At 39.6% G+C, this 569,894-nt stretch overlaps 8 protein-coding genes and 1 long non-coding RNA gene across 12 annotated transcripts; 4 read left to right on the top strand and 5 right to left on the bottom strand.

Moving 5' to 3' along the window:
- Positions 1-21,994: 21,994 nt before the first annotated feature.
- Positions 21,995-359,790, bottom strand: ctnna2 (catenin (cadherin-associated protein), alpha 2). Its single transcript, XM_065958018.1, has 18 exons — positions 359,356-359,790; positions 334,081-334,187; positions 303,862-304,057; positions 299,836-300,002; positions 298,697-298,816; positions 297,162-297,428; positions 261,725-261,928; positions 111,051-111,131; positions 95,211-95,363; positions 57,916-58,008; positions 56,572-56,728; positions 55,547-55,747; positions 45,089-45,240; positions 41,171-41,284; positions 34,572-34,753; positions 33,139-33,244; positions 24,592-24,726; positions 21,995-23,116 (listed from the first exon to the last, which is right to left on the bottom strand). The coding sequence occupies exons 2-18, from the start codon at positions 334,180-334,182 to the stop codon at positions 22,829-22,831; spliced, it is 2,718 nt and encodes a 905-aa protein (XP_065814090.1). The 5' UTR covers positions 334,183-334,187; positions 359,356-359,790; the 3' UTR covers positions 21,995-22,828.
- On the top strand, positions 138,548-142,362 carry lrrtm1 (leucine rich repeat transmembrane neuronal 1). Its single transcript, XM_020643834.2, has one exon. It carries the CDS (start codon positions 139,770-139,772, stop codon positions 141,345-141,347), a length of 1,578 nt encoding a protein of 525 aa, XP_020499490.1. The 5' UTR covers positions 138,548-139,769; the 3' UTR covers positions 141,348-142,362.
- Positions 359,791-423,399: 63,609 nt separating the features above from the next.
- On the bottom strand, positions 423,400-453,486 carry LOC114921316 (uncharacterized). 2 transcript variants are annotated; one of them, XR_003809619.2, is made up of 3 exons: positions 453,119-453,486; positions 450,626-450,852; positions 423,400-424,353 (listed from the first exon to the last, which is right to left on the bottom strand). It is a non-coding gene; the product is annotated as an uncharacterized lncRNA (long non-coding RNA). The 2 variants fall into 2 exon arrangements; XR_010666773.1 differs by lacking the exon at positions 423,400-424,353 and adding an exon at positions 446,746-448,941.
- On the top strand, positions 444,210-452,101 carry adra1d (adrenoceptor alpha 1D). The gene is made up of 2 exons (XM_020654068.3): positions 444,210-445,453; positions 450,649-452,101. Exons 1-2 carry the CDS (start codon positions 444,496-444,498, stop codon positions 451,197-451,199), a joined length of 1,509 nt encoding a protein of 502 aa, XP_020509724.1. The 5' UTR covers positions 444,210-444,495; the 3' UTR covers positions 451,200-452,101.
- Positions 453,487-456,014: 2,528 nt separating the features above from the next.
- On the bottom strand, positions 456,015-459,128 carry tmem134 (transmembrane protein 134). Of its 2 annotated transcripts, none has more exons than XM_020654069.3 (8): positions 458,823-459,128; positions 458,138-458,388; positions 457,982-458,049; positions 457,801-457,887; positions 457,612-457,688; positions 457,173-457,217; positions 456,460-456,513; positions 456,015-456,363 (listed from the first exon to the last, which is right to left on the bottom strand). In XM_020654069.3, the coding sequence occupies exons 2-8, from the start codon at positions 458,342-458,344 to the stop codon at positions 456,281-456,283; spliced, it is 621 nt and encodes a 206-aa protein (XP_020509725.2). In that variant the 5' UTR covers positions 458,345-458,388; positions 458,823-459,128; the 3' UTR covers positions 456,015-456,280. The 2 variants fall into 2 exon arrangements, with proteins under 2 accessions (XP_020509725.2, XP_065814101.1); XM_065958029.1 differs by having other exon boundaries at positions 458,908-459,127.
- Positions 459,129-460,087: 959 nt separating this feature from the next.
- Positions 460,088-465,555, top strand: serping1 (serpin peptidase inhibitor, clade G (C1 inhibitor), member 1). The gene is made up of 11 exons (XM_020654067.3): positions 460,088-460,248; positions 460,585-460,632; positions 460,806-460,914; positions 461,004-461,174; positions 461,337-461,639; positions 461,832-462,047; positions 462,986-463,129; positions 463,256-463,459; positions 463,565-463,704; positions 464,694-464,916; positions 465,145-465,555. Exons 2-11 carry the CDS (start codon positions 460,585-460,587, stop codon positions 465,390-465,392), a joined length of 1,806 nt encoding a protein of 601 aa, XP_020509723.2. The 5' UTR covers positions 460,088-460,248; the 3' UTR covers positions 465,393-465,555.
- Positions 465,556-465,632: 77 nt separating this feature from the next.
- doc2g (double C2-like domains, gamma) lies at positions 465,633-546,104 on the bottom strand. Of its 2 annotated transcripts, none has more exons than XM_065958052.1 (11): positions 545,869-546,104; positions 504,561-504,966; positions 503,956-504,035; positions 503,261-503,335; positions 497,325-497,434; positions 485,511-485,637; positions 485,165-485,221; positions 484,274-484,398; positions 473,660-473,741; positions 473,348-473,444; positions 465,633-469,704 (listed from the first exon to the last, which is right to left on the bottom strand). In XM_065958052.1, the coding sequence occupies exons 2-11, from the start codon at positions 504,946-504,948 to the stop codon at positions 469,565-469,567; spliced, it is 1,281 nt and encodes a 426-aa protein (XP_065814124.1). In that variant the 5' UTR covers positions 504,949-504,966; positions 545,869-546,104; the 3' UTR covers positions 465,633-469,564. The 2 variants fall into 2 exon arrangements, with proteins under 2 accessions (XP_065814124.1, XP_065814121.1); XM_065958049.1 differs by lacking the exon at positions 545,869-546,104 and adding an exon at positions 508,859-509,111.
- cabp4 (calcium binding protein 4) lies at positions 525,021-553,635 on the top strand. The gene is made up of 9 exons (XM_065958057.1): positions 525,021-525,125; positions 530,759-530,819; positions 532,013-532,114; positions 532,496-532,631; positions 542,956-542,986; positions 543,380-543,523; positions 549,373-549,482; positions 551,107-551,254; positions 552,919-553,635. Exons 2-9 carry the CDS (start codon positions 530,764-530,766, stop codon positions 552,945-552,947), a joined length of 756 nt encoding a protein of 251 aa, XP_065814129.1. The 5' UTR covers positions 525,021-525,125; positions 530,759-530,763; the 3' UTR covers positions 552,948-553,635.
- Positions 553,636-553,642: 7 nt separating this feature from the next.
- Positions 553,643-565,401, bottom strand: lonrf1 (LON peptidase N-terminal domain and ring finger 1). Its single transcript, XM_020625932.3, has 12 exons — positions 564,648-565,401; positions 562,164-562,282; positions 561,183-561,305; positions 558,823-559,020; positions 558,497-558,710; positions 558,105-558,210; positions 557,882-557,996; positions 557,664-557,785; positions 557,399-557,557; positions 557,050-557,212; positions 556,686-556,838; positions 553,643-555,270 (listed from the first exon to the last, which is right to left on the bottom strand). Exons 1-12 carry the CDS (start codon positions 565,249-565,251, stop codon positions 555,112-555,114), a joined length of 2,235 nt encoding a protein of 744 aa, XP_020481588.2. The 5' UTR covers positions 565,252-565,401; the 3' UTR covers positions 553,643-555,111.
- Positions 565,402-569,894: the final 4,493 nt, after the last annotated feature.

Below are 569,894 nucleotides of genomic sequence, written 5' to 3' on the forward strand. Positions count from 1 at the left end.
CCAAGGACACATCGGACATGGTATCAGCTGGGGAGCGAACCGTAAACCTTCCGGTTGAGAGGCAACAACTCTACCAACTGAGCTACAGCCGCACATTAATGAGCTGGTAACTACCAAGCAGCACATAATAAACACAGCTCATAGACAGCTCAATCACACAGCTCAGTAATCATTCATCAGAAAGACAAGGGGAGCACTTCTCCGTTTGTACACATCTTTCATGATGACCCAGGTACTCCAGGTACCTGGAGAGGTGTGACTGACCTGGATTACACTCAGAGAGATTATCCTCATGCAGTTTAGTTTGTTAAAATGTGGAATTAAATTACTGAGTTTTGTTTTGTATTGGAGAGAAAAACAAGAAAAAAAAAAACCTGGAGATGTGTGACTGACCTGGAATACACTCAGAGAGATTATCCTCATGCAGTTTAGTTTGTTAAAATGTGGAATTAAATTACTGAGTTTTGTTTTGTATTGGAGAGAAAAACAAGAAAAAAAAAAACCTGGAGATGTGTGACTGACCTGGAATACACTCATAGAGTGAGAGAGTAAGAGAAAGCGAGTCAGCCAGTCTAACATGTGTAATGATGTATTACTGACTCTCTTTTACATCTGAGCGACAACGACACTTATGCTGCCTTGTTTTCAGCACTTCTGTAATGTGGGAGATAGTGCTGTAGTCAAAACCACACAAACCGAGACCAAGGCATAACCGAGGACAGAGTGCTCCGACACCGAGACAAGACCAAGACATTAAGGGATCCAGACCAAGACAGGACCAAGACATACCCAAGAACAGAGTGCTCTGAGACAAGGCCAAGACCATAAATGGGCGAGACCAAGACGAGACCAAGACCATAAATATCAATGAAAACTCATCATATTGTGTGCAGCAGACATGTCAGTCACTTAGACCGTAACACAGGGAAGGTTGTGGCCGTAACCGGGGGGATGAAAATCTAATTATGAATGGATAGAAGTTGTTCGTTCTTTTAGAAAGGAGAATATTTCTTCTCACAGTAATGACGTGGAAAAATAGCCTCTCAGTGGTTGTCTTGATTTAAAATGTGGAGTCCATCTAGTCTCAAAATGAGACAAGACCAATGCTTTTGAATATGAGCCGGGACCGAGACCTTCAAAAAGTGGTCTCAAGGCCGGTCCTGAAGGAGAGGTCGATTTCAAGTACTTCAACACACGTTGGAGATGTATTGCATTTTAAATCGGGTTGAGGAACCGTCATAAATTCAGACCGATTCATATTCAGTGGACACATCTGCAGTGACAATTTTAGTCAAGAGATAATACAATTTAAGTAATATGTCATGTCAGTTGTTATTTGTTCCCCTTTTTTTCAACGTACATGTTTTACTACAGAGGCACAAGAGTGTATCAGTTTCAACATGCCTGTTCAAACCCCCCCCTCATCCCCCCATCTCCATCCTCACTAAAGACAACTTTCCATCTTCCATGGTCTAATTCCAACTCCATTATTACATCCTGTATTAGGATTTACAGCTCTCCCCCATGCATGGATTGACTGGATCAGTTGTGAAAGTTAAGAGTGTTCATTTCACCAGATTCACCTGCTAATTTCATTCATGAAAGGGAGGAGACAGGACTTAGATGGATTTTTATGCTTTGAGCCGGTGAGACCTGTGTAATGCAGAATCATTTCAGAATAAAATTAGGAAGGTGGTGCACTGCTGGAATGGATTTTTAATGATTACGGGTTAATGACTTGTGTGCAGAGCTTGCTTTGTTAGCAACTCCAATGTTCAAAATGAAGCGCCCACCTTTCACTGTTTCCCTCTTCACAGACAGACAATGTCAGGCCCTTTTTAAAAGAGAGATCCGGAAATTAAATGAATGAGACAACTGTGTGCTGTCTACCCTCTTCCCATCCCTGAAGACTCTTTCACTTCAATCATACAGGGTAGATGTAGTGCACTGCTTTAAACGATCAAACCTGCTCCTGAGCCCGGGTTGCTGCTGTACTTGCAGACCTCTTATATTCTCCTTCAACACTTTCACAGCTCAGCATGAATCCACTCTGCTAAAAGGCTTATAATAAACTTCCAACACTTTCAAAGGTGCACCTCAAAGGCTTTCTTCAAGTTGGGTGATAGGAATAGCCACATACTAAAATATTGGCCATGTGTGCAAAACCAGAAAAGTATATTGTAGGCCTATTCACTGCAGGCAGTAGTCTTTAAGGCAGTATAATAGGATTTAAGAGTTAGATACATAGAGGAGTGCAGCAAGGACCCCGAAACCCATGACTGCAGCTTTGACAAGGTGAGGAATCCTTTCTCTCTCTTCTAAGCTGTATGTAGTTACTCTATTGTCAGGAGGATTTAGCTTTCTGTGGGTTTATAAATTGATTTATACATCTCTTCAAAAAAAATATCCTCATGCAGTTTAAGTTTGTTAAGATGTGAAATTAAATCACTGAGTTTTGTTACGTATTGAATAAGAAAAAACAATAATCAGACTACATTCAGTTACTGAAGTCCTTGAAAAGCTTCATAAATGCATTTAACAAATCCAAAAATCACTCACTGGTGAAGTGAAATCCTTAAATTTCCCTGAAACTTTCCAAAAAAATAATATTTTTATTAAAATGAAACCAAAATGTACCTGTACCAAAAATGAAATGTCCTGACAAAATTTTACAATTAATCTCAGTCAAATCAGTCAAATTACCTGTAACTTCCCAAAATTCCCTAAAAAGGACATCAAATGAAAAAATGTGAAAGCTTTTCCCCAAGTTTCCAAAAATGAAGGTCTGCAACTTTTCATCCCGATAGGCAACATGACACCAACTGGTGTAGTGATTGCAACAACCTCAACTCTAGGACACAGCAGGACAAAAGCCGGTGTCCATGGAGAATCTTTAGAAAAGGACACAAAGGAGGAAGGCCAACTGGGGTCATTAGAGAAACTAATCACCCAAGTCACAAAGTTGTGAGCCTGCTGCTGTCAGATGCTCTTGCTGCAGCCCTGCAGCATGAGGAAAGAATCCAGCTCAACATAAGACTGGTGTTGAGCTCTTGTGGTCATTACTGTGTCACTTAACTAGATACATGGATATCACTTTACACTTTGCTACTTGCTACTATAATCTCTGACTATACTAAGTAATCAAGTGCACTGACTCCATCTCCATATTATCCCATGTATGCTTTAAACGTTCTATTAATAAGCTTCTTATCTGCAACAGTATAAATGTATCTGTTGATATTAGAGTTTACACATTTTCTGCTACTCAACATCTACCGAACTCATCGTCTGTCAATCGCAGTATTACATTTGTTCACCTTATAAATTTAATACCATTATAGGCGTTTTAAGGATAATAATTTTGATTTTATTTTTTATGGAATCTCTATATTTTGATGTGGTCTTTTACGTTCAATCATGAATAAACTTTTTTTTTTATCTTAAGGGCATTTTTTTTTTAAATAGTTTCTTTTAAGTTCTCTGCTGATTGCCTAACCATTGAATGAAATAACTATTGCCGCCCTAATTGGTAGAGGGCTGTGGGTTGTGTGTATGAAGTTGTGCACAGAAGTGATTTAGGACTCCTTTTGAACATCTCAGCGTAATGCACTACCACACAGAATGTTGCATGTAAGCATTGTGTTTGCATCCCTTTCGTGCTGTCATTCCAGCTTATGCACCTATCTGTCAACATTCACATCAAAGCAACTCTGATGGGCTTCACTGCCGATCCTCATAACAACAGGAGATGTTGGCTTATTAAAAAATAATATAACCTCTTTTATGAGGCAGAAAATGTCTGGAGAAACATCTGTGAAACAAGTTGTGTATTAAATATGTACGAGCTACATCCAAAATTCCTTTTTGCATGGGATGGCAGAGCTATAAAGAGAATCCAGAGTGCGGGCCCCCAAGCTCATTCAAGTCCCGCCATTCTCCCTCTCTGACAGTCAAAGCAGAGTGATCTCGCTCGCTCTTCCTCCCTCTTGCTATTTCCTCAACTCTGTGGGGATGTAAGCAGTCAAAATGTTCCTATCACTGCAAGAAATTAGTGACTCAGGACTGTCTCTGATCGTTTTAGAAAATCAAGAGAAAAAACAAAGCATTAAGAGGTATTTCTGTTCTCTGCTTTTCCTGAAAGCATTTGCGCAGGCTAAAGAGTTCATTAATGCCGCTTTTTGTTCTCAAGTGGAGGCCTCAAGAGACGTTCAGTGAAATGAAGGAAGGATGGGGGTGTGCTGCGGTACAGCAGGAAACGAGCACAATACCAGCACATAGAGAAAAGAGGCTGCATTTCAAAGGCTTCTTTATAACCTTTTAATGTAAGGTTACTTTATCCTTGAGAATTACATTGGGCTGATGTTTTATATTTATCTTCAAGCTAATGATTTTCCAACCAATGGGGAATTTGGACTCTGTTCTGTGCTTTAATCGTTTCTATTATTTGCACGATAGATCTGTAGAGGATTTTTGTTTTGGTGCGCGTTGCAATTGTACAAGATCTAATATCCTTCAGGAAACCGTTCTCGTCTTTTGCTTTAATCTCAGCTACATTGCACTGCTGCACTCTACACAAACATACATTTTGCAACCAGAAAAAGTGTCTGAAGTGTTTGATACATTAGATAGGTATCATGGTGCTATTGAACCTACTTTGCATTTCTGTTGACATCAGTGGCCTCTCCAGGGGAAAGAATTGTCTCTATTTTACACAGAAACCATCCGAAACGAGATCCATACAAATAAGGCCGACGCCTGCAGCCGCAGAACATTCCACAGAAAGTGCACCAGGCAAAATAAGACATCAAGTATTGTTCCCTGTAGAGAACAAACAATCACTCTCAAATGAAAAATGTAACCAAGCATGTTTTGCGACATTCGCAATTTCTCTGTTTTCCAATTTGACTCCTAATTGGAAATCAAAGGAGCCCCCAAGCCAACATTTAGATTTCTGCTCTCAGAGGCAGAACCCCAACGCAGAACAGCAGAGGGGACACTAGGGTTTACTTTCCTAGAATAGGGAGAACATGTGTGTGCATGTGATATCAATTATTCAACCGCGCATATAGAAATCCTGAGCTGGAAGGACTTTATTGGCTATTTTCCCCTATGCAAAATAAATAAATAAATAAAAGCAATGAGCAATATAGAGGTAGAGACACAAGAAGCACTTTAAGCACTACTTGATATACTGATGCTTGCATGTCATCTCATTTCATACCAGAAATGAGCTCCAATGTAGGTCAAAACTTGCTTGTGCAAATTCACCCTTTTCTGTAGGTTTTTTATTTCCAATCTTGGAGGCACGTAAATGGATCAAACTGAGATCGCATGCATGTATTTACACACAGACATGCAAATAACACTATGTATATTCATTAAGGGCTTAAGGCTTTTAAACAGGGATTAACCAGAATGTATGGGCCTGTGGATTTGAAGCACAGTCATCTCTGGCCTTTAGTCTGCTGCTGCGGAATGTCTACAGCCTTTAAGCCTTGAATGATATGTTTCAGTGACTGCTGGCGAGATGAAAGGCTTCATTTTGAAGTGGTTAGTGCTGGTGTGCTTGGCCGGCTGGCTGCCTTAGATTCCTCCTCCTGTCAGAAACACTTGGCCAGACACGTGTGAAAACCCCAACTGCCACCTGGAGCCTGTTATCACATAAAAAAGCTGCTCGCAGGGCTATAGGACACTGCCGAGCACATGATCGTGCATCGCATTGTGCACTATTTAGTTTGAGGCTCAGGGGGACTCAAAGTAAACGGGGGCAGAATGCATTGATGGTGCTTTGAATAGTGATGAAATCGTGTTTCAAAGAGATACCGGTTGTTTCCTTACAGACACCTCTCTGCAGCTGTGGGGTTAATGTAGATGGTAGAAATCTACATTTAAATGCATGGCCATGGGAGGGACACACCTGGGGTGGACTTGATGAAGAAGATTAGATGCCATGATTTTAATTGGAGTCTTCCTTTAGTTTTCCATTAAGACATTTTCAAACTTAAAAGCCTCATTCCCACCAAGTGGCTGCCGCTGAGATGAAGAGCTATTACCTTCACATCTGGGGACGAGGAACAATGACATCAAAATAAGATGGTGGTGGTGTGTGTGTGTGTGTGGGGGGGTGCTCTTTCTCTCTCTCTCTGCATAACAGATTTTACTTAGCTGCCTGCAGCAGGTGGTTATAACCAAATGTGAAGACATCAAATGGAAGATGCAGTGTAAACAAATCAAGCGTAACCAGTTTGGACAAAAAAAGCCATGATGACAAAAATTACCAAATGAGTTTAGACAAAAGATTGGTGTTACGTCCTGTTTTGTTTTGCTCTCCCTCATGTCTCAGGTCTGCCACACCTCTGAGAGCTCTCCCGTAACCACCTGAAGCTGATCTGCTAATCAGAAGAGCTGGAGATGAACAACTCCAAGACGGTGCGTCTGACTTCAAGTTGTATGGTGGTGCATGTATGTCTTCTGTGTGATACGTTGTGCTTGTGACAAACCTGAGCTTTAGCCAGCAGTGTCAGTGAAGGAAAGCGTAATGGTTCTCTGCCTTTTCTGTTTAAAATTCCCATTTCCTCCTGTTTTGTCGAGGTCCGTATTGTCCTTTGTTTTTTACATCACGTAACAGTACTTTGTATTTCTAGTTACAGTGGGGGTTTTGTTTATTAATTTAACCCTGTGAGAACCCTGAAGTCGTTTGCTTCCAGTTTGGCAATTTTATTTCTTGCTTCACTTCAATCAGGAGAGATTTAATTGAGAATGAACAATTATTTATTTAACAATACATTTGCAAGATTTTAGATTTGAATGTGCAAAGTCTTTGGGGAATTATATTCCATCGTGACGACTTCATGTACTCGGAAGGGTAATGAGGCTGACAGCAGGATAGGATACCCCCCTATGGAGTCTAGACACTGGTGGTGGTGAAGAGGAATGGAGGCCATGATGATCCTGAATCTGGACTCTGCTGAGCTGGAATGGAGGTGACTGGGACGGTGGTGGGTTGCAGCGGTTGCCCTGAAATGACAGAATGACTGTGGAAGAGAGAGAACTGTTTTAGCATTTTGCCGCAGCAGGATGATTGGTTGAGACAGGTTGTGCCCGAATCTGGTTGGTTAATTACTTAAAGAATAAACGCCCATTATGAGCTGATCACCACAGCAGGTAGACAGAGGAAGTAGTTTAGGTTGAAGTGAAAGGATGAATGAATTTGTGAAAGAAAATAACCAGTCTTCCTGTCTGAACTTACGCTAAGCTCCATTTTTGTTAGTTCATCTTTTCTTGTTTTTTTTAGTGACCTATTTCATCTAATTACCAATGTCTGTGTGGAGTTGTTTTGTTAGTAGATTATCATTATTAGATATAAACATTTGTAAATCTTCTTAAAAAGCTGAAGCAGTAATTTTCCCTCAGTTATTTTATTTCACAATTGTTATGATGTTACTCCTTAACTTCCCTACCTTAAGTTAGCTATTAGCATTTACTGTGAGAGATTGTGTGAGTTTATGTCAGGTGTGATGAACAACTCGTCACATCTACAATTGAATCTGCATGGAAGTCCAAAATTAACCAAAACAGATATAGTTTATAGCAGAGTTCTCCACAAGCATGTCCTAAGTGACAAACACGCCTCAGAGGAATTCCCAGAGAAGAAGAAAAAGCCTAACCATGTCTGCCTAATCAATAATCAATCACAGGAGAAAATGAAGTTATGCATTATGCAACAAATTAAGAGAGGGACTGCAAGGAATCACAGGACAGAAAAAATCTACTCAATCTACCTGTCAGGGCTTACAGCACAGATAAATGTAGTGTGAGAAAGGTTAAAAAAAAGTCTTCTTTCATGGAGGACATTTGGACATGTCATGTAAGGAAAAGGAAATATTTAATCACGTACATCTATCAGAGAAAATGAAGTGGACATGAAGGTTTCAGTGAGTTGTCACATCCTTTTCATCGTGATTTGAAAAGTGTGTATTTTATTTGAGCATTCTTTACACAAAGAGATGATGAAAGCTTTAGGTGTATATTCTGATGTGTGTGAAGCAAATGCATCATGTCCTGTTTCATGTGGATGAATACAAAAACCCTATGCCCAATTTAAAAATTCACATCACACTTACTTTGCAGATGCATCCTCTCTGTGTTTGATCCGTGCCAATATCAATTCAAACCCTGGTGTCCATTTGAATTTAGTTAATTATAGCTGTATGGTGTGCAAACCTTGCTCCAGCAGCACTTGAGGGTGTATGTCAAACAGCTGCATCATTATTTTAAAAATGTTTCCAATGTTCCTCTGAACTGACAAACTACGACTTCTCATTTCTTTCATTGTTCCTTTTCATTTCTCAACCATGGCATTAAGTGGACCATATTTCTGTGTTCAGCCCTAAATTGAGCATCAACAGTGTGCCAGCGACCATGTACTGAGAATATATCAGTCATAATAGTGATGGATCGAGCTACTTACACAAAGGTACAGATGCATTTGATAGGCAGTTGAACATTTTAATGGTTATAGGATCACCTTGGCGCCCTTCTCTAATGCCTCACAACACCACGCTGTGCTGTTAAGTGCAACTGAAATAGAATTATAAAGGCAAGAACAAAGCACTCTATATCCTCCCCACAGAGAGCATCAATGGACACAGTGATATTATTGGCCTACTCATTTCCCTCTGTGTTTAGTCTTTAACTAAAGCAAATATCCAGTCATGACAATATATGTGTAAGTATTCCTGAACACACCAGGGCCAGAGATGACATATGGAGGGTTCGGCCTTCAGACGAGTTGATTGGTATCTCTTCATGCTTAGTTGCTACAGGAGTTGCAGATAGTCTTGTGTTTGTACAGAGGTGAAGGAGCAGTATGGCAAGGCTGGGTTTTTTTATTTTCCAAGACGTCTATTAAGACATGATGCATATGTTTGTGTAGCTCGCCATCAACCGCCATGTATCAGATTCTAAGGAGCCGTAAAATATATTTCAGACTTTGATTTCTTCTTCTCTTTTTTTTGTCTTTTAGATTTTTCTTCATATGCCCTTGGAGTGTTACTGGAGGTTGATTCCAGGAGACACTTTCCACTATCAGAAAAACACACTACAAAAGCCTTCAGAAATTCTGCAAGTATAAAAGACACACTGCAAACACACTCAAACTATACAACACATATAAAACAACCTAAACCTTTTAAAGGAACATAAGAAGTTGCATAGTGGTGATATGATTCATATTCCAGCCAGTGGTTTCACACCATGGACTGTCCTCAAGTGAGGCCTGACTGTCAGTAATATATCGTGTTTACAAATGTGTTATGGTTCAAGTCATCCTTTTTTCTGGGAAGTTTCTTGTTAAACAGTTTGACACCATAACAAAGTTTAAAATGACATGAAAAAAAATGTCTTTCCTATTTTAGCAGTAAGTTAAATGTGTGTTTATGTTTTCTGAAGCAGTGTGACATCAATACTGTGGCACTCTCCTACCAAAATGTACTGTGCAGACTCTGGTGCCAAATTCACAATATGTCTTTTGGCTTCATCGCAACCCAATATGAGGAGGGCTGAGACAAGCTGTCATGTTTTATCTTTTTTTACTTTGCAAATCTTATTTGATATGAACAACACAAAGTTCTTTATCTGTTAATAAAAATCAATAATAATAATAGATTTCAACACTGGTCTTAGTTCTGTCACAGAGTGCTGATCAGGAGGGAAATAAACAGGTAAGGCAGAGCAATGAGAATAAGACTTAATCAATAAGCACAGAGAAAGGCAAGGACAGTAAAGACTCACATAAGAAGTAACACAGCATTCATGAAAATATGTCAAACAGTTCAGAAAGCTTACAAGGAGACAAGTTTTTTAAGAAGAGATTTGAAAGAAACTGTTGAGTGTGAGTTCAGTGAGCACAGAGATTCCACAGTATGTGTTGTCTAATAGCAGAAGTGGGATCATCTTTTGTGTTCAGGGTTAACTGAGGTATCAGAGATCTGAGCCGGTTTCATCACAGACACTGCTGAATCTGATGAAAAAGAATATATATTCACATATGCGTCTTTGTACTTTTAGTCATGCAACTACAAAGATTTAAATTCATCCCTATACCCCCATCATTTGATCCATACAAAGACTTTAATACACAGAAAGGCTTAGCAATGCTACGCTGTATATTTTATTCCACTTACCTTTAAGCCTTTCCTTAAAATATATATTGTTTTTTTTATTTACCGTAAAAACAGACTACAGAAGGAAACAGAAAAAGACAGGTGCACACACCACACAACAAAAGCCATGAATCAATTTTGATGCTCCTTGCTGGGTTGATACAATGCCAACCATGGAGTGACTACATCCCCCTTGTAGAACCTGGCTTGTGCCAACGCCACAGTCCCTGCACATGTGTGTGTGTGTGTGTGTGTGTGTTGGATGGGTTCCTGCAGTTAGATTTATTGGATTCGGGGATCTCTCCTGCTGTGTGCTCTGTGGTACGAGTGGGTTTGACTCAGTCTCTCTGTGTGAAGCTGGCAGTGCTTTGGACTGACCTTGCAGTGGAGGTGTCACTATGCAGAGTTGTTGTCATTACTCAATTAGACAGAATTAGGCACTGGCTAACGTGACAGTAGCATGCTGCGAAAACGAACTCAGAATTAGATTCTAGGCTTGGCAAGGTTCGTTATAATAGAGCAGCAATGAAATCAGTCACAACAGGTCTGTTTTTATATGATGATATATAGAGCCTGAGGATATTACTACCTCAGCGGGAGAGGGGAAAAAAAGACTAAAAAAGCATGCATGCTACTCATATAAGCACGTAAGGTTAATGGAGAGTCAGGTCAGGACACATCCTGTTGTTCCTCTTTCAGAGAATCAAAGTGTAAATTAGCGTTGGCAGTCGATATCAATGGGTCAGCGTGCATCATCCAACCTCAGTTCAAAGTGGGTCACTCGTTGCTTGGCCTTTGCAAACAGGCATTCCTATAGGGATTGCTTTCTAATTGAATGTTATTGACATTTAAAGGCCTTTAATTCAGGCACTCAGCATTTCTGTAAATAAGGGGTGATATCGGGAGAGAGACTGAGGGCACCAAAGCTGACATGCAAGACAAAAAGCATAAAGAGAGAACTGAGAGTGAGTGAATATGACAACTTAACTGAAATGTCGTATGAATGGTTATACAAATGGACTGAATGTGCATTCAAGACAGCAGATTGTATCTTACATCCTTTTCCTATATCTAAATAGTAACGTCTGGTTTTCATGAGAGACTAAGCAGTGAAGTAAGGGTGCGCTCACAAAAAGTTGGTTGTATATCCAAGAAACCAATCTGAAAGGAAATACTGGAGTGCATTTTTGCGCTGATTGGTAACAAGATGTGACACTAAGTACAAAAGGAAATATGATTTATTACGCAAGACTGCCATTAAGCAGCAGATTTCATTAACAAAATGAAATCTTCTTACTGTAATCGGTGCTCCGCCTTTTCTCGCAAATCTTTCAAAAGCTTTTCATGCTCTTCATCAAGGCAATATCTTTATATGGACCTATTCAACAGTTATTTGTCTCCATAAAATACAGTTGTGTGTTCATTCTGGGTTTGAGTCTGGAATACAGTTTCAGACGGGCTCGAGACACTTGTGAAGCGGTGTTAGGGCTGAATGGTTAACTGCTGATACATCAGTGCTGGGAAGGTTTAGTTGGCTAGGAAACAAACTCTATTTGAAAGTATTCTTTTGAATTATTGTCATGACAGTTCATTTTCAATAAGAACGTGGAAGATAATTGAGACTCACATCGATATCATCCGTCAAATTCCAAGCAGCTTTTTGTCCCAACAATATTTGAGCCAATGCTCTTCTACCATAAAGCCCTGAACCCTGTGAGCAACTTTACCTTGTTAAGACAGTTTAAAAATGTGACTTTCAAGGCCTATTGCCTGTGTTAGACGCTCAGATGGCCTAGTTAGCCTAGACTGACATCTGTTTCTTTATCTGGGGGCTTTTCATGGTTTATTAAGAGAACAGGACAGTGGATAGAGTCTGGAGAAGAGATTAAAGGTTAACACAGTCAATTATCGAGCATGGTAGTCCAACCCAGAGCTGCCATTACAAGGAAGTCACAAGACGTAGGATTTAACCAATAAGCTAAACCGGTTGCCCAGACATCCGTTTCTAAACCCTGTTTTTTTTCTTGTCTCTTCTTGTACTGTTTGGCACTTGTTCGCTTTGTGTTTTTTTTTTTTTTTCAGGTAGGGTAGCATGTGCTCTTTTCATCAACTTTGGATGGAGATCTTTCAATGTTGAAATGTTTATCTTGGGTAGCCACACTGAAGCAATTGGTGTGACTATATTATATAACCTAACTTCCTTTCATTTCTATTACTATCTATTATATCTAGTCACAGAGTTATTGTATCACTGTCATTCAGTGTCCTGCCTTCATCAAATAGTTATTTTCCTTAACTCAGTGGTTCCTTAACTTTTTCTGCCGGGCCCCCCTTTGGCAGATGAAGAGTTTTCAAGCCCCACTCCCCTTCTCCAAACACATGAAGACATAAACTTATACCAATATACACTGATCGCTTTTTGCTTACAAATTCTTTCTCCAACATTATCTGTATAAAGACACCAAACAGAAAAAAACCCAGCAAAAAGTAACATCCTGCTTTTACAGAGGAACACATTAAAAGTTATACTGCAACATGAAACTTCCACATTTTGTAAGTTGTAACAACAGTCACAGATTTGTTTTAAAACCTGACTCTCTAAAGATGAACATCTCCCTAAAAATAAAAATGATGAAAATAGTCTTTTCAGATTCATACTATCAGTCTTGCAATAACTTCAATGACTAGTGTGAGCTTGTTTTGTGCAGCAGATCGTTTCAAGTCTTGGGTGCAGCTACAAGACTGCCACTCTTACTTCATTTTCTATTTCCAGCTTTGATCTGTATTTTACGTTGATTGAGACAACTGCAGAAAAAAAACATCTCACAAAGGTAAGATGTGGCAAAAGGAAGAAGTGTGTCTCTATCTTCCTTACCGTTGTACAGGTGAAGCTTAGGGCAAGATGTGACTCGTCCTATTTTCTTTTTTCCTTTTTTCTTTTTTGTAGTTGTGATGTCAGGAATGGATACATTGTCAGCCTTACTTCACCTGCAAGTACTTCCACAAAGTTTGCCATGCTATGCTGGCAGTGCACAACAGTGAGAATGATTTTAATTTAGCCTTGCAGTGCATTAACCTCGGAATCACTTCCTTATCTAGACAGACAAAAAATGAATACACTGTGGTCATTAAATGAAGTGTTTTGAGTCTATACACTCTAAAGCTGAAAAGAAACAAAAAAAGCGAAATGATAAGTGATATTTGACAAACTATTACAGTATTAACAGAGGTCACACAGTGGGCAAAGCATTCTGTAAAACACAAAAAATGTACTCATATACAATACACCAATGGGTACAAGGGCATTTTATATACACTGTACAGACTACGCTCCAGCAAGTGATTTGTGCTGGAGGATGGATGTACCTCCTGCGCGGACAGTTCAACAATACCACTCATATCAATAATGCTACACACTGTGTGTTTTTAATAATGAGTCTTTCCACAAGTGGAAGTGCACATACCTGGTATTATTCTATTATTGTATTTGTTCTGCCTTTATTTAACTGATGTACATATGTTTGATTTTTATTTTTAATAATTTTATTCCTTTTTCCTGTTTTCTTGAGCTGCTGTAATGCCAAAATTTACCCCATGGAGGATCAATAAAGTTTATCTTTATCTTTATCTTTTAACAAGGTAGTGAAAGGGATACAAAATTACGTCCTTAAGACCTCAAATAACCTGAACAAGTAAATGACAAAACACCATAGAGTGGAGTGGAGTAGACTGAAATTAACAAATTACATCTAAAGAGGGATTCAAATAATTTTTAAATGACATTCAGGTTCCCAGAACTTTAAGACTTTGGCTTCCCTCGACTATCTGTACATTAGCCTCTGGCAGGTCGAGGTTGCATTTGTTAAAATATTTTTATTTTGTTTTGCCTTTATTTGATAAGACAGTGGATAGAGTAGGAACATTGGGAGAGAGAGTGGGGAATGACATGCAGGAAGGCCGCAGGTCGGACTTTAACCTGGGCTTTAACTGCTTGGAGAACAAAGTCTGTGTACATGGGATGCAACCTAACCGCTAGGTCATATGCGCCCCAGAGGTTTCATTCTTCTTCCTCCATTGATTTGTGTTCACTGCTATGAGGAAAATGTAAGAGTGCAAAAAAAATGATTTAGCTTCATCGACATGTTGATATTGTCACGGTGTGCATGTTAGCCGGTAGTAAGCTCAAAACACTAATAGCCCTTATTACTTTCTAAGCTTTCCACTGTACGCTTTCTGCCCTTCATCCTGTAACTTCATGTTTATGAACCATGTCCCAAAGTCAATTCTCTCAGCCTCTACATAGCACTAACTCTATGCAGAATGGCTTTTAGTATCCGAGTCCTTGCCTAAGCAGAAAAAGTATCTTTATTTGAAACATTAAAACAAGTGGGTTTTATATTACAGTTTGATTTATATCAGTAGTTTTCTCACTTTCAGTGTTAAAGCTGAATTACCAATAAAAAGCTGCTGACCCTGCAGCGAAATGTTAAAAATTTCATCAGTTAAACACATCGTATCCACTCTCTAACCTCTGTGAAACAGCACATTCCCCCCTGATAGGTAAATATGAACTGAAGCAGCTCATCACATGCCCACTCCCTGTAAAAGCTATATTACTTAATAGTTGGAGGTACGATAATAGTTGGTGATAGAAGGAAATAAGTCTTCCACATCTCTGGCGTCTGAGAGAATTGTCTTTCTGATTGGCCGAGCCTCAGGCTTAGAGGTCACTCTCTTGTTCCTCATTCAATTACTGACAGACATAAATCAAACTATTTCTGCGTCCGTTTTGGGCTGCTGCTGACCGCTTTATTATGACCTTGCTTGAAATTAGTAAAGGGTATTTTACTCTGTGCCTGTCTCTCCATTGCTCTGTCTAATTTAAACAGTGACAGCTTCGGCTCATTAAGGTGCCATCTGGTGAAATGCCGAATGAAAGGAAGAAAGCGTCAATAAAGAGAAGACCTCCTACTGGGCCTAATAATCGTCTTTGTAAGCGGTTTCTTTTACACCCAACAGATTCAGTGCTATAGAAGAGGAGGGAAACAAAATGGTCCTGATGGGTTGTGAGCAGCTCATCAAAATCTACACATTTTTGTCTTGGCTTCTTGATCGTGACTCAGCACTTTTTTAAAACTACAATTTCAGATTTCCCTGCCATAAAATATTTCTGCAGCATTCAATTATGTTAGTTCAAATCTTATGAATAGTTGTGTCAACCAATCTCTTTTGTACAGTCTTAAGATATGGTGTTTATTTCCTGTTCGGAAAAAAACCCTGCTTTTATTTTGAAAGGAAATAAGAAACTTCTGGTAGCTTGAAGGTTACAACATTAGCTAAACCAAGGAAAAAGAAACTCGCTACAAATCCAAAACTAAATGAAAAGAGCTTAAGGGAGTGGTTAAAAAAAAGTGAAACGTCTTAGGTGGATAATACTTTGAATTGTCAACTGAGCCGTGGGGGAGTTGAGACATTCAAAGATGCAGCAATGTCGCTAATTTCAGGCACTGTGGGAGCAGGAAGACAAAGCAGCCTAGCTACAGTAAATGGAAATGGAAAAAACACACGATTAATGCTTTAAAAAAAATGTATGCGTTAATTTTGGACCTTCATCGCGATAAACCCGCTAATGCTGACAGCTGTAGTAATTAATAAGTTATTCAAACATTTCCTGGACTGACAAAATAAGAAAAATTAAGCCACATTTGTAAGGAAGGCAACAGGTAAACTTAAAACAGAAGTTGGTTGCTGTTGATTTAACAGTAGTAGTTTGAAGTTGACTCTACAGCAGTTGAGTTTGTAAAGCTGGGTCTTAAAGACTGACGATATGCTGATACAGAATGAGCTGCTTTAGTCGTCTGAATAGCACTGATTTACTGCACTGTTATCACCAACTTTTATCACAGCTTTACACAGTGCCATTGCAGCCCAGTAATGCTTTTTCTCCATAACCTTGTTGACATCGAGAACCACCATCTACAATTATATAAAAAAAAGCACTTATACCACCCATTAAGCGCTTCTTATAAAGCCTAATGTTGAGGTCATGCATTTGAAACAAGCAGAAAATCTAATTCTACTCACATAACCTGTAGACCTCATGACCTTCCCTCGGTAGTCTGCTGTTATTTGCATTGTACTGTGATCTATTGATGTGAAAATATAAGTAATTATCTTCAAAGACATCTCTTATTTGTTCATGTTTTAATGAGCATTATGCAACACACAGCTGACATACACAAATAACCTCTATGGAGCTTTAACTAGCAGCTGATTACTTTAGCATGAAATGGCCATGTACATGCACGATCTTACCTTTTGATCTCAGCTTGCTGCAGATTTTCCTTTAGACTTTGATGTGAACAACTGTGGCTGATCAGGAGGGAACAATGAGAGACAATAAGGAGTTAAATGTGTTTATTGCTGAGGGTTTTATTGCCAGGTCTCCATTCACATGTAATTCAAACTTTGACCAACATTACAAAAAAGTAATCTGTGATTCCATTTACTACTACTACTACTACTACTACTACTACTACTACTACTAGATAAAAGGGTAAACACTATTCACTGGTAGTCTAACAAGAAGACCTGAGAAGGGGTCAATCCTTTGCCGTTTGAAAATGGGATATCAAAAATATAAATGAACGACTTGAGGATTGTTAGTTATTCCGTCTCGCAGCATAGATCTTGGGTTTCTGTTTGGCATTGAGTATAGAAAGGCAGCCAAGCATGGGTGTTTAAAGCCCCTTCTCTGTGTTCCATCATGAGTTATTCACTGAGTCATCTTCTATGCATGCCACTGCTGCAGCGCTGTCAATTCTCTTTTAACCTGATTTTAGAAAGGTGTTATAGGAAGACCCAAAGCCAGGTTTTGCTCCTAACTGGACACTCAGCTCTAATGGGAAGCCACTTACAGTGACCTCCCCTTCGCTCTCTAACCCTCCTTTACTGACAAGAATGAAACTGACAAATAAAAGCCCTCCTCTATCCCCCAACTGTCCATCACTCTAAAGGTCAACACAACACCATGGCCCTGGTCCCCTTTCCAAACTGTTCACCCAGCAGTACACTGTTCATTACATCTGAAGACAGCACTGTGTAACCCCCCCATCCCGCCCCCGCAGCCTCAGACTGTCCATCACTGCCATCCAGGTGAGAAGGTAATTGGGGAAGTTCTGATGGAGCAAGGCGGTCAGCACTGACAGCATCCAAACTGCACAGGACATGTACCAGGGAGTTAACGGTGGATTTCCCAATACCCATTCTATACACTTCATCATATCTGGAGACTGGTGCTGCCTCAGAACTGCTGGGACGGACTCCATGGATTAGACTTAGTTTGCATACCAGACTCTAGTCCCCTCACCGCAAGTGACATGAAAGACTGTGTGATGTATTTCTAAAAGAAAAAGAACCAGCCAAAGAGATGTGTAGCACTCTGATGCTATCCTTCAAGTATCCAGGAGTGTACCTGTTCTTCCAGTCCTGTATCCCTGGGTACTTTATTCATACTGGGTTATTTAAGTCCAGAGCCAATGCAGGAAGAAGTGTGCCCTTTTTAACTAGCGGAGTCAGGATGTGGAGGTTGTTGGAGTAGTGGATGGTGTGTGTATAGTGGTATAATCTGACTTTCATGCAGCTTGTATTCTCTCCCCAAAGTTCACTTTAAAAAGTTATGAATTTCCCTTAATTTATTCATCTGAATGAATTACATCCCTTACTCTACCAACGTTTACAGGCTATAACCTTACTTATTTAACCAAACTCTGCTTGCCATAGATATTGAGGAAAATATAATTTTTTTTAGGTGTTTTTGTTTTCTGTTTTTTTTTTCCATACATGGTGCACGCATTAACCACTGCACCACCAGCACCCCTGTTTTCTGCTTTGATGTATTCTGCAGAGCAGTATAATACCAATGATCTATCTGGTGGTACATGGTGAATATCAACATTAAACTTGAACCCACTCATCACAAAAGAACAAACGCGAACCCTGTTTTAGTTGAACTCTTATTTACAATACAGCCGAATAATAATATTCATAAAGAAAGAAACATTTAAATATCGATGGATGGATGGATAGATAGATAGTTTGTTTTAATTTACCGGTTTAATTTATTTTAAGAATGCTTTTTTAGCTCTGATAGCTTCCTTTCTGTTTTAAATATCTCTTTGTTATTGATGTAATGCACAATCCAGAGAACACATTTCAAAGGGGCCAATGGTACAGAACAGATAAAAAGACTCCTTCTGTATGAATAAGCTTTTGGCTGGGAGGCTAGAGCAACCACCCTAGGAGTTACCATGTCAACCAGGCTTAGTTAGTGCATTTTTATGTGAAGATGAATTTTGCTGTGCCACTGAGACCAGACCCAAAGATTTTTCTCTGCCTTGTGTCCGAATCTGTCCTAGTTAAACCTTTTGATAAGATTGAGACATTGTGCCGGAGGAGTGGCTGGATTATCAAGCGTACAGCAGGATCACATTTTTTGCTTTAATCATTGGCTTTAGAGCTGAAAACCATTTACATCCTCCTGTCTGGACTTTTAGATTGGAAATGTAGAATGACTCAGGCACATGAGTCCGAGTCTGGGTAGCCACATTGTAATGCCATGCCCACTTGACCTCCTCAGACCCATTCAAGGGCTTTGAGCTGAGGGAGGCATGTAAAAAGACTTACTGACACAAGGCCCTTTGCATGAGTCTGTGTGTGTGTGTTTGGCTTCCACAGAGCTGGACAATCAGAAAAGGTGGGGATATAGGGAGGGGTCCTTCAAGAAACAGCGGCTATAACTAGTTGTTTCAGGCCGAAATGAGGGTTTTTAACTGATGCCAGTATAAGATGAATAAGGATTTGTTTCAGCTGCAAATCATGCAAATCTACTTTATAGGTTTCAAAGACTGACAACATGAAAGATGAAAATTAGTATAATTTGTAAAACCTGGATAAATGGGCATTAGGTCACAGTTGATTGGAATAAACTTTCTCTGATTTAATTTTTGTTTCATGTTATGAAACAACTGCAGTAATAAAGGCATCCCTTTACAGTGCTGATGTCCATCTGTGCAGATGGCAGAGTCTCCCGTGTGTTCAGTGTCAGAAGGCTTCTGACACTTGAGACTGAAAGCCAAAAACCATATTGCAGCAGCTGGTTGTGCGCTGTTCATCACCATTCTGCCTCGGGGACATCCAAGTCGTTTTCCTCTCTGTCTATTTTTATAGTTGGTCCGAGGGAGGTTTGTTTAACTCGATTAGAACTCTGTTTTAATCCTTTTAATGCAGCACATCCCATGAAGACATCTCCCAAATCAAAGTGCTAATCCTCCACTGCAGTGGCATTTCTGCTACTATCATTATTTCTTTTTAATTATTTCCTCTTAATTTCCAAAGAGAGCAGGCTTTCAGCCATCGTGCCAAGTTTTATTTGGATGGTAGAAATGGATACGCACAGGGATTATTCTCGTTAGACAGTGGCACAGCCAGGAATTAATCCCTCCATTAACTGGACCTTGTTACAACTCCTCTCCAGTGGCTATTCTTCCTAAACACTGGGTACTTTGGTGATGCACGGACGCCTTATACATGTTGTGTTTAATGGCCATTAGCAGGACAATGTAAGATACATAAAAAGTCGTTTTCATTATCAGTGACTAAACCATTGAATTATTTAAACTAGTGTCCCCTGAGCTGTTATTGGAACAATTATGCTTGTCGATGCTTTTGATTTGATTCATGAAAGATCAAGGTCGAGTTAAGCAATCAATTGATTTGCTCTCTCTGGTTTAATGGCGGGGTGTGCCGGGGGGTGTCTGTTGGGGCTTGATAGAGCCGCTTTGTAAATGGAATACATTGTGCTGTCTCTTGAAATAAACGAATTCACTCGAATCACACGCCATGAAGGGGGGTTTCAGCCATGTCTCCAGGGCTTTACCAAAGACCAGAGAAGATATAAGAACTTAAAGTTTGTAGGATCCTCAATGTTTTCTCTTAACCTTTAGAGACTCCAAACTTCTAAATTCAAACCACAGACCAATGTGGGGATTCTGGCCTTGCTGACTTGCAATGTTTGGGGCCTCTGTTGAGACCCACGTTTCTACCGGCCGTTCCCTTTTCCTCATTGCTCCTTTCTTACCCTCTACAGCTCAGCAGGCTTAGGCAAGATTGACAAGGACTCCAGTGGTCAATACTGGCTTATATACCTTATATACCTTGCGATGGAGTCAGCAGACAACTTTGACGCTATAAGAAAAAAGTTACAGTTCCAACTGTTCACTAGATTGATGGAAAGTTAAGAGACAAACGAGTGTGCGTGGAATTACATGCTAATGTCATCATGAAAGGTCACATATTTTACTCCTTTTCAACCAGTTTAAATAACTCTCAGAGCTCATGTCAGTGAAGTTTCATGCAAAAAATCCACTCTGATCCTGTATTTCAGCCTGCCTTTAAACCCCTCTACTTCAGCCCTGGTCAGAACAGACTGTTTCGCTTTAAATGCAAGTGAGCTGTGTCTGAAGGACTTAGGTTGGCTTGGGCTTTCTTGTACCATGCTCTATTGTTTACTGTGGAAAGGTGGACTTGTTATGTCCTCAGAGGACCTTTGTGATGTCATGAAGGGAACATCTCCAAATGGCCTGTTTGACCACACATTTTCTAAAAAGTGGACGAGTAAAAGATGGAGAGGGTGGACTTTTCTCATAATTGGAAGGTTTGTAGACAGGTTAGGGACACGTATTAGTGTTAGAACACCATGGTAAAGTGGATGTTGCATAATATGTGACCTTGAAAACATGCTCACAATCAAAGTGCTAACATGTAATTTAAGGTTTACCACATTAATGAATTAAGCTTAGCATATACTACGCTTGTAAAACACAGTGCATAACTAAGGCTGATGGGAAAGTCATTCTTCTTGCACTTTTGTAGTTTACTCTAAGGTGGATTGTCCATACAAGTTTTATATAGCAAGCCATCCAATAGTTGTTTAAACATTTTCTCCAAGGACTAAAACAGTCAAAACGTCTGATGAAAAGTCAAGTTATCACCAAACATTCAAGTGTACAGTATATCATCTTGGAACCAAGATTGTTTAAAGAAGTTTTGCGTAGCAGGAAGATGCTAAGATATTTTACTGAATAAGTGCAAACTTTAAACCTTTGTGCGTAAGACCTGATTCACGTGATCACCGAGGTAAGCAGTATCAGACCGCTGAGCACAGACTCACTATCATTATCATACCATTTCCATATTCTTTGTGTAATGAAGGTTTAGCACGTGCGGTTGACTGTTTGTGTCAATGACCTGGTGATACATCACACAGATAGCAGTAGCAGTGCTGACCTAAGAGCAATTATCTCAAGTCAAAATGAAGTAATGGGACTTGACCTGTGACCCTGAATCAATGTGACTATTCTTGTAAGCTTTTAGTACTAATAGATTTTTTTTCTCCTCTGGAATCCTTTCATCAGCGGGTCTTGCATGGCCATCCTTAATGATTGTGGCAAAAGCTTTAGATTTATAACAGGCATGAAGGCTGCGAAATGTAACAAGAGAGACTAACACAAAAGCCACTGTAGAGACGTTTCTCACAGGATGTGGACCATGTGTATTGAACACCCGCTTCAGATATTCTCACATCGCTGCAAAAAATCTGGAGTGGCTTTTTTTCCCCCGTTAGTGTGGAATAATTGTGGGTTCAGCCAAATCTTTGCTGGCATAGCGCCGTCATAGAAACACTCATAGAGTAGAGACAGGTCTGACTATGGGAGAGAAAGTGCAGAGTGATGCATAAGTGACAGCAAGAAGGACAAGTGAAACTTTGAACATCAAGTTGAGGGATTTATTAGAGAAGGGTGAATATAAAGGTACTGTATGCAGGGATTTCTATTCTCTGAGCAAACCACAACTAGTCAAACCTCTCCGTCTATATTTATACGCTACACAACTTCCAATCAAGGTCATCATAGTTAGTGATGTAATCATTAAATAAACAGAATTTAAAAAGGCAATATGATAGACCATAAGAGTGCTTTGGAGAGAAAACACCTTATGCATCATAATTATAATCATCAGGAACAAGGAAACTACTTGGATGCCGACATTTCCAGGTATCTTTAACATAAGTTATTCCTAATACTACAGGTTACATTCAAATTGAAAAAAATATCAAGAGGGAGCATACCGACAAGGATATATACCCTTTAGAATAACTCCTCTAATGGACCATTCATGATTTCCATTCAGACAGTTTAAATGTGTATACAAGCAGGATATCAACCGCCACAGTTGTTTAAAATGCCCCTCTTCCTCTTCAGATATGCTTCATTTTTTTTTTTTTTTTACTCCCATGTTTTCAAACGTACTGGTGTTTGTGTCACATTTTGGCTTTCACATGTTAAGCTACAATAAGATTGATAAATAGTGTTGGGTGTGTGTGCGCCGGCTGTCTGTGAACCACGAGGCCCACAGTGTTCAAAGGAGCCTCAGTGTGGCAGTTGAATATGTACTGTAGTCCTCCTGAGCTGTCACCAAGCACACACAGGGCAAACAGAGGTGGGTTAACACAATGTAAAACAGGACTTTTTTCTTCAACTTGTCAGCGTCATGTTTTGGTGTTTACTTGTGTAAGCATGACTTCTTTTTTTTTTGCTCTCCCTCTCTTAGAAGGAGTCCATGGCCTTGAATTCGCTGAGGGCCTGGACAGGGGAGATGTGTTTTTTCTGGGAGCCTCGTCGCACGCGTGTCTGGCACTCCTCGGGTTTCTCCCTTTTTACCAGCGGCTTCTTCTCGGGGGCCTTCATGCGCCAAGACACCACAGGTGAGTTGACAGCCGCTGTTCCATACACCTTCTGGTACTTGGTGGAGGCTACGTAAGATGCCTTTACAGTCAGCACCACTGCGTTCATTAGGTTCTTGGCTGCTTGGATCAGGGAGGTGGCACTATCCAGCTAGAAGAGGGCAAGGGCAGTTGAAGGGGGTGGAGAGAAGATAAACACTGATGGTCAACTCATGAAAGTCAAGAAAAGTTCGATGAGAACAATAGGACATCGTTTGCATACAGTACATAGGAGGTCTGTAGTGCAACTGGCAATTAAGCAGAATGAAAACACCGCCCTCCCAATATGACATCTTATTTGAGCAGTTCCTAATTAGCAGAGGCGGAGGTCAGGTGTACCTCTGTCTCCGTCTGTTTTGTTTGGCTGACATTTAAGGGTCGGCGGCCAGTGGGCCTCCTCCTCGCTCACACTGAGAAGAGTCAACTGCTTGGATTTAATGAGTGTGGACTCCAGCTGGCCACCATGAAAAGGTTAAAATCTCAGCAGGGCTTGCATATCACATGTGAGACAAACTGTAATAGAGTCCTGAGAAGTCTCACAAAGAACTCCATCAACACGAGATCCAAGAAAATGCCATGCACAAACTAAAGTCAAGTTTGATTCCAATGAGAGGAACAAATCATAAACGACTCTTTTAGAAGGCTCTGTTTCTGTTGCTCTTACTTAGAAAACCATTTTTTTCATCTATTTCTTCCGGCAAAGAGTTTGTTCAGTTGAGTGACTCCTTATCTTAATTAAGGGTCAACGGTTAGAGGGTGGTGAACACTCTTAAGATTGTAAAAACCCTCTGAGGCACACATATGGTTTTGCTCTGTATAGATTGATTAAACATTTACTTCAGAACAGGCAGTTTGATAATGCCTGTATCTGTGCAGACACCAAAAACATGTTAAATGTATATTACAAAACATTTTACTTTGAGGCCTTCGGAAAAACCTTTAAGAAAGCGACCTACATCAGCTGACTGCAGCTGGATCTCATGTATTAAAATACTTTTCCTTGGTGGCTTTGAAGATAGAAGCGTTATGAAGACATTATGTCCTGTAGAGCTAAAGCGTTTGCAGGTGGATTTGTTATATTTCTGAAAAAGTACAAATCGTTCATATGTGGGTGAGTTGATAGGCACATTACATTATTGTAAGGATAACCGTGTTCAAACGAATCAATATTTTTCATTAAAGCTAAAACCTTTGAAATGGGGGAAATGCCATGAATGTATTAGACAGGTTAAAAGTTAATTGTCAGAAGCAAGCAATATGGGATAATTGACTGTTTTTTTCTTTGAGAAGTAATGATAGGGTTAATGAGGCATGAAAAATACAAATGGAAAAGAGTCTGCGCTGCATCTTTCTGGTGATATTAGATGGTAATCGGCCTGTAATAATTGCATCAGCCTTAATCTGCATGACCCTTCATTTGGTCTTCCAAGCTTCGCTGTGACCTTGAACTAAAAGGTTTGCCACCCACAGCGCTGAGCATAAAATCAGTCTTAAAATGACCAAACTGGTGATTCAGGCCCGGAAGCCTATCTGTAGCATCAGTGATACTGGAGCCGGCTGTGTGCTGTTCTGTATGGATAGACTTACCCCAGACACGATGAGCTCTCCGCCCAGATTCTGAACCTCAGCTTTCACCTTGCTGCAGATGTTCAGCTGATGACAGTACAGGGCAATTCTCTGCAGGTAGGCCAGCAGGTCCTGCTTACAGGCTGAATCAGGGCACTGAAGGGAGAGAGACACAAAGAAACACGCTGTCAACACAAACACACAAAATAAAAGCCAAAGTAGGCTTTGACAGAGCAGCTGAACATGGAAAGAAACTATTTACAAGCAGATTTTAAGAGTCACCCTCTATCAGGGTTCAAGCTAGCTTGCATTGGCTGCTTTGTGATGATTGGCCTTATGGTGGCAGGATGGAGCAATTCATAATGTCCTTTTACACCATGTCATTTGTGAAACAATAAGGATTTATGAGACTCTTCCCATTTGCATGCATCACTGTCAAATGTGTGTTATACGTACAGACAAGGTCTGTGTTGGTAATCACTTCCTTGTTTACTCTTCCACAGCTTCCAGTGGATCGACAAGTAATCATTTACTAGACAGTGAGCAGTAAATTGAGATTCGGGACACGTATCATCATTCTGCATTATCAGTGACATGCCCGATGATGTATGAATACATTCTGTGCACTCAAAGACACTCAAATAACATGACAGGGGTTAAGTATAGAGCACCAGTCGAGTAATAAGGGTGGGATTTAGATGCACTGAAATGGAGTGTATTGGTGGTGTATAGATCATCATTAGGTCAAATATATGACAGGAATGAATTCAAAATGTGACTCAAATGTTTCCTATCATGGCTGAGATAAAAACAAACATTTGGAGTCAAACCTTTGGCTTTGGAGTTAATGGATCAACATGTAGACTACTATAGTAATAATATCTTCTTTCATGTTCGTACATATTTGTTGACATGTTTTCTTGATTTTAATACCCGATGTGATAAGCAGAAACAAGATGATCTATGATAATCAAAGAACCAGCATTTTCAGTGATACAAGTTGTATATGATAATGTCATGGTTAAAATCTAAGAAACCAAAGCATGAGATTTCTTACAGTCACTGTTTTGGTGAAAAGAAAATTGTGCCTCTATTTTGCTAAAATCTAAAGCCAGCAATTTGTGTTGTTTTGTCTCGTTTTAAGTTTGTATGTTTAAAAAGAAAAAGGTTTGAGATGTGAATCATCTACCAAATTGGACAATTTTAGGAACCATGGTGTTTGATGTAGAAGCTGTAGAAAATCCAGGAACAACCATCCCACCAAAAACAGTTGGGTTCCAGCATTTTGGAGTACTAATTACTTTACTCTGAGCCTGGGAGATGTTCCTCAATGTTTTTTGTTTTTTTGTTATCCTCACTGGTGGTTTGTTGAAGTTTGAGTTTCAAAGGCAAGTTAAGATCCACTGCAGGGTGTCACACTGATTCATTTCACATAAAACAAGTTTGTCACAGCTTGTTGCTCGAGAAGAAAACAGATCAATCAACAGTGAATGAAACTTAAGACTTGTAGACACATCAAGACTTGCTTACACAGTATCCCTCTTCTTCTTTTCTCTTTTGCTTTTATTTTATTTTTTTAAATCAAAAGTTTTGAACTGGTCATGCTGGCCTGTGTGCTACTTCAACAGCGAGGAAACCAATCATACAGCACGGCAAATGGACGAGAAGGGAATACAACGACAGCCTCCCGAGGTCTCCTACCACCACACAATTCCCCTCCTTATTCCATCTGGAAGCCTTCCAGGTGTCAGCCATGGCCCACTAAGCTCCCAGTGGGTTAAGAACACTGCATCAGCTGCTTAAACACTGTGAGCATCAGTTTGTAGCAACACCTTTCCTCTCGCCATAAATATTAAACGCTCCTAACTAGGACATTCAGCAGCACTGTGTGGGGACATGCAAAGCTCATTTCCTTGTCTTGTGGGCTAGCGGTTGAGTGGGGAAGATGGCAAGTAAAACATAGAGCTGTGATATGAATATACCCCCCTCTAGGATTTGCAGTTTTCCTTCAGGCTGCTCTCCTTGTCTTTGAGAAGGCAAACAGTATTGATTGGACTCGAGTGCCCTTCAGTTAAAAAAAAAAAAAAAAAGCCAGTAAAAAAAAAACGTTTTTCCAAAATTATATGTTCCTCCACCCTTCAAGTTTAAAGGCAGAGGGCAGTACGAAGATTTCCATTTATAGTTACTGCCACTTTTATAACAGGACTTTTAAGAACAGCAAATACGAGCGGCTCTACCACCGGGATCAGTAAGTGTCCCTGAATGCAGACTGAGGTGGATCTGCTAGCTCATAGAGCAGCCAGTGAGGCAGAGGGAAGCTTCTCCTTGGGCATTATCACTGCACCGCCAGTCTGGGCTAGCATCACTGCTAACTGCACATCAAACTGCCTGCACACGCACACGCACGCACACACACACACACACACACACACACACATATACACATACACATAAACACACGCACTCTCTGCTGCCTCAGGCAAGTTTGATGCAGACGTGACACAATTGCTCCCTATTGTGCCGTTGACTAATAGTCCATTTCTTCCGCAGATTCCCTGTTGATGTAAATAAACGGTATGGCCCATTGACGCTCTCTCTCTCTCTCCCCCTCTCTCTCTGTCTGTCCATCATGGTGAATAACACAGTTCATCACAGATGAGGGGAGGAAACTGTGAGGTTAACAGCTTGATGTAGGCTCAAACTTTTGTCAAGCGTCTGCTGACCTCACTTCTCTGCTTCTCTCAGCAGACAAACAGGTGAGAAATCTTTTTTTGGGATGTTCCCCCCCCCCCCCCCCCCCCCCCCCCCCCCCTCCTTTGCTTAATTGGACCCAGAATGAGTGGAACGTGCTCCCGGCGGATAATTCAGCGAGATGATGTGAACTCTGGTGCTGAAATGAGGCCATCACACTATCAGAGTGTGGCAGTCTGTCAAAACACAAGTCACACCTCTCACTGATGCTGCATTCATAAGCAGGCTGGGGCCGACCTTTTCCTCAATAATTCACGGTGTAAAGAGAAGTCATTTTTAGCCTGTTTTCTTTTTCTTTTCTTTTTTTTTTTAAACTTTGAAGCTTGTGTAGCTTGTCCTTAATTACTATTTTAATGGCATTTCTGCGTCATTACATATCCGATGGTATAGCAGACATGTTTGAGAGTGTGAGGGATGACAAGAAGACGATACAATGACAGATTCAAATGGAGCATGTTACACATGGTTACACAATATTCCCTCCAGCTGAGTGGAAACTACAGTCCTGGTGATGGAAAGCTGTCACCTGTCAGTTTCTTTGAGAAAGCTGGTAATCTTTCTATTTGTTCATCCAGTCTCAAAGAATAAGTGCTTCTGGGTTCTAGCAACCAGCAAACTCATCTTCCTATTTACACTTTTCCTTTAAAAAAAAAAAATCATACCATCTGGTGTTTCGAATATGGAATTTGGATGAAAAAAAAAGCAACATCAATGATGAAGACATCCACTCAGGTGACCTGTTGTTCCCAGTCATGTCAACCGTTCTTCTGAAGATATATTCATCTCTAATCTGCCGTGTTAGCATTTCATTGAAAGTGAATCTATCGTGTGGGGTGCGAGCATCATGAAGAGAGTATTTCTAAGGCATTCGTACAAACAGTAAAAGTTTGATGTTCTGGTGGAGTCAGAGGTTTTGGTTTTGTTGTGTGAACATGTTTACAGGGATTTAATCGGAGGATTCACTTGTCAAATTGATTCATTCAGAGGCTTTGTAGGGGCCTAAAGAGGTGAAGGTTTCCGATATTTCACAAAGATAACCAGAAAAATAGAGAACATTCTGAAAGTAGACATAAGTTATGTTATAAGGAGGGAAAATCAGGTTCAGATTTTTCTCATGAGTCCATGTGGTTTTCAGATCTCTGGGTTAAAAGAAATAACACAGTCTACTACCCAACACATATGTACAATCATTAAAAACAGATTTAGGACAGAAGGTAAGCTAGAGACATATCTTCTGTGAGTTGAATCCAAATGTTGAATGTGACGCGTTAATTAAGGGTTTGTCAAACTGTGAGGTGCACAGGCTCAGTGGGATGAAGGCTGCTGCTGAGAGCATACACAGGTAGAGATTGATGCAAAGATAACTGTATGAGGGGAAAGAGGTAGACGCATGCTGGTGCTCTGAAACTACATGAAGTTTGTTATGTGTGGGTTTGTCCTGCTGATTTGGCTGCTTAGCCGTTGGAGCTGCAACAGACGCTGTGATGTACAGATCGAGAAGGCAATTAAGACTGTTTTAAAGCTTAATGGCTCCAATTTATGTCAAAACCTGAACTCCTTCTCAGAGTCATTAGTCAATCAATTTAAATCACACTCTCTGAGAATATTATTATTAACAATGCCATATAAAACTTTAAAGATTTAACTAGGGCGTCTTTTATGTGAATCCATAGGTTAATTAAGAACTGTTAATACAAACTGTAAACACATCCAATTTGCCAAAATGGGAACAAGTTTTCTGCAGGCTGGCAGAGTACTAGAGTGATACTAAAGGGGTTCTTACACTTTTCAACTTGGGTCCTCCAAAATAAGGGCGCCAGAGACGGGGACCCCCACTGGAGGAGGTTGTGCCCCTTCCTCTCGGCCTAGAACATCCACATCTATCAGAAACCGCCATTTTTGCTTTGGAGACGGCATGCTCCATAACACTATCCAAACAGTAATAACAAAAGAAAAACACAACAGCCTAAAAAACATACAACAAGTGTATTTAGTAAGTTATTGTAAGAAAGGCTAGAAGCAGAATACGTCATTTCCTGACTTTAGCACTGAGTGAGTATTCAAATTCCCCTATTGGTGGATCACAACCCACCTTGGGGTCCTGATCCCCACATTGGGAAGCATAGAGTATAGTGTTATACAAGTAAGCGTGGCTGAAAATAAATCCCGTGATAGTACCTTTTTACAAGTTGCACAGAGGAAATGTGTTTTCTTACTTCCTGGAAAGCTGACCATTCTCAGACTTTCACTTGGTGATAGCATTTTTTTATTTGAAGACTCTATGTATTGACTCCTCTGGACAGCTATGGTCTCAGGTCTCAATGTTTTTCTCTTTCTGAGAAGCCTTTTAATTACACATCAGTCACACTCGGTTTCTCTCCTGTCAGTAGAAGATGTTGCGAGAGATCCTTCGGCAGCAACAGCTAAAGGGAAACCTCAGAGTCTGAATACTTAACTTCAGCCTGGCATGTGTTTCGCAGCATTCGTTAACAAAAACATGACACTGTTAATCATGTTCTTTCACACTAACTAATGCTCAAAGTAAAAGTGATTTGATATGCGTTGCAAAAGAAAAGCACAGTTGAAGATTTAGGCATATAAGGCTGTAACTTAGTCAACTGTACACTTCTATTCTTGTCAGAGAACTAGACAAAGGTGCACCTCTATAGTTTACGTCGATTTGGTATCACTTTCCAAATGCTGCATCCACTCAGACTAGCACAGTAGAAATCTGTGTCTAAAAATAGCCCTCCCAGAATTGCAGCATTTAGCCCCCCTCTTGATCCAGGAACTTTACATAACAACATTCACCTTTAAATAACCACACAAACTTACTGACATCAACGTCCGCCAACACAGGTAACGTTAAGGCCAGATGGTGCTGCAGAGTTACTCAGCAATCAAACGCTGATACATGCAGTTAAAAAAGCCAATGTGTGCCTCAGAATAGGTGCACCTGATGTTGTACAGCTGCCATCCACTCTTTAAGTTGTGTCTGTAGGAGGCACACTTATAGAATTAAACATAGTAAGGGAAAATAGAGCGAGAGAAATAGAGTCGAAAAAAAGGCAGTGCTTTAGTGAAATGGGGTGAGCTGCCTCCAGGGTTTTTTGTTTTTTTCTATGTCGAGGGTTGTGCTGAAACGACAGCGAAAGCGCTCGCCGTTCCGCCAGCCTTTCCACGCAGAATTGACTTCTGCTTCACACATGTTCATCAATAGGCTGATGTGCAGTCATGGCGACAAGGTTTTCTACTTAAGGGACCTGTCTGAAAGCGGCGCAGCACCCCTCATGCTTACTGTCAAACCGCAGAGCTCTCCACAAGCACAGGTTAGCTACTATAATGTGTGAATGCAAAATACTTGTCCAGCATAAAAGACGGATAAGCAAGGCTATGTTATTTGTTGTGTAATCCCATCAAGATGCCTAATAAAAAGGAAACTTTTGCAGTTTGAGGATTTAATAATGCACCATACATATGCCTTAAGTGCCTCACATGAAAAACACTTTTATAACAAATGCATGTTGGAAATAAAAAGGTCCTTAAGCCCCTCTTTATTTTCTGACACGGCTCTGATGTCTGTGGAAGTGCAACAGAAGGCTTTGAATATTCAGTAAACACTGGTCTAGGAACCATTTAAGTGAGAATTAAAAATGGCAAGCCACCTGCTCTTTTCATTACAGCAACTGTTGATTCAGACTCCGGCTCTTGCCAGTGATTTGCCATGTGACGGATCCACTCCCACCTAAAACCTTGTTAAACACTGATGATCACTTCGGCAGCCTCCAGCCTAAGTAATGACTTCATAAGAACACAAGTCATGCCTACTTTGTCCTTTGTGTCCCAGATTTCGCTCAGAAACAATAAGCTGCATCGCAGACTGAGAGCATCTTCCAGAGAGAAATGTCCTCATGCAAACGTGTTTCCAAACAGGGCTCGTACACATTGAAATTGTCTCCTCATCCCTCAGTGTGCGTTGTTGTTTTCTTTGGACATGGCTGCGTTAACAGGTGATCATCGCCATGAGGACACATGAGGAGAACGATGCCAGCGTTGACTTAAGATGCCTTCTGGTAAGCTAAGAGCTTAGCTAACTTTGCAGCCACTCAGACTGACAGGCTTTCTGTTCTGAGAAGTCAGACTGTCACATGAAGACACGGGGTAGAGGGTTACGCTGCAGGTGGAAAGAAATCGCCTCGTACTGATATAAGAAAAACCTTTGTTGTCAGGTGTCATGGGATCAAATCTCGTTGTGTCATATTTAAAATATTGTCAATAGAAATAGTGATTGGTAAATGGACTTGAGCTTGTATAGTTCTTTTCCAGTCTTCTGACTACTCAAAGTGCTTTTACAACGCAAACACACCTACCCATTCACACACTGATGGCAGAGGTTGCTGTGTAGTGAGACCCTCAGAAGTAACTAATCCCATTTAAACACATTCATACTCCGCCACCGAAGCAGCGGGAGCAATTTTCTTGGTTAAGTGTCTTGCCCAAAGGACACATTAGACATTTTGCTGCAGGAGCTGGGGATCAAACCCTCAACCTCTCTCAACCAGAGAGACAATGACTCTACCAACTGAGCCACTGCCGCCCCTAGAAATTGTATTTCAAAGTGAAAAGCAAGTCGTTTTAGTATCTTCTTTGTATTGGTTTCCAGTTGGCTGGATATTATAGAAGCTTGTTAGCATGATTGAAATACAACCTTTTGGTTAAAGTTGGAGAGAACATTTTGTAAAAGAGAATCTTCGAGTAGAACTTGCTCTTAGATATCACAGATTTTCCAACATTTCTAACATGACATTTAAAATGTATTCAGTTATTTGTGAAACTTGTTGAAATGTCCCCCACTGTTCAATGAATGCAGATTTAAAATAAGAGTATTTTGAGGACTGTGAGGCCTCCTTTGTAGTTATTGATGTAGCATGTTCATCCAAACTTATTTACAGAAAGGAAAATGAAAATGCTGCCAAAGAGCCTGAGGTAGAGTGACTCAAGTTTGGTGTATGATTCTAACGGTAAAGCGGCTTTATTTCGCGCGTCATGTCCAGGCTTTAAGCCAGTTGCAGGACTTAAGGACAAAAGATTTGTTTACCGTGATTCTAAATTTTAATGTGGTCTCCAAAATTTCTCCTGCTAAGCAGCACTGGAAAAAAGCCCAGCGTGTGATACTGAAAGCAGCTTTAATTATTCCAAGGGTTTGCTTGCTAACAGCAGTTGCAATTACAATGACGACAGGCTGCCTTAATAAATCAGCCAGTCTTGTGCCTTGGTTTATTCTCAGTGCTTATTAAAGACAGATGAAATGAAGAAGGAGAACATTATGCATTACCTGGTGTGCTGCATTCTGAAATACCTCCCACATCATTTGCAACACACACACACACACAGGCACACACACACTTACACAGCACAGTGTACACACCTATTTCTTCTCCCTCCTGTCTTCCCTCAGCACGGCACCGATTGATTAGATATTGAAAATGGTCTGTCAGCGTGTTTTAGAGAGGTACTCATCTGATAATGAATGCAACACCTCGGTTGGAAGCTAATTATATTAGAGACACAACTTGGTTCTGCTGTCTTGCTCTCTCAGTGTTGGCCCCACTGAGAGATGAAGTCATGTGGCACCGAAGCCCACTCTAGCTGGGCCCGTCAATGCCCACATTAAAGATTTCCAATGGCCATGCCCACTTACTCTAACTCCAAATTTGCTCTACGACGGGCTGCAGTGACACATCTGAGACAGTTTTCAGACTGATAAAAAAGTGTAATGATTTAAAACGACAGTGACGGACACAGCTTCAAAGGTACCTGATCTGCGACAGCACGGGCCAATTTGTCCATCCTCGAGCCAGCCTCGGCAATCTTCTTAGCCGCGTTGATCACATCTGAGGAGTTCTTCAAGGGGCCTTTGCCTCTGGGAAAATCCAAGGAGTGAGACAGAGAGAAAAAAAAAGGGGGAATATGGGTGGAGTTGCAAAGACAGAGGATGTGCAGAGCTTTTCCTTAAAAGACCGAGCTTACCCCTGTGTCAAACAAGCTCGTACAGACGCTAATTTGCTTTGGCTGGCAGCAGGGATATTACATATAACAACAAATACGTTAAACCTTTCTCTCTAATGATGTATCTTAGAGACAGATGGGATTCGAAGCCCAAAGAAAACATTTTTTTTTTTTCCGAAAGCAAAAGAGGAGAATTTTCTGAGCAGTTACAGAAGGCAACAAAACAGGAGGGGAAAATAATGACCAACTACTGAGTCTCTGATCAGTGATGTATCTCTCCCAGCTCAGGGAATGTTAATGTGGCCAATATGATTTTTTTTTTTTTTTGTGTGCCTGTGTGATGCCTAATTTTTAGTCATTGCTTAGCTGAAGTTTGCACTCAGTTTGTTCATTGTAATCTGACTAACTGGGATCGTTGCCAAGTAATAATGGTGAAGTGACAGCACCACAGCCCTAATCACTCATGACTAATCACTAATGGCTCTGTTTTTTTATTTCATTTTTTGGTTGTCATATAATTGCAGACTTGATACACAACCCCATGCACGAGGCATTTTTCGGAATATCCCAGATACAGTATGTGGAGCCCAGATGGGGGATATTGAGAGCAAAGCTGCTGCCTTTTAGTAAACAGAAGCTACAAGACTTTTAATGCGAGCAGATTATCTTCGACGGAATATCTTTGAATCAGAGCTTTGCAACATAGTCTGATCAAAACAAAGGTTGGCGGAGTCAATTTGCCTGGAACAAAACAGTTTGCAGCTCTGGGGCATTGCAAACGCGAGCATGTTTCTCTGCAGTCCCACTTGTCACTTTATTTACTTACTGCTGCATAAACAGAGGATGAAAACACTACCTGTATGGGAAAAGGGGCTTTCTAAAAGTGAATCCACAGGGAACGATCACCTGACACTCAAACATAGCTGTACTAACCTTTCATTGTTCAAGAAATCTCTGATACCTACCGTACACTAAATACGCAGTCCTTAATAGCTGCAAGACAAAGTTAGCAATTAACTGGTGAGCAAAGCAGAGCATTTAGCAGCTAAGGAGCTCATTATTTCCCTTTAGAGTTGTGTGTATCTGCAAGATGTGTAAACATGCAACTGTTTGCCGACAAATAAACCTTATGAAGATAGAATGAGATTATCCATCATTGCTGTATTTTCGACTCATTTTTACAGCCTTTATAACCTTTAATTGTTGGTCTCAAGTGCTTTGTATTTGGTGACATATTTTACCTGGTGAAGTCCGTCATCTCCATCATGATCATGCACATCTGCTTGGCGAGCACGATGATGTCATTGCCATTGTCATCCCACTTTGCCACTTCTGCATCCAACTTGCACTTCTCCTGTCTGAAGCTCTCCACCTGCTCAGCAATCTTGGCCTTTTCCTCCTGGGGGAGCTGTGCCATGATGGCCTGCAGGCGAGAGGGAGAGAATACAAGAAACAATAACATTAGAGGAGGGGACATGAGGGTGTTAGGGAGTGAATTGAAGCAGAATAAATGGGGAAGATGGCTCAGAATGAGGGCAATGCCAGAGGAGAGGAATTAAGGTAAAGGGAGGAGATAAGGTTGGGGAGAAGAGAACGATAGGGAAATGAGGAAAGGGGCTAATAAGAAGAGGGATTAGTTGAGGAGAAAGGGAATAAAATAAGGAATATAAAGAGAAGAGCTGTAGCACCATTTGTTCTTTTTTTTTTTCACCCCATCTACTTTTTAATCCCCCCTACAAAAACCTGACCATTAAGTTTGGAGCCTGCCTACCCCTGCCCTTCTGAAATGCTTCAAAATAAAGTTCTAAACTTTACATTTAATGACTGGACCTTTTCAAACCCCCTGACATCTTATATCCATAAAGAGCAAATCCATTTTTTGCCTTCATTTTTTTTTTCTCCCTTGGCAGCTTTTGGGGGGCAGGTCCAAAATGGCATAAATCTTGTGGCAAGGTCACAGGCGCAGTAAGTACTCGGTATTATTTGGGAGATAAATGTATAATTACCTCGCTTCTTAGAGCAGGGGAATGAATAATGCATTTGTTCAACATTATGTCAGGGAGGTGAGATGGAAGGAAGAGTAACCTGGTTTCCATTAGGTCGATTCTATTGACTTGAGAGGCAGAGTGTGAAAACGAGTACAGTATAAAAGAAAAGTCACCATTGTTTTTTTTTAACCTCATCTATTATTGACCGTCCTCCAAGAATTGTGATTCTCTAAATGAAATAATCGCCCTCCATTTTCCCTCTTGCTTATTTGCTCTGTCACAGCAAAGCTGTTATGCAGGGGTGCGGGGTGAGCTCACTGTGAAACTGCGTCACTTTGCTCATGTGCCCTCGTAGAAGTGTTGGGAGGCAAATGAAAACAAAAAAAAAATGAGTTGAGTTGTGCGCCAAAAAATTCTTCGAAAGAGAATGAGCAGAAACATGAGGGGGCCGCGGCGAAAAGAGAGAAAATTGAAATTAAAGATGGAAACAGAGAAGCAGAGAGGCTCAACTCTCCTCATCACAGGCCAACAGATGTGTCCATGAGCTCTGGCCTTCTGATCACTGTACGCACCGAGTGGTGCAAAGCTTTGATGGCGGTTAGCTTTCGAAACGGCATAAACAAACGAGCAAAAAAACACAGCCCCCTCAAGCCCAGTGTAGATTTCCTCTGCTGTTGGTGCCAAGACACACAAACAACAGAGCGGCTGCAAATCCCATTAAACAGCGTGTGGGGTGAGAACACTGCTCACATTCAAAACAAATACCAAGTTAATATGTATTTAGACTGAGGAATAAATAATTCAAAACAGAGCAACTGATTCCAGTAGGGAAAACTTGTATTTAATTTGCAGGTATGCTCGCACGTGTCGCTATGAATAATGGGTCGCACACAGCAGGCGGGGGGCTCTGGGGCCCCTGCAGAACCATTTCTTTATTTTATGACAAACATCCCCTGAATACCAATCAGATATACTTCCTAAGTTTATTTCTTAGTTGTATTTATTAACTAGAAAGATTCCCTTAATAACCAAATGTGAACCAAATGTCCCATACTTCAAATTTAACAAATAGCATAGGTAGTTGGATAGTTAGCGCTGGCTGTCTAAGTCTGCTCACATTGCACCCTCTGTACTGACTCATGCCTCCTTTTGATTATGGCCTCAGCACCAAGCAGTAGTTGCTTGGTGCTGAGTAGAGTCGGAGTCCCTGCTGTGCTGAGCTGTGTGTTTCTTTGTGGGCAGTGACAGAGTCAGAGCCTACATGCTAAAGTGTTAACACCATACATATAATTCTACATTCATATCATTATCCCTTCAACATGGCTGGCTGACTAAACTCTTATTTCTGCTTTTTGGATTCAACATTTGATGTGTGTTATTTTTCTGATTTGTTTTTATTTTTTCTTCATGTGGATTTCAACAATAACATGTTTTAAAATTCAAATTGGTTGGAATAAAACAACAAACTTTTATAAATGTTAACCTCAAGACTTCAGCATTTCAGTCGGGTACTTCTTGTGAGCTCTCTCTCAGCTTGTGGTCCTGTGTAGTCAGTCCCTGCCTTGTTGTTGATTTGTGATTTACATGTTCAGGTTTATTGTAGCCAACACAGAATACTGCAAGTGAAGCTGCGCTGTAACTACTGCACTAACTCTAACTCTAACTACTGCTGTAATAGTTTCCCAATCAATAATAACACAGGTGAGTGCACTGTGCCACTAGAACTTTCTGACCTCAGGACATAAGGACAGTCATTAGCATATCTTTGCTGCTCATATTATTCCTGAACCCAATTGTTAAGGCATCAATTATTTACTTACTCATATAATTAATTGAGTAGTATGCCGCTGGTGCAAATGGAATGTCCATCATTAAGAGGGACCATGCAGTTTGGATTCTTCAGCTAATGCCCATGTAAGGAGTTCGATGGTCTCTGTCAAGTGTTCACCAATAAATCATGATCATCAGAGGTTAGGGTATTGCTGTAAATGCAATCACAATGCGTTACCATGTTCTTCTGCACATAAGAGCTGCAATAAACCAACACGTCTCCTAAACTCAACAATTTGGATTTTGAGATTCCTTTGCTAAAATTAGGGATCAAGGGCGGTTGGGGAGAGACAGTGAGGGATTTGGTCTGTATTCAAATTCACTCTGAAAAATGGCGTGACAAAAGAAGCGAACGAGTCGAAGAAGAAGAAAGAGGGAAGAGAGAGACAGGGGGCTTCTGAACACAAAGGAGAGCTGCAGCACCGGGGTAAACACATGAGCCAATTGGGACGTCAGGGGAGCAGGAAGGCACTTGGTGGAGCCCCCTCCTACCCCCTCCTCCCCTTGCTCTCTAGAATTCACTTATCCCCAAATCCCTTCCCCTACTTTACTGATAACAACAAGGAGCGGGCCTTGGGAGCTTAACATAGTGGCAAATCCGGCCGAGGGAGTGCTGTGCCAATACACTCTGCGACTCGGCTACGTCTGCAGGGATTAGAGCGCTTTCCGGGTTTCTTCACTGAGCGCGGCGTCTTGAAATGACTTTAATTTGTTTCATTTGAAATAAACTGCCCAGACACTCAGAGTTCAATTTTATGGATGACCTATCAACGGTGTTATCCAATCACTGTGTTAAGAGATGTTGTGTGTGCGTGTGTGTGTGTGTGTGTGTGTGTGTGTGTGCGTGTTGAACGGGCGTTATGTGTTTGGCTTGCTGAGCATTAACGGCCGTGTTTTAAAGACTGAGAGTTTCTGTCGTCATGTTCTAATAGAAAGAGACACTATGTCCAGGTCTACTTCCCCAGTGTGTGTTTTTTTTTCCTCTGCTTCCTCATTATGCATGTTTGCTCTAATAACTTAGCTTTATGCGTACGCAGAACAGAAGAGACAAGTGGAGCACCAGACAAGGCAAAGGCGAGGGAACAAAGGCCTCTGGGACAGCCCCAGACTTGATTTGATGTATTTTTTTCTACACAGAGCAAAAGAGAGAAATCCCGAAAGTGAGAGGGAGATAAAACGCCGGTGTCATGTGTGTGATACGCCAACAGGCTCGGAAGGATCACGGCTGTAAACCTCAATGTGCTCATGTCAGCTCCTATATGGAGAAAATGGATTACACTTTTTCTTGCCGGTTTGAATGGAAACACAAGTGTGCACTTGGCATGACGGGCGAAGCTTCATCCTGACACGCCAGGCTGAGGCTGACCGGGCAGATCACCAGGGGTTCACAGCAAACACATCTTTTATGGATGTGCCAGTCTTCTGCGTGTGCAAATGTTTAGCCTCTCAGGGCATAACAGTGTCTATGAGTGGAAAAACAGGCGATATCAATTAACTGTGTGAGAGGCTTTGTCGGAAAGCCAGATATATTATGTGATGTGAGAGACAACGCACACTTAATACACCAATTGGAGTAATACCATTATTTGACACTGCGATACATCACAGTGCATTTAGAGGATGTGAGCATGAGTGCATATCTTGCTAATTGAGGGTGCCTGAGTAAACATTACACACACCACCGTCACCCTATAATCCAATATATATCCGTAGAGCAACACGATATGACCAAGGGACACGCTGCTTATTTCAAACTGTTCCCAAGTAGAGCTGCCCACTCAAAGCACGGTTAAGTGCCAGGAAAAACTAGTGAACAGTTTGGTGCTGTGAGGCTCCTTTGTGTAGCGGCGCTGGTGCTAGCGGCTAAGCTCAGATGGCCCTGCAATGTACCGCTGCGGGAGCCTAAGTGGGCGTATACATAGAACAAACTCGAAGCACTTCAACACCCAGGACCCCCGCAGTCACTTTTGGAGGAGCTATTGTACACCCAACACTTGGGTCTCTTCTTTCTGTCACGCTTTGGAGTTGAAGTGGGTAAGATTTAAAAGTCTCTTCATCAATCAGGAGTTTTTTGAGTTAAGACGGATGTAAACTGTATTTTCTTTTATTATAAAGGGTTTGAAATACACAGGAACACAACTGTGATTTTCTTACTTTTTTATCTTAATGTATGTTGTGTTGCTGATCTGTTTCAGGTCAATACAATCTAAGATTGGGTGTGCCTGAACTAGTGTTCATCTTCAATAGTAAATGGACTTAAGCTTGTATAGTGCTTTTCTTCTGACTAATGCATTAACTTATCTAGCTTTATATTGACAAACCAGATATTAATATGAACTGTCATGGTGAGTCACTTCATTGTGCATTTCCTGTTTTTCTTTTTTTTTCTTTTTTTTAAATTAAATTTTACTTTTGTTTTACCAGGAAGTCCCTTTGAGTTGATCAATTATCAATGTTATGCTATGAGTAGCCATTCATTTTTCATCTGATGCTGTTTATAACAGTTACATAGTTTCACTTCAGTGTCAGTAATGTTCATCATGTTCTAACGTTGTTTTTCTGATAAATATCCAATAAAATCACAACCATTCCTATACAAAGCTATACTAAGCTGTACAAACAAGCTGAATAGCACGATACAATAACAATAATAAGCTGCTGTTTTAGTTGTATTTTGCTCTCCACTCTTTGTGCATCACCCCGCTGTGTGTATTGACTATGTAGAGACTCAGGCAGTATTATGCAGGCCTGTGCCACAGGGAGAGGCATTGGGCCAAGTCTTACTCCTGCCATCCACAATCCATTTAACACGCAACACACCGCTAGAGCTACTGTTCTGCTGGAGGGGAGCTATCGCTGATACCCTCTTAATGTACTTTAAGCTGGGCCCAAGTGAAAAATAGCTAATGTGCAACAAAGCTCCGACTCTGGTGATCACAACTGAAGCTTTGGCACAGCAATAAACTGTATTCTGTTATTGTTTGGCATCTTAAGGGACTTTGGTAATTATTCCTTTGTTTGCGATTGCAATTTTACACCTGCCATCCCTAAACAGTGTTTATTCAAATAATCCTGTTGTTACGATCATTATAATGGACTTTCATACTATTTAAGTGGAACTATTTGGACAATTTGAATTACTGGTATCAGGAAGAAGGGGCGAGCTCAAGCTTAATTGCACCTCAGCCTAATACTGAAACAATAACACAGCACTCTATTGGATGATGAATTTGGGATTTGACACAAGCAAAACAGATCTTTCATTTTTCTGTACTTTTTCTGTGAAGCACATTAGGGGTGCAGAAATGCAAAATCTTCTCTAATCGACTACTCTTCCCATTGTTAAAGCGAGTACTCGAGTAATCGTTTTGTAGTTCTTTTTTTTTTTTTTCTGTGATTCTTTTCCCCCACGGGAGGCCCCGCCCCCAACTATGACGCAATGCCAACTGTATCTATTGATTAATTTGAATCTTCGGGATTTGATTAATTGTTAGTAAGAGGCCTTTGTATTAACATTCAAAATACGACATGTCTTACTTCAACAGACAGCACACCTCAAATAAAAATTGGTTGTAAAGCGGTAATCGCAAAGTGAAAGTCTTTCTTTTTCTGTGGACTAAAAAGACAATTTGAACTGAACTTTCGTAGATCATATTGCATATTTCGTTTGTTTGGGACTTTTTGTTCATTGTGAATTCATAGGGGGGTTAATTAAAGGGATATTTTTGTTAGGGTAGCAGCGTACGGATCAACAACGGACGCGTTTCAGCACAGAGCCTTTATCAGCGCTTTGTTTGTCATCTATTTTCTCTTTTTCTTTTTGCGCCCGTGCTCCTTTTTTTCTGTTTTGAATTAGGCCTATCCTAGAACCCACAATGCAACAAGAAACATTTACAAAAATGTGTACTACAAAACGATTATTGATTAAAAAAAATTGTAACCGATTATTATTTAATGAACGAGTACTCCTAAAGCACATTCAATGTACTTTTTGTTCAGGGAGGAACCGAACATGAACTCACCCGAGCACTCTGTCCGGCAATAAGCTGATCATCTTCAGTCTGGACACTAGTCCTGCTGCGAGTGTCATAGTCCTCCTGCTCAAAGTCAGAGTCGTCCTCCAGCTCCTCTGGTGTCTGTGAGAAAACACAAAGTTGTAAAACAGTCAGAGAGGGATGGAGAATGAAAAAAATACATGACTCGTAAATTGACAGCTCAAAAGGACAATTTTCTTTGCCTTCATGCCTCATTGTGCAGGAATCCAGAGTAAGAGAAAGCATAGCCCTGTCTTGTCGTTTTCACTGTACAGAGCCTCATGGGGAGTTTTAGCTACAACCAAGCTTATTATATGACAGACAGCGAACTCAACACAATTACAATATTCAAATTTCAGACTGAGTTGCTCGCAACAAGTTTGACATTTTCCCAAAACACACTCGAATGAGGCAAAAAGAGCCCAAAACATAAAGGCTGAATTGACATTTTTGGCCACACCTCCTTACACAAACAAAGAGTTCTGTCAGAATAACAGTAAAGAGGTGACCGTCTTTAGAAATGCAGGAAAAGGCCTTGTTTTTCCATATTTAATTGTTAATACTTTTGCTTCAGTGAAAAGGCAAAAAGACACACGTTCCAAACATTTCAAGAATCTTTCTGGCATGGACAGAACAAGGGGAGGGTTATTTACATTTGGACAACTTGCATGTTTTCATTTTAAACAAAATCTTTTAACCCATTTGCAAAAAAAACCTGGTTAAACAAAGAAATACAAACATATGAAAAGGTTTTATGTTAAAGGCTCACACTGTAAGTTTGACACAAGAGAGGAGCAGTGTCAACAGAATGGTTTTAACTTCAGGCATAGTTCTGTTTCTTTGTTCATGTCATGAAAAGGGGGAAATACACAAAGAAAAGTGTGTGACTGTAATCAAAGAGTTATTTCTGCAAACACAAAGTGTACTTTGTAACAAAATGTTTGACTTTTGACAGTGTACACATCTCTGCCCGGAAGATCTGTGCACTGTCATCATATTCTAAGATATGTCATGTTTAATCATTGCTATGTGTTATCTGTTATTCCAAAAATCACATTAAAACAAGCAATGACAGCCCTTTGATCTGTTTCTTTTTTTACAAAGTTAAAATGGCATGCAGCATTATTCCACTGTGCTTGATATCTGCACAAGCATTCCCAGCACAAACAATTTCTGGTCTCTCATCAAATAAAATAAATTGGAATATAAATGAGTAATTTCTCTTGCATCTGCTCAATGTGAGAGACTAAGTGATTAATGGCTGAAGGGCTAATTAACATGAGTGTGGGATGCCAGCTAACTTACTAACACACACATGTTGATCACATGTTGCTGGCTCACCTCTGACTGGGCTACATCACCATGGTAACATATGCTGAATGGATTGTGCAGAAGACAGCACAAGATCAAAACATGCATGAAGAGTCAACACTCCTACATGATGCTGACATTTAAGAAAACCACCTGCATTCACAGCACGGTCACAGGTTTGACATGCAAAGAGCACAGCTACTCGACCTGCTGGAGTGTTGTTAGCTATAATAGGAAGATAAATAACAGCCTTCTAATCAGTTTTATTTATCCTTAGCAGGGAAAACAGAACCACTTTAAGTGTTTTGACCGAATTTGTCTATAAAAGTCGACAATCTAACAATCTATTCTACTGAAATGATCACAATTTCTTTTGGAATACACCTTGATTTATTTTGATTACATGAGTTACTCTTTATGTTATCTGCTATGTTTAAGTGCCAATATTTGTATTTCCTGTTTTTGTCTGAATGCATTCAGAGCAGGATTCCAAAGGGAATGATTCATTGTGAATATTATTTTCACGAGTACTCTGTCTTATTACTTTGACTGCTAACATACTACACAGACTGTTCGGTTTGCAGGGTGTGTCCTAACTACAGCTACATTGATATGAGAACTATTAGCAGCCTTCTGGAAAAAATACTTTTTTAGTTGGTTTTTAGTTTCGATAGTTGGTTTTAACATAAGTCCCGCCTCTGACAGGGCAAATAGCCAATCACAGTTCAGGATTTTTGGTGATTTTTGGCATGCCACCTCTTGCCACCCCTCTGTTGGTTGGCACGTGGCAGCTGCAGGCAAAGAGGTTTCTGGCAAAACCTCCGCCGCCAAGGAACACAGTAACACGGAATATTGTTCTGTTATCTAAAGGTTATTCGTCCGTTCACCTTGTTGTAATTTCAAAATATGATCACTTATTGCCTTGACACCCCTGGCAACCCCTCTGGACACGCCCCGCAGGCAGAGAGGTTTCTGGTGAATAAAAACCCACAGTAATGAGGTAGATTGTTTTGTTAATTAAGGGTTATTCTTCTGTTTACCTTGTTATAATTTCAAAATATGATTCAATTATTGTTATTGTAATAACATTTTCACGATAGTTAAGTCTCTCTCTTGGTAAACTAAACCCCTGTGCAGTGCTGTGGCTTCTGATAAGCCTTTATATTTAGGAATCTCATATTAAATAAAGATGATTTATGAGTTTCATCATCTCGGTGGGATCTTATTCACAGCAACCTCAATTCTGTTCTGCTTGAGCTCTAAACTGCCAGTTGAACTTATTCATTTGTTGAGAAAAAGAAGGGAGTGTAAATACTGGATATATTAAAGTTGCTGGTCTCCAACCACTCTTCAATTTCATCCAAGGTCCATTCTATTGGTACTTCTATCTTCATAGCACTCCTCTGCTCTGTGCGTTTGTGACTGTGTGTATGTGGGTACATAAAGGCCAGGACAGAAGTGTTTTTGATAACTTTCATTAGAACTTCCCTCTCCTCTCCAGACCTGCCTCCATTTTTAAACACTGTGGAGAATTGGTTTCTTAATCCACCGACTGCTCATAAGATCTGTGCTGTAAAAATTCTAAAGGGGATATTACGCAGCTTAAGTAGGAGAAGAATAACACGGGCACAAAAAAATTGGGTACACAAAAAAAAACTATTAAGCATGGCCCCAACATTTGCTATCTATATGATAGAGTTAGACAGCAATGAAGGCAAGGATCTTCCAAGTAGTTTCCTCAGAAAGTAATTGAACTTGGATGGGATTATGAAGCCAGCTGGTCCCGGGCAGTTCAAAGCTGCCTGTTTTACATTATTTACCAACATCAAATTATTTTCCATAATTAGATTTTTTCCAGAGCTGCACTGGGAAACCTTCCAGCTTGCATAAAGTTGAATAAATGAATTACATGGTGAAGAGAGAAGGGCCAGTTGGGGTGAAAAATGCAGATACTGTATCATCAGAGTGGGTGTGTGACGCACAAGAGCTGCTGGTGTTTGCAGCTTTTTTTTTTTTGCTTCATGACGTGCTGTAAAATGTTGATGTGACGGGTGCAACTGCTCAAATGGGAATGCTTTTGAATTTAATTTCACTATCATGATTGTCTCTTCCTTTAAACTCATCGGCGACATTTTAGTCTGGAACACACTTTGCAAAACAAAAATGCCCCACAGGTGATTCTCTTAAATAAAAATGTTAATGCACAAACCTGACACACGCCTTTAAGTGTGACAAATTCTTCTTCACAAGAGTGAAGAGCAGAGGATTTAATGACCATACCACATTAAAGGGTCTGATTTTTATCTTTGTAAGAGGGGTATTTTCAAATAAGTAGGAGGCAAAAAACAGAATTGATGGACTAGCAATAAAGGGGATTATCAGTATGCATTCAATATTCTTTAAAACGTCTCAATGGCTGACCATACAAACACTTAGATATAAATACATCACATGTCTGCATTGACAAACAGCCAATCACATTTCTCATATATTGGAGACACCAACAATAATATAATTTACTGCCCTCCCTTGTGGTCAGCATTTTAAACACTCAAAAAAAGAGAGACTTTTTTAAATTTGGAGTGCTGGACCTACCCTGATCATGAGGACGGCTTTCCGGATGTCACGGACGCCATCATAGACCAAACGGGAGGCATCGATGAACTCGTTCTCCTCAAAGGCCTGCGGGGGGTTTGTACTCAGTGCCTCGATAGCAACCTCCACTTGTTCAGCAAAACGGGGCATGACTGCAGGGAGACATGAGAGAGGGAGGGAGGTTAAGAACAAAATAAAAACAAAAATGAGTCAGGTGTAATACTTTTATTGGTAATCTGTAAGAATAGCTGTTAGTTTATTGATTAGAAAAAGAAAAATGGCAACGTGGAAGCAGAATTATTCATTTTGAGTTTCTACTTGAGGACTTGATAACAACCTCTTCAGCTGGAGTTTAACAAGCACAGGTTCTCTGCCTGCGTAGCCTCTGCTCACTTGTGCATTTCAGGTGAAGACAAGACGTCACCCTAAGTCTCTCTGTAAGCGACAATATGCCGTTCACACATTGCACGCCAATTAGCTATTTCACCTTGGCTTACCCAACAGGAAGATTGGCCTGTCTGTCACAAGATGTGTTTGTGCACACTAGCGTTTGACATGCAGTGTGTGTCATCTGTGTGTGCATGTGTGTAACCTGCAGAAAAGATTGCTGTGTGTGCTTTAGTGTAACAGTACGAGGACGGTAACTTGCAAGCTCAGCCTGTCAAATCACAATGCCCATGAAGGGAAACAAATTCATCAAAGTCTTTTGAGCCGCACAAAAGCCATGCGACAAAGGGAAGTCCCTATTGACCATAAAAATGGTTGGTTTTGTTGTCAGTATCAATCAGCCAGGCTCGATGGAAGCGCTTTATGCTCTTTGTGTGTTCAAATGAATTGTGCTGAATGTGAATAGACATTCAATGGTCAAGAATAAAAATGAATGTGTGAATATTAAACTGGCTCCATAATGTCAAGTTGAGTAAAATAATTGAAAGTGGGGTTGAATAATGTGTGGGGCTTATTTTTTTTAGATGGACTCCGTGCTGAGGCAAATTATCATTAGAAAGGCTGTGGCCAACCAGGCTGTCATCATCCGCAATAGGTTAGTCCATATGTATACTGCATGATCTATATGCAGGGGCTTTTTAAACAGCAGCAATTATACTGTTATTTGCTGTGAATTGTCATTAAGTTATATATCTAGGAATGATTTTAGACAAAGAAAGTGAATCTTTTGCTTTTTGAACTTACTGTATGTGGCTGCTTTGGCACACAGAAAAAATAAGTATGCATTAAGATGATATTAGAAGAGTAGATTTTTATGGAAGATAAAAAAAAAAAATGTAAGAGGATTAAAAAGAAGCAATGAGAAGAAAAATCTAATACAAGGGGAAAGACAAATAAAGCATGGGAGTTGGCTGGTGAGCCTCCACGTCAAAGCCTACTTTGCGATTGTATTATTCTTCCCCACACTTCCTGCCTCTTGTTCATGCAGAGTAAACTAAATCAATTAGGCAGCTTGCATTAAAGGTGTATCTGCAGTATACTTATTTGTGTGATATAAAACACAGGCTATATTTCACCAAACATAAAAGGCACTACAAAAAGTCTCTCCCTTTTTTCTTTTAATTTTTAATTCAGTTTAATCCACTTACTGGAGAAGCGTAAAATAGGCTTTTGGGAATTGCTGGGAAGGCGTTTTAAATAGAAATATTTAAATGTTCTCCAAGCTCTTAATGAGCAAAGTTGCTGATGGTAAGGAGCAATTTCACTCATTCCAGTTGAAAAATGATGAAGGGAATTAAATGTGACCATGTAGGAATGGATTTTTTTTCACCCCTTAGGCTTAAGCATAGTTAAAGCGAGAAGTTATGGAAGTACAATGCATGCTCAAAATCCTCACAGCAGAGATGGCGTGGCCCCTATGAGGTGTTTAACCAGCTCCAAACAGAACAAGATACACAGATTTTACGGCTAAAACTTAATTAGGACCGTTTAATTAACATAACACATTCAACGCAGTAAAATCAAGAGCACTTACACACAAAAGATGATATTAGCCTTTGAATTAAACCCTAAAATATCAAATATCACTTTTGTCTTTTTAACAATCTCGTGCTTCACCTCCTCACCACATTTTGTGGCCAAAAATTTTTCAGACTTTTAACATCCTGTTGCTAAACTCTAATACAAGATGCTGAAGACTTAATATTGAATTGCAGCTTCCATAGCAAAGCAGATCTGTGCTGTTAATGGTCCATACAAACCCCATTTACACTCTGCCCAAATACAGCAATGAACTACAGACAAGTTGTACCAATCTGGTTAGCTAGAGCACAAGCCACATAGCTGGCCCTGTTCTGGCTATTGGGTTAAAAAAATAAATAAATCTTCTTAAATGGAACCCAGGCCCCCATTTACAGACATTATGGTTTGAAATTGACAAAAAATCCTCACTTTGGCAGATTTGTATTAATTAAGAGTCCAGCTTAGAGTCAGAATGGGACTAGTCTGGTCCAACAGTTGGCTGAGTTATTACTATGTCATGGGCTGTGTGTGATCAGTGTTCTGGCTTCTAGATCTGAAACCATTTGGACTGTAATGTACTGCAGTATTTGGGACAACTATAAGTGGGCTGTTAGACATGTTTTTATGCCAGACCCATATGAGCATGGATTCCATGAAGATGACAAAGCATCAATAAGATCATTTAGTATGTGAGGCTGTTCAGTATTGTACTGCGATGTATGGATGACAAATGCTGTATATACTGACCTTTTTAAATACCATTTCACTTTGAATCATTGATCCATTTTAAATAGATGATGGATTAAATTAGCACTTGTTTTAGAAAGTGGTCACTACTTATGAACCCACAGAGAATGATCATGTCCTTACAGTTCCCCTCATGTCTACAGGGCTTCAGCGTGACTTACAGCCGCATGTTGTTGAATCCAACTCTTGCGCAGCAACATTACTGTTTTTCAGCAAAAATTTAAAAAAAAAGGCCTGATGTGTCATGCCTCCTCAGCACTATCCGGAACAGATAAAGCCTGCAGCTAACTGGTAACATATTGGAACATCCAGCAGCTAAAAAGCTTCAACATTTACTGGTTGCACTTCATAATTAATGTAACACAGAACAAAACTGTGATATCAGCCTTTACTTGTATATAAATCTGAGAGAAAATTAAATGTGATGAGATCAGGACTTTGGTGCTTCTGCTTTCAGTCTGTTTACTGCTGTGCTCTCCTCACTCTCACCTTGGTTAAAATGTTGCTCCGACCTCCTCACACTGCACTGCTACTCTCAAAGCAATTTCCTCATCAGCACTCTCTCCTACTGTAACTCCCACCTCTATTTGCGCACTGATTAAGAGACCTCACCTCCCATCCTTGCAGGTTATGAGTTTGCCATCTGTTTGCCATTCTGGCTCAAACCCGTCTCCCCCCCCCCCACATCATCATAACAATAGACACAAATATAAAGAGTGACTCATCCAGTTCAACAACTGTGCTCTGTACCATATAAAGTAATAAAGGTGCACTAATTCAGTATCTCCTGAATTAAAAATTGCTTCCTTTTTTTTATCCCCAGACACTGATGTTTCTTGTGTTGTTGCACTTGGCTCAATATTTATAGTAGGTTGCTTAATATTGGGCCAGCCAAAAAGTTTGCTCCTCAGAACTATTATTCCAAAAGTTGGCCGTGTAAAGTGTCCTTACTTATCCCTCAGTCCCTATTGAACTTCTTTAAGTGCACTTGATCCAATGATTTACAGGCATGACATGTGGGTGGCAGTGTGAGCATGTGTGTTATTACTCACTGCAAAACCCTGGCTAAATCCCATTTACTGTGCCCCGATGTAATAACAAGGAGCAACGCCAGCGTGCCTTTCTAAATGGCACACTGACTTAGGCCATATATCAGTTTTTTAATCTACCCTCTCCGGGCACCACATTAATGATCGACTTTAAAATTTGTCCCGTTTTTGAGGAGCAGATTAGTTTAAACACAGGGAGTTAGTGGGCAGAAAAAGTGTCTCGGGGAAGAAGAAGAAGGGAGAGGTGGGGGAAAAAGAGAGAGAAGCCATAACCACTTTCCCATTAGGCTATTGATTTTTCTCCCTCTCAAGGACACGCTTCATTCCTGGGCCTATGTGTGGACTGTCTGTCAGGAATCTATGGCTCAGCTTTACACTCAAGAGTTGTGTACCTTGGCTGCCTGTATAAGGCCCGGCCATATATCTGACCACACCTAGTATGAACAAGAAGGATGGGGCAAATTGAGACGAGGTCAAAGTGCAGGTAATTCTGATCTGAGCGTCTCTTGTTGGTGCGGCAGCTGTCAGAAATACAGGCAAGTGGGCACGGCTGGCATGAAATGCTGCGGGTATACAAACACACACAAAGGCCCAAGATAACTGTTTAAAACATGCACAACACAGAGAAAAAGGACAAAAAGGGGGACCACATCAATGAATTCCACTAAAATCCCCGCTCAAATCGCTTAGTGAAATCCTAGGTGACAGCTATTGATTTTTTGGTAGAGTCTAGTTAATTGGGCTCGGTACCCTCGGAAAAGTGTGTGGTCCTATATCCCTTTTCCTTTGTTCAGTTACACTTAATCATCTTTCCCCCCAGCTATAGATTTCTTCCTGACTGTGTGTTGGAATCCATAGACGTCAGGCCTGTGCGGACTGAGGGGAGAGGGAGGCAAAAGTTCACAAGGATCAATAAGTGCTTTATGGCCCAGATCAGATGTGCATGGTAGTCCCTAAAAACCCCCGACCGCCACCGCAAAGACGGAAATAGGAAGACGAAAAACAACAGCTCTTCATCAAAGAGAAATACAGGGCCAATGAAATGGTGGTGTAACAAAACAGCAGGTTCCCAACCTTAACGTCTCAATTAGCGCACACAATCAAAAGGAAACAAGGGCTCGTTAAAGAGTAAAACAGGAGTTCTCCTCAAGGCCGTGCAGCCAGTGTGACTTGCCTATTTGCTGCATACAGGATGTATATACACCATCTTAGTTCTTTTCTTTGAAAAATCAGGTGCTCTTTACTAGTGTATCCATTGTCAGGTCATCTGCTTTTGGTTTTTCAAGCATTAAGATGTTTATTGTCCTACCACAGCTGGGATTGGATAGAGCGGCTGCATCTGATTTTTATTTGAGTTAACAATAAAGCTTAAACGCTCAATTTTGATTGGTTAATTAGGTCATACAGGCCATATTAAGAAAAAGAAGAAGATGTATATATAGTCCACATTTCATACATAAAGCATAAGTCATACATAAATATGAGTCTTAAAACAAACACAAACAGGCAGATATGCACAAGCCATTTAAAGTGCACAGGGGCTCAGTTAAAAGCACAGTAGCTCAACCTACTTAAACATGTATGATTATTTAAACACAGATTGATCATTCTAATAAAAGACAGCAGTAAGGAGAAGGGTTTTAAGTCTCTTTTCTAAAGAGTTAAATGTTGGGGCATCTCTGTTTGGTGGAGCATTACGCCTTTTTGGAGCGTAGAAGATAAAAGCTGCTGCGCCTGCCTTCAATCTTATTCACGGGCCAACAAGGAGACCACTGATTGAAGATCTAAGGCTTCTTGTGTGCTTGTATGGTATGAGCCATTCTTTTAAGTAATTTGGGGCAGGGCCATGCAGTGCTTTATAAACAGTTAAAGGGATTTTAAAATCAATTCTGGTGTGCACTGGAAGCCAGTGCAGGGATTTACGAAAAGGTGTGATGTGTAGGGTTTTCTTGGTCCTGGTTAAAAAAAAGTGCAGCGGCATTCTGCAAATTCTGCAAATTCTGCAGTCATCTAATGGACCTTTTGGGGGAGTCCAGAAAAGAGAGTACTGCAATAGTCTAATGTGCTTGTAATGAATGCATGAAGTAGTTTTTCAGCGTCCGAGTGTGACAGGACGGCCCTCATTTTTGAGACGTTTTTGAGGTGAAGGACAGATGGTCTGCTTACATTAATGACATGGTTGTTGTGATACTTAAGGTCAGCTTCTATGATGACGCCAAGGTTTCTGGCAATGAACCAAGGTGGGCTGTGATTTTTTTGTTTGTGCTTTTGACCCTACAATGATACAGTCTGTTTATGAAGAACACACCTTTGCTACCAACTCAATTCTCATCACCGTCTTAAATGGACTACATCAGTCAGCATAATGTTGCAAAAAAGAGAAGCAATTAAAAGGGCAGGAAAAAAAAAACACAACCAAGCCAAGAGGGGTAAATGTCACAAATTACTAGTTAAATGTGACAATGTGGTAACTCTATGTTTAATGCCTGGTAAGGTTTACACGCCTGACTTTGTCCAAAGGATGGTATTGTTAGGAAGATCTTAATGACTGGCTCTGGTTTTCTTTTTGGGAGGAGGAGGAGGAGCAGATAAATGAATCACTTAACTAACTCTCGAGTTTGGGGCTCCAATATTCTGCACTAACGACAGAAGTCAACTCACATTGGATACTTTCTTGTGCTTTTGTGCCACCAATGTTCTTTTTCTTTGGACCTGCAAAATCTGGCATTGACAGTCAGTGAAATAAGTGAACTTCTGCCCAGTATTCAGTGGAAAGCTGTTCCAATTGAAATGGGTTTTCACAATTGGCATGATTTTTCTTTTTTTTAAATATAAAACATCAAATACAAACAAAAAAAAATCACTCATACAAATAATCAGTCTTAATTCAAAGAAAAGCCTGAAGCTGTAGAAGTGATTTCATGAAGGTGGCACCGGGGTTAAATTTGGTTCAGCTAATACATTTGTAAGAATTTTGAAAATCACTTCCTGGTTTTGCCTGTAGAGACAGCATATTCCTTTTAGTATAACTTTTATGAAAAGGAAGTCAAGATTGGACACAGGCAGCATGTTCGTGGCTTCTGGATTTGCTGCACTTGTGGCACCGCGTGGCACATCTGTTTTCATTTTGTTCATTCTGTTTAAACTGTAACAATCTTGCAAGTGAAATTCTATATTAAAGATGAGGGCAAGGAGGTGCATTTTCCTTGTTAATGTAGCCAATGGTGTAGTTTTAAAAGGTTCCAAGGTTAGCTGTAAAAGCACTGTAGGGTACCTTAATGTGTGGGTGGTTGAAAAAATCCATGAGGACTGCTGTTGGCAATGTTTCACTTTTGCCATTCATTTATGTACTGTAGAATGAGTTTCTCATTTAAAACCTTACTGTGTAAAGAAAATCACATGTAGGAATATGTATGGAGTTTGAAAGGGAATGGAGTTATTTAACAGAGTCTCATAGAAAAAGAAAGTCCTCTGTACACTGATCTCATCTTGTCAGGTGAATGTTGCTTTCAGCTGCTGCACATGTAAATATGTAAAACTGTGTTATGAAAGAAAGGTAAACTGTGCATCCAAGGCAGTTTTTCTTACGTTATTACTGTTTCCTATAAAGAATCTGTCTGGGCGTCTTTCAATTATACGCAGTTGGAGCTTGATATTATGATGTGAATTCTTAAAAAAACAAAACAGAAAAAAAAACATTGGAAAGAAAATTCAGTGGGCGATCAACATGAAGCAGCAACATCGACAGATTCAGATTTGTTGCTCACAGTAGGGCTGACATGATGCTTCTTGCTGACTCTTATAACAAGCTCCAAACGCCATGGAGGATTAATAAAACTGCAGCACTATTATAAAGTCTTCATTTGTGACAAGATTATGGTCATATAAAACTGACCCTAAGTGTCCACGAGATACTGCTGCTGTACCTCATCAATTAATTACACCAATTAGGCATGTTGAATTATGCAGTGAGGATAAGAATGTGCTTATGATACCATATAAGTAGGACTGTGTGTCGTCCATTATGTTGGAGGGAAGCATCAGAACAGACAGATGGCTGTGTAAACATGTGTCTCACCTAATGCTGTTTTTGACTTAGCAGCTAGCAGTGAGGGGAGCTGATTGTGTCTCCCAATTATCCTCGCAGATGAAAGTAACAAGCGAAACAATAGATATAGTGCCTCGCTAAATGGCCTCTAATGGAAGAGAAAGAAACCTGGGGAGGGATGGACAGAATAAATGACCTCTTTGCTTTTATCCTGATGTTTCTGCTTGTGCTCTTTTCATAATGGTGCACTTTTTTAAAGGCGTTACTGTCTACCTCTAATTGATTCAAGGAGCTATTTCATACAGCAAACAAATGTTTCTCAGGAAAATTGAGACACCATCAGACTGTTTGTTCTCTCTTGTCTTTAGACTTTCTGAACACAATGGACAGTAACATGTAACCTGGAACAAGCCTGCATTAATACAAAAAAGTGCACAGACCGCTCAATCTTTGCACCACCAGTGTTTTACAAGGTTGTACACAGTTGTAACTCAACCAGTGCAAAACCAGACTAGGAAATCAAGGAAGAAATATTTTGTGCAGACATTTTTTCAAGGTTTTGTTTTGCACTGGGTCTGCACTGGTTCTTTCGAACTCCAGGAAATATCCACAGCCTTGCTCTCTGATTTTGTACTCTGACAGAAGCCCCCACCTTCTCTCTCCTGCTCAGCTTTTAAAAATGACTCTACTAAAAGCCACCAATCTAGGTAGAAGCTTCACAACCTTAAACTGTATCAAAGGCTCACTGTGAAGTTTGGCTTCAAGTGGTGCAGTTGCTGACTGATTTACACAAGTCGTCTCCCTCGAGGATTACAGCAGCTGTATGTTCTGGCTACTGAAAAAAAAAAAAAATTCTACATACTTGACTCAACTTAACTTCAATGGGCTGTGAATGTTCCCGCACACTTCCTTTACCTAAAGAACTGATACCTGTGTGCTGGAAAACCCCAGAGAGACAGCTTAGGGACTCCTGGCTCTCCAGATTTGTTCAAGTACCAAGACCAACTCAGGGATTGGTGTTATCAGTGTGAAGTCTCGGCTTCCAGTCAGGTGTAGCATGACTCTATTTTGGTTTGGTCATCTGACTGCTTGTAGTGTTAATAAACAGCTGTTATTGTTGTAAGCGTGACATTTCTGTCCCTGTTACTTTTATTTTATAACAGCAAAAAAATGATAGGCTGTAGATTTACAGTAGAAATAATTCAATGTTACAAAGTATTACCAATGAAATCAATACTGAAAGTGATTTGATTTGATGATCTCCTAAGTAAAGAGTTTAGAGTTACCCTCTGGAGTTTTCTTGTAAACCAACAAAAGGCAATATTTTGTTGAACACTTATTCAGTAAAATGCACTGACTGCATACTTTAGCTTAAACAAATAAGTTTAGTGAAAATACTTCATCATGAAACCATTACTTAACTGATTTATGTTTTATATTAAACAATCATAAATCAAACTTTTTTCATGAATATCTATGTTTACTTGTCTTCTTAAATGCATTTATACTAATGTTGGCACGTTACTGCTGCCATTAATGGCTGAGATTTGTATTAAAGTATGACATTATTTGGTAAATAGTAACTGGACTTGAGCTAGTACAGCCCTTTTCTTGTGACTACTCAAAGCGTCTTTACGTCTAAAGGACACATCGGACATGTTGCTGCACGAGCTGGGGATTGAACCCCTGACCTTCCAGTTGAGAGACGACTGACTCTACCAACTGAGCCACAGCCGCCCTATTTGTAGGTTTTTCCATCGCATGATTTGCGAATGTTTTTGCATGTGCATGCTTTTTTTTTTATGTGTTGGGGTAAAACTAAATCAGAAATGGCCTTTTAGTGCTACTAGGGGTAAAGGACTTCACAGGAAACCTAAATGTTGCATACAAAGAATGCAATATGAAAGGAAAATTAAGCAGGAATGGGCTTAACTCACTCAGTGTCACATGCTGTTAGATAACATGTTGTTCCTGAGGCCTAAAAGGCTTGAAAACCAAGAAAACCTCAATGTTCAGAAGAGTACGTTTTGTGTAAACTAAGCAAATAAAACAGTCCACACTAAGCACCACTTTAAGTTTAGAGTGTTGGAGAGCTCTCACTTCTCCTGCTTACACCTTATATACTGTGAGAAGTATATAGTTTGTACTAAACATGTGTTGGCCCTGAGTTTGGTCTGCCACAAGGATAAACTCCGTTCTCCTGGAATGTGCTGTGACACACTGTGACCGAGAAAAAAATACCAGATGAGATATGGATCAGAGGCAAGAGTGGCAGAGGAGTGAACAGGTGGCGTCCAGGGTTTGTGTTAGAGCCAAAACACTGATCCACACTGTGGGACGCTGGGCAGCCAGGCAATTAAGGTGTGTCTGTAGGTCACTGACCAGACTGGAAAGCTAATGGAAGCGCTTGTGTGTGTGTGTGTGTGTGTGTGTGTGTGTGTGTGTGTGTGTGTGTGTGTGTGTGTGTGTGTGTGTGTGTGTGTGTGTGTGTGTTGTAATACTCCTAAAGAAAGTAGCTTAAGGCTTACTGCAACATGTTTGATGCAAGCGCAGTACAATGCTGAAGGATACTTTCTTAATAATACAAATAAACTGCGATACATTTGTTTTTGTTTTCCACACCAGCTCTGTGTACACTTCACTTACCAGTCTCGGACAGCAGTTTGATGGACTCCAGCACACGCTCAGTGTAGACCCCAGGTTCGTAGTTTTCCATCTCGGCATTAATGATGTGGACCACACGGGCGGCTCGGCCACGGATGGCTCCAGCGGTTCGGTCAAGAGTGTCCACATCTCCCTCTTGCAGAGCAATTACGCATTTGTTGACATCCTCAAGGATGTGGTTCTCTTGGGAAAGGCAAAAAAATAAATAAAGTTACAGCTGTAAATGGAACCGGCAAGACTAAAGGCTGTCTCTTCATCTTTGAAAGGTTGGAGGACGATTGAGTGTCCCTCAACGTGGAATAGTCATATTTTCAGTATTAGTACTATATTTATTCAAATTCATGAATTGTTATGATTCATGTTTGTCCCTGTATTTGAAAGAGATGTTCTAAGTGAAAATATATTAAGTTGAGAACAAATACAATTTTAATTGTATAACCATTTAATCATCAACAAATCAAGATGAATTTGGGATTTCCCAATCAAGATGAATGAACTAAATTAATGTAATGTTGGTAGTGGACAGACTTTATGGATAAGCTTGAATATTTAAATCAAAATGCAAACATACAGAATGAAGAACCTCCCCCCCCCCAGTAGCCACAGATTGGACTTTAACCCGGGCCGTCCACTTGGAGGACTATAGACTCTGTACATTGGACACAACCTAACCTAGCAACCAACCAGGCCCAGAAAACCCCATGTCAACTTAAAGGAATTACCATTTGTGATTCTTTTGTCTTGCTCCCTGACTTTGTGTTTTCTCTGATTTACTCTTTTGTTGTTGTTGTTGTTGTTTTTCTAAATTAATGTCATGGTTTCTTATTCGTCATAAAAGTTGTGATTCTATTCTCACATGGATTGACCACAAAAAAAATATTTTGCAAGTCAATGGTGGACCCACAAGTCACTGAACGAAACCTTGTGGATGAGTGAGTAGAAATAAGGAACCTCTTGTGATTGTCCTCTATAAGCCATTCAGTGAAGCTTGCTGTACGGTCTCATACCTGACACAGAAAGGAAGTCATCCACAGAAGTGATGTCATCCACAGCCTCGGTGAGGATGCGCACCTGCTTCTCCCACTGATCCTTGAAAACGTCCATGTTGTCCTGGGCTACTTTGCTTTGGGGGCGGGCAGCCAGTGTGAGAGCGGCGTTGATCACCTGGCACAGGAAATGGCCAACATTATTAAACAAGATCGGGTAATCACAAAACAAAGTATGTCATGCTAAAAGACAAAGCTGGACTTTCTTCTCGCTGTGAAATTCCCCCCCCCCCCCCCCCCCCCCTAAAAAGCTTAGGATGTATAAGACACACAATGTAATGCAGTGTTTAACCAATATAAATAGCAACACAACAAAATAAAAAATACCGTTCATAAATGTGTGTTGTCCAAAAGGGGTCCATGGATGTATTACATTCTTTTCATTTCCACAGATTAAAGGGAGCAAGGTTATCTTTTCCAAAATAAGAATCTTAACTTCAAGAGTATGCTCCATGTAAGATAGAACATTCGGCTCTGTGCCAAAGGCGATCAACACTTCAGAGGATTTTATGATTTAATGATGAAAAAAAAAGAGAGGCAAATTACGTCCCTATTCCTTTTATTTTTAGATTAGCCCACTGAGACTCCACACATCAATAGTATTAAGCACATTACTAGGTCAGCTTTAGCCAGAAATAGCACTTAGTTTTTTTTTTTTTTGTCCCTGTTGTTTTAGATATAGTTTCAAAAAGAGAAACTCTGATCTGGACGTGGCATTTACTGAGGTTGTATTTAAGGGGAGTGTTTGCCTGTGTGAAGATAAGGGACTCTACCCTGAACAGATGGAAATATTTCTCTTTGTTCCACCCCGTCTTTGTTCTTTTTTCCCCAGTCACAAAGTCTGTCTCTATTAAGATTTTTTTTTTTTATCTTTGTATGTCGAGCATGCCTAAAGTTATCAAGTTTTGCGTGTAAGTGGGTCTCAGCAGGTGTGCATGGTGGGGCCTGCACATTTGATCCAGAGTCTTACACTCAGCTGCCCTGCTCCATGTCTCTTGTTGGGTCCCTTGTGAATGAGGCCTACAGTTAACCTTGGCGACAACAGATCGATTTCAACCTCCTCCTTTGCTCGCATCCTGAGAAACACCACTTCAAGGTCCACCTACACATCATCATTCAACGCTCCGCCTCTCTCTCTGCCAATGGGGATTCTCTCTCTTTTGTTCCTAGCTGTTTCAGTTGTCATGACTCTCTAAAGATACAGATTTGAAGCACATCTATGAGAGTTTATAATTACCAAACGTCTGTAGTGCTTATGTAGAGAGCTTTCTATTATGGGATGAAAGTGTTGTTTGACATTCTTACCTGTGGACATAAGCTGTCGATTTGGGTCGCTGCCATTCGAACCAACTTCACACCCTCTTCATTGTTGGAGATGGAGCAAGCCAGGTTAGCGACCTTGATGAAACAAGAAAAAAATAACATAATTATTGGAAAATAAAGCATAATGCTTGTTACCTGAAGGTCCTGGGCAGAAAAAAATGTCCATGTCCAACATCAAACAGAAAAGTTACAGAGGGTCAGCACTGAAATCTAAAGAAACCCTTAGATTGAGTTTCATAAATAAAAATCTTGAGCTTCAGTTGAAAATTGATTGTTCTACCCTAAATAATCAATGACTCATATAATCTATATATTTGTATTAATATGCAATTTATTCACGAGGGATGAGGGTTTTCCCAATATTTCATATGGACATGTGAATGTTCTTTAAAGACCTGCATTGATACAAACACGGCACATTATATTAGTTTCATATTGTGATTTTTGTAGGGGAAAAATCATTTTAACAATTTTCTATGAAATAAGCGAAAAGGAAAAATGGACCAAAGATCAGATTCTGCTCAACTAGTCCCTTTTCATTTTCAAACACATAATTAGAGTACAAAGATTGTGCCAATACTGATGACACAGCTGCCAGTTTCCTTTTTGTGATTGGCAGTAGGCAGAAAAATAAATATGCAGATGAGCCATAGATGATCCAGATGTTGCATCAGTCCAACAGATACTTTCCTGCAGATCCCTGATGGTACATATCTCTTAATGATTGCATTGGAATTACTACAGACGAAGCACATGAACAAAGCACAGGTTGGAAAACAGCGCTCGATTGGTGCGAGGCAATTGGATCCATTCTGATCAAAAATGGCCAGGTTCACACAATATGTATGCCTTCAGCCTGACTCATTAGGTTGACATTTCCAGCATGCCTGTGATGCATGACTAGCATGCCTCAAACATCAGAGGTGTCGGTGGTGGAAAGAGCTGCTTTATTGTAAAATTAAGCTGCCACATGGTATTTATGTGTGAAACAACCCTTACTGAGATTTATGGATGCCTTTCCAGCATTGTACTGTGTCGTGATACAAATGTTTTCGTTCTGACTTCTTTATTTAAGAGTATATAAGAGTTTAGGTATATCCTGTCATTTTTTTAAATTCTAATTTAGACTTAATTTGGCACAGACATACATTCATTTCCTCAAGATGTATTAATTAAAAGCTATTTTTTTTAATCCATCAAATTTGATTGTTTCATTCAGGTGAACTTTGAAATAAAATGTGACAGGCGAAGAACAATAAAGCCGTACAAAAATAAGTCACAATTCCTCTCTGACAGAAACACATGGAGTCTGCTGTATTCCCACATGAAGTCGTCATATTCCTCCACAGTATCACTGCACTTCACAGCTAATTTTCATAACTTCAGACCCTGTATAATCCGATACCATCCTTAAGTAAATCAGTTTTCAGCATGAGCACCGGCTTTGAAACTGAGCTAAACAGACACATGCCTGTTGGCAGCAAAAGGTGCCAGCCTGCATTAGCACTTCTAGTGCTCACATGTCACTGTTTGAGTTAAATTGAGGTAAATCAAATTTGTGTTTGAGGACTCTTGCTTAGAGCTCTGTCTCTTTACTCATGACAGCAATGAGCACGTTGATGGATTGCAGTCCTTTATGTGAAGCACTGTGTGTGTGTGTGTGAGTGTGTGTGTGTGTGTGTGTGTGTGTGTGTGTGTGTGTGTGTGTGTGTGTGTGTGTGTGTGTCTGTTAGAGAGAGAGAATAACAGAGTGTGATTGAGACTTCGTGTTTCACATAAACATAAGTGGCTGCTGGTAGAGGGTTTAAGAAAAAAACATATGCAGCTCAATTTAAGGGACAACTCCAGCATAATTTCAGCTCCACGCACTCACTTACTGTCTTATATAACAATAAAGCATGCAGAGAATTCTGCAGAACCTATATTAAGAGGTGGCATGTTTGCAATCTCCTACTTGTGCTTGCAAAGTGAATTTGAAGTTAAATCTGCCAAGCGTCTGCAAAACACTCGTAGTAAAGAAAATGGCTCCAATTTAAGCCATTATAGCGTTTCAATTTGATTCTCCTTTTTCTCTAGCGGGTTAAAGCTGGAGGAAGCATTGCTTTGGTTTTTCTGATCATTGTACAATAAAGCAGCACTTTCCATTACATTGGCTTCTAAAACTCTTGATTTTACCCATTAATCCTGAATGAACACATCAACATTACACAGATAAAGGACCTGTTTTTGAGAAAGTTTGTGGCATGGTGTTTCTGTTCTTGGTTTGTGGGCACTTTTACCGCTGAAACTTTCCACAAATAACAAAGCTTTGATGTGTTATTTCCTGTGTCTCCTTGAGATACAAGGCTCTCAAGGAATAGGACAAAGGTGCGGCACTTTTTGTTATTTTATCTCTTTCTCCAATTACTGTACAATTGCACTACGTGACCGTAAGAAAGAATCTCCTGTCTCTGTCTGTATTCCTGTACAAAGTTTCTTTCCTCTAGTTCTGCTCAGGCCCAGCGGCTTTCTGACTGCTTCAGTGGGCCCATGTGAGGCAAAGGGGCAGAGGGCGTTCTGGAGGTTGGAAACATGCCCAGCAAGCCCACTCCATCCTATCCAAACACACAGAGCTGGGCTAGGGCCAATGCTGCAACACTCCAGCCAAAACTACTAATTGCAATTATCTAAGGAAGTGCCTCTCCTTTGAGCTTTGATTTTTTTTTTTTTTTTTTTCCAAAGAGAAGAGGGAAAAACTAAGACAGAAGGTTTGAGACTACAACACGCAAACCTAATGCTGATATGGTCAAGGATGTTGGAACCGAATATGCGATTTACAGACGTGTGTGTTTTTGTGTTTGTGCTCCTCTGTGTGGGAGAGAGAGAGAGAGAGAGAGAGAGAGAGCAAGAGCAAAGGAGCAAGAGAGAGAGAGAGCGATCCCTGCTGAATGCCCATTCTTCATTTTAGCCCCGAACAAAGAACTATCGATTTTGTTCTTTTGCTCTGCCCGGGATAATCACTTCAATTCTAATTTGATGAAGGTTTCCACTGCAGCCGGGAAGATGGGCATTCTCATGTATGCAATCTAAATCACCTAAATGGAGCTGAGTAACTGAAAATAGATCTGATGGTGTCATTTTTCCCTGTTATTTTTTTTTTTTTTAAGGCAGAGGGCTGTTACTGAGGACCTCAAATCATCCATAAAAGCGCAGAGGATGGTAATACATAAAATAAGATCATTTTAGTCGCCATTAATCAATGTCTTTGTACAATTAAATGGGATCAGTTTGTCTCCATGTCATCTCATAATTCTTCTTTTTGGTGTTCAGCTGCCATAGTTCTTATTTCAGGCCTTGAACTTTCTGCTTTTTAGGAGTTGTTGATCATTTTGGCTTGAGTGAACACATGACTGACTATGCCAAAGAACAGAAAATATGTGCTAGAAGAAGACTCCCTCTCAGAAAATCCCACCAATTTCGACAGCCATATCAAGCAGCTATGCACTAAACAAATCTCCCGTCTAGTTTGTAACTCAGTGAAACGAGTTACAGAGACAGTGCCAGCCAACATGCTGGATTTAAACGCCAAGTCCATTGAAGGAACAGGTGTAGAAGAATGGCTGTCAGAGAGGCAATCAGTGGGGCTGACATTTCATGTTATGCGATGTAAGATGGGAGCACTTTGTTCTATTAAAAGTCTGTCATCTGGATGTTTACCCGTGCAGGGATGGTGTTGTCGGGGGCCACAGGGTCGTGTTTTATCTCGTTCTAATGCACCAAAAACAACCAGAATCTCTCACTGCTCTTATTCAGCGCCTCTCTTTGGCTTCGGCATGCACTCGCACCCACACACACACACACACACACACACACACACACACACACACACACACACACACACACACACACACACAATGCGAGGTAAATAAAGATGTCTGTCAACATAGATGTAGCAGAACATGAAACAAGGGAATACAGTATGCAGACTGTGAAACAATTACAGGCCTGCCCCCCTCTAGAGTACTTCTATTTGTTTAAGTCATGAGCTGTCAGCTCCCAGTTGCAACGCCTGTACATACATCGTATGGAGCAGAGGGTGACAGAAACAGGTTAAAGTGCATGACATCAGGGTAACACAAGATGTCAAGGTTGTGTGACGCTCGAGTCTATAGGGAGTATTAAGCAGCAGGAGTTGACGACCTCCAGTGAGTGACTATAAAACACGCCTTTGAAAATCAATCCCTATTAAGGAAGTGAAGTGCGCATTGCCTGCAGGAAGGATGCCCACCGGGCTTGCAGCGACATCAAAAGGCAAGTCAGACCTTGCAGTGTGTTAAAAAAGAAAAATGTGGAAAACAAAGGCGATAGTTTTGTGAGCATGTTCAGCATGATAATGGCTCTAATGTCTATGCACCACTTGGATCTTTTTCAGATGAAGGCAGTTCTTTAATGATGGAATAAACATGTTCAGAACAATAAATCTGACATCATCATAAATTGTGTAAGATGATTTCCCTTCAGAGGGGAAATATTGCGTTCTTTCTCACAGTAAGTGACAAAGAAGCAGTGGATGTGGTTGAATTAAACTGTAATTTGTACATTATCCCGAACTTCATTTTGAAAATTAATAAAGTCTAGCAGACAAGCTAAAACGACTTTCTTTCGCTCGCTGTTGCTACGACAAAATCTGAAAGTAGGCGACGGGTTTGTGAGTCATTTTGATTACAGATTACAGCTTAATTGCTCCCTCTGCTACCTTTTTTTTTTTTCCTCCACCCTAACACACCCACCCTCGCCTGAGAGACAAAGTGGACCCAAATTGTGAGTGACTCTAATGCACTCAGTAGTTCTCTCTACACTCTACACTAACTCAGAATGGAAATGAGTTTAAGTCACTGTTTACTAAGTGACAGGTCCACTAATATGTTGCTGACTGGGATACAGTCCTCGACTCCTCCACACACTGTCTCCCCCGCACCCCTGCAGACTCCTGCTTCATCAGCTATGTGCATACAGATGTAGCTTCTACCACACAGGCTAGAACAACAGCTCTCATTATTTACACTGCCCGAAATATTGAGAAAAGAAATCTTTATAATAGACTCCAGTACATGGTCCAACAGCTCAGCCATATTTACCTTTAATAATAATAGTAATAATAAGTGGCAGTAATAAGCTTCTGTGTTATTAAATGTTTTATTTTAAACAATGGAGGTTAAATCAAATATAAGAGAAGACAATAGGAAGAGTCTCTTCATGAATCAAGTTTTCGTTTGGTCCTAAATCCGCTCCCCTCCCAATTGGCACCTGAGTGATTAATTCATAATATTAATGTCAACATTTAAATGTAAAGTCAATTTAAAGATAACAAAGAGGCAGCAAAAAGAAAACGAAGAACAGATATATAACAAATGAACCAAGCAACGCCTACAAATGTTTACCGTAAAACTTCTAATAAAAAGCCCCACCCCCCCACTTTAAGGCCCAGTCTTTTTTACTAGCCTGGTGTAGCTGCACATTTTGACATATAAAGGCAGGTCTCAATCAGAGGCCCCCAGGAATATAGTGTTGAAATAGTTTGTGGATCACAAACAAGGATAAAAAGCAGAACGACTCAAAAATGAAACGAAGATTCACTAAAACATCTGTCAAAAAAACAAAATAATGCTCGTATGTGTACATGAAGCAGGTTTACATGCTGCGTTCAAATACAAATCAAATAAGGGATTTATTTAGTTTGTTTATTGATGTGCTAATTTTGAACACCGTTACATTCGTTCTGGTGTAAAATTACAATTTTATAGTCTTTCCCATCTTTGCTGTGCACGAGTTTGTTTAAAAATAATAAAAAGCCCGTCTCAAATTGACGCCTGTCCCAAATATAGGAAGGGTCATTTCATAGACTGAAGTAAATAAAAGACCCGGCTATTAATCGAAGTTTAAGGGTGTGCCAATGACACAGATCATGTCTCAGGTCTAGCAGAGTATGTTCACCTGAACATTGTAAAAGAAGATGTTACATAACTGCACAGTTTGAGTTATATAACTAAATTCTACTTTCTCCAGAGCCTCGGACAAATGATCTACTGAACTATATCGTGTCTTCGTAATAGCTATAGAGAGTTCCAGAGAGAAGATATATAATAGTGTAGGAAAGAATCCATCACAATCTCATGTGAAGGCTTCTGCATTAATGCTCACCATTTTTAGCAGCTGTCAGACCTTAAAGTACATGATTATTAGCATGGAGTCATAAGCCGTATAGAAGAGGAAAATGTTGAAGAGTTCTTGTAGTAGAGACTGAATAAGACTGTCAAGGTGTCCATCATGAGTTTGTCGGGGAGTGTGGGATGTGCCAAACATGGCAGCCAGCGGATTTAGTGTTGAGTAAGATTCGCATGAATGCTTCAAGGGCTGCACGGTGATTCAGTGGTTAGCGCTGTTGCGTCACAGCGAGAAGGTTCCTGGTTTGAATCCCACTCTGTGTGGAGTTTGCATGTTCTCCCTGTACATGTGTGGGTTCTTTCCAGGTACTCCAGTTTCCTCCCGCAATCCAAAGACATGCTGGTTAGGTTAATTGGTGACTCTAAAATTGCCTGTAGGTTTGAATGTGAGTGTGGCTGCTTGTATGTCTCCATATGCTAGCCCTGTGATTGACTGGTGAAAAAGTCCAGGATGTACCCCGCCTCTCGCCCAATGAGAAGCTGGGATTGGCTCCAGCCTCCATTCGACCCCGAATGGGAAAAGTGTTTTAGTTAATGGATGGATGGGATGGATGCTTGAACAGAATTGCCTATTGGAATACAGAATCTACAAATAAAATAAATGTATACCAATGTGACGATAATAATATCAGTAAGTACTGTATGTTGGTAAAACCAAACAGAAAAAAGAGTTTTCACTTGTGTATGTTAATGGTTGTATAACCAGGGTGCTCATTCTGTAACGCTTAACAGTAAGTGGCAAAGGTGTGTGAAGAAATCAGGTTAAGACATTCACAAAGGTCCCTTGATAGCAACATGAAAGTTCACTGACCTGATTCCATACGGTCAATGAACTTTGAAGTTAGCGGCTTCCACATTAGTAAACATCCAGTTATGCAAAATGTTAACATTAAAACCACTTCGAGGTGTGTGCGTGGCTAATATGCTGATGTTAAGACAGTGCAGAGGAAGTCAGGAGGGGAAAAAACGGACAGTACACTCGACTACATCAATTATAGTTATATATGCCATGAGTTTCTTTCACTGCAAAAGAACTTTTGCAGGAATAATCCAGCGTTGTGTTTAACACAGCTCCTCAGCGGGTTACGTTCAGCTTCCGCTCTCTTCTCCAGGCTTATACGCTGCATTTGTATTTTGGTCCTATCATATGAGCATCAATACTGTACTCTACAGCCTCCGAACACATGGATCAAGCAGTTTAAAGATCTTTTAAGAAGAAAAACAAACATTAAGAGATTCTCGGAAAATTCTATTTTAGGGGCTATTTTGGCAAAGCTTATGAAACTGTAACTTCCACTTTATGTTGCCTGGAAACACCAGAATTAAGACAGATTTAAAAAAAAAAAAAAAACACTTCACTGAGACCTTGAATGCTCTTAAAGTAAGAACCTTGTGGTTTTTTTTTTACATAGAATGTAAAGATGCCACACTTACAAGCTACAATAAGATTGATATGTTGATTAAGCACATGTTAGGAACCCTCTTGGATGCCTTGATACTCACATTTGTGCCCCTTAAAAACATACTCTTTATGTTAGCGTATTTATGTTTTTTTTAAGAGGCCTAAAATTCCTGAATGACCTATTAGAAGTTTTAATAAAATTATATTTATGTGTGTCTGGTTTGCTTCCATTTGCATGCAAGGACTATGATCTGTTTGCTTTTTTTCCATTCATTCAAATCATATGATATACATATTATTTTTGGTGCAATTTCCACCAATACTATAGTGATCTCTTTCTGGTTGCATGAAAAAGATCATGGGGTTTTGACATTTTTTTTTACTTCTACTGAGAAAAACAAACTGCTGCTTTCTTTCCTTTCTCTTTCTGGGTCTATATGATTTTGAATCAGAGCAGTGATTGAACCCTCCAGAAAACAAGACAGCCTCCACAATCACATCATGGTCTCCTTGACAACCATGACTGAGCTTGCATGAAAGGCTGACAGAGTGTGATTTACAATGGTCGTTTCTCTGGAGCCGCAGCTGAGGAGTGGGTATTCCTGCTAATATCATGGCTGGCTTTCTCGATAAATATGATAATTTGCTGTGAGCTGCCGGGGAGGTGAAGCAGCGCTGCTAGCAGGAAGAGGGTTAGAGCTTTACATGAGACAACAGTGCCGGGTGGATGACTACACACAGTTCAAGACAAGAACAGACACATTCAAATGCCCTCACATGTGCAACACATACCGTAGCAGCGGAAATGAGAGTATAGAGGCACCTGACGTAATAGAAACGGTGAAACTAGCAATCTGTACTTCGCTTGTCCACCCTTTTCAAAGCAGGAATGCCAAGAACCAGTGGCTTTTTCAACCACTACCACTTACACAGAGGCTTCAATATGTGATTTATTTACATAGATATTTATAAATGGAAAGGCCATAGGAGGAGAGGATGCACCCCTGGAGAATAATATCCACAATATAAAATTTTATTGAGCTCAACAAGGGACACAGAGAGGTAATTGAAAGCAATATAAACAAATCATAAAGTTAGCTGACTTGGGACAACAATATAAATGCGCGTCTGTATGTTCGCACCTTTTCTACGAGCGTCTTAAAAGCGTCAATTTAGAGGCCAGGTTATTGGTTTATCTTGTTCACTATGCAGAGAATGATATGATGTACAGAAAAGGAGGGGAACACACCGCTGACTCACTTTTTCCTCTCGGGCGGAGGGCAACTCTTCACACTTTCTGTTGGCTTTCAGTGTCTCGCTGCTCTGCTGTGCTCCAGTCTTAAGGAGCAAAATCCTGGCTAGACTGATTTCTCTTTACTTTGCTCCAAGCACTCAATCGCACAGGGGGTGTCAGCACCGCCTATGCAGGCAGAAAGCGGTGTCACCCAGGTAGGTAGTACAGTGGTATGTTCATCTGAAAACATCTTTTGCTTTTTGTTCCTGCTGGTACTGTACTGCCACGGGGGCCAGACTGTCTCACTTGCTGTTCCTTTCTCCCTGGAAAACAACAAAACCAAAAAAGCAGCAAAGACTGTTTCAACTGATGTATTGATTTCTCTTTGCTCTCTCTCTCTCTCTCTCTCCTTCCCTCCCTCCTTCCTTTCCTTTCCAAGAGTGCTAGCCAAGCAGTCGGCTTGGCACCAAAACATAATTATGAAAATGGACCTCTGGGTTGTTTCTTTTAATCTATCCGTTCATTCTCAAGTCCCTCTGCAACAGAAGCTATTCAAAAACTGTTTCAGGGGCATTGAAATGTTTAACCCACTGTACTGTAAAGAATGCTATACTTATTGGTTGCTGTCCTAATCAGGTGTGAAACAGATGCATCACTACTTTCTGCCAAAATTATCAGGAAATGCCAATACAATCTGGGCTCACGTTGTTTATTATAAGCAGACCTGCAGGCGTCTAACGACCGAGGCAGAGCGCGATTTGAGTGCTCGATACTTTCTGTCAAACGTTGGCATCACTTTACACCGTGTGGCAGCCGTGACAAAGTGCCCGGACTCGGACAGCAATTGCTGCTCCCTCTTTTTCTCTCTCTCTCTCTCTTTCCTTCTCTCCCTCTCTCTCTCTCTCTCTCTCCCAGCTTACAGTTCAATGGCCAGTGAAACCAAAATGACACAGTCAAAATCCGGCCCATTTTCAAGACATTAAACTCTGCAGCATGACGACAGATGCCGTACCTGCAGTAACAAAATGCTGCTCTACTCAAGGTGACAGTGTAAGGTTTTACTAGGAATGCAGTAGAGAAAAAGCATACATTTAGATATATCTCTACTGCCATTTGTTTGGTGTCACAGCAGAAGAATTTGAAAGTACTGCAAACAACAAGTTTCAAAGCATCACATGCAAGAAACGGTGCCTCGGAGCACCTCTTTTAAAGTGATCATGTTTGTGATAAAAGATTGTTTATCCTAGATCCCTTTGACCTTTTACAGATTAAGAGTATTAGCTCCCTATTTAATACAAGACTACATCCTCAGTTGATCCAAAAGGTTCTATAACACTGTAGTCCAATCTCAAACAAAATGTGGACACAGCAAGACCTTGACATTTCTCCACATCACATCCCTCTGCCTCCTTATATCTGTCTAAGGCACAAGGGAGGCATGATTAGTCCTGTTGGATAATAGATGCACGCGGTGGGAAAGGTCAGCAGTTGTCGGGCCTTAATGCCTCAACCTTTAAATTGGGGGATGGGCACAGGGAGATGAAATGAAAATAAAAAAGAGAGCGGCGAGGATAGGAGTTGGTGACACTGATGATTTATAACAATCAATAAAATCTGCTCATTTCACGTCATACCCATGTGAGGCACGGTGGAGATTTGAAAACATCACAGCTCAGAGACCAGAAAAAGCACATCCTCTGTGAACGCTGAACTCCTTCATTAAAGAATAAAAGCGCTGATGTGATTAATTTTATAACCATCACATAATCGTCTCCTCCTTTTCTAGTCCTACAAAAGGCTAGTTTCCTGCACTGAGTCTTCTGAAAAACAACGTAAAAGTCCTTTAGAGAGCCCTCATGCATCAGATGGACTATTTGATCTGCTTTATCTGCTGTATTTGTATCTTAGGAAGCCTTCGTGTGCCCATGGAAATGTCACATTGATTCCTGTGCTTTTATATTAATGCTTGTGCGATTTTCTCTCAGGTGAGAAAAGGGAAGTGTGAAGACGTGAAAGGCCATGATGACACTGGCTGTGAGCAGAATTAACAATGCAATTAAAGCAGTCTCTATCTCGCCGCCCATTAGTCCTGCTATTTCTTAGAATATTATTCCTAGTAGGCTGTTAATAAATAACACCTTATGTATAATGCAGTGTGCAGCCAAGCTCTTGGTGGAATTTCAGCCTCTTTATACGTATTATATGTCTGTAGTGATATACAGTACACTGTATAGTTAGTATGGATACTTTCTGCACAGTGGTAAAGATGTCAGGCAGTAAAGAAGTGAACAAAATGAAACAAAGAGCAGATAAGAAAAGTGATAAAAGAAGACATCTAGGAACTTTTTCTGCTTTTCCATAATTTTCTCTCCTGTCACATCATACAGTGTAATTCCGGTCACATTAGGATGACGAAAAAAAAAAAAAAATCCCTGTAAACATTTCATTTTCCACTTTACTGCCTTTATGAAGACAAACGTTTGGAAATGAGAGTGTAAGTGGCATCGCACATCCATCTTTGGTTGATGTCAGTTTCACAAAAGGCCAATAAAACGTGTTTGAAATCGTAATAGCAGTGTCTTGGCACACTTTTTGGCAGAGGACATTCAACAAAAATAAAAAATGAATCGCTGCGAGTTGAAGGACCCAGTGACCAGACAAAATCAGATCTGCAATCTGCACAGGCTTTTGATGCAATGACTTTAGCTAATTACTTCATTAAGGAGCAGACATAACTTTTGCCCTAGGTTGCCAATTAAAGTGAACCCTGGAATCAAATGTGTAATAGGTGCTTTTCTTACGTAGCCATGATAAACTATAAATTGTGAGTCCAATTAATTTAGGATTGGTGTAATTAAGCTTTTAGAAGTGAAGAGTGCTGCACCTATTGCTCCTTTGGGAGAAGTGTATGGACATCTCCACAATAAATAATGCTCACACTCCTCCACCTTGAGGATGCTCTTGCACATAAAGAACTCATTAAAACGTGTTGCCTTCATCAACCACTTTTAGGAAGAGCTTGCCTCATGACCAGCTGGGGTTCAGCCTGTAGCATTTAAGGTTATTTTCTCAGTATAACAGACGGCAGGTTTGTGGGAGTCACCATCAGGGCATATGGCACAGCTGCCGTCCCAGGGGTGTTGTTGCTGCACTGTGTAATTGGATATTTGTCTTAAAATGAGGCTGTCTGTTTTGGCCTCTCAGATGAAACTAGACTGACAACAAGTTATGTTTTTATGAACAGACCCTGATTTAATTTGCAGCCTCAAAGGGCTTTACAATGGGCTTTTATCAACCAATAAAACCTCTTCATGTAAGGTGACAATAATAGCATTTGCAGATGAATGTTATGAACAGTTGTTCCAGTAATGGATGAGCTGACTTCTCATCTCTGGCATTAAGTGTTTAACTAGAGCAGGAAGGTCAATATACTTACACCCTGTAAAGAGGTGAAAAAATATAGAGTATGTTATATGAGTGTGAAATACAAGCTTTATCTATAGCATGCATTTAAATGGAAGGATGGATGGATGGATGGATAGATAGATAGATAGATAGATAGACTTTGAACCTTATCCTGAGGTAAACGTTGAAGGAAGTGAAAGTGGTTACTCTAGACACAATGAATAATTAATTGCCATCAATTTTTGGAGCCTGCTTATTTCTTTTGTTGCCACTCAAGAACACACAAAAGGCATTACTGTTGAATGAGCCTTAATTGCGGTTGGTCTCAGTGGGACAGCTGACTTGTTTCAATTTCAACACTGTGGTTCACTGTCCACAAATCACCATACACTAGTCTGTTTTCTGTTTCCCTCCTACTCGTATTATGTTGTCTTAAGGGGGAAACTAAAGCAGTCTGACAAACAACATTCCATGAAAATGTAGTGAAATTGTTCTATTGTTATTGGTTTGGCATTGTTCAGTGTTTATTTGAGTCCTTTTCTTTACCTTAAAGCAGAAAAAGAGATACTGTTCAGCCACACATACACAACTGGATGCTGCAGACCTTGAATTGTAGTGAGTTTCCTCTGTCTGTTTATGAAATGTTTCAGCATTGGAATGAAAAAGGTATTTTCATGGCTTGTATGCAACTTGCTGCTTACAATCCTACAGTGCATTGTTTTGTACTTTTTAGATGAAAAAACATCCATTACAGGACTCTGACGCTGTCGTTTCTAACACATAAGGGTTATGAGTACTGGTTGTGTTGCACTGAACATGATTTTAGTTGTTTAAGAGAAAAAGTCTAACTGTAAGTCACACTGGACAGACAGATCTGCAAATTGTATGTAACGAGTCTAAAATCTCTACTACTCCCTTTGGTAGTGTATATTGTTGAGGTAGTAAACATGAGTGAATGAGGTAATCATTATGGACCTAGAAGCGCGTGTGATGTCACTCCAGTCAAGCTTGAGCCAATACTCCCGAACAATGCTTGACCCCCTCTTCCCCTTCACACATTACTGCTGCATTGTTAACCACATTTTAAATGCAGCCCATTAAAATATTATAAGCAGTACAGTAACCTGGCATTGTATCACTTGGTGTGATACGAGTGCCAACCAACCAGGCAGATAATCATATCATTTCACTGGTTCAGTGAGTGGATTGGGAAAACATATGACTTAGTTTGCCAAGATGAGGGTGAGTAGTTGAGGATGATTTAAATGTGTTGTTGGAGAAATAATTTGGACCTAAGTGCAACATGAGAAAAACTAAGTAGCAACTGAAATTTCTAAACTTAGATGTGTTACTTGAGCTAAATTGCTCATCAGAGAGGGGAGTAAATCTTCTGAAGACCTTTGTCACCCACATGAAACAAGAGGTTTTGGGTAATTGGCTGGAAATAGTAAAGCAAAGAATTTCAGGATTATTCGCCATGGTAACAGTTGTCTCTCCTCTTCAGCTAACACTGTTGTGAAACTTTAGTCTCCTCATGTTTTTCTCTTTATTGCTGCCCCTCTTGCCGGAATTAATTCACTGGAGCAAGAACTGAATTGTAAACTGAATGAAGTGTGTTGATATGAATTCATATGCTGCGGGCAAAGCTCTGAAGTTCGGCTTTAAGAGCAGTAGGGTAGCACTTTATTTGACAGCACAGTAATTACAGAGAACTTTCTCCTCAAAGAACCGTTAATGGCCACACAAAAACTACATGTTGGATACAACAACTGATGTCGTCATTTGAAAGTTAATAACCTTTTTAACCTTACAGGTATAAATAGAGCATTGACATATAGTTACAAGGTACCACATGTAATAAGGACATGTAATTAAATCTATAAACTCATTCAACTGGGAAATATCTAAGTTCAAATAAGTTGAAAGTAAGGCAATAACTTATAACCCATTGGCTCAGTAACATTTTGTATATAAAGCTGGACTCAGAAATGATGTCATTGCAAAATCAAATACACAGCATCGGTTAAGGTAACTGTGTTAATGGCTAAATTAACTTCTAGAACAAATATCCTTATAAATTGAAGTTTTTGGGCTCACAGTGACAATGTCAGATACCTGAGGGTGTCAAGAGTTCCTGAAGAGAAGATCTCTGTAGTTATACTAGATCAGCAGGACTCTGGGGTGGGGGGTGGGTTGCAAGGTGCCAAATCATCCTCCATTTGAGTCCGAGCCACATCCTCCCCATCATTTTTTTCCTCACCCCACCCCACCAAAAAGTAAAGCTCCTCTCTGGAGAGAGAACGGATGGCTCCTTCTGCTCCATTAATCTAATGACAATGCCCCGTGACTAAGACCAGCTTAGCAGGCATTGCTCATCCCCATTGGCTCCCCTTTCACTTAGCATGCCATCTATGCATGAATGCAACAGGGGCAATGACAGCAAAGGAGGAGGGGAAAGAAAATAAAGAGAGACCTGAGTGGCTACAAACAATGGACAGATTATAGTGCACTGGTGTCCATGGTTACTGAAGGATGTTGTATACAAGCATTGATAAAGGGTTTGATTAAGTGCATTTAGCAAACTGTCAAAACAGTGCTTGGTAATACGTCCAAGGACTCAAATGCCAGTCAGAGTCCGGGAGGCTGACACCCTCAGGACTTCTTAAGAGTAAACTTAAAACTTTCATTTTTCATTAACTTATGGTTAGGGCGGGCTCAGGTCGGACCAGCACCTAGTTAAGCTGCTATATGCTTAGAGTGCCGGGGGATCTGGCACATTGAGCCCCTGTCTCTCCCTCTCTCTCTCTCTCTCTCTCTCTGCATTCACATCATATTACTGCATGTCACTTTCTGTAAATCTTCACGTAAGTTACTAACCATATATCGTCCTGGGAACTCCTGAGCAATCTTGGATCGTAATTTTCCTCTGGATCATTAGTGTTGACCAACCGACTCCAACTGCTAGAAAAAATAGCTCTTCATCATCTTCTGTACCAATTAAAAGAATACCAGCTCAAACCCTAACTTTACTGCGACTTTAAGCACTCTGAATCTCAAAGGGAAGGAGAGAGAATGCACCTATGTAAGTGTATTACTACTTTTCTGACGGAGTCAATGAACAAAACAGTGAGAAAGTTGTTATTAAATGCCATAGGAGAACCATCTGCTTTAGAAAAGTCCTGCTCACCTTGTAGAGGTTCCATTGCGTGATATCTTTGCCAAAGGAATAGTCTACACAAAATACATATCACAAGCAATGAAGACCCACTGGCAGCACAAGCTAAAGTAAGGATTAAGATGGCGATGATGTGCTTTTGTGTGAGCCCTGTGGAGTAGGTTGAGGAAACAAGTCCCTCCATCTGACGCCTATGGGAATGTCACTGCTCGGTGGTGTTTGTGTAGTTTGCTGATGTCCCCAGGAGCACAGACTCAATGTATGTTAGCCCAGCGTCTCATTTGAGAGATGTCTGCTCCAACCTAACCTCTGGGGAAATTGTGACCAGAAGTTGGCTGTCAAATAGCAGAGCTGTTGGCTCAGAATAGCATGGGGTCACGGTGGAAAAATAGGCCTCCCACACAACAAGAGCAGACAGGGCTTCTTAACTAAATGTGTGGCACGCACAGTCAAGCTAATTGCCAAATATTCTTACTCACATTAAGAGTTGATGAAACATATCTCCTTAGGTGCTGCATTGCCAAATTCGCCCAAGCAATCTCCCGGCATGACTCGAGTTATCAATGACATAAAATGGTTCCCTCACCCTGGATGTCAGAGATAATTAACTTTGTTTGTATTGGCCTGATTTAGCTTTACAGGGCCACCATTATGAAACACCATGTGACCTTCTGTAAGAACTACAGAAAAAGTGATGAGTATGAATTAAACAAGGTTTCAAGAGGGGGTTACCTACCTGTATTTGCCACCATTTAAAAAAAAAGAGTTGTTTATGTATCCTAAGAGTTAACTGCAATGCCAGGATGTACAAATAGACTAAATACCAGATAATACGAAGAATACAAGTATGCTATTCCCCCCCCCCCCCCCCCCATCCTTACCAAACCCCAAACTGATCTTTTATTTAGCAGTGAATTAAAAAAATGTCAACGAATCTTCCTCTTCAGTCATAAAAGCATCACTTTCTTAAACTAACTCTGTAACAAATAATCCCTGGATCTCAAGCACATGCATAAAATGCCCCCTAAAAGTCTGATTATATTCCAACTACAAAGACTCAGTCCTGTTTGAGTGCTCTTTTTCTTTATTACCTAGTGAGGATGTTTGTTGCCATGGTGACAGAGAAAGAAGAGGCCGATACAGTAATTTCATTATTGACGGAACAAAGTGCAAAATGAAAAACGATTTGACATTCTGTAAGTCAAACAGGAGGGGATTAAAGGTTTTTACCCTGATATACAGTATCTTGAACATCGTAGTGCAGGTATGCTCAGTTTGAACAGGCCAAAAAGTAAGTCTGCATAGTTAATGTTAAGAAGAACTGGTACCACTGTAAGAACTTACCAATGTAAGAAATGTAAATAGTATCCCATACCTCACTTCCTCATCATGTATATTCTATGTCTGTCCATGAGGGTGCATCTGTGACTTCTATGTGCATCTCTTCTGTTTGGTTTAAAGCTTTATATTTATGTTTCCCTGATACCTGTTTTTTTTTAAAGCAAAGGACAAGAGCAGGACTTACATGATAAAAATGTTTGTCTGAAAAGCAGGAAGAGACTGTAGTATTTAGAGCTGTGCATCTTCACTGGTCTTCGATTCCGATTATCCAGTCAACAATTTGATTCGATTCGATATCACTATACATCACGATGCATCACGATTCATCCTCAGTTTTCTATTTAACTGCACATGGCTACATTTTCAAGCCAAACAGTCTTATAAATATGAACTCCTTTTGTATAATTTAAAAAGTGATTTAGACAACAATGTCATTATCAATATCTTTACATTGTAAGTTAAAATTAATACATTATATAGGTAGCCTACAGTATAGGTAAAAAGTAGGCTATAAGTGTTTGTGTGTTTAGTTTATTATACGAGAGAAAGATGTTTTTAAGTCACTGTGTGTTCTCTTCTCAGGACGTTGTAGCCTTTACCGGTGAGCTTTGTTCAGGGTTAGTTTTGTTTCTTTCCTTTTTATTTCAGACGAGTTGTGTGAAGTTGCTACTGCTGTAAACACCCCATTTTTTGATATGGATGTTTCATATTAAAAGCACTTCAACTTCAGATAGGCCGGGGACTTTTATTTTGAAGAACTTGTTGGAAATAGAAAGTGTTTATCGTCAAATGAACGCAGCTTTAGCGGAGGTGCACTTAGCGGTGATACTGTCGGGAGTCAACTGTGTTTACAGCCACTCACTTTATCACGAGTCACCGCCACAGCCCCCTTCTTTGAGTTATCCTGGACTTAAGACAGTGAGGCTTCAGTTTAAACACACCTTTAGCTGGAATAAAGATGCTTATCCATGCTGCGGTCGGCTAAAGAGACACCGAGTCAAGCCGTTTCAGCCTGCAGCGGAGCACTGTGGTCTGAGCGTGCAGGTTCAAGTGACTCTGCTCATAAAGTCAGCAAGCACAGGAGCGGGACTCAATTTACGTTGTTTTCTGTCACAACCCCCTCTGTTAGCCTACGTTACTTTCATTACACATCACCGTGTGTGTTTAGGTAAAACAAACTCACTCAACTCAACGCTGTGCAAAACAACCGCATGTAACGGTTAGCAGATGCTTTTATCTAAACCTCGTCAGCATCGATTACGTCTTGTCCCTGCATCGATGATCGTCTCGATTAATCGTCTAGTCTGCGTCGCGATGCAGTAGTAGTATTCCTAGTAGCCCTAGTAGTATTCCTCCATTACCAAGTGTATACTGAACAGCTCCAACAGCAGCAGGCAGGGTTTTGAAAAATATTATTTTTGACCAATTTTCTTAAAGAAATAAGAGAGCCTTGATCTGAAAATACAGCTTCCTGCCCTGATGTGGGGGAGGTGACTGTCGTCAGCCGCCTACCCTTAATGTCATAAAGTGTTTTTTTGTACAGCAAAATGGAAAGTGACAACTTTCTGTTAAACAAGGGACATTTCACCTTGACTTTTATAATGATGAAGATTTTATGTTTCTGCTCGTCTGCTTTCCAGCGCACTGCCAGATGCTATATGCAAACAATACTTTGTATTCCTTGAAACACCCATTTAATTTAGCACATGTTACTTTTTCACATTATGTACCAAAATATGAAGCTTTACCTGAATGAAAATAGCCATACTTACTATATACATTACTGATACATGTATTTATACACATATAGGTAAAAAAAACAGGCTTACACAATAGTAAACCATGTGCATCCAAGTGAAGCCAAGTATTGCTGCATGATTTCCCAAGTGTGCATACAATCAGTTATTGAGTTATGTGTGTGTGTGTGTGTTTGTGTATGAGATTCTTTCCCTTGTATGCATGTGTGTGAGTGATGGACTTTTCTCTAATGTTCTTAAGGCAAAGCAGATCGCACATCAGCCCACAGCCATCATCCCATCTGTGTCAAACAGCTGTATGACACCCAGCTGCATTCACTCACACACACATGTCCTATTGCTTTCCAAGTTTCTGGTAATTTTCAAGTCGAATAGCGATTTCATTCTGTGTAACATGTGACATGATCCCCCTGTGGCTGCATATAATGCAATAAGATCAGACCAATGAATGCATATGGCTCAAATGAACCCAAAATAACATGCATTAGACTCCCAGCCCACAATGCATTGCGTGCTATTCTCTCATCAATGCCTATAAAGAGCACATGTGCACAATAAAAGAACAGCAGCATTAGCTAGTCCAGTAAACTCTGTTTACTACATGCATGGTAGGGGAGAGCCAACTAGTGTGGCTAACTCTGTGTGGTGTGGTCTGATGATCTGAGCAGCTAGCAGGAGGGCGAGAAATGCCTTGTGCGCACACAGCATTTGCATACTCTATGAATCGGATCAAAGATAGTGTGATGAGCTGTGCCGGCCTTCATGAATATGCATGGCGCAATGTTCTGCCTGCATTATTAGAGTCCGTTTTCGGCATGAGCTGCATGGCTGTGTTTTCATTCTTAGTTTCACCTTATCCCCGGATATTCTCCTCACCTGCGACCTCGGCTAAACAAACCACAACTTATCTGCCTTAAAGTCTTGAAAGAAGCTGGGGAAGGGAGAGGAGAAAATAAATAGACAAAGCAGAAAAACTGCTGAGGAGAGAGATAAGACTACATTGGGTCAGAGAAGAAAGGAAATGAAATTAGGTATATGTCCTGTTTGTGCTCGGCTGGATTTATGTTGCTGCTTTATTTATTTCATTTGAGGGACAAAAACAGAGGCAGAAGCAGACGTGTGGATAAGTAAAAAGCTGTGGTCATGAATTTAACAGGCAAAAACAAAAAGATGTGACTGGACAGGGCTAACAAACAAGTGGGTTTATGATGGTCAACTAGAAACAACAGAAGTCATATTGCCTCTGGACTGACCCTAAGAGTAATGTCATTAGCAAAACCAACACAGAGAATAAAGACCAGGACATATCTCCCTCTAGATTATATTAGCTCTATAGAGTAGTTACATTCAGCCTTTCTCTGATATCTTCTTGCGTATATATGTGACACAGGTTTCTTTGCAGCTGAAAAGCCGTTAGAAGTGTAGCTCTTAAAAGAACCTCTTGTACTTTGAATATTTTATCATAAGGGAGGTGGATAACTTTTTTTTTTTTACCTTAATGATCCCCCCCTCCCTCCCTGATTCTTCTTTTCCGAATTTGCAACACTGTCTTAATCATCTAAAAAGGAGGATCCCAATTATTTATAGTGCTCCCATTGGTGCCAAATTCTCTTCATCTCCAAACCCGTCACTCCACAATTGACAGGGAACAAATCCCTCTCTACCCATCTACTCTATTGTCTTACAGCTTTTGAAAAAATGCCAATTTTCTTTTCGTACTTGTCTTTAAACGGCCACAACGATAGGGCAAGATTAGGAATTTGGTTTTTCCAACCATTACTCCAACTCTGGGGCACAATGTGAGATCACTTCACATGCAGACCAGCAGAGATTCTCAAGACTCGTAAACCTTTGATACATTTTAAATACAATTCTCAGTGCTTTCTTTTACCTCCTTTCTCTCTCTTTCTGTATTTAATGAAGCCAGGGACAAGTTAGAGTTGTTGCTATTTCCATTAATATAACGGACACACTGCAAGACCAAATTAGTTAGCAGAAGGGCGGTCATCATTTATACTAAGCACATAATAAAGACTGAGGAAATTGATATATTTCCACTAATATTTTCCCAGAGGACCTGACCTGCAATATATTTCTCTTTACCTTTAATAAGCTATCTGGGGCAAAATCACAGGGGTGTAATGTAATGTAATGTAGATTTGTATTCACCTACCTCATTAATCAGTGGTGTGTGGCACTTGCTATCACTAGCCTGTGTTTGTCGGTATTTGTACTGTGGTGAAAAAAGTCGTGCCTCTAATTAGGAGAGATGATCTATTTCCCATAATGAGAATTGATGGCTTTTCTTCTGCACCACCAAACATTTTCTCCCTCTTTCCGACTGAGGCACCCATTCTCTCCAAACTCCCCTGCAAAAACCCACTTCAGAGCTGTATGTAGAAAAGGACTAAATGAAGCACTATGTGATTAATGGACTTCATTTCCAGCAGATTTCACTTCATGGTGACAGCCCACTTCACCCTGAAATCTTTCTTATTATTAGATTTAAGCCTGTGGCAAAGAGACACACAGCTCACAGATGAGGGTCCCCACGTGTCCTCTCATGGTCACCCACGCTTATTTCACCTGTCTAGGTAAAAAAGCTTGAACCTTTTTCCTGTCAACGAGTCATCCAAAGACAGCGTCAAACACAAAATGTAGCCAAGAACGAACGAATTAGTACAAGCATTAGAGAGAGACTGCTTTAAGATCAGTTATTATTGTCGGATTTATCTTAAAAGCCACTCTAAGAGGCTCCTGCAGAGGACGGATGCAGCTCTCCTAAATCAGTCATCTTGTAACACAGTGAGCCCAACGTCTGTATTCTATAATCTTGTTGCCTCCCATGGGTGTCAGAGGCTCCTAATTTGTGAACACAAAGACAGCCTCTCTATGTGGCTTCGCAAGCCTGTGCTAATGCTGTGTAAACATTGCTGCTGCTGTTTGCCACTGATTTAGCACATGTTAATATTACATGAGACAGAGGGGCCCTTTGATGATGTAAGTGAACACTCAAACTAGGGCTCTCCACCTCGGGGAAGGGGAGATGGGGCTGTGGAGCAGCTCCTTTGAGATTTGGTTCACTTCCGCATATGCAATCCTGCTTGGTAGGAGTGCAGCGGTTCTTGTTTTTGTTTTTTTTTTGCATTTGCATTTGCATCACAGAGGATTGTTCTAGATTCAAATACTAGAGCTGAGGCAAAAGGTAATGATTAAGCGTATCAATGAAACAGAGAAGAGCTGGCAAAAAACAGCTGAAGAGATTGTTTTAAATAATGCACAGTGACCATGGTAATGTGTATTTGCTTCTTTACAGGCATAATTAATGAGACAAAATATTAGTTACAGTCAACTATACTTAGACATCAAAAATATTACTAGAGGGACTTGAAATAACTGTACCCAGGCCCTTAAAGTTATTGCTAACCAGGGATTGACAACTTTGCTCACTCTGATAGTCTTGAACGTCTTTAAATCAATGCCTTCCCACACCAAGTCTGTTCCTTTGACTGAAAAACCACTCCTAGCTGACAAGAGTCTGATGAAAACAATGGCTTTTTCAGGAAAAGGAAGATGACAAACAATAACAGCCGCCACAGTGATTTGACAAAGCCAGTCAAACATGTGTTCTATTTTTGGAACATTGAGATTTATGTATATCGATTTTCTTTTGTAAAAACAACCCGTCACCCCCAAAGCGACTTGATGCCCCTCAAAAAGGAAAGGCACAAAATACTTTCACTGTCCCGAGAAATTTCTCTGCTCTGCTCGCTTGTTCCTACCAAGGGCGAGTTTTCTGTCTTTGACACAATCACCCTGACTGACAGAAATATCCTTTATGTTTTGTCTCAGACGCAGCGCCAGGGTATTCATTTTGGCAGGGCCTCTTATCTGAAGGAGTTACAACCATTTCCTTTTCTTATACCACATGTTGTATGTGTCTTTACATGGATTTTCAATGAAATTAAACATTTTCAAGAGTGAGACAACTTTGAGCTTGTTTACACATAAATAGTCTGTTCAGACAATGTAGAGAAGATCAGACCAGTCAGGAACTCTCAGTATTATCTTCTGCTTCTTTAGGATAGACTTTCACAGCTATGAAATCAGACGAAATCTTTCAGCTGAAGCAGTGTCAGTCACTGTGGATGAGATCGATGGAGGAAACATTATACTCCTTAAGAAGGTGTCTGACTTTTACCTGGGTAAAAGTTGAGTCCCTATCCTCCAGTCTTTGCCTTCTGCTGCTGGCCGGAGTAACATGACTTGCTTACAGGAGCCTTAGTTTTACTAACAATGAAAACTGTCTTTTTCTTACTTGGGCTTCCCATTGGGGACCCCTTAATGCAGAAAGGGGTGGCAGGAAGTTTATGTGCATACACACAAAGCATCATCACCTATTTAGCCTCACTGACCCCACAAACTATATACTTTTCTAACATTAAAGTATCTTAAATATGTTAAGGTATAATTGTTACTTTTTAAAGTTAACCTACAGGTAAAAACAAACGGTAAAAAACTGTATTTGTTTTGTAAAATGTGTCCCCTGCTCGTGGGGAGTGAAATTGGAGTTATAACTACATTTACAAAGTAACTCCATACAAATATAGCATGACAAATCACATGTTACATTGTTAAAATGGTTCTCCTCTGTATGTTATATTATATCATAAAACAACCTCTGCTAACTTACTAAATACTAAAAACCAAAAAAAATTTAAGAAAGATCCAAGCCTGGAAATGTCAAGAGTGCACATATCAAAAAGAAAATGATAAAAAAGAACAATTTTGGCATGTAAGAAGATAGGATGAAAGTGTTTATTTATTCATAAATAATATGAGTCATTGAGAATCATTTGTCCTAAATTTGTACTCCTCTTCTCCATCCCGAGCCCTGTGCAGTAATGTAACACAGTTCTGGTCAGAGGGATGAAGCAATCTCTATTTCTTTTCTGTTCCACCTGTGTGCCTGGACAAATTCCTCTGCTCTATCAGGAGCCCATGGCCAGTTTGTGTCTTCTGGGAGACATCCTTCATTACTGCTGCACCAACCTTTGATAATCCCATACCTCCCACAGCCACCACTGGACAGTACTGTGATGATGGAGCCAGAAAACTGACCTCCTTTGTTTGTTGCTCTTAACTCGCTGAGGTCTGTCTTTTCTTTTCATCTTTCTCTGACTTCCACACCAAAACCACACATGTCAGATTGCCTCCTGCACTCTTGCTTCTCTCATTTTAAAAAAACTGAAATTTGTAAGTAAGTTCACAGAAAATGTGTTTTCATGCACACAAGCCATTGATGTTGCACAATGTCATCAATAGAGCTGTGTAAGGACGAGCAGGCACAGAATGAGAAGATCCTTTTCAGGAGAGAGAACAGACTCTTGATGAGCCATTAACCTGCTGTCGGTGAGGTAAAATGGCTGTGGGACGTGGTTTAATTTACCCTTTTATCAAGAGGTCGTTGAATTGATGAGCCACAGGAAAAAGAGTTACAGCCTTGGTTTGGTGTATTAGCAATGCTGACAGTGAACAGGTTGAAGGAGGAATTGGAAGAGAAGTCAATATCCCCAATCAATCTAAGCTTTCAGAGAACCACTGCTACACTCGTGGTCAAATCAATAAAACTAATAATATGGATTTGGGCAGACCACTTGAGAAGGAGTGCTACAATATGAAAAAGGAAATCATTGGAAATCTCTTCTGAAGCACTCTTATTTGTTTCTTTGGCAAAAGTTGTTGAAAACTGAGATGTATTTGGCACAGCAGGCTAAATGATTTCCATTTTTCTAAAATGTAATTTTTTTGCCAGCCACTTCTATATTTATCTTTCTTTGGGCTGGGGCTTCTCTGCATTGCATTGGACAAGTCTCTTTAAAAATATCCATCAGCAACACAAAGATTCAATTTTCACTTTGAAATAAGCTGCCAGAGAGTTCTATGTGCTCCCCTTACCATCAATTACTTGCTCTATGGATGATGGATTTTATTAGACAAAAGATTGCTGGTGAAGGTCTTTCCATCAACGAATAAGAGATGGGGGGTAATGGAAATAATAGCCCATTCTTTTGGTACATTGGAGTATATGTTGTCTGCTCATCCATTTCACATGAACAGACCTACGTCCTTGCTCTCTCTTGCTCATAAAATTTGATTAGAAAATGGATGTTTTAATTGTTGTCATAACAACAATATTTGTAAAACCTAGTAATACCCTGCATTTACTAGGCCTAATCCTTCAATCAAAAATCCTGATTTGAATTGATGGTCTCCAGTTTGCTATATACTCTCCCTTTGCTATCTTTGAATGTGTGTTAACTATGTATTTATGTGCAATTCTTTGTGACAATCCAATGACAGTTGATAGTTAAACATATAATGGTAAACAGTTTAACACACTAATATTATATCCTCATCTTTAAAAAGGCCAAGCATCTTTAAACCACTGATAACTTGGTGTAACATTTCCTGGTGCCAAAGGTGCAGATACGTATTGGTTCCAAATTGATCCCAAATTTATTCACTGACCTCCACGACTGGAGTGAAAATGTCTTTGAGAAACTAAATGTAATTGTAAACATTGTGCACATATATTGGATATTACCGTGCTCTAATGTCTTCTTTATCCTTCACTGTGAATAAAAAGACACAGACATTAATTGAATATTCATAGCATGCAGAAGGCAAGGCTTTGGCTTGGTGGGTAATAACTACAGTGGCATTACTTTGACTCCCTTTTGGGAGCTTGCATTTCCTTCCACCACTTTATTTAGTAGGAGCAGAAAATGGGAAGTGAGGTGTATGAGAAAAGGCACAACCCCTGGCTTGTCATCATTATAAACGTAAAAAAAAAAAAAAAAAAAAAAAATATATATATATATATATATATATATATATATATATATATATAAAAATAGCATGAGATACATTTTGAAGGGAACTGTAAATAGTTAAACTGCTCACACAAATATACCGTTGAGAGAATCAATGATGTACTAAGGTTTGTAGTCAATGGAGTACAAACAAGAAAGCAAATCGTAAATACATATTTATCTTTGTATTGTGCTTGACAACTAAACATGCACACAGACTCCATGCTTTTCCAATGATTTATACGGCCTTAGTATGACTACATGGTGAATGCGTTGCTAAGTGAAGGTTATCGCCTGCTGTGCTTTAGTCATTCATTAATCAACAATACAGGTCTAAATCAATGGTGCTAATTCAATACAATGTTGTGAATTGTTCTGGAAGATTATACTGAGTTCAAGGTCATCATGTAATCCTTTACCCTCTAGATTTTCATAACTTACTTTGTCTCCAGCATGAATACAGAACATAAATCATCTCATGACTAATGAGATGAAATCTATTTTACGTATTGTCTCCACATTAGAGACAAAAGGGGACATGTCTGGACATGCTGCACATCTGAACACTGTATTGTTCACATCCTGTAAAAAATGAAGATGATACATGAATCGGAGGCATAAACGCATTATGGGACATCTAAAGCGATATGACTAAGCCCCCATGGGCACATGACATAATTAAGGATTTATGCTGGGCTATATATCATATTACCATTGGATGTCTACTTGTTTAAAGCACGGAAGCAGGCTGCTATGTCAAGTCTTATTCCTCTTTTGCTTCCTCTTTTGTCGTACTTAATCTGGTGTAATCCACTTAGCGTCAGATATGAACAACATGACAGGAATTCCTCTGCTCCTTGTCATGTAGCACCTTTAAGAAGCCATCCCACTTCCTAGCGGAAATGGTGATGCTGTTTTTGTCACCGAGCTGAGCCTATCCCCAGGGCAATATGTTGGGCAAGGTTAGGAAAATGAGTCACACAATCATTGTCACCATTTTATGCATTCTGTAAGAGATAATCGACCCCTGAGTTGACTCCCTTAAGCCTGCAGGGGAGGGTTGAGGGCAGTACTTGTGAATACATGCTTGATGCTGGTATAATTTCCATTTGTTTATATCTATTTTCCCCTTTTAGAGACTGTGGAGATGTAACACTAAGAATATAAATGCCAGTTTGATGTTAGGATTGGTTGATTGCATCCTAGGACATAGCTGTAATTTTCAGGCAAAGGGCAGATGACAAATTTTCCTCCAAGTCAATTGGACTGAGTCAGAGAGAAATTAAAAAAAGAAGCCAAAAAGAGCCAAAGAAAAGGAAACATTGATATATGCCATTGTGTAATATAAGACTAAGTTTCAGTTATTCTTATATGCCTAATAGTTATTTTGTTTTTGCTACAGTTCCATTTAGTTTTTATATTGTGTACCATTTTACAGGTGAAAAAAAACTGTAATTGGAACGTCCTTTGGGAATTGTATCCAATAAAACGACAATTAAAGTGTCATTGAGGCACGGGTAGCCTAGTGCTTATGTCTAGTGCCCCATGTAAAGAGGCTATAGTACTCATCACAGTGACCGTGGGTTCGAATCCAACCTCGGCCCTTTGCTGCACATCCCCCACTCTCCCTTCCCAACACTTTCTGTATCTCTACAGCTGTCCCATCCAATGAAGGCAAAATTGGCCCAAAGGTATCTTTAAAAAAAAAAAAGGGTCATGTGACAAACCTCTGTAGTACTGATGTAGAAAAAAATAAAGTTCAGCCTAAAAATGTTTCATCAATAGTAGAAAATGTCTCTTCTCTTTGCTGGTTTTGCCCAATATTAAGTAGTTATACTTCCATGAGTCTTATAGGCCAAATCTCTGCCCGATATGTGTAGGCTACATTTCTACTGCTACCCACTCATTGAGGTCTAAGACATGACAAGCCCAAACTAATTGTAGATGGTTTAGAACTGTCTGTCTCCCCAAACAATACCTTGAATTCTTTAATTTCAGTTTATCATTTGTTTGTTTGAATAGAAAATTACAATAAGAAAAGTAACCATAAATGGTTCTCTGAGAAATATGAAGTGAAAACCCCAGCCTCAAGTGAAGTCAAAGACGTTCCTGTATAAATTATCATAAAACAGATTTCCTCAAAAGAAAAAATGCCTTTAAACCTGAACATCAATTGAGTAATTGTGTTCACCTTCAAAGCAGGTCTCAATAATTATATATACCAAAATATCAAAATGGTGGAAAATAATTGATTATCCCATAAGGAGGTGCTACTTACAGTGAGGATCCTGTATTGACTGGGACTTACTTGGTTATAGCCTGTAGCAGTATTGATCACCGTACATCAAAGTTAAGTCTCGTTAAGACCACCGTTAATACACTGCTGTCAGTAATGACTGCTGAGAGGGGAAAAATTCAGACATTAGGGGGCAGATGGAAGTCTTCACAGTTTCTCAGATGAATCATTAACATCCACAGCACAATATTTTTGGCTTGGTTTATTTTCTTGCACCTTCTTACACAATTTAAGTAAATCTTAACAAGCAATTGATCAAGACAAAGCAGCCTACAGGCATGTGTTTGGCTGAAAAATACCATCTTGCCTTCGGCAGTCAAGTTAAGATGAATTATAGCCTTTTTGTGCTCCCTGATTAAGATGTAAAATTTGAAATATGTGATTGGAAACATGTTTTCCATCCCTCAAGGTAAATTATTTTAAATAGGTTTGCTGTTTTAATTTAATTGGATAATGCAAATATTCTATGTTCATGACTCATGGCATGGGTATACTGTTCAAAAACCTGTTCATGATGGTTTCTCTGAGCTATACTACTTCAAACTTTCTGGAAATTAAAACGGACTGAACGCATGTTTTCTTTCTCAGTATGCCCTGCAATGAATTACAAACCAACTAAACATCTTTGGTTGGAAGGAAAGTACTCAGAGGAAGAAGTAACAAGTACAAGAAAAAAAAAACCTTTATAGACCCTTACAAGTACTGGGTAAAGCTTTTAGAATACAAGCTAGCTTGTTGAATCACACCTGCTCTTACAGTTGGGTTATAGAGTTACAAAAACTTCTCTCATTACAAAAGCCCCTGAGGTAGTAGGCAGATTCATTGTTCATCAAAACGTCTTTCTCTCTTTGTTGTGGAAATGTGAATTTTACCTCGCATTTCTTTCATAATAAAGAATTCCATTAACCCGCATCTCCTGTAAAGTGACAGGACATGAAAAATAACACTGATGAGTAGGACCTCTCTCTCTCAAACACTAAGCTGATTTCAACTTTTAACACTCAGAGGTGTCCACAAAAAGGAAAGAGCCTTTAGGGGGAACAAATCCACAGGCAATCAGATGAACCAGCAAGTGCATTACCATTACAAACTTCCCTTTAGATAAAATAAAAGCCCAGAAGAAGCCTGGTGGTCATGTTCTCTTTGATATATAACAATGGTTCATTGTAAGGCTGGGTTATTTTGTGTCCCTTTGACTGGTAATGCAATATTCACATTCTACTTGTTTTGTTGTATTCAACATCTTTCTTCAACATATATGCAACTCCTTAAAACCTAAAAATGATGTTTTAAACATGTAAGCATGATCTTTATACTTTATAGGATATCTAATGTAGAGTCGTGTGAGACTTAATCCAAGACTAAAACCATTTTAAAGCAGTTTTAGAGGGTGAAGTACTTGGAATGGTTCCATTGCTTTTTAGTGTTATGTTCAATGTTTGTGCTCAATACATTTCATATGGATGAAAGCTTAAAAAATAAACCAAAGTGCAATAAAAGTGAATGATCTATAAGTCAATGGGCACAGATTTGTACTCATTCTCAGGCTAGGTTGAAATAATTCTGACTTTTTTTTGTCTTTAAAGTGAAAAGAAACAACTGAACGTGGACTGGCATCTTCCTTTGCACTTCAGTGGCTACACCTGCAAAAGACACATTTCCAATAAGATTCATAACTGTCCACAAAAAGAGAGGATTAATGTTGGCATAAAGGTTGGGGTCATCACAAATAGACCTGTTCATGCAGGGATCCATCCACTTCCCGGTTAACCGTCCTGTAAAGCAGTAAAGTGCTTAATGCGGTGGCCCCCAGAATAATATTTACGGCTGCAGTCTGTCTCACGTCGCTGAGCCCCGAAGGCCAACTCAGTATCGGTTACATTCAACTTCATATTGATTATGCATAATCACTGGAGGTATGTCTTTCCCCTTGACTCTGCTCATGTCTAAATTAAGGTCACAACTGTAAATCCAAATAAGGAAAAGCTAATGAAGGCAAAATTAACAACCCAGCGTAATGTAAATATGTATGCAGTGAGCGCTACAGCCATACATTATATACTGTATGCCTGAAACATTAAATACTAGAGATGTCAAAATAAGGCTTTAATTTTTATTAATTATTACGGAAAAAAGGCGTCAAATACTTTGACGCTAATTAATTCAACACTGGCTTTAAATGTCACTGTTCATACAACCGTCCAGAGCAGCAATGTAAACTTGATGAAACACATGCCAAGATGTTCAGCGGCTTATGATTGTTATTATGTCATCCATCCAAGGGATCAACTCCATCCGGGATCGATTAATAAGTCTGCCCCTTGATCTCTCCTCAGTAAGCTATCTGCCTTTACGAAGAGAACACAAGCATGCATGCGTGTGCAGTCGTTCCTGTTTAATGTGAATCTACTCCTGTCTCTTTTTCAAAGGCTTGTAAGAGTTCAAAAGCCATTCAGAAGCATGACCTCTTTGATTGTTTTGTTACATCATTCATTGACAAGAAGCTACCGCCACATGTGGCTCACATGCTGTGAAAATTGATTGACGTTGAAAAAAGATAAAGATATAACACTACAGGTACATTTTTTTAAATCAATTGACAGCTCTAGTAAATATGTTTTCTTGCACTTTAGTGGTGTAATAATAACTCTGTGATGAAGCAGTTGTTGCAGTATTTGTGACAAAACTAAATATGAATCGTATTTGTTAGAGTTCAGGTATCAAAAAAGCAAGTCAAAAACATAAGTGTAGAACCACTTGAAAGTAGTGTAGTGAGATATTCACAAAAGAGATTTAAAAAATGCACACAGAAACACTACAAGGACGGTTAATGATAATCAAAAGAGCAAACCACACTTTAAAAAGAGGTAATAAGAGCCAAGCAGCCCAATAAAGCAAAGTACATTGCACCCATTTCTAAATCTTGTTTTTCTATTAAGCTTTTCTGTTCTTGATTGTTAGAGAGCATAGAAGATGTACGGCCCTGCTGGAGAGCCGAAAAGGAAAAGAGGTGTTTCTCATAACATCCCAGCTCTTCACCAGAAAGCCTTTTAGATGGAGTCAAGGTCAGAGACGAACCTCATTCTGACATTCGAATAGTGATGGAGCGTAACACCTTTTAGATGTCCAAGAATTGCTGGCACGAATACATTTGTCACTGCAGCAGCACTAAAAAGGGAACCATGGTAACTTTCAAAGATTGGATATTAATCTTCACTCTGAATTAGTAAGAGCACATTGGTGTGGGCAGCACTAATTCAATGGAGCGCTCAGACCTGCAGCATCAATGTAAGGATCTGGATAGGGAGATTGGCTCTCATGCCTCTACATTGCATAATGTTAAACAGGGTAAGAAACAGAACCAATATATTCAAAGATACAGAATGGATAGAAGAGTCAAGACTTGCAAGGTTCTATTTAGATTATTTCCATGTTAACATCATATCCATGGAAAAAAACACATCATGACAAAAATGACAAGTAGTATCAAACTATAAACCATCTAAACGAATAGTACTTCCAAATTAACCACTTCTCAATGCATTAAGCTAAGCTGTTCCTTGGATGATAGATCTAACGTATCAATTCCACAGTATTGATGAGAGCAACACATCTGGAAACTTTGCCCAAACGATGCCACCCTTTCTGGGTAAAAACATTCCATCTAAAACGAATGGCAGTAAATATCTGCTATTTGTAGCTCCGTTAAAGCTTAAATGGTTAAAACATTTCAAGCTGTTGAGACTCTATTATTGAGTCATATCAGGAATGGGGTGTTTTTTATTTAACACTGGTATTGAATCTGCACTCTGTATCGTCAGATCCCCAAAGCCCAGGCATCACAACCTAAAAAGTAGTATTGGTCCATCCCTAACTGGCCCTTATCTGTGTTCATGTACTTGTGTAGAGGTCAAGAGTTTTTGTACTATAGTTTCTTGGCAAGGTGAATGTAGTGAGAGTTAAATGGAGTGTGGTCAACATACACCGTGTTGGACAAGAAGCTTGCTTTGAAATTCCGGATTTTGTACACATTATTTATTAATGGAAACCAGTGGGGATGTGGGAAAACATTAGATGAGAGGGCATAGATTATACAATTTTGGAGGAAATGTTAAAAATGTCTTGCCATTTTTTGGAGTTGTAGATACATTTAATACTCGTAGATGTGGTAAAATGAATATGGTTTTGAACAAGATGTTTGGGAATATGAGAAAAAGACAAAATTTTCTTTTGAATCCTTCAGAACGGTTGATTTCATAGTTCAGGTCATTCAAGGCTTCATCAAGAGTCTAATTTTCAAACTGTAAAATGCTGTGGCAAGTGATTGGGCTATAAATTTGGTAGTTTCTTTTTTGTCTTTGGAAATACGAATACTATCTTCATCCACTGCAGTCAAATTGACCAACTGACTGGAAATGTGGGTAAATGCTGTATACTTATGACTAAATGGACGAAGGATATTTAGGATGGTTACTTAATATTTGAGCCTAACAAGGGTATGTGTAGGTTAGTTTTCAATTATAAAATAGGGGTTTTAGATAGGCTGAACGTTTAAAGATAGAGTGGTTATTTTGCTGTTGTATCAGGGAAAAAAATTACCTGGACAGTAATGGGTTAGGTTTGTGTAATTCTTCTGGCAGTTAGTATTGGAAATTAATTTGGAACTCCTGTGTCATTAGACCAATGAAACAAGGATGCATTTTTTTTTTTAGTTGCATTTACCACACATCCCCCACGTTATACAAATTGTCCTTTTACCAACATAGATAGCTGAAATAATCAAACTTTTAGTCAAATTTGAGGAATGAAAGTATATGACTGGATATGTGAACAGCTGGTACTTGAATGGTACATTATAAATGTTTAAATATAAGACAAACCAAGAAGATAAATGAAATTGCAGGTTCATTGCAATACATTTCACAGATCCCTTACATGTCTTTAAGCCAAGCATAATAATTAGCTCTTCCCTGTCTCTGGTCAAGATGGCATAATCAAGAAGATGTGATTAGGATACCCCTTGGGTGAGCTTGGCTCGACAATGAGGTGAGAAGAGAACAATGATGGAAGACAGAGAGATAATGTATACTCTGGAGCTAAACTGAGCTGAATCAAATGAAAACAAAGTCGACATAAAGAGGGGCATTCTTTGCTTTGTTACTATTCATGTCCAAACTCTTGGCTAATGGCATAAGACAACACCACCTTGACATTAGGAAGATGACAGCATTGACATTGATCAGGATGTTATTATGTCTTATTGTGACGGGAGAGGTTATGATTACGACATCTTTGCAGGCCAGATAAATGATGATAACACCAATGACAATGATATTGCCAAGTATGTAGAGTAGCCTTGATAGTGTTAGCTATATAGCAAGCATAGACCTGCAATGTAGTCCTGCAACCTTACCAACACATTGAATTCTACAATTCAATTCATAGCTTATGCTCTATATGCTGTATTAACCAATATGTAGTATAATATACCTATTCTTTGTACCATACTTTTGCAAAGACAAGGAGAAAACATAGTTTAGAGATCAAGAGGCATGCTGATTATATTGGTATCTGATATAATTGTATCACTATAGAGGAACTATAATTTATAAGCACATCACTTCTAAAAGTGTTGCACATAAGGCCTTGAGTGTTGCACATAAGGCCTTGTGAATTTCCCATCTGTAGTGAATACTTCATTCTTAAACTTCTCTTCACAATATTTGCATGAAACAAAAAACACATTTTAAGTGTGAAAATGACAAAGTAATGCACTTTGGTTCTACGGTATTAAAGTATAGAACAATCTGATGAGGTGTCCTATTAGAGATTCCAGTTGCACTTTTGATTTGTTTCTTTCAAATAATTTAATTCTTAAAAGTGTGATTGCCTTGTTCATGCCCAACCAAACTAATTACTCATTTCCATCAACTGGCCAAAAAGGCATCATAACTGTAGCTCTACGATCACAGCTGGAGATCTCTATTAGGACTTAATTGACAAAGCACCTCATCACATCATGAAACCAAAATTTGTATGCGTGTGCTTCTCTACCATTGACAGTATAATGAACCTATTTAACCCTGCAGATCTTTTCCCGACTGAAGGGCAGGGGCAGCAGACTGACTTTTTTTTTAAATGTCCTCATTGACTCATGGAGCAATGCATATCGTGATCATTTCAGGGTCAGCTTCTGACTATACAGCTTGTTGTATTTGAAACATGACTCACCATAAGAGACCAGTTGTTGACAGGCAAACCAACAGGGACATACCAGTGACCAGGGGAATGTTAAAACTTGATTACATGAGTCATCTAGTCCTGATTGAGCATATCCAAGGTTCCCAATACCTTCAAACCCATTCTCAGGTTTGGTGTGAAACCAGACAAACTATTTCATGACCGGCATTGTATATGTAGGTACCAATTTATTCTCATTTCACTACACAATTATCTAAATCTCACATTTAAGTATTGATAACATTTTTGTTTTGCAAAAAACTGTCAGCACCCTTATACACTTCAAATATATTTCAATATGCTACCAAACAGAAGGCTTTTGATAAGCCATTGGACAACCAATGATTTACTCATAAACTCTATCTTCTGAGAAAACCAAAAACTGCCTCAATATCGCCATATGGTTTGTAAAATGAACCACAAATTGTGCAGAGCAAAGGCAATGTTACCTCCCCCTGCTTGTTGTTAATAATGACAATAGCAGACTGAAATGCCCTTGGGCTAAACAAAGTTTTAACATCATTGTATGCAAAGGACAGAATTTGAGAGTAGTATCACTCAGATCCTTCCTCATCAGCAAACAGCTGGGGCGAACCAAAAGGGCACACAAATCACTCACTCTTTGGGCTGACGTCAAAGGAGGCAGCAACACTGTTTTAAGTGCTGGTATGTAAAGAGAGGCACACAATATGAGTTCTAAAGACTCCTTCGAAAGGGACCATGGGAACAAAAGACAACGCCCACTGAAGGACACAGGAATCTATCACAGGACATTTTTCTCCTGCTGCACTTAGGCATGGGAAAGAAGCAAATAGCAAAATCTATCTGAATCTTAAATGTATGAACCTTGAAAGAATGTGCCAAACCCCTTAGAGTATAAACTGAAGTGAGAAAAAAACACAACCTAAGAAACTTAGTCCTCCTTATCACATCTTTGCAGTTTGTGAAGATAGACTGTTCCAATGAATCATGGATAGGCACGTATAGATTGTTCCTAGTTATAAATATGTAACTATATTACACAATGTTAATACTACCAATATGTCCACCTGCCCATTATATTATTTCTGACAAAATTTAGCCTCAGTTCTACAAGGGTATCATAAATGTCTCTTTCAGTATCAAAGACAAAAAAAGTCCTAGTCATGTGATGCCAATCTTAGACAATGTTGCTTCCAACAACAGCTGAGCAGAGTGATAGCGCAAGAACTTAAGAACAACCCCAAGTACTTTTTTTTATATTGGGTGCCTCCAACAAGAGTTAATCAAATGGTTCCTTTTACTCCTTGACAGCATCTTCATTTGGGATAATCAATTATTGTACCTTCCCTAGAACAGCCTGGCAAGGCCTTGACTTTCCTGTCTGTCTAATCTAATGATTTGCCAGATCTTCTTTCGAGCTTGATCAAAAGTCCTTCACAGCTGTCTTCCTTAAGTACGTCCACAGTGACCATAGTGGCCGCAGTCCATCTGGACTTATTCAGCAGATTTAGGAGTCACCGGAGTCAACCAAGACCAACAGTTTTTCTAGGATTCATGTATTCCTTACCATTGATGCACTTTTATTTGGGGGGGTGTGGGGGTAGTTGCAAACATGATTGGCACCAGTCATCTTCTGACCACAATTCTTAACCATAACTGAAAGGCTGCCTCAGACTGCAGGTCCCCAACCTCCAACAGGGTGTAGCAAATGATGATGCATCGAACCCATGGCCTATGACAGAAAACTACCCTAATTCCTCTCAGGAATTCTGTGACATTGTAAAGAAATGTAACAGCATAGGACCACATGGGGAAAGCCTGTACAGGACATCACACAAAGACTCCAAGAAGCCTTTGTACCCTGTGCTAAACTGAACCAAACACTTTGGTGAAGTCATCCACCAGTTTCTGGTACATTATTAAAGAGTTTTATGAAAGAAAGTTTTCAGGTTGATTGTCAGGAAGTTGACTTAAAAAAATCTGAAACAAAATAAGGGGTTTTATAACATTCCAAACAAGATAAAGGAGCACACATCAAAAAATAACGAGGGCAGATGTTGAATCCTATGAACAATGATGATACTTCATCATTGACTTCAGTAAAAAAACAAATACACTAATTGGGACCTATTTTTTTTGAAGATTGTGTTTTCAGGCTTTCTTTTAGAGCAAAGTTAGTAAAAGTCACACAAACAAACAAAGTGTTTCAACAAAGTAATACAGGAACTCTAAGAGTATGCTTACAGGGGGCAATGTGCTGACAGCAGTTGTCATTTATGTGATTAAAAGAAACAAATTTGGATCCAGGCATCTTCTTAGGAGTTCCTTAGTATGACCAATTGCTTTAAACCAAGACAAAGAACACAGAAGATAGAGACCTCTGTGGGAACAGCTAAATAGCTTTCCAAATGTTAACAATAACTTTCAATCAGTATGTGTTCATAGTATAAAGAAGATAATCAACCAACCAACTGAAAGCTTTATATATAATTGATTAGATTATAAGTTGTTCACCATTAACCACAGGTATAGAAAGTGAACATTTGTAAATATTTTAGCCTTTGATGAAGCACTTAGTGTGGGGCAGTATGAAGCCTGAATTGTGGTCAGCAATTTGCATCAGCATGATGAAAAATAGAAGGAAAAAAAAAAAAATTAAGCTGTAAGCAGCAACAGTAGTCGAAGCGAGCTGAGATTTGCAAACAGATCTGAATGCCAAGCATGTCATTTCTGAAATTAAAATAGCAATCAACAATGGTTTAAAGTTTGATGTTGTGGCTGCGGTGTCATTTCTGCCACAAATGTCTGAACAAACAGTTCAGAAGAAGGATATGTTGAGAATTGTGCTGTGCTTTGATTTTGCCTGATTATACTGTCTAGAAGAAAAGCTGATTTTCAACTAGTGAAAACAAAATGCTGTTTGTACGTGTGTCTGAAAGCATGTATAAATGTTGATACTGTAAACATGCACTTTTTTCGGGGGCTCAATTTTCAGTTTCTATTAAACATCTGCTAAGCAGTGTTTCATACATGCAGTGTGCCCTGAATTGTTGCATTTTACATCAAAATTGTATACTACTCATGCAACGAGCCCTTCAGAAGATGGAATATGTATATTAAGGCTTTAGATATGTAACACATACTGGATTTTCTCTCTTCCTTTTTAATGAGGAAGGTCTGTATCCCTCTGCAGCAGAAATACCTTTGTCTGTTGAAATCTCCTCCTAGGCACCGTTATGGTGACTTGACCTGCATTGCTCATATATTTGCACATAACTTGAATAAACCCTCTAGTTTCTGAACTGGAGAATAAGAATAGACAGATGTGGGTATATGTGTGTGCCCCCATGTATAATTCATGACTGACCTCCACCAGCTTGTTAGCATGTTCGCGGAACACCTGGGCATACTCCTTCACTTCCTTCTCGTTTCCACTCTTAGCCGCTTCGATGAGCACCAGCAGAGGGACGTTGGTCTCCAGGAAAGAGTCGGAGATGTGGTCCATCACTGCCTTTCTCAACTGGAATATAGATGGCAAGAAATATGGACGGAAGAAGAGGTCATATTGTTAATAATACTGCAGATGACTTCACTGTATTACATTTGGCAATGATTACATATCACTTAGAATTGTAATGAATCTGGTTTTGCAACATAATGGGGTTGGAGGGACGGAGAGAGGGGAAAAGAAAGAGGGAGATTGAAAAAGGGGAGGAGAACTCTCAACGGGCAGGAGTGTAAATTGCTTGTAAGGTGTCATTTTTTCCCATAAGGCTTTTTACTAGGGCAGACTTTGTGACTTATGTCTTTGTTTATGGAATCGTTTTGTACCAAACTGGCAGGGGACCGGTTGTTTTATAAGACAGTAAATGGACCCTGATGCTACTCACTGAGATATCTGATGAGATGCCAGAGGGAACGGTATAGAAAGCACAACATTTAAGTCCTTTATCTTACACAAACAGGGAGTTAGCCACATGAGACCAGTGCTAAGCCAGACAGGGATACACTTTAGGGAAAACGGCTCCATTAATGTGGCATCAACATTTATTTAAGCAATTTTTTTTGTTTTGAAAGCACCCCCCAAAATGAAACACTTTGATCTTTTTCACAGTTTTGTAATGATTACCATTAAATGTAAAGATGACATTGTAAACATACATATTAATATAAATCAAGATTGATGTGCCTTTTAATACATTATTGTTGTTATTGTATGGTTTTGCAATTGTAATGGTTACAAAACAATTCCAGCAGGAAAAAAAATAGCAGTGTTATCAGTGAATGTATTCTATTAAATCCCCTTTAGTAGAAAGTCTTTAACACACCAACATCATTAGCAATTTAAACACATTATCAGATCAATTAGCGTGAATGTAAACTAAAAGAAATCTTCATCACTAAACTATTAATAACAGCAAACAAATGATGACATTAAGTCTTTAATCAACAACACGGACAACAGAGATTTGTTTGACTTCTCAGGCCACCTCCCATAATTAAAGGTAAGGCAAACACTGTGACCATACTCCTGAATTAGAAATGTTGAACAAGAGGGCAGAGAAGACTAATAGCTGTGACTGACAAGGGAAATTTCATTGAACCAACAAAAAAAGCATATGTTAGTCTGTCAGTGGCACTTAAATAACCTGCAGCAATTACAAACTTAATTGCCAGCCGACAGAGTGGAGGAGAACAATGGTGAATTATGCCCTCCTCAGGGCAGATAATCCATCACTTACGCTGCTGGAAAGAGACTAGATTTGGACAGTCTAGTGGCCATGACGGGTCTGCAAATGCTGTAAACAACCCCAAGCCCACACTCTCTTTAAGCACTCCTCTATCCAGGACTCTATAAGCCTTGATCATTGATATGAAGAGATGTGTACTGATACGCATTGCAACACCAATAATGTTGGGCTATTTCTGAATAGCTGATAAACCTCAGCATTTTTAAAGTGTGAGAAATGTATCCCCCCCCCCCCCCAACCACCAACACCACCCCATACGCATCAGGGAACAGTGTTGAATCGGTGCAGTTGTGTAACCTTGCCATCCTGTTGCCTGGTGGTAAGGGTGAGGAATCAGAAAAGATAAAAATCTTGCATTGCCAGAACTATCTTCACACTATATTAGTGCTGCTGCAGCGCTGGGGGGAGCTGTGGCAGAACATACTGTCATTTTCCGGAGGCGTAAAAAGATTGGGGTTGTTTGCAGGCCATAACTGGTACTACAAGATGTTCTCATGACAACAAATAAAGAAATATAGTGATATGAGGAGATGATAGTAGGTTGCATTTTACATGTGAATTACTTGTCTATTCCACAATCAACATCAGTGTCATAAATGATTATATACTTATTTTTATTGTTTCCATTGATTCTAATCAAGTTTGGATTGAAGTGTGTTCATTCGGGACAGTGACAAAGTTTAGCACACTCAAAGATGCAAATGTGCTACTGAAGTACAAAAACAAAAAGTGGAAGAGCTGTGAGGAATTGTCATAACAATAAAATATTCATGTCAGATTTTAGATTAGCAACTCTGCTCTATTGATGTCTGTCACATTGAGATACATTTTTCCAGCGAAAGAGAAATGCAGAGTGCATTTGAATTTGTAACATAACCGCACTATATGAACTACAGTTGATATCCATCAAAAGATGGAATTGGGCACAGCATATGTTATTTAATCAAGTTTTTTTCAACCACTGAAATCCGTTAAATAGTCCGAATAGTTTTCAAAAGGCAAAAGCCTAATTAGCAGAATATGTACATACCAGAGCCAGAACGTGTCTCTTCAATGTATCCTGATTTTGTTAGAATGAATTCTTGTTTTGACTTCACGACTGAAGCACAGATTTGGTTTGAAACTTTTTACAAAATGCCTTTTCAACAATACTTTTTTGTAGTTCTCAGCATAAAACCAATTGATTTAATGGGACAAATCTAAGCCTGGAAACTATTTTTAAGCAGCTTTTTGGTAGAAAGTTTCTTTCAAGTTACGAGTTGTTGTTGTTGTTGCTTCTGAACTCAGCTGTTAATGGCAGGTATAGGCCACATATATATATATATATATATATATATGCTTAAGAAGCATGTCGAGGATTGCTAGGACCCACGATACTTGTGGATGCCCAGCAGTGAAAACTGATTCTGACGGTGGGTTTGAGTGAAGAAATGATACAGACGAGTGATTTCCCAAGTCACAGTCTCTCCTGCACCATCAGCATTCTAATGCCCACACACCACTCCCACAGAAATCCATCTTCAATCTTTCACATCTCCCCTCCCTCCATGCCCCACCCCCTCCATCTCCCCTCCAACACTCCCTTTGTATTTCACTAACACTTAAAGGAGATAGACCTGGAATTCCAATAGATAGCAAAGGCTCTACTCATTACAAGTAAGGGGGGGTGCAGCTGTCACAAGGGTTGAAGCTGTGAATGCTACAGGTTTTTGTTTTACATATTGATATTTTGAGATTATGTTAGGAATGCTATGGCTGCTGCAGTTGTGTCCTGAGTCTAATCTGTGAGATCAATTTGGCATGCGAACATTTTATTTTTCCAGAGTGCTATTAGCATGCTGGCTGGCAGCACGTGGGTTGAGGAGATAAGGTGTGAAAAACAGCAGAGAGCCAAAGCTTCTGTGATGATAGATGACAAGACAGGCAGGCAGGTAGATGGAGAGATATAAAGAAATTATTTAGAAGAAAATGAATTAATCTATATGGCCAAAGTATGTGGACGTATTTAGCCTCTTTTCATTGTTTTGGCTTGTGTACTCAATTTAATATAAAGCAATACTTGAGACAATATAAGGCTTCCATTCTGGGAATTTATACTCTGGTTTAAACGTGCCAAAATTCACAAGATATTCATTTTGCCAGTGAGAAACTGGGGGATTTCTTCTTTTTTTTTCTCAAGGGCAAAACTGAACTTTCATACACAGGTTCCATGAATAAATGATTTTCCACAGTTTGGACGTTTTGCCTTGGCATAACCCTGACTTAAATCGCATCCAACACCTAGGATAAATTGGAAGGTCAACCAAGAGCCAGGCCATATTTTTTAACATGAGTGCTCAACCGCACTCATGCCCCTGTATCTGAATGGGAGAAATCCCTGCAGTCAGGTTTTAAAATCTTGTGGAAAGCTTCCACAGAAGATTGGAGGCAGAATAGTGATCATTTTGGATCGGAAATGAAATATTTCAATGAGTAACGTTTAAATGTCGCCAAACATTGATTGAGCATATGCACACTGTTGGTAGTCTTCCTGTATTTGATGAATAAACCAATAAAATACAGATTAGACTTCTGGCTTCCTTTACAATCATTTGAAAAATGAAATTAGTACAGAAATTTGGGGAGGATTTGGCAACATTGGTGCATTAAATGGTTTTGCTATTCCCAAATTGTAATTTCTTGGCAGTAGGTTAACATGCACAGTTAAGTCCAGCTAAAGTTAATGCTCAATTAAGCCATTAAATTGGCCTACTGTCCTTGTCTTAGTATAAAACGCACCTAGGTGAGAAAGGATATATTGATGGAAGTACACTGCTACTGCAGGTTTTGATCTGCTCAGCTCCTTTTAGACCTTTTACGTCAGATACCAAACAATCGACAAACAATTTAGCAAGTGGCAAACTGGTGGTATGTTGAATGGAAAAAACATGAACAACTTAAAAGCTACATGTTCTAGCTGAAGCATTTCGCCCTGTTGATACCTTTGTCTTGTTTTTTTCACAGCTATCTTCAAAGAATTTATGCTGCTCGACTTCTGGGTCAAAGCTGTGGAGGTTGCACAGAATGACTATGCCAAGTAGGGGCTTATTGAGGTGTTTACATGCAGAGTAATTTGACCCCAAATGTATTATCTAGGTGTGTCTATTCCTAATTTAATTTGCTTTAGAACGATATCAGTTGGACTAACATGTTTATATGTATCTAAAGTCCAGTTTTAGTTGGACTTACATAAAAAAACCTACTTTTTTTTTTAAACATCATGTAGATGTACTGAGTGTTACTACACCTCCTCCTCCCATCCCCCCATCTTGCATATTGTATTATGTGCATCTATTTACTCTTGAAATCAAAAGAGGAGGAGCTGCAAAAATTAACAACACTGAATCCCTCCTGATACTAACTGCACAAAGCGATGTGAAATAACAAAAATGATGCATGTGCTTAACAGAACTTGACAGACAAATAAATGTGTTGTTCACTGAATGGTGGGAGGGCTGTGTGATCTTCAAAGATAAGATTAGCATTGATTTACATCATTTGCTTTTTTTAAATGGGAAAACTGTTGGCATTTTGCAGGATTAGACACCTGCTTTATCCTCAAAAACAGATGCATGAGATTAACCGTCTCAAACATCTGCGGTATTGAGTGTATGACTCAAAAAAAAGGAATACATTCAAAGGATTGGAAAATAAAGAGTGAATGTTTAGACATACCTAATCAGAGGAAAAGATTCCATCAGCTTACTTGACTTTTTTGCTGTTCAAAATAGTCCTAAGGCATGCAAAGACTAAACCATGAATCTTAATTTGAAAGGGAACACTGAGCTGGATTTCTGGATGTTTACAGTTGCATTTCAGTTTTTGTTATGTTTCACTTGTGATTCAGAACACATAGCAGAAGGTGCCTTGGGGTCAGCACAGAAAAGTTTCTTATTAAAATGTCAAGAGCAATCACACCATAAATGGCTAGAGCCACGGCTGAGGGGAAACAGCCTGAGCAAATCAAAAATTAAGTAATAGCTCTCGTATATGATTTCTATCAGGGAGCATGGGAAGATGATTAGTGAGAGGAGAGAAATGAAAGGGGTTGGGGTGGGTGGGGGGGGAGGGGGGGACTGACTGATCGTCGACAATCTGAGGACAAATACATTTGACATCTTGTCTCAAAGCTTTCATTAAACGTTTCCTGCACAACAAAACACTGGTCAGGGAAATGGAGTTTTAGAAGTAAGGAAAGAGCGCATAAATGAGGCTTTTCTCATCAGGTGGTTGAATTCCTGAAGGACAACTAGTATTGGCAGATATTGATAATAACTCATTGACTATTGATCACCTATAACTAACAGTTTTCTCCAATAATGAAGGGAATCGGATCACCCGATTGAAAGAAAATGTGTTTACCACTTCAAAAATAATGGAATTGGAAATAACCAATCCTATAATCAGTCCTTTTGACCAAAACCCCAAAAAATGATGACACGTATTGTTTATTATTAAAGGAAATCCCCTTGTCTTCAGAGAAGTGTCTGTTGTCCCGTGTGGTGACATGTTACAAAATATACAAACTGAATCAGTATGTGTGGGGTTGCAGACAGAGGCATGGCAGCCAAGCTTATGTCAGGACAAAAGCCAGGGATTATCTGACTGTTTAACACCAAGAGAAGTAGCCGAGCGCTCACTGGATAGTGATATATCAGCAAGACACTTCTAAACCTTCAGGGCTGCTACAGTCTTACTGCTTGGCCAAGCCTTTGAGAAAGTGTTTCCCCGCCTTTTTTGACACAGTACACATCCAAAGTTGAAGAAAACAAAGGAAGCCCACATGACCATTTACTACTAAATTACTAATTAACACAACACTTTTTTTCCCCAGAGAGTTTAATGTCTGTCTAAGTATTGTGTGAAACTGTAGTAATCTGCTAATTGGCTAATACTTTGTCATGAATGTCATTTGGGGCGTTTCTGAAGCTCCCTTATCAACATTTTCAAATCACTAAAACAAACAAACAATCACAGAGAAGATGGAATATGAAAATATTAAAATTGAAAAAAACAAAAGAAATACAAAAATATGGTGGGCTCATCTGAGTCCTCTGAAGGAGTATTAATGCCACAGGGGATTTTGTTTTTTAGATTTTGTGATTAAAGTAATAAATCTATGGGAATAAACATCTGAATTTACAAGATTAAGTCATACATTTACAGAATTAAAATAATACATTTACAGGATTAAAGCCATACATTTATTAGAATAAATGTGTTATTTTAAATAAATAATAAAGAAATGGAACTACATCCGCATCACATTGTCATAAGTACCAGGACCCTGAAAAACATACTGCTAGAAACCGGGGCTTTTCCACAGAAAGAACCATGCTGACTAGGAAGAAATTGTCTCTTTTGTGACAGAGGAAATGTCTTTGAGGGTTCGGCTTTCATCATGTTCGTGCAGGCGGATGGCTGTTCTTCTTATGAAACACTTCAGAGTAATAATTTTAAACATGGCCTCATTTCAATCAATTTACAAATTTAATAACGTAAATTAACAACTTTAATCTTGTAATAATAGTAGTAGTATAATCTAGGACAGTGGTGTCCAAAACTTTTTTTCTTGCGGGCCAAAATTGTTGTGTTAGAATCGCTCACGGGCCACAGGTTTTGTTTTTTCAGAATATAGTTGAAAAAATAGTCAGGATTTGTAGATCAGAATCAAAAGGCTCGCTAAATAAACCCTTTAATAAAAGGAAATCAAATATTTTGGTTTCTCCATTCTTCTTTATTTGTTTTTTTCTCAGAATCAATCCTGTAACGTGGTTCATTTTTTTGGAAAAGCTTTCTGCATTTAGCTCAGGTCATTAAATCGTTAAACAACAGTCCGCTTGTTTGCAAAAACTTGTGCATAAGTTTTGTTTCATCGTTTACAAAAAAATGTGGAAAATAGTAAAAGCTGCAGATTTTAAAAAAAACAACAACATGTTACTGAACATTTTCTATTTTAGGAATATTGTTCAGCCCTTGTTAACATGAAAAAGAAAAACAAGATAATGTGCCAATCTTAATCGAGGCCTCGGGCCAAAATCTTCTGATTCTTCATTTGAAGTCACGGGCCGCAAATGGCCCCTCGGGCCACACTTAAAACACCCCTGATCTAGGATATGTATAATGAAAATATTCACATATATTCTGGAGAACTTTAGCGGGCCAAATTCCTCCATAATGTTGCTTTAACTGATTGTTGACCTTTGGCTAGGTTGTTATCCAAAATATGATCAATAATTATATACATCTATGTATTTTTGGTCCAGCTTTAAGTGATGTCTCTTTACAATGGCTGTGTGTCCTCCAGTGCCTGAGAGAGCAGTAAACTGTCAACAACAAAGGTAATGAAAATTGAATGCATCGCCTGCAGACATTTAGCAGGAAAGCAGCGAGTGGATTCACAGATAATCTTGAACTGTTAGTCTAAACAAAGACTTACAGCTGACGAGATCTCAGGCAGATGTTCCTTCTTAACATGATAACCCTCAACAATTAAAAACAGCTGTACTCATCAACAAAGTAATGGCAGCAATGGAAATGATTTCAACATCCCAAAGCTGAAAGCGAGGGAGGGAAGAGAAAGAGTGAAGAAGAAAAAAAAGTAGCAGTTGTGCTATAGGGAAATGGTGGAATCAGCCATCAGTCAAAATAGGGCCCAGAGAGATGAGCTGACAGATGCATTCATTATAGACAGGATGACAGGGGGGGAGAACACATGGCTCATTTCCAACTACTTTGTCGGCTAGTTTGCCCTGTGAATGCTAATTAAAGTGGGGGAAGAAACTAAAATCCTGAAATCATGCTTTGCTAAAAATACATTTTTTAATTCGTTTCTTAAAGATAAGGCTTTTCTCTGTTGCTCCTGCACTGTCACTGTCAGTCCTGATTTTAAAAGCAAAAAAAAAAAAAATAATGTCCACTTGCACATAGGTAATGATAATTCAAAAGATATAAGGAAACAATAAGCTGTAAAGTGAATGCAGTGTGCGTTCCTCATCAGCTCTCCCTCAGCATAAAACTCACAAAGAGGGCCAGGGGCTTAAAGCAAGCTCATTTCTATGGCAACTGTGAATGTTCGGAGACTTACATACAGTGGGTACGGAAAGTATTCAGACCCCTTTACATTTTTCACTCTTTGTTTCATTGCAGCCATTTGCTAAAATCAAAAAAGTTCATTTGGACCTGGATTTGAGGATCCTCTGCCATTCTTCCTTGCAGATCCTCTTCAGTTCTGTCAGGTTGGATGATGAATGTTGGTGGACAGCCATTTTCAGGTCTCTCCAGAGATGCTCAATTGGGTTTAGGTCAGAGCTCTGGCTGGGCCAGTCAAGAATGGTCACAGAGTTGTTCCGAAGCCACTCCTTTGTTATTTTAGCTGTGTGCTTAGGGTCATTGTCTTGTTGGAAGGTGAACCTTCGGCCCAGTCTGAGGTCCTGAGAACTCTGGAAGAGGTTTTCTTCCAGGATATCTCTGTACTTGGCCGCATTCATCTTTCCTTCAATTGCAACCAGTCGTCCTGTCCCTGCAGCTGAAAAACACCCCCATAGCATGATGCTGCCACCCCCATGTTTCACTGTTGGGATTGTATTGGGCAGGTGATGAGCAGTGCCTGGTTTTCTCCACACATACCGCTTAGAATTAAAGCCAAAAAGTTCAATCTTGGTCTCATCAGACCAGAGAATCTTCTTTCTCATAGTCTGGGAGTCCTTCATGTGTTTTTTGGCAAACTCTATGCAGGCTTTCATATGTCTTGCACTGAGGAGAGGCTTCTGTCGGGCCACTCTGCCATAAAGCCCCGACTGGTGGAGGGCTGCAGTGATAGTTGACTTTGTGGAACTTTCTCCCATCTCCCTACTGCATCTCTGGAGCTCAGCCACAGTGATCTTTGGGTTCTTCTTTACCTCTCTCACCAAGGCTCTTCTCCCACGATTGCTCAGTTTGGCTGGACGGCCAGGTCTAGGAAGAGTTCTGGTCGTCCCAAACTTCTTCCATTTAAGGATTATGGAGGCCACTGTGCTCTTAGGAACCTTGAGTGCTGCAGAAATTCTTTTGTAACCTTGGTCAGATCTGTGCCTTGCCACATTTCTGTCTCTGAGCTCCTTGGGCAGTTCCTTCGACCTCATGATTCTCATTTGCTCTGACATACATTGTGAGCTGTAAGGTCTTATATAGACAGGTGTGTGCCTTTCCTAATCAAGTCCAATCAGTTTAATTAAACACAGCTGGACTCCCATGAAGGAGCAGAACCATCTCAAGGAGGATCAGAAGAAATGGACAGCATGTGAGTTAAATATGAGTGTCACAGCAAAGGGTCTGAATACTTATGACCATGTGATATTTCAGTTTTTCTTTTTTAATAAATTTGCCAAAATTTCTACATTTCTGTTTTTTTTCTGTCAAGATGGGGTGCTGAGTGTACATTAATGAGAAATAAAATGAACTTTTTTGATTTTAGCAAATGGCTGCAATGAAACAAAGAATGAAAAATGTAAAGGGCTCTGAATACTTTCCGTACCCACTGTACATGCATTTTATCTGGTAGGGGAGTGCAGCATTCCTGCCTATTTTGCTCTTCTGAAATTGAGCGAAACTACTCCATATTATTTGCTAGAGAGGCTCTCGACTTGAACAACCACCAATACTTTTCAAGTCTGAGAACTCAAACGTCGAACATGCATTTAGCAAGCACAAGAAGGTTAATAATATTATAGTAATAGTGTTATTTGAAATGGAACTATTATTGGTATTGGTGAGAGTTGGTCTGCAACTGTCCTGGGTTCAGAATTATAGTTAACCACATAATCACATGGGAACAAGCCAAACAAGGCTTTCACCACTCATGTACAAGCAAGCAGGGCCTGATTTCAAGTGCCTTATGTAGGCCTCAAGACCAGTGTGAGAAAGCATAGAGGGGTGTTGAATCTGTGGGTGATTCTTTGATACAGATGAATTTCAGGGACAAGGTCTAATCTGATTGGATCTCAGCAGTTGTGAGAGGAGTTGTGAGACAAAAGGAATATTGTCAGAGTAAGTGAAAACGCTTGAAACCTAATTTTAAAAACATACTGGAGCTTATCTCAGACTCCACTCTATTGCATCAGTAGACGAAGAGACAAAACAAAGCTCCTGTATCTGAGATGAAAAGAGTCAAGTAAATGCATTACATGCACATTTATTACAATAAAGTCTTTTAGAGTAACCTTCCTGATTTCTCATGTCGTAAAAAAATGACCCCTGATCTTAACAGATTCAGTTTATATGGCACATTTTAAAGTTTGAGACGGTCGGCTTATTACTGAGCTACAGCATAGCATAGCATGACCGATTAGCTCATCTTGACATTTCACTCCTGTCATGTGTTAAGGTTCATCTGCTGGCACATCAAGTTTCTTATCAGAAAATGAGATTAAGGCTCAGATGATATCGTGTTTAATTAGAATGATATCTGTGTTTGCGGATGCATTTTCATCCATGTAAACCAGGTGGACTATGGAAACATCATAAACTTGGCTTTCTTTTGAAGACAAATTAACATCGAACATAAGACTGACAGTTTTTACACTAAAAATAAAGAAATGAATGTCTCAATACAGCAAACTTCTAAATGATCAATTATTTAGTTTGGGTCAATGACAGTAAAACTTGCTTATGTTAGGCCAACAGCATTTGAATAACAATTAGAATTAACTTTCTTTTCATCAGTCGTCTTTAAAACAATTTTGATGTGCAGTGCAATTTGAGAACTACAAAAGCATCAAAAAAAAGATGATTTCAAAGCGTAATCCAAGCGAGAAATTTAAGCCTCTGTGAATCATAAGCGTGTTAACAGAGGCATACATTTCTAGCTCTGTCCACCAGAAAGTTTAGAATCCTTTCTGAGGAGAGGTGAAACGTCTTCAAGATCTTCTACCAATACAGTTGCCTTTGGATCAAGCTTTGAGTTTACCATGACCTGGATGACAACAGAGAAGATGGTGGCTTCTGGAATGTGAAAGATTTTATGCATATATTATTTCTCTTCTTCTAATCATAAAAAGAAAAGTTTGCACTGCTCAGTGGAGAATCGTACTATAACAGAGCTGAGAGAGCTTAGGTCACACTTCACTGCCTATCAATGTTGTCTATGATAATCAATAATTTAGAAAAATGTGGTTTTGGTTTCTGACGTGGATCCACAATGACTGACATTCTGACATTCCCAACATGTAAAGCATTTTACTAGACATCAAATGTGTTTATCACTTGAGTGAAAATCATCCTGTGAGTCTGAGGAGTAAAGTAGGCAAACACAAAAAGATATCCAAGGCCCTCAGTTTTTGTTACAAAAGTTAAAAAGCCTTTATTAATTCATATTAATTCAAAGTTAAAAACGAGTGGCAGACTGAAGTGTTTCAGCTCATCAGAGCCTTCATGAAGTGACAAACACATCAAGCCTGTTTTTTCCTCTCCTGATTTAACTGATGCTTTTACACAAGGTCATGTTTCTGGTTCTTATTTAGCAACAAATCTATTCAGTAAGTCAATACGATGAACTTTCTTTGACCCGGAGATTAAAACATCCAGCTGTTTGTACCCAGTGCACTTTGTGATTCTGCCCATAAAACTAATGCTGTACCTACTTTGTCTATTTATTTGGGTCTGAGGCCTGTAGAGTGGTAATACCCTCTATACCAAACTTTAAACAGGGCTTTGACCTGTTCCAGAATAGTACTTTTTAAAGCCACTCTGCCGGAGGTACACACTGTTAACTGAGCTCTAATTCATCCTGTTCGTCTAGCTTTAATTATGTTTATTCATCCCTGGGCCAGACATCCTGCAGTTTGTGCAAATTAGAGTTCGACTTTAAACCAAACCCTTCACCTGCATGCCGGTTTATTTTAGAACTTAATTATTATACTTTGGTGATTTTGTTTTCCTTGAACTGGTTCTACTTCAAGTCATGAGTGCAGTGGTAAAATACCTTCAGTTTTCAAAACAAATATTAACATTATTTTAGAACTTTATCTTGCGTTTGACCTATCTTTATACATCGTTCAACGTTTTTCTTTAAATTGTTGACTGTGTTTGGTTCTGAAAACACAATTTATATTACAGCAACCTTTTTTTTTTTTTCATTGTTAGAATTACAATTCATAGCAGGAAAATGATCCACCATCATGACTTCCTGCGTCCGGGACCAGAGGGTCAGCATGAAAGGAGCCCCGCTCCTGCCAGCAGCAGACATACAGCAGGGAAGCAGAGAGTCACCAGCTGTTAGAAGGCTGGTAGGGCATAAGGGGCTCTGACTTATGGAGATGAAGTTTTCTGCAAAGACAAACTAAGCTGCAGCTTGCTGTCTCCATGTAATGTGTCATCTCATAAAAAGTGCAAACGGAGTTGTTTGTTATCTTTTTTTTCTGGCTCGTCAGAACATATGTTAATTCCAGTTTGCCTCCCCGCTGAGGGGCATGGTCAAGCCGTCAAAGAGCCTTGGGTGTAGTCTGTTAACATGAGTTATATTTTATGCATTTTCCTTTTGAATTTTTAACAGTCTGTGAGTCTCTGCGCACATGCGAGTTAGACAGCAGAAAACAGAGGCAGTCAAATATGAGGGCCAAGGCTTTTCATTTACACTTTTACCTTTGATTGAAGGTCTCTCTGAAGGGATACGTGATTAAAATCTTTTGATTAATTTGTTGTTAACCTTGTTTTGACTCCCTGAAGGAGGTTGGATGTCAAACCATGCAGGAGTTTGATTTACGGTCCAAATGATCATATTATTGTTTAAATGGAGAGTGCCTTGGAGTTTTTCTTTTGTTTTATGATTTCATGTGTCCAAATAAAAACACCTCAAACTGACACTTTTTGGGATCTAGGAAGAGCTCTGTTGCTGTTTTTTAATTTATTTCTTATGAACAACCTTTTCTTAATAATTAGCACGCCTATATTCATTGCAGATGACAGCAGGAACAAAAACAGCTTGCTAAGCTGTATTTTTTGAGTCATGAAGGTTGGTTCTGCATTTTATTTCACATTTTAAGAGTTTACCTTGTGTGGGTTAAACATATTTTATCTTAGGTTGGTAATTAAACATTTTTACCAACATTTAAATGATGCAAACTGTGCATGGTGAAAGTGCTCTGCAGTATCTCCATCAGATTTGGCAGAGTTGTGAAAATTTGCGTTTATTAAAGAGAGAGAAAGACAGAAAAGAAAAATGGAGGGTGGGAATGATATGCTTGACATCTCCTTAATTTTCCCGGGATGACAGACACCTTAGCATTGTCTTGCATGTACACACAGCAGCAGGGTATGAAAAAAACAAAAGCACATGTCTCTGGTGGTGTTGTCGCAAGGCTTGTTCAATCTTACTTGGTCCCATTTCACAAACACTGCCTGTCATTTGTGCTTGTCTGCTCTTATATTTGATCCCTCCTTCACACAATGGAGACTGAAATGCTCAGACGCACAATTGTGTTCCTCCCCTCAGGAAGGCCTTGTGTCTCAACACGGCACCACTGACTTGCTAAATGCTTTGACATAATTATAGTATCACGGCTCTGTGTAATGTCTTCATGTGTGTTGCGAGTTTTGCCCTCCCATCTAAACTCCGCGCTCAAACAGACCGCCCATTCTGTCATGTCAAGCCCTGAGTCAATAGAGCATCCTGTCAGGGTGAGTACCGCCTGCCAGCCTGTCAGACAGACCCACAAAATGCCCAACGGGAGGCAGAGTTATAGCCTCCCGTCTGGAATGATCCCCTGGTCTTAAGAGGTCAGAGAGGACACAACCGCAGCAACTCTGTGCAGGTAGTTTCAATTGTCAGTCGTGCCGCTCGCGCAAAACAAACACCAAGCACTGCATGACAGGAAAGGGTTTTGAAGAAGTGCATTCAGGGATCACAACACACTGAAGTCATCATGGTTTATGAATGGGGTTGCTTTTATTCTGGGGAAAGATGCCTGCTGAAATACTCAGTAATCTATGGGGTGTTAAAAAGACTTGGAGATGTAACTTTTTAAACTGAAGAAGTTTAAAAGACACTTAAATTACTGTATTCTATCAGAATAGACAAATGTGTTTTAGTAAGGGCTGTATTTATTTTTAGTATGGTGTCAATGTTTTATCATTCTTGTCAAGATCAAAAAAATCTAAGAGCTAGACTTTTGAAATTGTGTATCGGAGCAGGAATGGTTTTCTATTTTACCACAGTTGGAGAGAGTATCTTCTGTAATTTCGAAGGTCGTTTTACTGCGGCTTCCTGATGTGACTCTTCAGATTTTAAGAATGACTTTTAGAGCATATCACTGAATGTTAGGAATGCATTTTATTGTTCACTAAAAAAAAATTTAAATGCAGAATTTAGATCACAAGGCCAAGATAAGAAAATGGAATTTTCAGCTCAAGCAGCAGTGAAACTTGATCCATTGATGTCTGTTTGGTAATGCTTTCTGTCTGAATTTAGATTGTACTGGATGTTGTTTTGATTAATGTCTGAATGGAGCAGGTATTGACTCTACAGTCCAAACCTGTTATTCTGAGGCTCATTTAAGTGTTTTAGAGACATTTTTTGTCTTGCAACAAAACAATGAATGAGCTGCAATTATATATGAGACATAATTCCATGCTTTAGATCAGATCATTCCCAAAACAAAAAAAAAGAAAAGAAAAGAAAGGTGCTTTGCCTCTGTGCACAGTCTGTCAGCACCTGTGTGTCTGATCGGACTTAAAGCTGTTTATTTGCACTTACTGACGTTGTTTCCTCCTCTCTACTGCTTATGTTTTAATTACTCTGATGTATGTCTCTTTGGATAAAACAGCTGCTAAATGAATTGTTGAAAAGTAGAATTTTATGCCGGGCCCCCTAATGGCAGATGAAAATATTTTCAACCCCCCCCCCCCCCCCCCCCCCCAGCCCCTGACCATACTCAAAACATATATTGACATACATTAAACACACTGACAGTCTCGCTCTTTGATAACACATTTCTATATTTTCAGGATTGATCTCAAACATTTGTTAGTTCAGAAAAACAACTTCAGTGTGAGACGGCAAACTGAAAAAGCTAACGAGCCAATTTAAAAGACAAAGCAATTAAAAGTGATACTGTGACATGAAACATCAACATCTTTGACGTCTGGTGTAGATTCATTTTCAGTCCTCTCACAAACCTTGCCATGTGTTTCCAGCAGTGAAAAGTGCTGTGCAATGTTTTTTTTTGTTAAGCCATGCCAGGTCCCCATGATATATCTTGCCCCCCCCCAAGGGGTCTCGCTCCCCACAGAGTTGGTTTAGCTAATTCCAAAAAAATTGTGATGCACATATTTGAAATAAAGTAATTGTATGCACTAAAAGTTTAAAATGGGTGAAACATTTCATTTGAGGGAAGACAAATAGAGTGTAGAAAACAGTGAGAGTTGGACGTTTAAGTACTGACCTGTCTGCGCAGGTCCCTGGTCTTTTTGGTCATCTTATCGATGGCTGAGTTTAGTGGGTCACCTTTCTCTTTCCTGCCAGTCTGTGAAAGGAAGCAAAACAACACAAAACAGGTTACATCAGTTGCCCTACATGCCAATAAAATGCACCAAAGAAAAGAAACACATAAGAGCAGTTATGGCACATACACAAACAATTCCATTTGTAAACATGACACCATATACGCCAAACTGTACATGTTCTAGTGGGAATCACTTAAATGTGGTGTACTAAGTGTAGAATGGCAAATATTGCACAAACACGTCTTCATGTAACATGTGTTTACATTGCAAGTGTTCCACGATTAGACAGGTGTCAGTGAAAACATGACAAACAGTTTATGTTATTTTAGCTACTAGCCGATCTGGCAAGCATTAAATTAGTTGTCGCCAATTCCCCTGTGTGACGCGCTCTCAGTCACTGCCAACTCCTACTAGTGGCTTTAGGAGAGTGTTGAATACCATGTGCTTCACCTGATACACGCAGAGTCACCGGCTGCTTCTTTACACCTGACAGCAGGGAGTTCCACTGGGAGAGCAACACAGACTCCAGATTCCCACTTCTCTCCAGTTAACACACATCCTGACCAACCAGTAGGGGTCGCTAAGGCAGATAGTAGAAGAGGAACTCTTGCTGTTTCTAATACAGAAAAGTTGCCAATTGTGTTCATTGAAATGCCAAGGAGGATGTTCCACTGTCTGCTCTACCACCCAGGCGCCACATTTACCACTTAAAAGCTCTATGTTTTTTTTTTTTTGCTCAGAAGCCATGGAGAAGAGTGGGGTGATTTATACTGCTCCAGTTAGAAAATTTCAACCTTTACTATGCAACTTGGGAAAGAAGCTTCGCCTGAAGGTAAGAACATGGCTGTCAGTGTCTTTGGAGTGAACCATTTCTGCTCCAGGACGCAAATAAAAAATCCTGAACTATGAACACTCCTAACAAATAAATAGATGCACTCCTACAAAACTGTGAAGATGTAAAACACTGAATGGGGATGGTCTGATTGTTGACGATTAATTTTCACTCTTTTATCATCATAAACATCTTTTTTTATTGCAAGAATAATACAGGATTTGAAGGCTGGTTGTTAAAATTATTTAATTATTTTTAATTATTTTTTTGGGAGGGGGGTTCAGTGTTTAAGCATTCAAATGTTAAGAATTTGCATTTTCTTTGGATGCAAATTCCTTTAAAAGTTAGTCGAAGTAAGAAAAATTAGCTAAAATAAGTGAACATCAAACAGGAAGAAGTCACAACTAGAGTTTGTGTACTTCAGATGAGCAATGTGCTACATTTACTGCAACAATCGAGAACACACGCACATCCAAACCAAAGAGTTTCTGTGACTTCTGTGAGTGATCATGTGATTGATCATGTGACTGTGTTCGGGTGTATTTAAGATGGCACTGTACACTGTCATCTCAGTCTGATGAAGAGCAGGTGTGCTCGAAACATCTCCCTGGTGAACTACATTTCTGGAATATTGGAGTCCATGTTGTGTGAGAGCCGTCTCTCTTCAACTAAATTTACTGCAAAACAGCTGACCCTCCCTCAGGTCCTGTCAATCAGCTGCTGCCTGAAGTCAAATGCCTCAACACTTCAATTAAAGGTCTAAAAATAACAATTCACTGAAGAAAGTCTGGTAACACCATCTTTTGAAACCTCAGCCATTTCTAATATACTGCTGACCCGTTTGTGTGTTCTTCTGAAGAATGTAACAAGTCAGCACAAATGGTCAATTAAAACAATGTGCTTTTTAATGTATTTAGTTTGTTGTCGCTTCTTTTATCGAAACATTTTGACATTCAGAGCAAAAACTTGTTATAAGGACAATCTGATTGTAACACAGATTGATATTTTGTCAGTGTAATAAAATTAGATGGCAGTTGCCAGATCAGCATGAAGGCCAACAAAAATGAAAAAAAAGTGCTCATCAGCCTTCACAGGAAAAACAGTCACCTGGTGATGTGGATTCCTTCTCATCCCTGCCTGTCCCAAATGAGACACACTGACCACCACTGCACAACAGCAGGGCTTTAAGTAAATGGGCTATTAAGTTGTTGTCCTGTTTAATGACACACAAAATGTGGTTGCTTATCTCTGTGTTGCTGCGCTATTGCCGTGCCCTCCCCACCCATCCCCCCCTCCTTTTTTTAATAATTGAGTAGAACAGAACGTCTCACTGTGAACCACTAAAACGTCCACTTATAGTAAACTCGCTCAAAGGTTAACAGTGAATGTCATTTCAATGACGGACGCCATCATTATCAGGATCAACCTTAGTTCTGAAGCAGATATGTCGAGCTGCTATTGTAAACCTAATCCAACGACATTTTGACATTGACTATGAGAGATTTTCTTTTTGTGATATTGGCTCCAGTGACATGTGAGCTGTAAAAAAAAAAAAAAGAACTTTAGCATTGACCCCTTTTTGGAAGTTAAAAACAAACTAAGCCAGCTGGTTTTTTCTTTTTTTCGCCTCTCTTACAAAAGCTGTGGTGTTCAAAGAGATGCCAACTTGAGGACAAACAGCCACAATCTTCCAGCTATTTCTTCTGTTTGGATTACTCACACTCCAAGCTGGATGTGTTGTTTCAAAGCAGAGAAAAAGCTGTAGGGAATAGACATGTGTGCAAGGTCACAGATGTACAAGTGTTGCTCAATGCAAAGAGCCTGTAGCCATAAAAGCAGATCTGATTTACTTTTTTTTTTGTCTAATGTATTGCTGGCTTACCCTTGGCCAAGGCTCATATAGTACAGGCTTCTTTCATAAGGATGTTAACCAGCAGAAATGAGCCATTTGTCTCCTCGCTCATACTGGAGTTAGTCACACCCTCTTCTCACAGCAATCACACAATGCAGGCTTTTTTTTTTTTACTGAGCAATGCAGCAAACACGTAGGGAGAACGTGAGCTATATGTTTGAGGTTAAGATCCCATAAAGCAAAGGCAAACCCACCTGAGCCTAACTCATCTACAGTGCTCTGTGTGTCTCAACATAGTCTTCAGAAAATGTCTTTAGCCCATTCATGTTTGAAGTTAGGGGAGGAGCGGGGAAATGAAGAAAGCATTCAGTACCCTTCCATTATGCGATATGCACTAACACTTGCACTCACGCTTTGATGTGCATGCTCAGACGAGCTGTATGCCAAAGCAGTGGACATGACGACATTAGTCATTGTGCTGCCTAAAGAGCCTAATGTGTCATTAAGGCACCAGAGGGATGCACAGGATTAAAGATGCACACTGCCAAAAATAAAAAGGGGGCTTAACTGGAACCTTTCTGAGGACACCTCAAACATATCCACATGGTTTTTATGTATGACAGGCAACCTTAATTGAACTCAGAGAAAGATAGAGAGAGAGAGAAAATCAGGCTCTCCCTGACGCAAACAACTCATTTTTATTATTAATATAATGAATAAGCACACTGGAAAACAAAACTAGTGTATGCTTTTTTTTTTTTTTTTTTTTTCTTTCCATTTTCTGGAATCGGAAACCCCAGCTGTTTCATTTCTCAAAACTCTGAACTCTTTAATCTGAGTTAAGGAGATTAAAACGGCACAGTGATGTCAGTCTACAGGGATAAAGCCCAGCACCTGTTATTCTAAACCTCTTTTGACAACTGAGCAGTACTTATGGTGGAGAACATTTCCTTTTTATTGCACTACCGCATCTCTTTGTGTACGTTTGTATCGATAAGATCAGCAACCTTTTTAAAAGTTACAGTATGTCAAGAAGGCTGAAAAAAAAGAATATGCTTGCATTCCACTGTAATTATTCTTCTGCTTGGTATGATATGTCAAACTCCTCCGACATGCAATGAGAAATACATTGCTCATCTTGAGTTTCCTGCAAAACATAAAAACTCCTAATTAAAAACGCTATGCATGAATCCCCCATCATCACAAACTTCATATACAAGGCAGGCTATGATGGTGAGTCATAGGTTAGTCAATGCATGGGGCTCATATTTAGCCCTGGTCGGTCTAAACTGCAGACTTTGATATGTGAGTGTATGTGCGTCGAAAAAGGGGGTGAGAGTGGGAGAAAAGAAGTGAGAGTGCCAAAGTGACTCCCATTACTGTGTTTTTGTTTCCGCTTTGTTTATCCGAGAAACTATTTGACTTCCCTCTATTCCCATCCAGGTGCCCCCGGTATGCGAGCGCAATTGTGCTCCAATTCACCGCCATTAAAAGCTTGACAACACACTTGTCTGTTGATTCGATTGTCTCCCATATAGTCATATTGATTGCTTAGTTTTTGACTGCCACATAATGGAATGTGCATGTTCGCCTTCTCTAGTAAACACAAGTCCCCATGGTGTTTGGCAGACAATGTTCCCAACTGTCCCCATCTATTATTTCCTCCCCCCCCCCCCCTGCTGTGCACTCATTCATTCTCAGTTGGGGAGAGAAAGATGGAGGAGGTTGCCTGAAAAGAAGCATCCCATGTGTGTGTTGGGTAAGCAGCAGCAGCAGTGCTGGAGTTATTCTAGCCCACTCAGGAGACGGCTGGTGGATGGTGCATGCTGGTGGAACGGCTGAGGGGCCCTGTTCGTGTTCACTCTCTCAGGCCCTCCCGAAGTAAGCGATGTAATTCAGTGGCGCACTGCAGCGCAGACTGCTTCACTGCATTTCTGACCTTAAACCCTGTGAGAGTGGGATAAGAGGTACAGTGGTCTCCGTCCAAGATGTGAAATGTGCAAAGGGAATGTGGCACTGGTTTCAGGTAAGCTGATTTAACATCTTTTAAAAAAATGAAAAACCACTTCAATGACATCAGCAACATTGATGTTTCTCATTCATTACAGCAAAAAGTTTCTTCAGTGGAGCTGACAGTTCATTTCCCCGAGGTGTTCTTTGGTTTCTTGATCCAGACTGTCGCATACGTTTATCTTTTCTTGAGAATTTGGCGAATAAATTAATTAATTTCCTTCAACAAAGGAAAGAACAGACTTAAGAAAAAAATGCAGACAATCAATATACTTCTGAGGCATTCAAAAGAAAAAGGTGGCAGCATTCACTCATTATTTGAACTGAATTTCTATTTTTTTTTTTATCACTGTGCAGGCCCTCAGAACTAATGCAATAAAAAATGACAGAGCAAGAAAAAGGCTGCATACAGGGGCTGGCAAAGAGAAGTGAGGAATGAATCTGGTAATTCATAGGCAATAACATGGCAAATCAAAGGAATGGGGAGATGAATCAGAGAGAAGAAAAATAGAAGCTGGTTGGGGTGGGGGGGGGGGTTGGGGTGTACCAAGGGGGGGGTATGATGCTTTCAGTCTCATTGTCTCCCAGGATCAATGTGTTAAATGACATCAATTCCGGCTCCTTGTCAATTCAATTAGGCAAGAGCGAGAGGTACAATTACTGTCCGATGTGGTTACACTGTCTGCAGCTGGCTTAAAAAGGGAGGGCGAGCCGATAACGAGAGGTTGAGAAACTGTTTGTGTATGTGTGCAGGCCAGGGGTTGGGGGGGGGGGGGGGTGATAATAGTGGTAACATGTTGGTCGGGTTACCAGCAAATAATGGGTAGCTAGATCCTCATTAAGATAAGTTGTGCTCCCTCAGCCGTGGTGCCAAAGATGGGCCAATTTAACTTGTTCTCATTAAGTGGAACTTAAAGAGGTGCAGCGGTGGCTATCAGCTAGTTTGATTACAGGATACTGAAAAAGGGAAACGCGCTATACAACGCCCGCGGCTGGGGGGGGGGGGAATTCTTCCAAATGAGTGACTCAGATTAGAATGTTTTTTTTCTTTCACTGTCTTTAAATGACGTGACAGAGCAACATAGTACAGAAATAGATGCCATATCATAATCTCATTATAGGCATTATAAACCCCCCGGGAAACTAATAGCTATACAGTTCAGGCACAAGGCATTGCTGAATAAATAAGGACTGATATATAAGTATGTGTGGGTTTGTGTTTCTTAGAGTACACTCACACATTCAAACAGGATAGTTTGCTAAACATTTTCTGAGGCAATAAAAGGTTTAAAATGTGATCAAATTGTTGGAGGGATTATGTTTTTTTTTTTTTTCATCCATCCATTGTCTATACCTGCTTATCCTACACAAGACAGTGGAGGTTCATACATGGGCATACAGCCAGACTGGCAAGTGGAACACAAGGCTAACACATGCATTGTCCTTGTCACACTGGTCGCGGGTTCAACTCCCGGTCCTGACGTTATTTGGTGCATGTCATCTCCCACTCTCTCTCTCTCCACATTTTCTGTCTATGTTCAGCTGTACTATCAAATAAAAGGCCAAAAGCTCCTCAAATAAATCGTCAAGAAAATAGACTCAGAGACACATCAACACAGATGCGAGGACAACTTCTAACTAACTTTTTTTTTTCTTTTTTTTTTTAAACAAATTTTGCTGATTATGCTTTTTTTTTCCTCAAACATTGCTTGAAAGATTGAATTTAAGTGTAACAATAGCTTAATTAAGAATAAGCAAGGATGTCACAGTGTTAAGTCAACCAAGAAATGAATGAACTGATGGGTCAAAATGTGAAGATTTAGTTAACATTTTAGTGGCATTGACTATGTTTGTGGGACCGTCTTCTTTTTCCTTGCTCCTGTTTTTGACTTGCCCTTCACCTATGTGATGTGTGTATTACTACCCTTCTTCTACAATGGTTAAATGACACACTGAATAAAAATGTGCATCCATTGTAGTTTGGGTTCCAACATATGAAAGCCATAGTATGAATAAGAAATAATCTCCCAAGCTTGATGACCACATTAATGATGGTATCGGTCAGTGTTGGACTAACAGTTACTTCATCACTGCTACAAAGGTGTATAACCTTCATCTTCCATGACTCATTCTTGAAGCAGGGTGATGCAGACATAGCCTGACATCTATTTACATTAAGCTGAAGACTGGCACTGCAGATGTCTGAGCAGAATGTCGCACACAACATTTGACCAAATACATTATGTTGAGGATCCACTTGCTTTTGTCTATTTTTGTAACCACCTCATGTGACTATTTTTTTTTCTTCTCTTCAAAGTGAATAAAACTAAAATGACTGGAATAAAAAAGTTAGTCTTCTCCAACATTTAAAAAAAAGAAGAAGCTTGTAGGCACTGATAAATTTCACACAGTTCATCTCATGTCTTCAAAGACATGATAAAAGTCAGGACACTAGTCTTTCTTTGTTGTTAATGGGGCTTAATGAGGGTGATAATGACCTAAGGCGGGGGCTCTCAGTCCTTGTCCTTGGGACTCCTTGTGCACCACATGTAACACATTAGCCTTCATGTTTCACAAATTGTACACATCCGTTACCATTTTGGAGAATGCTTATCCAGCCTGTTTTATTACTGACAAATTGGACTACCAAAAAAAAAAAACATGCTTTGTGTTCCTTACCACTGCAACAATATGATAAAATGGAGGCTAAACTATTGACAGATGATTGAACAAAGTACATTTATCATGCTATCAGTATACTCTAAGGTCAAACAAATGAAAGGAGCAGACACACCCGCACTAACATAAACATGTCTTAGACCTTCAGATATTCTGTTGCTGGGAAGTGAGTATCCGAGGTTCTCTCTACAGAAGCCTAAATGCCCCTTTCCCTCTCACATGGTATCAATAGCGGTGCTGTTTGAGGCTGGCAGTCTCCTGTAAGTTAGAGTTAATACCGCTGACAATGACACAGCCTGAGGAGGAGCCAGAGTGCCTTCTGGCACAAGCTCTCTCATGTTTAATGGCTGATGCCGTTTGCTTACTCCTCTCATTACACTGGCTCATGTTTAGACTGTGGGCCTGTCACTGGCTATTAGCATCTGTGGTCAAGCAGGCTGTGGATGAGAGGAAGCATCTGGCTTATCATCAAGCACATCGTAAGTACGAAATGAGCAGTTTGTTTAGTCTGGGGGTAAACACTGAATGAAGGATTAACATCCTCGCTGGTTGGAAACATGGTTTATTTAAAGACAAATGTGACACCAAACAAACTCCAGCGTCTTACACATCAGAACTGATATGAAGACACTGAATCGTTTTTTTTTTTTTTTTTTCAGTTGAAGCTCTGACATCTGATAAGAATGTTTCCAATACATGCAAATCCTCGCATTCCTGGATTTATTTGAGATGACAGAAGTGACTGACATGAAACATGGAGAGAGAGCAATGAAGATGGCATGTGACAAAGGTCCTAAGGCCAAATCAAACCACTAACACTGCAATGATACGCATATCAAGACCCTCAAGGACATATGGGATGCCCCTCTATCCTACAGTACTTATGCAAACATATGACTTAGGCTTAGGGGTTGTGGCAAATCTAAATGACCCAAAATACATTTGTTTTAATACTTACTGATTGCTGGACAACATAACACTTTATGTAACAGTGTCAACTTGAGTAAGAGCACAAATACAAAAATGTAACTAGACATAAATGAGGGGAAACAGTGGAGGCAGAGAGGGGAAGCACGAAACAGAAACTGCAGCAGAGTCAGAGGCCATGGCATGATGTAAAATAGAAGAACAACCGAGACAGACGCAGATTTTTATGTCTTCCTGCTAACTCTTTCATTAAAGAGCAGACTCACAGAATACTTAAGATCTTTTTCATTTCATTGGTGTACATGGATCATTAAAAAAGAGACAATTTAGGGACCCCATATTAAGAATTATCACAAATGATGCTGCTGATGGGAAGATTGTGATGGCTCAGAAAGAAGCTGCTTCTAGAAAACTCAGACCTTCAGCAGTCCTTTCACATAGAGGGAGGTTACAGACATCATAAAGACTTTATTATCCATTTCTGCGAGTCACAGACTGTCCAATGGCATTTGAAGGCTGTCATCATACATGTAATTAGTTTTTTTTTTCAAGTATGAGTAAGCTATCCAGTCGAAAAACAGACACTGACTGGACTAAAACAAAAAAACATGCAGAGGCAGAACTGGAAAACACGAGGATGTTAGAGGGTTTGAAGATCATAACACACACAAGGCATCGTTGGAAGATGTAACCAACAGCGTGAAGATACCGAACTCGCATATGGTATTTAAAAACCCCAGTCAGACACTCTCCTGATACACATTTAACACTGAGATCCAAGTCTCCCCATGATTTAAAACGCTTTGAAAAAATAAATAAAGAAATAAAAACATGCAGAACATTTGCCTTGGTAATTCTGGTCTGCTTGATTTACTGATCCTCGCGTTCTTAATATATTCTCTCCCCCCCAAAAAAACCCACCAGTAAATGAAGTTACATGCAATGCAACGTCACGCAGCGATGCAGAGGTTTAAGAATAGAAGCATGAAGAGAAGGAGGAGGGTTAAACATTAAGTGTGTCGGGCGCTAAGCCAAGGTTTTAGGTGCATAGTTTCAGGAGAATAAGAAAAGAAGCGAGGGGAAATGTCTGGTTATCAGACTGAAAGAGAGAGAGCAGGCAGGGGATAAAAAAAAAAAAGTCTAGTCCTGCCGCAGCAGTATGGGGAGCTAGAGCAATGCTGCCTGAAGCCTCCCTGAACTGAATAGCAAGTAGTTTTTGCGAGGGTAGGGACTGAAGGAAGGGCAGCAGGAGAGGAGAAGAGCGAAGGAGGAGGAGGAGGCTGAGAATAGGTTAGAGAGGGTGAGAAAATAAGAGAGTGGTGTGATATCTGTGAGAGCAGAACTGTGGTAAAGAGAGAGGGAAAAAAAAGCGAGTCAATGGGGTGAGAAGAAGGTTTGAGTATCATTGATGTACTTTTGTTTCACCGCAGAGCGGAAAAAAAAGTCAATTCATCACACAGACGCACACACACACACACACACACACATCCTAGCCTACACATGCATGCACAAGCATGACGTGGCTGTCTGTGGATGCTCGATGTTGTGTTTGAAAAGTGTGAAGCGTCAATACGAGTCCAATGCTGCAGATCGGCTACAGCACCTGCAACAGGGACTGCAGGTCAATCCAATTCAAGGACCTGTTCTTAATACCAGGAGGGATAATCCCATTTCATCATCATTTGCTCTTCCCTGCATTGCATCATCCTCCCCCCTCTCTCTGTGCTGGATCACACCGAATAATGACATGTTATGAATGATGGGATCTCCGCGCTGCACACAATGGACACATAATAGACATTAGTGTGCGCTGTGAGGGTCAACATATCAAGCACTTATCGTTTCAATTGATGTCCACGCCAGACCCTTCTTCTGCATATCCTACATGTCACTAATGGTGCCGTTAACACTGATTACTGGCAGTGGCTGTCACGTCAATAAAAAAGTATGTCTGATTTTATGCTTCGTTACTTACTGAAGGATAACAGCATTCCAGTTTATGAAAAGTCTGTATCACACAGAGCCACTTAAAATGTATTCATGCAGCGCAGAGGAAGCAGGAAAGGGTCCATTTCCAGCTATTCCATGATCAGGAGTATTTTTCAGATGGTGTTTTTACAGTCTATACTTTGGTGTTCAATCTGAACATGTCCAATTAGAATGTGTATGCAATATCATTTTGAGGAAATATCAAACAGACCAATCACTAACGTAGAGCTTCCTCAAATAACGTACATGTTCTGTGTTGATCCTGGCAACCCCTGTGGACAAAATGATAGGTATTATCTTTTTATCTTTTTGGAAATATTCTCTGACAAAAAAAACATTGGAAACAAATACCGCTTTCTTCAAAAGTCAAATATGTCAATTTGAGGATATAAATAAAGGCTTTTGGGCAGTGTGCTCCTTATTGCCTTTGAAGATCATTATGAAGAAATAGTCATTCTTCTAGCCTTGCTGTTGTTGGTCATATGAAGGCATTAGAACAGTCTGTGACATAATAAGAAATAGAGATGAAAAAAAAAAAAAAAGCCATCGGGAACAGATGTAATGATTGTGTCCAGACGTGATTTCGAGGGCTCATCAAATCTCACCTGGTGGTTTATTTCTCATTCTTATCATTGTTTGCAAAAGTCAGCCTATTTAGGCAACTGTGTGGAGCATCAGGATAAAAATGCTGCAAGGTATCTCCAGAAGTTTTTATTCAATCTGTTCAAATTTTTGGAACCACTCTCTCTTACGCCAAGCTTCTCAAAAAGTCAATGAAATGTGACGGAGTGGACTAATACTGACACACACACACACACACACACACACACAGTATTTTTCAAATTCTCCAGCCCACCTGCTATATAAAGATATGTATAACAATTTATCCCAGAGAAATGGTGACTGGAACACAGATTGTAGAGAACTAGCAGTCCTTTGCTGTGAATTTGGTGGTTTTCATGGGTAGCAGTCTCTACAAAGAACATTATGCTTGATTTTTTATTTTTTTTTGTAAACCAGGATAATGATGACTCAAGCTGCTCGTCTGGGTGGGTTGCTGTGTGAAGGTAGCTCTAATCAGGGATTAGGGTGGTCTAGGAACATGGGGGGAAAAAAATAGCCTTAAATCTGACAACAAAATGTAGCCAGCATGTGGATCAAATAGACAACATGCTAATGATGGCATGATAAAACTACCCTACCTGCTGCCTATTGTGTCTAAGCCCACCGTGGAGCCAAACAGTGTGCACAAACATCACAGATACCGTGTACCCTGCGTGACAAAAGCTCGCACGCTGTAATGATCCAGGGTGCAACAGCTTCAAAGACTGCTGGTGCCGGCTGAACTGCTGAAATGATTATGTCTCCCACTTTCCCTTTCATGTGGGCTTTGTCAGTCCAACCACACAGAAAGCACAAGCCGCTAACAGAGTTGTTGTTGCTATTAGTAGTGAGGAATAAGGAACAGTAAAGCCCCAGAATATGTGGACATGATGTAAGTGCACTGCGTGAAGACGGATCAGCAGATAGGACTTACTGTCGTGGTGGGTGTTTTGGGGATGGATGTCTTTTCAAAAAGGGACAGTTATTCTCTTCCTTAAGCTGACTTATAAAATGTGTCACTACAATGGGCGCAGCTGCTTGAGTCCAGCAGTATATTCAGGAAATGACATGTGGACGTCACCCTTGAAAATATTGTCCGTCATTTATCAATCCGTCTTGGAAACAGCGCAAGATTCAAGCACCAGCAGAGACATAGAACCTCTCTACATCTGATTTATTAAAGTGCCGTGCAGCATCTAAATGAGCACTGATTTGATCACTGACAGATAATTTGATTCAGCTCTGGAAACAAGGCCATGCTGCACCAATCCTTGATTTACATACAACACAGCCTAATTCGTGTGTGTATGGAAACACAGCCTATGAAAAAAAAAAAAGGATGACTGCTGCAGGAAAATGACTATACTCTATACATAAAGAAGAGGAAATAGTGGTTACAGATTTATCATAATTTCTCCTCCACAAAGACCTTTCCATACAGACTGCGTTCATCTACATAATGCTGGATAATGTGCTCTAAGACCTATGTGACGTAACCCCCCCCATGTCCGACACATTTACAATGGCTGAATAGAATTAGATCAGAAAACATCAGCGATCACAAAAAAAGAAATATTATCTTTGAAAAGCTTGAAATGCTTTGTATTACGTTTTAATACTGTGAATGTGTTTAATTGGCATTTTAATGGGTTGGAAGGTTTAATTAGGATTCTGTTGTCTTGTTAAGTTTTTCAAATGGATGTTTACATCACCTCATTGAAATGATGCCTTTTCAAAGCAAACATGACATGAGTGAGTTCAGTGTCAATGATCCATCTAACATCTACATGTATGAGGTATCTAAAGGAAGGTATAGACACAAAATAAACTCAGGCTGGCAATGCTCGTGCTGCTAACGTTAGCCACACAGGGCAAACCAATCACTGACACGCTGACAATCTCAAATACATTAGTGCTCAGTTTTTTTTCCCCCTGTAGTTTATTTCTGGGCTTTTCATGACCATATTTCAGCGATAGGACAGTAAACAGAGTTAGAAATCAGAGAGAGAGAGAGAGAGTGGAGAATGGCATGTGGGAAAAGGAGCCACAGGCCGGATTTGAACCCGGGGCCACTCGCTCCACATATGGGGCGCGCAAACTAACCTCTAGGTCACTGGCGCCAAATAATTTTTTGCTCAGTTTGTTTTCTCGCCTCAAGAGTAGTCGGTTAGAATACATTTCCGTTTAGTCGGCTATTAATAACTCTAACTCCAAATACAGAGAAGAAACTTTATATGGAAATGCTCTGCCATGTTGAAAACCTTGGGCATTTAAAGAGCACATTGTTCTCAGTATTCAAATAACAAGAGTGTTCTGGGAGCATGCGTGGCAGGAACTTTTGGGCATCGCAACCAGGGTGAAGTATGCCCCTGGGCTGGCCAGCCTTATTTCCAACGCTGTGACAGGGTCAGGTCTCTGCTGAGGGTTATCGTCTTAATTATGCATGGCCCATCTGGTAGACAAGGCTGTGGTGCAGGTGGGCAGCTGCACTAGACAGCAGCTGATAGAAGAATGACGTGATGAGTAATGTCCATTCCCAGGGCTTAACAACTCGACAGAGAGCTGCCAATAGTTAATGTAGCAAGTGCTTTTTCAGTCAGGTTAAAGAGACACTAAGTTAAATGTTGTCATTGGTGTTCCAAAATACAGACAGAGCAAAGAAATAAAGCTCTTAGATCGCTTGCATGAATATGAAATAATCGGTCACTTTTCTTAGGATACCATTGATTTTGGGCAATTTTGGTGAAATGAAAAGAAAACAACAAAAATAAAAAGTACAGGTTACTGTTCAAGGTCAGCATGGCAGCCTGCAATAGCTACAAGTAAAATGGTCATTGAAGGCTCATAATTTGACAAAAGAACAACCCACAGTGCAGAAGTTTTAGGAATTGGTGAAGAAAAAGTGATTTTGATTGCACTCTAGATTTCTAGGTTTGAAATTGCTGGGTCGCAGGAGGAGTAAATCACGCACAAACATTTGCAAGCAGTCTGACACTGTGCGAAAATCACACATACACAAACAAGCACAAGGACAGCAGAGAGAGGAAGTGAGGCTGAGAGTTTTTCTCTTGTCAGAGGATTTAGCTGCCATTGTACTCCCAGAGACACTTCCCTGCATTTTAATCAGGGGTGCAGTTTTGTCGCCAGTGGCCTTATGATGTGACAATTGGATTTTTTTTCCTTCTTCTATTCTACGACGCAAGTCTCGGGGATGCGTCATTATGTGACGTTGTATTGCATAGATCTGAAGGACTGATTTTCTCTACATTCTGCTTGTGGTCAATGTAAAGCGTGCCATGTAGGAGGGACTATAAAGCTGGTTAAGATTAGTTAAACACATTCTGTGTGATGTGATGGTTTCATTAAACTTCTAACAAAAGGGGATATCAACAGCTGACATTCTTCTTTCACAGCCCCAGATGCTGAACATTGAATGAAACCTGTGGATGGTATTTTTTTTTTTAACCTAGTTAATATTCATTGTATAAAATTACTGTTTTATAAATGAGTTCCTCATCCACTGCAAAGTAGATAGGGAGATAGGTGCTTTTTTTTTAACATTTGTTTAGGTGTTCAAAAGGACACTGACCCTATTTAGTTTGATCAGCTGTACTGCAACATCAAACAAGAAACAACATCCAATTATGTATTTTACCTGCATAGTTAAAGCAGATTAAATCGTGAAGCTTTTTCCAGAATACTAAGCTGAGAAAACAAATCAGACGTCCTATTTATTAAGCAGGTTAAGCAGACATTCCCAAATCTAGCGAGAGGATTACATTTTACAATTAAATCTTACCTTGCTAAGCACAATTTACACAAATGTTTCACACACATGATCTTAAGTTTTTACCTTCTGAAACACCCTTCCTCAAACTCCGGCAGATTAACTTCATTTTTTCACATCATGTTTGGTGCCACCACACCAACTGTCTTTCTATTCTCCGTCAGTTTTTCCTGGATTGTACATTTGTATGTTATTCTTCAAATATTTAGACCCTAAAAACAGCACTGGGTGTCACTTTTTTCCATATGCAAACAAACACCAGCTGCCAACAACAATAACACACAAGCCCTGAAAACACCCCGAGGACAGTGCAGTGTGATGTAACTTCTAAAACACAATTCCAGCTTGCCAGTGAAACAATCTGCATGATATATGTGCACCAACTGTTGCTGTATGACCTTTAATCCAGGACATTTTTTTTCCTATGTTTTGTTTTAATATTACGCACAGGAAAAGACAGAGCATCTTCCTTAACTTCTTTTTCAAAGTGACTCAAGTGATGATTCATTCTCCTTGTAGAAGTCTAACTCGTAGGCTTGTTCCATCACACACAAAAACACATGACGGTTAAGTAATAGATACGCTTCCTTTCATTGAACTTGACAGAGGCAGCCGCCTTAAAAAAAAATGGAGCTTAAGACCACATGGGGATTAATAAAATACAACTTTTACAACCCTCTACTGTCATTGTACAAAGGTGTTTAGGGGATTCCCTCTGTGAACACAGAGGACACCCCTCCATTGTTCTGTGTGTGAAAGATGTGTGCCCTTCCAACAAACAGTTCTTCTACATCTGTTATAGACTTACAATAACTCTAATAATGAATCATTCACAAGCGCTAAAAGCCTGATATCTATGTCACCACACAGTTTGAGTTCTGTGCTGTTCCTGTACTAAGTTAAATTTAGCAACATTATTGCAAAAAGCTATTCTTAGCTCTTGTGGCGTATCAGTGTAGCACATTTCCTTTTGTTTGCACTTCACAACGACTTTTTGGCCAATACCAATTAAAAATCAGGAAGTAACAACAGTGTAATACCTCTATTTTATAAATTAAAGAAGATATAAAAAGTGGAGACAGAACACAATTCCCGCCCTGCTTGCTTAGGCATTATTTTACCTTTTTAATAATGACTGATGGATTTTAACTTTTGACAAGGTTTTAATATTTGATTGATAAAGGAACAAATGTGGTCTGCAATTGTTGTGTTAATTAAACCGAAGCAACTGGTGAGCATATGCACACAAACACACACGTGTGCTTCAAGCCACATAAGCACACTCATAAACTTAAGTGGCAGATTACAGTGTTTAACCACTCAGGCGATGTCAGGGTAATTCTATCAAGTGCTATACAAGTTAACCCAACAACCCAATTCCACTCAGACTCTTCTGCACTGGCTGCTGGTGCGTTATTTTTCATGGGAGGGGTGACAAATTTCTTACAGATGGATGGGCATGTTCATCTTAGTTTGTTAGCTTGATGCTAACACTTAATGGAAATTGCCATTAAAGGGCTACAGAGTGGCCTATTTATAACTTCCAATACAACCCTGGTTGCTTCCTGAGCTGCTCAATCTTCTATTTGTTTTATTTGTTATCTTCGTGTGATGAAAAGCAGCAGCTCATTTGTCCTACAATATATTGTCTGTGCTGTCAGTGTAAGATACAGCATATGCCTCTGTGTAACCAAGCTCCAGTGTCATCCTAAACCTATTAAAAAAAAACACATGAAAGAGCCATACTTTTACTCCAGGTAACATATTCTTACTCTAAGATCAACACCACCATTGTAGTTTATTCCAAAAACAACTCTGACTGCATTTTCAATCTCCTAGAGTAGCTCCTGCTGCTCAGACAGGTTTCTGTGTTTACACAGCTTTGCTAGTTTGACGAGCTGGGAGGAATAACACCTCACTGACACAAAAACCCTGCACCTCAGGCTTTGGGGGGGAAAAAAAAAGTCTGAGGATGTTTAATAAATGTGTTGTGCGTATGAAAAGACGAGGAGGAATTCAGTAGTTCCTCATACAAATTGTAGTAAACTAATGTATAAACATTATTCAAAACTTGCACGCATTGAAACAAGTCAAGGTGACGGGATATTTGTTGTTGACCCTCACAAATATACTTTTTAACATGATGAGACTCCAACAGGGGAACAGGGAGGTCAAATGAAATGTGATGTACATCTGTTTGGACTTTTATCTAAAGCTTTACACTAAAGAAGAGTTTTCATAAATTGAAGCTAAAAATCAAAGGCATTTCTAGGAAACCATCTATTCATTCATGGTTCGTTTGATAGGGACAGATACAATATAGACACACTTCAAACAGCCATCTAATGCAAGTACCATAGTGTTTATAGTGAATGCTAATTTGCAACACCGGTCCCTAGAAATGTTTTTGTGTAAATAAAAGATTAAAAGAGTTTAGTTAAAAAAGGAAAGAGAGAGAGTAAACCAGGTGCAGAAATATACAATAAGACACACATTTAACTGTGACACAGCTACAGAAAATTAAACATGAATACTTGGGTTTCTGAACTGGCCATGATTTGGTTGCTCTCTAAAAAGTGATGAAGTTTTGGGGCACCAGTAGCCTATAGGGTAATGCGTGCCATATGTACAGAGGCTGAAGTCCCCTAAGTGGGCGGCCTAGGTTTGAATCCCATCTGTGGCTCCTTTCCCGTATTTCATTCCCCTTTGTCTCTCCTCAATTTCAGACTCTATCTACTATCCTGTCTCTACATAAATACAAAAAGCCACAAAACAAACCTTAAAAAAAAAGTGGTGAAGTTTGCAGTAATTTCTTAGTGATCAGGAAATGAGTTCCAGGATGTTGCTCCTTTCACAGAAACAAAAAGCTGTTTGAGCAAAATGTGTTTTGCAAAATGAAGCTTTACAGTTGGCATTTGAAGCTGCTACTGTATGCTGCAGCCCTGTAGTCTGTGTTTGTATATGCAGAAAGGCTAAAGAGCAAGTCTTTACCGTAATAAACCACCTGATGAAAACCGGTTTTATGGCACATTTGAATTTGTCATCACAGTTGCAACTAATAACGTTAAAAATGCCTCTGGTCTCCATTCAGGTCTCCAATGAATCAATGACTGTGTGACTGTGAGAAGCATGTCAAACATCAGGAACATGAGATTGAACACACTAAAGTGAAATGCCCTATAACTATTGATAACATTAAAGTTTGACTGATATTTGTCTCTTTCTCCCCAAAACTAAATCATGATTCATGCTCTATCTTGGTATAAATATCAACTCATAATACAATTCTAAAAATATCTCTATCTCCTTAGTGTGTGCATGGATAAATCCCCCCCCCCCCCCCCCGAGCAGCATATCCACTCGTTAGGAATTTAATTGGCAACAAGAACCGTCAGTCATCAGCACAGTTGTGTGCAATTGGCCTGAACAGAACAGGGGAAGGCACCTCCTTTCAACTCAGGCTCTTACTGGCTGCTATAGGCTGGGAACAGTGAATGGAACGTCGTAATTGGCCAAATGAGGTGTCCTTCAAAAGGTCAGAGTGAGACTGGCATTTTGTTCTAAGTAAGTAAAAAAAAAATATATATAAAACAATACAGTCTTTGCGTTGAGGTATCTGAGGTATTCAATCTTTGAAAGGTTTTGGAGTGTTGGGACTATTGTTGATGCAGCAGGACGGTTTTCTTTGGAATATTATGATGCGGAGAGTACAGCAAATCTTCAAATAGTAAGTCAAGTAAGTCACCCCTACTGCCAGTTTTAGATGTACGGCCTTGTACATTGGAAACACAAGGACCTTTCTTATTACAAGGGACATCCGTTTGTTTTACTACTTCTCTCTATGTTTTATTCAGAAAATTAGCTCATGTCCTACTCTACCTTTCACCAGGGACACGTGAATAAAGGCACAAGTACTTTTCCATCTGAATTTACAAGTGTTTCAGCCCTTTGCATCAGAGAACCCTGTGCTCACTGGATTCTTATGCTTCACCCCAACATGAGAGAGGCCAGTGGACACATGAAGGACGCAGAAGCTTGTTTGGCTCTGAATGAGGCAATAGGCCAGAGTAGTCGGGAGCTATCAAACGGGGAGGGCATGCCGCTCCAGAGAGCCGGGTTTTGAAAATAGGCTTGGTGGCTCTCAGTGGGATCTCTGCGTCATCTGACAGCAGAACAAAGTTCCTCTGGCAGACGGAGCCCTGTCATAGGCGCTGTTAGATGTAGTCTCTGAAGCCCAAAACACAAGAGCCAGAAAGCACATACTCAAAAAAAACAGACAGCAAAAAAATACATTTAAAACATGTTATCAAATAAAATAATAACATGGAAAACACACGTACAATAAACAACAAAATCAGGGAGAAAAACTGGCTGTGGCAGATGGCCGTACAACTCCACCAGCAGTGGTGGCGTGAAGAATTCTGATCTTGTTTCTGTATAAAAGCATGTCCAACGCTCAGAGTCTCACTGCTCTGTGTTGTGACTGCCTGTCCTATGCCCAACAGGGAACACCATGCATTGGACATAGCTCGAGGCATTTTGGAGCCATATTAATTCTTTTTCACACACACACACACACACACACACACACACACACACACACACACACACACACACACACACACACACACACACACACACACAACTGAAATGTGCAACCACTGTTGAGTCTTTTCTATTAAACAATCCAAACCAAAAAGCCTCACAAACACAACATATCTTTCTGTCCGTAATAGTTACAATAGTTACACTTATTTTGTGTAACAAGTGTGATAAACTATAAATGTTTGGCATAAAAAATACTATATACAAACATTTTTGTACAGAGATTCCCAAAAGACATCATAAAAAAAGGGTGTCCTTTCTTTCAATTGTAATTTTTTTAGACTGACCAAAATATCACACACATACTACCGGTACTTCCCCAGTATGTGATCTAGGATTGAATGGCCACCTTCTAGAAAAACACATGATTCACACAAGTATTGGACGTTAAATTGACTCCTAAATATTGAAAGGTATTCAAATGGTCCTCTACAGTCCCTGTTATATGCGGCATACCTCCGCTTGGCGGTATGAAATTTGGGGATGGTCTCAACAATTTTGGGACACTTTTGGTTGGTTTCAAATGACAACAAATCCTGTAAAATCCAGTGTAGAAGATGCACTTCAACCGTTTTTCTTTTCATCTAAAAAGGGGGCTGTGTCCTATGTGTGCAACCAATATACCAGTATAAAATACTGGCATGCACAGAAACTGCATGTTGTGGACTTTGGTGAACACAATGGAAATTGTTAGCAGAAAGACTGTTTCAACCTTTTTGCACCTTTAATACAGAAGATAGAGGCAGAATAAAGGTGCAACTTTTATGCACGGCTGAACACCACAAAATCCAAAGATAGGTGTTGTATCGTCACATACTGTATGAAGTGGAGGTGTATGGTTCTGTAACCTCAGGCTCATCTGGCCTTTGTGTCGCTGATATGGAATTGCAAGTGATTGTGCAGCAATTCCAATGAGCTTTAGGTCCGCCAAGTCTTTGGGTTTCGTTTAAATTAATAAAACACTGGGTGGCTGTTCATAACAGATGATATGATCTTATCTTAAATTATTAGATCGATTAACCTTGGCTACCCATTCTCCTATATTCCTACTCATCTACCAATCTATATATTATGATATGCCAAAATATTTTAGGAAAGGAATTTGATTTGCCCCACTTAGTTGTCTGAATTCATATTTACTGATTCTGTAAATCCTGTTATTATTATTTTTTTGCAGTGATTTTTCGTTCACAAATGCAAATAAATACTCTGCGGACATCGTTATAAACATGCTAGCTCGAAAAGGAAATAATGTTTCTTCGACTCGGCAGACACAGGGTCAAGTAGCATTGTCACTCTTGAATCTAACATTTTAAAGGGACGGGTTTGTCAGACGTAGAGGTTTATGCTCTTCAGATGCAGCCACCCACATACAGTAGAAGGTTTGGATACTTTGGATAACAGTGAGGCCACTGCTACACTATGCATCTCAGTACAACTGCTGTTTTTCTTCTAACTTCACATCATACATGTGATGACATTTTCCAGTTATAAAACTACACTAATAATAATTTACAATGGACTGCTCAACTGCTGAAGTTAGATTTGTTAAGGTTGATTATGTTGTCTGTATCGATTGCCTATTAAATCCTGTCTTGAATTAAACACATACAAACTTTCAACATGTTACTTTGTACACATGTAATACAAATATTTAAATGTATCCATTTGTTTGATTGTTGTTTTTTTTCTAAATAGTATACAGTGGAGTTTAAAGTTAATGACCACCCCCCCCAAAAAAAAAAACAACTAGAAAAAAAAAAACAACCATACACATTTGTAATGCAGAAGATGCAAGTCTGAGATCGAGCTCTTGCCTTTACATGTATTTTATCCAACCAACACTTAAAGCGATACTGCTGTGATAGCAACAACAATCAGCTATCTGAGATATAAAGCTTGGCATACATGGAAATGGAACATTTACACTTACTCAGAATCAGGATTAGAAATACTTAATTAATCTCAGGGGATATGTGGTCATTATAGTTGCCCTTAAACAGAATATAGCAGTAGGAAATTTAGAAATATAGATTATTAAATATAAATAATAGAATAAGCAATAAGTACCAAGTGAGCATATCTGAAGAATAATAAGAAATGTACAATCACAGGGAATTGAACAGGAACAAATGTAAATGTACAAAATGTGCTGTGTTAAACAGTGTAGATATTGCACGGTGAATGTATAAATGTTATCCAGATTTGTATCCGTACTGCACACATGTCTGACCTAACACAAATGTTGACCTTTGGTTGAAATGTTGTGGTAGAGGCTAGCATTCGTCAAATTTTGGAGCATGGCTTCCAAATTACTCTGTGCAGACCATTACAATAGCAACTTAAAACTAGAGGAAATTCAAGATCATGCTGCTTGCAAAATCCCCCCTAGATTCATTTCTGCATTGGGTTTTTTCCCTGCAAACGCTTATTATACTGTAATCATATTGCTTTCTTCAAACACAAGCTTTATGCAGAACCCTAATGTCCTTATGTTCATCCATGTGGACAAACTATCAGATCATCTAACTCTACCAGTCCTCCAACTCAAAATTGGCCCACCACTGTAGCCTCAAAAAAAGTGCAAATCAAGTGGACGACAATGCATTGATTTTTTTGTTGTTGAAGCAGTTGTCGGTGCTTCGTGAAGCGAACCTTAAAATCCTCTAAAACATGCTTCAATAAGTTGTAACCCATAGTGACAACCATGTTCCCCCTGTCACATGCTCCAATGATAATTATGACGGTATGTTCTTTCCTGGTCTGTTTCCCCCAGTTGCTAAAAGTATAAACTCCTTTTATATCACAGGAAACCAAGGATGTATTTAACACAGACCTTCCCTTGGCGACTGTCTTCAAAGTTTAGATAACTAGATGCATATATCTGAGATAAGATTGTGCTGGTAATAATAGGAAATGCCCACGGCTGTCTTGATTTTTCTTTGATTACATATGTTCTGTTCCGTAGTTCATCCCCAGTTGCTGATTATATAATGGGATAATGTCATTTGAAGTGCTGAGGAAGATAAAAAAAGAAACAAGCACAAAACTAAAACGAATAAGCTCGATGTTAACTCTCCGTCCACTCGCGACCCTTTCAAACTGAGAGAAATCTCTATCGGCTGGAGGTCGCACTCAATAGCAGATGCAGAATCATCTCTTGCTGTTTCCTCAGCACACCACTAACACGCACTCTCGGGAGTAAGTGTCGGCACAGACCCCTCGCCACAATCCTTTCCCTGCTGTCCATCAACATTATCTCTGCAGCAGACCAATTAGTCATCATCTGCCTTGTTTTGTTGGGCTCCCACTGTTGGAAGTCCTCCGATTCAATAAATTATTTAAATAATGAGCCTGTAATCATTGATGCTGATAATTTGGAGCCATTTTTAATACCTCAAATCAATTTAGTCTGCTGCCAATTTCACCACAACCCTCCAACCATTTTGTCATAAGAAAACTAGCCAAGACTATCGAATAAAACCACCATGAGCATCAGAATCAAATCATTCTTTAGAGTCTGGAAAATCCATTTAAATCTTGCATTTTTTGGAGTCTCATTGCAACAAACTATTTAGCAGAGCTATAGCAGAGCAACGTTGCCACAATCTGAATCTTTTGGCTCTCAGCTACTTGATTTTGGTGGTTGGAGTTTTCTTTCCTCATATAGCTAAAGCAGGCATATAGGAAGCCAGTGAGGGATCATGGTCATTGCAATTCTGGCAGGAAATGCACTTATTTTCAGATTTCATCTCCACAAAAGGAGAAATAGTCAGAAATGCAAGTTTTAAAAAATTCCTACATGATAACTCACATCAACACCTCAGCTTTCAGATTTCCTTGTTGCAAATTGATACATTCAACCAGAATGTGAGATGTGACATATTCTTGAATAAAAGAAAATTCACTTATTAGTCAGAAAAACCTTCAACTCTCACATGCATCAAACATGTCCGACTTTTTTTTCCCATTCAACAGATAAAAGGAAAGTTACCTAATGAAGTTGACAAAGGTGCTGAATCCATTTCTAGTCATCTTGTTATGTTGTTTGATATTAAAAAGAAACCCTAAACTGGAGACGTATATAATGCTATGAGAACAAAATGAAGGATATCTCAAGGTTAGTCATAAAAAAATAATCTACATCCATATCCTTATCAACCATCAATCTGTTATATGGCTGCATCTGAATGTCCGGTTGTGCTCACGTGAGTGTGTTGAGTAGGCATGTGTGTTTCGCCCACATACACACAGACACTCACACTTGTGCTGACCTTAACTCCAAAGCAGAGAGCCAAAGCTCTTAAAGTCTTAAAACTGATGGTGTGGATACTCCCATCTCCTGTTCGCTGTGTCAAGTCATTATAGTGCACCAAGTCATTAGCTGATGGTGTAGTCATCCATTACAGTTAAGAGGGAATATAGCAAAGGCGAAAGCAGAGATGATTCCAACTTCAAGATGTCCCGATCATATGAAGGGCGATTTTTCTTTCTTTTTCTTTGGTGCTCAATGTATCTCTATCACTGTCAAAACTTCTCAGAGTACCTGTTTTATGAGCTTTTTTTTGCCTTTAGAGACAGGACAATAGAGTCAGAAATTGGGGAGAGAGCGTGGGGAGTGACATTCAGGAAAAGGAGTGACAGGTTGGATTTGAACCCAGGCTGCCCGCTTAGAGGAATATAGCTGCCATTCATGTGGCACGTGCACTAACCAATAGGCTACTGGCGCCCAGAGTACCTTTTAAGAGAGAATACATTATTAAAAGAAAAATCCGATCTGAGAGGTGTCATGTAAGATCTGCAAACTGAGTTGAAATAAACAGAGCATGATTCAATTTTTAAAGTTCTGGGAATGAAAGACTGACTTTGTTGTCCAAACTGCAAATGACTTCTCTTGATAAAAAAAAAATGAAGGTCACAGAACAGTGGAAGGGAAACTGTGACTGAAGATCCAAGAAAATATCCATCTCAATCAAAACAAATGATATTAAACAGAAAAAAACGGAACAGCTAAATCTTTTTTTTTTCTTTCATTGTCACATAAATGTTAAAAAACAGCCTGTCACGGTTCTGAAGCTCCTGGTGGCAGATTGATTGTTTAAAGCTCGAGTAGTCAAATGCCACACTGGCTCAATGGAAGTACAGCACTGTAATTGTGGTTCCTTGGTATAATTATTGTTATCAAATCGGCCGGCATATGTTCCACTAGATGCAGCCAGATTATCTATTTTTTTTGTCTCTGAAGTCTACAATTGTCTTTAAATGTGTAACCAGTGTCAGATCAGCCTCATGCTGAGCATAAGGACATCATTTCTCTATTATTTACAAGAATGCCAGGCAATGAGCTCAATTAAAGACTCCACTAATGGAGCCATATGAGATTTGATGCAAAAAAAAATAAAGATCAAAAATAAAGCTAAATACCAGCATTACCAGTCAAAGGGTTCAGCCTGTTAAAAGGAAGTCTGCCCTTGCCACTGTTACTATCTACATGTTGGCAAGTACAAGAACTTGATCTTCATTTGGACAATCAGCTTTCTGCATCAAAGAACTAATAACAAATTACTGCCTGGAATAAAATAAGTCTCAGATTGAAAATCTTTTGCAAAAAAAGTGAAATGTTGGCTGAAACAAACCAGAGCTGTATCCACTTTTAAATATTAAATACGTTATTTAAATTGGTTTACAGAATTTTGTACTGTCATATATGTATTTTAATGGAATGTAATGTAATGTTATGCGGTTTTATGTGATCCATGTTGTACATTTAAACTCTACTCTGTTTGTTTAACCAAAGGTCTAACTAGGGACAAGAGTTGGAAATTAGAAATAGCTCCAAACTCTCCATGCAGCACATCAGTTTCATGTTATGTTAATTTGCATTGTGCCTATTAAATAAATTAAATTCAAGTCAATTCAAGTGCTTTTTTTCATGGTTGATTAATGTCGGATTTCTGGAACTAACATTAAGATTGGTTTAGACCATATCTTTTTATGAAGTCTTGAGGAAACATTTGTCATGAATGGGTGCTAAACAAATAAGAAGTGTTGGATTCATTGAGCAACCTTGTCACAGGTCAACCTGCTCGGCATTATTTGCAAATGATATCCAAACGGATAACTCTTCATATAGTCAGTGATGAGAATACATTCAACAACACAAACACACCAAGCTAAAGCTTTCAGTGAGTAAGTAAGCTGGATGGATAGAATCATGATTATCATAACAGAAAACAGCTTAATCTGTTGGTGGTTCTACAATCGGAAAAGTTATTGTGCAGTGTTGTTGCAGTTATTGGTTGAGCCACTCGGTGGGGGGAAGGGGTTTTTGAGTGATGAGATGATCATCTAATCTACCACCGTGTCCTACACTCTAAAGCTTACTCTCATTATTAAGTGCTTGTTTTGTTTTGCCCTCGCATTCATTCATGGAGACTACAAGACATATGGGTAATATGTTTATTAAAAATGTAGAACTCTTGGAAAGCCATTTCTCAAAACACAGGCTATTCTTAAGCTAATGCTCACGCCACAGTGCAAGTGCCAACAACAACAATAACAACATTACAGTGATTGATATTCTCATCAGAACACATGCAGTGACAAAGTGATACGGTTAACATGACTGCAGCATAACTGAAGCTATGTGTTTGTATTTAGTCAATTTGGCCCTATAGAGTTTTCATAACACTCATAACACATAACACGCAGAAGTTTAAAAACAATAGGAATAATCTTCAAATGTGCCAAGCTTTGAGTTGTGGTCGCACTGACGCTTTTACATGAATCAAGTTCCCAACAGATTGAAGTGAATAAAAAAAATGCAGCATCAGTTTTGTAAGATCTAGTTACAGTAATAGAAGTAGATGAGCTTCCTGGTAGCAGTAACCAAGATTAACGGTGCCAGAATATGTTAACGTTTGCCTCTAAAGTAGAAAAACAACCAGCTGCAAGTCCACTGCAAAAGAAGAGGCACTGGAATAAATGTTTGCATTGACGACGTGCTATAAATATTATTATGGAATTAGTCGTTTTGCTTCAAAACATATTTCCTGGATCAATATATAGATCATAATACTTGTTCACATTACAAACACATTAATGGAACTTTATTGTGAAAGGCGTATATTCAGTTTTTATTAATTTTGTTCAAAATATGTTTTGATCATTCTATAAAACTTAAAAAACACTGATTAAGATGTCAAGTTGTGTCATCTATCAGTAAGTATGCAAAGAACTCGGTGAGGGAAAAAGGTCAGATGATTGGAAACTTGGCTGATATAGAATGTAAGGCACTGTCACAGTTCATTGTGTTCGAAAATTAATGGGTGAACGATGACAAGGCTAGGAGTGATTCCAGAGAAGTGCAAGACAAGGCGAGAGGGGACCTTCAGAGAGGAATATTTATGTTACAGCTTTATGCTAATATTATGTGGCAAGCAATTACATCTGTATTCAGGCAGCAGAGCCTAACCATAATTGACAATGACATAGAAGGTCTGGTTACAGGACAGTTTGATCAGATGGAAAATGTCATACTCCAGTCTTGACTCGATATAATGCAGCTTTTTTTTTCGTTGGCAAGGCTAAAGAGTGATTATCAGTACAGAGATGAATTCATTATACACCGCAATGTTTGAATTCATTAGACAAAAATGAATATATTTAAATTCTAACATCATTATTTGCATTATTCATTATTGTGTTTATTTAATTGTGATGTCAAGAGAGAATATGGTAAATTATTTTTAAATTAAATGAACTTATTTTGTCCCTCAAATCGACTCTATGGTTGAACGACACTGAGTCTCTGCTGGGGCTCCTTTTTGGATGGTGTCCCTTTGAATATATGTGATTTTGCAACTCTGAAGTGATAAAACTGCTTTCTCATAGCAACGTCAAAGGAGGCAGACATTATATAGCCCAATTCATTACAGTCATTGAAGGGAAGGAGAGGAGGGAGAGAGAGAGAGAGAGAGAGAGAGAGAGAGAGAGAGAGAGAGAGAGAGAGAGAGAGGGAGAGAGAGAGAGAGAGATAGCGGGGGAGGGATGGGGGGGGGGGCTTCATTAAAGCTCCTGGTCTAAGCCCAGCCCATTCTGAATATGTAAATGTCTCAGGCAGAGAGAAAAACACAGCAAGAGAAAAGCGAGGAAGGAAGAGAGAGGAGAGAGAGGGAGAGGAAGAGGAGGGGAGCATGAAAAAGTGAGTGAGCGATCAAGGAAAAGAGAGCAAGGGAGCGAGGGAGAGAGAGAGAGAGCGAGCACTCTGAATTGTGAGTGGCTTACGACACTCAGTGAACAGAAGGTGCTTCTGCATGCGCTGTCAGTGTACAGCTCTGCTGCAAGGGATTGCGCGCTCCTTTGCTTCCCACATTTACCGCCCCTGCCTGCCTGCCTACCAGTACCAGCCTTCAGCAGCCTCTTCCAGCTGGCGGAGAAAAACACCCGGAGAGCACGGGAGTGAACGAAACTGCAAGCCACAGGGGATGCAAGCGGCTTCTTATCCGAGATGAGCCACTCTGATGACAAGGAATACTGATACCAGTGAAGACGGTTCACCTTTTTACATCCTTTTTCTCGGCGCCTCCGTCACTGAAATTATAATTACTCGCTTGAATGGATTTAAACCCTACAAGTCAGTTATTGCCTCAAAAGATGGACGATAATATGTGTTGACAGATCTGCTGAAACTTAAGAAGAAAGGGGAGGAGAAAAGAGCAAGCCAGATATTTAAAAGATTTTGCCTTGGTCTTTTTTTTTCTTTCTCTGGTTGTCTCCTCTCCCCTCTGATCATTGCAGCAGAGGACTGCGGAGGAGCAAAAGAGACAGAGCTCATGCATGCAGACAGGGGAACTTGCACTTCCTACCATCTCGCTGAAAGCTACTTGGATTCCTTCTCTTTCTGGCTCTTTCACTTGAGGAGAACTAAGACATTGTAAGCCTGCCAAGGATCTGGTGTCCACTGAAAAGGGAGAAGGGAGGGGGGGAGAATTTGTACCACAGTGGGGTCTTTTTTAGATTCGCACATAATTAGTGTTGGGGCACAAAGCGAGACGCTGAATGGAGATTGTCAGCTTTTGGATAGGGGTGAGTAGGAACCTTTTCAAATAGGATCGATCAATGAGGACAAATTTTTCTGCCTCTCTGCTCTCCACCCAGTGCTTCATATCTAACGTAGGCAGAGAGGTTTGCTCTTTTTCCCTTTCATTTTCAACAAGGGGTTACTAAATAACAGAAAAGCAGCTAAATTCCAAAAACGACACATATTAATACATTATAGAAATATGATGCAATAAATATGGTGTGATAAGTAAAAGAAAACAATATCCAGAGTGGTTCAATGGACATTTTCTCAGTGGCATCCCTGGATATTTATGCTAATGGATTTCCTTTTAATTGGACTGTACTTAAAGTGGCCACTGAAGAAGCCCCCTGGGTTGATACTGTGTGTATTGGGCATTTTTTTGAGAACGGTTCCCTTGGTGGAGGGGGTTTGTCCAAGGCTGTGCCGCTGCGACAGCAAGCTGCTGTACTGCGAGGGGCTCAACCTCACAGACATTCCCCACAATCTGAGCAGCGCCATGGGCCTGTCCATGAGAGAGAACAACTTGACCGAGCTGCGTGAAGGCCAACTGGCTGGTCTGTCACAGCTCACCTGGCTCTACCTAGATCACAACAACATTGACATTGTAGAGGAGGGTGCATTTGACAGGCTAAGACGGGTCAAGGAGTTAGACCTCAGCAGCAACAGGATTGAGAATCTGCCAAATGGTACCTTTAGGCCCCTCCCAAACCTGCGTATCCTGGACCTCTCATACAACAGGCTGCAGGCACTCGAGCCTGACTTGTTTCACGGCCTTAGGAAGCTGACCAATTTACATTTGCGCTACAATGCTCTAAAATTTGTGCCAGTGCGGATTTTTCAAGACTGCCGGAGCATGCAGTTCCTGGACTTGGGATACAACCAACTGCAGAGTTTGGCAAGAAACTCCTTTGCTGGCCTCTTCAAGTTGACTGAGTTGCATCTTGAGCACAATGAGCTAGTGAAAGTCAACCTAGCCCACTTCCCTCGCCTCATCTCTTTACGTACTCTGTACATGCACAACAATCGAGCCACTATTGTTGTCAATACCCTGGAATGGACATGGCATTTTTTAGAGAAGATTGACTTGTCAGCCAATGAAATCGAGTACATCGAGCCACATGTTTTTGAGAGTTCACCCAACCTGAAGGTTCTGATGCTGGACTCCAATCGCTTGACCTCTGTGGACCAGCGCATCCTGGATTCCTGGTCATCTCTGGACAGTATTACCCTGGCAGGGAACGACTGGGAGTGTAGTCGCAACGTGTGTGCCTTGGCCTCTTGGCTGAGTGCCTTCCGAGGCCAGCGTGACAATTCCCTGCTGTGTTCAAGCCCCGACACCGCACAGGGTGAGGATGTGTTGGATGCTGTCTATGCTTTTCAGCTATGTGAAGATCCCCCAATGGAGGTAACTACAGCAGGCCTGTATGCCTCAACAAGGGATCTGGCCCAGGGTGGATCTGTTTTCCTGGGCCCATTTACTCCCAACCCTTACGAGGGTGATGGTAGTGAGGTGGTCACCAGTTCATTCACTGTCACGGTGGGCCACGATGACCTGGAGAGCACCATGCAGATCCACAAGGTGGTGACTGGCACCATGGCACTCATCTTTTCCTTTCTCATCATAGTGCTCATGTTGTATGTGGCATGGAAGTGCTTTCCAGCTGGAATAAGGCAGCTGAGGCAGTGCTTCAGCAGTCAGCGCCGCAAGCAGAAGCAAAAGCAAAGCATGCAGCAGATGGCTACAATTTCTACGCCGGAGTACTATGTTGACTATAAGCCGAACCACATTGAGGGAGCACTGGTAATCATCAATGAATATGGCTCTTGCACTTGCCAACAACAACCTTCTCGGGAATGTGAGGTGTGACCCTGCTGTGTGAGTGCGTCTTTACCTGTGATTATCTGGATATACAGTAAATCCCTTTTTTTTGGATACTCTGGGGATTGGACAGATGGATAAAGGGATCTTTTGGACTCTTTTTTTACACAGCATCTCACTGTGATGTGGAAGGAGTGTGCTTTATGCAGCAGACTATTTTGCGGTGGATTTACTGCTATTCCTATCTACTGCTGATCTGACGCCACGGGGCATAAAGGGCACCTGACTTTTGGACCTGATGATGTTCTACAAAAACACAGAGAGGAATACATTGTGGGCACGGAGGCTTTTCTCTCAAGGGTGGATATTTGAGCTTTAATGTGTCTTTCTACTTCAGGACATTTAATTATTGTTTGAAATGAACTGGGGACACACAAAAGAAGAAAAAAAAGAGAGAAAAAAAACAAACCATTTGTATTATGGTTCACACAATATTTGACAAGCATTTAAAATATAAAAAAAAACTGTTTAAGTTGGATTCAAATGTAAAAATAAAGTCTGTGTAAAATATGTTCAAAGAAGAAGCGCAAGCGTGGAGAAAAAATGATACAAGATAATCTATTTCTTTTGTAAACTACAAAAAATGTTTAAATAAATGAATTGCTATCCACAGTAAACTCATTTGTACGTGAGAAGCTGTCAGAAAGGGTGAATGACAATAGATTCAGTCTATCCGTGGCCATATCTCTGCAGTGTAACGAACCAAAAAAAAAAAGATATACAAAAAAAATGAAGGGGCAGAGGGATATCTGCATCTCATCTTTAGTGTAAAACTCATAGTCTGAATTTTAGATCTGTTCTCTGTTTTAACTTTCATATTTGTTGTTTTATCATTCGCTGTGTGGGCTATTATCAGTGTAGTTTCTTTACCCCTTTCCATTGCTTATGGGAGAATAGATTTAAATGATCTATTAATTTTTCCGTTGGTTAGCATATTTTCATACTATTATATCCGTATTTGTGTACCATCCAAGTAAAGAAAGCAGAGTGTCTAAGATCTAAAGCTATGCCTCTCATTGCCTCTCAATCTTTGGCTTTCACAGGGGGGGGGGGGGGGGGGGGGGGGGGGTAAGCCTCCTTTCACTGAACCAAGCACACTAAAGACAAACATTGAAATAATGCATACTTCAATAAAAATACAATTTCAGATTGTATGCGAATCGTTGAAGAAATTATCCAGCAGCTTAAAGGAAAATTTGCACATACAATATCCTTCACTGTGTTTTTATGTGATGTAATATGTTTGTTGAATACAAGGCCATTCTGAGGTGTATATATATCCTTCTTCCTCTGGTGTTTATTGTGTAATTAGTGCACTGACAGATGTTGTGTTTCATGGGTCTTCTGACATGACTAGTATGTTGTGTGTGTGTGAACGGAGGGGGTGGACAGTAAGAGTGAGATGGAGCATCAAGACGACTGCAGAAAGAGGGAACAGACTGCTCTCTAGTGTGCATATTCTCATACTGTGGCTGCGTTTTACCTATTGTGCACCATTATCTGCAGACTTTCACAGCAGGAGAATCATAAATATTCTGAAATTGCAGCAGCTTTTCTGAAAAGAATGCATCAATTTGCAACCATTTCTTTTGTGTTATTCTGAGTTAAATTAAGATAATGTTTACAACTTGTAAGTCAGCAGGAATAAAAACATGTTTTAAAGACTCATTGACAATCATTACATAACAGTAAAAAAAAAAGAGAGAGAGTTAAATGTTAACTTCAGATAAATCTACATTGTAATTGCACTGTTTTTGGGAACAATCTGCAACAAAAGGGTCAGAGAACAAAAAAAGGTAAAAAATTGGTTCCTATTGGGGCCAATAAATCTTTTGGGGTGTTTTACATTAATGATGCTCTTATAATCTGAGAGAGGCACACAAGTCCCTAAATTACAAGGTTAGACTTTGTGTTTAATAACACTGTTTTGGGGGTTGAAGATCATGATCAATATTTTAATGAATCTGACGGATATTTCACAAAAATAGTAAATCTACTGAAGCTAAAATGGTAGCTATTTGTTATTATGAAACATGTTTACAATATTTTGTGTGGATATTGCAAGGATTGGACCCTTTATTCTTTTAAACAAAAGATTACTTAACTCAGAAGGGACAAACAAAGTGAGTCAAGGGATATAAGTATCCAATTATCTTCTTTCCCTGACATAGCTTTTAGGATTTCCCTCAGGTATATCCCATCACCTATAATCAGCATGATTAATGTGAATGGTATGATGGGTATTTAGTGGTCTACAACTTGGTACTCTAACTTAAACCTACATTTTATTTATAACATAAATACATGATTGCGATATATAATTCAAAATTACTTACAGGTTCCTTTCAAATTCCAACAAACAATTTCAACTCAAAATGTATCTCAGGTTGTTTTTTTAAACACTCACATGTGTCTGTGTTTAAGCTTCTTTGTCTTCACACATATCCATGCCAAATAACACTTACTGATGACGAATGATGACTTTTCAGCTAAAACTGACCTGCCAGTCTGTGACAGTCAGTTTCAATAAACCAGTGTTAAAAAGGAAGTGGCCGGAAATAAAATTGCAGTCAGAGTAATGGAGTCACAATGTACTTTCATATTTTTGGTCTATTGACATGTAGATCAAGTCAGGTGAACACCAAGATAAATAGTCTGCATGTAGTGCTTAAGTTGCAAAAGCCCTAAACTTTGTGCTTATTCGTTCCAGTACAGGTTTTGGAGAGTGATAATGGCTTAAAGTTGCCATGTGCGATTTATGATCCATTTCTTATTTATGGTATCAAGGGCGTCCCACTTTAAACCTCCACATAGCTGTTAATCATAACCTGCTGTATCATGTAAATGCAAATGACTGCAGTATATACAGCAGGGCATCATGGCAGGGACAGATTTATTTTACTCTCACGTCTTCACATCCTGTCGAGGGTTTTCTCCACCATCCCAGCCATTCACGCTAGCCCCTTTAAACATGCAACTGCTGGGTAAATTTAAGGCTGTTAAGCTTCATTTGTATAAATATTGGATGATGCCTGGCATGGAGGCAAGCACTGGCACCACTATTGATTTCATTTCAGTCTTTTCTTGAACAAGCAACCAGGGCAAAAGGTGATAGAGAGGGGCTCTGAATATTTTAAAGGCTCTGAGTCCTGAGGGTTGACATTAAAGTACTTAAGACTTATCGCTATCTCTTCTCACCTTCACCTTCTCCCTCTCTTTATCCGTTTCTCACTGTGCCCATAAAACACAGTACATATAGAGAAAAACATCAATTCATCTAACTGACAAAAGATCAAATCTTGACCTAAGCCTGGGGTGATATTTCCCCTGAGGGATCTTACGAGCTCTCAGACAGCATCCATTATAAAGACCTTGATTTATGATACTCAGTAGGAATCAATATAGATGAGTGGTAACCAAAATGATCATATCGAGAACAAATGTATTCATGTGCCCCTCACATTTTTAAGCATACCTGATGGATGACAATGATATATGTTGTTTATATGTCCATTGATAATTGATTTACAGGCTGATTAGTGTATGGCAGGGTTGCTGTGGTGACTGACTAACACATGTCCGATCACTTGATCTGTGATATTCTTTGAAGAGTAGTTGTGTAAGGGAGTGTGACATTTGTTCTGCAATAGCAGAGCTGTTAGCAGCTGTTAGCCAGCCAAAGGATATACAGAGGCTGTACGTACAATGCACACACTAATAGGTCTGGTGCTATTGTTTCGCAGCTTATGTGTTCAAAAACTGAACATGTGGTGCATGGCTGCACATGCAGCTACGTTAGTGCACGTGTGTGGTTACAAATGAGCACAACAGACCTGGAAATCATGCGGCGTCTTGGATTGCATGAGGGCAACGCTGAAATGAGAAGTCTCAAAAGGAAGGTGGATGTGAAAGCAGAGTTACTGACGCAGAAAGTAAAAGGTCAAGACAATGAAATGAGAAAATTCAGGGGGGATGCGGTGTCCATGAATTGGAGCATTCTGTACATGAGACATGGGTCACAGCTGAAGGTCAGAAACTAACAATAGAGGGACCCTGTGGGCTCAAACTGTACAGGTAGCAGCTAGTCGGGATCAAAACAAACGCAGTGTAGCTTCATTATCAACTACCCTTGTCGGAGTTTGAGCCTCGTTCAAACAGAAAAGTGATGGGGAAAACGTTGGTTTAGAGTTCAAAATGGGATACACATTATTAACATCTATTTATGCTAGTGAGTCTTCATTTGCAGTTGCTTTGCCAGTGCAGCACTGTATGTAGTCAGTGACAAAACATCAATCTGCAGATCTTTGGGAAATAGCTTGCATCACATTCTGCCGCAAGAGGTGGTGGTGGTGGTGGTGGTGGGGGGGGGGGGGGGGTCGTGAGGGCTTTAGAGATGAAAACAAATCCTTAAAAAATAAATTAAACAGGCTTCCATGAGGGCTATCGATCGGGCAGCATTCTGCCATCTCATTGGGACTAGGACTATGCTGCATAATAAAAGCTCAACACCCCCTCATAACTGGACTGAGAGCTAAATCATGGGTGGCAGCATGCACTGCAGCAAGCTGTAAGGAGCTGCTGATGACTAATGACAATGAGTGGGTGGCTTTCCACTGCTTCTTTTATAACAGGTGGGTCATCAGGATCAATATTCTAATCATTATTATCATTTTCTTTGTGTCCAAAACCTCTAACTCAACAATTTTACTCATTGAAAAGTCACTTCTCTACTTTCTTCTAAAAACTTTTAGGTGATTTTCATGCACGGAATTTTACAACAACAAACAAAATACTAGAACATAAAGATCACTATAAATTATAGCTGTCAGCATTAAGGTCTGAATGAATGCATTAATTGTTTTTAATCACTATTAATCGCATCCTATTTTGTCCCTTTAGGTGCACAGTGAATAAGCCTTCACTCCCTGTAGTCATAGTGATTGAAAAAATATTACTGCTGCATCTTTAAATGTCTCATTTCACTTTAAGAAACTCTCAGACATCTCTGCTGATGAGTCAGAAGTAATATCCACCTTATGAGATCAAACATTTACCCTTTTTGCCGTTCCTTTGAGATGTTTTCATTTGGTTTTTCATCCATAAGGAGTTCCTTTTTCGATTGTTAAGTTGATGTCGTAACCTTCGATCTACCAGAAGGTCCTTGCTTTATTTCAAAAATAAAAGCATGGTTGAATTCAAATATCAAGTAAAGTACTCTCAGCTTTAGAAAAAAAGTGAAATAATGGGCGATTCAAATTTGATTAATCATGATTAACTATTGAAATTAAGTGATTAATCGCGATTCGATATTTTAATCGTTTGACAGCCCGAATGTAAATATCCTATTACTGCACTGAACTCATCAACAAAAATACAGCAACTATGTCACAGTCACCACTATGAACATATCTGTACTGCTCTGAACAAGAAATACTATAAGTAAATTACATTAACATTCCTATGAGTATGAGGGTATGAGATATGAGTATGAGCGCACTAAAATGAATGACAACATAATGGATAAATACAAATCTATTGATGTGCTTTTCACTGACTTTACAGACAAAATAATGGAAAGTATTGACCTACAAAATGAATTTCCACTCTGGGTATCAGTAAAGAATTACCTTATTTTTTTGCCAAAAATGACATATTACTGCATTGAATTCAGTGACAAAACTTGAATATTCATTTAACATGCATGTACAAGCTGCCGATAACGTAAAAGAGGGCCATAAATGTAAATTCGACTCAAACATCATATAAACAGATCTATTTTTTAACCATATATTTTCCTGTCAAATAAAGAAAAGCTAACAGTTCACTTCCAAGCAAGCTGTCAAAAATAATAACATAAGCAGATACGAGTCCAATAGGGCGCGATAATTACATTCATCACTCAGGCGAAATCTCCAGGCAACCTACAGTATATCTCCGTACACCCACTGCTTCATTTACATGCCCTGTACTCAAGCAACGCTGAATTAATAATAATGCCTGTGGAGCCATTATTCTTACCTACATATGGTACTGTAGGTAGAGCAGTGGTGGCTGCTTAGGAAGGTGAAGCTGCATGGAGAATGGGGGCAAGTTAAGCAGCTGGATATTAATTACAGTGAGAAAGAGGACTATCACTGCCACTCATTTTCATAATCATTATTATTATTATTAATACTTTTGTCTGCAAGGTGCAATTTTTTTTGGGGTTACCTTTCTTGCTACTGCTAGGTGGGATTAGCCTATGATAATCTTTTGTCTTCTATTCAACATAAAGGCATCAGGGTCAATCGGTGAGATAATACACGGCAACAGCTGGGCCTGCATCTGGGGCTCCATGTTACCGGTGGAGGAGCAGATGTGGGTCAGCGCCTAATATTCAGAGTATTATGGTGGCTGAGCTGAAAAGCTTTATCCAGGACTGAACTCTGGGTTTCAAGTTCATTTGTAGTTATTCATACCTGTGCAGACAGACGCTGCTGCAGCTGATGAGAAAGGAAAAAACACAATTCTAAGATCCTTTAGGCGGACATTTCTACATCTGGGATGTTAAAGGTAATTTATGTTTTGATCCATTTATTTTCTTGATGTTGTTTTTTTTTTTTTTTTTTTTAATTCCTGTCAACAGTCCTACAAATGGTCACGGTAAATGAGATGCCTTAAGACATACATGAGACATGTACTCAAGCACCCACATGAGGAAATCAATGAAAGGCATGCTTGAGAGTTCTGTAACTGGATATGTACTAAGTGCGTTTCAGACTGTTCTGTGCGACAATGAATCAATGCAATAATGAAATGGTATCTATTCTTTACGTAAGGGTTAGGGTGCTCCATTATCTCTGTGACAACGCTATCTATTTTAGAACAAATGAAAAATAACAGCCTAATAATGATAACAAATGGCTGAAATAGAGGAATCATTTTGTGAAAGAGACTAATGGGCAGATGAAATTATGGTGTAAGCATCAGAGGGAAACTGTGAAAATGAGTGTGACCAGATAGCAAAAAGTCCCCATAAAATTGTATCCTTCTATTCAAACCCTGCTGTTAAAAAACAACGCTTGTTATTTTGAATGCTCAACGCTGGTCAAAGACATCAGGAAAAGTAGCGTTAAGTGATTCATTTCAGAGTTGGCATTGTATGCATATTCAGAGAAATTGAAAGATGAAGTGGACTAATCCAGTACACAGTCGGCTGAAAAAACAGAGATCCTGGAGATACAAAGGAAGAAGCAACAAATACAACACATTTGATTTCCATGAATAAAATGACTTACTTATAATAACAGCTTCAGAGACGATCTTGAATTTAATTTAAATATAAGACACATTGCTATTCAGAGGGCATCCTGGCCTTTTCAACAACTATAAATTAAGCTGCTGTGAATGGACATTTAGATTCAGTGTGCAAGGCGTGGGCACCGACAGCTCGACTCAGACAAACAAAAGGAAAATGAATAAAAAAAATGCATAATGAGAAGTGAATTTTAAAACAATTCTCAGTTTTTTTCTTGTCTTCTTAGATGATGACTGTGTACCACTTTGCCCAGCAGACAGACATCACCTCAACTTATTCACCATTTATGTTAAATGAGTCATCAGGACAACTGCATCATCTTTCATTATTCTTGGTCAGATCACCTCAAATAAAAGGGAATATCAAACAACACTTTGATGGAGTGTTTCAAAGCTATTCCACGCAAAGCTGGTTGAAGCTTCTTTGAGAGAGACAAAAAAAAAGTTAACCCAGGTTTAAGGGAAGTAAAAATAGACAGCATTTATCATTTCCCATTTATCTGATCAGTGTCAGGATGAATAAATGCTTTTCTACCCACTCTTCCTCTCCCCCTCTCTCTTCCCTATCTGTAAGGGTAGATTGGCATCTCTCCAGTAGCCAATGAAATTGGCTGCATAAATGGAATTGCCCCATTCTCAGAGTGTCAGCTGAGCAAAAGGAATGTGTTCAATGTTTACAAAAGCATTGTGTTAAAAATGCATCCCTGGTGCAGCATGTATACTTAAGCTGTGATTTTGGTAAACACTCTGCTGATGACGGTCAATGCAAACAAGCTAGGCCAGCCATGAGGCTTCAAAGGAAATACAGAAGATGGACTTACCTGTCATATTCAAGGCAGAGCAGAAGACCAATGGATCCACAAGGAATGCAGAGAGAGAGAGTGAGAGAGAGAGAGAGAGAGAGGGGGGAGAGAAGAAAAGGCTTGTTATAACAAATATATTTTTCGACATATTCAGAGCAGGTCTTTTAAAAAACCCATATGGTAAACATTCACTCAAATGGAGACATACTTTTTCCCAGAGAGTTGAAGAGTGCAACAGATTGCAGTGGGATTAGGCGGCCTAGAGTACAATGGCATGTTTGCATTGCATAGACCAGAGAGTCTGTATTTAATGTCTAACTTGTGACAGTCGTTTCCATCGACAGAGGCAAAGAGGAACAGCAAGAAGACAAGCCTTTATTGAGAGACTGTGCTGACAAAGAGCTGTGACAGAAAAAGTAGTGCCACTGGATTTCATTCTGCCAACCATTCTGCATAACCCTACAGATCTATAAAAGTTCACAGCATCTCCATGCCTCCGTGCACTCTAACAATGTTGTACGGATGTTTCAGCTCGATCACGTCGATGCCGATGGTGCTTCACACAAACAAAACCAGTCAACCATCAGCAGAAGAAGTGCTGATGGTTGACTGGTTATCACTCAAGCATGCCAAAATACATTTTTTTTATTGGATTGTAAGCTTTTTAAATGTGCTTAAAATTCTGTAGACATACAAGGAGTCTGGAAACATCCCACAGGTTTCAATTTAACTGCTGCTATCTGTGTAAACCATTATATACACTGATGTCCTCTCCCAGGTGCATTTATGTGTTCAGGTGAAGCTGTCATATAAATTTAGGGGGCAGTGGGGAAAATATATTAAGCTCATTTACAAACCCTGTGCCTCTTCTTTCCATATTTACAAGCTAACATGTGTTTATTCAATTTCTTTAAGGGTGCCTTCACTGCACCTATTTTCATAGCTAAGACCAGGGGCTTCGGATCCATTGTGCAAGGGACAACTTACAAAAAGCAAGTGAGTGCAAGTAATGTGTCAACTCCTGAGAGGATTTTAAACACACAACTATTACATGCAATTCAGTAGTTTTACATGAAAGTATTGGTTTCTTTACTTCAGTTAGAGCTGTATTCATTCAACCATTGTAGGATTGTCATGATACCAGAATTTTTAGCTTTGATATGAAACAAGTAAAAATTAAACAACATGGAGCTGCTTTGAAACCAACTCCCAGTCACCCATAATTGGTTCACCCTTGTTCTTAATCGCCAACAATTGCAAGCTAATTCTGTGCCTAAATTGCACAAATACATTGCCAGTTGTTTGTGAAATTTAGACACTTGGCCCCTCCTCTGTTTTCCGCCTATTTGTAAGGGAAACAGAACTTTTCCATCTTTATGAGGGCGCACTCACACAAAGTCCCGTTTGTTTGACTAGTGTGAGTGGTCCGATCCATACACCTCCTTCGCCCTGGCACAGTTGGAAAAGGTGTGCTTTGTCACAGTACAGTTGCACAAGCACAGGCAGGAAATTCCATTATCGAGAAATCCCAAAGTGTTATGTTGTTAGGGCTATATCCGACTAAAATGACTCTAAACACCCCACAGTGTCAGTAAAGTAGCTGTCTTGTTATCTATGTTGTTCTCCAACTTGTGCACGTGCACTCGACCGCACATCCATTTTAAAATTATTTTTGTTTTTAAATCCGCCTTGTTCCATAATTACGTAAAGCCATGCATGTGTTTTATTACAATGTTATGTACAAGAGGTAACCGTGCTCAGGCCCGGTTAGTCCTGGAGCAGTGTGAGTGTCACTACGTGCAGACCTGCACATTTTAAAAAGACCACTGCTGCTCTCCCTCTCGTTTGTTTCTGGCTGCTTTTGATTTAAATATGACTCTGCAGTTGTAATATTTAAGGTTCGGTACTTTTTCAAACTATTGATCATCAAAATAAAGCAGATTGTTTTGTTTTACAACATGTGATATCAAAAATGAATCCAAAATGTTGACAACTTTACAACATTGCACTTGGAAAGAACCACTTGTCCCTTTAAGAATTTGAGATTAATACAACTACCAAGGTAACTACCAATAAGTATAACTATAATAATGATAGTATGATCATTTAGAAACTGAGACTAGTGATTTATATTTTCTACTTTTTCAAAGAAGCAGATAAATAAGCATTCACTTTCAAGGATGTATACAGCCATCAGAACATCAAGATAGTTTCATTGCAGTGACTTTTTAAATAAAGTGTGACATTGAAAACAGCTCTTGATTTACTAGTCATGAGACATTTTAGGAATCTGCCCACAACATCAATCATCTGTAAATGTGTAAACTGCACTGTGATATATCAAACAGTGTGACAGTTTGCTGACATGAGATATAATCAGTATCCCAGAATGTGTTATTTTAAATATTGGCATAAAAATGAACAACAATCTAATCCCACCAGCTTTTAATACTACTTAGGAAGTGTTAAACAGGGTATTACTATACCAGTTTAGCTTTATTACACACTATAAATATGTTGATATCCATACACTTCCTAATCCAACCCATTTACACATAATGTTTTCCATGACATCTGCATGTCTTTAAATATTACACCCTTAGTTTAATTCTTTGTCTTCATGTCTTAATTTCTTGCTTTTAGAGGTTTGAATATGACTGTGAAATAGGTTTAGAAAACAAAAAGAGCTAATGAGGTAAACCAGTGCTTCAAATCAGTGCTATTCTCTTTCTGCTGGTAAAAAAAAAAAAAAAGATTCGGGAATCAATCACTGTTAAATTCAGCATATAAATTCACATCTGTTTTGGCATTGTTGCCACTCAGTGGATGGTAGTTTAATTATGAATGAAGTGAAATAAACAGTACATTTTATGGCTGAATGTCGACAATGCAATAAGAGGCTGCCTCTCAGTCAATATGCCATTATTTTCCCTCTTGGCTGCTTTGGATAGTGACGTTGTTCATGCAAAAGCAGACCCTCCAGATTATGTTGGAAAATGAATCCAATAACTTTTTGAAAATGATCCTAATGCATTTTGAGCAAAATACATTTACATTCAAGTCACTGGAGCTAATGCTGTGTGACAGTGATATTGCTTTTAGTTAATGCATTACCAAAATCCAATTGGCTCCCGCAAGTATGGTGACAAATGAGAATACTTCACATTATAGAGGAAAATAGGTGTGATTTAAACAGAGAAGTGTGTTAATTGTTGGTCTTCTCGGTTTTTAATTAACTGTGCAAGCTTAAAGGTTGACGGAGCCCAAATGGCCAGCTGAACTGTAGGAGTGAGGACAAACACATACAGAACAAGTACAGTAAATCAAGAAATTACACCTCCTGGGACTGTGTTAGGAGTTGACATTTGAAAAACACAAAGAGAGGGCGACAAGGGAGCCAAGTTTAAGGAAATGAAAATAGATAAAAATCAAGTATAACGCAGCTCTGAACATTTCTGTATGTGAAAACAATAATGTCAAGCATAAAGGTATGTGGGTATTCTCCTCGCAACAGCTGCAGTGGAGGTTATGAAAGCAATTTTCAAGGCAGGAAGGTGAAGTGTGAAAGAGATTCACTGGGGGACAATAAAGGTTTTTGTGGAGAGGAAAGGTAAATGTTGGAAAAATATTCCAAGTAAGACACAGATTTTAAAAACTATTCATGGTAATATATAAATGTATGATTCTGTCATTGTTGGTGACAAAGACATCTAAACGCATGCGCTAAAATTAGATGTGATAAATGAGAGGGTTATGGAAAAATACATCTGTGATATTTCTAATATTTTACTCCAATAAACTCTGACTAAGAAAAAGACAATTACTGATTAAAGACAACTCGCTTAAGCAGTGTAGCGACAATTTGGAACAAATCCAGAGAATTATTTGACTGATGCTTGTTGTTGTTGTGTTAAAAGACCTTGTTTTTTAATAGGTTAGACTTTGCACTAGATTAACAAGCCTACACTTAAAACCTTCTCCCGGGGAGTGTGACAAATAAAGGGGTTTAGGATGTCTTTACACAGATCTGCCTCATGTGTTTTAACAATTCGGACCACCATAATCCATTAAGTGTCGACTTCAGCAGCATTAATTCAATCATTCTCATAATCAAAATGGTTGCTCTGAGCCCCTGCTTCGGGGCTTAGTGATGCTGTGCTGAGAATGAAAAGGCACATTAAAATGGGCTGGAGCATGCAATCCCCCAAAAAGGCATTTGCTGCGCTCTGCATGCACCAAGGACATGCAACAGTAAGGTCAGGATCACACATTGGCGGAATACTGAGTAAGTCAGCCTCCTGGGCTGGGATTCCTGGATCCAGCTCATCCTTCCCCGATCCAACGGTAAAATGTCTGATCGCTCCAGATACATCGTCCTGAAGGCTTGCTGGAAACTTCCAACAGGCAGCACGCAGTCTGATGTATAAGCAATGTGCAAGAATGTGTGACATGCATGTATTGAACATTTCTCAACCTATTGTGACGCACTTTTACTTTTTTCTCTCCTGATACACCTTTCATCCCTGGTTATTTCAATCAATGTATCCTGAAATCAATGATCAACTTTCACCAGCTTATTTCTTGCCCTACCAGAATGAACAAAGCTATTCTTGTAATGTCATATTCCTATGGTGTTATGGTTAAGTCAAAGGTTCATGTAAGTCGGTAACCCTGCCCCCTCTTGGCTCTTCTATTCACAACACCATCCCTCTTTTCCCCACCTGAAAACCTTTCCTTAAAACAGTTAAAGTGGTCACTAGGACAGTTGAGATGTGGACAGAAAGTGCTATCAAATAACTCAAGGGAGCCCTTAAAAGCACAGGCTGGCATGCTTTTTTGAAAAATTCTGCTGATCTTGATGAGACGGTTAAGGTGTTCACCTCTAGTATTCTTTCTCTAAAAGAATCAATCATCCCCACGAAACATGTTAAGATGTATCCAAAAAATAAACCCTGGCTAAATGAAGGAGTGAAGGATGCACTGCACAGAAAACATGACGCTTTTTACATGTTGGCGATGTACAGAAGGCAGAAGCTAAAAAAATAGGCCAGATATGAAATCAAGAAGGCTAAGCTCCATTGTAGTAATTAAATAGAGGATACAGTTCACAGTAAGGGCCTTAATGTAATGTGGAATGGCATGAAAACCAAGACTAGCCAGGACAATAAGAAAAATAAATGGATCAACATGGATGGTTTTGAGTCACTCATGAAGCTTGCAAACGCACTGAATGATTTGTATGAATGTTTAAATGATGAATATGATTTTAGAAAGGTGCATAGTAACCTGCTGGATATATTGAGTGACTGTACTGCCACCTGTCAGGATACTATTAGTGTCAGACCCATGTTCCATAAATGTAACACTAGACAGAGCCGCAGGCAAGATATGATCCCTGGTAAATTTCTGTGCAGATCAGTTATGTGGTATTTTTTACAGATCTTTTAAACTTGTCACTTACTGTGAACAAGGTCCTGAACCTGTGGAAGGAATCTATTGTTGTACCCGTGGCTAAAAACAAATATCCTAAAGAGCTAAATGACCTCTTACTTCAGTAGTAATGAAGACTTTTGAGCAATTGGTAATAAGAATTCGGACCAGAGCGAGCTTGACCCAATGCAATTTGCATATCAGGCCAATAGAGGGGTGGATGATGCTACTATTACTTCATTTAACTATTTACATAAGCATCTTGAGGGTCTTATTTACAGACCTTTCCTCAGCTTTGAATACGATTCAACTCCATATTCTAGCAAACTGCCGTCCACTTTAACCCCTGATGCTGGGTTGGTGAAATAGATCTTGGACTTCTTGGCATACAGGCCCAAGGCAGTCAGGGCAATTGGTGCTCTTTCTGAGAAGGGTTTGTCATCCACACAGCTCACCCCAGGGGTGTGTCCTGTCTCCTTTATTATATATATTATATATATTATATATATATATTTGTATATATTATATACAAATGGCTGCAGGAGCAAGCATGACAACATGCATCTCCTCAAGTTCAGACGACACTGTTTTAATTAGTCTGCTCCAGGGTGGAGGTGTTGATCACGGGCCAGTGGGGGAAGATTTTGATGGAGTGGAGCGACAACCACTTCCTGAAGCTCGATGTAAACAAAACTAAAGAAATAGCCATCGATATACGGAAAACCTCCCATTCAACCTTCCCAACTATAATTAAGGTCATACCTGTTAAAAAAAGGTTAATTGTTACAGGTACCTGGGCAGTCATTGACAAGAACCTGAATTATGACCAGAAAACAAACTGCAAACTGCAAAAAAGGGTCTGCAGAGACTCTACTTTATGGGCAGACTGAATACTTTTCATGTGGACAAGACACTGATGGTTTTTATTCTACAGTTTTTTTTATCGCGTCCATTTGAACTTTTCTTTTATCTCAGGGTAAAACCTCAGGGTAACCTTTCAATGCAAAGCCAAAATTGTCTGTCCAGAATTGTTAAAACAACAAGTAAAATAAATGGCACTCAGCATCTTTCCTGAACGCATCCTTATACTGTTGCTGTGCAACAACAAAGTCAGTGGCTGTACATGACTCTGCTATTACATTAATGTCACTCTAATTGAAGGGGGAAAAACACAGCACTTCAATCCCAATACTGCAAATTCCATTTATTGTGATTTTTCTCCCAAGCTGACAAATCAGCAGAACAACCCAAACTCCCACTGTTGCCAGAATAAAAGCCTCATCCTCTCATTTGATTAGGCAGCAGAGAATTGCTGTGGTGATGTATGCCACTTTTTTTTTTTTCTCTGCACTATTGAGCACTTTTCAACTTGGGGCGCTCAGGGCATTTTTCAAAAACATGCAAGGTGTGCTTGGTGGATAAAAGCAAGGTGCCCTGGGTGCATAAGCAGCATACAAAATCCCTCAGATCCAGTGAAAACAATTACAAAAGGCTGCAGTGTTTGCTGCCAAAAAGGCGTCCAGTGTGATCAAATGCTTCTGTCTTCTCACTGCCGACTCTAATTTAAGTCGGTCTCTCAATGTTTGCCTCTTGCTTAACAATAAAACAATGGCTTTGGAGCAGAAACCTGAATGCCTTGCAGATATTTAATATTACCTGTGATAGCCACAGATGTTACCAAAATCATGCCAAATCCACTCTTCTACTTCTATTTGTACATCTGTTAGAAAAGCAAAAGCTCCACTGTGTTTCTTCTAAACCATTCAAATGAGAGCAGAGTAAATCACTTTTTTTTTTTTGTGGAATTTCATATGCATGGACCCTTCAGGCAAGTGTTGTTTCCTCCCCCATTGAAAGCATTTGGGACTCGAGTGTGGGAGTGGGAATGAGAGTTGTTGTTTTAAAGCTGGCACTAATGAAACCCATGGGTGTGCGATGACAATGGGAGGATGTTTGATGAGAAACTATTTGGTCCAGTCTGTATTTTGGGTTTGGCCGTGCATCTGTGTCCGTGTGTGATTGTATGGGGAAGTAAGACAGAGGCAGAGGGACTGTTGGTGAAAAAATATAAAAAAAATCAATGAGATCGCTGCGGTGGCATTTTAAGACATTTCTGTTTAAAGCTGCCAGTTGGTCCTCCTTAATCTTTTGTTCCTCTGGAAGTCCCCTTGTCTGAAAACTTGTCAATATATAATGATTTTTGTTGGACAGCAAATGGTGAGAAACCTTCCAACACATAGTATAATATACAAAACAGCTCCCTAACTATCATCAAGGTGAATGACACAACCTACTGCATTCAGCAAAAAAAGAAATTCAATATGTAATTATGTCAAGAAAGACCGTGGCCACTGTCATTCTAAAATCTAAACTGCTCAATCCAAAGAGGTTTGATATGTTAGTTTGTTTTGATAAAAGGACTACAACCAAATTTTAAAGTGAGCAGAGTATGCTGTGCATGTTTTCAGATACTCACAATGGTTAATGACTATGGAAATTAGATTTTCTCGTTGCTAGGCTTAGTATCTAGTGTGGTAGTACACACTATGCATCATCACTATTAGATTTCATCTGAACAGGGAATATAATAACACATATTCCATCCAATCAGCACATAGTATGGACCATTAATGGACTTATTCCAAGCCCTACAGCTCATTAGCCTAACCTTATTCTATGGCGCACCTTTACATATTTCACTCCCGTTGACACAAACAATTCAAGCTTAGTAGAAATTAACTCATTTTAAATCTGCCCTACATCATATGAATATCCATGCTTCATTTATATGTAATGTCTTTAAATCAAATCCATCAATGGACTACATCAAGCTTAAGTATGCAGAATGGAATAATTCCATTTACTCTGAAATCAAGCCTTTCATCTGTAAGCACACTGTCTCAGCTTCTATTCATTTATCAAAGAACAGGAATATTTGTTTCCTTCAGTTGCATGCCTTGCAACATTGAGGCTTGATTTTGATTTTACTACTTGTACAACTCCTCTATTAAACGGCCTATCCATGTATGTGAGCTGTCAGAGACTGGTTAATCAAACCTTTGTTTTGTGATCTTCAAAATCTTTTGTCATCAATATACTTTCATTCTCATGTGTCAAGTTCTATCAGATATTCTTACTTCAATATTCTTGGCAGAACCAATAACCCAGCGCAGGGCTTTAAACGAAATGTGAGAAAGCAGAAGTAAAAATCATTTAAAGTAGTTTTGATTCTCTTCATTTCACAAGAACAACTTCCTTATTATCTTTAGTAGTGCACACATTTGACTGAGAAATGTCTTTACATATCTCTGTGCATTGTATTAAGAAACACATTTGCAAGCAGGCGAACAGAACAGTGAATGTCACTGTTTAACTGTAACCTTGACATGAGATGGAAGGAACAATAGAGAGTAAAAGCGAATCAAAGGTTTGGAGGACAGAGAATCAACAATGCCAAAATCCAAGACAACCAGATGGTCCCCGGAACAAGCATCGCCGAGAGCGAGCTACCTCCCCCCTCACAGTTTACTGTACATTCAAGCATGGGCCCACACTAACACCCCCCCTCCCCCTCCTCCTCTTCCTGGGTCAGAACGTATTTAAGAATGACAGTAAAGGCATCTAGAGTGCATTTTGTTTGCAGTAATTGTGTTGTAGATATACGATGATAAAATGATTATGTTTTTAGAGCATTAGTTGTTTTTAGATGCATACCGATGCACTTTGAGCTGCTCTGTCTCTCTGCAATCCCCTTTTGATTTTATTGGCCTTTTCATGTGAATTTATGCATTCAAAGAGCTTCCAACTTATTAAAAAAAAAAAAAAAAAAAAAAAGCCTACTTTTCCCTGCACCCTTTTGAGTAAAAGGTGATGGAAGAGAGGATGAAAAATCTTCATCTAAATAGCCTGAACAAATGGTTTTACTTCCTTGGATGAAGCAGAAGCACAAAGTAATCAGTGAGCAACCTCTCTTGCCCCTCTTTCACAAGCCCACGCAGCAACACATCCCACACGCGCAGATATACTGAGAGGAGAAGATGGGCTTGTTATTGGCCGCAGTGTAGGAGACTCATCAATCAATCATGAATTAATGGTTAGGGCCATCTCACTGAAACACATGCAACCTCTGCAGTCGCGCAACCACACACACAGAGAGACTCCTCCCGGCCGGGTGGACACACATGACTCAAAATCAAATCAGAAAAAGCCATTTCATTAAACCGAGCTGTAATTCAATAGCTGTAATCATTTACTAAATGATTGCTGGAAAAAAATGGCTCTTTCAGACACTGTTGCTATGCCAGAAATCCTTTAATTCTACCGCAGGCTATACAGCTTCAAAAGGATAAACAAGTATCACATCTGGGCATGACAACAAAAGCACTATGATCATGTAAATAAGCTTACTGTACACTTGTTTTTGTCTTTAAGGGACATATTAAGCATTACATTATGGCGCCTTTTTTTTCTAAAACAAACAAGAAAACAACTCTAAGACCTTGTGATAAATCTCTTTAATGGAGAATGCTGGCATGCGTGTTTTGCTCCATAAGGGTCTCTGCAGGGGGCAGTGAGGAGGATATGCTCGCCTGCCATTGTTGTTTGAGAGGCCACTGAGCCTCTTGATCCCTGGGTAATCTCCAGCTATCTGTCTGAGTTAGCACCTCGCCTGATTTAGGTCACCCTGGCTGCTTTCGGTTTTTTTAGGCTGTCCACCTTCCCCCCACAGAGCTCACATAGGCAAAGTCCCACTTTCCCCGAGACGAACAGGAGATAAACAGGATGCCTGACTGCATGGACAGCATATACATAATACATCTCTATCCGGTAAAAAAAAACAAAAAACAATATTCAATCAGAGAGGGAAGGGAAGGGTCGCTTATTTTAGTGGTGACGACTTTCAGAAAGGGAAACTATACATATTTCAATAACCTGCTCTGGCTTTTTTTATGCCACTAAAACAAGTTATATACATTTTTTAAAATAGATATTTTCCGGGAAATCTGATCCTTGTAATGGCCCTTACTTAGGGGAAGTTTTTTAATCAATTTCTCGTGTTATTTCAAAGTGAAAATAAGTGCATGTTTACATCTTATTTGACATCAGGGATCAGGCCTCGGTTGAAGGGTTTGTAAATGAATTCTTTTGATTTCATTGCATCATGTAGTTCATTTTAGTGTATGGAAGTGAAGTAGGGGATTTGTTCTTTCTATTCTTCCCCTTTTTTTTTAACCATAGATGGACCCACTGGTCAACAAGGATATGTTTTGACTTTATAAAACCTTAAAATAATAAAAATGTGAAATATAGGTTTAAGTTTAGTGTTGACTTCTAAAAAACAGTTGTTTTTTTTAATTGCTAAAAATTGTTCAAAACTATGGTACAGTTTTGTAAAGACAATCAATTGTCAATCAGTTTTAGTTATTTTGATGTGTGCTGAAGAAAAAAACATGGAGGTATGATGACCGGACTTTAAAGAAAGTTATCCATGTGGGGAGTTTTCAAGGAATATTAACAAACAAACAACATATTAACAAGCCTCATTGTGCTTTGCTATGTCACATATGTCTTTCCACTGAAAATCAGTACTATTCTTTACTCTTTATTTAAATACCCTAACAGACTGGCGTGCTGAGCCTCATTTTCAGATCAAACTACAGCTCAGACTTACTCACCCAACACCCCCAACCCGACCCTGAGCTACATGGCTCTCGTGCTCCATATCATCTGCTTATAGCCAACACTTCTCAGCTCTGTGACTAACAGTCTGCTCCCCAGCCCTTGAGGAAGACTAATATCCTGTCCTCTCTTGCTGTAATGAAAAAACCTGCGCCTGGGAAAAGGATGGAATAGTCCAGATAAAGGGCTGGTCTGGCTCTGGGTCCAGCTTTTTTTTTGGGGGGGGGGGTATTTCTGTATTTTTCGCACCTTCATTTCGCCCAAGAGTTCACAACGATAAAATCTGCTGCTGTGGCAAATTATTTGTTTCTAATTTGGGGAGTGAGAGGGGTCATCGGGCCACTATGGATATCCCCATTTTAAGCAGGGTGTATGGCATCCTGAATCTATGTACTGTATTATGATACTATGAATGTTATTTTGAAGAATAAAAGTACATTTCTGTGGATAATATACAAACTTAGTCATGGGAAATTGTTATTTAATTTGAATATGATATTACTGAGGCTTCACTATTGACAAAGTAATATAATAAAGCATTATTTTTTTTACTGTTAACTGCCATACACTACTCCACGATTTGTTTTTCAAGGAAGTAGTAATTCACCTAATGCAACAGTGCCATGTGTTTCAACAGTGAAATAAGAACTTGAAACGTCTTTTGAAAAAGTGGTTTTGTAAAAAAAAAAATATTGACAAAAGAATAAGAATTTTGACGAGATGAAAAGTTGCACAGAAGATGCACTGAATGGATTATATATTCATTTTTGTGAGAATGTTTTTTTTTTAATAAATGATTTTGATTTGATATAAATGGCTGGTTTATTTTCTCCTGAAAACTGTATTGGGGGCAATGGAAGAGGAATATTGGTATGATTTTGTAGTTTTCAGAGGAGGTTTAAATTGATAATGCAGTTTTGAATGGAAATGTCCTTTTGTCATATCAGAGAGTGTGTGTGTGTGTGTGTGTGTGTGTTTGTGTGTGTGTGTGTGTGTGTGTGTGTGTGTGTGTGTACTATGTCTGCCTTGAGAACAAAACGAGCAATAGTTTAGGGACAGTGAGAGTAAATCATTCATTCATAAAATGGGAAATTACTGACCTATTGGGTCAACGGCAGTCTGTCGCCCCGGGCCTTATTCCAAAAGCCACCAATTGGGGTAAATTCTCATGATCTTGACCTCTGCATATGTCACCGAGTATGGTCGAAAACAGCGTGTTCACTGCTGCGTTCCAATATATAATACATCACTTGCCATTATGCAGTCAACATCCGTGTCTCAGTGCAACACTGGACCATTGTTTGAGGAAAATGTGCGGCATCGGTCACTGTTAAAGGGACGATTCATCATCGAGGCCATGAGTGCTCTTGACAGTGTTCCTCACAGAAACAAGGGTCGCTGTAGTACCCTTCTCCAAAGCATAGCAGACAGCATGACCATACTTCTCAGGTTTTCTCATTTCAATTCCTATTAGAAGAGTTCATTTCATAACAGCGTTATCTCTTGTTACCACTCTCAATAGAAAGTGCAACACATGTAAATTGCATCTCCCCCAATGTTAGCTTCTCATGCCTGTTTACCTCACCATGAGGGCTTGTGTATCCTACATTTCTGTAGTGATATACAGTCACGTCTATCATGGCTAGTATGGTGCTGTCAAAATATATACCTGCTGTCCTGCTGTTTGAACCAGCTGTATTATTAGGCTGTCATTATTGAGGGTAATGACACACTGAAGGTCACAGACAGGATGTTGTTTTTAACCCTGCCACCTCACAACATCTGGCCTAAGAACTCTCATCACTGAATTTGCATTTTTTTTTCACAAAAGGAGGGCATGCTTCCCAAGTAAGGCAAGCTTAGTGAAATAGCATTGCCCAAAATATTGTGTTTGCGATATGCTTTGCTTTGAACCTCCAAAAGGGGAACTCAAGAAACATGAGTTTGTGGTTTGTCATCACCAACACAAAAAACCTTGCACAAAGACATGCTTCTCTCTCAAGCTCAGGGTAGGTGGATGAAGTGAAGCACTGACCAAAACAATTTCTGTTATGTATACCCCCATCAAATTTTCATAGCCTTACTCTTCGCAACAGATAACAGGTCCTGACAGTACAGCGCACACACTGGACCTTAAGGACCTGTAGGGAAAGGGCTAGAGTGAAGCCAAAGGAGTCTTTGTTGCTGCAGATGCTTCACATTTAAAGAGTAACCTGCAGCAGTAAGTCTGTGGTAGCTGGTTTACAAAAGGTGTAGGAATGCAACAACAAAAAGGGGAAAAATTATTTTCTCTGCACTGGAGTTGTATGGTGTCCACTTTGAGCTTTAGTTTAAATAAGCCTGTATAAACACCCACCTTTCATAGTTGATAGCGCTGCTTGTGTTGGAACATTTTGCTGACCCCATATTCTTCACTACTTTTGAAAGCAAAGCTGTCTAAAACACAATGAGTTGATCATTTGTCACGTTGCCTCAAGGTTTAAGTCCCTAGACAACATGTTTACCATGCACAGACTCAGATGTGCCTATGCACATGGGTTGTATTGGTTTCCATGGAAGAACGTTTGACATTTGATGCAGTGGAAAACAACCTAAAACCCAATGAAAACCTGATGCTTGACATTTTAAAGCAAATAGCAAATACTGAAATTATATTTATACAATCATTACATTAGAACACCTTTAAATGTATTTTAAATATAGTGCAAATAGCTAAATAATCAGTTAAGAGCTGATTTGAAGAGGGGGAATGGGAGGTAGATACAGGAGGGGATTACATTGCAAATGCCTCATTGGGTATTCTTACTGTGCGATAAGCAATTACAAAAAATATATTCGACAAAATCTATAGCGACCAAGGTAAATGAAAGTTGACTCAAGATCATGTTGTTGTTGAATACGACTCCAGGCAAAGTCAGACAGGAGGTGTCTATGCAATGGTACAGAGCAAACACTGGTGCGCTACGTTGGCATGCTTAAGCTAACAGATCCCAAAGAAAATTTGGCTTTCTCCAATCACCTTAAAAACAGATCAAATGCTTCTGGAGGTTTAGAAAGCTTGGTGTCATACATAATCTTATTGTTGGAGAAAAACAACAACAACAAAGACCCATTGACATCACTGAAGTGTCTTTATAGTCATATTACATACATATTTACATATTGTACATATTGTACATATTACATATTGTCTTCATTTGGTCCAGTTGGCGTACTTTAAACAACTGACATTTTGTTTAGTTTCCTTTTATATATTTTGATTTTGATTTGTTGTTGCAAACTTATTGCCATATCAATATGAAATAACTCATGCTTCAGTATTTTAGATATATATTTATTGGATTTAGTCATTTAGGAGTGTTGTGCTGTTTTTTCTTGCCGTCTGCTTTGCCATTCAGTTAAGTGTCTCTTCAGTCCATTTTCACATCTCTTTAACACAGACAATGAAAGAGCCAACTGGAATGAAAAAACATTGATATCACAATTTAAATAAAAGAAACAAGTGCTCGCATCTCGGTAAAATACTCAAAGCCAGACAAAACACTTAATTTAATTTAAAAAATATATAAATACAAAAGTTTTGTTTCTTTTTGTCTATCTTTGAGTATTTCACCTGAATACGAGGATACTTTAGTGTTTTTTTTAGATTTGAGACGTCAATGTTTTTCATTCTAATGGGCTCATGTGTCAAAGAGATGCAAACATGGTTGTTGGCTTAACAGATCATTAGAGTTCTGCTTTGAGAGAGAAGGACTTCAAGCTCACACTGGTGATTGTGCTGGAGTTTAAAAAGAAGTAATGAATCACTATAGTACCATTGAATGTGTTGGAATGTATGCTTCTCCATCAGTAAAAACAAAACCTGGTATCACATGCGGAAAAGCTTTGCACAGAATTGCTTAATGGCAGGAACAAACTATCGATCTGAATCAGATCTTATCTGCCGATCCTAATGATGTTAAATGTTGATGGTATTAACCTGAAAAAACCTCATCTGAGGACACGTACCTTTTAATAGAGCTATTTGTAGAGGCATGTTTTTAATACATATGCAATTTTAAACCCCAGCTTAACCTTTTAAACTTAAAACCATTTATAAAAAATGCTAAACTTAGTCTCTCCTTTGGTCTTCAAGTTGGAATCTTTTTGTTGTTGTTTTTTAAACCTGTATTTGCATGTATGTTTTTTTTTTTGAATGGGACATTGAAAAGTCCAATATAATAACCTTCTAGTCAATGACTGTCAGTATTTAACATTTTGAAATAAATGCAATTAAGGAGAGAGATAACATCTCACAGCTTACTTGTAATTGATTTGTGTAAAGGCCGATGGAGCCTCTAACCTAATCTCCATAGATTCATGACTATTCCTCTGGTGACATGACCTGTTAAGGCACAAAGAGCTGTTTCTGTCTAGACCTGGTCGGAAGGGTTAAATTAGGACACTCTTCAGCTGCCTTTGGAAAGGCAAATTATACCAGTGCACAAAGCTCTCTGACAGTATTTACGTGGAACAATTAAATGGGCTCAAGAGGGTCTGTGAGTCACGTCATTGGACCAGTGTTACTAATGAAGACGAGAGTTGAAAGAAAAAAAAACACAAAGAGAATGAATAAAAACCTATGACCTTAGCCAACATAACATCCGAGCATAAATACCGAAGTGGATTTTCTTTAGAAAAAAAAATCCAATCCAGAGTGTGGGGTTGGGAGACAGAGTAAAAAAAAACTGACATTAACAAATGATAATTGTTGTATCGCCATCCTTTGAGGATCACTGTGCAGGCAACAAGGATCCTGAGACAGATGGAGGCCCATCTGAGCAAACCCACAATCCAAAAGGGCCATCAATCAAAGTCTGTGCGTTTTTCAAGGAACGGGCTGTGATGTTAGCACCAGCATCTTCCTGTCTGTCACAACTGAAAACCATCCCACACTGTCTCAAAACACACTTACATACACCAGAAAAAAACACAGTGTTTGAGGGAAGGTTGGACGACTGCAGAGTGGACGACAAACCAATGCACAGCACGATCAAGCTGCACGCTCACCCTTATCTTGAAGAGTACTGGAATTGTTCTTTCTAAAATCTTGAAAGTCCCCACTTTTAAGCACCCAACAGCTTTTGCAACCCAACATGTCAGCTTCTGTAGGAAGTTGTAGTTAGTGTACGAGTTTTGAGCCTCGCTGCCTAGGGGGTCGGGAGGTTTGGCAGAGCTCTCCAGTTGACTAATTAACGTCTTAACAAGTGCATAAATAAATACAGATGGAGACTACAATTCATGGGCACTTTGGCTGTAAATGTAAGGCTGGACTTAAGAGTCAAACCAGTTAGAGTTGTGCAGACACACAGGGAGCAGGCAGAAACAGAAGGAATGTGTGTCTGCCAGTGTAAGCATTTGTGTGCTTCTGAGATGAAGAAATAGACAAAAAGGAAAGGGGGGAAAAGCGATGGGGAAAAAACGACACACACAGAGGGAGAGGATGAAAGACAAGCACCCCACGACTCATAGTGATGATTTGCACAGCCACATTTAGCCCAAGCTGTATGGTCTCTCAAGTCTGAGGCGATACCCTCTTTCCAAAAGAGCTATAAACATCCTGCACACATATTTTCAGTATTTCATATGTCAGCTGATTAAACCATACAAAACTGGATAATTAAAGGAGAGCCTTTTGTACATATTGAGATTCTATGACCCGAATATTTCTTGAACTGGTACTGTGACTACTGGGAATTTCAGCATTTTTTTTCTTTTCAGTCTGACCAGACTCCACTTTTATAACATATTCAAAAGCTGTAGAGGTTCTTTTGTAAAAGCTGGAAACAGGATTTGAAACAGGCAGTTGGTTGTAGCTTGATATTTTCCTTGCAGATATATAAGCGAGCAGGATATTTGCAAGTCATTTTCAACAATAAAGAATAAAAGATTAGATCCCATGTTGTCAAAAATGTTCCTTATTTCTTTAAGTCCCCATGAAATGGAACTTTGAGAGAATCTACATGCCATGAAACATTTTACAGGAAGAGAAAATACAGTTATTTTGATGTAAAGATAGTCAGATAATGATTTATTGGAAAATATTTGGCAAAAATGGCGCCCACGATATGCCGTAGCCTGCGGTAGCACAGTAGTGCTAAGGTGCTAATGTTTTTGCTCGGCCCTCAGAGCCAAAGTGGCTGCATTCCCAATATGGTAAAAGGGGCGTGACATTTCCGAGAACCGTGCGACTGACCAATTACGGCAGAGCCGACAGGCCGACCAATCAGATCAGACTTGGCACACGTGGGGACTCTGAACGTGGGCACTTCAGAGAGAGTGTCAGAAGTGAGCCGGTGCATGGAGCGGCAGTACATGAAAACAGACACTTTTTTTTTAACTTTAGCTATTTTGAACATACTTTAGTAGGTACATAGATTAAATATATGAACCCCAAAAAGGGCATAATATGGGCTCTTTAAAATATATTTGACATTTTCTTTTACCTTAATAATTCTTAAAAGTGGTACCAATAATCTATGTTTTTTGAAAATGATGCAAAAGACTGACGCAACTACGTTCCAATGAAGCCACAATGAGCATAAAACGACATCCTATCACTGTAACCTATTGCACATATACACATGCAATCTAAGCTCCTTCTTCCATTAATAGGCCAGCTGCCCATCTCTGAGCAAGTATGAACCACAGGACTGTTAATATCAAAGTGTCTATATCATCTTAGACCTGTCTCTGTGAGAGACATGATATGACACCCGCTAATACCCGACGCCTGTGTTATAATGAGCTCGTTAAACTATACGGGGCCTTGTTTCCAACAAGAGCCACTAACCAGCCTCTGCAACATGTACAAGTCCATAAACTTTTATAGGTTCCCACCCATTGCACCCCCAGGCCATTAATTGTCAGGGTGGGCGGTGTGTTCCATTACTAAGTGCAATCTAACCTTGTTGAAAAGTAAATAGACCAAGAATGTAAAACATGCCTGATGACTCACAACACAAGTTAAGTGAGAGCATAATTTAGAAGAGGGGGATATAGCATCTCATGGAGTTATTATTTCTCACTTTGCACACTCAAACACACATGCACGTTTGACTACTTTTAGCATTTTATAGTTGTCTGCTTTGGTTAGGTTTACTAGAAGTCTGAGTTGATAAATGAACACAATCAATGAAGTTTGAAGTGTTGTTTAAACCATAGCATCATTTTTGTTGGTATGCTGTAGATGCTCTGTTATGTTCGGATGGAACGAAGCGGCTGTGCTGGGTAAAAAAAAAAAAGAGAAATCAATGCAATTCTTTAGGGTCTACGGCACATATGTGTGAGTGATCTTAAATCAATGGCCATGAATACCTTCTACATGTTGCACAGCGTTTGATTATTAAGGTCCTTGAAGACATAGGCACTCATTTACAGTATGAACACATACACGCCCAAGCCATCAATCACTACAGAGTAACTCTATAGTTATATTTATATATAAATAAACATGTCTATTTTTTTGCTTTTGTTTCCGTGGGGATACAAAATATATTAACTATTGCAGCAAGTCCAACCACTGTAATTACAAAATCAAGTATCTTGATAATGATCTTAAAGGGGGGCTCACAGTCAATCGGTTCATTTGGCCGAGTTCTTCCCAGCCAGTGGATATGGCTTCATAGCTTTGGTTACATGTGCAATATTTCCTCAATCGTATCAAAATCAATCTGAGTAGAGATTCCAACATCAATGTTTATGTGAATCCTAGATAAAGCAATCTGATTAAGACGCACGTATACATGCATCAAGCACTTAGTCAGAATAGAAGCACTGTTATATCCGCATCCTTTCCCGCACGTCCAATCTAACATAAATGGCAGCAGAAGTTGTTTGAAGAAATGTTTCTTCCTCTGAACAAGGACGATTTGATGGTATCAAAGTGTCACTAACAATACATTCCATTTAATCCTTATTCCATTTAAACACCAGAACAAAATGGAATTATGCAAATGAGCTAATGATTTTGACAGTAACACCATGATCCTTTGCACAGCTTTTCACTTCTTTGCTCATAACTCTTGAACCGTGAAGTTGCTGTTGGATCAGGTCTACAGCCACAGAAATAAAGCTAACGCTTCGGTTTAAATCTTGCTCCGTCCATACTTGTAACTGTTGCCATAGTCCTGCACAACGCTGAGGTAATAAGAAGCCTTTCAGAGTGTCTGTCCATCGCTGTGTGCATCTTGATAGAGATCATGTTCAAGATCCAGACATAAATAATCAGAACACTTTCTATATTTAAAACAACCAATTAAGAGAAATCTGTGGCCTTGGTAAGGATGTACACTCGGACTGCCTCATATTTAGTCCCTTGATTTATTTTAAGGTTTATTTTTTTGTGGAGTTTGTGCCGCATTGGAATATTTATTGCAAGCGCCATATCTTTGTCCTTCTTTTGCAGCCTGTCATTTGCATGCAATAACTGGAATACAGAATCATACTTGTTTACATTTCAGCCCCGAAGCATGGGAATGTCTTGTGTATGTGGAGTGAATACATCATTCACTTCTGTCTCCGATAGTGATTTATGGCCTCCAGCCTTTTGTGGCTGACAAAAAACAGACAGCTCACTGGCCTTACTCCCACCATGCCCCCAGCTCACATTTCAAACACATACTGTACCCTTGGACTTTTAACTTAACATGACAACATTTCTGGCAACACATATTAAAACTCCATCATGCGTGAAACGAAATTTGCAAAATAAGTGATGACAAACATGAAGTCTGACCCAGGGTTATATATGATCTGATATCAAACAGGAGTCTGAGGATCCTGGGAAATCTCAGTTAAATTTTTTAATTTATTTTTAATTTTATTTTTTACAAAAATGTCTACATATGGGTTTTGTTTGTGCTCCTTTCACTGGTTTTGAAGTGGACAGACATATGTTGGAAAAAAAAGGATCTTATATACTTATTTCAGTGCACCAATAAGAGCTGGACTTATATCAAAAAGTGATGACAGTTGTGTGGTTGTCACATTGCCAGGTCACCCTCAGTCACATCTGATCATATCACAGTCCTTCCACTGGAGCTTCTCATCAGGCTGAAACGATGTGTTTTACTGCCCCCTCTGGTGACAAGTGTGTATCGCCTCTGATCACAACCAGAATCATTGAGCCTGTGACATCACTGTTGGGTGTGGCTACAGATGCAAAAAAAAAATAAAAAATCAACTCGGTCCAGTTCAAAGAGTGATGTCAAAGGGTCCATTTTTGCAAAAAGGGCATCTTCAGGTTGAGAATCTAAATGACTGAAAACAGAGTGCAGTACGTTTAGTTAATTATTTTTACCTTGATTATTCCTTGGTGTTAACCACTGCAAGCTTGATCAAATAAAAAATACAACTTGGCTTTAAAAGACTTTCAAGGGGGGTTAAAATCGTTCTGGGCAAAAACATTACATGGTGTTTCAAATTGTGAAACTATAAAAACCCAGCTGCACTGGTATCTTTTTTAAAAACATGACAACAAACACATTTTGTGTTTTAGACTTTCTTAATATTGACTGCAAGTAATGATGAAAGAGCTCTCTCCAGAATCATTTCATGGAAACAGCAAAAGTTTCACTGGACACAGAGTGTTTACCAGATATTTGTTTTCCTATGATCATGGCTAAGAAGTAATTCACATACCTGATGAGTCAAAAAGTTATTTTGAAACAAATCTGTGGAAAATGTTCGGGTGATTATCTCTTTATTACATTTTTTAGAGTAAAAACTTAATCCACTTTCACTGCAGCAGCATTAGTCCAATTAAAGATTATGTTTAATTCATAAATCTGTCAGCAGTGACTTAGATCTTTTCATTTTAAAGAAACCACAACCTTTCCCTGACAGGAACCAAGGGGGTTTTTAATGTTAAATTAATCACAAATCCAGAATGTGGACCCACAACACTTGGCACTCCATGCACAATTCTGGATTTCTTAAGCTTACCATCACACCCAACCCATGTTTTGCTCTATTCCCTTTATAAAAAAACATAAAGATATCTATGCATAACACATGCACATCACAGCATCACATACACACATACACATTGCATTGACAACATAACTAGGAAAATAGTTTGGTGATATACAAACCTAGTTTCTTGGACACAAGGTTAGATAAAAGGACAGGAAAATAAAATAATAATATGATGAATAAGTATATATATAGATGATACAAAATCATGTCTCTCATTATAACAAAAAGAGCTTGGCGTGCTCACAGAGCTACACTTTTGCCCTTACAAAGCCACTTACAAACACCAGCAACAAGCAAAAGTATCAAGGGTGTCTTTGTGAGCAATTATGGAATTTAACGGTCACATTGTCAGAATGATTTGGCCAAAGAGAGATGATTCAATTAATACATCATGGGTCATTAGCCATCTTCTCCTATGGCCAGAGGAGAAGGCAATCCTGTAGGCTCCGAATGACCAGCAAAGTGGAGTGTAATGCAATTTGATTTTAGAGTTATTAAATGATGAGAGAGAGAGAGAGAGAGAGGGAGAAGGAGAAAGAGACAGAGGGACAGATAGAAAGACTACAAGAGAAAGGAAGAAAATAGAGGAAGACAAATTGTTTTCCTAATTATTTTTTTTTTACCTTCCTTGTTCCCTCAATGCTCCGTTTGCGATTTCAATCTCTGAGAGCATCTCTCTGTGGAAGGGAGGGGCACGACTGGAGGGATAAGTGTCTCATCATATCAACTGCTGTATGGCTTTGCACAAAGTCGCCATTGAATCACCAATAAATAATGCCAAAAGGATGATACACTGGACTGTCAAGTCAGCGCAGATGTACTGACAGGAGCTAAAATACACCAAGTCCCTGCCATAAATAACACGAGAAGAAGAAATCCTGTACCTGCCTAAGCTTACTCAAACACACACCTATGTGCCCACACAACCAAATATACTATCTCTCCAACTCTTTGTATATTATCTAACACAACAGAAAATGCAAAGCAGGTCTTCCTTTGTTGTTTCTTCACAATAAATGACATCACCTATATCTTACAATCCGTGAATGAGTCAATATGTATGCTGGTGGCAGCCAATCCACAACCTAGTTCATTAAGCTCTGATTACCTTTGCCCCAACTGTTCCCCTCGCCACCCAGGCAAACAGACAGAAAAAAGAAAGCATGTTTACTGAAGTGGAGCATAGGAAAGGGGCTCCCAAGCCCAGAGCAGCGTCAATAGATGGAATGAATTAGTTTTATCTGTTTCCAGCTCTAGAAATGTTATGAGGATTTTTTTCCCTTCCAGAAACCACTTCCAATATACAGACTTGAGTACTGAGAAACACAGAGTATCCCTCTGATACCAGCAGAATAAGAAAATAAGCGTAGTGCTGGTGGAGAAACACTGATAGGTTTGCAAGCTTCGACTACCTTTACTAACTTATAGGTTGTTGCTTGCTTCATAAAACTAAACTACTTGAAACCTGTTGGTTTTTGATTGGGCTAATAAGTACTGGTATTGGCTTGTTGCATTGGCTGGCATATTCTCCAATACTAAATACCCAACATTACATTTTGGGCAGCATCAGAGGCTGATACCAAGACACTATTCAGCTCTACGATCAATGAGACCTATAAATCCTGCAAATACGAATAATGGCATTCCACCTTAACAAGTTTAAGCCTGTTATTCATAATAGACAATGACTGGCTTCTTTTCGCTCCCTTGTTAAGTGCTGAGGTGCATTTTTGTAATCCTTTAGTGATAACTAAACAGTTTATTCCTTTAGAGATAAAACTTCAATTATATTTTATGATCGCTGTGGAACCACAATGTGCAACATGTGATTTCAAGCACTGTAAAGTCATATTTGGAGAGCAATTTTCTAACCAATATCAAATGCAAGGACAGTAATGTCACTGACTGCTTACAAGCCAGACACATACTGGAAGTCCTCAAAGTAACGGTCATATGTACAGACGAGACTTGAAAACTGCATAAATCCAAGACTAGCCAAGGACCACTGTAACCTGTAAAAGCACTTTAAGAGAGTGGGGATGCAGATTGTATTAGAAGTTGCATCCACTTCCCATTGTTTAGGCAATATGTGCAATTTGCACTTGAGTTAAGCCTGTGTTAGTTTGTGCATGGCAAATCTTTTAGTTAGCTGAGCCTGGAATTGCAGGAGATTGTTGGCAAGCATTTCCTATACAAACAGTTTTTATGATTGACAGGATAAACTCTGCCAAGCTTAACTCCAAGTCTATTGCTCTTGCAGAAAGATATTAAACAGTACTGATGGGCTCTTTAAATGTCTTTAAATAGTACCTTTCAACAGCATTTTCATTTGGTTGTTGGGCAGTGAACACGGAGAGAAAAGCTGGCAAGCTTCAATGAAAATATTCCAATCTCGGTTTATTACACAGTTTTTTAAAGCAGCCAAATGTGATTCAAGTTGGAAAAACACAAGCCGCTGAATATGTTTTTTTTTTTTTCCTCCTAAAATCGATCACCAATAAATCTTGGAATATTAAATGGAAAATAGGAGTTGAATTACCGTTTTAATTCACTTTGCGGATGAGACCGAAACCTTTTCCTCAATCCTCTTGGCTCAGGTGTGAGACGGATGAAAGATAATACACGCTTATTTTTGGCAATGAGTATTCTATTGTGCCAGTGTGCGGTATGTGAGGGATAATTAAGGCCTAGTTTGGCTCAGGCCTCAACTCACATGGGACAGTTCAGCAAATGCTTGAATTTTCAGGCCCACTGAAACCTCTAATTTAGCTCCTCAGTCTAATGGCACTCCGCATCTCCATCTCCAGAGCCCTCTGAGGAGTCCTGCTGGAGAAACCATGATTAAAAGAGAAGTAATCTTTCAACAGGCTACAGCGGAAAAAAAAAGTATCACAAAAGCTTCCTTAATTACAGAGGGACTGTGGCCACATGGACAATTTCAAGCTATGGGCTATCCTATAATATGACTTCAATTTTGAAAAACACAGCATGGGAAGATGTGTGGACGTCTTTGGTTAGAAAGGCAGCATGAGTGGTGATGACAACCCCCCTCCTCAACTCTACAAACACATATCTGTGCCTCTTGCCCCATGGGCACGCCAACCTGGCAGCTGGCAGGGAGCTGATGGATGGCAGACGACCAGCAGCTCAGGCAATTCTGCTCTTCTGCCTCCAATACCTGAAGTCTTGCTTGGTCGTGTCCCCATTTCTACAATATCAGAGCCCAATTCTGTACATGAAAAATGTTTCAAATGGGATGGACATAACCTAATTTTATCACAAGCCATAACACCTCCACATCCATTCCCCAGTTAAACAATCTGCCCTCTTTGCCTTCCCATTTGGCAAATATAACCCCAAATTCCATCCTTCCTGTTTCTCCACGGGGGCCTCCATTCCTGCTGATGAGTGCGGTTTCGACCCACCGTGCAGCCCTTCTCACAGTGAGAAGCAGCTCCGCCATCACACACATCAAATCAAAGTAAGGAGCAATCAATAGCGTGTGGTCTAATGTTTAGCAAAGCAACACACATCCAATGGTGCTCGAGTTTCTGCACAACCCTGCAGTGCTTATAACGTACACGAAGGCTGCTCCTTTCGCCTGGTAGTGGAAATGAGAAGGGGGGGGGAGAGATTGCTTGAAATGCAGAGAGATGCTTATTTTTAATTATGCATTTAGTTGGAGAAGGGCATGCATAATGTGGGCTGTGTTCATAGAGGGAAAGTATAATGACAAGTCAAAATGTATTTACTGCCCCCACACAGTAGAAGAGATTTGTACACAGGGGCTAATTCACATAAAGATTATGCCCCCCCCCCCCACCTCATTTCTTATCAAATAGCTGTGCTTTGATCTTATGCGAGGGGGGCAATTTACTGGAAGATTATATACTCTCACTTCTCTCAACAACAATGCTTTGATGTTATGTATCATTAAGAATGAGGGTTGATGCTGGGCTTTTATCACTGCGACACTCATGCCGCCATTATACTACTATCTTATCAACATATTATCAATAACAACATCAAAGAAAATAGAGGGAGTCATTCAGTACTGTGTGTTTGTACTGCACAGAACAAACCATTTCATACTCTATGCTTTGTCCTGTGACCTGGGTAATTGCTGCATTTTATTAGATTGCATGACATCATGAAGGTCATGATGTCAGTCGTAAGCCACACCAGTGCTTTTTGCCCTTTATTGTATAAGTGTGAGTATTTGAATGTATTAAGATGTTACAGCGTGTTTCAGTATCTTTTACGCTTGGTGCCTGCCTGTGATCTGCCAACGTTAGCCTGTGAGCCTGACAGCTGTTAGAGCTCCTCAGTACTAATGGTACCAAAGACAAAACAAGGTGATCGTTACGCACATCCAAAGAAAGGCTTTCATAGGCGCTGGATCAAATAACAAACTGAACGCAAGAATCCAAACGGATCTGCACACTGCAGAGGAACCAACGACCAGATAAGTGTTGGGTATATCTGTATATTTATGTATTATATCAATGATCTATTTGCGTGCGTTCTTTGAAAGTTTCATGGGATAACTTCTGTTGTAATTTGGTGCTAAGTAAAGATACTTATAGATTAATTGATAGATTCAACCTTGACTTGTCACTAAATTCTAAAATAGCCTTTAATGCCGAGAATCAATTGCCCGAGCAACTCCTAATAATTTTGTATCTTTTACATTTCATAGATATTCAAACACACATTTTTTTAATTTTTTCATCGTTAGGTGCTTTGTTTTGAACGGTGCTGCATAAATACTGTTATAATTAGGTGCCACAGTGGCAAAAGGACATTTGGTGGTTTTTAAGTGCTTCAAATGGAACTTAGCATTCTGCTGGCCTGCTTACTCACACAGTAGCCTCCAAACCAAGTCTTATCAAGCTGGAGAGGTTCTGGGGCTTTTTGAGAGTGCTTTATTTTTTTCCACATTTAAAGCTACAGACACACCAGAGTCATCTCTCTCTCTCTCTCTCTGTCTCTCTCTCTCTCTCTCTCTCTGTCTCCATGTTGAAGGAGAGCAACGGCGTGTAAATACAAATATCCAGCAAATGAATGCTACTTTGTATTACCTTCCGTCACACATGAGCAATAGTGCAACAGCGCTTCTTTGAGCAATCAAGGCAACATAACAGAACAGCGGCCATGTTGGTGTTGGTGGTGAGTTGCAGCAGCAGGGTACAAGCCCCTGGGTTCCTGTCAAGTATTATTACTGGCTGCAGTATGCTATCTACTGGCAGACAAGCAAATAAGCATATGAGAGCTGTTAAATCTGCTCTCCTGCCTTCTCATGCTCGTTTCATGCTCCTGCCGATTTCTCTGTGAAAAGTTAACAGCAACTGTGTCATGGGCGTAGGGGGTTCTGATGCATCTGTGAGAGCGCAGAGCAATTGTGTTTGTATGTGAACATGCAAACATCTGGCCCTATACACTGTGTGATAATAGAAACTGCCCAGGGCTCACTTAGAGTGGCAAATAGGCTTTAGAGAGAGAGAGAGAGAGAGAGAGAGAGAGAGAGAGAGAGAGAGAGAGAGAGAAAGAAAGAGGGGTATAAAAACGAGGCATGCAGATACGCATATTTTACGCAGCATATGACCCACATGGTGAGGACCACTTTCTCAACAACAGACAAAAAGCAATCATTATTTTAGCACTAGGGCGGATTAGCAGGGCTTACCAGGAAATTTATCACTCTTCCATAATGTGCGGCATGGTATTAGCATAATGCGAAAAATGATTAGACACCCTTTATCTCCGAATCACACAGAATAACTATGCAATTATTAATAGTAGCTGTCCCAAGCATGCCCTGCTATATGCGATTTGATAAACAAACACACATTTGTTTCAATTTAAAAGGGAGACAGGTTGAAAAGGAGTGTTTCAGTAAAGGACATTCAGACACGCTCACTGAAGTCAATTAAAAGCCAATTAAACAGACCGGACTCGATACCATGGTCGTTCTGTTGATGCTTACAATGTGTGCTTTTTTTTTGTTTGTTTTTATTGGCAGCATCCTAAAGTTACTGCCAACAAAACCTTCAAAATCAAAGGTGCTTTAAAAATCAGGCATTATGATCAAAACAACAAGGGGAAGGGAATAATGAGACTTACATTTGTGAGTCATATCCTCTGGTTAACCTCTGATACCGACAGAAATCTATCCGTAAATCTGGTGTCTTTCATTCAGACCTAGACCAGATTATTGTGTGTTAGCAGTAGATCTGGTACACACTGTCAAATAGACGTGAACAAAAGCCTATATGTATTTGCTTTCCATCAAAGTCTGCTAAACTTGCAATAGAGTCTAAAAGTGATCGACTTTAGGCCATTGCACAAACAGTTTCATATATTTTTTATATTGGACAGATTCAGCTAAATGATTTGTCTCTGTGTTAAAAGGAGAATCTGAGTGAGAACAATCAGTGCGTTGAAGGCAAAACTGAGAATTGAATTACAAAAATGAGACGAATTATTGTTGTGCCTTAAAACTCAAAACTATATTCCTGTTTTGTTTTTTTCTCTGTTTATTTATTCCTCAATGGTTTAGAATATGCAGTTAATTTATCATTTAATTATTGCAAGTGGTACACCTTTGCCAGTGATAGCCAACAGCAATATTAGATAAAGAATGAGGTGGAATACAAGCATTATGCAAGATAACAACAAAGTGGAAAAAAACAAAATCCTTTCAAATGTATTTTAGGTTTGGTTTTTTTTGGGCACATTTCTGAATTACTTCAATTCCTCTTGTTCAGTGAAGCAATGTGTAACGTGCGATAAGGGACTATATCAGGGCCCCTGCTCTTCTAATTAGATAATTGCCACTGCTGTTATTTAAATGTGAGGTCTTAGTAATTGAGTCGTTTAGCTGGTGCCGGATGTGCTCCTTAAAATTTAGAGCACGGTAAATGTTTAGCATGCTACTTAAGACGATATGCCCCAGAGAGGACGAATGGCAGAGATGTGACTTGTGATGAAAGAGGTGATATGAAATAAAGGGGATTCTTGTGCAGAGTAAATGTACAGAAGACTTGATGAAGTTCAGAGTCACTGTATAGTTTCTGTATAGGTTTGGACAAAATCACAACCTTCTGCTGGATGGCTTTGATGAATGCGTGACCCACTGTGAGTCTGGGGGCAGCTCACTGTTTGTGGCAGGTGTCTCATTTTGCTCCTTCATGGCACGAAATAAATATTTTATTTATGATGCCTTAAAAGATAAACAAAAGGCGATGGAATCAACACAAAAAATGATTTATTTTTCTCTCAACCTCCCAACTCTGCCTCTGTCTACCATCTTTTTAAAGCGGTGCTTTCACACCCTAACCTAACACCAGTTCACACTCCTAATTCGTCTTTTCTTTGTATTCTAGCTGACAGTGTGTGTGTGCAGTTCTTGCCCTTCCTTGCCTTGTTGCTATTTCATAAGAAAAATAAAATAAAAATTGAAACAGTGAGGCTCAACGTGTCAAGTGAAGTGTCATGAAACACGCTGGTAGGGTGACACTGCCTAAAATCACTGTGGCAGCTTCAAACATGTGTTTGTAAGCGTGAAATGGAGCATAGAAAAGAAATCAAAACACATGCTGGATGCTATTCTCAGCAAATAAACGTAACAAACACCATGAAAGGCACTTTGGTCTGACTGGAAAAAATATCTGCTGACGGAACACAACTTCATTAGCATGTCTTGCTGTGATAGCGAAATGACAGGTCACAAGAAATAGTTTTTCTTCTTTTCTTTCCATCCTTCTTTCTTCTCTGTGCAGTGGATGCTGATCCTGCTGTCTTTCAGTGATTCCCTGAGCTTAGCTTTCATCAGCAGTAGGCCGGCTGTCTGACTGACCTGTTTGAGTAAAGGTGAGCAGCATCTCACAGGGCCCAAGGGCCAGTTCTCAAAAAAAAAAAAGAAAAAAAGAAATGATTAAAGACACAGGGAGGGAGAGAGATAGAGAGAAAGTGAGAGAGGAAGTGAGCAGTTTGCAGCATCAGTCCCTATTCTCTCCACCCCTTGCTCACTCATTCACACCTTCCTGCTAATACTGCTCCCATCATCCTTCTATCCACTAGATCTACAACATCTATTTCTTCCTCATTTCTCTACCTCCTCTGACTCAACCCTCCCATCCTCTACACTATTTTTTGCTCTGCGCTTTGTTAAGACAGAAGCCAAGATGGATTTCCTTACAGCTTATCGAGTTTATTTAAGTGTGAAACTCACTTTTTAAAAAAAATGAATTTTTTAAAAAATCTCTGAGGAAGTACACAGAATCCTAATGCACATTTTGCAGATTATATAGAATTTCTTTTTATGATTACGTTTCTATCAACATACTGTAATTCATAAAAAATGACTCATCAAAAAAGCAATCATATCAATTACTTGTATGGTTCAACAGATAATACAAATCAGTTGAATATAGTATATTTGCCAGCAGCAAGAGTCATTCCTTAGGTCCATAGCATGACTAATATGGCTATAACAATAATATAATTAACTCTATTCAAAGGAAATAGAGCTTTAAGTACATAGGGATCTGCATGGGTCACTACACATTATTACAAACAAAGTCAGTGGTTTGATATGTCGCATCAAAACACATTACCCCTAACCAGATATTGACCTCCAATATTTTCAACACTAATTCTTGTTGCAGTGCATATACTATAGCATGCTAATAATAGCATTACATTCAAAGGATACAACAAAAACAAACCCTTATTTGTGTGAATAAAAGAAGCATCCGACATCTGCTGACTGCAATCAAACATGAAAATCCTGACACAGTATGATACTGGATGACAATATGTGTTTTGAACCAATGCAGATGCTATCATAAGAGAAATATGTCCCTCATCTTTTCTTTCGTTGAATGATTGCCTTTAATGGGCAGAATCTGCTGCCAATTTGTGTTCATATGTTTTACTGAATACGTTTGAAATCAAAGTTGCCAAGTTAGTCACTGATCTGAGGCCATCTGTGTTCCTTAAATCTGAATACATGAAAACTGTTTAGCTGGACAAGAAGAATACAAAGTGGTAGAGAAGACTCAAATATTGAGATGAAACAGGGTGATGGTGTCCAATGTGGATGCTGCAATAAGCTGAAATAACATATCAGAATGTCAAACGAGATCAGAGATCTGGGCTCAGGATGAAATCTGACAGTGGATACTGTGTGTGAAGGTCCTTTCTATATGTAGTATGGTCCCTTGTGATTTAATGTGCACATCAGATTTGAAAAGTGGCTCTCATTTTATGGCACTTATAGTTTGAGTGATGCATGATCAAATAATACATTTACCCACAGACAGAGCGCACACAGTTACACATTTTGATGCATTTCTCTGAGTCTTCATGAGGAATTTGAAACTATCTTTGTTTCCTGTTTCCTTGTGAACTAATAAGCCAGGGGGAAGGAGTCAGTGACAGAAATCTAATTACATCCAATAGAATTTACTTATCAACTCAAAGTGGCGACAGAAACACAAAAACTGCCAAGAGTGGTGACTGGAAAAAGCCGAGGATTGCAGAAAACAATATCAAATCAGATAGATCCATAGTCAATGCGTCTGTGGACAGGGTAGATGGTAAACCTTGTTATTCAAAAACAACAACTCATATCAGCATGAGTTTATACATATGGTGAGACAAGTCCCCTGGTTGCTCCTATAATTGCTGCTGCAAGTGAAGATGAAAGGCAGGGTGGAGGGGGGGGAAGGAAAACCTCCATGACAATAGTGCAAGTTAGCAATTCGGAATTCAGAGGAAAAGAACAAACATGCACATCAAAAGATGAAAACAAAAAGGCAAAAAAAAAAAAAAGAAGAGTTTTGGGGAATAGTCCCGGATGCATCATGCACTGTACGGCATCCCAGAAACAGAAATAACAGGCATACAGCCTAAACAGAGGTCTGCACATAAACATGGATGGTTAACGGTGGATGAGAGGAAAGACAGAAGTTGTGCAGAGGAAAGAGCTGAATAGAGAAAGAAAGATAGAGGGGGTGATTCCAGACAGATACAGAGAGGAGACAGAGATAAATGAGGCAGAGCTATACAGAGCATGCTTGGGTATGGATCAGCTGATTGATTAATGTCACTTTTGGGATATCAGAATATGGATGAGCGCCGGCTCTGAGGCCATTTGGTAGTCAAATCTAATGCGATTACCATGACACACCAATATATTACTGCAATTAAAGCAGAAGTATTGGTATAGTCAGGAAAAAGGACAAGTCAATTTCAATCAAGATGGGGGTCTCAACTACGCGGGGCTGTCTAGAATGTGTTACTTTGACAAATTGTGTGACACTTTCCACAGACACAAGTGTAAGGATGGGAAAGCACTTCACTTAGGATTGGTAATGACCACTGACGTTTCATATAGTCAGACTATTTTCTATAGGTGCCACTGTCAATGCTGGTCATTCTTTAAGCATTAAAGGAGATGGCATGAGGAAATACAAAGACACTGAATTGTGTGTGTACATGAACGTGGGCTCAGTGAACTCTTGCCTTGCAGGAGATGAAATTGACCTAAGATGAGGGCTGTGGAGATAAACAACAGTAGTGAGCTTAGTCAGCACTTGGCAGACTGTGGACAATTCTTGTTTGAGTGTCATCCACACTATGGTGGAAGAAAAAAACACCAGAGAAAAAATGTCCACGACACGATCAGTGGAGCAAAGTAGAGGTTGTATAGAACAGCCATATGGTTGATGGCATGCTTGGCATGTGTTTCTTTTTGTTTGCATGTGCGCTTCTGAAAGACACACAGATGTTTGTTTCCAGCAAACATAAATGGTGATGGTGATTTAAAAGAAAAATAAGTGACAGCTCTTGTTTTTAAAGGATTGACGAGCCTGTAAAAAAGTGTAAATCAAATCTATTTAAAGGTCTACACATTGTGTGTACAATACATATGGATTATACATTATGTACTGCATAATAGTTATCAAATTACCATTGTAGTGATTTCAAAACAAGTTATGGAGGCTGCTGTTGGTCAAACAACAATTTGGGTAAAATACAAATAAGAGCTAGGGTTGTATAAGGACAGCATTTTCATGCATATGTTTTTGTGTCTACAGGCTTTCTAATTTGTTTTGAATAAAATCCATGCCAAGGTCTTTGTTGATGTCTGACTAGGATCTACTTTATCCATTCTAGAAAGCATTGTTGTACCTTTTATTGCACTCATTTCCATTTCTTAAATGAAGCACTCCATCTTATCTGTTCATGCATGCTGTCCTCATCAAGTGTCACTCTAACATGAACTTAGCTATTGGCTGTGCTCTTGCAAACACTCATCAAACTAATCCTTTTTGGAACAGGGCGTTTGCTGCTTTTGGCAGATTAGTGGAAATTGTGAGACTGTTGATAAAAGAAAAAAGCAAAAGCAAAATGAGCAAGAGTACCGTCTATTCTCTGTAATATTTTTGATGGGATATGTGCCTCTGGCCGATGTCGTCAGAGAGCAATGTCAGCTTTATTTACAACTTACAGAGGAATGACACCTCATTATTGTACATGTCAGCTTTCATGAAATAGTTATGAGGTTGTTATAGCAGTCTTCTGCTAACCTCCATAAATAAATCGTCACCTATTTCACTCTCTCTCCAAAAGCATCTAATGTGAGCAAGAGCCATGTACAATCTGACAGCATATGCCAACATGAATAATATGACCTGTTTATGTATCAATCATCCATGGCATACTGCTGTACTAGATGTTATCATGGAAGATCCCAGCTGGGAAAGAATAATAATGAGCCTAACTGTATCTTAAAGAATTTTGCATGAAGCCCATGCCAAATATTTCCAGCTATATGATTAATGCTACCAAGCCTGTTGGAGCACCTTAATTGGGCTACATGAGTGAGTGATCTTAATGAGTTGGTTGCCAACAAGGGAGAAGATGATTTCAATCTAATAGGTTCACCATACAGTCTATCATATCCAGACTTGCACTGTGCAATTATTGGAAAAAACAGTCAAAACTGATAGCTGTCAACTCTAAATTGACAACTATCATGTTGGATAGCACTTAGCCTTCAATGAGTCAATTAATATTGGGAGGGGCATTGCTATTTAGTGATACAATGCAATTGGCAAGGGCAGGCCTAGCAATAAAAAAAAGGGTATAACCCCATACAAATATAAAAGCTACCTTAAAAATTAGACTACATATACGTTTGGTATAATTAAGGTAGCTAGCTTGGAGTTATTTTGTTGGGATTTGGGGATGGGATGATTGAGATTTAATCTAAAAATGCAGAGTGTTGAATGGTAGGGGGATTCCAAATGAAAAAGACAGCCAATAAAGGGTATGGATGCATATTTTACAGCCTGTGAAATTGAGGTTCCAGTATTTGAAACAGGATTATTAATCAAAACTTCTCCACCTTGGTACACTGTTCTTTCTCGTAAGTGGCTCAGAGATTTGTTTCAGGACCGTAAGAGTTTTTGGGTGCTATAAAAAAGTGGAAGAAAGGTAATTGGGTTTCACAGTGGGTGTTGGAATGGAGCCATCATGGTTGAGGAATCAGTTTTCCAGATTCCAGATTTTCTGTTTTTGCAGCAGTCTCTCTGGAGAGCCTCAGAGATTCCACAATTTCCATGACCTTGCCCCAAGCTTCAGAGGAAGATTGGTGCTGGTGTATTAAACTTTTTTTTTTTTCTAAATCCTCCTTTTTAAGGATGGTGTCGGTCAGATATTTGTCCAACAGGATAAATGTATTGTTACCTCTGTCTTTTAAATAAAAGAGAAGCTTTCATTGTCCCTTTTGATTTATGTGGATTGGTAGAATAGAAGTGTTTTCTTTTCTTAACAAATGTTGAAATGTAATGATTTGGATTTTCTGGTTACATGGTGAGTTAATAACTCTGCTTTCTTTATGGAACAATAAAAAACACGCTCACTCAAATGGATGGAATGTTTTTGTCCCCATGTTATTATTTATCGATTTAGAGTAAAAAACAGGGTGTGTGTGTGTGTGTGTGTGTGTGTGTGCGCGCCCAAATGCTGTGTCTAATCCCATACTGTGGCTTGCCCCAGTGGCCTCTCTTCTCTTCCAGGCCTAAATGGAACAGGTAGGAAGCCGAAGCCTCTCGAGGCTGCCCTCACACCTCACCGGTGCCCACGCTTAAATTGGCTTCTTCTCCCGCTGTTCCACACCAGTAATTACCCTCCCCAGCCTCTGGCAGGAACAGGAGAAATGAATGTAGACAAATAAACAAATACACAGAATGCCTGAGAGACAGAGTCACACTATTTTGCACCCACTTGTTCAACCTGAGTACAGATGTGTGAAAATTGGATGGAATGTAGGGGGTATCACAACTGGGGCAAGCCACACATGGGGGTTCCAGAGTTAGGACTTTTCCAAAACAATGTGATGGCATACAATGGAATACATAGAATAATGGTTTGACTTACAACACTGTTAAAAGACCCCACAGTTCAATGATGTGCAATCAAGGTAGAGATTGCCCTGGACCCCCTTGAAAATTCCAGTGTTATAACTCAAATAAAATTTGGGTTTTTTAATATATTAGTTGAGTTATGTCAATAGAATACATTTTAAAAAAAAAACTAAACTGAAGTTAAGGCAGGGCTTGTAATGCACACTGGTTGTGGACACAGTTGGAAACAAATATTCTGTACATGCACATTTCAATCCCATTTTTTTTTTTTTGTTTAAAGGCAAAGATCTTCTTTCTTAGTAAACATGTTATGTCAGCATAAGCTTCTGTTAGCTATTTATTGCCGTTGTATTTGAACTGTACAATGTCAACGTTAGAGCACATTTACTCCAGGGAATGTACAGTTAATGCAGTCAATTTCAATGACATGGCTGGGGCTCTGGTTATCTCAGGACTTCATTTCATTCATTTTTGCAAAAATGGACTTTCAGAGTTAAAGGAGTATTATAGCAAGTCACCCTCCCCAGACTCAAAGTGGTAAAGCAAAGTTCACTGAAGGTCTCCAAGGACCAGTATTCACCATGACAGAAAGACAATTAGATCTTTATTTTCATGTAGCCAATCAACTGGGTGAGTAACTCTACATACAATTTAAGTCTTAGGCCTGAGTGTGTTTGAATGTATATATAACTTGAACGCAGGACAGGAACATAGTTGGCCACTTTACCATAATGAAGGACTACTGGTATATACAAGTTTGTAACTGTTGTATGGGATTTGTGTGTCATCACTGATACAAACTGACTAGAAATCAGGTTTTTGACATGTTATTTTATCAATTACATTCAGCAGTAGGTGTTCAACCTAGATTCAATAACAGTCCGTCTAGGCGTTGTAACATCTCCCCGTTCTAAATAGAAGAAACACTCCATCAGTTTTAATGTGGCTTGGATAATGTAATCAGGCCTCACAACCCAATGCTTACCCTGTTACCGGCCTCACTGTACATTAGATGCAGTTAGATACCTGTGATTGATTGGCCAAAACATTACTTTTGAATTCCACAGTGTCTGTGCTGCACTTGTCTTGTCCAATGGAAAACAAGTGCCAGAAATCATCTTGTTTTTTGCAAGCTGTTGTTTTAGGAAATGAGCATAAAATCTCTATTTCTTCACAGCTGTCGAGAGAGCAGTAATCGCGATACCTGCTGTGCCCCATGTCAGAACAACGGAAGTCAGACTCGCATGATGACTCATGTGTGTCCTTTGGGCTGTCAACACCCTCCTCTGTCTCACAGGCTATCCATTTTCTTCCCTCAGAGTGCGCCATTAACTGAGACAGGCCTTGTTTAAAGCGCTTTGCCTGCTCTGGTGACACCCTGTCAAAGGCTCTGAGATTACCTTTGTCACCTGCCCCTCTGTGGCAGACCTGATGGCATGCATGACAAAGTTTAAGACAGAAAAAGGTATCAAAGAAGGAAAAGTGTGAGAGAAAACTGATAGCTTTTCCCAAGTCATAACACTAAGGGAAAAAGTACTGCATTCATACGATCTGTAGAACTTTTTGAGGATGATTCAGCAGATCATCGTTTACAGAGCGTCAGAGAAACATGGTCAAACGGGGTTACACATTCAAATAATGTCAGCGTTAAGGGGTATGTTTTAAAGTTTTCCATCACAATGGAATCTAGCTATGTCTTACTGCAGTGTCACAATTTCAGTTGTGTCTCTACAGGGGCATGAAAGAACTATTATTATTATTTTAATCCTGTAGTCATAAACACAGTAGAAGAGGGTGGCAATTACTGAAATTCAAAAACAACTCATGTACACAAAGTATAACTAGGCCCACGATACCCCAAGACATGTAAACAAACAGCACAGCTGGATGTAAATTATTTCAGCTCTCTCATCTTCAGATTTGAGTTTAAATGTCTCGCCTGGAACAATAACAACAAGCCAAATAATCGGGTTTTAATCTGCCTCGTATCCTGATGTCAGCAGATAATGATAGTCATATTCATGGTAGTGTTATGCAGACAAAAAAAAAAAAAAAGACTAGGCACCCGAGCCTCAAGCCAATAATTCAGGGAGTTTGAGAAAGCTTGAAAGGGAGGATCTGGCAGTGTTGTGAGGGATGGTGGGATGGGAGGGGGTTGCTATGCCAATATGAACCACCCCAGCTCCACAATCTGCCCATCCAGATTGCACTTTGGACACACTTGCCTCACAATCAGGAAATATTATGGATTCTGAAATGCTGTGTTCTGCTGTTTCCTGAGACTATACACAATATATTTTGGGTTAAAAAAAAGTTTAAATGTAAATCATTTGAAGCCTGATGGAATATATGGGCATGTCCAAGTCTACATATACAGGGTTGAATGACCATTAGACCAAACCACTGTGTGAAAGGGCTAAAGAATAAATTAGGTTGCATAAGACATGTACAATAAACCTGATAGGCACTTGGCTATATAGCTCATTCTGAGGTATGCTAACAACAAATGCTAACATCACAGTGTGAATCAAGGATACCTTAACATGAAAAGTGGACAGCAGTAACCAAAACTAGCTTCCTAACTTTATGTACATTATAGTAGATGTTTTACAATGATGGCAATACAAAATAAGAAGGTGGTTGTAGAAGCCAAAAAGTTAGTTTTAAACAATAGAGTAACAACCCTGAGTACTATATTTGGTTGTTCAAAGAGAAGATATTTGGATTGTTTTTTAACAGAAATATGCAGTCTCATTGTGTAATCGTTTCTCATAGCCACTACACCTTTAATTACTTTGGTTGCACATTTCAGTTGTTTGAGTTCTTTTGCTGTTTGGGTTTCTCTGCTTTGTTCTACTGTTACTTTTGTTTATACTGTAAAGCCCTTTGCAAACCTGTGTTTTTAAAGGTGCTATATAAATAAAGTTATTTATATTTATTCATATTACACCATTATTAAACCTTTGTATGGTTCAGCATTTGTCTTACGTTAAGGAGAATGGTCTTGGTTCCATACTATGAGTATTCAGTGTGACGAGAAATGACATATTTATGAACATAAAAAAAAAAAAACTATACCGATGTGTTGCCTTGACCCAACAACATGTGAGAATAAGATGATGTGCTACTTCCTCATGTCACAGTCCTGGGCTTTGTACACCTATATAAACTAATGAAATGTAGAATATAAACGTCATTTGTAGTAGAAAGGGTTGCAATTAACACAACAAGATACAAATTAAGGTGCATTTAATTATGTATGTAAGCAACATACTTGTTTTTTTTTGTACAAGTTACTGTAATGTTAACTTCATTTATAAAAAAACGTTTACTTTTTTTCCTTGAACAACTTTGCAGTCGACATTATGCTGGAACAGAGATCAGTATTCTACAAGACATGAGGCCCTAAGGCTATTTGAACCATAGGGGACCTGAGCAAATTAACAACATGTCTGCTGTTAAATACCTCTTTCTGTGCTGATGCCAGAAACATCCTTCATGGCTCGTTAGCAAAGGACCGGTGTATATTTTTAGCTCTAAATTTTTCATTACCCGATCACTTAGGGCTGTGTAAGAATGAAATGGATTCAGAGTCAAGCTATTCGACACTTTCCCTGAATTTCCTCTCTCTGAAAACAGGGCTTCTACCAGCATCAGATAGAAGAGTGCTGACCATTCCTGCACATCAATTCCACAGCCTCTCAACACATTTTTACTCACAACATGACCAAAGTGTTGATGTGTTTTACCACCGATGTGTATCATCAAGTGGTATAACTTCCTCAGTAAGCCTGGACACATCAGGTACACTGCAGTATAGCTAAAATAAATCAGAACCCATCTATGAGCTATTTGATCACAAGTTCTCCTTAAACCTCCCCCTTTCATCAGGTCATGTTAACAATCTACAGAAACAATTTTGAAATGATGAACAGATTAAATAATGTCTACCGTCTACAGCCTATATTCAGACCAATGAATCGCAGCAGAGCATATTTCCATTTGAACAGCATATTCGCCTATATGCAATAGGTCTTACTTCTCCAATAGCAATGAAACTATCTCAAACCAATTTCCCTGACAGCTGCCTCCTTCTTGACATGAGCCCCCTTCATTCCAATGAGTAAGGCCCTTAGCTGTATTTTCATGTGTTGTTTTATTGTTTGCAGATTCCTTTTTAATTATCTGTGTTTTTTTTTTTTTTTTTTTTTCTGGATGGCTGGAGCTAGAGAGCTAATTTGTCATAGACATATTTGCTACTACACCTACTGCAATACAAAACACAAAACAGCTTGTGGAATAATTCATTTTAAAAAATACAAAACACCTCAACTGGACGTGTAAGAGAATCCAAAGTGTATCATCTATTATGGATGGGTCATTTATTTTTCTTATTAAAACCAAATATATCATTCTGACAATGATTCTGCTGTAGCTTTAGCCTCAAGTCTTTTTCACAAAACACAACAAGCATCACACTATTAGAGAACAGCGACTGCAACCAGTTAATAAGAGCAACAGTCATTATAGTAAACCAGTGTATTTTTTCTTTCATTATTTGACTCATTGTAGTACGTTGCCTTTTGTTCTACTTAATAAGGGAGAGCGAGAATTGGTGGGCGTGTATGTGCTTGCATGCATTAGTCTGATCCCGACTGGTAATTAGCTGTCTCGCTAACATGTGGTGGGCATGACATGAAAAACAACAAGCCTCTCTCCTCCAGATGGAAGATAACACACTGGGAACAGTGACTCAATATGCACAAAGGTTGTTGCTTTAAAGACCGACAACTCATCAAGATGAATGATGTGTTTGGGTGTGTGCAGCATAAATAAAGGAGTTTCGAAGTGCAGGCAGACCCAGAGTCATTTCTGTGATTGACTGGTTAAAAGTAACATAGGATGAACAGATACATATTTCATTTTTTTTAACAAGATTACAGAACTTGGCCTGCTTCTAGGGAACACAAGCCTCCCCTGAAAGTAGACAAAATATGCTGTGTACAGATCATCTTCCACATGCTAGAACTTTGTTGCTTATCATCAATATGACACCAGAGTTTACACGGTCTCATACTGGCATTAGCTAGCAGCACCTTTTAGCAAAGTACACACTTTGGCTGTGGAGCATCAACAGGATCACTCCATGAAAATTGAAACTTTAAATAGTCATGGTCATACTTCCTCTTTTTCTGCTCACTCAAGGAACCAACCCCTCTCTCCTTGTTGTTATTAAAATTGGACCCATTTTTACCCACACATTGAAGAAGTGAGCTTACTAGATGTTTCCAGTTTACTTCTTTTTTGGATATTTTTTCTCTTACAATACCCTGAAATCCTTTAGCGCCCCCAGTGGTTGGGCTCACCATTTCAAAACCCCTGGAGTAACTTGACAATGCTACGATAGTCTTTTGAGAACCATGAGGTTTCATTGCATGTCAGCTACATGATTCCTAACTTCTGTAAGGTTCACAAATGAAAAGTAAAATGGGGCTTGAGTGTAGTACATAAATCAATACTTCTCAGTTACTTTAAACATCCAGTGTTGGCACTGTACAGCAGAACCAAATGTAATCTAGCTGACTTTGGAGTGCAGAGCCATATATTGTTTGAATTTCTCTGCAGTGCTTGCAGTGGATGAATGAAAACATCCTTCAAATTCCATTACTCAAGGACTTGTGGGCTTACAGTAATGGATCACTTTAGGATAAAAGGAAAGAACAAAAAGAACAATAAGCAAAGAACAAAAAGGCAAAAGGAGAGCATGAAACCCAGGGGCTTGAACTCCCCTCGATGTGATTTATGATTTAGAAATGTTTGAAACAAAGCAAAGAACCCTATATGAAGAGAAAAAACACTGAAGAAAGGAAGTAGGCAAAGCATTTATGGTAAAAAGCCCCTGTCAGTTCAACTGAGGCTAAAACATGATCTCGTAGCAGGCTCTCACCTCAGCTACTTGTCATTTTGTGAACAATCTCAGGGAGCATTTGGTGGCAAGCCTGTTGCCTGGGTTACAGTCTGCTGCAGAAGTTCAGGCCCATCAGGCTCATTAGTGATGCCAAGGTTGTCCACAGGTTGGCCAGAAGCTTTATGAGTATCCTCTCCCCTCAGGGACGGCCAGAAGGCACATTGGAGTGGATCCAGGGTCAGACTAAAAAAAAAAAAAAAAAAAAAAAACCCTCCTCACCCCAAGACAAGACGGTGCCCTTCTCCTCTTTAGTCAGCCATCATCTACCAGCAAGAAGCCTCCTTTAAAACCCTGCCCTCCTCTGACCTTCTGCACTGAGAAGAGGTGAGTCATTCAGATGCCTTTCTTACTTTCTCATTTAATTCATCTCATCCAGTATGGGATCACTTTTGTTTCTAAACACCTTCCCTGCTAATCACTCACATAATAAAGCACTCCACTCACAAAGCCACTCAGGGGGGTCTTGGACATCACCACAGAGTGTCACCCCGTAAAGAGAAAAACAGCCACATTCATTTAGAGAGAGGGCCTAAATGAGTTAAGTCACCTCCTCCTCCCACCCCCTATTTGCAGCTCAAGAGCACATTCTCCCAACCCTGCTCATCCACTCCTACTCATGGCTTCACCCACTCTTACTTTGGCACTAAATGATTGTGCTTGAATCTCCAAGATGTATCGCTGATGGTGGGAGGGCTGACCATTTAGGAGGTATATCATGTATTTCAGCTGCCAGACAAAAAATGGATTGGTGAACTTAGTGCATTATTTCAGGGAAGATGGAGGAGGCTTGGGTTTTTCAAGGTAGAGTTTAGTCATAACTTTATTCTGTGTCGTTAAATGGTCGAATGAAACTATAATTATTACTTGTATTGCTTTGCAGATGAATATAAGCATTTCATTGAGGTAATGGATGAACACAATTCAAGAGACAGGCCTGAGAGTATCTTTCACTTTCCTAATAGTGTGATAAAACCTTAGTGCTGACTAGTACAAGGAACACTTTAGGTTTAATCACAGGCTTCATTTTGATCAATGTCCTGTAACTATTTTGCCTTTCATAGCAGACAAATAAGCAGAATGCACTTATCACCAGGGGTGTGTCCAGACGTTTTGACTCAGGTGACCAAACTGGGGCACTGTCACAAGGGATATGGCCTATTAAAAGTTACTTTGGCTCCTAACGTTAAGCTATGATGCAGTTGTTCTACAGTATTTCTTTTCATATCATGTATCATGCAAGAAGTTTGCAACATGTAACTCTTCCATGCTTGATTCTTTAATATCCAAGTATCTCCAAAAGAATCCCCACAAGTCACAGTTAAGGTTGCCAACAAAAGAAAATCTTCTACTTATAGCCTGTGGTCAAAATATTTGGTTTAATTGAAGAAAGGTGACTAATCATAGGTCAGTATTATGTTGAGGTAACTGGGGTGGATGATTAGATTTCACCCCAGCCTAGCATCAGTCTATGTTGTGATTTATTCTACTGTATGAAGTAAGAATCAGAAGTTTTTCGACTTGGCCTTAAACCTAAACTATTTAAGGGTTAGTGTCTGTGTCAGCTGACTCCAAGACTTGTCCAGAACTGCCAGCACACTTGCAAACCTCTTCCAACCCCCCTATCTCTATTCTCATTGCAGCAAAGAGGCAGACAAGGTCCTCCATCACCCTGACTTAGGTAGGACGGCTGGATCTATGGGCTGTAAGAGGGTTGGTGGGTGGGGGGGGGGGGGTGTAGTTGAGAGCCTGGCCAGACACATCTCCCTTTAGATCAATCACATTTCCCCTTTATGTCCTTGAACCTCCCTCTCCTTCTGTTGCTTTCTTTCTGTGCTGTCCTATTTAAAGAGAAGGGATATGTGATGGGAAAGTTTAACAGTATAAGAAAGCACCTGCAAGAGTCCGAGCCTCGGCTGCCTTAAAGTGCTAATTTTTTGTAAGTATTTGGAAGGGATGGGCGAGTGACTAAATATTTTTTCTTACCGTTTCCTTAACTGTCTTCTTCAGTAGTTAACTGTGTTTGTCTGCATAGTGTGAAGTCTTGATTATATTCCACCCACACTGGCTTGTGTTTCCACCTCAAAAAACTCAGTTGCTGCATTTTACCTGACGTGACAAGGTTATTAAATGGCAGTTTTGACAAGATAGGTTTGTTTGTGTTTCTGCTGTGTGCATACATGTGCATGAAAGCCAGCAAGTCTGCTGTCTAGGATTGCATCAGCAGCTTTGAGTGATCATTGTTGTGTCGACACACTCCACTCTGGCACTGCCACTCCAAAGCCAAGAAGCCATAAAGCACGGCTGTCTGCCTCAAAGCACCCATCCATCCACAGGCACTCGACACTACCTGAACCCTCTGATCTCTCACAGAGACCCAGTGTGTGAGTGGCAGGGCTTACAATGCCAATGATGGTGTGGAAGCACTGGAACGTTATACAGCACACACAAACATAGACATATTCTGACATTTTGAATTTCTTGGTATATTTACATGGAAGGCGTGATGTAGAGTGCATGTTTCTGTGTAAGAGGAGGATTTTTGCAGGCTCAAAACTCACTATCCTTTATGTAACTAAAAAAGAATGAGTCTTTAATGCCATCGTTATGGTGACTAACGTTTGAGAAGCACTTTCTGCAGAAGTGCTTGAGTCTTTGCCATACAACTAAACAAGTCTTGGGAAAAAAAATTCAGATTTTGTTATAAAGAAAAATAAAATAATTCTAGCCTATCAAGACTACTGTACAGTTTTACCAATTCAACTGAGATACCAAAACATATCCAATATCTATATAATGTCACAACATTTTACGGTCTGCAGTATTACAAGTGTATTCGGATATCTTTGAAGGAAATTCCCATTGACTTGTACAAAATTGTCTGTAACTTTTAGAAAGTCCAGAACTCTTAAATCTACATGCACAGGGTTGCTGCTGTATCACTCAATTTCTTACAACATTAACTTTGTTAGAACTGTAGCTGCTGTATAGAACTGAAGAGGCTCCACTATTATATTTCAAACATGTAAAAGACATTAAGACAGAATCACAACCAAACTGAAACATGGCCTTTTTTTCAAGAATGCTTCTGGTCTGATTGCTCGAGCGTTATTGATTTTCAGTCTCAAGTTGCTCTGTATTGCCTCAATAAATACAGCGTTTACGGTAGAGAGAGGGTAATTACATCAATTTATATCAACGTTGTATGATTGCATCAACAGTCAGACTGACACATAAATATAAAGACAGGGCGATGGATGGATGAATGTACAGTATGTATGCATGTCTGTATGTCTGTATGTCTGTATGGATGGATGATGGATGGATGGATGGAGAGATGGGTTTGTAAAATAGTGACTTACCTATAGAGAGAAATATTTGAAGGTAGTCAAGATGCAAGGAAAATTGAATGTTATATCAATATTGAGCTTTAAAATGCTCTTATCTCTGGTAAAAGGCTACGTGATACACCAACAAAAAAAAACAGACTCATTCATACTGATATATGGTTGAAGAATTCCAGTTGTTTCCACTGTAGTTTGTGGCAACCTCTTTGCTTAAGTATAAAACAAGAAAGCCTAAAATGGGACTGGGAACAAATGGCAGAACAACAAAGACAGTTGATAATTGGTGCATCATCAACACAAGGCATCCCACATGATTTATACTTTTATGAAAAAATTTGAATTCAGATGTGTCAATAACAATGACGTAGATGTGAGCATGACAAAGCGTTGGTTTATATTCTGAAGGACTATCTTTTTATCTCTTGCTTGCTTGAGTAAAATTCTTGAGTCCCATTGATTGAGCATTGTAATCCAGGTCAGAGCTTTGAACTGGCAGCCACAGAAGCTACCCAAGCATCAAGCCGGCCAGGTTGAAATTGATCCAAGCGGTCCCCTGAATCAAATAGTGTTCAAATCCTCTGTGCCATGCAGCATGCTGATACAATATTCTGTTTGACCCCAGTGCAAAACAGGCGGTGAAGGAAAGACAGAAAGTAACGAAGAAAGAAAAGAAAAGACGCAAGTTATCGACTGGTTGCCTTAGAAACGGGAAACTGAACATTTCCAGTGTAAAGCTAATTTTTAATGGGAAATTAGAAGTAAGTGGCTACATCAGTCAACTTAATAATGCATTCCTGCCATACCTAAACAAAAACAAAAAAAATAATCAAGGTTTCATGTTACAATATTTAACCTCACGTGTGTTTTACAAGAATGTGATTCTTTAATAACTCATAAATGAGGGGAGAAGAGGCAAATAATGTAATAATAAAATCTGACCAAAGGCCTCAAAAGGCAAACCATGACAAATCAGAAGCAATGGTGGGGGAAGAAATAACAAACAAGCTTGAGAGCAATTTGGCTGGAAGACAGACGGCTTCTTTCAATCTCCCAATATGCTGCTGCTGCTAAACACAAGCGACTTGTTCAGCAAATCAGCACTGTGTGGAATAAGAGCAAATTTGACAGAATATGCTGAATCAATCACTGTTGCAAAATCATTTATGCTAAGGTTTGGCTGATGAGGGAAAACATCCCCTTGATTGAGCCAAAAGAAGAATGTTGACACATTACCGTTATGTTTTTCTTCTGAAGATATGTCTTTAAAAGACACATCAATGAAATTGTGATGTTCAAGCCTCAAATTTCACTAAAACTGCAGTAATTTAGTTGGAGAACTTGAACTATTTCTCATTTAATTAGCTTTATTTTGACTTTGAAAGCCCTGGAACGGTACTGTGCAAAGGGAAATTAAAGATTCAGTAAGAAACTTGCATTTTGTGTCAGTTTTGGTGCCACAATGGACAAAGCAGTAACCTCTTGTCTCTAAGATTAGTAGTATTATTTAACAAATACTCTCATCCTGCTTTCTTTTAAGAGTCAATTGTCACAGTCATTCACTATGTGCCAAAAAATAAAGCAAAAAAGACAGTTAATCATGTAGTCAGACACCTACCCTGCGGCGGTGGCTTCAGGCATTAATACAAAAATACAGAAATATCAAATCCTGTCGCTAATTGTTTTGTTTGCTTCAGAAGGTCATATGGAGGCATCAGTTTTAATATCAGTCTGTTTCATAATAACCATCAAACCACTTCTTGCAGGAGCTTTAAGTGGGTTTAGTGTTGATTCTCATTGGGTTCAACAGTATTTGCAACCCTTTTATAATATAGAGCAACCTGCTTTTATGTTGCAAAGTATCTCCTCATCCAGTGAGGCTTTTAAAAACTCAAAAAAATCAGGTGTGACAGCTATTTCTATCTTAAGGGACCTTAGGGACCTTTACTTAGTGAGCTTACAGAAGTTTATCTCTCCTCTTTTTCAAATTTAATCTCAGAAAGAATTACACTTTTAAACAAAATCTTGGCCCAAACCGTGAACGACAAAAGCTCAAGGGTATGTGTTTACTTTCTCCCTCAGTAAACCTTAGTCCCCCCTGATTGAGCATTACAGGCAATGTTCAAACACAGAATGACAGACCATTAGCTGGACAGATTACTTATATTACAACCTCATTTAGAGCAAACGCAGAACAGTAACTGCAACAACTTTATACAATGGCATCATAAGTCAAAAGCCTGGCAGTTTCTAAATAAATGAAGAAAATCCCAGAAATCATGAGTTTGCTTCAGTGATTAAAAGAAGACAGTTGGTTTAGGTAAATGTCATTTTATTTAATGACCTCTGAATGCTCTGTGTATTCTGTGATTGCAGAATTTTTCAAAAGACTAAAATTCTAGTCTCCAAAATATTGTGGGCTCTAGAGATGTTGGCTATCAATTATTTTCCAGTCATTTATCGAGCATGGTGTTTGTGCTCTCATCTAGAGAATGATGCCAGAGATGACACATCTTTAATGAGAGCACCACTGTGCTTGGTGTGGGGGAGCAAACTGGCAGACTTCTCCTGGGGCCTCAGCTTTCCTTTTCTAAGCTGCAACCTTGCTTTTAAGTGAAAAGTTCTGATTCAAACTGCTTTCTTTAAAGTTTGTGCTAAGTTCTCGGCAGGGTCTAATAGCCTTCACCTGCTCTGTGATCATCATTCATGTCGTTTTAGTGTAAGACGTTTTTTTCAGTGTGACTGTCAATCAATCAAAGTTCACAATAAAGGAGACTGGAAAAGGACAAAAGATGAACTAGGCAAGGGTCAACTCTAACGTTCAGGTGGAAAATAGGCTTTTATGTCCTGCAAACGATGGATAGGACCACAGAAAAGGCAGATATATTAATTCAAACTATTGGCAAAACCATCTGACTGCTTTAGTGGAGGTGGATTGTGAATTTCTGAGCTCTAACACGATCCTATTTCATGAATTGATGTCTAAATGATTACTCCTAAGTAGTAATAAGGACAAGGTGGGAAATAAGGAGGACTTGATACCAGAGAACTCTGAAACAAATATGCACATGGAACAAAGAAATCCAGCCACAGCGAGACTGTATGCTGTGCAGGAGAAGGACCTGAACTCACCTTAAACTGATTGGTATGTCAAGTATAAGAGAAGTGGGAGACGTGTCTGCAATAGATAAAAAATAGTAACCTGACTGTATAACGTTTAACAGTAGGAGGACAGTAGAGACTTTTTGCTGTTAAATACACGCAAAAAATCGAACCTGGCTTTTAACTGTCTGACATAACATGACTGCCTTTACTACAGGAGCAAAACTTCCTCCATGCATCGCAGAGGATAGAAGGGAGCCATGTACAAGGGTTGGTTCATTGTCAATAGAGCAAACAACTACATCATGACAGCGAACTGCGCTTGCCTGGCTCAGTATGTAGTGGACCTACGGCATATATTTGAAAGTGGTTGTCAACCTAACTACATAACTGATGTCTGTGTGGCTGTTTTGGTTTATGGTTTTTTAGTGAATGTAATGAAACAGCAAAACCTTTAACAACTATCATAATTAGTCATGCTTGTTATGTAAGCTATGTTATGAGGTTAGCAACAGGTTTCATGTTGTTGGCGGGCGGCGGCTTCTATAAGGTAGAATTTCAGTTTTGAGACATTACTGTTAGTCCTCCTTCTTTCTGGCACCCAACGGCACAAAGAGATGACATTTTAAGACTCCTATCTTGCTTACTACCCTGTGGAGACGATTTGTGTTTCCCTCTAGTTTAGCTTTGTTTCGCCTCCAGCTAATACCTTGTCATCATTGTGATGCCCTAAAAGGGTCTACGGGACCTGCAATATATTTCCAGAGTCACAATCCTCAATTCTTTCCACGCTACAGCATTACCTCTATCTGAATGGTTTAAAAATACAGTAAGCGTACAGTAAAGTCATAATCAATCTCTGTGAGGGCCTTCATTCTGTCCCAGTTGAAGGTCACATCTAACAAAGCAATGTTCACCATGGCGATGACAGAGTAATCCCATCAGTGTGCATCGGCCTGTCTTATTGTGTTTATCTGCAGGGTTTTCAGCTCTGAAACACTCCACAGTGATTGCTGTCCATCAGCAAATCCTGGTGTCAGAGCACATGTAGCAATATCCTTCATGCTCGCATATTACAGAAATGTTAATAAAATATCAAAGTCGACACGCCCCTTGCTTTTTTGTGTTTTAAAGCTATCGCTGCTTCTCTCATTATTAATGACTAATACTTTCATGTATGTTTTTCCCCAGCAGGAAAGATACCTTACTTAATTACTATTTGCTCTATGTAATAAAAACAGCCGGTGCAAGCGATTACTTTTTTTTTTTTTTTTTTGTCAGCACCTGTACTATTTTTGTTTCTATTTTTGGGGACTGAGAGTGCATTCAGGCAAAGTTATACAACACCCTTGTCGTAAAAAACATGATTTCATGACATAAAAGAGACATGCAGTGCATGTCAGGAAAATGTTGATGACATCAATTATTCTTTTACTCCGACATTCCTAGGCATTCATATTTTACATCAGGCAAATGACAAAGCACTGCTTAAAACAAAAATCCTTCTCTGGAAAATGTCATCTAAATATTCAAAGACAATGGAAGTAGGAATTCTTGTAGCTCTTCTTCGCATGTCTTGCCCCTTGTTTATTCAAATCCAAACGAGGTTTCCAACTTTGCAAATTAAACAGCAGTATTTAATAAACAAACTCATCAGCATGCACCCAAAGTGTGTATATATACCATCCTATTTATTAAATATTTAGTCCTCTCATCTATACGCCTCAGTGCCCTCGCCTTAATTGCAATGAACGCAAGCATGAAGTCACGGAGAGGAAAAGGAACGAGCGTGACTGTTGTTTTGATTCACAGAAAATAAACATGTAAAATGAGCTTTCTGAAATGTGGCATAAAGACTGAATTAAAGCTACATTAACGCGTAGATGTCTGTTTTTTGACACATCGTGTTGCACAAAACAGAAACCGGCCTGCAAAAGAAAAGTGGCGATTTTCCATATTGTGACAGTTTGATTAATTATCGAGTACATGTGAAAAACAATACATAAAAAATTTAAATGAAGATTAAATAACAATGGTTAAGCACTGACCTCACTGTGAACTTTAGAGAGAGTAGGGCATAGAAAAAGGCATGGGCATATTATTTTATAAATACATTTTATTTTTACTGAAGGGCAAAAAGGTTGAAATAACGTTTTATTTGATCAAGGTTGAATACAGTGTTTTATTGGGAATGATGGTTAGATCTGATATTTATAATGTTCTATTGTGTTAAATAAGTGTTAAAATATCCGTTCAGTTTAGATGTCACTGTTGATGGCACTATTATTCTATTTGTTGCATGGTTCATTAGACTGGCGGAGTTTTGGCAGATGGCTGTTCGTCATGAGTCTGGTTTTGTCTAAGATTTCTGCCTCTTAAAGTTTTTTCTTGCCACTATAAATTTGCTAAATGTCCCTTAGTACTGTGTCCATGCTGGATAAACATTGGGTCTTTGTATTAAAGCAATATGGTCTTTTTACCGGTTCTATTGTAATATTAAACAACCAAGAGGAAGGTCTTTTATCAGCTGTTTTTGTAAAGTGTCTCGAGTTAATAAGCTTTGATTGTTTTGTTTAATATGATGCACTTCTACATGTAGCACGCAATCTTAAATATAAAGACTTTGGCAAGTAATAAAAAATAATCTGCTGATACTAAAGTCTTAATTTAAAAAAATGACTTGAAATACATTAAGTAGTTAAAAGTTAAAACAAGTCATTCTGTAATGAGACCTATCTTCTGTTAGAGCCCCTGACAAAATATACTACGATGTTGAACTGTCCTTGAAGCTCCAGTACAGGTATCTAACCAAATTGGATATCCTTTCAGCCCAATACACTGTGAATATGTTTTATTCTAAGCTCAACTCACTTTGCAGCTTGGTAAAAAATGTATTTTTGTTCACAGCATACTGGAAAGAGTCTGAAATTATTGGCCTGGTAGTTGATATTTACTTGAATAATAAAACAATTAATTCAGCAGTAAGTAAGTCTCCACCTCATTTGGACTCTTTACATGTTTCCTGTCTGTTCTGTCAGAGACTGAAATGAAGCACCTGCTAACATCCAGTGTGAATATGAGTAGATTTATTTTCCTTAGTTTCCTGACATACTTTAACCACTTTTTGAATGTCAGCCATGTCTGCATCACATCCATTATGTGTTGTTAAGTTGAACATGGCTGGGGGGGAAGAGTTAAAACTTAAAAGCAGCTCTCCAGTTAAAAGAAGGCCGATGGATAAAAATGTCTCCATCACAGAGAAATTTGAAGTCAGGAGAGGGAACCTATTCATCTTGGCTTTCACTGATGAATCCTCGGATTTGTGGCAGCAACAGGCATAACCATTATTCTTCCTTCATTCTCCAGTTAACATGATGAATTACTGAGGCAAGGGCCAGTAACTGAGTCCTGTGTGTTTCATTTAAAATGAAACATGGACTTTTACTTTGTCTGCGAAATTGCAGCAAAAATTGAATTTCTGGGATCAAAGAGTTGTTGAATTGCTGTTGTTAAAGATATTATACATGGGCAATGTGGACAATGTATAACTTTGTGTTGAAAAAGGAACACATTGCCAAGTTTATTTTTATGAATATGCATCAAAATAATTAGCTCCAATATAATGCTTTAATTTCCTGTTCTCTGCTTTGCATGTCCTTCCTTGTGTTCATCACATTTTCCTTGCTTATGTTTTGGACGTTGTCAAAGTTTAGGTACTGTTAACATGCCTGAAGTCTGTTTTCTGAAAAACTCCTACAGATCCTGTGTGAACACTGCCTTCATTAGCCACTAATGACCTGGGTTTTTACTCCTATGGCAGTTTGTTGAAGCCAGACTCCGACAGATGTTCGTCCATTGACTGTGTTATACATCACCTCTGCAGTAAAGCAGTTTCCCAATGACAGGGCATTAGGCCTGCATGTTATTAGAAAAATATGTAAAGTGTGATAACATTGTTCAATATTATGATACCTTAAAAAAATGTAATAAAAAGCTCATTAGCTATGCTTAAGAGTTTCTATATCTGTTGATCGTCATGTTTAAAACACAATACCTGTGTTTGCAACATGTCCCTTGTTAATCCATAATATATACATAATTTCCAGCACTACATTGGCACCAGTTTATCTGAGAGCAGCTGATAGTTAGCTTGAGCTTTATCTGACAGCATCAGAATGCTGTGAAAGCATGGCCATTATACCAAAGCCCCCCTCGAATATGTAAAAATGTCCACATGCTGAATGAGAAAGCATTGATTCCTTACACAAATTATGTTCAACGTAAACTGCGTTAAATTTAGACTGCAGTGATGTGTTTATGATAAATGCTCATATCGCGGTTATGATGAAATTGCTATTACGGTAATTGTGCAGCTCTACAGGGCATGTTGACATGTATTTTAGGCAACTGATTTATAAGGTATTTGTTAATGAAAAGTCATTGTGGTGTTTGTAGCATGTGCTGTTATTGAGCAATGGTGATATCTATAATCGATATGCATGCCTACCAACAACCTGAAGTTAATTTAATCATGGTTTAAAATGAGCTCATGTTACAGGTCAGTATGGGCCAGTGTACCATGCACAGGGGCGTGTCCAGAATTCTCGACGAGGGTGGCCTAACTGGGGCATTGACTTAATGCATAATGTAAACACTTAAGGTTTAGTTTTCAAATAAGTCCCGCCCCTGACAAAGCAAATAGCCAATCTAATTTTTGTATTTTCTTTGGTGGCACCTAGGATGGCTAATCAGATTTTGATGGGGCTCCATGCCGCCCCTGGCCACTCCCCTGGACACACCCCTACCCTGAAATGAGAGACATTGAATTTTTGACCACGAACAAAGAAGGTCCTCTGTTGACTGGGCGACATGATTGTTTTTGATTGAGAAGAGATCATAGTGCCGTTCATTCTCTGTGTGACTGTTGTATGCACACTGTAAAGGCAAGATGAATGAGGAGCTTAAGGGACTTAAGATTCTGACAAGAAACACAAAAATGAAAAAGAACAGCTTGATATCAAAAAGAGAAGAATAAGAAATTACCAAGGTAAGAGTGACAAATCCAAATTGACGCTTAAAGTGCAGTAATAGAGACACTTTTAGAAGCCTGAGTTGGTATTAACTTAGCTGGAGACTGTATGATAAATATATATATTTAGGGTACTTTTGAAGTGATTTTTTTACCATTAAAAAGAAAAGATTATTTCCCCCTAGTCTCGATTGTAACCACAAGAATAATACAAACAAAAGCTGCCTGCTGTATGTCATTAGGTCAACAATTCCAGGTCATTGTTAACTGTAAGCAACCATCAATACAAAACTATAGAACATAACTGCAAAATGTATGCATATGACTTTTGGAAAGACTAATCAAAGTGTTCTGCAGGCAAATCGTTTCATTATCGACAAAAGTCTACTCTATTGCAGCGTAAAGATAAACTGTAAAGATGCATGAACTCCAGTTGATGTGACAACGTTAACATCTGGATAACACAATAGTACACCTATTTCATTTCCTGCTGTTAAAACATCATAATCACATTTTTCTTTTTTTTTTAAATCGGTAAACCGTATTTGACTGTGAAGGCCTGATACATGTATGTGAGAAAAATGTTACTCAATATAATACTTGTTTCTAAAGACAGAGTATACATGACATCTCAGCAGAACATCTGGATGAATGAGGGCAATTTAACTTCTGTGCCTTGTATGCAACAAAGAAAGCACCAGAAGCATCACTTCTCGACTTGTTGTCAGTATCAGGAACATGTTAAGCATGCGAGTCACTGGAGTCAATGGGAATTAATGAGTAAATAAGTCTTTTAAATTGAAGAATAAGAAGAGTTCAAAAGGACTGACTGACAGCTTTGTCATGTGCTGCAATGGCAATCAACTGAATTCAGAATAAGCTGAATAAAAGCCCTCGTCAGGAAGGGACAGAGCAGACTGTCCCTCCTTAAGGAACTCAGAACCATCAATGTGTGCAACATGAATCCTGCAAATCAATGTGCAGTAGCCAGTACTCTCTCTGCTTTTCACAGTTGTGTTCTGGGTTAGTGGCAACAAGGCCTTGCAGTCAGCAGTCTCAACAATCCATTATGTAAGGCCAGCTAGTCAAGGTCAGCTTGTATGTGGACTGTGTGTCAAAGCCATCTTAATCTCAAATTAATTGAAATCATTCTCTCTTTGGACCTAGCCATTATTTAGCAACTTATCATCTCATCACACATGAAGGGGTAGAAATATTTAGCTAAAACGTATAGAAAATTAGATCAGTCATAAGCTTGAGTGATGGCTAAGCAGGGGCAAATAGTTTGTTTCAAGTCTGTGTAAAGAATTATAAAATACATATTGTTAATGTATAACATTTTGTTCATAACCAACCAAAACTAAAGTTTAAAAATCATACAAATATAAGCAGTTATCTCTGCTCTTGCATGCTGTGGGCGTGTCCGTTGGATGTGGCGAAAACACGCCCACGCTCAAAAAACTGCTAGACCTGACAATGGAGGGTTTATCTGGCTGCTCTACTGGACCTGTCAGAGGTCCACAATGGTAGACTTGACTTATTTCCTCTCAGTCTGCCCAAGAATGTTTGTTTGGTGTTGGTATTATTTAAGATAGCTGACTTGAAGTAACCATTGATCGAGGGGGGGGGGGGGGGGGGGGGAGTTATCCTGAGGAACAGTGTATAATCAAGACCCCCATTCAACCCTAACCTCTCCAAAAAACCTGAACCCAACGGTGAGGAAAAACTTTATCACTGCCCAACCTATAATTCAGTCAAACATCTTTACAGTAACTTTTACATCTCTCATAGATAAAGTATAAATACCATTTTCAGATTTTGCTTTACACTTCCTTTAAATAATGGATAAACTGGATAAATAGTAAGCTAATGCTAATTGATAAATGGGTGAAATCGTGAGCTTAAGATATGGATAAACAAGAAAAAATGTTTAATGGATACATGGTTTAAATATTAACTCAAGTTATGGCTCCCCAGGGGATAATAGTTGGCTATGTTCAATGAATTAATGGCCAAAATACGCTTAAGAGATAAACAGGATAGTTACCGAAATCTATAATGGATGAAAGGCTTAATTAGCTTAAGTATGGGGATAATTAGGTGGGATCGTTAGCTAAAATGAATGGCTAAATATTGAATCACTTACTGTAGCTACTATTATTAACATGTTCACCCAAATAAGGGGAAACAAAGGCATAATGATGATATAATACGAAATTAAAAGGCTTTTTCAGACAGATTTTCAGTAATTCCAGCAGATTTTTGTGTCTTTTTTTTTCCTTTTTTTAAACAAATGTCAGGAAAAAAGTAGGACAAACACTTTTTAGGGGAACACAAAGTGATCCCCGAAAAAGGTACAAGCAATTACATGAAGAGGATTACATGACTCAAATGTCCTGAACAGTCAGGTATGTGAGGGTTTTATTTGTTAGCTTAAAATCTATCCTCACTGTCACAGGCCCCTCAAGTAGTCATGAATTTGGAGTCTTCACCAAACTACTAGTTTTTCTGGGACCCTGATCTACTCTTTTTAGTTTTACCCTAAGATGTCGTGTACAGATTTTAATTGGAGATCACTTCCAGAGGAAATCTTTGACTGCAGAAAAAAATGCTCCCCTGAAAGCCTTGTAAATAAATGAAGCCAAGCTCTCTAATTAAACAAGAAGTGGCTCTCATGCAATAAGCATGATGCCTTTCTTTAGCCAAGAGCCTTTTAGGGGGAAAGTGTGCCTTGAAGTTAAAAGTCTTTTATGAAAATGTGTTTTGAAAACTGTGAAAACACAGACATGTAATAATAAATGCCCACTTAAAGTGCAACAAAAAGTCAGCTTCACCCTCGGGTCGTTTGCAAAGCACTTGCCTTTTAAGTTTGAGTTTAATTATAGAATGCAAAAAGATGGCCACAGCAAAAATCAGAATAAACTGTTATTCTCATTGAAGGGACACAAAATGAATCCCAATTTCCTAACTCAGGCAAACAACCTACACTTTGACCATTATACTGTATTACAGTCAATTGAAAAGAAAATAACTTCCATGTATGTCCCATCAAGGCTGTAAAGCCCAGCTGGCATTAAGAATATTCTCTTATTATGAGTCACTTTGATAAAAGACAGAAACACACCACTGTGTCCTATTTTGAAGAATAAGGAAGATAATTAAAAATGGGCATGAATACTGAACCCAGTTATATGACATGACAGAAGGAAAGAAGAACATAAAAACAATATTCCCATGCTATTGTTACACAAATGATTACAGTGAGATTGCTTACACAACTGTTAATTATGCTTAGCTGCCTTAACCAAACAGGATCACACAAAGAAAATCTGACGAGTTCACCTATTTCTTACGACTAGGCTTTCTGCCAATTTGAGAAAATCCACATTATTATAAAAGGTACATAAGGCTATTTGACTGCATCGTGACTGCAGATGTTTCTGCAGATGTTTCCGTATCTTTTCTACTGTCTTATAGGTCACATATTATGTACTTTACCATGTTTTTCTAACACTAACATGTGTCCCTAATTTGTCTAGAAACCCCCCAGTTATGAGAAAAGTCCATTCTTCTCCGTATTTTGCCTGCTTCACTATTCAGAAAATGTGTGCTCAAACAGGCAGTTTGGAGATTTTCAGTTCATGACATCACAAAGGTCAGTATCCCCTCCCCCAGGTGGGCAACATTCCCACAGCTATGTGTTTGTTCTGCACTCCGATTCTGCCTTTTCACCATAAACAATAGGGCATGGATCAAGAATGCCCAAGCCACACAAGCCCTTCCAGAGGGGCGTAGTCAAACACATCATTTGCATTTAAAGCTACAGACACAGAAACAGCCTGTTCTGAGCAGGTCTGTAAGGGCATGGTCACACTGGCCATCCGTACCGTGCCCAAGCACGCTTCAACGCTAAAGTCTAGTTCGTCTGACCAGTGTGACCGCTCCGTATCGTGCTCAGGCATGGTACACTTCATGCTCGAGCACAAGCACGTGGGTAAACAACACTGACAGCCTTCATTAAGGAGAAATCCAGAGTTTCATGGCTGTATCTGACTAAAATGACACAATATAAGCCACAAAGTATCTGTCATATTCTCTGTGTTGTTCTCCGACATGCGGGCATCCGCGCGGACTCACGCACGGACTCATGCGCGGACTCGGCCGTCTATTTTATTTTTGTATTTATTTATGGCTGTGTCTGATTAAAATGGCTGTCAGTAAAGTAGCTGTCATGCTCTGTGTTTTTCTCTGATGTGCAGACGTGGACTCGACTGCGCGTCTCTCTCTCTCTCTCTCTCTCTCTCGCCCGCCTGTTTGTAAACTGAGCACGCTTCATAATAACATAAAGCGTGCATGTGTTGTATTAAGATGTTGTTGTACAAGAGGTAATCGTGCTTAGGTACGGACAGTCCTGTGTAGTGTGACCGGCCGTGCCAGCCAGTGTGGGAATAGTGCGGGGCAATCGTGCTTGGGTACAGCACGGTACAGATGACCAGTGTGACCGCGCCCTAATAGAGGGGTTCATAGGCAAGATAAAATACAGGATCAGAATGGATTTTGAAAGAGAAACTTAACAGACATGTTTTGGGGAGCTCTGAGACTTATTTAAACTGGTTGAAAAGGAGGATAATATGTGACCTTTGAGAATTAAGCAACACATTACTGTGTAAAGTGGGGACCTTGTGGTGTTAGAGATCAATTAAAATCCCTCTAAAATTTGAGTTAATTCAGTATTAATGATCATGATACTTTCTGGACTGCTTATGAATAATAAGTTGTGAGTGACAATCACTGCCAGAAAATACTAATGCTCTATGTCCTCAGGACACAAAGGTGATGGCAGTGACTGCAGGGACCTAGACAGACACCACATCCATAAAGTAGAACAATCAGATTCTAAAGATGGAGTGATGATTTGTCCTTTGTTTATCAGACAAAACACAGTGTTCTGTATAGCACAAATAGTGTATGGTCCACTGCACTGTGTGAAACTCTGAAAGGCTCATAATAGAAATTTATGTTGTTCATCTTTTTTATGTTATTGTACCTATTACAGACATCTGATAGAAGACACATATTTGGCCATCTTAGAGCTATTGGAAAAGGTTATGGTGTGAGGACGAGTGTTCCCATTTTTTTTTTGTTTCATTGCTTTGCTTTTGTGCTGACTCAGAATGTGCCAAATTTACAGTGGTGCTTTCTTTTAAAGGGAGGAATTAGGGAGGGGAGGTTGTAGTGTAGAGGTAGCGCCTGTAAAATATTGTGCAGACTGTGATCACGACTCGTGCTGACATGGTCACAGAGCGGGTGCAATATTTGCACCATTCAGTCGTCAATGCTTGGCTCGTCAATGCCTGGCTCGTCAATGCCTGGCTCTGCATTAATCAATTCATTAATTTATTCATTCACTTGTTTGCTTCAATAATAACCCTTCAGTCTCTTAATTTGTTTTGATATCTTTTGTGAATGCAGAGCCAACATTTGCATAAGCCACCAATTTTGGGTTACATAAAATCTATTGAAGTTACAAGGACTGCATTGAATAAGCCAGCGTTTTGCATAATAAACCAGTTCAGTCTGAAATGAACGGACTTTGGCTGAATGGCCAGTCTGATCAGTTAGGCCATAAGACACCAAGGGGGCTCCATTCAGTTTCACTAATCCATTATAAATGCAAATCGAATCAGCAACACAAAGAGAAGGATTTAATCTGTTTTTATAATGCACAAGTTCATCAGGAGAGTGACTGGCTGTCACTGGGTCAGAATTGTTAAAAACATTTGGACAACAAAAGGCGATTTAATTTGTTCTGGCCCTGAAAGCAATAAGTACCTTTGAATTTGTCGACATAATGTTTATTAATGTGTTTATTCCATGGCTTGAACACCATGTCCGTCACTCTGGTTATATTTTATCAAAGAGGAACAGACAGGCGTAACCTACTGAAGGGTCTCCTCTATAGCAAAGACTAGTGGAGGGGGAGATGTTACCATAGTTAATTGCATATACTTTTGATTGAAAAGCACAACCTTAAAATGAGGCAAAAGAGTCTATTTTGTAACAACAATGCGAAAAGGGAAAGCAAAAGGTACCCTAGTAACACAGATAACGTATTACTGATCAGCTGGGCATCGTTATTTTGCTTTACTCATATTTATGCAAGTCCTGCTATGCTAAATGCATGTCACCATAAAAATTCAGTCACAGTTTTGTATGATTTAATGTTTTTGTCCTTCTTAAATGGCGCAGCGTTCCAGCACACTTTTCCACAGAGTGATGCTGAATCAGGCATTCTGCCAGCGTTAGCACTGAACCACATGGCTGACTCCCATCTAATGGAAGCATCACTTTCAAAACAAACTCAATATACCCCAAGCCTCGGGGACCCCCCTTATACAAAAAAAGAAATAGCTGCCTCAAATCTACAGGGATGCCGTTCAAAGCTCCCTTCGATTGAATCTATAGTCTGATAGGTACTGGCAGTCTATATATTTTCTTTACTTTAGACATTGCCCCAGTGTGGGAGATTGATATCCACTGAATATAATAGAGGCAGGATAAGCTTTTCACAAATCCCTGTTAGGATCGTGATGGAGTGTCTAAACAATAAGTAACCAAATGGGAATCATGGCAATTTCACAAGTTGGATTCACCAACTCACAGCATTGAATCTGAAATGATGCTTCAGGACTAGCATATATGATGTAGTAGTTGAATGAGAAGAAAAAATAAATATCAACTGACTACTGTTCATCTTTTTCAGCTGCTCCAAAGTGTATGTGTACTCGTAATGTTCAACTACAGTACACTTTCTTTAACCAAATTCAACTAGTTATCACAAGGAAACCGGCGTTTGCTCCTTATGATAACTAGATACATTAGTTGACTTCTCAAAAAAATAAGAAAAAAATCACTCGTCATCATGGGAAATGGGAGTAAATATAACGTATTGATGTTTGTCTGCTTAGAGCTTTTCTACACACAAAGAAATAGGGGTATCACTTGTGTACCCAAAGGAACATTTATCAGAAAAGTACCCTTTAAGGTACAGTAATGGTCCTTGAATTGATAATTGTGGACCTTTGTTTAGTTTTAAAGGTACAAAAAAGGTTGCTGAAAACAACGGGTACATCATTGTACTTTTAACAAGCTTAAGGTAGAGGAAATTTCACAGCAAATCACTGATCAATGTTGTTTGCTTCTTTTAACTTTGTCAAATGTAAACGCTGGCCATATCCTAACAGTGGGAAAAAAAACGTTTAAATTAACTCAATATAAAAAAAGGACTTGAGCAAGTTTAAATAAAACATTTGTTTTCTACCAAAAGATTAGATTCAGGTGTATTTTCAGATACATCATTCTTATGTTGTCCCTTCAACATTTTTGTTGACATATTCATATTCCAGAAAATAGCAGAATGTTTTAACAACATCTTTTAACAGATGTTTACAAGTCAGCCAAATTCAAATTAGCCTAAATAATTTATAACACTACTAGGGTTCCAAAAATAGAACTCTCGGGGCGCCGGATAGCCTAGTGGTTATGCTGCGCACTCCCCATGCATAGACTTTCGACCTCCAGCCGGCGGCCGGGATTCAACTCCAGTCCATGGCACTTTGCCGCATGTCGTTACCCACTCTCTCATTCCTTCTTCTGAAGATTACTAGTGCACACATTTTATCTAATATTTTACAACCGCTTTCATTTAAAACATGCATAACTATAACCCCCAAACCTTCCACTACCAAGAAGCAGCAACCACTCAAAACTGCAGTGATATAAAAACTCTGCTTTTAAGCCCCCAAGCTATGGAACACTAACTAACTTGTAGACATTTCCAGACACTCGCAAACTACAGCATTTCTCATTCCCAAACACAACTTTGTAATATCTTTATTTCTTGCATAAATAATCCTTGGATGAGACTGACAGAGGAAGACATGTAGAGTCTTTTTGCTAACACTTAATAATGACTGCATGCTATTAGGCATTAGTAAAGCATTAGTAATCTAGCGTGCAGTCATTTGTCTTTTTCACCTACTCAGTACTGGCTGTCTTTATTAAAAAGATCCTAAAATATGAGCCAGATGTCCATATCGAGAACAAACTGGTTTTAGATAGTTGAAATACTCTTCTTTATGTACATAACCTCTGTTTCTACCAAGGATTGAATAATTTACATTCTATCAGCCACAGCGACACATCAAAGAGGACCTGAAAACATGCTCTATTCCGACCATACACTTGTGGGTTTGTTCTCGTCGCAGGAAATCATCATGAAACGCAGTGTTTCCCATCTCAAACCGCTAATATGCCTCAGTTATGAAGCCTCAATTAGAACTGGCAGCTGCACCCAAGGACCAAGCACGACACTGAGTCTCTACATGGTCCAACGTGTGCTTCTCAAACAGCAAAGCATTGATCAGAAAGCCTGACTGCTGCACCTCTCACTGATACAGCCTTCCTTTGTTCTTTGAGATCTACCGGTAATATGCTATTAAAATCCAGGGATTGGAATAAATCAGATTTTATTTCCATAAATAAACCCGACCAACCTTGGTCCTCACTTCAATCTAAAATTGTCTGCATAAGTAACTATGCAATGAACATTTTCATTTATCTGGATTTATGGATTAAAGATGAACAACCAGATTCAAACAGTTAGGTTAAGTGGTCATTTGACCACTGTATGCACACGTTTCTTCTGATTTGTTGATTGCTGTCATATTTGTTCATTGTCAGTCATGTTCTCCGTCTGAAACGTTTATGCTGCTGTCTTGGCCAGGACTTTCTTAGAAAAGAGATGTTGTACTTTTTACATCTGTAAAAAGACAAAACAAATAATTTATCTCCTCCGCCAACTGAGATCCTTTTGGGGGAGTCGACAGATTCTAGTTTTGTTCTTCACTTCTGTGATTCTAGGTGTCCTACAGTATTGTAACACATCAGGTTTTGTATGTCTACTAATCTGAAGTCTGCTCCAACAGTTAAACATCTGCTCAAAGATTGTAGGCCAACCAATGCAGCAACTATTAAATTGGCCTACAATAAAAGCATGTTAAGGCTGGCTAACAGCATCACCTCTGATCCTGGCCACGCTCTGAACACAGAATATCATCTATTACCATCAAACCGGAGATACAGGGTCCCACATTTGAATAAAGTTAGACCGAAACAATCCTTTGTTCACCAGTCAATACTAAAATTGAATACAGGGCTGAATCCCCGAGCAAAGCAAGTTGAAGGCCTCTGAATGTTTGTTTGGTATTTGAATGTTGTGTCAAATGTTTGTATCTTTGTATCTTGTCCTAATTTGTATGTCGCAATTTGTATGTCGCAAAAGTTCTATCAATCAAACAATCAATCAATATCTCAACGAGAATATTTTTCTGGTAAAATAAATGTTAAAAAAAGCTGCACAGACCAATTGATACTTGAGGGCTCCTGTCAATAGCATAATGTTTGCTGTGAACTACAAGGTTGATCTTTACAATCTCAAGTTGAACAGTCAGTTTTGTATTGTATATGATGACATATTTACTAAAAATGTGGATAGTACAGCTGTTGTTTTTTTTTAATACTACTGCAGCTCTTAAATAAGCACTTTACTATGACCAGATTTGTCTGTGGTGTTACATAATGATAATTATGATATGTTAACAATGTGGTAAAATAAACATAAAGCAAATGCCCCCCAATTATTTTTATGCATACTAAAACATGAGCCTTTAGCTTGAATGCAGAGTGCTGCTGAGACAAAAGAAACTAAATTATATTTGAATGGAATAAATGTGAACCTCTTTGAAAGAGGACAAAGCCGGTTTGTCTTTGCCAGTGGCTGCATTTGTTCTGATTCAGCTTCAAAAAGATGTGGCATCTTAGAAAATCCAACAGCATTTAGTTTAGAGCACTTTAGCATGGTTTAAGACACTTCCTCAAGTGCTATTTTTTTCATCCTGTCTGACTGCAAAACGAAGAAATCTCTAAGTGGAAGTCAGTAACTGTGTGTGTGGGGTGTTTTGTCTTTAAAGTTTAAACTAGTTTTTATGTCTGTTCACAGCTTAAGGTGAAGGACTCTTAGGATTAGGGAGGAGTGCTTTATGTAGTTTGGAAGTATGTCAAGTGAAGGAGAAAATGGCTGCAAGTATCAGTGACTGGTAAAAATGTTTTTCCTCATACTGAAAGGCACTTGACTAAGTGAAGTGCACTGCATTATTATGAGAGAGATGTTGAGATTGTTCACAGTTAAGTGATGCTATCAAGCTTTTATTGTTTCATACATGTGCAATATGCCGACTAAATATCATTAAGGACTCCTCGATGAAGTCAGTATCAATGGGATACATGTAATTGTCGCAAATGTTTAACATTTTACTGAGCATCATTCTGAAAAAAAATCTGTTTTTTTGTTTTCACTTTTTATGTGCAACCAAATAAAGAATATTGAGAACCCCCTTTGAATCTCTAAGGGAAACGATGATGAGCTCACCTGTGCCCTCAAGCTCTCTATGTTTGAAAAAAACAAAACACTAAAGGATGTACCTTTTAAAACATAGAGGTTACTGCATTCTTCAAAAAAAAAAAAAAAACTCTCAAACTTCTGGAGAAAATAACTCAAATTCTGCCGGCTTTCTTCGACTGCATTTGGGTCATATTGCTTGTGGCTCCCATGTGTAGAAATGTGATGTGATTACAGCGTCTTTCAAATTATACTGAAGTCTGAAGTTTTGGAAGAAAATGAAACAATCCCAGCGGAAAATGATCCTGTGTATGAGTTGTTTCTAGGCCTGTGGAATCAACATCTCTGAGAGCAGAGTTTAGATGGAAGAAGCTGTGTAATCGACTCCGCAGACACTTTTTGTGTAATGGTGTGAGTGTCTGGTCGTAAAAAAAAATAAAAAAACCTCACAGAGCGAATGTCGACGAAAGATACTTACCGCAGACTGGCAGTGTTGTTGTGCATCTTTACACTCAAGCGTGACACAATGTCAGTTAGCTAAATATTTAATACATATATGAATAAATGATCAATTTGCACACAGCCTTTACAGACAGGGAGAGAGATGAATGCACACACAAACATTGAGATACTGAAAAAGACACTTACCTATTACAGGGAGAATACAGGGGTCAGGTCAAACAGCACATGTAAGGAAAAAAAATAAAAAATAATGACTTATGTTTATAATTCCAAAAATATGAAGGGGTCAAGATGCAATAGTCAAGTTCGAAACAATCTGCATGAAACATTATATACGTGTGTTATCCATGATGCTTCAAACAAATAACAGTTTCCCTGACTTCAGAAAGATCACATCTTCATTGTTCTGCATTATCGCTCACAAGAGGACTATAGTGTTCAAAATTAAAAAAAAAAAAAAAAAAGGGTTGCCTAATTTACAGCCCTTTCACCACTCTCCTTATTTACTATATATCTCCAGCGCGTAACCCTTTTTCTGAATAAACTGTAGGAGCCATGTTTGTGAAGTGCAAACACAAATTGTTCCAGCAGGTGTCGTCTTTGGGTTAAGGTGAAACTCTATATAGGTAGGAACTATCACTGGGGTGTCAGGTGTTGCCAGACAGGGAGCAATTACACTTTTTTGACCGCTGTACATCACGCTATGAGGTAACAGGAGTGATTGTAAATGGACATGTCTGGATTGTTGTTTGAACAGTTCACATGTGACAGTAATCAAGATATTGGACTGTCTTATTTTGAATTCTTACGCTCAGGAGCGAAGCTGGCAAGCGCGTCAATTAATAGGCTAGATTAACCCGTCTATGTAGCCCCTCAGTGGCTTTACGTTTTAGGCTTAGCCGCTATATTCAAGTCAAAAAAGTTGTGAATGACGCTTGAAGAGCTTCACCACAACGGCAATCAAGTGGATCATTGCTAGTCGTTTCCAGCTGACAGGACGCTGGAAATCGGAAACTACAAGCCGGGTGTAAACAGTGGAGCCAGCCGGCCGCAGCATCCATCTTTCGGCGAGAGGACGCCGGCTACTACACCATTGCCTGCTGAGGTTCGGGGCTGATAAGCAGATCACTTCTCTCTGTTCGAGTGACTGTGCCTGTGGGAGGATTTCAGGAGCTGATCTTCATGCAGCGGCAGAGGAGTTTGCATCGGGATCGTCCAGGCGCCCAACGTGAGGTAGGCTACGTGTAGCGCTACTAGGTATTATGAATGGCCATTCATATTTTGCGTGCACAGCGATCGCTACAAATCTGTAAAGGGTGTAATTCCAATGCATTGGTGGTCGAAGCCACAGGACGATTGACTTTGTTTGCGTGTTGCGAGCTGACTGTGAACAATGGATATGCGCATTAATGACGTTGACAGCCCCGCTGAGGCAAAAGGTATTAGGTATTATGTAAAAGGTATTCATGGGTCTGTGTTGTGCATGTTACCCGCTGATGAAAAGGAAAGGCATGAAACCTGGTTTAAAGCAAAAATTATGTTTAATGATGAATGTATTGCTGACATCAAAAGGTGGGTGGTATCTTCTGAACAAAATGCATGCAAAGGTGATCATGAACTGGATAATGGTGATGATGATGTCAATCCCGAGGATAGTGTTTCAAATGTTTCTCGCAAATACTCAAGCAGAAAAAGCTCATCCAGTGGAAAGTCAAGCACAGCTTCCTCTGCAAGAATTAAAGCCGGGGCTGATCGAGCTGCACTGTTGGCTCATGTAGAAGCTTTAAGCTGGAGGAACAAGAGCAACAGCTAAAAAGGAGGAGAGAACAACTTGAGTTGCAAGCTAAGCTAGCTGCAGCTACTGCGAAATTAACAGTTCTACGGGCCTCTGACATTCAAAGTCTTCCTAAAACATCATCTAATGCAATGAATTCCTACCTTGAAAAGGACATACGGAAAAAAGGAACATCTAACAAGCTCAATGTAATGGCAACAGAATACAAGCCTGCAAATCAGAGCAAATTACAGCAAAGGACGGATTGGTCACTGCCTGCAAGTAACCCATCAGCAAACATAAGGCGGCCTCAGAAATGTACAGCTAGACCAAGGAGTGGATGGATATGGGGATGCAGAGTTACCATCATGAGTCAAAAGTGGAAGCACCATTACATATATCGGAAAAATCACATCACAGAGCTCTGTTCAAAGATTTGGTTGCATTCATTGAAAAACATGTCAGGATCTTATTGGACCCTTGAACGTGACATTCGAGATTCACCGCCTGGAACAACTGCTGTGAGGGCTGTAAACAAGCTGAAACCACAGACAGTAAATCGAGTGAAAGGGAACAGCTTTGCTACCACAGTTGCCACTGTGCAAGCTGTTGAGAGCTTCTCAGAATTAAGGGCAGTCTTACCAGCTCACAGATCTACAGCAAAGCTAAGTTGTGTGTGCTGTACCCAAAATCACTCATTGGAAGAATGTCAGTCTTTCAAAAGGAAGAAGCACAGAGATAAAGTATGCTTTCTGAGGGAAAAGCAGCTTTGCTTCAGTTGCTTAGGAGCTGGGCACAGGAGTCGAGACTGTGAAAAACGTTTGACATGTAACATAGGCCATCAGAGTCATCCAGGTGTGCTTCATATTGACAAGAGAGAAAGGCCTAACACAGACATAGAACAGTCAAAGGAGCAAGACTCAGGTTACGGCATTGCTTCTCATAAAACATGTGGTCATACAGGGGCCGGTAAGGATTGTTGTCTTCTCTCAATCCTACCAGTACAAGTTAAATCCAGCAAAGGAGATCAGATAATAGAAACATATGCTTTTCTCGATCCTGGCAGTACAGCCACCTTCTGCTCGGAGAATCTTATGCACAGGCTTAATCTAGCTGGAAGACGAACCCACTTTCTTCTGCAAACCATGGGACAGGAAAGGGTGATTCCAGCATATGAGTGTTCAGACTTGGAAGTGTCGGGATTAAGGACCAACATCTTCTATAGTCTCCCAGAAGTCCTCACACAAAGAAAAATGCCTGTTAGTCCGGACAACATTGTAAATGAAGGAGATTTGACAAAATGGCCATACTTATCAAACGTACAAATTCCCAGCATAAAGGCTAATGGCGACCTGTTGATTGGAAGCAACGCTCCCAAGCTGGAACCTTGGGAGGTCATTAATAGCCAGGAGGATGGCCCATATGCTATAAGAACAGCATTGGGATGGGTCATTAATGGTCCTTTGCAAAGAAATGACAACAGTCTAGAAGAGAAGTGTCCTTCAGCCGTTGTCAACAGGATTTCTGTGCATAGGTTGGAAAAATTGCTGAGTGAACAGTATAACCATGATTTCAGTGAGAAGGCTACAGAGGAAAAGGGGCTCTAAATGGAGGACATCAAATTCATGGAGAGAGTGGAAAAGTCAGCAACTCTGGAGGACGGTCACTACAGCCTGAAGTTGCCCTTTAAGAAAGACAGCGTATCCCTGCCCAACAACTTTCCGGTGGTGAAGCAAAGGTTACTTGGTCTGAAAAGGAAGCTTTTGAACAACAAACAGTACCATGAAGAATATAAAACATGCCTCAATGAGTTGATGAGTAAATCAACTATGAATCAGCTATGCAGAGCCAGCTACACATCATTTGGATTGTAGCAGTGGCAAGGTGTGGTATATTCCCCACCATGGTGTATATCACCCAAAGAAGAGGACTCTGTGAGTGGTGTTCGACTGTGGTGCAACATTCAAAGTGACATCTTTGAACCATCAACTCTTGCAAGGTCCCAATCTCACTAGCACCTTGCTAGGGGTCCTCCTAAGATTCAGGCAAGAACCAGTTGCAGTCATGGGTGGCATACAGGCGAGGTTTCATCAGGTCAAAGTGGCTGAGCAGGACAGAGATTTCCTCCGCTTTTTATGGTGGCCAGATGGAGACCTGACCAAAGAAGTGGCTGAGTTCAGGATGACTGTGCGTCTTTTTGGCGCTGTGTCCTCTCCTAGCTGTGCTAGCTTTGCTTTGAGGAAAACAGCAGATGACAATCAGTCTGATTTTCCTGCTGCAGTGATTCAAACTGTAAAGGAAAACTTTTACATGGGTGATTGTCTGAAGAGTATTGCCTCCGAAGAGGAAGCTGCCCTCATGGTAAAAAACCTAAACGCTCTCTGCCAGAGGGGAGGGTTCACATTAAACAAATGGATTAGCAACAATCGCACCATGTTGCAATCTATCCCTGAGGAACGCAGAGCTAAAGACTTGAAGGAACTGAATCTGGACAGAGACAAACTTCCTGAAGAGATAGCTCTTGGTCTGCAGTGGTGTGTTGAGACGGATTCGTTTAAGTTCAAGATGGAGATCCATCCAAGATCTTACACCAGGCGTGGAATGTTGTCTGTGTCTAGTTCTGTGTATGATCCTCTGGGGTTTCTTGCACCAGTTGTGCTGCCTGCTAAAATCATGCTACAAGAGCTTTGCAGAAGAAGCTGGGATGGGAGCAAAAGATGGCAGATTTGCCCATGGAAAGAATTCTCCCTGATAACCCACCGTTTACTAATGTTGGAGTCGACTACTTCGGTCCACTTGAGGTGAGAAAGGGACGGAGCACAGTCAAGCGCTATGGAGTGATATTCACATGCCTGGCAAGCAGAGCAGTTTACCTGGAAGTAGCTAACTCTCTGGACACAGATGCGTGCATTAATGCTTTGCACCGTTTCATCTGTAGGAGAGGTCAAGTCATTCAAATACGTTTGGACAATGCCACCAGCTTTGTAGGAGCAAAGAGGGAGCTAAATGAAGCTCTGGCATCTCTAAATCACTCATACATTCAAGGAGTTTTGCAGCAAAAAGGTGTCAAATGGTGCTTCAAACCTCCAGCAGGTTCACACCATGGTGGTGTGTGGGAGCGAGTAATTTGCATGGTGAGAAAGATCCTCAGTTCAGTTATCCAACAACAAAGACTGGACGATGATGGACTTCTTACAGTCATGTGTGAAGCTGAAGCTATTTTAAATGATAGGCCAATCACCAAACTGTCTGATGATCCAAACAATCTCGAGCCACTTACTCCAAACCACATTCTCCTTTTGAAAGGAAGGCCATCCTTGCCACCTGGATTGTTTGAGCCACACGACCTGTATGTAAAACGAAGATGGAGGCAAGTTCAGTACATCTATGATCTTTTCTGGAAGCGATGGATTCGGGAATATCTACCTTTGCTGCAGGAGAGACAGAAATGGAACAGGAAAAAGAGAAATCTAAAGCCTGGAGATATTGTGGTCATTATGGATCCTTCTGCCCTACGAGGCTCCTGGCCTCTTGGAAGAGTCTTGGAGGTCTTCAGTGACAAAAAGGGACTTGTATGTTCAGTACGTTTGCAGACCAAGTCTAACGTCATTGGGAGACCTTGAGAGAAACTTTGCATGCTACAGGAGGCTGCAGATTAGCAGGTTGTTTCAGTAACCATGGAGCAGGTGTTTTGGTGTGATGAAATGTACTGCTCTCTGTGTTATTGGGTGGCTCCTTGATTTGTTATTGTTTGAATTGTAATGTCTGCATGCCGTTACAATTAGGGGCCGGTATGTAGGAGCCATGTTTGTGAAGTGCAAACACAAATTGTTCCAGCAGGTGTCGCCTTTGGGTTAAGGTGAAACTCTATATCGGTAGGAACTATCACTGGGGTGTCAGGTGTTGCTAGACGGGGAGCAATTACACTTTTTTGACCGCTGTACATCACGCTATGAGGTAACAGGAGTGATTGTAAATGGACATGTCTGGATTGTTGTTTGAACAGTTCACATGTGACAGTAATCAAGATATTGGACTGTCTTATTTTGAATTCTTACGCTCAGGAGCGAAGCTGGCAAGCGCGTCAATTAATAGGCTAGATTAACCCGTCTATGTAGCCCCTCAGTGGCTTTACGTTTTAGGCTTAGCCGCTATATTCAAGTCAAAAAAGTTGTGAATGACGCTTGAAGAGCTTCACCACAACGGCAATCAAGTGGATCATTGCTAGTCGTTTCCAGCTGACAGGACGCTGGAAATCGGAAACTACAAGCCGGGTGTAAACAGTGGAGCCAGCCGGCCGCAGCATCCATCTTTCGGCGAGAGGACGCCGGCTACTACACCATTGCCTGCTGAGGTTCGGGGCTGATAAGCAGATCACTTCTCTCTGTTCGAGTGACTGTGCCTGTGGGAGGATTTCAGGAGCTGATCTTCATGCAGCGGCAGAGGAGTTTGCATCGGGATCGTCCAGGCGCCCAACGTGAGGTAGGCTACGTGTAGCGCTACTAGGTATTATGAATGGCCATTCATATTTTGCGTGCACAGCGATCGCTACAAATCTGTAAAGGGTGTAATTCCAATGCATTGGTGGTCGAAGCCACAGGACGATTGACTTTGTTTGCGTGTTGCGAGCTGACTGTGAACAATGGATATGCGCATTAATGACGTTGACAGCCCCGCTGAGGCAAAAGGTATTAGGTATTATGTAAAAGGTATTCATGGGTCTGTGTTGTGCATGTTACCCGCTGATGAAAAGGAAAGGCATGAAACCTGGTTTAAAGCAAAAATTATGTTTAATGATGAATGTATTGCTGACATCAAAAGGTGGGTGGTATCTTCTGAACAAAATGCATGCAAAGGTGATCATGAACTGGATAATGGTGATGATGATGTCAATCCCGAGGATAGTGTTTCAAATGTTTCTCGCAAATACTCAAGCAGAAAAAGCTCATCCAGTGGAAAGTCAAGCACAGCTTCCTCTGCAAGAATTAAAGCCGGGGCTGATCGAGCTGCACTGTTGGCTCATGTAGAAGCTTTAAGCTGGAGGAACAAGAGCAACAGCTAAAAAGGAGGAGAGAACAACTTGAGTTGCAAGCTAAGCTAGCTGCAGCTACTGCGAAATTAACAGTTCTACGGGCCTCTGACATTCAAAGTCTTCCTAAAACATCATCTAATGCAATGAATTCCTACCTTGAAAAGGACATACGGAAAAAAGGAACATCTAACAAGCTCAATGTAATGGCAACAGAATACAAGCCTGCAAATCAGAGCAAATTACAGCAAAGGACGGATTGGTCACTGCCTGCAAGTAACCCATCAGCAAACATAAGGCGGCCTCAGAAATGTACAGCTAGACCAAGGAGTGGATGGATATGGGGATGCAGAGTTACCATCATGAGTCAAAAGTGGAAGCACCATTACATATATCGGAAAAATCACATCACAGAGCTCTGTTCAAAGATTTGGTTGCATTCATTGAAAAACATGTCAGGATCTTATTGGACCCTTGAACGTGACATTCGAGATTCACCGCCTGGAACAACTGCTGTGAGGGCTGTAAACAAGCTGAAACCACAGACAGTAAATCGAGTGAAAGGGAACAGCTTTGCTACCACAGTTGCCACTGTGCAAGCTGTTGAGAGCTTCTCAGAATTAAGGGCAGTCTTACCAGCTCACAGATCTACAGCAAAGCTAAGTTGTGTGTGCTGTACCCAAAATCACTCATTGGAAGAATGTCAGTCTTTCAAAAGGAAGAAGCACAGAGATAAAGTATGCTTTCTGAGGGAAAAGCAGCTTTGCTTCAGTTGCTTAGGAGCTGGGCACAGGAGTCGAGACTGTGAAAAACGTTTGACATGTAACATAGGCCATCAGAGTCATCCAGGTGTGCTTCATATTGACAAGAGAGAAAGGCCTAACACAGACATAGAACAGTCAAAGGAGCAAGACTCAGGTTACGGCATTGCTTCTCATAAAACATGTGGTCATACAGGGGCCGGTAAGGATTGTTGTCTTCTCTCAATCCTACCAGTACAAGTTAAATCCAGCAAAGGAGATCAGATAATAGAAACATATGCTTTTCTCGATCCTGGCAGTACAGCCACCTTCTGCTCGGAGAATCTTATGCACAGGCTTAATCTAGCTGGAAGACGAACCCACTTTCTTCTGCAAACCATGGGACAGGAAAGGGTGATTCCAGCATATGAGTGTTCAGACTTGGAAGTGTCGGGATTAAGGACCAACATCTTCTATAGTCTCCCAGAAGTCCTCACACAAAGAAAAATGCCTGTTAGTCCGGACAACATTGTAAATGAAGGAGATTTGACAAAATGGCCATACTTATCAAACGTACAAATTCCCAGCATAAAGGCTAATGGCGACCTGTTGATTGGAAGCAACGCTCCCAAGCTGGAACCTTGGGAGGTCATTAATAGCCAGGAGGATGGCCCATATGCTATAAGAACAGCATTGGGATGGGTCATTAATGGTCCTTTGCAAAGAAATGACAACAGTCTAGAAGAGAAGTGTCCTTCAGCCGTTGTCAACAGGATTTCTGTGCATAGGTTGGAAAAATTGCTGAGTGAACAGTATAACCATGATTTCAGTGAGAAGGCTACAGAGGAAAAGGGGCTCTAAATGGAGGACATCAAATTCATGGAGAGAGTGGAAAAGTCAGCAACTCTGGAGGACGGTCACTACAGCCTGAAGTTGCCCTTTAAGAAAGACAGCGTATCCCTGCCCAACAACTTTCCGGTGGTGAAGCAAAGGTTACTTGGTCTGAAAAGGAAGCTTTTGAACAACAAACAGTACCATGAAGAATATAAAACATGCCTCAATGAGTTGATGAGTAAATCAACTATGAATCAGCTATGCAGAGCCAGCTACACATCATTTGGATTGTAGCAGTGGCAAGGTGTGGTATATTCCCCACCATGGTGTATATCACCCAAAGAAGAGGACTCTGTGAGTGGTGTTCGACTGTGGTGCAACATTCAAAGTGACATCTTTGAACCATCAACTCTTGCAAGGTCCCAATCTCACTAGCACCTTGCTAGGGGTCCTCCTAAGATTCAGGCAAGAACCAGTTGCAGTCATGGGTGGCATACAGGCGAGGTTTCATCAGGTCAAAGTGGCTGAGCAGGACAGAGATTTCCTCCGCTTTTTATGGTGGCCAGATGGAGACCTGACCAAAGAAGTGGCTGAGTTCAGGATGACTGTGCGTCTTTTTGGCGCTGTGTCCTCTCCTAGCTGTGCTAGCTTTGCTTTGAGGAAAACAGCAGATGACAATCAGTCTGATTTTCCTGCTGCAGTGATTCAAACTGTAAAGGAAAACTTTTACATGGGTGATTGTCTGAAGAGTATTGCCTCCGAAGAGGAAGCTGCCCTCATGGTAAAAAACCTAAACGCTCTCTGCCAGAGGGGAGGGTTCACATTAAACAAATGGATTAGCAACAATCGCACCATGTTGCAATCTATCCCTGAGGAACGCAGAGCTAAAGACTTGAAGGAACTGAATCTGGACAGAGACAAACTTCCTGAAGAGATAGCTCTTGGTCTGCAGTGGTGTGTTGAGACGGATTCGTTTAAGTTCAAGATGGAGATCCATCCAAGATCTTACACCAGGCGTGGAATGTTGTCTGTGTCTAGTTCTGTGTATGATCCTCTGGGGTTTCTTGCACCAGTTGTGCTGCCTGCTAAAATCATGCTACAAGAGCTTTGCAGAAGAAGCTGGGATGGGAGCAAAAGATGGCAGATTTGCCCATGGAAAGAATTCTCCCTGATAACCCACCGTTTACTAATGTTGGAGTCGACTACTTCGGTCCACTTGAGGTGAGAAAGGGACGGAGCACAGTCAAGCGCTATGGAGTGATATTCACATGCCTGGCAAGCAGAGCAGTTTACCTGGAAGTAGCTAACTCTCTGGACACAGATGCGTGCATTAATGCTTTGCACCGTTTCATCTGTAGGAGAGGTCAAGTCATTCAAATACGTTTGGACAATGCCACCAGCTTTGTAGGAGCAAAGAGGGAGCTAAATGAAGCTCTGGCATCTCTAAATCACTCATACATTCAAGGAGTTTTGCAGCAAAAAGGTGTCAAATGGTGCTTCAAACCTCCAGCAGGTTCACACCATGGTGGTGTGTGGGAGCGAGTAATTTGCATGGTGAGAAAGATCCTCAGTTCAGTTATCCAACAACAAAGACTGGACGATGATGGACTTCTTACAGTCATGTGTGAAGCTGAAGCTATTTTAAATGATAGGCCAATCACCAAACTGTCTGATGATCCAAACAATCTCGAGCCACTTACTCCAAACCACATTCTCCTTTTGAAAGGAAGGCCATCCTTGCCACCTGGATTGTTTGAGCCACACGACCTGTATGTAAAACGAAGATGGAGGCAAGTTCAGTACATCTATGATCTTTTCTGGAAGCGATGGATTCGGGAATATCTACCTTTGCTGCAGGAGAGACAGAAATGGAACAGGAAAAAGAGAAATCTAAAGCCTGGAGATATTGTGGTCATTATGGATCCTTCTGCCCTACGAGGCTCCTGGCCTCTTGGAAGAGTCTTGGAGGTCTTCAGTGACAAAAAGGGACTTGTATGTTCAGTACGTTTGCAGACCAAGTCTAACGTCATTGGGAGACCTTGAGAGAAACTTTGCATGCTACAGGAGGCTGCAGATTAGCAGGTTGTTTCAGTAACCATGGAGCAGGTGTTTTGGTGTGATGAAATGTACTGCTCTCTGTGTTATTGGGTGGCTCCTTGATTTGTTATTGTTTGAATTGTAATGTCTGCATGCCGTTACAATTAGGGGCCGGTATGTAGGAGCCATGTTTGTGAAGTGCAAACACAAATTGTTCCAGCAGGTGTCGCCTTTGGGTTAAGGTGAAACTCTATATCGGTAGGAACTATCACTGGGGTGTCAGGTGTTGCTAGACGGGGAGCAATTACACTTTTTTGACCGCTGTACATCACGCTATGAGGTAACAGGAGTGATTGTAAATGGACATGTCTGGATTGTTGTTTGAACAGTTCACATGTGACAGTAATCAAGATATTGGACTGTCTTATTTTGAATTCTTACGCTCAGGAGCGAAGCTGGCAAGCGCGTCAATTAATAGGCTAGATTAACCCGTCTATGTAGCCCCTCAGTGGCTTTACGTTTTAGGCTTAGCCGCTATATTCAAGTCAAAAAAGTTGTGAATGACGCTTGAAGAGCTTCACCACAACGGCAATCAAGTGGATCATTGCTAGTCGTTTCCAGCTGACAGGACGCTGGAAATCGGAAACTACAAGCCGGGTGTAAACAGTGGAGCCAGCCGGCCGCAGCATCCATCTTTCGGCGAGAGGACGCCGGCTACTACACCATTGCCTGCTGAGGTTCGGGGCTGATAAGCAGATCACTTCTCTCTGTTCGAGTGACTGTGCCTGTGGGAGGATTTCAGGAGCTGATCTTCATGCAGCGGCAGAGGAGTTTGCATCGGGATCGTCCAGGCGCCCAACGTGAGGTAGGCTACGTGTAGCGCTACTAGGTATTATGAATGGCCATTCATATTTTGCGTGCACAGCGATCGCTACAAATCTGTAAAGGGTGTAATTCCAATGCATTGGTGGTCGAAGCCACAGGACGATTGACTTTGTTTGCGTGTTGCGAGCTGACTGTGAACAATGGATATGCGCATTAATGACGTTGACAGCCCCGCTGAGGCAAAAGGTATTAGGTATTATGTAAAAGGTATTCATGGGTCTGTGTTGTGCATGTTACCCGCTGATGAAAAGGAAAGGCATGAAACCTGGTTTAAAGCAAAAATTATGTTTAATGATGAATGTATTGCTGACATCAAAAGGTGGGTGGTATCTTCTGAACAAAATGCATGCAAAGGTGATCATGAACTGGATAATGGTGATGATGATGTCAATCCCGAGGATAGTGTTTCAAATGTTTCTCGCAAATACTCAAGCAGAAAAAGCTCATCCAGTGGAAAGTCAAGCACAGCTTCCTCTGCAAGAATTAAAGCCGGGGCTGATCGAGCTGCACTGTTGGCTCATGTAGAAGCTTTAAGCTGGAGGAACAAGAGCAACAGCTAAAAAGGAGGAGAGAACAACTTGAGTTGCAAGCTAAGCTAGCTGCAGCTACTGCGAAATTAACAGTTCTACGGGCCTCTGACATTCAGAGTCTTCCTAAAACATCATCTAATGCAATGAATTCCTACCTTGAAAAGGACATACGGAAAAAAGGAACATCTAACAAGCTCAATGTAATGGCAACAGAATACAAGCCTGCAAATCAGAGCAAATTACAGCAAAGGACGGATTGGTCACTGCCTGCAAGTAACCCATCAGCAAACATAAGGCGGCCTCAGAAATGTACAGCTAGACCAAGGAGTGGATGGATATGGGGATGCAGAGTTACCATCATGAGTCAAAAGTGGAAGCACCATTACATATATCGGAAAAATCACATCACAGAGCTCTGTTCAAAGATTTGGTTGCATTCATTGAAAAACATGTCAGGATCTTATTGGACCCTTGAACGTGACATTCGAGATTCACCGCCTGGAACAACTGCTGTGAGGGCTGTAAACAAGCTGAAACCACAGACAGTAAATCGAGTGAAAGGGAACAGCTTTGCTACCACAGTTGCCACTGTGCAAGCTGTTGAGAGCTTCTCAGAATTAAGGGCAGTCTTACCAGCTCACAGATCTACAGCAAAGCTAAGTTGTGTGTGCTGTACCCAAAATCACTCATTGGAAGAATGTCAGTCTTTCAAAAGGAAGAAGCACAGAGATAAAGTATGCTTTCTGAGGGAAAAGCAGCTTTGCTTCAGTTGCTTAGGAGCTGGGCACAGGAGTCGAGACTGTGAAAAACGTTTGACATGTAACATAGGCCATCAGAGTCATCCAGGTGTGCTTCATATTGACAAGAGAGAAAGGCCTAACACAGACATAGAACAGTCAAAGGAGCAAGACTCAGGTTACGGCATTGCTTCTCATAAAACATGTGGTCATACAGGGGCCGGTAAGGATTGTTGTCTTCTCTCAATCCTACCAGTACAAGTTAAATCCAGCAAAGGAGATCAGATAATAGAAACATATGCTTTTCTCGATCCTGGCAGTACAGCCACCTTCTGCTCGGAGAATCTTATGCACAGGCTTAATCTAGCTGGAAGACGAACCCACTTTCTTCTGCAAACCATGGGACAGGAAAGGGTGATTCCAGCATATGAGTGTTCAGACTTGGAAGTGTCGGGATTAAGGACCAACATCTTCTATAGTCTCCCAGAAGTCCTCACACAAAGAAAAATGCCTGTTAGTCCGGACAACATTGTAAATGAAGGAGATTTGACAAAATGGCCATACTTATCAAACGTACAAATTCCCAGCATAAAGGCTAATGGCGACCTGTTGATTGGAAGCAACGCTCCCAAGCTGGAACCTTGGGAGGTCATTAATAGCCAGGAGGATGGCCCATATGCTATAAGAACAGCATTGGGATGGGTCATTAATGGTCCTTTGCAAAGAAATGACAACAGTCTAGAAGAGAAGTGTCCTTCAGCCGTTGTCAACAGGATTTCTGTGCATAGGTTGGAAAAATTGCTGAGTGAACAGTATAACCATGATTTCAGTGAGAAGGCTACAGAGGAAAAGGGGCTCTAAATGGAGGACATCAAATTCATGGAGAGAGTGGAAAAGTCAGCAACTCTGGAGGACGGTCACTACAGCCTGAAGTTGCCCTTTAAGAAAGACAGCGTATCCCTGCCCAACAACTTTCCGGTGGTGAAGCAAAGGTTACTTGGTCTGAAAAGGAAGCTTTTGAACAACAAACAGTACCATGAAGAATATAAAACATGCCTCAATGAGTTGATGAGTAAATCAACTATGAATCAGCTATGCAGAGCCAGCTACACATCATTTGGATTGTAGCAGTGGCAAGGTGTGGTATATTCCCCACCATGGTGTATATCACCCAAAGAAGAGGACTCTGTGAGTGGTGTTCGACTGTGGTGCAACATTCAAAGTGACATCTTTGAACCATCAACTCTTGCAAGGTCCCAATCTCACTAGCACCTTGCTAGGGGTCCTCCTAAGATTCAGGCAAGAACCAGTTGCAGTCATGGGTGGCATACAGGCGAGGTTTCATCAGGTCAAAGTGGCTGAGCAGGACAGAGATTTCCTCCGCTTTTTATGGTGGCCAGATGGAGACCTGACCAAAGAAGTGGCTGAGTTCAGGATGACTGTGCGTCTTTTTGGCGCTGTGTCCTCTCCTAGCTGTGCTAGCTTTGCTTTGAGGAAAACAGCAGATGACAATCAGTCTGATTTTCCTGCTGCAGTGATTCAAACTGTAAAGGAAAACTTTTACATGGGTGATTGTCTGAAGAGTATTGCCTCCGAAGAGGAAGCTGCCCTCATGGTAAAAAACCTAAACGCTCTCTGCCAGAGGGGAGGGTTCACATTAAACAAATGGATTAGCAACAATCGCACCATGTTGCAATCTATCCCTGAGGAACGCAGAGCTAAAGACTTGAAGGAACTGAATCTGGACAGAGACAAACTTCCTGAAGAGATAGCTCTTGGTCTGCAGTGGTGTGTTGAGACGGATTCGTTTAAGTTCAAGATGGAGATCCATCCAAGATCTTACACCAGGCGTGGAATGTTGTCTGTGTCTAGTTCTGTGTATGATCCTCTGGGGTTTCTTGCACCAGTTGTGCTGCCTGCTAAAATCATGCTACAAGAGCTTTGCAGAAGAAGCTGGGATGGGAGCAAAAGATGGCAGATTTGCCCATGGAAAGAATTCTCCCTGATAACCCACCGTTTACTAATGTTGGAGTCGACTACTTCGGTCCACTTGAGGTGAGAAAGGGACGGAGCACAGTCAAGCGCTATGGAGTGATATTCACATGCCTGGCAAGCAGAGCAGTTTACCTGGAAGTAGCTAACTCTCTGGACACAGATGCGTGCATTAATGCTTTGCACCGTTTCATCTGTAGGAGAGGTCAAGTCATTCAAATACGTTTGGACAATGCCACCAGCTTTGTAGGAGCAAAGAGGGAGCTAAATGAAGCTCTGGCATCTCTAAATCACTCATACATTCAAGGAGTTTTGCAGCAAAAAGGTGTCAAATGGTGCTTCAAACCTCCAGCAGGTTCACACCATGGTGGTGTGTGGGAGCGAGTAATTTGCATGGTGAGAAAGATCCTCAGTTCAGTTATCCAACAACAAAGACTGGACGATGATGGACTTCTTACAGTCATGTGTGAAGCTGAAGCTATTTTAAATGATAGGCCAATCACCAAACTGTCTGATGATCCAAACAATCTCGAGCCACTTACTCCAAACCACATTCTCCTTTTGAAAGGAAGGCCATCCTTGCCACCTGGATTGTTTGAGCCACACGACCTGTATGTAAAACGAAGATGGAGGCAAGTTCAGTACATCTATGATCTTTTCTGGAAGCGATGGATTCGGGAATATCTACCTTTGCTGCAGGAGAGACAGAAATGGAACAGGAAAAAGAGAAATCTAAAGCCTGGAGATATTGTGGTCATTATGGATCCTTCTGCCCTACGAGGCTCCTGGCCTCTTGGAAGAGTCTTGGAGGTCTTCAGTGACAAAAAGGGACTTGTATGTTCAGTACGTTTGCAGACCAAGTCTAACGTCATTGGGAGACCTTGAGAGAAACTTTGCATGCTACAGGAGGCTGCAGATTAGCAGGTTGTTTCAGTAACCATGGAGCAGGTGTTTTGGTGTGATGAAATGTACTGCTCTCTGTGTTATTGGGTGGCTCCTTGATTTGTTATTGTTTGAATTGTAATGTCTGCATGCCGTTACAATTAGGGGCCGGTATGTAGGAGCCATGTTTGTGAAGTGCAAACACAAATTGTTCCAGCAGGTGTCGCCTTTGGGTTAAGGTGAAACTCTATATCGGTAGGAACTATCACTGGGGTGTCAGGTGTTGCTAGACGGGGAGCAATTACACTTTTTTGACCGCTGTACATCACGCTATGAGGTAACAGGAGTGATTGTAAATGGACATGCCTGGATTATTGTTTGAACAGTTCACATGTGACAGTAATCAAGACATTGATGGAATGAGAAATAAATATTCCTACATGAAGAAGATATTGGACTGTCTCATTTTGAATTCTTACGCTCAGAAGCGAAGCCGGCAAGCGCGTCAATTAATAGGCTAGATTAGCCCGTCTATGTAGCCCCTCCAGTGGCTTTACATTTCAGGCTTAGCCGCTATATAAACACAAAAAGGAATGGTCGAGCCAATGTGCAGTCGTTTTAAGGCTGAAAGCCTGTTATGACCTCGGGAGCCAGAACGAGATGTTCTTAATGGCTGTGAGGTATGACTCACCGTTTATTGACCACAAATGAGAATACATTTTCAGGTACAAGCATTTCTATGAGAACGGTGAACATCTTCAGACAGCCTTTCTGTTAACTTCAGTCTCAGATTTTTGCTACGTATTTAATGCATCCTCAAGAGAGAGAGAGAGAGAGAGAGAGAGAGAGAGAGAGAGAGAGAGAGAGAGAGAGAGAGAGAGAGAGAGAGAGAGAATGAGCAAGCAATGATGAAATGCAAATTAAAAGGGAGACGGAACAACATCCATAAAAGCCACAAAGTTATTGTTCAGCAGTGTCTCTGTCTCTTAAGCTTCAGTTTGCCGATGAGTGGATAGTCCCCGCGTCATTGTTCCTGCTTTCCAATGACAGGTACTCACATCTGTATAAAAAGTTAGCACAAGGGACTCACATTCCCCTCCACTTTGTACAACATTGACAGGTATTACTGGGAGGTTGCAGAAAACTCTCTCTTCCCATCACTTACTTAAGAAAGGTTCCTGTTCGCATCAACCTGACAGTTCTCAGTGCAATGAACCTCAACTTTAACATTATGTGGAATTATCTTCAAGATCTCTCCACAGCTACTTACAACATAGGAATCAATGGGGTGAACTTTTTAAATCAAAAGGCCATTTTAAGAGAAAAACTGAGATATTTTCAGGATGTTTAACCTTCTGATTGTAGACAAGAGAAAGGTGAGTCAATGCTTAGCCTAATGAGTACAACCCTACTACACACTGTCCAGTGAAATATTTGCCAACCTCTAATAGTGACTAGATGATCCCATTTATTTAATTAAATGGACATCTTTAATTAATCAAACAATGCATTATTTTATTATTTAATCCATTGATACTTCTCAGTGGCTAAATGGGGACTTTTATTTTTTCTCAGCAGGGTTTTGATAAAGAAATAAGACATGATTATTCAAGTAGACAATGACTACCTCTCTCAATGATAATATCACCATTTGATATGGTCTAACAAAGAGTTCTCTTTTTCGAAGCAATGACCTGACCTGGATTAATAAGAAAATGAGTGTAATCAAAGATAACAAATGACACAGAAAATAGTGCCCTGTGGATAATGACAAAAATGCAAGAAAGAAACTTAATAAGGTCAAAGAAAAGCTTGCCAGCCTTTGAAATACATGTCGTTTGTATAGTGTTTAGGCCTGCAAGACATACAGTACATTATTCCCATTACGGAAGATTCAGCCAATTACTTTCTTAGTTAATTACTGTAGTTGTGTCTATAACGTCTCAGGAAAAAATAGCAAATGCCAGACAGTGTTTTTTAAGGCCCAAGGTTCTGCCTTTTTTTCATCCTTTAAAAACCCAAAGACATGTAGTTTACTCACATACATTATAGATTAAAGGCTCAAACCATCATGATTGTTGTAACTAGAAGTAGCTGATGCTTTTGCTTGAGAAGGAAATATGCATGTGCTTAATGAAGAAAGTCCCCTCTCCCTGATCTATAAGGCCTAAACTACGTACCTGACACATTTAACCCTGAAAGATGCATACTGATGTACTAACATATACTGTATGAAAAACCCCAATTAAGGTCACATACTTAACAACTCTGAAAACACAGACCTGTGTTATCCCAACATGTATTCAAGTAAACATTCAGGTTCCACTAAAACCTCTCACCCTGACTGTGCAATACACCTAAAGACCATTTATGAGTTTGCCTGAATACTATACTACTATACGTCTTTCTTACAAAGGAAAAGAAACTCCAACTAGAGCCTAGTGAAGAAAAACGGGCAAATCAGACCTGAGGAAGAGAATATGTTTACCGACGATGTATCCAAGTATAATTTACATGACGTTTTTATCACAGCAGCACACACTTTCAGTAGCAGCTCCCGAAATATATATCATAGGTTTAGTCAAGTTTTAATTAATTTAGATATTTTCATGTAAACATCCTAATAAAATCCTTATGTTGTACCTATAATCATTATTTACCTTGTTGTCATTTTGAAATGTTTACATACATTTTCCTACTCAATGATGCAAGATTATACACTATAGTGGGAACACAGATTAAATGTATCAACTAAATGACTATTTAAAGCTCCTTTTAGGAACTTCTGGTTTATGTTGGTTTTGGCGCCCCCCCCGTGGACAAAGCAGTACATATATATTCGCTGATCTTATCCTGTACATGAAGTTGTCCTGTTCTCCCGTTGTCTCAGGAGTGTGTTATAACTCACTTATTCTGACACCTACCCTGCGGCAGAGTTTACAAGCATTAAAATTTACTCCATAGAAATAATCATTCTTCTCGCCGATGGTCTTCTTTGCTTTGTAGGTCATAAAGAGTAATCTGTATTCATTTTCAGTCTGTTTCATAACCAGCTAAAAGCTCCTCAGAGGAGCTTTAAATGTTGGTGCCCTCATAAGCTTTGCTCTCTCAATGACAATTGCGGACTGTAAATGAAATATTAAAGCAGATAACCCAAAACTACAGCGATCCTCAGCAGACAGAGCGCACACTGCCTGATTCCGTTAAAGGTGGTGATTCTTACCTTAGAACACAGGGAATCAGTGTTTCCACAGCATTTCTAAAGTATTAAGCAGCCCATGCATCAATTAACATAATAATTGGAAAGACTTGAGACAATGTTTAAAAGCTAAGCAGCCATTTTGGCCGGGCCTCTGCAGCTCCAAATGAGGTTGGATCATTTGTAACCGAGCCAGATCATCTGGTTATGATCCAGTTATCTCTGTGCTGCTTCACTGAGCACAATTGAGATGGCTGTGTTTATCAGTTATATAGCTTCTGCATCACATTTGCGCCGCACGGTCACGGCACAGCCCTTCCTCCTCTTTCTTCTTTTCTCACTCTCTGCTGTTTGTGTTCCATTCAGTGGACAGCTAAGTACAATAAAGGCAAATGAAAAACAGCTCTGGCTCCGGATGGGATGGGATGGGATGAACTCAGCAAATCTCATGTTAGAGATCTTAATAATACCCTTCCTCTTATACTCCCTTTTTTTTTTTCCATTCACATTATCCTGTCAAACATCCACTACTTCAGGGTCGGCTTTAAGGTCAGTATGGTGAATCGATAAATATAAGGCTGCTTACTTTAAATATATTGTTTTTGTTTTGAAGGTGTTTATTCCAGACTTTCTTTTTTTAACCACCAACAAAAAAAGTGTGCATGTTCTCACATTTTGTTTTGCTTCAACCGACACATTTATTATAGTAATTATCGTTTCATCTCTGGTGTTGCAAATGTATTCATAACTAGACTTATAATTTGCAATTATTTGAAAAAATGCCTTTTCACTGTCTTTGATTACAAGATTTTCATCCTAAATTCATCTCACGTACTAAGACTCTTCTTCCAGAATCAAAACATCTATTATGTATGCCTTCAATAGTCGATTTACTTGAGGTGGAGGGCTGAGACCCCAGACCTCATCACAAAAACAAACACATACACGCACACCAAGAGGCATCGAACATATTCGGAATTCAGCTTCACTTAAAAGAAAGGGAGTATAAAAGGTTTGTACCCAAAAGCCAATAGAGCCAAAGAGGAGTCAAAGCTCCTCTGACAGTTCTGCTAGAAAGAAGAGAACATGACAGACAGGACAAAGATTCTATGAAGGCTATGCTAATATCATTTGTACTCGACCCCACAGAAACTCTGGATGTAAAAGCTTGCGGCAGCACATGTCACTCAACATCATGTAAAATTTAGAAGGTATGGGAGCAAAGTAATACAGCATCTAAAGAAAAAAACAGCAAAATATATACAGTATATAACAAAGCAACTAAATAAACTTTAATTATGTTACAAATATCTTCAAAATCCGAACTGAAAATAAATATAAACTGAAGCTCCTATTGGAAGAACTTTTATTCACATGACATTGGCAGGGGAACAAAGTAAAACCTTTGCGATGCTGTAAGTAAACTGTAGCAAAAATATATTCAATTTATTTGGCAGTATGTTAGCTTATGTTAGCTTATGATCAGGCAGAATGGTTACTCGGAAATTAACAAGTAAAAAGATTCTAAATCAACATTCATCGCAAGGTGCTAAAAGCTCGATAATAAAAAATCCCTCTTCCTAATTAATGTAATGCAAATGCGGTCCACCCTTCCTGAAAACATTAGCCGACTGTTAAGCTTTTCACACTTGCAGAAAACACCTGAAAAACTCTTGCTTAAGGAGTTTTGTGAGTGCAGGCAAACAGCAAAGTTTTTCACTCTGACTTCACCCAGAGTTTCTCCGAGTATTTTTTTCTGCACTGACTGCACGGTGCTTAAAGAGTATACACGAGACCGCTCCAATCCTGGCGCATGTTATTAAACGTCTGCATTATGTTTTCTGTTTTCAGTATGTTGTTTTGTTGTACACGTAGCATTGGTATAAAGGCAAATATTGTCATTATAGCATCGTATAGCGGACTCTGATGCTTCATCTGCTTCAGGTTTTTATATGTCACATCTTACATCAGATTACAGTGCATATGTGAACATGTCATATGACGGGTGAAGTCAGTGTATTTTTATTTTTTTTAAATCTAATTGAACCAGAATTTTTTTTACAGTGCAACTGAATATTTTTCTATGCATTAGATTTTGAACAGTTCAGTTGTTCTAAGTGGGAGCATGACATGAGTCTCTCATCTCATTCAAGATCTATTAAACAACGGACATCATAACTTTGATTTATAGCTGGAGCTGTGTCCATATTTCATTATAAATCACCTCCTGAAGGTGTCTCTGGAGAACACTTCATGAGGTTGTCAGATGCTGTGTGGACAGGTGCTGTAATAGAAAGGATGCAATTTATGGCCTGCACACTCTGTTAGCAAACAACAGACTGGACCCGCACAGTGCAACCTCATGCCTGTGTATTATTTTAGGAGAATACCTTTGTGTGATGTTAAGAGAAAAAAAAAAGAAGCGGTGCAAAGTTTGTCCAAGCAGATGCCAAATGGTCAGAGGTGAGATGGGGTCAAGCAGAGTGCGATTATTTACTCCTGGCTGTTTACCCGTGACAGAGTGATTCAAGCGGAGGGGTTAATAACTCGCCGTGACCTCAGATCAACACTGACAGACCACTCTCAGTGCCTTTTACTTTGCCGATCTACACTTAACTGCTCCCTCAAAAAGATCAAATCTGGGATCAGATCAGGAGCTCATAATTCAACTGTTTTCTCATAAACATTTGGCCCCAAAAAATTAAGTTAATTTGTAACATAAAGTCCTTGTTTAATTATTACATGATGGCCAATTATGATTTGAAAGTTGTGATATTTCAATTCATTTTGAATTTATTTGTTTTCTATGATGAGTCGGTATTTATCCCTCAAGATGGAAACAGCAGATGGATAATTGGAGGCATGATAGACATCAAGCGATCCTAAATTGGAATGCAAAAGCACAGTGTTGGCTTTGACGCTACAATTAGTTGTTTCTAGATTGGATGATAAATATAATACTGGCCTGAAGAGAGCTTTTTTGCTGCTGTTAGGGGAACTACATTTGAAAAATAAATTGCCCAAAAAAGCCTGAAGAAGTCACCCCACTTTGTGTCTTTATTCATAACTATTTGAAAACATCATCCACAGTCTAAAACTCGTTTTTACCTACGAATTAATGTTCATCGGTGGTAATCTCCAAGAGTCTGGGAAAGCTTTCTGTGGTCTCAAATTGTGAAGCTTCCTACAACTTGACAGGAGAGTATGACTATATGTGATGACACTCAGAATGAAGTCTATTACCAGAGCTGTCATTCACCTGGCAGCTTTGGGAATCATTGAGTATGTGAATCCACCGGGTAATGCAGATTTTCTTTAAGGCAGGAGGTCAATGCGTAGATAAATAATCTCGTTATTGTTTTGGTAATCATCTATCACTTACTTTATTTTAAGAAACTAATTGAATCTTTAAATACTAGTGAGGATAAAAAAACAAACAATTCATTTTTCCCGTATCAGCGCTCCATTAAAGCACTAATCCCTTAAATTATTATTCTGCCTCGTGTTTTATACACACAGGATGCACTCACACACACACACACACACACACACACACACACACACACACACACACACACACACACACACACACACACACACACACACACACACACACACACACACACACACACACACACACACACACACACACACACACACACAAATAGACAAGTGTTTCCCAATGCTTTACTTGCTATGGAGGGGATTAAGTCTGACCCGTAGACCGGTACATATCCAGCTGTTTCTGTTTTTCTGTTTATAACCGAAAAAGGACCAAACTCCCCCTCTTCCTTATACTTTTAAACAGCACTAATCTCCATTGTGATTTTCTGAATATACTCAAATAAATAAATTAGAAATTTAGTATAATCCATGTCTGAAGTTACATTCACACATGTTAATCAACCAATACGCCGTTTTATTGTATTGGAAATTGACTTGCACAGAGGAAAAGATGGATGTAGAGTTTGTCTCTTTAGTTCCATCAAAGCTGGAATATAAGCAGTACGGGTATAGAAAATGCTAATGTTTTTTGGGGGGTATCATCTCCATTTCTAAGCATCACATAGCCGCTAACAATTAACAGTAAATTGGGGCGAATTTCCAGTAGTGTCTGGTTAAGTGCAATGTTTGATGGTGGCAAAGTGTGTCTTATACACTGGTTTTTAGATATACTGTACATCTAATTGCACAGTGACATTGTTTTGTGTTTTGCTCTATGATATAATTCCCAGATAATTGTATGTATCAGTGTCTATCAATGGCCACATCTGGTGTAGAAAAAGTAAGTGCAAGAAACTGCAGTTCCTTGAGTGTCCACTTGAGGCTGGCTGTACAAGCAAAGGAATCCCCAATAAGTACCAAAATAAAATACCTATTTTTACAGTGGGTATAAATGTGTTTACATCCTGGTTAAAAAAAAAAAAGAATTTAGTATCAGAAGCTCAATTCTATGCAAACTGCAAAACTTTTCTGCACAAAAGTCAGTGACTCTCCTAGAAAAGCCTGTCTGGTCTCTCTGCAGCTCTTTGTGAGCCAGTTTTGTCAGGCACCACTGTGACTGGCACAGCTGTTAAAAGGTCTGAAATGAGCTATGCAACTGAGAGGGTAATGATACATAACCAAACCCTCTGATTTATATGTCACAACGTTTGCACATAGCATATTTCACATATTATTAAAATAAGAGAAACAGCAAAGCTCTTTGACACAAGGACAAGGTTACTGTCCCTACACACACAGGGCCTGGCACTTCAGCTGTGTCTTAAAGGGAGGCTGACAGTCAAATACAGCCAGGTGGCATTACTTGTGATTATTCATTTTTTACTAATATTTATAGGTGTTATATTCCCAGCCGACCTAAATATTGTGCTATATCTACATCCCTGTTTTCTACCATTAAAGAGGCCAAAGTGCTGCAACCTTACAGCTAAAAAAAAATACTTTATTTTTACAGTATAAGAGTAAGATATGAGTCCAGAAATGTTCTCAGTTGTATCAGAAAACAAAACTGAGTCTTGTCTGTGAAACGAAGCATTATCTAAAATTGTCCTTTTATGTAAGTGGAGTCAAGAGATGCTCAGTCGCATTTGTGCTTAATAATCTCAGAAGCTCCCCATAAGCAGCTGGTGGGCAAAAATTCAAGAGTGCTAAAAATATCTGACTCCCCCCATTGTTAAGATTTGTTTATTTTTAAGCTGAGCATCACTAATGTACTTTAATAGATAAAAAAAATACTTCTTTTTTTCCCCCTCAGAATGCCCAGGGGAAGCCTTTGCATGCTGCTTTAACTAGTGTCGCATTTATTGATAGAATAATGCTTAACCGTGCATGCTTTCCACAATTAAGAGGGTGAGACTTATTCATTCCACCCCAGAGCGAATAAGCACATTTTTAATTCAAGAAATAACACAAAAAATGCTTCACTTCACAATTGCATGCATTTGATGCCTCATATTGCTAATGAAGCTAGCAGTGTAATTAATGAGATAAGCAGAAGAGACTTTTGATGAGGCTTGCATGTGTGACTGTGTCTGAGGGCCACGTGTGGACGTAGGCTATCTTGGAGACGGCTACAGCTCGGAGGTGAGTAATCACCCACAGGGAGTTTCTATGAGATCGGCCCTCTTAAAGCCATTAATTAGATCTCTTCTTTCTCTGCAATAACCTAAAGGTAGGTCACGAGAAATGCAGCTTCTCCCTAACCCTCTGTCTTTTCATTCTCCCTTTGCCCCTTCTTTAACCCCCCTCCCCCCGTCTTCTTGTACCGCTCTGCTGGCCTCTCTTATCTCTCCAACTCTTTCACTCGCCGCTAACTCTGCCTGTTTACCCGTGGCCCTTGTTTTGCTTCAGGCTCTCTGGGTTGCCCAAGTCTCTGGTCTACTCTCAGTGACAATCCTAGTGGCTGTTACAGCAAAACAGAGCAGTGAGCTGCCGGCTAACAGGGTTACGCACGAGACAAAGCAATGTTGTTTACGATAAAAGTATCACACTAAAGTCTAATGACAGAATTATTCTATACATTTTAATCACATTAACAAACATACACATTTGAATATGGAAATTCAACATGTGCACTAACGGATACAAAGAAGCTGAAGAAAGCAACATAAAGCTCCTATGAATGATATCAATTAGTCCTTATTAAGTGTACAAATATTCAGATGGTAAATTGTATAATCATCTGTGCTTTTTATCATGTTGATTTGCAACTTTAAAGCTGCCCATTTTATCATTTTTCTTTCTTGTTTTTTTTAACTTTCTTTCTACATATCTACCTTTCCTACATAGCTTTCCTTCCTAAGTGTTTTTTCTTAAAATATTTGTCAACAGAAAATCAAGAGTAGCAATGAAATCATTTCTGGTAATGTGACTTCATCCAATTTGGTTCATGATAATAAATACAGAAATATAACTTTAAGATTAATTTGAAACTTGGACTACTTGACCTTCACTTCCTCACTCTTCGCTGCAGCATGATAAAGTTGCTTCCTGGATGATAAAAAAAACCCAAGACTGTTAAGCAACACTGAGCCTTTATGCCTCCCACATAACCTGTCTATTTCAAATAGCAACTCTTCCTATTCACTATCTGCCGTCTTCCTCTTCAAATCTTTAGGTTTATGTAATTCTATAGGCTCAATGTCAATAGAGCAAGAAAGCACTATTCAAACAAGAACCATCTTCTCTGAGCTTTTCTGTTGCGTTTCTCTAATCGTTTTTTCAAGTCACAAGGTTCATATGTTAAATATGTTAAATAGAATGATCATATGTAAATACCCACGCAAAGCAAACTTGTCCCCTTAAAAGGCTGCTTTAATGCCCCCCCCTATCCCCCTTCTCCATGTGCGCTGTAATTGTGGAGCTGACTGCCTACAGGGCAGAATAATTTATTTCTCACTGTATCTGCCTGAGTGGTGGCATGTTCCTATCACTGACACAGCTTGTTGCATGGGCACATGAAGAGGGGAGGGAAAAACGGCATGATAACAGTATTAAGTGAGGAAATTGGATTAACATGCAGGAGAGCTCTTTTTGGGGGGATTTTTGTAATTGCGATGTAAGTGTGACTTGTCTGTAGGTGTGTTCTGAATAAAATGCATAGGCAATTTAGCTTCCATTTAAAAGGTATTTAACTGTTAACTAAGGCTTGGAAAACAGACCTATGAGGGAGGCATTTAATCTACAGTCTCAAATGTTATTAAAAGATGAGCAACATGTGCTATAGCTGAAACACCCTGTTCCCATAGATTCAAAGAAATTTGAGTTTTTAAGATCATATTGAACAATTCAGTGTCTCTAGAAAGGCACACACATATGTATAAAATGGGTGTCAATGCGAGTAGGAAATCTTGTACACGCTGCTCTTGCCTCTTGCCCAAATTTTAGCTGGGATCGTCTTAAAGATATTGAATTTTGTAACAACTGGAGCATGTGTGTTTGTTTGTATTTATTTTATTTTTTTGTCCCCCAGCACAATCAAGCACCACTGGTGCAAGTGCTATCTAAAGTAGCAGCCGTGTGTATGCACTCAATGCACCGTGCAGCAGTTACAGTGTAGAAACGTCCCTCACCCCTCCCATTGGCTCGAGCGGAATTCTCCGGATAACATCGTGCAGCGTTCTCACATCAGCTCACTCAGACTTGCAGCGGAAAAAATACTACAGGTCTGGCAGGAGAAACTCCGGGTGAAACATTAGGCTATTTGCGTTCAAATATACAACTCATTGCACATATTATTTTTAATTTAAAAAAAAAAATGTTGGATTCCAGACAGCACCTACATACCAGTGTTTTTATTCAAGGCTTTGCTCTCAAAAGCTGCTTTATATTTAACATTCTCAGTTGAGCTGTAAACATGACACAAGTTAAAGTATTTACTAATTCCTTGTAACATCTCTAAATAGAGAAGAGATGGTGAACCTTTGCATCTATTTGCTCAACCAGAATGAATGGCAATACAGTTGAATGTGATGCACAAAACAGACACGTTCCTCTTTGGGACAAGGTTTAGTTCCTCACATATCTGTTTTAATTTTCTCTGTAATTAGTGATTTGATGTCTGTGAGGTTTGCTCTTTGCAACTGCACTGCCTCAGATGAAATCCTTTAACATTCGTCGGTACTTCACAGGTTTCTCTAGCACAAGATATCAAGATCTCACTAAGTCATGGTGATTAAGACCGCAAGAAAGCAAGAAAGCATTGTTGCATTGGAAATATTTTCATACTGCAATTATCAAAAAATAAGGAATGAAAAAGTAAAACTGCATAAAACGCTGAGCCAGAATTCAAGTCCCCCCCCTACCCACACACACACACACACCTCACTCTACCTGCTGCTCAAACGTAGAAGCCCGAGACCACACTTGTCAGGACTTTTCAGTCACGCCTTGTGGGGTAAATAATCTTCCGGTGCTCCAACATGCCCGTTTGGATTACAAATTCTTTTTGACTCCTGGCACATCAAACACCTGGTTTGTATTTTTGTCATGCAGAAATAATCCTTCTTGTACACTGTGTGTATCGTGCCGTGCCTACGGTGAATAGACCACAAAGGTTTGGGAAACCATTGACTGCCTCCCTAATGCTGATTACCACATCATCATGTGATTAAGCCTTTTAATGATATTTATTTGGTCTTATAGCTGCATAGGTATATCTTAACAAACGCATCCATATAAAATGTCTTCTTTCAAGGCAACCTTTACAAATACATATTAACAAGTCAATTCAAATACTCAATCACCACAACCGAATACACAAGGACAACAAATATACTGCAAGCTATGTATCTTTAGCTTTCACTGGAGTCATGTTGAAAAAGCACTGGATACAATATGGGGGGAAAAACACAACTTTTATGCTTATGCTGTGTTAAAAAAGAGGCACTAGAACTCTCCTGGGGGAAATAACACCTCCACTTCAGTCTGCATTGATCTATCTGCACAACATGGGGGGGGGGGGGGGGGGGGGGTGTAGGTTGTGAAGAGATTACAAGTACAGAGGAAATTCAGGTGATACTAAATACAGCAGTAACATACTCAAAAGCATCATTGTAAAGAAATAAATGACTATTTATTTTGTTAAAAAAATCTTATTCTTGACCTTCTTTCCAAACTTTCATCATTTGGCATCACTGGCTTCTTCACTTGACGTTCTTCTTCTTCTTGCTATTTGAATGATGGAACTCTTTCGTAACTTACTCTACTACAACAAATCTTATGTACCGACATGTTGGCTGACATGCAGTTTAAGACACATTTATGTGGTTTTGTAACTCAATTCATCTTGTAGTAAAAAAATCTCTCTGTGATATATCATAAACAAGTGTGCACACCTTCAGGATCAATCAAAATGAATACATTTCATCTCAGATCAAGATAAAACCTCGATCTGATAAAGCTGTATCCTTGGTTGGAATATCAAGAAACTCTGGTAATTGCAAAATGTCTTAATAGTCATCGGTTGGCAAAGAAATTAACATATTAAACTTTACCCTATTTTGCATCATCTGACTGTCAGCTTGTTCACATGGCATGTTAGGGTTTAAACCTTTAAAGCTGGTGTTTATTATCTATGCAGTGACAGGTACTAAACTGTAAGGTCTGAGAAAAGACAGACATAGACACAGTGATGGAGAGAAATTGTTCCTTAAACTTGTATTAAAATATAGACTTCTAACCTTACTAAATTGAGATCCAGATTGGGGCTGGTGGGGGAAAAACTGGGAAATGTTTTGAAGTATATTTAAGTAAGGATATTAGAAAGATTCACTCATTTTATGTACTTTGTACAAATTCAAGTACAGTTGCCTTGTGAGCCAGCATGAGAAGCTATTCCTAAAAAGCGAAGGTGAAATATGTATTTGTGGTTGCCAAAGTTAACCACTGACCAAAAATAAACTATTAAACATGCAGACTCTGTAGTCTTAGTTGTGCGCTTGATGTATTTACATTTCTCTACAATATCTGCACAATAGGACAATTCACCTGAGGAAGATGATCAAGGGTTAAACACAATAAATCAGGAAATACTGGATTTCCTTGCCGATGTCACGATGAATCCCTGAGTCATTCTTGATTTTGTTAAAAATGCAATGGTTGGTGAAAACTGAAGTTTGCCACATAAGTGCAACAGACCTAAACAGAACACGGTGTTGATTTATAAAAACTGCAAAGCCCTGCAATATTTGTGATGAAGTGTGGATTGGAAAAAAAAAATCTTATGGCTGCAATTTTGAAAATTCCTGGAGGGATTGTTTCAATTTCCACACCAGCCTGAAGAGTTCTCTTGTCCTACTTTAGGCCACGCTTTGTGCCGTTCCGAGCTGTGCCTGAGAATGATTCTTGAGTTCCACTGTGCTATAAGCCAAAGCACTTGTAAGGTTAAACTATCTGACAGCTCCAGTTTCACTGCTAACAACACATGTCCTCGAGCTGATTTCCACATACTTGGTGGTGTGAATTTTCACATGCTCCATTTACATTGATCACACATGATTACACTTTGTTATGTGCTCTCTCCACGGCCGAGCAGAGGAGCGCAGAGATGTTGAGGAAAGTGGGAGAGAGAGAGAGAGGAAAAGAAAGATGTAGGTGTGCAAAGTGAATATCTTAATATATGCATCTAGGCGGTCTCTGCATGTGCTTTGCCAGTGCATGTTTGCATGAGTTTACATGACCTTAAGGGTAAGCGCTTGACTGGCATCCAGCAGTTCCCACATTTATCCATGTGTAAGCAAATGTTTAAGCTCCTTGTGGGAAGTTCTGTTTTTGGAGGATTTTGGCGCCCCCTGTGGAACCAAGTGGAACCTCTCATCGTCTCTCACTTCTCCTTTTTTGTTCCTATGCACGGTAAGAACTGTTTGTTTTTTAGATTTTTTGGAGGGGCATTTTCTGCCGTTATTGGAGAAATAGGACAGTGGATAGAGTTGGAATCAGGGAGAGAGAGAGAGAGAGAGAGAGAGAGAGAGAGAGAGAGAGAGAGAGAGAGAGAGTGGGGAATGACATGCGGGAATGGAGCCACAGGTTGGATTCAAACCTTGGCCGCCTGCTTGGAGGATTATGGCCTCCATACATACAGTGCATGGGGCGCACGCATTAATCACTGTTCCACCAGCGTTCCTGGTTTTTGAAATTTAAAGTAACTATATAGAAATATTCAATCTTATTCCTGATGGTCTGGTTTGCTTTTGTAGGTCATAAAGAGACATCAGTATTAATTTTAAATCTGTTTAGTAACCAGTTAAAAACTCTTCACAACAGCTTTAAGATGTTCGATGTACATAAGGCTCCAATCACTGACAATCACATACAGTAAAATAATCACGAGAGTACGACATAGACATACATTTGGATGGTTAATCTTGTTTTAGGAATACAGTCACACACAGTTGAGGTTCATGAATGAGCTGCAATTAAATTCCATCCAATTAAGTTGTTTCTGTACGCTGTTTATCCTTCTCCAAAAGTTTACAGGTTCTATAACAAATTACATCCCCACCAAAATGCTTATGCTTTGCTTGAATAACTGCAAACAGTCTCATAAATGTTCAGTAGAGGAAGCCTAATGAAATCTTTTGACTCTTCCCCCCTTATTCTCTCAGCTGTTTCATTCCAAGCTGGAGCTGCAGCTGTGTTTAAGTGGTTCAGTTAAAATGATATTTTCTGTATGTTTCTCCTGTTATATGTTTGTACAGGGTCAAATTAGAAAACCCTGTTCCTGTTTCGGCTTAGAAATAACACCAAGGGGCTCTTTATTGTCCTTTTTAGTTGTGTTTTGGCATGTTGTGCTTGTGCGTATGCATGGATTCTCAGTTTGAACATTCAGAGAAGGGTAAAAAATAATAAAGTACAGTCACAGGTCATAAACGAAGGGCAGCTTAACCACACACTAAAAGATTAAAACACGAAGAAGACTCCAGTTCTGGCCCCATTTTACAAAATCCTCTCATGCAAATTAGGTCATCACCATTTCAGTTTTCTCGGGAGAGAAGAATGCACTTGAAAAACAGCATCAGGTGGAGGGAAGAGGAAAAATGACTTGTTCCTTTGCTTAACATTAGATAAGGAAAAACAGCTTTGGAGAGGGAAAAAAAAAATTGAAAGCTACTTTGGACCGCACATCGTTTGAAAAAACCGAATAACACACATCCCCTGCGATTTACACACAGACATTAAATTTAATTAAAACTAGACCCAAGGTGAAGCAGTTATGGCTCGACACAGTGTGCCTATCAGATCCAATCAGACCAATAAGTGCAGTTTTTTAAATGCCAGGACACAGAGCCAAATTGTATCCCTGCTGTCGGGCAAAGGGCCTGTAACTTGGTTCGGCTATATGCCAGCACAGTTCACTTGGGGGCCGATAAAGTTTTGTACATGCAGCGGAGGCACATGGTTATGTTTGGATAGTTTCTTTATTTGAATAGTGTAAATATTGACACAGTGTTTTATTAATTGGAGAGTTTAAATGAATCGAATGCAAACGTTACCTTGACTTTTGATTTCTTGCCATTGAAGCTTTGGTCCAAGTCCTGGCCTGTGTAATTATCCAGAAAGGACTTAGTCACTGCAGTTTTGCTACGCTTAAAAGCTATGACAGATGGAGAGAGATGGAACATTATCTCTTTGAACAATTTATTAGGGCCTCCCATTAAGCTCGACTACAGTCAAAGCCAAAGCCTCGTGATAAAATACACCATGGATCTCTGAAAACTGCTAATGAAATATGTATAATGAAAACTTCATTCCAGCGCTATATACCGCCCGAGTTTTGAAGTGGCTTTTAGAAAGTTAAAAGGTTGAACTTGCTTTGGAATCATTTCAGCTGAACGTGCACACAGTTTGATTCAACAGAGGCATTAGATGTGACAGAGGAAAACATTTCTTCAGTCGTGTTTGTCTAAATGTGTTGCCTAGGGTTTTTTTCAGTTTGTTTCTCTGTTTTTTTTTTTATAGTATAAATATCCCTGACTGAACCAGAATCAGGAGAAACCAAACCTTGTTATTCTTTAAGACTGTCTTCCTTTTTCTCTCTCAGCACATTTTTTTTTTTCACTAGCTGTCCTACATTCAGGCTACTTCTTTAAAAAGATGTCTAGTTTACAATGTGTAAGGATGTAGCCTGTTTCTGCACAAGCAGATGGTTGTGGAAAAGGTAGGATTTATCATTGGTCATCTCATACAGGTGCGTGCATATGCTGTTTATCTTTAAATAATACAGGACATCTTGTGCAGACATGCCAATCTTACTCACAGACTTAAAACTGGCATACCTTAAAAAATGAGGTCCCCTTTTATGTTGAAGTCTCAGCACAGCACCAAAGACCCAGTTTTTACCAAAATACCAACTCCATATCAGGAACCTAGCTCTCTTGCATGCAACTCCCAAAAACAGGCAAATAGTAAGTCAGATCAGAAATATACCAGCATGTTGCAGTGAAGCTTGTTCTTTTATTGAAGTCACTATGCCTTGTTTGCTTCTAAATGTGAGATCTTGTGTGCATTAAAAAAAAAACAATTGAAGGCTCACAGTTAAAGAAGGCCTCATGGTATGCCAAAATCAAAACATCTCCAATGTAGGGCAGTTGAGAGTTGGATTTTTTTTTCTAAAGAAAGTCCAAATAAAGGCAGAACATCAAAGTCTGAAGTTTTAATACCCATTTAATTCAGTCTGGGTTGAAGCTGGCTTGTTGTGTTCATTGCAGAACTTCAGTGATAAATTGGAACATTAAGGGAGCAGCTCGGTAGTGAGATTCTCTCTGTCTGCATGCTGCAGCTTGAAAGTTTTCTCTCTTTTTTTTTTTTTTTTGGGGGACAAATTAGGCCAATTTCTTACACACAGGGGAGACGCCGAAAGGTGCTGATTAGTGATAGCTTCAATGCAAGTCCATCAAAAATGAGACAAGTTGCACAGCTCTTCTTCAGCGCGCATTACAAACCAGTGATAACAAGCCAAGGTGAAATTTTGTTTCACAAAAACTTTTATTTTTTTCTCCTTTTATTTAGTTAATTAAGAAACCCCTCATTTACCCAAAGGCACCCGAAAGTGGAAAATGTGCTTCTGAAATTGTTACAACACAAAGTTTTTGTGTTGGGTTAAAACGTCTAGGACACAATTTCTTGCTGTCTACAGCTGAAAAAAATAACAGGTCTCTTTGGTGATTTTCAAATAAATATGGTGGGTGGGATAGCTTTTGATTAATGAGAGGCTACTGAGCGGGCATCAGTTCTGTAGAGAAGCATCATTTTAAATTAGAAGTAAATCTTTAAAAGCATCATTAAAGACAAGAATCCTTTTTTTTTTTTTAATTCCGTGCAAGTGTATGAGCCTGTGAGTGTGCATGCAGTTGTGTTTGTGTGACTGTATGTGTGTGATCGAGTGTGCGTGGGAGGGCTCTCTGGAGAATCCATTTGCAACAACAATCACTCAGGGAGAGTACAGAATCGCTGGTTAAACTGTGCATAGTGATGGCTGCTTTTGCTGGGATCCATTTTAAACAAGGGTGTTTGTGTAATAGAAGATAAATGATGAAATGTTTAACGTGTTAATACAATTCTTTAAAAGTCAAGTCAGTTAGCAATGAAGTGAACAAAGTCGTTCAGAATCTCTGGAATGCTAATTTGAGAGAAACCTGGTGAAGTGACAGCAATCACATGAAAAGACAGCTATGATCTTGTGATGTGCGTTTCTATATCAAACTGCGTTATGATGTGCAGTAAATCATGAAGGCTAAATGTAAAAAAAAAATGCATTTTTTATGTCCATCTTTTAGATAAAAATCCACGTGTATTTTTTGGCCTTTAAATAGAGTAATAAAGCTAACAAAGATCAATAATGCATTATAACAGAACAGGCAGCAGCGAGCTGTCTGTAGAGTATATGATTTAACTGAACAACAATCCATTTCTTTAAAAGGTCATTGAGCCATAAAGCCTGCTCAAACAGCACGGCCCACTGCCATTCTCCCCTGACACTATAGTCACTCACTTTTTCTCCAATACGTCGGGGAATTATCACCCAGAAGCCATGAAAAAAGCATTTCAAACCATTCCTCCATCTAAGTAATCACTTTATTAGAGACACGAAGATGAGTTTGTGCTGTAATATGGATCCAAGGGGTGTAATGAAATTTGACTCTGCTGCAGAGTCACAATATAACAATAAAAATGAGAAGGAGAGAAAATAATCAATATGAAACATGCTCTGTCTGTTTGTCTGTTTTTGATGAAGGTAATGGAGTTACAAGGAGGAGTTATGGAGGTATACGAGATAACTTTAAATTACTTAGTGCTCACTAAAGACAAAAAAAGAGAACAATTTAAGTTTTGTAACAGAATAAAACCCAATCATTTTGGGGAACAAATATGAAAAACTTTCCATATGATTTCGAACTCAGGCATTAACTGGATATACAGAGCTTTGGATGAAGCTGGAAGACAGGTTTGAAGCTCCAATGAGGAGTTTTTTTTATTTATTTTTTTAAAGATTTATTTTTGGGCTTTTTGTGCCTTTAATGGAGAGACAGGACAGTGGATAGACTCGGAAATCAGGGAGAGAGAGTGGGGAATGACATGCGGGAAAGAAGCCACAGGTGGGAAGCGAACCCGGGCCGTCCGCCTCCATACATGGGGGCGCGCGCACTAACCACAGCGCCACCAGCGCCCCCGGTGAGGAGTTTTTGACTGGTTGTGAAACAGACTGAAATGAATACTGATGCATCCATATGACCTACAAAAGAGGGGAAGACCAGCAGAGACAAGATTTATCCATTCTACATGGTTATTTTAAATAACCAGGTACCTGCCAGGTAGGTGCCAGGTAAACTGCATATAACAGCTGTCTCTTTTCTGACATTGTACAGGACAAGATCAGCAAAGAAGTAAGATGTACCACTTTGTCCACATAGGGCACCAAAATGAATACAAACCTTAAGTGCCTCAGAGAAGTTTTATGAAAATTATGGCCACTTCTAATAAAAACAGTACTCAAGATTTCTTCTACCTGAAGCTTACATTTCAATTACCATACAAAAATACATTCTTAATAATCTTACCTCACTGGTTATTTATTTATCTCATATCCAAGCTAATGTTGAACTTTCTCCTGCCTTTAATCTCTTGTAAGCATGCTTCATCTTGTCTTGCTGTAATTCATTCATCTCTGGCCTTCCCTCAGTGGGTTACACAGAACCAGACCAGAGCAATTGATCAGTGCTGTTGTGGTCCAGACAGTAATGATCGGATGCCTACACCTAACACCACTTGCTCACACTGATCCATGTAAAAGCGTTTATGTTGAGGGAAGAGCAAGCGAGGGATAGAAAAGAGAGTGAACAATGCGGATTGTTGCAATGATCACATTCCAATCGTGTCAAAAGGCCATTTTCAGCCTGCTGTATTTGCAAAAGTGCCGTAATTGAGCTGAGCCATCATCACGTCTTTGTACATTCATATTCCACAATGACGTAATATATTATGTGGAATGAATGAAACTGCGTTTCGGGGGTTGCTGAATCACAGCACAGCAGGAGCTTCACATACGCACACAGTCTCAGCTGATTCCCTCTCACCTCTGTAACGCCTCTATTATTACCTCCAAAGACTGTAGAGAAGGGGGATCATTTTGTCCCCCCCCCCCATTATGCCTCAGCGACATTCAGATTGAAGAGGAAACGTCACAGGGGCATAAACGTCGTGGTTTGAAAAGGCAATTTGAATCGGGTTAAAGTCTCTCTTTGTTTGGACTGCACAATCAGGAATCTTAAGGAGATAGCTGTGAGGTTGAAATAGCATTTAGGGGCTTCTAAAGACTTGTACGCATCATCAAAAGCTGACAGTAGAACAGTAGCTACAAAGAAAAGCCTCGCAGTGGGGCCACGGAGGGCAGTTGGAATATTTTGCACAAAAAAGGGTTAAAACTTTGTGATGTGACATGCGTACATTTCACACAGCTGCTCAATCAGAGGGATAGAGGGACATAAATGAACACAAACCAGACAGATAAGTCCTAAAGGAGACAGGAAAGAGAGAAATTGAAAGCGAAGCAAAAAAGAAAAATCCTCATTGTGTGCTAGGCCATACATGATGTTAGTGTGCTTTCCTATGAAGGAGCTTTTCAGGACTCAGGATCAGGAATTTTGACCAGAAGGTCCATGATGTTCAGGATGTTGAATCAACAGAGTGCTTAAAACTAATATTAACCTTAAAATTAAGGTTATAAATAAGGGAACAAGGAGAACGGTAAACGGAATGTCTCCCTCTTTTCTGGTACGTTGTGATTGAACATCAAACTGTATTTCGTTTGAAAGTTGTTGCAAATCAACATGGGTACATAATATGTTCTTGATTACATATTTTAGCTCTGTCAGACTGCTTGATAGCGTGATAGAGAGTAAAAAGAAAATATTGTAAATAGACTGATATTTTATGGTGGTTTCATCAAGCAAGGCCAGCTTTTGCAAGTGAATAATGTTTGCAAAATGTGGTGTCATAAGAGGTCAGCCGCAGCAGAGTGGAGAATAACATTTTTGAATACTTGTTCGATCAAAATAACAAATAAAAGTATGTAAACAGTAGGAAACCTTCAGCACATTCACACACACATTGTGTGACTTCTAAGAAAGTTAAAAAGTGTACTGGATGACTCACAGTTCAGTCAAGGTTGTCCAAAGTATTAATATTTGATACGTCTTTGTCATTGCTTGTTTAGAACAATAAAACCATGGTAAGTATTCTATCAGATAATTCTGAATGTACTGTAGTCAATCAGATCTGCTCGCTGCTCCACGTGTATATTCTGTATAACTAATCCTGTTTCCTCAGTAACGGCTCTGGACAGATGGATGAACATGTGCAGGTCTCAGCTTATGTACGCAAACGAGGAAGAGTCTGGTCTGCAACAGGACAATAGAAGTGACAATAATGGCTGATTTATGTAAAAGGCAAGCAAACTCTTAAAAGGATTAATCTTCCATGTGCCCACATTTTTACACATGTACGCATTTGTACACACACACACACACCCAAAGGCACACAGGTCACATACACAGGGGAACTCCTACGGAAAATTGTGGCTTGCATGCTTGATTTCCCCCTGCATTTAGCCCCCCTGCATCCATAACCTTAACATATGTAGCGGCTAACACAGTTAAGGCCCTGGTCTTTGCTTCCATGTCTGCTCACTTAATGACATTAGGGTTGATTCTATAGTTTGATCCAGCTATCAATGTCAATCACGTTAGCGCTCCTCAAAGCAGCAAGCCCTTGAGGGGGATTGGCATCAGAGGGAGGAGGGAAGACACGAAGACAGGCTGGCAACTTTCTAATGCAATAGAGCTGCCAGATCTGAGAGCTTTTTATTACATTAATATGTTCCTGGATAATTCTATCTCATCTTCTAATATTACTTAGCCTAAAAACCCAATTAAAGTCTCATTTATCCGATCACCTCAATCTGAGATGGTGACACAAGGGCGATCAGACAGTCATGTGATGGCTGCTTGCTAACGCCTACAGAGGATTCTGTTTCTTCTGCAGCCACAGAGGGAAGCATGATTGGAATGGAGAGTGTGGCAGGGCAGCTTCTTCTTGCTGATATCATAGCTGTTGCGTTCACGATTGGTTAGCAAACAGACAAAACAAAAGCTGGATCATTGGGGCTTGTTGGATCATTGGGGCTTGTTGGATCATTGGGGCTTGTTGTTATCAGACTCACAAGGAGGTGTCAACAACATTATGTATTAGGCTGCAGGGGATGTAAGGCATTGAAATACAGTGTAAGGATCCAAACAATAATTGATGCAAGCTGGACAATATCAGACTCCATAATTAAGTGCAGATGACCTCAAGGCCAGTGGGCTTTTTCTTGCCAGTCTTGATTATCACTGCTTTGGGATTTCTTTTTGGCAAGATTTTGACAAATCCAACAAAAGTCATGCCAGATTCAATTGCTCTGACTCTTGAAGGCATAGAGATATCCAATACAGATGGTAAGGGAGTTGAAGGGTAGATATTATCATTATATATTATTCTCATGTATTTTTCTGGCTCTTTAGTGTTGTACACAAGAGGGTGGTGGGCAGACTGTGCCAGCCATTTTTGTTTGCATAACAAGTACTTTTTTTTTCTTAAAAACACGTGTATGTGCCCCAAAAAAGCACTTCATTGTTCTGATCATTCACACCACAAACAGATACTTGAGCTCCGTGGTTCTCCTTTAAAAGCCCTCCAGTGCAGCTCAAAGTGCAGCTCAAGTATCTTTTTTTGCAGACCAAATGCTCGGTTGTTTGGCCCCAGCACAAAACTGGTTGGCCTGAAGGCTCACCAAGTGCCTTTGTGTTCAGTCCCACCTGCCTTTTTCATTAAGACAAAGGGCCTCCTTGCTTCACAAATGGTTGACCTGAGGGCCATACTGTTAAGACAAACTATCTTCAATAACTAGTCCAGTTGGCCAAGTGGTTTTCATGTGACTCTTTGGTGAGCCCATGCGTGTCAATGACATAAGAATCACTCAATTGTTCACTGAAAACTCTAAGATATAGCTCTCAATTGATGCACATCACTGTTATTGCCTCTTTGAGGGTCTCAAAAGTTCAGGCAGGGCAGCACTGTGAATGAGGCATTGCTTTGTGAATAGTAGTATAGAACTTAAAATCTTAAATTTTAAGTTTTATAAAACTGAAAAGACTTGTCCATGTGCTTGAGGGGTCATGTTAGTGAAAGTTTGATTCCTGCAGGAAGACTAGACCTGAATAAATAACATGCTGTTAAGCCACAGGAAATCCCGTCTGTGGTGTGTCAATCAGAGTATCAATCCATGTTTGTGTCTCAGTGATCTATTTAATTTCCCCTGGGATTCCTGTATGTTGTATTATTTCATACCGTTATGGATGTCCAACTTGCATATGAGCATCTGCTGTGTAAAATAAAATAAAAAACGAATGTTGTGTAAAAATAACTGTTATCTTTGCTTTTCAGTTTGACCCCAACCACAGAGATTCGTGTTCAGCCCACCCTGTAATAACTACTTAGGAAAACACTTATCTCCATCAACAATCGGGCAACAGTATTTGCAGTGCTATCGATCAGTGCCGTAATTAAGACTGCTGCTGTTAAGATGGCGCTCATGAAATGTGATCAGTTTCTGTGATTGCTTGACCTTAAAAGCCTTCCATTGGTCATCCACTGCAAGGCTTTAATTGTGGAGCTATTAAAAGGGGAGTCTAGCCTAATCACAGTTGCCTGGCAATGTTAACTCACTGTGTTGAAACTATCAGTCTAAATGAATCAGTGTTTGTATTCGCTTATTTCTTTTTTATTTGTGTTCATAGAGGAAAAACATATTTAAGAAATTCAGCCACAGTGGCATAGCTTGATGGAGTGCTCCATGGGGAGGACATGCTGTGCTCATGTTTGCTCATAATTCATCCATTAAGCTTGCATCCTGATATATATGACATATGAGGGGCATATGTAATGCAGGTAAATCAGCTTCATTGGCTTCTTTGTCAGGTCTGTGCCAGGGAATGACTAAATGGTTGAGATCAAAGGCACTTTAACAAGGCGCATTCGAAGAAAGAAAAAAAGCAGAAAAAGCAGAAATGCCATTCTATATTCTCTGCTTGTAAAGCCATTTGAAGTCACATCCAAATGTTAAGTAAGAAAATGATACCATATATAGTGGATTTAAAGTACCATACGATATGTGTGCAGCTGATGGTCACTTAACTTAAAATGTTAAAAAGACCAAAGACTGAAAGCGTTTTTTTTTCTTTTTTTCTCATTTTCAATAAAGCATAAAAATATAGATCCAGTCGTACTCAGAATAACCAAGGATGTGAGGTAGAAATGAAAATGTGGACAACACATCATATTGCTTTCTTTAGTATGTTGCACCCTTGTCTCTGTGTAGACCCTTTAGATGTATCGGTACATGTTACTTATTTTCAGGGGTGACAAAAGTCTTTTCAAGACAAGCTTTCAGACCCAAGCTGAACACCTGTAAGAAGGGGGAGTGAATGAATTACCTCTCTCTCTCTCTCTGCTTGTTTTTGTATAAAACCATAAATTTAGCCTAAAATATAACAGTGAACAACAGTTGTTTTGGGTCGAGAGTAAGGCCATAATATGCCTAACACAGGGGACAGTGTGCCTAAGGTTTATTGCTAATATATGTATCACTCCATAGCAGAATAAAATTCTATATACATTTCCAATAGTAAGATTCAATCAAAACAAAAAGTAATGTCTTGAGAGACTTTAGGAAGTACGACACTAACTTTTTAACTTAATCCAAGTTTATTCCAAAGGCTAGCAGCGTCTCTGAAGCTCTGCTACAGAGGGGACTTGTGGGATCTGATGGAGTGGGAGGTTTGCAAGATCAATGCATGGCCAAAAAAACAGCAGGAGCTGCAAAGCACTACTGAGTCAGCATCGTAAAAATCCTTAAGAGACACATCCTGAACCTCGATGAAATGTTTATGTCTCATGTAAATAGCTTTGAATTGTCTTGTTATGTCTAGACAAACAAACTCTCTTTGGCTTGCTTTGCCTAAAAATAAGTTTTGAATTAGAGTTGAATTAATAATCAAAATCATCAGACAGAAACTTTGAGAGATAGAAAAAAACCTAGACATAATAACTAAAAATATGACTGTATGACAGCAACGTGGATAGAATATCATTGAATTGTTAAACTCAGTGGACTGGAATTAAACTTGATTTGACTTTGTACAGGATTTTACAGAGGCTGCTCATGGCCTGGGCACAATTATTTGTCTTTGGTAGATAAAGTGCATTGCAATTTGACAAAAAAAGAACAGTCAATAGTTGTCAACTGTGAAGCTTTATCTTTAACTGTTTTGCTGAAACGGTGTCAGGGAGGGGTCGATTCAACAGAGTGGAAAGTGTGAGTTTATGGTTTAGTATTTTTCTGGATTTTTGGATGCTATCGTCATTTGGCTAACGGCATGGACAAGAAACAGTAATTTCAGATACATGAATGTCCATGTACATGAAGAGACATGTGCACAGCAAGCAAACAGAATAAGAAAAAAGGAGATATTTCCTAAACCTTGCGGGTTGTTTGGTGAGTGTTTCACAGCAGGGAGTCCCTTTGAGCTTTGGTCTATCCTCGCAGGTGGCCTTGCTATCTCAGTAGAGAACATTCAATGTGGGTCAGATGCTTCAGCTGTCTCCCAATTGCTCCCAGACTGGAGTGATGGGAATAAAGGAGTGCTCTGATTCTCCAGAGGGTCTGAAATAGACTTACAGTTTTTACCTGGGCCTTCTGGTCAATCCCCCTCCAGGGCCTACGTCTTTGAGCCAGCCTTCAACGGCTGAGAAAGCTAAGTGAGTGGTGTGTTGGTGCACAGTGGATTGCAGCTTGTCGTGTGGCGCATTAGGTGTTGACAGATGGGAGGGAGGGCATGGGACGCTGCGGGGAACCAATGATTTATTGCTGGACCGGGGACATTTAACGGGGTGTGAGTACTGAGTCTGGAGGAATTGGGATGTAAAGACAATAGGGGTAAAAAAAAAAAAAAAAGTAAGAAAGAAACAAAGGTAGTACCTTTAACGAGAGAGGAGGTACTTCAAATTTGATCACTTATCGTTCAAGGATGATTTTGATTAACTCAACTAAAACAGGTTCCAAATTACTATCATGTGGCACAATCTGCAATGTTGTATGTGCCCTCGTTCAGAATAATACGCAAGCCTCTAGAGTCTACTACCAAGGATTTCAAATGAAGGAGAACATACAAATAACTGATGGGAATTTCACTCAATGCTATTTGCATTTAAACAACACTCCTCCAGCCAACTTCCTCCTTGAAAACAAAACAAGAGGAGAAAGAATGAGAGAGTGAGAGAAAGAGAGAGAGCGAGAAAGAGAGTGAGTTATAAGATGGAAAGAGAAAGGGAAAAAGAGAAAGACAAATGGAGGGGGGAGAGAGACACGGAGGGCACTAAAGTAGTTGTCACACACAAATAATGGCATGCAAACATTATAGCTCTGTGTGGCCCTGATTGCACACAAATCTATTAGTTTACGCTGTACTGTTTATAGCCGCAAAGCTGCTGTGCAATTTGTACAAATAAACGTATTTAAATAAGATTTGATAATTGAAATAAAACTCAAGTTGTTAGAGATACCTATTATTTTGCATGTGGGCTGTTAATACTTGTCTGTTAAAAGTGTCATCTATTGAGGCGCCTGTAGCCTAGCGGTTTGTGCATGGGCCCAATGTACAGAGGATGCAGTCCTCCTGACGGGTGGCCCGAGTTCGAATCCCACCTGGGGGCTCCTTTCCTGCAGGTCCTTTGCCCCTCTCTCTCACCCCCAATTCCTGACTCCATCCACAGTCACAGTCACATTACAGACATTTAACATAAAGCTTGTTCAGTCATCATACTCACTGTGTTTGCAGCACCATTAAAGTGATGTGCATACTGAAATAATAATATTAAGAGAAAGAAACAAAGCTTAGAAAGATATAGATACAGCACACGCTAAGAATAATAAAGTATGTGAGCTAGAGTTGAACACAAATTGAAAACACATCCTGTAGCTTTCATTAGTTTGTTGCAAGCTTGCCAAATGGACACACCTTTGGGATGTAATGTGGTTTTCCTTTTTTTTTCAGGGGCGGCAAGGGTCTTATCAGAGAAATGGGCTACATTGTCTAGATTTCAGACAACATGGGAAAAAAATGGGGCAGAAGGGCCATTTAATGAGCTGGCCAAGGTTGGCTAAGGGAGAGAAAAAAACAGATGGAATACTGGCCCAGTTCCCTACAGTGTTCACTCTGAGGCTGTTTACATGTAGTATGTTGATACTATTGCTGAATGTGGAAAATATGCATCTGTCATTCTTTTTTCTACCATATATGTGCAAATGTGTGAATAATGCTCGTAGTTTTAAGCTAATGCTACTGTAACAATACACTTACTCTCTGCGACTTATTTGTACTTTTATCTTGAATTGAAAAAAAATGTTGCTGTACTTGACAATGACACAAGATGCACCACAAACTGTGACCCAATACCGTGCTTTTGTTGACAGTACCTATCAGTGCCATCATTTTTGATGCCACGCATACCCAATTAGCCTCAGAAAGCCCTGTCTTGGTAAGTTCTGTCTCCTTGCATCTGTTACAGCTGTGCCCTTCAGCCAGCTTAGGTTGATAGACAGTAGAGCACATCAGAGGAGCAAGGGGATGGGTGGGAGTATTGATCAGGTCTGTTTTGTTCAGCTTCATTCTTCAAAATAAGACTGCAGTGACATGGAGTACATGTTGCACAAAACACAAAAATTAGACTCAAAACAGAAGCAGGCGTGTGGTGTGTTTTTTAAGCGGTGTCTTGGCAGAGTCAGGTTTTTGTTCAATATAAATTCTTGTGAGAAGGTCTATAGACAATGAGGAGAGACAGTGTGGGCTTCTGCAGGCTCTGTGTGGCTTATGTTGCCAGACTGATGTGTTTTATATTCCACAAGAGGGTCTCAGATACGTAGGAAGAGGAATTTCAGATGTCTAATAGGCCACATAGTGAGCGTGCATGGTACTATTCCAACTAGAAGCTCAACAAACGTGTGAACCCACAGGAGATCGTTTCATTTTAAGTTTGTTTGTCTCACGTTACATCCACTGAGAGTGACTTAGGCAAACGCAACAATATATGCATTTGTTGGCTGAGTGAGCTGTTGTCGTTTGGCATCGATCTTCGTCCTATTTTGTGTCGAGATGCCAATTAAAATGTGCAAAACACTGAGTAAAACTACAGACAATAGCCATGAAATGCTCATTTTGCAATGGGCATGCCCATATGCAATATAACTTATTGGCAAAGGAGGAGTTAAACGTCATTTATTCATTCACATTGTTTCATCGACTCTTCATCTGCAGCTTTTGTATAAAACCATGAACAAGAGACGGGGGGGATTGTTTTGTAAAGTCGAGAAGAAATAAATAAATAAGTGGGTTTCCCCAGTGGTCTCGTATTTTACTGTTGGAGAGGGGCCCTCACTGCTAGCAGACCATCCAAACAGCACTTCTTTTTAAGTTTATAATGGGCCTTTAGCCCAGGGACTCACTATTGATCACTGCCCACACCTTCCCTTCCCTGCACCTGTCAATGCACATTGTTCAGCAGCTTTGTCTGCCTTCACTTTGGCACTCATTTATTTTTGTGTCCTTACACTCTCATTTCTACTTTCACGCCAGTGGCTTTTCAAGAAATGTGCACATATGATTACAAACTGAATAGCATAAGCGCATAGAAACATACACATTGGACAGTGAGTGATCAGTCACCCAAATTGATGATTGAGCATTCTACAGAGCATTCTCCCAGAGGAGCTGTGCAGGCAGGAAGGTCATCAGTCTCCCCCTAATGATCATTCTACCTCACAAGCCCTGTTTAGTTTTATGTGCCACATCCAGCTAACACAGAGATTAGTGCGCTTGCTATCACACTCCCTAAATCCTGCTGTCTGATGCTCACAGTCCTGTCCAGTTGACCCCCTCTCACCTGCCCTGGGATTCTGGCTATGGCTATATTCTGCCCAGACTCCCTTGACCCAAGCTGGTAATGCATTACTCTCCGGATCAATTGATAGATTGGCCCTGTCGGAGCTGCCGTAACTAAATCAGCTGCTCCTGATGATTCAGCACCAGCCAGGGAGCCAGGCCTGCTGTCACCAATCACAGATCACCAGCATCTCAGACAGGTATGGACATTCTCCTGTCACTTGAACCTAATTTATTGCCAGCTACCACATTGATTAACCTTGTGCTGTGGTTCAGGCTTCCTATAAAAAATGTGTGTGTTGGAAGGGGGAGGGTGGAGTGTGTGTATATGACTAAATGAAGAGGGAGGAGGAAACATAAAGGTGAGTGGATGTTTATATTTGTTGACTAACTTTGAGTTGGAGTTACTGTACAATCAGGAACGACTTTGTCAGAGTGGCGGCTGAAATCGTTTTGTCTCGGGGGATTTTTTTCTCTGGATGAATCAGTGGCAACCAATATTTCAAACAAATACATTTTTAGGACTGGAACTACATCTTCTGAATCACATCACTGTAATTCATCATCCTAAATATATCTTGTTTGTTTAGCACTTTTTATCAAGATTTGAATTTGAGTTCAGGCTCTTTGATTTTTTGTTTTTTTAATATAGAATAATAATACACTAAATTCAGCAAATGTTGTTTTTTGCTCAGGGTTTTGTGGATAATTTCTCAAAATTCATACAATGTTTTTTTCAAAACTGCAAAAACAAACAAAAACATTTTTCATGTTGCACGCAGATAATGAGATGACTCATACATCCCACTGTGCCTAATCCCTGCCATTTGCCATTTGAAAGTGTTTCATATTTTTCTAGGAATGGAGTAAACATTTAGAAAGCTAAATCACAGCAAAGGTCAAAGTGGTGCATAAAGGAACATGATTTACATTTGACCACAAGTCACCCCTGAAACTTTAGATTTTTGTTTCCCTCAAGGAAAGCAAAGTAATGCAATACAATGACAGAAAGTATTCATAAAACTGCAGTCCTTGGAGCGAAGGTATCTTGTGTTAAAGTCACTCACAGCAGCTTTTGAAGTTTGTCAAATGTTTGCTCTGCTTTTTCTCAGGATTGCTGCCTTTACCTTGGACAAAGCAGTGCCATGTACATTTATGTTATACATCTTGATGATGAGTCATTAAAAAACACACTTTGTAAACAGGCTGGGTAAGAATATCTTTCTCCTTGTCTCTTGGTTGTTGATTTGGTCTCATTGGGTATGCTGAGCTGAGGGGTGGAAGCATTTTGTTCTTTGTGTCTCTGTGATTTACTCTCTGTTCTCTGCTTGGACAGCCAGGGGCTGTCAGCAATCTCCCAGCTGTAGCCTCTAAAACACAACTCATGGGCCTAATGAACCAAGGCACGATTACTTTAGCAAAGAGCTGCCATGCCTTAAGAGGGGGAAAGGACATGGAGAGTATTCATAAAGATGGCACATGATGCTATTTTCTCCCCAAGAATAGTTGAAAGGAGAAGATCTCTGTGGATCTCATGTCATGTTCTGAGAAAGGCATGGCTAAACTCTTTTCTGAATGAAAGAGCCAGAATTCAATTTCACAACACAGGACCGCAACAGCGTCTCCCTGCTACATTCAACTTAAATATTTTAGACATGCCTTCACAGATTTGAAAGACTGAATCCCACCCATTGTCCTTAATTTGTTTTAAATATTTAGCATCATCATTCAAAAGTTACACAAATGAAACAAAAGGATTTATAATCTTCATAGAAAAGAAAATATAGGAGCGCCGATAGCCTATTGGTTATGTCGCCTGCCCTTATGTATGGAGGCTATAGTCCTTGTTGCAGCGGCTGTGGGTTCAAGTCCGACTTCTGCCCTTTGCTGCATGTCATCCCCCACCCTCTCCTCCCAACATGACTTGTCTCTCTTTAACTTTTCTATCCAAAAAAAAGACAAGACAAAAAAAAAAGACAAGAATACCAAAAAATAACTCATATTCTCTAATCATGAGAATATCTGCAAACCCTTTGTCTGTCAGCTGTGTGTAACACAGCAGAAAAGTTAATGCAGACACACTCTTAGAACAGCCTTTACCTATGGATAACAACATGAATGCAGAATGCTACTCTTGGCTGTTCCACTGTTTATATTCTAGTAAAAACCGAAGAGGATCTCTAATCTAAAATGTGCCCTTATCTAATAGCCCCTCATTGTTTCCCATCTCCTTTATGAGCACCCATGCCACAACAAATGCACATTATGAAGTTGAAGATTATAGAGTAATGCAGAGGGCCTATTGCCAGCAGGAGGACTGATACTGTTGAGATCAATAGAAAGAAGGCTTGCCAACTGCTCGATGACCACAAATGACACTTAATACATTCAGGATTGACCCTTAGTGCAGTGTCAGCAGGTCGCACGCACAAAGCCCAGTGGATTATTATGACGATATATTTTTGGTCAATGAACGGATGTAAAATTACAGGTTAAATATCAAAGTTTATCTAAGGTTGTTTCTAATAGGATTTACCCCTCCCCACACCCCCAAAAAAAGCTTCTTAGGGAGCTGCTTCTTTGGCTGGCTGAGATTTTCACTAAAGTAAATAACTAAGGAGGACTAAAAGTACCTGCTTTCAAGGAGAAATACAGCCCTCTAAAGACACTTGGGTTCCCTCCTCGAGACAGTGGCAGTTATGATGATGCACTCAAACTCAACTTTTTAAATCCACCACAAATAATCGTATACAAAGCATCTACTATACACCTGAAAATAGGACAAGAGAACATATTTAGAGTTAATCCCTTAAGCACTATACAGTATTACTTAAATACTAACAGTTCATGAGCTTCTTCTTCCACAGATGACTGCCACGTCAGGCTGCAACATCCCATGTTAACTCTGAGTCCCAGTTAGAACACATGGGTTAAAATACATGGGTCATTTTCAACACAGCAATAACTCAGCAACACAGCAAAGGCTCATTAGGGGTTATCTGAGAACTCAGACTGTGTCCCACTGTGGAAGTTATAGGCTCTGCCTTCTTCATGATGTATGGCTCTGTTTAGGGCACCTGAGGGGCTGCCATGTTGATCGTATCTCAGTGGTAACTTTATAAACCCATTGCAAGGAAAACGGTGCACAAGGAAAATAAGATGTCAAAGTTTGGATAACATCCAGACTGTTTTTAAAGCAGCAGGATGCACAGGGAAAAAAATGTGTATTTATTATTACAATCATTGTAGGTGTTTGTGCTGTTTTGCCACCACTACAACTATTATTTGTACTATTACATTATAGAGGTAGAATTCTTTCAAAGCACCCTTTCTATATGCAATGACGATGATGTTATCCTCTTGAGTGCAAAGTATTTCAGCAACGGTAATAGAGAAGGAAATCACTTCTTTCTCTCTTTAGGAACAATGAAAGGGCTTCTCCTTCTCATCATGCATGTAATTTACTCAGCCATTAATCTTAAGTGCCTGTAGTTGAGCAACATGTATGGCTATATAAGTGCTTTATAAAATTGTGCAGGGTTATTTAAACAAGCTATTAACCCTTTTTTTTTTTTTTATTAGATTTTTCCTAATTCACTGATCACATCTTTATTGTCCAGGTACAACGTTTAGAAGCACCTACGCTGGTATGTCTGTGTATACAACAAACTGCTGAATATGCAGGCAAGTCAGCAGACATCAATATTTAAGTATTATGTTCACAATCAGATAAGGACAGGTTAAAATGCAAATAGTGAGCAAGGGAAGATCAGGGGGGTTCTTTTTTCTTCTTGGGGCTAATACGCTGCACATCGAAATGTCTTCACTCATCTTCGCAGACTAATGCAGGAACACTTAAAACACATGCTGTTTAAAGACGATATAAGGAGACCAGATACTTGAAGATTTGACATTGAACATTTAAAAATCTTAAATGGCACAATCACAAAGTCAAGCACAAAGAGCTAAGTCGTGCGTGCAAATTCAATGCCAGCCAATCCAAAAGCCCTTTTTTCACTCATACAGACACAGCTCACACATCTCACAGTGCATTATGCACAAAAGGGTCTGTGGCAGTAGAATATAAATTGGATGTGTGTGATGATTAATTATTGTCTCAGCCAGTCTCATAACCTTTAAACACCTGCGCAAATCACAGGCAAGCGCATGATCAAAATGGCTCTGAAAATGAAGAGGAAAGAGTCCAGACAGGTTTCCTCCAGACAAAGAAATATTGTTTTTGCTTGTTTGTTTATAGTCCAAAAAAGCACATGTAATAAAAACCAATAGACAAAAATCAATTAATATGCCTCTACTACGTCCTCTAGCAGGCTCTGAGAATGGGATTTGGTGCTTTTTTATTCTGTGAATCAGAATTTTCACAAAGTTTTTTTTTTTAAAGCAATTTTGTTAGTTGCATTATTTTGTTTACCTCAATTTGTTTGTTGTCAGTCAATAAGCTATTATTATGTAGGGCTAAAAAAAGATTGATCTATTCTCAACACATCTTGAAGCTGATTTTAAACAAATTGATTCAATGTGTTTGCAGAAGAAAAAGTCCCATACCTCCAACAAGACAACCAAATCATATTGGTTGAATTATGCTGAGATGGACTTACAAGTCACCATCCATCCATCTATTATCTATACCGCTTTTCCTGTTCAGGGTCGCAGGGAGCTGGAACTGTTCCCAGCTGGACTGGACTGTGTGTCTGTCAATCACAGGGCTGACATATAGAGACAGACAAGCAGTCACACTCACATTCACACCTTCATGTTATTTTTAGTCAATTAACCTAACCAGCATGTCTTTGGACTGTGGGAGGAAGCCGGAATACTTGGAGAGAACCCATGCATGCACGGGGAGAACATGCAAACTCCACACAGAGAGGCCCTTTCCGACAGGGATTTGAACCTCCTCACTGTGAGGCGACATAGCGCGCACCACCGTGCAGCCGCCTTTACAAGTTTCATGAGGGCATACAGTTCTCAAAACAAAAGGTAGTGAAAAAAGGACAAACTTGGGAATGTGTTGAGGAATAAATGTAGTCAGGATTAAGCTGAGTGTGTCTTAGTCCATGTTGTTTGTGCTTAAGTAGGTGAAAAAAAAATAAACACGTGCACAGTTGCATTTAGCTCATATGTATAAAATTAATAGAGAAAACTCACATTGTTCATGTACTCGCTCAACAAGTCTTGAAGGGCCTGTCGAACAGCGTTGCACTCAGCCACGATGCGTTCACGGCGGTCGTCACGTGTGCATGAAGAGTCGGCCATCAGTGCAGCTCCACTGATGATGCTCTCCAAGCGTTCCTCCAGAGAGGGCCGGAAACGAGCCTCACTGAACGTTAGCGGGTCCAGGATGATCTTGTTCTGGAGGGCAAACAAAGAAAGTAAGGAAGGTCAGGAGATAAACACAAAAGCATCTGGGCTGAAGCATGCACTAATGAGGGCCACACTGAGACTCTGTGTCCTGGAATAAACGGAAATTCATATTTTCAGGAAATGTTAGTCTGAGAGAAAGACCTACTTTGTCCGTGATTTATTGGGTTGGTTATTTAAAGGTGGGGGGATGGATCTTTGGTTTATATATTTGCACATGTGTTGTAGTCTGGTATGTGGTTAATGAGGGTCTCCTGTGTGTGCAAACAAAGTACAGCAATGTACCCACAAACAAAGCGAAGCAGTGGTTGGACCATCAGGGCTAGAAAGGCCTTCTCTGCTGGTCCAAACACTGTCAGTTTATCTTAGTATCATAGCTGCTCTCGCCCTCAGTTGCGTTGCTTTCGGTGCAGATCATTTTATTGAAAGTTTTTATCCAATCAGATTTTGCCACTGTGTTGTCTCAAAGGTCAAAAAAATCTGCCCTGAGGCACTCATGCCCTGAGAACTCATCTCATAGAATTATGAAAATATGTGTTCAGAGACAGCCCTGACTTCGAATTGCCGCATCTCTGGACATTTTCAAAAAACTTCTCAAACACCATCTATTCACCAAAGCATTCAGCCTAGCTAATACCCATCCCCCTCCCCATTGAGTGTGTCTGTGTGCATGTGTTTTTTGCTGTCTCCTTTTTACCATTGTGAAGCGGCATTGGGTTCCTTGAAAGGCACTATATAAACCCAAGTTATTATTGTTATTATTATTATATGAAAAAATAAAAAGACAAGTATGGATGAACAAACTCTCAGGGTTTGTTTTTTTTAAAGAAAACCTTCTGATTAGAAATGTTCACTTGTATAGAACGTATAAGAATAAAAAACAAACATAGATTTCAAGGGTACATACACGTAAGTTTAAAATAAGTTGCATTTGCTACAGGAGCATAAACACATCCCTGTCTGTTTTAAGACTTTGGCAACAACAAGATTTGACAAAGTTTGTTTACAGAGGTTTAGATGTACTGAAGTGCAAAACAAACAACTACCATAAAGACAGGTAACACCAGGAGTGCATTCAGAAGGTGAAACACAGGGTCGCTTGAGCTGAACAGAACAAATTCAAAGTGATATTCCACCTAAAATTACTCTGGGCATTAAACACCCACTCCCTGTGCATTTGGAAGATTCTGGGCCGTCTGAGCTAACAACTAGAGCAGAGAGAAAAAAGGGTGGCCATAATGTTTATTACAGCTCTTCCAGCTCTGGTAATTCATGTCTCTCTTTATCTTGGACTGCTTAAGTACAGTGTGAACCCACATGGAGGTGCCCCCCCCCTCCACTGGGTATTGTTAGATCATCTTGTGTTCTTTGGTTTTTGTGAGTTGCACAAGTGTGTTTGTAGAATTCAGAAAGTATAGTGCATGTTGTTTTTTTTTAATACTGATATACAGCGCAAGATTGTAATTTACGTACTTTCAGCTTTAATGGTAAATGCAGCTGGTGCCATTCACAGCGTGTTCTGCAAGAAGGCAGAAAGATCACTCTGTAATGTCACTTTTATTTACAAGCCACTGTTACTGGTAAGTTGAGCGAATTCACCCGTCACTGCAAAAAAAAAAAAACGGCCGTCTTTGGAGGGTGACGGGTTCTAATTTCCAACTCTGGAGTGCAAATGTGTGTCTGCGTGTGCGGGTGTGACTTATACACCTATTTTTTTCCCGTAGACTTCTTTAACTATGAGGTGAAAACTGAAATGATGCCATTTAATGTAATCAGATTATCTCCATTTGTTTCATTTTGGGAGCAAGGAAAACCTATGAATCAGTAAAAAGAAACACTGATTCCTAAATCCGAACAACAACTGGTGCTTCCAAATTTCCTACATGTGTTTACTCATATCCCTAACATCTATTCCCATGAGAATATTTAACTAACAGCCGTTTGAGTTCACTCTTTCCATCGTCGGGTTCAACAAAAAACAATTAAAGAAGTGCTTTTGATGCTTGAGCGCGCAGCCCATCCAAAGTTGCATCTCAGTGTCAACTAAGCTGTAAATAAACAAAACATTCATCAATTAGTCTGAAAAGCCTCGAGGTGGAGCTCTGTGGAATACATGACGAGCTGTGCAAGTGTTGGGGAAATAATACAGAGCAAAGGTGCAGTGTTTGGTCTCTCCCCCTTAGCCGGTTTAATCCTGGGGCAGGGTGGCAGACTGTCAAATGATGCGTATTAACATGCGAGGTGAGAGAGTGCGAGCCTAACCTACTTTTCATCTACAGCTGGCAGGAAAGTGCAGTAAACACAAGGTTGTGTAATAAAAAAAATGTAAAAAGAGAGAAGGGGTAGGGAGAGAGAGAGAGATGGAGAGAGAGAGTTTGGGGATACAAAAAAAATAAAATAAAAAAGAAAGTAAGTTGGGAAGTCTGAAGGGGGAAAAAATCAGACTACAAATATTCTGAAATGGAAACGAGTCAATTTGGGCTCTAATTTAAAAAAAAAGGAAAAAAAGCAAGATGTGAAGGAAGATATCCTCTAAAAAAGTGGCCTCAGGACGTTATATAGCATTACTTGTACAAAGATTCTGATATGTATTACAAGATACTGGCATTGTTGACATTAAGTTATATCCTGTAATACACCCCAATGACTTGGGCTTTTTTTATTATTATTTATAGGCCATAAGAAATACATCTTTTGAGTATTTCCTGACATTTCATTCCATTAATCCCCTCTAGCTTTTATTTAAGATTGGTAGAGCAGGAGTAGATCAATGTGCAGAAACAGATTTTGATTAATATGTTGTCTAAAAGCCCTGGATGCAAACATTAGGGGATGAAAGCATATATTCAAAAAACTGCTGTTGCAATAATCGATACGCCAGTGGATTAATTTATGTTTTTCTTAACACTGAAAAGTGCGGGGCCTTTCATTTTGTTTCTTTGACTTGTTTTCTCACCGCCTGCTCTTAAAACGACTTCTGTAGTGTTTTCACATTAGACTTGTACAGATGTGAAATGAAGGGGGATGTAGATGAGAGGTGTATTAGATCTACCCTGTCTATGTACTAGAAACAAATAGTCTTTATTCATCTTTCGTCTGACTCTAAATAAGCGCCATGAAAGCGTAATTCATGTTTAGTTTGAGGAATGTTTTTGTGTTGCTCATAACAACAAATACTGTTTGCTTTTTTAGTTTAACTTTCTGATGTAAAGCGTACAGAGTACAGCTTAGCGCTGACTAAACACGTCTACATGAATCAGACATAGTTCACATTAAAATCGCTTAAATGCAACCTGTATGTCAAAATGTTTCAAACCTTTTAATGCTGAAAAAAAGTCAAGAAAAAAAGGAAAAGTGTGATCAGCATGTTGCTTTGGACGTCAACAACTACCTTACTGCCTCATTTGATCACATTTAGTTCATGTTTTTCTTAGATTAGAGCAGTGGTTCTCAAGTGGTGGGTCAGAACTCAAAAGTGGGTCACAGAACATTTTCCATGGGGTCATTTTTCATGTTTAGTACAGTTCCTGGTCCAAATTGCCTTTTCACTTTGTGTGTTTTATGTATTGTCTGTGTTGTATTAAGTACAAATAAAGTAACCTGAACCTGAACATGAACAAACTGCACAATCTTTTCTTTAATAAATCTGATTGATGGAAAAATATCTGAAATTTGGGTCGCGATTGAATCACGATGGATCCTGAGACTAGCCTACTTTAGAACCACTGGTTGGGAGGATTGTTTCTTTTGTATTGATCCTTGTCATGGTGTGGAAGCATCTCATCAGTAGAAGTAAGGTCCAACCCATCGAATATGGATGTAATAATCACATTAACATTTTTGAGGCCAAATTATTTTTGGGCTTTTTGTGCCTTTGATGGATAGATAGGACAGTGGATAGAGTCGGAAATCAGGGAGAGAGAGTGGGGAACGACATGCGGGAAAGAAGCCACAGGTGGGATGTGAACCCGGGCAGCCCGCTTTGAGACTACAGCCTCCATACATGGGGCGCACGCACATTTGAGGCCAAATTAAACATGATAAAATGTGACTGAATGAAAATGCACATCAAGCTCCATTAAAAACCGAACACAAGGCAGTTTACCTCCAATTTTCTTTGAGGTAAAAAAAACAAGGATCCGTTAGTCCTTGTTTCTAGCTTTGTTGCGAAATTGCTTTCTTTATGTTGACGTCTACATCTGAAATTAGAGCTTTACGAAGGGATAGAGAGACAATAGAGCTCAACACACCGTGGATCTCAACAAAGAAGGATTCAAAGAAGAAAAGAACATCAAGGGAAACTGAGAACATTCCTTTGCTGTACTCGATTGTTATTCCGCTCAGGGTGTCAGGTTGCAATTATCATTGGGAGTTGGGAATAGGCAGAGTAGAAAGAGTGGCAAATGCTCGGTTGACAAAGGCTGAGAGGTTTTCAAGGTAATTGACACTGGCTGAAGACGTCCTCCAAGAGGCTCACAGACGTGACTGGTTTTGTTAGTTCCTTCAACGAGTTTTGCGGCATTCGACTCATTTTTTAAAGGCTTTTTGCTGTCATTGAACTCGTTAACTACTTTTCCACCAAAACCATAAGTAAAAAAGTACAGACGTGCACATGAAAATATTGCCATATTTTTAAGAAGCGTAAGAAAATGGACATAACCAAAGCATATCAAATCTAAAGTAGCACCATGGATCAGGCTATGACCTCAATGCAATAAACTAAGGGACCTCACATTGTCGTTTTTCTTAAAAGATGACTCATCCATTCAATTGTATTACAACCAAAATCACCCGTTCAAATTCTACATGAGGATTTTTCATTTAAACTCCTTCTGCTCTTCTAACTGTTCACAAAGCAGAGTCAGCTTCTGAGCAGTGTGACTGACAAATGGGGATTTAGTGTATTGTTTGAGGATAATTCAGCAGAGCATATATGCTGACACTGACTTTTGAAACCTTTCAAAGCAGCAAATCAAAACCCTAACAGTTCAAAACCTCTTAAATAAAAGAGTACATTTATCTTAGCAGAATGCCAGGTTAAACTTAGTTTGCTTTTTTTTTTTTAAATACATTATGCAGCTAAGTGAAATGTACTCCAACAAAACGGCAGCCAGTCTGTGATTCTCGAATGGATTAAGGAAAGATACATTGTACTTTAGAGCAGTTGGGACGTATTGTACCTGCAGGCTGATGAAAGAGTTAAGTTACTTTCCTGAATTCTAGGCCAGGCTTTAAGCTTCAATGTGAATGTTGATTTTGACAGTGTATCATGACCAGAGGCAGCCTTATGTGTGCCCCACAAAGACTGAGGTCATTAGTTTGGCCCCACTTTGGGGCATTAACTAGTGAGACAGGGCACATGTCACATCAGTGCATCTCATTTGAGCCTTCCAGGACTTTCTAATATTTGATGGCAACTGTTTTGTCTAAGAGTGAAGTTAAACAAAGTCTTGAGCGTAGAACTGGATGGCCTCTAGTAGCCCCATTCCAGAGTTCAAGGGCTGTTTGGTTGTGACTTTTACTCTGTTTGACAAAGCTCTGCCTACACTGGCCCTGGGGGGGGCATTAGTCATAACCCACTCCCTGATTGATTAACCTAATGAAGAGGGCCTGACTCAGTGTTAAGAGTTTGGACTTCTATTGTGACACATTGGAAGGCAACTACAACATCTCTAACAAGGGCTATTTATGTGGGTGAGTAGACTTTAAAACTTCAAAGGGTTAACTACATAGTGTATTTTTACATTGTAAATTTTTGGTTAATGTCCATAACTTGGTGTTATGCTTTTTAAACCTAGTATAGTGCTGTACCTTAAAGATAAATAAGTAACATATGCACATATATGCACACGTACCCTGGTCTTGTAGTACACTAAATATTTCAAGCTTGTGCCTTCACTTTATATTGTTAAGTAAGCTAAACAGGGTAGTGTTGAATCTTTCATATGCAAAAACAGTAGGACACCAGTAAAGTAAAACAACATCAGAAAGCCCTGTTAACACAGTTTCATAAAGAACTGGAGTAAGGTTGAGTGAAAACGGGAAGAAAATAGTAATCGCTCGGGAAGAAAAGAGTAATCGCACAACATCTGACTCTTTCAGAATTTCTTTCTTGAGAAATGAAGAAAACAAGAACCAAAAATCACTGTTGAAGACATTTAAACCCAACAGCAGATGAAAATACATTTCAGTAGATTATTGTTTTCATCAGCATCAAAAACTAATTTCTTAAATTATTACATTTTCCATTGTGACTTAATAGGATTGAACCAAAACTTCCCTCAAGTCCCAATCATTCCACAAATCACCTCAATAAAGGAAAAAAAAGCCAATGTACTCGCTAAGGCCAAATTAAAATGGTAATAAATGTGTTTTGGTTCAATACTTAATGGAGAATAATAGGACCAAAACCAGCGTAAATATAATGTATTTGATTAACTCAACAGTGTAATTAATCAAACCAAAAAATAATTCAAGCACAGACAAGCCTTAATAATTAATCTGCAATTCCCTGAGGGAACCTTCCCAATGGATTAATAAAGTTCCTATCTAACTATCCATCTATCTATGTAATAAAACAAATATAATCAACCAGTGCGGTGTAAAAATGGGACCCCACTGGACCTGTCAATTAGAAGGCAACAGTGTCCTCTAATGCAGTCCATCGGTGATGGAAAAAAACACAGCATGTACTACGCTTAAACATGAAAGTTCACGTTTTCTTTGGCTTGGTTGGTATCACATTTTTCAAAAGAGACTGTTGTTGGTGATGATCACTTTTGCATTTAGAGGCATTAGTATTCATTTAAAACTAAGTACAGTAGTAGTGTGTGATCATTTAAATAGGAGTAACATTAACATGTATATGTAAATAAGCTTATTGACAGGTGTCATTGTGATAGCTGAGTAAAAAGATAATTCAAAAACAAAAAAAGCACATTTCCTCAGAGCTTCAAAATCTAACAGGAGAAAAAGAACAGGAGTATAAAATAAAAAAAACAACTACTACAAATGTAGTCTCCTACACTGTACAGCAGTTTGACCCCTCAGGAAATAAGAAGCTTCACTTTGGGGAAGGATGTTCATGCCTGTAATTGTCTTGCTTAGCTCCATACAAGACTATATGAATTATTAAGTTAAGTGGTATTGTCGTTTTTTTTTTTTTGTTGCAGCTTCATGTTGTGTCATAAACATGCACTGACTTGGAATGTAGTAAAATGTCCTCTGACTGGTGAATATACCACACAAACATCACATTAAAAATCAAAAAGTCAAACATTCTTTAATATTTAATGAAGTCGGGGGAAAAGAAGGGCAAATTGGAGCAGAAAAAGGAAAAGACACATGAATTAGTAAAATGGTGTAACCAACAGGAAATCAAGCTAAAAGCGCAGCGGTGCTAAAATAGTGAGTGCATGCCCCGTTGAGTTTACTGGGTCCAGTTTGAATACATTTTCACCTATAACCACGACCAACTCAAACTTGTGCACTGACACAGAGTTATTGAGGATAATTTGGAACATAAACAAGACTGGAATTACTGTACACATGTTAATTAGAACTGCACTTTGAACAGAGACAAAAAGCCGTCCCGACTGCCAACAGGGACGAGTTCAGTCAACAATCTGACTCTATTCTCCAGATGTCGTCAGCGTGTTTGTGGAATTACACTATATGAATATTTTGTTTGTTGTTATTTGAGTTGTTTATTTGGAGATGAGGTGAAAGAGAGGGTGACAAATAGAGAAAGCTAGATAAATGCAAAGAAGCAAAAAGTGCCCACACAAAAACATATAGACAATTCTCCCTGGAAAGGACATCTTGATTAATGATTTAACTCTTATTTTAATTGAGACATATTTAAATGTGACCCATCTCATGTCTGACATCTGAAATCCTCACTCGTCTACATCTGCGTATACTTTTGCTACAATCAACAGTTTCACATAACATCAACAAGTTCTGTTCTCTGTGGGAAAGCCCTCTTAAAATATGCCTGAAACTAGTCGAATGCACAATGTTTGAATGTTTTTTTATATATATTTGGAGTCGTCAACATTCCCTTTTCAGTAACTCTATGCCAGTCTCATCACAAGTATACCCCTTTCCCCCTGGGTTTGCACCACTTGACATCTAGTTGCTTTTCCCATCTTTCTTTTACCGTCTCATAAAGTTTGCTTTTTGCGTTTGCTCAAAAAGTAAAACATTGAAAGTAGACAAAATGACATGTATATATATGTGTGTGTGTGTTTTTCCATCTTCCTAATTCAGCCATAATGCTCAAAGGAAATCCAAGAAATAAAAGCTTGTCTGCATCTCAGCTTTGTTACCATGGCAAACCTCTGAAACACTGCATCACATAGTGATCGATTCAGAAAACCAGTACTTTTTGGTTCTCGTCCGTGATTGGCCATTAAGCTCCAGGACAAACGGTGCTCCTATGGGTGTTTACGTGAACAGTCCCTCATATTCAATGCAGAGCTTTCCATGAGCGCTGGCTGTCGGCCAACCAGCAGACTATTCTTGCTATTACACTTGGCTTCTTATTTTTTTTATTGTTGAGTCTGATTAAATAGTCTGGATTAACAAGTTGAAGCTCACTTTTCCTGTACACTTTAAAAGCAAGCCCCTCGGTTTTCAATCAATACACGAGCACCAGAAGGACATCTTTCTGTCTGTCGACCCTGCCCTTGTGTGCGCCGAGGGCTCAGCTTAGGACACTTCAGCGTTCGATAAATATCAGCAAAATAATTAAAGAAAAGAAGAAGAACTGCGGTTAACTGCACAGAGGCACAGAGGTCTCATCTTACTTCAGGTGGCTTCAGAAAACACAGGAGGCACCTGCGTGACACATGCATAATAAGCATTAAAAACTTTTTTTCCCAATACCCTTCACAGATGTGTACGTGCCTGATGAATCAACACATCAGTGATTTACCTTTATACATCACTTCACATCTGTCCAGGTAAAATGATAAAGTGGTGATTGTTATCAAAGATTGATTTTCTGCTCCTAATAATACTGGGGATCAGACGATGCCTCTTCAACCTGCAGAGGATCGTTCAGACAGCTGTCACTCAGTTTGTCTATAAGCAGAGACATGCTGTTCATTAACTGCAGGGATTTACCTGAGGGTTGTTACCTTCAGACTTACATCAGACTTCAGGATTTAACGACTGGTTTCTCGTGTCACGTCTGTCCATCTGTCCACATGGGATCAGAGGAGAGCAATATCTCTTGATAGCCTATTCTTAAGTTAATATTCAGCACCCTGACATGTTTGATCTCAGTAAAATGACCTCACAATCACACATCAGCATTTTACTGCATGGTAGAAAAGGTCAGACGTACCCTGAGATTCATATACTACACACTGTACAAACAACAAGGCGTTGTATGCTACTGCATTTGTATGCTACTGCAAGAATTTCCAAGGTTATTTGTGGATTGATTTGAAAAAGGCATATATTTCCATAGTGGATCAACATAAACTAAAGTAATTGGAAATGCAAATGGTTCTTTGAAACGTAAACATGAAACTGAATCGCATTATTGGGATGAAAAGTGAAGTTATATTTTTCATGTTTCATGCTTTTCATGTGACTTTTGTAAATGAGGTTTAATTTGCTGGAAAGTATTTAATTCAGGTGTCCAAGTAGTAAACAGAATTATCTCATGAGATTGTCATGTCTTTATAGTGTATTCTTGATGTCTTCATTTTTTGTAGCAAATAATGAAGAGAAGGATCAATAAGAGTAAAGATAAGTATCAGTATCAATTCTGGTATTGATCAAATCCAAAGGATACCAATCTCTAACCATACAACAGTAAGAGTAAAGCCTTTCCTAGTCTGTCTTTCAGGCGCACTTAAGAAGCAACCGAGGGTCACTTGTCTTTAAACAAATGTAATTGCGTGCTATATGATGAAAAGGCAATCACCAAAACGATCTACTCTGTACTAATATGATGCTCAGGATACTGAAGGTAAGATATTGCTCGATTTGAAAACTGTGTTGGTTAAATTATGAGAGTGTTCTCAAATGTTTATTAATGCAGCAGATGCACACAGACAGAGTCATAAATCAAACTGTACAGTAGCATAATAAGGCCAACAAGGCTCCTCTCTTGCCCAGGTATACTAGCTGGAATAGTGCCCAGACTCTCTGCCAGTAGATGGGGAATGTAGACCCATAGTAAACTAGGAGGGGGGGGGGGGGGGGGGGGGGAGAGAGCAATGGGTGGAGGATTGAGGGGGAAACGGTTGATGGCATAGGAGTTTTGGATTTTTTAATTTCACCTTTTGATCTAAAGAAAAATAGACACAAAACGAGGCATCTAGTTTAAAATGTCAGTTTGATGTACTGAACATATTTATCAGAATGCTCCTTACCCCCATTTCCCTCAGATTTACTCACAAATATTGTATTAAACTAGGTATTACATTTTCAATGACCCTGTTAAAGCTTTTAAACAACATTCCCCTCTACTCCCAAAAAAGAACAAACTGCTCTTTAATTGCTTTTCCATGGAGTTAGAACCATTTTCTTACCATCCTTGTGTCTCTGCCTCTTAGTTAATATCAACGTCCTGGTTTATGTTTATGAGGCTGTCTGTCAACCAGTCATCCTCGCTGACGGGTATTTAATGAGCTCAACTGTATCATCTCTTTGCTGTCATTTAATTGAATGTCACTTCCCCTTCCACAACCCCAACAATGGTCTCAAAGACTTATCTATGGGTGCCTGAGAGGGATCTCTGACATAGATGTAATTTATTTATTTATTTATTTTTGGGCCAACGTTTTACAGCTTGAGAATATCCAAATGCATTGTTCTTACTTTTGGTGTTTATCTTCAATTACTTGGGTTAGTTCTGTTTAGTTGTTTAAGTTTTTAGTAAACATATTTATCTTCAAATTAAAACTAGTCAACAAACATTTTGGGATTCCAGGCATGCATACTGTGTATACATAAATACACATGCATTTTCCCATTTTCCACAATATCACAGTTTGGGATCAATAAAATGTATCCCAAACAGCTGCCCATCCATCCGTCCATCCATCCGTCCTTCCATACGTCCGTCTATCCATATCCCTCATGAAGACAGTCAATGTTTTCATGTTTAGAAAAAAATGTATCCTTTAATGTGATATTAAGATTGTAACTAAATCCACTCATCAAAATTCAGGTTTTAGTGTGTACTATTAAGTTTTCTTGTTTGATTAAAATGAGTTGTTGTGACCCTGCATATGTAAGTAACAGAACAAATATGAAATAGTCTTACAGTTGACAGCAGTGTCAAATAGTTAAAAAAAGGATACCATATGGGGGTCATCAGCAAAGTCACATCTGACGTCTTACCCGCTTATCTCACTTGATGCGTTTGAGAGATAGGTGGAATCAATGTTTCTGGAAGTCAGTGTGTGCTTTGCGATTCAGTTAATCAAGTATTGGCAAGTTACAGAAAACAACAACCAATTTAAAGGATATTGGAACAACTAGCCAAACTTATGTCAGACATTTAAGAACATTTAGTGTAACTTTTATATCTGTTTTAGTTTTAAGTATAGGACTTATTATACCCCCGTGTTTTTTATCTGTTTTGATCAAGATCTACCATGTTATTTAAAGCAGCCTCACAGAAGACAAATGTGTAACAGCTATTAACTTCGACACTGATACCAATCTCAGTGTTTCTTGTCCTTAAGAGGGACTCATTGTTGGAAGTGGTGGTGATTATGTTTGCCTTCCAAAAACAGCAAACAAAACACAAAGCAATCAAAGACAAGGACAAAAACTGCGAACCAATCAGTCGTGTGAGATTCTGCAAAAGTGCTGGAGGAGAAGAGACGATTAACTGACCTCTAGCTCTGGTAAAGTGAGTCTGTTACCCATAACATCTTGCTACAGAGGTACCCCCCCCCCCATACATTCAGAGCCAATCTCAAAATACCTGTGACAGTGCCCTTCACTGTAAAGCTGGGGCCAAGAAGTCAGTAAGTGAACGCAGTGATAAGACCAAACCTGCCAGACACGGGCTGCCTTCACAGAAAGAGCATCAGGAAAAGAAAAGATGGTGATATAATATTGCATTTTCTATAATCTCATTTAATGGTGTGACAGACCTTTCTCGGCCCATCCACACCTGCGAAAAAGAACACCTAGGTTGCTCTTCACACTTCAACTACTGAGGGGAATTTCCGACCATATCTCTATTCATCAGCAAAGGGAGAAAGTGTGCTGAAAAAACTTGCAGTTTTGCGGACCATTTCTGTGTGTCTGGGATGAAGCTCGCTGAAGCTGCAACATCTGTTGGGCCATCATTTCAGATCGTTGGTAGCTCTGAAGACATATTTAGCTTTGATTTTAAGGTTCCTGCTTTTGCTTAGTAACTAGATGAATATCCAAATGAGTTTTGAATATGCAATAGACAGGAAAATATTTCACAGTCTATTGCTGACTGAGATATTCAGCTGAAACATGATTTATGCCAAAAAATGCAGGAATTATTATATATGTATGTAGGCACTTCAGGCACAGCTCTGTCAGAGGGATAACTTGAGCAGTAAAGTAAATTTCTTGCCACAATTAACAACTACAATCAAGATTGGAAATCTACATTAAACCCTGGGAAAATTCACCTAAAACAAATATAATTCATAATAATATAATATAGAATAATATAAAAAAAAAGTATCACATTGGCTGTTTTATTATGTATCCTTTTTCTTTGCTTATGTCTCAGTTTTGCACACATGCAGTTGTTTAGTCACTGTACTTGCATGACATTACCCCCCTGCAGCCACAGGCCATCTCAGTGCTGGTGTTAACTCCAGGCTGCAAGTCTGAGGGGAACATTAGAGGGGATTGCATGATCTAGGACTAAAAGAAGAATCCCCTAGCTGAGTGCAGGACACGAAACAGGCAGATGTTAAAGCCTGAGCTCTTGCGCTGTGGTGATGCCTATATAGGGGCCATAGAAAATTCAGCCATAGAGTGCAGAGAGAGTGGCAGTTTATTCCTGGCTGTGGCCCTGAAACCCCATGGAGCTGTCATGGCTGTGAGAAGTAATAGTCCAGGTATAGGAACATACCAGGAAAACTCTGGGAGATTGCCTTTTTACCTACTACAAACTAGCTTCCCACTTGCACAGTAGAGTAGTAGCAACATGCATTACACCTCAAAGGTAAAAAAGACTTAAGCTCAAACATTGCAACAAAGGTTAACAAGAGGGGGTTATTAGCACAACCAAGGTGTACCTGCTAATCTCAATTTATCACCAACTGTTTAATGCAGGAAGAATGAAAACTAAATGTAATAAATAATAGCAGGGGTATGAATGTGCATTAACCTTTAAGTGTATCTCCATTTGTGCTTTCTTTGCTTCGTAGGGTTAAAGAGTAGAAGAAGAAGAAGAAAAAAGGACCTTTACTAATAACTGAATGAGAGTTCAAGCAGACCTCGGACTCTCTACAGCAGTGCTTCTAACTGATACTCCTGTGTCTTTATAAAGACCAATCACAACACTGCAAGGCGTCTTAACGTTGGGAGTGACAGGAAGACATTTCACTGCACAGTAGACACACGCTGTGGACTATTTATCTCCTGTAGTTCTATCAGACAACGCAGGCATAGTAAAAAAAAAAAGATAAGGGGATTTAAGAGTCAATAAAGCGGCTGCAGTACTACTGTGTGAATAGCTGACAGACAGTTATGGGTTAAGGGATCAAATATTGATTTATCTCTGTGTTGGTCTTTGGCTCTTTGATGGCATCTTGGTGGGTTGGTCTTACGAAGTTCCAAGATGGTTGCATCAGATATTCTTGTTTTAAAATTTGCATAATTATAACATAAGTGTTTACCAAGTGGAGATAAAATCATCACTGAATAAAAAGAACACCATATGGACTTCTTCACATGAAGATTTTAGTCATTGCATATGTAGTGACTTTCAATAAAGGTGTGTGTGTGTGTGTGTGGGGGGGGGGGGGGGGATAGCTACTTTGGAAATAGCTTGTCGTATAGATACTTGGTGAAAGTCTCGTCAGATTGTAATATGATGTATTCCACTTGTGAATAATATGTAATAAATACTGCAGCCAGTTAGTCAGTGCTAAGGCAAACAAATGCTCTTGTGTTCGTGCTACTGTAATAAATTATAGAGATATTATCTGTCACAATATTATTATATTGTTATTTTTAATGTTCTTGGATGGTTCATCATACACCCAGACTAATAATACGAAACCTGTCTGTCTTCAATCATGAGTATGTGACAGCTGTTCAGCATGGAATTCATCGGAGGGCTTTCTCATTTTATAGATGAGTCCACCTGCATTTTTTTCCCGTGCCTTCTCTTTGCACAATTAATAAAAAGGGGTTAACCAGGAAGGAGAGGGCGAGAGGGAGAATGTGAATGCAACTGACACACAGAGAGAGAGGAAGAGAGAGAGAGAGAGTTAGAGAGAGGAAGAGAGGCAGAACGTGCAACAGACAGAGAGAGAGAGAGAGAGGAAGAGAGAGGAAGAGAGGCAGAACGTGCAACAGACAACAGACTGTGAGTGAGACACAGTCATGTCAGAGTAAGCAGGCTAAAGGTTTTTACTAGCAAGCCTCAGGGCAGCCTGGCAATCTGTAGTACCAGAACTTTTCCTGGTGGGTTGCCAACCTCTGGGCTTGCATTGAGAGAACGAACAGGAATAAGAAGAGATTGAATCTGGACCAGGGTTAGAGTTAGCTGTTTGATTCGTCACCAGACAGGTGTCAATCACTTTAAATGAGTTTCTTAATCTCTGTCTGCAGGAACATTTTCATTGCATTCTGTCACTGGTGCTTCTGCATCAACGTCTTCTGTTTTCTGCTCATGATATGATATGACATGAGTACAATTGCTGCCGCTGGATACAATAATTTATATTTTATATGTTTTTTATACTGTATGTCAGTGACTTCTAACCTTAAGTTGTTAATTACAGTTGTTAAGGGGTCGTGAGAATTTGTGAAGTAGCTCAACTATTTATTAAAGGTATATGTATCTCTGTATGAAGGCAACTGTAACATCCGATCACTATTTGTTGCAATTTAGTAAGAATTAAAACAAAACTAGAAAACAAGAGACCACAGGAGTCTAAATAGTAAGCTAGAAGAAGAAGTTCAAATGATAGGCAAGTAAAGACTCAACGGCTAAATAGAAAAAAAAAGAACAGCTTAGCTCAGTACACTAATAAACCTTTGAAGTAGGATAAAAGTTGCTTAAGTCATGGAAGAATTATTGAAACAACCAAAGCAATGGCTAAAAAAGCTGAAGTTGTGACTAAAAGGTTAAAAGATTTGATAAGCCATTGAACTAGTTAGCTAAATAATGGACAAACTATGTAATTAAGAAGCGTAATCAATGGGTAAATAGTTGAAATATTACGCTAAAGGAAGAGATTAACAGGTAATAGTATGCTTGGGTAATGATTGCATGGCTGGAAAAAGAATAAACCAGAGTAATGTATACATGTTGAAAATAGGTAGCTATGGCAATGGTAAAAATGGTTGAAATAGTAAACTTGAAGCTACTGTAAGAAACTGTCATTCTCTGTTGTCAACGGTAACCACTGTGGCAAAGCAGAACCTCTTATCTCTTTCTTGTTGTTGTCCCTTTAAAACTATAAGTACTATTACAAAATGGAAAAGAAGTCTTCCTGGTAGCAAAGGTATCAGTCAAATCCTAAACAAAAACTGTTCTGGCAAAATCTGCTAACCTCCCTTTCTGACAATGACCCAGCAGCTAAAAGCATTACAAATGACTGTGTCGTAATAATCCATCCACTGATGGTCCTGGTTGGACATGTTGGTCATATAACGGCCTCAGTATTAATTTCAGTCTATTTTGTAAAAGCTAAAAACCTTCTCACGGGAGCTTTGAGTAATGGTGGTAGTACTTTCACTAACCATTATACATAATTCTATAAAAAGAATAACAATACCTACTTTTATGGGTCATATTGGTACTGATGCATCACACTGCACCATACAGTATATGTGTTATATATATATATATATATATATATATATATATATATTTCTAATGTAGGCATTTTTTAAAGTCAAATAAAGCTATCTGAACCCCTGACAATATAAAAGCAGGCATCACACTGTCAGGAGAATACCACACTAGCTGTTAAGACTTGAAAAAGTATCAGGAGGCCCTGTCCAGTTTTCTTTAGAGCAGACAAAAATATACATATCTGCCATAATTGAAAACCTAGCAGGCACATGGGGGACTTGTCTCTATTTGAATATGAATGTACTTCTCATTTCATTTTCTCCTTTTTTCAAACCCTGTCTGGCAAAATGATAACCCCAAACCTCACTCACTGTCATCACTTCAATAGAAATCATTCTGCTAGACACTGCCTCCGTCACTGCCGATGTCCCAACCCCCTTCACTCTCTTTCGCTTTGGTCCAAATCAGATGTTTTTTTAAATCAGCACTTCATATCATGACCTCCAGTACTTCAAAACCACATATACTGTATAGCAAGAAATCTGGAAGATGTGTGTTGTCAACATATCTGTAAAGAAAGCCAATGGAAGAATCCATATTTCTTCCAACATTAAGTTAATTGTCATAGTATTGGACAACATAGTAATGGGTCAATACAAAATTCCATAATAACTTTGCTGGAAAAATAAAAACTTAAAAGAATCGTCAGACTAAACCAAAAAAGTCTGAGCCTTAGAAAGTGAAAAAAGTCTAATCATTCAGTTTCATACCCCAATAATCCATCACAACTGTCTAGTACTGAACAGCCTATCTGAGCGGTAATAAACCACAGGATAACCTGAATGTCAAACTTTGCTGTGTTTAAAGGGGGCTTTGGATGTGACCTACAGCGAGTGTAACAACATCGTTCTTGCTAAAAAATGGGTTTAAGTTTTTCCATTTGATTAAGTACTCTCATAGATGTTATCTTTTGGGTTTACTGGAAAAGGTCTTCAAATTTGTACTGCGTTAGTTTCTGTTTAATGGGCATTCCTGAGACTTAAAGGAGCAATATGTAAGATATCTACTGATTTCTACTTAAACCATAATGACCTTACTACAGTATATCATCAGACATTAAGGAAACATGCTATGTTGAAGTGATGGCTTCTCTGACAACAATGCAGCAGCCAGTATGTGATCCTTCTAAGTTTTGATTCCGGTCCAGAATGCTCTGTATTTGTCTTGGCTAGAGAAGGTAGGCAGTTTTAAGGCACCCCCACACAGCTGTTTTAGACACCTATGGGTTTGCCAGGAAAACAGCAAACCAATAGGTATTGCAGCAATGGAAGCGGGCAAGTGGTAAAACTAGGATAAATATTGGAGGTGATTTTGAAAATTGGAAAGGTAGGAGCGCAGAAAGGGTTCATGACCAATGCAGAGCTGGCTAAACACTGAAGCTTCAATGCATGTGAAATGGCAACCCGCATGCCCAATAACTCTAGGGATGGAGGTGCGAAGGGATGTTTTAAATTTAGACTGCAGGACCAATTTCAGATGCTATGTCTCCGAGTTACATATTGCTCCTTTAAGGTTGAGTAAACAGAAATGAAAAATATAATGTGAAACTATCGTATGTTTTGTTTGTCTGAGGTTATATGCTAATTAAGAATACACAAATAAGCAATGAGAAGCTGTACAATTTCAAAATGTGTGAAAGTATGTTTAAAAAATGATGGCACTTTGGGAACTGTTGTGAAGTCAATTATTTATTCTCATATCATTTATTCATTATTGTGAGTTTTTTTTTTCATTTTTTCTTTTCTTCTGAAAGACATTTGGATTCTTCAACGGAACTTTCTGTAGAAACCTCAGGATTTCACTGGCTATTATTAAAAATCCAACAAAGCAGCGAAGCACAACCTAACCTCTGGAAAGTTGTTGTTTTTTTCCTTTAGTACATGACTGTCAAACATCATTCAAGTTCTTGCTTTGGGACGATAGCTTGTAGCTCTGTATCTGTCCGATGTGTTTTGGAAGGGGGAGAAAAACATTCATTCATATACAGGAAGTGAACGGTATCTGCTCAATCCCCATAGAACAAGCCCCCTTCACTCAGCCTGCGTTCAGAACATCAGAGGACCCTTACTGCTCTTTCACAGTTCAGTCAAAGCCGTTACTGACAGATCAGACTGGTATAAGAGATCAAAAGCACATGATTGTTTGTTCTTTCTGCTCTCTTTTCTTTATTGCATTTACTTTTTTTTCTTTTGCTCAATTGAATCTATACCACGCCAACAGCATATCTATCTGTTCTTTTGTTCTTTTCTCTTCTCCGTTGGTGTATGTGTTAAGCCATTTGTTGCTTTCATATTGTGATATTGGATTTTGCAGCTTTTACAACAAAGGCCATTTTAAAATCCCATTCAGGTTTAGTGTGGCTTTTAAGGTATCATGTGGTATTTATGACTCTTAGTAGTACCATGGTGCAGTTTCTTTTTCTTTTTTTTGCATCAATACATCTGTATGTGTTTCTATAAGACGCTGTAATGCACAGATCTGCTTGAGACAAGGGTAAAAAATGGTTTTCTACCTCTTGTTTGTTTACAATGCTTAATTGAATCAAAAATGATTCTTTAATGTTCTTTTCTTTTCAAGAGCTCCCAGCATCCTTTGTATTGTTAAATTAAGTGTGATACAACAGTGGAGAACAAATGTTGAAATAGCAGACAGCGAGGCAGCAGCACAGCATGAAACGTGTCATTTGTAATACCAGAGTGAACCAGATCACCCCCCATTGAACTTGTATTTAATAGAATTAGGGGTGGATGCAAAAGGAAGCACAAAAGAACTTGTCTGGCAAGGAATTTTGCAAACAACATTTTCTACATCACTCACTTTCTTGTTTGCAAAGCATGCAAAGCTTTAGATCAGTGACACAGCACACTGCAGATTGCATGATGGTCTTCAACTCGAGACTCACGGGCATTTGATGTTCAGTAGTTTGTTTGGGTTTCACATGATTTGCTAAATGAAAAGGGATGTATGAGCAGAGCATCCACTGGTGATTTTTGCAGCTGGGTATTTACCTCAGTGTGGAGAGGCAGTAGGGATGGCGAGCAGGCTGCCAGTGGTCTTGGCAAGGAAGGAAGGAAGGGAGGATCATTTTCACAAGTTTCTCATTTAACTGCTGCAGCTTTTTGCAAGATACAGAAGAAGCACACAACCTTCAGCCAACACTTATTTTGCAATTGGATGCCATTGAGGCTGAAAGTGAGAGAACAACTGTGCAAAACGGTGACGTACACACTGCCAACGCTTTAGTAGGCACCATTACAGGATCCGAAAGACTGGAAAAGGGATAAAGGCGAAAGATGTGGAACTAACAAGATGAAGACATAATGCAGAGGAAAGCACGAGTGTGAAAGAGAGCAGTCAGTTCCATTGCTGTGAGAGAAGTCTTGACAATGAAAGATGTACTGATGAGAGGAGAGGCATCATCTGACTCTAAGCCAAGATATCATAAAAGGAGTATTATCTTCTCAACCTGCAGTTTAAAAAGAAAATATCACATGAACTTAATGTTAAAAGCTTGAAATTATCAAAACAAGAGGTAATTGAGAATTTACAATTGATATATCTGGGTAATGGGAATTCATCCAAGTCCTTCAGGGATATTCATGTTTTTGGTTGCTGTTTTCCTCTGATGTGGAGGACTGCTTTAACGTTATAAAAAAACGTCCAAAACTTAATTCAATCAGACCAACTTGCAGTCTTATGTGATGGGAGAACAAAAAAACAACCAGAAAAGAACTAACTTCGGTTAGGGTCTGGGAGAGCTAGGCTCAGGATCATTGCTACATGCCGGCGTACTTACCGCCACAGAACACTCTATTATCTCAAAATGACAGCTAAATTGGCCTGTCAACAAAGCTACACTCATCTAAGCAACTTCACTGGTGCATTAGTGCTTCTTCCAAATGTAGATCAGGGATATGGGGCATCTCTTCCATTCTGGGACCCACAGGGGGAAATTAGAGAGTTTCTGAGTGCTGCGCTATTCAAACAGCAGGGCCTTGCCATTGGTTGGTTTCCCTTGCCTATTGGAATCCTAGTCTGACTGCTTACTTAAATATTTTTTTTATGACTGCCTAAAGTTAAAGTGGAAAACAAGAAAGTAAAGTGAATCAGGGGAACAAAGTCATGCTAAAGAATAGTTGCACATTTTTAATAATAATAGTAAATAATTGTTTTGGCTGCTTCAACCTAACCTCTAGTGAAACATTATTATGTTATGTTATGTTATAAAGCACCAGTTCTGGGGGGCGCCAGCAGCCTAGTGGTGAGTGTGCCCCCCCAATGTACTGAGGTTGTAATCCTTCAGGGGTGAGGCCCGGGTTCAAATCCAACCTGTGGCTCCTTTAACCACTGTCCTATCTCTTAATAAAGGCATAAAAACCCCAAAAAATATTAAACTCCAGTTCCCCAAATCTTTCAATCTATCCGTCGTTTCGTTTGTAAACCCAGAAATAAATGGACAAGAAGTCCTGTAACATCACAGAGTGCAAATTTGGATAGTATCATGAATCACGAATCTCAATCAAGTCATTATTATAGCTCTTAGCTAAGTATGAGCTGTGCTGTCTATCTACCAACTTATCTTCAGAACTTTACTTAAGTTATCCAACTCTGAATTAAATTGTTAGTGCCTTTTACTCCTGTGAATTAATTTCTTGAACGTGTGTCTGTTGAATCCCTAAGGCGATGCCCATATCTCCGTTCCAGGCTTCAGAAGACACATCCATCCCCTGAGAGACTGTAAACGCCCCGCTATGCCTCAGGTTTATCAGCCTATTAAAAAAAACACTGCCTTGTGTAAATTAAGGCTTTGCTGGATACTTACCACTAAGCATAATTAAAAAACGGTTGCTACATGTGCTACAAAGTTGGCCAAATGTTCCAATAGATATTTCATATTAAAGAAAAAATGCACAGCTACAGCCTGGAGAAGATTTTGATTGCATGTTTGCTTTTTTTTTTTAAGTCCTCAAAAATGTCAGTATCAAAGTGAATTTTGTGAAGAGAAAGGAAAGTACTTTGCATTTCTATACAGTCACACTATGAAGTGGGGGAGCTTAGCTTAGCAACATGGAGACTGAACATCAGACAAGCAGCTCATTTATAATCTTTTGGTGAGGTTTTGTCTCAAATCCACCAGGACTTCCCTGCCAGATATATCCCCTTTTGCTGAGAGGCTATAGCCTCCATAACTAGACTGAGTTTGTGTGTGTGTTTGCATGAGCAAGTGCATAATATTTTTCAGACTAGTTTAAGAATGTGTGTGGGAGGAGAAAGTGCGTATTAGAAAGTCATGAAAAACCTTTTGCAAAGTGCTGTAGCTTTGTGTGGCAGGCAAGGACATAGAATTTGGCCTTAACTAGATACTGTCTCCACACTTTCCTTCTCTATTTCTTCGATTTACTTGTATAATATAAAACTAACACGGCCACAGGGACAGTTCACGCTAAACCTTAGCCTTTGCTCCTGGCACTCAGAGCAATATCAGCTGCTTCACTTGTGCATGTCTGTGTGTTTGCATATAGTATATGTACTGTATGTGCGAGAGCCAGCATAGCGTGCCCCCGCATACATGAGACTGAACGGAGCTGAGTGGATAAAGCTATAACAGGTGGGCCTCCAACAGAGAAGGCCTCGACTTGAAGGCATGAGACCTTTGTTTTGAATGAAGTAATTCGCTACAACCACTCAGGAAGAGTCTCCCAAGAGTTTTATGCTGAGATGCGTCTGAAGATGCAGCAGGGTATTTCACTGCGGTTGTCGTTGCCTTTTAATTTAGCGTAGCTGGCCATTTGTGGAGAGAGTGGTTGGGATTTATTCTTACCACTCTGCTTTTAATTTCTTCCCATCTTACTGAAAATGTCAGACAAAAAAAAAAAAAAAAAAAAAGAAACAGGAATAATTTTGCTTGAAACATGCAATACCAGCAGGGATAAGTTAAAGCCAATCAAGAAAAGTCTGTGAGTTTCTAAAGATGCATTGTTATGATAAACAATCTGATGTATTATGTGAAAAGTCTTGAGGCATTTTCTTTATGCCGCGTGCATCACTGAGACATGTAACTTCGTACTGCCAGAGAGCCTTGGCAGAGCATCAGTCAGTCTTAATCTAACAAGACTTAATCTATAACTGGAGATAAACAAGAAGAGCTGACTAAATTTTGAAAGCTGCATACTGAGCTGTATGTGGGGGGAAAAAGAAAGTGGAAAGGCTGATTACAATGGACCTGAGGCTGTATGAGCAACCACTGTATGGATTCCTGTGTCCTGTTTCCCAATGACCCCTCCCATATCTGCTGCTTCTGCCTCCTCCACGGCTCGCTCATGCCTCACTGCCATCACGATGAGACGGGCGGTGGCTAATTACTGTACAGCAACAAACAAGCCGATACTTCTCTATCTCCCTGGTCATGTCCCATTACTTCAGTTTAGTTCCTCTATTCATATTTCTCTTGACAGATGCATCTGCCCATGGAGAATGAGACAGTGTTTCAAATCGGCAGACAGAGGATGCTGTAATTTAGCTGTGCACCTCCGGGCTAACACGTGGGCCCAACCAAGGTGAGAATGATAGAGGGAGTGGAGTTTTATTGAACACAACGGGGGTTCTTGTCAATAGCACTGCCACATGGTATTGTGTTTGATGATGTTATTAATGCTGAGATATGTGCGTATCTGAAAATGATTGCATATTTGGGCATGTTTAGGCCTGATCTTACCCATCATGTTATGATAAGTAGGAAGATGTCTGCAGGTTTTTTTGGTTGTTTTTTTTTTTTTAACAGGCAACCAAAATGTGTGTCGAACACCCACATGTCCAAGCACGGAACCAATGTGAGTCAAGGAGAGGGACGAATCCAGGAAGGGGAGTGAACCATGTGGGAAGAAGAGCGTCACACTCTGCGCCCCGTGTGTGTGTGTCGTAGTTTCCCCCCGCGTGTGAACGGGAGAAGAAGTGGGAAAGCGGGAGAGAAATAAGAGAGAGCCTGGAATGAGACAGCAGGGATAGGAGTGCACAGATTGATATAGCAATTACCAAGAAAGCTATCCCTCAGTTAGGAATACATCTACATACATTAGAGCCGGGTTTCTCTCCAGCCACTGTTTCTCTGAGGTTGGCTCAGCAGTGTCTCATACACAAACAGAGCACGCGGGAAAGGTCATCGCTGGGCAGTCAGTGTGCACACACTCGCAATGAAGAGCCCATCCATCGTACGTGTTGCTCATTTTAGCAGAGGACAAAATCCATCTCATTGGCAGGGGAAGAATAAAAACAAACTCCCAAAAAGAAATTCAGAAGGCTTTCATCATATGCAGATATGCAGAAGAATTAGCGTCTCTTCACTAGGTTGCTGCTGATGATGCTTATTGGAATGCCAATATTTGCTGTCATTGACAGAGTGTTTCTGTGAATCATGCCATAAACATAAACGGGGACAGTTACATGTCACTGCACAGATGGCCGCATGCATACAGCATTCAGAAAGCGACTTACACTTGGTGAGATTCAAAGCACTGGCTGTTCTGCACACTTTCCCTGAGCTAGCAAGTAAATCCGGTTATAGTTAGGCTGTAATGTATGCAGAGTGCGGACCGGCATATGCTTTTGCAGCGTGACTACAGGCCCTGCTATACAGGGGAGTTTTGCATGAAAATACAATGCTGCTACCGAATCAGAGAATGCATGTAAGCACAGTAGCATCCCAAACACCTCCTGTTGGTGCAGGACACATTAGACAAAGTGAACAAAAAGAGAGAGAGAGGAAGAGAAAGGGAGAGAGGAAAAGAAGACATAGAGGTGAAGGGGGAGGGGGGGGGGGGGGATGCTGTGTGAAAAACTGGCTAAAAAAGAAGGGGAGAAAAAAAGAGGAAGAGGACAAGCAGATGGAAATAAAAACCGTGGTAAAATGATCCGGTGCGACTTGGATCCATGCCGCAGGCTCAAAGCTATGCTCTCCCTGTGTGTGCATGTCTGCGCTGTGTGAATGAAAACGTGTTGTTGTGTGTGCGCCTGTGTTTGTGGGTGCAAATACAGTACACACATATCAACAAAGCAACCTTCACTGTGTTTTTTCGTCAGATAGCTGTAGGTATACGAGAGTTGTGATGACTAACAGGACTGGGGATTGGGTAGAGGATGGCACAGTTCTGCTAACTGTGTCATCCTCTCTCTCTCTTTCTTTCTTTTTTTTTTTTGGAGGGGGGGGGGGGAGCATGAGGAAGCGAGGAAGGCAGAGCAAATGTGGGCTGAGGGGTCAAATTCGTAAGGCTGTAAAAGTGAATTCTCTTTAGCAAAGCTGAATTCGAGGCTCCAACTACATCAAAACACCTCAGAGTCAGAGGATAGCTTCCTTCTCATTACTGTTACAAAACCATACAAGGTGATGAAGGCTCTTGCTCTGGGCTGAGAATGAGCCAAACTTAAAATCTCTGTTTCTAAGGACTTGGAGGGAAAAAAGGATAAAAATGGAAAAGAGAGAGGGCAAGAGAGAGAAAGCGAGCGAGAGAGGGAGGGTGGGAGGAAATGAGAGGAAAAAGGAAGGCCAAGTGAGGAAAGTGATTAAACACTGCCATCTGTTGGTTATAAGAGGAGCTGTCTGCTTAAAGTGTGAAGCTAATTTATTTGAACAGCTGCACCTTTGCCCACCTGTTTGCACTGATCCAACAAAAGCAGATGTGACAATCCAATGACAGCACAGGGCCAAACTTGACATAATAATAAGAAAAAAAAAAAGTCAAATTCAAACAACGCAATGGCATCTTTGTTCAGAGAGGGGCAAATTAAATTTGCCGGTAGAAAGAGAAGGGACGCCGAGGACAAGGCAATCATTTCGATTGCAATCCCAATTATGTTAAGAGACTGTTCCCATCTTCTCCCACTGCTCCCCGCTCCTCTAATCGAGGGACGCAGCAGCCGGAGAATAAGAAGACCTTCTGCAGCTCATACTCGAACTGGCAGGGTTTTTCTCTAACTCAGTTACATTACCTGAGTCTGAGTGTGTTGTCTATTTCTCCGTATTAATAAAAAAAAAAGGTGAGTAAGAGAAGCACTCACTTGCTGCTTTTATATGCAACACTTCAAGTAAGAGTGAGAGAGTTGGAGAGACCAACAGGGTCATCAGTATAAAAAGGCTGTATCAGTGCTTCCTGCTTTTGACAGCACGCAGATAAGGAGGCTCAACGTGGGAATATATGATAGACAGGTAGAATTTTGGGGATATTAAAATATGCACAGCAGATACAAGGTGAGAGCAAGAGAAGGACAAGGTCTATCTATCTCCTGCGTGCATGTAAATATCCCCTGTCATCTCGTAAATAACATGTTCATTTGGCTCACTTACCTTACATTATGGATGTGTATTGCTGCATAATGTAAAAATAAATTGTGCGTATTAATATTTGCTGCAGTCATTTCAAACCTCCTCCTCTTAAGAACATTTTTTGTCTTCCTTAACTCGAACAGCATTTTCCACACTGTGTATGTGTGCTGTGACCTAAAAATCTCCGCCTGTGTGTGCTACAGTGTGTCTTTACCCACATACCCGTAGGGCCCTGACTCCATCTGTCCTCCCACTGAGCTCAGATCCCCAAATAAAGACTTTCATTCCCACATGACAGGGCTTTCCCTGCATAGCGAATTTAAAGGTGGCCATCCTGAAATTCTGTGCCGCCTTTACCGAACCCTGCTGTGTCTGCAATACTAAAACCCATTTCAGCAGTGTTGTGTTAAATCTGTCACTGCCAGCCTCTATTGCAACAACTGAATAAATCCTGGGAGGTGCTCTGTGAAAAGAAAATGGATTTGGATGACATTTTAGCTAATTAGTACTGTTAATTATAGAAACTACTCATGTTAATCACAAAAAAAGGGGAGCTCTGTGTAGAAAGAGATAGCTGTTGCTATTCTAATTGTCAACTGAAAACTAAATGTCATCCTGCCATCATGACTTACTGGAAGAGTCAGACATATTTCTCAAACTAGGTGTCTTTTGTTTGTTGTATGAGGGAGGCTTTAGGAATTCTAGGGGATATTTATGGTTTAAATATAGTTTATAAAAGTTCCACTTTGTTGCTTGAATGAAAAGTAGGTTTTCAAACCTGTACATTTTTTGATGAGGTCTTTTGTGTCTGCTTTGGATGCGTCAATGTGTCAAGATATGTGCCTGCCTCACTTTAAACCAGGGAAAACTCTAAAACCAATTTTCATCCCACTTACCACACATAACTGAAAGTAAAAATCACAGTCTACCGTAAGGACTGTTCCTGACGATACATGTGTTCAAAACCAAGTCAAAGCAACCTTCATGAGTCGTATATTTTACATTATGTGGAAGAGTTTCTTAGTTACAATAAGGGTCTGCATTCGATCTCAACCAATCAATTAGTCTTTTTGTGTAAAGCACCAATTCATAACAAATGTTATTTCAGGACACTTCACAAAAAGAGCAGATATAGATCATACTCTTCATTATATTATTTACAGAGAACCGACATGAATCCACCATGAGCACAGCACTTGGCAACACAGAGCAGACTAAAAGGTCTTTGCACTTCGAGTCCGATGTGTTTTTATGGATCTGTAATCCAATGAAAAACATGACGCACAGAACCATTGCACACGGAGTCGGATGCATTTATTTTTCTATTAACTGCGGAAAATTTGCGGAACGAGACAAAATTGAGTCATCGAGCAGTGATGACTCAATTTTGATGATTGATGAAAAAGAAAAAAGAAAACACCCCCAAAAACAAGACAAGATCATGGAGAGTTTCCACCTGTTGATAAAGTAGATGCAGAATTATCCAGATGGCTTCCAGGTGTATTTCAGGATGTCAGTAGTCCAGTTTGATATGGAACCACACAATTAGAAATCACCAATTTCTGCAGAGTAATTGAACCTGAATAGCAGCTGGCCTTATGTGTGAGGTTTTGACACACACACACAACAATTTCCTAAAAAAAAACCCGCAGAAAATCAAACCGGTTGCAAAAAAAAAAACGGCAAACGTTTCAGAGTCAGTGTGCAAACCTGATTGACACAACTTGAGATGTTTTTTTTATTGTGGTAATTGCGGACTCGTGTGCAAACGCCTTAACGGTGGTAAGAGACAAAACTTTGAACAGGCAGAATCCTCGAGCAGAACCAGACTGAGGTTGAACAGCAAGCTGCCGCAACTGTGTTAGGCTTTGACTATGGGATAGAGGAAGATGCAGAAAGAAAGAGACGGATGGAGATAAACAAAGCAGAAAAAATAAAAACAACAATGAATAATAGATTTATAGCTAATATGCCACTTATAATGGTAAAAGTATGTGTAGTAGGTTAGTTTGTCTAATATTTACACCAGCAACCTTAATGATTATGAAACATTGATAATAGATGTAGAGCTTATATTCCCAGCATTCCCGACAAACTACTTTCTTTCTGTGTTAAGTCACCTTGAAGTCTTTGATTAAACTTGGTGTTAAACCTTTTCAAGGACGTCCATTGATACAGTAAGCTACAGTTAGCAGTAGCTTGATAAAGAGCTCACTAAGCTTTACAGGGGATACTGATCATTTTAAATGTGAAATGCTTTATTTTGTGTTTTAACCACGACTGTTTTGTCATGTGGAAGAAATGTGTGGCTTGATCCCAAGGCAGCTGGACTTGATTGAAGATCTTGAAGACGTTTCACCTCTCCTCGGTAAGAAAGTTTAGAACTGAAGAAGCCTTTCGGAGGAGAGGTGAAGCGTCTTCAAGATCTTCAACCAAGACCAGTTGCCTTTGGTTCAAGCTTAAAATATACGATGAGCTGGATGAGTGAGGACCTACACAGAAATCTTGTTTCTTCTCTACAAAGAAAACACCTCTACAGATTTTTGTCTCATTTTAATAAACCAGAAATATATGAATGGTAACAACTGATCTTGGGACCTGTAGTCAAAATAACAGCATAGTGTGCTCTTGCTCCAGCATTGCTATGTACAATGACGCAGCAAAAAAAAATCTAAGATCACAGTATGCAGCACCCCCTCCATAACTCTGATAAGGATCTTTAAAAGGTTAAAAGGTTTTGGGGTGAGAGGTTTGAAGGGGGTACATGTCTCCTATTTGTTATATGCCGTGTGGCAGTGAAATTGAGTGAATCTGAACTGATGCTGACCTCCTTTTTTCTCTCTTAATAGATCTTGTGTCTCAGTGTCCTGAGATGACTCATTCCAAACTAATTTGGAGTGTCAGTAAAAAGAAGTATAGATGAGGTCACCCCCTCTTTCTTGTCTTATTCATAAACTGCCCTTTCACTCTAGCTATAGACTCGCATCTGTGCCCTGAATTAAAAAAAAATAAAAACCCCGTCTAACCTTCTGTGTCACAGGGCGCTGCATGTTTCCAGAGCAGTTGAGGCATCGCACGCAACATCCTTGCCATATTCTTTTTCGTTTTTTTAGAGGCACATGAGCCACAATCGACGTTGTTAAACATGTTGTCCTCGGGATGTTTTTCTTTTATTAAAGCTGGAAAAGAACCCCACGTCGCAGGGAACCGTATATTCCTACCGGTTTGTCTGTGCTGTTGTGCTACTTTTACAAATATGCTCATTCTCTATTGACATCGAGGAGATGAAAGGTACTCTCTGTTCTTTTCCTCAGTCGAACCCCTAAAAGGGAAACTTGCTCACAGTGTGAAGAGGAATAATCATTACTGAGTAAAGTGTGAGACTGCCGTAAAATAAAGTGAATACTTAAGACACACGTGTGAGTTTCTGTGCGACTTCAGGGATGTCTGTGTGAAAAAAGGGTCGCGAGAAACACTTAGGACAACATCTGTCTAGCAGGAGGATAAACTTGTCCACATCAACTCACTCATCGAGTATGAATGACTGGAATAAAGCAGATTCATGCCACAGCTTGTGAACAATATAACTGAAACAATACTTTTTCTTCCTGAATTGGGTGTGTCCGTCTGAGTCTGTGTCTCTGCTGTAGCCAGGTCTGGATGCATCCAACCATCTCATCAGAAAAATTTAAGAATGAGTAACTGACAGATCAAAGCCGACTTAGGACAGGGAGCATCACCCAAAAAAAAAAAAAACAGAAACAGATAAATGCAATCATCCAATGCTGCAGCACTGGAGCAGAGGGACTCCATTACTGAAAACACAGCAAGCGTGCAGGGGACGGCTGGTGGGTTTGTGTGAATTTGAAGGGAGAAAAAAAATAGAGGGAGATGATTTTAGATAATCTTTGAGTATCTGTGAGTGCGTATAAACCCACCCATTGTATCAGAGTGTTTCAAAAACATGAGAAACAAACCTTATGGAAGAGTTTGTGTTTGAAATGTACGTATGTCATGTTCACTGAGTCCTGCAAGTGCTGTGCCTCACAGCTCGGTATATCAGGTCATTACTATTCTGTGAGGATCTGACCGTAGTCTGTGTCTCTGTGGTAAGTAAGGAATTAAACATGCACCAGCTTCAGGCGAGCACACAGGGCTAAGCAAAGGGCAATTTGTCTCATTTAACTGCTGCCTGTCTGCCTGTCTGCCAAATGGAACCAAATTATGCAGGTCTTTTGCCTTCCTAAAACGCTGTGCTGTTTTACATGAAAACAGAGTCGATGTGATTACTACAGGCCACGGCCGCGTGCACAGTAACAGCACGGGAGGTTCACAAGAAAACCAGAGTTTAGCTCTCATCAAAGCATCGAAGCCCTTCAGTATTAGATGGCTGTTTGGTTATTCATCTGGTATGTCAGAGAGTGTGTGCCTCAGCCTGCTGATCTGACATTTCACCCGACAGTACTTAGTCAAAAAATGACTTTACTGTAATGTCAAAACACTACCACAAGAGGTCCCTCAAACACTGTTAACTAGTAACAATGAGAGCGTAAATAAATGTTAAGGGGTCAAATAAAGAAAACCTTGGTGTCTGTATGTACGCATGGCCAAAATGATTATCATGATATATATATATATAGATTTTTTTTTATCAATATGTAAAACTACTCATTTTTCATGATTATTTATTAATTTTAGGAACACAGAGCCAAGCATTAGGTTCCATTTTCTACTACCTTCAAGCTCGTGCACTGTCCAAATATTTACTCCTCAACTGGAGGTTGATTAAGACATGCCACCATGATTGTCAAGGCTTTAATGTTCTCTTACTGTCAGCGAAAACGTCATTTGAATTTGAATTTCTAGCTAACACTTATCAATACAGGTGAATTACTTGGTGACTCAAATCAGGAATCAAATTAACTGGTCTTCGTCTTCTGTATGTCTTGTGTGTGCGTGTGTACAAACTGTTTATGCACCCACAGGTAGGGCTGCTCAATCATGGCTAAAATCGTAATTACAATTATTTTAACGTATACTCAGATCAGGATTATTAAACATGATTAATCATTGAATTCACAACATCTAGAGCTGCACAGAAACTGCACGTTGTTAAAGTTATTGAACACATTAGAAATCGTCACGCAGGGAGACAGTTTAAACTTCTTTTTTTTTTCTCTCTGAGAGAGCTTCGAAAACAGACTGCGTCTTAAATACCGGTGCAACTTAAACTCCGGATTTTACGGTATGTTTTTGAGGTTTGAGGTTTTTGTTCTCTCGTGGCCAAAATAAAACAACAAACATTCAGCACACACGACAAAACCTGTGGACAGAACGAGCTCAACCTGGCATGTGGCATTGTAATCGTTTTATCTCGATTACCGTCTTTTCATGATCGTCGGAAGCCAAAATTGTTATTGAAATTGAAACTGGATTCATTGCCCAGCCCTTCTAACAGGCCATGTGAAGTGTTCCTGCACTAACACCGCTGTAAGGTAATTAAAAGGCCCTTGTGTTCCTGCTCTGCTCACGTCATGGATTTAAACCATTCACAAGTATTGCCCCTGCTCTCTCACTGCAGCATATGTGAGTGGTGTGATGCTTTGATCGGACCAGTGACTCAACAGGAAGAGAGGATTAATTAAGTAAATAATAAAGCTGTCAAATTCATCTGCTTCTTTCTGCATGGCGTATAGGGTAAACGGGTTTAATGCCTACTGTGCAGTGCAGGCATCACATGTCTGCCATTGATGATGGTGTTTTCTGTAGGAGCCTGTAATGAGGCTCTCTCTCTCTCTCGCTCGCTCTCTCTCTCTCTCTCGCTCTCTCGCTCTAAAAATGTGACCATGTTTACCGCACAATAAGGATAAATAATGGAGAGTTTACAAATAATCCAGAAGTGTACATATCTTCTGTTGAATAACACAGGATTTCAGATTGCACGACAGTACACTGTGCGCCTTATCTAACTCATCTCATTACAATCAAGCCAGAACACTCAGCACTCTCTCCCGCTGATCTGGGAACATTCAGAGATGAAGTACCTTAACATCCTTCACCCTAAACTATTCAAGAGTTTGCATCTTTTTTTCCCTTTCCCACGAGTGTTGTGTCCTCCAAACTGAACCTACTCAAAGAGTTTCTCAATAGACATCTTAATACTGTCTATTTAAAGTCGAGCTGCATACATGAAAGATGTGATGTGATTCTCTGCATGTGTGAGATGAAACCTTAACATGTCTGTGAATGGATATCTTAACAATGCAGCTACTCTTATGGATACTTTTTAAGATTGGAGTTCTTTGTCTTTACGTTCATTTTTTTACCATATAAAAAAGAAAAGGTTCAGCACAGTTACATAAAAAGTATGTGTCCATATTTTCAAATATAGTTTGATGTTGATTCAAGAGCAGTGACAGAAAGGTTTTCAAGGGCACAGTTACTTAATTATCTCACTACACCTCACTGAACTGTGGTTGATTCTGTTTCTGTTCCTCTCCCTCTGACTCTGATTGGATTCAACTCATTCCAATACTTCAAAAGACAAGATAGGCTGTTTTTTTTTTCTTTAAGCCAGCAGCTTAGTATAAATAATATGTAAATAAGAATAACTTTTACAAATGCAGTAAATTAAGTGAAACAGTTCACAGCCTTTGTTTTAAGTTCTTTTAAGTTATTTGGTACCAGCTACGCTAACACACTGTGCTTGTATAACACGCTGCAGTGAAGGTAAGAAAGCTCACATGACAAGATTAAAAACTTTTCTATTTGTTATTGTTAAGGTATTTGCTTTTTAAGTGCAAACGTTTTATTAAAAAAAAAAAAAAAAAAAAACTGGTTCAAACCCAGCTGTCATCAACCTGACTAATATTTGTGTTCCAAACTTCACTTGGTTTACCTCACTGTCTCCACCATGGCTATGGGCCTATGTTTTTATGTGTGTGTGTGTGTGTGTGTGTGTGTGTGTGTGTGTGTGTGTGTGTGTGTCTGCGATTGTATGTGGAAGACCTCAAGCCTTAAAAAAATAAGCACCAGGGCCCATTTAATCCTCTGTTTCTTTGCTTGACCCTCACTAAATACTCTAAGGTCCTTCTCAGGTCCTATGAAAATAGGCACACCTATTACCTAAATGAAACTACAAGGCAAGTATCTTCTACTTTAAACGGAGCCCAAATACATCTGCGGTATCTCAGTGAAGTTGTCCTCAGGTGAGTTAAAGTTCAGCTCGGTTCAAGTGAGTGTATTTTGTGTATCAGAAAATGCCGGGTGTAAAACAAAAAGCCAATCTGATTTTTGTTGCCAGATCCAAATCAAAGGGTTTAGAGAAAGATTACTGAAGTCAGAGGGGAAAAGGGGTAGTTTGTGATTCGGTTAGAGGACAATTGATCAAATAAACAGAACATAATCAGTGCAAAACTATTATAATACCTCAAAATAAACTGTTGTAACAACAAAAGGTACTGCTGCTGCTGCTGCTGCTGCTGCTGCTGCTGCCAATGATAGACCGGCGGGGATTGTGCATAGAGCTTCATTTTCCATCAAACTGAATATTGCTAAGGTGCTCTGGGTATACTCTCTAATGATTCCACATAGCACTGTCAATTTGGGCTTGTAAAAGACAATTGAATGCTTATATAGTTAGAGTGATTATAATGTGGGGATGTAGTGATTGATGGAGCACACACCACAGTAAACACAATCACAGAGGGCAGTTCTATGAGTTGCATGCAGCGACAATTAACATTAAATGATGATGAAGTGAAAAGGTGCACTTCTTTTCATTGCAGCCAGAGAAAGAAAATGTAGCTTAAATGATGTAATTGTTGTGTAATCTCTGAAGCATCTGTTTTTTTTTATGAGTCTCATTTTAACCATTATCTTTTAATTGCAAAGTCTGTTGTTTAATTCTGCAGTAATGTTTGGAGTCTTAAAGGAACATGTGCAGCAGTTTTTCTATATGTGTCAGTATATATTGGGTAGTCTTGTCTCCAGATAAGACGTGTCTCTCTTTGACATTATTTTATATAAATACGCTGAATAAAGCCCTTCAAAAAATAAAAAATTACCTTCCCAACTCACGTCATTTCTTCACTCCTCAGTCGGCCATTATCACACACACTCTTCAGACGAGTTACTTTTTCATGTTCCTCAAATGAGATAAATGCACTTTCGCTTTTTGGGCATTTAAAAAAAAAAAAAAAAGATTTGAATCCTTCCAACTTTTCTTTGTTATTTTTTACATAAGTGTGCCCTTATATTTACTTATTTTTCCATTTTAATCATTGAACCTCTTGAACTATTATAGTATATAGTCTTTACCTAATACCTGGAATCTTATTCTACGCTTTTAACTGTTCTAACTTATGTGTCAGGATATATGCCCAACTTCATGTTTTTAAAGATCTTATCTCAATCGTTCTTCTGTTTGTTTTTAAATAATTGCTTCTTACTTACTTGAATTACTTATGTAACTGACTTGATGTCATTGTAAATGATGATTTCTTGAGCATAATTAAAGGATGATCGGTTGATTGATTGACAATTAGCCTAATATCGAAAAAGTTTAAGCAAACTAATACATACATGAATACAGTATATCAAAATATGTTTTTATTTTTATTTTTTTAATCTTAAACTAGTGATTCCCTTAGCCTTTGACTCAGGAGCTAGAGGACTGCAGCTCTTAATGGACACTGTTTGAATTCACATGTTTCAAAAAGGATGTTTGTGAAGGAAAACAGCAGCGCTCAAAACCCTGACCTAATAACCAGCACAAGCTAAATGTCCTGACCTGTAAACAAACTTAATTTAACATTCAAGAGCTACCAGCCTCTTCACCACCACCATTCAACCACTAGGTGGCAGCAGAGAATCAAGCTTTGATCACAGGTGAGTTCGGCTTGTTGTTGCGTGTAGATTAGATTGAGTCAGGGTAAGCATCAAAGCACAGTAATTAATTATTGATTAAATGTAAAAGAGAAGCATTATATTACATGAGACAGAGATATTTCTCTCTGTAGGTAACAAGTGTACAAGTCATTGTGACAGTGTGACAAGAGGGTTTATTCACATCAGGTGTGTCAGTGTGACAGTCGCAGTAGAAACATCAACACAGGGAGTTACCAAATAACTTGTGCAGATAAGAAGAATCCTGATTTACCATGCCGTCATCTTAATGTATAATGAATGTGTCTCAATAGAAAGTGGGAATGTTTATTTGCACACCATAGAGAATGAAAAATGAGTTAAACTTGATGAGATTGTTTCGATCAGGTCTTGGAGGAAAAGCTCCCGTATAACTAATTATGCGTGTTTCTTGTTTTGGGTAGAAAGGTAAATGACAGATGGCGCATCAGTCATCTTGGCTATCAGACACTGACAGACAATATTGCTGCCAAGTTATGTTGTTGTGAGTGTTACTGCATTCAATTGCCTTGATTTTTAAGCTTTGAGACACACCAGAAAAATAAGTGTGTTCAAATGAGTTTCGCATTGAAGAGTGTTTTACAGTACTCGAATTACAAAAAGAAAACTAGTATATATTCATTTTTCAACAACTGAGTACAAATGCTTCAACTTGGGAAAAGTTCTGAAATCAATATACCGTATGGTGGAATAGCCCTGATATTTCCAGAACAACCACCATGTGTCTTGGCATGCTCTTTACCATCCATCTTTCTCTTGAACACATAAGTAGAATGAAGTGTGCCCCGGTCTGAAGTTCAACAGACATTTGACGGGCAGATTCAGATTTAGATACCATGTGGAATGGTGTCTGAATACTTTCCAGACGTGTATAGTATGTGTAATGTGATATTTAAAAAGGAGAAAAAGGATGCTTTCTGACTCACATCGAATTCATTGAGGGCAGCAGCCAGCTCTCCGATGCCAGCGTGTCCGTGTTTCTCATCAGTAGGTGAGCTGGCCTGAGCGGCACTGGAAATCCCTCCGATGGCCTCCTGAACCTGCTTGAACACGTAGTCCCGGTTGGCACGTGTTGCCGCCACATCTGGGTGGCGCAGGAAAGCCTGGGAAGCTGTGTACAGCATAGTGGCGTTCTTCTTCAGGGCGCCACGTGCTGCTGCCATCTCATCTCGACACTGTGGGTCCTTCAGTTCCTGCGAGGGTGACAAAAGACTCTCACTTTAGCACTTCTTTCCACTTGTTGTCAGTCCTCACAGAAGAAAGTGTGTACTTGGGAAGGAAGAAACCCTATTTCTGAAAATGTTGGAGTTACATCATGAGCTGAAAAAGACAACACTTTGATGCCATTATTTGTTCAAAATCCAGCCAAACAGAGCAAAAACTGGATACAGAAACTACTTGTCAAAACAGAAGTTCATGTACCATGTGATAAATTGGTGTTGTTCCAACAGCACAAAGTTAGAGGTGGTGTCAGCAGATCAGAAACCCTGTAGCTGAACAGAATTCTGTTCAGTGAGTTTGCTCTGAGACATTACAGCAGGTCGGATGTTTGCCAACATGACACTTATAAGAAAAAAAACTCTTCTAAAAGCTTTTTGTCACACTGCAGGCCATGATGGAAAAAAAAAAATATTCCAACACTTTCATGTTTCAACCTCCTGGGTCGAAGAAGCCCTCAAGTGGAAAGTCATTTAAAATGCAACTGAAAAACAGAGATTTCCAGAACACATCACTGCCTATATATTTAGTCTGACACTGCTCAGATAGAGTAATAATTAATGCTGTTAGTTCCACTATGTTACAAAGTACACGCTCTAGTATCCATCAGCTGTAACTTAAACTTTATTTCATATATACATATAACAGAAAGCACACATGATATCTTCATATTAGGGCGGTCAGCATTAACTAGTTAATCTCAATTAATTGAAATGTCTGAAATTTATGAATTCACTTTTTTCTCAATTAATCGCATGCTATTTTGTCCCTTTAAGAGCACAGTAGAGACGCAAATGGTAAATGGACTTAAGCTTAAATAGAAATGTTCTAGTCTTCTGACTACTCAAGGCGCTTTAACAACACAGGTGACGCCGACACATTCACACTAATGGTAGAGGTTGCTATGTAAAGTGTCCATCAGAGGGAACTTATCCATTCATACACATTCATACCCTGCCGACGAAGCAGCGGGAGCAACTTGGGGTTAAGTGTCTTGCCCAAGGACACATCGAATATGTGTCTGCAAGAGCTTGGGATCAAACCCTCGACCTTCCGGTTCTGATACCACCGACTCTTAACAAATGAGCCACAGAACCACAGTTAAGAAATCAGAAAAGACGCTCTTCTAGGAGCTTTATTGCATGTCAACTCTCTGTGCTTAAAGGTGACACTTAAGTCAGGATGGGATTGAATCACTTCCTGTGAGAGAGACACTTCATGAGACAGAGGGCTGCCAGTTTACCTGCTGCCTCCGGGCCGCCACATAGTTAAGCTTCACCATCTCCTTCCCAAACTCCTTGAAGCGGTTGGCCAGGTCCTGCTCATTGGTCGCGTTCTTAACTCCCTCCAGGGCCTCCTCCACCTGTCACACAGACACACATAAATACAGGAACTTCCAAAAACTCTGCACCTGAAAACTGGCATTTATTATTTGAAGTATTGTAAGTAAAAAAATAAACCTTACATAGCATGAATTTAACTGTACATTTGGTGAAAAACAATCTCTTCCCTGTGTAATTGCAGCCAGCTTTAAGAAGACAATAACAAATAAGCTGGGCGATTTTAATGGGTTTCATTTCAGCGATCTGCATCCCTTTTACATTTTAATTCTGTACTTCTTTCTCTCCCTAATGAAAGCAATGCTATAAGATGTAATGGGAAAGAGAGAGGAGAGAGAGATAACTTTTAAGTGGCCTTTGATGGCAAGCTTATAGTGGCTTGAGTTAAGCCCTTCAGTGGGCTTCAAGAATGAAGCCCAAAAGAAGGACTGAATGTGTGTGTGTGTGTGTGTGTGTGTGTGTGTGTGTGAGTGAGAGAGAGAGAGGAATTGTAAGTGAATAAGGAAGGTCTGAGTGTTTCAGATCTTACTACTTGCATATCGTTCTTTCTAGCACTCTGTATTAACTTGTCTTTAAAAGCCTCTCGCACACTTTCAAAGCGAAGACCCTTATGCTCTTCCGCTGACTATACACTGAGTCGTGTGGGTATGTGTGGTTAATCACACCAGGGCAGGCCAGGGGTATGATATTAATACACGAAAAAAAATCAGATGTGTGTTCCCAGGATACTCCTCCGTGCCTCATCTATATGCTAATGTGTGCAGAGGTTGTGATAAAAAGCAGACATCGCTTCTGTGGACTACACTGCACCAAGAAGGCTTTTGTCTAACATGTAAGCGCACCTATCAGGACACTGTGCATGCACATATAAACAATGCACTTGATTGTATCACTTGTGTCATTTTATGTCATGCAAAGCAGATGGAAAAAAGGGTATTATGAAGGGATTTTCAGCTCCATATAACTAAACACATGAACTACTGTTTGAGAAATGCACGTTCTACTCAATCTTTGTTTCAGATCATTTGACAGCCGCACTCACAATCTTCAGGTGAGCCAGCAGCCTCATGACATCAGCCATGTCGGCGAGGATGAGCAGGCGGGTGACAGCAGAGAGCAGGGCGCGGGCGGCCCTCACCATGGTGCCACGCTTCACAGAGGAACACGGGTCATCGGCAAACTCTGACGAGGCGATACGCATCGTCTCTCCTGCAGGAGGAAAAAGAGAGCAAACTGTGTGTGAGTGGAAAGAGTGATATGAGGAATATTGCACCTTGTGTCGGTTAATATGTTGTTGTCTGTGTGAGTATGCGTCATTGTCAGTTCATACAGTGCACAGCAATTAAAGACAAAGTATGCTAATGTTGTGTGAAAAAAAAACAGTACTGGTATTTTTTTATTTTATTTGTGTTGGCACTGAAAATAAAACAATTTCTTCAATCTCTTCATGACATTCAGAGCCCAGACACTTTTTTAAGTGGTTAAAGTTTGCTTTAACCATGCAACCAGAGATTTTATAAAAGAGTGGACATTCAACCTTTCAGCCTGACAGAATATTCATGAGAGTCTTTTCTCCACATAATGTTCTGCACAGTGGTTTAGTTATGACCTCTCTTAAACCTTTTCACCTAAGGGCCAGAGCACAAAGCATTCATTCTGTCTCGTTTCTGAGTAAAACTCATCTCTCACATCTTGAGAATTTGAGAGAAAGTGCATAAAAATGTTTAGTTATTCTTTTGTGGTAAGATTCAAGAACCAACGTTGGCCTTTTTCCAGTTCTGATTTGAATTTATGATTTCTTTCACTTAACCTTTATTTAACCACAGAATCTCTTGGGATTAAAACTCTTCTCTGAGAACTGGCCAAGACACCTCAGCTTTAAATTAGACTAATATTTCTACTTCTATATAACAAAACAACGGTGAGAAAACAAGCTACCTCCTACGTAATGATCCAAAAAGTCTTACAGCTAGGTTATTAGCAAATTGGAAGGGGGTCAACACTGGCGGCTCTCTTAGCATAGATTAGAAAAATCGAGTTAAATAAAGCTATTAGTTGTTTAGTGTTGTGATACAGTAAACAGTCTTAAACCTACACAAAACCCAAAAAGAGGGAAATGCATCAGACAGACTCGTACATACACACACAAGGAAGGAGCTCTAGCCAAAAAAAGAAAACACACACCCACACACGCATAAGGGCCAGATTTACTAAGCTCCCAATTAAAGAGTACTAAATTGCGTGTTCACTCCAAAAGTTTGAACGTTTGGTTGGTGGGCGTTTTGCGGGTGATCTACGAAGAAAATTTGTGAATGACAACAGGTGCAAACCTTGTGGAGGCGGTACTATTTAAGTTAGGCTTTTGCGTGATCTACTGGTTTACATCACGGATGTTGTGGTGGTTGTTTTGCTCATTTGAAAGACGCGATCCTCACTGCGCGCGGTTAGTAGATCAGATAGCACTTTTTTTTGCTGGTGGTATCAAGTTTTTTTCAAACCTTTAGTAAATCTGGCCCACAGATTGGTGCTTGTTGTGTCAGAAGTGTGTCTGGCCCAGTGATGAGCTTTTGAAGGATGACAGAACAAACGGCCTGATTACCAAGCCCCTCTGAGCTCTGAAATCAGCATCTGTGGTTCAATCATGCCAGGATAAGGGGAGTGTGTGTGACGATGAGGTCATGATGACAGAGGTCTCATGAGCTGCTGACAGAATTAAAGGGGTTCTGCTGCTCACGATGACCTTAAGTAGTCATGGTCCCATTTGGCTTGCTTTGTAAAAAATGTTTAAAAAGTCTTGTCAAGTGTGCAGAAAACGTGGTGCACTGCATATTTTTAGACTTTTAATTGCACAGTTTTAATTATGAAACTTGTTTCTCTGATAACCAGACAGACATGTTATTATAATGCTTTTAAAGTGAGAAAGAAGTGATGAGTGAGCCCAATCTGCAGTCCACTTGTGTGTACTGAAGAGCTTCGGAGCATGCCGATATTTCTCCATAATGGCAGTTAAAGGTTAGCAGATGTGGAATATTAACTTTCATCTCCATTGTCTTCTTAAGAGGACACAGGCTTGCAATAAAAGACTCACAAAAGGTCAGGGTAAGGATTCACGAGAAGAACTGATCCGCACATACAGTACGAACATGGAAGTGTTAAAGTATGCCACACCCTGCCCTAAAAGTGAAGTCTATTTTCCCCATCAACTTTTTTTTCTCTCTGTTTTTTTCCTTGCATGAAGATTGATCCTGTCCATTGTGATGTCAGCTGATGTGATGACCTGTACGGCAACCGTCTATTTCACGCTTCAAAAGAGCCGTGTGCAAACGCAGTCAAGTCAATGTTCAACAGCACCGGCGGCCAAAGTGGAGCTGACAGTGCAGAAAGTGAGGCTGGCTACAACATGACGTACTGTACGCTGAGCTCCATTTGCGCTTTCTGCTGATGTAGATATTGAACCGGGGGGAGGAATCCAATTCCTTTCTGGGGACGAACATTTGCTCCATATGAAAGCTCGCTGACTCGCACGCAGCCGATCTGAAAAACTTTGGTCGCTCTCCTTGACATTGCCTGATCCGAGCCGCCAGAGAAGTGAATGGTTGCATGCGTGCAGAAGTTGAAGAGATTTCCCGAATCGCTGCTAATGAGAACAGGCATCTCTAATGTTTTAAAATTCAGAGAGGCTCCCCACCATCACAGACAGTCGAAGCTTTAACGATGCATGACTTTAGGGTAAACAAGCCAAGAATTAGGCTCATTACATTCATGAGGCTGCATGCTCCAAGTAAAGCTCAAAACTAATGGCTACTAATCTTTTATATTTAATGGATTTGCCTTGCCACTCTTAACTCAGCATCTGCCTAAAGTTGTGCAGACGTTCAACTAGTTCTGACTTTCAGAGCACTTTATACTTTCTCCAAACATTACTTCTTTCTTTTTTTTTTTTTTTTTTTTCAATCATTCTCCTGTGTGGCCTTCATCGCTTTAAAATCAAGTTTGCACTCCAGACCTTTCAAAGAGAAGGATGCCAGCAGTCATTATTGCTCCAATGTGCTGTGATTTTCTTGGCTGTAGCTGAATACTTAATTTAAGGTACAATTCAAGCTTTCTATTTTTCTTTTTTTATGTTTCACTTCTTATCCGTACGGAAAGGGGAGAAAGGATGAAGAGCTCTGTTATCGTGATCCATTACAATAAGTTACCAAAACACTTCGGATTCTGTCTCACAAAGTCAATATTTGTACACAAGAGTAGGTTTTGTTGCTGCACTATTTCCACCAGTTGAGATGAAAAAAAAAGTGAATTATTCGGTATATCTGGATGGCTGGATTAATGGGATGCTATAAATATAAATAAATGCTATAAATAAGTAATGCTACAAAATAAGTGTATTCTTAGGATTATAATATACAGATTAAGGTGCAGTGAGCATGCTATACTAGTTTACAGATAATATAAAGAATATGGACATAATATGAACATACTATAATACAATAATACAGATGGATGAGAGATGTGTGTGTGTGACCAGGAGGAGTGGTGGGGGGATGATGGGTATGAGGTGATATGCAGGGGAAAGGGGGGGGGGGGGGGGTCAGCAGGGGGCGGAGAGAGAGAGGGAGAGAGAGAGAGAGACAGAGTTCAGAGTTCGGGGGGTAGAGTTCAGTAGAGAAACAGCTCTGGGGAAAAAGCTGTTCCTCAGTCTGCTGGTTCTGGTCCGGAGGCTTCTGAAGCGCCAGGGTAAACAGTCTGTGGGCAGGGTGGGAGGAGTCTTTAAGGATGCCATGAGCTCGCCGCAGACAGCGGCGATATTGTAAATATTGTTATATATTGTTCATATTTCTGCACAGAATCTTCACCTCATATGTGTCACAAGACAGTTCAAAGCAACCCTCCTGTCATACGCCTTACCATACAATAGATTAAAACTGTTAGACAGATACTTTTCTATGAAGGACAAAAGCATAATAATATTGTTGAAGGCAAGGAGGGATTACAAGATATGTAGTGGTGAATATCAGGAACATAAAGGACAACTCTAAAAGCACAATGCAATATTCACCACACTCGCCTTGCTTACGAACATCCTCCACAGCAGCAATGAGCTCCTCCTTCAGGTCCTGGCTGTCCTTAGCGATCTGCTCCCCCTTTTCCAGAAAGTTCTGGGTCGCCTGCTCCACAGAGACTGCCAGGACGTGAGCCTTCTTGGAGCGCCCCTTCTTCTTACTGGATGGCCCTTTGTTGCTGGTGTTCACCAGGGTGGTAACCTTAAGAGACGAGGAGCGGAGAGAGAGAGAGGAGAGGTCATTTCACATGGCTGAGATACATTCAGTCATTTATTATTATACAACGATGATGAAATGCAGACTTTGTCGGACCAAAAGCTGAAAGGTGACGAGGCCACTATGGGGATCAACCACTTGGTCCTGAGATCAACAAAGATGATTGGACGAACACTCCATGAGGGAAAAGTTTTCAAACCGGGAGAACAACAAACCAACATTCTTACTTCTTCTCAGAATTGTGCTTTCTGAATGATTCAGAATAACTTTAGCTTTAAAACTTTTGTTAACATTGCTAACATTGTTAGCAAATATCAACAGCTAACAGTAGGGAAAGAAAGCCTTATTAAGAGATAAATAAACATTCTAATCTGTATCACACTGAAACAGATGCAGAGCTGTGTGCAGCTATCCACCAGCGATGCCAATCCAATTAAAAGATAACATTTCACTAATCCATTTCTTTCTTTCAGGCTTTAATGAAAATGTACATCCCTGACTGTATGTCTTCACTTTTTACTGAACTTTAGGGAAATTATTTAAGGTAGTAAAAATAGTCATGTTTTCTATGTGTGTGAGTGTCACAACTTTAATGAAGCAGCTCTTTCCAAATGACAGAGAAATATGTGCTTAAACGTGCATTGGAATGAATCGGGGATATTTGCCTCATCGTCGAGGTAACCCAGTGAAAACCTTCAACCCCTCAGCTTAAGTAGGAGCGCTGTAAAGAATGGAAGCTTTTACTGTCCCTGTCAGGGCGAGGAAAAGTGAAACTGAAATGAGCCTCTGGCAATAATTCCCTTAATCTCAGCTCTTCAGGAAATAGCTACACTGCACAAAATCAATAGCATGGTGTGTAACAGAATCCTACAAAATGATCTCTTCATCGAATTGTAGCCTGCGTTTTCAGCTGTATTGTTTGTAGGAGAAATGATATGTGACACTTTACATTACGAAAAACACTTAGGCCTGCTGCAACCAACAACTATTTTGATTGTCGACGAGCCATCGATTATTGAAATGATTCATCGACTAATCGGATAAAGTTTTGTGCTAAAACTTAATGGCTCTTATTTATCTATCAGCATTAAAATGAAAAGTGACTGGGGTTAGCCCTGAAGTTAGCTAAAACTTCAGCCCTGGAGCAAACCAATAAGTCTCCCGTGTGCTTTCTGACTACGATCGGGACTCTGAGGCAGGAAAAGGTTAACACTTTCATTTGCAGCATCGAGGGTTAATGCTCTCAGAGTTTAGAAGTTTGAGAACGCGATTGTGTGGCCCGAATTAAACACATTTTTTTGTAAGCAATTATTTTTTTTTTTTTTTCCCTGTCCCTTTTTTGCATACGTAACTCTCAGCAGAGAGAGTTATAAAAACATGCACAATGACGTAACCAACTTGATTGACAATTAAACCCGCAATTTTGTCATGGATTTTTGCCAACAGCGACTTATCATTGCACCTCTTTATACAACCATAAATGTCTTCACACAAACAGACTGCCTAGAAGACGACATGCATGTTCAGACCGAACATGACTGTGAGGCAGGAATGTTATTTTAGGTCCACAAGTTCTTTTTTTTAAATCGCCCATGTCAGGAGAGCACTCAGCCCTCCAGGAGTCACAGAATCACTGGCAAAAAAAAGCATCCTTACTAAAAGCTAAAAGCCTTTGGCTAACCAGCAATCACACACTAGTCATCTTCAGAATGTACATGCCTCAATGTTGAGAAACATGTTTGACGTGCGCTGCACTGCAAATGTGTAACAAAGTGGATTCTTTCGCAAACTAATGTTTTTTATCTATCCATTTTAATGATGCCAAGCTATAATTAAAAGTGTCATTACCATCCAACCTCTAGTGAAAGAGAAAATCTTCCTTTCTAAGTAATTATAAGAAAGAAATGAAAAATGCTGCACATTAAAGTCACTCAGCCTACAGGACAGGCAAACAGAAGAGAAGCAATTAAAGCAGCCCGTCAATAATTAATTAAAGAGAGGCATTATTTCCACCGCTTGCATGCTGGTGACACCTTTGCTGAACAGCATGACAGCCGTCCGTCTGAGGACAGTGAGGAGGGCACACATGGACAGAGTTGCTCATTACACACTCCAGTCAGAATTTTCTCTCAGAGTGTCAGCCTGACGGCAGCTGAATCGGCATAATGGGGAGAAATGATTAGTTTATGGAATGTATCAGAGGCTTTCACTCTAGAAAAAAAAAAAGACTGCTAAGAGCAAAGTTATGTCCTGTCTCGGCGACACATGCTTAAGTGCTTCTAGACTGGAAATAAAAACTTGAATGATGTATGTGCTCGCTCATGATGGAGGCAGGAATAGTAGCGCAGATACAAAACTGAGTTCACCTTTTCAGTCATTATGTTTTTTGTTTTTTTTTGGGGGGGGGGGGGTTAAGTATTTTTGTCTCAACAGTTATTCATTATATAGACACATGAAATTCAGAATCTGTATTCAAAGTTGCCCCTAAAAGTAGCTCTGATACATCTGTTTACCATCAACTCTTCTGCTTAGCATCACCTCGCACAGCTGAACGAGTGCTCATTATGAAGTGCAACCGTGTGTTCATTTCAATCTAACTTTGTCGAATCGATAACTCATCATTATATTTACACTTGAAAGCACACACCAACCTTCCCACTCCACCTTACACACATTCAAAGGCACTCACTCACACACACACACACACACACACACACACACACACACACACACACACACACACACACACACACACACACACACACATTTTGGATTCCCTTTCATAAAAGCACAGATGTAGCACCTCCGTCAGACACACAACAAAGCGAGCATAATCAATCACACGCAGACACAGGCGCACAAAAGAAGGCAGACTCTCTTTTCTTTTGAGTTCTACCTCACAGGCCACGCTAAGAAATCATGTGATTGTTGTTCAGCTGGTAAATCAACAGCGCAGTGCTGTGTCCAGGCTGATTCAGAAGCAGCTAGTGATGCAGAAGTCAGATTTCCTGAGGGGCAGGTCCTTCATTATAACATATACAATAGCTTGCGCCATATCTTAACACTGCCATGCTTCTGTAATAAAACCCCAAACGGTCTCGGCTGGCTTGTTACAGAGTCTAGAATTCGAGTCACCTTAGCTTTGCAACTAAAAAAAAAAGTCTGTGAGGTCATGAATTTTTTTGTCTTCCTGTCAGCATAAAATGAATTAAATAATCGTTCAAGTTACATACAAACCAAAAGTTTTGACTGCAAAAACCTGCAATAGTTTTCCTACCAAATGTCTGTGTATGTGGTTGATTACTAACATGCAATATGAAAAGGCTGTTGGAGGTGGTTACCTAGCCAGGCAAATCACTGCTAAATCCCACTTTTTGTTTGTCTGATTTTTGCCGCATTTGATGACATCACTTGGAAAAAAAAGAATTAGGCTAAAAACTTGAAAAGTTATGTCAAATTTCCATCTGACTATGGGTGGATACAAAATGATCATTTCTTATGACGGTACAACGACAGAGCTCGTCAAAATACTACAAGTTAAGATACATTTATTGTTGTCTAGGACTATATGTGATGCATTAATCAGAACACTTGTTTGCATTCACCAGCTCAACTCTTGATACAAAGTCATAAACACGGAGTAATATTCGTTTGACGTCGGGATGAACCGATGTGGGAACGCATCAGGAAATATTCAGGAAAATTCACTGTCATTTAACTCAGGCCACAGGCGCGGCACATGTGCGATCTTTGTGCATGTTATGAAGCTGATTCATAACAGGGTTGTCACAATACCAGATTTTTCAGTTTTGATATGTTAGAAGAAGATATCTATTATTAATCCTGCAAAAGGAAATTCCATTTAACACTCTGTTGTGGAACATGCTACACACATATGCACAAGTAGGATCCTATGGTCATGCAGTAGGGAGATCTAAGAGTGACGGGGGGGGTTCAGTGCCTTGCTCACAAGGGCACCTTTCCAGCTACCAGATTTTCAGTTTCAAGACTTGGTCCACAACAGGCTATGTCCCATCTGCTTTCCAACTCAAGTCCCTACAGACTGAGCTACTGCCGCCCCTAGTAGGATATACAGAATTGATACCTCTTTTGATACCACTACAACAAAGATACAAGTCTATACACTTTGTCCACCATCTTGGATTTCTGCAGCATCTCTTTTATGTCATGTCTTGCCTCCTGAGACCCTGAGTCCAACTGAGAGAACTTCAAATTGGGAGGAACATATGTGAGAGGGAACTCAGTAAGATATCAATAGCAGGCTGTTTTGAATATTTTTTTAAGAAAACGGCTTCAGTGTTGTTGTCAACAAGCACTGGGCAGGTAGTCAAAGGTAGTCTGTACTGAACAAAGTTAAACACTGTGGTAATCTGGGATTTCAGATTTATACACAACTCTATCATGTGTGTCCAGTGTCTGATTATGCCGCCGGTGTCTGGGGGTTCCCGGAACATCTAATTTGCAATTCTGTACATCAGAGAGCTCTGAGGTCCTTCTTGGGAGTCCATGAATTAACGCCAGTCCTCGCTGTGAATGGAGACATGGGATGGGAGCCTCCAAACATCAGACATAAATGTGAAATGCTTCGGCTTTGGAATAGACTTGTAAAGATGTCGCATCAGAGACTCACAAAAAAGATTTTTATTTGGGATACCTGCCATTGTCACCCATGGGCAAAGGAGATAAAATCTGTATTCCATAAGAATAATATGTCCTTTATTTTTCTAAATGAGTTGTGATATTCAGGAGATAAAAATTAATATGTTTCTAATGTACAAAGAGAAAAGGTCTGTGGATATATGGTGCAAACCAAAACTAAGAACGTATTGTCTCATAAAGGATTGCTACAGCGTAGAAGCCTATGCTAAATTTAATTTAACCAAAAGACAAAGATCCCTCTGCGCTCAACTACGTTCAGGAACATTGCCTTTAGCTTTAGAGACCGGCAGGTTTAATACCATTCCAGAGGAAGATCGAGTTTGTTTGTTGTGTGAGTTAGGAGAAATTGAAAACAAGATTCACTTTTTGTTTTACTCCCCGATGTATGCTGACATCAGGGATGTTCTTTTGAAAAGAATGTCTTCAATTTATGTTGATTTCTTTTGGCTAGACGATTATGAAAAACTTGAGTTGTGTTTTGAAAAAGGAACCTTTGTTGAAGCACATTTTGTTTGTAAAGCCTGGGAAAAAAAGACAGAACACGTTGTTTAAGACTGAACTTTGACAGGAGCTGGCAACTTTGTAATGTTATGATTTGTAAATGTGAACCACTGCAACTGAATTCTTTGGTGCCCATGAGGGTTGGGCACTTTGTGTGCATGACACGAAAATAAATTAATCAAATCAAATCACAGAGAAGCAAAGCACTGAAACTTTTGTGCAGAGCTAAATAACAAGAACTACAGACTCATGATGAGCGACTTCATGTTTGATCACTTTTTCTGAGTGGTTACTTTATGTTTCATAAGCTTGTAATAAGGTTCATTGTTTCAGAAGTGGTGTGTGGAGAGGCCATGGAAGGCTTTGTAATTTAATCGCTGTATTAATGAAAACATTACTTGAGTTAGTTTGTTGAGTGCTGCACAGAGCTGCAATCATATCAAGTGTTTGCTGTGCACCTGGTCCTTCACAATGACAGTACATCCTTTAGTCGTTCTACAATCAAACAGAGCAATAATCTGTGCTAATGGCATCCATACATTGGCACATAGCAACACTGTAGAGCCACTGCCAACAGCTGGCAACAGACAATGTAAATATGTCTGAATGAATATGGATGAACGATTAGTCTTTCAACAGCAGTACTGTTACTTCATTTGTAGATGTTTAAGGGTATGTCCATTACACCAGCTCATTACTGATTATGTAACCTGTGGCTGCTTTTTATAGAAAGACTTGTACTTCCATACTGTAAGTGATTTCAGCCTTAGAGAAAGTTCAAGTGTTTTTTTTACAGAGCTAGTTTTTCCCTGGCTGAAGTTTTTCAGCACATTTACTGAAATTAAATTACACAAGGATATGGTAGTCCAAGGTGACTGCAAACATTAGCTGCTGTCTGTTCTGTTGCAGTAGGTGTTTCCTTACGCGTTCGGTAGAGGTTGATGTTCAAGTTCATGGAGTCCTCTTCTCTCCTGAGTGAACTTTGTTGTCATTGCGAAATCTACTGTAGCTTATCATACCTTTTGCAACTCTTCCAAGGAAAAGAATAGAAGCACTTGAACTGCTCCTTTACTCGTTAACACTGGACTGGGTGGTGAAATGCCCAAAGGGTTAGGGTTATGGGCATGTGTCATACAGCTTTCCACAGGGATTGACTCAGTCAAGTCATAGCTTATTGACGTTTTGTTCTGCAACGGTGACGCAAAAAGCTTGATCTATATTTAATTATGCCTGCAATAACCCCACAGCATGCACTGAGGCTGCCTGGATTTAATCTACCTCTATACAGATGTAACTGTGCTATTTTGATGAAAAAGTCCTGCTGTGTTTGCACGAAGATGCTAGGCTGAATATCTTCAGACAACATTAACAACATCAACAATAGCTCTGTTCTATTCAAGTGTCAGGCTGAGCACGCAACTGCACAGTATCAGGACCATGGACTCAGAGCAGAGAGCAATTCATTGTGTTATATACACTTCTGGTTTCCTTCAGTGGCATGCCAAATTGTCTTCCACGAGAAATGCATGTTAAGACAGTTGTAGGTTGGACCCCAGAGTTCAGTTAACTTTCAGTACATATCAATGCAAATACATTTTGGGCACTAATGATTTCGGCGGTTTTGCTTTTTCATAGCTGACAGATGCTGTAACATCCACTTTTTAGCATTGTTTATCATTTTTCAAAGAGTCTTCACATAATCTTGCAGATACTCACATACCTATTTACCTCGGTTTCAATTACAAGGAATGCTTTGGAGTTGGAATGAAGTTGTTCAAGCAAGTCGAGTTTCACAGTCTGCTGTGCACTTCAAAAAGCACTGACTGTGAACTAATTTGAAGAACTGACATAAATAGGCAGCAGAGTTAACACTGATTAGATGAAGCGTGGAAATCTGATTTAACAGACATCCCTGTGAGGGACAAACATGGCGGAGAGGAGAGACGGCGCTTTTGTTTCAGGCTGAATGATGTTACATTTCTAGGTCCTTAGACACCGCAGCTTTTTACTGTGGCTGCTGAGCCATCCAACTTTAATCACTGCTGTGTCACAGAGACACAGCATATGACAAATAGTGTGGCTGCTTGACTTTGGAAACTGATTTGGCAATGACAGCAGTCGAGTTCATACTCAGCCTATCAAGGAAACAGGGAAAACGTTTTCAAGATTTGATGTTTGCAACAACAAGTAACCCTAACCCTGTTCTTATTATCTGAGGTACACTGCTTAGGTCAGACCTTTTTTTATCACTGAACGATTGCATTTTTTTATTCCTACTTTGGATATTAGCAGTAATAACTATTCCTAAGGTGTCCCACACAAACACCGGCAACAGTGCCAACTGTTTTTATTCCCCTGAACAATGACCGTCACACTGCCTCGGGATATCAAAATGACAAGATCTCTTTTCTTTATCAGAAAACTTAAGACTTTCATTTTTTAGTTTGGAGCAATTTTATAGCATAACTCAAAGTTTTTATGTATTTTTTTTTTTTTAAACAATAACTTTTTCTCTGGTATTTATTTTGCCTTAGTTACTCTTTACCGATTTGAATTGATTGATTATTGATCATTATCCATTTATTATAATTATAATACACCATTTATTAAATACCAGGTTGAGTTGAATATCTCCATCACACAAGAATCCACAGCATCACTAACACATTTTAACGCAGCTGTGCCACTTGATAAAGCAAATGTCAAGTATGCAAAAGTGTACCCTCTTACTGAATCTGGGTCAAACATACAAGTTTTCATCTATTTATTATTTACAGGCTCACATTTCCTGTTGACGGTTCAACGACTGAATGGTGTGAAAACTGAATTTTGGGATGTTTCCGTTGAACCAAAGTTACCCGTTGAACAGACTCTGATTTGTTTTCATGGTCAAACTTAAAAGAATATGTTGACAGTGTTGTATTACAGTGACTCTGGGGAAGATCAAAGACATACAGTTTGTAAGGCCAGATCCAGTGACACTTAAAGAGGGAAGATTACATACAATAACTAAAATTCCTACAGTCAGAGCTCACACAAAACGTTATGAAGAAGTGATGAAAAAATAAGGCATCATTATTGGAATCAGCAATCGGCTAAATTGTGATTTTGAACATTACAGGTATTGGCCTTGATTTTAAAAATATGTGCATCTCTCCCATGATTAGAGTGAAGTAGGTATGACAAATTTGGGATGGGACTGATTCAATAAGTGTCATGAATAAGGAAATAAATACTTGGACTTTTCCAATTAGGGTGAAAAGTTTACAAATTTAACAGAGTGCCGGATTTATTTGAAGTTAAATGACATTTTTATCACAAACCATCATATGCCTAAATCATCTGAGTGACCTCAAACACATCCTTTACCTATGTAAAGGATGTGTCCCCCTGTATGGGCTATCATTGCAGTTAGAGATATCACTATCAGATCCTGTTCTTGCTTTCAACCACAGGGGCTACTGAAGCACAACGAAACCTTAAACACAAAAAGTCTGAATCATTCAATACTTATTGAAAGTACCAAGTAAGAACTGAGCACAAAAAAAACTAATCAAGTAGACCCCTTAGGGAGGAAGAGGAGGTAGAAAACAAAAAGTTTGCAAAAAATAAATGAAGTAGGCCACAGTAATGTTCGCCAAGTGCATCCAAATGTGGCCTTATACAAAACAAAATAAATTCAGCGTCTAGGAAAAGGCAGCCTTGCCCTTTTCTGCCAGCTGGTAATTGGCCCTGAGCAAGCTCATTTATCCCATGTATTAGCAGCGGGGGTTTATGCAAGACCACACTGGGGTTATTTCCATACAGCCGCTTGTTATGTCATTCTCTCAGCCTTGGACTCGCACACTCAGATCCCATACGTTTCCCTGAGAAGACTGTGGACTTAAATATAGTCTGAATAACTTGTACAGAGCTGTATTTTTTTATTTTTTTTGGCAGGGCATTATTTGTGTTCCACCATCACATTACAAATAATGCCTAAACACAAACAAGTTTGTTTGAGGAGTAGATATTTGAAGAAACAGACATTGTAATTTTCCTTCTTGCAATAAAAAATGTGATCACACTAGATAAATGCAATGTCTTTTTTGTACATCAGTTTAAATTTAAATCTGACCATTTAACTTTTAACTATTTAGACCTTTAATGATAAAGTCAGTAGCTTTTGTCTTTAAAAAAAATAGTAAGTAACGCATCACTTCCATAAATGTTTGGTTGTGACTGTGTCTGCAGAGAGCCTGACCTCTGCCTGGATTTTGATGAGTCATGTGGTTTGGTTGACTCTGGACGTTTCTGGGAGGGGAATGGATGTGTTTTCCTCCGGCCAATGACAGCATGCAGGTGAGTTTTTCCAGTGGATACAATTCAGCGATTGGACGCCTTTCAGACCAGGTAATATCGCGGTTGCTGACGTAGAGTTAAATACGAGCAAATATCATCACAGAGAGGAAACACCAAGCTAATAGGGCATGTTCCAAAAACGAGGGTGAACCTTGTGTTGGCTTTCACCCGCAGACGCTGCTTTCTGCTGGACAGGAAGTGGGGGGGGGGCCTATTTGAATGTTATACTTGCAAGCTACAACGAACATTTCTACTGACTCTACCTTTAAATCATTTTCTGATTTCAAATAGAACCCCCTTCCAACTATCATCACACACACACAGCAGCTCTGACACACAAGGAGTGGTAGGAAGAATGTGGGAGAGAGGACGGACGGAGCGGCGCCTTCTTCATAAACTACTTATTCAACTTGTGGCTTGCAATCACGTTAACTTATGCCATCAACCATTTCTAATGATGTTCAAAGTTGGGTTTAGTCTACATGACCAGCCCCATGATTGTACCTTCTTATTAAACAAAAGCTCATCATCTTGAACTGCCGATGACTCACAACAATGTGTGCATGCAGGTGTGGCAGCTGAAAGTAAACAATCAGCAGCACATCCGCGCCCTAAACAGTCCGATTATTTGGCCACAGTATTAACAAGAACTGGGATGAGGTGCTGCTTATAGCAGGAATACGCTCATTTCAAATATGTTGATTGAGCGCCTGACATAAATGTCACACCAGTGTATCAGAGACTGTGGCGGTGACTGTAGCCTGAACATTTTGACCTGCAGGGGACACAAAGACTCTGTAAGCACAGTGGTTCATTCCCTGACTACTGATGGTGATGTAAGAAATACTTTTATTGTAATTTAATAATGTAAACGAGAAAACTAGTGGTTTTGGTTTCGATCAAACAAAACAAAAGTAGCAACATGACGTGCTTCAGGTCATTTGACTGACATTGCACGTCATGCAATGTGACACAGGCAACCATCACATTCACAATGGTTATACGATATATTGTCCAGCCCTATGTAGAAGCTCTAAATGACTGCCACAGTATAAATGCGAGTGTATAGTACCGGTAGCTCTATCAGGTCACTAGTGAAATGGTGTGTTAGAATGACGACAGGCACTGACTCGTGGGAGCATGAGTCATTGCTTTCATTCAATTGGCTTCCCTAAGCACACAAAACATCCAGCAAGCACAATCTTTACAAATGTATGAAGAGTAAAACATGAAAGTCTCATCAGCAGATTTGGGGTGATAGGAACGATCACACATTGGTGATGAGATGAGGGAAATAAGATTTAAAAGAGAGGATGGGGGAAATTATGAGTGTGGACAGTCTTCAAAGACGCTGCAACAGTATTAAATATTTAATTATCAGCTAACTAGAGAGACAGACTCGGGGCTAAATGTGTGCTGCCTGATGAAGCAGGATTGAAATGTCTGTGTGAACACTTTCCGAGGATGAGGAGAGACACGCTGAACAGTTTTGCTCGTTATGTTGTTATGGGCTTGACCACAGGGGTCCTCCACACAGAATTATCAGTAAATGGTGCTTTTAATACATGCTACATTACATACCGTGGATCTCCAGGGGCAACATGTGAAGTGTGTAAAGGAAGAATCTGCTTCTGTTCTTGCAGAACATTTAACATCTACAATGAAACAGCGATTATAAAAGACACTTTTACACACTTTTTACTTCCCAGTTTTCTCGGGGAAGCTCAGCTCATAAGTAAATGTAGATACAGCATTATACAGTACGTAAGTATCAGTCTTAACTATTTGATTGTTTTTAATGACTGTTTATCATGTATTTGGAAAAAGCTACTCCAACATGAGAGCAAGTCCATCTATGACGATGATGATGATGATGATGATGAGTCAGTATATGAAAATGTATTTACAACACTTTACTTGCTCCATAAATAATGCATTCTTGTGTAATGGCCTTACATAAGGATGGCTGCTGGAGGCATTTCCAATACTGTGGGTGTTATTGTTTGTTTTTTCTGAGACACTGATGAAAAGAAGACATGAGCTTTTATTTATTGTTTGTTTTGTGTACAGGCATTAAGTCCGATCTTGTGTCCTCTTGATGGTAATATGTAGCCCTTGTATGAAAACAGATAATTAAGGATGTGTATAAATCATATATGGCTATTGTAATGGTTGGATTTAGGCTGTAGCCTGTGAATATGATCATATCATGAAGATACTTAAATCTGAATTAAAAATGTGTGCCTGAGTTTCTGCAGCGCGTAGTTCTAGTCGTATCACTCAGATATTGCACTTCTGCTCTTTCTTTGGAATAGTAGCAGTTCTCATAAAATCAAAATAACACAAGCTGTTTTTTACAGTGATACAATTGGTATGTACCCGTCTGTGTTACTAGTGAGATCTCAGGTGCAAAGGGATTAAGATGAGAATAAACAGAACCGCTTTTAATCCTTATTTAAAAATCTATGATACCTGCCAGCGAAACAGATTCAGCACTTGTCATGCTACCAAGTACAAATAGATTTTTCCGGGCACATTCGGGTATGCTTAATGTCACACTGAACACGTGTGGACAGCTGATTACAGTGAATGTGGATAACTGGAAATGTCCTGGGTCCAGATTTCCCAAGGGAACTTTTCCAGATGTTCCAGAAGATTGATTGTGCAAAGAGGAAGACATGCAGAACAGCAATGACTGCAGAAGACGCGGTCACTGGGCAAGAGAGACACAGGACCACAGAGGCCCAATGGGAGCAGAGCCACAGAAAATTGCTTAGCCATACTTCAGCAGACATAAGCACATTTGCAAAGGGCTCTCATGTTGAAGGGAGATTGTGAAATCAAAATGTGCAAAGGTTGTATTTTCACAAGTAACGCATTTTGAGCTCATGAGATAAATCTGTTTTTTTTTTTGTTTTTTTTTTCATCTTTATCCCATGGACACTCAAGGGATAAAGCTAGCATGTTCTCTGCAAACAATCAGCCATGACAGGATACTTCTGTCATCAGACATTTGTCCTGAATTAACCCCTCACTGCAACTGCAAAACTGTAAAGACTTCAACACAGGTCTTTTCACCATTGCCCCACCCAGCACTTTCCTGCAAATAAAGGGGGGCAAATATAACAACAAAAGCTTGATGTGAAATCTAAAACTGCTCCAAAGTTTTGGAAAATTGGAAAGGGTTTGTTATTCCTCAACACTAACAAGAACGTGTTCAAGATCTTTATCATAGTTAAGATAATGTTCTAATATGTGTTTAAGGAAATAAAGGAACAAAGACACTATAAACGGCAATATCATGTTAAAAACGTGTTTCTCCGATACTCTTTGGTGGACAAACAGGACAGAAAGAGTGGCAGTGAATGGAGCTCCTAACGTGAGCTGAACTTTTTTTTTTAGGAGCTCAGCTTGTTCAGTAGGGAGAAGTAGGGATTCCTTCAATGCACGTCATTCAGAAACTCTCACAGCAGGACGGCTCTACTCTTGCACCATGTTCCCCAAAGTGTAAAGAAAAAAGCGTAGCTGGATTCTTCTAGTTTGTGACACCATGTTTGTAGCCATCCAGCTCCGTTTATTTCTCACATGGTTGTCATCATCATCAGCAGCCATTTCTCTGCCAGAATCCTTTTTTTTTCAGCCCTTACTTTTAAATCCTACTCAAGTATGCAAGAGTGCTGACGGATAACAAATATTTACACATCACTGAGCAATGAAGTGCTATCATACAGAATAAAACTCATCACAGGGAGAGGGAAAAAAAAACTGTCAAGCTGCCACCACAGCCGTAACAAATAGATTGTTTTTTTTTTTTACCTTTCTAAAACAGACATGAGCTCGGATCAAGTTTAAAGATGGACGCGACACATGTAAACCCTTCTTTGTTTCACAAAATCCGATTTTGTTTGATCTATGTCCTTAAAAGAAAACAAGGGCCAATAATTCACATCATCCCCCTTCATGCAGGGAGGGAACCGTTAACAGGTAATACATAAGTGATTATGCTGCAGCAGAGGGGAGGCTAACCTTTCCTTCAGACCTAAGGAGTTGTTGTGCCTTGCCCTCCCATTTCATTGCTGATCAATCGCATTAAATGCCATGCGGCCTTTCCTCTCCAGAGCAGCGGCCAGTGCACTGTCCGCTCAGTAGTAAATCCCCGTGGCTCTGCGTAGCCATTCAATTTTCCGCCTTCAGCCTCTGAGACTTGTATCCTGGGAATAAAAGATGCACTTTAACTGTTGAACATTAGGGGGAAAGGAATGTGCAAGCGTGTGCACGTGCAGTCAACTGCACAGGCATGATTAGACAGTCCCCAAGGGACTCTGGTGACCTTTGACATCCTCCTACAGTAAGTGAAACACATACAGCCCTCTGTTAAATAATAGATGAGGCCGTTTATGCCCATGTGTAAAGTGCATAATGTGTCTAAAAGCTCAGGGGACCACGAGGAGGGCCCCTTCATTTTTCCAAGTGGGTGAATCAATCAGCTCACAGTGCCAGGGACAATATAGAAACCAAACCCGTGTGCACAAGGTGGCTGCTGTGATGGCTTCAGGCAACATACCAGGTGTTCACCAAGGGTGTCACAGTATTTACTGTGGCCACTACTGAGTGTCTAATCCCCTGCAAAATGTACATCTATTGCCATACAAACTACAGATAGCCCATATAAATCCATACTGCTGTATGCACCTGCAACAGCACTACAGCCCGACCAAGGAGTTCTGCAAAGCTGCATAGAAAATAATATCTGCACTTTCTGTCTTATATCCTGCTATTTAAGGTATCTTTTTAAAATTAACATGTGCTTAAGAGCACAGGAGTGAGGATTAGGGAGCATTAACATTGATACCTGAATCAGTGCCTGGCTATCGAGGAGAAAGGATTTAAGCAGACACTGCAGGGTTGTCAAGCTCTCACATACAGGACCATGCTGCCTCATTCAGATTATGGCAAACCATTATCTAATACAACCTCTAGGAAGCATGCCTAGTTTTAAAGAGTAATGCATTTTGCACGAGTTGAACCATCATGGATAGGAAGAAAAAAGGATGAACATAACATAACAAACTGTGGTCATTTTATCAGGTTTTTTGTTTTTCAACTCGACAAGAATACAAGCATTTTGAAAAACACTCAACTAGACTCCCTTTATACATTCAGACTTCTACACAAGAATGGATAATGTCTCAAGTTAATATATGACCACTTATGAAAGGTCACAAATAATAGCAAGGAAACACAATCCAGAAGAAAGCAGAGCAGGTGGAATTATAAAAAAAAAAAAAAAAAAAAGTGTCTGTGTCTGTATATGCGATAATGATTCTCACATTTTGATTCTCACATTTTGAAAGGTGAACGTCGAAGAACAGCGTTCATTCATTCAGCTCTGAGAGCCAAACAGACACTCAGACTCCACATAACATTTCCTCATTAGTAACCTTCTTAGCCTCCGTTTGATCCTCCAACACCTTCATTATCATTCTCACCATGAATTCCTTTTTTTTTTTTTTTTTTTTTTTAACGCTATCACTGGGGTTACTTGATCCATTTCTTAGGCATGACAGGACAGTTTTTTTGGGATACATGGTCAATAGAGCTAGAGTGGGTCAATATATTCTGGCAATACTTTTCAGGTGGATATGCTTTAAACCACTTGATGGTTTGTAAGGGAAATTGCACAGCCATTTGGAAGTGATTGCACCCTTTCCACAAAGCCTTATGCAAAAGCCAAACTCTGAATCCAAATGTTAGCTGGAGCACATTGTTCTCTGTACAAAGAATAATGAGTATCCCTGAGAAATAAGGAGGAGGAAACAATGAAATAAACCGACATGTTTGGATGCCAGGACCTACCTAAAAACACCATTTATCAATTGTGTGGAAAGAGAAGGTATCATTTATCCTTGGGGAACCGAGACAAAAAAAAAGCAGCAAAAAATGCTGGAAAAAAAACAGCAAGAGTACATTCTTTTAAACTGTAAAACTCTTTACCTCCAATTGAAATATGGATATTAGACATATATATATATATAAGACATTTTGGAAACTCTGTCAAATGTCTTTTTTCTACTGTCCTCATTTGACTTGTGTTTCATTTCTGCATGACATGCCTTCAGGTTTTCACATAATCTTCACAACAAATTGCAGAATATAAGCCATCATAAATGCTGTTAACTTCAAAGACAAACCACATAAAAGCTTTTTCTCAAATCTCATTCTGAAATGGCTTCAAGTGTGAGAGGAAAAAAAAAAAAAAAAGAAATCAGTGCAGCAATCCCCTGAAATAACGGCTTCAAGGAGTGTGAGAGAAAACAAGAGGAAGGTTTGGACTGATACTGTATAGCAGCAACAGAGGACGTGATGGCTTCAGTACATCGCCAACTCGTTTCCCGAGCATCAGGCCACCCATGGACGATTAATTGCAACTCCATAGCAACCTCAGCATGTGATCACTGCATCACAGTGTCTCTGACTGTAACCTTCATCCCCTTTCCCCCCCATGAGTGTACCCTGTATCCATGTTCCAGTCACACCACAGTCCCGAGTCACATTTAGTACACATCACAGTACGTAATTGCCAACAAGCTGCTTCAAACCTGCAGCAAATTTCCCCTGTAATATCACATTCTACTTACTACTGATGCAGGATGACCTCCAGCTAAATAAAGATAGCTTAGGTTGCCTTCCAGGAGAAACAGAGTGCGCCTGCACCGCTGCATCGTCTTCATACAATCCATGTCACAGCAAACAGGCCAAAAGAAACATTTGCTGTTTTGTGTTGAGGTGGCAGGTGAAAATATACAGTGCTGAAGGGTTTAGGTTTTTAGATTTGCATCAGTAAAGAGCAAACAAGCAAACATGAGTTTCCATTCAAGGAATGAGAAGTAAAGAGTTAGAGGAGAGGAGTCAAAGTTTAGAGAAAAATGTAGATATTGTGCAATGTTTCCCCACCAGCTCAGGAGCGCTGCTAGTGCTAGTTTTGGTGCCTTGCTCATGGGCACCGCCGCAGTAATCAGGAGGTGAACTGGCATCTGACCGGCTACCAGACCAATTTCCAAACTTGTACTTTTACCGGGACTTGCACCGGCAACCCTCTGGTTCCCATCTCAAGTCCCTTCAGACTGATCCACTGACCCCCCCTTTGAGTGAACAACTGTAAAAATGCACTCATTTCGACACGTGCATTTTAAATCATGTCTAATAAATGGTCACTAAATATGGGGTGTTATTTTGCATACATCCTGGATTTGACAACTTCTTTTTATATGCACTCACTATAGAACTATGCAGTTATGGGTTGCTACTAGCAACAGATAGGTAACTGACTGCTGTAGGAAAACTGTTTGGTTTGTGTTCAGAACCAAAAAGATGGAAAATAATTGATTTTTCAGGTCATGGTCTGAGGCAAAGATGCAAGAAAAATTACAGGAAGATGTCAAGACGGGTGTTATTTATCAGCCTTGTCTGACATCTGTAAAGTGACCTTGGTAGATCAGTCCATGATTCTATCTATGCAGAACACCAGACATTACATTCAGCTATAAAAGTTGGGCAATCCCAAAAAACAATATTTCTATTCAACGGTGTTCTCTTTACACAAAAATATAAGAGAAGTGCATTTGCAGGGTTTGTTATTATTAACATAACCCTGGTCAATAGGTCAAAAGGGAAGAGAATACATGTTTGGAGGAAAGAAAGGCAGACATGATGGATCATTTAGAAAGTGTGCATTATTATAAAAGGGTGGATAGAGAACCAGAAATCCATTTTGGGCTATCCAGTCTAATTTAGATTAAATCTGTGCTGATCTTACTTGCAGCCAAATATGCAGACAATCAGAACCTCAGATTATCTGTCTGCTTCTTTCCCTTTCATCCTCTCTCTCGCTCTCTCTCTCTCTCTCACACACACACACACACACACGCATACAACAGAGCAGGGGAGGCAAGACCCCTGCTGGCTCACTGTCAGAGCCCTTTGAAGATCTCAAATGGATCAGTTATATTCCACCCAGGGATCGGCTCTTCACAACGTATCGGCAGTGTAGCAATATGTCAAAATCGTATCAGTCAAGGACTTTGCTATTTTAAAATGGTAAGTGTGTATTTGTGATGGTCTGCAAAATATGATGTCCTGGTTTAAAGGTTACCCAGCATTACGAGGCAGCTTTGACCTTGGACTCTCCTCTGCTGCTCCCACAGCGCCAAAGCAGGAGACAGGCCGTGTTCAATAATGAATATGTAACCAGTCTCTCTCTCTCTTTCTCTCTCTCTCTCTCTCCTTCTCGGTCTTTCTCTGTCATTAATAAAGTTTTAATACAGTTTTCCTTGTAGATGCATGAGTGTGTCTGACATGGTGAACTTTATCAAAGTGCATAAAGAAAATTACAGCCTTGAAAGCTGCAAACTGAAAAGAAAAAGTTGAGAAAGAGAACAAAATTACAAACAGAAAACAGAAAACAGCGATTCAAATAAATTGAGCAAATATCAAAACAGGGAGGTCGGGGGTTAAGTGTGTGGCTTATTCATCCCTCAAGTTCAAACCGTCTCCTCGTGTGCACATCATCTGTGAAAGCCTTAGAGAAAGAAAGACAGCCTTCATGTTTGATTTCTTTTTTAACTCTTTAAAATATGTGTTGAGTGTGGAGGATTTCGCTTTGGGTTTTAAAAAAGAATATTTAATTAATAATCCTTCCACTCAAAAGAGAAAAGCCAAAGAGTTTAGCAAGATGAATAGTTCAGCCTGTACTGTTTGTCCCTATCACTCTGAAAACATAGATAATGCAGCCTCATTCAGTATAATTTATAACTGACAACACGAAGGGATAACATTTTGGACCAAAGGTGTATCTTAAATAATTGTGAAAAACATTCAGTTTGTAATCAATTTTGAAAGCAGGATGTGCCTTTTACCTTTTTGTCGATTCTTTCCTGTACATGAGTGATCAGTGAATTTTACAAAACATCTTATGTTGCTTTATCTTAACAGTCATATGTATTACTCAGCAATAATCTTTGCAGTGAAACATTTATTTTAAGGCAGTCTCAGAGAAATTGATTGAAGGCAAACTGTTGACACCTACCCCACAGCAGCATTTTCAGACATTATAAATAATGATATGGTGATAATCAATCTTGTTTCAGATGGTCTTGTTTACATTTTGGGGTCATAAAGAGGCATCAGAATTAATTGCAGACTGTTTCATGACCAGCTAAAAATTATTCACAGGAGCTTTAAGTAAACTGAAAGCACCATGTGTCGTTCTCATGAAACATACAGTTTTATTTTAAAGCTGAGATCAATCTATCTCAGCTGACGCAACATTAGCATGTACCTTTTTCAACAATAAACCCATATTGGCCATCAGTGAAATTCTCTTCTTTTTTTCCTGCAAAGGTAAATTTGTGTAGAACTTACTCTCTGATGTACGTCGCTTAGGATAAAAGTGTCTGCTAAATTGTGGAATTGTAGAAACTTAGTGTGTGCTAGGGGTTTAGCTTTAAGTTTTGGATGGACGCATTGCTTTATGCACCTGTCTTATGAAATAATTGTGTAAAGGAATTTCTATTTTCCTGCATAGAATATGAAGATTTTTATCTTCTTTGATAGATTTTGGGCATTTTGTTGCTTCTCTTTTTCCGTGTAACAATGAAACAGTGAATATAAGAACAATCTATTTATTAAGAATAGCAACATTAATAAAGCTCTGTTTTCTTGAAATGTACGTGCTAAGCTATGAATGTATTCGTTTTATACATAAACTCTAAATAAACATGGATGACGCCTCTGTGATGTCACCCACTGGTTTCTGAAGGGGGCTTTTTAAGCCAGTCGATGGCAGTTGCCATATTGGAAATGCTGTCTCAAACAATCATTTGGCCAATTTAACACCAGGCAAACTTCTGGAGCTGAGGCAAAGTCTTAATCCTCTAATTTACAGCTACCCTGCGGCTCACCCGCCAGTCGGGTCAGCCATGCACCTTATTGAGAAAAACTCTTATCCTTCATAAAATAAAAACCGATGAGTTCTAAAAATATATTAACCCCCGTACAGTGCGGGTGCCTTCACAGACATGAGCTATTCAGATGAAATCCTTTATTGAACCAGGCTGTAAACATGTTTATTTCTGCTCTCAAAATGGGATTTTTTGATTGGGTTTGTATGTGACTTCCAGGGCTTTTGCAGCCAGTGGACACTGGAGGAACTGCAGGATTTATGCTCTTCGTCTGCTTCGTTTTTTTTTTAACACCGGAGGGTTGCTGCTTGGTTTCATATATTTATTCAAATTTTCATTATTTAACTCTTAATTTGTACATGCAGTGTTGGATTATTTCAGTACCTGTATTAAAAACAATGAAAATTTTTTCTTGCATGTCACAACTGGAAAAGCAGAGCTGTAATTCCAAACAGCTGCGTCAGTTTCAGGGTTCTAAAATATATGCTGGCTCGCTGTCAAGGCTTACTGAGATATTTAAATGAAACTGAGCTTTGATTTATTATTTAGAAACACCTGAGCTCTTGTTAATGTTGAAGGGTGACGTTTCTGCAGATGGCTGTATTATTAAGCTTGTGTTAAATGTCAGATTTCATAAATGGGGTGGAAAAATCTCTTATTGAAGGACAATTGGATGATAAAATAAAAATAATTGCCATTAAGTGTCCTGCTGTCTGTCTCACCAAACTCAAGCAGGATTGTGCTTGTAGGAATAAAACATCGAGGGCTGAGTTGATGTGGTGCATTTTCCATAGTAGAAAGAGAGAGAAAGATCAGACAACAGGCAGCTGTGTATGGCTCCTGTTCAAAACCCTGAGGCGAGCCATATGCTGACATAGCAAGGTGTCAGAAGATACAGCCTGAAGACAGATGGAAGTGTGTTTCACAAGATCCAGTAGTGACCCCAGGGCACTGGCAGAGGTAATGAGGAGACAGAAACTAACAGTGGGCACTCTGCATAATGACACAGCTGTCATCATAATCATGCAACTGTGCGAAAAATGAAATATTACTTATCATCACCCCTCTCCAGTTATCATTTTAAATCCCCCTTTCAACTCTGTGCTTGTGTGTTTCTCAATTTACCTTGGGTGCACTGAAAAGTGTCACATCCCCAATATTACAGTACAGAAGTGAAACACAGAATAAGAGAAGATAGTTACTTGCTAACATTCTGACAGGAGCCTTGAAGACGTTGAGAGCCCTAGAGATCAAAATTGCTGATTTAAATGAGGAATGAATGCCGAGCCCAGCTGCAATCTTTCCAATTAAAATGTGAAGACGATGTGACCATGACTGCTATACTTAGGTCTTTATTTTCTAAGAGAACATTCAGAAATCATAAAGAGAAGGAGCTTCTACACGTTTTCAAAACAATGCTAGAAAAATCAAGCAATATGACATAATACTTCATTTGAAATGAAATGTTTGAAAAAGATGATTTATGCATGTCCACATTACAAGTCCGGTCCACTACTCTGGTGGTCCAGGTCCCAAGAGAAATGCAGTAATGCATAGTGAACAGATATTGACAATATTATGATGCACCTTTTTCCATGTGAAACAGAGAAAATTAACCAATTTAGAGTCCCAACATCAGGAGAAGCAGGAGGACAGACTCTGGAAATAAATTAGGTTCATTCAATGTGTCACATGTTCTATAAAATGATGCTCGGTATGGAATAGAGCAGAATTTGGCCTGCATGGCAAATTAAAAAACGAATCAGGTCAACAAAAAATAAACCATCTTATTCTGTTTAAGGAGGTGGATTATTCATTATTGCAAGCTTCATTCAGGACTCAAGATTAAATCTTAAACCACTTAACTTTTGTAATCAAATGTAAAGTGTAAGGTTATTGTGGTAAATAGCATCTTGGAAATTAAATTATACTTTGACAAGATGTCGATGTTTTCCAGCTGTCCAATTAATTTCCCAGGGTTCAAACTTAAAGACTGTTTTACTTTGACATGGAAAGTGTCCAATGAGTAGCATGCCAAGAGGCACGGGTCCCAGATTTTCTTTGAACATCACCACTTCTCCCAGGGTTCAAAGCCTCTTAGAAATGTCCTCCATGTTTAGACAAGGGATAGAAAAGAGTACAGAAAGTTGAGGACTTCATGCAGCTTTTTACATATTTTCAGTACTTGGCCTTCAAAGCTATAACAAAAGATGTGCTAGACTCATTACTTCAGTGAATACAAGACTTGGGCATCATTTAATTATGGGCCAGTGTTCACTATTTCATTTTTGTACTGGCAGCAGACCTTTTCTGTACAAAACCAATGCATTTCATTGTTTTCAGCAGTCAGCATCCGAAGCCCAAAAGCAGCCTCCGCTGTGTTTTGCTCTCGGCACTCTCAGTTGAAAATAGTTCATCTTTTGGAATACTGCTCATCAATATCACTTTCCCTCGTTGACCAATCAAAACCAAGAAGGGGTGGGGCTTCTGTAATCAACCTTTTCAAAAGAGAAATTAATCTGACTCGTCTTTTCGAGGGTTCAATTTCTTTAGCTGCTGCTAATGCCTTGATTCCTCTACACTGTGTTTATGTTTCCTTGGTGTAATATCCTTTAATAACAGCAGACATAAAACATACAGAGTAATTCAAAACAGAGGTCACTAACCAGGGAAGCAGACGTGCCATGAGCCAACTTTTATAACCTAGCAAAAGTAAGTGCCCGTGGGAAGTGCTCTGAAATGGAAGTTTTGGGTGCTGCCAGCTAAAGAAAAGCCATTTCTAGATACGTGCCCTTTATCTGAATAATGCATGTCTGCAAGAAAAGTTGTTTGAGATAACCCAAAGTCATTTTAAGGAACCATACATTACTTCATTTTGCATTTTCCTTATAGAGTAAGTTACTACTTTGGATAAAAAGCTCTCATTACATTATTGAAAGTAGGTCTACTCTTAAAACTAAGTAAAGTGGCCAAAATGACCCGTCATCAGGATGTACTGTTTTATGCTTTCAATGAAGGGGAGTATAGTATCCCTTCTTGCCTCCAAAAAGTGTCTGTTTAAGGTCCAGGCCTCCTCCTTTTCCACTAGCTTAATGGATTATGACAGTGATGCAGCGTGAAGCCTTAATCCTCTTGCTGCCGTAGTCTCCCCTCCCTTCATGTTAAGCCCCTTGACTAGAGCATGTGTGTGTATGTGTGTCAGGTTCAAACTCATACAAAGAGCCAAACCTTGGATGGTGTACAAAAAACAAAAACAAAGGGGATGGAAGCATCCACTGCTGTCCACCAACTCTGCCCTTCAGGTGCCTGGCGAGCCCATCACCAGTCTGGGAAGTCCATTATGTCAATATGCCAAGGAAATGAAGCTTTTAACTTTGGTACCCTGGGGGGAAGGGGGGGCAGGGGGTATCATGCAACTATATATTTTTTACAAGTTAACTTTACTTGACAACTGTACTTTTTCACTCTGACGTCTTTTCCACCTGGAATGCAGGACATGCACAATCCTTAGCGCACACATACACTTAAAGCATCAAAAATTGCGAGGTTTTTATAATTGAAGAAGTTTGCACAGAACACAAAACTCCTCTCAGCTCTTTTAAGACACCAAGCAAAAACATAAAAGATGACCCCTAAGACCACACATCATTTCGAGAACCAAGATTTACCAACTACGGTTTGCATGAGTACTCACCATGAATGAATCCATATCAGTATCAAAAGCAACCATGGGAATCAGAGCTGCATTAAGAAAGAAACCAGGACATGACTTGAAAGTGCTCTCTACTCTGGTCCATTGGAGCAGAGACGCTCTTCCCTGCATCACAGGATGGCAAAATGTCATGTCAATGTCCAAACATCCTAAAAGTGGAAATCCCATCCAGGAGGCGGAATTAGGGCTAAGAGATTTGGGTGGAGGGATCAACTTTTTTTTTTTTCCAAGAGGTCCTGATGTCATGTTTTAACAACTCGTACTTTTTCTAGGCTTCACCAGAAATTTCAGGACATCTGATTCACAATTTAGTGAAAGCTACACAATCAGTAGACCACATGAAATACAAAATGATGTATTGTGAGCCTTAATATCCTTAGCTAAATTTAAACCTCGTATGGACCCTTATATTCAGATTGTGAACTTTAGTAAAACTACTGATATAATAATTTTAAAGTCGGCATTGGCAAGAAAAGTCTAGCACTAAAATCCCATTTGAGAAAAAGTAAACAACTACTGTCATTAAATATGCTCAGAGTTCTGAAAGTGAAATGACTCATTCTGTAGAAAAATACTCACCCCTTTAAAAGTGAATACAGTTATGACATGATCTTTCTTATACTGGACATCAAAGAGTGTACGGTATTTTTCTGTTGAGGTCAGGAAGGAGCCAGTTGAAAGTACTCTGTATACAGCAGCAAATGTGTTAATTAGTGGAGTATTCATTAAAGGCAAAAAGGTGTCGCTCTAAAGTTCACAAAACGGGTTGCACAGAAGCAACCTCTATGATAAAGGACTTAATCGCACCTATTAATGACTGTTAATTTTTAATATGGTTTGGGCTCTTTGTATTTATTTTGTATTAGGGATAATGAGAATTTGTCTGAGTCAGTCGCTAATAGAAAGGGAGATCCAATAAGCACACACAACAAAGATAGCAAAGCAAGCTTAGACAAACAAGGCATTTATTACAAGATGAAAAGGAATGGGTGAGCAAGAAGAGGAAGCAAAGGGTAAATAAACATACACAGCAATGACAAGCTTAAAATAGATTCAGTGTGTGCTATATGTGTGTATGTATGAGAGAGAGAGAGTCAGAGAGAAAGGAACACAGAAATGAAAAATGTCTTCTCTGATAAAAAAAAAAAAGAGTTTTGACAAAAAATAAAAAAAACACAAGCTTTGATGAAGCCTGCATACACCTCTCCCCCTCAATATTTGAGTTGGATAGTTTGTATCTCATTAGTTTCTCCTGCTGGGTAACCATTACAGGAGACATTTTAAGGGTTTTAGGATCAGCACATTAAAACAGACAATAAGAGTAAAAAATCAAAGATCTATTGTATCAGCAGAATGAGCATCAAAACATGGAGTTGCAGTGCCATTTTTTTATTTATATACTGACTGAGAACCAGGTTTCATTTTAAGATGTATGGAACACTTCTGTTGTGTGTAAATGTGCTCTGATGATGCTGTTTTTAAATGAAATGGTAAAAAAAATTTTAAAAAAATGAAGACTCTGCAATTGATACTATTATCTCCCATAAACACTATGATTCTGTTGGTTAAAATAATTATATTCACAACACGCTCAGACTGATCTGAATATAACTTTAGTAAAAAAAAAACACAATTCAGGACATTTCTTTGTGGAAAAAAATAATTGCCACAAAAATATAAAATAAATAAATAAAATGAATATAAAATGGGAAAGAAATGTTCTCTCATGAAGATTTAACAGAACACTAGATTTACTATTGTTTCATATAAAAGTAGTTTAAATATGAACACCATTTAAAATGACAGAATTACTGAAGGCTTCCTATGAGCAACTTTTGTCTTATCCCCATGCTTATGTGTTTTTAAATTTAGTGACAGTGTCGGTTGTTGCTTTTTGATGTAGGGTTATACTGAAATGCCTTCTTGCTGCCAGCCCTGTTGTGTATTATTCCTGTCTTCGAAATAAATATAATGATGAGAAGACTTAAACAGCCAGTTTGAATTTAAAGTTTGCATTCTCAATGTGCCCAAAGTCAAGCAATTTCATATGGCTATACCAAACCTTCCCACTTTGCCCATTAAAGGCTTTAAGTCCAGCTTGTTTGTGTGTTTCTTACTTCTTTACAATGTTTTCATACCAGCAGCACTTGACTCTCAATGCTACTTCCCTAAAATTCCCTCCAAAAATATTGCCATTGCCTGCAGTGTAAAAATGTTTCATATATCAGAACCTTGCTGCCTTCATGCACGCAGTGATAAAGTCAGCCCTTCAGTATTATTAGCTATGGACTTATACCCAGTTTACTGTAGCAAGGCTGAGAGAGACTTGGTCATGATAAATGAGCCTGCTATCTCCAGCAATGTCAGGGTGAGCCTGTTTGTCTATCCTCCTGAGGCAGGCCTTTATTCCATCCAAAAACACTGAATCACCCAAATTGACAGGAAAAACAATCACAGTGTCTTGTTCACATCTAAAAATGCTCCTCACTTCCGAGGCAATTGCTGGAAAGATGACAAACCATTGTTTGCGTTTTTTGCTTATTCCCATAGGTGTGCAGCGAATGCATTTTGCCGCAATATCATTTGTTTCTGCAGCATTTGGCTGTAACAGTGCAGTAGAGAAGATGATGAATCACTGTTAACTGTAATATCGATACATTCTGAGACCAATAACAGGCTAGTTTAGGGAAAAGTAATGAGAGGAAGACAACATTTTCAAATTCAATCTCACTGCCAAGCAACTGCTCCTTGAACTCAACTATAACTGGGGGATGATTTACCTGTCTAACAAAAAAATATCAGATTTTTTGGTGGAAAAGATAAACATTTTGGTGGGAATTCACACAGTAAAAATTAAGATTTCTCAACTTTGATAAGAATACAGCAACATTGATTTCAATAAAGGGTATTAAGATGTCACGGGTATAACACGTCATTTTCAAAATAAAAGCTTCTTGGTATAGGCAGACACATACTTTTCTGTGAAAGCTGTCAGGCATAGCTATTAAAAGGATTAATGATGATCACTATGTGTTAAGAGAGGAAGCTCATCAGTCTTCTACCATTAAGCAATTACCTAGCTGTCACTTTGATGACAACTTATGAGAGCAATCCCAGGATGAGGATGACAGACTGCACACAATGCATGTCTGATTGGAAAAGCCTGGTTTTATATCAAGACTTTCAGCATTTGTCTTACTTTAAGTCTGCTTACATATTAAGCATATTTCATTTGTCACAGAAAGTGCTACACTTTTCAAACCCCAGAATGCATGTTTGGATTCGTTTCCAAGCAAATACAGATTGACTGAAAGTTTTTCTCGCAAACAAATTAAAGTGAAAAACTCCAGAAAGTTACAAAGGAGAAGAATAAAGAAAAGGTTGGGGATGTTTGGTTGAAATCATTTAACACTCAGGAAAGAGAATATATGCTCAAATATGTATTTTCTTCCCCAACTAGGATTTATTTGTTTTTTTGTTTTTATAAAGCTAGCTGTACTTCAGGAGGAAGCAAACTTGTAAAACACAAGCAAGCAAGTCGTGTAGGTCTCAAGCAATGATGATCAAGACTGGCACTGAAGCATGTTAAGCATTTGCTCAGTAAAAATGATGCAGTACTACACACTGCTACGGACTGTGCTGTTTCAGTGGATTAAAGAATTGATGCCTGCTTACACAGATCCTATTCAAAAAGCTTCAGAGCCTCTTCTGTGGTTATCTTTGCTCATTTAATACTTGTATAAACACTGTGAGGAGACATGATTCCAAAAGTCCTGTCGCCAAAAAAAGACAAGGAGGAAATTCAATAAGAAGCTCTCACTCGGGTTACGTGATCTAAACCTGACAGCGTCTCAAACTGTAGTCATTTCATGTATATTAAGGTCACAAGACTTGATATGAATCAAAACGCTTTATGACTCAAGTTGAAGTTTAACACTAATGAGCTATCATATCAATCGAAGCCGTATGACCCCAGAACGGAACACTGATTCCAGATGATATCATCTTCTTAAACTGGGTAATGGTCTGTTAAAGAAGATAAGCTTTTCTGTTTGCTATTCCTGATTATTTTTTTGTAGCCATGTTTTTTGTTGAGCCAAGAACATTCATTCATTTAACTGCACTATAGCTTTGTTCATTTTGTTCCCTGAAGTATCTTGAGGCTGCTCAACTACGGACTGTATTTTCTTGCAATTAATAATACAAATCTTTGGAAGCATTCATCTATGACTTCATTTTGGTGAAGAATGCATTATTTTTTTGTTAAGAGATGTGCACTTCAATGGACTTCCACTCTCAAAACAATGATGTCATCCTACATTGCATGATTTTGAAAACAAGTGGGTGTAAGATGTTTTTTTGTGTGCAAGTCAAGCTACACTCAGCCCACATTATAATCCCTTGTTTCCAACAGTAAGCACACATACAAAGTTGACAATAGGAGGTAAAAGCTCTGTGTATTGCTGCTGTTAGAAGTGAAGCTGGCAACAAGTCTACAATCAATACTTAAACATTCTCTGGGGGGACCAAAGAGTAAACAAAGCTGGTATCTGAGTCCTGGTCGGTGAGTAAATCTAGCCTTTCCAAATCTAATATCCACCACTGCCAGTGGGTCAGCCATTACCTGCAATGAAGCAGCATTATTAAGCCTTCTGAGAGAAATAGGAGAGCTGCCAAGGATTTCTTTCTGGAAAAAGTAAAGTCATGCCTGAATGTCTGTGCTTAAATGCCACTAGTGTGAATAAGTGCATCTGTAGTGGGATGTCTGGAAAAAACTAGGTAAAGTTACAGTGGCAAATTGTACCATTACCATGAAAGCCCTTGTATGAGAGTGTGTTAAAAAAAAAGAGTCTTGTCAGTTCTGTCTAGTCAGGTTTGCACACATGCATAGCCTTGTATATATGTCAGGAGTTGTTTGTGGTATTATAATGGCTCTGTTGATTCAACGGTCACATAAATCCAAGACAGTGACAGTCTGCCACCCTGCACAATAGCAGGACTCGGAAGCTGAAATTGAATTTTTTACACCTGTGTGTTTCCTGCTGTGACATGTCAAGATGTCTTTGGAATAAAAGGAGTATGAATCCAGGTTTGGTTTAGGGTTGAAATATGAAAGCTGTGCGAGGCTCTACCGTGAATGCGTAGCAAAATACTTCTGTTGCTTCACAAAGAACGAACGGAATCAAGGAAACAGAAGGGAAAATGCAGCGTGAACCTCAGGGTATTTTCTGTCTGAATCTTCCTTCAGCAGAAAGTCTCATCATCAACCAAACAGAATTCAATTGAATTTAGGGTAAAAAAGAAAAATAAGCCTTCTAAAGAAATATAGTAATAGTGGTTATAGTGCAGTGAAAACATCAACTGTGATGAAGAATATAGCGTCAGACTTACAGATCTACCAAAAGCTTATGTATGAAAAGAGATCACAGATGTGTTGAACGTCATCATAACACCAGAGAGCAAATAAGAGTTTGATTAAAAATGTTCAAAAAGAAAAGCACATAGAAGCAAACCAAAGAACATCAGAAGTGGAGGAGGGGCTACTACATACTACTATCAAACGAGGTATGCAGTACTTCACACTGCACACTAAGACTTTATTTCTTTGCTTTTCCTGTACACTGTGTATGTCGTATATCTTTTTTTTTTTTTTTTTTTAAATGTACCATTTGTTGGAGCCACAATTGATGTTAATTTGTATATTTTATTTTATCACTGCATTAGACCCTTTATTTGCTGGTGTTAAGGACACTGTACACCACTATGTGGTGCTTTCATGGATAAACCAAAAAGAAGGCCGGGCAAAAATTCATCTGATCAGCCATAAATATCCCAGTATCTGTCCAAATAGTTCCTAATTCACCCTTCAGGCTCAGTGGCTCTTTAAAAGAATGAGGTTTGTTTAAATTACTCAATATATCACTCAATATGATTTAAAGTTTAAAAGAAAATTGCAAACAAAGGCTGTTTCTACAGCATACTATTTATGGCCTTGTCTGACACCTACCTGTGTCAGTATCAATAACAAGCATTGAAAATAACTACATAGGAATAATCGATCTTCTCTCTGACCGTCTTGTATGCTTCTGCAGTGAATATTGAGGCATTAGTATTCTTTTCAGTCTGTCTCTTTGAAAAAGTCCCCACAGGGGCTTTAAGCTATGGAAGCGATTAGTGATCAGAATTCAAATGATAAAGCTAATTTGAAAATTCAAATGCATTAACAGAAATGCTTTTTAATTTTCAGAATATGGGTGTATTATTTGACTCAAAAATAAAATGATGATTAATTTATCTAATTTGAATTTTAGTTTTCAACTTCAAAAATGCACATTCTTTGACTAAATTAAAATGAGGAAGAAAATTACATTTGCTTTATCATTTTTTTTAAATGCCCCGCTAAATTTGTATCATAATTCAAATGAAAAAGCTAATTTTAAAATGAAAATACAGTAACAGAAACACGTTTTAATTTTCAGAATATAGGTGCTTTATTTTACCTATATTTAAAATGAATATTTAGTCATCCAGTTTGCATTATACTTTTACTATGTATGCATATTGTATGACATAATTCAAATGAAAACTAAAAGGTCTTTGGCTTTTCGTTTTAACCCTAAGTGTCTTGTGTTTATTAGTTCATCATCATCGATTCCAAAAGACTTTAATGGACTTACAAACCAAACTGCTTGCAAACATCACCATCACAGAACCAGCAAATAAAACGTCTCATCTTGTGTTCAACTTCAACCAGAGTTTGAGAAGGACAATAGGCTGCAATTGTGTTTCAAACTTTGCAGATTTAACTTCCCTACCTGTGTGACCAGCGGCTCCAAAAGCCTCTCCACAGTCAGGGTGCGGATTTCCAGACTCTTAGGGTCCCATTTCAACAGGATGGGGGACGTGGCGGTCGTCATGGTCTCTGGAAACAAAAAGCAGACAAAGAATGTTTGAAGAAGGTTTTTTTTTCAGCGGCCCTGGTGTTTACTTAGCACTCATCACACTGGTTGTTGTTTCAACTCCCAATCCGCAACCATTTGGTGCACAACATCGTCCACTATCTCTTCCCAACATGTCCTGTCTCTCTTCAGCTGTCCTATCAAAGGTCAAAAAGAAATCTTGTGAAAAAAATAAAATAGAAATGTTTCGCTGTTAAAAGCTTGTGGCTCACCAAAACATGTATCAGCTGTGACAGTTCACATTGCATATTACATTTGCTTGAGAGGAGAGGAGGGCAAAAGGGGGGTTCACAAACATTGTAATATGTGTTCTTCTGCTTTAAAGAAAAAAGGTTGCTTATCCTCTAATGCCTTACAAGCAAAAACCGATACACATTTACAAGCTGAGGATTGGACAAAGGTGTACAGGTATTGGGTGTCAATGCTGGTGCAAGGGTTTTGTTTTGCCTGCCTATACAGCCTGCTGATGACTGATCACATAGTTCAGTAAGAAGTTGCAGTTGCAAGTCCAAGGTTGAGAAGTGTTAACATAATATTTCAACGTTAGCATGGTGTTGTCCAACATTTAACCATTGTCAGCGTTTCCCCTACCATTATATTAGCCCCCCCACCACCACCACCACCCCCTTGAAGGTCAAGTAAAAAAACCTTAGGTCATGCTGCACTGATTGTATTAACACCAAACCATCTGTGATACTGAAAACACTACAGAGAGACAATCCCCCCACCCCTACCCCCTCTGTGACATCGAGGTCATCGTTTTTATTTTGTTGGCTTCTTAATAACTACAGTACATCAGATGGGTTACTCATTTTCAACAATCATAAAGCAAGGACTCAGAGAACCCATATTATTTGATGAGGTTTGTGCCTGTACTCCAAATAATTAACAAAAAATATGATGGAACCCAGCATGGATGTAATGGTGCCTGAAGAAATAAAATGGCACATCCATAAGAGGATAAAAACCTCTGTTAACTAGTATGAGTCAAGCCAACCACCTCAGCTGGTCACTTGTTGTCTTGAATTTTGATTTTTTTTTTTAAACAAATCAGTACCCTACAAGGTTTACTTCCTAAACAGTATTTTACAATAATCTTTGGATGGATCCTTATCCCATAACGAGGGAGAAAAGCTGATGGAAAGTGACACCGCCAGCAGCTGTCCCATCTATCTGGAAAGGATGGCCATGGCTCTGCTTCTGATTGGTTCACCTTGATATTCTTACCCAACTAACAAATGCAACAATGCGTACAACCAATTAGAGAAAGAGTAGGGTGGGACATCCCTTTGCCCTAAAAAATGGCAGCGTTGTAAATCAGAGGGGGAAGTAGGTTTACCCTATGGAGACTGAGAAGTAAGAGAGCTTACTCTGTTTACCCTGAACTACACCACTGGAGCCCAGACAAAAAACTAATAACCCCAAAACAAGATTTTTGTTAATGTAGTATATCTGTTGACAGTATGCAGTTCTCTTTAAAAAAATAAAAATAAAACAAATTCAAGTCAATAATTCCAGCAAACCACTTTTAAATACATGGCAACCTCTTATCTTAAATTTAAGCATTTAACAGTCTTAATTAACTCACCCATTATTATTATACACTTATCCAAATATGGAACTTAAGGCCAGAGTACAGAGAATTAAAATATTTTTTCGGAATCAGTATTTATTGGCTTTGTTTTGACTTGTCCAAACTGTTTTTGACAGAGCTGACTTTGGTAAAACAAAAAAAAGACAAACTCCTACAAAAGCAGCAAAAGTAGAAGAGACATTAGTGAAAAGATTCACTCCTGTAATGGAGGTAAGCTCTTCAGTATTAGTCTCAACTGTACAGTTCGGCTCTTCAACTTGGAATACTTTTTCATTATAGTTTTGCATTGCATCATTACAGCATCCCTTAAGCTCAGCTGGGTTATATTAGGTGAAATGGAGGCCTGAACAGCTGGCATGGGGGTAGCAGTCTGTTTTACTGAAGGGATGTGTTTCTACAGTAAGCAATTTCAGAATGGGCCAGCTGGGACTAGCCCATTCTACTGCCAATGTCAATGAGGCAGAAGGGAATAAAGAATGTGAATAGGAATGACAGATCTGGGCCAGAGGCCTCGACAACTACACACAGCGGGCTGAGATGGATGAACGGTCGGAAATCTGGCAATATGGCATAATTGATGAACCCACAACCCGGACATTAGAGTTCTCTCAAAAGAGCATGAACTTTTATTTTTTTTTTACTTTCATGCCTTTACTTTTACTGATGTCACTATATCAGAGATGGACAATCTAACTGTTTGTATCTGTCACACCATCGACTAACTCACCATTCACACTATTGACTGAACCTATGGGAAGGATATATGAGCTGACAATTTCAACCTGACAAAAACTCGACTGGTATGAGGGGCAGGATGGAAAGAAAAAAAGTTTCAACAAGTAACTTTTAGTACCATGTTGCAATCTGAATCATTCATAAAACGCTTGTTTCCAAAGAAGTCACATTACAGATGTTTGAAAATCGTGAGACAAATGTCTTCATGATTGACCTCCACTACAGGAAACCTTTCATCTGAAATGTTATCCCACATTGTACCCATTTTCACCTTTCATGTCGTCAGTTTGTGAAGCCTATAGAGCAGCTTGGCATGATATGCAGCTCAAAAAAACTCCTTATTTATCTCATACTGGGGTCAGTAAAAACTGTTTATTTCAGCTGCTGTTTCTTCAAAGGCCCCCCTCTCCATGTTGCCCACTTTCTTCTGATTGGCCAGCTGTCTTGACGCCTTCAGGGAGCAGAACACTGCAGGGCTGCAAGGACAGGGCTGCTCTCCGCTAGCGGAGGGTATACAGCTTCATGAAAACTTTTGTGTGATAAATGAAATCCAGCATGCTTGTGTATTATTCATCATCACGTTTTTTTTTTTTTTTTTTTTTAGTGGGCTGAATCTTTTTTGCTGCATGACCAACACAGTGATGACAAACTGATAGCAGGCAGTTTATAAGGTAGTAGTTATGAATCCCTTTTAAAGAATTGTTCAATAGTTTCCCAATTTAAACTATTAAAGTTTCCCAACACAAAAGGTATAGAGAAAAAATAATTAGATGTGATGTGAGTAATTTGGGCACATAACCATGGCTCTGATGAAAACTGGAACAATGTGGCAGATATCAGAGTGCTACTGTAAGGAAAGTAACAAAATCGTATATGTGCAAGTTTAAATGTTCAAACACTTGATCTGAAACAATTATGAAACAATGGTTGTGAACAGTTTATTCAACATTTTTAATAAGTTGGTGAGCATATATTAATAAACTAGAGTTGTTTGATTGTGGATACAAACTGTCTATATTTTAAATGCAGTGAAATCACATAGAGCAGAAATAACCGTACAGTACAAATAATGCGTCTTGTTCCTCATTAACAATACATCCACTTATTGTTCAGTGAAAAGCCTAATTATTATCCATCAGCTAATTTGATAAATGATAAACCAATTATTTTCTAGACCATACTGCCAAACTTGTTTGGGTTCTGGCTACTCAGATGTAGGAATCGCTGCTCTCTATTAATAAATCATTTTAAACCAAATATCGGGACAGTCGGCCAAACAAAACACTTCACGAAAAGCCCCTAAGGACTCTTCATGAAGATTATAGACTACATAATTAAACCCCTGATAATTTATCCCTTAAAAATTCATATAAATGGGTGGCGCCTTTGGCCTATCAGTTGGTGTGGGTGCCCCATGTACAGCGGCTACGGTATTCCAAGCGAGGTTCAAATCAGACCTGTGGCTCCTTTCCCTCGTCATTCCCCCGACTCTCTCTCTCTCTCTCCCTGATTTCTGACTCTATCCGCTGTCCTATCTCTAAATAAAGGCATAAAAAGCGCCCCCACCCCTAAAAAATATGACTGCAAACAGCCTTTGTTTACTCTAGAAAGGGAGAGGACATACAGATGTCAGTCAAACACAAAAGCTGTCATGATTACAACAGAGGATCAACTGAAAGGCAGCTACCTGAAAGCAAAACATGCCAATCACAGCCCACAGTACCCGTATATCAGTGCCAGTGACAGCGAGTTCTCTGGTACGTCACGTGATGGTGTCTATTGTTAGATGAGAGCTCCATAAACTTCCATGACTCTGTCAGTAATGCTCTTTATGCCATCCATCCATTATCTAAACGACTTCTTCTGTTCTGGCTGCGGGGGGGGGGAGCCAATCCCAGCTGTCATTGGGTAGAGGCAGGGTACACCCTGGACTGGTCAGCAGTCAATCACAGGGCTGACATATAGAGACATAAAACCAGCCACGCTCACATTCACACCTACGGGCAATTTTAGAGTCACCCGTTAACCTAACCAGCATGTCTTTGGACTGTGGAGGGAAAGGGAGTACCTGGAGAGAACCCATGCATGGCCCTGTCCGATGGGGATTCGAACCAGGAACCCCCTTTGCTCTGAAGCAACAGCACTAACCACTGCATCACCGTGCAGCCCTCTTCATGCCAGCTTTTTATTCATAAAAATGTTTTAAAAGTATTTACCCACACGCTCCGATAGAGCACTAATGGAGCCGTGTCATGAATAAATCTACACGAGGCTTTCTGATGACGCAGATGGAAGGAAAAGAAAATTCTGTCAAAGCTGTTTTCTGCATGAGCGAGTCCTTTACAAAGCTAGAATGAAAACAGCTGAGGGACCATCGTCTGTCAGAGAGACTGTCATAATAATGTCATTATTCAGCACATTCAGCTGCACTGTTAAACAACAAATGTGATGATACAGAATCACATCTGGAGACACAATTCTGAGATACATTTGAAAAGCCTATCTAGTGTGTACTATTGTTTTTACAGGTTTTATTGGACTTTGCAGTACAGCAAGTACAATATAAGTGTAATCCATGCCAATAAACTTAAACTGAGATTTTCACATGTGTCAGATATTAGCCTGTATCTATTTCTTATGGTTGTTCAGCAGAGTGTTCAGATAACTTCAGAGTTTAGTTGTACATCCTTCTTTGTCAATATGTCACTGCGGCACCATATTCCCCACACAATCTCGATGATGTGAAATATGTCCATTAAACAAATTTCAAGGTATTCCCACACCACTGAGTGAGCCTCCTTCTGAGGAGGAGTGAAATCACTCCTTGTCAGATCTGTTTTGTTAAACCAACATGTTTTTTGGTGAAGAGCATGAGTCACACTTCTGTTGTTGTAATTTGTGAGATGTCCGACCATCTGCTGCATACAATCGTGTGTGTGTGTGTGTGTGTGTGTGTGTGTGTTTGAGAGAGAGAGAGAGAGGGAGAGAAGAATGTGTTTGTTTACCGTTAGAGAAAAATAAAATAGAAATAGAAATGAAGTCATTTCAGAACGTTTTTTTAAACACCTCTGATTGTAATACAGTTTTGTTTTTTTTACAGCATACTGTGATTAAAAAACAAATTGTTTCATTGCTATAAATGCTTCAAATCAATTCTACATGTCTGTGTCATTTGTAAAGAATCATTTATCATTGCATGTCTACTATTTGTCCATAAATGTATGACCAATGCATTGTTTTACTTCTGTGCTCCTGTCTTTATTTTCTGAAATGACAGTCCCCTTCAGTCCCGGGCTTTTGGTAAAGAGTAATGCTGTTTCAGAGGGTTTCGAAAAATGGGCCACCTGCTAGAGTTTTTAAGATTTATACTAGAAAATAAAAACATCACAAGCATTTGCATAAATATTCTCCTTCTCTCGGCTAAACGCTGATGGGTAGATAACAATTCAAGCCGTTTTCAAATAAGCTAAGTAATAGGAATGCTACTTCGTTAAACGTGTTCATCATGATCAACAACGTGTCAGGTGATTCAAGGTTGATGGGTAATACAGTAGCGGTGCTGGAGTTATTCTTTTGAGAGCTGGTTCTACATATAGCACACTGGCATGTTTACTGAAACATCAGAATCAAATGCACTCGCAACAACTCTGCAAACTCCTCCAAAAATGTTCCATAGAGTTTAAGAACCAATAGTTCTCAAACGTTTCACACAGGTGGAGATAATAGTGATTCACAAAGTGCTGATGTTTTCCTGGAGAGCAGTGTTCTCAATAGTCAATTCATCACTTCAGGCAGTGGATTCTGGGCCTGCTGAGTTTGGGACGGAAAGTTTGCCAAGTGGAAGCTTTGCTGTTAATTAGGTTTTGTTTATTTGTTGGTGTAAATAAGCTTAAAACGTCTACCTTCATTTATCATTTCTGCATCCTTTAGACATGTTGGTAAACTTTCCCTCTAATGCAGTGGAATCTCTGCTTCAAAAACAATAATGGTAAATGGACCTGTGCTTGTTCACCTTTCTGGCCTTTTGACAACTCAAAACACTTTTATACCACAGGTCACACCTACCCATTCACACCCATTCACACCCAGATGGCAGAGGTTGCTATGTAAAGTGACCATCAGAAAACTAATCCCACACATTCATACGCCGCCGACAAAGCAGCGGGACCAACTGGGGGTTAAGTGTCTTGCCCAAGGAGACAGCAATTCTTTCTCCGTCAGCATGTTTACATTTGACCTATTGGTCCTAAAAAATTAGAGACAGCACATCCATCTTCACCTCGAATCCATGTCCATGAAATACAGTGAGCAGGCCACAAATCTTGGCATTATTTTAGATTCTGACCTTAGCTTTGACAATCATATCTCCAACCTTACCAGAACAGCATTTTACCATTTAAAGAACATATCAAAACTCCAATCCTTCATATCCCAAACTGACGCAGAGAAATTAGTCCATGCTTTCATCTCAACTAGGTTAGATTACTGCAACGCTCTATATGCCGGATTATCCAAACAATCTGTAGGAAAACTTCAACTTATTCAAAATTCAGCAGCCAGAGTCCTGACCCCTACTACAAAATTTGATTATATCACTCCAGTCCTCAAAACTCTCCATTGGCTCCCCGTACAACACAGAATCATCTTCAAGATCCTACTTTTAGTCCATAAAAGTGAAGGTCCACCAGGTGAAGGTCTTTTAAGCATACCCAGAATCAGATCAAAGTCCGGAGAGGGGGCCTTTAGTTACCGTGGTCCTTCTCTCTGGAACAAACTTCCTGCTGACCTAAGGTCCATTACTACTGTATCTGTTCCTGAAAGCACATGAACAGTTATTTTTTTGTATACGTGTGTGTATGTATGATCACTTTTGTGGTAACCGATGTTGGCTTTGTCGTGTTTATGAATTCATTGATTAGATCTCTATATATTATTAATGACTGTGGAAACGCTTTCTTTCTTTTGTATGCTGTGTTTTGATTTTATTTTTCACCTCACTGTAAAGCACATTGAGCTTATCTGTAATGAAATGTGCTATATATAAACAAAATTGCTAATGGCTATCAAATACGTGTCCGCAAAAGCTGGGGATCAAACCCCCGACCTGCTGTTTGAGGGACAACCGACTCTACCAACTGAGCCACTGAAAGCTCAAGGCCAAGTTGAATCGTAATAGCCATATAAGTATTCACAATAAACACATCACAAAAGTCAGAATTGATCACAACTAAGAAACATAATCTTATATAGAAAAGCAATTACTTCTCCGTCAGCATGTTCACATTTGACCTATTGGATGGAGACCTGGGTACAAAAGCCATGCTTCACCATTTTGATGCAGTCAGATGAAGCTCTACCTAGCTATCTGCTTACCTCAGACTAATTAATGCCAATGCAAGGAATTATTTTGAATTCAAAGACATGTTGCAAACCAAGGTTTTGTGAAAAAAAAAAAAACATTAAGAACAGCATATCGACCAAAAATATGTGAGTCAAACATGTTCTCTTAAATGTGCACTTCATATCACTATTGTCACCATTGTTATCGCAGTAATCGCACCTCAAATATTTTTTCTACTATCTTGCAGGCCTTGTGCAAGCCCCAAAATAGTAGAATCAGTGTTTTGAACAATCAGTAATAGCATAAATATCACTGCCTTACTTTCTGTAAAACTAAACTGTTACATATAGTTAACTAAAAAAGTGTGCACCACACTTAATTAAGGACGACACCTGTACAATATTTGCAGGTCTTTAAATTATAATAGAATTAATGGTACTGACTCAGTATCCTCAGTATGTGTAAGGATGTGTCACAATGAAACTAAGATAGCATGATATTAAACAGAGTACACATCACAAGACACAAGCAGCTTTATTCACAAAAAATAAAAACATCCTGATTAAGGCCATGATGTTGCTGCTCATGTGAATCCTTGCTTGCAAACATTTTCTAATAGGCTAACCACACAGATGGGCGGCCCAGATGCTCAGTGGTTAGCACAGCACGCTCATGTGGAGTGTCCATATCCCTCCCTTATTAGTGAGTTTACGCCTGGTGCATCATTTTTCCCCCCACACAATCCACAGCCATACTGAGTTTGGCTGGTTGGAGCATCTAAACCGTCAGTTGTGAATATGACAGTTTGTTCGTTTACTCTGCAACAAACTGTCCAATGCGGCTTGTTTACTTTCAACTCGTCCAAAGATGGGGAAACATTGAAATGTTTCACTTGCACTACCAAGGAAAGAAAAATCAAAACAGTAACAAATTGGCTGAAAAGTTAAACAAGTGTGCTGACAAAATACACAACCTCGTATGTATCATTGGAGAAACAAACAATTCTCTCTGTGTTTTAGCTTCCTAACTTCTCAAACCTCTCCTTGTTTCAAATCTGCATTGTAATTCTGCCCCCTCTAACAAAGCACTAGTGTTGAATTTTGCACAACTGTGACAGAGTATGTAAGCAAGTCACTGCTAGGGTTGAGAAGGGCAAGATATTATCAAATGTTTTTTTTTTTACACACACTTACATAACCATCCACGCTAATCATGTTGTTTTCTTGTGACTTTGATTTTGTTTCCTCAGAAAATCTCTCTTCATCTAATTTTAGCCACATCTCTGTTGGAGGAATTGATCTGTGAATGGCGCTAAGAGAAAAGTGAGATACAGCTGAAAAGACGACGAGGGGAGTGCACGCAGAGGCTGACAGCACTCGGACAAACATTTCACATCCTGTCGCTGGCAAATGAGTCACATATTTTTTTTATTGTCAGGATGCAACATTGGCAAAAATGTACAAGTGGTAAGGATACGGCATCTGCAGTGAGCTCACCACATGGAGCCATTTCCTCTCAAGTCAGCTCATTTGTCACCTAATGTAGGGTCTTGTTGGTGCGGTTTGTTTTTTTATTGCTCATTAAACAGTATTATTAGCTTCGGTTCTGCTTGAGTCAGCTCTTCTCCAAAATAATGCTGATGACATGGCAGCTGCTAACAGGTTTAAAGTAATTACCTCAGTCCTGCAGGTGTTAACCAAGCAGCCTATATTTGTACACAAGAGGTAAAGAGAGGGTATGCACTGACCTCACTTTTCCTCCTGACCAGATCCCCTCGGCCTGATGGAGTGACAACATGTTCTGAAACACTGCTGCCTTCAGTAGGGGTCACGATGAAAATGGGGGTAAAAACAGACAAATATCTGCTTAAATGTAGGACATTTGGACTCGAAACAGCTCGATACTACTTAGTAAAGACAAAGTGGACCGTTGGAATTTACATTGGGGCTCAGCTCTGGTTTCCTGACTTTTAAATGTACCCGATTTTAAAGCCATGGCATTACACAAAAGCAGAGCTTGAAGACCGACATGAGATCGAGTTTGAACAGTGATGGATGTGAAGTGTAGGGATCCAGGTGTTTCACCTTATTTCAGTGATCCATCTGCTTGTTTTTACTTTAGCTTTTTTTTCTTTTCTTTTTCGTACTGTTTACATTATGTGCAACTGTAACTGCCCGGCTGCCCTCCAGAACTTCTATTAACAATACGTCAGCTGAGGATCTATTTTGTCCACAGAGAACACAATCAAGGACTAATTTCTGAAAGGAGGCACTTTTCAGCTGATTGAAGGCTCATTCTTATTGATTCCTGGCACCAGTATGCGCTTTCTCCTAAACACTGGCTCAAAGTGCAGTGACTCCACCCACTCTGACATCTTACCCTTTATTTAGTCAATACATGATTCTAGATTAGTATGTCTTCAACTAAGCCAACTGTAGTTGTTTATGGTTCAACAGACTTAACATGGAGAGGGTTATTTTAAAGAAATGTCAGCCAAATCAAGCAAGCAAGCAGCTAGTTGACTATCTACATGAGTGCTAATGTTTTTAGGCGTTGACGTTCTTGGTTCTTAGGAAGAAAGAGTTCATAAGCAGTCACGATCGTTTATAATGAACTTTCACAAACTCAACATTAGATATACAAAGCATGAAAAAAAAAAAACGCTTAAACCGAAGCTCCTAAAGTGACCAGGCCAAGTTTCGGTGAAGAGGAGACAGGAGGACAGCTGACAGTTAATTAAGTTGTTATCCACATCGCAATGACCATCAGCAACCTTTCAATGACTCATGGATTCACTCTTGTAATTCATTTACAAATTCATTTACGCCTTATTACATTTCTATTAATGTCAAATCAAATGATACACCTACACCTTAGGGGGAATCAAGCAGGACAGTTTGGTGATCAAATTGATAAAGCGCTCTGACAAAATAAAATAAAAATCAACATGGTCTACTTCGGAGATGAGTGCTCTCAGACTGCAGCCAGGCAAACTTAAGCCCCTTCTGGCTACGGTTGAGTGCTACAGTGCCAGGGTTACTGTTTTGGCACGAGCTGCGCCCTTGTGTGAACTCTCTGCTGAGTCCAAATCTCCGGGGGAAAGAAGCAGAAAGGCTTTCTTTGAGGGAGCATTTCTGTAAAAAACTAGTGATCCAGAAGCATGGTGTCAGTTTGCCTGCTCTGAATATTGAATTAAAAAAGCTATAACTTCTTAGATTTCGAAATAATCTGAACATGTAAGTATTTTTTAGTAAGTGTATTTACTCTACAGTCTATTATCAGACTTCAAACAGCTTTAATAATGAACATGGTAAGGAATCCTAACCTTAAAACAAGCTGCGCTAACGTTAGTTACAGCTCGGGTCCGGCCCCTTCCTCCTCCATCCTACAACTGATAGCATGCCTCCAACTGTAGCATGCTTTTTTTATCAAATCATAGTTCTTTATATGTGTCATTATAGGAGTCGTGTTGTGCATGATCTCAAGGTTGGCTGAGGTTGTGTGCTATGTGTTGTGCTTTGCGTGCCATGGCAGTGTCAATTCGGGCTGGGAGGTTGGCAGAAGGGAAACCAACGGTTTTGCAAACATTCTGTGTGATTTTCAGAATTCTGTTCCTAATGCTGACAGAGAGCATGGTGAAGTTTGCGCAGCAGAACAGAAGGATGGTTTCTCTGATGTTTTCTGTGCAGGAGGAGAAGAAGGTACAGTGTGACAGAGCGTGTCCTACGTTTTCTGGATGGCAGAGAGCCTCTGTGCATCTCAACAAAGCGGGGAGCAGCCGTGACAGTTAAGACAGATATTCTGCTGAGTCAGAGCTCTGTTCTTGCGTCTGTATTGATTCAGCACCTGTCATAGATAGCCACTCCATCCAACAGCCTATAGGCAATCGCACAGAAAACAGATGGCTATGGCGAGGACATTTCAACATTGTTAAAAAAAAATAAACACAAACAGAAAACCCCAAACTTTTTTTTTTTTTTCAACTATTTTCTCAGGGCTTTGATTTGAATCTTTTGCAACAAAGTTTTTCTTCTCTTTTTTCTCTCCGTGCTTCATGTATGAAATTAAAAAGGAACTTTGAAAGATTATACTAACTAAAACATTTTTTCCAGCTTTTTTCAGATACAGCCACAACAGAGAGCTGTCTGTCACTGTTCCATCTGGTACCTCACTACACTCAGTGTCTAAAGGGAAGTCCCATTCACAAAGATGTTATCCGACTCCTAAACGCACAGTATGTAAATTCCTCCGTAGGGGTCTCTAAATCAAAACAATAACAAAAGATGATGTCAGGGCTGGTGGGGAAACATAGAAGTGAGTCACTCTGCTGCTCCACCCCTGATGAAAACAAGCTCTGATTAGACTGTAGTTAAGATGTTTGGGCGAAAAAGACCTGAGGAAGACAATATGTTTAACTACGTATAATAATGTATCAAAGTATATTTTCCATTCTTTTTTTTTATCACAGCAGCACATTCAGCAAAAGTTTGACTATGATAACTGTTGGAACGATTTTGAGGTAATACAAGTACTAAACAACAACAAAATATAAAAAATTAATTTTTCATTAATTAAGACATTTTAGTGGAAAAATTCTACATATTGTATAATTCCAACCTGCCAGACCCTTACCTAAATATGTCACTGCATTACATTTAAGCTATTTTCACTTATTTATACAACCATGAATAACACTAAAACGTTCAGTCCCTCCTCAACAGTGTGAAGACAAGCAGGTGAGGCCAACAGGAGACTCTGAGTCTGAACTCATCAAGCTCATCATGCTGTTTGAAAGTAAACAGCCTGACTTTAAGAGACAGAGATACCTCTGATCAATATGTTCTGTGGTCCTGTATGTTTGCAGTAAATGTACTATTGACATGCTGTGAGTGTAAACTACTACCATGTTGTAGTTAATACGATTCCTGATGTTGTGTTAATTGTTTTCATTTTCTTTCACTGATATTGACTAGAGCGAGAGTAGATCAGTAAATGCAACAAACGTTCACTCGGACTTTGCCACTGTAAGCCATTCTTTAAAAAAAATAATTATCCACTAATCGATTTGGGTACATATTTGAGTGTCTCTGAGAAAACCTGTTTCCTGTTAAGTTAGCTGTAAGCCATGCCAATATGATCCTGCAGTTTTCACATTCTTACAGGCATGACCTGGTGGCAATAAATCACGAGCAAGAAGCAAGAAGAAGTGATGTAAAGTGAATCAACTGAGGGAAATGTCATTCATGCGTACCAGACATTCACACTGATAGCTCTTTTTCTCTCTTTTTACTCATTCACACTTATATCTTAAATAGATCAGTTTGATATTCAACGCACAGCATTATGAAAATATGATTTCAATTTAGCCCTTAGGGGTCCATATCCCTTATCTCTTGTCTAGTGGTCTCAAAGGAAGAATGAAGATCAAGACTCCTCCCTGTGTGGGTCCATGCTGACATGGATTAACTCCACTACCATGAATGTATTAACAAATGAGGTTAATACATGATAAGCATTCAGGGAGCAGAGAAATAAGGTCAAACCAAGTGCTAAAACAAGCAGCGTTTAGCATCATGAAAATCCTCATGTTTATGGTGATCTTTTGTCTCGCTGCAGTTCAAGGGTAAAAAATGTCTTTTAGACAGTATACTATTTACTCTGAGAGGTAGAACTCTTTCCTCAAAATAGTCTTAGCTCTAGAGTTTAGCAAAAAATACATATGCACATTTGTCACAGATAAAAATACTTTCAAAAGTGAGACTCTGCTTGCACTGCATAAAATGGGCATCAGAGCTTCTTTACTATACAACGCTAACTTTTGGGACTACAATCCCTGTCATTTGTGATTATGGAAAGTTAATATGCCGACACTGCACTGACCCAGATTCAGAGAGAAGTTAAGCACATACACACACTTGCAAGAGCAATGGGGGAGTCTCTAAAAGCAGAAGTCAAGGCTCAACCTGTCATATCGCTGCTCTCCAGAGCTATGTTCTCGTGGCGGCCAAAAAAAAGGCTGATCAAAGTGGAGTTCAACCTGGGACATTATCAAAGCAGGCATGATGCAGAAAACATAATGCACACACTGCTGAGTTAAATACATACTTTTAAACCATTTCTCCTGAAGACACTTGTCCCCGACAGGCTGAAATGTGTCTATAAAAAAACAATATCAAGACACTTCAAACAACATGAAATTTGCTATTCCTGCAAGCTAGTGACAGTAAGCTGTGATTTAAACTGTCTTACAAAACCTACTACTACCACCATTCATCCTACAATCACATATTATTTAAGTTCAAAAGTTAGTGTTTATTTCTAAATCTGAAAGCATGGCCTCACTGATTATGGACATAATTAAGAGGAAAATATGTCAAATCACAAAAACATAAAGAACAAAAAAAAAGTGTTATTCTACATAACCAAAAATTGTCTGCATCTGAACTGTATTTAAAAGTTTTAGTTTTTTTTCATGTTTTTTGAATTCTAACTAGTATAAAACTAAAACTATGTCCTCACACCACTGCATTATAAGAGCAGCCACTGGCAAGCTCAGTGAACCCTTTCAAAGTAAAACAGCAATCAAGGACATGAAGAGAAGTTTTTGTTGTCTGCCTTGTTTAGATGTTTTCCCCATACTCTAGTCTAATTCATTTCATCCCCCTTATTTAAACACGTTGCATATTGGAAAAACCATCCACTTTGGTGTCTAGCTTTTGAAAAATTGCGTGTTTCTCTGAAAACTGATATTTATTTGATAAACGTTTTCAAACTTTGTAACTATAGGACAACTGTTTTTTTTCTGACGACAGGGAAGTTGCTTATAGTGTCTACAAAATATACCAGGACATTTGGTAAATGATTAATGGTAAATGGACTTGTCTAGTGCTTCTCTAGTCTTCCGACAACTCAAAACACTTTAACGCTGGAGGACACATTCACACCAATTCACACACTGATGGCAGAGGCTAATATATAGAGGCCATCAGTATTAACTAATCCATTCATGCACATTTATATGCTGCCGACAAAGCAGCGGGAGCAACTTGGGATAAGTGTCGTACCCAAGGACACATCGGACATGTGGCTAGGATTTGGGGATCGAAACCCCAAACCTCCAGTTGAGAGACAACAAACTCTACCAGTGAGCCACAGCCACATTTAGGGCGTGCTGAGGCCTTAATAATACTGGTAATAACATTTAAATAATTGTAAATGTAAAAAATAACAAACTATGATGGCGTTAACATTTACGTAGCCTGATATAGTTCAACTGACATATACGGTGCATTTAAGTGTAAATGTTTGTGAGCGTGTTAGCTGAAAATGTAAAATAATGTTCATGAACAAACTAAGTCTGAAAACAAGGAGATGTGAAAGCAGGAGATAAATGGAAACCCTGAGTGCACTGGTTGGATGTTGCAGTGAAAGCATATGGTGAACACTTGGATGCCTACCAACTAATTCCCAAGATGAACTTTTAACTGCATGGCCATACAGCAAATATCTTTGTAACTTCCCTCTGAAAGGCTATTAAAGGAAAATCATATCAACTATGCAGCGATGCCTCTGTGTCAACTTGGAACAGCCCAGGCAGAGTTGACAACTGCTTTCTACTGCTAGCACACTTTGTGCCAAAGTGAGGTTTAAAAACACGTGTCAATTACTGGATATGCAGAAGATTAACGGCCTAGAAGGAATCTTATCAAACCCATTCCCACATATTCATTTTTACAGAGAATAGGCGCAGGAACAGGGAGTTTGAGGCAGGCTTTGGCGTGTTCTTGTAGTTCTCTAAAGTCATGTTTTATGTTGTGGTATTTTGCATTCAGAGGTGGATGCTACAAACATGTAAACAAATATGGCCATGCATGCACAAAAAGTGAGGGAAGGGAAGAAGTAGGGCTGGGCGATGTGGACCAAAACTCATATCTCAATAGTTTTTCGCTGAATGGCGATACTCGATATATATCGATATGTCTTTCATTAACAGTCAGTAATTTTCAAAATAAACACAGTTGTGTGCTTTGTTATCCATTTTGTTTTTTGAGTTTGGCTCAGAGAGAGAGAGAGAGAGAGAGAGAGGAGGAGCAGGGTGAAGAGGGAGAGACAGTGAGATGAGAAATAGGTGAACTGGCTCTACAGAAGATTTGTATAACGACATTTTAATGCAACATGAACTATATTGATATTAACGATATTGTCTTACCCTATATCTTGTTTGAAAATATATCGATATATTTTAAAAACTCGATATATCGCCCAGCCCTAGGAAGAAGAATACATGATTTTAAAAATAGTTTCAAAGGTTTCATGAGGAAGGGCCTCCAGGATACACACAATGGAATTTGGTGCCAAACAATAAATGTAATATGAATTGTGTTGTTCTCCACAGGGCAACTTTAATCAGGTAAAATCTATGCTTTTCTTATCTAAAGTACAGACTTCTCATTCAGTGATGTCCTTCCATGCTGTGAAAGCGGTCCCTCTTAATTGAGTTTCTTTTACAAGTAATCAATCTGGGTTTCTTCTGCCTTGCAGGCAAGATGCTGTTTTTCTAATCATTCAAAGTACTCCTTTTCTAACACCTATTTAACACCTGTTTGTTAAACACTACTGATACACCTTGTACTTAAATTCAGTTCAATCCAAACTTCATTACAGACTCAAGGTCTAAAAAAAATGTCAATTTTGACTTTTGTCAGCTGCAAGCGTTTTTCCCCACTTTCTTTACTCAAGTAGCTTTCTAAAATCCTATCCACACAAATGTTGTAACAGGACGATCATGAATTTGCCATCGATCCAAATGGGACAATGAGTGTCCTATGACCTTGCTTTGCAGTCCTATTGAGAAACACAGCACACACAGTTTTGTGTGTGGGGTACCAACTTTCATACATTTCTTCTATACAGGATTACCATTTGTTACGGTTGGTTAAACTTTATTTTAGATATTGGCAGTGACTTTCAACCCTCCTAACCATAAATTCATTGTATGCAATGAGAAGGATGTATAAGATTATCAGTAATGTTGATAGGTTCACAATGTGTTGAGGACTCAGGAGTAGGGGGGGGGGGGAGTCCCATTTGAGTCAGGCCCATGACAACACTTGACCGTGATTTCAGCAAGTGCTTTTCAAGAAACTGAAAACAAAAAGAACTCAATAGAAAGTGTCTTATAGTCCTTTAGTTCATTCGTTAACCAAAGAATGCGTGGGCATCAATTCCAAAATCCACTGGACCCCTTAACTGGGTACTCTATTGTGTTAAAACTACAACACGGGGCGCCGGTGGACTAGTGGTTAGTTTGTGCCCAATGTACAGAGGCTGTAGTCCTCGGAGCGGGCGCCCTGTTCATATCTGGCCTGTTGCTCCTTTCCCGCATGTCATTCCCCACTCTCTCCCTCCCTGATTTCAAACTCCATCCACTGTACTGTCTCCAAAATAAAAGCATAAAAAAGGACCCAAAATGCACCGCTGTATAGTCACTGGCAAGCCTATCTAGTTTACTTGTAGAAGTCAGAAGGAAAAAATGCATATTTTAACATTTAATAAGTTATTTAAATGCATGACTTTGAATCTTGGATTAAAATTGTTATTAAAATTTGATACTTTTGGACTGAATGCTCAGTGACGTAAAAAAAAAAAAAAAAAGTTTGTGACTTTGGCCAACATTGTAGATGTTTGTGTGTTTCAGGTGACAGCTTTGCTAAATGTTACTGTATTGAAGATTATACAGCCGTGGCGCTTATGGGGTTTTAAACGTGCACTTCAAAACAAAACATAAAAATAATCTTAAGCCTCGAAAATGATATACAATTTTAGAGATATAAAAATGAAAGAAGTCCAGTTTATAGAACATTTCAATCTACCATATCACTGTGATACTCAACCCACGGTTCCCAAACAAAAAAACAAAACAAAAAAATCAAAAAATGTTACTTAAATGGAAGCATTGTCAGCAGATATGATTCATTGCAAGTCAGCTCAATCAAATACAGTCTTTTCCACACTTAGACAATATGGCGGGCAGCCCAGGTATATAAATTGGGCGGCCCACGTGGAAGTTGACAATACACCATTTCACCATTCATCAGCTGAGGATTTGAATGCTATAGCTGTACTAAAAATTTATAATGTTTCTACTTTTACATAGCTTTCTATGTAGCTTTACCTTTTATAACAATGTAAAGGACTTCAGGAAGAACCTGTGGAGTTCTTAGATGCTCTAACAGTCGAGACAAACTTAAACTTTGGGAAAAAACAGGGAGTGCAGAACACACACATTGTATGAGATCGGACACTTACAGTAAATTTGCTGGCTGTGCAGAGGACTTAGATCATCTTTTGTGGTGGATGAGACAAGAATATAATAAATATAAGTCGTCTTTGAGTGATCTCTAGTTGTTCTGACCATCACCATGCCGTTAATGAAATGATCTTGTTGTTCCTCTTTGAGCGAACATAATCAAGCAAGAGCGATCGTAACGGACCAGTTAGATAAAGGCAATTACAGAAGCACACAAATAAGCAAGCTTTTTTAAGGCCACAAGACACAACACAATCTACACAATTAAAGGCAATTTTATTTCAAGGTGGAAAAATAGTAATCACTTTGTTTAAATTCATAAAGATTCATAAAGACCCAGAGTTCATGATTTTGTCGAGCACAACAGAATTACAGCCATGCCTGTCCAAATGTATACTTCTTACAGACATTCATACAGGTTTGGTTTCATTCTCACAGACAGTCGTTTCTCTAGTCAAAATATAAATGAATCAAGCAAAGAACAGCTTTGTGCATCTATCTCTGCGGGAGCATGAAGGATTGCTTTAGACAATTCACCCCAGTTACAATTTTACATACAGAAACTGACATAATGATAATAATGTATACTGACATATTCCCTCGGTTAAAGTGAAAAACATTTCCTCCGAACACCAGTTACCACTCATGTCAACCGAAAACTAAAAAATATGCCAGTCACTTCTGGGTTAAAATAATCTCTTCCCCTTCAAATGGAGGGAAAAATAGCTTCTAAATGTTCGTGACAGTAAGAGAGACAAGGAGAGAAGGAGCATAATTGGAAGAAAACTCTGCAAACATATGAGGATAAATTCTGTGAAAAGGGGGGAAATCACTGAAAAATGTATGCACCCCGTTGCACTGTGAGGCATTTCTCTGAAAATCACTAAGCAGCTGGTATATTCTAAGACTTTAACACCCCAGTTTTGGTTTATTTATAGGAAAGATCTATTTTATCTTGACTTAAGCAGTTCATTTCAATTTGTATGAAATGTGTGCATTGAAAAGGGGCCGAGAAGCTAGGATGGCCCCTGGTCAGCATATGGATTTTCTGTAAGGGGAGCAAAGAAAAGCAGTCACATAACAATAGAAAAGTTAATGCACCAAGACAGAGCACACACAGTGTGGGGGAGGAGCAGGGCCAATATGTGGGGCCCACACTGGTCCCAGATAAAGCCAATGGTGGGGGTGGATAGAAAAACAAGTGAGGCCTCAGAGAGAAAGAACAACTGAGAGGATGAGACACTCAAATGGCCTCCAGCTAGACTCTCTGCACAGATTTGTTTTTGATAGATTTCAAAACAATAAGCTGGCATTATAAAAAAAAAAAAAAAAACAGACACAACAGAGGCAGAGAGAGAACTTTCGAGTACCACAAGTGTGTCAACATGACCTCTTTTGGCAAGAATAACAATAACTGAATGACACCATTTGTTTGCACTCAAATTAGCACAGTTCACCACACTGCTTTGTCAGGGCTCGTTCATTGATGCCTACATGCTACATCCACAAATTTCACCAGACGCCTGTTTCTGTGGAAGTGAAAGTTAGCTCATCACTGTTGAGGCTGACACAGAAACAAGTTTATGAGCTTAGTCTGGACAACTTTGAATCCATGTCTGACATCTGCACCCCTGCTTACCCTTCTTCTAACTTCATTAACCTCTTAATAAGTAGACTTAAATGCTGTATCAGGTATCATCAGGTCAGACAGTGAAATTAATTTAATTCAATTTAGTTGTATGTGTTTTTATTTATGAAGGGACCATGTACAATGTTAAACATAACTGTTGCCATTTGATGCAATGTACCAGAGTTCGGTTAAAGCTGTCTGAAGTCCCATTATAATGAACATGGAATAAGAGAGGAAAATGTTTTATATGGCAATCACCCAAAAGGCTGAATTGTCATTTGAATCACACAAATCAAATCAACTTCAATTGCAAAAAAAGAAGATAGGATCAGTTATTTATCTGTATTAGTTAGTGCAGGTAATTTTGCAAAAATCGAAACTGTAATACTGAAAATATCAGCATGGTGTTGAAAAAGAAAGAAACCTACTATGCACACAGCTTAAAAAAAATACCTAGGGTCATTCTGGTGACAGCTTTCAATGACAACGTCAAGTCATGCTGGACCACTAACATACCCTGAAGTGAATCCATGTCTCACCATGGCTGCCAGATTCAAAGTGACATGCACATGTGAGCATGCAGCTCCAACTTTAAAAGGACAACGTTTGATGCCTGCAGTCTGAGCCATCTGAGTCCACATGAATTCTAAGAACATAATGTAGCAAAATATAAAGGTGATGAAATGACTCATATCAGCTGGACTATTGTCTGAAGTTGTTTTTGCTGTACCGATCGACAAAGGCTTCTTTGTGAGTTGAAACACTTCAAACCAAAGGGGCCACCAACCAACAATAGCAAACTACTTTTATCCATTCACAAATCAGTCTTCAAAATCAATAACTTCTCTCCAGAGACAGCGACATCTGTGAGGCTGAGGCGGGATCGTTAAAACTCAAATCTTGGCAGCAGCTTTGCATCACACTGAGAAGGAGTCCACACTGATATATGCAACTCCCTCAGTTCTTAGGAGATTTAAATTCATTTTGTCTCACCTTCGACTCTAATACTGACATGACGACTCAAACCTTATCACAGGTAACTTCATCCCTTTGCAAAGCTGTAAAAATACTCCATAGAAGCTTTGTTGTGAACATGCTATGCCACAGTTTAGCAAAGACTAAACTATAACGGATAAGCTGGAAGCCCCTTATCAAACAAGTGAGCACATCTATTATGACTAGTGTGGAAAGATACTGAGTGAAAACAATATGCTCTCACTCTTTCCAAAAAAAGACCAGCTAATCCATCATTAAAAAGATCCGGTCACTTTTAAAAACTAAGAATAGAAACATTTGAACAGCTACCTTGTGAAACTCTCCCTGCACAGAAATATTTAATGACAAAACGGATATGCGATGAAATGCAACGGAGACACTATTTTTGGGGTGGTTGAAGAACGCAGTTAAAGAGTTGGAAAAGGTGTCAAGAATCTTGCAAAACCTACTGAAGCCAAATATGTCTTCTTTGCAGCAATAATACGATATTTCGATTGGGAAAGTAAACAGGTCTTGTAGCTTCTTATAAGTGTTGATCGGTGTATAAAAAGTGTAATTTCTCTAAAAGGTTTCTCCAAACAATTTTCATATCACTTAAATGAGGCAAAAAATGAGACATTTTAAATGTGCTTGTCATCAAGGGTTTTACTCACACCATCCATTTTCATTAGTGAAGTACTTCCCTCTGCTAAAATCATGATAAATGCTGCATTTACACCACAGCCATATTATTTTAGTGATATTACAAAAACTAACCAGATACACTTCAAAATAAGTTAAGTAGTGGCGTGAAAGCAACACAAACACATATGGAGCATCAGTGCAGTGGTAGATAAGAGTTCTCAGTGAGCACAAATCATCAGTCCACTCTTCACATTCAAATCGGTGCCAATTTGTTTGCAGCTTTTATTAGCAGCAGGAATCCTTATGTTGTATGATGCTGTTAAAAAAAAAAAAAAAACTCTAACCTGGCTGCATGTTAGATCTGAGCTGTATCACGTATTACATTTTGATTTAATGACATTTCCGCACAAGTTTATGACACAAGTGGTCCACATGATTTTTACACTTCTAACTACATTCCTATGAATTGATGATTTTAAATGCTTTTGGGCTGTTTCTTCAAAAGAAGTTAATCAACCACCCCCACCCAGATATCTCAGAAGTAATAGAAGCATTGGTGAATGGATTGATTTTGTTAATGCAGAGAATATAGCTGGGGTGTAACAATATAAACTACAACGCCTCTCTTGCTGGTAATTGTGGGTGTATTAAGCAGGCTAATAGACATGAAAAGAAAGTTAAGAGAATAACCTTGTTCTTCCTCGCTGCACCAAGCTGCTGCTGACACTATACTTTTAAGCATTGCTGGATCATCTACTTTGTTGTCCCCCCTGACACAATAAAGTGCTCTTTTCTTTGCTTTTTGCTTTATTGTCCAGAATGGGATAGTGTCAAGACACCGTGTAGAAAACAGCAGATCCAAGTCACATGCAATTGAGAAGGCTAAGTCAGAGTCCCCCAAAAAAAAAAAAAAAAACACATTATGTTCCCTGAGAGAAAATAGACACTTGGCCAAAAAACTGGTGAGAGTGTTTGCTGTCAGGTCAATGCAGTTCCACATTGCAGCATAACATAAACCCTGTGGTTAGGGGAGTTAAAATTGATGTGGTAGACGGGAGAGCGCTACGACTATTGATTGTTCTGTGTTGTTTCTATTGCCTCATCTCTCATCTCTTTAACAGTATCAAACATCTGAACTGGAGCTGGAGCGAGAGAAAAGCCTGAGAGGAAAGGAGAGGCAGTCCTGTTCCAGCTAGCGGGGGTACCATGGCTACCTCAAAGCTCGGCTTCAGAACAACAACAGGGGGCTCCATGGTGTTCAGCCAATATCACTGCTTGCTCTCCCAGGAGACGGGGAACACAATGCACTCCCTACTGCCATTAACTCCCCCTTAAATTACAGCTTTTTCTTAGCCCCTGTAGCAGAAACAGGAATTTACACTGCAAATAGAAATACAGCTACAGAGCCAAGAACCTTTAGATGATTACATACAAGTGGCTCAAACTCTTAGAATGATGTATGATCAAATGAGAAATCAGAAAACGGCTTTACACAAGCTAAAGATAATTGTAGTTTAGGATCAGATAGTTCAAACTTCCCTACAGTTGCTCAATAAGTGACAAATTAGTTTGACACAAAACTGTGTCAACTGTGTTGTCTTTAAATCCCTTTACTTTCCAATATGAAACAGAAATATCACCTACTGTATGTTTTTTTCTGGAGGGTAAAATGACCAAATAACTGATGTAATATGTCTAGTTTATTACTAAAGCATCTAGTATAGCATCATAATCCCGAATGTTGATCTGGTCTGTAAATTACCCTACAGGTTAAACAAATGATGATCTCAAGCAGAAGGCAGAAGGCAGAAAGTGATACACATATGCAGCCAAATCCCAGAGGAAAAAAAAAAATGAATCTGTCCACTTGGCAGCCTGGAAACAAAGGTTATTCCTTGTCAGTTTATCACGCATTGACGGCTGCATCCTGACTAGCAGGTGTCTTGCATGCACATGGAAACCTCTGAAAATGATCCAAAATGCAGCAGCACAACTGGTCTGGTCTACCTACTCAAACAGCACACATCACACCACAGCTCATAAATCCACTGGTTGAAATTGAAGCTCACATCAAATTCAAAACTAACATAGTAACTAACAGAGGGACAGATTGAACTACTGCTGTAGCCACTTGGTGATATAAGTCAATCATAAAAAAAAAAAGAATAATTCTAAAAGATTTTAACAGTCGAGTTTTAAATTCTGTTTACCTTTTTGTGACAAATACACAAGAGTTAGTTTCACCTGCACAAATGCAAGACTGTGCTTCTTTCACAACATTACACAATAAAAACTTAAATTTCAAAGTAAAAGACTCCCTTTCTGACGAACTATACAATATAAAGGTGTTTCTATGGATTCAAAGAATGTTGCTGGCATTGTATGATTGTTTTGTTTTTACAATTTATCGACTAAATGAGAGATAAAAAAAAAAAACGACACAAAATTGAAGTTTTAATTTATTATGAAACTGCTTATTTTGTTTAGATATTTGTGTTGCATTGCATTTTGATTTACTTTTATATAGGCACTCAACTTCCTTTAAACTCAAAACTCAAAATCCAAAAGACCCAACACACTTCAATGCTTAGGAATATATTTCCATTAAATATTACTCCCTTCATAATCAGCTTCTTCCTTTGCAGACTGTCCCTTCCTCTGGCTAATAAACAGACATGCCAGTGAACATATTTGGGGGAGGGGGGGGGACAGACAGATCCACACTGCCCTGACACACAGACAGACCGAGCATGCCTCCTTGCCAATCAAAGGTTCAGATTCTATATTTACAGCCACTCTGCGACCCCCCCCACCCAGCAGCCCCTGGGACTCCACATATCCAGTTACAGGAAGAGAATGTGGCAAACACCGGGGTCACAAAAGCCTTGGTCTGACTCCTGCTGCCCTGTACTGCTGAATACAGAGTGTGCATTTAGCCTGGACGACGCATGTCTGCAAACAAGACGAACAATGTTGATCATGTACAAATGTAAAAAAAAAAAATGATTAGTTAAAACATTGGAATACACTATGACATTAAAGTAAGCACCCTGCAGAGTGTCCAGCAAAAGCAAGACATTCACCACGGGAATGAACATGAGCTACACTGACACTGAACATTGTGTGAAGCTTGAAATCAGCTGGTCAGGTTACTTACACAAACTGTGTCCTCTGGCTTTAAGAGCTTTAAGACTGTGAAGTATGGTTACACTTTCTGGGGCGGAGGGGAGTGAAGCTTGAGTATAAAAGAGTAACATGACTTGGCTATTCCGAGAAATGTAGTTTTTTATTATTTTGAACAGTGTCAATAAAACAAAAGACGCGATATTATCAGACATGTAAAAGAGCGAAGAAAAGAAAACACGAAGAGAGGAGGAGACTGATGTTTGGGGAGTGGGTGAGGGGACCGTCGGGGTTCTTGCTCAGCAGCAGGTCGTTATAATGCAGGTGTGCGACTGTTCATTTTAGGAGCATTAAAGTGGCCGGTTTCAGTTAGCCTAGCCTAGCCTAGCAAGCACTAGCATGCCTCTTTGCCCGACCAGGCTCGCACAAAGTCAGGCAGCTTGGAGGCTTTCAGCACCGGGCTCGCTGGATAGCAAGTGTGTTGTATGGGGGGGGGGAGATATCATCAACACTGAGAGCTAAGCAAAATAAACGAACGCACAACGGAAGCACAAGTTGTATATTGAGCTGGAAATCATGTAGGTGCAGGGATTTCTTTTTTTTATTTACCCCGCTAACAACAAGCTGAAGCACAATGATGAATGAAAAGGCGGAACCTCGCCTTAGCTAATGTTAGCAGTGAAGCGGGTCAGTCAGTCAGTCAGTGTGATGCTACCGGGATGCTAGCAAATCAAAAACATCCAGTTGATAAAACACAAAGCGTTTCAGTATCTGCTCACCTTAACCGTTTTGATTTGACACCTCTTGCAGGTCCACAAACTGTGTTTAGCGCCTTGGTTTCTTGGAGTATTCCCACACACACACACACACACACGCACACACTCTCTCACACACAAAAAAAAATGGTACCCTCCTGTTCACGGCGAGGAGTGAAAAAAATCGACTCAATCCGGGACGCTTTCCTCAACCGTGTGGTGCTGAATCTGAGGCTACACGCTTTCTGTCGGTGTCTCGGAAATGCCTCCTCCTCCTCCTCGTATAGTGTCCCTGCGAAATAATGACCCCCTCCCAGAAGCTCCGACCACCAACAACAACGAAGGAGGGCAGGTGCAGATGATGGGGCTGCGCTAGTAACGGGAAGCCTTGCAATATAGTGGGCTGCTGCTGCTTGCTGCTCTTGCTCTTGCTTGCTGCTGCTGCTGCTGCGCGGTGGATGGATGGTGGATTCCAGGGCTGTCAAATCAGGGAGAGCCTTTCGCTGTTTTGGCGCATGCGTGTTAAGGCCCCATGTGAGGGATGCGCGGCTGCCAGAGAGCGCATAGTAGGGAGGATTTCTGAGCTTTGCCATATTGTGGGAGCGGAAGCACGCCGGTTCCAGCTGTCGTTGATGTAGACAGGAGGGGTTGAAGAAGTAGAGCAGCCCAAATCCGTCACTTAAGCTGAAGTATTTAAAAAAAAAAAAAAAAAATTACCCCCTGTAAAGTCGTGGTTGAAATATTCAGTAACAGTAAACAGTATCAGCACAACTTACTTAGAAATAGAATATTGGAACAAAACTACAAAGTATAAAGAAGAGCCCCTTTAAAAAGTGTTATATGATATTATATTAGTATTACACAGCAGTACCATGGCATTCTGTTTCAATTATTTATAGGACTTTTCTTTTAAGAGAATTTGAATGTAGTGCATCAATGTGGAGTAAAGTTTAGACAGGCATTATATTACAGTGTTATATTGTACTATCCTACTACAATGTCAAATAATCATAACAAAAAAATCATTACAAAATGGAACTAAAAGTGTCAAATACACTTGGTTGAGTGAAAAGTAAAGTACATGCAAAATTAAATGCAAAGAGATTCTAAGATTTACTTTTATTGATCCCCGCAAGGGGAAATTTCCATTTTTACACTCTGTAAGTCATGCAACACACACATAGGCTGAAATATACACACATGCACAAACAGGATCCTATGGACAAGCACTAATGGAGAGATGTCAGAGTGACGGAGCTGCCCACAGTGGGCGCTCCTGAGCTGATGGTGTAGCTCAGGAGTCTATACTATACTATACTACTATACTAAGACTTAGGCTATGTCTTAGTATAGGCTAAGACAAGAGCAAAGATTATTGATGGCTGGGGAAAATATCTTCTTAAATATTCTTATTCTATTTTATAAAAGTATCATCTCATTGTTGAGCTTATTAGCCTTCATTTTTACTTTTTTTTTTTCAATGTCACTGCCTTTATTTTAATATTGGCTGCATCAGGCAGATGTTCCAATGAAAAATAGAGTGAGGTCGTAACAAACGAGCTTTTCTGCTTTTAGAATGAAATCAATTTTTAAAAAGAAAATGTTATAAACATGTTTTGCTTAGAAAATCTCTGTCGAAATATTATTGCAGATCTGTATTTTTAGTACTGAGGCTTTTTGTGTTGTAGTTGAGATGTTTCTCTGGTGAAGGTCAGGTTAAATCTGACTGGAGTCAAGAAGTCCGCTGATGTAAAGAACATCAGAATATACTATTTTCATGTGTTCATGGTAACATTCAGAATGCAAAGATCTCAGATTGAACTACATCTTGTCATGTGACTTCTCCACGTACCATAGAATATGTGTGACTGAATGCTTATTATTTCCGAAAAGGAAAGGTTCAAGGCCAGATTCAGGGAAGCTGCCAGCAGGCTTCCTTATCTGAGGTCTAAACACCTTCAACATGGTGCTATTTGGAAAGAAGGATGACATCACCTCTGAGCTGTTTTCAGTTATCTGAACTCACCAGTCCTCACCCATCCTAGGGGCTGAGCAAAGGAGTAATATGAAGGTAACTCATGTCAGCTTCCCCTCTGCTCGGAGCTAAAATACCACAAGTAATAGTTGGTTTAATCAAGAGCTTTGTCCACAAGCTTAAATGTATCAGTATCTTGACAGTCCAGGAAAGGTCCAGCCCGCATAATCGACGATCGTCATCCACCTGTAGATCTCCAACTACATCATAACCTCCCTCTTGAAAAAATGAATTGGTTCTAAGAAGAACATCTTTGCAGGAAAACTTAACTGTCAGATATTTTGTGGATATGTCCCCCGAGCAAAAGCAACACCTGCCTTGGAGGAAAGCTTTGGCTAAAGTCACATTTCTTCTCATTGGCAGACCAGTCAGTCGCCTTTTTGTAAGACTTGCTACAATAAACTAAAATACTTTGAATTTTGCCTGATGACATATGATGCTACAAAAACTGTTGAGGATGATTTTGTACGACCATGAGGCAAACTATACATGTCCATACATTACATTTGGTATTTTTAATGAAAAGTTGAACCCTATAGGTAACCCTAATCTTCATTTAATTTTGTACATAACCACAACCTCTATTTATATTTTAACTACCTAATCAAACTATTACATGCAGAGTGTACTACTTATTTATATATTTCCAAAAGCACTTAATTTCAGTAGACAGGGATATTAATCACTCATTTATCAACATGTCAACTCAAAAGACAGACTCAGAGGGAAGACACTGAAAGTTTCTTTCCAGCACAGTCAGTTGAACTTGAGGACAATTACTGAGTCTGAAATGAGCAGGTAATCGCTGAAGGGCTCGGAGAAGTTCTGACTCCCAAGGAAATTGGATTACTCTGACTTTCAGCCAGCACATTAGGTCAGTAAGGCCCTGCTGAATTAGAAGGACCTTTGGCGCTATTCCGCTGATGAACTCCACCTTAACATTAACAATCTTTTATGCACAGTCACGTTAACAATGTCCACTATCTGCAGTGCAAAACTTTAGCATCAAATATTGATGGAGGTTTGCAGGAGGAGAATAAACATCGTTAAAGATGGAGTCAGTAAACACAACATTTGATCTGGGCCCCACCTCTTGGGCTCATCACCCACGAGAAGTGCACACTCACTGCAGGACGTAGTGCGTACTGCTTGTACTGCTACCTACACTGCAAGCTACCGCACGTTAGCACAAGGTAACTACTGGTGATTGGCACCTGCCTGTCCAACAGAAGCAGGCCAACTCCACGTCCACGTGTAAAAGCCAACACAATGTTCACCCTTGTTATGGAACCAGCTTTTTCAGCTTGGTGCCTCTCTATGATGATACATTTTCTCTTCTTTGCCACTACGTCCATGTCCATCCTATTCGTCCGTTTGAAACACATCAAATAGCTTGAATATATCCACTCCCAAACTCACCTGCAGCTGTGATTTGGCTGGGGAAAACACACTAGCTCCCCGCCCAGAAACTTCTCGTGTCAACCAAAACTTCCAAATACAGGCAGAGGACAGGGTTTCTGGAAACACACAGTCACCACCACACATGTATGGAGGCCCATTAGGGATGATTGGGTTGCATTACTTTAGTATAAGTCTATATTTAACTTTTTATGAAAAAGCTGCAGACTCTATCTTTAACCTTGAAAAAAAAATGAAAAAAGAGAATAAGTGGTACAGGCCTCTGATACAACTTAATATGTGGTACAATGTATCAGGTATTGGGAGCCGTGTTTTGGGTATTGGTAAGTACGGCTTTCAACCACCAATTTTCCTACCAAATGGCAATGCAGTAACATGGATATCTTTTGAAAACACTAGGATTGCAGCTGTACTTGGTATTAGCCAATACCCAAGTCTAGGTATTGGCTATGACAATATATGTGTTGGTGAATACTTTTGTAAACCTAACAGCCAGTTGTGTACATTGTCTTTAGTCTTGATATTTTTTCTCTATATCCCTCTTTGTCTTGGGAGTACAGCAAAGCAGGAACAGCAGCCCATTGTCTTCCCTCTGCTTGTGTTTTGAGTGCATGGCAGGGGCCCAGCACATCGTGTTTGCAAGCTATTATTCATTTGTCAGATTGGGAAGCGTGACCACAGGGTTTCTGCTGAGTTGTATCACAGTGTATTCCAGCCTTTTCACTATCTGGTTCACTGGCCTGATCCCTCCAGAGCAAAGCTACACTGGGAATAAACCCATCTCTGGCTTTGAGAAGTTGTCAACTGCTTTATTATATATTTAGATCAAGGCAAGCAGTACAAACAAGAGCAAGATCATAAGCTTCTTTTTTGTCTGAAAAGCTGCATGGCTTCACACAGACATTTCCTTTGAGATCTGAGCACTCTTCATCGAGTGTGTACAATATACGAGGGAACAGTATAGGTTTGTGCTTATATATATATATATGTCCAAGAAACAACAGCAGTGTATTGTTTTACATAAAACTCCATCTGTTTAAAACACAGATTCACATTCCTGCATGGAGTCCAGCTGGGCCCTCCCCTCCACCCAGAGGAGACGCACTCCAGGGACCGCAATCACAGAATGTCCCCACTCGTAACATAATGAGGTCATAACTACACCCAAACCCGCTGTACTTTGGGGAAGAATAATAAAGTTTTCAGTCTCTTGGCTGTTTAAAACCTTAAACTTTATCCTGTGAGTCAAAAGATGAGAATGCAGAGGACGGGAAATAGAGGTTAGGGCTGCTGCAGTATTTAAAAGCTCTCATTGGGTGTTTATATCTCAAGAGTCGATTCGTTTGGGACATCCTGTTTTAACTTGATTCCACCCAGTGTGAAATAAAGGCTATTGAAAGAGAAATAAAAACACCATTGTTGAGCCAGTATGGAACATTATAAAGACATCTCCCAATTTAGCATGACTCTTCTCCCTGCATTGATAAGGATACAATTGCTCAGGTTTTTTTGTATGTTTGTATTTGTCTCTTTAAATTCAAAATAATAATAGAAGTAAAAGTTATAAAGTGAAACTTCCTTTTCCAGGACCAAGAAAGGTCATCTCTTCCTCCATTCCAATCCCACCCTAGTTCTAACAGAGATTATAGATTTAAGTTTTACAACAACACATAAAAGTAGTATAAGAAACACCACTGACAAAACTTTTACATATTCAAGCAACTGTTTAAAATCTGCAGCTGAAATAATCTAAAGTATGTGCAAAAAATAAACTGACTGTAGTTAGTTTATTTATAAAGTAAATTCTATTTAAAAAAAAAAACTAATGAATGCATAACGACAACCTAGAAAATAGAATTAACTTAAAATCAGCAGAAAGAAACCCAATGTGATCTCCCATGATGCCAAAGTGCTAAATTCCACTAGATGCGTGGTCTCTCAGTCTCCATAGGTATTTCCTTTTTTCAATGTGCGTGCTTCCACTGGCTCTGCTGTGCTGCGTCTCAGCTCAGTCCCATCTCCGGCAGATTGGAGCCCTCTGCAGCAAGACACGCAAGGCTTCTATTTTTGCCGGATGCCGGAGCACGGTGCTTCAATTTACCACAAAACTGATCGAGTGGGACAGGACGTCAGACACAGAAACAATGAAACAGTCCGTTTTGACGGTTCAGAACCATGACCTTGTGTGTTTGTGGTTGTGTTTATTAGTGTTTTTATATTGTTTTATACCACATGCATCATATTATCTGGTGATGTAGCGCTCTGTGATGCACTCTCAGAATGCTGCCTGTCGGTGTTGACCGACTAGGGAGCAGGGAGCTGTACTGGAGTGGAGCCGACACTTAATGCACACATATCTGGTGGAAGCTCTGGGTTACAAATGGAGGACCATTTACCATTAACTGTATATGAAGTGGGCGTAGCCTCCAGGTTTGAAACCCTAATTACCTGTTGGTGCTCATACATTTCTCAAGATGATACTAGATGAAATCAAAGGGCATTGATACCTGTTTCGATACCACAGCAACAAAAATAGAAGTCCTATTGCAGGCTAAATCGAATTATTTCTTGTTTTAAAATGTCAAAAATTGCAGGCAAGAAACTACTGTACCCTACAAACTACTGGAACAGAAAAATTGCCAATATATTCCTGCAATTTAGACAGTGTCTCCTCAGCTGTCTCTGTAAGAGACATAAATATTCATTCTGTCCCTTTATGAGATGCCAAAAAGGACTCGAGAAACGTCGCGCATTTGCTGACCTGTGATGTTGAAAGGACCACTGCTGCACTCTTTCTTACAGTCACATTCACGGCAACCTCGGACTGAAATTATGACTGATGATGGGTAAAAGATTTGGTACTTTCAAATATAGTAAAATCCATACTAGAATTATTATCAATCCTTAAAATAACAGACAGTATCAGAATGTATCAGAAAATGCTCAAAAAGTTATTAAAGTATCAAACATTTTTGATCATCTTCATCTTTAATGCAGTTAATAAATTATAAATCAGTAGAAAGATGCAGCCTTTGTCTTATCAATGGAGAAAGTTTTTCTTCTGTATATTGAACCCCAGCAGAGTCATGTCTTCATTAACCTTAACTCGATCAGGCACATCTTTTCATCTAATGAAATGTAATCACAGTGGCAATCATCTTTTTCACCCGGCTTATTATCATTAGCCTCCCTCACATCGACACAAATGTATCACTCGGTCCTGAATTATACTTTTTTTAAACTGTGAAACCTTTAATAGCAAGATTTTGGAGGCGAAGAATGATGTTCAGTGTTACAGTCAGATATGATAAATTAATTAATTATCATTAGTGGCAGTGCTTTTATCACACTTTGAGTATTTATGTTATGAAGTGTGCTGTTTGCGTTCACATACAGCTCCTCTGGCAAATATCAGGAGTTTTCTGCAAGTTTGAAATCCCTTTAAATAAATTGTGCTTAAAAACACCCATACTAGAGGAAGGATTTAAATGCAAGACTTTTACTTCCAGTGGAGCATTTTGAAAGTGTGGAAGGTAGCACTATTCTTAAGTAAATTATTGAAATACTTTTTTCATCACTGCTTCAAAGCCAGAGCACAAGAGGGAGAGTGATTACATCTGAATGAGCACGCTACTTCACATGATGTTCTCGGAACCATACTGGTGAATGTGTTCAGAAATAATTGCAGTGACCATCACAATCACCATAATCAGGGACGCTATAAATGGGTGAGTTATTTTTGAGTTGATGACATCATCTGTCCTCTTCACCCAGTGAACATAAGGTGAACTTTGTCTGCTGGTTTAGACCCTTTTGAGTGATTTAAAATTCAAACTTTTCGTACACATGAAGGGAACGTAGCCTCAGTATTGTATGTTATGTGTTCTATTTTTTTTTGCTGATCTCCTCTGTAGCATCCTGCATCATGAATTAAAGATTGGTCATGATTTAATAGGTGGGATGAAATAAATCATTTAGACAAGTGTCAGACATGATATTTTATTGCTTTAATGGTTACCTTTTATCCTTCAGAGAGTGTGTGTGAAGTCATTTTACAGAATATGTTTGAGGTCTATGGATCACGACTTAGAGGAATCTTCGCTTCAACAACACCCGGTTACCTACCTTCAGTGCTGACAATGAAACTCTAGAAAATATTAAAAACGAGATGTTTGCATTCCTTCACGCTGAGAAATACTAACGCATGACAATGTTCTTTTTTTTATTTACATCCCTTCACAAAATTGAATAAAATTCTTTGTTTGTGAAATGCACTGGGGATTATTACGGACTCAGGGAAGAGGTGGCATATTTGTGATCATGTCACCCTTTCTGCATCGCCCAGTGGTTTGCTTTGTTAGCACCCAGGGTTGTTTGGGAGTGTGCTGACTAGATAAGCTTTTGTGGCTTCTCCCAGAGAAGCACACCTAACAATGGGATTTGATGTGAGAATGAAACAGCATCTGCCTGTCATTCAGTGTGTTTGTGAATGTGAGGCTTCCATCCCCAACACAACCCTCAGAGATGCCATCTGTTTGGATTTATGCAAGGATCTATTCTGCATATGAAGACAGGATATGTATGAGGCTTTTTGGAAAACATTTTGCAGGGAGGAAGTGCACACCAAAGCATTCCATGATTTCAGCTAAGTTTAAGCTTTAACTCAGCAACCTCAATACACTGATTTTTCCAGTATGTCTTATCTTCAGGAAAAAGAAAAACAAGCTGAACGGGAGGTCAATTTCTGTCACTAGAGTACTGGTTTGATTTGTAATGTAAGCTCCATATGAGTGCACAACCTATTCCAGCTCTTTTTAGCATTTCTGTTTCCGACTTCAGCTCCTCTGTAAGCTCTTCAGAATGCTAAAAGGAGAGCAATACTACAAATACGTGCAGGGCTATTTAAAATACTAAAACAAAATTTTTAATTATGTGATAACATATTTTGAATTAGGTTATTTCTAAAAAAAAAAAAACTGCAACATAAGGTTTTGTTGTGATTTCGGTGGCTGTTGCTCAGACAGAGCGGGTTGTCCTTTTAAAGGAAGAGATGCAGTTGGATTCTTGCTGCCTCCTGCGTCCTGTCTACATGTCGAAGTATCCTCTGTCAGGATACTGATTCCTAAATTACTACTGCAGGCACAGCCAACAGTGTAAGTGAAAGTGACCTTACCACATATGAAGTCAGGTGGACTCAGTAGATTCAGGGGTGAAGATGTAACATTGTATTTCATTTGGTTCAGTTTGCTTTCACACTGCATTTTGTCAAGTGCACCAAAGCCTGTCGAATGTTGTTTGTTGTACCCACCTGTCACTAGTTGGGGATGTAGCGGTCAGTGGCAACTGCCATCAAAATAAACAACAGGACAGTGGAAGAATGGCATCCTGTTGCTCGGCTCAGTTTGGCAGCATTTTGATCTTTAAAATAGAGATAAAGTTATATGTCGGCTGTGTCAGGTTAAACTGGTATATCACCCAGAGTAATGTGTAACCACATTAAGCACAGGCATGTGGATGTTCACCTGCAAGGTTTAGAGATAGGGGGATTACTCTCTATTAGGTCAAACACTCTTTGAGTAGGAACAGCGCTGCATCACATATGGAACAGAGCATCAGGTTGGTGGACAAATTTAGAGCACAGCTTCAGGTCTGTCAGGCACCAAAGAAAGCAGCAAAGTGGAAAGCATAGAGAGACATAGAGAGTTGGATCTAGCATTATGGATTCACTGTATGACGCCTCCATAAAGATATTGCAGTTTGAGGTTGGATTCAATCATTTCTGAAAGCTGTCTTTATCACAGTAAAACAAAAAAGGAAGACTCGAGCATGCAGCATTTTAAAGATATTAAACAAATAGTCAACAATAGCCTCTATTGTTAAACAGCATAGCAGACCTAAGGGAATGAACATTTGAATATCAAAGAAGTGAATTTGGTGACCAACATGTCGATGGTGAGAAAGGCATTAGATTTGCAAAAAAAGTTGCAGTGATTGGCTAAAATTGAAAGGTCTAAAAAAAATGCAGGAAAGAGTTTAATTCATGTGAATTTCCAGAATAGTAACATTGCAACTTCCTGGAGGGACTACTTTATCTTTAACCATTTGATATAAAAATGGTAAATAGCTTGACGTGTAAGAGAAATATTTCGTCAGCAATCATCATGCTGTGATTACTGTCAAAAGGTCTATTGCATTTAATAATAATAATAATAATAATAATAATGCATTTTATTTATAAGCGCTTTTAAAAACTCAAAGACACTTTATGGTTAAAACATAAAGAATAGCACAGAAGGATAGACTAACGGACATCGCAGCATTACACACAAATCATAAAGATAACAACAATAAAGATAACAACATAAAGGTAAACTACAGAAACTACATTTGCTTTCATCATAAATCACATTTTCTTCATCTTGGATGAATATATGCACAAGTTCAGCATCCACTGCATATAAGACCTGCAGAGAATTGTGATTATTTAAGAAATAGGGTTGTAGCAGGGCGGTGGCAGTGACCAGGGGCTCCTAGGAATCTGATTGGCCACCCCAGGTGCCACCCCAAAAAATCCTACACTGTGATTGGCTGTTTGCCTTGTCAGAAGTAGAACTTGTGTTAAACCAACTATTAGGTCATTTGTTTTGCAAAGGCTTTTCCTTACATATCAATATAGCATATTTTCTTCTGTTTGTACTTTAAATTGTAAATAAAAACTTTGCACATCTTTTTCAAAAGACAGATGTATAGGAAAGTAATGCACTGAACTATCTGGCAATGTGTCAGGACCAAAACGTTGCCAATTAATGTAGTTTTTCAAATTAGACTGTGTGCACAATCACACTTCAGGCCACCGCTGCAAAAGTCAGAGCCCCAGTTGGGCCACCCAAGTCAAAAAAAAGTCTGGATACGCCCCTGGGTTGTAGGCAGCCTTTACACGCATGATAAAAAAAAGGTTTGTAGAACATCAGTGTACTAACACGATGGTATGAAATTTCATTGAAAGATGGAAATTGAAGACTAATCATAATTGTCAGTGTTTGTCATCCCTGCTGCATCATCACATTTGTAAATAGATTTGAAAATGTGTATGTAGCACATGCATGCCTTCACAAGGCACACACACACACAGCTGTTAATGCATTAATGATTCATGTTTTGTCACAGCTCCAGCTCCTTGAAAAGATGCATGATGATGTCATACTGTGTCTTTCAAAGTCAGAAAATTCCTTGCACCAAAGATTTGAAAACCTTTCAATCCACTGAATGAAGTGCACTTTGTGCTTGAAAATGTTATGACCTTTTAATGAAAAAAGGATAGATTATCCACAGAGTACGGTTCACCTATAGCGTCTACACAGCTGTCAGTAAATAGAGGAGAATACAGAGCACAATGAATGAGGGAGAGAAGGAAAGGGGGACACTAACAGACAAAGACACATCAATTATTCATACATGCTGTGTCTGTGTGCAGGGAGAATGTGACTTTAGAGTCAAACTAGAAAAAAAAAAAAGCTTAAACAAGGGTTGGTTGTTTTCCTTACTTTTTTTTCTTTTTTACTTCTCAGGCACACAAAAAAAACATTTTTAGCACTTTGAGTAAATGTACCAACATAGCCGTAGGGAGTTGTTGTAATTACTTATCTGGCTTTTGTCCAGGAAATGCAGCTAATTTTCTTCTTGGAAATCTTAAAATAGAAGGAAAGCCAGGATTGTCTCTGCCCATTTTATCAATACACAGAGGTACACTAGCATTTGTTAATTTCATTTGCTTTAGGAAATTAAAGAGACAAAGATGCCGGTTTAAAAATTGACTGCAAACTACAATAGATAAGTACCCCTCCCACACACTAATACACAGTTAATTTTTAAGCTCTGGATGTCTATACTATATGGCCAAATCTATAATATACAATCCAGATTTATATACATAATCATACAAGTTAAGTTTCTTTAAATTAGAAATACACATGCTCACCTACAGCAGTAAAACATCTGCCTCATTTGCAATTCCAAAGCAGTTAACCATCAATACATCCGCAATGCACAAACCATATAAGATGCAGCTTTAGCACTATTTATGGCTGCATTACTTATAATAACTTTTGATTATGTTGATATTTTTTTGGATGACAAAAATGGGCTGAATGTATTCAAATGAGGCAGAAGCTTTATAACAGAAGACTGGCTTCACAATATATAGGGGATAATAATGGGAAATAGTCACATCGCAGGAACTGAGTGTCTAGTAGTCTAGTAGACTATTTGCAAAGTTTATTAGAAAACATGTTGCGTCTACTCTCTACACCTGTCTGTGTCGGAGTGTCTCTAGCAGGGGGTGGGTGGGGTCTTTATTTTGAAGATGATTGCTTCTGCAAACATATATCATATCTTGATGCTGCAAATTACAAAACAATTATATAAATGTTTTAAACACCATTCTTGATGCAAAGATGATATTAATTAACCAGAGAATCATTTCATACAAAGACAATGCACTGACATTCATCAATTGTGCAAGTTCAATGTGATTCAATAGAGTGGGAAAGCCCCCCCCACCACCACCACTGAGAGGATGATTGTGGTACATGATTGCACTGCATATGTTCTGTTCCTCACACAGCAGGGGAGCCGAGGAGATGATAATGCAAGACAAAATTATGTTTACTTATAAAATGAATAGGAGATGTAGAGAGAAAAAAGAACCACCTTCAGGGTGTATTGTGAAATGTGAGTCTCCATGAAGACAGAACAAACCTAATTCACTGTTTTCTAACACCAGGTTTTTCTTTTACAGCACAAGTACAGAGCACTGTACAATGACTATAGCATGTATACAAGGTAGATGTTAAGAGGACATAGAACAACGAAGAAAATTAATTTGTCGCTCAATTTCATGCTGGACCGATTTTCTGTCTTGCTGATTGTCCAGGGCCGATATTTGGTTGATTAGCTGTAACTGTGTTATATTTTACCGATTGCTGATAAAATGAACTAACGAAAAAGTGTGCTACTTTGGCTCCACTGCAGGAGTGTCTTTCTACCTGGGTCTGTTTTCACTTACCACTCATCTTACCTAATGTTCAGCCCACAACATCTGACTGGCCAGATGTCACATGAGTAATGGTCCATCAACACTGAAGCCACTGACATACACGGAGACGATAGCAGCTTAAAGCAGGAGTACACTCTCCGCTTAAGCATTTAAACAAAGTCTTGTGTTGGAATTTGAAATATTCCAAATTCCAAATATTTTAAATACTGGCAGAAAGATTTCCATTTTTACTGTAAATGTCGATTCGTTCCAAATATCAGTTATCGGTCTCATGAACTACTAATAATCGGCCCCGGAAACACTAATATCGGTCAACCCGTTTTTTCCTTCACTCAGTTGCCAAGTTCTTGCTTATTAGGGGTTCATTTTTGGTCCCTTTAAAAATGATAACAAAGTATATGTTCTACAAGTGTGTTTTTTTAATGCCATAAGATAAGTCTTATTATGAATTGGTAATGATAGACTGGATGTTAAACAGTAAGGTTGTCCCCATTGAGGTGCCCATAGCCTGGCGGTTATGTTGCGCGACCCATGTGCAGAGGCTATAGTCCTCATTGCAGCTGCCGTGGGTTGGAATCAGACCGTAGCCCTTTGCTGCATGTCATTCCCCGCACTCTCCTCCGAACATGTCATGTCTCTCTACAGCTTTCCTATCTAATAAAGGCAAAATGACAAAAAAAAAAAAAGGTTTGAAAAAAAAAAACCCAGTGAGGTTGTCCTTTAAGGAGGAGAAAAGTTACCTTCAATGTTCAGGAAGTCACAATACAGAACAACATGATTCAATTCTCTGACACTATGTTTTCCACCTTTCAACTGAAATTAGGAGAATGGCTCTTAATAGGAAGTGGCATCAGGTCCCAGTGACCATCTCTGTAAGCATCAGCATCAGTCAGAACGGTCTGCACTCGGGGGCACTGGGTTGGCTGCAATGATCTGTGACAGATGCATTCACTTGGTGTTGCCAACTTTCCGCAGTGACAGAACATCAAGGCAACAAGCCACCCAAGGGAGACAGCTAACCTCAATTGATGATCCTGTACGGGTCATCATTCGTCTTTGCCATGATGTCTGCAACATCATGGCAAGAAGATTAGCTTCCTGACTTCATAATGTTGATTTATAGAAGTCATTTTGGCTCACAAAGTGAATCCTGTTCCTATTGAGGTTCTTTAAGAAACAGTTTAGCAGCTGTAAGGCGTTTGAGAGTTGGGGAACAATTGCTGCAAGTGCAAGAAGGTTTTTTACCACAGAAAATCAGCTACCTTAAAATGACCTATTAAAATACGTGTGTGGTTGTAAGTTCAAACTTTTTAGCTTTGTAAAATGTCCATTCTTTCATTGCTGGTGGAGTCAGAGTAAGCTTTCATGATGCATTGGAGGAAATTACTGTTGAAAAGTCTTGGAACAAGGTACTATATTAAGCTGCAACATATCCAATCAATGAACTGTTACTGACTCTTATTCTTTCGATTCCCCATGGAAATCAGATCACACACACTCCTTAAAATTGATTAAACGTCAAGCATTTCATACCATGCCTGTATTGCTTTACTCTTTTCTGCACTGTCAAATAAAGCACAGAGGTAGATAAAAGCAAAGGGACAAAGACAACACCCGCAGACAGCCACTCCAGATTAGAGGCTGCACAGCCTTGACTACTGGCTGGTTTATGGCATGTGTGCTGTCACTAAATCTGAAATACACAGTATTACAAAGTCCTGCTCAATGACTCTCATCTATTTATAAACAGACCTCCAGGGAAGGTCTCAAAGAGAAAGCTTTGCCCTGAGTGCAACCTCGCTGGTTTATAGCCAACCTTTGGACAGTTTCACTGCTGACCAGGGGGCAACTTTGCTACCATTCAAAAAGAATACTGCAGCCTTGTTACAACCCTTTTGTGGAAGATGCATTTTGTCCTGTGAGGCTATAAAATATATAAATCAGTGGGTATGAAACAGTGGGACATTTTGAAACTGAAAATGGGGAAAAAGCTCAGACGAGATAAACAGCTGCTCTCTTTGATAACACCCACAGGAAAAAAGGTAAAGCTTTACTTTTGTTCTTGTTTTCACCAGTACAAAAGGGAGAAGGAGATTTCTCAGGGATATATCATATCTTGATGTCTTCTTCCCTCCCCAGTCGACTATACAGTTCTACACAAACACAAAACGGGTTCCTCTGCAGCAATATTGAATGGCAGAGCTCTTGACTGAAGTGTTTTAACGAGTGCCAAAAAACAGATGCATTCTCTTTTCACACCTGCAGACAAAACCATTTTCTGTCTTGGAAATAAGTGAGGGAGTAGAAAAAGACAGAACGAAATAGGCATGAAGAAAGTATTCTCTATCTGACAAGTTTCAAAGAAAGATATTGGAAGACAAGCTGGGGAGGAGCTTGCTACATCTTTAGTGAATAAAATCATGACTGACAGTAGCCAGTGTAAATGTAAAGGTCATCCACTAGGCATCATTGGTGGTTTGATTAAACTAAACAGGATCTCTAATCAGTAATAAGCCATTTCACAATCCTCCTGAAAATATCATTTAAGGAGGACTGCTCCAGATATCCTCCTGACCTGGCTGTTCACATGCCCTCCTTACAGCAGGAGACTGTCCCTGTCAAACGGAAAATCTGAAAACTGAATTTTTGCTATTAAGATATATGTTTTAGACACCTCATTTGTTCTTAATGTAGAGTAGGAACTTGTAGATATCTGAAATTGGAAACCTAAAATACAAAAACACAACAGGAAAAGAGGAAAAAAAATGAACAGGAGGATGATGCATAGCAAGAACCAAACTGACCAATAAGGTTGAAGAAATTGTGCAAAAAAACTGTCTTCCCATAGGGTTGCAGAGGGTGATAATAGCTCTGTATTTACCGTCTCTGTGTCGGGTAAAGAGCTATATGGTCAGCTTCAAGTCGGTAAAACAAAGGCCTGCATTGTTTTTTTCCGAGAGCGAGCTGTTTTATAATACTGCCTGCAGGAAATCTAAAGCAGTTCATCAAGACTGAACAATTATTCTTCACTGAAACAGAATAATGGAAGCAACCTGCCTGCCATGATTCACTGTTGCCTAAGGAGTGTGTGTCACAATAAGGATGATTTCAGATATTTAAGAGCAGTCCAGAAGTACACATCATGATGTCAATTGCAATATGTAAATTGATGGGGAAAAAAAAATGCATTCAAAAGTCGTGATCTAAGTATTTGGAACAAAAACAATTGGTTCTAACTGTGTGTTCGGTTCAAAAGAGGAATCAGTTTTTGAAGCGAAAAGTTCAACAGTCAATTGCAACACGTAAATAAGCATTTTCATCATGTTAATTTAACAATTGGTCGTTTAATTATAAGCATGACTTTGCATGAAATTGGAGTGATGCTGCGTCACAAAAGCCCATCACTGTTTTCCATAACTTCTGAGATTGCATCTGCAAAGGATGATCCAGCCTCTTATCAAAAACTTAGTTGTTTATTGGGACACAAGTTAAACTAGGAGGTTAGAGCATGCACCCCATACACAGAAGCTACAGCCATCGATGCTAACCCTTGTCTAATCGCCCCATGTCATCCTCTTAAATTTGGCTTTACTGTCAAGAAAGGTGAAAAATGGCCCAGAAATAAGATAAGGTGTTAGCTTGTTCCTGACAGACACATGACTTTTTCCAAACTTCCATCATTACATAGCTGTATTGGGTTCCTACTGACAGGATTGTTCAAATTCATTTAAAGTAAAATCCTTGTATTTTAGGTTCACAGAGCTGCCGGTCACTGTGAAACTCGCACTCAGTGCAGACAGGAAACAGAAGCATTCCCTTGGCATGTTTTTGCTCAGGAGCCAAGAGTTCAGCTCCCATTTTGGGAAAAGATTGGTTAGATGCAGCAGAGCATAAAGTAATAAATCTGTTCCTGAAGAGTTGATGTGTCCCCTGGAGGTCTTCAAAGTGTTGCCATGTTTCTCTTCCACCAACAGCACCCTCTAAAATCCAGAAATATTGTGTATTGTGAGTTGTACCTCTTATTCAATACAACTTCAGTGGTGTCTATTAAAGGAAGGCATGTTATAGTATACCTATAATTTTCCCTTTAAGCATCCTCTTTAAAAGAGAATTTAACTTTTGAGAGAGTACATGTAATAGTTATTCTCTTGTTGTCCTGATTAAACTGCATATTTGCAGTTGTGTGTGTCTAATTATTATGTTAAATATTTTGATATTTTTGGGCGGTGCAACAGCACTGAAATGAAAGGGAATCATTCACTTTGATTAATCGTCATGGAAATGAAAGAAGAGAGCTTGAGAAAAGAAATGTACAAATGAATGAGTTTTGACAGCTCCTCCGCCCCCAGCCTGAATCGTTTGTTTATTGAAGGCACAACAAATGAGCTCTAAAAATCGTGCACCAGCAGCAGACCTGCTGAACAAAAGGAAACGTATGACCTAAATCTGGTGCTGCTTTTACAACTCAAAGGTTTGTTGAGTCAAACAGGGAAAGTTCACATTTGTCCTCCTTGCAGCAAGTCTTCCCTTTACCAGCCTCCCCTCTTTCTTGCGGATACCTACTACACATTAAGCTGGTTAAGAGGTACAGTAAGTGAATAGAATGGGCCGTTTGTTGTATCCACTGAGACTTTCTTTAATAGGTAAGAAACATGGATGGTAGTTTAACTTCACAAATTAAGTAGTAAAGACCGAGGCAGCCCTCTCATTCATTGAACTATAGTACTATTAATTCTCTGACAAATTTTGGAAGCTGAAGCCATAATCTGTGTTTTTTAATGGACGAAGGCTCACCCATCTGTTACTGCAGGGGGCTTTGGAGTCCCGTTTATGGCGCACCCCATGCTGGAAATGCTGTCTCAACCTAACTTTCAGTCAACCTAACTACAGGCTTGGGGCGCCGATTGCCTAGCAGTTATGTTGCGCGTCCCATGCACGGAGGCTATAGTCATTATCGCAGCGGCGGTTGGTTCGTTTCGACCTTGGCCATTTGCTGCATGTCACCCCCCTCTCTATTCCCACAACATGTCCTGTATAGAAAGAGCTGGAGCTGAGGCCTTTTTTTAAACAGATACACCATGTCTGCCCGTCACTCAGGGCAGCTACGCGCCTTATTGTTATTAATAAATTAATAAATTTGATTTATATTGTGCTTTTCTAAATACTCAAAGACGCTTAAAACGTTAATAACATTTGTCCTTCATTAAATCAAACCGGATGAGTTATCAAAAAATGTGCCCACCTTACGGTGTTTGCCAGTTGAGATATGAGTTAATTAAACCAATTTCATTTTTCAAACTGTAAACATGCTGTAAAAACTGGCTTTTTTTATGTGGCGTACATGTGACTTCTTGTTCTTCCGCAGCCAGCCTCAAGCAGACACTTGACAGACTCCAGGAGTTTGCACTTCTGCATCGGCTTCATTTTTCAACAACTGAGGTTGCCGCTTGGCTGAAGCAGAGAAACACCTGCAACTTTGCATTGTGGAGGCTGTATTTCTTCTGCTTCATCTAACAGGTATTAGGCTTCAAGTATAAACAAAACAAGTCATGTGTCAGAGAATTAGACACATCTGTGCATCTTTAAATACACACATCTCGTTTTAGAAGAAGTATTATCTTAAGGCAGTGCTGAACTAAATCTGGAACTGCAATGATTTATTCCTCACAAAGCAAGTACATGTGTGTCCTAGACCTGTTTTTTAAAAAAAAAGCAGTATGCATGACATATAGGTCTGATATAGGATTTTCCATACCCCAGCAAGAAAACCCACTATATTAATCAAATAATCAATTATTTACACATTTCCCTTCTCATTCCAGGAAATTCCTGAGAGCGTATAAAACACATAAACTGTGTAAAGAGAGACAGGTGAGGGGGGGATTAGCGTTACGTGTCTGTGCTGTAAAACTGAGAGCAGAATGAGAAATCCAAAGATGGTCTTGATTTGTGCCTAATGCTGTCTTCAGCTTGTCAAAACCAGTCTTTCTGAGAAGCACTGAGCTTCACAAAAGCTGCCTTTGCTGCCGCGTGAAGTAGGAAACCAAACAGCTTGGATCAAGTTTTAATTAACCGTTTCAGTGTCAAAAGATCCAAAGACAACAAAGTGAACAAACTAAAAGGGGACAAAAGAGGTTAAAAAGAAAACTGAGTAAAGATTTCCTCAAAGGCACTTAGACAAGCATGACTGTTATTTTTATTATAAAAGATCCAATGTTGAATTTGCTGGTTATTATCTGCCATATCATTCAATTTGCTTCCGTTTGCATCCTGAAATTGTGCACTTGTCATTCATTCAGTGCCTTCAGGGAGTTCTGCTTGTGAGGCACACAACAGACAAGACACAGCAGCTGTCTCCTGCATCGACATCAGGATGACAAGAGAAGAGGAAAAAAGCTGTGAAATCCTCCATAATGATCCTTTTCATATTTTGTACCTGCTGTTACACTATCTTAATGCAGTTTGTGGGCTTTTGTTTTTTAGTCCCCATAATGCAATTAAACCCACACAAACACCGATGAAATTTAACAAATACTTGAGCGACCACCTATTCTTCCAGTCCAGAGTGTTTTTTCTGAGCTTATCAAGTGGCACCTTGTCCCGTTGTCATGGTGATGTTGTCGCCCTGTGTGTTAGCCGGAGATATGCACAGACACAGCGGTGTTTTGTGCAATCATTGCTTAAAGACAGGTCACTGTGGAAACCAAAATGTCACCAGGAAGATGGGCTTTTTGTGGAATATTTTGATAGGTCCTTTTTTAAAGGATTTGCATTTAATTAAAGAATAATTACTATACAGCACAATGTGTTTGTTGTGGTCATTTTATGCAATACAATTATGTTCCTGACAACAAAGTGTTTGTTTCTGTCAAGAATAAAGGAAGAAACGCGAACATGCTTCAAAAAGGACTAGTGTAGAGTTGTATGGTGATGAGACCGGCAATGAAACATCGGAGACACCAGAGAGCAGCTACAATAATGGTGGAAAGTTTTGAAGAAAAGTAAATAGATCAAGTCTGCAACTACCTGCACTGTGATGTGTCATTGCCATGCGTTCTGTAACCGAACATCTCTACTTCGGTGTTTTACACCAGCTGATTTATATGGTGTTCCTCCAGTAACAAGCATTGTACGAAGGTAAGTATGTGAACATTTACGTTCATGACGCAGCCGGTTGTCTACGCAAAAGCGTTGTTCAAAAGCAAGTATATTTGAGCCCTTAGATTCCCCAGCTGCAAAGCAAGCCTGGATAATTACATAGACTGTATAAAACACGGACGTAGTCTCAGTTACATCACCAATTGGATTCTTAAGAGAAGTTATGAAGCCAAAGGATGATGGAAGCCTTATTGGAAATACTAATCTCATCTTACTTTTAATCGATCTAGTATCAGACAAAGTGGTAGAGCTGAGGCAGGCCTTAAGTCTCCAGGCTAACAGCTGCACCTGTCAGTCAGCTCGACCACACCCATAATGTCTTAAACGTACAAATAACTCCAGGACTTGATCAAATAAAACAAATATATATATATATATATTTTTTTTTTTGAATCACCAGCCGCACAGTGTGAACAAAAAAGATGAACTGATTCCCTTCCCTTGTATTGCAAACCAGGCTGTAAATAGTTGATTTCTGCTGTAAAAATGAGCATTTCAATATGGAACCTAATGCAGATACCTTGGCCTTTGCAGCCGCTCTCAAGGGAACACTCAAGGAACTGCAGTTTGTATTTGTACCTCTGCATTAACTCCATTTGTCAACACTAGAGGTTGCCACTCTGGCACATCCCAGCATCCCGTGACACTGAGTAGAATGAAGATCAAATGGGTGCCTGAATTTCAGGTAATTCATGTTTAAAGCTAATATTGGCATATATGCAATAAAAGCAGAATAGGGGAAGCGGAGTCCATGGTGTGTGTTATTGTACATTCTTTTTTTGTAGTTGCAATGCGGTTTGGAGTGGGCTTCTCACTAATTAGCTCAATGAGAGATAATCATTGTGCAGGAGCTTTAACTTAACAATAAAAGCCTCAGCTGTTCATTAATCACAGATAATAATGGAATGGCTGACAGGTTTTCAGCTTGTGTAGGAGGTTTAAATGATGGTATGCACATAATTACAAAAACACGAGTCGGTCATAAGCATGATCAAAGTGACGTTAATAAAGTCGGGGGGAAAAACAAGCGAAAAACTTTGATCATTTAGGAATTGATAAGTCAAATTGTTGCAAAACAGTTGTCAGAGCTTTGAGTTTTCTATGCGCTCCCTGATATACTTTACTCAACCTGATACATTAGACACGAACCTCAAATCCAGCAGATATGCGCTGGTGGCCTTCAAACAAGATAGATAAGTAATAGTACACAAAGACTTCTTTACACAACATAATGCTGAATTAAAGTCAAGTGGTCTGGCTCCTGTCTTCATCTGAGGTAAAGAGAGGAGATGAGTTAGAAGTTTCATATTTTCTGTAGCTATAAAATCACACAAAACAAAAACACTTTTCTTAACACATGTCGCCTAAAAGCCAGGATCAGGTTAAGCCAGAACAATGATAAGAAAGTAGTTTAGTTAGTATTGGTATTGGTAATGATATTTATGAGTTTATTATTTATTTTTTGTTGATGACTCATCTTGTAATCAGGGTGTACTCGCATTACTGTTAAAACCCTTTGTGCTACCGCAATTTGGTAGACGTGTAGATTTGATGTAATATCAATAGTGACAGATGATTGTTGCAACTTGCAGTATATTTACAGCTCTACAAGGGTTAAATATGTAGAAGGGGAAACAGTTTTACACTCTGTTTGGAGTGTGTGATCAAACATTATTTCAGTTTTTGGATCATTAGCTTAATACATGTGAGTGGATTTTATTTTTAAAAGGGCCTGTTAAGATGCTCTCATTCCACCTTGAGAGGTTTGTAACTGTCTTCTCCATTAGCATGAACCTCGCTGCTAATCCTCTAGCTCATTAGTTATTTGAAAAAGGTCCAGTGGCTGAGTTATATTTGTATTTGACTTCCTCTCAGAAAGGAATTAACACTGAAAATAGTTGCAGACAGCTTCCAAAACAACATTAAAATGGCAACTACTTCGAGTCAGCTCTTACATCAGCTGTCTCAATCCTTCATTTGTCACTGAAGCCCTTTTTACATTGCAATTCTGCAACAGTCCTATAATGAAGCTCCGCCACCATGACGCCTTTTAACTTTAACGTTTCTGCAAGGGCATTATATTGGTGTCCGATTATGATGTTGCAAAAATATGAGACACAAGGTGTGAAAAGACTCAGCAGAAGCTTCACACATACATTCAGACGTGCACACATATAGTGCTGTTCTGCTATGCCAGTTACTACCTCTGATGCCTCTGTTGTAAGACACACATAGTGCTGTTATGCCTACTTCTTTTAGGGTGCATTCACACCTGAGCTGTTTGGTCTTTTTCAAACACTATACTCTATAGTGTGTGCTCTGCAGGGATTTACAATTTGCTTCTTGCTCGGACACTCCTTTTCTCTTCTTAGCTTCATTCATCACCTTCCATCAGAGCTTCCTCTTCCTCAGCCATTGTATAAAATCCTACAGAGATGTGCTAACTTGCCTCTTTTTATAACTGAAGGCTGATGTTAGTGCTGTGTATCCACACACATGTCTTGCGAGATGATCTCGGCCGGCAGTCAAAGTGCAGTAAAAAGGCGATCAGGTTGCGCTGTAGACTGTTAAAAGCTATGCTATTAAATAAACCTTTGAAACTACTGTCTTAAGGTGGAAAAGTTACACTCTGTTGCTTTAAAGACACCGCTGCTGTTATTTGTATTTGGTGCCAGTGAATATTTATATGTGCTTGGCTGATGTGTGTCTGAGATCTGAAGAGAAGAAATGATGCAACTTATGTTACGAGTTTCATTCACAGTGGAGAAAAAAAATCCCTTTCATCATTTAACTTTTGTATGATTGCTTTAAGTCAGGGCTCTGCGTCATCATAAGGAAGGAAGCCAATATGTGGAAAGTTCTGTTATTCCTGTTATTTTGGTTATTAAGTGTAGCTTTAGGGATTTTTCCCCACAAAACTAATGTGTCCATAATTGTTTATATATTTATTTTTTGGGTTGTTGTTTTGTTTTGTGGGGGGAGGGAGGGGGGGTGGGTGGGTTATGCCTTTATTTAGAGATAGGACAGAGGATACAGTTAAGAATCGGGGTGAGATAGAGTGGGGAATGACATGCAGGAAAGGAGCCACATGTCGGATTCAAACCCGGGCCGCCCACTCGGAGGACTCAAGCCTTCAAACATGGGTCGCGCACACTAACTACTACACCTCCGGCGCCCCAATACTCCAGTTGTTTTGAATGGCACCATACAGTATATAACATAAAAGGTCAGGACAAGACAATCCCATGAAACAAATGTTCCATTCAACTCAATTTTTTACTTGTGCAGTATCAAAACGAAACTTGTTATATGAGTTACGTCAGAGATTATATCAGTAAATTTCACATTGGTGGAGTAAATGTACAGTATTTTAACCAGGCAGTTACAGCAGAAACCTGCTCTTAGAAATTATCAAATATGCCAGAATTTAGATAATAGTGAACAGCCAAGAAGAAACAAGAAGCATCAGAAACAAGTCTGTAATTTCACTTTAATCCTGGCATCGCTCTTACTCTACATGAGTGTAGTGAGTATCACAAAAAATATCTAACATTTTGCTCCAAACCTCTATTTAAGTATGTGTTGCTGCTGTGTACATGCACACACTACCCAGAGAAAAAAGCTCATCTACTCCATCCTTGTCGTTTAAGTCACCTCTTGCCGTTGATTTATTTCTGAGGAATCAGGATCCAATGTGACTTATCTCTGAAACTTCTATGGCAGGCTGACGGATATCTCTACATTCATTGTTATTCATGTTAAGTTTGATCTTAGATGGAGAAAAGAAAAGCTGTTTAAAAAAGTATTCCTTCCATAAAGTCAACATAAAAGTGAACATATGGTGTGTGTTTGTTCACAGCATGCAATGATAATGATTTAACAGAGGCGGCACAGGGAGGCAGCCTCAAGAAGATGGCCAGGAATCTTTTTTTTTTTTTAACCTACAGTTGACATTTATAGGCTAGTTGAAGAAAATACTTTCAAAATTGTGTTATTGTAAATGTTTATACTTTGTCGCTGTTGTATCAGTGGTCAAAATCAGATCATACAATAGTTTCTGGACTATAACGTTCTGATATAACTACTTCAACATTTTCTTGGTCACTTTCTTAAAAGCTACTATATTCAACAAAGCTAAAACTAGACTGGACACTAGAGGGACGATAGATTTGTGTTAAGATGCAACATTTTTAGCAGCCTCTTTATGCATTTATTCAGACTGTAAACACAGTGAATTGTATTTGTTGAAGTCTTTGGATAATAATGAATAAAGAGCTCTTCTCTTTTAAACCTGCTACATATCCTCAGGTTAACAGCTAGATACATTCAGTTTACGAGTGTCTCATTACTAAGAAGAAGAAGCTCAGAGATAAAGCCCAGGAAAACCTGTGACTGTGTAAATGTGTTCATAAAGTTGCTGCTGTGTTCAGAGCAGACAAAGAGAAACACTTCAGCACCCCCTCCTGCCCAGAATACAGATTGTTTGATGAACTGAAACAGGAAGAAAAGACATTACTACATCATTCTTTGTCATATACGATTATACATTTATATCACTGCATCAAGATCCACCAAAAATGCAGGATATTAACCTTTATTCAGCTTGAAATGCAACAGATTGTTCATTTAATTTTTGCAGCAAAACAAAGGTGTTTGATATGAGCAATTTTAAAAACCTGACTTAATGCATTATATATAAATGACATGGAATATCTATATTTCAGTATTTTCTTGTTTTAAAAATTTGTTGTGTGTGTTTTGAAGAGATCAACTTTAAATTATTGAACTAGTACACCACTTCCTGTGCTTTAGACTGATGTGTAGGTATCCAACATTGCCACTGGGTGGCAGGATGAAATCACAAACTCATGCATCATTCACTACCAGAAAACACATTACATCCCTTGAGATGATTCAATGAGATGAAGGAAACATTTCTAACTCATTGTAGAATAACTTGTGTTACAAAATGTGCTTTTAGGACAACCCCTGACCATTCAGATGTGTCTTACTTCCCCTATTTAAATGAGTCAGTCCATGTAGAATGTTTCTGTTGAAATGTAACATAGTGCCAAGTTTCACAGCTAACGCTAACGCTAAGAGCAGTAGTCTGTAAGTGGAAAGGAAAAGGATGCAGTGTTCCAGTAATGTATTGATCTAAAGGCTGGCTCCATTACAAATTTCAGTACTTTTGGGCCTGACTCAGACTAATTAACTCTGTCTTTGGTTGATTAATTTCTAATGAGTAATTAATCACCTGGATGGTGACTATATTCTTGTTGAGCCTGATGCAAAGTAGCATATGATCGGATCTAATTTATTACACCAGGGGGCAGGAGAGCTTCACCAAAGACTCTACATGATGGAAAACAGTGGATTTTTTCGTTGTTTCTTTTCTTCAAATGTGTATTGAATTTAGGGACTAGTGACGTACTAAGTACAAATCTTTTTCTCTCCCATAGTGTGATGTCATACAATATACCAAAAAATAGAAAGAATAAGAACTGGTGTGCTCCTGTCCACTAATCAATGTGCCCAATTACGTTTCAAGGACTGATGTTGTTATTGTTGTTGAACAGTAATATTGTGCTTCACATGTGCCATGATGGACAAACGGGGGGGGGGGGGGGGGGGACTCTATGGTTCTGTGCATGTAGTCATACAACAAATACTTCTATGGACAGAAAGGGTAATTACATATGGCAGTACAGGTGGTGGTAATGGTGGTAACCGTTTGCCAACCGCTTTTGAACAAATAAACGCAGAATTAAAAGCAGTCACGACAGAACAGAAGGAGAAGAAGTTATGGAGCATGAATAACCGCTGCACCGGCCCGCTGCACTTACAACAGATGGAAGGACCTCCCGTTCCTCTTAGTGACCACACACTTCATCAACTCGGAGTGATCATTATGCACTTTTAGGAGGTGGGTAATTAATTCAAGCTTAAAGTAAAAGGTAAAACATGTGAATCTAAGTTACCTTAAGATGACTCCTTTTGTACTTAGTAAAGCTGAAGTTGTGCTGGTTTGATGGAGTTCCTTACCCATGAAGGGATACGACGGATGAAGTTTTTTAGAAGTTCTACTAATGTCAATCCTTCTTAAGTGAAATAGATACATTTGTTTATTCAAAGTGAGAAGTTAGTATTTGCTGCACTCGTATTAAGACAAAGACATGCTTTGTAGCCTTCATTCTTATCACTAGCTTGCAGGTTCTGTCTAACAGCTTTAATTAAGTGGGCCTTGGAGATATCACTCTGGAGTTTAAGTACCGACTTTCATTAGAAAATGTTTTGCCAGCAAACGTTCCCACACATTCCTAATGTGTAAAGTATCTGACTTGACATTAATGATACATGGCTGAGAAATATTATAATAAGATAACATTGTAGAGGCTCAAATAATTACGGCTAAATACATGAGCGGCTATTTGGCATCATCAAATTAGTTTGAGCTGATATAACCATAACTGGGAACATTTTACATCAACACAATGGCACTCATTAGGAAAATGAAAACTTTCACACCACAGGGAGGAATTTGCAGATTCAGTCTGTCTGTTAACTAATGGCCGCTGTATTTCTCTGGGGGCAGGAATGTCTCTCAATCTGTCCATCGCTTTAGTCCGGACTGAAACTTGGATTAATCTCCATGCAAATTTGTAAAGATATTCTCGGTGATCAAACTTAATCAGCGAAACGCTGGTTCCTTATCTAGCATTTCAGAATGTTCACCAATCCAGAGAGATATATCATCATACACAAAAATAGATTGACACTTGGTTTTGTACAGACTTTCATGGTTCTAATAGGATGAATCCTCAGGGCTTTGGTGGACCTTTTACATTTCCTCCAGTTTTTTTCTCTAGCACAATGAAATTTGTGAAAATGATCTGTCAGAGGAAGAGAAACAAGGAGTGATTTGTGCACTGCTACAGAAAGCAGAGAAAAGGTACGTTTAAGAAACCTTTTCAAATCAAACTGATACAAGTGTTGTGGCAGCCATTCACAGAGCAGGAGAAAGCAAATGATCAGGTGGGGAACAACAATTCTCTTTCCCATCTTCAAATTCAGCTTTGGGGTGTTTGTGGCCGGAGTCTGACAGGGCCTTCCTACAATATTAACAACAACCTCTTGGCAAAGGCAGTTGGGACAGCCAGGGCATCATAACAGCCATAATAATCTCAACATTAAGTCAAACACTACCTTCACTGTCTTTACTTGGCGATCTATGAGGCAGTATGTCAATTATTTTCATGGTCAAAGTTACTGAGGTGACATATGTTGACAAGTGTGCTGTGAGTAGACTAACATCTCTGGTGTGCTCTCCCAAAATAACAGAATTATTATTATTACTGCTACCATTGTGATGGCAGCACACAACAGTAGTGCTTTAACCATTGATTTTTAAAGAGGCGTGATTCCTCAAACCAACTCTACATAATAGAATAGAATAGAATAGGCACAGGCTTGATTTGTTAAAATTAGCTCAGAATAATAATAATGATTATCCACAAGACTTTCTTTTAGACCTTAAAAACGCCATTCACAAAGGTATCAGGTGTGAGGTGTAAGTTCCTATCTTTTTTTGGACTTAATTATTGATTTTCCCATGTAATATATCATATTCTTATCCTCTAGGTTGATGTATTTTGTATGCCTGCTATTGATACCCATTGATCAATCATTGAATAGCGGTAAACACCCAGATGGCCATACTTCCTGCCCTGAATCTATGATGAACCTTCAGTGAGCCGAGGTCACTCACCAGTGCTCAGCCCTGCCATTAGTATTACTCTGGGTCTGCAAGGGCTGTCCAGTGGGAAATAATGTGTCAAAATGGATCTCTAAATCCCGCTCCACAGGAGAGTTTGTCGATGTGCCTCCAAATGCCGATTTACAGAGAGAGAGTGAGCCTGCACTGAAGTCAGTGAGATCTACTTCCACTGCAATCACTGGGAGCATGTAGCTCGAGAGGCCATTAGTCTTGGTGTAGATTGCAGGTCCAGATGGAGAGCTTGTTTGTGTTTTTTTTTTTTTTTTTTTTTTTTTTTGCTTTATAACCAAATACAGCATGGGCATGAAATTAAAACAAGAGGGAACTGATGTAAATGGCCAGGAGGTTTTCATACTGTCTGTGGTATGCTATAAAAACAACACCGCTTTAGCGTGGGGGTGTAGCTACACGATTTGGAGACGTGAAACACACAAGATTAAGCAGCTACTACAGCTTATTTATGAAAAGCCAGGACACAAATGCTATACTCCTTTACGGCTGGTTGACAAGTTAATCATGGCATAAATAAGTTTCTACTAGATCTGGATGCCTGCAGTGAACTTTTAATTACAGTAATACAAAGCTGCAAAGAAACAGCGTTAAAGTTGGGTTAACCAGGAAAAAGTTAGAAGTCATGAACATTTTCCCCTCACCGCAGAAATCTCCTCATTAAGTTTGAACTTTGTTTCAGGCCACAGATGTTATCAGCTGTGAGTTTTAGTCAGGACCCTTTCTCTTTCCAAACCAAACAAACATCGAGGGCATTTTCTCATTAGGCACAATTGTTTCGTACCGTGCCAGAAGATTGCCCTCCCCCTCCCCCAGCTGGTCTGTGTTTACATTAGTAGCATCGTTCTGTATCCGAGTATACTTGCATACGTTTGTGTTCACTACAAGTGGCAACCTTCGGTCTTGAAGAATGATGCCATTGCGGAAGTGCAAAATCCTGCAGGTCGTCGAGTGTCCGCTTGAGGCTGACTCAAGGAGCCCCAGAGGTCACATGAACCCCACAGCAAAAAAAGAACGTTTTTACAACCTGTTACAAAAAAACAAAATATTTCTGATTAGTTATTGTTACCATTGTTACCATTGTTACCATTGTTACCCCTCCCCCCACACAATGTATGGGGGGAGGGGAGGGGGGGGTGATTTTTTCTTTCTAATTCTGCCGTTTTGATTTTGTATGGATGTGTGTTATCCATACTTTACAGGTGGGCGTGATGTAACGGTTTGTCATAAGACTTAAAACCCGCTTCAGCTCCGGCTGTTAGCCTGTCGTTAAGTTGACTGAAAGTTGGCTGCTGCCGATGAGCCTCAGGAGCCCCCTGCCATAACAGATGGCTGACATCACTCAATATATATATATATATATATACACAATATATACCAAAGCATTTTTTTTCCAACTGTTGCAAATGTATTTTTGCAATGTAGAAAGTTTGCAGGACTTTGCATTCAATATTAATAATTAAAAACCATAAATTATTCAATATTGGGAGTATATGAAATGTATTTTTGTTGCCTTAGTATCAAAACAGGTATCAAAAACAGTTTTCAGAAGGTAAAAAAATATTATAAAATTTCAAAATGTTCTACTCTCAGAGAAACTGCTTTTGGTCATAAGATAAGATAATCCTTTATTTATCCCACAATGGGGAAATTTACATTGTTACAGCAGCAACAAGCAAAGATTGCAAACAAAAAAGTGAACGCAGTACATTTTAAATAAAAAAAGAAAAATTAAGAATGTACAAAAAAATAGATAGATATTAAAAAAAATAAAAAATAGATCAGCTATTTGACAAAAGTGTAGTCTGTGTAACACAGACATGCACACAGTGCACATAAAGTGTAACATGTTATTGCACAAAGTGGATGGTTAAACATAATATAACATTAATATAACATTATTATTGCACAATGTCAGAGTGAATTGTCCGGTTGTGTGTGTGTGTGTTTTGTGATCTACTGGGAGCAGGCTTGGTTAAACAGTCTGACTGCAGCAGGAAGGACCTGCGGTATCTCTCCTTCTGACACCGCAGGTGACGAAGCCTGCCGCTGAAAGAGCTGCCAAGAGCTGTTACAGTACCATGCAGGGGGTGGGAAACGTTCTCCATCAGGGATGATAGCTTTGCCATCATCCTTCTGTCTCCCACCACCTCAACAGGGTCCAGGGGACAGCCCAGGACAGAGCTGGCCTTCTTCACCAGTTTGTGAGGTCTGTTCCTGTCTGCAGCCGTAGTGCTGCTGCTCCAGCAGACCACTCCGTAAAGGAGTCTCATGCAGCACAAGGGAAGAAATGTGATGGGGAAGTAAGGCAGTGCTCTTCTGCATTTAGGGGATGAGGACTTTCTCACTTCAAAACTACGTCACCCGACTACCTCCTACGCTCCTGCACACGTCAGCATAACTACTGCCAATGGGCATTGCTGCCTTGAATGTAAATGTAGGTCGCACCTGTGGTTGATAATTATTTTTCCAGGATGCCTCGGAGGTGCAGTACAGCCCTACTACCTCATATTTGTACTCAAAATGACAACAGCTAATGAGGATTAATGGGCTGATTATACCCAAATCAGCTGGTCAGTGTTTAAGTCCCTGTTTTGAGGCATGACACCTGCTCAAATGTTGCATGGTTTTAAAATCCTCATATCAAAAGCAATCACATTTCTTGGTTATCTTTTTGTGCTGCTTTTATTGTCCCTCTCTGCCAAATGTATATACCTAGTGTAGAACTGGGAGTCTAATATTTGCCACCTAGGGTGCCTTCAGCAGGGATCCACAGACAGTATGCCTGCACGATTTGCATTGCAGGCAGAGATCCCAGCTGTTCACTAAAACTCATCTCACAACATTATGCATATGCAGTTCTGACATTTTCTGCCAACTGTGTTGCATGTCAAACCTGTTTTGCACTCATTAGCTGTCAGGCCAGAGTCTGACATGCAAATATGCCAGTTGTTATAGAGGAGGGAGAAACTGACTTTTCTCTACTGTTGCCACAATGCTGGTTTCAGTTGTCTAAGACATCATTGTGTGCTAAAAATTCCCTTAACTAAAAGTTTAAAAAAAGCTGTGGTAGCAGAAGTTTTCAAATCTTGAGTATAAATAGCGAAACAGCTCAGCCCTTCATTCCAAATATATAAGAAACCTATACCAAATGCTATGATGCCTTACCCTGCACAACTTTTTTCTACACCTACTAAACCATGAACAAAAAGCTTTCAGAGACCAATTTCCTGTTTAAATAACAGAAAAATGCAGGCAAACTCCTGCACATTGTCTAAATTGCACAACTGGTTGGCAATGATTCTGTATCCAAATGTTGCCAATGCATTTGTGCAGTTAAGACATTGCTCTCTTTTACTTGCAACAGCTCTTGAAAATCTGAAGTTTTTTAAAGCTTTGGTACTTTTCAATACTATTGATCATTTGAATAACAGAGACAGTATCATGTTATCAAAAGGTCTCAAAAACCTTACCTCTCCATTATATGGTAAAATCAAAGCTTGTAGATGATAATGAGAAATATTACAACAATCATTACAACATAACTGATAAGTTACAATTTTCATAAAATGTATTTCAGAATGAAACGATTTGTAAGATTGCCAACTTTCTCAAGCCACCGACCCCTCCTCTTTGTTATACTGGTAATCCTGTGAGTTTGTGTGTGTGTGGTTGTGTGTGTGTGTGTGTGTGTGTGTGTGTGTGTGTGTGTGTGTGTGTATAAAGGCATGTGTGCGGGTGCATTCCCCCAGGTTGATTGTGGGCATCATCCACCTGTGCATCATCACCACCTGAGAGATTTAATTGGTGCTCACACTGCTGAAGCTGAGGGAGACTCACCGTCATCACAGAGACTACTTCGTCTGTTCCTATCTTCAATGGTTTACTTGTGTGGAAACTGTTAAGACATGTAGAGGCACTCGTTTTGACCGAGGCTGGGCCAGGTATTATTGTTGTTATTAATAATGATGAGCACAGATTTACATTCACTGTGTCGATGAAATGTCTTTGTTAAGATACATTAGGTTAGGGGTGGCCAGTTTCCACAGGATACTTGACACACCCAGAAAAAGAACAGTAGATTACCTTAAGTATGTAGAGAATCTCTGTGAGGTAAATAAAAAAAAAGAAAAAGACACAAACTGAAGGTCTTACCCCTTAAAGCTTTCACGATTTAAAACATTTAGAGAATTACTGTCTCCAAAGGAAGGGGCTTCATTTCACAGGGAAAAGGAACGAATGAATGACTCCCTAAACAAACACAGCAATCATACAGTCGACTGGAAATGAGTACAAATACTTTTTGCTCATTGACTATATAAACCAGCCTGTATTTTTCCATTGTAAATCATGTCTGTACTTGCTCTACATTTCACAAAACAGACCGTAAGAAAAACTGAACACAAATTAACACAGATGTCCGTGAAAAAGTTGGGAATAGTCGGCACAAAACCTCACAGTATCTTTTGATTCTGGTGCCAATTTAGTATCGATCTGCCATTTGAGACCGTGGCAGTGATGGGGGACGGGGAGGGGGGGGTAATTGAAGACCTTCAAGGGAACAGGTGAAGGAAGAAGAAAGGAAAAGTGAAGATTAGAGGGAGAGGGACCAGCTTTGAAATCAGACATGAGAGTTGGACAGAGAGCAGTGCCCTTTTATGATGGTCTGTTGGAGTTTGCTGTGTTTTCACCTGTTGCACATGATTGCTGAAAGAAAAGTTCCTGGTAACAATGTGAAGAAAAACTTCTTTGTTGTTTGGGAAGTTCTAAAGTTGTAATTCTACTTGGACGCTGGTAAATAGTCTCAGCTTTACTTTTGTTTTCAGCACACAAGCATGTAATTATATTTAGCTTTCCTTCGACAAATGACAACTTGAATGCAAAAGTAAAAGTTGCATTGCTCTGTGATTGCAGGAATAATGAGTGTCCAATTAAGGGCCAGAGTTAGGTTAGGATTACGTACAATCGTGTGCATCTAATCTCTTCATAAGAGCAACAACAGGTTTTTTTTTTAAGGTTTATATTGGTTTACTTTCTTAGCCTTTATTTTAGAGATAGGACAGTGGATAGAGTCAGAAATCTGGGAAGGAGAAAGTGAGTAATGACATGCGGGAAAGGAGCCACAGGTCAGAGTCAAACCGAGGCCGCCCACTTGGAGGACAACAGACCTCCATACATGGCAGTGTTTCCCCTACCATTATATTGGGGGGGGGGGCAATATGTTCTTTGATGTGAGCACTTGTTGTAACTGTGCATATATTTTAGAAGAAAAATTTATCGTTTTGGTTAATGTAATGTTAAATGTAAAGTTTAATTGGGATTGAAGAGTGGTCTACAATCAACAAACCAATGAACCAATGAACCAATCTTTATCTATAAAGACCCATCTATCTATCTATCGATCTATTTATCCATCAATCCATCCATCCATCTTGGGAGTTCTATTGTATCGAGATATGTCCTTCAACTCCACCATAAAACTAATTTGAAGCCTATTTTTGCCTTAGTGATAATTCTAAAATCAGTCATATCCTGTCGCAAAAGAACCCTTGTCCTATTTAATAAGCAGAGGTTAATAAATATTGCATAATAAATAGGTCCTGTCTCATCAAGGCCCAGCAGCTGCTTTTGCTTGAGATTGAAAAAGTGAAAAACCATTGGTAACAAACCTATTTTATAATTGAAAATCATGAACTGTGAAATTAATATTTTGTTTGGATGTGGATACAATTGTTGAGGAGCAGTATAAGCTGCATTTCAGGCATAAAAATAGCAATAAAGTGCAGTTTAACTCAACATTTTATAACGTGCAAATGAATGAAAACAAAACACCTCATTTACATTACAGAGTTTGGCTGGTTCCATTTCAAGACTGAAAATTACATTTGCTCTATTTAAACTAGAATAATATGTCATATCTGTTTAGTCCACTCAAATGTATGCTCAGTTATGATGTCAAGATAGAGAGAAATGGTCCAAATGGTCCAAACAATCATAATACATCGTGCAAGCAGGTGGAAGTAATAAAGTCACGTTGAGATAGAAAGAGAGGGAAAAGTGAGGAACGCTGCATGAACAGTCATTCTTTACAGCCCGGCTAAATGAAGCTCAGCAGGAGGAACTCCATTTGCGTGAAACTACAGCAAACCTCTGGTGAAAATAAGCTTAAAACAAATTACACCATTATCTTTGAACAACAGTAACCATGTAGATTTGAATGATTAAACATAACAAAACCATTTGAATTCTAAGCTAAACTTGCCATGATTTACCAGCAGACACTGTGCTTTACTCTACATCTGTACTCAATTACATGACTTACGACGTGATTTTGTGACCAGATTCCTCCTAAGAAACAAACGAACAGGAGTGAACAAATATTATTTTCACACGTCTTACTTAACCTGAATAAAAACCTATACAACCCAACCTTGTCCTCCCTGATCCGACCTCCTCTAAAAACAGTGGAGTCTGGCAAAAATCTGCTATCACTGTTTTTCTGCTTTTAAATTATTTCTTTCTTTCAGGGAAATTAAACTGAACTATTTGCTTCAGAAGGTGTAAAACAGCATACAGACCTATGAGCAGCACAGAACACGTCATTAACGCCATCAGTGTGGGTCAATGGCTGTGGCCCATTTCAGCAGAATGAAAATGTCAGTGTTTCCTCATGACATCTTTTTTTCAATTGAGCATAATGTTCAGAATAACCTTTGATTAAATATCATGGCCTTTCAGAAGCAATGTTTACAGATAAACGGATGCCAACAGACAATGACTTTTACTGAATAGACTTTTTTTTAAATGAGTAGACCTTTATCAAAACGTGATTTTACATAAACCCTTAGTTTTATTAAAATATGAACAGGCAGGTGAAAAAAAAAGAATATTTTCTCTCTTATGAGAGCAAAAATAAAATAACTTGATATTACTTTATGAAGACATACACAGAAAGTGATTACCAGTTCAGATAAATCAGAAAGCACAAACAATAATGATGTGAAGAATGTGCAAACGCAAAAAAAACAAATGTAATGATTTAACAGAGATTGACAGGAAACAAGATCATTTGCAGAATCCACGTACTTTTGAAAAACATCAAGGCCTGACAAATATATTTGATGCTTTGAATATTTGCAGCACAACAGAGTCTGGAGATGACTGACGTCCTAACTGTTGTTGTGCAGCTGTGTGTGTCAGTGACTGACTTATTTCTGTGCTAGCATGTTAAGGTAACCACTCTTTTGAGCTGAACTCACCTTTAAAGAAAAAATATTTCTGCAGGAGTGAAAATACATTTATCGGCCAGATGTTACCCAAGCTAGTTTAATAATGGGTTCGCCCAGCATTGTGAAGAAGGCAGGTACAGTATGGCTAGATAACTGATTATGATTAATAACTATGGTGTGATATTTATAGCTGGGTCAGCTGTGTAACGATGTCTTAATTAAGTTTCATGTGTAAATGCAGCCTCAGAATTATCAGTTTGCCCCTGAGCCCTGCCATCTGTTGTATCATGTTGATGAGCAAATATCCGTCTAATGAAGCTTTCATCGAGCCAGACAGGTGCCATAATCTCACCAACAGCCCTCAATCAAGGGCAAAGATTCTGCTGCAGTCTTCATGAAAAAGTCTGAAAGAGGATCATTTCAGAAGAAGGTTGAAAAGTATGAACAGGACTATACTGGCAGTAAACTCGCAGTTATATAACAGTGCAATCACAACTTGACTCATGCTGGTGTTATTTAAGAAATCGTTTTTTTACTATTAAAAAGAGGTGAAAAAATCAAATAAGTGGACATAAAAACAATCTTTTTCAATTCAAAATTGAGCCATTACACATTATGAATCACATTTCATGTCATTTTCATTGATCAGCCTTAGAAGAGGAAGTATTTTGTTGGGAATTTGTCCACAGGGTCACTGAAAGACCTATCTCATTTTATCACAGATTTTGGTGCACAAATTACTTTTCTTGGCCTCTGGCCTCATGGCAGCTTGAAGAGTCTCTTTTCTTTGTACTCTTTTTTTCCCATCAATTGAGAGGATTTTACACTGAAAATAGATTTTCTCCTCACTGCACGAAATGCTGTCCACCCATTCCCATTTGCGATGTACCAGACATGATGTGACGTCTTAACACAGCTCCTTCTGTCTGTTGACTTCCTCCACGATTCAATAATTGACAGATTTTATTTTATTTTAGTTTGATGATTTGAAATAGGTCATAATCAATGTCCAGCTCATATCTATAGGCAGCTAACATTATTTCTCAACACTTTGTTTTTTTGCTTTTCACTTGCTGTTGACATGCATTAATAATCATTGCTGGGATCTGTCAGCATCATGCTTGGCATCCATAAATGATCATTACCGGATATCAACAAACCCTGCGGTAAATTGCTGCCTGATTGCAGTATCAGTCATGCATTTTAATCTGTTTAAGCCTGTCAGGTTAGAAAAAGCCTTTTTACTGGCAAGGGGAGACTCTGATCATCTTATAACACGTGGTAATGTTCATTGTAAAGATAAGCCACAATGAACACTGCACATTGTTCCAAAGTTAAAGAAATAAAGAAATGAAATGAATCTACACTTTTTTCTGGTGCAGTATAGTTAATGTTAAAGAGAAAGTCATTATTAGTTAGAACATGTTCTCTCAGGGTGCACTCAAACTAGGTAATTCGTACCAAGCACGCTTCAACCCTAAAGCCCAGTCTGACTAGTGTAAGTGGTTCTTTGATCCGTGGTCAAGTACGGTACACTTCCTCAGTCCTGACACTCTTGGAAGAGGTGTGCTTCAGCACAGTATAGTTCATGCACGAGAATAAGGACGGGTACACAACTTGGACAGCCTTCATTCATAAATCCTGTATTGTCTCCACAAAAGGATGGTACTGTAGAGTGTCTGCAGGACAAACAGTGCTGTGCTACTTTTTGCTTTGGCACAGCTTAAATCTGCAGTGATGGGCAGCCTGGACCCTCATTTGTGTTTTCCATTCGCAGCCACACTACACGAGCTTGGCTAAAAAGGAGACCTGAGCAGACAAGCATGCTAAAGCAGATGGACAACAGAAGTACTGCCAAAACTATCCAGGAAAAAGTCACAATCTAATGTTTTCTTTGTAAAATGCTGACAGTAAATAAACATAAATAGTTACATTCAAGCAGTTGTATTGTCTTTAAATGGTCAGCTCTCATGAATTGTCATTCTTACATGTGTATTTGTCCAACCCTATCGTGTGATTTTAACCCTATTATAAAGTAATGTAGGGTTGTTGTTATTTAAACTGGTCCTGAATCAAACACTTTTTATATCAAGTTAATTCTCAGCTTTGGTTGAATACTTAATTCTGATTGGTCAATTGATCATCTGACAGTATGTTATTTCTGTACAGCATACTTCAGAGCCTAATAACAAATCATCCTCCCAGGGTTTATCTCGCCAAGATGACCTGCACTGTCAATACACTATTCCTCACAAGTCATTTCAAACAGATGTTCAAACTGATGAGATGTAAAAAGAACACCTTTTCCTGCAGCTCTACTAAATTCTCAACTACACAGCCCCTATGTTCATTGGCTTTGCTTAACAGCCAATGCATGTATCCAATACTCACCTTTGCTGATTAATCCCAACATGAAGCTAATTTCAGCAAAAAGCTCTGATAAAGCAGCTCTACGCCACCTGCAGCGTCAAACAGCAATAATTCAAAGGCACTGCTTTCTTTTTACAATATTCTTCTAAACCATGATTGGCTTGAAACTATTCGGCTCATCAAGTATGCCATTTCGCTTACAAGGCGTCTTAAGGGCACTTACACATTAGACATTAGACACTATTTCATTCACGGTTCATTGAGCAAACAGTACATCAAATTATATCATCAAATATAAATCAAAGGGAAGAGAAGTAGGGTACAGAAAATTAAGTGCCCTGACTGCAGGCTGTCTCATGAGACTATTCAGGTGATAAATGATGCTGCAAATAAAGATGATTTGAACCTCACGTAGGCACCTGTGAGGGAATTATGAGTCAAAACGGTTATGCTGAATGGGACATTTAACAGCTGATTATCTTAATATGAGGAGTAGTTTGTTAAATAGTCAGAGTAGAGTCTTTACAGTAGCCAAAGAAAATGGGTCCTCTCTATAAATGACATAGACCCTTTTCGGGCCTAGGTCACAATGACGTCCCATTATTAGCTGGAGACAAAACTAATCTAAACTAGAGGGAAACACAAATGGCCATCACAGGGTAGTAAACGACAAAGGAGTCTTCAAATGTTGTCTTGTTGTGTTGTTGGGTGCCAGAATACTGAAACTGAAACTGAAATACCAGCCGCCACTGCCCGTCAACTAAAGCTGGGACAACACGTCGACGTAATCGACGACATAAATTCGTCAACATGAATAATTTGCCTGGACGCGTCGTCCCAAACAACTAGATTGTCCCACACTCCAGTCCAGTGGTGGCGGTAATGCACCAGAAAGCTAGCCGCCAATCGCTATAGACGCTAAAACGGAAGGAGAATTCACACAACAACAACAACAACAACTCTACCGTCAACAACGTGAAGCATGTTGCTAACCTCATAACATAGCTAACAAAACAAGTGAAGCTAATGGTTGTTTAACATTTGCTGTTTCATTACATGTACCAAAAAGCATTTTTTTTTTATTTGAATGTGATAGTTTGATGCCATGGGGACTGCCATGGGACTTCCTTTTAAAACAGAAATATATTTTTAAACAGCAAATAAAATGTGGTGTAAGAAAAGGAAAGCTCTTATAAAGGAACTTTAAGAGTGTCTTGATGTTGGCGCCTCCTGTGCAAAGCAGTAACCCTTTCTCTGGGCTTAACTTCCCCTAATGGAAATTTCAGACAAAAAACTCTCAACCCTGAATCTTTGCCATGGAAAACATCTTGTGTCAGCATGCTAGTAATCCCTTTTCCTGACACCTACCCTGCAGCACACGTTTCAGGCTTTAAATAAGAAATAAATATTCATATTGCTGATGGTTTATTTGCCTTTGTAGTTTATGAAGAGGATGAATACTAATTTCTCTCAGGTTCATAAATCAGCGACGCCTGCAAGCTAGTTCAGACAGTCAACTCACACGAGCTGCACTGATTTCACCCTTGACATGCCTCATTCACCTGACGACACCTCGTTCCAATTATTCATCTATTTAAGATCAAGGTTGTATTGCCAGCTCTGACCTGCAGCAGTACTGCACTCTCGCTTGGCTCTACCACCATCTCAGCATCCAGCTGTAGGCTCCAACTGGGGAGGGGGGGGGGGGGTTAAGATATCCTCCCATCACTCCTCAAATTTCTGCATGGAAATGAAAACTGCGAGAAGTGATGAGGTCGGAGTCTAGACGGCAAACACAAACTATGTTCTGCTGCTGCAATAAATATTTGAAACGATACAAACGTGAGTTGTCTTACTGAACTGGCTGAAAACTCCTCACAGGAGCTTTAAGTAATGGATTGGACTGTTAGATTTTGTTTGCATTAGTTTTATAGTGTATATCACATTACTCATGTAATGTTCAAACATTCTTAAACACACACCAATGGTATTTTGTTTTCTTTTGCGATCAGTACAAGTATCATCATTCCGCATATCAGACTACCATTCCTCATAAACATCCCATCTCAGCAGAGGACAGTGGAAATGACCCCACACTGATACATGATACTTGGTGATGTGAGAGGAGGAGAATGACTTGGTAAAGATAAGTTCCCATAAGCTTTGACTTAGCCTCTGAACTCACTGGGGACCCAGGGGGGCTTCGTGTTTGAGTGGGGCTGAGACAACAACACAAACCACAAACAGGAGAAGACATGCAAATTAGTGGGCAGAAATAAACATACAGTATGCAAGTGTTTGTTTATGAGAGGCATGCAATAAGAAAACACGGAAGATAAAAACTCAGGAGTAAAAACACGTGCGTTTGAATTCTTTAAAGAGGGTTACAACTTGTTGTTTTTCACATTTTCTATGTACTAAAGGTGAGACTTTCAAAGGTAAGTTAGCTAACAAGGCAGCAGTGGCTTCAGGGACACAATCTTCTTGCAAACAAGAAGTTCAATGACAAGCTAAGTCCTCAGCCACAGCTTAAGGCAGTACATCACAGCCAGCAGACAATGCACTGATTAAGGTCAGCGTAGCCGAGGAGCATGGGTTGCTTTTGCAGCCTTAATGCTTCAGAGTAAATCATACTACTATTAATTTAAAGGACAATGATTTTTCTTTTATTTGTGCTTGTACTCAGCTTGTAACTTGAACTTTTGATCTTTTTTTTTTTTCTTAATGGTAACTTAGTTTTGATCATTGGCTGGTCAAGCACCCCTGTGATATTATTATTATTGTAAGAAAAAAGCCTAATATTGGTTGAAGACACTGATTGCTGACATTTTGAATCCTTGTATGACCTTACAATATCTGCTCACACAATTATGCTTTTGTTTATAGTTACACAATCATTAACCAGTCAACCCAACAAAATTGTGGCATCAGATTGGTACTGACTGGCATGTCTCTAACCAGAGTTCAAGGTGTAGAGTGGTTTCCTCTGGTAGATAATAAATCAACATGCGCTCTCCTTTTTGCTCAGTGATATATCTCTTTTAATGCTCCTAATGGTCTGTTGTTAACTCTGCAAAGTACTCTGAATAGCTCTTTATAAAGTATGAATGGTGCTTTATAAATAAACTCACTTTGCCTTTGCCATTTTCTTCTAAGTTCTTCAGCATGCCAAAACTACTTTCAGGGTCATTTCCTTGCACTACACAATCCATCCAAGCCCCTGACTCACTTCTATCACCCCCTCAATGTTACAGAATAATACTTTATGATGGCCACAGTGACACCAGACCTTGTAGGAAGAGTTTGATCTATGATCGGCCGTACAACTTTTACAGTTGAAACTTGCAGACCTGTCAGAGAACTACAAATGCAAACGGACCATAGAGTCGACTTGGATGCAAGTATACACTGAGCCTGCCAACTGAAACTGAACATCATTAATGTCATTAGTTACGCCCGCGCACGTAGACACACTCTTGGCAGTCATGGCTTATCTTGCTACTATAAGTCATCAACCTATCCATCACTAAGTAATACGTTGTGAATGTGGAAAGGGGTTCGCTTCATGTGTGCTTTAAATCCTACAAATGTACTTGATGTAGCGATATTAACCTGAAGAAAGATATTGAGCTGTAGAGGACTGTTGGCCACCATCCAGATCCACATCACATGTGGGCTCAGGCGGTCAAGGTTTAAGGAAGAACTCATAAATTAGACCAAGAAATAAATGAATACAAGTCAGAAATGTTAAGAATGTTATTTCTGAGATACAAAATCAGCAACCCCAGTCCCAGCAGAGATTACTGTGTGAGCTACAGTCAAGTTGGAATCTGTAAAATACATTTTGAACAACCCCAACAAGTTAAAAATAAGTACCGTAATTTTCGGACTATAAGCCGCGCCTTTTTTCCCATTTTTCGACCCTGCGGCTTATATAACGGTGCGGCTAATCTATGGATTTTTACAGCTAACGGCCACTAGGGGACCAACTAAATCTATGGATTTTACAGGTTACAGTCCACCAACTTTAACTCTATGGGCTCTATGACCGGTCCGCCCCCCCCACCTTTAAGCGGCGGGCTCCAGCAGGAAAAGCTGGAGGCCGGAAAAGAGTGAGACAGGTAGCGCGCAAAAGTAAAAGTGGAACCGAGAGTGGTACGAGAGACAGAACGAGAGACAGAACGAGAGCAAGACAGACAGACATTACGAGAGCGAGACAGTTTGTGCAAAGGAAGTTTTCATGCACAAACCCCCATTATGGAAAACAAACGTAGAAATGCATATGATGCAGCTAAATGGGAGCTTCCTCAAGCAGCCATCTCTTTCCCGACAATCCAATCTGTGCACGAACCCTTACATATGGTAATTAAACATTAAAACACCTGCGGTTATATATGTACACATCATTCAATTTAGCTGCTGCGGCTTATACTCCGGTGCGCCTTATAGTGCGGAAAATACGGTAAACAAAAAGATTATTTACATAAAGAATAAGGGCTGTCAAAGGATTAAATGGTAAATGGTAGTGATGATCGCTATGTAGTATCATCCATCAGAAGTAACTAATGCCATTCATACACTGCCACCGAAGAAGCAGCTTGGGGTTAAATGTCTTGCCCAAGGACAAATCAGACATGTTATCCAGCTGGGGATCGAGGCGACGACTCTACCAACTGAGCCACGGCCACCATGTTTGAAAAAACATGATTCATCACTGAATTTCAGTATAAATCGCTATTGTATTTCTCATCACATGTTTGAAATTCCATTATTTCTTATTTGAAAACAGTTTGTGTTATTCTTGTTTTTTGTTCTGTCTTAAACTAAGGATACTTGACTTCCTCTTTGGATAAAAATCTGTTTTTATTTTAAAGGAAAATACAGAAATTCTGTTAGATTGACAGTTTTAACATTAAGTACAGAAAAAGGAACCTGCTACAGATCGAAAAATTACTGGAGTTATTGAAAAACGCTTCAAGAGAATGGTAAAAAAAGTTAAATTTTCACTATAGTCAACAGAGCTATCTGGGAGATTTTTAAGTGAAATGAGCCATTCAAATGATTTAAGTGTTTTGTCTCTTTTCATCGCTCTTGGAGCAGGAACAGAAAATGACACACGATTGAAAACAAATTAATAAGTAACTTTTGGCTCCTTTCCTGCATGTCTGCCCAACTCTCTCCCCAATGTATACGTCTATCTACTGTCCTTCCAAAATTAAAGGCAAAGTAAATCAAAAAATAAATATCACTTTTAAATATTACATCTGTCATAAACTTGGCGTTAATCAAGACGTGTGGAATAGCTTACTGTAATCTGCTTCACTCACCCATCAGTTTTCTAATATGAGAGGTGGAAACCCTGACAGCATGTGTTCTCTCTGACCCTGCGCTCCCGAGTAAGGAGTTTTTTTGTTTTTTTTGTCTGACCTTGCTCTGGCCCAGAGCTGTGAGCAGCAGAGCAGCAGAGCAACAGAGCTGCATAAAGGAGAGAGATACTTTTCCTCTGTGGACGAAGCTGAAATCAGCAAGAGTTTTGTTTATAGATCAAGGTTAGGAATCAGGGTCAGATATGCTCTGTTAGCTCAGGGCTTTCTTGACGCTCCTCTGAGGCACAGAGTTTATACACCACAAGTAAGACTTCAAAGCTGCACCATATGAATGGGAATGCCGCAAACTTAAGATGAAGTCATTAGGACAGTAAAGCTGAAGATAACAGTTATCTTTATTATTTTAAGTTGAAGATTTTATCTGGTAACTATTTTCTTAAACCAAGCTTGTGAGCTTATGTGGAGCCTGACATTTTACTGTACATTGACCGATATCATCATGCTGATATGGGCCCAGAGTATACTCTTCTTAAACGTCCTTTCATTAATCCATTTAAAGAAATGGATTTTGTGTACCGTTGCATAGTCATGTTGGTGAAAAATTTGTGCAAATCCACATTAAAAGCTTCTTTTTTTCCTAGCTCATGATATCATCCATCATGTCGGTTTCGACAAATCCACAAGTTGACAGTTTAGACGTTCCGATAACATTTTATCCTTCATGATAACAACTCCATTCCTAGACTTGAGTATCAGCCAACACCAGCAGGACTGAAAAAAACATATAGATGAAAAAACAAGGATTGTTGACATTTTTTTCAAGCTTTGACTACATTCTTTGTTAATACTGCACTCTTTGTTGTTTGTTATCATCCAAAACCATTAATACATTTTTATGTTATCGGATTATTGCATTGACTAGTTACCTCGCCAGTAGATTGTTCTATCTAGTGATTTATACTGTCCATACAAAAAAGAATGCACAGTGTGTTACACTGATCATTATTAATCAATTCTTCTCTTCAGCTTTGAACACACATCACATGTAGAGGTGATGATTAAGAAATAAATGGCACTAAATGGGCATGTTTGTCCCAGTGACACAGGCAATCAGTGACCATGAACTTGACTGCAAAGTATCTTGTTTTTGCTGTTGGCTAGCTTCTTTAGCCCCTTATCATCACACAAACACACACACACACACATGCACGTGAGCGCACACACACACACACACACAGGCCTCCACAGTCTCTCCATCATTACATAGCAATGGCATGAAATCATTTGGTCTGAGTCATCACCCTCCCCCCCCCCCCCCCCCCCCTCCCCCCATAACAATCCCTGCCTGACTATGCAGTGACACATTTCAACTTAATGGTAGTTTTCCAGAGTTTTCACCTCTAGCCTGATACGAGAGAGAGAAGTAGGAAAAATGAGGTGAAATTAGATATCAGCTAAGGGAAGCAAGCAGAAACATTTGCCTTAACAAATTACATAATAATAATACTTAGAGGTCATAAAAAGTTAGAAACACTAAAAGCAGAAAGAGAGAAAAACACTCCTGCTGCAAGTTATTAGATATTTATCTTACTTTTCAGTATAAGAGTGGAATCACTTTAGAAGTACACAGAGGGTAAGGTGATATAAGAAGAATTAGCTGTAAAAAAGAACTGCAGAAATAGGCCCCTCTTCTTCTGGTAAGTGAGTTCTATCCAATATTCTCCCTAGTATCTGTGTCATCATGCATTTTTGATTTGACATGTTTACGGAATGTCTTCGATTCACATGATTTTCCCCTTCTGAGTCTCTCACTTTATCTGCTTAATCAGCAATTTCATTCCCTTCTAACTTTATTCCTTCAGCTGCTTTTGCCCTCTCTCTTTCTCTCTAGTTTGTATTTGTGTGTTTGTCAGTGTGAGAAGGTCAGCAGTGGTGGAGAAAGTCGCTTTCCTGTGTGTCGCTGCTAATTGCTGATCAGCATCATTCACACGAGTGGACTTTGAGCTGTGACAAATTGCTAATGGAGGAAGCTCTTGTGAGCCTGAGATGCTGTCGTGAAAGCCAAGGCTCAAGCGTTGAAGGCTTTCGTTTTCATCCCAAGAGAAGACTGGGAAGTATTCAGCATGAATAGATCAAAAACACATTTATTATGCATATTAGGAAACAAGAGCCACATGCTGGCATTTATCTGTTCTGCCTAAGAGGCTGAAGAGGCATTAAAAGCAATTTAAATTTGAATGTCAATGAACAGCGCAAATAATTCAGACATGGGACAGGAAGGGTTCGGGTGGAGAATAATTAAAAGTTATCTATTCCCACTACATTTGCCACTTTTTTTGATTTAGTAATGGGGTGAAAAGTGATGCAATCAAAAGTGTTGGCAAAAACTAGAGCCCGACAGATTTGGGTTTTTTGGGTCCGATATCGATATAGTTGAGAAAAAATGTGATACCAATATATTGGCTGATTTCTTTTTTAGATCTATGTTGGATTTGTAGAAATATATAGATATACACATGTATTGCATTTATACCTAAAATACAGTTATTAAATGCTTGTGGAAAAGATTTGTAGTAATGAAAAGATGGTCACTCAACTGGAAAGTAACTGCACATGTACTGGACGTGCATCACCGCTTGACACTCTGGAGAGTGATAATGCTTGTTGTTGTAATCCATATAGTACTGGGGACAGCCAGAAAGAGAACTGCTCGTTTGATACAATGACACTCAAATGAAATGATATTTGACTTGTAAATAAATCTATTAATATCGGCGCACATCTGTGATAAAATAAGCCGATACCGATTCACTTGATGTGCTAATATTCACCGATATTATCAGCTGGCCGATTAATCGGTGGGGCCCTAGCAAATTACTCACGCAATAGAGCACAGCACTCACACTTTCATTTATAAAAAATAGAAACAATACTTAAGTTTTTTAGCCAGGAAGACTTGTTTTAGGAAAACAAATACACGTCAGCAGGAAAAGACTAAAGGGTCTCCATATGTTATTTAGCTGATGGGTCAATGAGCCAGGGAAGCCCCACAATATTCCAAAGAATTTAATTTTCCCTCCAGCTAAAATAAACAGGATAATGCTGGGAGAAGGGCCGACATGGAAGCATTTTGAATGAGCTACACATTAGCATAATAGCCTGTGTATGCATTACAGCTTGATGAGTAAACAGACGCAGCTGCCCTGGCACAGTTCCTGAGATGTCCGGTACATTTATGAAGGGTTGAATTAAACAGGGCTTATGCATTTGCTGGAAGGACAACCGAACAGGACATTTCTTAGAGCGTGGGATACTTTCATAACTGCAAAGGGACATGCAGTCAAAAATATTGGCAAGTTATGCCAAAAAAAGGCTAGGACTGGGACACGAAATGGAGGGGTGCTTGCAAGCAATTGCACGTGGTGCCACTTGGAAGCACTGTAGTATGCACCAAGAGGCGTTTGCTGCCAAAGAAATGCCTCTCAGCTTGAAGAAGGTTTTGGTTACAGTTAGTTTCCTAAAGTCAGGCCTTGACTTTGATGCCTTATGCATAAAATATTGTCAAATGGGCAGCAACAATCTGATATTTGTTCTACAGTGGTTACATAGAGGCAAAGTATTGACACTTTTCTTAGAAGTGAAAGATGAGCTTAAAATGTAGCTAATTAACAAAATGTTCACCTTTTTGACCATTTGCATGTTGAAGAATTTTATCAGCAACTTCTATTTTGTCCGAAAGAACATGTTCCAGACAGCCTCGCAGCCTTGTTTAATGAGGAGGTAAAACTGTCAATATGATAAGCTGCTAAGATAAAAAAAAAAAAAGAATCAGATATTTTTCTGTCCTTGAATGATTTTCTTTGTTCAAATCAACTGTGTGACAGGAAACTGTCAAATGCGACATAACAAGACACCAGAGTGTGACGGCTGAAAACTGAGGAGTCCGACAGCTGCATGCTTATCCCTTGTCTTGCGCCGTGCTTGCTGCCTTAACTGCATCTGAACAGGAGAGCCTTTTTGATGTCATGACAAGTGGATATATGAAAATGGAATTCAGTCAGGAGCTTTCGCCAGATCTCTGGGTAGGACACTGCACAGAGAACCCTGCACTCGCCAATCGAGCTGTCACGACGGTGATGCCCTTTGCAACTTTAGTGAGAGTGGATTCTCAGCTCTGACAAGCATGAAAACAAGATTCAGACAGGGGGTTGTGTGTGGGCTTTCTTAGCTTTAACCAAACATTGCAGAGTTATGTGCAATCTCCCAAGGAGGTCCTTCACCTCAACCTATCAGAGTAGTCCCTTTTCACAGTTTCAAGTGCATTTGTGTGCAGTGTTAATGGGTTTGTCTGTGGATGAGTAAGAGGTTGTTAGATTTTCAAGGGTACAGCTGGAGCTTAAATGTCTTCAAAGATGTAGGAGTATACAAAGTTAGGAACGACTGAGTAGAGTACTTAATAGTTATGAAGATCAGCTTAACCCTAACCCTCACAATTAAATTCCTTCAGCAGGAAAATCTCAGAACTTTGTTAACTGTATACCAAATATGAATGTGCGGATACATACAGGGCATTTAAGAATTGTAGGGACTCCACACAACAGTAAATCCAAAGCAAAGTGCAAAAAAGAACTGTGTAAGTATTTGGTCATATAAAAAAAAAAAAAAAAAGGAAATAAATGTGCTTGCCTTTACATAAGGGTGCTCGTTTTACTGCTTTAAGTGCATATAAAGCTGTTGGTTTAGGTGATGAATGTGTTACTTGGTTGCCATGAGACAAATATATGTAGTTTATTTTTTCATTATGTTCTCAAACATCATCTGCACGCAGGTTGATTGCTCAATAGATTAACATAAAAACCTGTAACTGATCGTGGTTCATCCTAAAATGCTAATTTGGGGTTTTGAGAAAAAGACTGCGAGAGGGGGGCGGACAGCAGAATACTTTTATAAATAGTTTGCAGGGAAGATTTTCAGCAGGTGCTCGGGAGCTGTCCTAGGGGCAATCGTGAACACTCCTCACCTGTCAGTTACCTGGTTTATAAATAAGAATAAAGTTCTGGGTGGTTTGTGAAAAGTTAGAAGAGACAGAACAGAATATAATAGCATTAAAAATTACCTGAAACGAGCTGGGAAAATTTAATTAAATTTTCAAAGGACCACCATGTGTAAAATGTCCATGAAATGTTCAGATGTTCATTCTAGACTGACGTGTTTATGTACATGTTTTATTGTCAAAAGAGTTTTTACCCATAACTTGTCACACAAGCTGCAAAAACATGTATTGTGTTATTGAAGGCAGACTTAAAGGAGCAATATGTAACTCTAACTTATAGCATTTAAAATGGGTACTGCAGTCCTAATTCAAAACAATGGAGAGGGCTGTCTCCCCTCGCCCCCTCCTCCCTAGAGCTGATGAGCACGCAGGTTGCCATTTTGCGGACATGGAAGCTTCAGTGCTTAGCCAGCTCTGCATGGTCTTGAAACCGTTCTCGACGTAACCTCTCTCCATTTCTCAGAAGCATCTTCAATATTTATCCTAGTTTTACTGCGTTTCTGCTCGCAAACCAAGAGGCGCGGAAAGAGGAGCGTCCTCTAGTCAAATGTTTCTGTTGTATACAAAATAAATAATCCTATGTTAAAGTTTGAAGGCAGATGTAACATATGTACTCCTGTATAAAAGGTCCTGGTTCTTAGTGACTATATGAATATGTATTTGACTCTCTCTTCAGCCAGATAGAGAAGGATTACTGAAAGGTATGAGAGAAGGAGGATCTCTCTGTTTTTTAAAAATGAGTCAGACATCAGCGGCAATGATTTGATTAAATTAAGATGCATTGCTGTGAAAGGCTTCCTGGATCCTCATCTCGGCAGGAGGAATGTGTGGATAAAAAACTGTATTTGGATCTTCATGAGAGTGTCTTTTTCAAAACCACAGACGCATGAAAAACATTTTAATGTTGTTTTGAAGAGAAGGGTCCAATTGGTGTTTTGACCTTCAGGGTTACACACACTTTTAATTTTCCCAAACAGCCAAAGTCTCCTATCCAAACATTTCACACACAACTTTTCATTTTTTATGGTTTTAGGGATGAAACTATCAAACTGTCATTCCACCGATTTGGCAAGGCTGAAAAAGACTGAAAACAATTGGAGGGACCTTTTGTACAGACGAGAATGGTAGCCAGAAGATAAATCCTCACAACTGAATTAGTGATGCCCTGATTTCCTCTCTGGCGCCATGACGTTGACACTAACAAAGGTGAGCGATATGGCAAAAATAGCATATCACAATTTTAGTTGCACGATCACGATTTATCACAATTATTTGCAAGAATTATTTGCAAGTTACTGACAATAATAACAAAACTTATTCCCCCATGTTATATTTTAAATGCACAAATACTCTTATTATAAGTTCAGTCTATTGAAGAGAAATGTCTTGTCTTTATTAACAACAATACAAGACGTTATTGTCCCCCCTGGGGTAAATTTGTAATATGCTATTTTTGCCATATCGCTCACCTCTGTTAGTGTCAACGTCAGGCGCCAGAGAGGAAATCAGGGCATCACTAACTCAGTTGTGAGGATTTATCCTCTGGCTACCATTCTCGTCTGTACAAAAGGTCACGGCAATCCCTCCAATTGTTTTCAGTCTTTTTCAGCCTTGCCAAATTGGTGGAATGACAGGTTGATAGTTTCATCCCTAAAACCATAAAAAATGAAAAGTTGTGTGTGAAATGTTTGGATAGGAGACTTTGGCTGTTTGGGAAAATTAAAAGTGTGTGTAACCCTGAAGGTCAAAACACCAATTTCTGCACCAACTTATGATAATAATATTTATTTATAGACGGGTCAAGGACAACATTAATTGACAGACACAGAGCGGTGATCATAGCATCACACTCGTACCTGCCCGCTGCACACTGAACGAGAGGAGAGAGAGCGGTTTTAAAAGATTTCCCCCGAGATCCCGTTATCACAACAGCCAATTCTTGTAGAGAGGCTTGTTAATAACATTAGCCGAACTAAGAGAGCAGAATACCATCAGCTACAATAATGAAACCAACAGGATTAGATCTGCTTCCGCTGACTGTGGCGTGTCTTATCTCGTCGCGGTTTGACTCTCAGCATATTGGGATGCTGTCTCTTAAGGGTGTTAAAAGATTTGTAGTGTTGCCATCCAAAGTGTGAAACTTATCTGTGCAGACATAGAATAGTTCAGGACACTATCTACAATTTGTTGAGATTGGTTTAAATGTATGAATGTAATGAGTCATGAAACAGAAAGCTACTGATGGTCCTTGTATGAGAATAAAACTACAGCGGACAGAATGTGCACTTCTGCCCGCTGATACTGCAACCTCTTTGCTTTAGAAGATCGTCAACACTTCTAATCCTTCACAATATAAGATCTATTTGATTGCACATACTTCATTGATTACCTTGCTTTAAATAAAGCATGTGAATTTCCCTCAAAGGATGGTCAAACTATGGTTAATTAACTATTGATGCTTCACCTCTACTGCCATCACAAGGACTATAATATTATTATATTATAACCCAACTACTGACATACCCATCAGCCTGGGCTTTGATCAGATGTCAAGACACGGTATGCTAGCAGGCAAAGATGTAAAGCATGTCTGCAGACTATAAGTAAGGGCTTAATTATGCCAACAAAACAAGCAGAATCACAATTTATCTTATCTAATATGGAGAGTAGTATTAACTTCTTCATCTTCATTTTTAGCTGTTTTTTTTGTTTCTGTTTTTTTTTGTTGAACAGATGCAGAGAACAAATAGAAACATTGTTTGTGGTTGATGAAAAAAATGGTTTCGGCAAGTCCGATCTGCTGTCGAAATAACAGGTAATTTCAAAGCAAAACCTGCAGTCCTTTTTCAGCCAAACTGCCAATTTACCAAACTGAAGGAGAATTTAATCTCAGTCAACATAACAAAAGATAAGAAAACCAGAAGCCCCTGAATCCCAAAAAGTTATATATACGTATGTGTGTGTGTGTATATATATATATATATATATATATATATATTGTCATACAAGATAATAACTTGCACACACAATATATTTTATTTACTTTTTGGGACTTTAGGGGATACATAGAAAACAGTCAAAATTGAGCACAATTTATTTACCACAGCTAAACACGGGTCTTAGCATCTGTATGTCAAATTGATTTGTCCACCACACAGCAGGCTGATGACCATATACCTGAGCTTGCATTGCTTCAGTCGAGTGGTTGTATGCCAGTTTAAACTGACACAGCCTACATTCAACTTAACCACTATTTTCTAGATCAAAATGCTGTAAAACCCTTTTTCCATACAAGATGCCCTCAGTCTGCCTCCAGGCATTGTATCAGTATATTGGGGGCCTGAGTTAATAGAAATATTGGTTACTTGTTTGACTGATTTGACCAGGGTGACCACGCTTAATTGTTTAGTTTGCTAATCACACACAGCCTTCTTTAAAACAGCTTCCTTGGTTTTAAATTAACTGTCATTCTGACGCCGTATCAAAGACTTGGTACACTGTTTGGTTGAAATTGAACTTACCACAGCACGTTTAGACATTTGGAGAGTATAGAAAAAAAAACAGTTGCAGTGACAAAATGCAAGCTATACAATATTCTAATGTATATACATCAAAAGACTTGAATGGTTCAAAATGACTTGAGTCAATTTGCTGTTGGAATTCCTAATGAATAACAGAGCCTAATTACTGAGAGGAAGGCTCGTGTTTGATGAGCAGATACACAAAGACGAAACAACTTCTCCTCCTTTTCACTCTCTGTTCATGAGCCTGCTCATCTTACACAGTAATTACATCCCTTTCAAAGCCTTCACGTCTTCCTGAAGATGCTTCCACCTTCCTTTCATCCACCTGCAGCTCTCTGACATTCAGACCCCATCATCGATGACGATGCCTCAGATGTCGACCCCCACCCCGACACTCAAAGTGACGCATTGGGCCTGCAATTACATTCAGGTCACACAAAGACTCATGTCCATTAAAATACCACTTACTATCTGCTGCTCACTTTCCTGAAGGCAAACACGCTCGTATAGCTGCTAGGATAAGTAGAGGAATCCTGATTAAAATCCTGCACGGCAGAGCAACAACATGGACAGCGGACTACGATATAGGAATAATGACAGTAATGATCAAGATGGCTTGCCAGTGTCTGGTTTGATATGAGTTCTGCCAGAATTGTATTAAGAGTTACAGACTTTTTTTGGCATGGAGAAATCCATGCTTTCTAAAGCTATATTTATATAGTGACTAACAACCATAAAAAAGAGACAACAATCACCATAAGTGCAGGTGGAAGAAGCAAGATTTTCAACATAAAAGCTCAAATCCCAGAATGATGATCCATCAGCAAAGTAGAGCCAATTCACATCATATTAGGACAAACTACGAGGAATCTTTCAAATCGCTGAAACATCGAAAATTCAACTCTATTTGGGGAAAATCAAAACAGCCAACATCATGTATCATAAAGGGCTTTCATTCTGTAATGCTTCAGAATTATCGCAAACATATTTTTGCTTCATTTTGGTATTTGTTAAATAATTAATGATTTATAGCCAGGCAAAATAGCCAAAAGTACACACTTTGTCTTCAGAGTCCGTCTAATCACCGAGTTCATTTCATGCATGGAGAACAGAAACCCCTCATCAGAAGCTGAGCAGAAAATGTTTTGGGATAATTCAGTTTGATATTATCCAGATGCCCCAAATTAGCTCTGTATATTTGTGTTAACAAGCTTCATTTGGACAAGAACATTTTTGTCTGCGTGTCTGTGAAACTAGTTTGTGTGATGGATGACTTCCACGGGACTTATTATATGTATGTGACAAAAAAAATCAAGGTGTCACACGCCTGAAGTGGAGCTCCAGAGGGTTTAAACCATCACTCTTAACTAATCAACCACAAAACCCAATAGGCATTTGTTAAAGAGCCATAAAAATGTGGAAGATGCACCCTTTTATTGTTTCTTTTTGTTTTTAATTTGGAGAAATGTTTGTACTGTCCATGGCACAGCAGGCTTCCTTTTTTTTAACTGAGACTCTGCACAGCGACTTAGTGGTTGTATTTGTTGTAAGCTCAACAAAATGTTTCTATATTTTCCATCGCTCCATGGATCACGTGTGGCCCCGAACTGTGAGGGCTGAACCGAACAGGTCACAGATCAAGCGTGTTCTGTTTCCCCCACTGGTGTTGTTGAAACACAGATCGCCTTTAAAAGACACAGAGTTTTCTGAACAAGTGACTTTTTCTTTCTTAATACAAGTTTTCCTTTATTTTTGTTGTTCTTTCATGACAACTGGCTCTACCGTGTTTATCATCAGCATATCATATAATTCTCTTTTGCTTAAGCACTCGTTTGGTAGAGGACGGTTTTAAAACGTTACCTAGCATTTTTTATTATGGTTTTGTTCTCTTGCACTGCTTAACATGATGCTGTTTTTGACACATTGATTTGAATAATACATTATTAGATTTTTAACTGCATTGGGTTTCAGTTTACAGACAGCTATGGGGAGATTACTGGTTTCTTAAGGCTTAAATTAGCATTACACTGGCTTATAGATTGTAACTAACTATCAACTGGAGCCCGACTGATGAATCAACCTGCCGATAATAGCTGCTGATATTAGCATATCAAGTTACTTTTGGTATCGGCTATTTTCCTCTCCAATATGCGTCGATATTACTAGATTTAGTCACCGGTGAAAAAGCATTTAATTTCAGTTTCATTGTATTACACTAGCAGTTCTCTGTCACCAGCAGAGGGCGCTGTATGGATTACAACGAGCACCATCACTCTCCAGAGTGTCAAGCGGTGATGCCCGTACATGAGCAGTTACTTTCCTGTTTAGTGACCATCTTTTCTGTTTGATGACTGCATTTGAGGGATCAATGCAATAAATGTGTATATCTATATCTATTTCTATATCAAGCTCTACAGATCAAAAATAGAACTAAGATCAGATTTTTTTCTCTCCCTAAAATTGATATCGATATTGGACCCAAAAATGTCATATTGGTAAGGCGGAACTATCAGCTATTGTTGAACCTGAAGTCATCTGGAAATCTTCTGCTGACTTCTGTGACTGAACAGAGGAGGTCTTTACTGCTTCTACAAAACTTCCTTGTACTTTTCATGAACTCACATACAGTACAGCAGAGGCTCAATTCCCATAAAAAAAAAAAACAACCAGACTACATCACGTACGTGATACAGAATATTACCCACAAGGTCATATTCCTCATTGGGGGAGTCTCGATCAGTAAAAATACAGATGGAAGTAACAGATGCACAGATGAGGCTTGGGCTCTTCTTCAACAATAGGAAATGTGTCCAAATATCTCGGTGTAGCACATGTCACGGTTTAAGCATGAAATACAAAAATCATCAGATCAAAAATGAAAGTGAGTATGGAGATATTGCTAAATGCATCAAAGTAACAAGCTGTTCATCCCAGAATTATTCATTAAAGATGAACAGAATACATCCAGTAAGACCTCTCCTGGCCTCTTCATATATCAATGGATGGTTATTTTAATAATTCACAGCTTAATATCCATCTCGAACTGCAGAGAGGTCCTGAGGAGGGATTTGCTCGAAGTTGAATTGGAAAGTCTGCAGCACACAGTTTACTGTCCATGCTTATACAAAGTAGATATTTATCATAGAAATACACAGAGTCACTTAACATAGCAATAGACCTCATTAAGGATCAATTTTCCTAAAATAGTTTCAATATTTCATATTCTTGTAGCAAAAGGTTTTTTTTTTTTTAATCATTCATGGCCTCTATTTTCTGCTGATTGATGATTTTATGTAGCCCATTACCGAAGGCGTCAATGTATGACTCACCAACTTGGATGGATTAGAATATTTGAGTCAAGTGAAAGTCTAAGATTTAAAAATGTCAGATGTAGCCTAATATAAAGGAGCAATAAGTAACTCTGACAAGTAGCGTTTAAAATAGTCCAAATTTAAAAACATTGGAGAGAGCTGTCTCCCCACCGCCTCCTCCTCCTTAAAGTCAATTACTACGCACGCAGGTTGCCATGTCACAGAAGCTTCACTGTTTAGCCAGCTCTGAGAGGTCTTGAAACCTTTCTGCCTTTTTACTTCTCTCCATTTTTCAAAAGTATCTCCAATAGTTATCCTAGTTTTACCCGGTTTCTGACCGTGGAGCTTATTAGATAAGAGGCAAGGTAAAATCTGTTTTATCTGAACCAGTTTGCTCGCCAGCTTCCATCGCTGCAACACCTGTTGGTTTGTCGTGATAACTGGTCTCATACCTGGCAAACTGAGGGGTGTCCAAAACGACCGTGTGTGGTTGCCTTAAAAGCGCCTACCTACAAAACAAATACGGACCATTCTGGACCGGAATGGAAACTTAGAACCATTGTTGTCAGAGAAGCAAGCACTAAAAGATAACATGTTTCCTTAATGTGTGATGATAAAGTTAGGCCATTTTATGATTTTATTCAGTAGAATGGAAAAAATAAAGTAGAAATATGGAAGAAAGGTAAAATATAGGAAATAATAATGATGTATTTTTTTTTTCAAATAGATCTATTAAAATGAGATATGCATTATACTCTAAATGCATCAACATGGTGAAGGCTGCACCATAGGGCCACTGTGTCCAGGACTTACATCATTCACATAAAATAATTATTCACAAAACTGATTATTAGCCTTATTACACTTCCACAATAGCTTAAAGCTTGACAAACTACAAAACAAGAAAAGTAGGCATCGCTTAAAAAAATGCAAATACAATCACCAAAGACAACAACATGTGGCAATCACAGCAGTAGCTTCAATAAAACATCAGAGGCATGAACGCAAACAAAAAAGCAAAAGACAGCTGCATTGTTTTGGCTTTTTTTCCACACAAGTACACAACTATAAGTTACCTAGCAACATCAACCTTTCCTCTGTTCTGCAAGTAACTGCAGCTACAGTGAGATTGTAGTTGGACTCACCTGTCTGATGAATTCTGTCAGTCTTGTGAACATGAAGTCCTCCAAATTTAGCTCATGGTCCAACTTCTGTGCTTCAAAACAGGAAACTATAGCATGACCTCCAGGCATCTTCGTCCCACGCAGCTCCTTCAAAGTTTTCAAACATTTTACAGCCCAGCTCGAAGCTCCGCATTGACATCCGTCTTTATGGTGAAAAACAGCAGAAATGCCTCACACACTTCAATCAGAAAAATACAAATGTCCCGCTGAAGTCAGAAATCAGCGCTGGAGAATACATTATTTTGGTGTGTAAACTAAACCCAGCATGCACCTGTTGTTGGTCGCACCAGGTGATGGGTGCGTTTGATTTGATTCATGCAGCGTGTTTGCCAGGTGGGGTTACACCGGTGAAGAAACCATGTCATCTATATGCAAGGCCTACTGTTTTTTAACCTATAAGGGACATGTTTGCTTACCTTGATCAATTATTACTGCCACACTCTTGGAACCTGACAAGTGAAAGTAGACTACACAGGAAACCCTAATTAGATTTTTGACTTCTGTCACTTCTTTGATGATGGAGCTTTGCTCTCCTGAGTCCTGAGGCTGCACAAACACTGACAGCTTCGTCTTTGCTACAGTTGTTGGTTTTTCTTCTCTCTTTTGTCCTTTCTCACAAGTCATAGACTATAGCACATTTTAAAACAGCCAGGGTTGACTAAAGTGCTTTACAAAGACAAAATGTTTCAAAAGAAAACAACCATCCATAATATGAAAATCTGTTGGGGTAATAATTCTCCATGTCTTCAATTATCTCAAGGCCAGAGAAAAGTGAAGGGGGGGGGGGGGGGGGGGGGCAGATCAAAATTGAGGTTGGCGGGATACGGGGCTAAGACCTCTTCACTTCTGATTTAAGCCTAGTTTTCGGCAAATCCAGGAGCAACTTGAATTAAAGAAATGTATGTGATATTTTTTTTTTCTCTTTAACAAATGCAGAATATTATGCTTCCATTAAACAATAGGTAATGAAAACCACAGTTTGGCATTTGTCTTCATCCCTGTCCCCTTGGCTAAAAGTTAATTTATTTGTCCTTCTTTTTCTTTTAAACATTAAATTATTGACACATCCCAATATATATATAATGAATGCAGTGCATTGCTGTTGAAGAAAATACAGGCAGTATAAATATACATACTTACATACATACATACATACAAATGACTTCCCCTAATATCCATATGTATGAATAGTTATGCATACATAGGCTATGTCTAAAATATGAATTGTTAATGCATGCTTCAGCTACAGATAGTAGATGCTGTCTTCTTTTTCTTCTCAGAGAATTTGACTGTATTGCTCTTGGGGTGATGAGGGAATTTCCACAATTAAAAAGCTTCTAAAATAAATAGCTTTTTTTTTTTTGCTTTAATGACTGGCTTACAAAACCATATCAGCCCCTTGGAGTTCCCTGCAGAGTTTTCTTCTGGAGACTTGACTGCATGCCAGGCTTCTCTTACCGCAGACTGTCAAGTACACGTCTCAGACGGGGTCTTGGGGGGATTTTCAGCAAATAAGAACAGTTTTATGTCACAGTTATTGCATTTTCAATGTAGAGGGGCTGCAATGTGATGCGTTACAAAGAGTCCCACAGGACAAATTAGAAATGCTGTCAGCTGTCCTGTCATTGTCATGAGCACTGGGTGGAAAATGGTTATCAAATTATAGAAAAGAAAAATATTGTAGTAAGGGTTGTAATTTGTTCTGCAGACCCCCCCAAACAGGGCTGAATTTTTTTTAGGCAATGATCTAAAGAAATTACTTCACAAATTCTAATCAAACACTGAATGCCTCTGTCGTGTTTTCATTTAAAAAAACATTTTTTCAAGTAAGGGGTCATACGTTTCTTGATGTAGGACACATTCAGTAAATTAAATTCAAAGAACAATGACCAGAAATTATACTTCTAATTGACTCCAAATTGCTTCAGCGGATATAAGTGGATAAAGATCAAACTTAGCCTTTCTAGGATTGTTTGAGGCATTACTGTTCATCGCGCTCCAGAAATAACCTAAATATTATTTGTAGTAGTAAAGAAAACCTTCAGGTTGAGGATTTGGTGTCACAAAAGTTTAGCTTCAGTCTTGTGTATCTTGGCTAAAGTTAATTTGCGATTTTTCTCTCCTGTTCTAAAGAAAACTATAGCCATCTGAAACCTCTCAAGCTCCCTGTGTTTGTGCTCTTTGGCATGGTTGCCATGGTGATGTTCTGTAATCAGATAGGGCCTAATGGTCGGCTGCGCTAACTTCTATGGCATTTCATTTAACATTTATATAACAATCATGTTGAGTATGTGATTAGGTCATTAATAACACATTTTTAGGATCTATTTTAGGATCTGAGGCTGCATGTTTTACAAAATAAAGTTTAAAATATACGTTTTAAAAAACATTTGTGTTGGAAACCAACTGCTGCAGAAATCCATGTCCATAAACATCACCGACAGAAGCAAAGGAGACATCGTTCTTCAGAAATTATAATTACGCTGTATTCAAAGCCCGAAATTGAGTCATTCAGCAGATAAATAAGACTTTATTTGGCATTTCACCTCGAGTAGAGAACATTAAAAAGAAACAATGTTGTTCCCCTCCCCCCTTAATTACTCTCTGTTTGTTTTTGTCATTATATTGAGTAGAATTAAAGCTGCAAAACTGAAAAGCCAATTAAGAAAATCAATTTTTCTAATCCTCTAAGAATTATACTTTTCTTCCGTAAAAAATGTGTTACAGCAATAAACCTCCGTTCAATGCCTCACTTTTTAAAAAACGTTTCAAGGCTTCATTTCTCCCAAGTTCCTGTTCAATCTGTTTTGAATTGTCATCTCATTATGTTATGTTTTATTAGGGCCCGAAGCACTGACAGTGCGAAGAACCCTATTGTAACACAAGGAATGATTATTTCTCTTGTTATATATGTTACCTATGCACAGTAGTTGAAAAAGCTCCTACAGCTAGCATAACTACCCAGTTAAATTACTGTAAATAATGAAAATAAAGCCATGAATACGGTATCATTTGGGTTATTTCCAATAGCGGCGGTAAATCGTTACTTTTAGAACGGCTCAGGTGCCTAAACAGTGCTGCCTGAATCGATACTTTGAAGAAAAAGAATAAGTGGAAAAACACAAGACCAAGGTTTATTCTTGTCACGGTCCATGTGATAATGCTTCTGTGGCCTGTAATGCCTGTTTCTGATCTCTGGAGAACAGTAATGGACAGGTCACTGAGCAGAAATGGCAGAAAAGGTTCAGGATCTTTGGCTCTGACAATTAAGATAAGATAATCCTTTATTTATCCCACAGCAGGGAAATTTACAGTTACAGCAGCAAAGAGCAAAGATTGCAAACAAAAAGTGAACACAGTACACAATTTAAATTCAAAAAAAGAAAAATTAAAAATGTACCAAAAATAGATAGATATATTAGTGAGTGGTACTGAAACGAAGCACGGAAATCTGTGTTTTGATTTGGCCTGGTATAGGTAAGATGTGTTGGTACTGGTACCATGGTGGTTCGGGATGTTGGTACCCATCCTATAAGCCATGAAGCTTCCTTCAAAATGTACCATTGTTTTTCTCTCTTTCTGCGCTTACATTGAATTTTGGTGACACCTATGTTTCATGGGTCAAAGTTCAACTTGATAAACCCTCAAGTGGAGACAAACGTTTTGGGGTTTGTAACAACAGAAAGTCAATAAATCCTGTCTTCCTGTTTATTAAAAACAATGAGCCGTGCAGTCCAGTGTGATAGACGTAAGTGGAATTCAATACTGCAGCCTTGAGCTTTAGCAGCATCAAGCACATTAGTATGTAATTAACTGCACGATCAGCAGAAAAAAGTGCTTGCACTTTATGTAATCTCAAAATGTGTTAGTACTTTTTTTTTTTTTTTTTTAGACTGTTTGGGTGGTCCAGTAACAGAAGAGCTCAAGGTTAAAAAACAATGAAACTACCATATATAGAGATACCTCTGTAATTTCCCAACCCTGCCATTTGTTCATTAAGATTGGTGTTTCATTTTTTTTTGATTGAATTCAGATGTTTTTATATAACTGATTATTCTTCTCTTAACCTTGAGGCTGTGCGAGAGGTTAATACACTCTAAATGCTGCTGGTTTAAAAAAACAAACAACTTAATGTACTCCATATTGTTACTCCCTACCATAAGGCCTATGGGGCTAACATGGGGGGACTTGGGACTTGGTTTGGGAACCTGAGGGTCCCCGTCTCAAGTCCCAGTGTGGACCATAATATGGAAGTTGCGACTGGGAGCTGGAGAGGTGCCAGGACAGCTCGCGAGCACTGCCAAGGTGCCCCTGCATGAGCAACGTACCGAACCCCTACCTGTGGTTAGGTGCGCTGTGGTGGTAGACCAGTCGTTTGCATTTTGTAAAGGTTTGACTAACAAAATAAATTATACAGAAATAAAAGTGTGCAATCATAAACACCAGAAATTATAAAAAATATATATTAAGATTCAGTTAAAGAGGAGAAAGAGCAGAAAAAAATAACATGAAAAACAACTTCGAGCATGAAGGTCAGATAACATGAAAAATAATTTTTAAAGTGAAGTTGAAAGTCTTAGCCTACTACATGTAAAAAAAGTGAGGTTGTTTTTTTTTTATCTGGCAATCCTTTCCACCTTAACCTGTTGCTTGGAGGATAAAGTGAGTGTGTTTGGGTTGAGTTTCCTGACACTTTCTGTGTATGGCTGGAAGGAGGAAGCTTCCCCTAATGACATCCAAGGAATTTTCCCACAGCTGAGGGAGAGGGCAGCCAAGGGATTAATCTCTTTTACATGTTTGGAGGGGAACAAGATGATGCTGAGTCCCAGTGCTCCTGTCACCTCTAAGTCCTGGAGGTCACTGCCCATCTGCTTGTTTTGTTTACGTAAGTATTTTATCTGTATGGTTTTGAAAGGACTTACCGAAACAACAACAGTATGCAGCCCTCAGCATTTTACCTGTACGGGAACAGAGAGTAAACATTACAGTTTACCAACTATTTGGTCTCAGAGCATAATTTTATCCTGTAAACTTGTATTGAAAACAAGTCAATTCAAACTTGAAAACTTAAAAAAGGCATGACTTATTTATTTAAGAACTCCAAGCTGGTGCATTCACATCTTTACACCCTCTCTCCTTGGTGCCTCTGTTGGAAGCGTCCTTGTTGGATTCCTGTATGTTGCTGTGTTTCTGCGTGTTCCTCATATTGAAGTGAACCAGACTATTAAACAAATACTATAAGTGCATTGAAATATGCACAGAAATTGAAAATCACTTGTTAATTTCTTAATTTCCAAACCAAATTCATTTCTTTTAATAAACATGAGAAATTGAACATTACTTGTAACTTGTTAGGGATGGAAATAGAAAGCTTTATATGCAAACAACATTCATGTGTATCAGTGTTTAACACTGATACAAATGGAGGTGTTTATTCCAGTCAAGCCCCTCTCTGCTCAGTAAAGTGAGTAACAGCAAAGCTCAGAACACTTTATCCAGATAAACGTGGTTTAAGTTCAACAGTATGAAGCTAATGTTTTACGTCAGATTTGGCTCCTTTACAACAAATGTTAGGTAAGGTATGACACACTGAACTCTTTGAAAACATGTTTTTCTTTTGTCTGTCTGTCTGTGTGGCGTCCTGCTGCTGGACGTGGGGACAGTTTTCAATTATTACCTTGGTAGAGAGATGTAGAAAAACTCCAGGCTTCATGTTTTACTTGTACTCCATGTTTAGATTTAGGGAGAACATAACACAGAACCCGACTTTAAAGCATTCTTCCAGACTGACTAATTGAAGCACATAGGGAGGTGGTTTCATGCTCCACTGTAACTGCAGATGGAATAGTAAAACTGCTGCACCTGTTTCAATGTTTTAACCTCAGATGTTGGACTGAAAATAATTGTTGTTTTTTTCTGTTGTGCTATTGATATATTGCTCTTGCTATCTATTGTTATATCTGATAAATGGAATTGAGCTTGTATATCCAGTCTTGTGATTACTCGCTTTTTTTACACCGCAGGTCACACCATTCACACACTGATGGCAGTGGTTGCTAGGTAACGTGACCATCAGCACTAACTAATTCCTTTAATACACATTCATACGCCACCAATGAAGCAGCGGGAGCAACCTGGGGTTAAGTGTCTTGCCCAAAGACACATCGGACATGTGGCTGCAGGGGCTGGGGATGGAACACATAACTTTCTGATTGAGTGGCAACCGACTCTATCAACTGAGCCACAGCACCCCGAGGGGTCACCATCTTAAATTTGTGAATAAGATATACAGTTTCAAACAAGAATCCCACTATTTAATTAAGATGGTCGAGTCATAAATTACAAATTATCCAATCAATTTAGATTACAATTAAATTAACTGATAGACGAAACTATCTGCATTTTTGTCAGATTCATTGCATCTGTTTTTGAAAGCAAAGCTTCAGTGAGGACACACACATACGTGTCTGGCACTGACTGAGCACTGGCACAGACCCTGGAAAAGCTATACAGGAAACCTCTCCACCCTCATTCTCCTGTTTCCTGTGCTGGGAGGCCTCCATCACCTCAGAGTCGCCTGAATGTGAAGAACTTTGTTCTTCTGTGCAAACAAATCATTCATGGAGACCCGTCTCTTTTTCTCATCTCCGACATGACGAAAATCAACATGCAGCTATTATCTTTGCTGAGCTCCTGACTCTGCAGAGCTGCCTGAGGCTGAAGCTCACCTGCTGCTGGGGACCTTAGCTGAACCTGATCCTGTTTAGCATAGCACTAATCTTACTGCTGGCGGCACATCACGATGCTCACACGTTTGAGTTGCCTAAAAAGAACAGTGTGTCCATAAGACAACAGTTGCATCTTCAACAGGATATAGCAGACCTTTGTTTGGATTGACCTCTTGGAAATCAAGGTCATTCGGAGTAATTTGATACAGGCAACACGAAGTAGCAATACAAAAAACAAAGACAAATAACCAAAATGTATTTGAAAGAAAAAAAAGGTTTTCCCTCGTTAATTCCACACTCTGCAGCCTTTGTCGTTCAACATTAAAGAGAAATTGTTGGAGGTTACAATTTCGGCACCTTGTAAATTCAGACATTATCTCTGTTACATATGTTTCCATTCTCCTCATTGGTCGGTTTCTTAGTGATCGTTATGAATGTCTAGAGGACACACGGAGTCAAATTCATTTGCTCCTCTCTTCTCCTTAGAGAAGAGAGGAGCGGAACTGTTGTCGATGTTTGAGTTAATTTGGCAGCTTTGAGTCATTAACACTGTGTCTTTATGAAGGGCACATTTGGGAACGTTTCTGCAGCTTCTGAATAATTAACTACAATGAAAATTACTTCACAAGAAGATAGACCGAAATCATCTAACTGCAAAAGGCGAATAATGTAATAATGAAAAAAAAATGAAAAAAAAAAGAAATCCATGGTGCTATTTAAAAACTTTTATTCATAACGTCTATCAGCTGAAAGAAAAGTTAGATATGAACCTCACTGTAATGGGAAACCCTGCACAGAGACATTTAATAACATTCATCTAAAGAATCATTTCCCATACTGTTTGTGATGTAGAAAAAAGTATTTATTCTAGTTTAAAACAATACAAAAGTGGCTCACTTACCTTCACTGTCATGGACGTGAAGTTGAAGAGTACTCTTCTGCCCCTGAAGCAGAGAAGTTTGTGGAATATCAATCGATAGCTTCACATCTTTTATTGAAACCTCACCTGCAGCAGTCGCCGTACCTTGGGACCAGAAAAATATCCTCTGAATGACCACACGGCCTATTGAGGTGTCAGGAAGAATATTAGAAGGCTTCGCAATATGAAACAATAAGATAAAATACCAGACTGGCAAAGGAAAAAAACTTGAATAATGTATGATGTGGGAAACGTGAGTATGTGTCAAGCGTTAGTTAAAAAGGAAACATGAACAAAATACACACAGGATACACACACATTGTGATCTGTAAAGGTGTCAAGGGTCGAGCAACACCCAGTGCCATGTAAAGCAGAGTGGACCAGTATTAAAACACATTTTGTACCATATTTGTCCAAGTGAATCTTTTGTGTCGAGTTCAACCTTGATTAACCTTGACGACCAAACTGCATTTATTGCTAATGGTCTTGGAAATGCTGATCTTTAAGGCCTAGTTCACAGGTAGGCAGGTATTTTTGAAAACATAGCTTTTTCTGTGCTTTTTTTGGTCTTTCAGAAACACTCAAGGCACAGAATAGATTCTGCTGCCAGGGGGCTCTCAATCAAAACAATAACAGAAGATGACGTTGAGGCTGGCAGGGAATCATTTCATTTAATTTTTATTTGTTCCGCACATGTCGTGTTTTTTTATAATTTTATCCCAACCCATGTTTGGAAAGGAGCAGGGAGAAGAATAAATCTTACATGGGTAGGTATTCTCTCTGCTACCCCGACCCCATCTCAGATGAAAACAAATAGTACCACATTTACCGTAGTGAAGACAAATGGGCGAAACAGATCTGAGGAACAGAAAGTGTTTACCGACGCTGTATCCAAGTTTATTTCACATGACGCTTTGATCACAGCAGCACATACAGCAACAGTATGGCAGCTTTCAGTAAGAATTACAGCTTCAGAATCAGAATCGGGTTTTATTGCCAAGTACATTTACACATACAAGGAGCTTGACTGGGTGTATTGGTGCAAAACAATTAACAAGGAAATAAAGCAGAACTAGCAACAATTTAAATAATACAGTATAACAAGCTATTACAATATATAAAATAGAATTTAAAAATGTAAAATATATTTTTTTTTTCAAAGTACAAAAGGTGCAATGTAGGAGCTGTGCAGTGGATTATGAGAAACAATCTTACAGTGTATGTAACCTACTCACAGAGTGCATGTAAAGAAAATAAATGTAAATTTAAAGTCCAGTGGGCGTTAATGTAACGCATAAAGAACAGTTTCAGCGTTCACATTACATTAGCTTCCTTGTGTAGCCGTCTTTGACGTAACATCTGGTGTTTCCACGGAAACACTAAAATGAAGGGTTTCTCTGGCTTTGATAACTGTTGGAAATATTTGAGGTAATGTTTAAGTCATTTAGATATAATTTATTAATTAACATTGGAATAAAATTCTACATATTGTACGTTTAACTGAAACTAAAATAAAAAAACGAGGCTTTACCAAAAAAAACAAAGCTAACTGAAGCTGTAATATGTGTTAACAAAACTAATATAATAAAAAACTTGGAGAAAGAAATGTACTGAGTTTTCTTCTTTGACACAAGCATATTGAGTGACACACTGCCTATCCTAAGAGTTGTCTCAGTCATGTCAGTAACAATATGTTATTTCAAAGAGTGTCCAAAATAATACATTTAAAATAAAAACTCTTGTCTCACACAGGTCCAAGTGCAAAATATGAAAAGAAATAGAAAATAACAAACAAATATATCAGTGCCAAACAGTATCACCTCTATTTCTCTTCTATTCACTTATCCAAAATGCCTCTCCTCCAGAGTTGTCATGTTTTTCATTTCGTCACAGGGCTTGAGTCTGAAATGGCTCCTCTTCTTTCCTAAAAAAAACAACAATTTCATAGAGTGTATGTTTACTACCTCGGAAAAGAAAAAACCCCGAACAACTGAGCTCAAACTCTTGCCTCTTCCATGCCAGTTCAACAGCAATCACAAATGCAAGATGTGATGTTTTTATCTGTCGCCGCCTCATTATTTCAAAGTAGCAGGGAGGAAATTGAAAGTTTATTGTTTTCAGTGTAGCGTTTTATTTCTCTGTTTCCCGATACCTAATTATACAAAGTGCTACTTCATTATTGTTTCGGCTGCCGAAATGAACTGCGGCCTTGGTGAATATATTTCTCTTCTGCACGTCCATTTAAGTTGGAGCTGTGCCGTGCGGAATTTCAATGAACGACCTGTGCTATTTTTAGTTACACTTTGACTGATATGTCTTTACCACTAAAGTCTACAGCGAAAAAAATGAAAGAAACATGCACACAGAGAGAACTGCCTGCGGATAGGAGACATGATGCTGCATTCTCAATTACCTGTCTGGACCCATGAAGCAGATTGAATCAGTCAGTCCATCATGTGTAATCTAGTCTTTCCTCTCTTGACTTTCATTCTTAATCTCTTTTATCTTACTCTATACCGTGATGTGCTGGTCTGTAATAAGTGAACTGAATCTGAGAGGACACTGGTGCTTCAACCAAGGAGACAAGGACTTATTCTCCTTAGCTGAATATGTATGGGGATTTTAATGGAAAGGTGGACTTTGCCTTCAGGCATTAACAGAGCACCATCTGATGGTTAGTACCTGCCAACTCTCGGTGACACTAATGGAGAAAAAAGCACTCCATCTTCTGTAGTGACACTGCCCAGCCAAGTGCTTAATAGATGCAAACATGCTTAAAGCTGCAACCGCACACGACTATAAAAGAGAGGAAAAACATCCCTGCTGAGATCCTCCACAGAAAAGTCTGAGGTTATGTGAGCCGACCTGTGTGAACACTCTGAGGCCAGGGTACAGAGACCACAGAGGCTTTCATCTTCCTCTGCCAGCTGAGGTTAGATTGGATAATTAGACTGTTTGTTATTGTACATTTTACACAGCAGATAAAAGCAAGCTGCTGGAGGGAACAAAAAGAGAGCAGCAGTTATTTCCCTTAAGAGCGATGTCCTTGTTAATAATTATTTATCTTCAAGTCACAGTTAACCTAAAAAGATAAACTGTGATTATATGAGAAATTGCTCTTTGTGCTTTTTTGTGTGTGTGTGATTGTGTGTATAAGACTGTTTGTGTTTGTTTGTGTGTGTGTGTGTGTGTGTGTGTGTGTGTGTGTGTGTGTGTGTGTGTGTGTGTGTGTGTGTGTGTGTGTGTGTGTGTGTCTTTTAAAGATGTTGGCTTTCAGTAGAAACAGTAGGGGCTCACAGTGTAAAGAAGTAGAGCAGAGAGATTGACAGTTTGGTCTTTTTTAGGTGAACTTCTGACAATAAAAAGGAAGACTAGATAAGATTTCAAACACTCTCAAATGTATTTGTATCATTTATATTACACACATTTTAAAACTACAGTAACACTGAAGTGAGCACCTTAGAGACACACCATCTAGTTGTTGATGGCTGCCTGGCTGAACTGCTGCAGCTCGTACCATGGTGTCAATTTTGAACTCAACAAGTTCACCTTTTGTAAGAGGCTGTGAGAACTGGACGTTTTTTTCATTATATAGATTAAATTGTTAAAAGGTTTAATCTGAAATCTACCTTCATAGTTTGACTATTCTAGAAATATGTAGTGGTGTATAACATGTGAGGCGTCCGTGTCAGGCTTTAGCTCTGCAAGTTTGCCTTTGTTAGAGGTTGTGAGAACTGGAATGGTAGAATTTGTTTTTATTAAAAAAAATTAAAAAAATCAAAAGAAGGTTTAATCTGAAACCTGTTCAGTTTTTACTATTCTCTGGATTTTTGGTGGTGTAGCCATGCTGTTCATGCAGGCTGCAGCAATTACAAACGGTGCATTGTACTGTAGACCAGCTTCAACTCATTTTATTTAAGCAAAAGCTGCACAAAGTTCATCAGCAGGAAAGAGTGTAAGATTTATCTGTGGATTGTCACATTCACATAATACCAGAAATAAGACTTCTTCCTTTACAGTAAAGAAACCTTAATGAATGAAGGTGAAAAAAAATGAATTATATTTTGTCTTTTCCAACAGAAAACAACCTCCATCCTTGTCAGACATCTGTTAGTGTATGCACAAGAGTCATTCTAGTAGATGATGTACAAATGTTCTTTATTTACAGCTGGTTTTTTTTAAAAGGTGTGTTTTTTTGGTCTTTTTTGTGCCTTTATTGTAGAGATAGGACAGTGGATAGAGTTAGAAATCAGGGAGAGAGAGAGAGTGAGGAATGACGTGTGGGAAAGGAGCCACATGTAGGATTCGAACCTGGGCCGCCGATTTGGAGGACTACAGCCTCCGTACATGAGGCGTGAGCACTAACCACTAACCACTGTGCCATCAGCTCCCCTTATTCACAGCTGTTATCCAATGTAAAATCTATAGTAGAAGTGGGGCTAGCAGCAGCATGTTTGCTGCAGCTGACATGTTTTCAGATTGAACACTGTGTTGGTATGAGCTGCAGCCGAACATTGAGGCACAATCATGATCTGCTCAGACATACTGTGTGTCTATAGTGTGACTGTTATTTTTAATTAAGTTAAATAACTTAATGAATCGTAAAAATCTCTGATTTCTTAAGCATGTTCGGTTAATCATGAGAAAATACGTAAAACCAGCATTGGTTGCCAAATGTTACAATAAAACATGTATGGCCATCACAATGTGGATATTTGTACTTAAATGTGTAGATGAGCATCATGTTAATGCAAATTTAAATAGACAAGTTGTTATGATGCTCTTTGGCTTTGGTTCTGACAAATAGAAACCAGAGGGTCCGAGTCAACGGTCACCTCAGCTCATCTAAAACAGTCTCAACAGGAACCCCCCCCCATTATGGACACCACCAACTCAGAGGGACAGTTGCGGGCTGAGATAGACTCTTTCGCAGAATGGTGTAGGCTGAACTGTCTTGACCTTAACACCTTAAAAGACCAAAGAACTGGTTGTTGACTTCCGGAAAGAACCTAACAGCATTCAGTCAACAACCAGCCCACAGAGAGGGTTGAATCATACAGATACCTCAGGTGAAAAAAAATTGATCACAGGCTCACCTTCCAACCCAACAGCAAACCTATATTCTCCAAGTGCCAGCAGCGCCTCTTCTTCCTCAGAAAACTCCACAAATTTCAAGTCCACCAATCAGTCCGAACAGCATTTTACAAATGTTTTATAGAATCAGTTTTAACCGTCAACATCACAGCCTGGTTTGGGTCTATGTCAAACATTCATCGTAACCCATCAAACAGGATCATAACAATAAGCAGCAAAATAATCGGACAGCAGCAGGAACCACTGATCAGCATCTACAACAGGAGAACAAAACTAAAAAGGACAACACATCAGCCTCAGACAGCACACACTCACTCTGCCATCTCTACAACCGTCTCCCCTCAGGCCACAGATACAGATCTCTCACTTTCCGGACTAATCGAGCCATGTCAAGCTTTGCTCCCACATCCATCAGGCTCATGAACAAATGATCGATTTCTTATTTATTTTTAACACCACTCATTTAACCGCTTATAACAATTATTTATGACCTATTTGTCACGCTTTTAATAGAGCCACTTGTATGTGTGTGTTTCTGTTGTTGTTTTTGTGTCTAGCTGTATGCGCACTGATGCTATTTCACACAAATAAAGTTCCAAACGGATAAATAAAGTTATTTGAATTTGAAGTGATTTAGTTTTAAAAGTTGTCAGTTTTACATCTCCTCTATCTGTTTTCAGGGCTTGCTCCTATAATTTTGGGGGAAATGCGTGGGCTCAAACTGGACATAAAATGTTTAGTGGATACGGCTGAAGTTTCATAAATGCCATTTCGCTTCTGAACACCTGCCACTGTTCCCCTGTAAGCTATAAGGGAAGCAGAGCAAAAACCCATTCACTTATCACCTCAAATGACAGGTAGCAAAAAGGCAGTAAGAACGGAATCAGCAACAGAAGTATTTGTAGACTGCTAATTTTGACAAATGTTTGAATTTTCCAGACTAGATAGATCTACATTTAGATACTTTATTCATCCCCTGGAGAAAATGTAGGTGTCTTTTAATTAAATGTTGAACAAACAGGGGAAAAGACAATGTTAACTACAGCCAGAGTTACAAAAAAAAAACTGCATAGATAAGTTTAACAGACAAGTAAAATCTTAAGAGTCTCTGCAACCCTAAAAATTTCTTACTACCACCATTTTTCCCAGGCTGAGAGAGTGATAAGAAGAAAATGCGGGCAGTGGCGTTCCACCCACAGCTCAGGTCAGGAGCTGCTGCCGTTGGCCCGTGAAGCCTAAAGGCTGTGGGCACAACTCTTTCAGTTCTGAAGTTCTCTAGAACAAGCTTACAGTTAGTGTCCCCAGAGTCACTCTGTGGACTTTAGGAATAATCCGACAAGGCTGTCAGTAGTCATTAGAGTTTGTGGAGGAGCAGATGCTTGATGGCTGAGAGACATTTTTATCAACCTCCCCCCTCTCCTAATTACAGACCAATCAAATAATGTTCCTCCTTTAATTACACTGACGTCTTCTCTAAATTTAGCTCAATGACTTGATGCTTCCATGGCGCTCAAGTCTGTCTTTATACCCTGCTTTCAGCCCAAATAAAAAGAATACTTCTCTTTACAGAAAAAAAAAAAAAAAAATGGTCTGGTCATCAATAAAAGCTTTCATATTTTGCACCGATTCTGCTGGCTGTAGCGTTCTCCACTGGTGTCTTTCATCACAGTTGCATTTTTCATGGCTTGTTTTGCTGAGTTTTGAACCAACTCTCCGTCTGAGTTGGGTGTATGTGGTTTTGAAAAAGCCCTGCAGTTGTTTGTGTACGTTCTCTGTGTCTCAGTGGCATTGCTCTGTTCAAACAAATCTCATGTTTTTCTGGCACCAGTGTTGCATTCGCTGCAGTGGCTTTAGTAGGCAGGCTTCGTTTTAATGTGATGAGCGAATTGCTAATGAAGCCAGCCATTTTTCTAGCAGTTAAGGCTAATATGATGCTAAATGGACAACACAAGATGCGAATGGGTAAAACTGTTGGGGATTTTTCTTGTTTTCTCTTTACTCACGACTTTGTTTCTTTCTTCCAACTAAAATTCAATTTTTTTATTTTTTTAAGAAAATTACAGGCAGATTTTCATTAAGCATAGCAGAAGGCTTTTGCATGGTACTAGTGCTCAGAAAATCTCAGTTCCTCAGAAAGAGCGGCTCACTTAGTGGGTTCACGTAAAAACTGGAGAATACAACCGATTTGAAACTAGTGATCTCAGGTATATCACAGAGTCAGCTGTGCAGCTCTCCTTGCACATTATTTATACAGACTGAGCCGAGAGAGTAAAAGTTTGGGGGTTGTAACATTTGCTTGTTGCGAACTCTGACACTATGAAAGTTTACCCCTCAACATTTCCATAAGCCTCAGAGCCTCAAAGTGGACAGGATAAAGTTCATGTCCATGTAGTTGTGTGTGATTCCAGGCTTAGTGTTTCCTTGATCCCTCTGGACAGGATGTAGAGTTTAAACTGGATTGAAGATATGCGTATAGGCGCTGACACACACACACACACACCATGCACCAAAGATAAGTTTGTTTTCTGTCTGACTGACATGTGGCTGCTCAGCAGAAGATTACTTTACAGACTGATTAAGGGAAAACAATCCAGAAATATTTGCTATTGTTTGTATTGCCTTGAATTTTTTACCAATCTGCAAAATTACATATATTCCTGGAGGCTGAAAAGACCGACTTGTGCAGCAACTCCAAAGCATCTCACAACTTTCTCTTGACACAAAACAAAGCACAACTACGAGTTTGTCAACCTACTTATTTTTTTCATCTCCTATACATATCTATTCTACGAAACAGGATTAGGGCCACTGAAAAAAAATAATTTGGGTTCTGAACTTTCTTTAATTCAGACTTTAGTCTGAATTAAAAAAAAAAACAGTCAGAACCAACATTTTTTTTTTCAGTGGCCCTTATCCTCTTCCGTACTATTCTAAGATTTGATATGTTCAGTAGGTGTTTTAGTTTTGTGGTACTTCTGTTTAAACATCACCAGAGCCTTTTTTTGTTACTCAGTGTTCTTCTCACTTTAGTAGATATCTATGTCAGCTGCTGAATGTCCTGTATCAACCTTTTCCACACCGTTGGACAGAGATTTTATTTGGTCTTTCCCATGCTCTTAGTCCATATTTTTGTTGCAACACAAGAAGTTAAACAAGTTAAAACACTCCGTTTGTCTTGTTATCCGACCCTTATGACCCTCATTATATGACAAGATACATCCCCTGGGGGGACCTGCAGGGAAATATGAAAGAAGCAAATCACAAACAATCAATAAGAGCTACTAAATGTGCCCCTGAGTCTGTCAGACAATTCACTTGGAGCTGATGCCAGATGCTATTAAAGGACATTGCTTCAATTTAAGTGCAAATTTATATCAAATAAAGAACCTTTCATGTTTGTGTTTGGGCTGTCTATTGTCTGACAGAGAAAATATCTAATAACATTTACCATTAATAGCACGATTGTCTAAAATCATGAAATGTCAAGCTGTCGTTTCCATAGAAACAAGTACTCATGAGCGTGATGACAGGACAATGTGCCAGTGCAGATTTTAAATGTGAAATGTAAATCGGTGTCGATCTTCTGTCATAAGTGGCACCACGGTGGCACAGGGCCAAAACATTTCCCAAACAGAATGCATGCTGCTGTGTTTTCTGTTGTTTGCTCATTATGCCCTGATTCATCTCACATTAGAGCAATCAATCAAAGCATTGTGCAGAGGCATGAATAAAGGAGTCATGTTTAGTCAGCTCAGTTACATCATGTTTTTGAATTATATGAAGCAAACTTCTGATAGACAATGACATTTTTGTTTAAAGATACAGTTTGTAACTTCCAGAGTAGATGTCCCACTTGAGCCCAAGTCTCTCAAAGTTGTGTTTTAGTACTCGAAAGTGGTCTTGGTCTCAAGACGGTTATGGCCGCAGCCTTCCCAGTGTTATGGTCTAAGTGGGTGACATGTCCCCTGCACACAGGATGTTGATTTTTTATTTTTTTTTAAAGATTTTTTGGGGGGCTTTTTAGGCTTTTAATTGAGAGACAAGATAGTGGATAGAGTCGGAAATCAGTGAGAGAGAGAGTGGGGATTGACATGCGGAAAAGGAGCCACAGGCTAGATTCGAACCTGGGCCGCCCGCTTGGAAGACGACAGCCTCCATACATGGGGCTCATCCTGCCTTGGTCTTGGTCTTGGTCTTGGTCTTGACTCGGCCTTGATCCCTAAATGTCTTGGTCTTGTCTCAGTCTATGAGCACTCTGGTCTCGGGTATGTCTTGTTCTCGGTTAGTGTGGTTTTGACTACAACACTACCTCAAACCCAAACAAAGCTGTCCCTTCAGCACACCAATTCCCCTCCTCCTCCACCCCTCCCTCTTTCTGACTGAATTTCAACATCAGATCTCCATTCAGATACGTAGCTCAAAGTTGATTCAGTCCTTTTTTTTCCTAAGTATTTTATCCCTATAAAGTCATTTCTCTGGTTATAAAAGTCTGTGTGTTTAGGGCGCTGGTGGGGCAGTGGTTAGTGCACGCGCCCCATGGAGGCTGTAGTCCTCCAAGTGGGCGACCCAGGATCGAATCCCACCTGTGCCTCCTTTCCCACATGTCATTCCCCACTCTCTCTCCCTGATTTCCGACTCTATCCACTGCCATATCTCCATTAAAAAAAAGGCACAAAAGCCCAAAAATAAATCTTAAAACAAAAGAAAACTCTGTATGTTTGAATTGGACTCTTGCAACAAAGCTATTATTATACCTCTAATAATAGTGTCCCTGGGGGGGCGGGGCCATCTCTCTACCCCCACTCGTGGCAGGGTCGACGGTTGGACAGGGAGGGGTTCATATGAATAACATGTTTGAGCCTCAGAGTGAAACATTAACATGCTGAAGGAAGCCCCGTCCCATCCTTTGTGAACACAGAGCCAAAAACAACAACCCAGAGTGAGTTCGACTTCACTCTTTTGTTAGAAAGACATTACTCAACATAATATTTAGTCAAGATATATTTGATAACTGCTATATTATTTTTTATTGGAAATTATACCTTTAAGACTAAGTTTGCAGGGGTTATGATAAAATAAACAAAGTTCATAATTTGCAATGCGATGTAATGAGATGTTAGCTGTCATTTTCCAGGTTGTAAATTAGATAGATGTGGGCTATCTGGAAATGGTTACTGTCATTTTACAACACTGATAACTTTAGCATTCAACCATATAGTTTATGCTTGCTCTGGTCTGAAGTCCGAGCTAATGTTACTTCATGTAAGAAAATAATTTACACATTTCTTAGTTCATTGTGTAACACAACCAACTGGTAATATAAGCCTAGTTTCTGTAATCTCAGCTGTATCTCATATTCTGTGTGGTATATCTGCATTCCTGAGGCAAGACGTAGCTGTCTGCAGGTTTCGGTATATTACAGCATAAAGCTCAGAAAAATGCTGAGGCTGTATTTTTTTTCATTTGCTCATATCCTGAACATACAAACAGCCTCAGAATATGAGTTTTACTTTTGCACTATTGAACCACAAAATGCAATGTGATCGGTAAAAACTAAATCGATTTGGGTCCAGCTTTTGAATTATTTGTCACTTAAAAGCTATTCCCCCTTCTTAAATTGTGATAAGCACTTTTTCGGTCTAAATCGTTAATTTGGGAAAGAACAGAAGGCAGACTAAGTTCACCAAATATATAGCTGTTACAAAATGTCCTTTTTTTCTAAATGTATTTGTTCCCCCCCCCGCAAGAGTGTAGAGGAAAAATGTATGGAAATGTTTTTTGTTATTATCAGTTTATCTCAATAATAGGGATCAATGTTGAGACAGAAATGACACCGATGTCCTTTAGAATCATATTGTAAACCAATACTGCTGCCTCCATGACCTTATAAATGATATAATAGCCACCTTGCTGCAAAACACAAATTTCAATTTATGTTCATGTTCGTGTCAGTATTAGTGAATCAGATTCTTTGTTTTCATAGTGGTACAATGTTAGTTCAGGTGTTGCAAATGTCAAAATCACGATTAAAGCATGGGAGAATAATTTTTAATACGGCATATAAACATAATGAAACACCGTTTGATTAGACGAGGGAACAATGTCATTTGTTAAAGAATTGGGAGATGAAGTGAGTGAGGAATTCATGAATGCATTCAGAAGTAAATGAGTGTGTTAGTAATTATTAAGGAAGCATGAATTTTAATTAGGGAGGAAGAAATTAAATCATCAGACACAACTGTTATAGATGTGAATAGGAAATGACGTTGGAAAAGAATTTCAATGAGAAACAAACACACACACACACACACACACACACACACACACACACACATAAATATTTATCATGGTCAACTGGGTCCTTGGTGAGCAATCAAGAGAGATTTACAATAAATACAGGCCAAGAGGATATGAGTATGTGGTGTGGTTTAAAATACTGTAAGTGGGGGATCAGTGTTGATATCACACACACATACACTTAGAACAAAGTGCATGTAGCGTGAGAAAGGCGCTGCAGGGTCCTTGTGTTTTGGAGGACACCCAGAGTTCACAGAACAGATCTCAGGAGAGTTGTCTCAGTAAACTTTGCCAGTGACTGGTAATTCATTTAGATTAACACGTTGTCAGAAAAGCCAACAGACAAAAGCTGCAGACAAAAAAAAATGTTGAGTTTCTATTTTGAGCTGTATTAAGCTCTTATCAATGCAATATTTTATTGTATGTGTGAAAGGCAGGAAGGGACAGAGATTTCCATTGACCTCCCAAAGTCTGTTTAATATGAGAACTACTATGTGAAGACAAATCAGAGATAACAGTGCAAGTATATTTTACTGTTTTAGTAAAAGGTAACCCTGGATAAGAAAAATGTTTTCACTATTTTCTTTTTTTTTTTTTTTGAAAATCTGTGATTCAGAATTCTCTGTTGTTTGTTTTTCAATCGTTGCATGTCCTTGCTCCTGGCTGTATTTCAGAAGTTCTGATCCACCTCCACATTGTTAGGCCACTAACAGACACCTAACAAACATTTCAGTAAAATCTAGCAGGAAACTGTTTTTGTACGAAAGCAGAACCGAGACTGTCTCATTAGTGCACTCTGCTCCATCTTTTAAGAATTGCCTGAGGACACGTTTTTGTTTTGCTGGATTTTGTTTAGACCGACCTTCAGTCATGTATTGCAGTCTCAGCAAGTTGTTAGTCATCTCTGTGGGGCCCTTTAAAGGGATTAAACCATCCTTTAAAAAATAAAATAAATATATATATATTATATATATATATATATCTCTCTGATTTAAAAAATATGTAATTACAGTATTATTTAACGGCCTGTGCAACTCTATCCCCTATTTAAAACATCCATCCATTCCAGGGTCTTTTGTGATTGAGAAAAAAAACTAGCATTTAAAAATAATATTGCAAATGAATCAGTCAACTGTACTAAAACAGGAAGCCCGAACACTTGTGCCTTGCATTACAGGATCAGGCTTGTTGGCTTGTCTTGACACCTTCTCTTTCCAAAACTCTGTCTGGTCATTTTAAATCTTCCTGTTCCTCATCTGTCTTCAGTCCTGCCTGCCACTCCTCGTTCACCTGACGCTCAAATACCCTCAAGCCCCTCATCATCTATCATCCAGGGGTTATTTTAAAGTGAGAGTTTATGGTTTAAGGGTGTTGAGAAGATCTAAAGTAAAGACAATGCATGAAGTCAAAGGGGCAAGGTAATTGTAATATGACTGACTTGGTGAGGTGAACGGGGTCAGATGTTGACGCTTCAGAACATAAAACAGGTCATAGTGGCAGTTTAGGTACTTGAAAGACAACTCAAATAGAATAAAGAAGAAATGTTACACACGTTTTTAGAGTCAATGTGACTTACACTTCCTGAAGATATTATTTTCTACAAACAAACATCTATGGGCTTCGAATCATAGAAGTAAGACACTTCTAACTGCACTTAAAAAAACAGATATATACTCTTATATTTAGCATCACTTTTTAAAATCTCCTGTCAAAAAATAATCTGAGGCATGTCTTGTTGAAATTTTTATTGATGCAAATTTGAAAAAAAGTCAACAAATGGAGGGTAGAAATTGGCTCAAGTTGTATCCTACAGCTGACTCCCAGCCAACATGGCCTGATCATACTTCCTGTTTACATTCTCAAAAGACCTAAAGTAAAACACAGTGCATGTCGGCGACTTGTGTAACAATCCCTCAAGTTGAAGTGTTTTTATTTTTTTAAGAAAGTATGAGAGACAACATACATACAAGCATTCCCGCCTTTTGCCCTTCTTGTCATGACCTTTGACTGTTCTAACGTCGTCATTTTTTTTTTTTTAACTTGCTTTATCTCCTGTATGGGACGCATTAAGACCAATCAGCTTTGTGCGTACTCCTGTCCTGATAACAGAAGCATTCAGGACATCCAAAGACATTTTATGAGATAGCATCAAAAGATGTGCTAAAAACTCAGTTTTCAACAGTCTTTCCAGCACTAATGCACTGAAATGAGTCTGACCCTGACTGACGATCTACTCTGAATAAATGTGTTCTCCAGTCTGTTAACCTTTAAGCATACTTCCCTCATGGTCAACCCCTAATGGCATCACAAGGATGTTAAATTGTCCTGCTTTGAATCCAATTCTGTGCCCTGAACTGATGCATAGTTTAAAGCACTTAATGCTTCACAGCGGCTCTCTGTTGTTTAAAAGTTTAAGACCGTGCTGAACAACCAACACATTCCCAGACGTGTAACACACAGAGCTTACTGATTCTGTGCACGTCTACAATGAAACAAATTCAAGGCCCATCACACATGGTTTAATCCGCATAGACTCTCATACCTTAGTACCCCAGTATCCGACAAGACAGAACTCCACAATGCTTCTTTCATTATTTGAGCTGTTGGTCCTTCCCTTATGCACCTTCACTTTTTTATTATAGCACCAAAAATAAAAAGGCAGTATATGCAGGAATTTTTATCAGTCTCTATCTTTCAGCCGGTCAGTAATATTTCAAATATTTAGATTTGTAAGCATAAATAAAATGACTAATCATGCTTTTGGACCTGAATCAATTTTATAAATAACATTACAATTTTATTTCAAAACACTCAAGGTCACCTTACAAAGCAGAGATAGAAATGAACAACAAAAGGTAAACAATACATTGATAAAATACACAAATTTACTGAGTAAACTCATTGTGAAGATGCGTTTTAAGAGGAGATTTACAAATGGAGAGAGTCAATATTACAATGTCTGTTGAAACGGAGTTCCAGAGGTGGGGTAAGCAGAGCAAGGCTCTGGATCCATGGTGGACAGGCGGGCTGGAGGTACAGTGAGTTAAATTGAAGAAGAAGACCCGAGAGTGCGGTTGGGTGTGTTGACGTGCAGGAGTTCAGAAAGGTACAGAGGAGCGAGCGAGGTTGTGGATGTCCTTGGAGGTGAGGAGCAGAATAAAGCCTTTCATACAAAGAGCAGGTGTATCCTTTTATTGTGCATCCTTTATTATCATCTGTGAGGAAACACATAGGGCTACCTCTGGAAATGTTTCAATCTGTAGAAAGCCAAATATGAATTAGCTATACTCCAGAAAGTGGAGCCTTTAAAAAAATATATGCATGGAAACACATAGGGCTACCTCTGGAAATGTTTCAATCTGTAGAAAGCCAAATATGAATTAGCTATACTCCAGAAAGTGGAGCCTTTAAAAAATATATGCATGCAACCTTGGATTTTATAAAAAGACAACAACTTACAATGTCCAAATGGATTTTACCCGAGGTGCACAACAAAGTCAACCAAAACAAAATAACATAACTCAATATTTCAAGTATGTTGCTGTCAAGCAGTGCCCTCCAGCCCCTTTCTCGACATTTTTCTTTCCAAATCCAACACAACAATAGGCTCTGGGGGCTTATGCTTGTGGCAGTTATTGCAGTTTTTTTTGCTAAACTGGAGCTGCAATTTTCTGATGTTACCTTGCCATGTTTGCCTCACTACTTTTTTCTGTATTGTTTGGCTGGGTAGATTAATGTTACATGGGCAGTTTCCAGGGGGAAAAAAACAGATGCTTTTCAAACTGTGTGTTTATGACTGTCCAGGAGAAAATCTGCTCTCCAGAGGAAAAAATAGGTCTCATGTGTATCATGGATGATCGTGATCTATGAGCTGCCACACACACATCTTTTGAATCTGCCAATGATAAAAACATATTAGATGATTATTGTGAAACACACACACTGCACAAACAGGGTAATCTGCGCTGTAACTGGCAAGCTCAAGGCTCAAAACCTGAGCCTCCTATGAGGAACAGACCTGCCAACAGATACTGACTACTGCTGGAGCAACAAAAGGTGTCCATGCAAATCTGGTCCAAACACCAGAGGCTCTAAGAGGGAACATTTTGTTTTGTGTCATTAATCTTCTGCAGCCTTTCCTTGCCGCCACATGCGAAGACAGAGAACCAATACCAGAGAACTAATACGAGAGAGTGTGCATGTTATAATGCAACATATTTGTAATTCAGAAAACTAAACATTGCCAAAGAGATGACAAATCATTTACTGTACAAGGCTGTTAAAACATGTTGACTTCTCTTGTAAAGTTGGTTGATTCAATATGGGCCTCTCTGGGAACTGACTTGCTTTGGAACCAGCCTAAATTGGCCATTCAAGAAATTGCAGGGTTTTTTAGCCTTTATTACAGCTGAAGAGAGACGGGAAATGTTGGGAGAAGATAGCAAGGAACGACATGCAGTAAAAACGCCTGAGTTCGAATCCGAACCCACAGCCGCTGCAACAAGGACTACAGCCGCTTGGGGAAAACTTGCAGTGTTTGACACTGTTTTTGGCTTCGTATTTCAGTCCCAGCAGTTGCCACTCACAGACTTTACAGAGAGTGTCTAAAATTCTTAAAGCATACCATTCTGAGTGATACAGATTCTCCCCTGTGCTTCATGAGACCATTTCAGGTTCTAGTGCCATGGCCTCTACAACTGCTAAACAAACAGAATAATATCAATACATGCCAAGCGAAACTGAAAGTCTTGAAATGATCAGTATTCCACAGCTGCACTGATATCCGAGTCCTTATTTGACACCGTTTCAATCATTCAAGAGCTTAGAGTCACAAAACAGTCTCATCTCTATCTTACCTGCAAGTCAAAATTCGTGGATAAATCATTTTATGAAATCACTGAACGCACACAGAATTGTGCATCACGGAAAAAAAGATCCTCAAGTGAAAAAGTGAGAGCTCCCATTGTAAGAATTAATATGCTCCCCCTTGCCTGCAAACATAAAAGTTAAAGCCAGCGATGACAGCGCTCTTTTTTTATTAATGGTGTTGGGGAATGTCTCTGAGGATCCTCTTCTTTTGATGCTTCTCTACCTGAAGGCAGGTGTCTTTTTGGAATGTCATTAATCAAGCAGTGGTGTGATGTGATAAACACTTTTATTTCCACTTTGAGGGAGTTAGGAAGCCCAACAATAGCAGTCACCAAACTGGAGATGCTATTTGCACCTACCTTTTGTCAATAACAGGCAGGCAAACAGCTACAAAGTGCAACCTGTTTTATAATCAAGAAGTCTGATAATCAACGAGAACACGTTTTAAATAAATAGACCTCTATACAGTGTTTACAATCATGTTTATATCTGCTGGCAGCAAATCTGCTCGAATGGGGATTCCTGGGTTTTTAGGGCCTCAAGTGGACATTCAAGGAACTGCGGTTTATTGCACCTCTACAGTGGCTTCATCGTTCAGCAGCTTGAGTGAGTAACATATGGTGCTGTGTGTTTACAGTAAGTGGGTTGAAGACATTCTTGTTTGACATGAGGGAAAATTCTATTCAGGTTTCAGCATAAAAGGTAGTGTCCACTTTTTTAAAACATCTTCACACACTCAGGACTTTAATCCTGACTGTAAAAAGGAGGTAAACCAGGAAGCAGTGAAGAAAACTTTTGACCTTTTGACCTTCTCAAACATTTCGGCATTCAAACAGTCATGTATGAAATATCAAAGCACAACACGACTTGTGGCCGAATGAAACCCGGCGCTCTGCAGAGCACTGATAAGATGGCACACAGTCAAAGTCTATGGCAGATTACCATACTGAGACTGAGGGCAGAGAGAGAGAGAGAAAGAGAGAGAGAGAGAGAGAGAGCTGTCACTTCTGTTCTCCTCCCTGGTGATGCTCTTCAAAACTAGTACTACAGCCAATGTCACATCTCTTTAGTCTGCCCTTAAACGAAGCAAAGGCAACTTATTCAAGAAGCGTTCTTTGTTCAAGTAATTGGAATTCTCTCTACATTCCTACTGCAATCACTGTACGCCATTCACAACAACTTATGTGTGTGTCTGTTAAATATGAAAGACATGTATTTTTTCCATCACAGACATTTATGTATTTTTCACATAGCTGTCAAAATGATATCAAAATAAAAGTTAAACTACTTGTGGCCTTAACAAAAAGCAAACGCAGTGTACAAAGATTGGGCTAGAAGAAGCAACATCAGGTGCACTGTATGGAAAATGAGATGACAGTATGGAAAAGTGGGCTGGTCCTAAAACTCAGAATGGATTTAAACACCCTCAAACAACCTTAAATTCAGATACTCTCTCGTAGGTTTAGGTATTGTTGATTTGCATTGTTTTTTGGGGGATTTAGAGAATAACCAATTTCTCATAAATCTTTCATGCACTTATAAAGAACTTTGTCATTAGCAGCCTTTCCCAGGTCATCTGATCTGATGTGTTGTTTTGTGGAACATCCTTGTTTCTGACAGGCTAATGGTCTTCCCCACCACTCAAAAACCGCTCTCTCCTCCGTGGTGTGGCCTGATGTTGGCTCTGCATGACCGAGTTTAGCTCTCTGACAGAGCAGAGCAGCTGGCCTGGATGAGGTTGTAGCTTCTTTTTATATGAATCCAATAATGAGGATGTGCTCTGACAGCTGAGCAGGCTCGCCGTGACTAGAAGCAGAAGTGCCGTGTGCCTCCAATAGACAGTCATAAATTGTCTTCTTTCACCCAAACTCGACCGGTGGTTGGCTTGACGGACCGTCTATTTTGACTTTGCTCTGTTGGAACAGATATTCATAGTTCCTAGAGAATAAACTATAATGATGTGGGTTAACTTCTAACTTATATAATACCACAGACAGGTAGCCTCAAAGGTTGGCCCTTCAAAAAGTGAAGGAATGGATATTAATTAAGCTAATGAGCAAAACTGATGCCCCAGACCTAACTGTTCAAGTTTAATATGGGTAATTATTGCCTAATGTTAGCATGTAACTTATAGAAAATGAATAATGCTCTAACAAGCAGCTCGGAGCAACACTGAGTATATCGGAGACAAGGTTGGGATAAAAGGGAAGACAATTCTGACCGGCTCAGTTCTCTCAGAATTACGTCCGTATCCTAAAACACTGCACTCCACCATTTATTGTCATTAAAACTTTCAATCAAATTCTACATTCGGGAAGTATTGTTGTGGTAAAGTCTATCTGCAAATGTCACATCTGTGTTGCTATGATCTTTTCTAATCTGAAGCATAGAGTTACCATCAACAGATACTGCACAAAGCCTGAACTTTAAAAAATGTTGAGCATAATTAAAATCTGCTGAAGGAGTTTTTTTTAACTGGTGATAAAAAAAAAAAAAAAGGCTCAACTGCATACGCCTCTAAATAACCAGATGCAAATCAGCACACCAGCACGATAACTGATCCATAATTTGCTCTCTTCTTCCTGGGCAGGTGCCCAAAGTCAGACATCTCTTTTATATTGTATTATGTAACACGTGTACAGTATGTAGAGGCGAGTACAGTGAGTGGGTGTTTACAGCTCAAATAAAAGCACACAAGGTGATGAAAGATCCACATGTTCAACATACACATGGTCGTTGATGAACTATTATTCCTACATTACTCGCAAGTGTTCGTATCGATGTCTTTGTCGATAAAATTAGCATAATTTAACAACCAATAATGGCAGTAACCGCTGTAGCTGATGAACTGTTCGCTACGTTTAACTTTTGATGGCGCTTACAGGTTGCCAATCGAAGGCAGGATACTTGCGGCCCCGTTACATCTCGTGTGCATTGTGTAACACACTTAGGCGGGATGATCAGTTGACATTTTTACACCCTGATCCACCATTGGACGTAGTAATAGAAGCATGATGTGAGAAAGACGGTGGCGAGGTGATGGAAGGGCTGAACAGTGTGTGTGCCTGTCTGAGTGTGTGTATGTGAAACTCCCATTGTGTGTTCACACACCATGCCACTGATGCTTCCTCAACGCCATAATGCAATGTAAGTTCACGCACTGGGACCAATAACACGCTGTATTATTATTATTATTATGTATGCAACAAAATGCGCCGTTAGTGAATCACAATCTGTACAGGGCTTCATTTAGCTGAGAGGAGAAAGAAAAATCATCTCATAATAAATAATCTGTACAGCTGCTGGACCTTTAAACCCCAACCCTAAAGTTAAGCACAAAGATGTGAATAAAGGTAGGGACCATCAAGTTGAAATCGATCTCAGTTGATATTCATTAACTTTTTATGATACACTCCAAGTTGAACTCAGTGACCTTAGAAGAGAGCTTTGGTGCCTGACTGTTTTGTGCGATGATAAGAAAAGAAGAAGTCTGAGGCTCTCGTTCAGCCAGGTCCTGAGATATTTCACCTCTTGTCTGAAAGGCTTCTTCGCAATTACAGAAGATTTTTGAGTGAAAGTGGGAAACGTCCTCAAGAACATCAACACTGAAAAATGTTCAAATAAGAGAAGACGTACATTTTGTCTTCTGGCTCAACGTCCATTTTACTTGACTTTGAAATGCAGAATAAATTTAAGGCCAAAGTACAGTATAGTACCAGCAATGTGTACATTCAGGTTCAGGTTAACAGTTGCATGCAACAGTAGCTCAATCTCAGCAAAGTGATACTCTCCTATGAATATAGAAATTGAATGACCTCTTCTATACAGTTTTATCTGGTGAATTATGCAGAGGTGTAATGGGGGGGGGATGGCGTGATCCCGCCTCTGTATTGTCTTACAAGGTAGTAACAGAGGCGAGGCAGTTTCAGCGGAGCTAGCGGGGGGAGCGCAGCGATGTGTGAGCGTACATGTCAGATTGTGCGTCTAGGTGGAGCTCCCGCTGTGCTACACTTCCGCAATGCAAACGTGATGTGAACTCACAGACTGGGACACCAGTAGTATGCCGTTGTGGAATCAATATGAATGTACAAAGAGGATATGATCGCCGAGTGTGGTTACGGCACTTGTGCAAAAAAGGGCTTTTGACTATTTTTCTCTGTCATATGTACAGGCAGAGCTGTGATTTTACCAGACCGATGTTTTCCCATGCAGGCTTTGTTTGTCCGCTCCGTGACTCTGTTTCTTGACCTCTCCTCTCCTTCAGGCTCCCTGGTGGTTTGTACAGGCTTGTCCTTCTACTGAAGCTATGCACACACAGCCTAGGGATGGCAGCTGCAAGTGTCCCTGGGAAACTTCACAGCTTTGCCCCCAGGCGCTCAATAGTTTACTCTGGTAGTTAGAGCTGGCTTGTTGTTGTCGCCTGGGGCTGTTTAGATCATCTGATTGATTCTGCTTTGACTGATCATCTTTGTGGGGTGGATCAGAGCCAATTTAGAGGCTTTTTACACATGTCTCTCTCTGATTCTCTGTTTTGTTTTTCCATTAGAGCATTATTATACTACACCATGCACACGTGCATGAACAATTTATTGTTGTTTATTGTTCGCTGTATTGAATTTACGTCAAATTACTTTTGTAATCATACTTGGCGGATTCTTATCTGGGAAGGTTTTAGAAAATGATTTTCACAATCTCAAAAGTCTTGTGGAAAAAAAAAAAAAAAAGGATTTATTTTACATATTTCAAATCATCGTTGTTAGACTAGCAGTTCAATGCTGCTCGCTGTTTTCACAATCTTGAAAGTCAGTCTTAAAAGTCTCCAAACAAATGAGTGACTACTTGTTTTCTTGATATAATCCTAAAATAGATCAACGCCATCCGGAGAGAAATTGATCAATAAAATCCTGATACGAATAAGAATAAAAAAGGACATTATCAGCATTTTAATACATGTCACAGAGAAGGAGCAGAGGTTTACTGCTTAATTCATCCATGCAGTTGAAATGTGTGGAAGCATCAGTATTTGTTATGCTTGTTTTTTTTTGTTGTTGTTCATATTGGAGTTCATTTCTAACAAAACAAGAATAACAGACATATGCAACAATGTCAACCGTAAGATTGAACACAAAGTTTTAGAACATGCTCCAGTAAAGTAAGAAGTTAACACTGACTCATCCCTTCCCCATGTCTACTCCTCAACACATAATCTATATTCACATTTTATGAACAATAAATGGTTTAAAAATATATGTATGTAAAAAAATGGCAGAAATTGTAACCATCTTCCTCTCCTCTACTGTATACTTACTGCAATGTGTTTTTTTTGTGGTTCAATTTCCTCGACAGAATAAATGTTGTGTAATTAGTGTTTCATTTATAGGTCGTGCAGGATTTATGGGGCTCTCTTGTAGAGACCGTGTACGCAGCAGTGAATAAGTGAATTGGGGGTGGAGCTGTGGGTTCAGACCTGCTGTAACAGCTCTGACTCTGTGATCACTTACAGAGGATGCCACCAGTGGGAAAGCATCGTATGGCAGAAATACGTGGACATGGATCTGAATTTAGTATCTTTGTCATTTTCATTTGATCAATAGGACACAGTTCTCCCTCCAAAATATGGAAGTTTTGTTTTTTTCCCAACAGTTTCCTACTAATTCCTGATTTTCTATTAGGGATTTTTTTCTTTATTTTTCAAGTGTTTCAAATTGCGTCTGCGAGCACTCTGACGGCATAGACTGAAAACAATGTCCGACTCACTGCTTTGTACAAACAACAAACTCTAAAGTTGTCTTTATGGCGTTTCAAAATGACAGACTCTAACTTGAGGAACGAAAGCAACAATGGGATCTATTTTGCTGAATCTCTCAACGGAACGGTCTTGGACCAAATATCTCCAAACGACAGCACCCCGACCTGCACGAACTTCGCAATGGACCCACATGTTGTCGGGGTTGGGGTCTTTCTCTCCGTTTTCATTTTGGTGGCAATTGTTGGGAACATTTTGGTCATCTTATCTGTGGTGTGCAACAAACATTTGCAGACTGTCACAAACTTCTTCATTGTGAACTTAGCCATGGCAGACCTGCTGTTGAGCATTATCGTGCTGCCTTTCTCTGCCTCTCTGGAGGTGCTGGGATGCTGGGTGTTTGGCCGGATTTTCTGCAACATCTGGGCAGCGGTGGATGTGCTCTGCTGCACCGCATCCATCCTCAGCCTCTGCATCATCTCCGTGGACCGGTACATAGGGGTCAAACACTGCCTGAAATATCCCAGTATTATGACAGAGAGGAGGGCAGTGGCTATTTTGATTCTAGTGTGGGTGTTATCCACGATTATATCTGTGGGACCGCTCCTGGGATGGAAGGAACCTCCGCCAGTGGACGAACGCGTCTGCAGAATCACAGAGGAGCCAGGCTACGCGCTCTTCTCCTCGCTCTTCTCCTTCTACCTCCCGCTTATGGTCATTCTCTTCATGTACTTCAGAGTCTATGTGGTGGCACGAAGGACTACTAAGAGCCTCGAAGCGGGCGTCAAAAGGGAGAGAGATAAGTCGATGGAGGTGGTGCTCCGGATTCACTGCCGCAGCGTGCTGGAGGACGTGCGCACGCCGAGCGCAAAAAGTAGCAAAAACCACCCGTTTAGAAGTTCGCTCTCTGTGCGGCTGATGAAGTTCTCCAAAGAGAAAAAGGCTGCTAAAACCCTCGCCATCGTTGTTGGGATGTTCATACTGTGTTGGCTGCCTTTTTTCTTCTTTCTGCCCATGGGTAGGTCTTGCATTTCTTTCCACTGTGGTCCAGCGTAAATGCTGCATGCCAAAGTTCTATTTCTTCAAAATGTGATCGCATTTAATGTCTTTAAGTTACTGAGATGTAGTCTATGATTAAAATGAATAATTAAGTGTATCGTTTAGAATTAGGATTTCACTAGGAATGCCCCAACGGTGAAAGAAGCAACCCTTGACCCTTTGTTTTTACAGTTGAAGTTTAAGATAACTAGACAAATGCCTGTAGGCTACAGTGTTGAGATGACAGGAAATTGGTGAAATTAACCAAGATGATTTTGATTAATTGTTTATTCTAAGGAACAAACCGGGAATTAATCCAAACTAAGGATGTGAGCATTTAATTAAAACTGATGTTTGGCCAGAAAGGGTCAAATCTGCAACGAGACCACAAACATGGTTTGCTTTCATACCAGTCATTTTTCCTGGGAGACTATTTGTTCAGATGGCTTATATCAGATTTTTCAAGGAGCAGTCATAATACTCTGACATTCTTCCCTAATGAGCTCTCTGAAACTGCTGCCAATTACAAATATGAGCTTCAGTTTATGGACTACCAGTTTTTGGTCTCTCAGAGTATTATCTGTTTTAAGGCCTCAACTTGGTCTATATTTGCAGCAGTCAGAAACACAGATTAAATGTAACACAACATTCTACATGTATGTCTTTTAAAATAAATAATGAAGTGAAATAAAAATCCCAGCATTGAAAGGATTGGATAGAGGAGTTATGGTGATTAATGGATAAGGAAATAGTCTGAGCAGATGGTTGAAAAGACCTTCCAGGAGGGATGACCAGTAAAAGACATAATGGCTGTACATAAATCAAACTGAGTATTGCTACTTGCATATAAAACTGCACTCACAGAAATCAACTGTAGTCCCAACACACATTAATGGTGACCTCATGCATTTTACTTTGCATATATTTCACATAATTTAATGGAAAAGCCACCATGGACAAATGACTAGTCTATGATCAGGTAGAGCACTTATGGCACTCTCATCCTTCGGCACCTCGAAATGTAGTCAATCAAATTGTTAGAGCAAAGCCTTCGGGGAGAGAGTAGAAGTTCAAGGAAGATGAAATGATGGCTGCTGATCATTTTGTATGCTCAATGGGAGAGGAAAGGGCACGTTTATTTGTAGCCTCTAGTCTAAGATAGATAGATATTTTGCTGTTGATTCAAAATTAGCGAAGACAATGATTATACATTAAGGTGTTTTAATCATTAGAACAAATCAATACAGCAACGCACAGGGGTGTATCCAGATTAGGGTATGGGGGGGGCCAATGGTCCTTATGTGATTGGCCACCCATGGTGCCATTCAACAATTTATGTTTGGCTTTCTGCCCAGTTAAAGGCAGGACTTCTATCCAAACTATCTTTCTGAGCAGACAAAGCTTGTACCTTTATGGGCATTTTAATGTAACATATTTATTTTGTTAGTACACAATGATTAATGACTATTAGAGATACATTTTATTTTTGAGTCATGAGGGATTTCTCCAAGAATTAATTATCGAGGATAAATATGTTGCGTTCTTTAAAAAAATCGATCACATTGTTACATCTGTTTAATGCCATAATATTATTTGTTCATGTCGATTAAAGGAGGTAGAAATTGAACTGTACATAAAAAAACATTTGCCAACATTTGTCTGCACACTTATACCAACAATGCATACGTTCTTTTCTCCCAGTTGGGCAGCTGAAGTCCAAAAAGTCTAAACACACCCCCCCTGCCATTGACTTCACTCGAATACTATGAGCATTTGATGCCTCTCTAATAAAATTATACACTTAAAGCCTATCAAAAATTTTAAAAATCCAAGGAATTTTAGCTACTATTGGTGGTTATGTTTGATTACAGAGTTTAGAGCCACGTCAACTCCCAGTTCTTCGCCCTGCTTAGCCATTCCTGCTCAGTCAGACAGATAGATGTTGGTACGTTGCAGAGACATCATTAATGAGTAACCTTTTGTCCGGACACAGACGTACTCTTTCAGCACCTTTTGTGCCATTCAGGCCATTTATGTGTGATGATGCAAATTTAGACAGAGTAGTCTGACTCATGCCAGGCTCCAGAGAGGGAGAGCGCCCTAGCACCATTTATTTAAATTAGTGCGCCAGACTCATGAATAAGTTTTTTTCAATTGCCAGAAAATGTAATGAAGACAAGTAGCTTTTCAGAATTAGTTTGAATGCTGTCTGTCTTTCAGAGTGACGGATAAAACCTCAAGTGCAGCCATATGGTACAGAAAGGATCAGGCAGGAAGGCTGTTTTTAATGAACAGTCAATTAATTTAATGTGATAGAATAATAATGGGGACATTTACAAAGAAGTGATTAGGTTTATTATACTAGTTAGTAATGAAGAACCCAGGGCTTTGCCTCTCAAAATGATAGGTCTTGAGATATAATACACTATTATACTATTTTTGTAAACCAATCCCCTAACTGGGGACCAAAGTCAACAGTATACTACTTTATCTTTGGTTTTGGTCTAACATAGAATTTATTAACAGTTGGAAAAAATGCTTTAAAGAAATGTCACTGCTTCAATAAGGATATTGATTTCTGTTGTGCATCATCATTATGAAATGTCAATGTGGTTCCCTAAACATGCATACACTTAATATAGCAAATACATACAGAGCTACAGTTTGGACCTTTATGGCACTATATTAAAAGGCGTTATAAAAAGGCAGGTATCAATTGGCTACCTTCACATGTAAAGTTAAATGATAAGGAGATAAATCCCCAGGCTCTGTAAGTAAGGGCTGGTCAGGGTTGTGTCTGCTCTCACAAAAGAGCAGTCACTAAATATTGTCTGAGAAATTGGAAAGGTCCCCAGACTCTTGGCTTTAGGATTTGTACATGAGCCAATGTTAAGTTTAAAGAAAATCACTTCCTCAGAAGTAAATCAAATGACATTCATCTTTCAGACTTCAAAAAGACACTATCTATCTAAAGGCTGTACCCAAACAAACAGAAAAGAAAGCCTGAAAGATGTAATCTGTTGTCATGGTTTTGTGTTTGTGCGTCAGAGTGAATCACTTTCTGTCTGCCTATAAAAATGATGTCATTTTACTGAAAATAATCAATGGGAAACGTTGTAGTACGATCTCCTATTCCACTTCATTAATGTGTTGAGCCAGAACTGGTTTAAAGATGAGTCATTTCAATAGAAATACATTTAAGATGTGACTATAGTGTCAGATAAGGAAATATGCATACTGTAGAAATAAATATATACAACTTAAAGAGAATTATATTGTTAATATTCTAATGTCAAAACCATACGAACCGTTTATCTGAAAGTCAAAGACGAGTCATTTTATATTTCTACATTGTACAACCAGGCTCAAATTGAAAACTGACTTTTCCCCCAGGGAGTGCCGACTTTGACATTAGCACTGTGATATGTTGCCTCTGTGTCCAGGGTCAACACTGTGTTTAATCCAAGCCTGGGGAGACAAGAATAAATAGAAGGCAGTGAGGCAATGTCCCATGAAAAATAACATTTAATGCCTAATCTCGAGTGAAATCAGAAAGAAAACCTAAAAATGATTAATGGTATGTAAGCATTCTGTAATGTTTTATGGAAGTTTACAGAATTTAAAGCTCTCGTGAGGAGTTTCAAGCTGGTTATGAATCAGGCGTGAATAAATACTGATGCCTTTTTGTGAGCTACAAATCCAAGGAAGCCCATCAGAGACGAGACTGAATCTTTTTAGAGAATGTTATTCTAAATGTCTAAAATCATCGCTGGAGTTTTTTTTTTAAAACAACTTACACATGCACAGGACAAGATCAACCATCAGATAAAAGAGACATTGCTTTGTCTACAGAGAATACTAAAATCGGCATGAACCAAAATGTCCTCACTAAGTTTTGTTTGACTTTATGAATGGCTTCAGGCGATTTAAGTCCTGTAAAAGTCTTAACTGATCAATATTAATGTTCCATCATCCTAAAGAAAGCTGGAAAAGTATTCAAAGTTGTCCAAGGATGGGGTTTTCCATCTTACCAATGCTAATGACTAAAGACAGGCTTTGTATAAAGCACACATCAAAGCAGTGTGCATGCCGTCCATATAGATGTAGGGAGAGCTACACTGTACAGTCAGTGTTAAAGAAGAAATATGTAACTGACAAGTGTTAAAAATGGGTACTGCAGTATAATTCAAAACATTGGAGAGAGCCGTCTCCCCCCCCAGCCCCTCCTCCATAGTCAAGAAGTCGTGTACTGCTCTCTTTGCCTCACAAGGCACTATCAGGTGAAACAGGAGGGGAGGGGGGGGATGATGGATGATGAGAGAGTTTTGGTCTGAAAATCTGCTCTGAGAGTCCCATACTAAGCCTGTAGATACCTTTGAGCTTCAAGTCTAACCACTAAAGAAATCATTTCAATACCAAGCACTGATGAAACAACTTTTTCACATCCTACTCGAATAAAACAGTTTTGTCCATGGGAGTGCTTTGACACAAGCAGAAGAACACATCACAACAAAGCATCAGAACCAAAATAACAACAAAAATCCCATGACAACGCAACCCAAGCAAGAGACACACAGCAGCAACAAAACCCTCATCAGTAAAAGAACCCAAACAAAAACCTGACCAATATCAGAATCCAAAAATCGTAAGAATTCAACCAACATAACTCAAAGTCAACAAAATGTCAGAAAAAAAGACCCTGCTCTTATTAATAAACACGGCAAAAGAGCTTCTGCGGCACAATGCATCATGACAAAATGATTACTGAATGTTCTGCTGTCAGAGATGAAAAATGACTGTAGCCCAAAATAACCCAACACAGCTTTAGAAACAGCGTTGTTTGTAATGTATTGATCCAACAGCATGGACAAAAAAAAAGAATCAGTGTTTCACTGTTTTCATTTTGTTACTTCTGTGTGGTTGATGAGTTAATCCTGATTGAAGAACTAAATATGCATCTTAGTGCTAAAGTTTATTCTCTGATAATTAGACCTGAGTATTCATGAAAATATGTGTTAATGGTAAAATGAATACATATCCCCTTCTAAGCTACATTATTTTCCAAATTGTCTTCATGTTTATATACCTTACGTGACTTTTTCTGTGATAAAAAGCTTATCTTGTATTGTGCATATACTGAAAGATCACCTACTGATAGCTCCATCTCCCATCTAGGTTCCTTCTTCCCAGCACTGAAGCCATCTGAAACCGTCTTCAAGGTGATCTTCTGGCTGGGATACTTCAACAGCTGCATCAACCCGGTCATCTACCCCTGCTCCAGCAAAGAGTTCAAGCGCGCTTTCACCCGGCTCCTCAGGTGCCAGTGCCACAAAAGACAGAGAGTCCTGCGTCGCTTCTATGACCAGAGGTGGCGGACAGCTGTCAAGGGAATGACAAGGGATCAGAGTGGGGACTACAATGCTGGCTACACTGTGAACGAAACCTTTGGCAGCTCTATGTTTCAAAAGGGGAAAGGGCGCTCGCTCCGTTTCAAAAGATGGAGCCTTTTTCCGCCGCTGCAGAAATCCTCCTTCCAGTTTAAAGAGAAAGTGAACAATCTGTCAAATAAAATCAAAGGGAGTACGGGGAAAAGCAGCACACCTGCAGTGGGTCGGATTGATATAGTAGACACAGTCTCCATGGGGATTTACAACTCCTGTGAGCAGAGCACTTATCAGTTCTATGATCTGGCAGACTGCTACGGCCTGAAAGAGACTGACATTTAGGGAGGCGCAAGAGAATCTTTTATTTATTTTCAAAGGGTCACATTGGAACAACATGCAAAAAAGACTCCGATAGGGCATAATTCTGTCTACACTAAATGTCTGAGAATCAAAGTGGAATAAAAGCCGCAGATCTAGGAATGATGGCTGGATCCCAACACAAACAAGACAAACTTGATCTCAAACTGATACTCCCATCATGTTTATTCAGATCTAACCTCTGATGAGCTGCTGACTCAAAAGCAAACAAGGTCTCAGACTTCATCAGACTACTGTCACTTGAAAGATTGTGTACGGACAAAACACAGCCAACAACTGACAGATGTTCACACGTTCTGCAGTTAAAGTCTCAATTTTTTTTTTACTTTACACAAGTCGCCATGTCTTTAAATCTGACCTAGGGGACTATTATTGGAAGAATGCTGTTATTTTGATGTTCATCTTATTCTAAACAGAATATACAGCTGAAATAAAACAAAGTAAAGCTATAACAAATCATTTAGGGTCAAGGTTACATTTTTGATTTGATCAAATATGAATTTTCAGAATTCAATTTATTTGTCTGCAATTTTTTTTTCCGGTTTTGACAAGGCATTGTGTGGATCAGAGGCAAGCTCAGAATAAAGATGCTGCATATTATTTATTCAAACGGATTTATGACTCAACTTGGCATTGATATATGTTTGTATGAATTCAAATCCATTAGTCTACCTTTCTGTAACTTTTTGCTCTTAGTGAGTGGTGATGTGAAATTAACATTGTTTTTTTTTTGTATTTTCTGATGTTTGTTCATGTCTGACCCAAAAAAAATAAAAAGTGGAGAGAAACAATGTTGAGCTAATGATGAAGTTAACCAGTCACCATCACTGTGATTTGATTCATGATTAAAAAAGAAATATCCAGCAGATGTCACTATTGTTTTGTTTTTGTTACCTCCTTTAACCAAGCACATGCTTTTGGAGAGCATTTTGGCAAAAGCTTAGTAGCAGTGAAGTCAGTGGAAACAGATCAGTATCTTCATGTGTTAAGCAACAAGGGGGGACAAGTTGCTGGCAAGCAAAACAGATTTGGGTTTTAAAGAGAGTGGCAAACAGTTATACTAGCATGCAGTGCAGGCGAGCCAGAAAACAGAAAAAAAAACAACTATCAGGGCGAGTAAATCTCAATTGCTTCCTGTTGTTAGCCTCATTACAATTAAGAGTTCACTCAACTGTTTTCTTCTTGGGAAAGTCTTGGAGTTGAGTTTCAACTTTTTTTTTCTTCCCGATTCGAGATGTTGACCGAAACCAAACTATGACAGAAGAGACAAAGATATTAGAATAAAAACTGTCTTTGTCCATTTACATCCCATAAAAGAGCAGCTACTACATTACATGGAAGAAGAAGAAAAAGAAACCAATTACTGCAAGTATATTTTGTATTCAGTTCACAAAGGAAGGCATGAATGGTAGGATTTTATTGGTTTGCAAATCCAACAGACTATAAAACATGCTGTGAATGTTCTCTGTTGTGGTCTTAGAAACAACACTTTGAAAAAAATAATTCTCCCCGACATGTCTGTCTCTGAATAAGAAACTACAGAGAGCATTTATGTGTTCAGCTATTTTCTGACTGGTGCCATAAAAGTCCCTGGTTCCTTTGTCAGTGAGTTGATGGACCATCACAGCAAACACTCTGCCATGAGACAGGCACTGCCTTGACTCCTAATTGTGTACCTTTGATGCTAGTTTAACCATATTAGTATTTAAGCTAATAACAGACTGCTCTCTTCTTTTTTTTAAATTCACAGCAGACATGGTTGGTGTGTTAAAATGGAAGCACAATGTCATATAGGTATTCAAACACATGAGGATCCATCACAGAAAAAAACCCAGAGAAAGTATTTTGAACAAAAAGGCCAAACAGGTGAAACTAAAACTTACTTTCAAATTCCAAAAGAAACGTCCAAACATAAAGGTCCATGAAACAGGCGGAAAAACACAAGAAGCCACAAGGAAAATCAACAATAAAATACAGGGGACAACAGGAAAAGTCTGACAAACACTAACACAGATGGGAAGAAACAGACTAAATACAGGGAGCGATCAAACAGGTGTGACAGACAAGACACAGGTGAGACTGATGAAGGCAAACAAAAAGTGAGGAAGTAAGACTAGACATGATACACAGGGTCAAGAACTACAAAATAAAACAGGAAACACTGAAAAGTAAAATACTCAGGAAACAGAGAAACACAAGGATACAAATTACAAAATAAAAGCAGAAATCACTACTAAGCAACAACAACAAGGAGCAAACAAACTAAAGGAGAGTAAATAATGAAACACAACCCTGAGCTCTGTCACAGTAAGCCTGGAGCTAGGATGGCTAATCCATGTCAGCATTTTACACAAAATGTGTCTTGCCCTGCATGCTTTTGAAAGTCTGATGATAAAGTCGCAGAAGCAAAAGTAGGAACACTTCTGACAATGAATGAGATTTTGGAAATAGATTAAGGTTATGAGCAACATACATGGAGCGGATGATGAAGACTGATACATTTGTAAAGACAAAAAAATTGAATATCAACTTTAAGCCATTACACTTTATTAAGCACTTTGGCAAAACTACATTTAAAAAACCCTTTAATCATTTTAAAGCTTTAGATTAGCTGTATTCAAAATCCTAAGTAACCACGTCAATAGTATTTGATACAAACTGTTTTGGGACATAATCTCAGTGAGATCATTTTCTCATCAAAAAAAAAACTGATGAATACAACCAGATACATGCAGTTCATAGATAATCCACCAGGGGGCAGTAGACACGCCTTAATAAACAACAGGGCTGTTCAAGTGGTGAAGCGTTTGAACCTCCAGGGGTAAAGGAAATGTGTTTTAATGTTTTTATAACTTAATGTTTGACTCATATATGATACAAAACACAACTCATTTAGCTATGCAATGTGTTTTTAAGTCTTTTTTTAAAATTCAAATGTTTTTATAATGACTTCAATTCAAAAATGTAGCACCAAAAGGTTTAGGCCTTACAGGGTTAATAAATATGTGGAGAACTTCCAGCAAAACTTCAAAAATAATATTGATGAATAAGCTGCATGTTCTAACAAACCTTTCTGAAACAAAGTCATGGTTTTAACTATATTAAATATTTATATTAATTATATTAATTACATTAATATTTCATGTTTGTATGATAAAGTTCAAACTTTATGTGCATTTAAGCCTAATAAAAGTCAAGTCAGTGATTTTAAAATATCTGATCTTGGTATGTAGTTTGCGGTCATTATGTGTGCAACGTGAGCGCCCTCTGCTGGAGCCTTTGCAGAAGTGACCAATGCAACCCGTGTGTCGTTGTGAGTCATGTTCCCGTGGTTGACTTGTTATAAGCTCCACTGAAAGGCTTTAAAATGAACAATCAAGCTCTGACACAATAAAGTCAGGGGGCCACAGGGGTTTTTCTATGATAGTACCGGTATTATAGAAGGGGTAGGGTGCTAGGAAAATGTATAAACAGGATAGGGAGTGGTAGTGAATGTAGGAGGAGGTTGGACAGCTTAGGTTTTTTTTATTTTTCCCTTTTTACATTATTTAATGATATTATTTTGTATCATAATTATAATTCTTTTTTTAAATATTAAGAGTCCTTTGTCAGAGCCAAAACTCCGAAACAGACGGTGGCGGTAATGCACCAACGTGATCGATGCCAACCGAGAGAGAGAGAGAGAGAGAGAGAGAGAGAGAGAGAGAGAGAGAGGCAGAAGACGATGAGGAGAGGGTTAATAACATAATTTCGTTGTTCTTGGTACAAATAAAAGTGATATTTATTTATTTTTTTATAGTTATGTTTAAAAGATTCTCTGAAATCAGTATCAAACTATTTAGTGATTGATTCTTATTGAGCAATTCAATAAATTCATTTATTGCTCACATTGTCATGGTTTCCTAGTTTGCCTGCAGCCTTGTTATTGATCTTTGATGAAGTTTACAACTCAAACTGTTACCCTGACTGTTGTTGCTGTCTGTGTTTTGAAAATATAAACTCTTTCTGCTGGAAATGTATCATTTTGTGAGTCAAGTGGATTTTTGTGTTGATCTGACGAAGTGTAATCAGTTTCTAGCTTTGTTTCTGATAAGGTGAGTTTTCACTGACAAGAGTTTCAATATTGGATCCTACACAACTGTGACCTGCTCAACAACTATATGCATTAACGTCCCTATTGTGCTGTGTAGGAAGTGACAATCGTAAACTAAGTAAGTTGATGTATGCCATCATTTCCATCAATATGACGTTAAAGTAGCCAACTTGAAGTGTTGATAGTGCAGGAAAAGTTACACGCTGCTGCTGTTGTGGTCACTGAAAACCAGCAGAGGGCAATAAACAACTACAAAAGATAACCTGGCTACATGTTCTTGTCTGAGTGGCGAAAGGGTGAAAACTAAAAACACACTGGATTTGTATTAATGTTGCCAAGTGGCCACTGGTTATCATAAATAACCTATGTAACCATGGCAACATGCTTCAACAGTAGCAAGCGAAGAAAAAACAAAACGTAGCTCCTGTTTTATAAAGTCAAACCAACACTTGGACCCCAGTCAGTTAAAAAAAAAAGCTGGCAGATCAGACAGTCTGGCAATGGAATAAACAGGCCTGGAGTGTGCTTAAGGAGGCAACTCTGCCTTCTGTGAACATCCAGCCCTTAAATACACACACACACCCTCACACACCTCTGGTACTATAGGTGAATCCTGAAACACGAACCTACAACCCAGAACAGCTGTAACGTTGCCTCTTTTTTTTTTTAAACCCTCAACGGACACATTTTACTATAAAAACATTTTATTGTTATTTCACAGTCATTATTCACACATAGAAAACACAGGCAGGACCAAACTCCTTCTTTTGAGAGAACACGTACAGTTATGTCAGTTCATGTGGCAGAAACATAGTCATGGTACTGAGTGGTTGAATTAATAGTGGTCATTACAATGACGAGCGTATGACAATACAAGTGGGGGGGGGAAAAAAACTAAATAACACAATTCATTTTGACACATAAAATGTAGTGAGAGTGTAGTGTCTAAGGGTCATTTTTCAAAATAAGGTAGGTAGAATAATTTGAAGCCTCGTCTCCCACGGACAGCACAGCTGATGTAAATCACGTGGTACACTGCGGAGAATAAGAGGATGACTTTGTTAACGTCAACATTTACTGGCTGAGGAAAAGAAAAAACAAAAGTTCTATGGACCAAATCATCAAGTTTACCTCCAGGGATGAAGAGAAGAAATCCAGGTACAAAGAAAATAGCACTTGAAACACCTATAAGAACACTTCCGTTAGTTACAATGTACGAACAGACACAGTCACCAATGGTTATTAGAGTATCCACAACTTAAAGGAATATTACAACTAAAGTATTGGCCCTCCTGTCAGTAGTTCAAAGAGCAGTGACAGTGCCATATCTTTCATGTCTACACTGAAAATATGTAGCTACCACCAGGAGAAGAGAGACTGGAAACAAAAGGGGTCCACACCTGATTTTATCTGTTTGAGGCACACTAATAAACAACATTTTCCCACTTTAACCTCTCCCACACAAGATTGACTTTCACTGCTTCATAGACCACTCCTACTTGGCTTTTTTTCCCTGCAATTTCTTCCAACTAAAGTGCACCTGAACGGATTCCTAACGGATAAATAAATAAAGTTATTTGAAGTTGAAGTGACCGAATATTGCTCTACACACAGTGAGCATATCAGTTTCCAATTTATTTGTTTAATATTATGTTGTGTTTGATTAATGCATGTACAAAAACAGTGTTAGGAAAAAAAAAAAAAGGACAAAAACAATTACTGGGGTTTCCTGTGGGGTTACAAGCAAGACTCATTCTGCCTTGGTTGAGTAGCTTCTATTTATTATTGTCTGACATCTTGAATTTAACCCACATAAATGAATGCTTTTGTTTTGAAGAACGTACCTGCATTTGGATTGAGCTGTATGACAATACCTGTGAAAATAAGAGCTAAAAAGACACAATACAAAGCTACATCAGAGACTGGAGGGACATGTGAGTGAATATCACATTTAACTCTGGGACAACACCTGTTACACAGAGGGGGATCAACAAGGGGACAAAGTCCAGCATGTCCTGGAATGACACAACTCTGAACAAACTAACCGGTGTTATCTCCCAAAACTATTTAAGAAGATATGTCGTTATCCAAATAACCCTGAAATCCTTAAATATGAACATGCAAAAGTATATAAAAGTAGAAGACAGATAGGACAACATGTGAAAAACAGGAGCTGAAGTCAGACATTGCATTACATTGCTTCTACTTGCACTGAAATTTATCACAGAAAACATCTCGTTGAACACTTTCCATCTATTGGATAATAATCTGACTAAGACTTACCGACTCCAGTGATGAGGAGAAGGAAAGAAGCAAGAACAACCTTTCTGTTTTTCTTAACCAGCGGATGAGACACGCACCTGCACAACAAACCGTTGGTTTTAAACGGAGCTGGGTTTGTTGTTATTCCTGTGTGAGCATGTATGAGTGACAGCATGCGTGTGTGTGTGTGTTGGTGTTGTCTGAACTTACCCACAGCAGTGTGCAGAAAGCTGTGTGACAGAACTCAAGGTGCTGAAGGACCACTGGGAGCTGCAGTACGACAGATTGGCAGGGTCACTATGGAGAAAGCGGAAACAGAGTTTATCTCACACTTTGAGAATGCACATGCGACGGATTGGAAAATATCAACAACTCCACATGAAGATCAAACCTGATTTTGAAGAAGTTATTGAAAGAGGAGTTGCCATTACTGCCTAGGGCGTCTTCATTTTCCAGATTCTAGAGGAGCAGCAGATGATCAATAAGTTATAACTTAAACAAAAACGTATATCCCTTATGGTTGTGTACACACAGGTAGTAAGAGTACCTGGTACTTTAAGTTGCTGTGCTCGAGGGAGCCGGCGGCGGCGGCGGGCGAGGGATGAGTTTGAGGTTTGGAGAAAGTAAGAGGACCAAATGTCATCTCTCCTCCTTCCCTGTCCTTCCATCCCTGCGGCTCTCCGTCAGACACAGCTCCCTCCTCCTCGTCTCCCTCCAACACAAAGGCATCATCGATACTAAACTGTGTTGCCATGGTGATCGCCTCTTACGCCCTCAGGTCCTGTAGCTGGATGCACACTGTTGGGTCCAAATTGAAAGAAGAAAAAAAATAAAAAAACAATGTGAGTGCATGAACTCAGCTATGAAAACATTTTAGGTTAACCAGCAGTGGTAATGTTCATTTCTGCAAAACTTGTGGAGCTAAAAGTTAAAATGCATGGACTTTGTTTGGTTGTGTTTATTTATTTTTTAACCACATAAACATGTTAGGAACCAGGATACACTTTAACCTACACAAAATATATAAACACATGCATAAAAACTAGGAACAAAGCAGAAACGTCTATTATAGCCACAAAGTAACAAAACAGCTGCAGCACTGGTTCAATTAATTTATTCTACAATTAATTTATCTGACGCTTTTGTCTAAAGTGATGCACATCAAGGAGCACAAAACAAGTTACACAAACATTATCAGCTGGTGGAACTAAAGTTTATTTGAATTAACCCACTAGACAAATGTGGCTGTGCCTTCAGTCCCTGCCATTGTTTGTGCTCTTTCCGCTCGTCGATCAGATGACCAGGATGAAAACTTACTGTCTTCAAAAAGTTTACTCTTTTTCTCCAGGGAGGCCCGATGTCGACTAGACGTCGATCAAACATGTGTCATATTCTTTTACACTTCATGGCAGCTCTGTCAAAAAAAAAAAAAGACTTCCGAAAAACATTCGATTTACGTTGAACGAGTCCGAAGAAAGCTTTCCAAAAGTTTTCCGATCCTTTTTGTTAACACCCGGACCTCGATTGCACTCGACTGATTACGCCCAAAGATCTCCTCGGGAAACAGGCAACTTAATCGAGTGTCGGTTTGCCGATCGACTTGCACAACATGAATTATTCAGATCCTCTATTTCAGTCAAAGTGGCCCTTTTTTTTTATTTATTTATTTACCAAGCTGTTATTTAAGCCCTCTTACAAGTAACATGACATCTCTGCTTTTGAAGAGACTCAATCAAAGAGTGTATTCATTTTAAAAATAGCCTGTAGGTGTAAAGTATGCCTGATGCATTACAAACATTTTTTCTGTTGTTGAAGGACGGTGAAACTAACCTATTCAAATATAGAGTAGGACTGCACCTCGTATTTCTTGAGATAAAAATACCCAGCTTATTTTCTTTTTCAGTCATATTGTTTGATAGTCTGAATGTCAAATGCTAAAAATAAAATTCCAATAACCATTTTGTATTCTATGCTTGCAAAATGCCAAAAAAGTATTTAACCATGCTGGTTTATATAATTGGATTATATAAACCAGCATGATTGGACCAGGGCCTGCAAACAAAAGAACATTCTTGTAAATCATCTTTTTTAAGTTTTTATTATAACCCATGGCACATTTCCACAATCATTTTTGGTACTTTATACGATAGGAGTGTTGTTCACAAACGTTGCAATATATTGTTATTTTTATTTTCAATAAGCACACACTCAGTTTTGTTTGTGTTCAACTATGTCCTTCAGTGTGTGTAGCATGGAATCCTTTGGCAAAAACAATTTAATATGTAAATTAAAATATTTGTGAAATTATTTGCCCACCCGCAACCACTCATATGCCATCTGTCAAGAATTATCTAGTGCAGCATATTACCATCTGATTGTTATATGTTTGCAGTTTTAAAAAAAAGCAATATAAATCCTCCCACTTTGTATCTTTTGCCAACATGGGAAATCATGTGATTTCCTGAAAGTCAGAAGACCTGCTCTACGCAAACAAACATCTCTAAACTAACAATCATAGATTAGCCATTGTTGGTTTCATTTCAGGGGAGCAGACAGATTTTAGGACTGAAGACGAGCTGAATGTGGTAGAAACATTAAATCAAATCAAACCAACAAAACAGGTTACTGATTCTGGATTCGACTGGAAATCGAAGAAATGTAAGCTATTCAATATTATAAAACGTTTTGTGGATCAAACACTGAATTGAAGCTTTATTATTTTGCATTATATTTATGTTTAGGTGCTTTTGCTTTGTGAACAACAATACTAACCTCCTGAAGTTTTTATAAAAGCAACTTTTGACAAGGTGAAAGATTTGACTAGATCATCACATTTAAATGAAGTGTTCTGGGGCACATGATTGTTTTACAGATTGCCTCTCATATTGATCTTTCTTCTGGCTTATTGAAGCCATATTTATTTCGAAATCCTTTCTTGCAGAACTACAAAGTCAACATGTAAATTTCTAACTTGTGCTCTGTGCTCTGCTTTAGATGCGACTACCGGCCATGCTTTGCCTCTTCCTGTTGCTGATTTTTGAGGTAAATTTAACTGAGATAAAGAATGAATTTGTTGCAACTCAGGGACATTTTCTACCTGAATATTACATCACCATTAGCTGGTCTATGAAAATGGCTTAAACTTGATCTTTCTTGACTGTTAAAATGAGCAGATTTCCCTTCCTTTTTAACATTTTTTATAAATTATGTTTTAGCTTTCTTCATGCACAAAACTCCAGGTGACACCTGGTTCAGCTCTGGAGCTGCCCTGTTTCTCACATCCAACTGGTTTCACCGGAGAGCCTGTCACCTGGACATTCAATGGTCATATTTCTCTACCACTGGTATTTTTTTTACTGTTCTCCATAAAGAAACATGTATACATCTTTAGTTTGATCTTTCTCTGAATGCAGGTGAAATCATAAGTCACCCGACGTCTCAGTCCCCTGGCTGGACTAGAGTTAAAAAGGATGGCTCGATTCTCTCTATATCCCCTGTAACTGCTGCCCACAGTGGCATATACAAGTGTTCAGTAAAGGAGAGCAACATGGAGATAAGTTTGACGTACAACATTGCAGTTGTCGGTAAGAAACAGTAATACGTTTCTCTTTTATGATGAGTACATGTAGTGTTTGTGTTGTTTACAAGCATAGACAAGCATTTTCAATCTGGATTCATTTAAAATGTGTGTTTATGGAAGATCCAAAACACTTGAATCAAAAGTGTGTTTGTGTCTCTTTGCACAGTTGCAAATGTCTATACCATTAGGATAATGGGAGGCCAGAGTGGTCACCTCCCGTGCCATTTTCCGACTTCAAGCCAGGTCACGGCTAATGCACTGTGGTTCAAAAAGACGGGAGAGGGCCAGAGGACACAGCTGGATCTTGAGGACAATTCAACAGACGATGAGAAGAGAATAGAACAGCTCTATCCACTTGATCATGATCAGACCATCATACTCAGGAACACTATCATGGGGGACACTGGTACTTACTATTGTGTGTCTGCTGAGGGGGAGACGCTGAGCACTGTACACACTTACATTGATGGTAGGTTTGTAAACCTTTTTCAACTGCTGTCTGTTTAAACGATGACCATTGATTAATTCAATTAAATGACAGACCGATGAGCTTCAAACGAGTAATAAAGAACACATTTCCAAACTATGTTGAAATATTGATATAAAAATGTAGGCACAGCATTTATGTACATTTCTAACATACCATTCAACTTTCTTTTAGTTGCTCCTACCGATGCTCCTTACTCGTGTGCGGATTTCAACTCACCATGGGAGCCTTGCCTGGATGTAAACAGTCGCACAGGGGAGCCCATGTTGCAGGAATCCATGGCAGAGTTTTCCTTCACGCTGTACTCTTACCTCAGACATTCACAACCATCAAGCAACTTGCTCTTCTCTCCGATTAGTATTGCTGGGGCACTGTCCCATCTGTTGCTAGGTATGAAAATGGAAGTTCCTAATTTTTTACATACATTTTATGATTGATTATTAGTTCATGACAACAAATACTTTTTGGCAACATCCATACAAATGCATAGAAACCAACAGTACAACATCATCTGCATAGAGCACAGATGCAGTTCTGAGGTGCCTATAAAACAGACGTTCTCCCTTTGCTTTGTGATGCTGTCAATGAAAAAAAACAAGCTGAATCTGTGAAAAGGGATAACCAAAAGAGGCCAACACCTACAGGGAATGGGTTTAACTGTGTGATGAGGATATGGACTAACTCTTAATTTACAAGACAGGGTGGCTTGTAGCACTTGCCTTAGTACCCCATACGCCCTTACACCAAAATCTACACCAAACTGTACTACTTAAGGGACACTGTCTTCTGCCACCAAAAGACCAGAAAACGCATGCTGATTGGATGAGCAACATCCCATGAAGCCCCAGTAACTGTGCAATAGAGCTGGTCCACTGTAGATTGTTGCAATTGATGTTTGTTTTTTTTGCCTACGGTCATCTGGAACCAGGTGCCATTATTGAACCACCATGTTTGTGCGTTTGTTTTGGCAGTCCATGATTACCGTAAAAGTCCAATAACTAAACACCACGTGGGTGCACATCAGGCAGTATGCTTCTTCATGTCAGCCGCTTCAAACGTTATCTATTGTTGCCCAATTCTGAATTATCATTTAGTAATTTTCATGGGATTTGTTGATAAGAAAACTAACAAATAATGAAAATTTCTTATAAATAATAACAAGCAATAAGTATTGCTCTGTTGACTGTGAACGTATAGACAAACTTTTAAATTACAAATTAGTTACATAATAAAGTTCTCCTCTTTATATACTAAATCTTGGACATTCTCTGCAGCTGTCAGTATCACTTTTTATACATTATGCCCTTTTCCTCTCCTGTTATTTTCAGGTGCCAGGAGTGACACCCGCAAAGCCATTGAGAGGGCTCTCTTTGTGCCCCATGACTTCCACTGTGTTCACTTCCAGATGAGAAAGCTGAGAGAGAAGTTGGTTGACTCCTTAAAAATGGCATCTCAGATCTACTACAACTCAGGTATTTCTCACAAATATTTTTTCTGTAGAAAGAAATGCAGTGAAAGAGATAGATGTAGAGCTTCTCAGCCATGCTAAAAGAATCCATCTCTGCAGCTCATGATGGTTTCTCTGTTCTCTTTCTCAGAGATGAATCTGAGTGAGTCCTTCGCTAACCAGTCCATTGAGTTTTATGAGGCGGAGCCAACAAGACTGCTAGAAAACAGCCAGGAAAACTCACAGATGATCAACAGCTGGGTGGCAAATAAGACCAACAATAAAATCACACATCTGGTAGACTCTGTGCCTCCCAATACACAGCTGATGCTGCTCAATGCCGTCTCCTTTAGTGGTCAGTAAAGTGTATGCGCACAAGTGTGTATGCGCACAAGTGTGTATGTGCAAAGGAAATTGTTAGAATCTGAATGAGGTGTGTGTGTGTGTGTATCTGCCTCAGGTCAATGGAAAGTCAAGTTTGAGTCGGAACCCAAGAAAGGACTTTTCACTAAACTGGATGGTGATCTGGTCAAGGTGCCTCTCCTCTACCACCAGAAGTACATGTTGGCTGTGTCATACAACCTTGAGCTTGGTGCACAGGTAAATACAAAACAGACCCATATATTTGCATAATACACAGCCAAGTGGGAGATGTTGTAAGGCAAAGACACTTGTGAGGAGAAATAATATTACGTTTTTTTGTTATAATCCATAGTGCCTAATTGCATTTTTAAAAAGCCTTTTTTATTACAAAGACTTCAAATGCTATTCAGGGGCACAAGATAACCTTGCTCTACCAGGGGACAGTGTGTACTCCAACCTAATTGGTTCATTAATGTCTACAGGATGAGTTTATTAGCGCACACAACAGTCCAGCCTTTCACTCTTCTGCATGATAAAAAAAAGGATATATAGTTTCTTTAATGACGACGATGAGTGTCTTTTGCCGAACCAAATCTGCTTTGAGAGCTAAACCCTACAGTCAAACCGGAAATAATGTGTACCAACATACATTTTGCTATATGCATTGCTATTAATGATTTACCTTAATGCAGATGATCGTTAGTATTTCCATTCTTGATAACTTCTCATTAACACACTCCATATTTCATGCTTTGGGAGTAGAGACTGGGCATTTGTGTTAGCTCTGTGTATACACCTCTTTTTCTTTTGGACCAAAATATAAAGGGAACTTATAACATCAAGTGCCCTCACAAAACCAAAAACAGGGGAATGAATTGTTAGTGGTGTGCAACAATTTTCAATACCGGATGTAGTAACACTGGCTGCAATGTATGTTTTCTTTGTATGGCCAGTCTGGGACTGGGATTCCAGTGATAGTTGTGTGAAGATTAATTTGCAAAAAATGACCTGTACATACAGAAACTACGACTATTAAAGTCAGCATACTTTTAAATGTGTCATAATATGAACAACGCAATCTTACCAACTCGATTTTTTGGAGTCATTTAGGAAGTCTCAACTTGGTCACTTTTTGTGACTAGGCTCATCACATTAACATTGTTTTTACATAAGCCTCTTCCTTCAAAGTGAAACTTTATTTAATTTTTTTTAAATGTTGCCAACAGGTGGCGAGGTTTGCGCTCACTGGTGAAAACAGTCTTTATATCCTGCTGCCTCGCACCAACACAGTGGAGAGCCTGCAGCAGTTGGAGGAGAGGATGACGGACACAGCTGTGCGTCAAATGATGGAACAATTGAACACAGCATCTCCTCAACATGTCGAGGTCACTCTGCCCCAGATCAAGATTGATGTCCAGCCAGACCTGATTATACTGATCAAAAAATTAGGTTTGTTAATCTTCATGTTCTTTTGAGTCAGTCCGACTCAGACTTTAATACATAATTACCACAAAAACACATCACATGCTTTTAGACTGTTTGTAACTTTAAAGCAAAGCAAGACACCAAAATGTACCATGAGTATACCCATCTACTCTTTGATCTCTCTGCTAGTGATCCACATTAACTTTTCTTCCTGCTCTCCTCCACCACCACCCCCTCTCTCCCCTCAAACAGGCCTGTCCACACTGTTTGAGGATGCCAATCTCTGCGGACTGAACCCCGAAGAAAGGTTGGTCCTTGACGATGCCAGACACAGGGCCTTCCTCGCTCTGACCGAACATGGGGTAGAGGCCGGAGCTGTCACTAGCATCTCCTTCTCTCGCTCCTTCCCTTCCTTCTCGGCCTTGCGGCCTTTCATCATGCTGCTGTGGAGCGACCAGGCCAATGTGCCACTCTTCATTGGGAGAGTGACTGACCCATAGTAGACGTAGAGGAGAGAAAACAAGTATAGGAGGCAAATGAGCAAGGAAAGAAAGCGAGATAGCACATTTAGTTAGCCTCTCAAAAACAAATATACAGGACTGGATGTGGATTAGCTCCAGGATGATGATGATGATGATGATGAATAAACACATATTAAACCAACACATATTCTGCCTGTCATTTCTTTTTAGGGATAAAGCAAAATGTGTATCGGAATGCAAAGAAAGACAGAAAACCTCTGAAACAACTTCAATTTATTTTTTTGAAGTAGTTACACAAACCCACCACAGGATGGCAGCCACACTGTGTGATTGACATTGACAGTGAATACACAGGAACTGCAGTCGTGAACTCCAATCTCATTTGCCCCTGCCTTCTTGCGTTATTACCACTCATATCAATTTAAGGAAGACGAGTGTCAAAATTTGTGACAGTAAAGGTTTTGCTTGTTGTAATTGATAGCATGCTTGGTTAAGCCAGGCAACTAAGCAAAAAAGTACCCTGAATCTTTGTATTCACATACAAATATACACTGAGGCTGAATGGATGGCATTGACTGTAAACACATCCACGTTCAGAACAATCAGCTAAGATCACGCTCTATTTTACAAGCTCATAGTGATTGCTAAACATGCAGCTGTATTGCAGACAAAATGATTACATTAGCAAAGCAGGGTCATTAGACAATAGTCAGAAAATGTGGTGACTGTAAACAGAACCAACAGATCCAGAGACGGGAATGAGCAACCATCAAGCCAGGAATGTGAACTCTATTAGATCACTGTCACCCAGCACAGCCCTAATCAAAGTACAGAGTATTCCCAGAAACGCATCTTTCCTGCTGGGATAACACAATAAAGTTTTTGTTGTGGTTTGATTATCTGGCTGCTGACGTGCTCGTTGTTCTTTTTTTTTTTTTTTTTTTTTGAATGTGCATAGAAAAGTACAGAATTGACCCAGCATCCTTGCCCAACTCCCCTAATAGATCTAACTGAAAATGTGTTTAAGGTTGACGTCATAACGCATTGTTTAGTCCCAACTCTGGTATAACCCAAGCCCATATTATTCCAAACCCAATTCACCACTGAAGGATGCATTTTTTTTTTTTTTGCAGTCAACAGTGAGACACAAGGTTGTTGAAGGACACCAAGAATATGAGCAGTCGTATCGATTCAACAGTTAGAAACCTCCCGGAGGCCACTGACCGACTGTGGGTGTGCTCTCGTGTACCAGAAATGAGAAATGAACCGAGGGAGTACATTTGATATCATGGCACTCCATGTACTCCATCAACATGGAGAGGAATGCATCATGACACATGACACATGTAGATTAAGTTTACAAACTAATGGGAGTTTTCCAGTTTCCTAGATCCTGGCTTGTGATTATTCACTGTCCCCCTGCTGCCAAATGTGTTCACATGCAGGGTGGAATCACTCCTTATCTCCTGAGGTTGGAGTCAAGTGGGGGCGGGGCGGGGGGTCAAAGATGAATTCACCATATTCACACAGCAGCCATTTTTCTATGATGTCACAATCAGGATGGTAAGTTTATTTCTATTCAAATGCCTTGCTGCTGTCTCAGTTTTTAAGTTTTTAAACAAATCGGGTAATTGACAGATTACTATAATTTAGATCAGCCATATTTCAACTCAAAACAACATATCTGATAATATTTAGCTATGCTCAGACCACAGCTAACGTTAGCATTTATCCCATATCAGGCTAATACTACCATTATCTAAGATATAGATGAAGGTCAATATTACTCTTTTTCTATTACTCGTCCCAGAGTTGTCATTAGGGGAATTTAAAAAGAAGTGCGGCCCAATCGCTCTTTTTTATTATCAATTGTCCTTTCTGTTTGTTATCATTTATTAAAGCAAGAATGTGCAACATTTTAGACATAAATATAGCAGAAATCCAGTATATTGTCTCTCAGTCATGACTGTGTACAATAAAAAAGAAGCGCGAGTCCCACCGGCTGTGTTGTTGTTGGAGGAGTGTTTACATGGACGGGATGGTCCACTCCTCTCTGTGCATATAAAAGCTGTTTTAGTCAAGGGCCAGAGAAGAGAATTATACCATAGCCTTCTCACTGCTTATTTGGATGTCATGTAAGTGTGTTTAGATCAAAGTCATTCCATGTAAATTCACATGCAACGTGAAGCTACTAGCTAACTAAAATGTGCTGACATTAGCCCGCTAACACAGCATTTCAAGCCAAGGACAATTTTGTCTGCTGATTGCACTTAATTATGGTGCGTTCCATTTTACTACTTAGTGTGAACGTGAGGGGAGGAGGGTTGGAGATGTGTCGCTGGAGGACAAAGGAGGCTTCAGAATAGCGGTCTCCAAACAGCAGTTAGTTTTGGTTTCATGCTAGTGCTCAAGGTCGACATCTACTGGTCGCAAAAAGTCGCACATTCTTCCTGCAAATGATCAAACCAACTTAATAAAACGTCAAAAATATTATTACAGCATTTGAGCGTTTCACCCTGAATATGTAGTCAGATAAACATGGCTGCTGTGTGAATATGATCAATTGAGTCTATGTTTCTACCAACTGCACACATCTTATGCTACGCCACAGACATAAACTCGGTTACTGGTCATACAGTGGTCTCATTTCCTTTTCAGAAGTTATACTACATGGCTCTATAGACCTGATATTTAATAGGTTTAGTGTAATTGGATGAATGGAAAGGTGATCACAGCAATGGCTCCCACCCACACACAATGTAGATTCTATCCACATTTTCTTCCTTTCTTTGGATTCTCGCAAGAAAAGTGTTGAGCAAGTAAATGTGAGCACTAATGAAGAATAACATGCCAAGGTTTTTGAAATCATATAGCAGGATCGATCAAATGCCTGCATTTTCACACACACAAAAAAAAAAAACTGCTCAGGTATTGCTCTACAGGGAGAAAATGTTGCATCATTGATAAATCTATAGGAGCAGAATTGGATCCACAGAAGAAAAACCTGCGTATAAAGTAAAGGTACAAGCGGGACCACCAAAAGTAATATCCGTTCTGCCTGCTGCCGACTAAACTTTTTCATCAGGAGAGTCAAAAAAGAGCGGTCAGAGGTTATTAAGCGAGATGTATTCAATTCTTGAAGTTTCTGGCATTGGGGGGAGAGAGATGACAAAGGTCTGGGACACACAATTGAGAGCTTCTCAGAGTCCTGTAGCCGGGGACACTCACACCCACTGAGGTTTGTGGTGGTTTTCTGCGGTGGAGGTGGCAGGACGATTTCTCTCCCGTATGGATCCTTCTTCTCCTTTCTTATCATTTCTTTACACCTCTGTGCTTCTACAGTTGGATGGACACATTTTGAATGGGGCGCATCGGTGTGAATGCAGACTCACACTAAGCACTACACAGACAGAAAATGTAGGCACTCATATTCTCATAGCCCTCATGCACACACAAACACACACTAACATGTCAATGTCTGGTATGAAGGTGTATAGAAAGCCACCGTCACTGAAAGACAATGAAAAGACATAAGAACAAGACCACTGAAACGGTAAAGGTACAAATCCACCAAATGGATCATTTTTGTGCTTTATAAGACTGTGTGTTGTTTTGCATCAGATCAACAACCACTAAGTTAGAGACTTCTTACAACAGAATCACCCTTGTTCCTGTAACTATACACCACAGTATGAGTCACTTGTACGTATGCACACATACCTTTGGCCCCTTTCACTGAATGAATTTGAGTACATTAATCTCAAATGTCTTCATCAGATGTTCATTTAAATGACAGAATATGAGCCACTTCCACAATACAGTGAGGTCTAGAGCGAAATTTTGTGAGTACTTGTTTTTGTTACGTCAACACTTTAATGAGGACATTGCCACAATTTGGTTCACCTTAGAAAAAAATACATTTAAAAAAAAATGTATTTGGATAACACATTATTACCATCACTAATATTAGTATGAATATCATATACTAATACTTGGTGCTGTAATTGTTTGCGTTATATGACAGATCTTTATTTTAACATCATTATTATTGCATTTAATTCTCATTTGCTCTGGCTTTACTTAGTCTCTGTTGTCAACCATCTTTCAGTGAGACTAATGTGTGTGTGTGTGTGTGTGTGTTCGTGTGTGTGTGTATATATGTGTTTCTATGCATGAATGTCTGGTGTAATCTAGTCCGGTTTGTCACTGCTCGGGGCTCCTTGCTGTGTGAGCGTATGCCAGTGCTCCACTTTCTTCCCTTTGTTTTTGAGACATTCGAACCAGTGTTTGAGTCTCTGTCCGCTCGCATTGATGCCCAGCTCCACTCCGCCTGCAGACAGAGAGGGAGAGGCAGAAAGAGAGGACAATGAGGAGGTGATAGGGAGAAGTAAAGGAGACAGGGATCTGGGAGAAGGTGGAGCAATAGTGAAGGAAGTACTCTGATCCTTAACTTGCTAATCCTACTATATCAAAAATCCCTCGATTACAGGGAAACATTAAAGAAAAGTGGCCTCTGTGACTGATAGATTTGAATATTTTAAAGGGATACTTGTACCTTTTTGGTCCTAAAAAGGAATGATTTAATCTCTGGTCACTTGGGGCATCAAAAAAAGCGCCATTAAACTGGTTCGCAGCTTGTTTACATATCCAGCTTTTAAAGAGCAACACTGTTTCTCAAAGAAGCCAAGTAGCTGTACACCTGATGAATGCAAGTCCATTAGTCACTCTCTTTTAGCTCTCTTCTTGATTGCTACAAACTCTCTTGGGAAATATCCGGCTCTTTAGCAGCTGAATGCTTCAATAATTTTCTCAGCTGTCGTCAGTTGTTGTGTCTGTCTGCTGTTTGGTGCTGAACAGGTAGTGTACATGAGTTGTTTGTGGAAAAAAGTGTCCTCTTTTAATTCCATTTTTACAATCTTATGAATGAAATGTTATCCTGAAATTAAACCAGCTACTATCGCTGTCAAGACATAAGTATTGAAATACTAAATTTCCATCAGATATGTAGTCTATCTGATGTCCAAAAGGCCATATGATGTAAATGATTTTGTAAATTGGGTCTAAATTGTACTTGATTCAATATAATCAGTAACTTTCCTCTTATAGTGGTGTAATAAATGAAAATAGGTAGACAGGCTGGCACACACATTGTTTGCTTAAATCTACTATTCAATAAAAATGTAATTGAGCTTAACCGATAACGTACGTCACCATTCATGCCATTAAAGATGATTATTTTTTGACTGGCAGATAGACAGGGAGCAGAGAAGGAAGCCAGCAGACATTTGAGACAAATTCCTCCAGGCAGAGAGAAAGAGAAATAGACAGGCAGCGGGGGAATTACAAGAAAGAGAGATTAAGATAAGGGAAGATTTATTGAAAGGGCATGGAGGGAATAAATATGCAGAGAAGCAGGAAATGACTCAGGTGAAAGTGAGCTGAGGTGATGGAGGCTTCGGTGGAGAAGGCAGGCTGTAAGATAGAGAGATGCAGGCAGTTGTCATACCGAGGTTATTACAGAGCCATTCCCTCGGCTGTGATTGCACAGTCAATGGAGTGTAAAGTTTTAAACACGGTATTTTGGCAATGCTGCCTTATAACAGCGCCTCGCAAAATGACAGCCGCGAGGAAAACAAGGCACGATTGTTGATCTGCGTCTCATCAGAGCTCGGCACTGAACACTGCCTGAGATGCCGCTGCAGGGAGGGGAGGAGCTGCCAGTGAGCGTTTCCTATCTTGTGTCCTTCTTCCCCTTTCTTTTCACACACAGACCAACACGGACTGAAGTGCAGGTCAAAACCTGTTGGCAGAGTTTCGATAGGCTAATCACACACAGCACATTGTCACCTCCATCACGCCCCCATGAAAAACCTCATCACCTTTGAACAGAGATCGATGGCGTGTGCCTGCGAGTTGTAGGTGACAGACAAACAGCCAGACATCCTGACATGTTACGAGGGAAAGAGGAAGGTAAGGAACCAGAGAAAGGTAGGGAAACAACACAGGTAAGGAAAAAAACCTTACAAGCATCCTGGCGAGAAGGCAACCCACTGTTCTTAAGGGTGGCCCTGCTGATTTTTACTCCTTACAAAATAGTCCTCTGATGCTCATCTGTCTTATTCATCCCAAGCAGCAGTACCATGGACAGTATGTAACACTAAGCATTCCATTATGCTCAACAATTAACCAAAAAGTATACGTTACTTCAACAAAACAAGGCAACTCATACTTTTTCCATCAGGCCATCAAAAGCTAAGACTTCAGGCTGCTCTGGTTACAGTTGTCAACATTTATACTTTTGCAGCGAGCTAACTAGCTAGTCGAGCTACATGTGAGAGTCTTCGTACAGACACAGCGAAGTGCTCAGTTTGTCGACGGTGTTTTAAAATCTGTTGCTCAGGACTATTTCAAAGCAGTGCTCACAGGGGTTTAAATCACTGCTGGGGGATATCACTGATTCCCTTCAGCAGGCTGCCTGACATCTGGCCAATCAGAATTAAGAGAGCTTTTTAGCTCATTTAAAGAGACATGATTTGAAATGGCTTGTTTTAGTTACAGACTTAAATGATTGGGTGCATAGAGGGCCAGTATGGCATTTAAAAAAACAAATTGTTTTCATCTGAAGGAAACATCTGAATAAAGGTAACACAAGGCTCAGGGTTTGCTGTGAATTTGAAAACTCTGTTGGTGGCCAAATATGACCAAATAAAGATAAATACATTTAATCACTGAGATCTATTTTGACACTGAATTAATTTTTTACAATCAAAAGCCAGTCAGTCAAATATTGGCTCATATCTTAGTTTGTCAATATTGGTACTGATTCATGTCTGGGATAAACAGGCACCTCCTACTTGATTTGTTAATAAAAAAGTTTTTTCATAACATTTCTAAACTTTTCCTTGTAAAGAAATGCAGACATTGTCGAATGTCTAAAGCAAGATCTTTAAACCTGTTGTGTACATTTAGTTCTAGATGAAGATAACATTTCCCATCACTCATAACGTATTGATCTTTGCAACAAGTCATCCACTTGATTTACTGCCTGTCATCTCTCGCTCTACTTTGGCCTTCACATTTTTCCCCTCATGGTCCAGCTTTCTCCCCCGCGTATCTGCAATATCTCACCTTTTACCGTGTGACATCCTCTCTATCTCCTGCTAAGCCTATTAGCCCGTTTGTTATTGCGCTCACTCTTACTATAGTGCAGCGGGATTCTGTTCGCTCTGCCTCTTTCTCAACTCGCTTTCTCTACTCTTCTTGGTCTCTGAGTCATTTTTCTTCCACCACCAATTAGCATAATTGGCAGGCCAACATAGCTTAACCTGTAATGATAATGGTCTGTAGAATGGCTGTTATCTGGGGCTGTACGACAGACTGATGGCCTTTTCTCCCAGCAGGCCTAATAACTCACTGGGCTTATCTAAACACTGGGTGCCTCCCACCCACTGCCTCACACATGTGCACACACACATTAGAGTAAAACACTTTGATCTGAAGGCCTTCAAGCTCACAGGGTGGTAATCCATTCTCACCGTTCCTCCCCATACTTCCCCATCACTCCCTAAGCTCCCACGTGCACTTTGCCGTGATGTACGCACCACGCCATGCAAAAGCTGTTTAGCAGTCTGACGAAGCAGCAGCCATCTGATGTGCCAAGTCTGCAAAGGATGGGGATCCAGAGTGAGAGTCCTCCTTTTTATTTCTTAAGCCCCTCCATTTCCTTTCCACTCAAACTCTCCTTCTCTCGTTCAATCGTTCTCCTCTATCCTCGTAATTACCCCTCATCTCCCCTAGTTTTTTTTTCTTCTGTACTCCTCTTTCCGCCCACGCTTGGCCTGATTTTTATTCTTCCTGCAATTGCGTCACTTTCATTCAAACACTTGTGTTCCCGTCATCGACTTTGCTGCTGCTGCTGCTGCTTTCTTCTCTACTCCTCCCCTCCATACCTAGGTTTTCTTTTCGTAGCCTACCTATGAAGTCGTTGCTCATTCCCAGGTCGTAGTCCCACACAGAGATCTCCAGGGTTTTCTTTGCCAGCTGGTCCAAGGTTACTTCATATGAAAACTCCTGTGCAGGTGCAGCACACAGGAGCACATTTAATTCAATGACTCATTGACACCAGAATTGAAAGCAATTTAAATCGAAATGAAATGATTTCTTGCAAGCTGATTGATGCTTGAAACATACTGAAGAACATTTCCAAATTGGAGTATTTAAAGGAGAAATGCTTAATGCGCATCTGAACAACCAGGGTTATTTCTACAGTAGGAAACCAGTCATACCTCGTTGAATTCAGGGTTGAGAGTCTTTTTCTTCACTGTAGTCTTGTTCTTGGACTTTTTCCCCATATCTGGCTGCAGGATTCTGGGAAAGAGGAGGAAAAAAAAAGTAAGTGAAAGCTAATGAGGACATCAATTCTTTAGACCTTGTACTCTCCACAGTGAAACCTCAGGGGATGACTTCAGCCTTGTCTCAAATCACACATTCATTCACTTCTTCCTACTCCATACATACGGAGCGGTCTGTAGTGGACCATATAGTGAGCTCAATGGCACAATAAGAAATAAACACTGTCAGACATTACTCACTGTCTGGCTGGATGTTGACAACGACATCACGGCTGTCGCACAATTACATGTTCAGCTACGCCAGGATTAATAATAGATAGGGGTAGCTATTTCTGTGATAACTAATAAGAATTAGTTCAAAGAACAAATAAAACATCATATTTTAATTACAATAATGATGCATCATTTTGTGCCACACCTTTATTTGTGCATACAGACTATGGCCTCATACGTGTCATCATCAGAAGGAAAAATCTAATTTCCATTTTGGTATAAAATGCCACCAAATATGATTTTTTTTTTCCGTTTCTTTGCGCTCCTCTCTTCCGTCTCATGAGAACAGTCAAAGGTCACTTTCCGCCTGTCAAAGCTTTGCACTGCAACGCATGATGGTATACATTGATTGGTTAGTGACGATTGGTTGTCCTCTACTTTTCACAAAATAATGTGGAATACCATGAGTCCACTAGATATGGTATAATAATGCTCACTCAAATTCATATAGCGAGACAAAATGCCAAATTGCTGCACTATAAAGTCAGTAGAGGGTGATTTCAGACACAATGATAGAGAAAACATGCTCAACTCCCTTTAAACATAAAACAATGCTGAATCCCGAAAAATGTTCAAACAAGAAAAACAATTAGGACAGCACTCCAAAATTCTATTTTAATTACCACACGAACGTCTCCAGCAGGCGCTCTTCTTCAGCGTGTAACAGGCAAGAAGAAGAACGCCTGCTCGACGTTGCTAGTGTGGCAATTAAATTTCCATTTTTTTGTGTTGTCCTAATTGTTTCTCTGATTTCAGACAGAGCCGTAACTCCAGGTAAAATGATTGTGTGTTATTTTGCCACCACTTTCAACCTGAAGCTGGTGAGCCAAGCATAAAAACTGTGAACCAGGTGAAACAGCTTGTCTTAAACAGGATATACTGTACATGCTACTGTGTTAGTTATAGGTTCCTATTAAGTAACTTTAAAACTGCCACAAGCTAGCTTTTCCCCCTTTTTCCACTTATTTTGGTTATCTTAACTAATGGACTGTAGACTATAACCTGCAGATTAGAGCGTTGTATCAACTATAATTTGAAGGCGTGTTTCTCCCAAATCTCAAACTGTAATATGTGGATAAAAGACGGTCGAACAAAGAAGATGGTCAAATGCATTTCACCTTTCAAACAAAGCCAGAACAAATTATTTCTGAGATCAAATATTGACTCCATTACTTTTCTATCCATGCCCTGATGTGACAGAAAACTTTGTTGAATGGCGGAAACAAAGGAAGACAAGGAAGTTTGCTAAATTCTTTCGGAGATAATTGTGACCCAGAAGTCTTTTGTACAAAAGCAGGGACAGTGAGAGAGCGCGAGTAGAAACAGAATGGGAAAGAGAGCGAGCGTAGCAAGATCATAATCACGCCGACGTTGGAGGACTGTACGCTCCGGCGAAGAGGCGACAGAAGGAGTGCCAGAGGGCAATGGGAGTCATCATCAGCATAAATTCCAAGTCAAGATGTTCAGGCGGTGAGATATCTCACTCTTTCAGCCTCCTCCCCGCTGGTGACGAATCCTGGCCTGACAGCTGATGCATGAGATGGGCTTGAGGTTGTCAGTGCCGAGCCCGGAATCAGAGCGAGTTAAGGATGGAGTGATGGAGGAGGGAAAGGTGGAGGAGGAATTGATAGAAAGCAAGTTGGTGGCACATGAACTTTAGCCACTGTTGGCATTCGTGTAAAAAAACAGTTTTGAGAGACAGTTTAGTCCTTCGACTTGAAATAACTAAAAATTAATGACACACATGGTAACTTCATTGTATTATGAAAATCTCTGAAATGAAAAAGCTCTTCAAGAAGGCTCCACTTTATTTCAAGAGTTCACAATCTACAGCGGTTGTGCAGCCTGAAGCACTCAACTGAATGCGAACCTACTCCTAGTCTCCAATCTAAAAAACAAAAAATATTTATAGTTTTTAAGAGAGACTACGGTCCAGTTTTACAGACATCTAAAAACTAAGGGATGTCTTTTCCTTCAGTTTCCAAACCCATATCTATTGTTACATAAAAAAGGGTAAATTAATTTAAAAAATTGTGATGGAAAACGGTATCTGGCCTCCTCTAGGCTTTCTGAGGATGGGACGCATTACATTTGAGGAAATAAATTCAAAATTCAGAGCTGTTAAAATTTGCTATTACCAAAAAGCGACATCCACATGGCATACAGGGGTGACATGCTTGGAAGCTGGAGTAGTAGTTAACTACTATAGATGCTGAGCTAACTGTTAGCTTAGTCGCAGCAGCTCCTGAAGTGTCTTTCTGCTATCTGTCATTGGGTGAGCGTACACCCTAGACTGCTTGGCCAGTACAGAGCCAAACAACCAGTCACACTCACACCTATACCTATGGTCAATTAACCCGAGGAACATGTCTATGACTGTTGGAAGAAGCCGGAGTATCAGGAGCGAATCCACACATGTATAGGAAGAACATGCAAACTGCACAGGGAGATTCAAACCAAGAACCTTCTTGTTGTGAGGAAACAGCACTGACCACTGCACCACCCCCTTTAAACCACACCATTTAAAACAAAAGAAAAAAAGAAACTTATACCGAAGAAATAAATAAAGCTAACAAACTTGCTAACTGTCAGTTTGCAAAAAAAAAGCTTAAAAAAAAGCTAGCTTAGCTCAGCAAAAACAAAATAATGAGTTTGGTTTATTCTTAATCACATTTGTGCTGATGATCCTGTCTCTAATGGAATGGTTTGAAGTTTTAATTTGCAAAACTTTACACAGTGTGAGTGTTTACTCAGAGAGCACAGCGTGGTTTTTACAGTTAGCTAAAATGTAAAGTCAAAGATATGAAACAAAAACACAAATTCACCTGAAGTGTCACAAATTGACACAGTGATGCATCTGTAGGAGTTTTTATGTTTCAAATTGTGTGGGAAAAAAAATACTACAAACATGGTTAATGTGCTAGCTAGCTTATACAATTGGTATCTGTACAGTTGATTTTTGATCCAAGTAAACAAATGGTTCAACAGTTACATTTGTGGATGAAACAGTTGTCTCTGCACTCCTCCTTTTTCTGAATTAAACTTTGTAAACTCAAGTATTCATTTATTAATACTCAAGTTAAAAAACCTTGTTTCATACCTATCCGCACCCGATTTGGTTTTTCTAGTTTAAGCCGATCATGTGATGATATGTCACCAAACCACAGGCTTTTCACAGGCTCCATACGTGTTGGTTTTAGTTTAAAGGGTCATTTTACTCACAAAAAAAATCCAGCCCCTTTTGGAGATTATAAAGGTATTTCTGATTCTGAAGACGATCAGTATTTCTCTTACATTCTGCACATACAAAGGTCTGACTACCTTCATGAAAGAAGAAGAAGAAAGAAATGGATTGAAAGAGACAGCCAAACAAAGCTTCTATTTGACCAGCGCTGTGTGAGAGGCTGAGGTGAAAGCCAAGGGGGGGGGGAGATCTCTGTGTGAGCTTTGTAAAATCACATTTTACATACCGCTCGGAGGAAGTTAAGACAGGGGGGATTCCAATTTCCAGAGTGACAAAAACACCATTTGACAGCAACATTCATAATAATGATAACATAACTGAAAGTATTCTGTACAGCTGAAACCAAACTATGCTGGAATTACCCGTGGAAAATTCAATGTGAAGAATTATTCATACCATGGGAGGCTGGTCCAGAGAGATAGGAAGGATTATCCCTTCTGTTTTTGTTAGCTGTTTTGGCAAAAAAGTAGGTTGTTCACTGCTAAATACAAAGAACTAACTGATTTCTGGGCTGAACACTTTAACTACTTCCACGATGTATCACAAACCTCCACTGACTGATAAGACTGACAGGGACTGGCAGCTGTTCTTCTTTATTATGACGGTGATGCAGCATTACTTTTAACAGCTTTTAACATGAGTCTCAGCAAAACTTCACACTTACTTGATTTAAAAAGGCAGGGCATACTGCAGGCTAGGTGTTATATATGTGTGTGTTAAAGACTTTTTTGTCACTCCATGTAACTATAACTGTGATATATTGAGCTTGAAAGAGCTGTTAGTCACCGTTATCATTCATACATCACAAAAAGTGGCTGCACAGATGTAATCATAGTGTGACTTCAGAGCAAAACTCCAAATCATGACTGCCACATTCACATGGCCACCAGGGTCCATCTGACATAGTATTTGTCCTCTGCTTATTCACAGTACGCTCCACAAACACGCAAGTCGAGCACGAACATGATGAGAAAGAGGCTGAATGCCTGTTTGTGCTGTATGTTCATTAATCTTTGGTGCTATTCTCCTTCAGCAGGCAATCACACTACAAATTATTTATTTTTCTGTTTCTCTTTTGGTCTTCCAAGTTGTGCAAATACGAATTACAGAGAAAAGTCCAAATTCTGTATCCTTTGTGAAACACTTTAAAGTCCTGATTCGGTTTTGGCTGCCCCTGTGGACAAAGCGGTATCTCTTGTGTCTTTGTTGATCCTGTTCTGTAGGCCTATGTGTGTGCATTATTATTTCTTTAGATTCATTTTTGGGCTTTTTATGCCTTTATTTTAGAAATAGGATAGTGGATAGAGTCGGAAATCAGGGAAATAAGTCATTTAAGGATACTTTTCCGAAAGAACAGGACAGCTGTCATTAAAAGTAACCCATGAACACTGAGATTCCTTCAAGTGTTTGTGTTGGCGGGCAGACGATATTAGGCAAAGCAAATCTGAAGGTTTCACAGTCTCAGTTTGAAAAAGGCATGAAGTATTTTCAAATTTAAGTCTTTTCTAGAATCAAAGTTGTCATGGTGGGCAATAGTGTGCAATATTCCTGTGAGGCAATGTATCTTTATTAAATGCACTTGCTTTTGTTTCTACTTTTACATCTATCTATTTATATCTATATCTTATGCATGCATTTATGCATTGTTGTAAATGTGGGTGTATTGTGAATCTTTTTTTGGTTTCAGTTTAGACAAAGCAAAAGTTACTCTACAAAATCCAATGAAAGTAAAGGGCATGGTGTCGTTTTATGTTCCTCTCTTCCTCTTTTTCCTAATCGCAAAAAAAAAAAAAAAAAACCTTTCTGAATTTCATCCTGCTGACTTGTTTGATTAATTTGGCTTCTATATGCTGTTGTATCTGAGGCCTGGGTTAAACACAAGCTGATATATGCCAGACTATACATCATGTTAGCCGAGTATTCATTTACATTATTGCTTCTCTTCTCTGCCTTTGCCCTTTATGTCATTGGGCCCTCATGACTCAGTCACATGGCAGCTTTAAACACACTCTAACTGCCGGGGTCATGAGAAATTGGTGCCTCAAACCATCCTGACAGCAAGTTTAGGTTACAGAGGGAAAGACAGATGCACGAGGATGAGAGAAAGAAAGAACAGAAATACACAAGTGATGCGGGGTAAATGAGGGAAAGGATGGCGGTGTTAAAAACAAGTTGCAAAGTTGTCACAGAGAGATGCAAGAAACAAAAATTGTGTCAGAAAAAAAAAATCTACGACAATGTGAGAGGAGCTAAATGTATGTCTGCTGCAGAGAGGATTCATGATTTACACCTCACACACACATTCAGGGGCAAAGAGAGGGAGAAAGACAGAACAAAACTGTGAAGCATAGCGTGTGTGCTAAGTCAGCAGGAAATACTTGACATGTTTCGCACTTTTTTTCTGCCTTCACATGTCTTTTCTCTCAATAATTTATTCTCACAATCTTCCAGGTAATGTGCAGAGAGACAGGGAGAGGAGTGTGGGTCCTTCTGGAGGATGTAAACTCATTTAGTCTGTAAATGCTAATTTGTCCTTTCAATTGGAAGACAAATTAGTTCTGTGATAATTCTGACCTTGTCTCACTTGAACGGCTTCAGAAAGCGGATTGAGAGTCACAGAGAGTGAAGGAAGCGATTGGAAAAGCCCTCTAGCACAATGCACGGACACACACACATACATTCATACACACATATACACACAGAGTATGGATGAAGAAAGACTGGCATCAAGATCAGCTTTAGTTAAAGCATCCTTGAGAGGATTGCCGGTGTTACAGCTGCAGGACATCACCGCTCTGACAGTGAAGTAAGTCAGAAAGCTAGCTAAGCAAATTAATTCCTAACTCCTATGTTGTAGACTCTAGGGATGCAATTCACCTATGTCAGCAAAACACTGCACCCAATCCTCTTTTCCCTCAAACGTTTTTTTTTTTTTTTTTTTTTCCAAGTTAAGAGTCAATTTCAGAAAAACCTCACTGTTTTAATTACGTTGGAAATCACTAAAGGGGGAGTTTAACAAAAAGTGTTTACTCTGCAGACCGACCACTACACTGAAGTGAAGCAGGTTAAAGAGAACAAAGGGAAAACTCTGGCAGAAAGACAAAGGATAATTTCTAACAACGCAACCGCCAGAATAAAGAATCAGCTCAGACGCTGGCTTAAACAAATCATGTCAACTAGTTTTCCCCGAGAAAAAAAAAAAGGACTTGAAGCCGAGAACAAAAAGAGCAAGACACAATAAAAAAAGAAGAAGATTAAAACCCAACAAAGTCAGTGAGGAGAAAACTATAAAGGAAAAAAAGGAGGACGCTTACTCGGGGTGGATGTGTTATTTTCTGGTGTACTCAAAAACACTGTGCAGCGAAATAGACCAATAAAGCACAATGTGACACTTTAAAAGTAGCGGAACAAATCAATACCTAGCAGGGAAAAAAGAAAGATATTCTCCTCTGTGTCTGAGAAGAAAAGCTTATTTTTTTTTACATAACGAGAACATCCACTGGGCTTTGGTTTTCTGTGAGAAAGAGAAAAAAACTGATGCATCTCAATGAAAAAACATGTGAGAAGAATCTTTTTCAGTACAGGACTTGATATGTCGCCCCTTGATAAGGAGCTGCTAGATAAACGTTTTGGTCCATGCTCCCCAGAAGAACACATATAGGGATTTAACACTTTCGCTCAGACTTCACCCGGAGTTTCTCCTGCCAGACCCCTTGTATTTCTTTCCACAGCAAGTCCGAGTGAGCTGGTGTGAGGACACAGCAGGATATTCTCCGGAGAATTCACATCAAGCGGATGGGGAGGGGGGAGTGATGTTTCTATACTGTGACTGCTGCACGGTGTATTGAATGTATGTACTCGACCGCTACGATATAAGGGCATGTAATTACACTGCTTCAGTACGTTGTTCTGCGCTCTTTTGTTATTATTGTGTTTCTCTTTAACTACACGTAGCATTGATATAAAGGCAAATATTGCCATTACAGCATCCTATAGCGGACTCTGTACTTCAGTGTCTTTATTTTACATCACGTCTTACCTCAGGAGACCCCCCCCCCCCCCCTGTCTGACAGGGATAGTCTCCCTCTGTGAGGTGCATATGTGAACAGCCAGGTCAGGAGAATATCCGGAGCAGTCATGATCTAGATATAAATAAATATTTATCGATATAAACAGGACTTGTTCTGTAAAGATGCATTTATACTTCTTCTTTAGTTTTCACAGAGAAGTGTGTAGTTCACTGTAGGCTGAGGTGAGCAGAGATAACAGTCATCACCTTGGAGATCTAAAACAAGGGGCACCGCATAATCAGTAGATACAATTTCCAGTCTGAAATGAAAATAATCAGTCTCCTAACATCTTTGAGTGAAACCTCTGCACATTTGAAAACACTGAGCAGAAGCATGTAGCATCTCTTTTCTCACATTTTTAAGGTCATTTAAGGTCATACGGTATATATCTTTATAATATTATATAACTCTACTGTCTAATCACCTTAAGACATTAAAGCTACTTTAACGCCATTTAAGCTTCCTTTATGAAGCAGTTTCAGCAACCTGCTGCTCTCTCTGCCCTGAATCCTCCCACTGGTGGATGCTACGTTAGACACACGATTGTTTGTCCTGTTTGTGTGTGTGTGTGTGTGTGTCTGTGTGTGTGTGTGTGTGTGTGTGTCTGTGTGTGTGTGTGTGTGTGTGGGAGCTCTCTCACCCCTGCATTTAAGTGCAGCAGGCAGATCAGAGATGGAGCTGTGTGGGTTTTATCTGTCACCATCCATGCCTTACGGGCAGGTTGGCTCAGGTGCACTGTGTCGGACACTTTGCTTTCCATCGGCTCTATGTTTCACACGTTGGACAAAAACCTGCATTACAGAGAGAAGCGCCCAGTCTTTTGGAATAGAAGTTAAGTGATGGTGAGAACAGTCTAGGGCAGCTACAAACAATTGTCTGAATCAGTTATTAATCTATTGACTTTCAGATGAATTGGTTAGAGGCCAAGATGAATGCATATCTCAGTTAATCCAAGACAAAAGTGACATCTTTTTAAACTTTTGATTTGTTCAACCACTCATAAAACAAATAAATTAAACAAGGATAATCAGTTTACAATGATGTAAAATGTAGAACATCAGCAAAGGAGAAGCTGGAACAACTTAATGTTAGTTGATAAAAGATCACAAGATAAATATAATGTGCATTTCTTTCCTTCAAATTGATAAGGGGTGAATTCATTCAGCTTTTAACTACTTTCCCTTTTCCCCCTGCTACATGATAGGTGTGAGATGCTCACTGGTCGGACTGTGTCTCTGCTCAATGGCAGTGACATTTTCACATTTGAAGTGTCAGGTCATTTACAGGCGGCTGCTCTATCAGACATCCTCATGTGTCTGAGGGAGTTTAATGGTTGTGCATCTCCATCTCCATCTCCATCAGTCTTATAGAGGCTTCACATTTAGGTCGCCCCCGCGCTCGTATATCCTGGGTCTGTGGGTGTTGTGTCATGCTGGTGTCGGAGCAGGGCATCTGGTGGCTCCGCCCCCTCAGTCCTGTCAAGCTGGTCGAGGGGTGAAGTGTTGTGTGAAACAGAACAAATGTTGCTCTCTGTAACTCCGGGTTCTATGAGTGCTGTCAGAGCCCTCTAACCTTGTTTGGGTCCATGCTGAACACTTACTCTAAGCAGAGTTTGAGAATTGACAAATGTTATACACTCTGTATGCAGACTAAAAGATGCTTGGTTTGGAAGTGTTTGTGCATGTCCAATAAAACAAAACAGTAGGAACTGATCAGGGTGGGAGGAAGGAAATTAAACTAGCATTTGATGTAATCGATTTGAGATGGTAGATGGATTCCTTTTAGTACAAACCAATGACTTTTGATGTGTACTCATAAACAATACAAGTTGCAGATCCAAATTTCACAAACACATCTTGGCTATAGTTTCAATCTGTCTATGATTTAACAATACCTTTGGCTATAATAAAAAAACATTCAGTCTGTATTGGATTGGGATGTTGGGTCAATACTGACTGGCCAAATACAGAATGGGGGTAGTATGAGAAGGGGGGAGTACGGGAAATTCCCTTCTCAGAGATTTAAGTAATCTTCTCCAGCATGGCTAACAAAACAAGCTAACAATATAAGGTCATAGGTCATCTGTCCATATTTGATCAAACCTTTAATTTCATTCTGTATTATGGGTCATCGTTTAAATAATTTGTGAGATGCTACTTTTTGATGCTTTTTTCCCATTTTTTGTGGATGAAAAAAGAATCTGCAAAGTGATATCAGCACAGCTCATACCCTTGAATACCCAGAATACCCTTGAAATATTTAAATTAGGACTGTTCCAAAATGTGATTGACACCTGTTGCTTTCCGCAACGTGTTAGCTGCTTTAGGTACAGTTTTTCAACTTCATGTTCCTTCAATATTCAATAGTGGCAGGCCACTGTGAACATGTAGGTTATTAGTAAAGGTCAGAAAAGATCATGGCCACAAAGTTAATCATGCATACTATTGATCATAGAGGCTCTTTTGGTCATGATTACTTCACACTCTGCTGTCTTTTAGTAGATTTAAGGAACAGAGGGATGCTGCCAAACAACATAGATCCCTTTATCGTTATACAACACTTTTGGCGCCCCCTGTGGACAAAGCAATGCCTCATATTTCTCTGCTGATCTTTAAGAAAAAAAGATGCCTTCTTTCAAATGTATTACTCAACGAGAATGTTTGACTCCTACCCTCTGACAGCGTTTACAGGCATTTAAAATAACCATATAATAATCTTCACTGAAGGCATCTGCATTAAAGCATCAGTATTAGTTCCAATCTGTTTCACGACCAGCTCAAAGATCCTTACTGTAGCTTTAACTCTCAATTACTATAAACTATGGTTGAACCACCAGGCCAACCTATTCACCCTCAGATTTTGCTCTGATATGTCAAATGTAAATTGCTAATGTGGAATACCTGCACATGAGCATAATTTGTAGTGTAGCAGGTTTTTTCATGAATAACTGACGTGACTTACATTTTGACGAAGGGGTCAGAGTAGCCGTTGGAGTCCATGGCTGCCAGATGGGCGCAGCGTATGATCCCCACCAGTAGGCAGCCTTTCTCTGTATTGTAACACAATGACACCAGGATGCGACCACGCTGGGGACACAGAGAAAAACAGTCTGTCGGAGGCAGCACCTGCTTTCAACCTGACATTTCCTCCTTCAGTGAGTACACAACGGGATACCCTGAGCCAGGGTCAATAAAGTGCGGGGGGGAAAAAACTCTCTAGTTTGTTGTCTCTCTAATACATAACTCCATTTAAAATGAAGGAAAGACTGACAACATGCTCTGGAATAAATTAGTTGGGATTTCTGCAACATTTGTAGGAGCTGAGATATGTTTTTGTGTCTTATTTGGCAGCAGGAATATTCAAATTAAAGCTTGTAATTAAAGGCCTTATCTGAGCCTGGCAAAACTACACAGCTCCCTTCGTCTTTTAATCTGCAGGTTTGAACCATAAACTGAGTCTAATCAGAGACCAAAAGCTATTAGCCTCTGTCTCTACAACCATGAAGAGGCCTTAGATAAAGAGCACCTGAGGAGAAAAACACCTGCAGCTCTGGTGGCATTAACACCATGTTGCTACAAGGAGTCCTGTGAGGAGTTTCCTTTCACTCTGGTCCCCAAAGAGTTTATGGATCAGTGCATATACTGATTAAAAACATCTAATTAAACTTTCTTTTGCCTTTGGAGGTTTGCGGAAAAAAAAAAAAAAAGAAAAAAGGAGGAGAGATAAGTATTTCTAAAAAGATAAGAACATGTATCAAATAAAAAAAAAGAGTAATAGGAAATTACAGAGCCGTGTTTTGGTTGAAAATGGTGATGATAAGATTGTTGATGATAAAACTGATGATAGTTTTACCTCCTCCTCCGCAACGGGCGCTCCCTGCTCCACCATTTGATTGTTAGCCTCTTTATTCTGAAATGAGAGAGAGAGAGAGAGAGAGAGAGAGAGAGAGAGAGAGAGAGAGAGAGAGAGAGAGAGAGAGAGAGAGAGAGATGATGGTTATAGCCTACAGAGCCTGCAGGTGAATATCTATTACACTTTATAACGCAGCTTTTGAAATTGATGTGTGATAGCCCTCAGGCAAACATGCACAATGGAAATAGGACACATCTTGATATACATCTACAGAAACCAATTTGGTATTTATGTGCGCAGTCTACGCACACATGCGCTCACACACACACACACACAATGTATGTACCTGTGCAATTCTCTCCAGGCCCATATTGTAGCGCTTGTTCTCTCCCTCTCTCAGTTTCTTCAGCGCAACCCTCACCTCTCCGATGAATTCATTTCGTCCGAGTCTGTCCATGTCACACACACAAAGCCTTAACACACACACACACACATACACACACACACAAACACACAGAGGCACACACGCAGCAGGGGAGTAGAAAAGAAGCAGGTGAGTCAGTGATAACTTGCAGATGAACCCTGCTGCTGCTTTGCCACCGCTCATTATTTAAAGGCAGGCGTCGACGCTGCCAAATATATCCAAAGTGCATCTGCACAATCAATCGGCTGCTCCATCTGCAACACATGACGAGTTCTCTGCAGCTTCACAGGAGCAGCCTCGTGAATGTTGAACATGTTGAGTGACTGCTGAAGGAGGAAAGAGTTCATGAAGGATTTCAATCATTTCCTTTCTTGGCTGTTGCTAAATCAGCCACTCATTTGTCCTAATTAAAACATGCAGAAGCAGAGTCATTGCTTAAAGCAGGTAATCAGTTTCCATCTGTATATGGCTGATTTGAAATGATCCTAATTATGTGTTTTGCAAGTATAAAATGAATTAAAAAAGGACTTGCATTCATGTGCATACATTATGTATTATATACGCTAATCAGCCTCTTCATGAGGTTACTTGTACAATCTACTGTGATCCTTTAAAACAAATCTGCAATGGATGCTGCCTTCAAGAGCAAACAGCTGTTCAGTTAACGTTGTACCTGTAAAAAAAAGTTACTATATTACTTCTTTTGGTGTTGTACTGGCCTGCATTATGTTGGTTAGTATTACTAATACTGTCATCAAGTTTACACACATGAAGTGAAGAACACACCTCTTACAATGTGACACACTTCAGTACACCTCTATCTACTACTATACAGTAATGCAAATAAACATGAAGAGGATCTGTCACATCAGTGACAAGAAAAGCTTGAAAACCAACATAAAAGTGGAATGTATCGCAAAGCTGTTGTTTAATTGATAATATTATTAAGAGTCAGCGCCACAATACATTGCTGTATCGATATTTCGTCCTATCCTTCAAGCAACACACATTAGTGAAATCTGAATTGTGAATGTTATGAAAATGTTCGCTTATTACCACCAAAAATGCTAATCATATATTTATAATAAAAATAAATATATATATATATACATATACATAATAAATGGCAGAGGCTGCTAGGCAGAGTCCATCAGTATTAACTAATCTATGTATAAAATAATTTATTCGCCTATGACAAAGCAGCAGGAGCAATTTGGGGTTAAGTGTCTTGCCCAAGTACACATTGGACATGTGGCTGCAGGGGCTGGGGATCAAACCCTCAACGTCCTGGTGGAGAGACAACTAACTCTACCAACTGAGCCACAGCCGCCCTTAATCAAAGACACTTTACAAACTGAAAATTCTCCTAAAGTTATGGATTACAACACACTGACCCATGTACACATGACGAGTAACAGCAGCACATTATGAATGGTTTCTGAAAAGGTGAGTATGATTAGTAGGTTCAACGTGGCCTTGTTTGTTCTGTATCTGCTGTTTTTGGGAAAAGTCCAGTGTGGTAAGTATTAGGGCTGGACTAAACATTAAATTTCATTAGCTTTTTCACACCAAACTCTGCTAAAAACAAATTATGCCTTTATTTAATCAATAAAATTCAACAAAGCAAAGTGAATTTCCCTTCGAGGATTAATATAGTAACCTGAGATTCTCTTTTGGGGTTTAAATGTAAGCTCTAAACTTGTATTTCAAAGTGCACTACGCAGTTTCAGGGTACAGCAAAAGTACAGATGAGGCAGAGTTACTTCAGCAAAATGCTTGTGGTAGCAACTCTTTAGGAAGGAAACGAGGGGGGGAAGATATGAACCCCACCCCTAGTAAGTATGTTAGCATGATAAGAGGGAGCGTGGATGTCAAAACTTTATGAGGAAGAGGAAGGACCGTGAATTAAATCAGTTGCGGGAAATGCAGCTGTGGGTTCTTGATGTGAAGAAGGTATGGATCAAAGTTTTGGCAGCAGAGAAGAAGAGTGATGGACGACAGACAAGCTGTGTTCTTTAGATTTAAAAAGAAAAAAGTCAGTTCTGGTGAATTGATTGATGTGATGTTCAAAGGAAAATCTGCCGTGAAAAAAAATGACTCAGAGATGTGTGGGGAGGGAGATTGAAGTTATCGACAGGCTGTGGGGCTGATGATGAAGATGATGTCCAATTTATCACAGTTTAGTCGGAGGAAGAAGCTGGATTGCAACCTCGGAAATTTACTTTAGCGAGTCATTGTGCAGAGTTGAAAAGGTTGCAGTGGTTACGCTTTGTGTTGAAGCTGGACATCGTTGGCTGAATAGTGGAAGTTGAAAGCACAAGGATGTATGATTTTGCAAAGGTGAAGCAGTTGCAGGTTGTTGTTGACATTTAAAGGAAAACCCAAAAATGACAACCTCATGTCGGCTCGAGAGGACGAATCAAAAAGCTTCCTTTGAGTCGCGAAGCAGAGCATGGGTATGACAAAGACCTGATTAAATAAAATAGATGTACAATGTGACAGTGTCGGTGAATGGCGTTGAAAAGATGCTGTTCCTTATGTTGTGTTATGTGCGGAAATGTTCAAGATGTTCCAGGTTCTAAAGCAAAATGCTCTACATACATAAAATGTTATTGAGCGTGAAGCCCGCACTGTAAAAGTACTATTGTCTTCTTTGTTCCTCCGGTTGTGTAAAATCATTTCCTCCACGGGGCACACTTATTTAAGCTGATGGGGATGCTTGATGGAGAGTGAATATTCCATCAGCTGCAGTACAGGCTTCACAGCCCATCACCTGCTACAATATTCCCTCTGTGCTCGAAAATTCCCACATGGGCTGTCACTGCTCTTGATTTCTTCCTCGCTCTTCACTCTGTACTCTCAACCTCTCTCTTTGGCTTTCAACGCACACACACACACTCACACACACACACACACGCACACACCTTCCCTGTCTTCCTGTTCTCTTTCCGTCCCTTTGACATTTGGACATTTGACATGCTGGTTGCAGCCTTTTAGTCAGAACGGATGAGTATCTGTAGCAGAGGCTTCGGAATAACTCTGACTCATGACCACGGCTGTCAGATGATTTATGCTCCTTTGCTCTGTCATACATGTAGGGGTGTCTCTGATGGGATGTAGGTTGCTGCGAAATGTGACACCAGCTCCGCCCAAACTTTTGGCTTCTTCCTCTTCTTCAGTGCAAGTGCTCCTTATGTTTCCTTGCACCCTATCTGACAGTTTTCCTGCTTTAGAGTCACCCTCTAAAGCAAGCAGAAGCAGATTCCTTGTGGTATCTGTTAAAACTGAGGCGCTAATTTAGGTGTGGAGTCATTAACAGAATCTGTCTGGTGAGTCACATCAGATTGCCAGGTCTTTTTTAGCACTCATTGCGTCTACATTGAGTCAGAGATCATGTGTATCATACTTAATGCAGGGAATGTAAGAACTAGCTATACACATCCCTCAATTAACCCAATTTAAAAGAAGAATTTTACACATCAATACAGTAGAAATCAAGTATGTCCTCTGTAAATATCTCTCTGAGTCATAACTATCAATGAGTGACAAGAGTGATTTCGCCAGCTGTACTGTTGTCGGAGTGTGCTTATATCATGTTTACATGGACGGGACGGCCTTGTGTATAAAAGCTGTTTGAGTCAATAACTAGAAAAAAGAGAAAAGAAGAACACAGCCTACTCACTTCTTGTCTGGATGTCATGTAGGTGTGTTTAGATCTCGGTTGTTCTGTGTCAATTTACGTGCAATGTGAAGCTATGAGTGCTAACCTAAGTGTGCTGACATTAGTCTGCTAACACAACAATGCAGGCAACAGGAAATTGCAGCTCGAGCAAAGGACAATTTCGTCCGCCGCTTTCGCTTAATGGTGTTTAATCAATGGTGCATTCTAATTGATAGCATCATGCGAACGCGAGTAGAGAGGAGTTGAAGGAGAGCCGAGGCTTCAGAATAGCGCTTTAATGCTGGTGCTCAAGGGCGACTTCTACTGGTCAAAAAGGCGCACATTCTTCCTTTAAAAGAGTGATGATGATGGGACCCGTTGTCTTCATTGGTGAAAAACTATGCAGATTAAAATTTGGCATCACTCATAAATCCTGGTCACATACAAGCTTAAGTACTCAAAGTTTTATTCATGTTACATTTTTTCACTTTCAGTCACACTTTAAAATGTATTATTCGATTATTTCTGTCTCCTCTGATGTTTGCTCTTGTGCGTTCAATGTTTCGTACAAACATAAGACAGATGATTAAAGTAAATGTAAGATTAGCTTGAATAAGGTTTACAGATTTTTGAGTATTGTTGGACACATTTGGGAGGTTAAGGTACCCAACTCAACAAAATACTCCAGAAAGGTGAAGTCCTTCTGAGACATTGTATTGCAGTAAGGATATTGTACCTTTGATTAATCCTCACTCCAGCATGCTTTGACTCTTAAACCCTGTTGCAGTTCATTCCAATGCTGAAGGGATTGATATGATAAAAGGCATTTTCTCAGATTTGGGGAAAACTCTGTGTTGCCCAGTATTAAATCAAAGTATGAAAAGTAATCATCAAAATTAAAAGTTACTATCTATAGTACACATAAAATACCAGATCATAAGTGTAGGTTTGAATATTACTTTGATAGAGTGCGTGGCAACTTACAATACAAAACGGGGTTAATTTTTAAGCGTGAAGGGAACCTTTGTTGAACACTTAGTAATCGCTGATTACTCTACGATCATGCGAGCAACTCTATGAGACTGTGTGAAACAATGATACAATAATAAAATAAGGCAGATTCCATACTAACTATCTTTATTATCATAATTAGAAAGCTGAGTACAGCTGAGACTGAAGGGAATGTGATCAGTTGTCAAGGTATTTGTCGTAGGATAAATTACAATTTTCACCTGATGATTACAGTTTTTGTTTTATGATCAAAAAAAAAAAAAGCTCAGCCGTCAATCTTTCTTTGTACATTCACATTGATTCCGCAACGACGTAATATTGGTGTCCCGGTCTATAAATCCATATTGTGTTTCGGTGTTGCAGAAGCACGGCAGCAGGAGCACACAGTCACACACATAGCGCTGCATTCTACACTGAAACCGTCTGGCCTCTGTAATGCCAATGTTACAACCTCTGAAGATGGTACAGAGCGAGGATCACTTTGTCCCCCCATTAAACCTCCACGGCATTCAGACTGAAGGGGAAACCTCACGAGGGCATTAAAAACGCGGCTTGAAACGGCAGTCTGAATATGGCTAAAGACACGATTGTCAACCTCATGGCGGCATAAGAAAAAAAAGTGAGAGGATCACAGAAGTCAGAGGGATCCCTCCTCTGGGGAACATGAAGGCCTGTACGGATTGGAATGAAAAGAAATCCATTCAATATACGTTAACATTTTAGCTTTCTTTATTCTGGGAAACTGGTGAAACTACCATCTGAGCGACAATCGCCATCCGCACAAAAATACTTCTAGCATGCGGGGGGGAAAAAAAAAAAAAATCAAGCAAACCCAATCAAAACTATCCATCTCACCCTGACATCTAACTCATAATGAAAGATTATTTTTTCACACCTGACCATATCAGTTACTGACCATACATCGCACCTGAGGCATCCTGTAGCCAATCTCATCCTCGCCCATCCATCCAATACAGAATCAAGTTCTAGATTTGTCCCCATCTCCCCACAGCACAGGACAGTCTATTACAAAGGCTGACAGAGGGACGGAGAGATAGAGGAGAGAAATTGAGTGTGACTAGACCTGGCACTGACATCATGTTGGTAGTCCTTTAACACACACACACACACACAGCATATCTCGATGCCACCTCATATCACAACACCTCCGCAACACTCCATCCCTCCTCTGTTAAGTTGCTGCTTAATATTTGTTTTGGTCATAAAAGCCACAAGGAGTCTTAGAGATGAGTTTCTTCCAAAAGTTAATGAAAAACAATTCCTCTCATCTTTTTTTTTTTTTTTTTTGGGCTTATTAAGCATATGCTGTGTCATCTGAATAAAGAGAAGGGTTGAGGCACCACATTATCACTGTCACTGCTTTCTAAATAATTATACATTTGCCAAAAGGCAGTGAAAGAACGTTAGACACTGTTGATGAATGTGGGCTTAATATCAAAACCATGTCGACCTCGCTGCAGTAAAAAACACTCTTCAGGGGGAGCCAGTAGCCTAGTGGTTATGTCGCGCAACCCCTGTACTGTAAAGCGGCTATAATCCTTGGGTTTGAATCCGACCTGGGCTTTTTACTGCATGTCATCCCCCAATCGCTCCTCCAAAGCTTTCTCTGTCTCTCTTCAGCGTTACTATCCAATAAAGGCGAAAATGGCCAAATAAATCTTAAAAAAAACTAAAAATCTTCAGCCAAGTCAACTGGTCTCATATTCAGTCTTCAAATAAGATCGAAACATCTACTTGTTCCCAGTGCAGTTTTCTTGTGTTTTATAGAAATCAGAGGCAGCTCAAATCAACACTGATTAAACAAGCAAATTAGAGGAAGGTCAAATGTTGTGTTTTAAGCAATATAAATAAAATAAGATACAATAAGAGACTAAATAACCTGCAAAGATGGAGTTTATTTGCAGTTTGTTTTAGTTCCATTGCCTTTTCACTCCAGAGTACCTCTCACGGCCTTTGTGGAAACAGAATTAAAGCTGTAATTCTGTATTTGTTTAATGTTGTTGAATAACTTTTGTTTGATTCTCTTGTGATTTAACTGTACTGCCTAAACTTTGATTTACGTAGCCACAGCAGGCTGTATATCCTACTCTTTTGTTCTCCCATTTGTTTCGTGTTAATCAAGGTTTTGATGATTTCCCAAGTAACACATTTCCTTTCATTCACTAATGAAATCAATCATGAGATTTACATACCCATTGTAGATGACTGAATAGACTTAAAACACTGTCTGACTGAAAAGAAAGGGTAGAAGACCTAACTTTAACCTTCTTGTGACTTTGGCCCCCCGACCCCCGCCCCCCACCTTCACAGAAAGACAATGTGTCTTCTTCCATGTAGTGTCCTGATGATCAGCCTTTGTTTCTGTAAACCTGGATATAGCCACAGAGGTTCTCCCTGTGACCATCTCTCTCTCCTGCGCAGTGAAATAAAACTGAACCAGCCACTGAATCGGACCAGAAAGAAACCTTTTGTTTTTTTTCCACACCTCGCTGCACCAGTTGAAGGATACGTTGTCATGAAATCAACTGACGGATAGTTTGTTGTAGAGGTCAAAATGTTCCAGCAACACTTCAACTTTATTAACTTCATTAGACCCATTTTTAATATAATAATTTGTTATAAACATAATATTTAAGAAATGTAAGCGGTTACTATGTTGAGACATTTTTGCCCTCCAGGCTGTTTCATAACCAGCTTCTGTTTAGCTGTCCTTTTCCCTTTAAGTGCATTTTGTCACGGTTTAATGGCTTTATATAATCATTGTAGCTGCAAATGAGCAATTACATAGCAAACAAATGAATGTATAATTATACAACACCAATCATGTCATTCTGTGCTGCATGAGTCTTTTATTATGTTGCCCCTAGCATTTTTTGTTTTTCAGTTTTTAAAATGTTTTGACTGCACTGTTATCCCTTCGTAAGATATTGGCTCAAATATCAAACTTAGATAAAATGCCTAAAGATGTAGTGTTTAAGACAGTCATGAAATCCAGCACCATTTTTAAAATTCAATTTTTAATCAATAGAGCTTTATGAACAGTAGTAGTTTGTTATGGTTGTCGTGGAATCCGTCATACCGACACTAGCATGCCTACAGAAGCATTTGGAAATTACTGTACATGAGATCATGGATTAATGTCAGCCAGCACCGTTTTATTTATTATTTATTTGTTTGTTTATTTTGACAGGTACAGTGTTCAGCCACTTAGCTGTACCAGCGTTAGCTCTGAGCTAATTTACATCTTTAGTCCCTAGGTAGGAGATGGAGACACGTCTCTGTTAAGGATTCAAATAGATCCATAGCTAACAGCCTCATGGTTAAGTTTTCACTCTCTCAACACTATTTCAGAGTTGTATGGCGTATAAACATCTCAAACTGGAGCTTCTTCAGAGAGACTGGAGATTTACGAAACAACTATGGGAATTTGATGCATTCTTCCACAAGTGGACCACCTGAGCTGTTAGATGAAGTCAAAATGCGCTGATACAATAACGTAACAATAATAATAATATTGCAATGCAGCAATATCATTATTATTGTTCATTTCAATAACAATTCATCCCAATAACTGATAAACTAAAGAATATGAAATGCCCCTAAAAAGGTAACGTGCAGGGTGAGTGTATTGATTCACTGATATTTGGTCTCCTATCATGCTCCATCTCTTAACGTCATTCCAACTCTGTTCCCCATCATCCTGCCGTCTTCTTCTCTGGACCATTAACTTCTGTTCAAGTAACCCTCAATTATGTCATAAGCACCGCCATGGGGAGTCATGAAGTGGTGATGCCAGGGAATTCTGTTTACAGCCATACATTTTATAATTAAAACAGCGATATTTGGCACCAGCTTTAAAAAAAAAAAGGAACATCAGGATGATGACATTAAGCTTCATCCATATTTTGTCCCTCCCCTACCTCGGACTTCTTTTGCAAGATAAACTCAAGTTACTGGGTCCGCATGAAACCAGAATGCAATTTTTGACTGACTTCTTTAAAAATGAAATCAGAGGCGATTTTTGGCTGTGCTGTAAACGGATCAACCAATTGCACTTCTGTTGCTGTCAAGGGTTACTGTTGCCATCGTATTATTACATGGCACTTGCAGTTAAAAAGATCCAGTGTTGCAAGAGCCACCAGGATTGAAATCTATCTAAATAAACCATTGTTCACATTTAATACATATTCCTCCAATCTGGAATGAGTTGCTCTGACAGCAGTATTGTCCAGTTTAACTATAAGCTCTAAGAGTCCATGCTTTAAGGCGGGGCGAAAGGGAGGCTAAATCTGGACTAAGTCCTCCTGCCTTCCAGTGCTATGAGTGTACACAGCATCTCCTCTTTTGCACCACACTGGGAGCAGTAGAGCAGCGTGCAGCAGGGCACAACCAAGTGAGTAAACATCTCTCAAGGGATCCCTCTGTGTTTCCTCCGTTCTCTGACTGTTCACCACTTTCTGTTGAGTAATGAGAACAAAGTCTGTCTGGCTGAGGTATCTCGCTGCTGCCTGGACACATCCAAAGAGAGCTGGAGCAGATTTTCTTCCCCTGTCTGAGTTTATGCTTTCTACCCTTTCGTTTCTGTCACACAGTGTTTCATTCACTTGCTGTCACACGTTTTTTTTCACCCCCCCTCAATATTATTATAATTTTTTTTTTTGGCTCCCCTTTCGGATAAACTCCTCCCCATCCCTCGCCCTGTTTTTCACAGCTAAGTGAATTTCCTCATTCATCATTTTATCCATTTCACTACACTCTCTCTTTCACTTGACCCTTGGATCCCTCCGTTCTGTCGTCTTCCTCAATCTTGCACTCCCTATTTCCCTCTTCCACACTGCCTTATCTGTCACTTGACATCATTCACGCTCTCTCTCTTGCTCTCTTTGTTGATCTTGGCAGTCACTTCTCTCTTTCTCTCCCTCTCTTCATCTCTAGCTCGACACTGGTCACACTCCTCCTCCTCGTTTTTTGGCTTCCCAGAGCCCCCGTGCTGGTGTGTGTCTGTTGGCTATGTCCTTGAACAGAGGTCAAGTGGGTTTCCTCTAGTTTGAGGGGACTCTCCTCAAGCTGCTGTTTGTGAACGTATGTGTGTGTGTGTGTGTGTGTGTGTGTGTGTGTGTGTGTGTGTGTGTGTGTTTAGGGAAGGAGAGTAAATGTTTTCCTCTTAATGAGTGTGTTTGCAAAAGCTCAAGGACGTGTGTTGTTTGCACATGTGTATGTTGGTGCTTCCTCTTCATGCAGAGGAGGGGCCATGCATGATCTTTCTTGCCAGTTATTGTCCTTGACATACACACAAGAGAATAAGAACACACCTGACTGGCTGCATTTGTGTGGGATGAAGATGAGATTCATGTGTATGTTTGTGTATGCGGGTGTGTATATCAGAGTGTCTATGTGCCTTTGTTTCCTGAAGATAAACAATAACATCCAACCCTATTATGAATCCGCTGAGCAAACTGACACTGATAGTATGCCGGCGCACACGTTCACAAACAAAACACATGTAAGCTCTGTCTCTGATTCCACTCACACATGCAGGACGACACGAGTGTGTCACAGTTTTTTGGGCCAAGATGGCTACGCTTGACCTCAATCAGTCCGTATGGAGAACACAGCAGGAGGGGGGGGGGGGGGGGGTGGAGACTCACCGCACAGCCAGCACCTGAGCAGTTACTGCAGCAATAGCGAGTGGAACAATGACCTGGGAAGCCCACTAGGAGGCAAAGACTGCTGCTGGTATGTTCACTGGAGAACTTGAAGCAGTGATCTTCATCTTTAGGTAAAAAAAAAAATGTTTTTAAATACCCGAAAATCGCCTGCACAAAAAAGGGAATTCCGATTTTTTGGGGGCATCAGATAGCCTAGCGGTTCTGTCACCCATCCCATTAGCAGAGGCGACAGACCTTATCACAGCAACCATGGGTTTGAATCCGACCTCGACCCAAAAAGCTGTGGCTCAGTTGGTAGAGTCCGTTGTCTCTCAACATGAAGGTTGGGGGTTTCATCCCCAGCTCCTGCAGCTAAATGTCCGATGTGTCCTTAGGCAAGACACTTAACACCTAGTTGCTCCTGCTGCTTAGGCGTCGGCATATGAATGGGATTTATTACTTTTGAAAGTCCAGCCTCTGCAATCAGTGTGTGAATGGGTAGGTGTAAAAGCACTTTGAGGAGTCAGAAGACTAGAAAAGCGCTTTACAAGCTCAAGTCCATTTAGAATTTACAAACTTCAGAGAAACACCACCAGAAAAATCAGAGAACACCACGTTGCTGCTGCATTCATGCAGTGCCAATACATCCACTGTTTATCATTACGCACGATCACTACAGCGTTAATATGTGTACAGCACCCACACTGATACGTTCATGTTACATCAAAGCGTTTAATTGTTTGCAACGTGGTAAACTCAAATGATTGCGTGAGTGATGCCCTGACATATCTTCCACACTTCATTGACAGAAAAATTTGGTGCGGGTGATGAAGATGTGCTGCGTGACAAGAAGTCAAAACGTGTTTAACCACCACCTCCAAGTCTGTGTCTTACAGCAGAGCAGTATCTATTAAAACTAAGAATCACATCAAAGATTTTAATCAAAACTATTGTGTGTTAGCCTACTTTATACAGTTATACAGTCCAGTCCTCTACACCCTCGGTTTAATGAAGGTAAGACAATGCTGATGCAAAATGTGTTTTGAAAGTTAAGAAAACAGCTTACCACATGCACGTCTATAAATGAAATTGCTGGTTTGACTGACTATGATAGTTTAGTGAAATCAAAGAGGCATCAATAGTCATTCTGGCTTTAATTCACCACCTCATCGTCTGTCTCGTCAGTTTCCTCTGCCTCCAAAATGTACGTATGTATGGTTCAGAGTTTGCTTACTAGTGCACACATTACACATCAGGTTTGTTTTTATGGATCACAAACTTTGTGTGGGAAGTGTCGTACTCCAGTTTCATACACCAGTTTCATAGATAAGACCCCGGGTCATTTTGGTTGTTTAGTGCTAAAATTGCTGGCCACATTCAAAGCTGAACACCTACCTGAGTGTTTTGGTGGTCATATCGGCTGCCGTGATTCCATGATACACCAGTGTTTCGTTCCACACTGGGTTCAGTGTATTCTTCAAGGTTTTTGTGCGTAGCTTGTTTGCCTGAGGAGATAAAAAAAAAAAAAAGACAGAAAAATATGAAAATTATGGTAAGGGATGGATCAAAAGAAGAAAAGAGGAATGAGCAATGTCTTAAGGGTGAAGGAGCAAACTCGTCAGATCAGAATGAGAGGAAGAGAATGAAAGAAGCAAAGCGAGTGATACTAAAAGATCAAAAAAGAAGCGGAGAGGGAGAAGGAGTGAAGAAACATCATTTATCTCTGTCCCTCAGGAAATAGCAGACATCTGCTGCATACTTCGTAGAGGAGAGAGCGAGGACGTCAGGCTTTCCTCGCCTCACCTGTCCGTCTGTCTGCTCCTCAACTTGATAAGACAGCACATTAGCACCAGCCAGACCTCAAAAACAAGCACTGTGGCTCAAACATAACACAACACAGCAGCCAATTAAATTGCTCAACACACTGGGCATGAAAAATTAAAGCTTTCTAAGAGAGGAAATGCCCATGAGCCCTTAAAAGCTTCCCCATCCATAAATAAAGATTGCAGCCACTTGCTGTCTCATTTCCAAAAGTTGCCTTAAGGATGTGTTCATCTTGTTTGGGTTTTCATTTGGAGTTTCTTGTGTTTGTATTGTAATGTGGATAAAAACCCTTTAAGGTATAGGGCTCGTGTCCTATTAAGTTGCATTTTACTGACTCCGTAGAATTTGAATTACTGCACTAAACACTTTTGAAGCGAAACTTCTGGTTTAAAAGCTGAAGTTATGTACATTTTCTTACAATAATATGAGTCAATAAAGCCCCCTGGAGCAAAAGTTAAAGCTATTTGGCTGCTCTGTACTGTGGACGGGGCTACTAGTAGTGGATCATTTTAACTAATGCCATTTTTGAGGGGCTTTGTACTTGAGTTCACTTCAAACAATCAATATATAGAATATACAAAGAACGTCTATGTCAATAAATCTCCTCCGATCATGCTCACAACTGAACTTTCCAGAGTTAGCATGCTATAAGAAAAAACATCTGATGAATCTTCATGGTATTATTGAACTGACTGTAAAGAATAAAAATTGATGTGAACCTGAAATCATATTTCTAAGAAATAATATTATATTAACTAATTTAAAATGTATGGTTAAGACAGATATCAATGTCGGAATATATCAGCAGATGACGATTAAGCTTATGGGAGCGACTGCCAACTTTACGTTGCTTCTAGTCTAACCATCGTTTAGCAACGAGGAAGTTCTTGTGTTGCTTTTGTTTGCGGTCTGACCAGAAACATGAGAAGCGAGAACGCAGTTGGTGTGTTGAGAAACAACATCTCAGAGGGGATTATTCGGTGTACTTGCATGTTCTCCACACAGACCGTTTTCCTAAACCATCCTATGCCTGATAAAACACTAGCGGTACAACAAACAGTAACATTTACACTTGCAATACCTAAACCCAGTCCCCCGCCAGTGAATGCTGCGTTTCAGTGAAGATCTGTAAACTGAAATTAGGCTGATGTCTAAATATAAACATTGATTCTCACTTGTACACATTGGTGGGTAATGATACAGAATCACCTCAGATGCGGTGAGCTCATGTATATGATCATTACCCAAGACAGCTATGAAAAAAGCATTACATCTGGCTGGGCAGCTGCCTTTTCCCCATCAATTCTGGCCTGGCAGGAATTCTTCTGCTGAGAGCAGACTGGGCAATACACTCAAAGTTGGCTTGTTTAATCAAAGTCAACCGGAAAACATTAAAGGACAGCCAGTGTAGTAGATTCAACCTGGATGAGAGGGCAGGCTTTGAGGACTGCCTCTGCTGAGTGCTGCCAATCTGAGCTGGGACAAAAAAGGGATTAACAGGATCACCACTGCAAGCTGCGTCTTTAGTAAGTAACTGCTTAATTTGTGTTGCAAGAAGTTTCTGAATATCACTGGCTTATAAGATGTGTCCTTGGAACAGAACTTGCGGGACAGGGCATCTTGTGAATTGTTCCTAAATTATGGCTGGTAGGAAACTCAGAAGTTGAATCCCCCATGGCAGGATTTAAATGTTAAGCTGTGCACATGTATTCCAGATTGTATTGGTCCATTCATATCATATACTGCGGCCCTGTCATCTCTAACCAGTGCCTCAATATGAAAAAGTTATCAGTTCATTGTCACTAAGGTCAGTTTTCTGTAGTTGATAATATATCAGACTAAAGAAACCAAGAGAGCTTTGTGAATGAGTAGACTTGCAGCTTACTTGCCAAGTAAAAGACATATCAAAGATAAGTTAAGATAACCTTGAGGTCACTATGGACTGCCACAATCTCAAAACAATGGTTCTGCTAACAAGCCAGGTATGATAAAATCAGTATATCCACTAAGTGCAAAGATATAAAACAAATACAAGGATTTCACTTACAGGAAAAGCTTGACAACAGACATCTCTGATAGCCATTAAGTGCCAAAAACTAAACAGAGGGCCAAAATATTTGTCTAACATTTGGCTAAAAAAAATCATCCCAAAAAGAAATCCAAATAACTGCTGGCTACGCCTGAAGTCTGGAAAACATATGCCCAGAATCCATGCCTTAAGGAAATGATAATGCATTATGAGCTTGGATAAAAACTACATCTTTAAAGGACTAGCTTGTAGGATTTAGTGGCATCCAGTGGTGTGGTTGCAGTTTGCAACAAAGCAATAACAACTACGTACCTTCATTGGGAACTTTTTCTTACATGTGTGTAGGCGAACCAATGGTGGCCAGAAAAAAAAAAAAGCCAGTGTTTGGATACGGGCAACTGAAGAGACTTAGTGGTGCAACATTGAAAGTTCTTTGGAGGAATCACTGTCTTAATAGGGGCTTATTCTAAGGTAAAAGAAAAAACCTTAACAATTCCTTTTTTAGGTGGTTTTACACTATTAAAGATATTCCTACCCCAAAAATATGTTGTTGCTACCAATAGATCTCCCTAAATCCTAACACTTGTTCTTAAGGGACTTCTCTATCTTCTTTTTAAGGACTGACCCATTTTTCAAGATTTACATCTTTTGTAGGAATAAATCGGCTCATGGATGTGTGCCACAGATTGGCACTGAGAAGTGCGAAAGGATTGAGAAAAGGACTAGCGTATTGTTTATTTTGGTCTTTTCATGGGGTTCTTTGACGGTCAGGAAATGCAGGGTTTTGACAGCCTTATCAATGGAAATATCCAACAGCATATACAACGTTTAAGAATTTCTCCAGCTCTACCAGTAACATTGAAATGCTGCACACATTTTCATGCATCAACCCATCCATCCATTTGTCTGGGCAGCTGGCGCAAGGTAGTGCAGACATCCCTCTCTCTTCAGCAACAGGAAAATGTAATGCATTAGTTACAAAGTGTATAAAGCTGACACAGAGCCATTCTCCCTGCATACTAATCATTTTTATTTGATATTTTCAGTACATTTGGTAGGCATACCTTCCCTTGTAATGGCAGATTTCCATTTGACCGAATGGTATTGGTACTTTTATTTGGTTCTTCTAATACTAGTGTGTATGTATTATCTTATTCAGAGACTGTGTATTTCCAGCTTGAAAATAAAGTGTATATGTTTTCCTTTCCAAATCGTCCTGCTGGTGTCTGAAGCTTTGCAGATAAACACCTCATCTCTCTCTCTCTCTCTATTTTTTTTTCTGCAGAAGTCAGCCTCTTGCTTGTGCCTGAGGGCCTGATGCTGAACCGTCCCTTCCATCTTCTTTTACTTGGTCTGTTTTTGTCCCCACATCCCATTGTTCTGCCTTTGCTGCCTTTCGTCTTCCTCCCTTTTCTCCCTTAACTGTCCTCTTCCAAATCTCTATTTTCCGCTTGAAACTTTTGGCTTATCTTCAAGAGTCAGCCCTCAAGAGCTTGCTCTATGAAGGGAACAAATGTTTTCGATTCATGTCATTTGTTTGATTCATTAATGTGCAGGTGGAGCTGTGTGCAGGCACAGTCACGACTTGAGGGGTTTCACAGCTTTATGTGTGCCAGCACAACTTGACAAAACAACTCTTTCACAACAAATCAAAAGCCCTCATTGACTGAATTGGGTTGGATTTCTAAGCACAAGTCTTTCTTACTGCTACATTTACACTTTAAACACCAGTTCCCTCTTCATTGCCCTCTGTCCCTCCCTGCCTCTATTTTCCCTCCACACTTGTGCTTTTGCATCTGTTTCTAAATGTTTTATCTTGAGCCCTCCATCTGTCCATCACGCTCTCCTTCTTTTTCTCCATCTGTCTTCATGGATCTTATGTATTTCACACTCCCTTTCTCTTGATCTCTTTTTTTTTTCCCAGAGATGTGGCTGAGGAGTCGGGCTGTGAGTGAATTTGCCATGGACCTCGATTAGGATTAAAAAAAACGAAAAAAAAACAACAATGAACATAAAAAAGCGCTGGCAACTACTGTGTGCAATGCATGTTTGTGTGTGAGAATGAGAGGGGGGGGGGGGGGGGGGGGGAAATCGAGAGGGAGAGACGGATGACGAGAGCATCTCTCTGTGTGACTGTGACTAAAGCCTTAGCATGTGTCTGCAAGGTCATGTGCTGCATGTGTTACAGTGTGTGTTTGACATCACAAGAGAGGATGCCTGACTGTATACTTGGTGGAATCTGGTGTGCAATAGGATGTGAGGCCGAGAGAGAAGGGAAATGAATGGGACCTCATTGTGTGCCTTTGCTTTCTGTATTTTGACAACTCAATCTTGCAGAAACTGAAACCTTTTGTGCTTTGGATTATTCATTGTAACGCTTGCATGCCGAGTCTGAATGCGGACAAGAGTAGGTGTGCATCTGTCATCCTCACTTCTACATGTGTACGCTCCCACTTTTCAAGCGACGCGGCCCCCCCGTCTGGTGGGTATTTAACACACGGCTGTTCATGGGCACTTACCTACTCATTGACGCTTTCTCTGCGCCCCCACCACCACCACCTCTACCACCCCCCCCCCCATCAACACTCGCCTGTTGACGTGAGCCGTGTAACAATCCTCCCTGTTTCCATGACAACCACCTGCTGCTGTCCTCCCCTCATCTGTCTCTCCCTCCCTCTCTTTCTCTACACTCTCTCTCTTTTCCCCCCTTTTCCTCCCTCTCGGTTGTCTCCCTTCTCTCTCTCTCTCTCTCTCTCTCTCCCCACACTGTTGGTATTTCAAGGTCAACGAGGGTCACAGCCGGATAGTGAGATATAGACAGAGATATGGGTGAAGAGTGGGTAAAGGAGAGCGATAACAACAGGAGGGAAGCGAGACAGAGGAAGGCTGGAGGATAAAAAAAAAAAAAAATCTCCCAGACGTTGTTATTGTTAGCACCTTAAGACCTCAGACAGTTGCCTCACTCAACCTGCCTTGGCTCGATCATTACCTCATTTCTTGTCAACCTTGAGCCAAAATGGCCGACAACAGGTTGCATTCTGACATAGGGTTCGCTATTGTGGCGAGACTTATCTTCCCTGCTGCTTGAGCTGAAAACAAGACGAGAGAGGAGCAGCAGAGCAGAACATGTTTGTGCTCGATAAAGCAGAGCAAAGGACGGACAACACTGAGCAGTAAGCAACCGCAATCCTGCTCAACAGCTTAAATCAATGCGGTTTCTGCAATACTTTTTGACTTTCTTTGTGTTCAATAGACATAAAAAAAACAAGAATCTGAGCCTACTTTTTACAAAAAATAGTGATATATTTTGTATGTTTTCTTACGTTAAATTATGTATGAAATGTTTCCTATAATCTACTTTGTTTCCAGCTGTTTCTGTGTGCTGTGTGACTTTCTTGAGGCAACGCTAGTGTGTGGGACAGCCCAGTGTGGTAGCATGTTACATTAATTGCCACTGAGGTAAGGTTGGAGTAATGACCTTGCTCGCCCCGGGGAGAAGATGAAGCTTGACGTATGGATCTGCCAGCCCATTGGAGTCCATGGCTTTCAGTCCCTGTGGACACAAGCAGAAACACACAGATACACAATAACACATTGTGTCCAAGTTGACGTCATCATGGCCCTCAAACACTTCAACACATCTGACAGGGTTTGAAGAAGACAGTGAGTATGGCAGACTTCTTATATGGTACTAGTTACATTTCCTCTGGGTGTTTCTTTCCATACTGCTGTTTTCTCCTTTGTGTTGTCCTCAGGGGAACCATTCGGCGAGCTTTACATAATTAACATCATGTGGCAGTACACAACGAGTAATGCAAGGCTGGTGTCCTTGTACAATGGCCATACCAAAATGTGTCTGCAGCAGCAGCAGCAGCAGCGGAAAGTAACATCTCCAACATTTCATGGAGCAATGAGGTGATTTTGTGTTGAATTGACAAGCTGCTGAGGGTGTGTGATGAACACGTTACTTCAGGAAAAAGCCGTCTGATGTCTTGTGCCGACTTAAAAGCATTACAAGAGAATTGTCTTGATTGGGCCTTCGAGGGGGATTACACAACCACACACACATAGAGGCTGCCAAAGTTGGATACATACGGACAAAAGCACGCACACACACACACACACAAACAAAGAGTTCCATTAATATAAAAAAGATATTGAATTCATGCATACCTTTGCTTTGTGAATGGTACAATGAAGACAGTTGTTCTCCTGATCAAAGAGCAGATTGAACTCCAACGTTCCAAGGTAGGCTGGAATGAAACACAAAAATAACCGCAATTACTCCCAATGAAGGGACAAAACATCCTCATATATGCATGTACACGCGCTCAAAAAGCTCTGAGTCATGTTTGTAGCAGATGGCCTTTTAAAAACATGCCGGTGCCTGATATGAATTGATCTGTCTTGTTTGATTACTGTTTGGGAATGAGCAAAAACTCGCTGGCCGAGTCCCGCTTTTTGCAACAATGTCTAATAAATCATCGAAAGCGCCCTGTCACACAAAGTGGGAGTGAAAAAAACACTTTTGGCAAAATGCTTGACTCCACATTTACTCTGCAAGCATATGTCGTGTTTCTGGGGAAACTGCAGAATCTCATTTTGAGTTAAAGAAAAAAAGATGAAGGGGAAAGGTTGCTTTTCTTTTTTAAATTGGGGATGTAGTTTTTCTGCCGCATTGCCTTGTATTTCTATAAGGAAGAACAAAAATCGAACTAAATAACACTGATCACAACTTTCTAACATAAAACTTTGTTCCCTCTCCTTCCTTCACTCACTGTCTTCGTCATCAGAGTCGACAGTCTCTTCCCTGTCTCCGTCGTGGCTCTCCCTCCTCTCCCCATCTTTGTACCCTCCAACTGTCTCCCCGTTGAATGTCTCCTCTTTTAGGATCTTCTTCTCCCTCGGAGGCGGCGGCGTGCAGGGGTAGTCGTGGAAACGTGGAAAGAAGTCTGAGATCTGCGGGATGGGGAGGATGGGGCCCGGGCACACGTTGATGGCAAAGTGCTCCTGCATAGAGATCTTGACTGGCGAGGGAGGGGGGAGGGCGGTGGAGTGGGGCGTCGCCGACGGGGAGGTGGCGGACGAGGAAGGAGTGGAGTTGGAGGAGGGAGGGATGGAGAGGTGGGAGTTGGAGGGGGGCGGAGGGGGTTTGGAGACGCTCATGTGGACTGTCGAACAGGGCTGTGGGATAAAAAAGTAGAGGTGAGACGGAAAGAAAGAAATGACCGAGGAGGATAAAGAGAAGCGCTGGGATCATAGCAAGGGGAGAAACAAGAGGCTCAAAACTAGAAAAGAAAAACAAAACAAAACAACAGTCACATCCTGACTGTCCAACGTTCTCCTCTCTCTTGAGTTCCTACAGCAGCTGCAGCAGGGGTAAACTATTCAAGGCGAGTAAATGTTGGCAATAAGTTGAAATTCACAGCACATCTAAATCCTCCTGGAGAAAACTGAAATATGCGTCTGCTCCCATCAGCTGATGCAAACCTGACTTCTCAAAAGCCAAAATAGCATTTGCCAGAACCCTTGGCACTTCAAGTGTGACTCACACATTGTGTCAGCACACCAAGTCTGCGGTTTGAATTAATATTCAAATGTAGTGCAGTAAAGTATGAACAAGTGATGTCACTTGTGTATCTGCACTTCCCTCTAATCCTTCCCTTATCTCTCGCTTTCACTCTTCCCTCTTGCATCTGCAAGCCCCCTGAGCGATATTTACATAATACTACTCGAAGCCTCCCTCAGCCTTTACCATATTTGTCAAATGAAGTGTAATAACTGTTACCAAACTCTAACCACGTTAAGCCATATGCTATCATTTCCCGTTTTCCCTGCAGTGATCAACAGAGACGGTAAACAGATTTTCTTGCATGCACTCCCACACTGCCGCTGTGTCTGTTTTTCTTTTTCTTTTTTTTTTTTTTAAAGATCTACTTTGATTTCAGTCATCACAGGCAAAAAAACTTCAAACTAGGACATGACAATGTTTGCCTTTATCTTCTGATGTTGTCCCAGATTTAACTGTTAAACCGAAGGATTTTTACATAAAACATTCAGCCAGTCAAGAAGAGACTGTCGCAGCTCCACTTTAAAAGTCAGAACAAGGAGGAGAGACGCAGGGCGCTGATAGCCTCGCGGTTATTTCATGCGCCCCATTATACAGAGGCTGTAGTCTTTCTTGCAGCGGCCGTGGGTTCGAATCATAGACTGTAAATATTAATGGATGAAGCCTGAGACATGTCCGCCATCTGTTACAGCAGGGGGTTCCAGAGGCTCATCGGCATCAGCCGCCATGATGGAAATGCTGTCCCAGCCTAACTTTCAGTCAACCAAACAACAGGCTGAGAGATGGAGCTGAGGCAGGTTTTATGCCTTCTGACAAACCGTTACATCGCACCCGCCTTTCAATCATGTCAGCTATGCACTTAACTGGATAACATGTTTTGTTCATTAAATCAAAACAGAGCCATTTAAAAAAAAAAAAAAATCAACCCCAGTAGAGTGTGTGCCAATCATGATAATAACTAACCAGACCTATTTGGCTTTTTGTATCTGGGTGTAAACATGTTAATTTAAGCAGTAAAAAAACGTTTCAATGGCTGTGGTGTGTATGCGACTTCCTGGGATGGGTGAGTGGAAACTCAGTGAACTACAGGATTTTGCACTTCCTTTGCGCTTCATTTTCCGTGACCAGAGGTTACCGCTTGGTTCGAATCCAAGCCTCGGCTTGCTTTGCTGCAACCTTCCACTACTCTCTGCTCCCAACATGTCCTGTCTCTCTTCATCTCTCCTGTCCAATAGAGGTAAAAAGGCCAAAACATTTCAGGACATTTCTGGGCATCGACGCTTTGGAATTGGTCGTTTTCCCCCTAAATCAATACCAGCATGCAGGTTTTGAGGACCAGATGCTATAAAAACTTCATGCACAGCTTTGTTGAATACTTGATTCAGATTGGTTAATCACAGCATTCTAAGGTCTGATATTTCTTTCAAGCAGAACAGACCTTTGCTAAGTAAGCAGCTGTGATCAAACACGTTCTCAGAGCCACGTTTCATCATAAATTAACCCACAGAAAGAATACCAGCACTTTTAATGTCAGCCTGTGTATTGCAATGTGTCTATGTGTCTGTTGGCACTGTGTCGCAAAATAGAAAACAGAACTAGACCGCACAGAAAAACAAACAAAATCATTCAGGCATAAAGAACTCTAAACAGAAAAGTGGACTCCAGCAGTCTTCAAAGTCAGGTTAATGAAAAATGAAAAGGTAAGAGATTCTGACAGTTGTGGGGTAATCAGGTGCTGCACCGATTCATACACTCTTGTTCACCTTGTCTCACTTCATCATCAGGAAAACACTGGTTTAATGTTGATTATACCGGCAAAGTGGGCCCATTTTTAAGACTTTTCTTTTTCTATTGGCGTCATTCCAAGAAATGCGTGTACAAGCTAACAACTATTTCTCAGAAGTAGAAGCAAAATCTTTTTTTTAAACAAAATAGTTTTTAATGTCAGTTTGATTAGCAGGATATCATAGAGTTGTTAAAGGGGAATAAAACCCTATGCTATAACAACCAGCTAAATGTGCATTATACCTTCCATCTTGAACGGGTGACAGACTGTGGGGACACATTCAAGTGAAAGTCTCTGTTGTTGTTGACCCAGACAGAGTGGGCTTAAATCCTACTCATTCTGCCTTTCACTATAAGACAAAGCTACACCACCAATGCAAACACAGCTACACAGGCTACACTGGCAGGTCAATTGAGGATGCAAGTCACTTGTCATCACCCCATTCTACAACATCGCATATGTTCATGTCACTATTCAGTGCGAACTTGTTCCAGGAGTCTTATTTAGTTTGGAAGGCTTTCAGGACTATTATTTACCCGATAGGAGAATGATTTGCTCTTTTAGTGATTGATTGATGCATCTGTTAAGCAGACACAAATAAATAGCCTGGTTGGTCCCCTTTCATTTGTTTCTTGTTGTTTGAAAACTCATAAATCAAAGTCCTAACTCTCGGGCTGTACTAATGAGATTGATGTTTTCATTATCAGTCAATCTGCTGTTTTTTTTCCCCAGTCATTTAAATCATTAATTTGTTTGTCAAAATGTCACAAAATAGTGAAGAACTTCTGTTACTTCCAAGAGTTGCAGCTTTAAAATGCTTTGTTTTGTCTGACATGAACAAAAACAACTTCACATTTTTGCATCTTGGAACATTAAGTATTTGCTCTAAAATGGATTAACTGATCAATGCTTAGTCACATGATGTCAAAATGCTGGTGATTTTTTTTATGAAACTCAACTAATAAATAACTTCCAGTGTTTTAGCTGTGCCTGAATCCTATTCCTATTTAGCAGACATTTAATGCATTTAAAACCAGTGTGATCCTTTTGTATTGAAGAAATGTATATAAAAGGTATTTTTCTTTGTGTGTCCTAATAAAAAGGCATGTCTGTTTAAATATGCATAATAGATGAATGTTCAAATGTACTAAATGTTCAAATGTACACCCTAATGTTGTAAATTTGATGGAATGCACAACTTTTTTCCAGCAGTATAGGAGCCTCGACTACATTGTAAACCGTATCGACAGTTTGCTCTTTTTTATATGGATTACATAAATGTTGATCACTACATAGCTCGTGAAAAAATCCGATCGGCACACTCGAACAGAACCAGACTGAACGCAGTTGCGAACTTGCATTATAGAGCACATGCCTCATTCACTACACTGAGTTACAGTACTCATGCAGACTCTCCTTTACACACACACATGTGCGTGAAGACTTTCCAGACAGATGAAGATCAATCAGCTTGTTCCAATGACAATACCGCCACTCACTCACACGATACTGCTCTTACATAAGAAAACCCAAACATCAACACATTTGTCCCTGCGCCAAAAATGATCATCACTTGAAGCATGTTGCTCCCAAACTCAAATCGCTCACACCGGTCTGACACACACACACACACACACACACACATACACACACACACAGAGACCGACACATGCAGCCACATGTGCACACATGCACAAATATAGACAGGGACAAAAACGTACCCAGGGACAGTCTTCATCTGTGCCAGCACTCCATCTTGCCTGCTCTCACGTCCTCTGTTACTCACACACTGAGGAGCATGCAGACCAGCTTTGAGTCAATATATCCCTCCGTACACTCTCTCTCTCCCTCTCTCTCTCTCTCTCTCTCTTCGTTTGCTCTCCTCCTCTCCTCCCTCTTCCCCTTCCCCTTTACTTGTGACGTATCTGGTTAAAAAATCCCTGTCAGTCCTTTGCAGACTATGCATATAGCACTGTCACTCACTTTCTCTCATACGGTGGGGAGATTTAAGGAAACCCGCGAAAAAGGGACGTGCGTGTGTGTGTGCTCTGATGGTTTATGTGGTGGGTGAGGAGAGGGGGGGCGGGGGAGGGGGGGGGTGCACTAAGACAGAAAGTGAGAGATGAGGAGAAAAAACTGACATCATATAGAGACAGACAATCACAATCACAAAGACAGCGGCTAAAACAAACGTAAAAAAGGAGGACATCATTATATATATATTTATTCAGTCGATAGAGAGAAAAACACAGAGGTGGGGGGGGGGGAGGAATGAACACACAAAAAGAAATATCACTCTGGGATGAAAACAAAAATCCAGCAGCTGAAGGGCAGAGAAAGGAAATTAAATTCAACGTGTTGACTGAGCTGAACAGAATACACAGCCAGCCATACAATCACATAGCCAGATTACTTTGTGTTGGCTATGACTATGGCCAATATCAGACAAGCGTGTGTGTGTGTGTGTGTGTGTGTGTGTGTGTGTGTATCCAACTTTGGCAGCCTTGATAGTAACGGCTTCCTGAGAAATAGAATGAAAAAAAAACAGAGAAAGTCACACTGCAATAAACTACAGGCGGACACAGGACATAAGAAGGGTATATACACTAAGGACTAAATGCATATATATCCATAATTAATGCTTACTGTACTTTTTTTTTTTTTTACAAAGCAAGCTAATCCCAAATAACTCCATTTAGATTTCTCCTAAGAGGTTTAAGAGGGATTTCTACCTGCTTGGGGTCTAATTTATCCAAACTCCAAAGCATTACGAAGGATAGATAATGTGGATGTCTTAGTGTGTAAATGTCTCATTTTAGTGATAAATAGTCAATACTGTCAAAAAGGATTACTATTACAATAACAATACAACACTGTATTTGTTACCTTCAACAAATGTTTCCAGCCAAAGGAAGGATTACACCTACAGTCACAGGTTGGGTTAAATTAAATCAGCAGAGATAAACAAATATCTAAATAAATGTTTTTGTTTTTTTTTCAAATTGGGTCTTTGTAATCTCAAAAGAATAAATACTGCTTAGTCAAAGAAGTGATTTCAAAATGTCTCTTCTTGTGTAGAAGTCTCTTTGGGGCTCCACAGCCCTAATACTGTAAATCCTTGACCGTGACGTGCTTATGAACAATGTCGGACACTGAGGACATCTGAGGCTGGCCCACTGGCTTTCCCTAGCGTGTGAAGAAAACAAGGGGAAGCTGCGTTTTTGTTATCACGCAGCACAGACCTGGAATAATCTTCAAGTTGATGTAAGACCAGCCCGCACTCTGACCTCCATTAAGTCCAAGCTGCAAACATTCATTTTCACACTGCCTACTCTACCCTTGAATGACTCCACGCTAGCTTTAAACTCAATTTGAATGATTATCATTATTATTTATTTATTAGATTCTTTTGAACTATCTGTCTCTGGTCTGCACTTTATTTTTATTTTTTTAATGAGTTACATAAATGAATTTTAAATTGAGCAAAGTTTGAGCCTAAAGACTTAGGGAGACATTCTTTGGATCGTTACAGAATCCATTTCAGTTTAGGTAAGACCAAGTGTAGTAGGAGAGTCTGTGTTCAGACTTCAGAGCCATACAGTAGATGGAAAAAAGCAGATTACTGAGTAGACAGGACAGTGGATAGAGTCGGAAACTGGGGAGAGGGTGTGGGGAATGACATGAGGGAAAGGGGCCAGAGGTGGGATTTGAAACCGGGCTTCCCATTTCAGGACATCAGCCTCTGTACATGGGGTGTGCGAGCTAACCACTAGGCCATCGGCGCCCCAATTGAATTTTTTAATGTCTAAATTTCGCAGAATATCGTATTTCTCTCTTTTTCCCCATATCTAAAATATTTTGTAACCTAAAAACAAGGGTAGAGGAAACAAAAGGAAAACGTGTTCAACATAGCTTCAAAAAAAAAACCTCAGAGGGTTTGAAGTGGACCTGAAATATAAAAAAACATGTCATTCAGAAAAGAAGCTTATGAAGAAATTCCTGTAGCTAAAAGCAGCACGGGGGGCTCCTTTGTTTACAGCTCGTGATGGCAGAGGATGATCTAAAAACCTTTGAATGACATATTACTGTCTGGAAAACCATCAGAGCACTAATTGGTGACAATATAATTTTCCACGGTTGAAAAGTAACAGATGAACGACAACAACCCCAGTCTACTAAATGAATCGTGAGGCGCAGGAGGAAGGGGAGCTCGTATACGTGTAGACGCATGTGCCCGTCCGTCTGTGGCCACTTTGATTTACTTTGGGCGTCTCTTAACTATCAGCATCTCACCATCAATATTGCGTTAACAGACCATTACACTGTATATTCATTAATTTGCAAAGAGAACATGAGTGCTTAATGAGTTGAAATGAGATAAATGAATGCTCAGTCTACCGATGCCAAACTATCCATCTAGAAATAGGTGCTTTAGACATGCAGGGCTACATGCTTTAAGTGGCTTCAAATTGATGCAGAAGTGCTCCTAAAGTGCACCCCTGTCCTTTTCGGAAGATGACAGAGTCCTTTTTAATGGGCTTCATGCTGTTGGTTTCAACGGAGCTGCACATCTTTTGGGTGATAGCAGAAAAAAAGAAAACATGTGCAACTGTGCAAAGGTTTCCCCACCCACAGCAGCAGCTATCAGACAGCTGCAGAGCTCTCACAGCCGACCTGCTGACCACCAAAAACGCTCAGACGCTCTCCATACGCCAGTGGGCACCCAAAGGACACACTGCACTCCACCAGAAGGGCTCTTATACTGCAGTCTTAACATGTTTAGGTCATGGCTGATTTACAGACGACTGAAGAGTTCTGATGTACATTTGCAGCATTGGTTAACCATCACTTAGAAAAACATATGTCAACCTTTAGCTGTATCATTCCAGGGTTGCAGCGAGGTAACACTGAGGACGCTGAGGTCATGTCCTTGGTATTATTCCTGGGATAGTATAGGTTTTGGCGAACCTTGGGAAGCTATGCTTGGTATTTTTAGGCTGATGATGATATCTTTTAGACTGAGCCAACAAATTAAATTAGTCTCTGCAGGAGATTTATTCCTGGCAGCAAAAGACCATTCATAAACAGAATGAGTACCTTTTCTTTGGAAATAAACGGGAGAAGAGACGACTGTAATTTGGGACCTCAATGAGAAACTTTGCTGTTTTCACACACGCACTACTTAAAATGTCTTGCAAATTTCAGGACCATTAAATCTGATTTGCTTATACAGTATGTCCCTGACAGCGTGACGATATCCCTGTCGTACATTGGGGGATGGAGGATGGGGTTGGGGTTGGGGTTGGGCTGACAAGCCACATCTTCAAAAATTATGGCAGTCAGTTTTTTGGCTTTATCTCAATGTTAAATTTAATGGACGGTATAATGGATGGCATGATCAACTCTGCTGGCTGCCTTGCTTAAAATTGTCCTGAATATTTTCTGCTTCATCAGTCCAACTTTACTTGGAACGTTACTTTTGGTCTGGCAGGCTCGAGGGGTGAAGATGGGGTGAATTTGTCCGTTTTTATTCACACACGCAGCTCACCCCGATTGTAGGAGATTTGTGCATGTGTGAAAACGCCGCTATGCAGTTCTGAGACGGTTATTATCTACAGCCCAGCCACATAAACTTTGATGAAGATGTTTAATTTCTAAAATAATTATTTAAATATGCTGAAACATAAACACAAGTATCAAATTGAAAACGTCTAAAATTCGAAATAAGTAAAAATGATGCTGTTAGTCGAGAAAGGTGGTAGCACGTAGGCAAGAAAGAAATATGCTTATTATTGAATGATGACTTTTATGGCTAAATGGGAAGGTGGCAACATCCTAACAACGGACTGACTGTGCTGTGAGCCAAGTAATCAGTACATTGGACAGGCACAGGCTTAATTGACACCATTCACTGTGACACCAAACCACATGGATTTGTCTGGTCTAGCGTGTCCGGGCAGGTTCTGAGGAAGAAACACAATCAATTGTGCTTGAAAAATGAAGTCTGGACGATGGCGCTGCAGTATTGATCTCTCTCAGGGGTAAACATTAGGTAGTCTGTCAGCTAGATATTTAACACAGTGGCTTTGCCCATGAGCTGACAAAGGTAAATAATAGTCAGGAACATAAATAAATAAAAAATAAATAAAACATGATGGAAGAATCAGAGGAGAAAAGTGAAGCGTGCTAATGAAGAAATGCAGATGGCAGCCGTTACATTCAAACGGAAAGGTTTTAGACACAAGGTTATAAAGCCATAAAACCTACCTCGATTCAATTAACAGAGAGTGTTAAAGAATATTAAAATGCATAAACAAACATTATTCACTCAGTTGCCATACCTCTCTCAGCCTCGGTGTCAGCATGAATAAGCATTCATGTGGCTTATGAGTTCAATATAAATAATAAACATCAGGAATGAGAGCGAGAGAGAGAGAGATTGGTTGACAGGAGGGACAGGGTACGACCAATTTGTGGAGGAGCATTCATCCAGTCCCTCTGCATGGAGCGATAATCTCTTGCCATTACTACAGCACAAAGCAGTGCAGGTTTTCCATTAAGTGTCCGAACACAGCCTCCCCAGTCTCTCAGCCAGCCATTAGCTGTGAGATTAAGTAAACCTCCATTTACATACTGTAGCTCTGCTCCGCGATGAATTTTTCAACATTTGGCACCGCACAAGATGGGGAACCGCATACATTTCCTGATAACGATCAAAGGATCCCCTCACCCATTTCCTACACTCGTCCTTGAAACAGGGTGCGGGCAGATCTTGAATTTCTGAGTTACTTCTCTGCCTTTTTAACATAATGTGGAGCAGAGTGTGCGCTGGAAGAGCCTGTATATGTTAAAAGTCAAACTGGCCAAGTAATGTACACAGTGAAAAAAATGATGGGATTTCCCTTTGGTGTGAGTTACAGCAGTCTTACCTTCAGTAATCACATAACTAGAGTTATTAAAGATACAGAGCTGATTTTATCAAGTTGTGGTCCAATTTTGAACCTTTCGATGTGGGACATACGCAGAACTGAAGATGCTGAATTTACCTTGTAAAGGTCCAAAGTAAGTTATTTGCTGAATTAAATCAAAACATGACCTTACTGTATCGTCAGACATTAAGGAAACATGCTATGTTGAAGTGCTAACTTCTCTGTTAACGACGCAGCAGCCACAATCCTCCTGCTAAGTTTCAATTCCGGTGCGGAATGGTTTGTTTTTGTTTTGACTAGAGAAGTAGGCGGCACCCCCGACACGGCTGTAATGCCCCTCGGTTTGCCAGCCAAACTGCAAACCAACAGGTGTTGCAGCAATAAGGCGGGCAAGGGCACTGGTTCAGATGTAAGTGATTCTGCCTGATCTAAACAGCCTTGGCATTTTTCTAATCAGCTCCACGAGCAGAAATGTGGTAAAACTAGGATAAATATTGGAGATGCTTTTGAAAAATGAATTGAGGTTTGAACGCAGAAAAATTTCAAGACCGATGAAGAGCTGATTAAACATGGAAGGTCAAATCTTGCTTATATGCAACTCAGATCAGATTTTTTTATGAACATTTTTACAGCCGGAGATGCACTGAATTTGTTTTCATCACATCACATTTGGGCCACTTTTACATGTAGTGATAAATCCCAGACAGGTTGGATCTTTGACAATGCGACTTCAATCTTAACAGCCATGTCGGAATGCATGCAACTGTTATCTTCATCACCCTTTGACGCTGCATTGAGTCGAGAGTAAATTCCTCTCAATGAAAAATAACATACTCCCCGTATCCAAAGCAACGACCCTGTGATGTAACAGACAACTCTCCTCAGACACATGACTGATTAAATGCCTCTCTGTTGTTTCTTGTGAAAATCACATTTTTAATTATTTCTCATGCGATTCCAATATAGGAAGACTTAGTTTAGTCATTAGAGCTGTGTGCAAAAAAATACAGATTTATATGTCCAAATGTATTCAGTGAGGAACAATGATTTTCAAGTTGTAACCTTCACCATTATCCACGTTCTTGGTGGAATTTGTTGGCGTCTATAGAACTTGATTTAACTGATTTATTGACCAAAACTCCCAAATGTTCAATACTGTAAAAAGGTAAATGATATCACAAACTAAATAAAGACAACCTCATGTATAAAAATGTTGTTAGAAAAGACACCATGATGCCCTACAATCAACATGCCCCCTAGCACCGAACAGTCTCTACCATCTGTTTGAGAATACTTCCACTAGTGTTGTAGTACTCAAAATCCTCATCACTCGGATTAGAGGGAAAACGCCTTTTTTTATGATTAACATTTAATTGAATTTTCCAATTATCAAGTACATACTGACATATTGGTGACAAATAATCATATTAGTACTCGTACATAAAGGTAAAGAACAACAAAACATTAATTGGGACAATCTAACAAAATAAAGACTCCAAATGAAAAAATACAAGATAAAGAAAAAGCTATCAACTGAAACATTACAACAACAAAAAACAAAATAGACAACTTAAGTGCACACGGTGCTCGACGACGACAGGCCCAACAACGGGGCATAAAGTAAAGTGTGCTGACTCCCGAAGGGGGCAAAACGCCTCTTTTTAGAAGAACAAATAACTTCAATTCATTTGTAGTTTGATTTTCATCCCCCAGTTACAACAGCATCCTTCCCGTTGCACACAAGTTGATGATTTTTCAGTCATATTTACGGTCATGGTCTTGTCCCGGTCTCGATCCCTAAATGTCTTGGTCTTGTACCTGTCATGGAGCACTCTGGTCTCAGGTATAACTTGGTCTCGATTAGTGTGGTCTTGACTACAACAGTAACTTCCGCACTGAAAAGCCGTTGTGGCAACAAATCTTCATGATAACGGCATTTTGAATTTTTCAAAAGTTTGCCGATGGTACTCAACGAAAGTCCTGAGTGTAGTTACATAAGCAAACATGCATTCATTATGAATTCAGCTTTTCATTCATAAGAGGAAGAAAAGTGTAATTTCTTTTCTAAAGTTACAGTCTTCCTTTCAAAGAAGTTTTTGCATCTCAATCAGCAGCAGCTGTAGGATCTTTCCTGACACGAGCAAGACATGTGTTAATGACACAAATGTTCTTGAAGTGTCTGAGTCACATTTTAATTCAGAAGATATTTATTTTTTTCTCAATGTGACATCAATCAAAAGAAATTGAATGAATTTAATAGGCAGTAATATGTTGGCAAGTGCATTTTTTAACAGGTGGCAAGTTGTTGATGTTTCCCCAGGGTGGCAGTTGGTGTCACAGGTGCTGCTTCTCTCCGCATCACTGTGCTTCAGGGGGAATCATTGGTCGTGTTGGCAGAGAGTGCTGTTCTGTCAAGGTGCATTATTCTTTTCACCGAGCGTCACGTCCCGAACTTCAGCTCTGCACGGCTCCTGGCCTCAGCTCCCTCGGTCTTTTTTCTTTCAGCTCCTCCCATCGCTGCTATCACCCACCACCAACATCACCTTCCACTTTCACCTCTCCCGTGTTTTATCAGTCCTCGCGTTGCCTGAGGGCTGTTCTAACACCGACATATCCCATTAACCCTAACTGTGATTTGTCCTCAACTCTTACATGCAGGGGTATTTCAAAAAGAGCAAACGCGTGAGTTTATTTGTAACGTATACTCGTACAGAATGACACTGAACACACTCTGATTCATCTAATGTCGTGCTACAGACTCAGCCAGCAATGAGAACAAAAAGGTGACCCACTGTATGATAAAATGATAGATAAGCATGACGATTTTCCCGAAAAAATAAATGCTTTATTTTATTCTTTATATATTTGTTCCTTTAATGCTGTTTTTGTGATCTTCAGAAAATACACTATGGGTCCCACACCATATTAGATGAAACCATGTTTAATACAACATCAGTGACGTCACATTTTGGTTTCTAAAGAGACATCATGAAGGCAAAAAAAATGGCGGTAAGCATGTTGGAAAGCTGACTCCGATTAACTTCCGGATAATGTAGAGTTATGGCAGTCATAACTGTCAATTGGTTTTCAGTCAATTAAACTGCAACTTATTTTATTTTATTTTCATTTTATTTTCAGTCAGATTGAAATAATGGTTGCTGAAATACGCCCAGCTCTAGCTTGTCATCTATAGCTTGTATATTCCAAACATTAAAAACAGCACAGACAAAGCCTACAGTTTAAGGTCTGTGACAGGAGTTCAATTGAAGCCTAGCATCCTGGCAAACAGCTAAAAACCACCCACCTGTCATAGAAATCAACCACACCCCTTATTATGCACGGCTCTTAGCCTTGACATAATCAAAACAGATGTCTGAAAGCTCCAACTTGCTTACATGCCGCTGAAATGAAAACAGAGCTGTCACGTAGCAGTTGCTCAGCTGCCTAGCAGCCTGAGGGATTAGTCATTCTGTAAAATTAGTTGTTTTCCTCAAACTTGCCTGTTCCTATCCGTTCCACTATGGAACAGATATGACTTGATGAAATGAATCGTTAACCCGTTTATTCCCATGCTTGTTTGTGTCAAATCTCCATTCATAGCAAAGATGATAAGGCAATTTAAAAAGGGATTGAAAAAATCCATATGAATTGAAATTGAAGATTGACAAGAGGGAAACCACATACGACCTCTGAACATGTTTCCTGTCAAGACCTCTTCTGCAAGCTCTTGCTTGGGTTTGCAATTTTCTCCGCAGTATGGGACTCTATACTTCTCCTTGACATAGCTGTTTTGAATGCAAACCCATTTGCTCTGCATTAGAAAGGAAGTGAATGCATTTAAAAGAAACCTCAGTCAGCAACAATGTAAAGTTGCAGTTTAAACAGAGGTTGCTTTGGCGCCCTGTGGTGATCACCAATTGACAACGTGTAGCGACAAACGCACCTTTGATGTCAATGCGACAATCAATAAGCACTTTGTAAATTCTTTTCATCACATGGAGATAAATATGACTATGCAACTTTCGAGTGCGCTTTTGCAGAACTCTGCCTTGTGTTAAAAACCTACAATTGCATTTCAAGGTTTGAGATTGAATCACTCTCCCGTTGACAACGATTTCCAACTAGCCTGCTGTTCCAACTCTGAAGCAAAGCTCAGCACTAACAGAGCCGCATTATTCGCCATTGACCCAATTACATCCTACATAGATCATGTGATACATATTTCTCTTGCTCTGCTCTCTATGTCTTGTTCACCCTTTCCTTCCTTTCTTTCTGCCCCTTCTTGATGAATAGCTTTGCTTTTTAGGACAGATGACAGCTCTGTGATTAATTGCGTGTGCTGTTTCACTCTTCCGGCCACCTCGCTTCCATTTTTCCATCTTATTTCTGTTTCACAACCTGCGTAACAAGAGAAATTCTCCTTCGCTGGGTTTGCCCTATCAGCATATTCCCATAAATAAAAGAGGGGGAGAGGTGGAGGTGGAAACAGAGAGATGGGGAAATGGAGGGAAGTGTGGCCCAGAGGCAGGGCAGTGGGCATGTGCGAAACGGAGGGGTGAATAGATAGAGAAAGAACAGGGGGAGACGAGCCAACTGCTCCAGATCAGGGGTGTGAAGGTTACTGCAGAGAGTGAGACAGGGAGAGATAGAGATGAAATAAAATAGAAATGCAAATGTTAAAGAGCAGGAAATTGACTTCTGAACACGGAAAGTACTGCTTAAAAAATAAAATCAGCTTGAAGATAAGGATGGATAGATTAGGGGGGGGAAGAGACATACACTCAAAATGAAAGATACTGATAAATTGACAGGACCGATGAATAAAAAGGTGGATTGTGTCAGATGTCAGAACAATTTCCACAGTATGAAATGAAATGCACAAACCAAACTCTAGTTCCGCCATCCTTTCATAGTTCGGGAAAAAAAAAAAAAGGCCTTCGACTTTCGCTCTATAAAAGAAGCTTTAATGCAGAACATGACAGGAGGATGAACAGCAGACCAGGAGGTAAAGGAGTGGACAAAAAAAAAAAAAAGAGGATGTGAAGGAGCAGTGATTGCAGCGAGGTGTGCCCCGTGGCAGGACGTCATGCTGTGCTTAATGAGGCAACAGTGCAGGCAATTAGTTCTTGATATGACATTATCCGTCACCAATAACTGAACGCATCATTAACCATAGCCTCTTTCCCTCTGCCTTACGCTCACATATAAACAGAACATATGCACGCACTTAAAAAAAAAAAAAAAAAGACTTTATATAATACTTGATACATCTGTTTTTTTCCCAAATGAATCTGCTCAGAGATAATCCTGGCTTTTGGGTTATTTCAAGCTTAATTATTTTAATAAGTTTGTATAATTAAGGCATTTTGCAAGAAGTTTATTATGTTCAATATTAAAAGGGGGCATGCTGGTGTAGCTGTCATATCGCAGCAACTGAGAAGTCAGGTGCATATAGTCTAAAGTGCCTTAACTCAGCAAAATGTTAACATTTAACCAATACTACGATAAAAGCCCATATAGAGTACCCTAGAAGTGGTGTGTTAGCTTGCTTCAAACTGCAGGAGCAGCTGATGACTCATGCAATGTGTTGCTCTGGCGCAATAAATTCTCCATAGTGTGTCTGGACATTGAATGCTGAAGCAGACTGAATCATCTGTGAAGCAGCCAAGAACCTCTGATGTCAAACGTAATGAGGAGCTCAAAAGAGTCTCACAAGGGCTGTAAGAGAAATCAGTTTAGTAAATTAATTCTATCCCATTTAGCTTCCAAGAGCGTACAGAAGGGCATGTGTATATGTGACGGATACAAAAGTCTCACCTATGTGTAAAGTCTTCTGATCAGGGTCAATGCAGCAGATTCCTACTCTGTACAACTACTCATGTCTGGAATTGAGTAGAACACAACGGATCAGTGAAATACTCAGAAAAGAATACTCATCCTAAGTAATGCATTGTACTTGTTTTCTGTAGAAAATTAGTTTCCCAAGAACTCCAAACTAAGGTATCAAGTACAGCACTTGAGCGGGAATAGGGAAAGATAATCATCTTGGTGTGACTTAAGCACAAGGATGTATTTTGTGTTTACTTTCATGTAACCGAAAACATCAACCAAATCATATCAGATTTTTTGCTAATCTTGTCCTGCACATGTGTAAGAAGTGCTTACGGACTAAAATGTCATCCTGCTGTCTTTTATGAGTCTTTCATCACTCTCTGTGAGTCTTTGGCTTGGAACTGAAAACAATGTCCGTGTCTGCAATGTGCTGGAACTCACTTTGTCTACCGTCTGCCTCCCCAGGAGAGACTTCAAAAATTAACTCTGGTTTGCTTTTGTAGCTAAAAAAATAGGCATTCATATTAATCTCAATCTGTTCCTTATCCAACTAAAAAAATCCTCACAGTAGCTTTTTCCACATGCTGGACTTAGGATGGGAATCATCAGAACGAGGCCAACAGACAGCAGACTCAATAACATACTGAGGACAAATTAGTTTAGACCAAATATCCTTCACTTGAAGCAGGGCTCGATAAATGGATACTCCATACCAAATGGGGATCAGTACAATTTCTAGTCGAAGGCTCGGTCAAGGTACATTGGAGGAAAGACAAGAATGCTGGAAGGCTAACCACAAAGAGCTAAGACGAACTGACAGTGGACAAGGAGAGCACAAGGACTAAATACACAGGGGAGCATGGGTGATGAGGGACATGTGAAACTAATAAGACAGGTGAAACTGATCAGAGTGGCGCAGACAATCAAACAGACAGGAAACACACAAGGGCATGAACTGAAGATTTCTGAATAGGAAAAGCAAGTTTGCCAAAATAGGGCAGGAAGTAACTGCATCTTGAAAACAATCATGAACTAATCAAGGAACCGGGGCTTAACATGCGGAAGTGTCAAAGTCCTTTGTACCAGTATGCTTCCATCAATATATAATTCAAAGAAGTATGAGAGTGTTATTTCAAGGAGTTGGAAGTGACAAAATGCCTCTTGAATCACTGCCTATGTGTAGATTATGGCTGCAGATTTCAGTTCCATGCTGCTCAAAACAGCATCATTGCTCTCTCAGCCAATCCGAGCTATGCAAAAAAAAAAAAAAAAAACAGAAGTTGATTTCCACTCAAGCAAACGATTCAAAGGTCTGCACTCCATTGGGAGCTGAGTGGTGCATGGAATGTGACATTATTGCAATGTCTTTTTTTTGTCAAGGTAAGGAGTGAAATAAGTTTCCAGTTCTTCACAAAAAGCCAAAGCGCTAAATAAGGGCTTTGGTTGGACGCGCTAAGCATATTTGAGCGTAGCGAGGGTTTGATCGCGCAGGGGAATAGGTTCCTCAACAGTTTTCCACCGCAGCTGTGCCTCGCTGGGCAGAGAGAGGGGGAGAGGAAAAAAGAAGCGGGGGAGAAGGCATAAAAATTAGATTGTGCCTTACCTGCAGTTTTTGTTTTCTCATGAGCACAACAAAGTTCTTTTTTTTCCCCTACTTGTCGGACTTTCATCCACCTATTTGAAAAAGAGTTGCGTCAGTAAAAAAAAACAAAAAAAACTAGAAGTCATGCACCTGTAAAATTGGAGCATACTTTTTTTTTAAATAGTATGGTAAGGCAGAGGCGATTTAATGATTTAGCATTTTTTTTTTTTTACATTTCCAAGTGAGGTGTGACATTTGGAAGAGTCATGGGTCACGCTGCTAGTTTGTCCATCGAAGTGAGACAATGTTCAAACACTGACCACAGCAGAGCGGAGCAAAATGCCATGGAGACAAACAACAGAATTTGTATGGACAGTTAGACCTCTTTGATGGCCACAGGGACTGAAAATGTGTCATTTATGTTCACGGGGGAAGAAAAATGGACCTGATATTCACACTGAGATAAGAAGTCAATGCTGACCTTATTCACCGGCTAAACTTGAGGTGTCCCTCCAGAAAGAATAGCGTGCATGTTTTGGACAGGTCTGCTGTTGATGAGCAGTGTGGCGTTCAATAGGAAAAAGGGGAAAAAGGCCTACGGGGCATGAAAACCCTCTGCATGCATTGACTGACTTCACTAACCAACGGCAGGCAATCGGTGAAGAGTGAAGAAATCGTTCGCTGTGGTGAAAAGATGGACTGTATAAAGAGGAGATGATTGTCAGCCGAGCTATATAAAGGTATATGTTTAGCACAAAACACACATTCACTCACCTCGGCAGAGAAAGCTAAAAAAAAAAAAAAAAAGCTTTATCTTCAACTTCAGGAAGTGTGGCTACAATGGCAAGACTTAACAAACCATGCGTCAGTGTGCACACTTGTCACCTCAGGCTTAAATAGATGCCATTTTGTTCAGCTATTAGTTAATTAACCTCTTGAACTTGAAATCCCTCTCTCTCATGATCGCACTTTTGTGGGTTATTTTTTTACACTTACAGCCCTTTATACAGTAAACAGTCTTCTTCTGCCTCTCCTGAAACCTCAATTAATATCCAATGAGCATATATTCATACAACAGTTGAATATCTTTAATGTTATTGTTCATTAGATAAAAGTTTTCTTAGCATCAGAGGCATTATTGTACATAGATTTGAGGCCTGAAAAATACAAGAAAAGGAGGGATGTGTGATATCTGTTCAAAAAGGAGGTAACATGAAGTGTGATAAATAAACAAAAGCAGTTAAGATAATGGATGGATATTGTCTTTTACTCAGAGCTTCTATGTCTGCTGTTCTTCGTGTTTAACCTGTGTTGGCAAAATGCTTTTCCAATTCAAAATAAATCCAGAAAGCTGTTTTTGTTTGAACGCTGAATTGGCACCAATTCATCTCATGGTAGCTGATATAGCTGGCTTGATATAGCTGGCTTGAACTTCAAACGACTGCGTCACAGTGGTATGAAAGCATGGCCATTATACTAAGCCTTGCATTAAATGGGTAAAATGTACACATGTGGAGTGAAACATTCATATGTCACGCGATAAATCCAGGCTTTTGTGATGTTTATTACAATAAAATTGTTATTAACTGTACAGCCCAAAAAGATTTTCACCAAACTCTGAAGGAAAGGATCTCAAACATTTCTGTACATGACCAGAGGTTGAGTTTTGCTTCCTCCTTCAGTGACACATTGTTTTATCATATTGACATTATTTATGAGGGGAGTCTTGGCGGCTTTTATTTCTGTCTGTGTCCCTACTTGGCCTTTCTTTTATGTCTATATGAAAAATGCAGCATGTTCCTGTCGTTTTTTTTTTTTTTTATCTCCAAGTATTCAAAGACAGAAGCAGAATTTCAAGTTAAGTAGTGTTGTGAGCAAAACAAGCACTACAGGTCAGCTTTAAGAAATAGCATGGGAACTGAAATTACCCTAGCCTGGTTTCTCCCTCATCTACAAGATTCAATAACATGCACAAAATTTGCAACTTTTTGATCCAGTAGATGTTATCTAGTTATGCGCAAGCGTCAGGCAAAATTGTCTATGACTCAGGCTGCAATTGCCTTTGGCCTGCATTGGTGTGTTAGCATGCCAATGTTAGTACACTTTAGTTGAGCTGTAGCTTCACATTGCATATAAATTGGCACAAAGTGCCTGTGCTCTAAAAGCACTTACTTCTAGCAAGTAGAGGAGTCAGCCGTCCCCATCCATGTAAACCTCATGTAAACACAGCTCCGACAACAACACAGCCCCGCTTCTCACTCATTGTCGACAGTCATGACTCAGAGAGACATTTACATAAGATTTACTTGATGTCTGCTATATTAAATGTCGTTCATGCTTCCTTTAAGGAAACATTGTAACTTTGAGAGGTATTCTCTACTTTAAAATAAAGTCCTCCTTCCTTTGTGCTGTTGTTATATAAAGCAGGCATGTCTGAGTTAACCACAACCCCTCGTCCCACTCATGGACTGGCTTCTTTTGTTAAGCCGTGACATTTTATCTGCAAAGGTCCAGGGCTTATGGGAAATGTTATTCCTTGAAGACTGTGGAGAACCAGATATTTTGAGCATTATCAACGGCATTTTATGTTTTGGAAAAAATTGTCCTAATCTATGCATTTTAGATGAGCCAGTTGACAGATTATTAAGAAAAACTTGCCTTCAATGGGCACCAATCTGATCGCACAATAGGTTTTGAGAAATGGATCCGTTCCAAGGTTAGTTAAAATTTTTGTTCAGCACATTAAGTATTCCTGGACGACCTTGGAAGTTATAGTTTCTCGTAACCTTTGCATAGTGACTTAATTAAAGTAATAAATGGAATCTACATATAAATGTTATACATGTTTCTTTATCCTCAGTTTTGTGTATTTAAGTTTTCCTTTGGTGCTGCATGCGTAAACGCAAACAGCCACATTTTTGCCGGCCACCTGGTAAATACTGTGAGTGAACTCGGGGTGATCTGGTGTGTGAACACAGCTGAAACTACTCAGGAAAATTCAGTGCAGCCAGTGAGAGGTGTTGGTAACGTTTGCTGTATATCTACCGTTCGGCTGACGACCGTACATTGCACTTGACCGCTGCCGACCGGTGAAATCTTCATGCACGTAATGAAAACTGCTTCACTGTCACGCAATGTTCTTTTCTGCTCTTTTGTTGACATAGTGAATGTGTTGAACTAAAGGGAGCCTTCATTTCTCATTATAGTGTATTATAGCTAATTCTGTTCTATAGCTTAATCCGCCACTTCTGGGTCATTCTTTCACCTCAAGTACTCCCTCCCTGATTGACCCAAGAGTTGGTCAGTCAGGGATACAAATAAATATTATCATACCCAGTCAAACCACAAACGCTTGAATTGAAACAAAAGTCAATCTAGATTCATATAATGGCTCATCTGGCTCTCTAACATGTCTGCCCTTTTTGTTCTTGAGGACAGAGGCGGCCTGCTACAACTCTAATCCGACATATTTAGCTGGATAATCACCTTGCATGATATAATCCTCCTGTGAGGTAAGGCTTCATACAACAGAGATACACCTCATTCCCATTTATCAAACAGGGCAAACAGGAAGGACAAACAGATTAAAGAGGATAAACATTTGATACAAATCTTTTATTTATTTTCTTTCTGGGTCCAGAGAAGGTAAGCCAGGTGCATTTTGTTGTACTCATTATTTGTAGAGAAGTGCTTGCTTTTTTTTTTTTGCTCATCTGCAAAGTTTGATATTTAAAACAAAGTGGGTTCAGTTTTGGTTCAAGTGTAGTGAAAACCCCTTGAACAGAGTGTGTTCACATTCTGACAGACATCTGCTTCCCTGCTTCATAGTATTTGATTTTCTGGTTCTCCACTATATTTCGCAGCCCAAGCCAACAGATGGCCAACCCACGATTTTTGTACAATATTTGTGCCCCTGTTACTTGCTACAATGCAATCGTATCAACAGACTTATTAAAACCATGCAGCCTCTCTGTGTGATTATTAGGTCAGTCTCCAGAAATATAAGCAGGAAGAAGCGGTAATGAGACAACAATTACACAAAGCAATATTACGGTAATTGTCCAAGATGAAGAGACTGTATAAGATTTGTGCGAAAATAAGAAAAAATATCTCATTCTGGCCCTCTCCTATTTGCCCTCCTACTGAAGGCGACAGTCTCATTTCAGAGCCCTGACATGATGAAATCAGTGCTGGGGAGGGGGCTGGATGAAGAGGGGTGGGGTGGGGTGGGGTGGAGGAAGTGGTGGAGAAGTGTTGAGATAGGTTAAGATAAGATGGAGTGCCAGACTAGATTGCATTACTATGGGTTGTTTATGGATCAGACACAGGCCAGTTTGGCCCCACTGGAATTGATTGTTTTCTGACTGGACAGCAGGCGAATGGAAAAGATAAAACCTGAAACACAGAGAAAATAGAGGGGGAGTACAAAGACCGGGGAAGCCTCACCTGAGCTCACAGCCAAGCTCAGTGGAGCGCTCCCTGTTTTTGTAGTGAGGTTTTTTTTTTTTATACATTAATAACAGAGTTCAATATTGTTTTCTTTTGGCTGCCTGTTTACAGTTAATTGGACCACAAACATTCATTACATTTTAATGACAATTGGCGTACATACAGTCAATATGCTAATTTAGGTAATCTGATTTTTGCTATAAGCATTTCTTTTCAAAAACAATAACATATAGGAGATGTTACCTTACCTAAGTGTTTTACATGTGTCTGTCAGCTATCACTACTTAACAGTTGAAGAATGTATAAAGCTGAGTGGTGGCTCCAGAGGGAGCTCCAAAAAGTCAGGTACATTCCCTTCAAGGGAATTTTTTTTTCATTACTGACCATGTATGGTCTGATGGTGTGATGTAATCATTGAATTAATCTCTTAAAATTAAAGGCCATTTCTAAAGACTCATAAAGACTTTTTTTTCACACAGATAGTTTGGCATTTGTTTCCTTCAAGTTTTTACAGCAGATTTGGATTCAAATTTTTTTTAGATATTCTCAAAAAAAATGTCCAACTTCCCACTTGTTGCCATATCATGGGCATTTCTCTTATGAGAAAAAAAAAAAAGCATAGCTCCTTAACATTTTCTGCTCAACTTTAAGCTAAGTACGTTTACTGGTAATGTTGATCATGGCTCTTGTCTGTCACACGTTGGCAGCAGCAAAAGTTCCAACCTTTCCAATCCTTAAGTAGAAAGAGTCTTTAAAAACAGAGGCGCTAGAGTCTGAAAGGCACTTGGTAACGGTCATTCAGATTATAAGGCTCTCACTAGGAAACATTTATTTGACCGATCATCATTCTCCTCCCATCGGCATAGACATGTACTTCATCAAATACGTTTAGTTTGGTACCATTCAATTATTATACATTTTATTTCACATCTTGAAATAGAAATTTACCCGGTTTGCAACTTTTTCTTAAAAAAGGTAACAAAAGCAGCAAAAGACTTCACAAAAAAAGCCCATGAAATCCTGAAGGGACTGAGATACTTTCTGCAGGGAAAAACAAGTTATAATAGTAACAGAAATTACTCATTATAAATTCCTCCGTTGAAATTTTAAAGTTAGTCTTTTAACAAAGCCCTAGTATTCCCAATAGTCCCAAATATGATTTAAGTATCATCAGCCAGTCCTGCCCACTTTAAGCCAATCAGCATGAATTCTGTGGCTAAAGATTAACATCCAGATGCAGAAAAGGATGGTGCAGCCTCGGCGGAGTAAATGGGCTCCTTGAGTGCTTTCTTTTTCTGTCTGCTTTGTGTTTCCCTGTGTGTATATGTGGCTCTTGTTTATGTGACATGTACGATGAATCTCCACGCCCCTTCACTCCAGAGGCTCTTGTGAAATATATTTAGAATATCCATTTAGTGTTTAACCCTTTACACTCCAGCCAGGCCCGCTTCACTCCTGCAGCTCTCATGTGCAGCCCCCCCCTCTTCATCACCAGCTGTGCTAGTCGTGTTTGTTTTAGCCCCGGTCTACCTGGCCCTCCTTTTCATTACTTCAATTAGCCTGATTACGATCTAAAATTGCTTGTGTCTGCACCGTGATTGACAGCAATTGGCCACTTAGGGAGGAGAGCTGCAGACACGCACAGTGCTGCTCAATGGCTTGTGCAGTAAAAGGCCCATGTGAACGGTCTGTGTGTGTGTGTGTGTGTTTGTGTGTGTGTGTGAGGGGATGGTGGTGGTGTGGGGTGGAGGCGTGTGTTTGTTTACCCTGATGGGAGTTGTGCTCACTGAAGATGAGAGCAATTCTTCAGGCAAACAATGCGAGACCGAAACACTATAGAAAGTCCAGATATCTCGCTTTACCCACATGGCCGCTGTGAGTGTTTGGCAAACAGATGTGTGTGTGTGTGTGTGTGTGTGTGTGTGTGGTTTTGTGTGTTTATGCTTGCATATTAGCAATATTTTGTAAACATTACAAACTTATCGTAAAAAGATAATGGACACGTTTGGAAAACCAGCCATCTCCATGATGCTTTTCTGGAGCCAGAAGTGACCAAACTGGGAGGAGAGGGTGGTGCTGGAGAGGAGCCAGGGGTTGTAAAATGTCAACTTATCAAAGCTTAACACTCTACAGCTAATACTAATCCAGCTTGTTTTTCATCACATTTCACACAGAATGAGATTGTATTTGCAGTGGAAGCTGACAGGAGTTGATTATTCATTAGACAGAAAAAGCTACAGAATCTTGTGCAACTCAGTGAAGTCTCTGCTCCCTTTTGAAGCCTCCAACAAGAGCAGCCAGTGAACAACAAGTGCGAGTGTAACATGTTCACAACAGCCCTCCATCTTTTCAGGGAAAGCTAAATACAGTCCTAACATACATGGATTGGCCACAACTAATATCTCATGATAAACACTTGTGAAGCTAGGCACAGCAAACAAAGCATAACAAATGTGAAACCGCACAAAAAGTCATTTTTTGAAACTACATGGAAAAAATAAATCACCTAAAGGAACGCAGAGCATCTAGAGCCATGCAACTAGCAGACTGCTAGCACCATCCACCGGTCACTCAAGTGACCTAAGGCTGTTAATCCATACTTTAGTACGTAAGTACAGTTTATTTATATAGCACCTTTCAAGAGCAGATGTCACAAAGTGCTCCATAATAAAAGGATTACAAAACTCATATCACGTAAACGATTGAGTTGTATATAATTTAGTCCCTGTACAGTTGTCATAAATAGAGAAAATAACTATAAAAGACAAAAACCCTTTTTGCACCAGGCTTTTAGTATTTTAAATTCTGCTGTAAAGTTGGACATTTCAAGATAGGGCCTTATGGGGACTATTTCTTTTAGAGCAAGCTTCAAGTGGTCACTGCAGCTGATACTTCCACATTAGCGCTTGGAAACTGCGGTTTCTGCTGTATGTTCTGTACATCTATATCAAAACATATTAACCACTAGTGTTTTGTGAGAGTTGCACATCAGCATAGATAGACGTCTAATACTTTCTTCTTAAGGAATTCCATGGATGTAATCATGTGAGGACTTCCCAATCTTTCTAGCGGCAAAGCTTAACATGCGTTAGGCGTGTTGCAATCAGCACATATCACATGCACAGTGATTGCATGAAATCATGACAGACAGGCAATTACTACTCAGTCATGGCACGTATTGTTCAGCCGAGTGGGGGTTGGGAATGCGGCATGTGTTGGGCGGAGGCACATTAAACGGTCGAGTGTAATTTAGAGGACTGCCTGGTCTTCGTGTCTCTTCTCATTACGGCCCTCGTGGTCTAGACGGCCCAAAGCATAGCCTCTGCCTGTGCCGATCGTCGGTATCTGCCTTTGTGCCGCCTTCGTTGAATGTTGGATGGTGGAGTGAGGCGATATGTTTATTATGCATTAGTGCCAAACACAGCCGTTCATCACTCGGGATCTGATAAGCAGAACCACAGAGGGCCATGACAGAACATGAATGTGCCTCTCACACAGTCAGCCATAACTCTCCTCCTCCTCCTCCTCCTCCTCCTCCTCCTCTGCAGGTCCAGAAACATGTGTCATTCACTCCCTCTTTCTTCATCCATCTCCATCTATCTCCTATCCATCTTTCTCTATGTCACGTTCCGGTTAATGACGGAAAGCAATTTCACATCATTCCTCACATTTGATACATTTAAAAACGTTTCTTATATTACTCTTTTCGTGTCATTTTAAAGTGAGTGATTGTGTGGGTATTTTCTTGTATAAACTAATGTGTCTCTAAATTGGATTCACGGGGTTTAACACTCCACCTTCCTCATGATGAAGTAGTCACTGTATGAACACCATCCTGTGTCAAGGTCTTTTTTTTTCCTTTTACAACAAATCAGGAAAAGAAATATATGTTCAAAGCTGCTTTAAACAGATCTACACTGTTTTTTATTGATCCCTTATTCATCATTTTGTTTGAAGCCAATTCTAAGAAAAATCTCTGAAAAGCGTTTAGTGTCTTTCAGCTTTTTGTTTTGTTTGAGTGCCTACAAATAAGGCGACACCTGCACGAGCTAGTTCAGGCAGACAACTCGAGCTGCACTGATTTCACACTGACATGCATCTTTCTGCACAATCTCCAATCACACAGGGTGTCTATAGGCTTCAAGATTTACGGTCCGTCACTCTGCTCCGTCATTGCTTTGCTGTTTTGTATAAGTACAGTACTTAAATCCCCCAACCCCAGCATCGACCTGCAGGCTCTGAGGGGGTTTAAGATTTAATGTCATCACTCCTCAATTTTGCATGAAAGATAAATCTGTGAGGAGTGATGAGCTCTGAGCCTAAACGCCAAAACACAGAAAATACATTCTGCTTCTGCAATACACGTTTCAAACAATGCAAATGTGAGTGGTCTGACTGAAATGCATTTATCCTTTTAGCAAAAATAGTTCCAGAAAGTCCCTTTTTTCTACATTTGCATCTTGCTTGTGAACATAAGGATGGATTACACAAACTCAAAAGCCAGATGTTAGCAATACTAAGCTAAGTGGAGAGTGAATGCTCAAATTCATCAAATTGCCCAAAACAAGTAAGAATGCAAACTGCTTATGAGCTACATATGCTCCTTGTCTGATGGATTCGAGGTCAGAATAAGAAAGTGTTTGCTAACACTACAATCGCTCTATATGTTTTAAATTATTAATGTGGCTGTTTTAATTTTAACATCAGGGATTATGGTCATAAATGTGTATGCACTGTAAATGTGTATCCATTTTTACTTTTCCATTAGGAGATTTTCTGTCTTTTCCCCAAAGTTCAAGTCCCTGTCCACATTTATCTCTTTCTTCCAGCCAGGATGTCTATGAAAAGCAATAAAGGAGGAGCAGAAAGTAGACCGTCCTCTGCTACCAGGTCAGTGAGATCCAACTAAAGTGTTGAAGAAAATTAATTGGGAATGAATACACTTATATAGTCAAATTACGAATTTAATTAAACATTCAATCAAGAGGTGAGGTTATGAGCTTTGAAACTGTACATGAGCCAGTCTGAATCACTATGGTGGGGCTCAAACAGCGGCAAAATGACATCCTCAAATTCAGTCTTATGCATTATTAAGTGAGAACCTTTTTTAAAGCTGGCTAGACAGTAGACAATTTTAGGCCCGATTTGCCCTTTCAATGATGGGGGGGGGGGGGGGTTGTTGTGGTCCGATTTGCAGCTTGTCACAACTTATTTCTCCAAATAATCCTCCAGTGTGTAGTGTCACTACAAATATTTTACTGCTAGCCGTAGAATGGGAGCCTGTCTGATCTACATTACAAAATATCAAATATATCGATTCCCAGTCGGACCGCCTCCAACGGAATACCCACAGCAGCCAATGAGAGCGAACACACTTGAAAGCGTCACAAACCGGATGCTGCGTACTCTGACAACTCACCCTCAGCTCGCCCTGCAAATTGTATAAAAACGCTAAATAATCCGTCTTCTCAGCCAGGATTTTTGCCATGTTGCTTTTCTCTTTCTATGTTTTTCACTGCGAAACAGAACACACAGCAAGACATCGATCGTCCTCCCTATTTGTTTTTCTTCTGAAGTCCTGTTTGATCAACCGAGTTTCTGTGAGATCTTGTGTCTGTGAAATCTAACCAAAAAACTGCAGGTGTGTGGTGTCTCACTCTGGCCGAGTTGTCCACTGTGTGCCTTCGGAGGATTATAATATTAAAAATCGGTTGAAACTGTCCCTACATATATATTCCTTATATACCTTAAAAACGGTTAAGATTCAAAAATCATCTAGTGTGTAGCCAGCTGAAGAGAAAGAGTTTCTAGTCAGCTGAAATATATTTACATTTTTCCGAAGTTAGTCTTTACAGCCCATAAAACTTTCAGAAATTCAAACCATTTTCTTCCATTGCTGCTGCTGTCCATCAGCAGTCTGAATCCATGTAAACCTCCTCAACAGGAGAGATTAACTTAATGGGTAAAGCCAAAAAAAGTTTACCATTGTTGAGTTTTGTGGCTGTTTATTGGAAGAATATGAAAATCAATCAAAAGGCATCAAGTGCATTTTAAATTGATCAAACCTTTTTTTCCATCTCCAGCTCATCTCCACGAGGCGGGAGGGGTGCGGTAGCTGGCAGGTCACCAGCTTCTGGGAGATTCAAAAACAAGGCCCTTCAGCTCAGCCTCTCCAAGAAATTCTGGTTATTATTATTCCCTGTTTCTCATCAACATTGATTAGGACAAGGGGGAGATGGTTGTGTACATTTGTTCACCCAATTAGTGTCACTGATTGGTTCATCTGGTACAAAACAAAAGCCCCGTAGAATTTCTAAATAGTCCTGTAAGAAACTCTTCCAGACCGTCTTTCTTTTTTTTTTATTCTGATGACTGATGTAAATCTGGAGGTCCACTGAAAGCACCGCTGACGTTTTTCAATAATTTCACTCAAGCCTAGCAATTATTTGTAGGAAGGCAGCATTGAGTGTTCCTTTTGTTGAGTACTTTGTGAGGGGTAGCAGTTAAGTAAAAGGCTTGGTTGACAATAGCTCTCAATGATTTGCACGTAAATGCACACTTCACAGCTCTAAGTCAAAGTCCCCCGCGGCCCAGGGGAAGGGCTCTGAAGAGGTCGAGGCTCGCCGGAACAGCAAGAGGAGCAGCCACAGCTCAGCGGTGGCCGCTGCCTACATCTCCTACCTCAATAAACTCTTTGGACAGGTCAGTAAACCAGTAACTGGACATTTTCACATGCTGAAGTTGTCACGGCCTTGACGCACACAAAAACACAAAAAAAAAGTAGGCTGTGAAAAATCATTCACGACTCCCTCAACAGGTTTTTCTTTTGGAAATTAGACCATCCCTTATGGATTTACAGACTTTTTGTGATGTCTCTTTCTCTATCTTTACCAAAATAGACACCAAATCAGTCAAAACAGCATTTACACAATTTTTAAAGCTTTAAGAGCAGAGAACATTGATACATGTAAGTAACATTGAGATTCAGGGTAATTTATTATGTTGCTCTACTCTTTGTTTATGCTTCAATGCCAGTATAAAACCATTAGGAGACAGGGGCCTCAGATGAAAAGATGAGGAAAGAGCAGCAGAATTGAGGGATGTTTGTAACGTGTCAACAAAGTGCTATGTTACTACAGACTCGAGGACAGCTCTCTCCACAGCCCTTTACCATCACTTGTCATTTCATTCAGAACTGGGATTTTAAAACCGCTGTGATACAGACATATAGTACTGATGAGGGCCCAAGGCAGAAACAAAGCGGACGATCGAGAGGTCCTTATCCTGCCTTACTATTAACAAACAAAATAAATCTAATTTGCAAGTAATTGCATACTCTTTCGTAAGGTAATGAGTACTCAAATATTGAAATGACTGTAAATGCCATCTTAGTATCAACTATTCAAATCTTGACATTACAACTTTAAGGAATTTCTCAAAGTTATTTAGTGTTTGAAATAAAAATAAAAAATTGTCCTCCTTTTCTACCAGTTAAAATAAGTCTCTGTAAAGTTTGTGTTAAAAATCCACTCCTATCCTGTGTTTTATCACGCCTGCATAAACCCCTCTATTTCAGCCCAGCTCAGAACAGACTGTTTCTGAGTCTATATCTTTAAATTCAGGTAAACTGTGTTTGACCACGCTCCTCTGTGGAAGGGCTTAGGAGGCTCAGACTTGCTTGCACCATGCCCTATTGATTACAGTGAGAGGGCAGACTCAAAGTGCAGAATAAAACAAACACCTAGCTGTGGGGGTGTCACCAACTGGGGGAGGGGATACTGACCTTTGTGATGTCATTAAGGGAAAATCTGAAGACAGACTGAGCAAACATTTTTCTGAAAAGTGGAGCAGGCAAAAGAAAGAGAGGGTGGACTTTTCTTGTAATTGGGGGTTTTGTAGACAAGCTAAGGCCACATATTAGTGTTTGAAAACCATGATAAAGTGTATTTTGCATAATAAGTGACCTTTAAGCTTCCCCTTCTAGGAAGCATGTGTCAGAAACTGCACCTGATGAATAGCAGGTGTGCAAGCTTATTGCATCTATTAGGCAGATGATGTCGCATGCTTAAACTGCTTGTAAGATCAACACAAACACCAAATGATCTCAACATCATGTTAATTGTGACTGACTCAATTATCTATTCCTGAGGGACTTTCTATAGAGCTGTTATTGTGGCAAAACTATTTGAATATGCGTACACAGATCCACAAATGCACACACAGATTCACAAATGTGTAAAAAGATCCAAAAATGCACACACAGATCCACAAATGCGTAAAAAAAGATCCACAAATGTGTATACTAATCTGCAAATATGTAGACCAATTTCAAAATATTGACTTATTTATTAATGGCTGGGCTCAGGGCAACAAACCAAAAATGTGTTTGCAGATCGTCAGACACACATTTCAAGATATATGTACGCATTTGTGGATCTTGCACTTCAGGAGTGTTGCAAAAGTCACGTGTAAAATGACAGCCAATGGAGAGGCCCGCCTCCGTTGTAAGCGATCATTTGGGTGTATTTTTCAGGATTTACAGCTGAAAAAGTTCACTGCCATTAATAAATAAGTAAAGATTTTGAAAATTGGTCTACATATTTGCAGATTAGTATACACATTTGTGGATCTTTTTACACATTTGTGGATCTGTGTACGCATATTCGAATAGTTTTGCCACAATAATAGCTCCGTAGCTTTCCTCTAAAGAAAAGTATCAGCTGTTTTGGTGCCATAAATTGACGTGTTTGCATTTAAATGAGAAGCCTTTGTGCTGAGAGAGTGTGCTGTAGATGCAGTTTGACTCTATTATAGAGGAAAAGGAGGGAATCAGTTTTTGCCAATTCTACACGTGCACTTCTGACATTTTGCGATAATTCCACAACATTCAGCCCCTGCGTTTTCAGGAACTTGCCTTTCACACTACCTCACAACTGGAGGTTATCTGACAGACTCGCTCTTACACCTCAAAATACTTCCTGTGGTTTAAGTGAGGGAAGGCGGCTGGTGAGTGCTTGCAGAAGGGGAAGGAGTCTTAGGAACTGAGACCGTTTCTGGGTTAATATTACAAAACACAACAGTGAAAAATTCCATAATCAAGGGGAACGGGAAAGCGTATAAAACTGCAAAACTTCGCTAAACGTGAATGATTTCCACATGCACCCTGCCTACTAGCTGGTGTTAATTTTTCATTCTGCATTCACACATTGGCTCACCCAAACTTTCTTCCAACATTTTAATAGGAGAGTGGCAGAAGAAAAGTCTTAATAAAGTTATGATGAAACTTTGGCCATTTAAATTCTCACAAGCAGCACATCAAGATGAGTTCAGGACATTTTCAGGAATGCAGTGCATTTGTGAAAGGAGCTAAGGAGGGGAAGAAGGCCACAGACACAGGAGGTCAGAGTGGATAGATGGGTCAATAAGGGTCTTGTTTAGACTTGAGGGTCATTAATCATTTTGCATTTCAAACCTAGAATCAACAGTGGTGCATAGAAGTGCTCATCTCTGGCAGAAAACATGGTAAACAAGTTTGTCCTGTTATCTTGGCTGAAGCTGAACAAACCATGCCACAGGCTTGCTGAGACCGATGATGCAATTAAATCACTTCACGCAGATCATAGACAGGGATATCATTTTTTTTTTTGGACGAGAGCAAGGAGGTTGGTAGAGAAACAACGCCACTGATTTAGACAGCTGTCCAAAGTTATAGTTGTTGAACTTTTTGCTTTGCTTTGTGACTGTCTGACAATTTTGTGTTACATACGTAGGTCCTTCACGAAGCAAATTATTTTGCTGTCATGCTGTTTGTTTGCTTATTCTGTGCCATCCAAAATGTGTCATCTGTCTGCCATCTGCCTGAATCTATGTGAATGTGTTTGGGCTTTTGGAGTGTTTGGGCTTTTATCTTCATTATCTTATGTTCACTACGATTGGCTGCAACAATCTTAATTGGAAAAAAAAAAATGTATCCCCCAAGCCCTACTTTTATCCATCACCAGAATTTATCCAGTCAAATAATGCTTTTCGTTTCCTTTCAATCCAGAAAAACAAAGCAAAACCAGTTATGTAAAAGGCTTCGAAAAAAGAATAACTTAGCAAATTATGTTTAATTATAGACCTAATTCTTAGGATGGGTCTCATGGGAAGGGACTGTCCTGGCTAAGATCGTTCAATAAAGAGCAGGTTTATAGACTGAGTCACAGCTGAAAGGAAATGCATTACATTGACTTTAAGGTTACACTGGATGGAGTTGGAAAATTGATCTATTTGTTAAGTAAACTCTAAGTGGTAACTATCGATTGAAAAATCAGAACACTGGTTGTAGCCGTTTACAGTGAACGATGAATATCTGAAAATGTGTGCACTGTTTGCATATTGGCTATCACTGGTACACAATTGGACAAATTAGCAAGGAAAGTCGATTATCATTACCAAGCTCTATTCATTCAAACATGAAACCATCTGATCAGGACCGTGAGTCTGTACCTCATCCTCAAAATTTTAAAAAGAAAAGCAACAGTCCAAAGAAGCCTAAACACTGGGCTTGCCTCTATGAATGCTCTTTCTGGTTTTAAAAAGCCTCAGCTCTGTTTACAACCAAGAAGGTAAATAGCACCTATACAGCCTTTTAGTAGAATTTTATGGGGAACACAATTTACAATAACTGTTTAACAAGCCGTACAATGATTTGTTGTAGTGAACCATACAAGCACAGACCAGTGTAGTGCTTCACCAAAGTTTCTGACGAGTGGGTTTTTAGGGGCTTGTGTGGGACACAGAGAATTGAAGGCTTTGTGTATTGTTTGGAGAAAATGGCTGTGGATCAGATCCAAGATGTTAATGACTGAGACCAACCAACTGTGAGAAACCCTGAATGGCAAAATGCTTTTAAAGTAATTTGTGGTAAATGCTCAGTAACAATATGGATATTTTCTGTGCTTCCCTTAAATTTAAAAGCTGAAAGTAGAAGGTCACATTCATTCATTTATTACTTGGCTGGTGCACCAGAATAATGTTTCCAAAATCGACTATCAATCCCAAACAGGATCACTGCTGCAATTAAACAATTTCTCATGATATTAATGGAATACAATATCAAGCGTCCTTTAATTGGAATTTCAGATAGGCCTGGGCGATAAGATGATAATGATCAAAATATAAAATAAATTCTCGCAAAATAATTGTTCTCAATATAATAAAAAAAGGTATGATAGATTACATCATGATAATTACATCAGAAGACGTGTGAGGCTAAAACAGGCAACACCACAAACCTTTTTCCACCATTTGAAACGATATCAGCCGTCAGAAGACAACAAAAACAGGAAATGACCAAACATCCCAAACGAGTGTTAGTGGTCCCTCAGCAAGCACCGGGGCAGTAAGTGTTACTGCCCAGCACCGTGTACTGCGCGCGTGATACTGAAATGTTACTCTGTTCAAGTATAGTTAATCATGTTCTGACAATAAAGAATGGTTAAACCTCAATTAACAATTTCTTCAACTTGCATTTAGAAACAAAAAAATCTGCCTTTCAATTCAAAGAAATATTGATTTGTGATAATTACGGATATCGTCTTAGACATAGACTTTCTTTATTGTCATTCCAAACTTCTACTTTACAGTGCAGATAAGAACGAAATTTCGTTGCATTTGGCTCGTTGTAGTGCAGGATAAGAACAGCAGCAAGTATTCACATAGAAAAATAAAAACAAGGTGCAGATATAAATAGATATAAAAAGAAAAACTATGAGTAAAAATACTATACAGATAAATATATTGCATGTTATATGTATTTTACAGTCCAGTGAGGTAGTCCTGTGTGGGGGTTTGAGGGGGAATGGAGGGATTATTTTTTCGTGTTCAAAAGTCTTATGGCCTGTGGGAAGAAGCTGTTACAGAACTTGGAAGTTCTGCTTCGGAGGCTGCGGAACCTCTTTCCAGAATCCAGCAGCGAAAACAGTCCTTGGTGGGGGTGGGAGGAGTCTGATTTTCTGAGCCCTGGTCAGGCAGTGGATCTTTGCGATCTCCTGGATGGGAGAAAGTGGAGTCTTAATGATCTTTTCCGCCGTCCTCGCCACTCTCTGCAGGGACTTCCAGTCGGAGGCACTGCAGGCTCCGGACCAGACAGAGATGCAGTTTGTTATGATGCTCTCTATAGTGCCTCTGTAAAAGGTGGTGAGAATAGGAGGAGGGAGGTGTGCTCTCTTCATCCGACGCAGAAAGTGCATGCGCTGCTGCGCTTTTTTCACAAGAGCTCCGGTGTGATAGGACCAGGTCAGAGTGTCTGTTATCTGCACCCCCAGGAACTTTGTGCTGCTAACTCTCTCCACTGCTGTGCCGTTGATGAGGAGTGGTGTGTGGCTGGGCTGGCGCCTCCTGAAGTCGACGATGATCTCTTTGGTTTTATCGACGTTCAAGGTCAGGTTGTTGGTTCTGCACCAGTCAACCAGATGTTTCACCTCCTGTCTTTAGTCCATGTCGTTGTTGTCACGGATGAGGCCCACTACTGTTGTGTCGTCTGCAAACTTCACGATGTGGTTAGTAGTGGTCCTGGCGCAGCAGTCATGGGTCATCAGGGTGAACAGCAGCGGACTCAGGACGCAGCCCTGAGGGGAGCCGGTGCTCAGGGAGATGACACAGGAGGTGATGTTGCCCACCCGCACAGACTGGGGTCTGTTTGTGAGGAAGTCAAGCAGCCAGTTGTGGTCCTTTACCAGCCTCTCAAAGCACTTCATGATGGGGGTTAGTGCTGTAGGGCGGTAATCATTGAGCGAGGAGATTGTGGATTTTTTAGGCACTGGTATAATTGTAGCAGCCTTTAAACATGATGGTACCACAGTAATGCTTCCATAGCTCCCTCAGGCCAGGCCCTCACCTGCTTCACTGTGGGTTTTTTCCTGATCAGCAGGGGCTTGTATGCTGGAAATAGCATCACAGAGAGATGGTCTGAGGAGCCAAGGTGGGGGCGGGTTGCAGCCTTGAATGCCTTCTTGATGTTGCTGTAGGCCAGGTCCAGCGTGCTCCCACCCCTGGTTGCAAAATCCACATATTGATGGAAATGAGGAAAAACAGTCATATTGGCCTGATTAAAGTCCCCTGCCACAATGAAAACTCCCTCTGGATGTGTAGATTGCAGTTCACTGATGGAGCGGTATAAAACATTCAGGGCTTCTCTGGTGTTTGCACTGGGAGGACTGTACACTGCTGTGAAGATCATAACAGTGAAATGCTGGTACTGTAACAACATTTTCATCGTGATACCATTTTTTGTTATGTTTCAACTTTCTACTCAGGCACATTAAATGACACTCATTGGCTTTGAAACAATAACGTTCAAATATAAATGAAAACCAAACAACTTGGCTGAGAGGCTTAGCTCTTCCATAATTTTAATTTCTCAACCAATTTACATTTCATCTACGATGTCACATTTTGGACGTTTTATTTGTTCTTGATTTTTCTCAAAATTATATTGTTTGTACTCCTCTCAGTGTGTTAGAGCCAATAGTACCAAATCTTTGTCAGCTTCCTCTGCAAACGTCCTTATCTTAATCAGCAGCATCTGTATCACTGCACTAAAGTGGTGTGTTTTCAAGCGCTCATGGGTATTGCCTGCCTATTGTTACTAATTGCCTTGTGGTGAGCCATTGAACATTTGTACAGTAATATTTTCCACTGCTGAAAAACCATCAGACCTATAGTCGCACAAAAAAAAAAAAAAAAAAAAAATCGCTGCTCATATATGATTATAACAAGAAAATATAGAGTTGTTTTTTTAAATAAATAACACACAATTGATGTTATTATGCTCTCTACCTGCTTGGGCCCTTTCAGAATAGTGCTTGCAGTCCTAATCTTTTTGTTATTATATTGTATGAAAAGATCCTTTTAATCACTGAACCGATACAGGACCCTGTAAGACCTAATTACAAAGCAGAGCCTGAGGCTTTGCCATCAATGCCTTTATTACAGGAGAGAGGCCCACTGTAAAAGATAACAGAGAAATCTACACGAGGGGGAGATGTGTGGGTCTGAACGTTTTAATGGTATTTCATGAATGGATTTTTAATAACTAAATGGGACCGTTTCATTGTTTTAGAGTAATTTATGAGACTTGAACAGCGTTTCTCAGTGACCTTGGGCTTCAATGGACTCCACCTCTACATGTGTCCCTGAGTTACTGCCACACCTGTCATGACCGATCGGCCCTGTTTAACTGTCACACTCCCTGCTTTAAATTGACTAGTATCCACTATCTAGGTGTAGACGTTTGCATAGTAACCACGGGATAGACAACATGCTGTTTTGGTTGCTGCCCTGACACTGAGGCGGGGAGACCATCCATCCTGCAGCCGTCCTAATCCCTGCCTCGACACAAGTATTAATAACCCCCTCAGCAAGGTTCACTGTCAGCCCTCATTAGATCCATCTGAAGAAGATGCCGCGAGAGACGAATAGCCGGAGAAAAACAATTGATGCATTTACATGTCGGATCAGAAGACAGATGGATATGAAGCAAAATAGCCTGAACTCATCGATGGGAAATAAACATATACTGTAACTATATATTTAGGTGTCTTTCCTTTGACGTGTTCTTGATGACTCCTCCTCACACATATGATCATGCATCATGCTTACGTAGCAGCAGGCTGCTCAATGGGCCATGTGAAGGCAGACATAATGAAATTAACTGTTAATGGGCTCGTTGGAACAGATGAAATGAGACTATATATGCTTTCTAATCCTTTCTAGATGAAAAAAAATCCAATTAATGTGTTGACCTTGTTTCATAAATATGGCCTTGTAGGCTGCAGGATCCTGTGCAGGGTAAACACTAGCTCCAGACTCTTTGCAACACAGTTAGTTTTGTTATGCTCAAGCATTAACAAAAGCAAAATTTAAACTTTTTAGAGCATTATATCAATCAGTGTAAAAGTGTTTTAGAAGTTGGGGCAGACTACACATAAAATGAGATTACTCTTGATGCAATTGCATTCTGGCATTGAATCTGTGTTGCGACTCTGTTGGCAATATCATACAGTGAATAATCATTTGAGCGCCTGCCACGCCAAGCGGCTTCCAAAAAAACCACAGGGCCTCTCCTGTTTCCTCAAGCTATTGTGCACTTGAGCAGGATGACCTTGTATGCTTTATGTATTAACCACCCTGAGTGCCAACATGTATTAAGAGGAAAATGTTATACTTTGCCTTGCATTTCAGTTCTACTGCTAATCTGCTTTTCAACTTGTGTCCCACTTTTTTGGAGTTAAAAGAAAATGCTGAAGATGAAAAAGACTTTTCTATAATGTATCGAAAAAGTGATTAGAAAAGACACTCGATGAAAAGCATTACATAAAAAATGTATAAGCAAAAGAGAAAGATGAAAATTTGCATTTCATCGGCTCAAGATACCAACAGAAAAACACTTTTTGAATGTGGAAGTTGTGTTTGCAAACTATTTTAAATGTACAACATGTAGAATTCATGACAAGGTTTACATTCAAATATCTAAATTAATTATTTACATACTGTGCCTTTAACATTTTTGATTTTCTATATCTTAAAAAAGATACTCAAACAGTGCAAAATAAATAAATTCCGTAAAAGTATTATGATGTAAAAAATAAGCATAATTCAGTGAAATGTGTCGAGGCAAACACAGTATAAATAACAGAGTAAAATGTTTTTTCTGCACACAGACGGATATTATTTTTTTATCCCTCCCTTCCAGTATTTTTCATTACTGCACGAAATTAAGGAGAAAAAAATACAAGCCTCTAGCAAATATGTGCATACTTCTTGTTGGCAATAATGAGAGCTTTCATAGGGCTTTATGTCACTCTTGTTTCTTCTTTGAACTTATAGATTTCCTCAGGCTTTGGGCTTCTTTGTACTAAGCGATATCTCCATATGTCAGGGTCTTAGCTGCTCTATAGGAAGCTGACTGAGTTTGCATGTTTCTTGTTCCCCTTGAGGATGTGAGGACGTTTCTGGACGAGTTGCACATTGTTAAGAGCAAGCCCTTGAGTCAAGATGCAGTTGGCATAAGAAGGGTTTTTTAAGCGGCATTTAGCCTCAGACTCGCTGATTTTATTTCATAATCTCTTCAATCTATACAGTATGTGATGCATGGTTAAAATATTGTTAAAGGACTGATTTGCCACCCTGTTCTTATTCTGTTTTTTTATCTTTTAAAATCTGAGTTTGAAGTGTATATTTTGCCTGAGGATATGCTTTAGACCAGTTTTGTAAATGATTACCGAGTTTTATCCTTTAATCATCATTTTCTGTCTACAGCAGATCAATTCAGTTGACATTTTGATACTTTCACTCCCTGCGAACCTAAATTTCCCTAAGCTCAATTACTTCACATGTCAGTCAGTGTAGAGAGTTTGTTCCAAGCTTCTATCTTTGCCTCTACTTCCTTGAAAATACTTGAAAAGGGGGAGAGAACAGGGAACAGAGAGAACGGAGGAGATCACCCTGTGCAAATGTCAAAACAAGGCAGAGAATATAAAGTGTTTCACACAGAAAAGCTATATGCAAATTACGCTTGTGTGTCTTCGCAGTCTCCTGTGCATATCTGTGTCTTGGTTTACATGCGTCTGTGTTTCTAACTGTGCAAGGTTGTGCAACTCCCTGTCAAATGGAGGGGGGTGGGTGTGAAGGGTGGGTGCACGACGCACACAGACCGAGCAAATGCTGCGTCTCCCTCAGGATGCTGCAGATGTAGAGCGTATGCGTGCACTAAGGAGTGTGTGCTGCTACAGTGTGTCATTTTGTAAACTAGAAAGACATGTCGCCTGGCGGAAATCCCATTAGGATTGACTGTCAGCATTCAGCAGTGTTGACATGATATGCATGTTATTCTAATTTTGGAGTCAAAAAGCAGATAATCACGGCGGTATTTCTCAAGAGAATTAGCTTTTTTTAAAACGCCACATTGATTTTACATTCTGTCCTCCGATGCTGTCTCGTAATTATTTCTACTTTTCCCTTTGTTGTTCTCTCTGCTCAACAGGAGCGAGATTTGATGCCAGGGGAGTTGGATGGTAAGACGTTATCTTTTTCTTTGACTAAATCGCAAAAAAAAAATATGATAAACAAAAAGTGGATTGCACAGCTTCATCAATAGCATTGATATTTGTTCTCATTAAGCTTGCTCCTCTTCATGATTCATGTTAGACATTGATGTTTTCTCAGACTGCATTCAAATGTTGTTTGCCAATGACTCACCGCTATAAAATCAATTAAACTGCACCACTTGCTGCTCCTATGAGCTGGCTTTGGTTCTCTCTGCTGGATTAAACAAACTTTGTTCAAAGTGTTACTATCAGTATCTGTGCACACTGTGTATGTTTATGTGTTTGACTCTTGGGGGAAAATATTGTACCCTACTTAACGGTTTGCTGGGATTTCTGTAATTTGTCTGTGTGTCTTGTCAGAGCTGCAGGAGGCCTTTAAGGAATTTGACTACGACGCGGATGGTTTCATCCATTACAAAGACATCGCAGACTGCATGAGGACCATGGGCTACATGCCTACAGAGATGGAGCTGATCGAGATCATCCAGCAAATCAAGATGAGATGTGTGTATTTATCCATCTGGTTATGTGTTTGTGTGTATAGTTCCTTTTCTTCCCCCTGTGGTTGAAACATGTGCATGATTGATGGGACTTTCTGAAGTGAGGTGTGAATGTTTGAGTAATCGGTCGATGTGGTTTGCACAAATGTGTGCTATATGTGCACAGGTCCATGAGGAACTGTTGTTTGTCTTTGAATCTGAGGACATTGGAGGCATTTTAGCAAACTGATTAATGGCCCACATGCTGCAGGTGCAGGAGTGTATGAGAGTGAGTCTGCGTCTAGAACTGTGTGTTTAGTTCAGATCCAACTTTCCTCCCTCCGCATGCAGAGGCGTTTGTCTTTGCCGTCTTCTCTGAATGAGCGTGTATAGATCTGTGTGTGGTCAGTGTTTACAGTTTAAGGTGTATCATCTTTGCATTGATTTCTGGACTTCTGCCATTAAGCCTGGAGAAGCAGTTCCTGTTGAACTTACTGAGTGTCAGAGCAAGGCCAGAAAAACCTGATAAAACCTTTGTAAATGTTTGCCAAGACATTAACCTTTAATGGCCACACAGCAGGATTTGTACACCTGGAGAATGCTATTTTCTATAAAATCCTAATAAATGAAAAAAACACAGGTTTACATCAATCAAGCTGCATAAAAACAACAACACAAATGATGCCAGAATTCACCAACACTGCCTCACAACTATGTTTTAGATGTTTAAATGTCCATTATATTTAAAAAAGACAAAATTATTATTAAAAGAACTGCTAGAAGCAAACAGTGGCTCATCAGTGGTTGCCATATTGAAAGTGCTATTTCAACCTAACCTTCAATCAGTCTAGAAAGAGCTAAGAAAGGCCTTAACCTCCTGGCAACGGCTACAATGCCTCCACCTGTCACTCAACTCACCAAGGCTCCTAATGATGAAAATGCACAAGTAACTCTTAGGCTTAATACAACCACAACAGACAGCTTTAACTAAATCTAAACCTGCAAAGTGTGAACAGATACAGATATTAGCTTTTGATATCATACTTGTTTTTTTGAACCAGGCTGTAAACATCTTTTCTGCTGTCAAAATAGGCATTTTAACTTGTGACCTAATGTCGATTCATGACTGGCTTTTACGGCAAGCCTCAAGTGGACAGTCAAGGTACTGAAGGGGTTTTGTTTGCACTTCTGCATTGGCTTCATTCTCATCACCCTAGAGGGTATCGCTTGTGTGCACCTTCCGTTCCCATTCCACCTGTCATGCATGCGACATGTATCCTACAGCACAACTCTGCTGATGTTAAGACCTGAAGCTAAGCTTGTTGTCAGCAGTTGTCAATCAATCAATCAAAGACAAGCACATCCAGCCACATGAGAACAAAAGAAGCATTTGTAATAATCAACCCAAGACATTAATTTTCTCCCTTTCCTAAGATATCTGTCTGCAAAAGAGACAACTAGGCCTAATTGAAAATATATATTCAGCTTGACAAATAAAGGAATATTCCACTTAGATATTTTCTTATTCATCTCTAAGGATTCTATAGCCATAGATACCATTTTTTGTTTTAGACACATTTTTTTAGAGAGATCAATTGCTGCTGAACATCTTTTAAACAAATAATAACAAAATTAGAGGCTATTTAAATTCATCAGGGCTACAATGATGGTCATAAAAACATGCCAGCACGTTTCAGCCATACAGCAGGCCTTCATCAGGGCAGGTGAGGGCTGCCCTGATGAAGACCCCTAAGTTTGATCCCTGCACCTCAAGAGCACCAGATGAAATACTTGTTTTCAAAAGTTCTCAAAACATTTTTCAACACCCATGAAAAAATGTAAGTAGTTGTATTTTTTAGGTCTTCCTGCTCAGTGACCACAGATGTAAATGAGCTTTAAAGTTAACTCTGGCCCAACTCCAAATCAAAGTCCTCACAAAACTATCAATGGATTTACAGAATGCTTTAGCTGAGAGCAAAAAGGCTTCAGCACTAACCTACTTGAGGTAATAATAATAATAATAATAATAACTTTATTTATATAGCACCTTTTAAAAACACATGTTTACAAAGTGCTTTGACAAACAGCAAGAACAAAGCAAACACAGAAGAACATTAACAACAGTAAGAATATAACAGATGCAAAATACTAAGAATAATTAAATACAATTCAACAGAAAAGAACCCAAAGTGCACGATACACAACCAGACATATAAGACATCATAAGAACCCAGGCAACACAAGAACCCAACAACACGAGCTGATGGTAATGTATTATTAGGCTACATATGGAAACAGCATACTTCCAACATAATATCAACATAATTCCTGCTTGCTAGAAACACGTTCAGCTCACAAAAGTAAACTTACAGTAATGCAGTTCGTTCAGACGTCCTCTTTTTCATAGGCCTCCTCGTCGGCCTCATTAAAACCCATCTGAATGTCTCCGCGACGTTACCTTCCTTATTCAACATCTTCCACTCTCACTCGTCGTGTCTGTCTTACCGTGTCGAACAAAATATAAAACTCGGTCCATGAACATTATAATTATCGTGAATTTTACAGTATTCATCCGAAACTGCGAGAGTAACTCTTATTTCAGTTGTCCGGCTTTACAGCCAAAGGTGAAAAGCCAACAGTCGTCGTCATCCAGGTCGATTTGACGTCATTACGTAAACTGAAATATGTTTTTAAAAAGAAGGCATTGGATATGTCTCCATATATTTATATAAAATGTTTTATTTTAAAAACGTATTTGTAAAACTTAGGTAACAGGAAATGGTGATTAAAGATCAAAGTAATTTATTTTACTCATTTATTTTTCTCTGTTTTAGTATTGTAGGCTATTTCTTTTATCTACAGCCCTCCTTATGTGTGTGGTCCAAGAAAAGGATCAAATCAAAGTCAGTTTACACAGAAATTACATAGCATTATGCCCCCAGGAAAGTGGAACAAAATATTGTACAGATCATGTTGAATACAGTGAGGAAGTGTTTCTCAGCAGTATTCTTCTGGGAGCAGGGTGCATCTGCCTTCTGTCCTACCTGCTCATTAATTAGATTCACCTGGAGTCCCAGATGGGGATAATTTCCTGATGAGATGGTGAGAAGGACAACAACATGGAACTTGAAAACCCGGAATGAGAGAGAGGCACTGCTGAATTGACCTCATAAACATGCTGTAAATATTCGGATCTCACACCAAAAATAAAACAACATTTGTACAGATCGTCCAAAAGTACCAAATAGTCACAAAATGACTAAATTCATTGCAAATTATCCAATAACATTTCAACCAAAGAAATGGCTTCTCATATATGAATTGAGCTTTTAAAACAAAAGCTGGGACAAGCTAATACACATTATGTAATGCTGGTTTTGAACCTCTTAATTTTCAGGACAGTCTGCCCCTGAAATCTTCCTGAGTTGGTCATACACACGTCTCTCAAAGTGAGAGGGCGGGTCAGATGGCAATATTACATTTTCCTGAATACTTCCTGCTGCATTCATGCATCAGCTCACCTCAACTTCTTCTGGAAACTCTACCTCTGAGTTGGCAGGAAAATGTTGAATCATATCAAGGTGGATAATTTGGCTGTTTGTGTTCACACATGCAGTCCACCCTGCAGATTTCAGGAATATTTCCATGTGTTTTGTGCCTGTGTAAAGTGTTAGAATTATTCAGAACACAAGACATTTTGTAGGGAATATTAAATGTTATACTTTATGCTGTGTTTCATACTCTGTCCTATGCATAATTCATCTGTTCATTGATGTTTTAATTTGACCCGTAAGGTAGAATAGGCTTCAGACATTTACAGCTTAATCTCTGTAGGATAATCCCTACAGAGCCATTAATACCATGAAATTCAGTCTCTTTTTATATTACTGGCATTGCACTATCAATTAAAAAATAATAATAATCTCCTCAGACTTTTGGGAGAATTTCTCTACTCCATGATTATAGACTGACCCAGTTAAGGCATAGAAATTATTCAAGGCAATGACAGGAATCCCCCACAGACTGCAGCTCCACAAGGGTACAGCCAGTCATCCAAAAAATATACTGTACCTTCAGGGAAGTATGAAAGTTGTCAAACTCCTAAAATGAATGGTCTTTTCTGTCAGAATCCTGCAGCTGCTGTTGTAACTAAAACGTGACAGTTTGAACATAAGTTACATGAGCCAGCACCACTAACAGGGCTTTTCATACAAGCAGAGTTTCCTATGGTTTGATTTTAATCCTCCACATTGCAGAGTATCTGAGCACAGACTCGATTGTTTGAACCACAAAATGACCACATAGGTTTTTTATAGTCCCCTTTCACATCCACCAAGGCCCAGATAATGAAAACAGGCCGAGCGTATTTGTCCACATTATCAAATAAGCCTGTCTTTTGTTCGACTAATAACACGGGCCGCCCCGTTGTAGCGCTCTGTTTTGATAATTACCATGGGGATCAAACTAAAAAAGCTGGTTCTGAGTGGGTTTCAGGAAGCATTACCAGCGCTTATCTGTTGGCATTGTTACAGTCTCAATGCCCGGGGGACTTTCATAAAACTTCTCAAGCTTGGTATTAAGGCAGGAAAAGCCTTGTGCAATGCTACCACTCAAGTGCTGCATTTAAGTACCATTGAGATGGAAAGTACTTGAACAACTATTTCTCCTTTGACTATTCCTAAGGGAAAGTTAAGACACTTACTGAAATAGATTTACTTGCCAGTCTTTGTTACCTAAATGGAAGTATATATGTATACATTTGAATCGAGGTAAGCTCTGAAAATATTGGCCAAAACATCAATTCCAAATAAAACCTTTCGAGATGACACTGTGCAGAGTCCACTGTCGATAATTTGAACAAATATTTGAAACACGTTGTCTGCTGACTTTGTAGATGGTAAAAGTGTTTGCTTTCTTTTTTCAAATAATCACAGTCAAGGTCAGAGTGTAAAGCCAACTGTATGAAGAGAACTGGCTATGACACTTAGGAGCAATTCCGGGTTCAGTGTGTTGCCCAAGAAATCCTCGACATGTGGCTGCAGGAGCTCGGGGATCAAACCCCGACCTTCCAGATGAGAGACTCAAAAGAAACAATTAGCTGATGCACAATTGAGCAGTCAAGAGCTGGATATCGCTCCTAGGAGGTGGTGGAGACCAATACAGAGGGACAACGACAAGGAATTTGGGAATCAATACTTAAGTTGCCTTATTTCTGATATAAAATCTACTGATATGTTTCTGTGCCAGATCAGAATACTTCAAAAAAAAAAAGTGTGATGTTCTTGATTTAACTTCTTTCTTTAGACCTGCTTGTGTCAAAATCTGTTTCACAAATCCACTTACATATAAACATTGATTTTCAAGTCACAATAATATAATTACATTACTGAGCAGTGCATCAAAGTCACCATCCAAAAATGTCACCACTCAATTTTGATTTGATCTCACAATTATGTATCTACATGCAAGTCCACAGCTCACCACCTTCAGCAACGAAGGTCTTTCTAACTCTTATTCCAGTCAGGTATCAATCAATTACATCAACACCCAGGGGTCTTTCTGTCTTGTAGTCAGAGATGCACAGCCGACATAAATGCACATCTGCATTCTCATCTCTTCTTCTTCTGTGTGGGGAATGCTTTAAGCTGCACTCTTGTATGGTACGCTCAGCTAAAGACAGTACAAAATTTCAAAATAAAAGCAGAATCATTTTTATTTTTAAATGTGAATAATGGGATTTACTGCTATTAACTATTTAAATTTAGGGATTAATCTACACTAAAAATTATAATCATTTGACGGCCCTAGTAATGAACATATTAGCTATCCTGTGCATGTTTATGTGTCTGTATTTATGTGTGTGTGTTTGTGCAGGGGGTGGTCACGTAGACTTCGACGATTTCTGCCAGTTAATGGGGCCGAGGATGCTGGCTGAGACGGCTAACATGGTCGGGCTGAAGGAGCTCCGCTGTGCCTTCAAACAGGTAAGAGGTCCCCAGCTAGAAATTCTTAAGAAGTGTGACTTCAAGCAATTGAAAAGGGAGCCTAGTACTATGACAGTACTTTGAAGTGTGCACCAGGACCGCTCCCTGGAGAGTGCCAAGAGTGTATGGCTCTTACTTGTAAACAAGTCTGAGGAAATAGGGAGGGGGAATACTGGTTGAGAGTGCAGAAAAAAAGGATTCAAAGGCAGAGTGAAATATCTATTTTGATGGTGATTCAATGCGGACATCACAAAATTATTCTATATTTGTCTCGCTTGTTAATATGAGCAAATTGAGTAGTCTATTTAATTGTTTGTTGTGCCTCATCAGTCCAGAGGAAGTATCCAGGTATTGAGCTGCTCTCTCTGACATCGACACAGTGGCGGGTACACAAGTTCTGAATTGATCTGTCCCCAGAACAAAGCCTCAGTGTGATGTATTCTCTGACCAAGCAAAATTAATGAGATGATCAGGTTATTGAAAATCACAGCTTCACACACCTGGGTTCCTCTGTAAAGCACATCACAGCAATATATCTAAAGGTTGCTGCAAAACAGACACACTGATAACAGGCTCTTCATGAATACAACTACAACCTCAGTGCACAATATTCAGCTTGGATTAGGTTCTCTACGTTAGAGTTAACACGTGCACTCCGATGAATAAAAGGGGAAATTGAATTGAGTTTTTTACGGCATTTTAATGACAGTTAAGCAACATTTAAATCTTACATTTACAGCATGCAATGCTTTTAAATAGAAATGCACACAGTTGGGCAGCTCGAAATACAACACTGTTCGAAGCTATAAAGTTAATTGTGTCAATTAAATTACCCATCCTTAACTCGACTTGAGATTCACTATTACAGTGAGCTGTGTAACGACGTGTCTTTCTCCGACAACCTCCCCGTGAACCATCTAGTTCCTAGATTGTTTTTATGCAAATACAAAAATTAATCATTCTTTTGCATGAAAAGTCTTTAAAGTGAAAGCTTCTGTGTTCACTTATAAGAAGTGCTAAAGACTGTAGGTTGTACAGTCATCCTCCATTGTATGTTGAGTTTATTAATCATCCATGAGTCATTGTCAAGTCCTGAGTGATGATGTCATAGGTTAGAAATCCTTATTTTCTTATGTTGGAATTAATTTATGAAGAATGATGTCATTTAACTCCACGTCTTCTGCAACTCTAAAGGGGCTTCTCTCTGAACAAATAATGCATGTTATCTCAACCTTATAGTCACTTCTCAAGTCATCCTCACTTCAATTCTAACACCTCATGAGTCAGCAGGGCCCCATCTGCACTCTCAATCTGTTTTCTCAGACTTCAAGTGGCCTCATGCAGCCATGCTGTAGCTATAAGGTTTGAAACTTTAACAGCTGTGTTCAAATCATTTTGTATGGCATGATATCTCAGTCTCTGTACCTGTTTATATCCATGGACCCTGACTCCCTCATTTTTCTGTCTGTATTTCTCCAGTGCTCATTACATCACTCTGTATTCAGTCTCTCCTCATTACCCTCCTCATTAGCCCAGAAACATGTAACGTTTTCCCTTCCTTCTCTGATGTACCACATGCTCATGTCTCCACCTCCTTGCTCTCCACTAACTGCTCACATTGAAGTTTGACTGTGATGGCGATGGAAAGATCACGTTGGATGAGCTGAAAGAGGGCATGAAGACCCTCCTGGGGGAGAAGCTGAAGAAAGGTGAGCTTGAGGAAATCCTCGCCGACATTGACCTCAACAAAGATGGCAACATCGACTTTGATGGTGAGCATTCGGTGGTCTTTGGGGGATGAATGTGTAGGAAAGGGGGAGTTGATTCCTGACTCAAGGCAACGTGTGCAAACAAGAAATAAGACAATAAAATGAAGAGGGGGCAAGGACTGCTGCAGTTTTAAGAGTTTAAACCGAAAGAGATAATTCATTAAAATAATTACCCTAGAAGAGAAATTAGAGTAAACAGATACATTACAAATGTGATGATTATCTTTACAAAGGTTAACATACCAGGTACAGGTAACCAGTCCATCCTGAGTCTGAGTGAGTTTGTTGGGTTTTGTAAAAGCAGGCAGGTTGAAGGGGACTGGGGGAGAATACGAGTAAGGAATCAGGTGGGGAAAGGGGTGAAATAGAAAAGGAGAGATGGTTAAGTGAAGGTGGGTTGGTTGAAAGGGCCAATCCAATCTAATCAGAAGTGCATTAAGACAATCAATACACATGCCTGGACAGCTGTCACATGTCGCACAAGGGAACACACACACTGGTGGACGGCTCAAGGACTTTTGCAGAAATGTCATTACCACGTGTTACCTCCCAAGCCACACACACACACACACACACACACACACACACACACACACACACACACACACACACACACACACACACACACACACACACACACACACACACACACACACACACACACACACACACACACACACACACACACACACACACACGACAATGAGCAGGCACTATAAACACCCCATGCATGTAAGTGTCATTACAGGCTGCAGAGCAGGGAGGGTTTAGAGTTGTGATCCTGTTTATCTTGTCTCAGCGTTCTGATCAATTACAATTATTGGAAATATATGAACAGGCGTGTCAGTCTGTGGCGGAACCAATAAGCTGGTCTTTGTCATTATCATCAATTAGCCCCCAGGGCAAGGTTAGTGTGCATGTGTCTGGTTAAGCCACACGGGCAGAAAAGAAGCAAACCGCAGCAGAGAGAGGATATTTGTGAATATCCAGGTGACAGGTCAATCTCAGGTGTTAGGAAGACTCAGACCGAGCCGCTGTTCCGCTCGGTTTACTTCTTTTTATAGAAAATGGTTAAAGGAGTACCTCGGGAGATAATGTTAGTGGGTTAATCTGGAATTAAGCTTTAGTACTCACTCAGTCAATCAATAGATTCTCACCTACAATCAGACGCCTTTCAAAGCAAAGCGCTTCAGGAAGTCAATGGAACACATGATTGATTGGATGGATTTCGTGAAAGCTGCCACGAGCGATCAGGAGCTGGGTTTCATACACAGCGAACGTCAATAGCTGTCTTGATTGACAAGTGAATCTGCTGTAATGGATACAGCCAGCTGAAACAAGTGGTAATCAAGCTGATGAGTCTGGAAACTTGGCCACATTTGAGGGTTTGAATCTAGGACTTGATCTGATACCTTCCCAGAAAACCAATCAGCTCTCTTTTTTTGATTAAACGATAGGAATTGTTTCCTTCCTTGTTTGATGTATCAACCCAGTAGCTTCTTTTTTTTTTAATTAACTTGGCAATAATAGAACTGTGTTAGTTTCCAGTGTGTGTGTGTGTGTGTGCTGCCGATGACGCGGCGAGATCCAAAGCTGTCCTTTTATAATATTAGACTGTCATTAGTTGTTATCAGAGGATCTGCCGCTGTCTCTGTCTCCCTCTGCAGAGTTTGTTATGATGCTGTCTGCGCTGTGACCTCTGATGGTGCTGAAGACTGGAGCACACAACACGGCAGCTCATGAACACAGCGTTCTTCCTGCTGGTTATCAGCACTCTGTGTTGCAGGTGTCTAAATATAACATGAAGAGATCTGTTCATGTTTTCTAATGACAGTTGAGATGGGTTGAGTGTAAGTGCAGAGGGTGAGTTATAAAACAGAATATAGTGAATAACAATAATGCACCACTGTCGCCCCCTAGTGCTAAAGAATATATGTTTAAATGCTCTAGCTCTACAAATTGGAAGATTTATCAGCAAAGGTTTAAGAGGGGTTTATAATCTAAACTCATTTAGAGTTTAGATTATAAACATATATATATACAAGTTATATATAAACAATGAAAACACATCTCTTTGCCATAGTTGGAACATTTGTGGTTATTTTTGATTTTTGATTGGTAAATTAATTTTTTCTTGTACTAAATTCTTCTGACTGATTTAAAGTGGAAATAACATTTCAAAGTAAATCTATTAAACTCTTTTATAAATAAAGCAAGCTTTTTTTTTTACACTGATGTTGCCTATATTTAAATTTGTTCAGTTTTATACAGAGATATTTCATTTAATTTCATTTAAAACTAACACTTACACAATAAAGCGCCAGCATGCCATCACAGAAAAGCTGCATGTCTTCTTATTCATTTGTAAAATACTTGACGCTGAGGCTCAGATTGAAAAAAAAGAGTGCATTTATTGATAAATTGATAACTTAAAACATCTGTCCAAAAAAGCCTTTTTACAGATGATTTACATAAAAGAGCTTCGACTCGACTTTCCTTAAAGAAATGGTATATACACATGGATGAACACATCCAAAAAAAATCACACACATTAAAAATATACTTCATACTATGGCAAAAAAAGGAATGGTAGCCACACCAACGCATTGTGTTTTTTTTTTTTTCAAATCTCCATACAAAATGCTATAAGGCAGTTGCAGGTACCGTCCACTCTTCTCCGAGAAGATTGAGCAGCTTTGAGTGAAGAAGAATGCCAACTCACTGGAGGAAAACATGCTGTTTTTGACTTCTTTCAAACTGTTATAATATTGCAAGACCCCTTTAGAATTTTTCATACATCACATGGTCTATAATGTATAAATAAAACGTTAACTTACAAGTTAATTTTAAGTTAAATAAATGGGTAGGCTGAATCTTTTGGTTTAAAGAGCACACACGTAATACTTCTTTGCAAAATCCCCAAAGTTTTTAACAAACTAAAAGTCTGGAAGCCTGTGAAGCCAACTTAAGGTTAACTGTGAGAGGAAGAAAAGTCGTCAAAAGGAAAAGAACCAAGGTGTGATTTCATGGACATGAGAGTTCCTCTGGTCAGATGTGAAGAGGGGAACGAAATGGCAGCAGGTGAAAAATCGCTGAGGATAAGCACAGATGGTCTCATTCTTTCAGCAGGAAGGTTCCTCGCCTCTACTTTGAGGCAGCGATGGAAGTTGTGCGTGAAAAGCATGATGGAAAAGTCAGAAGAAAAAAAATCAGGTTGCTTGGAAGAGATAAAATAATACTTTAACCAGCCTGTAGTTGCACTTGAGTTTTTCTCCTATGGTACCTTTGGACCACTTCTGGCTATCACTTTTTGGACTTTCAGCATTTAGGATTTCGTTCCAAAGAATCGTCTCATCGTGCCCTCTGCATTATCTGAAGATATCTTACGACTTATCTTCTTTTCAGCTGAGCTCAGAAAAGTTCTATAAATAAGGAACACTCAAAGGTGATTGTTACATGTTCTCCTCTCTGTCGTCCTCCTCCACCGCTCCTCTAGCTTGAACAGGATTGTTCAGGGAAGTTCTTGTGAAAATGTACTGCATTATGAACGAGTGTGAAAAAAGATGCTGTCACATTGGTCTTGTTGTTTTTTTTAAATAATTGTTAACAGTCAGAAAACAAAAGCAATGTGTGTCAGAGGGAGTGTCTCTGGATTGATCCACAGCTCAAGGGGTGTTTTTGCTTTGACTTGTGGCTTAATACAAGGAGCCTGTTCAACGGGGAGTCTTGTAGTAAGTCATAACAAATGTCATGAGAAAGAATAAAAACAAAAACAAAGAAAAAGGTTGTTGAGATGCTGATTCAGTGTGAGTTCTTTTTAAGTCCATATGGTGTCTGTGTTCGATGAGGAGAAGGAAGCTCTAGTTGCTTGGGATGCTTTGCAGATATGTGAGGATGTGCTGGATCTTCACCAGGCGTTCTTTGAGGCTGGTCATGGAGAGGACAGAGAGCTGGTATCGCGGGTCGATCGGTAGGACAGCCAACAGCCACCAGCAGCAGGCTGGACCATTAGGAGTCGCCTGGAAAAAGATGAAGGAAATAGTATAAAACCTTTGTTGTCACCAAAAAACTCCACATTAGAAAGGTTTACATAAAGGTTTAACCTTTGAAATATTCTGGTGTTCAAGCACTGGGTTTTGGCTTTCTCCCAGTTAAACCTTGTGCCAATCTTCAACATAACTCACCAAAAAAACAATACCCTCACATCTCCAGTTCAACTGGAGGTTTGAGCTGTTAGTTTGGTTTGTTGTTGAATTAATTTAACTGTTGGAAGCCTCTTCAGCCCTCATGATATATCCACATTTGAATCATATATATCATATATCACATTTATCGACTCCTTTGATAGTTTTTTTTTTAAGATTTGTTGACACGAAACATAAAATTCCCATTAAGAATATACAAACTCCAGGAAGTCCGATCACGAGTAAAGGTATTTGTTTTGTATTGATGGTTTATGAAGGCACTTTCATAACATCTATACATCACAACCCAGGAATGAGTTCAAAAAAAATATGACCCCCGTAATGTAATCTGCTAATGCAGTACATGGCTGCGTCAGAGCTGGAAAGAAAAATCTAAAACATTTCCTTGAAAAGCTGAGCCAGTTACAAAACGTGCTTAACACCACGAGGATTTGAAGTAAATAATGTTCCCTGGGTATGATTTACATTTTGCGCGCTAGCCATTGGCGAAAATATCACTGATTCCTAAAAAAAAACACAAGATACCACCAAAAAATCCAGTCAGTGATTTACTGTCCTAGTCTGTGAGCACATAGTACAGTTAGGTATTCCCTTCGTGACACTCTTGTGACGTAACAGGGCTGCTGCTGGGATTAGGTATGAGGCACCCATAAAGCTGTTTAGCCTATATTGTCGATAGACTCCGCCCCGTGGTTGTCCTTACATTGGAGCCGTAATCCCTTTGAGCGCTGCAGGCTGCGAGCCAGAGCAGAGCACAGACAACGGGAGAGTCATGTGAACGCACAGTGTTGTAGCTTCCCCTGAAAGTCTAGTGTGTCATGAGATAATCCAATTTTAGACGAAGAATCTGCAGTCTGTGTCAGATGAAGTTAAACAGATCAACAAAGCCTTGAGTGTTGTGGAGAATATTAATGCTTATGAGGAACTCAGCTGATAAAAGGTTTTGATGATTTCATTTATTTTTGTTTACAAATAAGCCTTATCATCATACATCCAAAAAAAGAGTTTAACATGGGACAAGGCATCCCTTTCTGATCCATTTAACCTACATGACTTCACACACTGATTATTAAACAAGAACCGTATTCACAGTTTCCTATTTCAGCAGGTTTTCTGATTGATAAAATGGCCTTGTGATCCCAAAAAATATTATTTATTTACAATGTAATCCCAACATAATCTGATGTGGGCACAAAGAGGGAAACGTCTACATGTTGCTGGGTATGTACCTGGATGTCAGCCTCTCGTTCAGGCATTGGTCCAAAGTGCTGCAGGATCTGGTTGTGGAAGTGGATCTTCAGGTTCTGGAACCACACACGGGCTTGTTCATACACTTCATCGTGCAGCTCTTGAAGACTCTCGAGCTCATCACCGTCCTCCACCTTTGAGAAAATGAAGAATTTACCTGTCAGTCATTTTGTATTGTGGAAACATTTCTGGCAATGAAGGTTGACTCAATGTCAAATAAAATTATACCCCACCCATAATCGTCCCCTATTGAGTTTCTATTTAAAATATAGAATCTAGTATGATATTTAAAGCATAAGACAGTGGACATAATCTTATTCAAACACTATCCATTATAATTCTTACCCTTGTATCCTCTAAGTACTCGATGTCAGCGGTACTGTAACCATCCTTCATTCCTCTGGACAGGACCCGAAATCGTTTTCCTCCGATGGTGTCTACTACCGACCGTCCATCGGGGAGGAAATGAACGCTCCTGACGGTCAGAATGCAGCCATAATCTACAAACCTGCACAGAAGGAAACAACTGTTTATTTTTCTAATCTCAGCTGAGTTTTTGCAGTGTCTGCCAGTAATCCCTTTTGAGATTTTTTTTTTTTTTTGGAATAAAAGAGAACAATGGGTTCAAAATGAGAAAGAGAAAATCCAACACATGTCCTTGATGGTTCAGTAACCCACTTTGTTGCGTGCTTACCCTTTCTGGGGATCATTTATGCACATTCCAAACTGCCGCGTGCCTGTTTCCATGCAGCGGCGAATCATGAGGCGGTAACGTGGCTCGAAGACATGCAGGGGGCAAGGCACGGTGGGGTAAGCCATGGTACACACAAAGATAGGCACATTTTTCGTAAGGCTGCGCAGAGGGAGGAAAGGAGAGAAAACACGTTAGACCCTTTCAACATTCTGTGTTCAGACGATCGAACATTTGAATCGAGCAGATGAGTAACGGTAATGCTTACTCTGAGAGCTCCTTTGTCTCCTCCAGATGCGATTTAGTCCTCTCTGCACTCTGCTGACTCCAAAACCGTTTGATCAGCGTGTCCAAGATGGACGTCACATTGTACTTCCTACATGCGAGATACTGGAGAGAGTAGGATAGAAGATGAGAACTAAAACGTCAAACCAAGGAGCACATATTTGGCGAACCAATTGACACATGCAAAGATTTGTCTCTCACCTCTTTCAGGCTCTCTTTGCAGAGGGGACACTGAGGGGTGTGGTCTAAGCAGCGTTCCAGACAGTTCTTACAGAATGTGTGGCCACATGGTGTCGTTACAGGCTCATAGAACAACCTGTGCAGATCACAGAGATGCAACACTTCAGTTTGAATTCTAAATGTTTAACTCTTTGAAAGTGTACAGAGTTTTCACATTTGTTGAAAAATATGCTTGCGAGCTTACCTCATGCAGAGCGAGCACTCTAAGTCATTGGGGTCCAGCAGCTCCTCAGGAACACGTCTACAGGTTTTAGCTATGGCAGTTTGTTGTTTTGAACCGTGAGCCACACCTGATGTCAACAGAAGATTAAAAAAAAAAAAGCATTTTACTAAATATTTCCCAAACAGCTAAGACAAATTATCTTGCATCTGGGAAATAAATGTTAAGCAATCCATTAGACTTTATTTATGCAAAGATGATGGATTATAACATCCACCTGTAAAGTACCATTAATAGTATTTGACTCAAGTTGATGCAACTGGTTTGAAAACAGAAGCAAAAAAAGATATGACCAAAATGTAAATACATGAAGAAGAAGACGAGAAAGCCCTACAATAGCAGGATTGGTCACTAACCTTGTTTTTTATGCTTGCTGCTTCCACTAGCCACTAAACAGGGCTCTGTGTCTGACGTTGATAACTTCCTCTTCAGCAGGCTCCCCTTCTCCTGGTCGCCCAGTTGAGGAGCAGAACAAACTCTCTTCAGTCCCTCCTCACCACAATCAGAGCTGTGAACTCTTAGTGAATGAGCTCTGCTCAGGCCTTGTCGCTCCAAACTTTCCCAGCGTTTCTGAATAACAACAGGACAGTAAAGATTAAGAGGCTTGCTAATCAACATGTGGCAACAAGAGCATTTGATTAATTCATTGTCATCATGATACCATCGCTCTATGGTCTAGTACCTCCTGGTTGTCCAGGGGATGATGTGCTGAGGCGACTCGGGCCTGGTGTTGGTGTCGTCTTTGGACTGGGCTCAGTGGTTGAGTTTGGGCATCGGACACAAGGGTTTTACTGCGCAAGCGAGGCGACGTGTTTTGAGTCGTTTCCCTTACGCCGACTTTGACGCTCTCATCATCAGGGCAGAGCAGGTCACACAGGATCTGTAACAAAGGAGACTGTTTGTCAGCTGAAGCCAGTTTTATCGAAGACAATTCACACAATTATATTTAAAAACAACGTATCACCACAGAAGTAAAAGAGGATATGGGATTGTCAGTTAATGCAAAGAGGAAGCATCCATATTCTGTACAGCATATGGTATCTGGTAATATTTTATCTAAGCGAGAGTGTTATATTTTAATTCCACTGGATTTTGTAAGGGGAAAAAATGCATTTAAAATATACAGTGAAAAATGTGGGGGGGTTTTTTCTGTGAAAAGAGAAATTGAGACCGTTTGTCTTCTCTGCACAAAGGTTTTATTGACAAAAAAGATTAAACTAAACAATGGTGTAATCATTTAAATAACCAGCGAGAACAATCCTGTCCATGAGAATGTAAGTGGCATTTTGAGGTCAGAACAGTAAGCTGACTTTGTTTAAACGGTTGCCTTGTGCGATTTACAAAGTAGATATCAGCATGACCTCAGTTTGAACTGAGTGTTCTTGTCTTAGTAGCAAAGACCACCAATCTCATTTCAGTCAAATCAGAGACATGAAGTTTGCTCTCTGACCTACAGATTATCATACTGACACAACGTTGTCCTTCTCCTCTAGATCTGCACTATTAATACCAGAGTTCTGCTCAAAGAAACCCTCTTAAGTTATTGCTAATGTTCTGAAAACACTGTGGCTAAAGACACTCTTACATATGTAACCATATGCTAAGCACTGTTTGAAACCTTGCCATTTCTAAGTGAGGGCGACAAGGATGGATGTTGTCGGTTTGTATTCCATTATAATTTGCTGTTTTCTTAGATGTGTACTGGGAGGGCCTTAGAGACTGTAGGTATGACTGGAGGATACACAAACTTGATGTGACAGTGTATTGATGCGCGCTGTCTGGCTCCCACACTGCTGGAGATTGATGTCTAGCCTGGCAGTGACCCTCTTGAGGATCAGAATGATAAAGGATTCTGACATGATACCATTATAACCAGTAACCCTTACCAACAGGTCGAATCAATGTTTTACACACAGGCACAGTACACACACACAGGCACAGTACACACACACAGGCACAGTACACACACACAGGCACAGTACACACACACACACACACACACACACACACACAATGTGAAAACGGAAGCTGAATAATCTGATTATGTACTCGTCCTTATACAATGATGACTCAGTGATGATGAGACAAAGCTTTCAAGAAAATATCAACTGAAAGTAAGCTGAAGATGTTTCATCATAGGGCAGCAATAAACTTTGTGGTTCTCATGGAATTTGAAGCTGCTAACATGAGTCATCTACGTGTCACTTATGCAACAGCAAAACTGTGTTATTTCTGTTATGTGGTACTAATGTCATTATAGGCAGTCACAAGACCTGACCTGCCAACAACTTATGCAATTCCATGACTGATTATCGGAACAGATATGGTTAGAGATCTCTGTATCTAGCCGAGAACGTTGAAGTAAATTCTTTGATTTGCTTTTATTGTGTTTTTCCATTTCCTTAGCGTTTCTAATATGTTGCAAAAAATAGACGGCTGTAGCTCAGCATGAAACATTAATTTCAGCACAGACCAACTTACCAAATTGTCTTCCTACTTTATAAATGACAAATGTCCATCTGATTAGATCTACCCGCTGCTTAGACAAATATTGATGCTCAGAATAATGTGATTCTAAGCATTGGGAACATTGCATGATGCAAATGCTGTTAGAAACACAGCAGTTCAAAGGGAGTTGTCATCAAAATGCCTATAAAACACGGCATTTCTTGTTTCTAGTTTAAGTCTTAGTGGGATTTTAAGTATCCCTGCTATTATAGAAGGACGGGTCCATAAAGTCAATGAAGTATAAAAGCCGATTCTCTCTATCAGAGCATAAAAATACATATGAGTGCAATAAAGATACAAACAGGAAAGCTTCATGTCCACTGCTACCCAGTCATGATGTTGGCACACTCATGCACTGTGCCTTGACTCCTCAAAGGAATAGAACAAGCTATACTTCCATACAAAGGAAAAATCACAACATGCTTTTTCACACCATAACCCTTACTCTAATAGTTAATACTGTGAAAACACGGTGGAACCTCATCTCAGTGAAGTGCCAGACTGGAGAACAACCGAGTCTTTACTTCCTCTCACCTTTTCCACTTGTCTCTTCGCACAGGGGAAGTCCTCGTCCACAGCCAGGCACTGGAGGAAGGCTTGAAGAGACTCGTCCACTTGGCCCATTTCATGCAGAACCATAGCTTTCCTGAACATAGCCTGAAAGGGCAGATGGAAGAACAGGATTATATATCGTACTTCTGTTTAATTGGTGATGTGTACACACTACAATTTTGCATCCATTTAACATACTGTCTAAACATCACCAGTCCATTCCCAAACATATTATGGTGAGTGTCATTAAAAATGACCAATGAAAGTGCTTTAATATCATATATTTTATTTCACAAATTAAGAAAATGAAAATGGAGGCTTCAACCCAGACATGTGGTCCTCTGTTCCCGATCTTGTAGTCTTTAATGGCCTTGCCCCAAACCAATTTCAGATGTGATCTGGAAAACCTTCTGCAGTCATGATACTCTTTTATAACTTAGCCTAACCAATGTGAGAACGTTTTTTTTTTATATAACATTAATTAATAGGCTTTGTAAACAACATACAAACAAGTTCCTCAGAAAAAAGTTAATCTCATGTCTCATTTGATTCTGTGAACTAACTGCCAAGCGATGCACTTTCGCGTGTCTCTGAACTATAATAGGCATTAGTGAGTAAACATGTTTACATATCAATGGCGTCAGTGAACTGATCTACATTCACTTGCTACCATAATCCAATGACATGACACATTGGGGTTGTTTATGTGCATCTGTGGCGTTGGGTGCAGCCCCGTCTTAAAATACTCTTTTTCTGAGAAACGATCAGCGGAGTGGTACACCAGATTGATCCCATGCCAGATTCTTGAGAGTTAAGGTATCAGTGTGAGCACTTGTGCACAACAAGGCATTACCACCATCCTCCTTACATTGACAGCCTGACATTATAATGTCAAGCTAAAAGTGGCCATGGCATTTCTGTGTGGTGGGATAAAAGTGACTGCAGTATCAGTGAGTGACCTACTTCAGTAGAACAACTGGACTCGAGACAGAATTCTGTGTCCTCCAAAGCCAGGCGGTACTGTTTCAGAGCCATGTACGCCTCAGCTCGGGATAGCCGTGCCAATGCTGTCGCCTCTGGATCTGAGGGAAAATGAAGAGAGGTTTAAACCCTTTATTCACAAAAACAAAACAGGGATTTTATTCAATTGAGAAAGCAAACTGAGTTGGAATAAACTTCCAGTTGTGAGTTATTATAATATTAGCACAAGTAGCACGATGCTTGTTTTCTTTTCTACTTGCATGGGTGGGCTGTGCTAACCTTAACAGACTTAACAATCTGTTGTTTCCTGCAAGTCATATGTTACACAAATCCACTGCAAACACTAGTGAGTGTTTTAACTCTAGTAGTCGTCTGGAAGTTATGCCAGAACAGTAGAGGGTCTGTTTTTTTTAGATTTATACTTCTGTTACACTTTACCTTTTGCACAAAGAAAGAAAGAATTAAAACCTAAAAACTGCCATTGTTGAAAAGATTAGACAATCTCCAAGCTCTCAGAAATGTCTCATTTATGAGGCATAACATGTTTGGATTCTAACATGGACATTTCATTACATCCGGCGTGGATGTGGTTAGCTTCAGAAATGTCAGATTTCATTTAGTTACTCATCCATGCCAACTTGTTCAAAGCGAGTCTAAAGATTTAAAGCAGTCGGTCATGCTATTGCACTAACTGACTAATGAATTGTGTTAGGGGCTAAATTTTACAGACATTCCATCAAAGGTTCCTCAAGTTTTTTTCCATCATTGCCTGAGCTGTGATTTGCCAGTGCATGCCATACCATTAATCCAAGTGATGGGTTACCTCAATTTGAGACAAATGAGAATCATTTTTCTGATGCATGGCAGGTCTTAATGTAAACAGGACAACAGGGGGGCAGTCTAGACATCACAAAGCCAGGGAAGAGACCCTGAATATGTATAGCAGTCTGTTCTGCCTCTCAGGCTGTCTGCAGTACTGAAGGTCGGTGCCTGTCCAAAGCAGGCGGTCACACTGCGGCACGAACTCACTGAGTTCTGCATCTTCAAGAGTGTGCCATGCCAAATACAGTATGCTCATGAAGCCCTTTTAAACCACCTCAATGTATTGTCTTGAAGTTTATTAGAAGGGGCAGAAGTTAAAATGGGGGAAAGGGTATTTGGCCATTCAGTAACAGGGAAATTTGAGTTGAATGGTATGGTGAGTCTGCCTAGGTTACACAATGTGCATCTACTTTTTCCAAGGGGTTATTATGTTTAATATTTTTCCTTAAAAAAAAAAAATAGAGTGGAGGCCATTAAGTCAAGTTCAAACTGTACGAAAAGAAAGGCCTTCTGTTAGCGACAAGGTTCCTTGGAAAACAGTATCCAGTTCATGGAAAACAGTATCTCTAAATATCCTGCAGGCAATACAAAAGTCAGCACAGACACAGTGAGGTTATGTGTGTTATATAATTTGACCCAAATACCAAAGACGTTTTCATAAGCACCCATGAATCAGGTAGAGGTCCAGAACACATATACAGGCCTGTGGAGACATTTTAGTGTAGGATATAGAAATGTGTCCAACTGCTGCACAGACACACAATCCCTTGCTTTCGAACATTAATAAATGATGTTTTTCAGGCGAATGCAGAATAATAAAGCAAATGGTAGAAAGACACCATAGTTTGTTTGAAGCTAGGGGTCGAAATAAAAAAAAAATCATGTATGTATGTAGCCTATAATTGTATTTTTAGAAACATTCATTTAAACTTGGCCTTCGATGCTTTGCTCATGGGCACATCAAACCATTTTGTTCCACAGAGAAAAGATCATATTTTATTCCATTACACATGTTATGAAAGATCCAGGCCCAAATCCTTATCTTTGTAGGTGCCTTTGAACGAAAAAGCATTTGACACAGCCTAGTTTTTTTTTTTTTGTTTTTTTTTATCATTTCATAACATAAACTTGTGTTATAAGAGCCACCCTGAAGTATGGCCGTGTCTTATTTCACCACCAGCTTGCCCTTTTTATCTTTCAAATGTACCCATACACAGTGCATGAATCCCCACTTCAAACATTTATGAGACGTGCTTTCTCATAATCACCGTAACAATTACAAAATACATATACCCGCCCACTATACAAGTTACAAAACCTGCCCCAATATGTCATGACCTGCCTTATGCAAGCTGCACCGAGTGCGCATGCGCAGGTTATGACATTTCGTAAGCGGCACATACCATGGTACCAGACAGCCAATGGGAGGAGAGTGGCAGGAGTACAACACATGAGTACTGGTTTTAAATGTTGGTCAGTAGACTTTATTCTACGTAGCTACTTATTATATATCAATGAGACATCTTTTTACAAAGAGAAAAAAAAACATATAAGAAGGTAAAATCATTTAGTAGAAAGATACAGCACCAGAAAACACCCCCTGTTCTTGATGCACGCATGTAAGGTTATGTCATAAACACTCACCACGCTGAATGACATCGGTTGCTAACGACACAGCTTCTTTGTAGCACTTTTTTCTACAAAGCCCTTCCACTTCACATATCGTTTTCGTCCTGCTCAGCTCGTCAGGGAACCATTTTTCTAGAAGTCCGCAAAGAATTACATTCGCCTTCTCCTCTCCCCGCACAGTCTCCCGGCACAGCTTACACTTAGAGAGCAGCCGTCGCTGTAAACACCTTTTACAATACGAATGTCCACAGGCTAGGGTGATAGGTTCACCTAAAAAGCTACGACAGCTGGGACAGTCGAACACGTCGTCCCTGGAGTTGGACCCTGCGTCCTGACTCTGACCCGGCAGCGCGTCCGGCCGAGCCGCTTTCCTCTTAAAGTTGCGGACGATACAGTCCACGAAAGTGCTTAATTGTTCCGGTTCCATGGGGCCATACCGCATAGCCAATGTAAACCAGTCAATGGCATCTTTTAGGCAGTTTTCAGATGCCAGCGCGTTTGCTTTCTGCAGTATAAGCTGGTGATGGTCCTCTTCTAACGACACATTGTCCGAGTCGGCACCGATGAAGAAGGCGCTCCTCTCCTGCAGCGCGTCATCCGCTTCCTGTTGGAGCGACATTGTAGCGTCCGTAGTGGAAACAATAATTTAACATGTGATTTTAGTCTGCCTTCTGTTGCCGTGTGTATGCATTTCTATAGCTACCACAGTCATTGGCAGTATAGCAAAGCGACTTTTTCATACACACACACACACCCGGTCGTTACATAAAAAAAAAACACTGTCACGTGAACAACAAAGGCGCGCCGTGATTGGTCAGGACGTCTGGGTTACAAAACCTGCGTTGGAAAGTTTCATAACTACGGAGGCGACGTAGAGACCGACAAGCGTCATGTAACACAACGCTCCTGTTTATTCAAGTTAGCCCGCATTAAAACTAACACGAACTCAGATAGCAGTATAGCAACATGTAACCGTATGTTGCTCAGAAAATCAGCAGAGACACCTGACACCCCCCCCCCCCCGACCCCCATTTAGGACTGTTTTCCGCTGCTGGATTCTGGAAAGAGGTTCCGCAGCCTCCAGAACATCCAGGTTCTGTAACAGCTTCTTCCCACAGGCCATAAGACTTTTGAACACAAAAAAAATAATCCCTCCATTCCCCCTCAAACCCCAACACAGGACTACCTCACTGGACTGTAAAATACAATATAACATACATCCCAAGCGTGCAATATATTTATCTGTATAGTCATTTTTATACATAGCTTTTCTTTTTTTATATCTATTTATATCTGCACCTTATTTTTTATATGTGAATACTTGCTGCTGTTCTTATCCTGCACTACAGCGAGTCAAATGCAACGACATTTCGTTCTTATCTGCACTGTAAAGTACAAGTTTGAATGACAATAAAGAAAGTCTAAGTCTAAGTATGTGAGCATAAAAACATTGTCTGGTATTTTTTTTCGTTACTTTGTTACTCACAACGACATAGACATGTACTCTAACATAACCATTCAGCCTCATTTATTTTTAAATGCATATATGCAAGTATAATGAATAAAATATATCTTAACCTTTTATTCGGATCATGCAAAAAAAAAATAGTTTGATGTATCAAATGTCAGCTCTCATTGAACATAAACTTCTTTTCAGTTATTTTTCATAACTGAATAAATCAATTGCAAAACTAGAATATCCAACCCAGTAGCCTAGAGCCCCTGAAGTGAAACCAGTGTAATAATCGTTTGACTTACTTGTAACATCTCTAAAGCAGATTGAAAAGGTTATTGGGAAAAAAATTCTCCTGAACAAAAAATGGGCAAGCTCGAAACTTTTGTTGATTCTAATTTCAAAAACTACCTTAGCACTATGGTTGCATGTTTGCACAGTTCTTTCTGCATGTTTAAAATACTGATGCATACATTCAGAAAAGGCCACAACAAATATACAATTATTATTTATTATCCTGAACAGTTTAAAAGGGTGTTCTTGTGAAGCCTATTTGAAAACCCATCGATACACTTCATTTATGTAGCTGTGTTTCCTGTGTTTCCTGTGTACTTATAGTGTTTGTTTTCCTGATGTAGGCCTATCCTATCCTATTGTTTGTTCTTGTTTGTGGTCTTTTACTATTGGGGTATCATTGATGTTGCTTGGTTGTTTCTGTTGTAGCTATTTTTGTTTTGTCTGTGTTTTTCGTTGCTGTTTGTGTTCTCATGCTTTGTTTGAATGTATGTTTTCTACACAAAGCACTTTAAAATCCCTTGTGCTTAACAAAATTTATTTTATTTTTCCCAAATTGTTAAAACATGTGTTATATCCGTGAATTATCAACGTGTGCCAATACTTTAAACTTTGTGTTTACGTTTGTTCAAAATTCTCTTGAATAAAGATGGAGTCTGCTTCATGGATAGGGAGGTGTGTATGCGATTGGCTCAAGTTCATATTTGACGTATGAGGGTTGTTTAAGGTCACACAGGAAGTGAAGATGATGCAGCTTTTTGTGATGTTAACTGATACTGCCCTCTAGTGGTCAAAGTCTTCCACTAAAGTAGAGCAGAAGAAAGGTCTGCCAGTGACTATACCAACAAGACAATTCTCTGGGACATATAAAAGTGAGTTTGCTGTGAAAAAGGTAGTTCATGAAATGTGTTAATTTAAATTATTCAAAAGCAAAATAGAAATCGTTGAGACATAGCCTACTTTGCCAAAAGCTGAAGAGTTAGACTCAGGGTCGCCCATTGGTCATTATGGGTCAATGTATATCTCAGGTTTGGAAATCCTAGTCATTATGGCTTAAAACCCACTGGTTCAAGTTTCAGGAACTAAAATCACATTTGTACACACTGCAGCTCAGAGTACTATTTTGTTAATTCAATTGAACAAATTTTTTGTTTTTTGTTTTCTTATCCTGTTCTCTCTCTTCTGGTGCGAAGATAGAAAGTGGGGGACGACATGCGGGAAAGGAGCCACAGGTAGGATTTGAACCTGGGCTGACCGCCTGTAGGACAACAGCCTCTGTGCATGGATCGCAAGAGACATCATCTTTCACCAACCTACAATGCTGTTTTGAATTGTCTTTCAAAACAAGACAATTGGAACATGTGACTCCAACGACGCACAGACGACTGGGGATGGTAACCACTAGTTAACTCACTAACTCAGCTAACGACTCTGATGTGAGTCATCCCTGAATTATTATAAGAATTATTTTAGAAATTCACATTTTAAATAAAGTTTAATGACAATTTTTTAGTATTTTGGTAACACAACAAGACACAATAATGTAATTCAACATACTATGAAATATGAACGTGTGTGGTGCCTGTGAGCACTATATATCCACGTCATGCTTTGAATATGTGAGCCTACTTATTTTATTCTATACAACCACAAGATGGCAGTGTCGTATTGTGAAACCCAAAGCACACTCATCAGTTGTGACTTGGGTAGTTTAGTGACCCCTTGTGTTGTGATCAAGACATTTCAACAAGACGTCAGCTAAAAGTTTCTCTCAGACAGAAAATTATGAAGATGGTGTTATGCTTAATAACTGTAGTTCTTTGTCAAATGAAGAACTTTGTAATTATTATAACAAAAAAATCTAAGATTTATTTTTGGCCTTTTTATGCCTTTATTTTAGATACAGTGGATAGAGTCAGAATCTAGGGACAGACACAATGGGAAAGGAGCCTCCCGCTCTCGAGTGCTGAAGCCTCAGTACATGGGGCACGCGCACTAACTGCTAGGCTACAGGCGCCCCCAATAAGGAAAATTTGAACAATTATTTTATTTTTACCTTTGGTTACCTAGTTCTCCTAAAATGCTCTATTGCTATATTATTTGTATCAGAATCATGTGTATTGCCAAGTAGGTTTACAAACCCCAGCGTTTGTCTTGCCCTTCTGGTGCACATAAAAACACACAAAATAAACCAAGAACATGAAAATAGAATTTCAAAGTAAAAAGCTAGAGAACAGCAGTACTCCTGTTGTCAGGAAAGTTAAATAAGATACAATAAACAGAAAAAGATCAATTATATAAAGCAAAAAATGACAAAACATGTGCAATAGAAGAAATGGAAAAACTTATAGGAAGTAGAAGGATGATGTTTTTGATATAGTTCTTTTCCAAATTTGTGTTTCCCCACATTATTGCTCATGCCTCCTCTTTCTTCTTGTGTTTGACTCTGGCCTGTTTCATAATTAAAAGTGATTGTGTCACCTGAGCAGTGCGTGTGGATGCATTTTTTGAAGCCACCTTCCATGCCTCATTAAAAAATTTTTTTTTTGGTTTTTAAAGTAATGGATCTCTTTATTTTCTAAGCTTCAATACTCTACTTCCAGCCATCAGCATGAAAATCAAGATTGGCAAGGGATGATGTGAGGTCAAGTGTAGAAATGATGTGACTAGATTCTGTGTCCTCCTCTGACATGTTGTTGACTCTTACACACAAGAGTCGATAACACGTGTTATCGTGATGACATACCGTTCCTGTTGCCACAACAATACCACCAGTTATCCATCATCAGAGCATTCCAGTCCACGTATGTGTCCCAGAGTTCCTTTCAGATATTTTTCACGCCTGAGGTCTTTTGACCAAACACGACCACTCACTGTCTGTCAATGTGCAACAGGCAGGATGTCACGTATGATGCAGTGAAGACCAATGAGCTGGTATAATATCCTATAGTCTCCTTTAGCTCTTAACCATGCACTTGAAGCTTGGTGTCCTTTACAGCCTAGGCCACCATTTGTGTTCACAATGCGTACGGGTGGTGGTGATATTCTCTGGTTCAGGAGGAAAACAAAGCAGGAGGTGCTGAATTACAATCACAGAATGTTAAAAACCCTGACAATTCACACTTGTTATGCATCCAAAAAAACAACCCTCTAACTTTTTTTTAATGTTGCACAATGAGGAGAGCATTTCATGTAAATCCTTCGGCACGTACATGAAAACATGCAGTCGCACGTTTATGTTCATTTATCAATGTGGGAAACCTTCCACGGCTGATTCTCAAACAGCGGTGCAGGAATGCAGCCCTTGTGCTGACTCTCAGTCTGCCTTATCTGGCCTTGCATAATCTCCCAGAGGTGTTTGGGTTCCCAACAAAAACATGTATACATGTACAGTGCACAAAACATACCAGTGCTTGGAGAGAGTACACACACACACACACACACACACACATACATAGAATAAGAGAGAAATTAATGATCTGTAGGGGTTTGTACTATCTAAACAAATGGTGAAG

Source organism: Labrus bergylta, chromosome 1 (assembly GCF_963930695.1).
Source record: "Labrus bergylta chromosome 1, fLabBer1.1, whole genome shotgun sequence".
NCBI lineage: Eukaryota > Metazoa > Chordata > Actinopteri > Labriformes > Labridae > Labrus > Labrus bergylta.

What these genes read in the sequence shown, in the direction of transcription:
- lrrtm1 (XM_020643834.2), top strand. Translation starts at nt 139,770, where the DNA reads ATGCTAATGGATTTCCTTTTAATTGGACTGTACTTAAAGTGGCCACTG.
- ctnna2 (XM_065958018.1), bottom strand. Translation starts at nt 334,182, where the DNA reads ATGACGACCGCCACGTCCCCCATCCTGTTGAAATGGGACCCTAAGAGT. An exon ending in CCAGGGACCTGCGCAGACAG is followed by an intron (nt 95,364 to 111,050) that starts GTCAGTACTTAA and finishes TCTATATTCCAG; the next exon opens with TTGAGAAAGGCAGTGATGGA. An exon ending in TCGACAGCTTATGTCCACAG is followed by an intron (nt 56,729 to 57,915) that starts GTAAGAATGTCA and finishes TTCCTGTGCCAG; the next exon opens with GTGATCAACGCCGCTCTCAC.
- adra1d (XM_020654068.3), top strand. Translation starts at nt 444,496, where the DNA reads ATGACAGACTCTAACTTGAGGAACGAAAGCAACAATGGGATCTATTTT. An exon ending in TTTCTTCTTTCTGCCCATGG is followed by an intron (nt 445,454 to 450,648) that starts GTAGGTCTTGCA and finishes TCTCCCATCTAG; the next exon opens with GTTCCTTCTTCCCAGCACTG.
- tmem134 (XM_020654069.3), bottom strand. Translation starts at nt 458,344, where the DNA reads ATGGCAACACAGTTTAGTATCGATGATGCCTTTGTGTTGGAGGGAGAC. An exon ending in AATAACTTCTTCAAAATCAG is followed by an intron (nt 457,888 to 457,981) that starts GTTTGATCTTCA and finishes CTTTCTCCATAG; the next exon opens with TGACCCTGCCAATCTGTCGT. An exon ending in TCTTCTCTTCATCCCTGGAG is followed by an intron (nt 456,364 to 456,459) that starts GTAAACTTGATG and finishes TATTCTCCGCAG; the next exon opens with TGTACCACGTGATTTACATC.
- serping1 (XM_020654067.3), top strand. Translation starts at nt 460,585, where the DNA reads ATGCGACTACCGGCCATGCTTTGCCTCTTCCTGTTGCTGATTTTTGAG. An exon ending in TGTCACCTGGACATTCAATG is followed by an intron (nt 460,915 to 461,003) that starts GTCATATTTCTC and finishes CTCTGAATGCAG; the next exon opens with GTGAAATCATAAGTCACCCG. An exon ending in ACCTTGAGCTTGGTGCACAG is followed by an intron (nt 463,705 to 464,693) that starts GTAAATACAAAA and finishes TGTTGCCAACAG; the next exon opens with GTGGCGAGGTTTGCGCTCAC.
- doc2g (XM_065958052.1), bottom strand. Translation starts at nt 504,948, where the DNA reads ATGAGCGTCTCCAAACCCCCTCCGCCCCCCTCCAACTCCCACCTCTCC. An exon ending in ATGACCACCAAAACACTCAG is followed by an intron (nt 485,638 to 497,324) that starts GTAGGTGTTCAG and finishes GTGTGTGTTAAG; the next exon opens with GCTTTGTGTGTGTGACATGG. An exon ending in AATGAGCAACGACTTCATAG is followed by an intron (nt 469,705 to 473,347) that starts GTAGGCTACGAA and finishes CTCTGTCTGCAG; the next exon opens with GCGGAGTGGAGCTGGGCATC.
- cabp4 (XM_065958057.1), top strand. Translation starts at nt 530,764, where the DNA reads ATGTCTATGAAAAGCAATAAAGGAGGAGCAGAAAGTAGACCGTCCTCT. An exon ending in TCAATAAACTCTTTGGACAG is followed by an intron (nt 532,632 to 542,955) that starts GTCAGTAAACCA and finishes TCTGCTCAACAG; the next exon opens with GAGCGAGATTTGATGCCAGG. An exon ending in TGGCAACATCGACTTTGATG is followed by an intron (nt 551,255 to 552,918) that starts GTGAGCATTCGG and finishes CTCCCTCTGCAG; the next exon opens with AGTTTGTTATGATGCTGTCT.
- lonrf1 (XM_020625932.3), bottom strand. Translation starts at nt 565,251, where the DNA reads ATGTCGCTCCAACAGGAAGCGGATGACGCGCTGCAGGAGAGGAGCGCC. An exon ending in ATAAATGATCCCCAGAAAGG is followed by an intron (nt 557,213 to 557,398) that starts GTAAGCACGCAA and finishes CCTTCTGTGCAG; the next exon opens with GTTTGTAGATTATGGCTGCA. An exon ending in AACGAGAGGCTGACATCCAG is followed by an intron (nt 555,271 to 556,685) that starts GTACATACCCAG and finishes ATCTTTTTCCAG; the next exon opens with GCGACTCCTAATGGTCCAGC.